A 533,770-nucleotide genomic window follows, 5' to 3' on the forward strand; every position below is an offset into this window, starting at 1 on the left:
GACAAAGCTTGGAGGTACTAGCACGAACCCCATAGATTTTGTTTAGATCTACGCAATTAAATCCTATCCTGGGTCCTGAACATTTATCCTTATAGTTTTATCCTGAGCGCAGCAACCTGCTAGCATGGGCCACGTGGGACACAACCTTGGGCTGGCTCTTGCTACCTGTAACTGAAACAGACCGGGCAAGTGGGCTGCTGGCAACATTTGAAAAGAAACGGGGCCTGCTCTTCCCCCTACACAGGTTGCTCCGCGGGCGGCCCGGCCCTGGCCGAGGCTGATTGGGTACCAGGTGCGCCCGGGCGCTTCCCTCGCTACTGCAGAAGCATCTCCGCCCCGGGGGCAGAGCGCCCCCGCTCGCCCCAGCCTCAGTGCATAATGAGGCATGTGATTGCTGCTGTTTGTTGCTACTGCTGCTGGGGGCGGTGGCGGCCGGCAGGAGGCGGGGGCCGCGGCGGCCTGGGCATTTGCATGGGCTGAAGGCAAAGCGGCTTCGACCGTCTGTTTTTATTTTTAGCTGGCAGCTCAGCTCGCGTTGCAGGGGGCGGGGAAGGGACGCGGCTGGCTCCCGGCGGGGCGGCAGGACCGGGACACCAGCAGAGAGGTTGCCGCAGGCGAGCAGCAGCCAGCGCGGCTGCGAGCTGATCGGAGGCAGGGAGCGGCGGGCAGCGGCCTCTCGCTCCTCCAGCTAGAGGATCTGCCTGGGGGGCCGCTCGGCTCTTCTGAGCGCGCCTACTGCAGCGGCAGCACCCGCAAGGTTTTGCAAATGGCCAGCCCTCGGCTAGAGCTGGAAGCGGTTCAGCCTCCGCAGCAGGACCCTGCCCGTCCTGAGCCAGCCTTTGCCGAGGCGCAGCGCTGGATCGAGGTAAGCAGCCCTCGCTGGACGCTGGGGGAACCGGCACCAGCTGCATTTCCCCTCTCCCGGGCGGGAAGCATCTAGCTCCGGGAGAGCGAGGGACCGGCCAGCTGTCCTCTGCTCAGCGGTTGTGAGGGGTTTAATTTTACCCCTCCTGGCTTCCTTACCCCATCGTGTGCGATTTGCAGCTGGACTGGCGAATTAATCCCAGCGCCGCTTCCTCGCCCCGGGTGGCAGGAGGCTTGGGGCCATGGAGCCGAGCTGGAAGAGGGTTAAAGTGCTGCAGATTCACGGGCGGGCATTGTGGAGTAGTCAGGATGTGGTTGTGGGTTTTTTTTTTTTTTTTTACTCCCGTCCCTCTTAATCTCTTAATCGCATTTATTTCCCTTGGACCCAAAGGAGACGGTCGCTCGTAAACAGGAGCTTGATGGACAAGATGACATGAAAACCTGCCCCACAATCTCCCTGGTTGGGTGCGTTAGGAAGGCGGGGTGCTGCCCATGCCGGTGTGGGGCCACGCGTGGCTTGCCATGATCGGTCCGCTGCCTGTGCTGGCGCTGACACGGGCTGGGGAACTGCGGGCTCTCTGATTTGGATCAGATTTCTCTAGTGCTACCAATTCCTCCCCGTGCCTGTGCAGGTTTCCGAGAGCAGGTCTTCGTGCTCTAATGCGCATAGCGCTCGGGCGGGTGGCAAAGCGCTGCCAGTGCAACACATCCAGAGTAATGGGATGGGGGTCGCTTGCCCAGTCTAGGCTGTGCTGATTTATATGCGGCTGCAGATGAGCACGGTGGCTCTGATGATCCGTGGGAGTACGGAGAGAAGGTCGTTCTGGATTGACTGACGGGCGGATTGTTGTGTGACTGATGACAGTGCCTGTTGTGAACGAGGTCTAGACCAATGTAAGAACTTTCCACTACAGCTTCCTTCTCTGATAACTGATTCTATCTTTAACTCTGGGTTCAATACATTTGGTCTTGCTCTACCCACGGGTGAAAACAATTTAGACACTGTTTTCTCATGATTATAATATGTAAATATATTATACCCCCAGACTGTCATGAAATTTGATAGTGCATCCAGCATGGAAAGATAAAGTCTTTCACATAGCCCTTAATCTAATCACCAGTACAGAACACCCAAGAAAACTGTCTTCATTCTATACCGCTGTTTCCTTGAGCTGCAGGTTTCTGAAGCTGTGAGTAGCTGCAGTTTCCATTTTAATAAAGCATTTTGGAAAAAATAACACTTGAAATTTGTTCTGAGTGTTTAAAAACTAGACGAATTTCTCAGGGATACCTCTGAATGTAGTTAGCTCAATGATATATGAAGAAGAATGGTTCTTGTTCTGATATTAAACAAAAGGGTAATACTGGGCCAGAGTTGAGTAAAACTGCACTGATGAGGAATTAGTGGCAGTTGTGTGTGTCTGTGCTCCTCTCTTCTCCAAAGAAATAGAGGAGATCCAGAAACAGTAAATGAAAATGGTGAGACATAGATAGGATTCTGGATTTAGGAGCCAATGAAAAGATTGGGGAGGGGGGGGGCTAGTATGTTTAAAAAAATGTAAAAGGGAACATGACAGGTCTATACTTACCTAGTCAATATTTTTAGAGTGCTCCTATTTATCCCTTTTTTTTCTACGCCGAAAATAGCACGTAAGTATTGAATTTCAGTATAAAGTTGAGAGAGAATCCTATTCTTTTCATACAGTGCATAGTTACTTTGTGTCTCTGAGTTCCACTGGTTATCACTGAAACTAAGAGATGAGTGGGATATAAAGGGATTAGATTTAAGATTGAGACATTTGTGGTTCAATTATATGATGATTGATGGAGTGTAATGCTGCTTCAGAGAGTAAAGCAAAAACTGCCTGAGATTTGGAGGAAAACTGCTCCTGGGAAAGTTTTCACAGTTCACCAGGACAGGGATTCTTCTACCCTGCTCTGTGTAATCTGTACTGGGCTAGATTTCAGAACAGTGGTCAGTCCTAGGAAAGTAATTTCTTCCTTCGTGAGTCTGTTTCTAGACTGCACCCACAAGTAGCATCTTCTATTCAGCATTGCCTGTACATTCTTCTCTTTTCTTAACCATTTGGCATGGCAGAATTGGCATTATGTGCTGTGCAATATCATTGCTGATAATAAATGTGAAGTGCATTATTATTATTATTATTATTATTACTTTTATATCTTAATGTGCATGTGAAGTCACGATTTCCAACAGAAAGTATTTCAGGAATATAGTAATTTGCCATATTTGATTAATTCAGTGGTCCAATCTCAGAGAATAGTGATAGAGATGCAGCCGTGTTAGTCTGGTCTAGCTGAAACAAAAGAGAGGACTATGGAGCATGTTAAAGATGAACAAGATGGTTTATTAGGTGATTAGCTTTCGTGGGCTAGACCCACTTCCTCAGGTCTGGCCCACGAAAGCTTATCACCTAATAAACCATCTTGTTCATCTTTAACATGCTCCATAGCCCTTTCTTTTGTTTCAGCTATCTCAGAGAGTAATTCAGTGGAAGATCTGAGAAACTACATATTCAACAGGTATGGGTTAATCTGTCCTCCGCATCAAGTCTCTTCTTAATCAGTAACAGATTGGTTTAAACTTGGAAGCATGAAGTCTAATATCTCTTCCAAAACCGTTGTCAGCTTTGACTGTCCTAACTGGACAGTTGGGTGCAAAGCAAGGCCTACACTTAACTTGATGGTGTTGATTTGTTTGTAATACATTAACATTTTAATGCCATATCCAATCAATTCTAAAATTTCAGAGAAGGTTCTAGGCATTAGCAGGAAGAATATTACTTTTTATGGTGAAAATAAGAAACCTGGAAGGAGCACTGGAGGAGACACAGGCTTATGACCTTAAGTTAGCAGATTCAGCAGTGTCCCCCAGTTGTCTAATTATCTACAGATCAAAGACCAAATTGATAGCAGCCATTAACACATTCCAGCATCATCCACTCCTCCTCTGCCCCCAAACCTCTTCCTTCCCAATAAACCCTCAGCTCTGCCCATCCTCCAGTTGACAGTTGAAAATGAGTCATATCTTGGAAAGAAAGAAAGAAAGAAAGAAAAGAAAAATAATAGGGGAGGTTACAGGGATGCTTGTGGCAGGACACTGCTGAATCTGTGTCTGTGTAGCCTTCTAAATGTTACATGCAATTATTTAGTTCAACTGCTTTTATGGGCCTCATCACTGATAGCTGTGCACCTAACAGATTTTAATGTATTCCTCTTCAAAACACCCTTGTGAAGTAAGGAAGTACTTACTTCTGTGTACCTCAGTTCCCCCACAACACCTTGATGAAGTAAAGAGTCCAAGGCTATACAGCAGGGGTGTCCAAACTTTTTTCAAAGAGGGCCAGATTTGATGAAGTGAACATGCGTGAGGGCCGACCATTTTGCCTGACATTCTTTGAACCATTAAAATTAAATGCAAATTAACTATTTTATGCAAACTTTATTGCAAACGGCATACTTTTCATTTTGTCACATGGATGACAAATCTAAACAGGTGTTAAATCACTCTGCCTTTCATATCTGAAGGCCAGATGAAAAAAAATCCAGGAAGCTGAAATATATGTCAGGAACATTGTAAAGTACATTACATATTATTGGTAATAAAGGTTGTCTGTCAACTTTTAAGTTAAAAAAATATGAACAGGAACATAACACCAAGTATATCTGTTGTGTCCAAATATATTTATAACTGATTTAGACCAACTGACATTAACTGAGATTTTACAATGTATTCATCTCGCTGGGGGCCATAAAAGATAGATATTACCAAATTACCTGTAGGGCCGTATTAAACCGGAACACGGGCCGCAATTGGCCAGCGGGTCGGACTTTGGACATGCCTGCTATACAGGATGTAGTGGAGTAAGGACTTAAACTCAGGTTTCCTGGGGTCTCCAGCTAGTGTCAGAACTCCTGAACTATCCTTCATTCTTTCAAGCCTATTTGAGTCTTGCTTTTTTTTTTTTTTGGCCTCCATGACCACTTCTAGCAATGAGTTTCCCAGTTTAATTTAGTGATGTGTGAGAGTTTTTCAAAGGTAGGTGTAGAGTTGATGTGACTAGTGTAGTACAGAAGATGGAATATTGAAATTCTATTAATTTTTTTTAGATTAGATCATAAATATGCCTAATGTTTTAGGAAACTATAATTCCACCTTGCACCATGTGTTTAGTTTCATACAAATATAAACAATACTCTTATGTAATAGTAACCTAGTATTTTAGTTTAGCATATGCTGTTCAGATATAAGCACCTCAATAACAAAACGGTCAGTATTGATAGCACTGAGAAGATTTAAAGTGATGTAACTATATGATAGAGCTTTTCCTTTGGCGCACTCTGCATTATTAAAGGGTGCAGTATCCCATTTCAATTAACACATCTCAATTTCACTAAAAGAAAAGATCAGCCTTGCACAATATAATGGGTTACTACAGCGAAACAACAAATCTCATTTAATCTAGTGGTTGGTAATTTTGAAATGCCAGTGCTCCTTGATATGCTGATTTTTCAAATTGGAGTAACTGATGGTTTGAAAGAACATCTGTAAAAACAGTTATTCATACCACAACCATTCATATGAGGATAAAACAGCAGTGAAGTTGCATTTAGTGCTGTGGTAACTCCTGGGGTGCTATCTCGTAATTGCACCTCTTAGGCTTCCCTCATTATTCTGTATATTCACTGTTGGGACTTTGTTGAACTAGGAATGGATTTCCCATAGACTTGTAGTACTTAGAAAATTTGCCAGCTGATAAGAGAGCTTCCTTTATGGCTGCTTGGTAACAATAAACAAGTCCTGTTTTCACTGTCCTCAACAATTGGAATTGGAATTTGCTGTCCCTAGAGATGTGCACACCTCTCAAGATGAAAAAAAATCTATTAATAAAGAGCCTCCTCTTTTGAAAAAAAAATTAATGTGTTCCTTCTAGAGAGAACTTTTGTTAGGGAGAAATTTCCCAGGCAAGTGGTTTGTAAAGGGTGTGGAGTGGTGGTGAATGGATTATTGGGCAAACTAGCTGGCGCTATAAGGCCAAGTCTCTCTGTACAACACCGTGACACTGCAGCTGTACCAATACAGCTGCAGCGTGCTTGGTGAAGATGCTTTATGCCAGGGCTACTTAGCCCACAGCCCATTTGTTTGTGGCCCGTGGTATGGTTTGGGTTTATGCGGGGCTTAACACTCAGCCCATGGGTAGGAAAATGGCCTCCACTGGGAACATGCTCCACAGTGGTGAGGCGTCTCCCAGGCGGAATGAGCACTGAAAGATGCAAGCGGATGGGCTGTTTAGAACAGACGGGTACAGGGTGTCGGCGTTTCTAGCTCCCAGGGAGGTGCTGGGAGCACCGGGACATTGTGGGAAGTGCTGGCTGCTTAGCCTTATGGGCAGATCCTGAGAAGTGCTGACTGGCTTTCACTGCCCAAGTTTGGGTTTGTTGCTGTGGCTTAAGGCTTAATCTTTGTATTCATGCTGGTCAGTGTGAAAGAAGCTATTTGCATACATATGTGCATGTATATGCAACCACACTTAAGTTGTTGCGGCCTCGGCATGTGCTGTATCATTGTGGCCCTTGGGGCTTTCAAAGTTGAGTGGCCCTGCTTTATGCTGACAGAGGAGAGCTCTCCCACTGTCATAAAAAACCCACCTCTGTGAATACAGAAGCTGTCAGCCAGAGAGGTATGCTCACAAATGCTTATGTTACTGTAACTGTCGCTCGAGGTGGGGGAGTATATTCATATAGCTAGCAATACAAATTTTGCTGACACGGGCTGTAGTGTAGACCAGTGGCTCTCAACCTTTCCAGACTGTTGTACCCCTTTCAGTAGTCTCACTTGTGTTACATACTCTTACTTTCACTTCAGTTAAAACTTACTTGCTTACAAAATCATACATAAACAGATTATAGTGTCACAATGCACTGTTACTGAAAATTTGCTTCGTTGGTTATTTTTACTATATAATTATGAAATAAACAAATTGGAATATGAATATCATATTTACATTCCAGTGTATTGTGTGTAGAGGAGTATAAGCATTTCATTGTATGAAATTTTTGTTTTGTATTGACTTTACTAGTGCTTTTTACGTAGCTGGTTGTAAAACGAGACAAATATCTAGATGAGTTGATGTACCCCATGAAAACCTCTGTGTACCCCTACAGGTACACATTCTCCTGATTGAGAACCACTGATGTAGACATAGCATACATTTTAAATTCATAAAGAAGTTTGAGGTTTTTGAAGGGGTGGATGCAGGGGAACAATCAAGAATGCTCCTATCAGCTGGTGATATGTTCCATCTTATTCTTGGATTAAGGTGAAAATCCATCTTTGAATCTTTAAAAGGATGTAGAATTAGAGAGCTTTCAAGAAAATCTTATGAATTTACTCCTGGGAGAATTCTGCCTCACTGTGCATGTGCAAAATTCATGTGCTGAATGATTTTTTTTTTTCCTCCTCAGCAGAAAATAACTTTTGAACATAAGAATGGCTGTACTGGGTCAGACTAAAGGTCCATCTAGCCCAGTAGCCTGTCTGTCGACAGTGGCCAGCACCAGATGCCCCAGAGGGTGGACCGAAGACAATGATCAAATGATTTGTCTCCTGCCATCCTTCTCCAGCCTCTGACAGAGGCCAGGGACACCATTTCTATCCCCTGGCTAATAGCCTTTTATGGACCTAACCTCCATGAAATTATCTAGGTTCTCTTTAAACTCTGTTATAGTCTTAGCCTTCACAGCCTCCTCTGGCAAGGAGTTCCACAGGTTGACTACACGCTGTGTGAAGAAGAACTTTCTTTTATTTGTTTTAAAGCTGCTACCCATTAATTTCATTTGGTGTCCTCTAGTTCTTCTATTTAGGGAACTAATAAATAACTTTTCTTTATCGGCCCTCTCGATACCACTCATGATTTTATATACCTCTATCATATCCCCCCTCAGTCTTCTCTTTTCTAAACTGAAAGGTCCCAGTCTCTCTTCATATGGGACTCGTTCCAAACCTCTAATCATTGTAGTTGCCCTTTTCTGAACCCTTTCCAAGGCCAAAATATCTTTTTTGAGGTGAGGAGACCACATCTGTACACAGTATTCAAGATGTGGGTATACCATAGTTTTATACGGGGGCAGTAAGATAATCTGTCTTATTTTCTATCCTTTCTTAATAATTCCTAGCATCCTATTTGCCTTTTTGACTGCCACTGCACACTGTGTGGAAGTTTTCAGAGAACTATCCACGATATATCTACGAGAACTATTTGCTGACAAGTGCTGAAGTTATGAGTGAATTTTGCCCAGCATGGGCCACTATGGAGCCAGAACAGAGAGCAGTTCCAGCTGTGGATAGGGACAAGAGGCTGCTTTCCTCAGAGTGCCCAGGCTGTAGGGGCAGAGCCCAGAGGCGTAGGACAGATAAAGTGAGACACGTGGGGGAGTTTTGATAGGGAGTACAGACTAGACTTCAGACAGGCTAGTGGAGGGTAAGGATGTTAAGTATTGGGCAATTGATTAATTGAATAGTTGATGCATTTTTGCATCGACTATTTGATTAGTCATTAGGGCGCCTCTGCCCTTGAAGTGTAGCAACAGCTCTAAGGCTGTTGCTGCACTTCAAAGGCAAAAGTGCTGAAGCCCGGGGTCAGCTGGGGACTCCCCCGCTGATTCCAGGCTCTGTATGGCACTGCTGCTTTGACGGCAGTGTTTTAAAGTGGCAGCGCCACACGGAGCCTGGAGTCAGTTGAGGAGTCCCCAGCTGATCCCAGACTCCACGCAGAACTGCTGCTTAGAAATGCTGCAAGGGGCCTGACAGCGGGCTCCCCTCAGCATTTCAAAGCAGCAGCGCCTCATGGAGCCTAGGGTAAGCGGGGGAGTCCTCATCTGGTCCTGGGTTCCATGTGGCACTGCTGCTTTGAAATGCCATGAGGAACCTGATGGTAGATTCCCTGCAGTATTCAAAGCGGCACCGCTGCACGGAGCAGCTGACCCCGGCCTCCATGTGGCGCTGCCCCCTCTTCTCCCACCCCTTCTTCATCATCAACAACCACCACCATTGCTCAACGCCCATTGGTGTCCAATGCCTCCCTCGTTATTTCCTTCCATCTTTACCTGTCCAGTGCGGAGTGGCTTAGTTTCTGTAGACTAGCTCCGCACCAATCTACTATATTATCTACCCATTCTCTGTGGGGTCTGCCTCTCCTATTCGGACCATCCATTATGCCGAATACCAGGGTCTTAACTTTTTGCTCATTGTTCATTCTGCAGATATGCCCGAATGGCTGTAACTTCCGTTGTACAACCTTCTGCAGTAGGTTCTCTTTGGGGAAGCAACTTGTCGACTATCCGATAAGCATTTGCTTATCGGATAGTCGACTAGTCCTTCACATCCCTAGTGGAGTGACAGACTGTGGAGTGACAGACTTTAATGGGCGTGGAGGTGCAGACACACATGGGACAGTGGAAGAGGGTGACTCAATGGATCAGCCAAGGTCTACATAGGAAAGGCTCCCTAACAATCCTTCTTCTCACCCCAAACTCCCTAATTCTTCTCTAGTTGTCACCTCCCAACAAACCTTTAAGTTCACACCTACGTGCCTTCCCAGCAATTACCTCTCTGTCCCTCAGTGGGGATGTAAAATCCTGTTTAATTGGTTAACTGGTTAAACATTACATTTAATTGTTTAACCAGTCAAAGGGGGAGCACATGGGGAAGCCACTCCAGCCCAGCTGGACTGCAGCAGCTTCCCTGGCCACTGTGGTCAGACCTGAGCAGCTCCACCACTGCGAATGGACTGTTCTAGCCATGCTGGAGCGCCCTCTGCCCAAAACAGGTCCCGCAAGGCTGGAGCAGCCCCTTGCCTGTGGTGGGTGGGGAGCTGCTTTAGCCCTGACCAGTTAACCAGTGGCTAACTGGTTAACAGTTCACATCCCTATCCCTCATCTCCTCTGTAGACAGCTATTTGGAGATAATTTACCAAAATAATTGAAAATGGTGTGATTATATTGTCTGGGTGTTTTCATTCCCCCCCCCCCCCCAAAAAAAAAGGTGCAGAATTTTACCATTGTGCATAGAATTTTTACTATTTTGATGCACAATTCCCCTAGGAGCATGAAATATCTTATTGAGTGTCTGGAAGCAAAACCTCTCGCTCCCAATATATGGCTGGGGCTCTGAGGCTTAATGTTTCCAGTAGGGGTGTAAATTCCTGGTTAAAAAGTTAATTGATTTTTTTTTTTAAAAAAAGGTTAAATGCTGTGTTTAATTGGTTAACCCTGGAGCAGCTGATGGCATGCCAAGGCTAGCTTGGTGTTGTGGCCAAGGCTGCTTCCGCTTTTTAACTGGTTACCAAGTAAGTATGTTGATAACCTGTTAACTGGTTAACCCTTCACATTCCTAGATTCCAGTGCAAAAACATAATTTTAAGAGAAAAGGGGAGGGAATTCATTGGTACCATCGTGATGTCTGAATTAAGTAATCTCAACTGGAAACCCTGTTTAAGTATCTGGCAATCTAAATTACAGTGAAAGGCATTCAAGTTTGTTATAAACAATTAGCTTAAACACACTCGTTATCTTCAAAACCCACTTGTGAAATGTGCTTTGAGAGAGCGCTCTAACCTGACTAGAGAGGCACTTGAGGTAGTTTATACTTATTTTTTATATAAACACTCGTTAAATGATTTGGTCCCATCAAGTTGAGCACATTGCTAGGCTGTGTCCTTATTTCCGTTACCCTTTTCTTCCTTTCACTGTTTATTTAAATTCCCATTTGACATGAAGTGGTTTATGTGAAATCCTTATAGCAAGAACTTAATCTACCTAAGTGTTAGTACAGCTTTTAGCATAGAGTACCCCAGTGCAGTGTGGGTCCTTTAGACATTATTGCAATATAATTTAACTCTTCCCCCTCTGTTTTCATTTTGCTAAGTAGGGGCTAGAACTTTCTAAGCTTTTTTGATGCACGTAGGTTTTGTGAAGCCAATATCGATATCCTTAAAAGCTTGTGAGTAAATTTATTTATATCCTAAACAATTACATTATCCAACTGTAGAATGAGGCATGGTGAACAGGTGAATTAACCTATGGCTTTGAATAGTGCAGTGGCTTGCTTAACTTATGATTATTTCTAGCCAGTGTTTGTAATTGAAGCTTTCTGTCACTGAAACCATAATAAATTAATCTGTACCTGATAATAATATCTGCTGCGGTTAGACTTACAGGACAGAACACATGTTTTTTACATGGTCCCTACACTTGAAATTGAACTACTGGTATTGCTTTTCTTCATGATGAGAATTACAGGCTTTTAGGCATGAGACCAGCTGAGAACTCTGATAGAGATTGGATAGGATATAAGAGTTACGCATTTTGGGTCCAATTCAAAGCCTATTGAAGATAATGGAGAGACTGTTGCTGATTTCAGTGGGCTCAGGATTATGCTTTTTGCCATTGTTGGGAGGATGTGTTGGTCACACAGTAGATCTATAAGGTAGATTGGAAATGACTCTCTAGAAGAGAGCGAGGTCCATGGCTCGTTTCTGTTTGTAACTGCGCATACATGCAGGAGACCACTGATTTCACAAGGGTTACTCCAGACTTGTATTGATGTAAATGAGGGCAGAATTTCACTTTGTCTGTTCCAAGGCAGAGCTGGTTACTACAGACAAGGTGGATAGAATACATCAATTTATTCATTCTGACTAAAATAACCCCTCTTTGTTTGTGCTGTCACCATTCAGAGTGTATTCCTTTTCCAGCTGCTTAGCAACCAACCTCCTCTCCTTTTATATGTGTCCAATTCCCTTATCATGAGATCACCCTACTTAAGCCATGTCACAAGTGGCCCTTAGCATGAGGCTGTGAGTGGGAATGGTCAGAACAACAATGTATTTGATACTGACATTTGCCCTTAACATTAATACAGGAGTAAACTGTTCAGTGTCTTACAGTTTACTCCTATATTAATTTGGAGGCAGGAAGGGTAATGTCCTCTCAGAACTTATTTTTAATTTCTCTGCTTAATCATAAAGAGACTTTTAATAAGAAATAGTCACCCTTAATGCTGGGCCATGAAGTATTGTTCTGCTGCTATCCAGTCAGTAGAGAGGACCAGCTTAATAACAAAATCAGTTAACTCTATTCCAATAAGTTTAGTGGTGTAATATTTTTGAGGAATAAGCAAATTATTTTGTTGGCTGTCAGCAAATAAGATGTTGACCAAATAGAGAGAATGAAAATTACAATGCTCAACCCATCAGGTTTTTCTGTCTTCTAATGCCAGATGATCCTACTGTCGAATCAAACCTAAGCATTTCCTGTTTGGAAATAACTACCAAGGTGGAAACTGGTGTTATCCAGTTACCTATATATGGGCACTTCTGGATTTGAGCTCTCTAATTATTCCAGGTGAAAAAAATTATAACAATACAATATCAAAATTAATAAATATTATCCCTCTTATGTTTAGCCAGGATCTTAGAGAGAAAAGTCCTCAGTGTGTCCTAGGGATTAACTGTGGACAGACACATTCAGTTGATTAGAAAAAGTTTTCTGTGGATTAAGATATTTTTCCCCTTGCTATAGGGCATTTCAGGACAATAGTTCCAATAATAGGTAGCTTTTTCTTTTAAAAATATTCAAAAGGTCCTTACTCTGAAGAAGTGTGATGTCTTGCAGTTCTATTGCTGTTTGACTTTTGTAATCAAGATAAAAATCCTGGCTGACAGGTCCCTGTGCAAGTCAATCCTTAAGACTCTAGCAGTCGTCTTTTATGTAGCTGCAGTTTGTAGGCCCTGGAAGGGGAGCAGGTGGAAGTCACTTGACATTGTCTTTGACATTACAGTAAGTGCCTAGAAGCTGTGGATCAGGACTGCATTGTACAGTATTCTCGCAGTTTTACTCAACTATGTCTTTTTTTTAACAGGTTTTGTTAAACTTTTTTTCCAAAAAAAGAAACTAAGGCAATATGAAACATGTTCAGTTGTTGCCAAATGAACTATTTTTACTAGATAAGTTGTGCTATTTTTGTTTTTATAAAGCTTGATGTTTTCTTTACCTTAGATATTATTGGCTGCCTTGGTTTTGAGACCTCAGTATTACTGAAGTAATTCTGTACGCTGGCCAGCCAACATGGACTTGAAATTATTCCTAATGCCATTACAGGAAAGGCACTTGGTATGAAGTGCAAGTTTAACAGATGAGAACTCAAAAATGTTGAGTCCTTCTTAAATAGTCTTGTGCTCTTGTTAATATTTGATTAGAACATTCCTCTAGCATTAGAACCCATGTCAGCTAGTCTTGGCAGAATAATGTGCATAATATTGTTAAATAGCTTTTTCAAAATAATTGCTGGTGACCCTTAATTTGATATTCTGGATGTCCACTTTGTACGATTAAGGCTGCAACTAAACTACTTGAGGTGGGAAATATCCTTTTTATTATAATCAAATCAACAAAAAGCCAAGTAGCTTGGTAGTTTAGTTTGAGTATTTCAGTTTTGAAGAGGGTCCTGTACTGTAATACCCCCTTTTAATTAAAAAAAACAAAAAGGCATGGTCAGGGAGAAGAACCTACTTTGCTAGCTTTCCCTCACTGACTTCATTTAAAATCATAATTTTAATTTGTTAAATATGAACAATAACATCGCTACGGCTTCTTGGCTCCAGAGTAGAGATGTAAAAATGCATTTTAAAATGTAACCATCTAATCACTAAAAATCACAGTGGTTACATGTGTTGTGGGCTCAGCAGTATAAAGTTTAAATAAGGGAAATGAATGAGAGGGAAGTGCCTTCCATAATGCCAATGAGCTTTATATTGCAGAGCCTGCAATGACGTTGCCTCCCCAGGAGCAGGGCAGTAAAGGGAAGGCAGTAAGAGCTACCAGCCCTGCTCCCAGGGAGCCAGTGTGTAACCTGTGGAGGGGCAGGCCTGCCATGGACAGAAGGTGCTTTGGTGGGCCGGGGTGAGCGGGGAGTTGCTAGAGCTCCTTCTGGTTAACCAGAACAGGTAAGCCTTACTCATTAATGGGTTAACCTTTTATATCCATGCTCCAGAGGGTTCTTGACTCATTGGGAACTCAATGCAAAGGCCAGATAGTATCAGAAAGAGAGCACACATTTCTTGTGTGGAGGTAAAAGAGCAAGATTGTGTGGGAGGGAAATGCTCCATAATGCTATATCTCCTGTCTCCCACTCTTCCTCCCAAACTTTCTGCTCTCTCCCCTTTTCTTCCTATAAACCTTTTGGGGTTCATAAAGGAAAACAGGCCAGCTTTTGCAGGCCTTGCTAGATCTGTGGTGGGAGGGGCTGGAGAGAGCGTGGCTTTTAAAGACTGTAGGGCCTTCCTCTCTCCACATGGCCCTTTTGAGATCTGCATGAGAGAGAAATGTTGCAGAAAGCCACTGGTGGTTTTCTGGCACCTTCCCACCAATCTTAGAAGACTCATTGGAACCACTTGCTGCCTCCTTGGGTCAGGGCTGAGGAGTCTACAATTAGTGTCTCCTTAGGATGCACTGGCTGTTGGAGTGGAACAGTTTTCTTAGGCTGTGGCTGAGGACAGATGAGTGACAGAAACTTTGTGCTCTGATGCATACATGAGATAGCAGAAGTGGCACTGGAGTTCTTCAGTCACCATATGCCCCTCCCTCCACCATGTGGGCTGGTAACAAGAGAGGAAAGGCTTTATATTTTTATTTTTGCTGACTCCCACCAGCTACATTCCTTCCTTTCCTGTTGCTGCTAAGAAGCCAACAGGAAGGTAGCTGGACTCCTGTGTACCTCCTCTGTTCTTTAGAAGGGGAGCCCTTATCCTGAAGAAGTAGAAAAACTTTCAAGAGTGGAATTCCTTTTTTATGGGCCTTATTGAGTTTGTTTTATGAAGCTCAAGTGCCCCCAAAATTGTCAGACTCCCCAGATATCATGATTGACTTTAAAATTAACTTGTTTAAATTTGTTGGTTTTTACTTGCTTTCTGGATTTTGATCCTTGTGTGCTTGAGTGATGTTTCCAGCTTCTCTTCCTAACCATGAGAGCTAGACATGTGCTTTAAAAAATAAATAGAAGCCAAGTTTTTCGACTAGTAACAAGATTCCAGGAGCTGGGACTTCAAGCTGTGTTAATAAATTTAGATTACATCTCACAATTTGGTACAAATCAGGAGTTTACAATATCAGGACTTCAGTATAAAGGATCATGGGTGGGGACTGTAGGTGGCTGGGGCTAAGGAGGTATTTGCTTCTTGTGAAATCCTAAAAGTCTGATGGATTAAGGCTTTCCTGTTGGATAACTGCTGAGGTCTGAAAAGCAGTCCTGTTACTCCAGTAAACCTTAGAATTTCAAGAATTATAGAGTTAGACCTCTTCTCTGCCCCGATTTATTTGAAGTTAAGGTCTCACTTCCACAACAAACCACAGACTCTCACCTAAATGACCACAAGCTTTATTCTCTCTCCCTGTTGAGACAACAGAAGCAAAACCTACCTGTGTAATATGATGCTAATATTTATGAATACATCAGTCATGAGCAAATGTGAGCAGAATGGGTTCAAGATCGCAGTAGAAATGGGGCTGTGACTATATTTACTTCCAAGTGCACTGAATGCAGAAATCCACAGGAGGAGGAAATTGGATCTAGATGAATTTGTGTGTGTATGTGTGTTTTAAAGTGGTTAAAGGCAAAATGTATTTCTCTTCCTCACCAACTTTTAAACTGGTTAGTTTTGAGCCACGGCATTTGTATTTGAAATGCTTTCTGACCTGGTGTATTTTAATGGCTTTCAAAAACATGCTTGATTTGGAAGTCTTAAAATGGGATTTTGCCTAATGACATTAGTGTTTGGGTTAGGGTTGTGCATGCCTTCTTCCTTAGACAGGTGACTTGGGGGAAAAAAACAGTCTTCCATTTTGGAGAGTGCTTGCCTACTGAGGTAAGAGGGTCGGACCCCCCCTCTCTATCCCCATGTAAGTTGGATCAGTGTGGGGGTCCCTCTGCGGCGGAGGGTCTTGTCTATCTATGGTGTTGTAACTCTTCCCTCTGATACCCTTATGTGAGCTAGGCTCTGGAGGAGTTGGCCTTTCCTGCGGGGGTTTCCCACCCTTGTGAGTTAGGATCCTGCCCTTCCACAGTCTGAGGGGGTTCTTGTCCATCTGTGAGGGTGTAACCCTGCATCCTTTCTTGAGCCAGGCTTGGGACTTGTCCTTTTGGTTTGTCTGAGCTCTTCTCACTATCCTTGTCATGGAGACTGAAATTGACGGTGCCTTGAGCTTATGAGCAGGCCTTCCCAGTACTTCCCACCCATAAGGCAGGATCTGGACCATCCCTGATCCCCTGGCTGGGGAGCTGGGAACAGGCATGCTTGGAAAGTATATTCCTAATGCGTGGAGACTCGGGTGAGGAACTGAGAAGTGATATGTAGACCAGTGGTCTCCAACCTTTTTAAGCATGAGATCACTTTTTTAATTGAAGTGCAATCCAGGATCTACCTCAGACCCCAATACACTTTGCCTGCCTCCTTCATGCCCCTTCTCTGAGGCCCTACCCCTGGTCACTCCCTCTTCCTTCCCTCCCCCATTCTTCCTCCCTTTCATCAGGCAGGAGCAGAGGGTTAGGACACAGGTTCTGGTCTTGGGCTAAGGAATCTGGAGTGAGAGAGGGACTCTGAGTTGAGCCAGGAGCAGGGAGTTGGGGTTCAGGAGGGGATTCAGGGTAAGGCTCTGTAAGGGAGTTTGGGCCCAACGGGCTCAGGGCTAGAGCAAGGGCTTAGAGTGCAGGAGGGTGTTCATGACTGAGGCAGGTTTTTGGGATTCTGGCTCCAGCTGGACACTACTTACCTCAGGTGGCTCGTGGGTGGTGGTGCAGTGGGGCTAAGGCAGGCTCACCCCTGCCTTGGCCCTGCATCACTCTCAAAAGCAGCCAGCAAACTCCCTCCATCCCAAGCCCTGTGCCCTACCCATCCATTCTATGGAGATAGAATCCAGGGTGGGATGGGGCACCCTGGCATCAGCACCTGCTCTTCTCCGTGCTCTGCCCTGCACAGCAAGCAGGAGGCTCATGAGGGGGCAGCTCCAAGACAAAAGGCTGGAGATGTGCAGCAGTGGGGGAAGGAAGGGGCAGCTGAAGTGCTGCGCTTGAAAGCCTCCTGGCTACATACCTCAGAGAGAGATTTTCAGGCACTATTAGTCCCTGCTGGGTATTTTGTTTCAGTTGAGAACCCTTAACACCTCTCTGAGCCTGCCATGGGGTTGACAAATGTATAGAGCTCCTTTTCTGCTTTCCATTCTTTTTTCTTGTAACTTTATATAGCAGGGTTACGCAATACGTATATGCAACCACCCTTGGCATGTGCTGAGAGTATCATTGTAGCCCCTGGGGTTTCCAAAGTTGAGTAGCCTTGTTACACTGTAGTATGGTGGAGTGCCAGCTTCGCTCTGGTCAAGGTTGGGAAGCCTTTCCTGTTCAAAGGATGATTCTTCTAAATGTTTTAAAAGTCTTGACATTTGGATTATCTTGAAAGTTGCTAGGCTGCAAGGGAGGGTAGGGTTAGTGACCGAATGTGGGGGGTCGTCTGAATAAGTGGTTCCCAGGATATTGTCCCCCTTCCAACATTTCATTTCATTCACAGATTCTAGCTGAAACCATTTTTTGGGGGAAAGGCTTTGATGTTTTTCTTCTCTCTTCTTTTTTAAATTCAGATAGTAACTGAGGTTTTTATGCCATTGATTGCAAATAAGAGCTGATGCTTGCTTCCAATCAGCCTGAAGTGCCACCTTACATTGTGTGCTTGTTTAAACTTACAAGTACCATTGTGCTTTGTTGCCTGCTGTCCCTTGTGCTCTCTGCAAATATCTGTCAAGTTATCTCATTGTACACCACCGCTTCTCAAACCATCTATTTGCTGTGAGGCCTACAAAAAAGTTTGACCATGGTTAGTCTGCTAAAATTGCTATATTGCTCCCTTGTCTGTATCTATTTGTCTTTTTATACTTAGTGTGTGTTTTTTAGGACACAAAGAGGTTTTTAATTTTTTTTTGTACAGCACCCAATCAAGGGCTCCCATGTGCTACAGTAATATAAATACAGTAAACTTCCGATAATCTGGCACCTTTGGGACCCAGAGGGTGCTGGATTATCAGATATGCTGGACTATTGGAAGGGGGGGACTATGACGGGTCTGGGGTGGGGGGGATGCCACCCCAGACTCCTCATAGCCCCCCCCCTTCCAATAGTCCGGCTCTGCCCCAGGCGTCTCTGATTCAGCTGCTGCTGAAACTGACCAGCAGCGGCTGAATCGGAGACGCCTGGGGCAGAACAGCTGGAGTGCTGCCGGGTTGGTCCAGCAGCGCTGAGGAGCGGCGCTGCGGGACCAACCCGGCAGCACTCCAGCTGCTCTGCCCCAGCTGTCCCCAAGTCAGACGCCCATGATACTGATCAGCGGCTGACTCTAGGAAGCCCGAGGCAGAGCTGCTCTGCCCCGGGCTTCCTGGAGTCAGCCGCTGGTCAGTTTCAGCAGCGGCTGAATCGGGGAAGCTGGGGGCAGAGCAGCTCCAATGGTCCGGCTGCCCAGAGCACTTCTGGGTTCCTGATGGTGCTGGACCATCAGGAATGTCGGACCGTCAGATGCCGGACCATCGGAGTTTTACTGTAACTTGTTTTCTAACCTTTAGCTTCCAGTAATTTTGTAGCTGAAAAATAAACACCCTTGAAATGTTAGCTAAAACCAGCTATTTGGTAAGAGCTGTTGAAGAAGTGATTGCATTTTTTGAGTAGGAGGGGAAAAAAGAGGAATAAGAAGAGAAGGGTAATTAGTTGACCCACTGCTGTCATAATCCCAGAAGTTCAACCCTGAAATCCTTACTTGATTTATTTTCAGTCATGTGAATTGTTTGATTCCTTTCAATGGGCTGACTTCATGGATCAAGTTGTGCAAGATGAGGGCTCTTGAAAGTTTCCTAAAGTTCAACTTTGTGTCTGTTAATGTGATAACTAAATCTTCAGCCTAGCAAAATAAATACATGTATGTAACACCAGCAATACTGTATGTTGTAATGCACTCCTGCTACCCCCTCTCCCCACCACCTTGCCTCACCAAAAGCCTGGGAGATGATCAGGTGTGGACTTGGAACCCTGTTGTTTGGAAATAAATAAAAGTTCTGATTTTGTTTGAAATATTTGCCTGTGTGTTGATTCATGAAAGACATTAATCTGCTTCTGTGGAAGAATGTAACAAGATGGAGCAAAATATCAGGATGAATCTGTTATAAAGGTGACTCATCTGATTGGGAAGGACAACATTACATTCTTATGAATACCTCCCTACAATATTTTAGATGTTGGAAAGCTTACAAGAACTTTCATAATAAATCTTAAAAGTTCAGGCAGCTTGAAGACCTTTTACAAAAAATAAAATAAAATAAAAAATCCCCAAACAAAACAACCCTTGGCTTTTATTTTAAAATAGGCAGCACGGTCTCTCCTAATCAGGACTCTGCAGAGATTCAGACTTACTGAGGATTTTTATCTCTCTCCAAATATCATCCTGTTGTGTTTTTTTTTTTTGAAGTGCTGTGCCCATTTCACTTTTCCTAGAGTTATCATTCTACACAAATGTATGTAGTTTCCTCCTGGATGTTCAATTTTTGACAGCTTGCTTAAGACACCCACCTTAAGTTTAAAATCAATTTAAAAGGACCATTAGTTTTGCAACTTTTTTTTTTCTTTTTGCTGCCCACTGGAAGTACTAGGTCTAGGAATGCCTAGTTCTCAGCCTTAGGATTATCCAGGCATGCAGGGCACTTCTAAAAGTGGAAGTAGCAACTGTTCCTCACTTATTCCTGGCATTCAGTGTGTCCCAGATTGGCACATCGCAGCTGGGTAGCTCAGAAATCCCTGGTGAGATGAATACAGTGGGAACAGCGTGTTAAAAATAAAATTGGTCAAGCTGCTTGAGTTTCTATGTTTGTGCTGCTAACTTCCCCCTTACTGCACAACAGCCCAGTGGCAGTGAGGTCTTAGAACCTGGAACCAGCATGCTGAGTGGATCTGTGTTAGAATTCTTGCCAAAGCACGAATGTCTACTCTGCATTTAAAACAGTAGTGTAATCCCACGTCTGTAGGTGCACGTTCTTAGACTTGCTGCCATGTGTGTTTTGCAGTGTAGAAATACTCCAGTCACAAGTGTCTTTGCCAAGCAACTTCTGTTCCTCTTCACTCCGCCCTTCCACTGGCCCCTTTGTTTTCATCATGAGTATTTCCCAAGCTATAGATCCCTACATTTTTCAGATGGTCGTTGATTGGCAGTGGTCTGTGGTGATATACCATTAGCAACATTAGTTGATTTTATTTGAGGAATGAGGGGCATTCAGCACTTAAGGCTTCACAGAGAATGTTGAGCAAAAGCAGCTTTACTTTTAAAAAGTAGTAAACCCAGCCCAGTGTATTTGTACTTGTACCATTTTATACCTTCACACCCATCTGTTTTTTGAGAGTCGCTGCAGGGGGAAAAATACAATAATTTATTGAAAATCTGAAGTACTGAGGTGTTTTTGGCAGAGGAGATAATTAAAAGATCTAGTAGAGAACTTGTCTTCAAGTGCTTGTAGAGCTTTATCAATTTTTCATTCTTGATAGATGTATTTCTTAAAAAAATAAAAAAAAATTATGTTTGGTTATCCACCAGTTTAAAATAGTCTTTTGCCAAAGCAGATTCCTTTTATGGTTATTGTTCTAATAAGGGCTAATTCCCTCTCTCTCTCTTTTGGGAAAAAAAGCTGACAGCCTCCAAATTAACATACTTTTTGGAAGAGAGCACAGTGGATTTTTATTTTCATAAAGGGCTTATGCATTTTTAAAAAGAAGTTTTCCATCTTCCTCCATTAAAGACCCTGAAATTGGCAGAACAAAAGCTTATGACTAGTTTCATGAAATAGGGTTTCAAACTGTATTAAAAGGTGGATGTGTGGTGTGGGTTGTTTTTTTGCTATCAGTACTGGTATCTTCCAAGTAAGAAATATCACAAACAGGCTTTGCATTGGTTAATTATTTTGTTCTTCTGAACTGCAGGTGCAGAGGAGGCCACCTGCTTAGCTCAATCTCACATTGCTCTAAAACTTAACTTTACATTTATTCCCAACCTTTCAAAAAACTGAGGTAGTGATGATGTGTGTGAATCTGGACTCACTCGCCACATCTCCCACCTGTGGAAAAAAATTCAAAATATTGTAGGTGAAACTGCAGAGTTAAGTCTACTCTTAATCCCCTCCTTTAAAAAACAAACAAAAGCCTCTTTCATTTCTCTTCCCTCCACATTTGCAGTCCTACATTTACAAGGCAATTAGTAGGTGGCAAAAGGTATGGTAGCTCATGTTCAGTACCCTACAGTAATCTGGTCCTCAGTAACACACATCCTGCCACCCTTCCTCATGGGAACAGTCTCAGCAGTTTCAGTAAGAATGCTCATGAGCAGCCCTTACTAGTGACAAAAGGTGTGGCAGGCAGAGATCTTGTGACGGAATAAACAAGGAAACTATATGATGTTTGGATCTAGTTCTACACTGTATGCTGAGCTGAGATGCTGTTGATACCAGTGGGAATCTTGGCTGAGCACAGCATGGAAGAACCATTTAGCGGATTTGACAGTGGTTTCCCCACTCAACCCTTCTCTTTACAATGGTCTGGATGCATAGCCCTTTATCATAGGTAATTATTTCTATAGCAAGCTTAGTCATTTTTGTCTTGACATTTGGTTTGTTACTCTTATTCTTACTTACAACTTACTGGCATTAATGGATTTCTGCAGACTGAGCTCTGTGCAGGAGTCTCCACCACAGTTTGTGTGCCATTTATCAAGTCCATTAAACCAATAACTCTCAACAGTACTTAAAGTACATTAGTTCACTCCATATCTCAATATCTGGAACCTTGGCATAATCATTAAGTTTACAAGTCCTGGAGGTCCCTATTCCCCCTTTTTTACTTTTATCATATTCCTTAGTCAATATTTTGAATGCCAATTTTGATGAAAAACAATTACTTGCTTTTGGCACATTCTGGACATTACCAGCTCCTTGTATTAGATTTAGGTCATATACCATAAATCACTGAAGCTTATTTGCAACTCTCACTGCTGAGCTAATGGACAAGTAATAGTTGCACCTGGAAGACTTGTATTGAACAGATTTTTGACTAATATACATTTATCCCATTTCTGATTTTAAAAATGAGAATCAGTTGTGCTCTGAATGGTGGTTTGTTCTGTCTGGAGAAGATTTGTTTCCTTATGTGTCTTTGTCACTGATAAGGAGCTAAAAAAGGAAGAACACTCAACATCTATTTCTTGGTAGATTTAGACTGCTTGTCTGGTGCAGCATGCCCTAACAATCCCTGCCAGTTCAGTTTCTGCTGGCATATATCTGACTTCTCTTTACAGTCTCAGGTACTTCTTCAGTCCTAGAAGCACTTTTCACACAGATTACACCTATAACTTACTACTAAAAGCTAGAATGAGTTGTGACTTTCTTTAATTTTTAGTGTACCGGTAAGTGATCCTTTTCATGATATGTCAGTTTGTTCCAGGTATCTGCTAACCTGAATGCACTGTATTAATCTGATAGGCTTCTGTTGAGTGACTTAAATGGAATGATTGTGGGTGTGGAAGGGGGAAAACAAAGGTCGTTTTCATTATTAAAAGAATAAACAATGCTTAGATGGGCTGAAGAACTGAAGTTCTTTCCAGCAAGCTATCCATTTTCAGTAGTCCTAGTTAGCTGACATATGCTGTGTGTGTTCATTTGTACTCATCTCAGGTCAAAAGTTAGACTGCCTGTATTAACACTTTTATGGTTTTGCCTTCAGTTTCAGTCTTGGATGAATTTTTTTAAAACTTGCAAATGCCTTTAAAACACAAGAATTGGTGTCTATCTTTAATTAATGTGTTTAAACTAATCTCAGTAAAACATCTTTGGGCCCAAACTGTATCTTTCCATAAAAATGGGTTTGTATAAAACCCCATACAACAGAAAGATGTCTGCCAAAGAAAATGCAGTGTAAATAAATCTTATTGTTTTATTTTTTTATAGTAAATATTCCCTATGGCCTTTGCAACTAAAGCATTTGAGCAAGAAGAACTTGAAAATGAAACTGACTTCACTGATTTTTTTTTTTTTTTTTTTTTTGGGTCTGGCTAAGAGAAATACCAAATACATAACAGGTCAACTCCCTATTAAGTCATCTCCCATGGGACTTACATGGGAGCTGGCAGTGTATCCTCTCACCTCCTTGGTTTTTTTCTTTGTTACTAGATCGGGAAATTGTATATTTTCAGTGTTCAGAGGGATTTGTTCCATTTGCTCCTGGCTGGCAAGAGAACAATGAAAAAGGCAGTGAGAGGACAAGTGTGGTGTGATGCATGAATTGGCAATCCTCGCACTTCAGTATTTCTGTGCTGTGTTGCTGGCATTTTAACTCTGTAGTCTGTATGGGTATGTCTACACTACCCCGCTAGTTCGAACTAGCGGGGTAATGTAGGCATACTGCACTTGCAAATGAAGCCCGGGATTTGAATTTCCCGGGCTTCATTTGCATAAACGGGGAGCCGCCATTTTTAAAACCCCACTGGTTCGAACCCCGTGCAGCGCGGCTACACGGGGCTCGAACTAGGTAGTTCGGACTAGGCTTCCTATTCCGAACTACCGGTACACCTCGTTCCACGAGGAAGCCTAGTCCGAACTACCTACTTCGAGCCCCGTGTAGCCGCGCTGCACGGGGTTCGAACCAGCGGGGTTTTAAAAATGGCGGCTCCCTGCTTATGCAAATGAAGCGGCTCCCCACTTATGCAAATGAAGCCCGGGAAATTCAAATCCCGGGCTTCATTTGCAAGTGCGGTCTGCCTACATTACCTCCTAGTTCGAACTAGGAGGGTAGTGTAGACATACCCTATTAGAGGATGTCTGTTTTTCTATGTCAGGGGAGGGGAGGATGTTCTTTGTAAGAATCTGGTCCTGATAAGAATGCTAATGATTCATATCTGTAGAGAATGGAGTCATCATATAGGAATGGCCTACTGGGTCAGATCAGTGGTCCATCTAACTCAGTATCATGTCTTCTGACAGTGGCCAGTGTCAGATTCTTCAGAGGGAATGAACAGAATACTGCAGTTGTCCAGTGATTCCTCCCCTGTCATCCAGTTCCAACTTCTGGAAATCAGAAGTTTAGGGACACCCCAGGCATGGCATTGCATCTTTGTCCATCTTGGCTTGCAGCCACTGATGGATCCATCTGTGAACTTATTGAACTCTTTTTTTTTTTTTTTGAGAACAGAATTCCAAAACAGGCCAGAACCACTGCAGGCTCTCGGTCATGGGGCTGACTCACCACGAGGGCGCCTCCAGCTGGTAGCCCTGGGAATTAGCTCATTGACTCACTGGATGCCTCCCTCGAGCTGGTGTCTCCCTGTGTTCTAGCTTCCCTCTCTAGTCCAGAGCCTTGTCATTCTTGGACCATGGCATCCTCTTCAGGACACTGCCCTCCGACAGTGCCTACTCCGGGAGTAGGTGTTTCTCCAACTTCGCACTTGAGGGTCCTCCCCTTCCAAGGGGCACCCAGTTCTTCTCCCAGGGGAACCCAGTTCCTCTGTACCCACCTTGCTTCAGTGACCCACTTCCAGTCTTCATCTAACCCTTGCCTCAGGACAAACTGCAGTCCGTAATGGCCACTCATCATTGGTAAAGGGGTGTGGACCGGCTGCCTTTGCCTATCGTGGCTGCCTCTCTGCAGCCCTAGTGGCTTCAGGCCCTACAGCCTGGGAACTAACTTGGCCAGATCTTCCCCAGCCCTGCCTTCCTTGCTCTGCTCCGCTTCCCTGGCAGCCAATCTCTCCTGCTCTCTATTCAGAGCAGCAGTCAGTTCTCCTTTCCCTTCAAGAGCCCTTCTTTATATAGCCCCCAGCTGGGCCCTCATTAGCAACAACTGCCTCAGTTGAAGCTTCACTCTCAGCCCTCACTCAGGGCTTGGTTTTTGCCCTTAAAGGGCCAGTGCAGGGCAAGCACTCTGTCACGCTTTCCCATGCTCCCTGCCCAAAAAGCATCAATTCCTGGCCTGGCGAGACTATCTCTTAAGGCTACAGAATATTTAACTTTGTATGTATCTACTCAGTTTTTAATTTTTTTGCTGAAACTGACCTAGGTTGCTATTTTGGTACTCCTTATAATGGTAGGGGAATGGCTGGAATCCATTTGGTCATATGGATTTTTGCATTGAAAACTGGGCTGAGACAACATCAGTTCACATAGGACTCTAAATGGCTACCAGTATGGAAGACACCTAAGATTATGGCTGACCTAGACAGGATTCAGTGTGTGAAGATCTGTATCTAATTACAAATCAGAACTCTCTAGGTCCTTATTGGGGAGAATTCTTTGAAACTTTTGTTTTCAGTCTCAAACGAGAAGGGTAAAATATTATGCCTCTGAGCTGTAGTATCTTTACTTTCATGTGAGTGGGAAATCTCCTTTGGCACCTCCTTCTTCTGTCAGGAGCAGCTGTGCCTCAGTTTCCCTGCAGCATGCTGATTTGAATAAATGCTCTATAACAAAATATCAAGCTCCAAAGTAATTCTCTCTCTTCCTGTGTTCTGAAACACACTGTTCTCTAGCACTTGTACAGAAGATCTTCCCGCCTGGAGCCTTGGGAGATGCAAAGCGTTATAGAAGTACTGAATATTTAGAGTAACTTGTCCAGTAACATGCTCCTTCTTCTTTCTTCCTGTAGTTTTAAGTTTAGGCATAATTAGTAAACAGGAAGAGAGGAACTAATTGAAGAGTAAGATGCAATCCTTTGCTAAGAAAGAAACACTTCTCAGTTGTACGTGAATCAAATTCTCTTTTCACCTTTGTTAGTCTATTGTTGAGCTTTCTGATGACATTTATAGACTATGGATGACTTGGTACTATATAGGTAAGCTCTCATTGGCTTGGCCAAGCTTGTGTCTTCAGCCTAACCTGATAAAGCTGTCATATGTATAATACCAGTGGGTTCGGTTCTATGCTTTCATGAACTGTAGAACTTGTATAAGGAGACACATCTGTGAGTTGGGAGAAAATCAAACTACTCTTGGGCTTGGTCTACATTACAAGATTTGCTGCAAGAACCTATGCAAATGAAGCGCGGATTAGCATTTTCCCATGCTTAATTTGCATACTCTCTTTCGTTTTTTGCACTAGGGGAAAGCGGAATGAAAGCAAGTATGCAAATGAAGTGTGGGGAAAATGCTAATCCGCGGTTCATTTGCATAGGCTCTTGCGGCAAAACTCGTAGTGTAGCCGTAGTCCCATTGAGACTAGTTCCATTTACCTCCGTGATGGATTTTCTGTCTCTGTTGAATTTAGGGTATACAACCAGGTCTCTCCATCACTGACTGAGTATCATCCTCCCACTGGAGAGCCAGCCAGCCAATTTGTTCTGCCTCCTAGCAGAACAGGAAGGTTCTGGACTTCATCTTCACTGTCCAGATCCCCTTCCTTTATATGATATATAATACACACACCATTTCTCAGTTGAGTGGCTGACTGACTTCAGCTATGTGTTTCAAAGGTTCTACCAGTGTGATCCTCCTCGTTTAGTGCTCACTGATACATTAAACTCTGTCAAAGGAAAAGGAAAGGACCAAAAGTACCTTGTGTCTGCCCCAGAGAGCAAATTAGCTTTCTATTTGATTATAGCAGCTAGCGTACTGGAGACATGGCTCAGATGGGTGCCTTTAGGCACCAGTAGAATGTATTGATGTAATTACCAATGGGTTTCACTGGTATTTGCTGACAACAGAGCTATCAAATAGTTAAAAAAATTGTGAGATTAAAAAGTAGCCACAATTAATTGCAGTTTTAGTTATTCAATAATAGAATGTCATTTATTTAAATGTGTAATGTTGAGGGTGGGAAGGAGTAGGTGGGAGGAGTCTAGAGAGTGCTGTCATTTTAAGGAGAGCACCAATAGCCTGAACATTTTTTTTCCAGCCAGCAGCTACTGCTGCTATTCGCAGTAGAGATGTTAAATATCGGTTAATTGAATAGTTGAGTAACCTCATGAATTCTTATCAGTTAGTCGACTATTCTGTAGAACCCGGGAGTGGGGCCAGCAGTATCAGAGGCAGCAGTGTGGGGTGCCAGGCGGGAGCTGGTCTGGCATGGTAGCCAGTTTAAAAACCAGCTCCTCTCACAGACTGGCTGCTTGTCACCCCATGTTGCTGCTTCAGATACAGAGGCAGTAGCGTGGGGTGGCAGCAGCCCCTGTCCGGGGCTGGTGGAGAGAGGGTGGGGTGTCTGTGCTCCAGGACCGGCATGAGCCAGAACTGAGCTAAGTTGCCTGCCAGCCAGCCTAGCTTCTAATACACTTTAAATTCAGAGCCTCAGCAGAAGTAGGTCCTGGATCCATAGCAAGCCAGGACTTAGCCAGGTTGCTGGCCAGCCTACTTAAAAATTTACTTGGGGGGCGGGAGGAGAGAAATGCGTGTAGTCTATAGCATTAACCAATAAGCTATTACATCCCTAGTTCGCACCATTTATTCCTGAGCCACCAGCAGCAAACAGGTTCCTCTGACCCCCGGCTCAACAGTAACCCAGGTACATGGGTGGAGGGAAACACCCTGAGGTCAGCCACCATCTCTCCACCATTGTGCAGGCTACCAGTGATGGACCAGTCTCATTTCACAGTCAAAGGTCTACAGAGACTAAAGGCCCATCTTGAATCAGTGAACTGAAGAAAACAAACTGTTCAGTGAAGGAAGCAACTTGACCATTGGAAAGCTTTTTCTCAAGTGTTTGGCCATGAGCTAATAGTCACAGTAGTAATATGGAGAGAAGCTGGCATCTTCTCCACCCTCAAGAGTAACTACATAGTGTTGCAGTACCTGAACCATCTATTTTCTTTGTCACTGAATTCCAACTATTTTTTCCCTTAGCGCTAGGCTGTGCAAACTAATAGATCAGAAAGCTGCTGTTAGAGTGGTGCACTCTCTGATCAGTCAATGCCAACACCCTGTCCTGTATTTATTTATTTATGTAAAAGAAAATCACATAGCATTAGAAACACAACACAAAATGTTCCCTAGCATCAGTAACATGGTGCACTTTTCAACTAAAAAAGTAATAAAATAATTAAAAATGTTTCTAATCTTATAAAACATACATCTTGAAGAAATAGCAAGATGTCATATGCTGATTGAATTAACAGTTTTGAAATGACTTTTTTTGGGGTGGAGGGTAGGAAGGAGAAGAATTGTAGTAACCTTTATCCTTTGGAATGTGATTATTTCTTGGTATCTAAGTTGTTTGAATTTTTGAATATTTTGGCTGAAATTCAGAATGTGAAAGTTAATAGTAATTGGTCTGCTATAAATTTGGACTCGAGACTGTGTAAGAGACTGACTGTTCCTTATCTTGGTAGCAGATTCAGATCTGCTTGCTATCACTATGCCACACTGAATCTGTTTTCTGTCAGTAGCTATGGTTGGAGACGGTGGACTTTTATAAACTCAGGCTTAACATTTCATTCTAATGATACATTTTAAAATCTCCACTATTTGTATGTATACCACAAAATAGCATTAATTTGGAACTGGTTAAAATCTAAAATGTCATGTAGCAGACTTGGAATAAAGGCCTGTTTTGAGGTTTGAAGATCAGGTTTAAACATAGTTTTTCTCATTTGTTGCTCTTCCACATACTGCAAAAGTTTCATAAGACACTTGTGCTTCTGTTGTATGCACCCATCAGATTTAATAATTATGGAAATAGAGAGAAAATATTGTGAAATTACATCTGTGTTGATCAGTGAAGATAGGAATTGCAATAACCTGGATCAGTTCAAGGCTACTAATGCATCAGTGCATTATTATGTAAACATGCAGATTTATCAAGGGTAAAATGCTGTAGCACGCATGCAAGTCAGTATAGTTTTTAGTTCTAGGGTATTTTTAAGAGTGAGGGGGCATTTTAAGAGGTTGCAGTCTTGAAAAGGATACTGATAGGTGGTTATAAAGGGTCCATGTCAGCGGGAGACAGAGCTGACTCTTGCTGTTGCCCATTGAAGGGCAACTGCAATGTCACACTCTATAAACAAGCAGTTTATATGGCCTAGCCCTGGGTCAGGGCAGGGTGGAAAGACAAAAGTTTACCAGGAGTGGTTCAATAGCTGGCAGAGAGCTGACAAGCGCAGGGGTTTTGCCCCCACAGGAGGAAGCCTGCCACCCGAAGGGAGGGATGCAGGGCGTGACACAGGCCCACCCGCTTCACTGCGTCCCATTTCAGGGCCCTCACAGTGGCAGCCACTGGGTTGGTAGGGATTCTAACTGCAACATACCGGCCAGGTCTGTGGGTCAGCAGGGATCCAAGCCGCAATGCTCTGCCCACCCGACCTCCATCTCCTCAGCCACCTTGGGGTTGGCTGTCCCTGGGCTGCTTCCCAGTTCCCACTGGGGGCCTACCTGCCATGGGCTGTGCTCCTTGGGCTCAGCTGCGGTCGGAGGTACTGGCAGTATGTGCATTGGTTCCTGCTCCGGAAAGGGCCCGGGTGGTCCGGTCCAGTCATCGGGCCCAGCAGGTGTCCTGGAGTCCTCGGCAGGTCTTTGGGCTGAGTCAGTGGTCACTGTGGTCTGGGCCAGGCCTCAGGCTGTCAGGGGTACTGGGTGCCCAACCCAATTCTTCCGTTGGGTGCAGCATGGCTGGGCCCTTCATTGCTGGAGCTGAGACCAAGTGTCTGGCCTGTTCAGCCGCTGGGTTCCAACTGAGCGCTGAGCTCTTATACCTTGGGTCCCGCCTCCCTGCTTCCTGTGGGTAGGGCTGGATGAGGCTGGGCCTACCCACCAAGGGTTCTTAGAGGGCCCTTCCGCTTCAGGGTCAGAGTGAGGCCATGTTGCTGGCCTAGACTCCTTATAGAGATTAGAAGAAAAAAGGTCTAAAATATATTTATTACATACACATGGAGTAGGATTTTCAAATAACATTTGGTGTTGGCCTAACTGTTCCCACTGACTGCAGGAGATCAGCAGTAGGCCAATATTGAGTGCTTTTTAAACTGCCATCTGAGGGATAGGAGGAATCTTTAAAATTAAAAAACAAAAAGAAAAGGAAAAAAAACCCCAAGTTGCTATTTAAGAAAATATCTTCAAATCCTAGAATAATTCCTGTGGAGAGGGGGGAAGGGGAGCGAGAAGGGAAGCTGATTTAATATCATAGTAATTAAAATTATGACATTCATTTTCTCTGGCCACACATTTGTTTTCTGTAGAGAGTTTCGTTAGGGTTGCCAGGTATCCGGTTTTGAATCGGACAGTCTAGTATTGGAGCTTTCTGTTCGGGAAACAAATTGAGAAAATATAAATGAGAAAATATAAATGTCCTGTATTTTCTAAATAGGTAAGTTTTACATTTTATAGCTTGAATACCAATGGGTTAAAAAATGTTTCAGTCCTTGGGCGATATTGGAAAGTCCATTAGAGTAACAGTATAATTGCAAGGGAATCTTCAGGGAGATTGTGAGACTCAAGTAGTTGAGGCATAAAAACTGTATGTGCGTATGTAGTACCCTCCAGTTCTCTTGCATCTAATTCTCAGATGACTGTGGGGACAATGCAGCTATATTATCCAACAGCTGGAGAGTGAAATTCTGGCTCACTGTGGGTAATCCTAATCTGAAGACCCCTTTGAAGCTTAAGTTTAAATCTGAGCTTTTTGTGTGGAAGTACTCTGTCACCCTTTAAATGTATTATCATGACCCTTTAAATGTATTGCCATGCTAGAATTTGGCGGTTTGTACTTTACTTTGTGCTCTAACTGTAATTTCAGCTGGTTTATCTCTAACAAGACTACAACATCTTCAGGGAGTCAGAAAACTGTATAAATTGTTAGATCAAAAATTGTTGATACTCTAATATAAACACTTTCATTTAGTAAGATAATATTGATCTGAGAAGCTAATTTATCAACCTGGCTCCTGCGGTCATATGTAAATCATACCACTTTTTTTTTCTTTTGGAAGCTTGTCATAAAATCATCTCTGGAAACAATAGTTGAACTATGGTTGAGGCAGATCATAGACTTCCAAACAGGGAAACAAACAGGCAAAACGCACATTTGGCTGAAACCCTGGGAAAGTGCTAGCAGTTAATGTCTCCCATGGAATTAAACGGAAATTTGAGAAGCTTAAGGACCATTTGCACAAGGTAGCTTTGTGTAGATTGAGGAAATAATAGGGATTGTTGCATGACATGTACTTGATATTCACCAAAAATGTACCTTTTGACTTATAATATTGTACAGCAGGGGGTGGAGAACCTGTACAGGGGCCACTGACCCACAGAAAAATCTATCGGGCAGGAGGCAGCAGGGGCTGGAGTGCCAGTGTGGACTCCCTAATGCTGGGATGGAGAGCAGGGGCGGCAGATTTGTATAATTTTTGGTGGTGCCCAGAATGGGTCTAGTCCCCCCCGCCCACTTACCCTGTAAGCTGATATATATTTTATTAAATAATGTAAAAATAGACTGGAAACTGTAAGCATTTAACAGTTTCCCTTTATTGCACAATATCACTGTTGTAAGAAAATTATTTAACTAAGAATATCAACGTTATTAATAGTCTTTTGAATATGGAAAAAACCAAGCACTCTTTGATCAATAACCCTCAAAAGCAAATACTTTCTAAAATTAAAACAAATATAGCCCCTTCTTTTGCAATGTTCTTCAGGACAGCAAACACTTTTCGTCATTGTTTGGTTCTTGAAATGAAGTCATCCAGGAGACTTGCAATGTCCAATTCAGAGGTAGAGTTCTTATGAACGTGCAGAAATGCCAAGTGATTTAAACGTTCTTGGCCCATTGTCGTTCGCAAATAATTTATCAGTCGGCGCAAGCAACTGAATGATCGCTCAGCGGTGCAGGTTGTAGTTGGAATTGTGTAGAATAATTTCAAGAGAATTGTAACTTCTGACAATATGTCACTCAAGCCTTTATTTTGTTTTAGAAATTGCTTCACTTCGCTCACTGAATTAAGCTGGCAATTTCTCGATCTGCAAATATCACTCAACATTTCTAAATGAAGAAATAGCTTTTCTGTGTTCATGTCACCATGGAAAGCTTCACTTATTGGGACAATGTCCTGTTTCAAGCCATTTGCTGCCTCAGTTATAAACTTTTCCAATTTTATTGTGAATGTAAAGCTTTCTGTTGAAAACCTCTGTTCAGTGGCAACTTTGCAAGCATCAATGATCCCAACATATATTTGATGAAAATACTCTTTGGGGTCACTGAAGGTGTGAGGAAAGTTTCCATGGTCGAGCCATCTCGGTGGCTTGCATTTTCTTGGGAGTGTAGTATCATCTAAATAAAGATTTCTTGTCTTCTCTACTGTTGTTTCCCAGAAGTGATTGTATGAGGAGTCGGTGCGCATCCCATTCAACACCTTTTGCAACAGGCCAACTTTCTTCATAATGCTTGCCAATGACATGTTTGGGCTTTAGATTCTTCTACAGGATTTTTGCATTAGCTTCTTCTACAGGACCCATGGCTTTCACAAGAAGGGTGTGTCTAGACTACATGCCTCCTTCGACGGAGGCATGTAGATTAGCCAGATCGGAAGAGGGAAATGAAGCCGCGATTAAAATAATCGCGGCTTCATTTAAATTTAAATGGCTGCCCCGATCTGCCGATCAGCTGTTTGTCGGCAGATCGGGGGAGTCTGGACGCGATGCCCCGACAAAGAAGCCTTTCTTCATCGACACAGGTAAACCTGGTTTCACGAGGCTTACCTGTGTCGATGAAGAAAGGCTTCTTTGTCGGGGCATCGCGTCCAGACTTCCCCGATCTGCCGACAAACAGCTGATCGGCAGATCGGGGCAGCCATTTAAATTTAAATGAAGCCGCGATTATTTTAATCGCGGCTTCATTTCCCTCTTCCGATCTGGCTAATCTACATGCCTCCGTCGAAGGAGGCATGTATTCTAGACACACCCGAACTGTTAGTGTAAAGTACGTTGAAAAAGATTGAAGTTGCTTCGAGAATCCACTACATTTTAAGCCAAATTCATCGGCAGAGTAACTAAGTTCATCTAGGCTGTTCATCATGGCCTTGTAGTTGTGGAGCAGTGATTTAATGCTACTGATCCTTAGTGTCCATCTTGTTGGGCACAAGGGTCGTAAAGAAGGTTCCCCTTCACTCTGAAACTCTCTGAATACTGTCATACATTTTGGTGACTCCCTGAAGACATTGGTGAGATCTTTCACCATCAAAAACATATGACATTCTTGAATATTATGCAGGGCATCCAGCGTGACAAGGTTAAGGGAATGTGCAGCACAGTGCACAAATTTTGCTCTCGGCTGTCGATCCTTCACTTTGGCTTGGACCCCAGTAAATTTGCCGGACACATTGCTGGCTCCATCGTAACACTGCCCCCGGCAATCAGAAAAGAGCAAATCACACCTGAGAAGTGTATCTTCCACAATTTCAAAAAGAGAAGCAGCATCCATTGTGTCAGTTTGGGAAAACCCAATAAACTCCTCATAAATCTCCCAGTCTTCACTAGAAAAGAACCTTAAAGAAAAACGTACTTGTTCTTTTCTTGACAAATTGGTAGTCTCATCCCTTACAATGGCATAAAACTTGGAAGACTTTATCTTTTGCACAATTTTGTATAACTTCAGTTTGAAAGCTGAGTGTCGAACTCAGGCCGTCAGTTGATGAATTACCCTTTTATTTTTTTTCTCTGGGTAATTTTATTAAGAATTTATCCATTGTTGATTGCTAGTGGTCCTACAAATCAAGAATTTGTTGCTGGGATAAAATGAAGCTACAGCGTGCCGGTGCCACAAGATTACAATTAAAAGTGAAAAATCAGAAGCAGCAGTTGCCCGTTTCAATATATTATATTGACTATATTGAATATTCAATATATATTGAAATATATATATTTCACTTTTTTAAATATATTTGCACCCCCTTTTCCTGGGTTATCCACACAAACACCATAGTAACATAAGCATGGAAGAAACCCATTGTGGATTTCATTGTGCATCAAATATATTATATTTTGTTGTACCTGTTGTGACGAAGTGGGAATGTTCTTAATGTTTTCTCTGATGGACACATGACCAGAAGTAAAGTCCTTTCTCTAAGGACTTTTCCCACCATCCTCCTACCAACAAGGATTAGTTTGGCTCCCACCAAACCCCCCTCATGCAACTATCCTGCAATTGCATTAACCCAATGTGTATGACATTAACTCGGGGCTGGAGAGGCTGGGGGAGGGGGAGAAGTGTTCCCTCTAAGAGTTTCCTCCTATGAGCAGAATGAATTTTGTGTTGTGCACCAGTACTGAGTTCATGTGGCTTGTTTGGATGTGTCATTGTGGCATCCAACTTATTAATAAACCTCTACCCTTTCCCTCTGCTGCCATGTCTCCTCTCTTTGCTCCATCAGCTCCCCTGGTGCCTGCTGCCCCCCAACTCCTCACCCTCCTCTGCTGTCCTGACTCGGACTCCTGCCCTTCTCACTGCCCTCAGCCCTCCTGAGACCTGCCCCCCTCCATCAGCCCTTTCTCCCCCCGTGCCCACTCTTGCGGTAGCCCCACTCTGATCGTGTGAGCTACCCCTCCTTATCCCCTCTCTTGAAACCTTCCTCTGCATATCTGCCCTGCCTCTCTCCTCTGGTGCTGTCCCTCCTCTGTAGGTATCTGCCCTTCTGCTTCACCCCCCAGAATCCCCTGGCACCTGCACCTTCCCTTACCCCTGCACCCTCCTGGTGCCCCGCTTCCCTCACTGCCTCTGCCCCCTTTGCCCTCTTTTTTTCCCTGATGCCCACCCCCTCACCACCCTCTGCCTCCTGTTCCTCTCCTGCCCGTGTGCCCTCACACATGATTTGCTCCATCCCCACCTTCTTCATGCCCACCCCTTCTTTCAAGCCTTATCCCAGCACCTCCTCCTCTAGCCCCCAATGCTCTTACCCTCTCCTCTCCCAGCATCACCCTGTCCCGCCTCCCACTGACACCTCCCCTCCTGCCCTTTTCCTCAGTCTCCACTTGGCTCCCTGGCATTTGTCTTTCTCCTCCACCCTGTCCCTTGGTACCTTCTCCTTTCTTCTCCTGACCTGCCCCCCTCCCCTCAGCACAAGCTCCTTCCTCTCCCACCCCTTCCCCCTGTTTTTCCCCTGCCCACCCCTTCCTCCCCTCTCCACCCCACCTTCTTCCTTCCAGTTTGCAGCGCTGGAGTCTGTGATCGGGCCCCAGCTGCTTCCAGGGCTCCAGACCACTTGCTGGGCCTGGAGCTGAGTCACGCAGTGCAACTCTAGGCCAAGTGGTTTTAAAGTCTAGGGCTGTGACGTCATGCTATGCCTGGGCATTTTCCCCTCTTAACTGATGTGAGGTGTTTCAGCACGCCACACATGTGTTCCCTTCGCCCCACAGTGCCCCCTGCCGGGGAATTTAAAGTGCGGAGCTGTGGCCTGGGGGCTGGGTTGGCAGGTGAGGGCTGGGGCCTGCTCCAGGCAGGGCCAGGGGAGAGACCCAGCTCCAAATATTGGTGGAGCAGGGCCTCTGGCTCTGAATATTCCTGGAGCATGGGCACCATGAGCCCATATAATTCACCGCCTATGGTCGAGAGGATCTAGGCAAGCCAGCAACCACACCTAGCCCCTGGGCCTTAGGTTCCCCACCTCCATTGTACAGGAAAAGGTAGTAGTTGGAGGGCTGAGAATAGGCCCTGTTTCCCAGTGTATTGAGCAGTAAGTTTAAACTGGCAACAAGAAGCTTATCCAAAAATAGCCTGAACAAGAGCTGTTGGCTTTTCTTGAAGCCAGAAAACTTCTGTTGTCTTGCTGACTCGGTCCAGGAGTTCTCCTGTAATAGTGCCAAAAAACACTCTGAACTGCGTGAAGAGGATGTCCTGTTATGTTCTTCTGGGGATAGTCCAGACACCACAACTGGGGCCTTATCCTGACTTCTCCAGAAGTACTCATTACTTGCAGATACCATCAAATTCAGGGGTGCTCAGCATCTTTGAAAATCAGGTCTCTATTTTAGAAGGATGTTGGAACTGAGGAACTGGCTATTCCCTCTCTTCCCTCCTTAGGTATTGTCTGTATCTTAGCTACTTTTAGGGAGTCATACAGTTGGTTCTTTTCATTGAAGACCTGTTTCTGCAGTGTCAAACTTTAGGCTATGTCTATACTGCATCCTTCTTGCGCAAAAGCCTGTGCAAATGAAGCGTGGATTAACATATTGTTGTGCTTCATTTGCATAATTAATTAGGGGCTGTTTTTGCGCAAGAGGCTTTTTGTGCAAAAACAGCTCCTTTTTGTGCAAAAACACCCTCTTGAGCAAGAGCTGTTCTTCCCTATTTTATCTAATGTGGAAGAAAAAATCTAAACAAGTAAACACATTTAAAACAAACAAGCTGTTGAGACTTACTTTATTTCTCTTAAAACACCATAATATATTTTCTGCAGAGGTTGCGTTTTAAAGAGCTTGGTTATTTTTCAGGGATTCAGTAAATGCAGTGCTTAAAACTGTCACCATTTATTTTCTTAACATATCTGAAGATGACAGGATTTAAGATTAAAATTTGTCTTTAAAGAAAATTAAGAAAATTCCTCCTTTCCCTCAATGCAGTATGTTGTTTTTAATGGTCAAATAACAAATGACGAGCAATAAAACTTCGCTAAATGTGTGTCTTCCTTTTTGTACTTATTTCATCTAAAAGATTGGCTTTTTGCTGCTTTCTTGTCTTCTTTAGCTTCAGCCAAATGCGGTTATTGTGGTTACAAATAGTATGTGGTGGTTTTCCTGTGAGCTGATTGTAATTCATCAAAAGTTGATGTATCTGTCTTTTGCCATATAGTGGTCTATTACTTTAACAAGCTGCACTGATGCTACAGGCCTGATTACAGTACACATTTGTTTTATTTTTCCTTTTAATCAATACTTTTGTCATTTCCTAAAGGTCTTTAAGTATTGGCACCATTTGTTTCCTGTGTGTGATCTATGCATTACATTTTTAAGCTCTTACTGAGCTTTTGGTTGATAGTCTTAGTAGGAATTGATATGATTTTTACAGTAGGAAAGTAGCCATTGGGTTTTGCTTATTCTCTTAGCAAGAGGACGACGCCTGAAATCAAAGAGAGAACAGAGAATGCATTGCTATTTCTTGTGGAAATGTGCCTCCTCGGATTGATTATCTAAACTGGTTTCAGGAGAGTGATTTTGTTTGAATTGGCATAGATAAAATAAAAGTTCTTCAGATTCCTTCTAAATGACCTTTTTTGAAATAACAGAACTTTAATCCATATCATTTGACTTTCTTCTAAGCTATCCTGGTATTCTTCAGAAGGAGTTGTAGCTGTGTTGATCCCAGGATACTAGAGAGACAAGGTGGATTTGGACCAATTTGGATTTGGACCAATTTCTGTTGGTAAGAGAGACAAGCTTTTGAACCTCACAGAGCTTCTTTCCAAATGTGAAGAGCTCTGTGTAGTTCAAAAGCTTGTGTGTCTCCAACAGAAATTGGTCCAGTAAAAGACACTACCTTAGCCACTTCGTGTTTCAAACATATTTCAGGAGGGCAGTTGAGTGAGCTCCCTCAAGTGCCAAATCGGATGCTACAGCTTTGTATTGACTTCACTTACATTTGGGAGACTGAACTTTCTCTAATCTACCCTGAAAAGTTAGTCTGGCCATGCAGACCATTGTTTCTATTTTGTGGGAAAAACATTTCTGTATTGTAGTTTAAATGAATTATTACTCAGAATTTTGTATTAATTTGCCAAATAAGAAATCAATCAAATATTTTCTGAATTTTATTTTGTTGTCTATATTGTATTGCAGACAGTAGTGTTGAAATAAATTACCAAAATAGTTGAAACTGGTGTGATTATATTATGGTATCTTGACAAAATATGCAGAATTTTAAAATATTGCGCACAGAATTTTTAACTTTTTTTTGTGTGCAGAATTCTTCCAGCAGTATCCAGACATACACATTTATGACGTGTTATGTAATTTCATATACAGAATTCCACCCTTTAAATCAGATTTTTCCAGAACCCATTATTTTTGGTTGATCAGATAATAGAAAACCCTAATATTAAAGAGCTTTCCATGGTCATGAAGTGCAAATATGGTAGGGCTGTTGCTACACTTCAAAGGTGAAAGTGCTGAAGCCCCGGGGTCAGCTGGGGACTTCCCTGCTGACCCTGGGCTCTGCGTGGTGCTGCCGCTTTGAAATGCTGGGCTCCTTGCAGCATTTCAAAGTAGTAGCACTGTTTGGAACCTGGGATCAGCTGGGGACTCCTCAGCTGACCCTGGGCTCCACCTGGCATTTCAAAGTGGCAGCACCACAGGGACCCTGGGATCAGCTGGGGAATCCCTAGCTGATCCCAGGCTCCACGTGGCACTGATGCTTCGACACTGACACTGGGCTTCCCACGGCATTCAAAGCAGAAGCGCCACAAGGAGCAGCTGACCCCAGGCTCCGTGTGACGCTCCTGCTTTGAAGTACCCCCTCCCACCCACACCCTTGTTGCCTGTATCTGATAGCGGCAGGGAGGGAGGGAGTGACTAGTTGACTAACCTGTCAATTATCAGATAAGCATGTTTATCAGAAAGTCAGCTAGTTGACTAGTCCTTCACATCCCTAGCTGGGGCAACTCTGATATAAGAAGCTGCTCCTGGGACCCCAATCACATAAGCATCTAGAAAAGAAGCTACTGCCAGCTTGGTGAGGACATTTGGAGCACAACTACCCATCTGTCATGCAAGAATTCTTGCTTGTATGTCCTAGAAAGTCCACTGGCTATTGCTGGGATAGGATTTTATCACTCCACTTAGATGCTGTCTCTTACATAAAATAGTGTGATTGAGCAAGTTGTGGCATAGAGCATCCATTGTAACTTGGGTAAATGTGTCTTTGTGTTCTTTGTGAAGGCATGGGGAACTCAGGAACAGCACTGTGGCATGTTTGCTTCTAGTCACCTTCAGTTTGGGAAGATGCAGAAATGTTTTGCAATGGCACTTCAGGTTGGCTTTTGGTATCAGCTGCAGTGCAAAACAGTGATGTAGCATTGGGAAAAACTTTGTGATCCTGCTGACAGATCTTAATCACAAGTCGTTGCTGCTGTTAGCCTGATGTTTTTCTCTATATTGATTATGGAAACAATACACGAAACTGTGGAACAGAGTTAGTGATCAAGCAGTATAGGTGATGTTATCTGAAACAAATCCTTCCTGGAGAGACTGGCAAAGACTGAAGCCATTTCTTCTTTCCTGGAAAGAAGACCTACAAAATGTAACAGTAAACAACCATCCTATGAAATTAAGTAGAGAATCTCCATCTGTGCTTAATGAATACTAAAATGGAGAATATAATTTGATGAATGTTTATAGTTGTAATTGTGAACCTTTTTTAATTCCATAGGATTTTTATTTAATGGGTAGTTTTGTCTGAGCATTTCAAGTCTATCCTAACATAGATCAGTCTTTTGTATAGCCACACTGAGACTAGACAAATTCAGAACAGAAATCAGTTCCATACATTTAACAGGGTGACTAATTAATCATTGGAACAGTTTACCAAGAATTATGATATATTTTTTATTACTGAAAATTAAATCAAGATTGGATGTTTTTCAATAAAAGAGCAGTGCTCTAGTTCCAATAGAAATTAATTCAGGGAAGCTCATTGGCTAGTCCCTTTTGGCCTTTGTGTAGAAAAATTGCAAACCCTTTTACACACACTTGCACATGCATTTATACATCTCATGACTAGGGATGTTAAAATGTGTTTATTTTAATAAATGTGTAACCTCTGATACAGAGGCAGCAGTGCGGGGGAAAAGGGTGCTGTGTGTAACTATGAAAGTTAACCGATGAGCCAGGCAAAACCAGTGAAGATACCTAATATCAAATTACAAGTTTAAAGGAGCTGCAGAAAGGCAACCAAACTATAAAGAATGGAATTTTAGTTTGTGTCTTTCTGTAGATTGCCTTCAGGTTGGAGTAGACCTGGAATTTTGCTTTATTGAAGTCCTATCTCCTCTGTTTGCTAACAGAGCCAACTAAATGGTTTAGCTCACCTAGAACATACCTTGGAGCCCTATGTGACTAGGCATTTCATTTATGGGTGGTTGTGTTATGAAATGGTTGTGTCTGATTTTATTTCTTTTGTTTAGCTCTGTGGGTTAAAATTAGAAATGTTAACTATCAATTAATTGAATAGTCGAGAACCCTCATGAATTCTGATCAGTTACTCAATTATTCTATAGTCCCCGGGGGCAGAGCCGGCTGCCAGAGTTAAAAAACAGCCCCTTTTGCAGACCAGCTGCCTGTCGCCCCACGCAGCTGCCTCTCATACAGAAGCAGCAGCGCAGAGTGGCAGCAGCCGCTGTCCAGGGGAATGAGCTTCTGGGGTGAACTGGAACTGAGTCAGGCTGCCTGCCTACCTGCTTCCTATTACACTTAAAGGCAGTGCTGCAGCAGAGGTAGGTTCTGGACCTGTTGCAAACTAGGACTGAGCTGGGCTGCTGGCCAGCCTGCTAAAAAAAATTATGGGCGGGGGGGAGAACGGGGTTTGGAAATGCGTGTAATCTGTAGTATTAACTGATAAGCTTTTGTTTATTGGTTTATCGACTACACTATTACATCCCTAGTCAAAATATATGTTGTCAGGAAAGTCCCCCAGTTTCACTGACAGAAAATAATGTTGAGCAGAAAAAGTACCATTGATTCTGGTTTGGTTTAGATTAGTTATTACTGGTCTGTCTTGATTATCAGGCATCAAATCGGTGAAGAAGGGACTTCTGATTTGATCAAATAGACTTGAGAATAAAAGTGTTGCAGGAGTCCCTTGTCTGTGGCCTCCACACAGATAATTTTGCCAGGCTTTGACTGTAATGTAACTTAACCCAAGATGTCAAAGTTGTAGAGAATTTCTAATTGATGAGCTAGTATTGCTTATTAGTTAGTTTTTTATTATGCAAAATCAGCTTTATCTACAAGTTTGTAAAACACTTAATCTTATTAAAATAAATCTGAAGATGCTTTGTCTTTCCCCTGGTTTTTAACTTTGTACTTCCTGTTGTAGTAAAAGGGTGAGAGGTATTTTCCATGTTGTTCTGAAGAATATGATTTTACATAAATCAAATGTCAAATTCTGAAATCTCCCTCCCATCCCAACACCAGTCCACCGGGGAAAAATATGCAGAGTAGGAGTCTATAATGGAAACTCCTAACATGCCTTCCCTTTTCAAAAATGGCAGGGTCTGGGTAGTTAAATGGAAATACTTAAAACAGAATTGACTAAATCTGACTCTGGTCATCATCTGGCAGATGTTTATATAAGTATTTTAATGTTAACCATGTAAGTCCACTTAACTTTAATGGAGCTCTATGAAAGCGAAAAGGATAGACAGAGGTAGGGGTGTGTGTGTGTGTGTTTGCAGGGATGGGCCTTTACTTTATTTGGGAACTGCTGCCAATTAACATTGTTTTCTGTTGCATGACATTTTGCCGTTTTTGTGGTTAATGTTATGAATTATTATTCCAGTCTGCAGCTTCAATATTTTGTCCTTTCTTTAACACTTCACACATGCTATGTTAAATTATATTGATTGGGCAATTCAAAGTTCTTGGAAGAAACTCCATAAAAATACATTAAGCCTAGGCAAAAAGAAACTCTCTGATAATTAGTTTGAATCTGTCAGTTTCAAGTTATTGGAATGTATCACTTAACACATTTAATCTGCTTTTTTGTTTGAGCTGTTTTTTTTATTCAAGACAGGAAAAGAAATAGGGGAAAAGTGCTGTCCTGCCAGGAAGATAAAATATTCAAACTATTCATTACATAAGAGAAAAATACTTACACTGCAAAAAATATAAACAAAAATTTACTTTATTTTTTAAAGAGATCCTAAAATATAATGGAACAAATCCTCACCTGACTTAAATGACTGTAGTTATACAGACTGTATTTGGAAGTCTACTGATTTACTGTGGCTGAAGAAATGGCCTTAATTTGGCCTCTTTGTGTCATTTTGAAATGATTTTTTAAGCTCTTTTAGGCTGCTAGTCTAAATAGACTTCAGACAGTTTTTGAAGTATTCCACTAAGTTACAGTAGAAATATATTCATGGTATAGACACATGACTAATGGTGTCCACTGGCCACATGCTTGCTCCAGAATTCATCTGTGTAGAGTCAAAGAATAAGCAGGCTCCATAACTCTCTCTGTGAAAGAGAAACACCAACCTGGCTACAGGTTGTATACAGTTTGCATGAAATCTAGCTCATGTAAAGTGTAGGTAAGGAAATACTCTTCCCCCTGCCACTGTCACTTACGAGAATCTTAATGAGTTGGTGATTATAGGACCTACCTTAAATACCCAGTTAGATGGAGAGTTTGTTTTTTAACTTTAACAGAACAGTTACCTTTTAAAACATTTCACTAAAGGGACTTAATTTTTACAACAATCTGGATATTTTGTTTAGTTGGTTTATTGTACATGTGTAACGGGGTGCGGTCACAGACAATCCCTTGGGACTGCTTCCTGGTGTGCTGATAAAGCCAGTGACACTTGCGTCCTTGTTCTACTGGGCCAGATCTCCTGGTTTCCCCCAGCACAGAGCTGAGATCATTGTACACACGCACCCTGAAGAGCAATGCAGATGCTGCATCTCTCCAGCTCTCGGGGAATGCAGACACAGCATCCAGGAAACTAACTCCCAAAATGGAATTAGAACCCCATATAAATCTGTGTTTTTCACCAAGTGAGAGTTTTACACATTGAAAGGTGAAGCCCCCTTTAACAATGAAAGGAGGATGTACACACTGATTGTCCCCCAGGAAACAATTTTTTACACTGGGCTTGATAGTAAATAAAAGTAATTTTATTAAGTACAAACAATAAGATTTAAGTGGTTGCAAATGAAAATGGATAAAGCAAAGTAAATTACAAACTTAAAAGAAAAGAAAACACATAGCTGGTTCTAACATATTAAAACTTACAGGAGGCCCCCGACTTATGACGTGATTGGTTCTGGGGCAAGTGTTGCAAGTCGGAGGTGTTGTAACTCGAACCTGCGTTTACGATAGGCACCATGCGCCATCGTAAACGTGGGTGAAGACATAAGTTGGGGGTTTTCGGCTCCTTCCACACTTAGAAAAATGGTTGTAAGTGCGGGGGATTGGAACTCGGACGGTCGCAAGTCAGGGGTCTCCTGTATTTTAAACTTACCCTAAAACTGTTGTTATTTCAGGCAAACCTCCAAGACAGGGAAGATCTTTTACTCTTTCTGGGATCTCCAGCTATCCTTTTGGGTGTGTCATGCTAGCCAAAGACAAAGAGATTGTAAAAATCTGCATCTTAAATAGATTTCCTTTTGGCAGGAATTCTTTGTTCTTCATCATCCCCTCCCACCCCGGAAAATGACTTGGTTAAACTAGTATGACAGTATAGGTTGGTTTGGTCACATGTCTTTCCAGGACCAATCACTGCTTAAGCTTAAGCTTAAGAGGCAAAACCAGACTGTTATCAGCTCGTTAAGTGGATACCCAGATATTGAGGTGTCTGAACATTGGAAACACTCTTGATGGCTTTCATTTTCACATTTAAAACCATTCCATATCCCATATCAATAACTTTACATACACCAAAGTAAGACATACAGATCCAGCAGATTATGACATTAAAATAGATAGGTTACATGAGGTATTTTGTCTAAACATCTTCGAGTTATGCATATTAGTATGCATAAGACATTTTCATACAGCCTGGGTCTGTCACAACATAAATCTGGTTTAAACCACTGATCCTTCTATTAGTGTGCAAGGAGACTCACTGATTTCAGTGAGGCTCAATGTGGAGGACAAGGTTTTACCAGGTGGATTGGATTTTAAGATTAGAAAATAAAGTTGCCACTAGGTCCATTTTGAATGTGGGTTGGAATATAATATGTTCCAAAATACAGTGAATGGAATATATAGGTAGCATTTTGGTTTACAATTTCAAGGAATATAGTTTTGAGGTTTTGTGCAGCTAGAGAAATAAAGTCCATGTTTGCTAATGAAGAGCCATCCTCTAAAGTCTACATCTGAAATGCTCTGAGGCCTTACTATCCCGTTAGTTGGTATTTAGCACTTAAAGATATCAAACAACTGATAGGTATTTTCTGAAATTTGAATTAACTCTCTCTCTTTGCATAATATTGGTTTTCATGTTTATAAAATGTATCATATACAAATGTTTTCTTGAACTGAGGTGAAAAGTAGTCAGTATTTATTGTGGTGACTTGCTTCTTCAGATAGTTTTGATCTCATAAGTTACTTTATAGGGAAAAAATGTCATCTTATTCAGAAACACCTCCCCAGATTATTTTTTTACAATCCTTTTACATTTCTGCTTCACCTCAGGTTGTAGCTAAATACATTTAATAAATCTCCTATGTAGGATTTCATCAATGTGATGATTGAAAGCAGATGTTCTCACACACAAGGTTAAGGAGTTTGGCTGGGCCACAGCTGAGACAATAAATCCATATGATGGACTTGGGAGTGTTACCATTTGTAGTTACAGGCATATATTATAACCACTTCTCTCTTTCCCCCTCCCTGCTAAGTATCGTATTTACTCATTCATAAGCTGAATTTGTTTGGCTAAAAAAAGAGACACGTCAAAGAGTGGGATCGATTTATCAATGGGTCTAAACTGTCATCATAGATTAGGATTGGCAAAGTTCAGTTCCCAGCCCATCAGAGGAAGCCACTGGTGCACCGGAATGTTTTGTGTACCTGGAGTGTCCATACGTACATATGTACAGAACTCCTTCGCTCCCGGTGGCTGTGATTTGCTGTTCGTGGCCAACAGGAGTGGCAGGAATTGGCGACCAGCATCTCCCTTAGCCCATGCTGCTTCCCTATTAGGAACAGCAACGAAGTTTGCCAACCTCTGGAATATTGGGTTGACATATGAAAGAGTCATAGTGTTTTGCCATTTATCTTAGAAGGTCAGCTTATAAACAAATGGGCTAATGAACAAGTATACATACAGTACTTCTTATTTTCTCAGAACTTCCTGTATCTAAACAAAAAGAGAACTATCACAACTGGCCTCTAGGAAGGTTAGCATGCACATATTTTTCTAATTTTGCCATGCTTTTAAAAAAAAGCATTTTGTGCAAGTCTGGTTCCTCTTTGAGGGAATCAGGAAGGAAACTGTTTAATTTTCTGCCCATTAACACTACCATTCTATACATCATTATGGCAGGGTATTCATTTCTGAGAACTTTAGATAGCATTGTTTTAGTGGCAAAACCAGAGTGTTTTGAGTTGAGGAATGGAGCTAGGCTGAAAACAACTTTATTAACCAGCCAAACACTCTGAACAATTCTATTTTGACGTTTGTTCATTAACGATTTTTTAAAAGTCTAAATAACTTAAAACTTCAAGATGAAAAGTTTTGTAGCCTGAACACCAGAATTTTCTGTGTTGACCATTTTGAAAGTCCTTTTGTCACTGTTTTTGAGTCTGAAACTATTCAAACTAGATCCTGTTTTGATCAATCTGGTGTTTTTTAATGGAATAGTTATTTGTCAAAATTCCTGACCAACTCCAGGGAGGAAAATAAATGCAATAGAAATTTGGAGCTGAAGTGTTGAAAAGAGGTGTCCTTTTCTGGTTCAATTCTCTCCTCTCTAACTACAATGCTTGAAAACTACATACTCTGTTTTGGCTATCTTTCTGAGGAGCATATTCTGTATATTTGTTTGCAGAGAAAAAACATTAGCAGTTATGTTGATTAATTAGTTGAAATTCAGCACTCAGAGTAACTAAATTTTACCTTCATTTTGAATCTTGTTTTCCCTTTTTGACTAGGTCTACCTTGCTTCCTGAATCTTTGTTTGGGAGTTTCCCATAATTCAGCCATGATGTTACGTTTATTGTAGAATTGGTCTCCCTTCTGTTGTTTTGAAGCACAGAAAATCCCTGAGTTTTACTGGGTTTGGCTAGAATGTGGCATCAATTGTTACTACTCATATTGTTCATATCATATACTGCCTCTTGACCATTAGTGCTGCATGGGTGAATCAGAAAAAAAAGATCACTAGACAACAAAATACTGACAACCTCTCTCCATCCCGCCTCCCCCAACTTTGATTTGTAGTCTGATTATTGGAAAACTCTGCAAATTACCTAGCTAACTATACTCCCCTGCCCAACCTCAGACAAGCTGTCAGGGAAAATTCATTTGTGCATGACAGGTCTGGTGATACTTATCGCAAAGTTGTTATCAATTGCCAGGAGAAACTGATGGAGGTGGTTGTGATGATGCTTGATATCTTTTAACTCTTTTAGATTAGATTCAGACTAGACTGTTCTGCTGTTTCTTACCTACATTTTATCTTCACTTCTAGTAGACGTGGGTGTATAGTTTATTTTACATTATACTCATGAGAGATCCTCTGCTCCCTCTTCTCCCACCCCCTCAGAACAGGCCCAGTACAGTCAAGTGCAGAGAGCTTTTATAGCCATTGAAGGAGTTTATGCTGATGCTCTGTCATGTTCCTTGGTTCTTTTTTTAAAAGCTTACTGAAATCTCATGACTAGTGAAATGGAGATGCAGAATTTAAAATGGCTCTGATACCTATAAAAGCCACTTTAAATTCTTCATCTGCGTGGCTGTGAGATTTCAGGAATCATTGTTGGAACAGAAATGCATTTTTTACTACTATGGTCCTGATGTACTGTAGTATTTTGGTGCCACCTGAAGACAAAAGTATAGCTTTTTCCACTATAATTTGAAAAAAATTCTATAGCTTCCATGAAAAAAAAATGGATATATTTTCATATCTACTTGTGGTGGATAGTTCTTTCATCAGAAGATCTAGATAAAGACTAGATGTTTGTTTTGTAAACATTTTCTGGACTGTAAAAACCATTTTAATTGATTTTGCATAAGACGAAGTGTTGCAAACCAAAACCTTGTATAAACTTTCTAATTAGAATCTTGTAAGTATCATGAAGTATCACTCATAATTTTCTGGTTTTAGGTCTTAGATAAATCTAACTGGTAACCATTGAAATGAGAGACTAAATGTCCTTTTCCAGTGTTTTCAGCCATATAATTTTAAAGCTTGTACTGAGGGACTTTCTGAAATTGAACTTTAAGACCAAGTCAAGTTTCCAAAGACTGCATTAGCTATAAAGTGATTCATTTGATAACTTCATAGACTAAAATGAATGTTTCTTCCAGAATACAATATGGTACTTATAATATTTTCCCATGTTCACTTGTCAGATCATAACTCATGTTCTATACTGCGATTATTTTCCTTTGGGGTGTTTTTGTATCACAAGAATCTAGGGCTGTTTCCTAAGTCTCATTATTTATGGGCAAGTAGGTATTCTGGGGTTTCTGGATGTCATGAGTTAAACAAAATCTTCCAGGAGTCCAGGGGCTAGTTAGATCCCTGGAAAATCTTGTATTTTCGGATTTTACTTGCGTATGCACAGCAAACCATGTGGAAAGGAGAGAGCGAGCGAGCAAATATGAGTGAGGAGAGGTCAAGGTCCTTTAGGGAAAAAGCAAGCAACATGAAGTCAGGGGCAGGGAAGGGGCAGCAAGACCTACAGGTAAGGGGCAGCAGGGACCTAGCGCTAGGGCTCCGCAGGTCAGTGCTCCTAGGTGGGGTGGAGGGGAACAGAGAAGAGTCTTCACTCTGTCTCTCCTGTAGGGAGATTTAGGATGGAGCTTGTTGTGTCCTTTCCCTGCAGGCAGTGCAGGAGCCTGCCCTGGTGTGCCCCTCCCTGCTTCTTCCTGGCAGGCAGGTGGGGTGGGGGTGAGGTGGAGAGGGCCCTGCATGGGTATCCACTCCACTGTCCTCTCCACTATCCGCAGCTGCAAATATCCGTGTATATCCAGGGATGTGCAGGGTTCTATACATGAAGTCCAGTGGTTACAAATGAGTTAATTTTTAAGAATCCTGGACTTGATTGCTAAAACTGAAAAGGTTGAGTGAATGCTACCCAAACCTGGAGCAACAAACTAGAAATGACAGCATTTGTACCAATTCAAATTCTAGCTGGTGAATGATATAAGACTTCAATGTGAATTAATTGTCAGGAAGTTGCAGTAAATATCTTTGCTCATTAAAAGTTTTATAATATTGTAGTAATTCATATAAATATTATTTAAATATCTCCTCAGTGCATATGGCCTGCTACCTCTTTGCTGGTCAGGGGGACACTGATTCTCATTCCTGCATCTGAGCGTGCACCTCTAGTTTTGGATCTAAACCCAGAAGGAGCCTCTTTGGAAGCTTAGATGTGACCAACATTTCTCAAGAACTGTGCTGACTGGAGCTGCCAAGGTCCCTTTTCAACAGGGCATTGTGGTTAGAAGCTGGGTGCCTGGCAACCCTGGTGGGGGTGGAGGTATGGAAAAGGAGGTTTAGGAGCTGGAATAGGAATAATTTGAATCTACTTCTGGATAATAAAAATAAAGTGCTTGGGATGTGTGTGGGATGTGCGCCAAAATTCTGCCAAATGCTTCCTGTTAATGGATGTGAGTCCCATGGAAATGTTTGGTACACGTTCAGCAATGATTTAAATAGTGGCAAAAGTTTCTAACTGCTGTAGTGTTCTCTGGGAGCCTCATTCCGCTGTAGCATAAGCAGGACAGCTGTGATTGCATGCGTGTTGTGTGCGTAAGTTACACTGGCCATTATTGAGCAAAAGAAGTGAGCTGCTTCCCCTTTACATTTGCACCCCATTTTGTCTTTTCTCCAACACCTCAGTTCCACTCATCAACACTGGAGTTCCCTATTCTTGCACCCATCCAAGTGACAGGTCTGTACAAGAGAGACTCTTCTACCATCTCCCATTTATGGGCAATTTGCTATCACTCTGCATGCTCATGGAATATTAAGTGTTTTTCAACTGCCTCTGCTTTGCCACATAGCACCTTCTAACCAGTTAATATTTGGACCACCATTCACATTACTGCTCAGTTTGGGACTTGCTGTTTCTTCTTTGTGCTATTGTCCCTATGAGTGATCCACCACAGGAAGTGCATGCACCCATGTCCTCTTGATTGGAGACTTTAATTAGCCGTGTCTGGAGGTCTGTACTGTTGCACTATACAACCTTATGCTCCTGTGTGAGGGCATATAGGGAGGGCTGGACCTGCAGCTGCTCCCATTTCCTGCTCAATACAGTGTTGCAGTTTCCACTGTTTCTCTAAAAGCATCTGTTCTTGTTTGGGTGTTTATTTTGATGTAAACTTTGTGTTTTAATTTTTATGCACAGCATTGATCAATCTTGTCTGCAGATCCCTATTCAGGATAAGCTAAAGACCTTGGGTTTCGTGCATGTCAGACCTTCCACAGGTCTTTCCTCTTCAGTAGTGGACATTCCAGCTGTCTTGTGTGCCTCAGGGTCATGTACATCTTTGTATCCATGGGGTTCAAAAGCTGGTCTTGAAAGCTGAGAGAGGATAGATTGGAGCTCCTCCTAATGGAGTGTTTCTTGAGGTCTGAATCCTGTCCTTTCTTACGAGTACTGCAACCTCGGACTCTCTGGCTATCCCTATTACTTCCATAACTCCTGTGGCAGACTGGGAAATAAAGCATTTGAAGAACAGAGCACCTCATTCTCTGACTCTAGAAGAAAGGATCTGAGCTGTACTCCAGCAGACCTCAGATCCTATTAAAGGTACTGCTGAGTAGGGGTGTTAAGAAAAGTGTAATTAATTAATTGTGTAATTAATCAACAAAAATTCTGTCAACCACACGATTAGTTGATAAGGGTGAGCACTGCAAGCACTCACTCCTAGGGTACCTTATTTAAACTTTCAAAAAAGAGGACACCCTGAGAGGGAGTATATCTGTATCAGTATCTACAACTCACGTTGTATTCATGTGTTATACCTCTCGGGGTGTCCACTTTTTTGAAAGTTCAAATATGGTAACCCTACTCACTCCCAGCTCACACTGGGTCCCCGGAGCTACTCCCATTGTGGATCTGCAGGAAAAGTCATTTCAGAGCCAGTGGGCAGGCGGAGCTTTCCTTGCAGAGCCACAGTGGTGGGTAGCTCCCAGGACCCGGCATGAGCTGGAACTGACCCAGGTTGCTAGCCAGAATTCTAAAAAATGTACTGGAAGAGCCACAGGATGGGAGGGTCGGGGATGGATGCATGTAGTTGGTAGCGCTAGCCAACAAGGTTTTGCTTATTGGTTAATTGCTTAACTGACTAACACTAGTACATCCCTGCTGCTGATGCTCCCAGTGGACCTTGATACTGCCTGACAAGTCTACCCATTCCAAGAGGCCTTCCACTAGAAAGCACCAAAAAGAACCATCCTTGGTATTTGTCCAGTGATTAATCTAAGGCTAAGGACATTAGAAAAGCTGTTTTGAAGACTTTGATACCACCACTTTCCATAGCCTTACAGAGTGCTCACACTACTTTCCTCTCCTTTCCCTCTCTGCTACCATTCTCCTCAAGATGCATCTCCTTAGAGTGCATGGATAAGGTCATAGTGCCCTCACTGGCACCATCTGTGGTACATCTACAGCCCTGGCTCCAGTAAATACATTGGCTTCTTCTGTTCAATCTCGTAGTCCTCTAGTATCCTCTAGTTTCCTCTCCCATGAGGCTTCTAAATCAAAAGAACCAAAATCTTTCCTCTTAAGAGCCTGAAGAGAGGTTGTTCACTGGTACCGCCACAGTCAGTCAGTAGCCAGCCCTGTTTACTCCAGAACAGGATCCAGATTTCTGGTATGGTCCACTCTCCAGCATCTCCTTGACCTTCATTAGTGTCATTTCCCAGAGACCTTGCTTTAGATACAGGAGAAGATATTTCCTGTGACTCAGATTTCTGTGGAAGACCCTACCTCCCTCCCATATCAACCCACACTTATAGAAGTGTTCCCTGAGGAAGACATAACAAAGCAAACACATGCTCTGGATGCTCCGTGGAGGAGCATCCCTGAGAACCCTTTTTTTACCCAGCACCATAGTAGACCTGTTGGAACCCTTGGTTCCCTAATAGGACCAGTTTATAGGATGCCTTGTCTAGAGCATCTGTTGGTACAACGGCAGCCACCAAAATCCCTTGTTTCTCCTGAGTCTCCTCCTGGATAGGGTGAACAAGAGCCAGCCACTGAGTACCAGACATCGTACATATCCTCATGCTCTCTCAACAAGGCAATGACACCATCACCCTCCTTCTGTACTGATTATTTCAGAGCCTTACTGGACCTTAAGAAATGACTAGCTCAGTCTCTTCTCAGGAAGTGCAAGAGAGTCAACATTCTCAGGTGGATGTGCTGCATGCTAGCCTCCCACCAAGAAAAGGTCCCTATGTCTTTACTGAGGCATTGTCACCAGCCTGTTCTGCATGACAGACACTTTATCTGCAGATGGGCAGATAAAATACAGTATTTCAGCTAGAGAACTGGAATGTGTCTTTCCTCGACTCCCCTCCCCCCCCCCCCCCAGCTTCTTGGTGGTGGACACGGTTGACAAGAGAAACTGTGTAACTTGCCCCAGATCCCTAGACAAGGAGTGAAAGCGTTTAGACCTTTTGGGTCAGAAGAGCTATTTATCCATTGTTCTTCAATTTCAGATGATGAACTAGCAGGTCTTGATGGCAAAATATGATTCCAGCTATTGTAAGTTTACTTCATTTTACTGAACACCTGCCATAAGTGCTAAGGGAGCAATTATGACTTGCCAGAATGAGGGCTTGATTGATTACTAAAGGTTTCCTCCAGGGCTCTCTTGATGCTGCTGACATGGCCTCCTGGTCAGTGACAACTGCAATAGTTATGCAATGAAGCTCTTGGCTCCAATCCCTAGCAGCCCTGGGGGAGCTGAAAATACTTTTGAAGACCTCCCTTTTGAAGGGCTGAAGCTCATCCGTGACAACACTGAATCACTTCATTCCCTCAAAGACTCCAATGCTCTTGTTGCTGGGGATTTATACACCTGGAACAAAGAAACACTTTAGTAAATTGCAGACAGGTCAATGCTTTTGACCCTTTCAGTGCCAAATGTATCATACTTTTTCAATACTTTTGGAGCCTTTTAGGACAGTGTTTCTTAAACTTAAACACCAAAAATAATAAAAAAAAATTATGAGGAACACCAAGGATTTTTTGTTGAGGAGGGAAAAAGGGTCGGGGTGAAAATTATTGGGGGGGGGGGGGGGGAGAAGGGTCCAGGGGAGGAAGTTATTGAAGGGAGGAAAAAAGGTTGCCTGCCCCTTTAAGGGCAGTCATTTTGAATTCTGTTCTCCACGGCACATCTCCGACTGCCTTGTGGCACACTGGTGTGCTGTGGAACACAGTTTAAGAAACACTGCTTTAGGAATAGATCCAGACTTGAGTGGAACCATGCATCTTCTCTAGTATCCTCCCAGCCTGCACCTTCCACTACACAGTTTCGACAGCTTGAGTCACAAATCACCCCCTTCTTTAGATCGTATGCTGCATGAAACCACTCTCAGCCCCCCTTTAAGGATATTGTCTCTTTAACTTTCTATCTGCTTGCAACCCCTTCACACAGATAGATACGGGAAATACAGGTTGTACCTACTTGGTCTGGCACTGTTGGGACCGGACTAGTCCCGAATGAGAGAATTTGCTGGACCAGGGGAAGTCTCTTGCCACTGGCTTCCAAGCCCGTCACCTGCTGCTGGCAGGCTGCTGCAGCAGGCATCCTGCCTTGCCTTCCCCTACTCCCAACCTGGCTGGGCTACTTGCCCAGCTGCTGCCAGCTTCCTGAGCAGCAGAGGCTCTGAGCCTCATGCATCTGGGGGCAGCCATGGGGCTCTGGCTCTGGTCTCAGGGGGCTGCTATGGAACTCCAGCCTCGGGATTGCTACAGGGCTCTGGCCCTGACCCCACATTCCAGCAGGCTGCTGTGGGGCTCCAGCTCTGGTCTTGAGCTGTCCCCAACTGGGCGCTCACTCTATTGTCCCAGCCCCGACTGGCCATCCTGCCCTTAGTCTCCTGGCTCTCTGGTCTAGGAGCATCTGTGGTCCTGCCAGACGATGGATGTTGCTGGACTAAAGAATGCTGGTTTTTGGAGGTATAACCTGTAGTATCCATGAGATATTCTGTCCCACTTTTGTTTCTGTTCTTCTTATTAATCTCTTTCAGGAGAGTTTGCTAAAACAGGAGTTTTGATCTTTCCTGTATCTGGGTACAGCTGAGCCAGTTCCCCCAGTATTTGTTGGAAGAGGGTTCTATTCCAAATATTTCCTGGTTCCTTGACTTAAAGAATGTGAATACCTATCTCCTACCACAGCATTTCTGGACAGTGACTGTCAACCATAATCATATCCTTGAATACAGGTGACTGGCTTGTGTCTCTGTACCTCCAAGACTCATAATTTTCACATTGTAACACACTCCTACAGATGTTTTCTTTGCTTCAGTGTTGGCACAGAACACTATTAATATTCTGTCCTCTGCTTTGGTTTCTCTGCTGCTTTAAGAAAATCCTTTTCATGCCTGCAGGCAGACTATAGTTCACCAATGTAGTGATGACAGGTTGAGGGAGTTGGCAAATGTCATTGAGGAGCCTTTGGCTATTATCTTTGAAAAGTCGTGGAGATCGGGAGAAATCCCAGATGATTGGAAATGTGTAGTGCCCATTTTCAAAAAAGGGAAGAAGGGTGATCCAGGGAACTATAGGCTGGTCAGTCTTACCTCGGTTCCTGGAAAAATCATGGAACGGATCCTTAAGGAATCCATTTTGAGGCACTTGGATGAGAGGAAAGTGATTAGGAATAGTCAGCATGGATTCACAAAGGGCAAGTCATGCCTGACCAATCTGATTAGCTTCTATGATGAGGTAACTGGCTCGGTGGGCATGGGGAAGTCAGTGGATGTGATATACCTTGACTTTAGCAAGGCTTTTGATACGGTCTCCCACAATATTCTTGCCAGCAAGTTAAGGGAATGTGGATTGGATAAATGGACGGTAAGATGGCTAGAAGGCCGGGCCCAGCGGGTAGTGATCAATGGCTCGATGTCAGGATCGTGGTCGGTTTCTAGCGGAGTGCCCCAAGGTTTGGTTCTAGGACCGGTTTCGTTCAATATCTTTATTAATGACCGGGATGAGGGGATGGATTGCACCCTCAGCAAGTTTGCGGATGATACTAAAGTGGGGGGAGAGGTAGATACGCTTAAGGGCAGAGATAGGGTCCAGAGTGACTTAGACAAATTGGAGGATTGGGCCACAAGAAATCTGATGAGGTTCAACAAGGACACGTGTAGAGTCCTGCACTTGGGACGGAAGAATCCCAAGCATAGTTACAAGCTGGGGACCAACCAGTTAAATAGTAGTTCTGCAGAAAGGGACCTGGGGGTTACAGTGGATGAGAAGCTGGATATGAGTCAACAGTGTGCCCTTGTAGCCAAGAAGGCTAATGGCATATTAGGTTGCATTAAGAGGAGCATTGCCAGCAGATCCAGAGATGTCATTATTCCCCTTTATTCGACTTTGGTGAGGCCGCATCTGGAGTATTGTGTCCAGTTCTGGGCCCCCCACTACAAAAAGGATGTGGACGCATTGGAGAAGGTCCAGCGGAGGGCAACCAAAATGATTAGGGGGCTGGAGCATATGACTTATGAGGAGAGGCTGAGCGACTTGGGTCTGTTTAGTCTGCAGAAGCGAAGAGTGAGGGGGGGATTTGATAGCAGCCTTCAACTTCCTGAAGGGAGGTTCCAAAGAAGATGGAGAGAGGCTGTTCTCAGTAGTGACAGATGGTAGAACAAGGAGCAATGGTCTCAAGTTGTGGTGGGAGAGGTCCAGGTTGGATATTAGGAAAAACTAGTTCACTAGGAGGGTGGTGAAGCACTGGAATGGGTTACCTAGGGAAGTAGTGGAGTCTCCATCCCTAGAGGTGTTTAAGTCTCGGCTTGACAAAGCCCTGGCTGAGTTGATTTAGTTGGAATTGGTCCTGCCTAGAGCAGGGGGCTGGACTTGATGACCTTCTGAGGTCTCTTCCAGTTCTATGATCCTATGAACATCAATGGGGCAGAAGTCTTCCCTATTTTGGATGATGTACTCCTCTGGAAGGTCACTTCATCCTATGGGTCCATCAACAATTAGCTGATCTGGGGCCTGATTTAAATCCCTGGGTCTTCATCTAAACCTGGAAAAGTTCACCCTAATACTAGTGCAGCATGCTGGTTTAATTGGAGCTGTTAAATTTGTGCACAAGAACTAGGGGGGAATCATTTTATATTTGTATTGTCTTTATTCTGCACATATGGTTCATTGAGTCCTTGCAAGTGTCTTTCCTGGACAAATCTTGCTGGTTTGGGTTTTAAGTGTTTTTAAAACATCTGGTATCAACTGCATTTAAAAAAAAAAGAAAAAACAAATTAAAAAAAGTCCTTAGCTACATATTGCCTCTAGCAGTAAATGATTACCAACTGTGTAAACACTGGAAAGGTTTATGAAATGTCTGAGTTTAACATATGTCCCAATGTGCAGCATATCTTCAAGTCTCTGGACTCTGAAGCCTCTGTATTGAAATTGTTGAGTTGCTTGCATGAGGTGTTTAATATCTGCTTTTAACAGAAACATTCACACTCATTGCATTGTTTCAATTAAAAAATTATCTTTGATTAATAACCTAAAAATCCATGTTATCTTAAGTGCTGAAGCACCAGATACTAATGTAGTGATGACAGGTCTTTGGCCAAATGAGAAATCTACCTTCTAATACTTGCCATGATTTTAAATATAAAATGCTGGTTTATCTAAATGGGGAAAAAAAATTGTGTTTTTAAATATTGGATTGATTAAGTCAATTTACTAAAACATCTCATTTCCCAGTCTAGATGTCCTCTAACCCAATATTTGGAAGAACTTTTTCCTGCTTTTAAATAACAGTACAAAAATGAAGCTGAAAGATGCTTTAAAGGATAGTTATGTAGCTTCATCCTCTAGTAACAGGGCATTTGCAGCACTTGCAAATCACTTTGTATCTGCAGAACAGACTTGCTGGCTTTCATGTAATTTTTACCTGCAGAGAAGTGGAAGAAAATCTAGTGGCTGGCCAATGTGCATAGCTGGAGTGAGGCTTAAGTTGCCTGTTGAGTAGGCCTAGATGCAGGGTCAGTTCATGCTGGAATAGGGCATAACTGTCCATATTTAAAATACTTTGCTGGTTCAGTTCTTCAAAGAATCCTGGGCTGTAGGAACTGTTGGACCTTATGCATGTCCTTGGGAAGGATAGGTGCCTCTCCCCAACATGGAAGAGAGAGAAGTTGAGTCCCAGTGGCACATGTCTCCTGAGCATTCTGCCTCCTCCTCTCCAGTAAAACAACTAAGAACCCTTGCTGATTCAAGAGTTGCCAGCTGACTTCATGGAGAGGAGATATTAGTTTTCCTTCTACTTTCCTGGAGAGGAGCTATAAGTAGACTTGCCAGACGGTTTCAACAAAAATACTGGACACACTTGACATTACATACCAATCTACATTACATCTTATTTAGAAAATACCGGACATTTGTATTTTTCTCATTTATATTTTCTCAATTTGTTTCCCAAACAGAAAGCTCAAATACTGGACTGTCCGGTTCAAAACTGGACACCTGGCAACCCGACCTGTAAGCCTCGGGCACGAGAGGCTGTCTCTGGAAGATGAAGCTTCTTGTATGAAGATCACAGGACTAGCCTGACCTCCCAGCCCAGAAAGTTCTTCTGTTTCTTTTCAGCTTGTCAGTTTAGTTTCTTATTGTAAACACCATCCCTTAGCGTTAAGACCTTGGTGATTCTAACTTGTATTTTTAGTCACATGGCATGTCTAAACTACATCCCTCTTTCAAAGGAGGGATGCAAATTAGATTGAAATTGCAAATAAAGCAAGGATTTGAATATCCTGAGCTTCTTTTGCATAATGGTGGCCACGCATTCTTTCGAAAATGGGTATTTCGAAAGTGAACTGCCTTCTAGACGTGGTTCTTTCGAATAAAACCCCCTTTTTCGAAAGATCTTGTACTCCTCAAAAAATGAAAAAGGTGGGGTTTTTTTTGAAAGAACCGCATCTAGATGGCGGTTTCACTTTTGAAATACCCATTTTTGAAAGAACACGTGGCCACCATTATGCAAATGAAGCGTGGGAAATTCAAATCCCAGCTTCATTTGCAATTTCGATCTGTCTAATTTACATCTCTCTTTCAAAAGAGGGATGTAGTCTAGACATAGCCTCAGAAGGGTAGCCATATTAGTCTGTGTCTGCAAAAACAAGGAGGTCTGTGGCACCTTAAAGACTAACCTATTTATTCTAGCATAAGCTGGCAAAGTGTGTCTTAACCACAAAAGCTTATGCCCAAATAAATCTGTTAGTCTTTAAGCATGTGCAACTTCTCTTGTTCCACGTGATCTTAGCACTTCTCTATTTACTAAAATGGCTTCCTACTTACATATGCGAAGATTTAGTCTATGCAACGATTTAGTGCATTTGACCTCTGGTGTTTCATTTTTATCTCTTGAATGGATGGCTTAGCTGTTAAGAGATTTTATCCTTGTTTTGGTGAATGATTTAGTTTTCTCTCTCCAGCTCTAGTCTTGATATGTGACTCATGTCAGAATCATGTAAGCCATACCTGTTACTGCATGTTTATGGGGTTTAAATCAATCTCTTGCAATATATATATATATATAATGTGTACATTTTGGTCGTGTAGCAAACTGGAGATTTGATTGTTTTGAGGCATGAATAAGCAGCTGGCTATACAGTGACATCAGAGAAGCACACGAGCCAGGAAAATGTTACACCAATGACTGAATTAAAGACGTTCCTACGATTTACTATTCTGATGGGAGAAACAGTTCCTCCATCTAGGAAATAAAACTGTAGTATTGCTGTTTCTTTTTTTTTATCTGAAGTCCTAATAGGCTTAAGTAATAGTAGAAAGGGATTTAGTTTCTGTACAGTCTCAGTAAAACTATTTTTCTGGCTATTGGTGGTGTATACTACATAACAGCATCCACAGGCAAACATCCTTCCAAAGGGAAATTGAATAAACTTGAGTTTATAACCTCGCTTTTCCCTTATTTAAATATTGAATCTTTATTTTGAGATTGACTTAAATACTTTGTTTTTCTTCTGAGAGGTAAACTTCCTGTAAAAACAGCACTACCTGCATCAAAGGGTTGGCTCCCTCGCTGTATTTGAAGACCTGACTGGTTGCTTCATTGGCCACAAGGAGTGGCTTATTTATTATTATTAGCACTGCAGAGTCAGGGCAGCCGAGATTTGATTGAGCTGGATTCTATTTCAGTTTTTAATTATTTAATAAAAATAACAACGTTTCCTTTGCAAGATTTACCCGTCTTGCCTACTGGTCGTAGCTGGGGTCAGGCATGATGTTTGAAGCAAAGCATCAGAGCCCAAGGTCAGAAACAGATTCATTGATGGCAGGAGAGAAGCTGGTTGTAGCACAGAGTCAAGCCTGGGCACTGTGCAGGTGCAAAGGGTCCACAGAGTGGTGGATAATTAAAGGGCCTGTGCACTGAGTGGCAGATGGGTTTAAAGGCAAGCTAGCTAGCAGACTTAGGCAATCAGGTGGTTATGATGTAGCCCCGCTGTGTCACTGACTACCTGACAGCATAGCAGGTGTAGCTTCAGGCCCATTTTCCTTGTACAACTATGCTTTCAAGGGGACTTGGAAATGTTTTTCCAGCTGCTGTCTGGAAGCCTAACTCTGCCAGTCAGAGATGGTTACAAAAAATACCTAAGTGGAATGAAGGCCCACCAACTGGGTCCATGAGCAGTGCCCTATCAAGAGCCAGTTGTAAGGAGAAGACTGGAGATCATCACAAGCTGGAAGAGAAAATATTTCTGTTTTTCAAAACATAGATGGGGCATCTATGGAAAATGGATAGAGTTCAGTATTTTCTTTGTATGTTCCTCGTAACTAAACAAGATCACATTGAAGTCCTGTCTCTTCAAACACTAAAGGAACCAAGAACAAAATTAGCACCTTCTTACAGCCCCCAGACCTGTTTAGTGAACACCAGCACCCAAACCTCTCTTTCCCTCCCTCCACCCAGGGTCACACTGTGCTTAAGCTACTGCTTGGCTTTCTTAGCCCTCCCCTCCCCCCGTACCCCGTACTCCTTGTCTGTCCTCAGCTTCTCTGTGTACTTTCTTCCGTACTCTCTCTCCCTACCCAAAACACCTGCTATTAAAATCTGTAAAGGTTTCATCAATTGTATTTTTCTTTCCAAACTTGAGTCAGGACAGGGCCAAATTAACTTGGATCTAAAAGAAAGTTGTTGCTGCTGTAAAGGTTTCTTCTTCAAAGCTATCAGTGAAAACTTTCACTAGCACTCTTCCAGAGTGAATACAGTTCACAAACTTACTTGTGGTTTTATTCTAATACTAACATTTCTCAGAAAATACCCAGTAGGAAAAGGTGGTGGTGCTCAGTTACCCTAACTAAACGTCTTGTGTAGTCTGGCTGAGAGCAGAGTTTCTGGAACTGGTTCTATGACCATCAGTTTCTTTATAGCATATGCGCAACATGCCTCTCATAGCATGAGACCAGATTTAGTAAGAACATCAGAATGGCCATACTGAGTCAGACCAAAGGTCCATCTAGCCCAGTGTCCTGTCTGCCAAAAGTGGCCAATGCCAGGTGCCTCAGAGGGAATTAACGGAACAGGGAATCATGGAGTGATCACCCATTCACTGTTTCTGACGAACAGAGGCTAGGGACACCATTCATACCCATCCTGACTGATAGTCCACTGGTTAAATCTAGGGCCAGATTATCCATTAGGTGCATTAGGCACAGTGCCTAGACCCTACAAACAAGATTAGGGCCTAAAAAAATTCATAATGGACTTGAAAATAAGAAAAGAAAACTGCTAAATCAAATTATACAGTTATAGCAACAACATCCCCCTTCTTCCCCTTATCAGCTGATTAACTATCAGGTACATGCTAAGTGTAATTGTAGTATACAAAAAAATGTTATTTTAGAATGAAGTACCATGAATTGCTCTGAGTGCACCACTTTCAAGAGCAAAAATTAAAGCGGGTGATATTAGACTAATTGGCAATAGGGTATTTCTCCCTTAGATATTTTTGTATAATCTAATTTAAAGTTCTATAAATAGGAGAGTGCCTGGGGTCTGCAAAGACCTTAATCTGGCCCATGTTAAATCATTATCTAGTTTTGTTATCTGCAAAATGGAGAGAATAGTAAAAAAGCAGAGCTGCTTTAAAAAATAAATATCCTGGGTATCATTTTAATTAATTGAGATCAATCCATTTTAATCACACTGTTAAACCAATAAAATACCAGTTGAAGTGTATTAAATATTTGGATGCTTTTTCTATATTTTCAAATATATTTATTTGGATTACAACACGGAATATAAGGTGTACAATGCTTACCCTATATTATTTTACTAGCACATTTATCTGGAATTGCTTGATCCCTAAGAAGGGGCTCAGGGCTGGGTGTGTGGTAGGTGCAGGAGACAGGGTAGGGGCTTGAGGATGTGGGGAACTCAGGGCAGACTGGGAGCGTGTGGGGGTGCAGGATTCAGGGTTGGGACGAGGAGGGGCTCAGGGCAGGGGGCTGGGAGATGCATGGTGTCTCAGAGCCGGCAGTGGGAGATGCAAGAGACTGACTGATCTGGGGCTAGCTGGGTCAGCGGCAGCCTTGCTGCCCAAACAGCGGCTCCCCAGGGCTGGCCAAGGTAAGGAGGGGGAGTGCGCTGCCCAGGCGGCGACTCACCAGCATGGGAACTTTACCTATTTATGTCAACGTCCAGAGCCTCGCTCCCAGCTGGTCACACTCTTACTCTTGTGCCTTCCCCTGTGGTCATTCTGCAGCCTAACTGTGCTTGCTAGCAGACCTCTCCCTTTGCGTCTTCTGAGATAGTCATATTCCACACCTATTCCATCATCCTGGCACAACCAAACCCTGACCTTGCTTGAAGTTATGCTAAGAGGAACCTGCATAACCAATTTGGTGGCCCTAGCATTTAGGAGGCATTTTTGAACAAATGGACTCATAGATGGATGAACAGACACACAAACTTTCTCAACTATATAGTAGATTACCAATATTTTCACTGTAAAAATAATAGAAAATGGTATTTTTTATTCACTTAATGCAAGTATTGTTTTGCAATCTCTTTATTGTGGAAGTTTAACACATAATTATAGATTTTTGTTGTTCCATAACTGCTCTCAGAAATAAAATAAGGTAAAACTTCAAGTCCAGCAAGTCTATTCAGTCCTACTTCTTCTGTAGCCAGTCACTAAGACGAACAAGTTTTACTGCTTCCCCCGTCTTATTTACAGTGTCCTCTAAAACAAGAATTGGCATGGCACTGTTTAACCTGCATTGCAAGGTGTTTATATGCCAGCTGTATCAAATGTTTGCATGTCCCTTCATGCTTCAGCCAGCGTTCCAGTGGACATGCTGACGATGCTCATTTAAAAAAAATGCATTAACATTTCTGACTGAACTCCTTGCTAGAGAATTGTACATTTCCTGTGCTATTTTTTACTTAATTTCTGTTATATACAGTATTTTGTGCTCAGGCAGTCCTGGATGATCTCTCAGGGAGGAGGGTGATGCATCCCGACTCTTTTGGCAAAACTGTATTTGTCCCACTTGTTCTTGTAAGCTGATCATCAGTTGGCAAGAGCAAACTGGATGAATACACAATTTTGGCCAAAAAGTGGGGAGTGACCTCTAGCAGGACATGGAGGAACATGCTTGGAGGAGGGGAGAACGAGTGGTAGCCCTGTGCAAAAGGAGAGTGACTGTAACTGGGCCAGTTCCACACAGGTGGGCAGTACGGGCTGTTGGGCTGTCCTGCATGCAGGGAGTAGAGGGGGGCCCTGGGCTATCCCCATGTGGAGGAGCAACAGGTTGGGCTCAGGCCAGTCCCACACATGGGGAGGAGAAAGGGGCTTTGGGCCAGCCGATGTAGTGTCCTATTTATCTTTGGGAAAATATAGACACAGCACACATTCAATTTAAGAATACTTTCACTGCATTAATTTGACAAAGCACAAAGTAGGCAGCAAGGTAACATTTCTAAGTATAGGTACAGCACTCGATTGCAAGGTTTAAGAATATGAAGTGCCTTCCAAAATCTGAGAGGGACGAGGTGTGGAGCATGCTTTCTGAAGCCTTAAAAAAACAACACTCCAAAGCAGAAAATATAGACTTCAAGCCAACAAAAAAGAAAATCAGCCTTCTATTGGTGGTTTGTGACTCAGATAATGAAAATGAACGTGCATCAGTCTGCACTGCTTTGGATTGTTATTGAGCAGAGCATCAATTTTGTTATTTATAGTGCAAATATTTGTTATAAAATGTGTATGGTTCTCACTTTATTTTTATTTTTATTTTGTATAGTAATAGAAATAAGTATATTTGAAAATGTAGAAAACATCCAAAATTTTTAAATAAATGGTATTCTGTTATATAATTGCATGACAGCCCTAGAAAATACCTATTTTGCCAAAAATTGAAAAAAGGAGAGATTTTTGCTTTTTCTGCACAAACTGTTTCAAAGATTGCAAATAAAAAAACACAATTAGTTGCAAGTGAAAAGCAAGTATTAAATAAACTTTTTTTTCTTCTTGAAGTGGGTGTTAAAGAATGTGTTTATGTATAAAAGTTTTGTTTGATTTATAACTCTTTTCTCTCTTTTGAAGAATCTTTCCCTCTGTTTGAAAGAGAATCCTTCATTTTGGTTTTTCTAGTGGGTAAATGTATAAGCCTACTTTTCATACTTTTCATTTTCCAACTTGCAAAAATTATAAAGACAAATTCAAAATTTTGGGGAAAAAACCTGTGGGAAGGAGGGAGGGAAAATCCAACTGGAGAATTTTTGAATGAGTATTTTTCCTGTGATTTTTGCATCTAGCTCTCCAAATCTTATTAAATCAAAGATTCTTGAATGATTGTCCCACTGAAATGCAAGCAATATGTACATTCAGCACTGTCCCTGGACTCTCCCCATATCAGATAATCATGCCAAAATTGGATAGTATATAGAACAGTATAAACAAATCATTGTATGAAATTTTAGTTTGTACTGACTCTGCTAGTGTTTTTTTTTATGGAGCCTGTTGTAACACCAGGCAGTTATCTAGATGGATTGATGTACTTCCTGGAAGACCTGTGCATGTCCCCAGAGGTGTATGTACCCCTGGTTGAGAACCATTAGTTTAATTCATGGTTCTTACCTTGTAAATAATGTAGGTAGTTTTGTTACTTATTGAATCAATGTATTTATGGGGCACACTCTCACAATGGGCAAAAAGGTCCACTCATCTACTTGGATGGAAAGGTTAGCTCAGCAAGGCAAGGGAACTGCTGTGCTGCTTTACAGGATATGAGGGAGCAGAGAAGCTCAATCAAGAGCTCTTCCTACAGGAGACATGAAATAGCAAGAAGTAGATAACTACTTCTTAGGAGCAATTGGGGAGAGGAGTGACTGCCTGTACAGCTGGAGGGCAATAGCTTTTTGTAGGGAGCAGGCTGAGAAGAGGTTCCCTGCAAAGAGGTAAAGGGGAGATAAAATGTTCATCTTGCCACATATATGTAACAAGGTAAATACCATTTTGGGGGTGAGGGGGTGGGGATGGGAGGGGAGGGAACACATCATAAAAGGATTTTTCTTTCTCCTACCAGACAGAATAAAAAGCATTTTGGTATCCTTCACCCCCTCCAAAGCCCTTCTCTGATCGCTCTTAAAAGCAAATCTCTGAAAGGAAATAGCCTCTTAGTCCTTTGTACTCTCTTCCACACGGCCTATTATCACCTTTCCCTTTAGGTATCTGCATAAAATCAGTAGAGGCCAAGATGCCAATGGTTGGCTCTCCTTAAAAGAGATTTATAGCCCCAAATAGTGAGATTAAAGGCCAAAGAAATGAGACTTTCCAGGTGGTGTGTTAGGTCATTGCTTGTAACAGAGACTTTCATCTTTGGCCGGGACTTTCATCTTTGGCCATCTGATACTCCAGGATTTTAATCTAACCAGGGCTTAATAGTTTATTTTAAAATGTACACTGCTTTATACTGCAAGTGAAACACATCCATGTCCTTATTAATATAAAGTCTATGGCATGTAATAACTCTATAGGCAGTGCAAAGTAGTGGATTGTAATATAAACTGTTATTTGCTGGTTGGGGACAAAAACCTGAATAGATGGAGATCCCCGAAGATATGGATTTACCCAGAGTGGCTTAAATTTTGAATGGTATTTTGCAGAACCTGCAAACTTTTGATAAAATCCTACTCATTTTTGGGTGAACTCATGGTTTTTTGTCAGATATTCACACTCCCCTCTCTTGTAATTACCATGTATGCATGGTATACATGTGGGCCTGTAATTACCATGGTATGCAAATTGGAAAGTGGCTTTCCAGTCTGTAAGACCCATTGTGCCAGAGGCTCCAGTTGTATTTGTTGTCTCTTCTAGTGCCTGAGTAATATTTTAAATCTCAAAATGAGTGAAAAGCTTAGGAATGTGTATGGGAATGAGAAAGCATGCTGATGAGTGAGTCTCACACCTAGTAAGACTTGACATGCCTGTAACTGTATAACTCCCTATTTGTCAGTGTCCACGGTTTGCAACCTGGTTCATTGGCACCACCCCAAAGCCAGTCTTGATGGTATCAAGAAGTCTGCTGTGTTTCATGCCTATTCTGCATCAGTGTTAATGTTCTTCTTTTACATGGTTATTGGCCTAGTGGATGGGTGGAAGTGGTAGATGTGATGTAGCTTGATATGTAGTAAGGCTTTTGTCACATGGGACTGTGTCGTTCTCCTAAGCAAACGAGGGAACGTGGTTTAGATTAAATTACTATAGAGTGAATGCACAATTGTTGGAATGACCATACTTGAATAATAATTAATGGATTCCTGTCATGTCCTCTGAATTAGTCTAGTGGTGTCCCACAGGAAAAGTTCTGACTCTGAAACTAATAAATATTATCAATGACTTCAATAACAAAGTGGAGATTAGGCCTGTAAAATTTGCAGATCATATCAAACTTGTAGGGTTGGCAAGAATTTTGGAGGTTAGCACTGGAGTTCAAAGCAACCTTGATACATTTGGGAATTGCACTTGTCACTCCTAAATTCCATCTTGTTTAATTCAGACCAAATTGCTACACTTAAGAAGGGAAAGTCAAATGCAGAACTACAGAATGGATAATAAGTGGCTAAGTGATAGTATTTCTAGAAAGGATCTGGGAGTTATATGGTGAACCACAGCTGAATGAGGAATTGTGATGCAGTTGTGTGAAAGGCTAAAATCATTCTGAGGTGTATTAAGACAAGTGTTATATGTAAGTCATGGGAGGTAATTGTCCTTTTATCCTCAGCATTGGGGAGGCCTCAGCTGGAGTTCTATGTCCAGTTCTCAGAGAGATGTAGCCAAACTGCAGAGTCCCGATTACAGCAATAAAAATAAGATTTACAGGTTGAACTTCTCAAGTCAGGCACTCTCTGGTATGGCAACATCTGTGGTCTGGCATGATTTTAGTTAGCCAGATGTTCATTTATCCTGGGTGTGGCCAAGTTTCTCACAGTTCCATAAAGTTTATTTAAAGCCACCAGTCCTGCCTCTCAGTGGTCTGTGCTGTTATTTAGCTCTAATTTACCCCTAAATGTCTTCTAAGAGCCCAGTAAGCAGTGGAAGCATTGGTAATGCTGCTAGACAATATTGACCTCCCATGGTTCAGCAAATTCTCTGGTTTTCTTGTCAGGCTTGACCAGTGCTGAGGTTCAAAGTGTAGAAAATCTGACCTATGAGCAAGGTTAAAAAACCTGGGCATATTTAGTCTTGAAAAAAGTGACTAAAGCTGGACCTGATAACACTCTTCAGGTATGTCAAGGGCTGTTATAAAGAGGACTAATAAATTGTTCTTCATGTCCGCTGGAAATAGGATGGGAATAATGGTCGTGAGATGCAGCAAGAACAATTTGTACTAGATGTTAGGAAATGCTTGAACTCTGGAAGTGAAGTTCTAGAATATGCTTTACATAGAGGTCGTGGAATGTCCATCATCAGAGGTTTTGAAGAACAGATTAGACAAACGCAGATCAGAGAGTCTATTTTCTTTGTTTTGCAGCTAGCTGGATCTGATGATGTCTTGAGGTCCCTTCCAGCCCTACATTCCTATGATTCTATGTGTGCACATAGGAGTTCCTTGTGAGCTCCCTCAGTTCTCCTGTCTCATGTTCACACTGTTTTTGTCAATCAGCCAGTCTTGCTAGATGAGTAGTGATGTCTGACTTCTCCTCTCCTGTATGTATCAGAGGGGTAGCCATGTTAGTTTGAATCTGCAAAAGCGGCGAGGAGTCTTGTGGCACCTTATAGACTAACTGAAGTGTTGGAGCATAAGCTTTCGTGGGCAAAGACCCACTTCGACGATGCACGCATCTGATGAAATGGGTCTTTGCCCACGAAAGCTTATGCTCCAACACTTCAATTAGTCTATAAGGTGCCACAGGATTCCTCGCCGCCTCTCCTGTATATGTCACAAGTGGCCCCTGCTCCCTATTTTCCTAATGCTTTGCTTATCTCCTTCCAGAAGGATAGGCACATTGCATTGACAGTATACTTCTCCAAGATCAGTCACACCATGTCCCGCTGTCATGGGTATAGGGGGTTCCATAATGCATCTAGCTAACTGTTCAGTGCTATATAGTAAGTTTAGAGGAATTGCTTTGTTCCCCTTTAGATCATCTCTTTTATGCTGTGAAATGCAAGACTTCATTGTCCTTATCATTAATTTAACATGTGCAAATACAAGCTATACAAGCTGTTCTGTTAGAAACACCCATGATTTTGTTGAGTCATAAGGGAAGATAAAAAATAGCTTAGAGCAAAAATGTGGATTCCCTGGCTTCTGTCCACCAACAGCCTTTAGAATAGATTGAAAGAGAAACAGCTGGCTGGAGCTGTCAGGACACTGTAGTTGTCAGTTATGTAGTTAGTAGAACCCAGGAAATATAAATGGGAGGCGAACACTTTCCTTTTAAAGGAAGGTTGCTTCTTTCTCTTCAATCTTCTTTCAGTATGGTGGCTACTATTCTTGGAGCACGTTCAAGAAGCATAGCACCTAGGTATGGAAAACTCTGCATTTGGAGTGAATGGTGAGGAGTTCTTCAGTGCTCTACATTTGTCTTGACAGGCATAAATTCCATAGCTCAGAGGCAGTGTTCCATGTTTAGACTGCTTTAGTCTTTTGACATTTAAATCTAATATTTGATTCCATGGCAATTGATGTGTGTTTACTAATCCATAAATCTGTTTGTGCTTGCTCGTATTTTAAAAAAAGGACATTCAATGTATTTTGTGTCTGTTTTGCACACTTTTTTCCCACTGGTTCTTTCTCCTTTCTTCTGCCCAAAGAATGGTCTTGATTTCATGCTTGCAGAGCTATGTAACTGCTTTCATGTTCATGCTTTCTGGTCTCTGGTGCACTTGCTTGCAAAGCTTCAGGATTTGCTTGAGTACCCTGTTGTATGAAATATGCACCCATGGTCTGAAGAAATAACTCAGAATAAATTTGAAGAATTTTCTTCTCCTTCACTACCTTTGACCCTCATAAATAGATATGTCAGTGAGAGAAGGGATGGCTTTCTGGGAAATTGCCTAAATAACGTGTGTAGACGACTATTGACATTTGAGCCAGATAAATTGTGTGTATATAACACTGAAAAATTTCATTGGGAATAGAACTGCTTCAACAGCTTAAAATGTCTAGCCCCATGGTGTACAACACACTAGCTGCTAGCCACATGTGGCTATTCGACTGGTTGAGTGTGGCTAGTTCACTGTAACAGTAGGGCTAGACAGTTGGTGTCCAACCAGTTCTGCAGCAGTAGCCACTAAGGATGTTAAGTAGTATGTAATTCACTAATTGAATAGTCTATGCATTTTTCCATCCACTATTTGATTAGTTGATAGGGCAGTGCTGCCCCTTTGAAATGCTGCCACAGCATTTCAAAGCAGCAGCACCGCACAAAGACTCGGGCTCCGTGCAACTCTGCTGTTTTGAAGTACCCTCCTCTTCCACCTCTTGCTGCCTCTCTCTGATAGAGGCAGCAAGGGGGTGGAGGAAGGAACTAGTTGACTATCCTGTTGACTATCCCATAAGTGTTTGCTTAACATCCCTAATAGCCAGTAGGCTAGTAAACCCAAAGCAGAAGCAAAATAGGATGAGAATCTTTACAGTACAGGCAGTCCCCGACTTACGCGGATCCGACTTATGTCGGATCCGCACTTACGAACGGGGCTTTTCTCGCCCCGGAGCTCATGGGCGGCGAGTCGCCACCCGTGTCCGCTGGGGCGAGAAAAGCTTCTCCTGGTCTGCTGGGGGGGTCCAGCAAAGCCGCTGGACCCCCCCCCAGCAGACCAGAGACACCCGAGCAAAGCCGCCCAGGCAGTGGGACCCCCGCCGCCTGGGTGGCTTTGCTCCTGTCTCCCTGGTCTGCTGGAGGGGTCCAGCAAAGCCGCTGGACCCCCCCAGCAGACCAGGGACACCCGAGCAAAGCCGCCGCCTGGGTGGCTTTGCTCATTTGCCCGGGAGCAAAGCTGCCCAGGCAGCGGGACCCCCCAAGCAGACCAGGGGGACAGGAGCAAAGCCGCCCAGGCGGCGGAGGTCCCGCTGCCTGGGTGGCTTTGCTCCCGGGCAAACGAGCAAAGCTGCCCAGGCAGCGGCTTTGCTCGGGTGTCCCTGGTCTGCTGGGGGGGGTCCAGCGGCTTTGCTGGACCCCCCCAGGAGTCCAGGGAGACAGGAGCAAAGCCACATGGGCAGCAGGGTCCCTCCACCTGTGCGGCTTTGCTCGGGTCTCCCTGGTATGCTGGGGGGGAGGGGGGGAGGCTAGTGCGCGCCCCCCCCCCCCCAGCAGACCAGGCTTTTGTTGCGGGACGCCTCGGGTAGAGCAGCTGGGGTGCTGCCGGGTTGGTCCTGTGGGAACCTACCGGGCAGCACCCCAGCTGTTCTGTCGCAGGCTCCATATTCAGCAGCAGTTGAAACTGATCAGGCTGATTCCAGGAAGCTGGGGGCAGAGCAACTCTGCCTCTGGTTTCCTGTAGTCAGTCCCTGGTCAGTTTCAGTGGCAGCAGCTGAATCTGGAGCCAGTTCTGACTTACATACAAATTCATCTTAAGAACAAAACTAGAGTCCCTATCTTGTATGTAACCTGGGGACTGCCTGTACCCCAATTCCATTTTAGGTTCATTCAGATATGGCAGTTTTTCCTCTAAAATGTTGTGTGTAGTTCCTGTGCTCTGTTAAAGAACTACTGCCTTCCTTCTTTGAGGTGGCAGTATTATATAGCTTGAGCAACTTGTGTGTAATTTTAAAAATCTGTTTATATTACATACAAAAGCTACATTAATAGAAGATTGAGATGTGAAATAAAAAACTCAAATTTGAGAAATGCCAGAAGTGAGGCTCCCCAGGTAATTTTATTTCTACCAGTTGTGCATGTGTTTGAGTTCATTTATCATATGCTGTTTTTTCCCTGCTTGCCTCATTCAATTCATGGGATATTTGGTACACAGAGAATGATACTCCCCTTCTTTATTCAAATGTGTGGTCTTATGACCAACCTAAGGCAAACCATCCATACACTGTATTGAATATGGAATTATTAATTGCCTCATGAGTTTAAATCCTTGCCTTTTTAATAATCTCAGATGCCTCTGAGAGATGGCTAATTATTATGCCTCATTCTCAGATGGGGAAACAGAATGGTTAAGTAGATGAGATTTTTGGTCTACATTTAGAAATCTGTGTTCTGTTCCTTGCTGGTGTAACCCATGATGCCTTGCTTAGTACTGTGGGTTGTGAAGACTGCTAGTATCAACTAGTAGAAATGAATGTAGCATTCCTAATTTCCTTGTTCTGATCTTACCATCAGTGCAGCAAACAAATTTAGCACTGCCGTGATTTATTTGCACATGGGGATGACCAGAGCTAGTTCTTCACCATCACAATGTTAATAGTGGCCAACATTTTAGCTAATCCTGTGTTTGCTGTATCTTTATCCAGGCTCATAACTGGTTTGTGAAGTTTATTCTAAAGTCAGATGAACCTGCAAGAAAAACTGTTGTTTTAGATGAACAGGAAACCTTCAAAAATGTAATAGCATAGATTAAGGATAGCGTTGCTGTGTCCAGGGTAATGCAGTAGAGCTACGTGACTAGCAAATTTTTCCATGCTTTGACAGTTCAGAAAAGTTGAAAAATGCTGTTAGACAAAAGGTTTTGTTTACATTTGGGGTGTTTTGAATTTATCCAGAGATGTTTCAATTTTATTTACAAATTTTTTTATCTGAAAATGTTTCAAATTTTGGATTTTTTTTTGTTCAGCTGAAACAATTTTCCAAAATTGATATACATTTGCAAAGCATTTCAGTGTCTCAGAATCTGCTTATTTTTTTAGCCAAAAAAATAGCAAAGAAGTTCACCCCTCTGTTCTGTATAGTTGCATTTCATTAAATATACATGTTAATTCCACTCTTCCCATAATGCCCAAGAATTGCCTTCATAAAGCTACAACTTCTATAGGAGTGAATTCTAGTTAAAAACCCTTTCCCCTTCAAAATACGCTATAATCAGTGTATATGTTAAGCCATTAGATCTAATGTGTTGAGCCATTAGATACATTACAATTCAGCATTTCAAATAGGGAGTTGAATGTGAAAAGCCTCTTTGCACACACAAAAATATGAAGATTACATGTCCTGAGAATCTCTAAATGGAACTCTGAAAGACATCAAGCAAAAGTATCATCAAATGTACTGGCCCTGATCTTTCAAACCCCTCCATGCAAGTGGACAACATTCAGGTCCCAGAATCAGCAAAGGAGTCTAGTAACTGAAGACTGTATTCTGTGAGGAAAGGAGTGAACCTAAGTTAGAGTTGGGGCATTTCCAAAATACCTTAGTAAGTATTTTATGCCTGCATCTATTTAATTTGTGGCTGGAGCTGAAAGAGCACATAATTTCTCTCCTTCTTAAAATAAACTATTTTTTCTAAAAAATCACTAACATATTTAAAAGCTTCACTGTTTTGGGGAAGGTGTTTACATTAAATCTGTCAACTTGCAAATGTCTCTACACCAGAGCTTTAATGTACAGTGAAAGTTAGACAAGATGGGGAGTGCAATCTTTTTTTGTCTGGATATACTGAAAGGAGGACAGGAGACACTTGATATGGCTTTTAATCAGGCCACAACTTTATTCTATAGATGCCTGGTACTACCTGGCAGATGAAGTGTACAGTGCCAGCAAAACCATTATTCAAATAATTACCTTCATCTTCCACCAGCCTCTCTTCATTTTCCATTCAAGTTCTCCTCTGCCCCAGCCAAGCCATGGATTGAATCTTACCATCTACCCTCCTCGTAAGAGGGTTAAAGTGAGCTATGAGAACAGAAGAGTGGATTGGCTCTGTGCCAAACCAATCATAGGAATCCCCAGTCCTTCTCCCCATTCTGTTCCTTTTATTCAGCACCTCCTTTTAAGCCTTTTACCAGGCCATTTTTTCTGGACTTGGGATGCCTTCCCTGTGGAGTACCTGCACTTGACATTTGGTCTATGCTTACAAAAGAATTTGTGACACATGGCCTGCCACCTTTTCTTCTTACCAGAAAAGGTCAAACCTAACATCTGCTGTTGGGCGCGTGAAAAAAACTCTCTCCGCCAAAACCAGTCTGGTGGTGCAGTAAAATTTCCTTCCCAGTCTTCCTTAAAAAGGAGTGACTAGCTTAACGCCCACAGCAGGTCCTAAACCAGTCTCCACTAGGGAAGGGGGGGAGTGCTGCCTTGTTTGCTGCATGGAACAAAGAGGCTTCCTATGCCAAGGGTTTGTACCTTTATGACCTTCAGACCTCACATTGCTGGGAGGCGATCAGCACCACAAAGCTGCTCCTGGTTCACCTTTTGCAGGAATCAGAGACTTCATTCCTCCTTTCTCCCCTGGCCATAAAGCACAGCTGCCTTTGGTCGGCAAGGCCAGCCAACCCTTGTCCTGCTTGAAGTGTAGTGCAGTCATTGGACCAATTTCTATTGGTGAAACAGGCACATTTTCAAGCTTACGTCTCTCAGCAGTCACTTGATGAGTAGGATGTCTTCCTTACATATAGCTCTTCCTCAAAAACTTGTCTTTCATAAATGGAAGTCGGTTCAATAAATAGTAGTACCTCACCCACTTTGTCTCATGTTTACTTGTCACCATTCTAAAATGAGAAATTACATTCTTTGCAGTTCTGCTAGTGTGCTGTTGTGATCTATTAGAGAAGAATATTGCATGCACGTGTGGGATAGAATTGTATTGCACTCTCCCCTCCATTCTATTAGGCCAGACTGCTATACAGGTTACCAATCCTGTTTCATGGCCTTCTTGATCAGAAAGAATAGTAAGAAGCTAAATTGAGGGGAATTATGGGGAAGACAGTACTCAAAGAGTTAATGCTCTGGAATTTCACACACGGAAACTTTGCATTATGCTGTATACATTCTTTGGAAATTTTTCTTGCTGATCTCAAAAAGACTTTTGTCTGATGTGCCAAATTTTGGTCCAGTGACTGCTTGTACTCAACTTTTAATCAGAAGTAAAAATAACTATGCTAATTGGAGAAAATCAAATGTAGCACAAAAGTTCTATTTGAAATGATGCATCTCCTGGAGAATAAGTTGTTTTATCTATGTAGTAACACTATTCAAATGTGTATGTACAATACAATTAAATTTAAACATCAAACAGATTCAGAATAGAAACTTGTGATATACTGCACTGGATACTTTGTCATACCAGTCTGCAGACAGAAATCTTAGGTTTTTGTAAGTTAATTGTGATATGATTAGGTTTATAGTGCATGCTTGGCTAGATAGAATGAATTGACTTTATACAGGAGAAAACTGATTCTCAGAGCTTGACAATACATGTGGCATTCATCTTTTCCCCTTCCCCACAGTAATGTACAGGAGAAAAGGCAAGTAATTGTCTCATTAGGAACGGACAGCTTTCGAATCTAAAATTTTCACTGGGTAGTTGAACATGTGTTTAACGATTTGTTAGGGAAATAGCCTGTATTCTACCCTGTTCTGTTTATGGATGAGCATAGTTGTCATTCAAAAGTAATTTAATAATAAAAAATGAGACCAGAAGGGTGAGGAAGTTCCTTCAGTGTTGCTTTTTGTGACGTTCCTTCACATTGAAAAAGTGACTTCTTCTCTGTGGTTCTGAATTCTCTACCAAAAGGTCTCCTAGGTAATCAGTCCAGCACTGTGGAAAAATTCACTAATCCTTTTAGCCTGGTGTGCTGTTTGCAGTGTGATAGTAAGTCTGGTTGTGTCAGTAAACTTTGCATTGTCATCTCTTTTTAAACAGTTGAGTATGTGGGGAAAGATGGGTATATTTTACTCTGCAAATCTGATGGCAGCTGTAATTATTCCTCAAAATTGATGGAATGATGGACAATCTACAAGCAATCTCTTACAAAGCCATTAGACGCAAAACATGAAATGCCAATAATGCGTGAATGTCTTGTACAATAAATGAAATGCATCTCTGCTATTACTCCATTGTCTTTCCAGGGTGAATTTGGTCCAGTGGACTTAAACAATTCTAATAAATATTGGACATTCCTCTTTTGTATTTTAAAGAATGACATTGTAATTTATTAAATAGATTATAAATTGTGGCCTGGAATGTGGTGATAACCATAATTACCATAGATTTTTGCTGGAGCTCTCTGGCATTTGAAAGTATGGGGGAGAAATAAGAATCTCAATGTGTGCAACACAAGGTAGAAAAAATAATGGTGCCTTTTATTTGTCCATCTTTGAGTAATCAAGTATGGTGAGCTGTAATGGCTTATTTTTTCCTCCCATCATGGAATTTGCAAGTAGAAATATTCTGAATTTCAGTTGAAATTGTAGACTTAAGTTTAACGATGCGCTAAAGCCTTAAAGATGTATGTTTTAATACTTACACTATTAAACTTGATTAAATGTAAAGAAGTGTTATATAGCAAAAGCAGTTGTAAAAAAATCACCTCAAACAAAGAGGAGATATACCCCACTTGAATGTCACTATTTTGCCTTTGTCTGTCTATAATGTCAGGTCCATACCACTTTCAGATCCATCAGCAACATTGTTCACTTCAGCGTGAATCCCTATTCAGGTATAACCATTTATATTATACATTTTTTGTGGTAAAAATTATTTTTAAACAAATGATTCAGAAACATCAAGTCAGGTGTAAGTAATCTTTTCTTCCTCCTCTTATGCATTGGTCCAAGATTTCACAGATGCTCCAGATATATGGAAATATGAATGCATCAGAAATTCACAGAATAGATAATTGAGTGTTTTGGAATCACTTCACATCTTGGTTCGTTGAGATTTCCTTTTTTTCTTTTTTTTAAGTATCTGTTTACTTTCCTGGAGAGACCTTCCTTAACTAACAGCAGTGCTTAATCTTCACTAACTATTAATTGCAGTTTAATCAGTAGGAATTTTCAGTTTTAATAGACTATTTTATCTGCTTTTTTGCAGCTGTTAGTTCACTTCTTATGGTACATCTGCCCCATGCTATCATGGCCTAGAGATTTTTATTTCATATTCATTAATGATAGGATTTGTCAAAGGGCTCTAAAGGAGCTAGGCAACTAAATCTAATTTAATAGGAGTTTACATCTCCCCTCTTTGCAGAGTTTCAGCTAAAAGACACACAATAGGGGTCTAAGGTAGAAATAGCTGAAGTGGAAGTAAGGAAATTGAGAGACATACTTTTGCTTTCTATTTATGTATTCTGTCCAGTATGCATTACATTGAGGTTTTTTATTGTGACCACAAAATATTGGGCAATACCAATATCTGATAATTGACATGTAAAACTAGAAAGGGGCACTCTTTTTTTTCTTATACTCTTAGATGTGCATACATCAGTATGACTGTGTATATATTTATGATCACATAATCAGACCTAGTCATAATACAGATGCTCTATATTAAAGAGACAGTGTTAAAGATAAAATTCAAACTCTGAAATTCCTGTATTCTCTGATTAAAATTTCAGCCTTAATGTTGCATTGATATAAATTTAGAATAACTGAAATAAGCATAGGATATTTTGCTTTGTAAAATAAAACTTGCTTCTTATTCTTGGCATAATTTGCATTGTGTGAGACGTAGTGGAAGACTATATTATTTATTTGCCCAAACAATGGATTATCTGTCCCTTTATTGAAGTATTTCTATAAAAAGGCAGCCAACGTAGGTTGTTTTTCAAAAGTAATAGAAATCAATTTGTCAACAGACAGACAGTCAGTAATGCTGCTGTGTACTGTAGTAATTTGGAAGCAGGAGTTACTGATTCCAATATGCAGGTGTAATCTGAGATATACTATTTCTTTGAAGCAACATATCTGTGGACCATGGACACTCCAGGAGGGTGTTTGGAGTGATTAGTGTTTGGAGAGTGCCATTTACTAACTTCCAGAGAGATGGCAGAGCTTGCAAGGTCAAAACAGGTGTGCTTATGTTGCTTGTGGCTGGTGGTAAAGTAACAAGGTGCACTACAGCCTTGGGTACCCCTAGAAAGCATCACAGAGTAACTTTCAAGGATATTATTGTATATCATTGAGTGTAGTTCATGATGCCAGTGAAGTTTAGATGCTGAACTTAATTTTTGGTCAATAGATGTTCAAATGCTTTTCTTGCTTGTATTACTTAAGAAGTTAAATACTTTTTTTCAAGATTTACTTTTTGTATACCTGTGATAATTTAATCTCAAGATTGTTAAACAATTTTCAGGTTTAAAATTGATACTCAATATTTGTATTTATTATTTCATTTAGGACCTGATTTAGCAAAATTTTGTATCAGTGGGACTTAACTACATGATTACATTTAAACACCTACTTAAGTATTTTCCTAAATCAGGACTCATATAGTTCCCTTTTAAACAATTTGTTAGCATTGTAATATAATGAATGTTTTCCCCAAGAAACACAGATGCTATGCAGATGGTAGTCTTCAACTTGGCTATCCAACTAACCTCCTTCCACTTTGCTCTTCCTGTCTTCTCTCTCACCTACCCTCAGCCTTCAAACCCAGAGTCTGTGACAAACCTTGTAATTGGCCTCCTAATCTTTACACCAGTTTTCTGGATTTGCAATCATTCTGCCTGCTGGCAGGCTTGTTGCTGATTATTCTTTCTGAAAACTCATAACAGTTGGGTAACTAGAAAACAAACTTCATTATCTCCTACATGTGTGTGTTGAGTGACTTCTATTTTGGTTGTAAAAAGTGCTGTGTGTGTGTGGTGTGTCTTTGTTTAGACACTGACCATATACAATTCAAGTCAGTAAGAACCTCACCATTATAGTCAATGTGCGTAGGATCCAGCTCTAGCAGAGGAAGTTTCCTCCAAGATTGTATAGAGTTCTCAAGAATTCAGAATTACTGATGGCCTTTACTAGACATGTAGTAAAGTTAGTTTTTAAAGGCATGTGAATTATGATCAAGACACATTTCATCTGACTTCTCAATAATGCTCTGGGGATGGCAAGATGGTGTGTGTGTGTGTGTGTGTATTATGGGGCATGTAATAAGCTAATATGATTTCAGTCTGAATTTTTGAAAATATATACATATCCAATATGGGCTGAAACTCTAAAATCTGGGATTCTCTGGTCCGGCAACATCCGTAGTCTGGCAAGACCATTGATATTACTGGACCACAGAGCCCCAGCTGGCCAGGTTCAACAGCGCAGGTTGTGCTTGGTTGGTGGTGGAGAGCCCAGCCCCAGTGGGGCGGTGTAGTGGGCAGCACAGCACTGGCCAGAGCTGATGGTCAGGAGTGCAGCCTCGGCTGGGACTGTCAAGGTGGGAAATGCAGCCATGGCCACGGCTTGTGAGGTACTGGATGCAGTGGGGCTGGCAGTATGGAGTGCAGCCCCAGGCGGGAGCAGAACCCTACACCCGGGCAGGGAGCCTTGACCTCTTCTTGTCCGGCAAATTCTGTGGTTCAGAACCACTCAGGTCCTGTGGGTGCCAGACAAGGGAGGTTTGACCTGTATCTATTTACAAATATATTCTTGCATGAATGTTGACCTAATTGGGTAACTTGTTCGGAAACACTTTGGCTTTTAAAAATGTCTGCAGGGGAAAAAAAGTAGCAGCTGGCCTTCAGTATCTCAGACTCTTTTAAACATCATGATTGGGAGGTTATATGCTGCTGCTATTCCATTATTTCCGTTCAGAATAAAAGCATCTACATAGGATAAATAGGTATAACCTGGAAAACCAATCTGTTTCAGCAAAAACAACAACGAGTACTTTTGCACCTTAAAGGCTAACACATTTGTAGTTAGTCTTTAATTTGTTCACACAAATTAAATCTCATAATTAAAAAAAATTGGAGACAATGGAATATTATTCTTTAAGAAATGTTACTTATAGAGGAAACCACCACCTTCTATTGTCAGACAAAATTCCATACAATCAAACTCTCTATAATATATTAATCTTTAAGGTGCCACAGGACTCCTCATTGTTTTAGTGTTTTCCCACCCAGTCAGTACTGTAAGAGGAGAGGAATATGGTAACATGTTTAACTTATTACAAGGCCTTTCTGTAGTAAGGGCTAAATCTTGACCTGGTTGTGTTGGGCCTATGGCTTGGTACTAGCTGGAGCCATTTCAATTCTCATACACTATCACCTCCTTATTATGGAACAGAAGTTTAGGACCTGATCTCATTAGCTACGACCTGATCTCATTAGCTCCAACCTGATCCTTATACCGCCACCTACAAAATACCGAATGACCTAAATTTCCATTGATTTTTGATGGAAAGTTAAAGTTATTTAGTGACATAAGATCAGGTCCCTACATGTCTTGGCCAAACATGAGCCAGTAACAGAACTGGAAGCAGAACACATAAGTGCTTATGTAGCCACTGACTGGTATCCTGTGGAAGGGCCTGACCTGTGGACAAAACAAGGTGCAATGTACTATTGTACCTGTGCCAGAGAGTATGATATCTTGAAAAAAGAGGTAGCAGATACCACTATGTACTAGAAGGGATGCCAGCAGTGGACAGCGATGTTGAAGACAAACAGGTAGTGTCTATAAGTCTGCTAGGTCAATGGCTACGTTGCTGGTGGATTGAAACTCAAAAGATTGCCTGCTTTCCTTCATTGTCCTCCTTTCCCTACGGTAGTGTTCTGCTAACTAATTTGTATTAGTTGTTTTTAAAACTATACACACTTAATTCTCTTTAATATTTTACTATTGCTTTAGTCATCTGTGGTGCCTTATGCAAATATGCATGCTCTTTTGTTTTGGAAAAGAAGGAAAACAAACAGGAAATCTCTTTTATTCACATGAGATTTATTCTTACACAGAATGTGGCTGATGGTGTGACTGGTACTGTTTTTCATTGGGAGATTTGCAGAAAGAGCTTTTGTCTTCGTAAATAGTGCCAGCAGGCTGCTGGCTCAGGTTTGCAAACTTCAGTTGACAGTTGCCCAAGTCCTATAATTATTTGCATCTGGAAGTAATGGCATATTGTAGACTATGCAGAGCCTTGTGATGGACATCAACATCTGGTGGCAATATATAATATGTAGGGGGGCAGTATGTTCTGCATCTGTGCATTCGATTTGCCTCTGTAACAGCCCTTTCTAGTTTTCACATATGCCAATGGACTTCCCATTCCCCTCCCCTGCAGTGTAAAATAGAAACAAGTTACACTGTCTTGTGGAAATGGCTTATAAGAGAAGGGCTGAAATGTTAAAATTTAGACGATCTTACCCTGGACCTGTGCTTAAGAGGATGATTGGTACAGTTCTTCTACAAGGTAGCTCAAAACAGTCAAATCCTGTTTGGACAAAAAGCTGAGGGAGGATGGGAAGAATATGCCCTAAGTGACTCATAACAGGATGTGGTATGGGGAGTAGTGTAAGAAGTAATTCAAAACTTAGATAATATTCAAAAGCAGGCTTAAATTTTAATTTAATTTGTTTTGGCTGCCTGTTTTAAATTGTAAACTCCTCCACATGAAACACAGTTTCAAGAAATATCTGGTTTTGGACCAGTAACCAAAGGCCACAAAGTAATTTACTATTATTATCCTTTGAGAAAATACCATTGTTTGGTGGCTTGTGGCTTGGATGTGAAACCTAAAGAGAAACCATCCCTGGCACTTAAACAGTTTTTCTTCTGAATTAAAGAAATGTCTGGAAAAAGTGAATATTTTTCTACCTTTATAATTGATTAATCAGATATGCAATATGCTAAAATGTAATAATTGAGCTTTATTTTAACCTGACAAATTAATATTGAATGATGAAACTGTCTAATTTATGGTATCCCACTCCTGAGCTGAAATACAATAGATGGCAAAAGAGGGCTGCCAGAATTCATAGTTGTCCCCTTACATAAACACTTCTCCCTCATCCTAGCAATAATGTATAAAGTCTTAATCTGTATGACATAGCTAAAATAATAGGTGAAATTTAATGACAAATTTTTGAATTCAGGTGAAATGTCTTTTGTTAATGAAGAACAATAAAAAAACGTCAGATTCAAACTTGCTTGGTAGAAAGGATGTCAGCATTTTAATGAGGTGAAAGCCTGTCTCATCCAAATTATCAATCTGATTCCTAATTGTTTTCTTTTAAGACCATGAATCTTTTCAATAGAATATGAAAAGTCTACTCTTGAAGACACCACTAGAAAGAATAATTCTATTGTGCTAAGATAAGTCTTACTGATATATTTACTACAGTTCCTGATTTAGTTATGACTTAATTGGTCTTCCTTTACGTATCTTACCATTCCTTTCCCCTCCCCCCCCTCCCCCCGGTATCTGATGAGATGTGCCAGGTTTCTAAATGTCAATTGTTCATTTTCTAACAGTATGCTCTCAATCCATCTGTGTTTGTTTTGGAGTTCATTGTAAAGTTTGGCCACATAAATATACCCATCCTCTTAGCCAGCAGGAACGTGGAATTGGTAGGAATCCTTCCTCAACCAATTTAAGTGAGAAAATATTTAATCAATTTTTCCTTAATTTTAAAGGGACATAGTATTCCAGGAGTGTAAAACAGAAGTGGTGCTCTTCCCCCACCTCCCTCCTGCCCGCTCAGTACTAGTAGCTGTGGATGTTTGGTGTAGTAAGTAGGTTACACTGGGTGAGGACAATTTTGTAAAGGTTGCATGCAGAAGAGCAATTAAAGGAGACAAATTTAAGGTTTTGGTGCCTGGTTAGCAGTGTACGGTAGTTGTGGTAATATTAAGCTGTATGATTGTTAGAGGTGAGAATAGAGTATGAACTATTAGGTGGCCTAACATTTCGATACCTTGCATTTGTGAGTTTTTGTGTCAGGTATACAGCAATCCTGACAGCTTCCAAACAGTCTGGCTACATCTACACTGGCATCCCTTCCGGAAAAGGGATGCTAATGTAGCACATCGGAATAGCAAAATCCGCGGTGGATTTAAATATCCTCTGCGGTATTTGCATTAACATGGCTGCCGCTTTTTTCCGGCTTGGGGATAAGCCGGAGAAAAGCGCCAGTCTAGACGTGATTCTCTGGAAAATAAGCCCTTTTCCGGAGGATCTCTTATTCCTACTTCAAAGAGATCCTCCGGAAAAGGGCTTATTTTCCGGAGAATCACGTCTAGACTGGCGCTTTTCTCCGGCTTATCTCCAAGTCGGAAAAAAGCGGCAGCCATGTTAATGCAAATACCGCGGGGGATATTTAAAACCCCCGTGGATTTTGCTATTCCGAAGTGTCTAATCTGCATCCCTTTTCTGGAAAAGGGGTGCAGTGTAGACACAGCCTCTGTGTATTAGATTATCTTAATGTGTTACCAACTTCTTTTGTTTTTGTTTTTGTTTTGTTATTTATACTACAAGTTTTTCATTTTGGAGGCGGGGTGTTCAAAGCTCTTGTAATGTGATTATGAAAGAATTGCAACTTTTAATTAAGCACAAAAAAATGTTTATTAAAAGCCTAGAATGAAAGTGTAAAGAACCTAATGACTTAATTTGTTTTAGAATCAGAACTTAATAATTAGGATTTTTAGGGCCTAAAATGAAATTTAATGTTGATAAATGTAAAGTAATGCACATTATTTTTTTCAATCTCAACTATACATACAATATTATGGGGACTAATTTGGCTACAACTGCTCAAGAGTCACTGTGGATAGTTCTCTGAAAACATTCACTCAGTGTGCAGCAGCAGTCAAAAAAGCAAATAGAATGTTAGGAATAAATAAAAAAGGGATAGAGAATAAAACAGAAAATATATTCTTGCCTCTATATAAAACCATGGTGTAACGTGTCCCACCTGGGAGCTCCAGTGACCCTACCTTTATCCCACCACTAGCTTTTACTATGGTTCTAGTTCATGTCCTTGTGGATTTTTAATTCTCATGTCTAAGTCCATAGTCTTCTGTGTTTAAGCAAGATAGCCTTCTCTGAGACTTCCAGCAATGGGCGAGGGAGAGGGGGGGGTCCAGGCCGCCCTCACTCATGGACCCCAGCCCAGGGCCCTAAGGACACAGACCTTTCGTTGTCTGGTCTGTGTGGCAGGCGTCCCGCCGAAAGTCGCCAGCCCGCGGGCTTCCGATTGCCCTGCCCTGGGCTGCTTCCTCTCCCCGTTCCTTTCTTTCTCTGTTCCCCAGTCCTGTACCTTCCTTCCCTACTTTCTAAAACTCCCATCTGGTCTCCAACTCTGCCCCCCTCCCCACACGCTGTGCCTGCGCCTTTTATCCCTAGTCTTCCCAGCTGATTGTCAGTTCCCGAGGTTTCTGCGCATGTGCGCTGTTCTTGTCTGCCTTCCTCCACTCCCCTGCTGTTGGCCTTCGTCCACTGCTGAGCAACTGACGCCCAACACAACGCACATGTGCGCGGCTTCATTTGCGGCATCACATACAGGGCTGGCATGGCGGCGCAGTAAGTGCGGGGCAAGGGCGCCCCGTCACACATGATATGCCCACATTTTGAATACTGCATACAAATGTTGTCGCCTCATCTCAAAAAAGATATATTGACATTGGAAAAGGTTCAGAAAAGAGCAACAAAAATGATTAGGGGTTTGGAAAGACTCCTGTATGCAGAGAGATTAAAAAGACTTGGACTTTTCATCTTAGAAAAGAGGAGATTAAGGGGGGATATGATAGAGATCTATAAAATCATGACAGGTGTGGAAAAAGTGAATAAGGAAAAGTTATTTACTTATTCCCACAATATAAGAACTAGGGGTCACCAAATGAAATTAATAGGCAGCATGTTTAAAACAAACAAAAGGAAGTTTTTTCTTGACTCAGTGCACAGTCAACCTGTGGAATTCTTTGCCAGAGGATGTGATTACTTTAATCACCGAAGACCTTACTTTCATGTGAATATGACTTTACTTTCTCTAATAACGAATGAGACAAGAGAAATATGGGAAATCATACAATTAACTACTTTTGTAAAGAATGTTGGTCAAGGTTGTCCAAGAGCTACCTACTAATCTACAGAATTTGTCTTTACTAAAATGTATTGTGAAGCTTTAACTGCAATTTGTTTACAGATGGGTTTGTCAGATAGTTTTGCAATTAAGCAGTCTAGCCACACATGAACTTTTGTGCTCTATTTGTACAGCAAGATTAAGCTTCCATCTTGGAGTATTGTGGCGATTAAAGTGTGATTTGTAAGTGTTAAGTAATATTGCTAAAAACAGGTGATAAATTTATAGTCTTAAATGTTGTCTTTCTGTCTCCTTGCCTGAGGAATATAATCTCATAATTTAAAAAAATTGGAGACACGGGAAAATATTCTTTAAAAAGTTTTACTTCTAGAAGTAAGCTGTCATCCCCTCCACCTTCCATTATCAGAGAAAATTCCATATAATTAAACTCTCTATAACTGATACATCTACAGGGTTGTGCTCTGTGAAGTTTCTTGAAAATTACTCCCCATAAGTGAATATTGGTATCTTCTTTGGTGTGTGTACACACAAATTGTTACTGAAAATTATAGGATTGCTGTCCTCTCTCTCACTCACTTTCATATCGACACTCAGATAATGAATTTGGGGCAGGTACATTTTTTCAAAAATGAAAGTTGCTTATTCAATATTAACATTATTTTGATAAAGAAATCTCAACCTTTTTATCCCTTTTTCATGCCAGCAGTTGAAACCCGTGACTCAAATTAATAAAGTCAAGTGCATTTTGTTTTTTCAGTGCAGGGAAGGAAACCTAGTAGGCATTGCAAACTTTTTAAGCACATGTTTAACTTTACTTTATTGTTTACTACTCCACTTTCTGCTCCCAGGGAAATTGTGTGCCTTTGTGCAATGCAGAATTTTGCAGAAATTAATGTTGGGTGCATAGAATTTCTTTCCTCTCCCGAGAAATGGGCTGCAGAGATGTTGGCTGCCACTATGGGCCATGGGATTGGGCGGAGGGGAGCCGGAGAGGGAGTCCAGCTTCCAAATACAAGACAACAAGGAGTGGGGGAGAGGAGTGGGAGGGAATTTGGAGGGTTCCCATCAGCTGCAGGTCCCAGCACATCCTGAAGGAAGGAGGTGGCAGCACACAGGAAACTATGTAAACCTGGAACCCAGCATCAGGCTATTTCTCTCTCTTTTCCTGGGCTCTGGGAGTGTGAGTATCTGGAAGAAGTGAGGGGCTGAGAGCCCAGCCTCCTGGTTGAGCTCTGGGGGAAAGGAGGCTGAGAAACATAACTTGTATTGCTGTAGGGAGGTTTCTTTAACTCTCTTCTTGGGGCAATACTTTGGTATGTCTGTATTGTTATAGTCTTACTTGCTGACAGGCATTTTGAAGTAAATTACCAAAATAATTGAAACTAGCATGGTTATATTGACAAATAAAACTTGCAAAATTTTAAAATATTTATGTGCAGACTTTTAACATTTTTTGACACAGACTGTCCCCTGTAGTAATGTTCATAAAGTGAAGAACGGGTTTAAGTGTGTGCAGGATTGGTGCCTTCTTGGCAAATGTCTAACAGTAGGGACTTGTGCAAAATTGTGGAAACTTAGGGTGAAAAATTGTGGAAACTTGTTGTGAAACAAACTATTACAGAAAATTATAGCATTTCTATTCTATATCACAAGAAAGTCAAATGTTTTAAACTGTTCTTGTATTGAAAAACAGAGTTCTGATCTTCAAATAACTACATCTCCCTCCACTGGTCCTAGATTAAGAACTCCTTAAAATATTATCTCATGCCTGCAGTTTTTTAAATGATGTTTTTTTAAATATACTGTATTGCAAGATTCATTTGGCAATTTTCATATATAAAGCCAATTATTATGAGTGTATTCCTTTCCATGTGGAACCAGACACTTACTATAACTGGTTTTCTGGAAGAATAAAAGAAAAGAGATCAGGGAAGAGAGATTGCTGAAGTTAATCTATTTGATAATAAATGAAAAATTGCTCATTTTGTAGCTGCTCAGTCAGGTTTGTTATGGTTTCAGAATTGCTGATCTTGATCCCATCACTGCTGGCATGTTGCATAATCAATGAGCCTGCACTGAGCAAGGAGCAGGTGTTCTAGCAAAAAAACCAGTGCTGGTTATTGTTTCAACCCACATCAGTCCTCTGTCTGTCTCTCTCTCTCTCTCTCTCTCTCTCTCTGTCTCTCCTAAATGCTCCCCAAACAAATACTCATTGTCTCTAATGCAGGAGAAAAATAGCAGCATACTCTGTACAGCCATTGCCACTTGCTGCCTCAGAAGCAGTACAATAAATAGATATTGATCAGATACTCTGGATCTTGAAGTGGTGTGTTTGTCACTGCTGGCTGCATAAAAACTGATTATGAATTCTATTTAGTGGAGAATTACATTAGTACTTACAAATAACTTTTTACATCTGAACAAATAACATTCCATTATTGTACTCTGCTGTGTCTTGCTAACTTACTGTGGCCTGTAAGGGGAAATCTAAAAGATGAGTCTTAGTGCTCTTGAAATGGGGAAAGACAGGGTAGCTTATTTCTGGGAACTAAAAAAACCCAGTGTACAGAAACAAATGGTGAAAGGCCAAATGGCAAGTAGGCTGTAATTATTAGTTTGACAGCAACTGCTGTTGAATCCCATGAATGCGGCTGTAAACATTGTAAAGTTTGACATTAGTATGGCAAATTTTGTCATAACTTTTTTTTGAGGGCAGAAGGAACAGCAGGTGAATCATGGCCAATTTTGAAAATATTGTATCTAAATAGGACAGTTTACAAGGGAGTTTTCTAATATTTTCATTGTTACCCGTCTGCAGCAGGAATTGCACTTCCACTTCATCCTGTTGGAGTATTGCACCGGCCCCTGGGTTAAAAAGACACAAAGGCAAGAGGTAGAACGTGGGAAAAAGAGAAAATCATGCAATCTCAATAAAGCTTGGCATTCTTTTCTGATTACAATAGTTGACTGGGTTTGGAAGGAATTAATAGTGTTTTCTGTTTCTCATTTTCCCGCCTGTTTTCTACATCATTAGTTTATTCTGAGAAGATGAAGCAGTTACCTCACAGAAAAAGGCACTAAGTAGTTTTCACTTGAAGAAGTGATGCAGTTTGCATTTGACTCTCTCATCTGCAATACTGAGTTCTGTTGCCAATAACATCAAAATATTTGTTCACTGATGCCAGTAGAAATTGCGTTACTTTATAATGTGATTATTAGTGAAACTCTGTAACAGAAACAGTTTAGTGTGAACAAACACTTATATACAAACAGGATGAAAAAGTGGCATTTGTATAAAATATTGTGCACATAGTTCCTTAACTATGTGGCCTTGTATAGATGGGAACAAAAACTTACTCTTTTTTTTTTTTTTTTAAAGTTAAATTAAATCTTAAGAATGTGACTTTGACCTTTTGGTTATAGGACAAGGATATTTTTTTCATTTAGTTTGCAATCTGTTTTTAAAATATTTTAATGCCGTTTTTAAATTGATAGCTGTGTAGCATTATCTGTCAGCAATAATGGACCTGTGACATGCAGTCCTGCTCTTCTTGGTGTCTGCACTGAGTAGTGCTTCAGAGTGTAGAAACTCCTGAAGAGTGGAAAAACTTCCTCCAACCAGAGTTTTCCTCTCTTTTCATCAAGATGAATTGATAGTAAACGTACTTTGTCGCATACATCTTGCTTCTGAAGTCCTTGCTATTGTGTTATAAAGGGACCCCTATGCAAAGATCTAATACTTCCATGTAACTCCATGAGGGAGCACAGCTCTGCACTAGTGTGTCTTCGAAGGATCAGGATTTGGTTTAACTATGCATATTTTTTGTATCACACAGACCATATAACAGATGGAGCATTGTACATATGGACTTGTCTCACTGTAGCTTGAAAGTTTTAAATTGACTATTTTCAAAGTAGAATGATGCTTAGTGATGCTCATCAGTTTTTTCAGATGTCCAGACAGGGACTTAATGGCATCAGTTTGCTATTAAATAGTTGATGAATAATAAACTGGACAGGTTATTTAATACCGAATTATCCCTTTGCCTCTTCTCTTCTCCTCTTTCTTGTCTCCAAAAGAAAAATAGCTTGTCTCCTGGTAGGGGTTTTTCATTTTAGAAACTTGCTGCAATAGGTTCTTTAGACTCTGTTGAAAGTGTTAATAATGACACACTGCAGCGCTTTCACTGTCTGGCCTCTGTAATCTGTTTCCTATATTTGTTGAGTCTTCATATCTCTGTCCAGCTTTCCTTTTATATTTCTGCAATTTCAAAGCTTTTGTTCCGGGGTTTATCTCTGGCACAGAATGTGATCCAGAATGATTTGCTGTCATGTTTCCACATCCAAGCAAGATAAAAAGCACAGCTGTTGAATAAGAATATTTTAAAATCTAAATTCTTAATAATAAAATGCAAAAATGTTTAGAACAGTGTAAGCACAAAAAGTGTTCTCCAGGTTATCTAAATCCTACAACAAACTTTTATCTCTTATATAACCATCAGTGTCCCTGTAGTCTGTTCCCAGAACTATAAGACCTGTGCTGCATGGACTAAATCTGGTATGCTGAGGAGTCTGCCAGTTTGCTGTGCTCTGTCTTCAGAACTGCAGTCATTTGGTCAGGTTCTCTCTGCACGGTACTAGAACCTGATTCTAGAAATCACCCTATTTTACAGGGTTGGGCAGGATTTGCAAACTTAAGTTTTAGCACCTGATTTATATAACTTAGGTAGGAATTACTCCCTTGAACTCCTATCAGAGGCTTCAAATCCAATTCCACAGAAAGACAGCAAGGCAAAGGAATCTTTGGACAAAACTATACAGAATATAGGCAATGCAAGCACATCCTTTTCCTCTATTGAAGTTATTTAATAAAAGACAAACCGGATATATCTTAGGGTTTTCTGTTGTCTCTGTCATCATAATATCTAAGCAGTATAATAGTTTTGTTGAATTGCAGATTAAATTATATATCCAGATGGATATATCCATATCCAAGTAAAAGCTTCCTTATCCAGCACTCTGTTAACTGGAAAATTCTGTTAACCGGTATTGCCCCCAGCCAGTTAACACAGTTAGAATTTAACAGTGTCAGATGGGCTGCTGGCTCCACTCCTGGGGAGAAGGCTTCCTCCTCCCAGGAACTGGGCCAACAGACTTTGCTGGCTGTGCTCCAGGGGAGGAGGAAACCTTCTCCCCAGGAGCAGGACTGGTGAAAGCCTCCTCCCTTGGAGTGGAGCTGGTAAGGGCTGCTTCATTGTCCAGCACGTTCAGTTAACCAGCAACCACTGTTCCCCGAGTGCTGGATAACAAAGCTTTCATGGTATTAAAAAATATAGTCTGTTGAGTGTTAAATGTATCTTCTGTGTAACAGATTTTACACCATTCAGTAAAACCTGTAGGATGCACAATTTAGGTAAAATGTGTTTTGATGGAAACTTATTTTCTCCATTCTCTGATTATTTTTTTTTTGTAACTTTTAATTGTGCTGCCTTTTTTGCCTATAAGATTGACAGCATGGTAGCACCTGACAGTACATATAATGTCCATTATTGTGCCCCATTGCTAAAGGAACTTCATCTACTCTATGAAGGCCTTTTGACAGTTATTAACTCACAGGTGAAGAAGGCTTATATGACAAATGTCACTGAAAAAAATGTATATAGTTTTGCCAGATTGTGAATCCGGACAAAGTGAACATAAATCAACAGAATTTCTATTTTTTTTTAAACTAGTTGCATATTGAGACAACTTGGATGGTGTATTATATTAGACATGTGAAGATCTTGTCCTGTGTCTGCAGCATTAAGTAATAAACATTGCCAGAGACTATACATCAATAGGTGTAGGGTATGGTCTGATAGTAGAAATTACTAAAGATTTCTAAGTATTTCTTTGCTTCATGGGACACAAGCAGCATAAACATTTTACCTTACTTGTTTTTGTGTTGATCCATCTATATGAAGAATTATATGTACAGGAAGTGGGGCAGCCAAACCTTTGCTATATGTTATTACATTCCAGAATGTAGAGCGGATGTAGTCTAATGAAAACCATCCAGAACAAGTCAGACACACCTGAATGAGAAGAACTGAGCTGTTTTCATTTGAGTCGATTTGCGAGCACTTCATTGTTCTCTCCTTGTACGTTTGTGTTTTATCTCTTGAGAAATTTTCTGCTGAATGTAAATAAAATTAAAGCCAATAATGTGAAGGCATTGCATGACGCTTGCTGTTTCTTCCAGTTATTTTATTTTTATTTTTTGATTTATTCCTGGTTTTCCTAGCTCAACTCTGCCTGAATAATCTGCCCATCTATTTTTATAAAGCACATGTGTAAGATTCCAAATTAAGACAAAAAGGGCAGGAAAAAAATAACTCTGGTAAATGAAGAGACCTTTTTCCTTTTTGCAAACACAGGGCACTAACTAAAACCCAGCAAAGGATAAACTGCTTTTTTAAATTTGTTTTAGGTAGGTTTTAGCCTCATTCTGACCTTTGCAGAAAAATATTAACTGCAGTGATTTTAAAATTAATGATTGGAGGAGTAAACTGTCTAGTATTCGTCTCAGTAGATAAAATTATTACATGAGTTACTTGGTAAAGTAATAGCATGGTATCTGTTGTCTGCCAAGGAAGCTACATCATAAAAGGAGCTTGAGGCAAATAAGAGATAATAATCTCAGTTTCATTATTCCTTTTAGAAAAAGGGGAGAGTGTGTGAAAATTGGGAAAGAGCAGGTAGACTCCTTGCACTCTCATCTTTTTAATTACTAGGATGTAACAGGCATCACTTAGCACCGCAGTGCCTCCTGCTCACTGTCCTGAGAATCAACTTCCTCGCTTGCCTTTACCACTGTCTTAACTCTGGAACCCATATCTCACCCACCCCCCCTTTAACCACGGGATCCTCTTCTGAGTACAGCCTTCCTGCCATGCCCTACTTGGTCCTCTCCCCCATTCTGGGGAATTCATAGTCCTCAGCCCTTCCACCTTTTCTCAATGGCAAACTGCAGCCTCAGGTATAGCCATTTCCCCCAGTGGCAAGCGGCAGTCCATACCAGCCACTCCCTTCAGTGGCAAATGGAGGGCTTGGAGGTTGGAGACCCAGGACTGCCCAACACTAAAGTGTATATATAGTATATACTATATAGTGCCCACCACTGGATCTTTTCTGCCCCGTATCAGGGTTTTAGCCCCTCAGCTAGTGAGATTAGAGTTCCCTCTTGCTCCCCTGTCCCTGCCAGCACTGCTCTATCTTAGGCACTTCTCCCAGCAGCCAGTTCTTCTTCCTTGCACTCCAGGGAGAGACTGTCTTCTGCTCTGCTGAGCAGTGCTTTATATTTGGCCCACACTGGCCCTGATTGGCTGCTCCAGCAAGCCTTTCCCCTATTGGTGGACTTAATAAGTCCTTTCCTGTTTAGTGGCTTCTGCATAGCCTTCTTGGTGCTGCTTTTAATCCCCTTCTCTCTGTTGGGCAGTTCCCCCTCCACAGGGGAAAACAGCAAGAAGGAAAGGAAGAGAAAATGGGACTCTGGTATGTTCAATTAATTTTGAAAGTAGGATGAGACTTGCACAATTGTAAAGTGAAAGATGAATTTATTTTAAATGCTTGTACATGTTTTCTTCACAGGTTTACCTTGTCAAGTCTTAATGCCTGTCTCTTTAAATTGTCAGGTTCCATATTAGTTTCATAATAGGCACAATGCCATCAAGTTGTTCCAAGGTCATACAACATTGGCTCACTTGATAACTTGAATTTTGCTTGCATAGATTTCAGTCATAGAGCTTGAAGAGACCTCAGAAGGTCATAGAATCATAGAGCTTGAAGAGACCTCAGAAGGTCATAGAATCATAGAGCTTGAAGAGACCTCAGAAGGTCGTCAAGTCCAGCCCCCCGCTCTAGGCAGGACCAATCCCATCTAAATCAACCCAGCCAGGGCTTTGTCAAGCCGAGACTTAAACACCTCTAGGGAATGGAGACTCCATTGCCTCCCTCGGTAACCCATTCCAGTGCTTCACTACCCTCCTAGTGAAATAGCTTTTCCTAATATCCAACCTGGACCTCTCCCACTGTAACTTGAGACCATTGCTCCTTGTTCTGCCATCTGTCATTACTGAGTACAGCCTTTCTCCATCCTCTGTGGAAGTTGAAGGCTGCTGTCAGATCCCCCCTCACTCTTCGCTTCTGCAGAGTAAACAGACCCAACTCCCTCAGCCTCTCCTCATAGGTCATATGCTCTAACCCTCTAATCATTTTGGTTGCCCTCTGCTGAACCCTCTCGAATGTGTCCACATCCTTTTTGTAGTGGGGGGGGCCCACAACTGGACTCAATACTCCAGATGTATCCTCACCAGAGCCGAATAAAGGGGAATAATGACATCTGTGGATCTGCTGGCAATGTTTCTCTTAATGCAATCTAATATTCCATTAGCCTTCTTGGCTACAAGGGCACACTGTTGACTCATATCCAGCTTCTCATCCACTGTAACCTCCAGGTCCTTGTCTGCAGAACTACTGCTTAGCTGGTTGGTTCCCAGCCTGTAACAATGCTTGGGATTCTTCCATCCCAAGTGCAGGACTCTGCACTTGTCCTTGTTGAACCTCATCAGATTTCTTGTGACCCAATCCTCCAATTTGTCATTCATGTTTATATTGTTCTTATAGAGCTTGAACTAGTTAGCTTAAAATCTTTCTGTACATAATTAATATTTAGAACCTTTCAAAATTAATACCTTCCAATATCTCTAGCTTAACATGTGGACTAGCAATTTTATTACTGTATATAGTTTGTATTGTAAACCCACTTAAAGCACCTGTCCCTTTATGTGACAATCCTAGTGGAAAAGATGACAAATCTAAAAAGACAATGGAGATAAAGGATGGGAGAAATGAAAAATTGTCCCTGTTGTATGGACAGAGATTAAGCAACTTGCCCTGAATCTCTCTTGAGTCTGTGACATCCAAGAATTGACCCAGGTCTCCCTGAGTCCCAGCACAGTGCAATGAGACCTTTTTTCTTCTCAACACTGATGGCATATGAAGGCTGTTTATTGGCTGATGCGCTTCCTCTGAACAGTCAGTGCACCAGAACCAGTCCCTGAGATCTCCCTAACAGTTTAGGAAGTCAGGAAGCTAGTTCCTGATAACAAAAGGTTGAGACATACTGCCCTAGAGTGGCATTTAATAGCTAATTTGTCCCTAATAAAATTTGCTTTTGTTATTTTTAGCTATTCAAAATTATTGCTTTATCTACAAATACAAAACTGATTCTAGATGTGTGGCTGTGGTACCCAGTGGAAGAGGTTCCCCAAAAACTGAAAAACACAAGTGCATGTATTGATTGTCTTAATTTGTCACATACCATTTGGAAAATGGCTAAAGGGAACTGTAGATTGGGAACTTATTGATCTAGAGGGGTGCAGTTCTGTAAGCCACTATTCACATGAAGAGTCCTTTAGGAATTTGGCAAGTACAGGCTACTTGTTTAAGTACTGAGAGACAAGATGGGTAAGGAATAGCTTTTATTGGACCAAAACGTCCTATTTAGGGGGCAATTCAGCTAGAACAACACTGCAAACATCCTAAAAACATTTAATGTTAACATTTCTGCTATTTTAGAGAAGGTTTTGTATATTAGTTTAATATCTGTAGTAGGGAGAAGAAACTGCACCTCTCAATGAAATAATTTATCTAGACACTTCTTGATGTTTATTCTGTTAAAACTTCAAAAACCTTCGTGGTGCACAATTTCCCTGTTTCATAGACACAGAGAAAATGAATGGTGTGCCAAATGCAGACCCCCTATATCTTTTTGAAAGTCATATGTTTGCTGCCAGGCTTCACAAATTGTTGCCGTTACTACATAATTAGTAATAAATAGCTCTCCCTGCTGCCTGCTTGTCTGCTTCTGTAATTGTTTTTTTCCCCCTCACTGCTTTCTGAGAGATCAGGCATGCCCATCAAAAAGTAAGCTGGATACTTTCTAAGCTTTGGCATTGATGAATCAAATATCAATCTTGCTGGCTGGGATAAACTTCACCTGGGCAGAGCAATTTGTCATGGTTCTTTTTCCTGCCCTTAAGCTGTTTTGACACCAGAGGCTTGTTAGCTCAATGCAGTGTATCACATCAAGCATCAGTAATGATTGGGAAATGTGATGAAAACAATGTGAACTGAAGCTTGTTGAAAACAGAATTGTGTAATATGGCATTATTTTAGTGGCTGGGGAATAGCAGTACTTAATGGCATTCATTTAGCACCTTATATTGCTGCAAAAGAATATTAAAAGCAATGAGTTAATCAGCAATTGCATTGTACATCTGCAAATTGTGTGTTACTGTGTAAACGCTTTGATATCATGGTCCAGACAGCTATTACAGTGTGGTTTAGGTTTCTCTTGCTGATTTAAAAATTAAGATTTTTCTTCCCCTTCAGTCTTCAGCTCCTTTGGACCTGTCTAGTGTTAATGAACTGACAAACAAATCCAGCCCTGAAATAATTACCTTGGTTGAAATTGGATATGGGCCTTTACATAGTCATCTGGATTATATTTCCCTCTCAAACAATTCCTCATGTGGCGACACATCATATTACACTTAGCTTCTGTTTTCTATTTTAATTACAATACCACACAAAAAGGAGTGTCTTCCCATTTCACTGAATTTTATAGATATCATCAATGGTTTGGCAAATGATCCATCCATCACAGAGAATACCCCATATATGCTTGCTTTAAGAAATGCAGCAGATCTCCAAGATAAAAAAAATACATAAATATTTGCTTTAGTTAAAATTACATTTCTAGAGGTGCAAATTATTTTTGGATCAACTCAAAAGGGGGCTTAGTTGGTGCTTCATTGAGGTAAGAAATGGTCTAAAATTCCATATAGTTTAACCCCTTTTTTCCACTTATGATATCTCGATACATATTCCTCTTCATTTCTGTAGCATAGGAAGGAAGCCTGGATCACACAGGAACTGTGTGTGGGTGGTTTTGTACTGGATTAATAATGAACATGATTTATCTGTGTGCGGAGGCAGAAGTTATTGAAACCTGTGTTTAGCTATTTTCCAATGTTCTGTAGCTTTGACTGGTTGGCAGCTTTTCCCTTCTGCACAGAAACCCATAAAATAGGAATAGTAAGCTGTGAGATCAGCCGTGGTGTTCTTATCTTTAGAAAATCAGAGCCTTGAAAATTGCATGTAGATTCAAGTAAGATGAAAAAGGCTTTTTCTGTATCTAAGTTATTCGTAGAACGAGCGCAGTGGAATTAATATAATGTAACAATTGTGATTGCCTTTTTTTTCTAGCGGAGTTACCATAGTGTGGTGGTTTTAATGTTTTCAAACATTAATGGCAAAAAATTGTTCATGACAAACCCTGTACTCCCAAATGTTACAGATTAGAACCTGTTTGTGTGACATTTTCTAAAACAGGGGTTTCCAAACTTTTTGACACAGGGACCAGTAAATCCATTAACGAGCCTTTGGAGGACCAGTAACATTCATTTGCATATTTGCATATTCATTAAGCAAATGAAGAATATTCAAATAAGTTGTTTCTGGTCCTCCCAAAGCCCCTAGTGCCAGCGTTAGCAAAGCTTTTGATACAGTCACCTACAATATTCTTGCCAGCAAGTTAAGGGAATGTGGATTGGATAAATAGAATGGATGGATAGAAAGCTGGCTAGATCAGGGTTTCCCAAACTTTTTACTTCAGTTGGAACTCGGTTTTTTTAGTACTGTTTTTTGCAGCCCAAAAAGTATAAACACACATAAAAAAAGAATGAAAAATGAATGAATTTTCATATTCACCCGGCTGCATCCTCCACCCAGCCTGGGCCAGAGCTTGGGGGCACCCGGCGCTGCATGGGCACTCCAGGAGGTGGGAGCAGGAGCAGACTGGAGGTAGGGTAGCTGTCTAGGAGGGAGGGTGCAAGGAAGGGTAGGGTTGCCAGGTGTCCGGTTTTGTACTGGACAATCTGGTATTTAAGGGTTTTGTGTGAGAAACAAATTGAGAAATTACCAGACATATAAAATGTCAGGTATTTTCTAATTAGGTAAGTTTTATTATAATTAGGTGTATCAGTTGTTAGCTGTGAACTGCCTGGGTAGTAGATGTGCTCGCTGCCTGAGTATGTCTACCTGCCAGGCAGTTCGCAACTACTTGAGGGAGGGTATGTGGTGGGGGAGGAAGGGGGCAAAATGGAATCCCCAGGCAGACTCACTCCTCTGCCAGGGTCTGTAGGGTCTGCACGTGCCCAGGTCAGTCCCGCTCTCCCCCCCTTCTCCTCCCGATCTCCCACTCAAGCCCTGCTTCCGGCAGCCAGTTCCCCCCGCCTCCCACCAATCTCCCCCGCTCAGCCCTGCTCCCCCAACAACCCCCCCCAACCAGGCCAGCTGCCCCCGTCCAGCCCTGCTTCCTGCAGCTGGTTCTCCCGTCCTCTTCCTCCTGTTCTCCCCTGGCCAGCTTCCCTGCCCCCCGTCCAGCCCTGGTTCCGCCGCCTGCCCGCCTGACCCCCCCATCTCCGCAGGACAGCCCCGCTACCCCCAACCTTGCTTCTGCCTCCTGCCCGTCCGCCCCCCCATCTCCGCAGGACAGTCCCACTGCCCCCAACCCTGCTTCCGCCGCCTGCTCACTCCCCCCCCATCTCTGCGGGACAGCCCCATTGCCACCAACCCTGCTTCTGCCGCCCACCCGCCTGGATCTCTGCGGGACAGCGCCGCTGCCTCCAACCCTGCTTCCACCGCCCACCCACCTGGATCTCCACAGGACAGCCCTGCTACCCCTAACCCTGCTTCCACCGGCCGCCCACCCGCCTGTCCTGATCTTCGCGAGACAGACCCGCTGCCTCCAACCCTTCTTCCCGGCGGCCGGTTCTCCCCCCCCCCGCCTTCCCCCCACTGCCACCTCCTCCCAGCCCACCCTGCTCTGCTCCCCTACCAGCAGCTGCGCTGAGGCCAGGTATTTTTTTCCCTCAGCCCAATATCGGGCCGCGGCCCATAGTTTGGGAAACGCTGTTCTAAAGCATCTGCCCTTGTGGTTTCAGAGTCCTATCACAGCACTGCATGGGGCTAGCCTGAGGATTTGAGGGAAGGTAGCTGAGTGAAATTCTTTGGGATGTATCCCAGACTCAACAGACTGACTTGACATGGAAAAAGGGGCAGGTTCATGGATGAGAGAGAATGGGTCATAAGCTTACCAGGAAGCTTCCTCTTCCAGTAATGGCCTTACGGGTCCTCCATTTCAGGTGCACATGCGCCTGCTGAGCCCTTGATTTGGAGATTTTCAGTTAGCAGCGTCTATTTACTCTAAAGCCTTGGTATCTAACATACGGAAACACAGGATAAAGGGGTATGCTGGTGTGACGTATTCAGTACAATCCAGATCGGTGGGGAATTGTCATCCTTGTCCTATAAGATGGGGTGCCTTGCAATGCCTTACTTTTGTGGCCTCCAACGTCGACTGCTCCCAACCATCAACCACATCTCGGAGCAACTTCAGCCTGTCAGTCACACTGGCTCTCATCAGCCTGGATTATGCTTCAGGGTGACCTTAGAAGGCCATCATTGTCACTCTGAAGCAAATGTTCCTCCAGAAATGTATATTTTGTGCTGGCCAGTCCTCTCCCTAGTTTTCAAATAACACCTTTTGTACAGAGCTGTATTCTATCATAGCAAACAATCTGCCTTCTTAATCACCTCAATCTGAGATGTAGCCTTGGTATGTCTGCCTTGAGCATGCTTTGGATTTTCTAATACCACTGAAGTAGGTAACATAGTTTTTATAGCTTCAGAGGGGTATCCAAGTTAGTCTGTAACTGGAAAAGCTTAAAAACCAAGTAGTCTTGCAGCACTTTAGAGACGAACAAAACATTTTTCAGATAGTTTTTTATAGTAAGATGGTAGAATAGTTATAGTTACAGAAGTAGTGAGAAGTTTGTTTTATTCCCCTTTTCTTCAGGGATATCATTTGAGTGAGAGAGAGGGGGGACTCTGGTCCCCTCCTGAATTTCATACCTGAGGTTTAATGGAGCTCTTCACTGCAGTATGGTTTCCCTGTGCTAGATGATGAATTCGGAAACTGGGGGAAGAACAATTTTTGTGGTAGGGAATTTGTTTACAAAGGGAGGCAGTACAATTAAGATAACAAATGGCTTGTAATTGGGATTGGTCCTGCTTTGGGCAGGGGGCTGGACTTGATGGCCTTCTAAGGTCTCTTCCAGCTCTGTGATTCTATGATTTCTAGAGTAAACTAAGGATATTTAGCTTATCATGAAAGCAATGCCAGGCACTCCAGTTAAAAGTTCGGAAATGTAGGGTAGAAATAAATGGTGACATTGGAGTGAGATAAATAGTAATGTCCCCCGGGGGTCAGTACTGGGATCAGTGCTGTCCAACATATTCATAAATGATCTGGAAAAAGAGGTAAACAATGAGATGGCAAAATTTGCATATGATACAAAATTACTCAAGATAGTGAAGTCAAAAGTAGGCGAATGTCTCTATCAGAGAGAAGCAGCAAGAGGTGGGGAAGAGCTGGAGTGGGCGCTGGGGGGAACCTGTAAAGTTGGTTTCCCCCAGCTCCGTCTCTACAGAGGGCAGGGGGGACAGAGGCACAGTGTGAAACAGCACGAGCAGGGACTGCTTCAGTCCCCACTGCAGCCGCTTCTGCTTTTGAAACGTTTCAAAAGCAGAAGTGAGGCAGGCAGCACAGGGAGAGCACAAACTCACAGAATCTCCACTCGCCCCATGCTCTTTGTGGCACCTGCCCCCCCTTGCTTCCTATCAGAGGAAGCAAGGGGGGGGACAGGAACTGATGTTGGGGGGGAGCCAGCTTAAAAGCCAGTTCCCCCCAAACCATTTCCGGGGTGCTGCCTGCCCCCCCTGCTGCGTCTGTCTGAGGCAGCATGGGTGGCCACGAAGGGGGGGGGGGGGGCAGGAGACACTGCTACAAAGCAGCACCTGTCCACAGGGGTCCCAACCAGGATCTGGGTCTCTTTTTTTTCCCCAGAAAAAAAGCATATTGCTTTTATATAAATTGATGGTACGCTCACATATTTTTTTCCGTCTCCACCCTGTGGACTGGGGCTGCTGCCATCAAGCAACCCCTGTTTGCGGCAGCCAGAACTGGCTACAAATAGAACTTGTAAACTGGGTGACTGGGCAACATAATAGCAGATGAAATTCAATGTTAATAAATGCAAAGTAATGCACATTGCAAAATATAACCCCAGCTATACGTACAAAATGATGAAGTCTAAATTATCTGAACCCGTCAATAAAGAGATGTTAGAATCATGGATAGTTCTCTGAAAACATCTGCTCCATGTACAGTGGCAATCAAAAAAGCTAACAGGATATTCAGACTCACCAGGAAAAGGGATATATAATAAGACAGAAAATAGCATATTGCTTTTATATAAATTGATGGTACGCTCACATATTTAATATTCTGTGCAGAGTTGGTTACCCCATCTCAAAAATATATATTTCATTTGAAAAAGGTGCAGAAAAGGGCAAAAGAAATTATTAGGAGTATTGAACACCTTCTGTAGGAGGAGAGATTAAAAAGTCTGTGACTTTTTTCAATTTTAAAAAAGATGACGGGGAATGGAGGAGGATAGGATAGAGGTCTATCAAATCCTGAATGGTGTGGAAAATGGAATAAGGAAACTTTATTTATTCCTTTCTAACAGAAGACCTAGGAGTCTCTCACATGAGTGACCTGATAGCAGGTGTGAAAAATCAGGAGGGAGGTGATGGTGGTGGGAATAGCAGCATATATAAGACAAGGCCTCAAATATCAGGGCTGTCCCTACAAAATCAGGATATCTGGTCATCCTAGACATGTGTTGTTCCTAAATCTCTGGTCCTTTCCTCATCTGCTGTTTGTTCTTTTACCTTTATTGTATCATTTTCATTGATTCAGCTGTGCATTTGAGTTGTACAAGCAAACTATCACAAAAAACAATTTTGTCTGGTGTTACAACTTTGAAATGATCCTTAGTGACAGTGACCCGGCTGGTAGTGCTTTCGAGAGTATTTCTTCGTTGAAATGCATAGTTTCTGTTTCAGTCTCTACCAAATGAACCACACATATATCCCGACCTCTCTAATGCATTATCTGGCAATGTTTGCATGGTTTGTAGGCTATTTGTGCAGATTGTTCTCAGAGGACAAGGAGTGACAAGGACCTGTAGAGGTCTTTCCTACCACGTAGCATTGTTTTAAACATCTGGAGTATTGTGCGAGAGGTTGTACATGAGGATATCTAAAAGACCAGTCTCTGGATTTAGCATTCTTCAAAAATACTAAGGATCAGATACTTCCCATCACTGGCTGACATAAAAGTCGCATTTGACTTCATGGTGTGAAGTATGACTAAAGTTATTGCAATCTGTCTCTAAATAATGTATTTTTTTTCTGATTTTGTGTTCTTCAACTTATTATAAACAACCTTGCTAATTATCCATGCACAACAAAGTTATGGCAGGGTCTTGCAACCCCAACTCATTTAAGTAGCTCTGATAACTTAGTGCCCCTGTGAAATAGCTCACGTAAGAGCTGCAGGATCAGGTCCATGAACAGCACCTAAAGTAAGTGTATTGGTTATGCAAAAAAAAAAAAAAAAAGCATATACTCTGCTTTGTGCAAACACACTAGTTGCCTTGCTTTAAAAATGCCTATACTAACAATTATTCTGAGAGTTAGTGACGTTTACATTAAATCATTCTTGAATTTTAAACTGGAGGATTAGCAGAGAGGGCTTTGTATTACATGTTAAATAGTTCAGTGAAAGAGGAGTCTTTTTAGATGAAGGAAACATCTTGGAATTGATCTGCAATGCCTAAAGAGTTGTCATGTTACTTTTGCTATAAAGTTTTTAAATAACAAAATTATGAAGCTTCCTTTTAAATGTATACCTGTTAATGGGACTCTCTTTCTCTCTCTCCTACTCTTTCCCCCTTCCTCTCCCCCCCCTCCCAGCAAGTTACAGGCAGAAGTTTTGGTGACAGAGATTTTCGGTCTGGATTAGAAAATGGTATTCTGCTTTGTGAGTAAGTAACACTTTTAGTTTGAGCTTAATATATGCGTCTTTGACTAAAGATGAATTCTGTTTACTTTAGCTGGTACAGTGCAATGGTTGGTTTCCTCTTAATTTGACTTTGGTACACTAAACAATTCATCTCACAGTTGTTCCAATGCCAGTGCTTTTGTTATGGTGAGGATTGATATAGGGTATATTAAAGCAAGTTTTAAAAAAGGCTTCCCTCTCTCCCCTGTATATAAAGTAAAAGTGACATTGGCAGTTTGGATTTCTTCTGTTTAAAGTGGGTAACTGCAGTTTGGAAGCTGTGCCAGCCTACAAACATCTCTGTTGCAATGAATGTTTTTGGATCAATTCCAGGTTACACTATTGGCAAGACTTGCTCACCTTGGTAAGCTTATTTGTTCTTACTTCATTTGAGGTCCAGGATGTACTCTGGACCTTTTATTTTTAAAGATATGCTCGAGAAACACACTTCTGAATTCTTCATAATACAACCAGTTCATAGATTTAAACAAAAGTCACCAAACATTAGACGCCCATGTTGATGCTCACACTGATGTTGAGGGGTGGGCATGGCATGGAAACAGAGGGTTGGATTTAATGTTTGATCTGGCCAGAGACTTCAACAAAACCTAATGGAGTTAAGTGCCCAGTTCACTGGCTTTCCATGTGATTTAAGTTCTTAACTCCCACAGGTGCCTTTGAAAATATCACACCTCAGCGAGGAGTTTGAGAAAAGCTACTGTAGATGTCCAGTCTGTAAAGGCCGAATTTGCTCCTTCATATGTGTAGGACTGTTTAATCCAATGGGAACTAAAAGATACAGAATTAAATTCAAATTGAATCTTTCAAATTAGGGTATGTCTACACTGCATGGCTACCCCGCATCTCCATAAGCCGCTTGTTGTTTGAAATATTTTTCGACATAATGGGTGCGCTATTTTGCACAAGGGTTAAGAGATGGCTCAAGAGAGCTTATTTTGAAATTTGGTGCATCTACACAGAGCTAAATCACAGATTCTAGATAAGATATACAATTTGCACAGCACAAATTGTGTATCTCATTTTGAGTTTAGGGTTCTAAACCCTTAGATGTCTTGAAACATTAAACTTGAGCAGTACATTTCTTGTATTTGCTACCATTCTTTCCTTTTGGAGATGCAAGGAATCTTACTTGGATTCTGTTTTTAATGCAGTATAGTTGAGTTAATGCCATTTACTTAAGCAGTATCTGGCTTTGGAAAGCTGAAACTAATATGTACAACCATTGTATATCTCACTACTGCAATTGAACTTTAACTGTGAAAAGTTAAAGTGTGCGCAGAGCAAAGATGAGCTCATTTACTTACCTTTCCCTCCCCTCAAGCCACATCTTTGGAAAAATGAATATAAATATAGCCAATACATATGATATTCAATCTGCAGAGGTCTGTAATGCACCAGAATGTATGTAAAAGGTTGGTCTTGGACAGTCTCTTCCTCCTTAGTGCAAAATACGTCAGTTGCGAGTATTGTGTATTAAATCGAATTAATATCATTCTTGCTTATCAAGGTTGACTTTTATGTAGGTAGAAGAGTAAGAGGATGTGTGCTTCAGGATTAGAACTTAATCTGATCTGCAAATAAACAAAGGTAGTTGGGTTAAAGTGATGTAAATCTTTCACATTCAAAGTTTAGGTAAGAAATGTTTTGCTTTATTGCCTTAATTTTAATGCATAAGAATTTCTCTCTTAGGAGACCATAGTGGCCAGTCATTATAATAGTAGATGATGAGATTGGAGTTGTTGAGTCTTCTACCTACTTGCTGTATGATCTTACGAAAAATAACTTTTCTTATGTATGTCCGTTTACAAGACTGTACAAGGCATATAATACTTGCCACCACATGGTGTGTTCTATATGGAGACGATCCAGAGTACCCAGCGTCATAGAAATTTCCCTCTAATTTTTTGCATCCCTGGGTGGAATACATTTTGTTTTGTGCACCAATGTGGCAGGAGTCACTCCAAGTGGTTTTGGGTGTGGGAAGGGGCTCAGATATGGGGCGGAGGGTGAGGGCTCTGGCTGAGGGTGTGGGTTTTAGGGTTGGACTGGGGTTGAGGGGCTCAGGACTGGGACAGAGGGTTGGGGTGCCAGGGTTTTGGCTGGAGTGCAGGCTTTGGGGTGAGGTTGAGGATGAAGTGTTTGGAGTGCAGGAAGGGGGCTCCAGATTTGGGAGGAGGCTCAGAGATGGAGGTTTGGGATTTGGGGTGAGGCCATGGATGAGGGGTTTGGGATGCAGGAGGTGGCTCTGGGTTGGGATGGGCTCAGGGTTGGGCAGGGGCTTGGGGCTCAGCTTTACTTGGGCATTTACCTGGGTAATGGCACTAAGACAAGCCTGATGCCTTCCTATCCTGGAGCACTGTGCTTCCATCTCATTTGTGGTAACTTCCAGTTTGTATACCCGTGTCTATCAGCCTACTGTATTCAAAAAGCCCACGTTACTTTTATTGAAAACTAAAGTGAAATACTCATGGGCTACGTCTAGACTGGCCCCTAATTCCGGAAAAGTCATGCAAAGCAGGTAAGTCAGAATAGGGAAATCCGCGGGGGATTTAAATATCCCCCGCGGGATTTAAATAAAGATGTCCGCCGCTTTTTTTCCGGCTTGGGGAAAAGCCGGAAAAAAGCGTCTAGACTGGCGCGATCCTCCGGAATAAAGCCCTTTTCCGGAGGATCTCTTATTCCTACTTGAAAGGGCTTTATTCCGGAGGATCGCGCCAGTCTAGACGCTTTTTTCCAGCTTTTCCCCAAGCCGGAAAAAAAGCAGCGGACATGTTTATTTAAATCCCGTGGGGGATATTTAAATCCCCCGTGGATTTCCCTATTCTGACTTACCTGCGTTGCATGACTTTTCCGGAATTAGGGGCCAGTCTAGACGTAGCCATGTAGTTTTTTGGGATGGTGTTATGGATTATTTTTAATCTTCTTCCTAACTACACTGCCTAGCGGCTCAATTTCATCCACCCTTATTCTCTTTTTTATATAAATAACAAACTTCTTTATTTTAATTTGCTTGACAAGAGTGAAGTCAACTTGATTTATAGCCATGCATCCTTTATTCCCACATTTTCAAACCTCCATGATGTAGCTTTCTTGGTGATAAGCCCTTTTTCCATATCCTGTAGGCTTTCTGTTTACTCCTAATAATAATACCTCTCTCTTCATACAAGTCTGACCCACTAAAGCAGGTCTGGAACACTTTCCCAATAGAAAATCTATTATAGTCCTTTTCTAAAGTAGTAGTCTTGGACAGTACAGTGTGGTGGGTTTTTTCTATTGGCACATTCTTTCCAGTAACTTTGTAACCAGACCGGCATAGCGTTATTCCTAGGTCACTCACAAATGTCAAGCATTCTAAAAGTCTACAGCCTTCCATGGGTTACCTAAAATCTTATAGGTCTCAACCTGTAAGCTTTTCATTGCAGCAGGACTTCACTTAAGTACCTAATACACAAATGCTTATCACTCTTATACTTTTATAAGACTACAATTTACATGTATTTAGCATGCTTTCATTACATATGAAATAACATAAGTGTTGACCATAAAACTAAAGAACACAGTAAGTGAATGATAAAGCTAATTGGCTATATTCTGCAAATCAGATTCTGATAAACTGTTCCATTCATAGTATTTATTAAGTACAGAAATCTAAAAATGGATGTGAAATTCAAACTAGACATCATAAAGGGTTATGTGTTTCTCTTTGTGAACCTAGCTGTCACTGGGTGGGAAAACATACCTTAAGATCTAATTCCGTAAACATTTCTCGCATATTATTAGTCCATAAATTCTCATCCCTTTCATGTTTTTTTCTGAAATAAACATTATTAAAAAGCTTGATCTGAGATGTATTGAACAACTTAAGCTCCTGTTGTTTTTGAGAACTGCAGATCCTCTTAGGATCAGGCACAGCACTTGAATAACTCTGATTTTATAAAAGGAAAAACTTAAAAAACAAAGAATAGTCTGGTAGCACTTTATAGACTAACAAAACATGTAGATGGTATCATGAGCTTTCGTGGGCACAGCCCACTTCTTCAGATGTTTTCTATACATATTTTATTACTCAGACTTCAAACCCTGGATTTATATTTAGATGGTGTAAGAATAGTTGAGGACGGGGATGATACTTAAATACCAACTTTGAACCCGAACTAAAATATCATTGTAAAATAAATCTAGTTTGCTTATGAAGTGACAGCAATGTGTCTTGTCACACCATGGTCTGCATCAGCTCGTAGATTGCATGCATTAGTTCACTTGTATGTCTGTTTACTGCTGCTAAAAAAATGTATTGAACTGAAAAACTGATTTCATATACTAAGGCCTTAATTCAATTTGGCGTGTGCTAAAATCTCACAAACTTTAGTGTTAAGCCTGTACTTAAGTGTTTTGCTAAATATCAGCATCAGTATATAGTAACAAAGGGTTGTTTATATTCTGGTGTCATAGGAGTTCTACATCTACAAAAAAAAAGAATGATTGAAAAAGAAAAGAGAACCTGTTCTCTATAAAACAACAAATAGTCTTGAAGCTCCTTAGTACCAAAATGTAGATGATATCATGAGCTTTCGTGGGCACAACCCACTTCTTCAGATGAAAGAAGTGAGTTGTGCCCACAAAAGCTCCTGATACCATATACAGTACGTTTTGTTAGTCTCTAAGCTCCCTCTGGAACTCCCGTTCTTCCTGTGCCCGTGCTCCATGATGCAGGTCAGGGCTCGCAGGGCCCCCAGCTGCTGCTCTTGGTACCCCTGCCATGTTGCAGTCGTCCTGTGGAACCCCTCGGGTACGGGAGCATGTCCCTGGCAGAGTGGTGCGCCCTGCATGTGCAGCTGGTGCGGCTGTGGAAAAAGAAGAGCAATGATCATTCTCCCTGAGGACACAGTGGGTGAAGCCCAGCCCCCCTCTGTGAGGTGAGGATGACTGTGCCCTGCACTGTTAGAGCCATTGTGCTTGTACAGAGGCCATGGTCGGAATGTCCAGCTATCCCGGGGAGTAGGAGCTGCCACCAGACCGCACCCATGCCCCTGTGCTGTGTATAGTGTGGGTGAGGTGGGAGGGGGAGATGTTAGAGGGGGCTTGTGAAGGGAGGGCGTCCTGCTGTGTCCTGCCCCGGGGTCAGGAGCATGTCAGGTCTTTTCACCTGAGTGTGTGGCTATCAGGCCACAGCCACTGTGTGGCATGCAGCTGGAGCCACCTGCCCAGGGGTGGCATGGCACATGGTCACACGTGCACAGGTTGCTGTGTGATCCGTGGTAAGCAAGGCCTGCGCGCGCGGTCCCTGGTCTCCCTCCCCACCCCCCTGGGAAGGGGACAGTGATGGCACTTACATAGTGTGGCCTTCCCGGACGACCCTGGTGACTCTGCTGCTGGGACAGCTAGGGGGTCTGGCCGGTGTGGCTCCCTCCGTGTCAGCTCCTCCTCTGTGCCCTGTTCAGGGCCCTCTGGTCCTGGCTCGCTGCCCCCCGTGGTGTCACGGACCGGACCTCCCCCCAGGATGTGGTCCAGTGAATCAAAATAGGGGCAGGTGTCTGCCTCTGTTAAGGAGCTGCCCTGAGTGGCCCTGGCATGTCCCGGCTGCAGCTCTTTAATTTTCAGGCGCACCCGCTCTTGGGTGCGCCTGTGGCTTTTCTGGGCCATAGTTGCAGCTATGTGGCCATAGACGGCCACGTTCCTCCGTCTAGTGCGGAGATCATGGACATTGGGGTCCTGTCCCCAAACCTCAATGATCTCCTCACTAGTCCAGGAGGGAGTGCGGCGTCTACGACCCCTGGGTGGCTCCTGGGTGCTGGAGGACTGGGCGGGGGACGGCTGGCTGGCACCAGCTGCCTGGCTCATGTTAGGGCCACTGAGTCAGGGGCAGAGACTGCTGGCAGGCCTGGATCTGGCATGTGCAGTCTGGGCAGTCTACCCCTTTAAGGGCTCCGGGGCTAGGGAGAGGAGAAGAGTTTTCCTGGATTGGCCCAGAGTGGCCACCAGGGGAAACTGGGAAGGGCTGGAGGCCAGCTAATTTGAATTAAGTGTCTACACAGCACTTATTTAGAATTAGGTATTTCGAATTTGGCGTTACTCCTCGTAGAATGAGATTTACCAAATTCGAGTTAAGCGCTCCACTATTTTGAATTAAATTAGAAATAGTGGTTTGCATGTATAGATGCTATTAAAGTAAATTCGAAATAATGGCTGTTATTTCGAATTAACTTTGCAGTGTAGACATACCCTAAGGTGCTGCAAGACTATTTGTTGTTTAAGTTTCTTCCATTACAGACTAACACAGCAACCCATCAGAAACTCTTCTTTGTACTTCACTTTTGGAAGGTGGCGGTAAATACATGTAGTTTTTAAAAAGGCATTATAAAGGGAGCTCTTTCCTTCATATTAAGGAATAAGTATTCCAGATTTTTCCATTACATTTTTATTGAAAGAATAAAAACAAGGTGTGTTTAAAATGTAATAAAGGAAACTTGATACAATTTATCCAGTACATTGAGGGGAAATGTTTTGAACAATCTCTTTTTCATAGATGCACTATTTTCCTCACCCAATGTGAATTAAGAATAGCATATTTACTGTAAAAGGACAGTATCAATTTTTGTTAAAAACAAAAAAACCCACATGCAACAGAAATTAATCATACTCAGAAAAAAATGGTGTGTGGGTATAAAGTTGAATAATATAAGAAAATGATTATAATCAGGAATTAAACTGTTAACTGTGTTTATGGGACTAATCCTCCTATCTAAATAAGAAATCAACTTGGCACATGTTGTTTCTGCAGTTGGTGATGAGCTGCTTATTCTCAGAAAGTGGAGTTGCTTTGGATTTGCATCATGATTAAAGCACACGTGACCAAGCATTGGACTGGCATGAGTTAGGTATTCAGAACAAGTAGGAAAGATGCCAGATGAGTGCAAGTGGAACACTGTGGCATAATAAAATTAGTCTTCTGAGTCAGTGGGAGAGTTTGGTGTGGAGCTGGGTTTGAGTTACTTTACGTATATGTACTGTGTATTTATTGCTTGGATATCACGATTTCATATCTGCAATTTAATTCCAGCTTTGTAAAATCACTGTGCTATTTATGGGGCATGATGGGGAATTACTATTCAAAGTCTGGTCTTTTCTCTCCGATTTTATTTCACTGATCTGCAAATTGTGTAGGACTGATCTAGATTTGACTGAATATTGTGTAGTATTAGTGGAGAATCTTTTATTGCCAAATACATAGGCGGTGAAGAAGTTAGCAAGTGTTCAAGTGTTCGAATTTACTACTGTAGCACCATTATTTTATGGAAGTCTGGAACTGATATTTTGACTTCATATCATCATGGGTCTGAATGTGATCCCATGCTTTAAAGTGTAAAGAGATTGGTGGCCTCCTGCGGGTTTTATGATGTAAATTCTAATGTTAAAAGCATTGTCAGCCTCATGGATTTGGCATGTTGACAACCTGGAAAGAGGCCCCCGACCCCGAGGCTCATTAAGCATTAAGATTTAAGTTCAAGTGAGGACATTTGAAACAACTTTATATCAAGCCAGATTTATCAGTCTTTTCAAGTTTTAGTCTTTTTAAGTTTCTTTATCAAGGACTACCATTATTTAATAGTACGACTTGGGTGGAGGAGTTGTGAGTAAAATAACTAACTATGAAATCTCACTTACATAATGGAGTGGGAGGGGGAATACAGCAATTGAAGAGCATGCTTTATTATAGCCAGAATGCTCTGCCCTTATAATTTGGCAGTAGTGTCGCAGACAGCAGACTGCATGGCACTTGGTTCTTTTCAATTCATTTTAGTGACAGCCACAGCTTGCTCTGTCATACTGATCCATTCATACTAATTTGTCTGTGTGCAATGAAAGATTTAACCTTTCTAAGGAGTATGTTATGGGAATAATTTTTAGCTTCATGCTTTGAATAAGTGTTGTTAGTTAACCAGTGTAAAACTAGACATGAATTGTTTTGCATAGATCTGATGTCATTTACTTTGTACATTGCTTCAGTATTTAGTGTTAGCCTTTGCACAGCTCTTCCATATGGCCGGTTTTCTCTTTTCCTTCTCCCGTAAACCTCACCTGCGTACACATGGTACAGTCTTTCTGAGCTGCTTTGTGAGGCCCTGACCTGTCTATATTTAAGTGTTTTGAGAACTTGTCTGTCTATCCTGAAATTCAAACTACTGGGATATGCATAGTAGTGTGCACCAAACTGTTGCACTTTAACTCCCTGTGCAGGTGCTGTGGGCGCAACCCAAAAAATTCCCAGTTTGCATTAGTGTAGTTCCAATTAGAGGGCTATATTAATGCAAACTAGGAACCTTTTGGTTGGCACTTTCAGCATCCAGCCGGGGGAATTAATGTAACACTTTGTGCACTGCTGTTCACACTCCTGTAGCCCTCTCTACAGGGTAAGCCTCACTTCTGCCATGATACTTTGGACATGTTTACACTGCAAGTGAAGGTGTGTGATTGTAGCAGGGTGAGGCATACTCAGGCTAGCTTTAATCTAGTTGGCAAGGGTAACCGTAGGACGGGTATGACCTCCCTGGTGTGGCACTCTTGGGACCTGAACGGTCCTGGATGAGGGATTTGGCTGGACCACGGGAGGTCATTTCTATCCCCTGCGGCCACCAACTCCATCCCCCCACTATCCCAGCCAAGACCTGGCTGCCAGCCCCCTGGCCCGCACTCTCCCTGTTGCCGGTCCCTCCATGCTCTGGGCTCCTGGCTGTGTCAGGTAGCCCCATTGTTGGGCCCCTGGTCCTGCCAGGCAGCCTGCTGCCACCTGGTCCTACTGGGGAGGTGTGCCACCAGGCGGCAGTCCTGCTGTTAGGCTCCAGCCCCACTGGGCAGCCCCTCTTTCTCTCTGCCCAGCTGGGCAGTGTTGCTGTCAGGCCCCCAGCTCCACTACTGGGCAGCCTAGCTGCCAGGCTCCTGACTCTGCCAGGCAGCCCCACAATAGTGATGTAATAGTGTAGCTAGTTAAATGAGTAACCGATAAGTAGGTGCTTATTAGTTAATGCTACTGACTACACACAACGCCCCTCCCCCACTCTGCCAGTACATTTTTTTGGGTTTTTTGCATGGGTGCTGCAACCCTAGAGTACCCACGGAGTGGGCCCTGCTGGCTACCACCCCTGGAGCCTGTGCCCGAGCCTTGCATGACACATGCATAGTGAAGTGCAGGGATCAGAGCTATTGCTCCAATTAGCCATAACACCAGGGATGGCTCTGCTTCAGACCTACCCTGAACATTTACACTACAATTAAACAGCCCTGCAGCCTGAGCCCCGCTAGCACGGGCCAGCCACAGACCCCTGATTGCATTGTCGACATAGCCTTCTTTTTCAGAGCCAGATGTTCGTTTCAGTTTCAAGATGTTCCCATTTGCTTTGCTGGTTCCTTGTTTCCTGAGCTGGACGGGTACTAGGTGCTTGAAGCCTGTCTCCTGTGGTCTGAGAGAGCGCTCCTCATGTCTGATTGCTTCACTGCTCTGTTGGGAGGTGATCCTGAAGTTGTATCTCAGTTACACTTGCAGTGTTCTGTACTTATGCATACATTCATAACCTGTATACATATCCCATAGTGACTATTAAGGTCAGTATAATACAAATACTCATAGCACACCTTAATATACTATAACAGAAAAATAACAGTCTGCAATCAGTGGAGCTAACAGAGGGGGGGTTTTAGGTGGGAGTGAGGATGGTTTAAAACTTCTATTCTCCACTTTTAACTCCCATTGGCCCATGGAGTATGGAACTAGTGATTAAATCCATTTTGTCTTGAACAGCTAAAAAGCACCTCATCCGTAGTGGGTGTTGCTGGCAAGAGTGAGTCTCAGGTCCGACATTGGGTTCTCAAAGTACAAAGGATGCTACACAAGTATCTGTCAAACACAAGCAGTTTATTTCCTGACAGCTGTCAGCTGTGGCCCTTAATTTAAAAGAACAACATGATAGGAAAAGTGGCATTTCTTGCATCTCTTCAGCTAGCCGGAAACCCCATTTCAGCTGCGGGTGAAGTGGGAGACTGTCTCAGCTTCCGAAGTGCCAGTACCCAAAGTCCATCGGTGAGGTCCAAATTGCTGTGCTCTGGTGTAGCTTTAAATACTGTGTGTCTACCTTGTTTGTGGCAGTTTGGAAATATCCAGGGATTACTCATTGCTTGTTACAGTATGGCTCAGTTGTATTGCTTGTCCTTTGACTTTGTTTACATTTAGGTAAACAAGATTATGTTCCCGCCCTTATCTACAATTCGTTCTTGCTACAATGGTGTATGTTCCTAGTGGCTTGCTTCTGGCTCATCAGTACAGTAAACTTCCGATAATCTGGCACCTTTAGGACTTCCTGGAGTCAGCCGCTGGTCAGTTTCAGCAGCGGCTGAATCAGGGACAGCTGGGGTGCTGCTGGGTTGGGTCCCGCAGCCCCAAGGGGCAGCGCTACGGGATCAACCCGGCAGCACTCCAGCTGCTCTGCCCTAGGCGTCCCCGATTCAGCCGCTGGTCAGTTTTAGCAGCGGCTGAATTGGGGAAGCTGGGGGCAGAACAGCTCCAGTGGTCCGGCTGCCCGGAGCACTTCCGGGTTCCTGATGGTGCCGGACCATCGGATGCTGGACCATCGGAGTTTTACTGTAGTAGGGAAAGAGGGGGAGAATGGGAAAAGGGGGGGGGGAATGCAAGCCTCACCACGCCTATACTTCACACGTACAGAGTTCTTCCACAATTGACTCCTACAGTGGGTGTATAATATAAACCATGTATGACAAACAATTCATCATAATACCCAAGAATTCATTAGGAATCGTTATGGAATGTTTCCCCAAATATGCTTTGAAACTTTCATAATTTTTCCAGAGCTGGTGAAGAAATCTCATTATCTTATTGTCCTTACCTAAACATGCTTCGTGGTCACATCCAAGTCTGATTGCTGACCTGCCTCTTGTAATTATGTCTTTTCACCTGTAAATTGGCGTTTGAGGTTTGCTGTCCTGGCTGACACCCAAAATACCCACAAATAAGCCAAATAGTTATTAACAACTTTGGCCACAGTGCCCAGATAACAGAGTAGATCAGGGTGCACAGACTATGGCTTGTAAGGTGCATCTGGCCATGAGCTTGTCCTGATGACTGGGGCTTGTCCTGCTCTGTGTTGCTGCCAGAAGCAGCAGCGTGTTCCTGCTCTGGCTTCTACATGTAGGGGCAGCCAGAGGGCTCCATGCAGTGCCCCCTCACAGCTCACTTTGGTTGGGAATCGTTGCACATGGGTGCTGTGGTGGTGGTGCCTGCAGATGGAGGATAGTGCACAGAGCTAACTGACTGTGCTTCCCCATAGGAGTTGGCCAGAAGGGGGACATGCTGTTGCTTCTGGGGAGCTGTTTGAGGAAGAAATCAGCTTGGAGTCTGCACCCCTAAGCATGCCTCTGCCCCAGCTATGATTGCCCCTCCTGCCTTCTGAACCCCTTGTTCCCAGCCCAGAGCACCCTCAGCCTCACCCCACCCCAAAGCCTTCCTGCCAGAATCCTCACTCCCCACACTCCTATCCCCTGCTCCATCCCAGAGCCCATTCCTGTCTTCCAAAACCCTCAATCCTATCCCAGATCCCCCCACCTCTTGATTTCTGGGCTCACTTCAGATCCGGGAGCCCTCACCCTCTTCCACACCACAACCCCAATTTTGTGAGCATTCATGGCGCTCAATGCAATTTCTATACCCTGATTTGGCCCTCAGTCCAAAAAATTTGCCTGTCACTAGAATAGATGTTTTGTAGGTAGGAATTAATTCAATAAAACAAATTGCAATAATTAAAAATAATAAAGTATTGCCTATTTTTCATGATTTATGAATAGGGATGTAAAATCCTGGTTAATTAGTTAACTGGTTAACCATTAGCTCCCAGGTCCTGCTTGGCGCCCATGCTCCCTGTAGATAAAGGGTGCTGTGGACACTGGCCCAGCCCCTGCCTGTGGCATGCCCACTGGTTATCAGTTAACCGAAAACAGTAAGCATCATCCATTTAGGGCAGGGCTACTCAACTTTGGAAGCCCCGGGGACCACAATGATACCCACAGCATATGACAAGGGTCGCAAATCAAGCGTGGTTGCAAATATATGCAGATAGCTTCTTTGATGCTGACAGGCATGAATACAAAGATTAAGGCAAGACTACACAACTCGCAGGCCCCATTTAAGTCAGATCTGCTGATATTAATAAAATGCAATATTTACCCGATTTCCATCCATATGACAGCATTTTTAATGAGTAATGATAGTTCAGCAATTTAACTACTAAAACACATATCAACAGAAGACCATTATATTGACTACTTTTTTTGTTTTGGCTTCACAATTTTAAGAAATAAAAAAAAACGTCAATACAATATTTACCGAAATATCAGTACAATCAATGTGAAGTTAAAGGCACAGAGCAGAGAAGTGGCAGGGCTAGAAAAGGAACTCGGCAATCCTGCTTCCCAGAATCTCTTCCTTGCCCATCCCACCAAGCACCAGCTCCCACAGTCCTCACAGAGCAGAGATGGGAACCCCCCAAATCTAACCAATGGACCCACTGCCCACCTACAGGAAAGAAAAGCAGCCAGAAGTTTTAATGCCCAGTTCCCTGCTCTAACCCAATGCACCCACCTCTCCCCCAGAGCCAGTTACCCCTCAGCCCCGTGCTCTAACCCAGAGCCTCTCCCCTCCTCCAGAGCCAGGCACCCTCAGCCTCCCTGCTCTAACTCAATGCTCTTTCCCTCCTGCACAGCCTGGGACATAAATCTAGTGGGGCGGAGGGTAATGCCCTGGGTCTCACCAGAGCCATGAGCTTTTCCCTCCAGGCTCTGGGGCAGTCCCCAACACGGTGCCCGCGGACGCCGTGGTGCCCGCGGGGGCATTTGTGTGTGCCCACCAAGTGCTCGGGACTGGCCTGGCCCCAGGCAAGTGGCGCATGCATGGTGCCGGAGCCGGCCCCGGGCCGCATGGTGAGCGCTGGCCCTGGGAGCACCGCAGATTGGCCGCCCGCGCTCTGGGCGTGCAGCGCTTGGATGGGGTGCCGGCCCTGGGCGCGCGTCACTTGCGGGGGAACTCTGGCCCCAGGTGCACGGTGCTTGGCGGAGGGGGGGCATGCCGGCCTCGGGCACGTGGCGCTTGGGGAGGGGGGCCTCATCCCTGGGCGTGCGGCTATGGGGGGGGCCGCCCCCGGGCACGCAAGTGTCCCCACCCTCTGGCGCCCGGCAGCCTCCAATGGTTGGGGACCACTGCTCTGGGGCATGCGTGCAGAGCGACTGTGAATGGTCCAGGCATGTGGCTCTGAATGTTCCATTGAAGGCATGTGCCACTGCCCCCTCCCTGGTCCCCTTTGCAGGGCAAAAAATCCCATTTTTTGCCTTTTAAAAAACCTGTCCAGACGGTGATTTAACATGTGAAAACAAGGACATGTCTGGGAAAAAACGGACGTAAAGTAACCCTACCCAAGTCCCATCACAGACCTTTCTCACCCCGGCCTCGCTGCCTGGCTCTGCCTCCGCCTTGCCACGTCTCTCACTGCCCAGCTCTGCCACATGCCTCTGGCAGCTCCTGCGCCCATGCAGCCTGGCTTGGGGAGGTTCTGCTCTGCCTCTTTCCCCCCAAGACCCTGCCTCTGTCACTCACTCCTCTCCCTCGCCTTGTCCTCATAAGGTTGCCAGTTCTGCAATACATCTGCTCATAAATTCTAGGGGTAATAAGCACAATTTTCACACTCATGGGATTTTTGGCAGACTTTCATTTATACGTGTCCATTTACTTTCACGCACCCAGAGTGGGAGGTTCACTTCGTTAGCACACTAGTTCTGCGGAGAAGGGGAAGGGAGCTCACCCTTTTACACATACCCAGTTCCAATGCCTCATCAAACTTTAGACTAAGAATCTTTCTGAACTTTCTCTGGTTGGGTGGTCGGGAGTGGACAGGGCAGGAAGAGCTGCAGGCTGTGATTGGCTGGGCAGGCAGACCATGGGACTGGGCTCTATCCCCATGCTCAAGAGGATGGTGAAAATGCTTCTCAGCAGGTTAAATGTAGCAAATGTTTTTCACAGATGGAAAAAAAATGAACATCAGAGCTTGTCAAATGACATGGGGACACACAAGCTGGCAATCCTAATGTAAACAGTTGTAATTTAATCTCTGCATATGTCTGAGGAATTGGCAAGTACACTTGGGACAGGTGGGTTTTGATGGCTGTAGGGTTCCCGTTAATGTTCATCCAACCTTGACTAAAAGGCATTAAATGTGGAACAAATGAGTGGATATCACTACTTTACGGTGTATAGTCAGTCTGGAATTCACTGCTGTAAAGAAGCCAAGGAGACAAATTGTACTGTGATTGAATTTTTAAAAAGAGGGGATAATTTTGTGAAAAGTAATAACACTTGTTTCTGTTCAAGATGATACAACAAAGCAAGTAAGTTTAAAACTAGCGCTTTCAGGATTACGTTGATAGCCAGTGTATGTGTTGGGAAGGGAAGGGATTTGTTGCTTCTATGTTCTACATTGTACAATTGGTTAACTTGATAACACCATTATGCAGAAGTTAAAACACTGAGCAATATACTTTTCAGCGTAAAGCACATGACACATTTCATAGAACTATTTTACAGGAAGCTGCAGGCTGCTTATATGGAACTAGAAAAAGATGAAGAATCCCTGGTTATAAAGATAATGTCTAGAATGCTTACGGTTGGAATAATCACACTTTAAAACCATAATTAGTTGTTCAGATTTGCACTTCATTCCAAGTATGGTATGGACTGACTGAAGAAGCTGCCTATATTCTGAATACGTGAAATGACAACTTAAAACAAATTTTAGACGAATATAGATTATGGTGGGGCATCTGCCCCATGCTAGCCTTAAAAGAGCTAAAACCAGTCATGGGAGACTGAGTGATAGGCAGCCACAGATGGGGCTGCAGATATTTAGGATTCAGCTGGGGCTGTAGGAATAGGGTTTCCTGGACTATGTCTAGACTGCACGCCTTTTTCGACAGAGGCTTTTTTGAAAGTATCTTTCGAAAAAACCTCTGTCAAAAAGGAGCATCTAAACTGCATTATGCGGATTGAAAAATCAATCCGCTTTTTTGAAAAAGAGCGTCCAAACTGCCGGACACTCTTTTTTGGGGAAAAAGAAAAGGCACCCAGAAGTGCTTCTGGCAGGGCATGGGGGCAGCCTTTGTTTCCCGGTGCTGCTGCATGCCCTTTGCAGAGATGCGTGCTTAAAGGGATCCCCCTGGACAGCTGTTGCTCTGCTCCTGCTTCTGGCTTGCCTACCTCCTACAGGGAAAAGCAAAGTTGCTGCAGTGCTTGCTCTGGTTGCCCTGCATCCTCGGACACCACAGCAGTTTATTTGCAGGGTTTTTTTTCGTGCTTTTCACTGTTTTTGGCCATGGAGCCTGAGCTGCCCCTGGGTAGGTGATGGCCTCATGCTGCCATACTGATGCTTCTGCTACATCTTCATGACTCTGTCATGAATCTCCTGCTACATATGGACCCAGACCGCATCCAGGAGACCCTCCTCTGGGATGCAGGAGCTCTGTCCTTGCCCCCAAACTTTTTTGGGGACAGGCAGATTTGGAGGCACGAGATGAGTTTGGACTGGTGGGACCAGCTCGTCATGCAGCTCTGGGACGACGACCATTAGCTCCGCAACTTCCGGATGTGGAAGGCCACATTCCTGGAGCTGTGTGCCTGGCTTGCCCCTATTCTGGAACACCAGTACACCCACCTGCGGCCGGCCATCCCCCTGCAGACGTGGGTCATGATTGCCCTGTGGAGGCTGGCCAGCCCTGATAGCTACCACTTCGTGGGACACCAGTTTGGCATGGGGAAGTCTACTGTCAGGGCCGTTTTGATGGCGGTAAGTCACTCTCGGGGGACAGGCCTTGCTGAGTGTGGGGATTGAGAAAGGGGGACTGCCAGGCAAGGGCAAGAGGGAGTGGGGGATAGAGTGGCACTTGGAGGCCGCTCCTCGGCCACCCCTGCACTGATGTGGGGGAGGGGAGCATTCTGATAAGGGGAGAGGTGGATTGGGATGGGGGAGGGTTTTCCTCCCAAGCACTTGGGTAACCTGTCTAACTCCCTGGTTTCTTTCTATTTTTCTCATGCTGCAGGTGGTGAGGGCAATCAATGTTGAGGTGCTGAAGAGGCTTGTCCATCTCGGGGACCTGGACAACATCCTTGCCGGGTTTGCTGCCCTTGGCTTCCCAAACTGCGGAGGAGGCCTCGATGGGGGACACATCCCAATCTGAACACCGCCCCATTGAGCAGCCCACTTTATAAACTGGAAGGGCTACTATTCTATGGTGCTGCAGGCCCTGGTCGACATTATGGACATTTGTGTTGGGTGGTCGGGACGTGCACATGATGCCCTCATATTCCGCAACTCCTTCCTGTACCGCAGGTTGCAGGCAGGAACATTTTTCTCCCAGTGGGATCTCACGCTCAGGGAAGTGCAGATGCCAGTGTGCGTAGTGACCAACGCAGCCTACCCCCTGATGCCATGGCTCATGAAGCCCTACATCGGCCACCTGGATGCGAGCAAGGAGCTTTTCAACATGCATCTTGTCCAGGCTCGCATCCAGGTGGAATGCTCCTTCAATTGGCTGAAAGGGAGGTTCCGTTGCCTCCTCATGCCTGGAGATGGGCAAACGCAACATCCCAGAGGTGGTGGCTGCATGTTGCACCCTCCATAACCTGGTGGAGAGGAGAGGGGAGGCCTTCCTCCCGGGGTAGGGGACAGGTGCTGATGGCGAGGACAGGCCATTTCAGCAGCCCCAGATGGCTGCCATCCGCCAGGCTCACCAGTCTGGTGTCCGAATCCATGAGGCCCTGAGGGAGAGTTTCTCAGAAGGAGCCCACTGACTCTCCCCAGGGCCTCCCCCATCGGTTTTTTTAGTAGAAACCGTAGCAATACAGAAAATGTGCTAACTGTGTATAAACCACCTTTCTCTTGGTATCGTTCAACTGTTTATAAACAAAGTAAATCTGTCACTCAGAAATAAAGAATTTGTTCCATAACTGAAGTGTCCTTTCACTGGGATGGTAGGGGGCTGAACACCGGGAGGGGGCAGGAGGGCTGAACACTGAGGGGGGGGCTCAAGTAGGCTGTTGCTTCCCTGATCGCAGGGTCCTGCCACCTTCCTGCGTCTTGGCACCGCCATGGCTTTGGGCTTGGGTTGAGCGAGAGCCAATCCTGGCCTGGGGCGGGGGGAGCAGCTGTTGGGCCTGTGAGGGCTCGGGAGCAGGCAGGGTTGGGGGGCTGGAGGGGTTGCAGGAGCAGGGGCCTGGCGTGCAGAAGAAGTGGTACCTGTGGCAGGGGCAGGCAAGGCTAGAACCTCCCGCGTTGTGGCACAGATGGCAGTGCACTGCTGGACCAGCTCATCCAGCAGCCTGTTGCGCCACTCGGCCTCTGCCTCCGTCCTCTGCTGGAGGGTCCTGTTGAGGTCCTGCAGGGCCACTACGTGCTCCTTCAGCAGGTCTGTGTAGACCTGCCAGTGCCTGTGGGTGCCACGGGTCCGGGATGGTGGTGGTGTGGGTGTGGTGCTCCCCTGTTGGGTAGAGAGTCCAGCTGTGGAGGAAAAGAAGAGGAGACAATCAATGTCTGTGTGCACCCCTGCTGTCCCCAAGGGCATGCTGTGGCTGGCAGGGGGCTCTCCTTTGGACAGGAGACTCAGGGGTGTTACACGTGACACTGTGTGTGAGTTGGGCAGCGCCCTGAAAGCCTCACAGGGGCCCTACCATGGCAATGGGGCTAGCTGGCTCCCCACACTGCCAATCTGCGTGTGTGTGGTGATCCCTCAAAGCACTGACCTGATGATCCCTCCCCGATGTCCACAGACACCTGGGAGACCTCTGGGGTCTGGAGGACCGGCTCCTGGGAGAGGGTCTCTGCTGCCTCCTCTTTCTCCTCGTCGTCCTCCTCCGGGTGCAGCTCTTCCGCCTCTCCTGCCTGGTCATCCTTCCTCGGGGGTCGGTCCATGATGTGGTAGGGTAACCGGGACTCCACCACACACAGTGGAGTCTGGGCTTCACCACCGCCCATGTTGTGCTCCAACTCCTGGTAGTAAGGGAAGCTCTATGGAGCTGCCCTGGAGCAGGAGTTCTGGTCCCGGGCGTTGGCATATCCCTGCCACAGCTCTTTGACCTTGGCCCTGACTTGGCCCATGGCGTGGGGGTGATGCCCTTTCTTGGCCAGTCCCTGGGCAATGTGATTATATATGTCTGCATTCCTGCGGTGCGACTGCAGGGCTTCTTCTTGGGACCAGAGCTACAGGAGGTTTTTTATTTCTGGGCCAGACCAGGCTGGTGCCCGCCTTTTAGTGCCCTGGGTGGGTTTTCCTCACTGTCCTGTGAAGGGCCGGGGGGCCTTGAGGCTGGGACATGGGTAGCACTGCTGGTGCGGGTGTGCTGGCTGGTTTCCTGACAGCAATGCTTGTCTGGGTGCCTGTGCCTTTAAGAGGCTGCAGACAGGAACCACGGAGGTGCTCAACATGTAAAGGCTGGACTGTTCACCAGGGCTTCTTCCTGGAGATCTGTCGAAAAAGGCGTTCTTTCTTGTAAAACGAGGTTTACCGCTGTCGATAAACCCCCGCGTTCTTTTGATTTATTGTGGTAGTCTAAACTCAGGTATAGTTTTTTTTGAAAAAAGGCCACTTTTTTCGAAAAAACCTTGCAGTCTAGACACAGCCCTGGAGAGGAGAGAGACAGAGACTCTTGCTCCAGTGGTGCAGCAGGAGGGATTTGACTGTCAGGGAAGCTACAGAGACTTCCTGAGACAGAGTGGTGCTAGAGAAAGGCCGGCAAAGCTAGGGACCTCTGGCCAGACAAACTCCCAGGCTTGCTCTCAGGGCCTCAGGATATTAGGGCTGCAGGGAGGAAGCCAGGGCAGGAGAAGTCAGCAGGTCCACCCCTGCCAATGATGAGTGGCCATTTCAGACTGAAGTTTGCCCCTGAGATAGGGGCTAGATAATGACTGGCAGCAGATCATTGAGACAAGGTGGGCAAAGAGGGTGGAGGGGTTCCCTGAATGGGAGGACCCCAGTGTGCAGAGGCACTGTTACAGGGCAGTACCATGGGGATGGGCTACTTGGTCTGGGAGGACTGCGGGCCCTGATACAAAGTGGTAGTGAACAGTAGGTGAGACCCTGTCCAGAAGGGGACGCTCCAGGGCTGAACTAAGCTGATTTCCCCAGTGACCAGCAGAAGGTGCTGTGCAGTGAATCAAGCCCTGTTATACACCTGTTTGTAGATTTCTGTTTAGGTCCATTCACTTCTGGGAATGGTCTGTATATTTGAAATGAGATATCAGGTGGAATTAATGACACTAAATATAAAGAGGGATGCTCCATTTGAGCCTGTGTAGAATTAACTTTAAAATAGCATGTGTGTGCATGCACACATTGTAGGAATTGGACGGAGGAGAGGCACTCCATGTAGGAGTAAGTATTCAGGAACTGTAGAGAAAAATATGAACAAACTAAGTAGATTAGATTGGAAAATCTCACGATAGTTTCCTCTGTAAATTGCAACTCTCAGCTGGGCTGGTGGCTGAATAAGTTTCAGGTACTTGGTATTTTGGCAGTCAGCCTAATGTTTTAAAGACTCTATTTAAAAACAGACAGTGTGCTTTGGAGGAAAGTTCCCTTTGGCATGCTCCTGAGTAAATGAGAGCTGGTTGTCCTGGAGACACTTGGCTTCCCTAAGGGAAACAATCTAAATAAATGAAGATGATTGCATGATGCGTCACCTTCATTTCTCCATACTTCTGCTGTTATAGGTTATAAACTGTTCAGGTCTGACCCCATTGTTTGTTTTCTACTCCTGGAACCCTTCCCTTCTTCCTCCCATCTCCCCACTAACTTAATCTCCATCTACAATCATGCCAGTGCAAACGATTTTGAAGAGCTTTTAAAAACAGTCTGACGTTTGGGGTATCCATTAAGACCTCCATGACTTGCTTTCTCTTCCTGGTGAGAACCTGCTATATAGGTTATCGTCTATAATTTATGCACCAGAAGGGGATTAAATGAATGCTGCTCTGTTGCAAGAGTCTCACTTTTCCCCTCAGGCAACATTTAATTTTCTAAACTGTAAAACTAGTAGATTAGATTGAAGGACCTATTAAATTGGAGTCTTCACAGGAAAGAGTCCTTGAGGAAAAAAGTCTTATTTTGACTATTGCAGCCACTGCAACATAAAATATTCGTTTATGGTCTTGTTGCTGTGCAGGTCTGAAAGAGAAATCCGTGACATGAATATAAATGTACATTTTGGAAAAATATGTACTATTTTTTTTTTTGCTAAATAAAATCAGAAATTCTTTTAATTGTGTAATTCTGTGTAGATGGAAGAAAAATATGAATTCTAAACTTTTTGTTTAGTAGCTGTACATGTTCTTTTTAAATCATGTCTCGTATGTATGGAAGATAATCCTATTGCAGATTTTTTTCTCTAAAATCAAACGGACGTCCGTTTGTACATGTAAACAACAGAGAGGATTAAACTGAGAGCCTGTTAAGGACATGTGTACACTACACATTTCTGATGATGTAATTTGCATCTTCATGCATACTTGGGACCTTGCTCTGGCACTGCACATACTCACTGGAATGCTTGTTTCAACGGACAGGGAAGTGCAAAAACGCTTAGCTAATTCTACACTGAAATCTCAGTACACACTTTCTCAAACTCACCTAAAACCTCTTTTCCAGCTGCCCCTCCAAACCAGGTCTGTCTTCCCCATGCTGGGGTCTTCTGCACCTTTCCTTCAGGTGCAGCCCAGCCAAAAGACCAAGGCCTCTCCTTTCCTATTGTTTTTGTTAAAGAATTGAGGCTACTTCTTACCAACCACTGCTTAGACTTAAGGACAAAAGAGATTGTTTAACAGTTGCTCATCAAGACTTTGAAGGTAACACCCTCCATGTGTCTCATTCACACATTTGAAACCCACAAAGTATTCCCCACACCATATGTCTAATTTTACACACAAAAATGATACACACATCAAAGTAAGATAAACAGAACGGGCAGATCATGACATGAAGATTGATGGGTTACACAAAATAATTTGCTCAAAGCACCTTTGAGTTATGTATATTCATGTCCACAAATCAATTTCATAAAGTATTGGGGGGGAGGGCGGCCCATCACACACACATCCCTATTATGGCCCCAGCCTGCCTTGCCAGAGTCACAAAGAGAAATGGCTATTTTGCTGTGTTTATTCAAGCACAGGTGGGTCATGGGCTGGTCAGCAAAGGTTCCTGATGCTTACATCTTTAACAACACAGGACTGTTCAGAAAACTACAAGAGACTGACAGTTCCAACCAGTGATTACCGCTAGTGATGTTGCAATGCCAATAGTGATCCTGTGGGACTCTGCTTAGCCCTCTACTTGCCTGCCTCATGAATCTCTGCACTGGCCATCTTGACAGCCTCAAGGAAAGATTCAAATACCAGAAGAATAAATGCAGAATGACAGTTTAATATATATTTGGTGGATTGAAGGGGCACTGGTGGTGTTCCCTCATAAGACTGCATCTCAGTAAGAAAAAAATATCCAACAGTTTTAGCTGTTTGCTGCATCCTGCATAATATCTGTGCAGCCAAGAGTGGGGAAAGTTGCTGCTGGGGTAGAGCGTGGAGATGAGCAATCGGACACAAGCTATCAGAAAAGCTCAGGGCAGAGCTATGTGGCTCAGGGAAGTTTTGAAAGAGCACTTCAGCAGTGAGCTACAGCAATGAATTGCTGTCTCCTATGCTCAAATTGGGGCAGCAGTTTAGGTGCCTGTGAGGAATTATGCAGTGCTTGGAACGCATCTAAGAATAGAACACTGATAATTCACCTGTTAATTTTCTGTTGTATCCTGTAGATTTATTATTATTACAGTGTTTGTTTGTTACTGACCATATGGATTGTGTCTCAGTGTGCAATAACAAGTAACTGGGGGCTTTCAGTCCTGCCCGGCAATCCACAGCATGTGTTGGGAGCTAACTTTCCAAATAACATGGCGTTACTGAATATAAAAAATATGCATTGAAAAAATTCCATATAGGTTAAGAGCAAGTACATTAAAAACCTTAATTAAGCCCTGTCAAATGGTGAATTCTTGAATGGGAAGTTGGTTAATTTAGAAGGGAGGTGGTCCCTAGACCCTGGTGGTCTGTGGGTTATGCAGTGGCATGTCTCTAGAGCCAGGGCCAGAACATACTGAAATAGTCTTTCAGTGCTTTGCTGTATGGAGGATAAAATGGCATCCTCCACAGTGTGAGCTCTTGTGCTCCATGTGTGTGAAAGGCTATGTTGCCTGGAGCATTCTGGTAGTGCCAGAAATGAAAACTGTCTTAGGATACAATGAAAGATGACAAAGCGGTTCTTGGGGGCAGGGGAAGGAAATATGTGGGAACCACTGATTTAGAGAGCTCAGACTTACTGGAAGTTAAAGTCTACTCCTCTCACCTTACAAACTAAAGGTTTGTAACTAAGGTTATCATTTAGGGTTTTAAAAATATTAACTGACAGCCCTCAACAATGAATTTTTTTCCAGCAAAGGTATGTGAAGATCTTGAAAACAAAGTACTTTTTTTTTTTTTAATCTGATATTGTCTCTGTGGAGGATTAGTTAAATTCTTGACCTCATCGTATTAGGCTTTTGTCTCTTAACATATTAGAGTTTTATTTTAAGACATTCTTATTTTGGCAATTCTTGGATGTTTAAGAACTTTGGTTATACTCTAGCAATGAGGCATATCACCAATTTTTGGTAGCAAATCTACAGTTTGACTTGAGCATTTCAGGCTTATCATCCTCTTTGGAGAGGGAAAATGGGGGTTATTTTCACTCCCTGTGGAATAAGTGAAGGATATCAACGGACATAATAGTCACAGGGAAAGTAGACTACTTGTGGGTAGGTGAACAGAGAAGAAAAGGAGAGAGAGTTCCCAGGCTGTCCTATCCCTTAACAGTTAGGCTTTCCCTGTAGCTGAATTGGGAGTTTCACCCACTGTCTTCTCTGAAGAAGTATTTGTTTTGATGAGCGCATTGGATTTGCATGTAAGAAAATGCTGTTAGTTAGTGTTACGGTTTTCATGTAGTCTGTGAGATGACATGGAAAACTTGACTACTGGCTCCAGGCCTGCTGCTTCCTACCCACCTCCTCCTAAGTCCACAGAGCTACAAATGTTAAGTCCTCTTAAAGTTTCATGGAAAAGAGCTGTGAAGTTGTTTTCAGGCATCTCATATAGTTTGGATCGTTGCAATATTATAGACATTGAACATTAGACACCAAAATCATGAAAGTCTTTGTTTTAAAAAACACTTTATTTACTTTATAATTTTTGAGCGGGAAGAGTGCCACTTCAAGTGCGTGAGAGAACTTCAGGGTCTTAATTCATCCTCAAATACACATGCAAAAATGTGGTGTGGTCTTGTAGGCTGTTTGCAGGGACACACCCCCTTGCCTTTCCTTACCCCTGCAATAGAAAAGCTGCTATTTTATCCTCTCCTTTCCACTCCTTTAGGAGCACCCTGACTTTTCCTCTCCTGGTCAGTCTTCCACGGTGCTGTGTCTGGTCCTTCAAATGTGGAGTGTGATGATCTGATATAGATCAAAGCTTATCAAGAGCTTATAGACACTGAGTTGATTTAGAGTTAAAAATTTGGGAAATTTTATGTAATACTTGGTTTAATGATTTTATCGGTTTTCCTTTATTTTCAGGAATACAATTTAATTATATAAATGCTAGGAAAAAGGGGTTTTAATTCATGTGTTTTATTCATTTTTCATATGAAATGTTTCTTTCTCATGACAGGTTACTGAATGCAATAAAGCCTGGATTGGTAAAAAAGATCAATAGACTGTCGACTCCTATTGCAGGGTTGGTGAGTATCTTAAACTGAGATAAATCTTTAAATATTCCACTTGACGTTTCAGTTTTATGAGTGATTCCTTTAATCTTGTAATATATTCTAAGGTAGTATAACTCTTTTATCATGCTAAACCCAGACATTCCAACTGAAACCTGAAGTACCAGTGGAAGAATTGCAATCCTCCTATTTACATGGTGGCAGGAGAACTCAAATCCTACTAGTATTTCTCCTGTCGGCAGGTTGGACATGTGGTGATTCTGAAGTATGTATTTTGATGTTGTGGTGCCAGTTAAAGACATGATGCAACAAGACTGCTTCAACATTCAAGAATTAAAAAAAAAAAACAGATTGTTGTGGGTGCCTCATCTAATATATAATAATGTTATAATATAATTCTGGCTAAAAACACCTATGGGATACTGGGGGAAATGAAGACAGTTGTAAAAAAAATATAACAAATGGAAGAAAGTAGAAGTTGATCAGAAGATAAGAACTGTTGAAAATTGGTAATGGAAGCCAAGGAACACAAGGGGGAATCTATAGCCAACAGAGTTAAGGACAATAAGGAGAAGATTTTAAAAATATAGTAGGAACAAAATAATCCCAGCAATGGTGTTGGTCCATTACTAAATAATAATGCAAAAATCAGAAGTGTTAAATATTTCTGTTCTGTATTGTGGGGAGAAAAAGGATGATATAGGCTCAATATATGGCAGTAACATTCTTTTCATCCCACTAGCATCTCTGGAGGATGTTAAAGAGAAGCTACAAAAGTTAAACATTTAAAAATCAGCAGGTCCCGATAAATTGTATCTTAAGAGTTGCCTGAGAAACTCACTGGACCACTAATGTTGATTTTCAGTAAGTTTTGGAGCACCATGGAAGCTCCAAAAGACTGGAAGGAAGCTAATGTTGTATCCTTTTTTAAAAAAAAGGGGTAATCTAGATAATTATAGGCCTGTCAGCCAAACATTGATCTCGGACATGATAATTGGGTAGCTTATACAGGACTTGATTAATAATTAAAGGGTTTTGTAATAACTGCCAATCAACATAGTTTGTCAAACTAACTTGATATCATTTAAAAAATCTTATTTCAAGTTTGGTTGGTGAAGATACTAGAATTGATTTAATATACCCCTGTCAGGATTTTGACTTGGTACAGTGTGACGTTTTGATTAAAAACACTATATAGTTTGAAAATGTAACTATAAACAGGGAATCATCATTGAGCAGGTTTGTTTCTAGTGGAGTCTCCCAGGAGTTGGTTATTGGATCTGTACTTTTTACATTTTTATCAATTGCCTGGGAAAAAAACCTAAAATTATGACTAATAAGATTGGTAGATAGCACAAAAGTTGGAAGTGGTAAATTACAAAATTGACAGTTCACTGATTCAAAGGGATTCGTGTTGTTCGGTAAACTGGGTTCAAGCAAACAATATACATTTTAATGTGGCTGAATGTAATTGCATACATCTAGGAATGAAGAGTGCTGCTGCTGTATGCCATATTGTGCCCAGTTCTGGAGTTCACAGATAAAGGATGTTAATAAAATGGAGAAGGTACAAAGAAGAACCAGGAGAATGATTAAAAGATTAGAAAACCTGCATTCTAGTGATAGCTCAATAGCTTCAGTAGCTACAGGAACTCAATCTATTCAGCTTAATAGCAAGAAGGTTAAAGGGTAACTTAATTATTGTCTTTCAGCACCTACACGGGGAACAAGTATTTAATAATGAGTTCTTCAGTAGGCAGAGAAAGGTGTCACATCCTTCAGTCTCTGGAAGCTGAAGCTACACAAGTCTGTGCTGGAAATTAGGTGTAAATTTTTAATGGTGAACCACTAGAACAGTTTACTAAGGGTTATGGTGGATTCTCCATCACTGACCATTTTAAAATCAAGATTGGATGTTTTTCTAAAAGACCTGCTCTAGGAATTAGCTTGGTGAAGTTCTGAGGCCTGTGTTATACAGGAGGTCAGAGTAGATCCTGATGTTAGAATCTGTGAGCCTTCCTTTCAATAGGAGAAAATGGCTTTTTAGCGGGGTGGAGTCAATAGTCTAATTTACTTTTATCTCAAAACACTAAGAACTCCAGATTAAATTCATAGCTGCATAATTTTAAACTGATGTTAAAGGTAAAGTAAAACTTATCTGTGGGTGTGAACCCTTCAGTTTTATGATAGTCCCATATGAATTATGGTGCCTGTTCTGTCACTAATTGGATTGTAGATTTAGTTGTATAAATCCCAGCAATAATGGAGATTACTTATATACAATTACACACATCACCCCTGTTGATTGTGGAGGCAATGTTCCCCTTCATAATTTTCAGGTTCAAACATTTCTAATTTAGGTAGAAACAAAAATGTGACTTAACATTTGTGTGTATGCACTGACTTATTTACCTGGTCCAAGATTAAGGAAACAAGGAGGACATTTGCTGCTTATAAATCAAGTTGACTAAGTTTGTACTATTTATGAATGCCATAACTTTTTAGTCCTTGAGAACCTGATCCTTTGGCCCCTTACTGACAGGTATAGAAGTTTAAGTACTGGCCACAGTTTTAGGATTTCACCATGGTGCCTGAAGTAAGATGGTGCTGTTTGACTCTTCTATGAGGGTCCCTAGTGTGTCACTCACTCACTCAACTCTGAAAATCATCTTTTTTTAACCCTGCCCATTTTTTTAAAAGTACATTTTAAACTTCAAAAGTACTTGTAGAGATACCATTCTTGGGTGTTTATTAAACTGTAGCCTCTTGGTATTTTTTCTTTTAATCACTGTGTTTTAAGAGGTTGGATATGGTATTATGTAGGGATGTTAAATATCGGTTAGTTGAATAGTCAATTAACCTCGTGAATTCTTATCAGTTAATCGACTTTTCTATGGTCCCCGGGGGAAGGGGCCAGCAGCCAGTGCGCTCTGGCCCTACTCACAAGGAGCCCCCTGCCACTGTGCACTGCTGCCTCTGTATCAGAGGCAGCAGCGTGCAGTGCCAGGCAGGAACTGGTCCATGAGGGGAGACAGTTTTAAAAACCAGCTCTCCTCGTGGACTGGCTGCCTGTTGCACTGCGCTGCTGCCTCTGATACAGGCTGAGGTTTGGGGCTGAGCCGGGATGCTTGCTCACCAGGTTCGGAATACACTGTAAATGCAGAACTGCAGCAGGGGCAGGTCCTGGACCCGATGCAAACAAGGACTGAGCTGGGCTGCTGGCCAGCCTGCTAAACGATTTACTGGCAGGAGGGGAAATGCATATAGTCTATAGCATTAACCTATAAGCTTTTACTTATTGGTTAATCAGTTAATCAACTATGCTACTACTATTATGATGAATTTTTTCCCATATTGGTTTGTATGATGCCCAAGGTAACTTGGTGGTAATGGGAGGAACAATGTAAATAGTGCTTTTTTGTTGTTTCACTATATATTGCTGAGTCAAACTCCTGCATCCTTAAATTTAAAAATTCCATCTGGTTTTAGGTTGTTCATGTAGTGAGTTGCTTTTCATGTGTTTGAAAGTATTTTTTCCTATTTCTGTGCATCTATTTGCCTTTTGTTTTTTTCTAAATATTTCTCCAGTTATAATAGTAGACTAGGGGGGAAATACTTCCCCAACTCAAAAGTGAATTTAACAGTGAGTACATCCGTCTAGACTGGTATGGATGAGTTGTTTAAAACAAAACCTCATAAATATCCCATTGTCTTTTGACTTGTAATCCAATTCTTCTGTCCTTTGTAAGCATTATGGTTTACCCAGGTGATGAGCAACTTATAAATGCTCTGCACAAATCCAAAATATCCATTGACTTCTATGAGAAAAGGATCAGGCCTCTAGTCTGTTGTGAGGTCTTTAAAAATTATTTTAAATGAGTAGATGTCATAAGTATCTTTATAAAATGTAAAGGATAGCTTTTCCTTTTTTTTCCTCCCCATTCTACCATGGCACATGCCTGAAGAAATCTGGAATACTAACACTGTAATCCAGAAACAGCTGTACTGTTTAGCTAGCTGACTGAGGCACCTGAGGGACATTCCTTCCTTTATCATAAGATCTTGTTTATTATATAAGCTGAAGTTGGCTTGACACAGTATATAGTCACTAGGGTGAATGAATTGGAAAGAAGCATGTATGACTCACACCAGTGCATGCACAGTTGGGTGGAAATGGCCTCTAGAAAATCAATAGCTTTTCCACTCTCAATGAAACAGTTTATTTCAAACTCTAGAGACTGGTTCTGCCTAAAACTGTAGCTGTGGTTTACAACAACTTAGTGAAAAATAGGGTTATTTTAACATGCATCCACTTACAATATTCTATACATGATCACACGTGTCCAGAATTTCAGTGCTCAAACGCTGTTCAGGTCTGATAAATATTGATTCTTTGTTCTTTTGTTGCACACATGTAAGAGCTGACATGATGAGTATTTGATACAGCTGTGGAGGAAAACAGATCCAACTGTTGATGCTTTTTCAGAGCTGGAGATAAAGCTTCAATATAACTTCCATGCTGAATATTTGGGAGTATTTATTTTTAGCTAGTTTCTATATCCAAGGCCAAATGGTCAAATTTACTTCATAAGTGTTCAGTCCATAGCTCTACAAGCAGCTTAGTTCAATTAAATCTCAAGGTACTGCTTACATATTTTTGGTGAGGGTCTGCTAAGAGTACACTGTCCAATTTGTTGATATTGGGCTTTCAGCCATCTTGGCAGGAGGTTCTGAGCACATCCTGATCGGCTCTGTGGACTCCTGGTGGCTGCAGCTGTAGCCCATATACTTCTGTTTAACATGGTAGTGGCTTCTCAGAAGATAAGAATTTGTACTGGAAAATATTATGCATGAGTAATCTATTTTATCTACTGACTGAGCTGTCTTGACGTTAGAGCCTAGTAAAAGATGGCTACATCTCAAGCTACTTTGAAATTTCATCTGTTATCATAGGCTTCCACACAAGGCTTAATAAGGAAGGATTCATGGCTCATTGATAAATACTGTACACATTAGAACATCTAAATAACTATTATTTTGTATTGTGGCAGCAGTTAAAGATTGAGGGATCAGCATCCCATTAGACACGGTACAAACAGGAAGTCCAAGACAACACAATCCCTGTGCAGTCAGAGAGATCACAGTATAGGATTTTGACCATTATCATAGGTCAAAATACAACTTTCAGGTCTGATTTTGATTTGCTTCCAAATTCACGGTGGCTGCTTCTCCTGTTAACAGCAGTATAAAATTGGTACTTTGCTAAAACCAAATGGAACTTAGACATCAAAATGTTAGATTGCTTCTAACTCTAGGATCTACAGTGTTTGAGTACATACTACATTTGATAAGCTTATGCAGGAATGAAAATGTATTTTATTTGTCAATATAAAAATACAGCTTTCCTTTTTAAAAATCAAATGTACCGTATATCCCAATAATATGTTATGTCAGTAATTGTGATGGAGTGTTTCATTTAAAAGATCTTTCTTCTGAAAACATGGATCTTCGAGCCAGGAGTTGATATTTGACTTTCAGTTGTTAACATTGTCAATCTTCCAGAAACTCCATCTTTGTGTTTTACTACAGACATCTGGAGAGGTATTTTGTCTGCTTCATTGAAGAGAAGCCCAGTTAAAGTTATGACATTTTTATACTGAAAAGAGCAGTGGTTTAGAATAGATTTAGTGATTTAATGAAACCAGCAATTTTTCTTTGAGTTCTAGTTGCTGTTAATTCCATCCATTTAGTGTAATATGAGAGAGAGAGAGAGAGAGAGAGAATGAATATATAGTGGTTACCATTTTTAAAAGTTGGCTTATACTAGGGATGTAATAGTGTGGTCGATTAACCGTTAAGCAAAAGCTTATAGATTAATACCATAGACCAGCATTTCCTAAACTGTGGTCCGCAGCCCAGTACTGGTCCTTAGGAAAAAAAATACTGGGCCTCCGAAAATGTTTTGCAAGATTTCACCTTGCTTCCCACAACCCTCAAGATGAATGCCGCACTGAACTCCCAGTGTCAACGGAGGTAGCGCAGGCTTCCTGAGGGGTTGGGGGGCAGTTCTGCAGCTGCGCACTAGGTCCCAGAAGTGCGCAGGCTGCTCCCCTCCCTGCCCCAACAGCCGGCGCGGTACCTAAAATGCCGGTCCATCACGCACTGGGGACTTTGTTCCCCTGTTGCCTTCCTGTGTGCAGGGGAGTGGGTGGGGATCTGGGACTGTGCCGGCCCCAGCTGCTCGGGCGGTGCGTGCTGCCATGGGGCGCAGAGGAGCAAGGCGCACGCTGCCCAAGCGGTTGGGGCAGGTGTGGTCCCGGACTCCCCTTCCCCCTGCACAGGAAGGCATCAAACGTGCAACGGACCAGCGTGTCAGGTACCGTGCCACTGTTTGGGGGAGCGGCCCACGCACTTCCTGGGCTTTGGCAGCTACAGGACCCCCATGTATCAGTCCCTGTTCCCTTCACCCCCCCAGACCCCCACAAGTACTTTGTCCCAGCACCCATAAAAGCACCCTGTCCCTTCCCCAGCACCTGCAAGCACCCTATTCCCTGCCCCAGCACTCATTGGCACCCTTCCCCAGAACTCCGTGCCAGCACCCACAAGCACAGTTGGGGCCACATTAGTGAGGTTTGAGGGGCTTGGAGGGGTTGTGTTTTTGTTTCTCACTTGTCTGGCCCCAACTGACATTTCTGTGGGCTAAAGTTGGCACTGGGGGCTTTGGGAGGATCCGAAACAATTTTATTTGCATATTTGTCATTTGCTTAATGAATATGCAAATATGCAAATAAATGTTACCGGTCCTCCAAAAGCTCATGAATGGATTTACTGGACCCCAGTATCAAAAAGTTTGGAAACCCCTGCCATAGACAACATGCATTTCCTTCCGCCCCCCCCCCACCCCCCACCCCCGCCCCAGCCAATAAATTTTTTAGCAGGCTGACAGCAGCCTGGCTCAGTCCTGGCTTGCGCTAGGTCCAGGACCTACCCCAGCTGCAGCTCTGCATTTAAAGTGTATTAGGAGCCGGGCAGGTAGGCAGCCTGGCTCAGTTCCAGCTCTTACCTGGTCTGGAAGCTCAGCCTCCTTCTCCCCTCCCCCACCTCAGACAGGGGCTACTGCCACCCTGCTTGCTTTGTTGCCTCTGTATCAGAGGCAGCAGTGTGGGGCAACAGGAAGCCAGTCCACGAGGGGAGCTGGTTTTTAAACTGTCTCCTCTCGTGGATCTGTTCCCACCTGGCACTCCACGCTACTGCTTCTGATATATAGGTAGTAGCGCGGAGTGGCAACGGGTTCCTTGGGAGTGGGGCCGGAGCACACTGCTGCCTGCCCCAACTTCAGAGACTACAGAATAGTCAATTAACCGGTAACAATTCATGAGGTTAATCGACTATTCAGTTAATCAGTATTTATACCAATAGTTATTTCATCCCACTAGGTAGTGATACATATTTTTCTTACTTGATTATTTTAATAAACTTAGATAATTTTAGACACCACTGAAGATAAATGCTGATTTTTCAATGGTAACACCTCTATTACTTCTCAGACAAGTTTTCGGTTGCAGATTTTCCTCTTTGTCCCTGAATAATGTCACTTTGTAAGAAGAAAGACATTTATGCCTTATCTTTAGTTTAAAAGGGCTTAGTAGAGTTTATGGCATTACTTCAGTTCCTTGCAATATCCCCGCAGGAATTTAGACGTTTACTTCAGAGTCTGTGTGAAAGAATCTAACATAATAGTAGGAAATAGCCAAGACAAAGTTGAGAGGCTGAACTTTTGCTCTTGTGTTAGCTCATTTTTCATCACTAATGAAGAAACATCTGTATACTGCAATATCTAATTTTCAACTTGTATATTGTGCACAGCTCTGTAATATTTGTGAAGTTGAGTAATAGGAAAACATCTCTTCAAATGCCACCTGAGTGCATAGTTTATACTTCGAAAAGAAGAGAATCATAACATACCATGTTAAAAAGATTAGTTCCTTTTTAAACAGGTTTTTTACCAGGTTATTTTGTTAGGAAGTTTGTCTTGGCAAAATAATCATCAGGAACTTGCTAGAAACCTTGTTAAGAGTCATAGTTGCTGGTATCTGGGATTTGCTTTAAAAATGGAACTGTTGAATAAATTACTGTACATATTTGGATTTATAAGTTTCCTTATAGATATTTCAGAACTATGATTGCTTCTAGGGCCTTGTTAATTAAGTCCAATAGATTAATTAAATATTTTATTTCCAGGTAGATGACATTCACAGGATAAATATGGTGTACATATGTCGTCTGTCTATATATTTTAGAAATGTGCATCTGTCTGTCTATCTGTCTGCAAGTCTGTTTTTTCAAGAACACCTAAATGGTAAGAGCTAGGACCACCAAATTTTGTATATAGCTTCCTCTTATCCTAACTTAAAACAAGGTTTGGTTGTGCTAGGAAAATGGAAAGTGCCAGGAATGGGACTGTTTTCCATAACATGGAAAGTGGAGAGGGCAGAGAGGGGAGGGATGTGATATTGAGAGTGGCCACCAGACTGGGTAAGTAGCCAACTTGCCCCAAACTCTTTCCCCTCTGGTCCTTGGCCACAGCACCTGGAGTGGGGGAAGACCCCTGCCAGCTGGGAGTGGGAGAAAAGACTCCTGGCCAGCCATAGGGGGAGAAAGACCTCTGTCAGCTGAAGGGTGGGGAGAGAAAAATCGTCACTGGATTGGACCCAACCTAAGCCCTCCTTACCCCCAACCCTCACTCTCACAGCCACACATCCCCAGCCCACTGCCCTGAGCCCCTCCTCAACTTCCAACTCTGATTCCAGCACCCCCGATATCCCCAACCTCCTGCCCGACCCCTCCACATTCCCAAGGCTCTGCCCTTACTCCTGCATCCCCCACACTGCCAGCTACCCTGTGTTGAGGGACCCAGGCAATGCCAGGTAAGTCTTCTAGTAAGGAACATAATAAGGAATTTAATTTCATGGAAAGTCAATGCATAAAACTTTAATGGTGTACATTGTTATGGTGAACAATTAGGGAAAGATGAAATGGTCTGAAACAATTTTATTTGTTACGTTTCTAATACTTACTGCTTTACAAAAAGTTCCTTCCCCTTATTTTTTTCCCTTCACCACTTCTTTATTCTTTTTTTTCCTGTAAAAAAGGATTCAGTGGCTTGTAGTTGCAACATATTTCTGTCTTGTAGTATCCAAACTCATAATACAGGATACATTTTCCATTTCTCTATTCTACACATGCGTTGGTGATTAATGGCATTGGTTTGTTCAGAGGCAATCTTGCAGCACAGCTGTCTCTGAATAGAAGTCTTGCTGCTTAAGCTGAGCCACTGTTTTAGATGGCTATGAATTTACTTCTACTTTACTTCCCTTTTATTCTCATGTAGAGAATTGGCATTGATAGCCACATTGGCATTGCTTGTGAATGGTAATGGATGAAACGGTCAACATACACATGGCAAAGACCTTCAGTGGTTGGCTACAGATTCTGTGATGTAAGCAGTGCCATTCTAAATAGTCAATGGTTTTTCTTATACTACCTGTGCTTGACCCCAGTATTAACATCTGAACAAATTTGACTAAAATAATACCTTTGGTGTGACCAGTGGTCAGAAATGGCATTGTGTGTTTTGCCTCATCATTGTTTCATCTGTAATGTGTGCTGGATTCCAGCTGTAATAGAGTGTTGTTTTTAATTCATTTGTTATCCGTCATTGCGTACTTGTTTTTTCCCCAAGCCCTCTGGACTCTTCTTTCAAATGAAATTTTCATTCCATTTTTCCTTTCTATCGGATTAGTGTCACCTGGGAGTGACAAAGCAACCTTATAAATTGCATACTTTCCTGTTACTGAATTTAGCCAAGTGCTATGTTCATATTAATCTCTGTTTTTTATGAAAGTGTAGAAGTGAACAAAAGGCTTTTCTTAGCTACATTTCTTCCTTAATGGAGTGTGAACTGAGTCCAATGATACCATAGCTAATGTACGATCAAAAACTAAATAAAAGTGCTTTTGGTTGCAAAAATTAATTTGGATCGTTGGCAGTAGAGAATTCAGAGCAATCCAAGAAAATAGCAGTGGGGGGTAGTGGCATAAAACTAAAACTTTTAGTTGAAATTCAACTGTTTTTCAACTGGATTGATAGGTTTATTGCTTTCAACCTTACAAGCTTTCTCCATAAACCCATCTCTCTCTTCAATCCAGAAAAGAAGAAACTGGCCAAATGCAACACTAGCAGAAATGTCTGTATTAACATCTGCATCTCTGTGGAAAATATTCATTGGAGGAGCTGTGCATACAGCACAGATGGATTTGGCTCAAACTCACACACTTTAAATATTAAAGTTAATCATCACACTGACAGTAGTATCTGTACTGGAGACCTAACCTACCACACTGGTTTACATTGTATTCTTCAGCTATCCAAGTTTAATCTTAAATTGACCTAATATTTGCAGAGTGAAGGGGTGCATATGCAACAGACTATCAGCTGGCATGCTGTACAATCAGAAAAGAGAGGTAAATAATACCACTAATTTTTCAGTAGTAGCTTTGCTGTTCATTTGTAGAGCTGAATTAAGACATAAACCATATTTTAAATATAGTAATGAGATACAAAGAAGCTATTCTGCAAATTACTTTAAAACAAAAGAACCCCCCTAGGATATTCATCAAATGACTTAATTTTGAATAAGCTTGTATAAATTTTGAATAAGCTTGTGTAATGTGTAATAAAGAGCTTAGAACTGATATTGTTGTGGCTTGTTGGTATCTCCTTTGTTTTGTGCTTTGAATAATATGCCAAGGACAGACTGCTTTGCAGTCAGTGCCTGTTATTAAAAGGAGCCTTTTAGCACTGGGACCTGCAAAATGTTCTGACACTCTATTCATGTTACAGTTAAATAGACTGACACATCTTTAGTGATTTGTGGACTTCATTTACTGTTTTGACAGATACTTATTCCCTCAAGATATGTGTTAATGAAAGATAAAAGAAATCAGTTAGATTTGTTCATTAAAAAGTTTTTCCCAAATCTTTTTTCAGTATAAATATAACATTTTTAAAAAAATTGATGAGTCTTACAATTCTCCTCAGTTCTTCTATGTGCTAAACTAGTAATAGCCTTATTTTATTCTTGAAAGTGTTAATTGCTAGAATGCATGTCTCAACATAATAGGGTGTGCCTGGCTGCTTTTCATAATGACTGGAGAAAGCAGCCCCTCCTCTTTCTTCCAAAAAGTCACTTAGAAAATATTATTGAAGCAATAGGCTTGTCATTTTAATTTTCCTGTATTCAACTTGAAGTTGAGGGGGAAGAGGATTGTTCAGAGGTTAATTTAACTTGAATTGGAAGTATTCCATATAGATGTAATCTTAAACAGTAGCTGTTGCTTAAGTGGAGTGAGTAGGGACTCGATCTGATATGTTACTTTGGTGAATGTTCTTGTTTATTTTCTTCTTTGGTCACTTGGGGTTTCATATCAGCATTCCAGATTAGAAAGATGCCATATGACCTCGCTGGATCTATAAAGGAGATCAATCTTCTCTCACATGTCTGCAATTAAAATAGTCTTCATTAGGAACTGGGGGTCTCTAGCAGAAGGCAGCATTTTTGGCTGCTTCTTGGGTAACTGCTCCGTAAAATAGTAATGTGGATGGATTTAGATACAAAGGGAGAAAACTTGTGGCCTAGGATTGGCTGCAAAGTCATGTAATTGTTTCATTAAGCAATGGGCATGGAGTGATTAGGCTAATGTAGACCCATGAGCAGATTTAAACTGAGTATAATAATTAATACTAGGCCAACTGGTTGCCCATTCAGTCTTATCTCTGGGGTGTAGGTTGTCAGTGGACAATGATCCTGTTGTTGTGCTTGAGCAGTTTAATGCAAGGTCAGTTCCCTATGATACAGGCAATTTATTATAGGACTCTTATCAGGTATCTTTGACCATTCGATCCGCTTTATGCTCATTAATTCATCTCTTCTGAACTTCTTCCAGCATTCCACATTCTGAAGCAGCATCAAATGCCTGTTTTCAAAATATCTTTTTTTTCTTTTAACTATGAAATTCTTTCCAAAATTGCACACTTAAATCAGATCGGAAATAATCATTTCTGCACCAGTGATGATTTGGCAATTCAATATTTCATGACCTATAGGGGCTAAAGTTTCATATGTCATTGAAGTGGTATACTTAGTTTCAGAAGGTCAAGAGTTGGGTTAATTGGAGCTAAGAGCACGGCCTATAAGTAAGGTTGCCTGACACTTCCCATTATAAAAATCTGTTTTCAGTTGCTTATAACTGTGCCATCCTTTAATCATTCAGACTGAAACTTGGGGTGTGTCTAGACTACCTAGTTTTGTCGACAAAAGTGGACTTTTGTCGACAAAACTATACCAGCGTCTACACTACCGCTGAGTTCTGTCGACATAACGTCGACAGAACTCAGCATTTTTGTCGACGCTGGTATACCTCATTTTACGAGGCATAACACCTTCTGTCGACAGAACTCTGTCGACAGAAGGTGGTATTGCCTGTAACATTGCGTCCAGACTATGGAGTTCTGTCGACAAAGCAGCTTGCTTTGTCCACAGAACTCAATGTGCCTGGACGCTCTTTGTCACCGGAAGTTTTGTCGACAGTATCTGTCGACAAAACTTCCGTCGACAAAACGCGGTAGTCTAGACGTACCCTTACTGTGCCATGTGTCTGCCTGAGACTGATGGTGTGTTTTTGCCTCCTCTCTCCTCAGTTTCAGCAAAAAAATATATATATATTTTTCCCACCAGAGAATGAGATTAGGAAAACGACATTGTCAATAGTGAAAAGGAACTTTTCAACTTTTTGTTGTTGAGAGGTGCTGGTGCATCAAGGTTTAGTTTGTTGAAAGGGTGACCTTTGTGTCAGATGCCCATTGGCTGTACCCATGAAAACCACCCAGATTTGATCAAGTTCTTAAATAAGGCATATCGTGTGCTCATTGGAGACTTATTAGAGTTTCACTGTTATATTTTTACAAAGATCCTGTGTGTACAATCCCTAAGGCTCCCAGAGCAGGACTTTCTCTGTAGTTGCTGATCTTGGGTTTGCTGTGGCACGAGGCACAGGAAATAATGGCAAGTGCCTTTCTTCTATGCTCTCAGTGCTAGTCCTGTTGAAGCCTGGCAACATGGAGGAGGTGGAAGGAAAGCGACTAGAATACACAGGGTTCAGGGGAGGTGGCAGAGAGAATAGATTGTGACACAGAGGACAGGCATCTTTACCTCTCTCAGAATGGAGTCCTATGATTTCTTTTTCCCCCTCCACTCTGGTCTGAGTCTTGAACTAGAGTACCTCATTCTCCACTTGTGGTTACTCAGCAGGCCTCTTGGGGTTTGTCCTCTGCAAGTCTTTTCTTTGGGAGCTTTGACCTAGTGGAGAAGAATGACTCCAAAAAAGTGTTTTTTTTTTATGAAAATAGGAACAAAACATAATAGAAGTAAAGGGGTTTAACGCAATAAAACATCCCCCAGAACATTTTCCATTGGTGTATGGGTGTCTAGAACCCAGCTGGTGCTGGTAGAGACTCTAGCTAGCATGAGCAAAAGTAGCTGAAGAAAGGACCTTTGGACATTCAAATTATTTCCTACATCTTTGACAAGATGACTTCTTCTCAGTGCTAATTGGCCTTTTGCCCCAACTCTTTTGATGCTGCTTTCCCTCTCCTACAGCCACCTCAGCTTCATGCCATTCCTGCCCTTCTTCCCCCAGCTCCTGTCCCTCATTGCTTTCTTCCACATTTAGCTTATCTTCTTTTAAGTAACCCCAAAATAACTGTGGAAGTAACATACTTAATGCTATCACAGGGTACGTCTACACTTGCTCCCTAGTTCGAACAAGGGATGCAAATGTAGCCGACCAAAATTGCTAATGAAGCAGGGATTTAAATATCCCGCACTTCATTAGCATAATCTAACCCATGAGCTATTCCACTCACCAGCTGATTCGAACCAGGAAGTGCGCTCTGGGATGCTTTCGTTCAAATCGGACCCCTTGGTTCGAACTAATGTTACTCCTCAAAAAATATTTAAATCCCTGCTTCATTAGCAATTTCGGTCGGCTACATTTGCATCCCTCATTCGAACTAGGGGGCAAGTGTAGACGTACCCACACTGTTCAGTCTCTTTGTGGATTCACCCAGCTGGCTGGAGTACGGGATGGAAGGCTGGGGCAGTGCACTGCTTCTGCTTTCCCCTGGCCAGCTACAGCACAGGGAAGAGAGGCTGGGGAGGCGCACCGTCTCTGCCTTTCCCAGATCGGCTGGAATCGGCCCCATGGCCTACCATGAAAGACCATGGGGAGGTGTGTTCCACCCTGTGGGAACCCCCCTCCCCCAGAGTATGGACCAGGACCTCCACATGCTTTATGAAACTGACTTATGAATACCAATATGTGTAACTCAAAGATGCTTCAGACAAATTGCCTCATGTAACCTATCAATTTTCATGTCTTAATCTGCTGGGTTTGTATATCTATCTTTGGTGTGTATATCATTCTTGTGTGTAAAGTCAGAGGCATGGAGTGGTTTATGGTTTTAAAAGTATAAATACAAGCCATCAAGGCTGTTGCCCTCAATGTCTGGGTGACCATCTGTAAACAGGCTCTTTTGTCCTTTGAGTCCAAGCAATGGCTGGTCTTAGGAAGTCACATGATCACCCCAACTGGTTGCTGTCCCTTTGTCTTTAGCTGGCATGGCACACTGAAGAGGATAACTAAAGACCCCAGGGAAAAGGGTACTTCTCTGGTTTGTAGTTTTAGCTGGATTAAAAACAGTTTAGAGTGAGTTTGTGATAAGTGTGAGAGTTAGCTATGTGTTTCTTGTTTTAAATTTGTAATACAGGCAGTCCCCGGGTTACGTACAAGATAGGGACTGTAGGTTTGTTCTTAAGTTGAATTTGTATGTAAGTCGGAACTGGTACATATTGTAGGGGAAACTCTAGCCAAACATTTCTCCAGAGCTCAGTTTTATTCTCCCACCCCTCACTTCCCTCAGTCCTTTATTCTCAAGCTGAGGTGTCTGCTGAGAAAAGCCGCTCTGCATCTCCCTGGTCTGCTGGGGGTGGGGGGGCGCTAGCTTCGCGTCTCCCCGGTCTGCTGGGGGGAAGCAGCTAGTGCAGGGTTGCCTCATCCCGTTTGTAAGTAGGGATCCGATGTAAGTCGGATCCATGTAACCCGGGGACTGCCTGTATACTTTGCTCTGTCTGTTTTTACTTGCAACCACTTAAATCCCACTGCTTATACTTAATGAAATCACTTCTATTTACTATCAAACCCAGTGTAAATTGTTACCCGGGCGAGTGATCAGTCTTTACATCTTCCTTTCATTCTTAAAGGGGGCTTGCCTTAACAATTTAGTTGAGGTTCTGATCCCATTTGGGGAGTGGTTTTCCTGGAAGCTGGGTCCCAAACTGCATTTTCCTCAGACCTGAAGTGTTGCAGTGTCTGTGTTGTTTCTCTGGGGGCGAAGGGGAGAACGGTGATCTCAGCTCTGTGCCTTGGCTGGGAGAGACTAGGTAAGCTGGCCCAGCAGTACAGGGTGGTGAGACTACCCAGACAGCAGAGTGTCAATAGCTTTGTCAACACTCTGGGAAGCACCTCCAAGGGGTTTTTCTGTGATTGCACCGTCTCACAGACTGCAGCAGCAGCTGAAGTCTTGGGCCCTTGGGCCCTTTTAAATTGCTGCCAGAGCTCCAGGTGGCACTGGCTGGGCATCACTGAAGGACTGGCTGGGGGATGTACTAGCCCCCAGCCCTGCTCCTTCTACCCGAGGCTCTGCTGGCTCCCAAACCAGTGAAACATTTAAGTTATTTTCACCCTTGGCAGGGACCATTCTTCAGCTCTGCTTGTACTGCACCTAACTCAGAGGCGTTCCATTCTTGGGTGGCCTTTAGCCATTACTGTAATAAACAAGAGTTTATGTAACAAATACTATCTGTCAGATAAACAGAATGCATAATAAAATTATTACAGGAATTCCCAACCTCTTTATGACACTCCAGCTGAGGCTGCAGCCTAAAAGCACATGAAATTAAAGCCATGGTTGAAGCATCTGAGCTATGTTGATGTGAGATACTTTATTAATCATAGAATACTAGGACTGGAAGGGACCTCGAAAGGTCATTGAGTCCAGTCCCTTGCCCTCATGGCAAGACCAAATACTGTCTTCACCATCCCTGATAGACATTTATCTAACCTACTCTTAAATATCTCCACAGATGGAGATTCCACAACCTCCCTGGGCAATTTATTCCAGTGTTTGACTACCCTGACAGTTAGGAACTTTTTGCTAATTCCCAACCTAAACCTCCCTTGCTGCACTTTAAGCCCATTGCTTCTTGTTCTATCCTCAGAGGCCAAGATGAGCAAGTTTTCTCCCTCCTCCTTATGACACCCTTTTAGATACCTGAAAACTGCTATCATGTCCCCCCGCTCAATCTTCTCTTTTCTAAACTAAACAAAACCAATTCTTTCAGCCTTCCTTCATAGGTCATGTTCTTTAGACCTTTAATCATTCTTGTTGTTCTTCTCTGGACCCTCTCCAATTTCTCCACATCCTTCTTGAAATGCGGTGCTCAGAACTGGACACAGTACTCCAACTGAGGCCTAACTAGTGCAGAGTAGAGCTGAAGAATGACTTCTTGTGTCTTGCTCACAACACACCTGTTAATGCATCCCAGAATCATGTTTGCTTTTTTTGCAACAGCATCACACTGCTGACTCATATTCAACTTGTGGTCCACTATAACCCCTAGATCCCTTTCTGCTGGACTCCTTCCTAGACAGTCGCTTCCCAGTCTGCATGTGTGAAACTGATTGTTCCTTCCTAAGTGGAGCACTTTACATTTGTCTCTATTAAACTTCATCCTGTTTACCTCAGACCATTTCTCCAATTTGTCCAGATCATTTTGAATTATGACCCTATTCTCCAGTTGCAACCCCTCCCAGCTTGGTATCATCTGCAAATTTAATAAGCATACTTTCTATGCCAATATCTAAATCGTTGATGAAGACATTGAACAGAGCCGGTCCCAAAACAGAACCCTGCGGAACCCCACTAGTTATACCTTTCCAGCAGGATTGTGAACCATTAATAACTACTCTCTGAGTACTGTTATCCAGCCAGTTATGCACCCACCTTATAGTAGCCCCATCTAAGTTGTATTTGCCTAGTTTATTTATAAGAATATCTTGCGAGACCGTATCAAACGCCTTACTAAAGTCTAGGTATACCACATCCACCACTTCTCCCTTATCCACAAGACTCGTTATCCTGTCAAAGAAAGCTATCAGATTGGTTTGACACGATTTGTTCTTTAGAAATCCACGCTGGCTATTCCCTATCACCTTGCCACCTTCCAGGTGTTTACAGATGATTTATATGTATTTATAAAAAGTCTTCTTGATTCCCTTTATTCCTGTAGCTAGTTTGAGATCCTTTTGTGCCTTTGCCTTTCTAATCCTGCCCCTGCATTCCTGTGTTCTTTGCCTATATTCTTCCTTTGTAATTTGTCCTAGTTTCCATTTTTTATAGGGCTCCTTTTTTATTTTTAGATCATGCAAGATCTCATGGTTAAGCCAGTGTGGTCTTTTGCCATATTTTCTATCTTTCCAACACAACAAAATAGTTTGCTTTTGGGCCCTTAACAATGTCCTTTCAAAAACTGCCAACTCTCCTCTGCTGTTTTTCCCCTCAGTCTTGATTCCCATGGAACCTTACATATCAGCTCTCTGAGCTTACCAAAATCCGCCTTCCTGAAATCCATTGTCTCTATTTTGCTGTTCTCCCTTCTACCCTTCCTTAGAATTGTGAACTCTATGATTTCATGATCACTTTCACCCTAGCTGCCTTCCACTTTCAAATTCTCAACCAGTTCCTCCCTATTTGTTTGGATCAAATCTAGAACAGCTTCCCCCTGGTAGCTTTTTCAACCTTCTGAAATAAAAAGTTGTCTCCAATGCAGTCCAAGAACTTATCGGATAGTCTGTGCCCCTCTGTGTTATTTTCCCAACATATATCTGGATAGTTGAAGTCCCCCATCACCACCAAATCTTGGGATTTGGATGATATTGTTAGTTTAAAAAAAGCCTCATCCACTTCTTCCACCTGGGTAGGTGGCCTGTAGTAGACTCTTAGCATGACATCACCCTTGTTTTTAATCCCTTTTAGCCTAACCCAGAGAATGTGTTTATAACCTAATTCCAAAGAGAAGAACATTGCCATTGCCTGGAAAATAATGATTGATAAAATTGGGAAACATATAACTTTTGTACACTCGAAGCTGCCTCACGGAGAGTTGTTTATAACATCTTTCAAAGATATTGTGGTTTTGTTCCCTTTTGTAATATGTGGGGTATAAATATGTAAAGGATTCTAGCAGCAAGTTCCAGCAATGCTTGCAAATGAAAAACAATGAGAATGAAAGTCTAGTATAAGGTAGGTAGCTACAATATGAATGTGTCCTTATAAGGCCATTGACCTTAACTGTAAACTAAGGGGTACTGCCTTTTTTGTTGAAGGGCAATTAATTTCTTATGCCAGCTCATTTTTCGCCTGCTTACAGCACAGACTGCCTGTTTGTATTAGTTTTATAGTATCCACTTATGGCTCATCTCAGAGCCTGAATTAGATCAGTTCTAATTCGTTCACATAAAATGTGTTTATTGACCATTATAGAGAACATGCCTGCTTTTTAAAAGCATGCATTTCCTGAAACAAACTCTTTATATCAGTAAGAATCAGAAAAATGATAGCTTGACAAAGCAAATACCTTTCATACTGTTGCTCAGAGTTGTTGCTGTAGGGCTGTGTTAAATGAAGCAAAAAAAAGTAATTTAGCAGTTATCATAGAAACAAAAGGCATCTTGGGTCAGATTGACTATGAGTTTTTATGGACAACGTTTTACTTCTGAAGGTTATAATTTTTCTTAATGGCCAAGCAGGGCACTGGTACGGTTGCTTTGAGCAAATACCCCAGGAATACATGTAGTTTATTAGGATTTTGAAAGGCACTAGAAAACATTTTGGGGAAGGACTGTATTTAGAAAGTCTTTGAATTTGTGCCTTGCCTCTAGTGATAACCACTGATGAGCTGTACTCTCAGTTACTCCTGTAACCAAGCTTTCTGCACACAACACAGAGGCTATGTGACTTGTATTGCAAAATACTGCATGCAAAGAGAGTTCATACAAAGAACAAATAGGACAATAACTTGATGTATACGTCCTGTGTACTACCTGAAATCTATATGGGCATGAATGAATGCTATGATCTCCAGACTGAAAGGATCATTCTTTGTGTCTCCAGCATCTTTCTCCTGCTAAGCGTATCCAGACTGGGGGGTAATCATGTACCTAAATCCAATTTTCAAAAGCACCAAAGTCATTGAGATCGGAAAGTCAATGGGATTCGGGTACTCTTGAAAATTCTTGTCATTAGAATTTAAGGACTGTGTATACTCCCACCACCTATTTATGAAAAGCTTCTCTTGCACAGGGTTGAATGCCATGAGGCGGTGCTATATACACTGTCCTCCTTTTTCAGTTTTCTTTCTCCATGGCACACATCCCTTGATGCAGAGCCTGGCCAGAAGCGGGTAGGTAATTGGCTGAAAGGGAGAGGAGACTAGCTTTGGTGCAGAGGGACAGTTCAGATTAGACAGGAAAGAAGTACGATGTGTTTATGCCTGGTTCTACAGGGATCACTTTCCAGACTCAGCTCACACCCCTTCTAGGTTCTCGAGGAACTGTTATGTTTCTTGAAACTCCTGCTGGTCTTCAACCTGACTTATGCTAGACCTGTCCAAAACTCAGAATTAAGTCTATGAAATTTGAAACAGCCTTGTCCAATTATTTTTCATTCAAGTGCCTTTTTCCTTTTAGTAGCAGCAATTTTGTGGGTTTGGTACCCAGTCTCATCTTAATATGACTGTTGGTGAAAGTCTGATTAACAGCAGTATGTTACAAAAGAATGTCTAAAAGGCAATCAATAAGCAGGTTCCAGGAAACCAGTGTGAGAGCACAACTCTTCCATAACCCCAAGCTACCTCCTGTATAATATCATAGTTGCATAATGCCATAGCTGAACTGAACGTCATGGTGTGGAGTATATGTCCTCAGACTTTCAGAAGATAATACTGGTTGTTTGTTTATTCCTCAACTTCTATCATTGTTTATCATGAAGCTGAATAATAATCAGCAATGGGTTGCATTGGAGTTTGTATTAAAAGTATATTAATGTTTCTGATCAACTATACTGAAGATCAGTACTTCACCTCGATTGAGTCTGTTTTTGGGAGAATGAAATGGATGCCTCCTTTCCTAGCATTACAGTTGTAATTTTCAATTTTGTAAGCTGGCTTTCACTCGAGCTGTATGTGCTGGTCTGCCAGCAGGTTTATCTTAGCCATCGTTTCCTTAATTTCACAGTGAAGATCAGACTTCCAGAAATTAGATATCCCAGAGCTTCTTGGTGGAGTTTTCCTGTGTGCTCTCAACTAGGACAGCAGACCGAGCTGCCAGATGCTATGAATCATAACAATTGTGCTTAGAGTTGTTGCTATTTTAGTGATAACCTTGTGGTAGCAAATATAGCTGCTCTGTTGCCATTTGGACAAGTACTTATTGTGAAGGCAGGGCCAGACTTTGCTGAATGTGATCCATCTTCCACAAAGCTTTGTAAACCTACTCAATGTCTAGGCCACATGGTAAGAAATTCCGCCTCCTGCAGAATTGGCTACATGGCTAGCAGCATGGAAGTTGGGCATATCTTACCCCATCTTACCAGATCTTTATCAACCTTTCTCCCCCCACGGCAGGAATATTTTCTAAATCAGTGGTGTGCAACCTTTTTTCAACCGCAACCCCCACGGCAGGGCCTGGCCACTGGCGGCCGCATAGCACTTAGATCCAGGCGACCAGGGGCTAGGCCCGGCTGTTGGCAGCTGTGCAGCATGGCGACCCCCCCAGGAAGACATCCGTGACCCCCCCTTGGGGGTCGCGACCCACAGGTTGCGTACCACTGCTCTAAACGATCTTCTTGAAACAAGTTTTTAGTCAAAGCCCAGTGTGTTTATTAGATGAGTTGTTTATTGGATGATAAGGCTTTCGAACTACTTCTGGAGTTGCAAAGATTAGGCCATGCCTGCACTATCACATTTACAGCTGTACAATGCAACTATACTGATGTTGCTATAAGATTGCTCATGTAGCCGCTCTATGGCTTCAGGCAATTCTGCTGACCTAGCACTGTGCACACCAGTGCATCTGTCAGTGTACTTTCTGTCACTTAGAGGGATTTTTTTTTACACCCCGGAATGACACAAGTTACAACAACAGAAATGCTGGTGTAGACAGCAGTAGTAACATAGCCTTGGCATAAATGTACAGTGGGTCTGCCATTTAAAAGGGGACATGGAATAGGTTCAGATATTTGAGGTTTCAGATAATTCACAGGAGCTTTCACTGTAACTAATGCAGATCAGGAATGTGATTCTTTGGAAAACAAGGCGTTTTGGGTAACTAAGGTGATAATGTAAATAAGTGGTGAAAACAGTTCTAGACAGCTGTCTTTGGACAATATTTTGAGTTACAAGCTGGTAAGCTTTCAGCGACAGAACTAGCAAAACAGTTTATATGATTTTGCCCTGAATGCCAAAGTGGAAAAAATCCTTTCTTTTTGTACAGTACTTGGATGTTTTCCTTCATTAAGTTTCTCCTGTTATCCTTATAAAGGTCAGATGGTAGCTGCTGCTTAAGCACAATAATCATATGAAAAGCACAGCTTGAAATGTCCTCAGTATGACACAACACATCTCTAATACAGGAAGGTTTCTCGGAGCACTGCTGAGTGTGTCAATTCAGGGTGAATTCCTTACAGACAGAGCTATTTACAACCCAAGACTAGGCTCCTGTACTTTTGAGGCGACCAAAGCAGTCACAAAGACTTCTCTGGTTAGTACACTATCTAACAAGAAGCCATACAAATAATTTCCTTAGACATTCCAGTTCTCCTCTGTAACCACCAGTACCACTCTTTATATGGATGGGAGGTTGTGAAAACCAATCTCACCAAATCAGAAGAGGAGCTTCTGATCCCAAAGGACCAGCCACATTCCCAGGTCAATTTAAAACTCAGACCTTACCCAAAAAGCGCTCAGTTAGCTAATCCTTTAGACTCTAAAATCTAGAGGTTAATTAAGAGGAAGAAAAAAAAAGAAAAGTTGAGCATCAAAATTGCTAAAGGAATCAAATATGTACTCCAGTTGCAAAGTTCCTGGTCAGGCTTGTAGCAGAGGTGGGATAATCTGCTCTATTAAATCAAGTCTCTGGAATACATCCGCTGTTAGGATGGGTCATCAGTCCTTTCGAGCTTCAGTTCATAGTAGAAATCCTCCAGAGATGATGAACCATATTGAAGACAAAATGGAAGAACTTAATTTTTAAGCCTTTTTTATATCTTTGGCCATATGGAGGGACTCCCTTTGTTCTTTGGGGAAAAATACACCTGCAAAATAGAGCTTGTCATATGATCAAGCTACTTGCCCATGCATGACTTAGTACTTTTCAGGCAGCAACCATTGCTCCCATGCTGGTCTGAATGTTTGCAGAAATGCTGGGAACTGGGTCTGGCCCACGAAAGCTCATCACCTAGTAACCCATCTTGCTAGTCTTTAAAGTGCTACATAGTCCTCTTTTTTGTTTCAGCTAGACTAGACTGACATGGCTACATCTCTATTTCCATTGTCAGTCAAGTATTTCTATCAGAATCAAATAACATCACAGCACCTGGTATTTTATGTACTCATTTAAATAAAATGTTTTACAAAAATAAAAACTGCTGATAGCATGACTCTGCTTTACATTGAAAATTATTTTTGAAATAATCCTGGCCTTGTATTGACATTAGGCAAAGAAACTAAGGCCAAAACCAGAAAGTCTATTGACTTTTGGCTAAAACCATTCATGAAAATTTGTAGGTCAATTGGTATATTCCTCAGAGATTACTAATTGTGCCTGCCAAAAAGGATTTATAAAATGTAGAAGCAGACGGATGTAAAAATTATACATTAAAATAGCATTTATATACAGACACACAATGGTAAACTTCAATAATTAGCACTTTAGAGAGTAATCTGATTTGATTTAAAACCCTTTTCCTTACCTGTTTAGAGAGACTTCTGTGAAAACAGAACCTTTTCTTCTTGGATTAATCTCTTACTTTTTATGCCTAGTATTTGCCTAAAGCTTCTGTGTATGGTGGCATAATTTAGATTCTGTGAGAAACATCATGTCACCTAGTATAATGACTTGAGATATGGTAAGACAAATCTCTTGTTCAAAGAAAAATATTCTTAGTAGAAAGAATTGAGTGAAGAAACTGATCATTTGGGAAACATCACAAAACACGTTGTTTTCTCCTCCTCCCCCCTCCCTTACCTCTCTGGCCAAATTCCCCATGAGGAATCATCAAAGGGGTGTAATAGGGGTTTAAGAGCTATTTCTTGTCTATCTGGCCTGAATTTCCAGGGTCATTAGTGAACCAGAGTGCTTCAGTTTTTGAGTATCCAACTTGATTCTTCTTTTAGAAGGGCATGATTTTTCAAAAGGACAGATGCTCAGTACTATCCGCAAATCACCAAGTCCTTTTAAGGTGTCTTAAGGTCACCATCATTCAGGATGTTGAGTTTTGGGGTAAAATTAGGTAAACCTTTATTGTTGACATGCCTCCTTTTTATCTGTCTTAGGCATGGATCCTGAAAATTGTTGACAACCTACAGCTTTCTGAAGTCAGAGCTATGAACTAACTTATACCTGTTTTATTGTTCATATAATACTGTATTTAAGTATAAATGCAGATTTTCAAACACTTTGATGATAAAATAAGCTTTGCAGCAGGATAAATTTCAGGATTACATGTGAGATTCTGATTCTCCTCTACTATCACCAGTGTAATTATTATGGCTGCTTAATACTGGAGTACACCAAACCCCTAAGGTACCAGTAACATTTGAGATTTACTGAAACTCTGAGATAAGCATTCAGCAGCTAGGCCTTGTAGGCTCTGGTGGGCCCAGTTAATACACAAACACATGGCTAAGTGCTGGGGCATGCAGAAAAGGGAAAGGTTGAAAATACTCTAGGTACAGAAGCTTAAACAATTACAGTTCAAAGTAAGCAACCGTGGTTCTCGTTTGGGACATTGGATACAGTCCAGTCAGTGCAGCAAGGCACCAGGAGTGGGATATGCAGCCAGAGTAATGCTAACCCCATTATCAGGAAAGCTAATTTGAGCCTAAGAGAGTTTGGTTGTTCTCCCAGCTGAGCCAGCCCTGATATGACACTTGTAGTCTGGTCTTCTTGGCTGCAGGGCAGGTTGTAGGGCTCTAGCTCTGTGTACAATTCCTGTGGACTTTGTCTCTCAATTCAGCATCTCTGCAGCTCCTGAGGAGCCATGTCATTGTTGCTTCTCCAAAATACCCAGTGACTTCTGGCATCATGATCCTTCTCTCTACCTGGTCAGGAAGAGGGGACTGTGCAGTTGGAGAGGCTTGATGGGGACGGGAGTTGCCTGTTTTCATCACCCCGGCCATAGTAGTAAACTGAGTTTGTTCTTCAGTGCTGCTTGCATCTCTAAATTCTCTTTAGTCTTTTACCTTTTACTGATCATAGATTAATCTCAAGATTTTTAAATACCATTAACCAATCTCTTGAGCTGTCCAGTCCCACATAATAATTGCTACATAAAATATGAGCTGTCTTGGAGAACTAAGGCTCCATGAAATCCAGATTTTGACATTTTTCTTTTTTAGAGTTGTGAATGAGTGAAGTCACACTTAACTGTGTTAAAATGCTTACACTACTTGCAAACATTTATGATAGCTTCTCAAACAGTGGTTAATTTATATGTGAATGTTTTTTTGCAAAGAAGAAGAATTTGAGGGGTAACACTAGAAATTTAGGCTCTTGGTTCCACAGACAAAACACTGAGTAGGCAAAGCTGTAATGTGAAAAATTTCAGGCAGTCTTGCCAGTATCCTCAATCACAGCTTCTATTGTTATTAATAATTGTGTGTAGTGCCATAAATGTGGCTGATGTTTTTACAGGCACATAAGTATGGACTCCGTTCTGCAGAAAGTACAATACAAATTAGATTATTAATAATAAAAACAGACTATTGGACAGTGGGAAAGGAGTCAAACAGGAGGGAAATAGCTTCTCAACAGCAGTTAATTTACATGGACGGAAATAATGCTCCTGTCAGGGAGATAACATAGTGATAAAGCTTTATAAATTGTTTTTATATGAATATTTTAACTATGTTTTCCTTTCTTTTATCCTTTAAAATATATTTAATCTACTCCTCCAGATAACCTTCTCAGAAAAAGAAATTAAAGGCTTGCTGGTTAGGGATGAATTAATGTCTCTGCTAGCTTTTGTCTTGTAGCTGTGTTAAGCAGCAGGCACTGGGTAGGCAAGATTTGCTGAATTATGAACATGGGCTGGTTACTATCCATTGTAAACTGAATGCAGACTGCTAGCTTTCTTAGTTAAGAGGGAGTCTGGATGTAAACTGAAATCTGAAGTAGGGGTTGCCAATTTTCTAATTGCATACAACTGAACGCTCTTGTCCCACCCAGTGGTAGGGAGACTCTGTCCCTGGTCCGCCCCTTCTCCCAGGCTTTGCCTTCTTATTTCACTCCCCCCCCCCCCCATCTCTTGCTTTCCCTCATCCTCACCCTCTTTCACCAGGAAGGGGGTTGAGGTGTGGGAGGAAAGTGAGGCTCTGGCTGGGGGCATGAACTCTGGGAGCGGCCAGAAATGAGAGGTTGAGCATGTGGGAGAGGTCTCCAGACTGGGGCATGTTAGAGTGCGAGAGAGGGTGGCAGTGGGAGTGCGGCTCCAGATGGGGCCAGAAATTATGGGTTTAGGGTACAGGAGAAGACTCCAGGCTGGAGCAGGGAATTGGGGTGCAAAGGGTGAGGGTTCTTGCTGGGGGGTGTGGATTCTTGGGTGGGGTTAGGTGCAGAAGTGGACTCCAAGGTGGGGTGGGGGTTGGGATGTCTGTGTGTGGGGTGTAGGGTAGGGATGTAAGGGAATAGTTGACTAACCGATAAGCCGGTTAGTCAACGACTCACATTCTCGCCCTCCCTCCCCCACTTGCTGCCTCTGATACAGGGGGAGCAGGAGCCGGTGTGGGAGAGGAATTGGTTTAAAAGCTGGTTTCCCCCCAGCACTGTCTTTGCGGTACAACCTCTGCCTATGGCACGCCCAGGCTTACCATGGGCTGCTCCAAATCCTGCAGAGCAGCCCCTGTCTGCAGGGGATCCCAGTGAGGAGCTGGAACCCCCCGCGGACAAGGGCTGCTGCCAGAGTTGAACTTTTTGGACTTGAAATACTTCTAAAATGACGATAAAAAAAACCCTTGCATTTAAGAACTCCGTAATATGTTTTATCTAATACTGGCTTGAAATTCTAAAGCTATGAATTGGAAAAAAAAAACCTGGGTATCATGTAGCAGCAGCTGAGAGACTTTTGATGTTTATCAAACCTTGAACATCAGAAATTATTAAAACATATTCTTTGGCGAGTAAAAAGTAGATGTTTAACTTAAAAGGAGTAAAGGAATTTGTTACTCTTCTCCCAAAGGTCATGAACTGAGCAGGAATGAGTCCTTGGCGACTGTAGCTATTTTGCTTTTAGCTTTTGGGAATAGATATTTGGTACAACTGTTACAGTTATTGCCAGACCCTCAGTCCCCATGGACAGTTTTCTTGCATTTTTTGAGGTCCAGCTACACAGCTGCAGTGGATAGAGTGCAGGTTTAATGGCAGTCAACTCTGTGCCATGTAGTGCAGTGGTCTTTGTGGTAGCTGTTTGTTCTCATTGCTGAGTATAGTATTAGTGTTGGCCAATCAGTGCTGTTTATTGGCTTTAAATAAAAGATAACTTTGCTTCATTTGACAAGAAAAAGAAAAGGCAGAAATAATATAATCACATTAATAGCAGCTATGTTTACAAGAAGCTGTGTGCGAATGCCAGCTGGCGACAGTCTGTTCATTTTAAATTGTTTCATGTGGTGCTGATTTTTATTTTTAAATGTCTGTTTCTTTTGCGGCCTGATAGTTGAAACTTTTAAAAAAATGCTAAACAATACTCCAGCTCTTTCTCAATCCTGGGCATATGATCTTCCATGTGCATTTCTCTTAGTACTGTGGGATGAGGCAGAGACTTTCCTTTAACTCTCAATTTTTTTAAAAAGCCTTTTTTCATTGTATACAATTTGGTTAAAATGCATTTTCTGTGTTTGAGCAGAAAGACAGCAAATTAAAAAACTGTGGAAAATAAAGACAACTCACTGCAAAACAGTTGAGTTTCTTAAAATAATAATTAGGCAGCAATAATTGTGTGAGAGTAAATTTACTCTTATATGCAGTGTTCTTGTAGCCATGTCAATCTCAGGATATGAGAGACTCTTCCTTGTCTCCATAAAATCATTCTGTGTTTTTGGAAAACTATATGAATGTCTCACTAATTCTTGTTCTCACTGTCCTTTCACAGTACTTGGAAGTAATGGAAGAGGGAGACTAACACTAATAAGGATTCCATAGTGTTCATGCATAATGGAGCTTTTTCCGAGTAGAAGTTTTGTAAAACATATACAGCACATGCCCAAACTGCTTAGATTATTTGATAGTACAGCATCTTGGCTAAATAATTACCTCATACAGTTTTTTGAAGTCTAGGGGAAGGTGGGTGGTCTTCAGGATTTCCCTTCTTACTTCCCTTCCCACCCTGAATAGCTTATCAAAGAGTAACTGGTTGCAAAGGAAAGATGAAGGCTTTTTCCCTGGAGTTTTCAGTGCTGCTCTAGCTAAAGAATAAAGTGAGACATTTCCCTCTCCCCCTTGTCCACCCACCACAGTTGGAGAATTTGGAGAGAATAGTCTGCACTAGGGTAACACAATGGTCCACAAATAGTGTGTGTAGTGTAAGGGCCCAATGGGCACTGGATTTGACCATGAATGTCTAGGTAAATAGGGAATAGACTTTATCACACAATTAGGGTTGCCAGATGGTTACAACAAAAATACTGGACATACTTGTCATTACATCACAATCTATGTTACTATCTTATTTAGAAAATACCAGACATTTATATTTTCCTCATTTATATTTTCTCAATTTGTTTCCTGAACAGAAAGCTCAAATACTGGACTGTCTGGTTCAAAACCGGACATCTGGCAACCCTATACACAACCACAATCTCACATAGAGTGAGTGTCAAACACACTACTTCTGAAATGCAAGTCTGTTATAGGAATGGGCTACACTATAGAAGAACGGGAACATAAGCATGTATATAGCTATCCTTGATCGCAATCTTTAACGCATAATACACTGTTTATTTACATTGGGTCTTAAATTTTTACTACTCTTTCACTTCAGTTATTTTAGGGGCAACACCTTTTTGATCTATGGCTTCAAAAATCATTAAATTATAGGTAAACCTGAAAGTCATTATTTTCTATGCAGATGGATATAATTTGTTAGTAATGCATCTTGTACAAACTATACCTTAACTCTGAATGCTGAGTTCATGTCTAGTGTTTCCTTGGTGGTCCTATTACTCAGTAATCTCTCTGATTAATGAGATGTTTGGCTTTTAATAAGATCTACTGTAGTCATTTACGTGAATAACTTAGATTTTAAACTTGAAATATTTTTCTTAGCTATTAAAACACTTTACCTTAAACAGTAGATTTTGGATGGCTGCCTTTGTTTGAGGTTGCTTAAGTGGGTATTCATACTCTGTTTATATTTTTCCGACTGTGTGGTCTCCTAATTGTTGTATAAAAATACAGCATAAAGTTGCAAAGTAGCTTTTTTAGACTGTAGATCTTATACACTTTTGTATTTTGCTGTGAAGGTCAGTTGAGGGGTAGCAGATATCCTCATGCTGTATTGATGCATTAAGTAGGTGCCTTTGGAAGTGAATGCCCAGTTTCCTTCAAAACAATTAAAATGCACAAAGATCTGAGACAATGGTGTTCTAAAACACTAAGTGAGTAAACACAGAGCATGTGTTCAGTTGTGCTTACAGTCCACGTTTAAAATGTTATAGTACTTTTAACACAAATAGCTGTCCCAATACTTAAAAAAATAAGAAGATATAAATAAAGGTTCGCTATGCAATATTATTACTAGTTCAATGGATATGGAGGAGATGCAAGATAAAAAGAAGTGTTGTACCCGGATCCTAGTCTAGTTTGTATTAGTAACAATATGATGTCATAGGACATTTCTTTAAATCTGTCTTTTCATAAAAGTTTGCTCATTTAGCGGTAAGATTCCATAATAACAAATGTCACAGCCTCTTACATGAGGGAAAGACCCAAATGACAGTCATTTTGCAGGTAGGATAAGGACCCAAGCTTCACCTGTCTCCATCTCTGTCCCATAGGTGGCTGGTGAAAATATTCTTGAGGGAAGGGAAGGTGTGTGTCTAGTGGGGGAAGTTGGGAAGGAGCCCACTGTCAGGGTGGGTGGGTGAATGCGTCAAGCCCAGCTCTCCTGTGTGTGTGTGTGGGAGTCACTATCTCAGACTTGGCCTGATGTGGAGGGGAGGCCCCAAGGAGAGGTTGGAGAGCAAGCCAACCTCACAGTCGGGGAGCGGGGGGTGGGAAGAGGACACAATTTTTATAGTGGGGGTGCTTAGAGCCATTGAACCAAATTGTAAATCTTGTACATAATGGAAATCACTTCAAGCCAGCCGCAATACTTGTTCCATCACTTAAGCCCACAGTCACTCTGCAGTGACAGCTCCTGTTCTGCAGGGCTGGGCTGAGGCTAAGTTTCATCTTGCATGCACTGCCACTTCCCGGTGCATAGCTTCAGCCTCCCACCTAACCTTACAGGAGTTGTGGTGTGCAGAACCCAAAGTCAGCTGTGGTGGGCATGGAGCCCAGTCCCCTGGCAGACTAAAAGTCTCCGATGGAGTCAGCCGGTTGGTGCAGTGCTCAGGAAAGCTGGGAGTGGAGTGAAGCGGACAGGCAGGGAGTATGCTGTGACGGTTTCTGACAGGCCAGAGCCTAGCTCTGCCTCTGTTTCAGGTGTGGAAGCAATGCTCTAGATCACTTTTGTATGACTGTGCCTTGGCAGCAAAGATAGATTTGGGGTGCTGAGTCCCCTCGAGCCCAAACCACTTCCCTATCCTTCCCATACTTCGTGTTTGTGATCAGGGGTGGATATAAGGCAGGGCGAGCGAGGCAGCCGCTCCGGGCCCCGCGCTTCAAGAAGCCCCGTGCATGCGCTGTGTCAAAGGGGGGCCCCGTGAAATTGTGCTGCCCTGGGCCCCGCAAAATCCTCATCTGCCCCTGTTTGTGATGGAATTGTGGAGTAAACTCTCATTGACTTCAGTAGGGCCTGGGTTTCGTCAGGGAGTCCTTGCTCAGGAATCTTTGCTCACTAAACATAGCCCTGTTCTTTTCTGTTCTCCTCCTCCTGAGGTCATTGATCAAAAATAAAGAGAGTTGAAGTAGTGGGGAGTGGATGCTGGGTAGCTGTGGAAGAGGTAGGTATAGAAGTGGAAAGGAATCTTGTTTGTGCTGTGAAGTGGCTGCTCCATACATTTGAGGTGCCAATTGTCATGATGGCACAAAGCCAGCCCTTCTCCAAGGTCAGGTGGAAGCAGGCATATGACTAGGATTACATTGGATTCAAAATCAGCGTACTGCCTGACGAAATGTAGGGCCAGCAGGTCAAAACCTGAAAGTGTTGTCTTGGCAGTAGGCAAACCAGTCTTCACTAGACGTTTCCCACTGATGGCGAGTCCGATTTAGAAATGCTCACTGTTTGAATCTTCACTTCCCAGAGATTAGGGTGATAGGCGATCAGTGTGTTGGAAAATTTGTCTTGTCCATTCAGAGTCTAAGACTGCACATACATGCAGGTACGTACATACAGCTGAATGCTCCTTATTCCTTCTCCAGCCCTGTGTCTGCTGGGGCAAACTATAGCGTCGGTATCATAGCAGCTTGTTCTTATCTGTCTGTGTTGTAAGTTCTTAGGGACTGTGTTTTATTATGTGTTTATACAGTGCATACCACATAGAGCCCAAAGCTGATTACAATTTCTGGGTACTACCAGAGTAAAAATAATAATAAAAATGTGCTATACTAAATATGAGAGTGTTGATTAGCTCGGTCAACATTTTGTTATATGCTATGTGCTTAAAAAGCAGTTCAGCTGGTATGGGTATTGCTTTGTAAAGAGGGATACAAAAGTGAGAGGCCTAATTTGTTGTTTGACTGAGGAGTATGTTGTTGGGCTCCTGTTGTTTTTCTTATGGAACTGCAAGCTTTTAATGTGAACCATGTGTGTCTGTTGATATTTGAGGAATAAATATGCTTACAGCGTGAATCACTTAGTATGCGTCTTGGGTTTTATTTAATAAATTTTGTGGGACCTTATTTGTTTTTGGGGGTGGGGAGGAAAGTGGGATTTGTTCTCGAGGGGGGAAAAAAGTGACAGTAAATCATAACATCTTTGTCTCTATTTAATGGAGAGCGGGTAGGATCATACTTTACAACAGCCAGTTATTTGGGATTGATGGTAAAACATTTTGCTGACTGCTAAAAATGCTGAGGTCAGCCCTGAAAAGACAAGAGGAACTGGCATTTGGACATTCCACATTCCCAAAAAACAGTTCATTCCACATTCCCAAAAAACAAGTTAAGCTGATATTAAGCCATTTTCCTATATCATATTGATGCAGGCACTCCTAACATCCATACTTAATGCACTAGATGTGTGCTGGATACTACTCTATCTTGGTTTGCTTGTTGTTCTGCTCATGCTGCCTTCCTTCATTCTCTACAGCAGTGTTTCTGAAAGTGCTCTGCGAAACTACTTGAGAAGAAACACATTAACTGGCCGCCCCTGTTTGTTTATTTACTGGCACCACGGTCACAGAGCCTCGTGTCTCCCATTGGCTCCGTTTTGCTCTTTGCAGCCAAGCGGAGCTGTGGGAAGCGGTGGCCCGGCCCACGCCGCTTCCCGCGGCTCCCCTTGGCTGCAGAGAGCAAAGGGAGCCACGAGGCTCCGTGGCCGCGGCTCCAGTAAATAAACAAACCGGGGTGGCCAGTTAATGTGTTTCTCAAAGTGGTTTCGTGGAGCACTTTCAGAAACACTGCTCTATACCAGTGTTTCTCAACCTTTATTTTTTTTATAAAGTACCCCTTTAAAAAAAAAAGTGCCCCCAGTACCTACAGTTTTCAGACACACACAGTTTTTTTCTACCATTGCAACATATTTGTTTAAGCTACTTAATTGTAGTAGGGCGGGCGGGCGATGAAATTTTTCAGTGTAAAAAGTACGAAAATAATAAAGAACTGTAAAACTTAAAACAAAAATTCAGTTTTCTCCAAATTTCAGTTATGTTGATGTACCCCCAAGACTTGTCTCAAGTACCCCTATGGGTATTCCTACCACTGGTTGAGAAACCTTGCTCTACACCATTTTTGTATCTTTTTGCTATCTTGGAAGGCATAAGGGAAAAGATAATGTTTATAAGATTTTCCCCCTATCGTTACCTGGCTGAATGTCTGAAGGTAGCAGGAAATATTCCTCGATTATCGACTGTCAATTAAATGCTCCAAAACCAATAGCTAATAAGCAAAAGAGATTCCAATTATGACAAGAGGATCTCATCACACTCATTTTCCTTTATTGGGGCTCACCTTTTAATTAAAAAGTGCCTTGTTTGTTGATTGGGTTTTTTTATTGAATCCTTGGGAAAGAAATCCTTTCTTTACTTTCTTCTACTCCCTCCCCAGCAGGGCACGGGTATTGAAATACCATATGTACAGGTGTTTTTGACCTACTTTAGACTTGTCCAGGCTCCTCTCCATCCTCTCCCAGTTTTCCTTCCTTTGAGTCTTATACTTTACCTTGTTTTGACTAATTGTTTTTCTAAGTTTTTTTTTCTCCTCCATCCTAATCCAGTTACTACCGCACTCATTGTCCAAGATTAATTTTTAATCTCTAAATTCTATAGGGTTCAGTTCCGAGTAACTCCTCCTCCTCCTTACATTCACACAGTGCATAATTTGTAATGAAAGAGATGCTGGGGCTAAAATAATTTTTTTTGTTCAATTTTCATAACTGACACAGCAAGCCCAGAAGTGCTGAGGCTATGAACCATCAAGGCTAGAAGTTCCCAGTCCTGGAAAGATTTGCATAAATTAATCGTTGTCTATCTCCTTACTGTTGTGAAATCTTGTTTGTTTGGGGGTAACTTTGGTGGTACTAAGCTTCTAATTTTCTTTCCAGCCTCTTCACCTCCTTTCCTTTATTGTCATTTTCTTCACTAGCCTTTGCATTAAGGCCCTGACTTCTTGCCTGCTTTCTAAGTTACTGAATGGAAGTGGGTGGAGCCTTTATATTTCAGTGTCTATAAATAACAAGTTTTATACCTTCCTTGCCATTTTGGATTACATCTACTATATATTTTGAAGAGTTTGTTTGTAGATTTGTTTGTATAAAATGAAATCAATATTTTGTGATTACTTACAGATACCAAATTATGCATAAACAATCCTGCCACCTAAATTAGCTGAATGCACTACTTTTTATATCGAAATATTCTGGGTGAAAGGTTTAAATAATTATTTTTGTTTTTCATTGGAAAAAAGGCATGACTGTTATGATTAGAATTCATAAAAATATGTGCTAACAAAATTAAAATCGAGTTGCCTATTCAACTGTCATTTTAGTGCAAAGAAAATTTTTACTGTTACAAATCACAAAATAATTCAAATTAGTTATAGAAAGAGTAGTGGAAACTTTACGAGTTTCTGATTCAAATGTTCTATATATGGTAATTTTATTCCATTTTATATGGTAATAAATGAATGGCGATGGCTATCTCTTAAAACTGGAAGGGACCTTGGTCATCTAGTCTAGTCCCCTGCTTTCACAGCAGGACCAAGTACCATCCATGACAGATTTTGCCCCAGTTCCCTAAATGGCCTCCTCAAGGAATGAACTCACAACCCTGGGTTTAGCAGGCCAATGCTCAAACCACTGAGCTATCTCTGAAGTTGAAACCCTACAAATTTAAAACTGTTCTTTTACTTCCCTTTTGCAAGAACATTAATAAAAAATTTCTATTACATGTATTTACATATTTCTTGAACTTTCTATAAGTGTAATCTATTCAAAATGACTTTGTCTGGTCAACAATGGGCCACACCTACTAGGAGGGCTATAATTCTTGCTGATCTGGAATTCTGTAATAGACTAAGAAGAGTAGTAGAAAAAAACTAGGTCAAAACTGACTTACCAGTAAGTTTGCCATCTATTTGTCTCATTATCTTACCTTCTCTTTTGCTTTCCTCTTTCCATGGTATGTGATGCTTGTTAAAATAGACAGCATATTGGTTTTGCTACAGAAAAAATAATGTGGGCATCCTGTACCCAGTGTAACAGCCTTTCACTCTGGGACTTGGGGTATTGAGTTGTAATGCAAATAAATTTTTTCTATTTTTCTATTGAAAAATGACAATGTTGTCAAAAGCAAAATATTTTGCAGAAATATTGTCTTTGACAAAACTTGATTTCCAAGTGAAAATTTAAAAAAAGCATCTCCTTTCCCACCCAACTCCCCCCAATCTTTTCCATAAGGTTGAAAGGTAGCATTTAAGCATTAACAGGGCATCTAGATATTTCTGTTTCAAAATGATTTTCCATTTACAGGTTTAAAAATTTATACTAAATATAAAATGAAAAATCTAACTAAGAACAACACATTCTTGACTTTGTCACAACAAAATGCAATTTTTTTGGCAATTTTGTCACTTATTAGTTTTGTTCCATTCTGGAAACTTGTGAAAATGAAAATCTGGTTTCCATGTAGCTCTTCTCCCAAACATGGTAGTGCCACTGAGAACTAATAACCAATTTTTCAAATTGTTTGACCTTTTCTGTCAGTGCCGCCTTTTCATTTCACAGCATCCTGTCAGTATTAGATTTCCTTTTTTTTCCTGGTCATCCTTATATCTGATCTAGGCATGCAATTCATTAGTCATGGCATCATTCCTAGTTATTAATAAGTTATTCTGAGTTGCCTTACAAAATGAGTGTGAATGCTTTATTTTGCTGTTGTGAAAGATGCAATGAGTGGAGATAGGCCAAATTCACGCTGTTTGCATCTGATCAGCAAATAATAGAGAGGGAATTTGCCTGCTGTGAATATTTGATTCACACCAGACTGCCTTATCTTATGAGTTGGCAATGCTACTGTATGAACTGATAGTGATTTTACAGGCTGTTTATTCTAAGTAGTCATCAGTTTCCATTTTCTGTGGGAAAAAGGCTCTTTTGATTTTTATGCCAGTCACACTATGTGTGGTGGGAAACTGTATCATAATACTACACAAGTAACTAAGATTTTACCTTGTCCTTTGAAAAGCTGTTTCTATTTCAGCAGTGAAAGTTGATAGTGTTTCATATAGACTATAAACTTTTCAGCATGAAACTGACAATTTTAGTGCAACATTTAGACCAGTAAATTTGAATTTGTAATCTTTATAAGCAAGATAATAGCAAGCCAAATGAGATCTTTCCAACAACAAGTATCATACTGTTCAATACTTAAAATCATTGTATGTTTATATCCCATGTTTGTCATGATGGTGACATATTTCTCTGGTGAATATCCAATTATAACTTGTAAAGTTTTACAAATATTAGACCTCTTCCAAGTTTAACATCCAGCATGCTAGTAAAAGAAAATGAAAGAGCTTAATCCCTAAAGTCATTTTGCCCTCTACATAACAGGTGACAAGTACAGAGGAAGATCTCTTATTGCTTAAAATGATTCTCTGCATTTGTCTGCTATAAACAAAGAAATAAAAGTAACAACCTTTAGACACAGTTGTTTTTCTTAAAGGAGCAAAGGAAGTGATGTGTCTTACCAAATGACAGTCCCTTCATGTAGTGCAATATCCTGCTTGCTGCCATAAGCAACAGATTGTTAATAGAAAGCAACCTTCCATCTACTTAATGCACATGCAGAAGCTGAAAGGAATTATTTTCTGAACCTCATGTGTAAAAGTTTGCAACTTTTTATGGATTGTTTCTAAAGCTTAAAAAAAGTCTTCTTCCCACTTAATATCCATCTACATGAAATCCTTAAAGTAATGCTACTTTTTAAAAAATTGATCATCTCCTATCAGTTGATTTCAAAGCAGTGAAGATATTGAATTGAGCTTTCCAGGATTTCTGGTGAGATGGGGACAACAAGATCTCCCTTTATTTTAATAGCTGAAGAAAATGGAGCCCAGAAAGTGACTTTGCCAATGAACATTGTGACAATCCAGAGAGAGAATCCTGATCACTTGACTCCCACTCCTGTGCTTTAAATAACAAAATCTTTTTTCCCCTCTCTGTGGTTTAGCAGGCTAGTTTATCAGCATGTTAAAAAAAATAAACACAGTTTTAAGTAGTGCTGAGCCAAACTAGAAAAGCTTCAGTTCTGTAGTCTGTTGGATGCATTTTAGATTTGGATTGGCAGCCTATAGGAATGTGAAGTATTTTGCAGGTTTACCCTGCTCATCTGTCATTCTCAAACATCAGTTTCTCTCCCCTAAATAAAAGTTGCTATGCTCCTAGGGTTATTAAGGTTTGAGAGTGATAAAACTGTCAACAGTTACAAAAAAATAAACAAAAGCCAAATCCACGTACAGTGATAACAATTTTTTTTAAATCCACGGTTGCCAACTCTTTATCACAATGTTTTACTATGCTTAAAATAGGAAATAACTATAAAGCAGGAAATAACTCATGATACTGTATTGTTGTTGAGACTGCTTTCAAAGGTTGACTTCATTCACAATCACTATAACAGCATATGCATAAACATCCTTAAATCATAACGTGGATTATTTTTAATGGATGTTTGGCCATTAAGTGAACTGTGACCATGTTTCTGGTAAGCCACCAACCCCCCATCGTGTGGTTACCAATTCTGATCACTGTTGACAGAAGTTGAATTGGAATTTTGGACCTAACGGTGAGAGATCCTGGTAAACCATCCCTTGAGCCATCCCACCCTTTGATCATTTTCCAATATATGGGGTCTGTTTGTCTTGGATAGCTTGTAACAAAAATTGCTTTTTAAAAATGTTTCACACTTAAGTAACTAAACTTATATTAGAGTTGAGCCTTGCTCCACCCATCATTTGGAGACAAACAATATTGTGCTCCTTGAAAGGCAAAACACAGTATTCATGTTTCAGTTGGAATTATAATACAAATAGCAACAGATGGGAATTTTACAAGAGACTTTTCATGACATGAATGAGACTTCCTCTCCTGGGTGCAGGCTCTCTGTTCTCCCAACTTCTGCTGCTTCTTCCATGGCTTACCTCCCTAGCTGTTAAATTTGAGCCAAGACTGGAAGAAGATTTGGAGAGCTCAAAATTTTTTGAGCCCAGATTTGCGATGTGGCTGCAGACAGCAAGCTTTGTTTGCACTGATGTTGGTATGCTGAATGCCAAAGCGATTACTGTTCTGATCACTGCACACTGCAAAAATAAACAGTGATGGTCTTGCAGATCTGTGCAAGTGCAGTATAAACAAAGATATGGGAACAAATTCAGTGATGGTGAGAACTTTGTTCCATAGCTGTTTCCCTTCAAATAGGAATAGATGGGAAGGACTTCAGGGAGGGGTTGAAAAGGTTCAAATATTTGCTTAGCCTCCTACTGAAATTATTTCTGAAGTTTAAAAGAAACTGCTCTAGCAGACTTTATGGCACTGCTAGAAGATTTACCTGGCGTTGATTGGGCCCTTGAAAAACAAATCTTATTTGAGTATTGATTTAAATCATTGCTCTGGGGTGGGGCTGTGGATGAGGGATTCAGTATGGAGGCTGCCCCAGGGAGAGAGGACAACCCCAGTCCTCTCACTGCAGCAGCTTGGGACTAGGTGAGAAGAGCCTGTCCGTGGCTGTTGCAGCGGGCACAACTTGGGGTGAGGTGCATGTTCCCCAGCTGGGGACAGGCACAGACAGACATAAACAGAAAATGACAAACTCTCTGAAATATATAATAGATAGCTATCCTTTTCACCACCCCTATCCTCTGATGGACTAATGGAGTTATAACTGTCTGGGTCCCTATTGCTGGCTCCTTTCTGCCCCCTATGGTCATTCTGCATATAACTGTCCCTCCCACCAGACCCTTCCTTTTCCATTTTATGAGAAACAATCGAATTCTGGGCATAACCCATTGTCCTAGCCAAACCAAACTATGACCTTGCGTAATGTTATCATAAAAGAAAGCTGCATACCTAATTTGGTGGTCCTAGAGTATCATATACTGTTTAGGAGGCGTTTTTGAACAAACCGACTCAGAGATGGACGGACAGACAGACAGATACGCATTTCTAAAATATATAGTAAGACCATTCTCCACCAACTGGACACAGGTCATCTTCTCAGGCAAGAAGAAATGAAGGGTGGGAGGAGCTTGAGTAAAGAAATGTGTGCAGTCTGCTACCTCACTGCCCACCTCCACTGGCTGTTCCTACAGCTCTGGAAGTTCTTCAGAAGCTTGACCTTGATTGTCACTTGTTCCCTGTGACCTCTAAGCTTGTCTACATGAGAAAGTTGTACTAGGTCTACAAAAGGTTTTAGTTCTTGATATAGTTAAATTTTGGTGTAAACCATATGGGGAATCATCCCCAGTGATCCACCAGTGCTTGCAAAACCACAGAGAAGTAGCCCTTTCTGTTGATGTACTCTGTGGCGAAGTGAGCTGATGCCAACATAAAGATATACATCCCAGCTATCCACTCACGGCAGTTCAGGAATCCATTGCTGAAAATCCATCTGCTATGTCTCTGCACATTTTTGAAAGTCACAGTCCTGTGTAGTATTAATGGCCCCATGCACTGGCAGGACAATGGCACTAGCTATGGATTCTCAAACTCCAAATGACTTCACACTAACCAGTAGAAATGCAGTGTTGCAAGCTTCCATAGTGCAATCAACACTCATTTCACCACTGTCAGTGCAGTGCTCATTCTGGTGTCCCTGTGCTGGAGGCTTTGGTGGCAGGTATAATCTTCCCCAAATGGAGCAAGTAATGCTGGATGTGGTGTATCTTTCTTTGAAGGCATACCAGCCCGTACTTTGGGAATGCTGCTTGTGAAGTTCCTGAGAGCCAAGGAGGCCACTGGCACCTGGACCATGGCTTGGACCCACTTTGCCCCAAGGCCCTGCTTCCACTTGGCTGCTTCCCCCGTGGTCCTATCTGCACTTTATCTTCTCCTGCCCCTGCTCCACGAGTAGTAACGGTAGTTCGGAATAGGAAGCCTAATCCGAACTACCTAGTCCGTGCTGCGTGTAGCCGCGGGCACAGAGTCCGAACTAGGGGACATTCAAAAATGGCGGCGCCCTGCAATATGCAATTGAAGCCCGGGAAATTCAAATCCCGGGCTTCATTTGCAACTTCGGTTGCCTACATTAACCACCCTAGTTCGAACTAGGGTGGTAGTGTAGACATACCCCCTCTTCTCACATGATGCTGGCTCCTCTGCATCCCTCTTCCCCCATTGCTTGTCCTGAAGGCAGGAGGTGACAGAAAGGAACAAGTAGTGGGAGGGCTCCTAGGAGAAGGGGCCTCAGGGGAGGGGACAGAGTGGGGCTGAGTGGCAGATGGGGGGCTTTGAGGGAAGAGGCAGAGCAGGAAGAGGCAGAGTGGAGACGGAGGCTCAGGGGAAGAGGGCTGAGCAGGATATCAAGGTGGAGCAGAAATGGAGAGTAAGCAGTGCAGTCAGAGGAAGCTAAGTAAGGAGTGGGGCCCTGGTCCAAAGGCTACATGGGAAAGTTGTAGCCCCCCCCCCCCCACTTCTAGGGAGATTCCCGTGCTCATACCCAGCCTCCTCTGCCTGTAGTGGTGGTCTGGGGAGAGCTCTGCATCAGGAATGTGGCCTTGTACATTCGAAAGTTCTGCAACCACTTCTTTGTCATACCGAGCCCACATTATGATGCAATCCCTCCAGTCAGCAACCGTTTCTCAGGACTAGAAGCATTGCTCCACCATTTGCAGCTGCTTCATGAATGCCAATAATAACCCTCCTTTAGATTTTGCTGTCCTCTATGCAATCAGCAAATGTCCTGCTGCTATGGTTTTGTTCTGTGACTCTGTAAATACCAGTGGATCATTCATCCTGTGCTTGCAATACTTATGACAGTAGTGCAGATCTGTGCAGACTCCATTCTTCTGTCAAAGGTGGCTGACAGTGTGATGTGCCATGTGGATTTGTGAGATTTTTTTTAAATAAGGTATTAAATTATGGGATATGGATGGTATTCTGGGATGAAGAAATTAGCATGATGGGAACCTGTTAGTAGACATGGCCTTAGAATGACCACAGAGAGGGGGTTTTTTTCTTATCACTGTAGTACATCCACCCTCTTGAGAGGTGGTAACTAGATTGATAGAAGAATTCAAGCAGTGGATTTATTGGGGCTTAGGTTAGCTTAGCAAGATCTCTGAGGGGATTGACATTTTCACACCCCTGAGCAAAGTTGCTAGGTAGAGCTCTGGTTTAGGTGTAGACCAAGCCTAAGCATGGAAATTCCTACGTGGACACTGGTTTAACTAAATCAGTGTGTCCTCCTTGTGTAGAAAAAGTCTCAATTGTTTAAAAAATGTGGTTTCATATTTTCAGCTTGAGGAAAAGAGATGACTTTCTCCCCTTCCTTCCTCCCTCCCCCCCCCCCCCACTTTTGGCTGGCTAAGGATGGAGGGCAGTGGAGTAATTGAGTATGCTAGTTAGAAGTAATTGGCAAGTTAATGTAAATGCAACATTTTTTTGTAAAACAATAACACAATCAGAATGGTGAATTAATATATTATATACCTGTGTTTTTTGACGAAGTGTCAAATGTGGCCATTGGCCACAAGGCTTGCAGTGGATTAGAACTATACAGAGAGCTGGCGTAAATTTGATTGCAAGTCAGCTGTTTTTATGTATTAAAAATGTATTAAAATCTTGCCATATGACTTCTGACAAAGAAAACTGAATGAACATGGTGTAGCTATGGATTTCAAAGGCAAAATGTTTCTTTTTTCCACTTTTGGAATCTGCAAAGTGCAATTTTAGTATATAATTGGCAATACGGTAATCCTAGATTAAGGATGAAGTAGATTAAGTGATTGGAAATGAGCCAGAAATTTAGGTTTGTGAACGGAGGGGTTGATTCATTATGATAATCTTCTATAATAAAGAGAAGTTAAATTTTATTTGCCTCATTTCAGGACAACACCATCTTATTCTTAAGAGGCTGCAAAGAGCTTGGGCTTAAAGAATCTCAACTTTTTGACCCGGGTGATCTTCAGGATTTATCAAACAGAGTAACAGTCAAGTAAGTACAATACCAGCTCATAGTTAGGGCCTTAATACTGTGGACATGTATGGTTTAATTGTAAATAATTAAGGATGAACAATAAGGACTGTAGATATTAATATTCATGTACAACAGACACAAGCTAAGCATTCGGAATCCAGGTGCATGCCTAGACTAGATGCTCTGTTCAGAAATCCCTCCCTCCCCCCGGGATCGTTCAAAGAGCACCTTCGATTGATAACATTCTCTTGTATCTAAATACATTAGAAGGAAGAGGAAGACCAAGGACAGGGAAGGCCCACTGGTCAGTGAGGCGGGAGAAACAGTAACAGGAAACTTGGAAATGGCAGAGATGCTTAATGACTTCTTTGTTTCAGTCTTCACTGAGAAGTCTGAAGGAATGCCTAACATAGGGAATGCTAGTGGGAAGAGGGTAGGTTTAGAAGATAAAATAAAAAAAGAACAAGTTAAAAATCACCTAGAAAAGTTAGATGCCTGCAAGTCACCAGGGCCTGACGAAATGCATCCGAGAATACTCAAGGAGCTCATAGAGGAGGTATCTGAGCCTCTAGCTATCATCTTCGGAAAATCATGGGAGACAGGAGATATTCCAGAAGACTGGAAAAAGGCAAATATAGTGCCCATCTATAGAAAGGGAAATAAGAACAACCCAGGAAACTACAGACCAGTTAGTTTAACTTCTGTGCCAGGGAAGATAATGGGCAAGTAATTAGGAAATCATCTGTAAACACTTGGAAGGCAGCAAGGTGATTGGGAACAGCCAGCATGGATTTGTAAAGAATAAATCATGTCAAACCAATCTGATAGCTTTCTTTAATAGGATAACAAGCCCTGTGGATAAGGGAGAAGCGGTGGATGTGGTATGCCTAGACTTTAGTAAGGCATTTGATACGGTCTCACATGATATTCTTATCAATAAACTAGGCAAATACAACTTAGATGGGGCTACTAAGGTGGGTGCATAACTGGCTGGATAACCATACTCAGAGAGTAGTTATTAATGGTTCACAATCCTGCTGGAAAGGTATAACAAGTGGGGTTCCGCAGGGGTCTGTTTTGGGACCGGCTCCGTTCAATATCTTCGTCAATGATTTAGATATTCATAGAATCATAGAACATAGAGCTGGAAGAGACCTTAGAAGGTCATCAAGTCCAGCCCCCTGCTCTAGGCAGGACCAATCCCAACTAAATCAACCCGGCCAGGGATTTTGTCAAGCTGAGACTTAAACACCTCTAGGGATGGAGACTTCACTACTTCGCTAGGTAACCCATTCCAGTGCTTCACTACCCTCCTAGTGAAATAGCTTTCCTAATATCCAACCTGGACCTCTCCCACCACAACTTGAGACCATTGCTCCTTGTTTTACCATCTGTCACTACTGAAAACAGCCTCTCTCCATCCTCTTTGGAACCTCCCTTCAGGAAGTTGAAGGCTGCTATCAAATCACCCCTCACTCTTCGCTTCTGTAGACTAAACAGACCCAACTTCCTCAGCATCTCCTCATAGATCATATGCTCCAGCCCCCTAATCATTTTGGTTGCCCTCCGCTGGACCCTGTCCAATGTGTCCACATCCTTTTTGTAGTGGGGGGCCCAGAACTGGACACAATACTCCAGATGTGGCCTCACCAAAGCCAAATAAAAGGGAATAATGACATCTCTGGATCTGCTGGCAATGCTCCTCTTAATGCAACCTAATATGCCATTAGCCTTCTTGGCTACAAGGGCACACTGTTGACTCATATCTAGCTTCTCATCCACTGTAACCCCCAGATCCTTTTTGCAGAACTACTACTTAACGGGTTGGTCCCCAGCTTGTAACTATACTTGGGATTCTTCCATCCCAAGTGCGGGACTCTGCACTTGTCCTTGTTGAACCTCATCAGATTTCTTGTGGCCCAATCCTCCAATTTGTCTAAGTCACTCTGGATCCTATCTCTGCCCTCAAGCGTATCTACCTCTCCCCCTAGCTTAGTGTCATCCGCACACTTGCTGAGGGTGCAATCCATCCCCTCATCCCAGTCATTAATAAAGATATTGAACGAAACCGGTCCTAGAACCAAACCTTGGGGCACTCCACTAGAAACCGACCGCCATCCTGACATCGAGCCATTGATCACTACCTGCCGGGCCTGGCCTTCTATCCATCTTTCCATCCATTTATCCAATCCATATTCCCTTAACTTGCTGGCAAGAATATTGTGGGAGACCGTATCAAAAGCCTTGCTAAAGTCATGGTATATCACATCCACTGACTTTCCCATGTCCACAGAGCCAGTTACCTCATCATAAAAGCTAATCAGATTGGTCAGGCATGACTTGCCCTTTGTGAATCCATGCTGACTATTCCTAATCACTTTCTTCTCTTCCAAGTGCCTTAAAATGGATTCCTTAAGGATCCTTTCCATGATTTTTCCAGGAACCGAGGTAAGACTGACTGGCCTATAGTTCGCTGGATCGTCCTTCTTCCCTTTTTTGAAGATGGGTACAGAATGTACCCATATTGGCATAGAAAGTAAGCTTATTAAATTTGCAGATGATACCAAGCTGGGAGGGGTTGCAACTAATCTGGAGGATAGGGTCATAATTCAAAATGATCTGTACAAATTGGAGAAATGGTCTGAGGTAAACAGGATGAAGTTTAATAAAGACAAATGTAAAGTGCTCCACTTAGGAAGGAACAATCAGTTTCACACATACAGAATAGGAAGAGAATGTCTAGGAAGGAGTACGGCAGAAAGGGATCTAGGGTTTATAGTGGACCACAAGCTGAATATGAGTCAACAGTGTGAGGCTGTTGCAAAAAAAGCAAACATGATTCTGGGATGCATTAACAGGTGTGTTGTGAGCAAGACATGAGAAGTCATTTTTCCGCTCTACTCTGCGCTAGTTAGGCCTCAGTTGGAGTATTGTGTGCAGTTCTGGGCACCGCATTTCAAGAAGGATGTGGAGTAATTGGAGAGGGTCCAGAGAAGAGCAACAAGAATGATTAAAGGTCTAAAGAACATGACCTATGAAGGAAGGCTGAACGAATTGGGTTTGTTTAGTTTAGAAAAGAGAAGACTGAGGGGGAACATGATAGCAGTTTTCAGGTATCTAAAAGGGTGTCATAAGGAGGAGGGTGAAAATTTGTTCGTCTTGCCTCTGAGGATAGAACAAGAAGCAATGGGCTTAAAGTGCAGCAAGGGAGGTTTAGGTTGGACATTAGGAAAAAGTTCCTAACTGTCAGGGTAGTTAAACAATGGAATTAGTACCGGAGTTCGGACTAAGGGGGATTTAAAAATGGCGGCGTCTGGGAAGATGCAAATGAAGCCTAGGATATTTAAATCCCGAGCTTCATTTGCAACTCCGGTTGCCCTCATTTGCCTACCTAGCTCAAACTACTGAGCTAGTGTAGACATACCCTCAGAGAGGTTATCCAGCCAGTTATGCACCCACCTTATAGTAGCCCCATCTAAGTTGTATTTGCTTAGTTTATTCATAAGAAGATAATACGAGACCATATCAAATGCCTTACTAAAGTCTAGGTATACCACGTCCACCACTTCTCCCTTGTCCACAAGATTTGTTATCCTATCAAAGAAAGCTATCAGATTCGTTTGACGTGATTTGTTCTTTACAAATCCATGCTGGCTATTACTTTATTATCTTCCGGGTCTTTGCAAATGAATTCCTTAATTACTTGCTCCATTATCTTCCCAGCAAGTTAAGCTGGTAGTGAGCAGCAGGCAATGACAGAGAGATTCATCTGTATGTAGCGTCGCTTAGGGACTTTGTGAAACTGGCTTTTCTCTTACTTAGCCTGATTTTGATTGGGATCCCTGGTTCTTACCAAAACCAGTAGGGTTCTGCCCACTGCTGCCTAGAATGTTCTGTGAAAGTTTTTGAATTAATGCAGTTTTGAATGAGTTAAACTAAAAGTTAATAGTAAACTGGAGAATTGGATTGGCCCTCAGTATAACGTGGTGGTAGATGGACAGGGAGGTGCTTGTTGTCAGAAAATCTTTTCTTTCCCCCACTCTTCAGAGAAACTCACCTCCAGAAATCCAGCTGAAAAACTTTCCCTTGAACTTCCCAAGTTCATGTTGAAAGTCACTGGCTGTTTTTTCAGTTTGGACCTCTTTGGTCCAGCACCCTCAGGACCTGACCAGGGGACCTGATGAGGGGATTTGCTGGACCAGGAGAGGTTCCTTCCCTTATGGTCCGAGCTGTCTGCTGCCCCTGGGCCAGGGCTCCTATCCCCTGTGGTGCTATAGCTGCTGCCAGAGCACCATGGCTGTAGTTTTATGTTTGGAGGTCCCCAGCTCGGCAGCCAGGCTGGGGGCTGGAGCTGTCTGGCTGCCTCTGGAGTTGGAGCTTCCTTGATACAGACCTGCTGACCTAAACTGGCTCCAGTGGCTGGGGAGCTCCAGCCCCTGCGGCAGCCAGGGAACTCTGGCTCCCGCCCTCCGGCTCCGGGCAGGAAGCTCCACAGCCAGAGCCAGAGCTCCCTGGCTGGAGCTGGAGCTTTGCAGCCTCTGGAGGCAGAATGAGACTGGAGCTCCAGGGCCTGGGCCGGAGCTCCCCGGCCACTGCAGCAGAACTCCCCATTGCTGCCCACCCTGCATGCCCCTGCCCACACTTTACCACATTCCTGCCCTCTGCCCGATCTCCCTGTTCCTGGGCTCTGTGGTCCAGGAACCTCTGCGGTCCTGCCAGACCACGTGTGTTGCCAGACCAGAGAGTCCTGGTTAGGGAGGTACAACCTGTACTAAATGAACACCATAGTAAGAAAGATAATTCTACTCCCTAGTTTGCAGCCATTTTGAATGCTTATTTATTGTAGCAAAGATTGTTTATTCCATGCTGCAACATAAAACAAATCAATATTAAACTACACATGATTAAAATAATGGCATATCTTTTAATTCTTTTTGTGATTTATTTTTGTGCATTTAAATGGAATGTATTAAGCATACTTTTGGTCATTCAGCTATAAAAAGTTGTGATCTAATGCTTTACAAAATAGTCTGATGTTAATCAGATTAAATACTTTTTCATACTAAGATCGCAGTGGAAAAGAAAATATGAACAATATTTTTTTAGGATGAATTTACTAGAAGAAGAATGCACTTGGAAAACGACGGATTATTTTAAGTTCCTTTATTTTTCAGGCTTTCAGTATTTTCATAAATGTAAACAAACATTCTGATTTTGGCAGTCATATAAATTTATCACCAGAGTAGACTTGCATAGTTTGAAATGAATTAGCTTTTAATTTTATTCGGAGGATAATCTAAGCTAAATATTTGCAGTAAGTTTGTTTTGTTTGTATAATACGCTGATGTGTTAGACACATTCTTTTTATGTTCAGTACTCCAAGAAATTTCTTGGCTAAAAATAAAATGAATTTGAAGTGAAGCCTTATAATTTTCCTGTTGTTTGTGTTTTCACAACTTTGAGCTTCATGTAGGCTCCTAATTTAAGACTTCTAGACATAGTGAAGGAATGCTAGCGAAGGCATTTGCCCCCAAAAGGATGTTAGTCTTCAGTGTAAATGCTAAGTATACTTTCACAGAGCAGCAAACAGATATTATACTACAGGTGCACATGAGAAGACTGTAACTCTGTGTTATTAATTATTAATATCATCTGTGTTATTTCATCTCCCTTCTGCTGTGTGCATGATGTGGATTTTCTTTGTGAGATGTTCTCTGGGGCAAGCCATGTTTGTTTAAACATTTCAAGCATGTTCAATTTCTGTTTTACCATTGGGTATTCATGACATATTGGAGAGCAAAATTTGACCCTTGAACTGCAGTCGAGTTTTAGGGTTTAGGTCTTTAGTCTTCCTTGAGTACACAATTCTGTGTTTCATTCTTGGCACTAGCCACTTCACTGTGGGACTTCTATAGCATATTTTCTTTTTGCTTTGAAAGCGTTGTAATTTAATGATTGCAAAATACTCCCACATTATGAATGAATGCACAACATCTTCCTAGCTTTCTTGTGTTTCCAACCAACAGAAGCATCCTGCAGGCTTTTGTTAGGAAAACCACGTGATCTCCTACATACACACTCTTGGAAACAGTGTCTGCTTTCTGATTTTTCTTTCTTCTCTTTTTTTGTGTGTGCATCCAGGAACATTGACAACAGTAGGAAACTGAAAAATGTAAGTATTTAATTTTCAGTGTTTTCTTCTCTGGATAATCCTGGTTTTGGACGGAGTTAAAATTTAGATTGTAAAAGCTAGTACTGTGATGTAAATCTGAAAAAATCCTTTTGTACATTGAACATGCAGAGTTCATTTGAAACTAAGAAGAGTGCTGCAGAGGCAGACTGTCTCTGCAAACAAAATAGGATAGTGATAGAAATGTAGCCCTATTAGTCTGGGGTAGCTGAAGCAAAAACAAAAACAAAATAGGACTGTGCTAGTAGTATTGTTTCAAGCTAAATAAAGAAGTAAATAATTAAATCTCTTGATTACCAGTCTAATTTTGATTAACACTACCTACCATATCAAAAGCTAAATGTTTTTTGGATTTTCTGAATTTACTAGTTATACAATGATTATCATTTGGTTTATACTTTTGTGCAAAGCATATCTAACAGAGAATATAATACAAACTTCATTCACATTATGTGGATCTAAACTGTTGAATTGTCATTTTCCATTAGATTTGCTAGCTTTCTCTTTGAGTTTCCAAACTGATGTGTATGTTTTCCCAAGTAGGATGTGTTGTCAAAAGCAGAGTAGGCTAATTTTGTTTCACTTTTTGTTGATTTAAGCCATTAGCAGTAGTAATAATTTTGTAAGAGTAAGATTTAAAAAAAAAAAAAAATCTGAACTTGGCTAGTCCCAGATTTACCGGTAGTTACACTATCAAAGGTCAAGCAAACCTGGCTTTACTGCCATCTGTAAGCTACTGTAAATTCAATTTGTATTTAACATTCATCTACAGTTTAAGGAAATGCCAAGATCTTTCGCTTATAATTTTTCAAGCTAGTGATCCTTGATTGCAGGTAAAAAGGACTGAATATTTTGTTCCAAGTCTCAGAGAGGTAGCTGTGTTGATCTGTATCTCATGTTTTATTTTGTTCAGTCTTTCTGGTCATCAGGAGAGTAATATCTCCTTTTTCTAGCACACAAAGTTGGGAATGTTCTCATTCCATGGCTTTTTGGATTACTCTTTCCCTGGAAATTGGCTAAAAAGCGTTATATGCATGTGGTGTTCTTAAAGTAAAGTTAAGAAGGATTCATAAGTGTCTATGTAATGTAGACATTCCAGATGCATTAGTCTGTACTCCAAACTGGCAGCCAGTCAGAATTGCTTGCAAAGGTGTCATTTTTGGAAATATTTTCAACTCTGGATGAGTAAGGGAGGAGAAGATTGAGTGCTTGCAAAACAAAGAAACAAAAAAACCCTGAGCATAGCATAAACCACCTCTCATCACTTAATTAGTTACGAAAATTAATTAGATAGTTTCTTAGTTCCAAACAGTACTGTGTCTTCAAGTATTTGTACGTAACTTGAAAGCACAATGCTGTTTTTGCATGTATTTGCTATTCTGTGTTGCGTTAAATTTATCTTGATGATCAGCTACTTATCCACATCTCTCTCTCATAGTTGCCATCAAATATGGGGTTATTAATAAAACTAAAAAACTCCTATTAAAAGGTTTACATTATAAGAAATAAAGGTGCCAGAAATGATTTCTTGTCTTCCTAAAAAAGTATGATAGTTTTAAGCATTCAAGAAAGATGTTGGATTTTGAGAGTTTTGGACAACTGAAATTCTCTATTACCAGAACAGATACAGTCCTGCCAGTGCCAGAACAGGTTTCTCTTCTTGGCTCCATCATTGCATATGACCTTAACCTAGAGAAACTACCTCAAGGAATGAGAGTTTATGTAAGGGTCTATAAGCTTAGGCCTTGGCTAAACTTAGGCATAGGCCATCTTATTTCTGATGGTGGTTTCTTCATTATGGCAAATGTCCAGTTGAAGGTTAGGTGAAACCATCAACTTATTCCACCTAAGGTGCAGAAAAACTGCTAGATGGTCCAAGCTTTTAATATTGATCTAAGGGTTTCTTGAGTCATAAAATTAGAGGTGAAGTTCATTGACTCTTATCAATAATATTGGGGTAGGTGAAAACTGAACTCACTTTTCTTTTCTTCAAATGTACCCTGACATATTTGTTGTGTGTTTCATTATGTATTTTAATGAAGGAATACCATTATTAATAATTTTATCCAGCCACCATTGCCTTTATTTTACCATGAGCTTTAGAAATCTTCATTATTGGAAGGTAATTCTTTTGAGTTTTCTTCACTTTGTGGGTTCTTTTGAATATTGATTGAGCTTTATTTTTGCTGCTTACTTATCAGCCAGATATGACACAGCAGTGGTTTTTATTAAAATGTCAGCAAGCTTAGTGTATCTTTTTAATAAACTGCAAATTCTGTGAGATTATTATACCTTTAATAGATGCATTGTGTATTTGTTATTAACCATTTAACCATCCTCCCTTCCTAACCCAAAGAGTGGAATTCAGATTTAGAACAAATTCTCAAATTCACTAGTGATTTGGAGTTCAAAATAAATGAAGATGTTCTTAGGAAAAGTAAATTTAGCAAATTAAGTGTGTAGATTTTCAGTTAATGATTCCTGATTTCTGTAGGTTCTAGTTACCATTTATTGGCTGGGGAAAGCAGCAAACAGATGCACTTCATACAGTGGAGCAACACTGAACCTGAAGGAGTTTGAGGGATTGCTGGCCCAGATGAGAAAGGTATCTTTTTTTGTTGGTGTTTCTGGCTGGAAATTTAGTTTTTAATTATTGAAGATTGAAGTCCCACAATAATGCTTTCTGATATCTGTTGTTATAACTTAGAAGGGGACAGTGAGCTTGGGTAGTGGGAGTGAGTTATTTTTTTGGAAAGCTCCTGACTATATTACATACTGTAAATACAGCGATAGCTATTTGCTTTTTTTTTTTTTTTTTGGTAGAGGTTTTGCAGATGCTATGGATGTAGAAATTACCAGCTGCAGGACTTGAGATAGTTATATAACATAACACTTAGAGCTGAGCGAATAAGTGATGATTTGGTTCAGGGGCCAAAATGAAAAATCTGGGGTGGGGAGAAATAGGTTCTGTTTAATTTGAAACAAACATTTTTTTGGTTTACTTCAGGTAGAATAAAATATATTGTATACACATTGAATTGCTTTCAGGTTTTCCATGCTTTTATTTGTTTGCACTTTTTTAATTTGCTAAATTTTGAAATGAAATCTATGTCAAAACAAAAAGTCTACACATTTTGTTGCTAAATGGCTAAAATGAGATATTTTGACATTTTTGATTTTTTTTTTTTTTGCCAGAACTATTCACTTGGGGTATGTCTACACACAATTTTTATTTCGGGAGAAGGATGCAAGTAGTGCTGCACATTTGCATACTTCCTCCGGTTTTTTTGCGGAAGACGCTCTTCCGGTATTTACCCGCATCTAGATGTGGCCAAATTTCTAAATAAAACCCTATTTTGAAAGACTCCTGTAAACCTCGTTGTAGGAGGAATAAGGGGTCTTTTAAAAAAGTGGTTTATTTCAAAATTCGGCCGCATGTAGACATGGGTAAATACCGGAAGAGCGTTTTCGGGGGAGGGGCGGAAGGAGGAAGTATGCAAATGTGCAGCGCTATTTGCATCCTTTTCCCAAAATAAAAATTTTGGGTAGACATACCCTGAGTTTGATCCAAATTCATTAATAGTTTTGGTGCCCTAAAAGTATGTATTTTTGAGAATTACTAATTGCTGAAAATATATTGTCCTGTACTTGTTAAAATGGTAATGTTCATAATTCGGTGTTCCTGCTCTTTGCTTATCACATACCAATTGACTGCTCTCGAGAGAGAAAACTTGCAAAGTGAGTCAGAGGGCCTAAAACCTTAGAATCTGATTAAAGAACATATTAGAACTCTCAGATTGTGGTGAACAATATTTTCCTCAGCCAGTTTTCAGTTGAACCAAAAGTTTCAATTGAAGAATATAAAATTTCAACAGTCAAAGTGGGTGGGGAAAGGAGATGTATGTGTATGTCACATGTAGCAGAACCTTGATCATTTGTGTTTAGCCAAACTCTTAATCTTGGATGAAAATGGATGTCAGAATTTACAGGCCATTGCAGATCAGATCAGCCAGGTTCTGCTGCTGAAAAGAGGCCTGAGCAGAGTGTAACACCGATCCCACAGCCCAGTCAGTAGTACTACAAGTAGGCTGCAGTGGATTTTGAAACTCCTCACACTGTTGCTCCTTGTGGCTCTACTGAGGTCACTGGGATAGTGAATAAGTACTTCATGGCTGGCAACTGATAATCAGAATTTCTGGATCTTCTCCTTTCCCCTCCCAAAGTCTACCATTGTAGAAGTAGATACTGCCTACCTACTGCATCTCACAAAGGCTCCTGCTTTGCCTTGCATACAAAACAGTCCATCCCACCATGGCTGGCTGGCACATTCTGCTTGCCTGTGCACTGCTGCCTGCTACTGACTCATTGATCTATCTGGGGCATTCAGACTTGGGAATCCCAAGGGACCTGCAGTAAACGGTTCCCAGAAATGAAGAACTCAACTAGTCGATTTCGGTTACCACATGCTAATGAATAGAGAAAGCCTTTAGATAAGCTGCCATCTTGCTTCTCTTCCTTTCTCTTAGACTGTCTTTCTTAGGGGAGTCTATTGCCTGTGTGAACCCAGCCATAGGAGCAAGAAAACATGGCAAAGTGCCTTGTTCTGTTGGGGAAATAAAAGATGCATCTCTGCAGTGAAGGGAAAAAAGGAGGGGCCTTACTGTGCCTCTTCCTTCAGCAATAGGACAATAGCAAATATTTTTATGTTTATGGGTGTATTTATAAAATTCATATATGGAGATAATACATTCAGTTATGATATCTGTAGGATGTACATTTAACATCCTAACTGGCTTTCTGGCCCATTGCCCTGTGACTTAATTCTGTCATTCTGAAGTCCTGGGAAGCTTCAAAAAACCTGTCTTTTTAGAAAAAATGTAATTCTGCATCCATCTACTGAAGATTTGTTTTTCCTTCTCTGGCCCACTCTCTCCACCACACAAAAAAATTACATTTGGGTAAGGCCCAAGGTTAGAAAAGTGAAGCCCCTACATCACTGACAGCTTTACCATACATAAAAATGTTAGGCTTCAGTGTTATTTTATAACCTTGTCAGACTAGGAACAGGAGTTCTGTGTTTCTGGAAAGGAGAGATTCCTACTACCTCCCCTTGGCCAGTGCATTGTGTTATGTTATGGGAATATCTTTTCAAGAAGTGTCCCAGAACTGATGTAAATGAAATGTAGAGTGTTTCTATTCAGTAGATAATACACACTCAAAATTAGAGCAAGTATCTGTACTAGCCTGTAACAATCTTTTGGGAGAATGAGATGCCAACAGGAAGGCTAAATAGTATGTGTTACAGGAGAATTACTATAGTATATAGCACTATCTTTTGTACACTTGCATACTTTTATCTATAGTTCCCCCCCCCCCCGCCCCCCAGTAATTAAAAAGTAAACTAAATTAAAGTTAACCAGCTAATAAAATGGAGAATTTTGGAGTCCATTCATTCGCACTTCATTCAGTGTTTTAAAGCGTGAAATAGTTGAATAATGTGTGTTTTCAGCCTGAACTTTTGAATAGTTTATCTGATTTCTATCCCTCTTGCTATTGGGTGTTTCCATGACTTTCTAACATCTTATTTTAAGAAAGTGGAAGTTTGCCAGAGGACTGAATACCAGCTGATTGATATGTAAAGATGGGGAACTTTAGAGAACCTTTTTCTGAATCTGGATCTGGACAAGATTTCAAATAGTTTCAAGGAAAAGGACAAAGAGGATTTTGAAAGGATGTAATTGTTCTTGGAGCTATATACTTAATGTAGATTTTAGGAAGACAGGTATATGTTGAACAATGTGTGTATATACCATTACTAAACCAGGGATAAGAGAGGAAAACACATAGAATTAACGCACTAACTTGTTAACATATTTTAAATTTAGAAATGGAACAAAACTTGTTCAATCCCAGTGTGTGTACTCAGTGACTATTGGTATTACTGTGATTATGCTTGGCCTTAAGGAACCTTTGGTGCTGGACATATTTTGGCTGCAAGTTATTTCGTGGCTCTAATTAAGTCTTCTTCCTGGAAAGTCTACAGAACACAAGTGTCTAATCTTGCCTTTCCCTCTTAGCCTCTCCCTTTGAATATTGAGCTTCTGATTGATATTATGATGCTCCCTTTCTCAGCTCCTCTTTCTGCAGTAATTCTTCTATGCTAAGGAGGCTGTTGACTTTATTATACCATGATGTTGATTGATCGGATCACTGGCAATACTAATAATGACAACAGTAACTGTAAAGGACAGTTGGAGATACTCTCAACTCAGTTATCTAGCTCCAACTATCTGTAGTCCATAGGTGTTTTTAATTGGAAACTTGAAAATTCATATTTAAGTGTGTCAGGAAAAAAATGTACATTCCAGTCATTTCAGATTTAAAAATGTCAGCCTGCTAATGTCACCCACGTCACTTGATTATTTTTTTTTCAGTGACAGTCTGGCAGAGAAAAAAAACTATAGAGATTTATCTTTTGAATAAGAGAGTAGGTACTTTTGTTTTTCTCAGCCTGTGCTATTGTAATTAATGTTAAGAAACTGGATGAAACAAGGGATTTATTATAATGCAAGGGTGAGGATGGCTTCTATTGACCTTTCTCTCTGCTGGAGTTTCAGCATTTTAGTATGTGCTGCTTGCGCTGGAAAGAATTTATAATCACAGGGCTGTCAAAGACAACCATTGTTCTCACTGCTCTGAACATGTGGGTCAGCTACAAGTGCTTTCATATCCCCCAGAGCCAGGAGCTGGCAAAGAGTAAAGAGCACGACTGAATTCTTCAGAGGCATCAGGAAAAGCGTTTTGCATATTTTTCATTGCTGATTGCTTTAGAAAGACATCCCTCTTTCATAGTAGGAATTTCTCTTCAAGGTAGAGGGAGGCTGGGACACACTGCTTCATTATTTTGCCGGGCTGAAGCGACAACAACAAATGCTGCCTGCTGGTGTCCCAGCCAGATACAATAGATAGACCGGAGGAATTAATCTGCAGGATAGTGAGTTTATCCCTGACTCAGCCATGAGGTCAAATTTATAATGCCTTTGCCAGGGGGCTATGGACTACGGAGGACAAGTTAAGTTTCAGGTTTATTTCAGTTTTGATACTTTTATTAACCTGCCTATTGCAACTGTATTTGAAATAACTATATTAATCCAAAGCATGTGTGTTCTTTTTAATCAGTATGAAAGGAAGTTTTATTGAAATATCATGGTTTTGATTTGAGCAAAAGAAGTGCTATGATTGGGGAAAGAGATTTTATTGCATTAGTAATATACTTTGGACTCAAATGCATAATGAATCTCATTTTTGTGTCGCCAGCTTCTTTTTGAAGAGGTAACTTCTGTATTTGCATGTAGGAAACCGAAGATATTGAAAGCCCCAGACGCAACATCCGTGACAGTGGTTATATTGATTGCTGGGACTCTGAACGCAGCGATTCTCTTTCCCCCCCTCGCCATGGCAGAGATGATTCCTTTGACAGTCTGGATTCGTTTGGTTCCCGCTCACAGCAGACACCATCTCCAGATGTAGTGCTCAGAGGAAGCAGCGATGGTAAGTGTCAATCACAAGGAGACGCATGCAAAACATTGACTGTGTCACCTAGCACTTTCAGTGCAAAGGCAGCCATTCAAAAGCTGGATGCAGTTTTTGAATAATGATGTCGCCTGTGAATTGGTAAAAGAAACTGTCTTTGAATGCAGATTTTTGTTTCTTTGGGTCAACAGATAATTTTGCCAGCAGTTTATTTGTGGTCTACTTCAGTTACTTTAGCATGGATAGTAAAATGAGTTATACCATACAGGTGTAATTTATGACATGATGTTTTTCTAGTTTTCAGGCTTGCAGATACATTTTGCAGACATATATCAGCTCATAAGCAAGGCTGAAGCAAGATCTAAGAATACAAGAGGGGGAAAATGTTAAAAAAAAATCAAATGCCCTATAAATCAACTGGTCATTTAAGAGAAAATGGAAACCTGTTGGAAACTGTTGATACCGAGGACAGTTTTGAAGTACAGTCTTGTGAAAATACAGTTATGGCAATTCTTGGCAAAAAACCAAGTGATTTGATAGTCGTCCTTACAACCCACTCAGCCAGGGCATGCAGCTCTGACCTTCAACTTGTCCAGAATATCCTCTGTGTCCTGTTGTGTCAGAGTATGAGGTGCTGTGAATATGAACAACTATCCTCTAGGAAGTAGAGTTAGAGCTTGTGTTAAGTGTGATTCCAATCCAAAGCTTCTAGGATAGAAATGCCTTCTCTTCAGCTTTCTTCACAGAGTATCCTAGGTGAGCAGCTCAGTTACTTCCGTGTTAAGCATGGAAGATGAATTGCCTACATCAGTGGTCTCCAGCCTTTTTAGCCATAATATCACTTTTTCAATTTAAGTGCAATGTAAGATCTACCTCACACCCAAATACCCTTGCCCCACTTCCTGCCTGCCTGCTCCTTCTATGAAGTCCTGCCCCTGCTCCACCCCTCCAGAAAGCAACAGGCACATGCAGCAATGGCTCCATGTGCTGCCCCTCATCTACAGTCACTGAGCCCACATCTTCTACTGGCCATGGTTCCCTGTTACTGATCAGTGGGAGCTGCAGGAGTGGTGTCTGCAGGCAAGGACAGCGTGTGGAGACCCCCTGCTCTGCCTTTCTCAGGGGCTGCAGGGATATGCCAGCCACTCCCAGGAAGCAGCAATTACCACAGGGATAATGACTCCGGCCACAACAGGTTAGGCATTTTAGAACTCACTACTCAAAGAATTACATTTAAGCTTAAGAGAGAAATGAAAATTATGAAATGCAGACTAGTCAAAAACAAAAAACTAACCCACTTTGCAAGTAGTAAAAGAAATAACAATCGCCCTCCTCATATGTGTTGCATGAGGAGAGGAGAGTGAAGGACAGTGTGTGTTTGTGAGAATGACAGACATGCACACAGAGTGTGTGAGAGTGACAGGGATTTGCATTGCTAAGCTCCCTCCACCCCCTGCTCACTATGTGGAGATGGGTTACAGGAGTGGGGGGAGAGTGGACACCCCCCCATCAGCACTTCCTCACACCCTGCACAGCAAGCAGGAGGCTCCAGGGGCGCAGCTCCAAGGCAGAGGGTAGGAGCAGCACGACAGTGGGTGGAGGGACAACTGAAGTGCCAGTGTTTGATAGTTTCTTGGCCAAACCAGTTAGGATCACCTGTTGGAGGCCCCAAGATCTATCGGTAGATGCTGATCTACTTGTTGGTTGACCACTGGCCTATATAGTATATTCTGAAAATCCATCATTTCTGTTCAAACATATCTGGCTCACCTGCTACCAGAGCCTCCCAGCCCTGGACCATCCGCCAGCCTCCTGCCCAGCTCCCCCTTGTCACCAGCCTCACTGCCCTGCTGGCCTGTCCCCCCATCTCCTTCCCTGCTATGCCAAGCAGCCCAGTTCCTTGCTCACCAGGTTTCTTGCCCCACAGGGTAGCCCTGCTGTGGCACGCTGAATTCCTTGCTCTGTCAGGCTGCCTCACTGGGTTGTGCCTGGCTGCCCGTTTTCAGTGTGTTGGGCAGCCCAGCAGCATGGGTAGCCCAGGCGCCAGCCCTCCACTGGGACCCTCTGGTCTTGGAAGACCCGTGATCCTGCCGGATGACAGATGTTGCTGGATCAGGGAGTCCTGGATTACAGAGGTTCAACTTGTAGTAACTTTAATAACCAAATGAAATGGTGGCTGTTTTACTCATGTAAAAGAAACAAACTGGAGAAAGAGGTTATTAGGTGTGTCAGTGGTAGGTACAGCTCAGGCAGATTAATCATTAAAACATGCTAACTTGAACCAGTAAGTAGTTGCCCTAATGGGGTCTATGGTTAATATTTCCATTTGGGAGCTGGCTTGATGTCCTCACCCAGGCAATGGACTCTGCAAGAAGAAACAGAGAAGACTATTCAGCAGTCTCTTAAACTATAGTGGAGCTATAGATACACTGACAAATATAAGAGTACAGCCATTAATTGTAACAGTGGTACTAGCCCAGTGGTAACCAGACAGTAGATTGGGATCTACCGGTAGATCTTGGGGCCTCCAACAGGTTATATTGACTGGTCTGGCCAGGAAGCTATCAAGCACTGGCACTTCAGTTGCCCCTCCACCCACTGTCACGCTGCTCCTGCCCTCTGCCTTGGAGCTGCCCTCCTGGGAGCCTCCTGCTTGCTGTCCAGGATGTCAAAGGGAGAAGAAGGGGGTCGCTGATGTCAGGGTGTCCCTCCTCCCCCCACTTCTGTACCTTATCTCCACACAGAGAGAAGGGGATGGAGGGAACTTGGCAATGTAAAGCTCTGTCATTCTCATGAACACACACTGTCCTTCACTCTCATCTCCCAACCCAAGTAACATGTTGTTACTTTTTTTTACTGATTGCAAAGTAGGTCATATTTGATTTCTGACTGGTCTGTGCATTTCATAATTTTCATTTCTCTCTTACGCTTACATTTAATTCTTTGGATAGTGAGTTTTAAAATGCCTAACCTGTCGTGGCTGGAGTCATTATCCCTGTGGTAACTGCTGCTTCTGGCACGTCCCTGACATGTCCTTGCAGCCCCTGAGAAAGGCAGAGCAGGGGGTCACCACATACTGTCCTTGCCTGCAGACACCACTCCTGCAGCTCCCATTGATCAATAACAGAGAACTGTGGCCAGTAGAAGCTGTGGGCTCAGCGCCTGTAGCTGAGAGGCAGCACAAAAGGGGGCCTTGCTGTACATGCCAGCTGCTTTCAGGAGTGGTGCAGGGCCAGGGCAAGAGTAAGCCTGCCTTAACCCCACTGCTCCACCACCCAGACGCTGTCTTGGTTAAATGTCTCAGAGCCTGCTTCCTGAACCTCTGTCCAAGTCTTGAACCTCCTCTTGCACCCAATCACCTGCCCCAGACGTGAGTTCCCCTGCACCCAAACTCTTTCCCTGAGCTTGGACCCTGAAACCCTTCCTGAACCCCAAACCACTACTCTGGGCTAAGCCTCGATTCCCTCCCACACTCCAAATTCCTTGGCCCAAAACCAGAGCCTGCACCCCAACTCCCTACCCCAGCCCCGGGGCAAGTGAATGAGGATGTGGAAGGAAGGGGGGTGGAGTGAGTACGGTGAGGCCTCAGAGAAGGGGTGGAGCAGGGGCAGGCCTCAGAGAAGGGGTGGGAAGGAAGTGGGGCAAGGTTTGAGGCATATCTTACATTGCACTTACATTGAAAAGCTGATTTTGTGTTTCATAAGGTTGGAGACAGCTGTTCTATCTCGTAAATAAATACTTTATTTGGCCATCTGTGGTACTAGAGGTGATATTCCCTTCGTGCATCTACAGAGGCTCCTTGAACACTGCTTTGTATGTTAGTAGGAGCAGGGAATACTGGTCAGGCTGGTGAGATCTGCTGCCTTTTGTTCCCATTTTGGGCTCCTACAAGGGCATGTGAAAGCACAAAGATAACTGCAAATGAATTTTATAAATAGCGTCAAGGCTGAGAGCTCAAAACAAGTGACAAGAAAAATCACTGAAAGTTAAAGAAGCCCTTTGTCTTCTGACATGCTGTTATCTAGACATGTCAGTGCTTGTAGACCTGGACCCACAATCCTAGAGGCGACCAAGGGAGGAAGCAGAGGATCTGCTTTCATTTCTTCTACCATCATGGGCCTTTGCTGGTGGATCAGAGTCTGTTCTTTCAGGATCCATCTGCATTCAGGACAGAACTAAACACTAGGACAAAATTAGATTATGGCATAAAAGTAGCACTAAGGCACATGCCCCACTCCTGATTCCTATCTTGTGGCCCTGCTCAGCTTAAAAATAAGGCACGCGTCGTCATGCTAAATGCTAGTGCTTCATTAATATGTTACTAGCCAGCATTCATATGCTAATTCCTCTGAACCTAAATCTGGGCAATGCAAAAATACCTGGCAAAAAGCATGTTGTGAATTCGGCTGAATAGTTGATTCCAATAGTGTGTCTAGTGGTCCTTCCTCACTCTGGTCTTTTACCCTTTTCTTATCCATCTCCAAGCAAGTACGTTTGGCATTGCAACGGAATGAACTATCCTTTACAGACACCATTCCTGACACATTTAACCCTCTTTTCTCTTTCAGTTATCCACAATCTCATCATGATTTTTTGTGAATTTATTTGTTAACCTTAATTGTTGAGCTAGATAATGCAAATACAGTTTGCGCAGTCTGATAGGTTTTCTAAATTGTGTGGCATTTTCTTCTGTTCCCTGTTTTGGAAACTTAACCTTTATAACCTGGAGTTACTCTTGGCTTTGGCAAGTTTTTGTAATAAATATACATAATTTTGCTAAGATTGTCTTGAAAGAGGTTTCCAAATCACTGGACAGTACTTCTGCTGCAAATGCTCTTATAAAGAATAGTTGTGTTTGTGATTCTTTAGCTTTCTAAGAAAATTCTTGCCACTAAAATATTATTCACTTAGTGTTGTCCGTGAATGTGAATTTAAAAAATGGATCATGAATACCAACAAAATCAATTAGTAGCTTAAATTCACAAGAAGAGTCCGACAACTTTCTTTAACGTTGTTTGCATCTTACCTCTTCCCCTCGCACTCTGACTCTGATCTTTCCACCGTTTGTTTCCATTCTTCACCAAAAAGTACCTCCCAAACTATTTGTTCTGACCCATTCACTTCTGCCTTTTCCTTCCTTATCTGCTATTTCCAAATTATCTATCGACTTACCCTTTTCTCTTTCAGACTTAAGTTTCTACTCATGTTCTCATGTGCTAAAGTAATTGATCCATGAGCTAGTGGAGGACTGATTAGATTACCGGGGGACTGGTCTACATTACACAGTTGGGTTGACATAAATCAGTGTATGTTGACTCAGTTATGTGCACGAACACACTAAAACCTTGTTCTGCCAATGTAAGTGCCCTAATAATAATGGTAACTCCACCTCCATAAAAGGTTCTGTTGGTGCACTTAGTGTCATCGTGTAGGACTGCATTGCTTGCATTGGTTGTCAGCTGTCTTGGAGCAGTCAAAGTGACAAGAAAATTGTGCATCTAGAGCCTGGCTGCTCCCCACTCCCAGCAGGGATGCTGCCCAGAGACTACGCATGCTCCAGATAAGGGAGGCAAGTAGCCTGGACAGCTGCCCTCTCCACTTCCAGCCAGGAGCAGTGAGGCATGAAACCCCCAAAGCGGAGTTATGCAGAGACTTTCAGCCCGTGTACTACCCCTCTACAGTTGGTGGAAACGCTCCTTGTGAAGACGTGCACCACTACAGAAAAGAAGGAAAAGTGGACATCAAACAACATAGTAATTACCACAGTGGTTGTAAGTTGACTTAAAGTAGGTCAGCTTAAGGCTGTAGTATAGATCTGAGTTGCTTGGTTTACAATTGCCCCAATTATGCCTATCTTGGGGGTATCAAAATTGGCTTAGCATCATTCTGAAAAGAGATGGCATTTGCCTATTCCTGGAGAAAGTAGAGCTGGGTAGGAATGTTTTGACATAATTGTTGAAAAATGCAGATTTTCAAAACATTCCAGTTTCATTGTGACTTTCACCAGGAGCTATTTCAAGTTCAGGATAGACAAAATAAAGTTAGAGACATAGACACTCTCACCACCTCACCCAGAATAACCAGTAGTGTGGCTTTTAAGGTTGGGATGTGGCAGACCCAGGATCAAACTTGGGTTCAGGTAAACTTGAGGCTAGAACAATACAGTTGATTTTATCAAGCCTTTGAAAATGTAACTTGCTGTGACCTTTTTCTTGTATTAGGCTTTGGTTTTTGGCTGCATAAGATAGGTCCCTAAAATAAATATTTATTTGCTACTGCTTATAGGGGGTGTGCCTGGTATTTTCACTAACTGATTTAAAATAGGAATATAAATCCACTGTACCTAGCTGTGTGTTGGAAGTTTCTATGACAAATGTCATTTCAACAGGGGTTGTCCTCCTTATTTAAAAAAAGAGAAATCTCTGAAGATGTTGTAGTTATTTGTAGTATTTTGGACCATTGTTATAAAATGCTGTTGTATTTTTAAGTAAGGATTTTGTTTCCATGTTGGCAAGTTTGAGTAAAAATTATCTTTTTTTTTCTCTTATCCCTCAATAGGGAGAGGTAGTGACTCTGAGTCGGATTTGCCACATCGAAAGATGCCAGATGTGAAAAAAGATGATATGTCTGCGAGGCGGACATCGTATGGTGAACCTAAATCAGTTGTGCCTTTTAACCAGTATCTCCCAAATAAGAGTAACCAGACTGCCTATATACCAGCTCCTCTTCGGAAAAAGAAAGCTGAACGAGAGGAGTATCGAAAGAGCTGGAGTACTGCTACTTCACCACTTGGAGGAGAAAAGCCTTTCAGGTAAGGCTTTGGTCAAGATCCCGTGTCCTCCTTATTCAGTGATGTTACTTTTTTAACCTTTAACAAATCATGACCTTTAAAAGTGCACAATGCTTTGTACAACTGACAAAATAGATCTTACTTAGAACTAACTCGTAGATTTTACCCTATTGTTTCAAACAACAGAAGAGCAATAAGCCCATGAGTGAAAGGTCATGTAATACAGACTTGGATAATGTCAGTGTTGTTCACTGTGCAGTGAAATGTTGGTTGTGAATTATTCAGTGCTGCAGTACATGTTAACTGTTTAAAACTGAAATATTGGTTTGTTTAAATGACATATTTAAGAAAGTATTAAAATAACTGTCAAAAGTTTGTTTGTTGCTCTTTGTGGTCTTTGATAATGCAAGTCAGTTTTCAAGAGGTGTTTCATTTTCAGTGAATACGTCTTCATGTGATATATATTAATCAACTTAGTTATCTCTCTGTTCTTCAATTTTGAAAATAATTCTATTGTGCATCAGTTACATTAATTTAGTTTTAGCATGTACTCTAAGATTTCATATATTTTATCCTTAAGGTTTTTTATTTTAATTTGTCTTCAAAATAGCATGATTAGCCAAAATATTATTTGAAATGTTAGTATCAGCAAATGCATGCGGAAAGTAATGTACAGTAAACGACCTTGTATAACTCACTAGCAAAAATACCCCTGAAACCATAGAAGAAGAACAAAATGAGGTACCAAGACAACATGAACAGGAGCATGTGGGATGCATGGCTTCCAGGACAAACCCCAGTAAAAGTCAAGTAGATTTCAATCAAAATGAAGGAGGTGCTACAGGTCAGTTTCCTTCAAGTAGTGGCAAAGAAACTGCAGTGCACAAGTGCAAAGACAAAGATGCAGAAGAGATCACAAAGTTACAAAGGCTTGAACAAGCTGGTATAAAGGTCATTCCAGCAGCACAACGCTATGGCAGGTTAGCTCAAAGTGTGTGGTTTTGTGCACGCTTCACATTTTAAAATGTTGCGATTGTATGGGTTTTTCCTCATTCAGCCATTATTTCTCATAACAACAACACATCTACTAAGCACTTGCATTTTCTGCTGTTTCAGTTGCAACTAATTAGATTTTAGAAAAGATTTAGGTGTGAAAAAGCTTGTGACATGGCAATCATGCATTGGAATGCTATATGGTGTTAAATACATTTGCGACACTATAACTTGGGTGGAAACAAAGTTCAAGAAACAAAAACTGCTGAGAACAAGAAAACTTGTAAAACTTCCATTTGATACCATCTTGGATTCGCTCAAAAAAACCCAAAACAAAACCTATGTTACTATATGATGCCTTGTTTGGGCGAGGGTTCTAGAAATTCTTTAATACTCTTCTTATTATTGGAACATTTCAGTAACAAGTTGCTGAATCACTCTCATTTTAAGTGGTTAATATTTTTAACTTTTTTACTAAAGGAAGTATTTAATTTTAAAGACAGGAACTATAAAATGCACTGCTTGTTAACACCTGCACCAAGTAAAGCATGTTGATATAGTTCAGCAGTCGTTCTTTGACTATAGCTAACCACAGAATGGCCATCTTTATTGATCGTTTGACTGATGTTGTGTGGTTTTGTATTTTTGTTTGTTTGTTTTACTTAAGATGGTTATTTCTCTTTCTTTATATCAAAAGTCTGACAATGGAATAACTTAATCTCCTTTCAGTCACGATTATGTGGGGTCCCTCTGAAAACTAGCTGTTTCTCTTGAGGTTACCTCCCTAAGCAAAACTTTTAACTGGTATAACCAGGATAGTCCTTTAAAAATTGTGAAATGGTTTGATTAAACGGTAAGTGTCCAACTTTCTGCTTGTCCAACCTCTTATCTTCTGGAACATCAATGAAAAGTGTTCAGAATTTTATTCTCAAAAAATAAAAGCTTCATTAAGCTTGAAGTTAAAATAATAAATTAGAGATTGGGGTACAGTACTGGCAATATATGTACAGAACCCAGTTCGATGGGATCCTGACTTCAGTTGGGAACTCTAAAAGTTGTTCTACAAATAATAGCTAATGGACAACATTGGGGAGAGCTATCAAATGAAGTTATATAGTTAAATTGGAAGTATGGATGCATGTATATATTCTGCTTCCTTTGGACTTGTTTTATTATTCTAAAGGTATGCTGTCTCTTTACAAACAATAACATACTTTTTGTATATCAGTAATACACATTGTAACCAATGCGTGCATTAACTAAGACACTGAAGAGCTATATAAGATAACAGACAAAATAAGTGCTACGCTAGGACATAAGCCAAAATACTAATAAAAAGAATTTGTGATCAGCCATAAATTACAGCCCCATCCTGCCTCAGCTAATCGCAGGCTGCCGGTCAGTAGTTCAGAAACCAGAAAGATAATAGTGCAAGCACATATTGAGTCCAAGACAATAGTGCTGTTTGGCAATCCAAGGTGTAACAAACAATATTTATAGCCTGTATTTATTTTTATTTTTTTTAGAGGATGCTTACAGCCTTTAGCTGTCAGTCCCCCTACTCCAATCCTGCATTTCTTTACTGATTTTTAATCTCCAAGGCTGATTGGCGTGTACACAAGTGTATGGTTCAGCAGGGATTCTGATCTCCTTCTTTTACTAAGTGCCTTTGTGCTACTTTAGCAGGAAGAAGGAGGAACAGTAATTGGTGATGCTTGTTCCCTGCTCCCAGTAGGAGCTCTCTAACTTATCAACTAAGTGCAATTCCTGCAGATGGCAGCAGGCGTGTTCAAAGGCACTAATGGCTTTCTGCACTAGCTAAACAGCTGAAGTACAAAGAACCGAGCTTGCAGGAGAAGCTCAGTTTTGCAGCCATGGGCAGTTGGTGCAGCAGGGGCTGGGGGAGGTATGCCCCAAGCCTCACCTACAGCCTCGCCCCCTCTTCTGAGGCCCCCTTTCATGGAGAGGGGAGGAGATGGGGTAGCACACAGAGCACATAGGCCTATGTTAGTTAGTGATCCACATGGCAACTGCTTTTCTTGGCAAGTCCCTCATCAGTGAGAAGTGTTGTATCTGCAGGCCCTTTTGACCCAGGACGGAGTTCTCTCAAGGTGTTACTTATGGTGTCTGCCCTCGCTCCCCAGGACCAATGTTCTGACTCTGCCCTGAGTACGTGTGACGTAGTGCAGAGCATTCCCCTGACACTGTCGACCAGCCAACACAAGGTGTCTTCAGTGGCTCCATCCAAGAGAACCAAAAAATCAGGCAAGGACAAGTTCCCCGGAAGCCCAAACAAATGGAGGAATGCAGGAAAGAACAAGTGCTGGACAAGGTTTCAGCCTAGGTGGAGCAGAGTAATCCTGTGTGCTCCTTGCCACCCTCCCCAAGCATCCAGGTCCCTTCCACCCCGGAGGCATTCCAGGTGGCCCAGGACATCATCTTCATGCTGGTGCTGCCAATGCCAGTAGTGTCAGGGCCTCACCAGAGAGGCTGGGTCTAAAGGAAGGTTTCCTCAGACGTGATTTCCTTCTTCCTTGGACAGAAGGCCTCATGTATGGACAGGGCTGGATTAAGGCGGGGGCTAGCTGGGCAGCTGCCTGGGGCACCAACCTATGGGGGGCGCCTGATGGCATCTGTAAGGGGCGCTCGATTGCACCTGTAAGGTCCGCAGCGTGCCGGGGCATAGGAATGGCTCAAGCCGACCTTGTGTATGCATCTCTGTCATTTCCAGTGTTCAACAAGGACTTGCAGAAGATCAAACAGGACACAGCACAAGTAATACTCATCGTACCAGCATGGCCATGCCAGCATTGTTACGGCACTTCCATGAGTCTTAGTGAAGCAGCTTCTGCCTTTTGCCAGTCTACACGGATCTACTATCACAGGATCACGGCTGCTTTCTTTCTGTAAGAAGGCCTTTTTAGTGGCAATTATGTCATCTGGGAGAGTATTTGAAGTCGGAACCCCCGTACATAGTTTTTTCAAGGATAAGGTACAGCTCAGGCCTCACTTGGCCTTCTTTCCCAAAGTCATTTCTGCTGTCCATACAGGTCAGGATATCTTCCTTCTAGTCTTCTACCTCAAGTCCCATAAGACTAGTGAGGAAAGGCACCTCAGTGCTCTGGACTTCAGGAGGGTCCTTGTTTTTTACCTAGAATAGATAAAGCCCTTTTGTAAGACCTCCCAGCTATTTGTGGTCTACTCTGAATCTTTCAAAGGTCCTCACAGAGGATTTCCAAGTGAATCATCTCCTGTATTGGGGCATGCTACAGCTTGACTGCCCTAGTTGGTGAGGGCAAATTCTCTTTGGGGGCCTTCCTGACACATATTCCCATTCAGAGCAATCAGCAAGACTGCAATGTGGTCTTTGGTACTTATGTTCATGGCCCATTATGCCATCATGCAGCAGGCCTGCGATGACACTGGGTTCAGCAAAGCAGTGTTGCTTTCAGCATGTCCTAAAACTTCTACCCATCTCCACTGATACTGCTTAGACTTACCGACATTGAGTGGTCATGAGCAAGCACTTGAAAAAGAAAAGACTGTTACCTGTTTCCATATCTTGTGTTCTTCGAGATGTGTTGCTCACGTCCATCCAATTTCCCACCCTCCTTTCCTCTCTGTCGGAGTTTCTGACAAGAAGGAACTGAAGGAGTCAGGCAGGCCCTGTAGAGCGTGGCATGTGTGTACCACTCCATGGGGTGCTGGAGCCAGTCCCCTACAGATATTACTGAAGGAAAATTTTCTGGCACCAGTGCTTGCGGCGAACACATATGCTTGTGTTGAGTGGACATGAACAACACATCTTGAAGAACACCAGTTATGGAAAAAGGTACAGGTCTTTTACAGCATGTGTTAGTAGGAAATGGAGAACAGGAAAGGAGGAGAGATGGGGCAGATAACAGGATAAAGTGAGGGAGGTAGGTCGACTTTTGTATTCTTTTTTGCCCATTCATGTTGCCCCGTCTTTGAATCGCTCCATTGTCTTCCCTTCTTCCCTTGGCTCCATTGGCTCCTCTACATCATATTCAAGCTGCTTGTCCTATAATTCAAGGACATACATAGCTCTGCTCCTTCATAACTTTCTTATTCTGGACGCTTGTGTTTTTCTTCCATCTCTTCTGCTCCACCCATGATTCGAGCCTGGCTGTTTCTCCCACAACTCTGTTTTCTTCCATACTATTTCTTATCTATGAACACTCTCAGCTCGTCTGCAATGCATTAGCCTTTCCATGTTCCAGTCCGCTGATGACCCAAATGTGCTGTGATGCCTACAAGGTATTAAGTGGTTAATAATGGCAAACCTGAAGGGCACTGGGGATACACTATGGCCCCAATCTAGCAAGCACTTAAGCAAGTGTTCAAATGAGTTGATCGTATACCAACTATTTGTTATTTATTTGTATTATCATGCATGTAAGAGCCCTAGTCATGGACCAGGACTTCATTGTGCATGGCAGGAATCCACAGTTGTTACCAAATGGTATGCATGTTGGAAATAATTTTCTGAAGGTACTACCTCTCAGTGAGAACTTACTGCTTTATCTGAAAATAATTCAGGGAGGCTGATGGAGAGAAGAAAATGGAGGGTATGGGGTAAGTTGGAGGAACCCTCAGCAAGACCCATTGACTGGAATTTGGGTTCTGTCTGAACATTAGAATACCACTGACAGAAGTAGTAGTAATAAATGTTGAGGGGCACTCTGCATTTCACAAGGCATAGTATACACACACATGCAGTTTTTTTATTACTAAAAGATTTACCTAGTGTTGCTCGAGTCATTAACTAATTTTTGGTTTTTAGAAAATAAAATGAAAATATACATGCTTCATTTAAATCATTGCTCTGGGGTAGGACTAGGGATGAGGGGTTCAGTAAGCAGGCTGCCCCAGGGAGAGAGGACTACCCCAGCCCTCTCACCACAGCAGCTTGGAACCATTTGAGAAGTGCCTCTTAATGGTCACTGCAGCTCCAGTTAGCACATCCAACGGAGGGGTGCATGTCCCTTGGCTGGGGAAGGTCCAGGTTCATTTGCCCCCTGCGCTCCCTAGTCAGAGTGTGGAATCAAGTAAACAGTGCACTTCCCCTCACTCCCTGACAAAATGAAACAGCCAGCAATGTCCCCATGTGAATGGGGGTGGGGAGAGAAGCTTGTGTCTCCATCCTGTTCTCCCTAAAGGGTGCCTGAGGGTGGGAAACTCAGGCCTGGGGCAGTCCTGGATGGGGAGGACTTTTTTTTAAAAGGGATGCAAATTAGACGTATCGCAATTGCTAATGAAGCGGGGATTCCCAAATCTCCCCCGCTTCATTAGCATAAAAATGGCTGCCACTTTTTTTCAGCACGAGCTTTGCCGGAAAAAAGCTCCAGTCTAGACGTGGATCTTTCGGAAAATAAAGCCTTTTCCGAAAGATCCCTTATCCCTCTTAAAATAAGGGATAAGGGATCTTTCGGAAAAGGCTTTATTTTCCGAAAGATCCGCATCTAGACTGGCGCTTTTTTCCGGCAAAGCTCCGTGCCGAAAAAAAGTGGCAGCCATTTTTATGCTAATGAAGCGGGGGAGATTTGGGAATCCCCGCTTCATTAGCAATTGCGATACGTCTAATTTGCATCCCTTTTATGAAAAAGGGATGCAATCTAGATGTAGCCTTAAAATTATAAGAGGAAGCTGTATACCTAATTTGGTGGTCCTAACTCTTGCTGTTTAGGAGTTCTTGAACAAATGGATGAATGGACAAATGCTTGGTTATATAGCAGATGTATTTGTCAGTTCAACTCCACTTCATCCATTGCTGCTTCTCTGGTATCCAAAGGAACATAACATTTAAATAAAAAGAGTTTTGCCGTACCAAGGCATCCGAAAAATAGGTTATTATTGTAATGTAATATAAATTGTATTTGTTGCTTCTTGAGGAAAACCTTTATAGCTCACCTGGCTCTGTCACGTATGAGTAATGTAATTATGCCAAGTTTGTGGCAGTAAAATGATGCATGTTGTTTTCACATCTTATGGTACTATGTAGTCAGTAGTGCTTGGATTGCTAAATGTCTCCCATGTGACTAAGAACATGTCCCTCCCATGAGGTGTACAACGTACTGTTGGCTAGGTGATGGTATTTTTTATTTCCTTTACTGACCTGAAATTGTAGAAAAAATCTGACCCATTGGTAACATTCTGAAGGCAACTCATCAAAATTTACTCTCCTGAGGAATTCCAATTATTCTGTAGAGTGGAAGGTCCAGTGACTAGGGTGATAACTAATTACCTGGTTATTTAGAAGAACTAAATGCTCAATCCATGCTACACCACAGACTGTGTGTCACCTTGGGCAAGTCAATCAGTATTTTTGCCCCTGATTTCCCTCTCTGCAAAACACCTCACCCTGGTGTATTGAGGATATACGCATTAGAGATACAACAGCAATGAAGCCATAGAAGTGCACAGAATATCTATAGATTCCACTGCCTTTGTGATCATTGTTAATCCATAAAACACAAAATAAAAAGAGCTCCATGTGGCATTTCCTTTTGCATATTCCTCCTGGAAATTTTCTTTGAATGAACTTAAACTCTGTTACTTCACAAACGCAAGAACTGCTCATCGCAGTGATGCATAAACCATTGCATAACCTTTTGACCTTTTAAACTAGTGGTTCTCAAACTTTTTTTTCACAGACCACTTGAAAATTGCTGAGGGTCTCCGTGGACCACTTCATGATCTTTCCAAATGTCTCTACCCCTCTGCAGCAGCTACTGAGCTGGAAAAGGGAAGTGGAGCCTCTCCCTCTCTCCCCCCACCACAGCAGCCACAGAACGGGGACTGGGAAGAAATGCTATTTCCCCAGCAGCCTGGAGCTGGGGCAAGTTGCTTCGTTCTCTGGCTGCTGCAGCCAAACTGATTTGTGGGAGTACTGTCCCCCTGTGCCTCTGCCAGAATTTTAATTGCTACATAGGATACCTCTTCTCGTGCTCCTCTTGTCTTTCCGGGTGGCACTCTTTTCCCCTGCAGGCATCCGTTACCCCTGGCCACAGCCTTTCAAGCCCCAAATTTTCCCCCACCTCCTTTTCTCACCCCACTGCCTCCCTCCTGTCTCCTATTTTCAAGGTCACCCTCTCATCTTACATGTGCATCTTCTCCAGGCTCAGGCACTTAATTAGTCCTCCACCTGTGCAGCTCCACTAATTAGGTGGGGTGATTACTTCATTTTCTTGTGTGCACATGCCCAGATTGTGGACTACCTGAAAGGAACTTGCAGACCACTGATGGACCACAGACAACAGTTTGAGAGCCTCTGTATTAAACTGTTCATAATCACAGGAAGGTGAAGAGCATCTAATTTTTAAACAAGTGTGTGACTCCTCTGCAACGCATAAAACTGTCATTAATTCCTTCAAACTTTTCTTGGAATTACAACATTGGATTTGGAAGAAAGCCCATTGAGTTGCCTTGAATTTGAAAGATTGGGCTACTGGATAATATTACCAATATAATCAGAAGCACAATAACTTTGTGCCAATAAATATATACAAAGTTCACAGTGACTTGGAAACCTACTAGCATCTCAGGGGAAAGAGAGGCGATTTTAAATTGTTCCCATTCATTCCTTGGCATAGGCCTGGCTAACTTTTCAACACTCTCTGTGGCCCTATGGAATCCTTCTATTGCATCTTTGTTTTAAAATCTAAAATGAGAATGTTAAAGTTTGGCTGAAAAGGCAGCTGGAGCTATATATGGTCAAGAGATAAAAATGGGTTTGAAATAATCAGAAAACTTAAATTTAAAAAATTACAGTAAACAATTTTAACAGTATTGATTGTAAAAATAGGGGAGAAAATGTGCAGACTCTTGAGCTGTTGCCATTATTTTAGTGGCTTCATTTGACCATTTTTTCTAATTTAGATGGTGTGCAGTGTGGAAAAATGAGGCATGAGATCTGAACCCTGTAATATGACTACTGTATATTAATCTATCTTGTAACACTCTAAAAATATAGATAAATAAGCTTTTAATTTTTTTCCGGTGAGTATAGATATATGTAAAATATTTTTCATTAACTTCTCATGTAAAAAGTGATTCAGATTGGATGGGCATAGTTCATAATTTAGAAGTACAGGCAGTCCCCGGGTTACGTACAAGATAGGGACTGTAAGTTTGTTCTTAAGTTGAATTTGTATGTAAGTCGGAACTGGTACATATTGTAGGGGAAACTCTAGCCAAACATTTCTCCAGAGCTCAGTTTTATTCTCCCACACCTCACGTTTTGTTGCGGATTTTCAAAAGAAAATGCAGGTGTTTTCTATAGCTCACCCACGTTTCCCAGTCATAGCAGAGACTTGGAATTAATGTGGCTTTCTCAACTAAAAGTTTTATATATGTTCAGATGTTGTGATTGTGAATACCTGGAGAGGCAGTCTGCTCAAGGCAAGGCTGACCTTGAAATTTGATATCTGTGGCTTCAGTTGAATGGCTTGTGTAAAATTTGGAAGAGCAGCTCAGAGAAAGACCTCTCTCCTCACAGCAGCTTGAAGGGAAAAGTCCTCATGGCAAACAGAAAGTCAGGCTTGCAATGTATTGTCAGCCTTAGGCTACTTATTGCTTAAAGTGCCTTCAAGAAAGTGAGGGTGATTCTCTTGTTGTGTGAGAGTTTTATTTAAAAGTTTTTCTGTGTGTTATTTTAACAGGTCAGTTAATCTCTTACATTCATAACTCTCATGTAGTTTATTGCTGTGCGATAGTATGAAAAACAGTTAGGTTAACTAGGTAAGTAACTAGGCAGTTAGGAAGCATTACAGATTGCTTACAATAAATTTGATATGCTCAAATTTTTTTTAACCTTTTATTTATTAAAGGAACAAGTTACTCATTTGCTATAACAGTGGTTTGAAATGCTTGATTGAAATATAGTGATGAAATTCATATTTATGTTGTATAGAATTTATTTCTCTTGTGCTTTATAAAACTTACATATTTTAAAAATTTGTCATTTTTTATGTAAAAGACATGAATGTAATGAGAACAGGATGTGACCAAATTAAAGAGAAAAAATCATTTAACAGAATGTAAACCATGAAAACTTTATAATTTATATTTGTCTGTAGTTAGTAAAATAAGTAATTAATTAAACAATAAATATCCTAAGAGGTGGATTATTTACCGTGGTGTAGTGAAGAGGGTGTGTGTGGGGGGGGGGAAGAGTTGCCCCCGGGTGCCACGCTAGTGGGGCGCCAATTTAGTCTCCCTCCACTCCCCCTGTCATCCCTCTGCTCGCCTGCTCCTTCTCTGCCCACAACTGCCGGTTGGAGCCGCCTCCGTCCCGCCTCTCTGCTCCCAGCCTGACCTTCCTCCACCTCAGCCAGAGGGGTTAGTGTGTGTGGGGCCCGTCCCCAAACTGGAGGGGGTGGGGTAAGACATGGTACAAGCTCTTCTCTCCTCCCCCCCTCTCCCCCGGGGTCAGGCATAACACTCTCGCTGTGTGTCTGGTTGTAATGATTAAAAAAAAGTTAACTTTTTGAATGTGTGTCTACTCTAATTAAGAAGTTATTGTCTGTCCCTCAATTATTTCCCTCAACTGAGAAGATTTAAATTAATAAAAAATGAAAAAATGCTTGCTTAAACATATTATTATCCATCAGAATTATAAAAAACAAAAATCTAGGTTAGTCAAGTCTAAATAAAGAGGGACTCATTTCTACTTTCTTTTCAAAAGAAATTTTCTGCTTCTTGCTTTACATAGGGGGAAAAGGAAAATATCAAGGGAGGGGAAAGGCACAATTCTAATGACTGTCCAGAGCACAGAAAAATGGCAGTTCCCTTTAGAAGCCAGAATGCTCAATTCTAGGTATCCCAGGATTCTACAGTGATAACTGGAAACAAGATTGGTAGTTTTATATTAAAGCTATTTTCTGTTACCTAAAGTGTCTAAGAATAATGTCACCACTTGTGAATGGCTAAATGTATAATTTGGAGCCTGTGTTCTCTACTTTTCCATTATTACTTTAGCTATGGATGGAAAGGATCCTTCTAACTGTTCATGTTTGGAACTGCAGTTGACCTTCATGATAGCTCTCCTCAAACAAATAAATGAAGGCCTCATCTAAACTAACAGCAGTCTTGAGCACATTTGACTAACAGCACTTATTTTATGGTCTGGAAATGAATGTTGACATTTTCCCCCTTACCGTATCTGGAATTCCATTTAATTTTGCTCTGTGTCAGTCAAAAGCAAATATGTGAAGATAGTAAACCGACCCCAGACATCATCCTTCACAAGCAGAAACCTTCTGTGATACATTGTCAAGGAAAGGATTCTGGATCAGAAGACGAAGCAATATGCAGAGTTCCTGATCTAGAAAAGGATGACTTTGCAGCCCGGAGAGTAAGACTGAATCAGCCCAAAATTCCAGTAACATTTAACCAGTTTTCAGTTGGACCCTATACAAAAAAAGATAAACTGGAAGGTGCTAAAAAATCACTACAGAAGGAAAACCTGGAATTTGTCAGGTGTGCATACTAGCTTTCTCTGTTTATTGCAATATTTAATTTTAAGTGAGATAATATTATTTAGTAGCTAAGACCAATCTGGCCCAACATTTCAATAGAGGATAAATAAACATTCATAAAATTCATATGAATTCTCCATTATTTTTTAAATTTTAATCGAGAATCTTTTTTAAAAAAACCTCTAGTGTTTGCAGTTAAAACATAGTAGAATTGCACTAGAATTTGAGAACTGCAAAGTGCAGTGACTCAAAACTTATAATAAAAAAGAAAAGCACACTGCATGTTTTCAGTGTCCAAAGTAAGAGAAGTCTGGCAATGAATATAAATACTGAAAAGTAAATTTAGAATGTAAGTTTTTCAGTTGCAATCATCTAATGAAAATTTGTAATAAAAATAAGGAAATGTTTGTTGTATTATATATGGCTTTTAACTTAACCCAGTTCTTTGAATCTATGTAAAGAAAGGGCCAAATTCTGTGCTTGGTTATGTAGTTATAGCACTCTGAACTACTTGAGAGATGGGGCCATGTAATTAATGGTGGAATTTATTTAACATTAAATTGGAACCAATCTATTTCCAAAATAATGACTCTCCAGATATTTCAGTCCAGTGCTATACTGGGTTTAAGAAAAGCTATCTATTCTGTAGACACTTCTGTTAAGCAACCATCTTCTGCAGTACATAAGTCTATCTGGTTTTGTTTGTTGATTGTACTATATGAAGCATTTTTAGATAGTGTATGGAGTGTGTGTGTATAAAATAAGTGTAGATCTGCAGGTCTGGTGTAAAAACCTGCAATGAAAAATGGAGAGTAGTACAAATATTTATTTTATAATCCTTTATTTTATTATTTGTGTGTATTCACACTAGATCTGTATTGAATTCTAAATTTGAAATAATACAGGTAACATTAAGCCTACCATGAGATTCTGTCACAATGTGTGTTAGGTGTTCAGCATTTTTAAAATAAGTTTAGATTAGGTTTTCAGTAATATAAAATATTCCCCCAGTCAGTAACAGTATGGCTCATTGACATTTCTAATAAGCATTCTGACATATGAGTAATGTCTTGGCAGGGCATTTGGAGAATATACCACATTAGAAGCCTAGAATTTGGCATCTTGCAAAGCTAATAGACATTGCTCTATACAAATTATTTTAAAATATTAATTCTCCTGCTCTGGTACATTCAGGAACACAACTTGAAATCATTAAATGATTTTAATAATAAGAGAATTGGGCATTGTGACTATCAGAATGAACCTCATTACGAACTAAACACTGTTGCAGTGATTCCAGATTTACTTGTCTGGGTTAAACTCAAAACTATAATCATCCAATGAAACTGTCTTGTTAGAAATCACAGGGTAGTCTAAATGAAACAGTCACATGTTTGCTCAAAGAAACCCCCAACCTTTTTATCTTATTTATCATTTTAGTTTGCTTTTATATGCTGAGCCTCCATTCTTGGCATTCCACTTATCATTGTCTAACCCCTCAAAATGGCTTTTTCTTGCTGATTTGCAATGTGCATTAAATTAGAGCAAACCAGGTACATATGTCCTCAGCGAGGCAAGTTGTGACACACAAAGAAAACCCATTCCTGCAGCCTCAGGATAAGGAGTTGGAGGAAGAGGAGCAGGTGAAAGTGCCTGATATTCAAAGAGATGACCTAGCTAAACGAAGGACTCAAAGTAACTTTACCCAGCAACGAGAATCTCAAGTGTTTGTGAAAGCTTCCATAACAGAAGCAGATTTGGAGACGTGGGACAGACTGAAAGTGTCTGAGGAGCTCAGGTATGTTGTTTTCTGGGGCTATAAGTGAAGGTGGAATGGCAGTAGGGGAGATACATGTTTGACTCTGTCAACTGGCTTTTATTTTTAACTTGAATAGAGCTGTTGAAAATGGTTCTTTAAATACAATCTAGAGCTTAACAAATATGCAGAAGTGATTTGGAACTCCTCTGGCAAAGAATAGCAGTCCTTCACCAGCTTAGTTGTGGGCATTCCCTTTTCTAGCCAAATGTCATCATCTTTCATTTGCTTAGTTATTGGATGATTTCAGTCCTAAGAAAAGCCACCACACTAACTGTCTAACTTTGTGATAGAAGTGTGAGTGTGATGATGCCAACGTCCTGCAAACTCATTTTGACCGCCTCCAAAATATCCTCCTTCTGCAATTAAGACTCAATTTAGAACCTGAACTGTTAAGGATAGGCAAAATTCTGGGTTTCGGCTTAAACCCACCCCCTCTTAAATTGGAAGGAATTTATATTCCATTTTCATCCTTAGCTTCACTGTGTACACCACAATATTCAGAGCCGAATTAAAATTATTTTCTTGGCATTGAAGAGAAGGCATAGAGAGCACCTTATGCAGGGTTTCCCCAGGGCCAGCCCAAGCCATTTGTGCGCTCCGGGAGCGCGGCGCCACCCCCGGGAGTGCGACGCATGTACACCCTGGGTGCGCGGCACATGCACGGTGCTACCTCTACCCAGCCCGGAAGCTCCGCGCGGCGCCCCTACAGTGGGGCACCCCGGGCGGTAGCCCGGTCAGCCCGTACCTTGGGCCAGCTCTGGGTTTCCCAGCCTATGGATCAGGACCCAAATATGGGTTGCCATTACATTTCAGAATGGTCACCAAGTGTCTCCCTAGGTGGCTCTGCCTTCCCTCCTCCTCCCGTTTTTTAATTGCCTTGGGTCAGCAAGTTTTCCTGAATTGTCAAAATGGGTCCCCCTCTGGAAGAGGTTGGGAACCACTGACCTAATCTTCAGTGAAAGAAGCAGCTATTGTATGGCTGTCTGCATTCCCTGAGAATAAGAGGGGTCTGCTGGCTCAGGGGGACATGTCAGTTTAGATTTGGGCATGACCATGGATCCACATCTTGTGTTTAGGGTATTGGTGTGTCATATGCTATACTCCTAAAGAGTAGAGGGCGAGAGCAACCAGAGAGCATGCTTCCCACAGTTTTTCTTGAGGACTTAGTCTATTTCTTGGCTTCCAGCCACATGGACAGTTCACCTCCTTTTATATATTTGGCTCTAAGCACTCTCATTATACACACAAGGATGTTTGCTAGGCTGCTTGTGATTTTTTTTTTTTTTTTTTTTTTTTGCCTTCTAACTTCCTTTGATTCCTTTGTTTCTGGTTCTGACTAGTGAAGAAGACATCAAATGCTCCCAGGATCTGGAACCATCTGCTGAAATTGCAGCAGAAGCAGCTGTTCGTGATGATTTTGCCAACCGCAAAGCAAGAGCATACAAAAAGGCTTCTGGCCCCAAGCAGAGGTTTGTACACTTCGGGCCAGTAACTGAGATTGACCAACTGAAATGGGAGAAGCTTAGTATTGCCAGGGCTGCATCCAACAGTGAAACCACAGAGGAAACTGGGAGGGAAAGTGCTAAGACACAGACGTGTTGTGAATCCTTTGCATCTGCCACAGCCTGCAGCCTCACTAACGCCGGACATAATAATGAAGTCTCCAGGCCACAAAATGATTCCAGGTATTTAATATTGGCTAAGAAACAGGTTACTGAATCCAAAATGAAGCCGCTTCTTGCATGATGCTGACTGGCATGCATGAGGAACGATGTCCTAGCGTAGTTAGAAGCTTCTTATGCATACAGGCTCATTCAGCATTTTGAAGCTGTAATAAATTATCTGGTGTCTTCACAGCATCTAAAAGAGAGAATGAGACCTAGGGTCACACAGAGAAGCATTGTGCAAACTTATTGAGATTTTCACTTGAATTTTTTATCCGTATCAAATCACCAGTTCCACTAGGAATCTGATTAGCTAAGCCTGCTTCTTTTTTGAATTCCAGGGGTTTTGTTTCATGTCCTACTTACGTATTTGATGTAGTGCAGCTTTCACGCCACATTCTGGCGATACTGATTTTTTTCACCCTTGAAGATTATATTTATTTTTCCTTTGAAGATCGGTGGAATCTTTTGAAGGGTATCTATTAAAAGTGAGACATACTGGTTATGTGACTGTGTTTCTGGCATTTAGCTAGGAAAGACTTAAAGTGCTAAGAAGTTACACACTTTGACCAGAATTTACATTCAATTGGCTTCAGTTTCTGTAATCATTCAGCCTATCATCATAGTAAAAAATTGCTAGTTGACACCATTAGCAAATTACTCATTCAAGTAAGTTCATTTATTCCAAAGCATGAGTAAAATTAAATATAAAACCATAAAAATGGATCTCTCTTTTTATCACTCACATGTTTCACTTCATCTGAGATCTCTTCTTTTCACCCCTGCTCTCAATAATTTTTCATCTATAGTAAGATAATATGGTCAGGTAAAGATGAATATTGACAAAGAATCCAGTTGGCTGCCTGTGTTGTGTCTCAGAAGCAAAGTCCAGACGGAGTGAATGGCATGAAAGCAGGGAGGAAGAGCTTGACGGAAGTTCATCAAACATTGAGAGAGATGATATGAAGGCTAGAAGGATGGGAACCTTTTGGAGGCAGACTAGCCCAGTTTGTATTCCACATGCTTCCATGACAGTTATCCATCATCTACTGCAGCAACAAAAAGAAGCAATTTCTGAGCGAGACTTGAAGACTCCATAGAAACCAGAACAGAGGATGGAAACCAGAAAACAGCTTTCTGCTTGCTTTGCATGTGAAGCTGAGTCAGTCTGTGATGCCCTTCTCCTTTTATCAAATAAGGGAAGCTAAGGGGCATTCTACTCATTTCATATGCAATTGTGGCATGTGTTCAGCTCTTGAAATTATTTACAAGACTGTATCCTCTGTACATAAAACTGTTTTCTTCATTACACGTAATGACTTCGATTGCTAATTGCAGTGTAGCATGGACATGGTTATTCATCCTTTGGGTGGTGTTTTTTTTTTTCAATCTATGCTGCTTCATCCAGATTTTATTAAGGCTTCTAAATGAGTAATTGCTTACCTATAAATATGGGTTGCATAAAAATCTCTTTCCTCATTTGCTTAAAAGAATAGCATATGTCATGCTGTTCATTGCAGTTGCCTCTTGTTCACAGTTCCTGTGCTGCTGCTAAAAATGTTAGTTTTCCATCTTTTTCAATGCTCTTCTGAGTAATGGTGCCTAAAATTACCTCACCAGCAGTTTGCCCTTGAATTACACAAAGGAACAACAACGTGGAACACTGTCTCCTGTCTCTGTGGGCAGCAGTGTTACAAGAGAAGAGGAAGATCATTACCTGAATAGGGGTGGGACAAAAAGCCAAGTGAGAGTTCCAGATCTGGAAAGAGATGATATGATGGCAAGAAGAACTGGAGCATTTCTAAAACAGCCCGGACCCTGTATAAAACAGTTCCTTCCTGTTCCTTTTTCAAAGCATCAGAGTAGCCAGGAGAGAACTAAGCAGCTTGTAAAGCCTGAAAAGAAAGCGAAGAGGTAAAGTTATTCTGTTCCAATAGCATCTTTCTTCCCTGTAAGTGCATCTTGGAGGCAAATTTTATGTTTCACTGAAGTATGTTAAAAGTTATCTTTAGGCCTGCAGACAAGGGGAGGCAGAAGGGCAACAGCAGGAACTTTGAGCCCTTTTAAATTGCTGCTGGAGCCCTGGGAAACATATTGCACTCTCTGGCCAGTGCAGAGGGCTGCCTAGCCCCAACACTCATCCCTTCTGCCTGAGGCCCTGCCCCCACCTGGAGCACAGAGCCCCCCCTCTCTTTCCTCCCTGCCTCTCCTCCCCCACTCCCACCGCCTTGCCCAGCCAGGCTGTCAGTCCCACTGGTTATCTTATAACCTTCTGTTTCCAAATATAGTCACACTTACACTAGATAGGATTATTTATAAGAACTCTCATGTTTCAGGGCATAACCCAACTCTCAATTTCAGAAGTTAAGAACCACCTGCCCCCACCCATAGGTAGATTGTTCTTCCATATTATCCAGTTCAGAATTCTTGCATCTTCCTATAAAGTACCTGGAACTGACTACTGTTGGACACAGGATACTGGACTAGATGAACCACTGGCCCAATTAAGTCTGGTAATTACAGTATCCTAATAATACACTAATTATATCTAGAAGTTCTAGATAAATTATAATTAGTTATTATTAAACCCATGTTTTCCAGCAAAAGAACCAGGAGAGTCCATAATGAAGATAGTGATTTGAGGAGTATTGATGATATTCAATAAATTAGGTAGCTGAGCAGGGCTGACATGGTATCAGCTACTGAGCAAAAGATGTAGCTGCTGGGACTAGATCCCTTTTAATCAGGCTTTAAGGAAATCTGTAAGTGCATTGCTCTAGGTGAATAGGGCTGTGTTGGAAGAGTGGAGATTTAGCCTAGTGAAAATCATTGTATCTGCAGGCAATCAAGCGTAGCTCCAAAATGAGCTTTGAAGGGACCTTACTATTCAGCTTTAGATGGTTAAAATGCAAAGATGGTGATTGAAAGGGAAAAGATACACAATGGCTGCATCATTGTCTAGATTCTATCCTGAGAGTCCATTTCCCTGGTCCTGTATCTAGCTAGGATGGGAAAGGCTTGTCCCCCTGAGTGGATACAGAGTAATTTGAGTTTGAGAGAACCTGGTGCTGATGTAGCTTAATTAAAATAAATGGTGGTAAGTCAGGTTTACATCTTTGAATGAAGCAAAGAAGGCTGAAGTTCCTTCTAGGTTGGTGTAGCAGACTTAGTTCTTACCTCACTCTCAAAATTCCACTCTGCATGCCAATAATACCTTTAGCTTGTAAATTCTATCTGATACTTCCTGGCTCGTTGGGATATGTGACAGTATCATATATGTGTGTATAGAATAAACCACTTCTCCTAATAATAAACTAAAATTTTAAATTGCTTCCTTAGCACAACCACTGCCACCGGCTCGTTCACATCTGAAAAGTGTCCACAAATCTGTGCTAACAGTCCCCAGAGACTGGCAGTGCAGCCTCTGAACAGAGAAGAAAAAGAACAAGATAGACAACATCTCCCTGATACAGGACAAGATGTGGCTTCCACTGTCCACATGAGTAATCATAATCTTGATCAAATTCACCCAGATCAAACTTCACAGCTTCAGGAAGTTCCTGCGAGAAATAAAATATTATCTTCGTGCAGAGATGAACTGCAAACGTGAGCTCTTTACTATGTGAATCACAGCTTCTATTGTGCAGCCCTCTGTGTCCTGTTAAGAGTGTGTGCACACTACAGAATTTAGGTTTTGCACTTGCCTGGCTTATTTTAGTGTGGACTGCAAACACTGTGTCTCAGTAATGTACTCTTTTGAAACTAATAAAATAGTTGCAAGTGCGGCATTGATTTATTTTCTATAGACAATAGAAGAAGATATTTGACTATTGAAAGTGTAAAATACCAACAACAACAAAAACCCAAAAAACCAAAACCTTGTGAAAAAGATTTGGAAGCAGTTTTGTCTGAAGTTTCCAGAAAAAGCAAGATACTGAAATTTTTAGACTTGTATATTTTGCTTTTTCTTGAATAGAAAGTGAATCTGGTAAGGATGCTGATTGGTATTCTGGATATTCTTCCATGATCAAAAGAAATACAAATGTCATATGCATGAGTCTAATAGCAAAGTATGGTGCACTTTTGTGAATAACACTGGCATATGTTGTGTCTAAATTCGAAGGATGAACTTTTTCTCTTGTGAAAAAGTGTGGAGATTTGCCTCTCTCATTGTGCATGATGCTTTTTTTGCCAGTTTTCAGTACTGATGATTTTGAACACCTGTATTATGGAATGTTTTAGCAGAGTTTGTATGTCTAGATTAATTGCATGTATCTGTAATACAATATTTAACATAATACTATAGTCTCCAGCAGGTGCTACTTTCTACAAACAATATCACATTGTATTTCACCACAGTTTTTATATTTTGGAAAAAAGTGGTTTTGTTTTTACATAGTTTCCTAAATGTGATTGGGTAAGTCCCATTTGTAATTTGTATAACCTCAGCGTGCCATATTTCTTTTTCAGCCCACTTGATTGATGAAGAGGTTTGGGGTTCAAATTAAAATTGCCCAGTGGTATGGCTTTGATTGCAATTGATACTTCATGTTTGTACCAAACGTCTAATTTTATATTTGGTCTTGTAGATTCGGCCACAGAACTGCTGTGTCTGATGACGCAGAGTAAGTTGTCTTACGCTCACAGGGTTGCTTTAAATAAGTTAAAGTGCATGCTTTTTATACTTAATACTAATTTCAAAAGCAGTTGATGCATTATTATTTTGATGCATTCTGACACATAAATGTTTCAGAAAAGCACTTAAAAGCGGAATGCAATATGTGTTTATATTGCAGGAAAGAACTAAAAATAACAGCATTACACTGCTATGCAGCTGCTGCTTTAAAAAACTTGGGGTGTTTTTTGGTTTTTTTGTGTGTGTGTGGGTTTGGAACATTTCAAATCCACTACTAGTAAAGGAAGTTAGAACTAGATCTCAGAAACGTCTTGGGAAGTTTTGATTCTGGATTGGTAAACTGACGAGTCAGCTATGTAGCTTGACTGGTTGAAAAATAAAATAAAAAGTAGTGTAAATTAAGTTGTTTGGTAACCTCCAAATATTAATTAGGAAAGTAAATCTTTAAATTGCTTATTAGTCATGCAAAAACCATCTCTTTAAATCATCCAGGTTGGGCCTATTCATAACCTATGCAACTTCACTGGATTCCCCATTCCCATACTTTGAGATTTTTCTTAATTTAAGGCTAGAACTATGATGTAGAGATGTGTTGCTTAGAAGAAAACTCACTTACCTTTTTTTGTTTGGGATTAAAATATAATTTAAAAAATAAGTTAAGTGAAAAGTGTAGTTACTTATCACCTCTCTTATGAAATTCTCTGATGTGCTGAGGGTCATATCTCACAGAATCATTAGTGTTCATATGTATGAGTAACATGGGAGTAGTCAGAGGACCAGATGATATTTGACAATCCTTGTGATGCCATGTCAGGGCAACAGATGGGTGCCTCGTCCCCCTCAAAAGAGAATCTCCATCCACCACTGTTCTTTGCTTTCTCCTAAAAGTGGTAACTGCAAACCTCCTAGCCTTGGGGTACGTAGTTTCTTCTCCTTCACCTCAAAGGATGGTTCCTCATTGCTCATTGCCAGGGCAGCATATCGGTCTTCCGTCACCATGTTGGATGGGTTGGGAGCAAGGGTGAGGCACTGCCTGTTGCCAAAAGTAACCAGCTGCCAACATCCTCCCTGTGACAGAGCCATATTCTCCTCCCCCAGTGGGTTGATAGTAGTTCTGGATAGCTTCCTCAGCATTCAATGTCTCCATGTGAATACTCTTGAGGAATGCCTTGTGGGCCCAGATGTTCCTCAGCCTATCCATCTCCTTCTGTAGTTCTCCCACCTGCTTCCTGAGAGTTTCCACCAGCAGGCATCTTTCCCACTGAATGGTCCCCCCAGCCTAGTTTTAAAACCTTCATAAAGGTGTCCTGTGAAGGTTTTATTGGCATGGGATTGAGAAGGAAATTGGAAATAGCAAAGTTATGAGTGAATTTTGCTGTTCGTTCCAATCTCGTGCAGATAAAAATCCTTTAACCTTTACTATCATCCATTCTGAACATGCCAAATTTTATTTTACCAGTATTTTAAGAGATTATTATTATTTTATTATTATTATTTTTATTTTATTGCATCCTTCCACCTGTAAGCTAAAGGTCTTGGCTGGCAGGAAACCAACAATAAGGTCGCAGAGGGAGGAATAAAACAAACTAATACATACAAAACAATTTTGGAAGTTGCATAAATGCACTTTTCTAAACATAGAAATGCCACAGGTTTTAAGCCCCATTACCTTGAGACATGCCAGGGAAGCAAGTGCTTTGTGTCCATGTGGGAAGCTGGAAACTCTCCTTCTAGTAGCATAAAAACTCCTTTTTCTAGATCTGATGGGTCATATGCTTATTGGATAGTTGAGTAACCACTCAACTAGTCACCACCCTTTGCTGCCTCTATCAAATAGAGGCAGCGGGGGGAGGGAGGGGCCGAGGAAGGAGGGAGAGCAAGATCTGGCAGCAGCCCCTGTCCGTGGCCAACCCTGGCCACTGTGAACACGGGCTACTTGGTGACACTAGCTCCTGTTCGCGGCAGACAGTCTGCTGGACTCAGCACGAGCCGGGACCGAGCATTCCCAGCTCACGCTGATCACTGCACCTCTGCATTTTAAATGTAGTAAGAGCCCAGCAGCTCTTACTACATTTAAATGCAGAGCTGCAACACTGGTGATTCCGGAATCGGCTCCTGGAGCTACCTCCACTGCGGCTCTGCACAGCAGCACTTATCAACTAATTGTATAGTTGATAGAAATTGTATCAACTATACAATTAGCCAGATAATCACATTTTAATGTGCTTAGTTTATCTTGACCTTCCTAACTGCCCCACAAAGGCTGTAGGAAGGACAATAAAGCTCAGGCGGTTGATATTCTCTCTGGCTACATCTACACTGGCACCCTTTTCCGGAAATGCTTAAAACGGAACAGTTTTCCATTATAAGTATTTCCGGTAAAAGCATATCTACATTGGCAGGATGCTTTTCCGGAAAAGCATTTTTTCCGGAAAAGTGTCCATGGCCAATGTAGACACGCTTTTCTGCAAAAAAGCCCCGATCATCATTTTCGTGATCGGGGCTTTTTTGCAGAAAAGACTACTGTGCTGTCTACACTGGCCCTTTTCCAGAACAGTTTTTCCAGAAAAGGACTTTTGCCCGAACGGGAGCAGCATAGTTTTTCCGGAGAAACACTGATAATTTTACAGTAGCTCGTCATTGCTTTTCCGGAAAAGCAAGCGGCCAGTGTAGACAGCTCGCAGCTTATTCCGGAAAAGAGGCTGCTTTTCCGGAATAAGTGGCCCAGTGTACACACAGCCTCTGAGTGTGTCAGTACTGCAGTTGAAAATCCATGGCTGGCCTGTCCCAGATGATTCAGGTTTTGTAGGGCAGAGGCTACGGGGCTATTTAATTACAGGATAGAACTTTTCTGAGCTCCGGATGTCTCCCTATTACCTTGTAGGTTCCTAGTGCCTGGGCTCCAGCACAAGCCCAGAACTGCAATGAGACTGTGAGCCTCAGTCAACTGGCATGCACCAGTCCTGGTGTTTAATTGCAGTATGGACATACCCTCTGTGAAGACCATGTGTTGTGTTTCTTGAGAAACCACCAATGCTAGTAAAGGCCCTGATAGTTCAGCTCCATTAAGAACTGCCAAGGAGTTAGGGATGCTAGAACAGCTCTGGGGCGAAGGGCTATCTTTTGATGCACCAGTCTCCTATAGTCTTGCTGGGTTTTGGGCTGGAATCACAGAGGTTAGCATCATCCCCACTGGAATGGTTTGGGGGAAATTCAGTGAGGGGATATTCCTAGAGTTTCACTCTTCTAATGGAGGAGTTGCTCTGAGCTCTTGACAAGCTCGTTCTCATTCTCTTTCACTTCTCCCTCTCTCCTCTTTCCCAGAGACTGGAATTCCCTTCCCCAGGTGCTCTAGCCTTTTTTTTTCCCTCCTCCCCAGATTTATTCTGCCTATAACTTGATCCACAGTGGAGAAGTGCAGCCTGTTTCAGGATAGGAGGAGAAAGTGTGTGCTTCTCTGCTTCTTCCACTTCCCTCCCACCCCTTGCAGGCTTTCCTGGCTCCAGCAGCTCCTAAATTGCTTGATACCAACTGAAGAAGTGGGAGAGACTCCAAGAATAGTTTGGTCCTGTATTAAATGGTGAAGAGTAGTAATATCAGTATAGTGTTCATTTTAAGTGTGCAGGCATTAGAGCCTTCAGATTTTGGCTGTAAGGAAGAAGTTGGTAAAGGTATGTCTATATTTAAATTGCTACAGCAACATTGCTGCATCACTGTAGTGCTTCAGTGTAGACACTACCTATACTGACAGAAGGGTAATCCATAGGTAATCTACCTCCATGAGGGATAGTAGCTACGTCGAAGAGAGAATTCTTCCATTGCACTAGTGCTGTGTGCACCAGTGGGTAGGTCAGTGTATCTACATCATTTCAGGGGTGTGGATTTGGTTTTAGGTTTATGCTTCACCATGAACCTGACAGGCCCATGTGAGCAGAGATGTAGTTGTTTACTTCAGTTTAACTCTCTGCTGTGTAGCTCACTTTATCTTTAAAAAAAAAAAGTGAGTTAGTCTTGACATGTCTATAAAATGTTAATGAAGCCACATGAGCGTCCTGTCTGCATGTTTCTAATAGTCATTTTCTTTCTCATAAAAAGTAGTTATTCACCATATTCATTAAATGCTATCCTATGAAGTCATTGGGTTTGTTTTACTAGGTTTACGATGATTCTGAAATAGCTATTTCAGAACTTTATTTGTGTTTGGGCTCCTTCGAAACAGATGAAAAAAATGTGGTACCATTCTCAATAACAACTCTAAATTAGGAGAAGAGCCTAACAGGCTTGAAAATCAGTGACGTCAGTGCTAGGATATAGCCCACTCGAAAATGTGTAGTCTAGGCAAGCTCTTAGCAGTGATATGTGCAGGACTCAGGGAGAACACCAGATGAAATAAAAAGGTCAGTCTGCTGTCACTGAATCCCAAACTTGCAAAAAGAACTTGGGATACTAGCTACAGAACTTCTTTAGTGATGGAGAACTTATGACTGTATGTACTTAATTGCATGATCCAGTGTTTTATCCTCTTTGCACCTTCTTTTCCCCTTATTCTCTCTCCAGCACACAGTTGCATAGCAGCCTGCAGTTAGCCTAGCTCCATCTAATAGAGGATTGAATAGAAAACATCACCTATTATGATTGGTGTTTGTTTATTTTTAGGCGGTGGTGTTATTTTTTAATTATAAAAGTGGATAAAAATGCTATGAGGATTTTTTTTATTAGGCTCTTCCCTAACGGCCTTTTCCGCTGATGAGAGAAAAATAGTTGTATCTTTGGGCAGTAGCTCATGGTTCTGGTTTTTTTTTCCTTGCTCTCCAAGTTGCTCTTCATAGGCAGAGAAGATAATTTATGGGGAATAAACAGTTTTATTTAAAGCCATTATGTGTGGTGGTGTTAGAGCAGGTCACAATACCTTGAAACGCAGCTCCATCATAATTCTCTCTAGAACATGACTAATTCTGGGAAGGAAGTTTAGCTTCTCCGCTGTGTCTCCCTATGTAACTTGTTACAGGACTTAATTCCCAAGTGCTGTATGACAGAGAAGCTGGCAGAGTTAGATACTGTTGGCAAGGGGCAATTGGAATGATATTCAGGCATTGGGGGGGGGGGATGCTTTTTACTCCTCTGAATGAGAATTATTCTGTGTCTGTGGGACTTTGGAGGCTTATAAAACTCCTTTGAACCACTTGCCACGGATTGCTAATTTCTGTTATCTAAGCCTTCACAAACTTGTTAAATGTAGTTGAGGTAACAGGATTTCCATGTTAAAATTAAAAAAAATCATCCACATTCCAAATTAATTTTATGAAATATCCCTTAGTGCATGGCATTTATTTAGTTAGTTAAATAAAAGAAGCCAATCAACCTTGTAGCCTTTTTTTATTTTAGTCTTTAATGGTGCTCCATTCCTGAGTAACACAACTCTGAAATTATAATCTGTTGAGGAATTAGTAGTAGGGTTTCTGCTTAGCTCTGTGCCTTTTCAAAATCTTTATGCTTGCTGTATGTAACTAAGGGTTATATAGTATGTTCTATGTTCTGTGTCTATGGGTAACTTCTGGTGTGCTCTCTGAATGAATCAATGGAAGACTATAAAAACATTTATGTATTTTTTCATTAGAAAAGGTTAATTTACATGTTGGTTCTTCAGATATAGATTTGAGCTAAATCTACGTCCACACAACAGCCTTCATTTCTGAATTTGTAGTCTGTTTTAAAGACTGAATACATGGATAACTCTGTGCACTGTTGCCTGCCATTTTAACCATGTTATCTTCACTGTGCTTCTGCTGCTGATTGACTCATTCTAGCTATAGATGAGTTTTTCTGACTAATGCTTTGGCATTACTTCATGGAATCCCCTGCATGGCTTACTGTTTTAATGGCACAAATGAGGTAGTATTTTGCAAGTACCAGGCACTGCAAAGAAAACCTCACAACTTAGTATCTTCATGTGAATGTGTTTAAATAAAATTGCTATACTGTATTATATGAGGTACTATATTCTGTAATTGTGACCTTTTAACTCTCCAAAGAACAAAAATATAAAGAAATAGTTGTGAATCAGATCATGACTGTTATTGTACAGTGTTATGCCTTTTCTTTGTTAGAACAGATCTATTAATAGCTCATTGCTGATAAAATTGTGGTTCTCCATGGAAAGCAAATTATAACATGACCATTCATACTTCATGCACTTTGCAAGGCAGACTCTCACCGCTTATTTACCATTGTCATTTAACTTGCAACACTGCCTATAATACTGTACCTCTCAAACCTCTCTTGTTTTGTTATAAAATAAAATCCAACCTCTGCTACACAGAGAGAAATCAGAGGTGTCTTCTCAAAAGTGATGCAGGGAGAGAGCTTCGGAAAGTTCTGCATTTTAAATCTGAGTAGACCTTCTCAAATTTTTAAATCATATTAATGGAAGACAAGTGACAACGGAAAGGAAAAGTTGCTATCTAGTATTAAAAACAAGGGATAATTGAGAAAGGTGGTGCTAATGTGCCTGCATTTGTACATAGAACTCATGTGGATACCAATAAATTCTTTTGAAATACTCTGATTTTTGGAAGCTTCCACAGAAAGATGTATTTGATTTTGTTCTAGCACCTTTATGTGGGCTGCATTTAAAATGAGTATAAACTAATGATTGGTTTATTGTTCATCCTTTATTTAGGAGTGTGAGTATGTTTGACATGCGGTGTGAAGATGAAGCTGTGATGCAGCCGCACAGCAAGGCTCGCCATGAAAAACTACAGCATATTCACAACCAACTGAAAGAGGATGAGGATAGATGGCAAGATGTGAGTAAAGAAAAATGTCACTTCTAAAACATGCAAGAACAAACATTCTCACCAGTTAGGTATAAAATTAGACTGTTTAAATGCAGATTCGCTGGGTAAGTGTCTTCAACAAAACAATCTGGAGTGAGGGTTTTCAAGATTAGGATTACCACTAAGCATAAAAGCCTGAATTTCACCCGGCATTGGATGACGTGAGGCTTTTTCTAATTGTTCTGATTGAAAAAACTGCTCTTCCTTCCTGGGAAGCTCTGGAAAATGCTGTGGCTAGGAATAGTTCTGCTTGTGCTCTTATGTTTTTCTGAAGCAAAAATTCTTGCTCAATCCATTAACAACAAAAAGTAAAACTGAACAATACAGAAGGACTCCAGGAAAGGCACAATCCTAATTAAATCTGAATTAATGAAGTGTTATACTTATATTGTCACAGAAAATATAATGGTGGATGATTAACATTTTCAAATTCAATGCTAGGCAACAAAGTTACCCCCAATTTTTATTCACTTAAAATGGAATGCTTCCCAACATAAAACACTCCCTCTGAGCACTCTCATTATTGGTGCTGAATTTCGCAATTCTCTGTAAATAGCAGCTCCTGTTTATTTGTATCCTGGACCCTTTACTCCATTCATCTGAAGAAGTGGGTTGTGCCCACAAAAGCTTATGATACCATCTACCTTTTTTTTTGTTAGTCTCTAAGGTGCTGCAGAACTATTTGTTGTTTAAGTTTTTTCAGTTACAGGCTAACACTGCTACCTCTCTGAGACTGTAAATGCAGATGTTCAAGAAAGTGTTGAAACAGGGTATAAGCAAATGAACCACAAAAAGTTTAATATATATTCACTTTAGAAGCACTAGTTGTAAATGATATTTTAATAACCCCGTTTTAAAGATTTTTTTCATTGTAAAGAAATAGTTACAGTAACGTCCAAAGAGAGAGAACTATTTTTAAACATTTGAGAGGCTGCTTTTAGTAAAAGTTTAATAAATACTAAAAAAGTTAATAAAACTAAGAATTGATTATGCTATAGTGCAATATATGCAGCATAGTAATTGCCTACTGGTGTAATGTTTGTGTAAGTCCATAACAACTGTGGTCACCCCATACATATTTTTTTCCTTTTGAGTTGTATTTTGTTATTTGAGAAGTTTTGGGACTCTTACTGCTAAAATACAAAGCACTCTCAGCTACTGCATTATGAATTTCCTGGACCATCTCTTGATACTGCAGACTATAGCTGTAATATCTGATAAGAACTACTATAAATTCCCTTATTTGGTGTTCTGGCACCCTAACAACAGCTTTATGGAAAGGACATTGTTTGTATTCATGGTGGGTTATTGTTCTTGATGAATCCACTTGCTAGTATATGTCCAGGTAGTAGTTTGCAAGTGATTAGCAGTTTCATAGGTTTCAATTGAATTCTTTCTGGTTCTGCTTATTTGAAATAAGAAAGCTTAAAACAAATTATATCCATTTTTCTCAGTTGCAAAAAGAGGAGGTGGTTTATGTTGTGAAATTTGCTAATGGAAAAACTAATGTCTAAAGAGGCAGTACTTACTTATCTACTTCCAATAAAGGTTTTCCTGCTTTAACACAAATTATTAGTAGAAGGAAAAATGAGAGGTCCCTCATTTTGAAGAAAGGGATTCTAGACTGATATATGTGTGTCACATGAAGAACTGCTTTAATGAGCCTTCCCTTTAGTATAACTTGAATTTCTTGCTGACTTTGAGCTAAATTAAAAGTAACAATGTATATTCTTGTTTTTAATAAGGTAAATTATGCTTACAGTTTACTTATGCTGATAGTTTACTGATAAATTCAGTTAAAATATTTCTGGACTGAAGTGCCATTTTGAAAACTGTGTAGTTCATGAAATAATGTTTGAATCAAGTATCTCCGTAGTAATGCTGTTATTCTTCTAAGATATAACTTGCTAAAACCATTTGAAATATGTTCTGTATACTAATTTTGTAATGGTATTAAACTACTTGTCAAAGTGACTGATATGTCCATCCTTTTGTTTATGTATGAATATCAAACAGTTTTCTTAAAGTTTGGCTGTGTAATATTTGGCTACATCATAGTTTTATAGCTTTTGGAACATTGCCTTATTGATTTTAAAGTGTTGGTGACATTCTAGTATCTAATCTAGGGACAGATATTCCCTAGTCCCCAGTGGCCACAAAAAGCTCTGAATTCATGAACTAAACAGGGTACAAGGAACATATGACACAGATTGTGTTCTGTGTGGGTTTTGCCACCTAGTGTATAGCTACTTTGGTCAGAAAAGAATGGAAGAATTAGTGGATTTTCAGAGTTGTGGATCTATTAACCAATGTGTAGGCTGCAATTAGGGGTAGAAGAACAGCTACGCTGACCTCCAGTGATGCAGGAGAAGGATTTTACCCTTTTGATCCACTGATTTCTACCCTCCAGTGCTCATTCTTTACCAGATCTATTTACTCTGTCATGCTGTAGGGGTCAGGGTTTCCCCCATAGTCATTAGGCCTAAACTAACAGTCAGTCATCTTTGGATAACTGGATTTCTCAAGCTTTCAATTTCAGTACTGCAGCAACAGAAAGTCAGAATAGGTCCATCACAAAACAAAGATAGTGATGCTGCCAGTTCATTTTTTCCCGTTGGGCAAGATTTGGAAACTACAGTGAAACCCACTGACCGAAATAGGCAACTGATTTTGTAGATTTTGTGGAAAATATAATTTCCTTTCTCACTTCTTATAGTTTACTTTTGGCTGTTTAGGTACGTGAAATCAGTCTACAGCTAAAGTCATTCAGTTATTGAGAAGTTAACTATCATTGGGGGTATTCCACTATTGGTTAAGTAACAGCTTTACAGCAGGTAATTTCTGTAACTGGTGTTATAAAGCTCTGAATATGCACCTCTCTTCCTTTTTGATATAGGATCTGGCACGGTGGAAAAGTCGCAGAAGAAGTGCTTCACAGGACCTAATTAAAAAAGAAGCAGAGAGAAAGAAGATGGAAAGATTATTGAGTTGTGGTGATGGAACAAGTGAGCGAAGGAAAAGCATCAAGACTTATAGAGAAATTGTGGAGGAAAAGTAGGTTGTTCTGCTGAAATGCAGTTGCATACTTGAGAATACTGTGTGCTTTGAGTGTTTTGTGTTGCTGTTGCTCTGCTGTAGTGGGGACATTATGCCTGGGAAAGAAATGTGGTACTCCTACTTGTCATGATTATGAGCGTTAGCCAGCAGCCTGGGGATTAAGGAGTTAACTACACCAAGCCAGGTGGAGTGACCAGTAGGAATGTAGGTGGGACTTTCAAACTGGGACAAAGGAATTTGGGTTTTTTCCTTTCTCCCTTTTGTCTCAGTTTGAAAGTCCCACCTATATTCCTACTGGTCACTCCACCTGGCTAGGTGTAGTTAACCCTTAATCCCCAGGCTGCTGGCTAACCCTCATAATCATGACATCTCCAAGACACCATTCTTCATTTTCTGTAAGTAGGTAGTTTAGGTAGTTTCGTTAGGCTTTATTGTTTTAAGGGTTGGATATGGGATCTGAGATCTGGCACTGTTTAAAAGATGTTTTGGCTTTTCTTTGTAACTAAGTTCTAGGCCCATGGAGTTTCTCCATGAGTATATTTTGTTACCTTCCATTTTGTCATTATGCTTGCAAAAGGAATATTGTTGTAATAATAAAAATTCTTTCTTTTCTTTTTATTAACCTGGCATTGGTTAATTGTGTGCCCTGATTTTTATTTTAGGGGTGAGATTTCCCAAATGATCTTTCCCCTGATTTCTTTATCAACATTTGGGTGGTGGCAGTGGAAGTTTCATTCCCAAGATCTAGGTTTTTAAGATTTTGGGGGAAGTTTTATACCGAAGCCTGGTAGATAAGGCTTTGGGGTACACTTGCTGGCCTTCACTTCTACATTTATCATGCCAGAGTGGGGAAGGAGCCATGACACTACTGTTAAACATAATCATTGTAGTATGGCTTTTAAAGGAGAATTTATCCCAATTTCTCTTAGGCTTCATGCACATGAGTAACTCTGTGTTAATCGTTGCATAAAAAACTTAAAAAAAATAACGAATAGTCTTGCAGTACTTTAGAGACTAACAAAAAATGTAGTTGGTATCATGAGCTTTTGTGGGCACAACCCACTTCTTCAGATGAATGGAGTTAAGGGGTCCAGTTTCCAAATAAATAGCGGGGGTGGGGGAAAGGAAAAATAAGGGGGAGAAAGGGGCGGAATTGTCAATTGGAGTGTCCATGCTAAATGAAGCTGATAGAGTGGGTACTAAGTGTTCTTATGTATCCTGTGCTTGTTTTTTTTTATGCCATTAGGATGTGGAATGTAGTGGGCCATCTATGCAAGGTCTTTGTTTAGACCTCTATTGCAGGTACCAAAATGTGTAAATGAAATTAAGTTCTGCAGCCTCCCTTTCAAACTAGTTTTTGAAATTCGCTTGCAATAATACGGTAACTTTGAGATCCATTAATGAGTATCCAGGCAAGTTAAAATGTTCCCCAACTGGTTTCTGTGTATTGCTATTTCAAATAACTGATTTGTGTCCATTGATTCTTTCTCATAGGGACTATCCAGTTTGGCCAGTATACATGGCAGAAGGGTTGGCACTTGATGGCATAGATCACATTGGTGGATGTGCAGTTATATGAGCCTCTGATGTGGTGGTTTTGTAGTTAGGTCCTGTGATGATGTCGCTTGTATAGATTTGTGGACAGAATTGGCACCAGAGTTGATTGCAAGGGCGGGTTCCTGGATGAATAGGATGGAGGTGTGCTGCTGTGTGGTTGCTAGAAAGAATTTGTTTGAGGTTAGGGGGTTGTCTTTAGGCGAGGATTGGCCTGTATATCTTCACATAGTAATTTTTCCTCTGTTGCCTCTCACACAGAGAGAAAAGAGAAAAGGAGCTGCATGAGGCCTACAAGAATGCTAGGTCACGTGAGGAGGCAGAGAGCATTCTCCAACAATACATTGAAAGGTTTACCATTAGTGAAGCTGTTCTTGAACGTTTGGAGATGCCAAAAATTCTGGAAAGAAGCCATTCAATGGAGCCAAATTCATCATCACCGCCGAAGGACCCAAATCCTATGCGATACTTAAGACAACAATCGCTGCCTCCTCCAAAATACACTGCCATGATTGAAGCAACCATTGTTTCCACCAATGATTCTGAAACCAGCATTTCAACAGGCCAAACATCTCCAACCAAAACTGTTGTCTCCAAGGCTGTGCCTATGCTGACACCCAAGCCTTACTCACAACCCAAAAACACACAGCAGGTCTTGAAAACATTTAAGGTAGGATGACTTATACTGTTCAAAGTCAATTAAATGTCAAAGGAACACCAACATAAATTATATGAATTCATAAATGTGAAAGGCTGTCATAAATCACGTGAATTCATAAATGAGAAAGACTGTTTAGGTTTAAGGAATATGGAGAGCAACATACCCATAATTACAAAATTCATCATTTAGTTTTCTTGTGGTAAGAGAGACAATGAATGGATGATGCTGGCAGCTGTGCCTATAATCAAGGTAGCCTCACACTTTCATCCTAAGACCCTGCTTTTCAGTTGCTTCAGTCTGAAATTTTCCATGTCTAATGAGTGCCTCAGGCTAATTTTTTTTTTTTTAATTTCAACCAAAATGGTTTCCGAGGCTAGAAAATCATACGCTATTTTGTCCGTGTTAAAAAAAACCCAAACAGAACAAAAACAACAAACAAGCTCTGGCAGACTTTTTTTGGATAGCACAAGCACTGCCAAGATTGGAGCTGGAACTTGAAATATGGCCCAGGAGATAGCCTTTGTGTCATGAATATTCCTTTTCCTGTCCCTGGGAAAATCTACCCAAATTTAACTAAGTTATAAGCCTTTTAAATATCATGGTTCACACATACTTGGAGATTGGCTGTGAGGAAAATAAGTCTAGGACTAAGAGCTGGGGTGGATAAGAGTCAAGACTGAGACAGTAACATGTTAGAGGAAATAGAGCAGCAGGGTCATGCTTGGGGGGACTGGTCAGAAGAATCTGCCTATTAGAATGCATTTCCCTCTGGAGCCTGGGATTGAATCCATTCCATTTATGAGTCTTGTCATTCCTCTGTAGTCAGCAAGTGTCTGTGAAACCCATTGGCCAAGTGTTCCATGCCCCTCTACTACTGGAGGATGGCAAACCTCTTACTGCTACCAGTTAAAACAAAAAACAGGACAATGTAGCACTTTAAAGACTAACAAGATGGTTTAATAGGTGATGAGCTTTCGTGGGCCAGACCCACTTCCTCAGATCAAATAGTGGAAGAAAATAGTCACAACCATATATACCAAAGGATACAATTAAAAAAATGAACACACATGAAAAGGACAAATCAAGTTTCAGAACAGAAGGGGGGGGGAGGTAAATGTCTGTGAGCTAATGATATTAGAGGTGATAATTGGGGAAGCTATCTTTGTAATGGGTAAGATAACTAGAGTCTTTGTTAAGACCCCGGCGTAAAGTGTCGAATTTTAGCATGAATAACAGTTCAGAGGATTCTCTTTCAAGTGTAGTCTTAAAAGGCTTTTGAAGCAGGATGCAGGTAATTAAGTCGTTGAGACAATGTCCTTTCTGGTTGAAATGCCCTTCTACTCTAATCCTAAATTAGTTCCCTATAATTAAATAAAAATATTTTTTCCTGTCCTCCTTAACTCACATGATGTGTAATATACTATACAAGCAACTCCTTACCCTAAATTAGCATATTTCTTTCTCTCCTCCTCTTTCTTGTATGATGCCATCTGCTTCGGCATTCGTCTTGTACCATTTCCGTTGTAATTTCCCTGTAACAGAGATTGCCTTTACTTCATGTATAAAGCACAATATGTTCCTATGATGCTATATTTTATATCTTGAAATATATTGTTCTGGTGTTTACTTCTCACTGGTTCAAGTTAATTTTCTGAAATATAAAACCTGTAGCTCCATTTCTCCTGGATTGACTTGAATTTTACAGCTCTTATTGAATGACACACGGATCTTTCTCTGGCTTTAGATCCTGACTATTTAAAACAAATCCACAGAAAAATATAAAGAAGTAATTGTACCTGGACAGACTAAAGAGAACACACGTAGTCTGCTCAGAGTGTAGCTGCTTGCGTTACGCGGGACAGTGTGATTTATCACAGTAAGAATTATCCCCAAAAGAATTGTTACACAGTTACTTTACCCTGTTTAAATGAAAATGCTGATATATTTATGATGCTTTGCTATGATGACAGTGTGTTGACTAGCTCCAGATCAAGAGGAAGAGAATATGTTTGCTTAACTCTGCAACCAGGGCATCTGTTCTGATCATTCAAGCATTTGCTTTCTCTCCCTGTGTAAATAGAAAAAATGTTTTAGTCTAAACAGAGACATGAAAATGGATGGGTTAACCAGCCAGTATTTTTCTGGCTCTTATTTTTAAAAGCTTTCATGGCCTGTCTGGTAGATAATGCATCAAAATCCCACAGGACTTGTGTGTTCAAGACCTGCCAACATTTGTATTCAGAATTAAACTGTGAGTAGTAATGACTTGGGCAGAGGATGGGGGTAGAAGGAGAGTAGTGGAATTTTTTTTTAATTGTGTAACGATAACATTTGACATGCACTCTAATGTGTGCTGTTGCTCTTTGTTTGCTGTTGCTTTTCCCCATTTAAGGGCAATTTTTGCAAGGGACTAAGCATCTTCAACTCTCATTGCCTTCCCTGGGAGTTGAGGGCACTAAGCATCTCACAAAAAATACCCATTCCCTGGTAGTGTTTGTCCTTTCATGAATTGCCCTAATATACAGAGCAAAGCCTGGGCTTGTTATGTAAACGAGAAGACAGCAGAAAGTGGAGTTTGTTCTTGGTCCAGAATTGGCTGTGAATGCCAAGTTGAATTGTATTCATGAGGGCTCTACCCAGACTGTCAACTAAAAAGGTAGACTGAGAGTAGCTTAATGGAGAAAGATTGAGAGATGAAGGAAGCTGTTATGCCACTTTAAATGTTTCAGTTTATTGAAAAGGCCTATTCCCTGTCCTTCATGATCTTTGGATCGATTTTTAATAGTATTCTAACACATAATGTTCCACGGAGTGGCTTAAATCTGAATTTCTGCTTACATACATTATTATTTATGTAGTGCTTATAGATTAGCCATCTCAAAACATTTCACATGGCCCATCCTATCTATCTCCTGTGTGGCATCAATGGGTGTACAGTAATATCTTCACCAGCAGTATAAGCCTTTGTTGCCCAGAAGTCTAATTTTCCCTCAAACACCTTTTCACTTTCTTCCCATAGTGCTCCTTATTCATGGATGGATCTCCTTTTAAAAAAAATCTGTAAAGCCACTACATTATCCTTCTTCAGATTTCTTCTTAAAACTCAATTTGTCTTCATGGCTGCAAAACTCTCGACTATAGCTAAGCAACTGACGTGCTGTGACTGCTGTTTATTATGCTGATCATAACATCATTTCACTATGTTCTTGTACTTTCCCTGTCTACCATCTCCATCTGTTGTGTCCCATCACACTTAACTTGTAAGCTCGGTTAGGGAGAGACTTTCTTTACTATAAGTGGTGGTGATTTATATGTGCATACAGTGACTTACACAATGGTGCCCTGATCCTGTCTGGACTCTTTAGGTACTACTCCAATTCAAAAATCCCATAATGGCATTAATAAATGTGGTCTTTGTTTTAAAAAAGTCATGAGCTAAAGGAAAGTCTGTGGCATGGTCAAACTAAAAGAATGTGTGGTTAGAATTAGCTTGATTCCTAATTCACTCCTCATTGTGGAGTTATGGATGGTGGGTAGGGGAACCAAAATAGCTTGAACTGTAACTTATTTACCTTGAGACTGGAAATAGCCAACTTTTCTGGTGTTTATTTTTAATAGATATTGTCTATTTGACATCTAATAAAGAAGGCAGAGTTATATGTCTCCTTTTTCTTTGGGGAACAGGGGCGGCTCTCTGGTCCCTGTCCCTAGCCTATTGGAGCTCCTTTTTTTCCCCAAATCCTTGTTTCATGGGGTTTTCTTGGTAGGGTGTGGGGTGGGGGGCTGACTGCAGCTTGTTCCCATATGAGCAGTAGGGCAACATAATACTAAGCTGAGTTTTGCTGCTTCTGACCTTTTAAACATAAAACTACTATGTGACAAAGTGAATAGTAAACTTCATATTAAAATGAGACTGGCTAGTTACATAGTGATTCATTGGTATAGTTTGTAGGTGCTTGAGCATTCTTGCCTCTCTCTGATGTTCTGCTTAAAGGATTATAGAATTCAATATAGGTATGCTTTAAAGTTTGGTGCTGTGGCTTAAAAATATATTAGGAAGCCATCTTTCCAAGTTATCCTGGTTTTTTAGAACTGTGTTCAAAATGTGTGGTATCCTTTAGGTTTTTTAATGCATTTCAGCACTTGTGAATTATGATCTACTTGAGTCTTGAAGGTCACACTTCATTAGTCTTTTTTTCTCTCACTTATGTCTCTGTGCTTTTTCTGAAACTTCCCCCTTCTTAATATTCCCTGCTTTTCCCTACTGATTGTGCCATCATCCTGATTTTATTCCCCTCTTAAACACTATTTATGTTAATACCCACAAAAGTATGTTTACAGCTTAATGGGGGAGAAAAAGAGAAATTCTGCTCTTCTTGAATTTCCTAGTGCTCCTGTCTGCCAAGTGTCCTATTTTGATTGTAAACTCCGCAGGGCAGGGACTATCTGTCATTTTGTTCAATGGACAGTGCTAAACCATTCTGAGTATTATACAAATTCTTTATTTTATTAAAATACAAGCCATCTTGATCTTCAGTGTTATTTCATTAGAGTATTTATTATTCTGCAGGTAGATGGAAAAGTTAGCATGAATGGAGAAACCTTCAATGGGGTTGAAGAGAAGGATAAAGAATGTACAACAGTGATATTTGCCCCTTCACTAAGAAGATCTCCAAAGTTTGAAGGGGTGGCCAGAGTGGATGGATCTCCCATGGAGCTGAAGCAGGACACCACAAGCATTGAGCTCAATTTAAAAAGGCCTGCCACTCAGAAGGTGCACAGAGACCTGACAGTAAGAACAAAACAAACACATCAACTGCGTTTTATCTGCATGTTTTCTTTTCCGTTATGAATTTTGCCAACAACTAATGGAAATTAGGGGGGTAAATTTGTTTTTATTCCAGAGTCTGTAAAGGTCAGACACATTTATACTCCTTAAAGTTTAGTGTTTCTGCTTTGGCTTTTGTATCCCAAGTCCTCCTGGTATGCAATTGATAAGCATGCTTTACATTTGCTGGCCTGTTTCATTACATCCCACTGAGAGTTTGACTGTCTCTCCCAGCTATTGTGTAAATTTATTCAGCTCTTCTGCTGCGGTTAGCTGATTAGATCAGCAACATAATTAGAGTGTGAGAGCCATTATTATTAGTTGCAGGTCTCTAGTTTCAAACAAGAGAATGATAATGTTTGGCAATTTTAGCATTCTCTGTTCCTTTCTCAAAAAAGGGGCTAAATTATTGAAATACATTGGGTCAGTTCGCTTCCCAACCACCTAAACAAAGAGATGAATTGTAACTTTTCATCTCTCTTGCTATTTTAAGGAGCAGGGTATAAAACAATTGGAGCATATCACAGCAGGTTTTTAGATGCTACACTATGTAAAAAGAAAAACAAAGAAAGGACTGTCCTATATAAAAACAAATTGGGTGTTGGGAGAATCTCGCCTTTCTCTCCATGTACCAAATATATATAAAATGAAGAACACCACAAAAATAACACAAGTTCGGAATGGTGCTATGCTGCTTGTTCTTAAACTTCATGGGGTTGGCCAACCCCACTATGCTGTGGATGGGTGAGGGTTTGCTATCCCTGGAGAGGTTTTTATTGATCCCACCTCGATGGTGCCAAAAAACCTGTTTCATTCCTGGCTAACATTCTTGGTAATGGATCTTCTTCTCCTACTGCTGGTTCTGAACCCAACTATGAGGTCAGGAACAAGCGTGGGAAGCTGCATTATGTTTGGAGCACAGACCTGGGACTGTCAGAGGAAGTTGGTTTAGATCCAAGAGGGAGTGGTAGCAGGAAGGCAAACTGGTGGCAGAGTGAAGATTGGTTGAGAATGAAAGTGAATTGGACTTACCTGGGGATGAAGATTGCCACTATCCTTAGAGATGTCAAGCTGGGAATGTTTGAAATATAGATGCAGGGGGCCTCATTTTGTAGGAGGGAGCAGCAGCTGAAAGGGAATTAAAGGTGCAGTTATAGTCAGAAGAGTAATTATGTGAATAATGGTGCCTGCTCCTATTAGCACTGCAATACAGCTACAGAAGAGTGAGCTGGATACTATTCTGCCTTGGTCGATACTATATAAATATCTAAATTGATGTAGCTTGAAATATTCTGTCTATCCAGTTTCTGTTTGCAAAATTGTATTGCCAGCAGTGATGTTGATATAGAAGGCAGAACACAGCTTGAATTTTTAAATACCAGCTTGAGGTTTGCAGCACTGACATTTACAAAATAACCTTTTGGTTTATAAACTGAGTACACATGGTATGAATCTTTGGAAAAAATAAATATGTACCCACACAGTGCCATTTTTAGTGTTTCTTCTCACTAAACGTTTTGAAATTTCAGATTCATGATTGAATCAGCAATGTAATTAAATGGTGTAAATTATTATAATTAGTCTTAGCTTTTCAGCTTCAAACAAAAGAATGTTAATATTCCGGGGTGAGTTTTTTCAAAAATTTCCTGGTCCATTGCATAGCTATAATTGTATTAGGTAATTTGGATGCATGGACAGATAGGTAATTTCTGATGTAGATCAATTACGATAAGAACACCAGGTCTGTGTGTGGCAAAGTGGTAAATTAAGGTGTAAAATCACTGTCTTAATGTTCTAAGAAACAGCTGAGGAGCATGAGGTTTGCTTTTTCCAAAATTATACAGCTTGGTTATCTTTGTCCAAGGGAGATATCTCATCAGTCAATGTTTGCATACAGATTGTTTTTGTTTTAATTTGTTTCCTTGTGTGATTAACTTTTCACAAGATGGAAATGAAGCTTTTCATTTTTGTATTGCAGATTTGTTGAAAAAGAGTAGAGGGAGAGAGTAAACCTTTAGAATTTCTTGTGGCCAGTGAATCAGGTAGATGAAAGGGAAGGGATTATAGAATACAGAATTACCAAAATGACCTCCAGCATTGAAATTCACTCCTAATTAAATAATCCATTGCCACACACAAATAAATGAAAGTAAATAATTTTGAGAGCAGAAACTACTAGCTTTATCATTCTTAAGTTTGAGGAAATTCTTCTGAGAGGAGAACCTATTTTCAGGGACTCATCAGTGATCCCTGGAGGTAGAGGATGATCTCTTTCACAGGTTTTATTTTTCATGGGTCCTTTGGTGACTGATCTTTGAGCCACAGACTCTTTGGCAGATGTTGCAAGTGGTGTTGGGCCACAGCTGCTGCATACCAGTTGTCTTTCTTTTCTGGAGTTTTTCTGCAACCAGGGCAAGGCAGTTTTATACAATAATGGTGTTCCTTCTCTGGTAAGTCTTGGCTAGTTATCTCTATCCTGGGCTGCTGTCTCCCAGTATGTGATGCCAGTGCCACAAAACTTATATATTTTGAGGGGAGGAGGGATCTTTAAAGCATTTCTTTTGGTCTTGCCTTTTCCATTTTCCTTTGATGAGCTGACCATACAGTCGTTACTTTGATAAAGAATACATCAAGCATGAGCACACAGTGCCCACTCTACTTCACCTAGTGCTAGATAATCACTGAAGATGTTGGTGGCCAGCTGCCCCACCCCTTTTGCCCTCAGCCTCAACCCTTCTGAGAGCGTGAAACCAGGAGCTCCCCCATGCTGCCAAGTGGCTCGTGAAGGCTGTCAGCTCCGCTGGTTTCTGCACTGTGGGAACACATTGTGGTCCCCTTATCTGATATCTGGCCCTGATGCACATTGGAATACAGGAGGAAAGAGAGAGGCAGAAAAGTAGTCAAGAGGAGGTAGTGGCCTATGGAGGAAGTAGGGAAGTTCTCTGAATTTTTCTTTGGAAAAATTTTCAAGTATATGAAATCTAGGATACTTTTCTAAACATTGACTCCATTCACTTAGTTCATTGCCTTTTTTTTAATTGTCAGTCAAATTATTTAGGGCTTTTGGTCTATTTCTGCCATTTCCCAAGCTTTGAATAAGGCAGCACTTTTTTTTGGCGTTAGAACTTCAGCCTGCCAGCAATAGGTGCTGTTTCTGTTGGGATGTGTATTCTTTCATCTTTTTACTCTCCCGAGGTCCTTGTTTGACAATTGAGAGAGAAGCAGTTTTGGTCACCTCCTCTGCATGTGTTTTTTGTTACATTCCATATTATCTTCAGCCTCTCTCTACTTGTTATTGCACTCCTGGTATTTGTGTTCACTTGCCAAAGAGACTAGTCATGTCTCCTCTTTGCCTGGCATGTTTTCCTTCTATTCTCTGTAGTGTTGGGCTAAAACAGATCAGGTGGCCTGAGGTATCATTTACAATAGATGAAGGAAGATGCTGTGCATTTGATATGATGCTTTCTTGCCCAAACGTGCAGAAGTTTAGTCAAGCTGTGCTATATCTTAGACCAATATTATCTGGCTTTTGTGGGTTTTTGAGACATAGGGGTCATTTTGTGTCCAGCCCCCATTCCAACAAAATAATTGAGGGACAGAATGAGAGACCTACAAGGTACTGGTAACAGCTTGCAATGGGAGAACCATTTAGGGTGTACATGTTTACTGCCTGCTGTAGGCTTTTTTGTAGATGCAGAGACATTGGAAAGGAATGGATGGTTCTTACTCAGCAGAAGTATAGCAGAGAGAAATATTTCTGAAGAGGTATGCTTGTGTCACAGATGCGTATATCTGTGAAGTTGTTACATATACATCCTTAAACCCGAATACATCGTTCTCCAATTAGTATTGAAAAATGCTTGTAATACAGTAGGGGTATGTCTACACTAAAAAGTTAATTCGAACTAACGGACGTTAGTTCGAATTAACTTTGATAGGTGCTACACTAGCGCTCCGCTAGTTCGAACTTAATTCAAACTAGCGGAGCGCTTAGTTCGAACTAGGTAAACCTCATTCTACGTGGACTAAGCCTAGTTCGAACTTACTAGTTCGAATTAAGGGGTGTGTAGCCCCTTAATTCGAACTAGTGGGAGGCTAGCCCTCCCCAGCTTTCCCTGGTGGCCACTCTGGCCAACACCAGGGAAACTCTATTGCCCCCCTCCCGGCCCCGGACTCCTTAAAGGGGCATGGGCTGGCTACGATGCCCGTGCCAGGTGCAAGCCTGCCAGCACCCAGCTAGCAGACCCTGCACCTGGCACGGCTCGAGCCAGCCACCCAATGCCCCCCAGCCCTCCCTCTCTTCCTGGGACCAGGCTGGCGGCTCCCGGGAGCTTGCCCGGGACCGCAAGAGGCGGGCGCCCGCCTGGTCCAGTGCGGACATCGTGGACCTCATCCACGATCTCCGCACTAGGCACAGGAAAGTGGCCATCTAGGGCAGGAGAGCTGCCAGCCTGGACACCCAGGAGCAGGTGTGCATGAAAATCGAGGTGGTCCACTGAGACCTCCGACACTGAGCCCTGAGTTTACAATGGCCGTACTGGGTCAGACCAAAGGTCCATCTAGCCCAGTAGCCTGTGTGCTGACAGTGGCCAACCCAAGGGACCCTGGAGGGGATGGACCGAAGACAGTGACCAAGCCATTTGTCTCGTGCCATCCCTCTCCAGCCTTCCACAAACTTTGGGCAGGGACACCACTCCTACCCCCTGGCTAATACCACTCCATGGACCCAACCTCCATGACTTTATCTCACTTCTCTTTAAACTCTGTTCTAGTTCTAGCCTTCACAGCCTCCTGCAGCAAGGAGTTCCACAGGTTGACTCTTTGCTTTGTGAAGAACATCTTTCGTTACTAGTTTGAAGCCTGCTACCCATTCCTTTCCTTTGGTGTCCTCTAGTCCTTCTTTATGGGAACTAATGAAGAACTTTTCTTGATGCACCCTCTCTACCCCACTCATGCTTTTATAGACCTCTATCCTATCCCCCCTTAGTCTCCTCTTTTTAAACTGAAAAGTCCCAGTCTCTTTAGCCTCTCTTCATATGGGACCTGTTCCAAACCTCTGATCATTTTAGTTGCCCTCCCCTCTCTCACCCTCTCTCTTCCCCTCTCCCACCTCCTTTTCCCAGTCTCCCCCAGTTTTGTTCAATAAAGAGAGAGTCTATTTTTGACCACACGTTTTCTTTATTTTGTACATCAGGAAGGGGGGCTAGGGAAGGGTAAGTGGAAGGAGGTGAGGGAGGAATGGGGTACGAGCCCCCGATGGGGAGGACTGGGCTGGCTCTGCGGGCTTCTGGGGGTGGAAGCTCTCCTGCAGCCCCCCAATTGCCCCCTCTCCCCAGATGGCAGCCTGCGGCAAGTGCAGCTGGTCTGATGGCCAAGTGCTGTGATGTGCCCAGTGTGGGCACTCAGGGCACTCCAAGACAGGTCTGCTTTGCAAGTGGGGCACCCCTGAGAACTGTCTGTCCGGGGTGGGGGTCGGGTCCCTTTAAGCACAGCCCTCGGCTAGCATGAGGCAGCAGCTCCACGCTCTAATCCTCATCTGATGCCCTGCCGGCACTGCTTCCGACCATCCTTAACCCCGGTTCAGGGTCCACTTAATGTGGACATGCTAGTTTGAATTAGCAAAACGCTAATTCGAACTAGTTTTTTAGTCTGGATGCGTTAGTTCGAATTAGCTTAGTTCGAATTAACTAATTCGAACTAAGTTAGTTCGAATTAGCGCTGTAGTGTAGACATACTCTAGACTAGTTATGCAGCAAGGTAATATCTTTACTAGCCTGTGATCCAGATGAAGATCTTAAAATGTTCTATAAACATGAATAAAATAACTATCAAAACACCCTTGTGTGGAACAGTATGTAAGGCCTAGGTATAATTTACATCTGGAGATACTGAAGCAGAGTTCCAAAGATTAACTAGCCTAAGATCATACCATGTGTCAATGGCAATGCCAGAAATAGAATTAGGATCTCTTGACTCAGACCCATGCTTTAGCACTTATTGAATCAATGTTCCTCTCCATTATTAATGGTAGTTGTGCATGGAAGTCTACACATGGTGAGAATTGTACCCTTAGTTCTTCAAATTAAAAATTTAAAGAAGGCTCAAAAATACCATACATTTTTAGTTTTAAAATGATATACATATAGGCTACGTCTACACTGGTCCCTTTTCCGGAAGGGGCATGTAAATTTCACCAGTCGTCGTAGGGAAATCCGCGGGGGATTTAAATATCCTACTTTTTAAATATCCTATCCAAAGTCCTACTTTGAAGTAGGAATAAGACCCTCCGGAAAAGGGCACTTTTTCCGGAGGATCGGGGCCAGTGTAGACGCTCTTTTCCGGCTTTTTTAAAAGCCGGAAAAAAGCGGCGGACATTTTTATTTAAATGCCGCGGGGGATATTTAAATCCCCCGCGGATTTCCCTACGACGACTGGTGAAATTTACATGCCCCTTCCGGAAAAGGGGCCAGTGTAGACGTAGCCATAGATTTTAATGACATTGGATTAATCGTTACATGACATCATTGTCTTTAAGCTGCCCTCTTATGGTCTCTAAGCTGTTTTTGAGGTTGTGAAGTAAAGCTCTACGGAAAAGAATGCAGATGTAAATAGCAAACAAAAAAAGATATCATCACTCCCATAGGAATTCTGTTAGTTTCCCCTCCCTGTTTTTATGGCATGAAGGAAACACGTTTTTTTCCCCCTCCCCCGCCATCCAAGTAATACTCATTCTCTCTTTGCAAAAATGAAATTGTTGAGCTCAGATTAAGGCTGTATGGTGGATCATTAGAATAACTGCTGGAGATCAGAGTTGAATTCTGACTTGTACAGATGTGGGGATGGGATGAGACCAGAAATCCTCTTTGTGATACATCATGAAAACCACAGGCTGAATTGCAGCATAGCTGTGCAGAACTGACAGCTGTCACTCAAATCACACACCACCTGCAGGTGATGTCGCTTATGATTATTCTGTGTGATCGAGAAAAAGAAATGCCTATGTTTGACTTTGCTTAAAAGTTTTCCATGCAGTTACAGACCCTGAGCTGTAATATATGACTTAATGACAGCACTTGGTGGCTGCAAGCAAAAGAGTCACAGAATCTAGAAAGCAGAGGTGTCATAGCAGTGTTATGACAAGGGTGCTGAACCCTTATGGCATGCTCATATAATCATTTCCTGTTCAATTTCATTAGTACTATGAAAGCTTATTTTGATTAAAATAGCACAGTGTATGTGTTTTAAGGGTGTACTTTTAAGGATGACAAAGCTGTAAAAATTCTATTTGAATCATAAATGTATGTTTAAAAATGCCATTCTAGTAGGATAAAAGCATTTGAGCTGATACTCACTTTATTACTACTGAGATCCACTGCAGCTAACTCATTCTTTTATAGAGTTCAATTTTCAGTAAAAACCCATTGTTTGGACTTCTGCATAATCCTTTCAAATATCTCTGCATTGTTGTTGGCTTGTTTGCTGCAGTTCATTAAATTTGCAATACTGTATTGGGATTTTAATTGCCATTGTATACCAGCAGAAAGTTATTATGTACTTGGAGTTAATTTACTTTAGGAACATATAAAACTGTACTGTAACACTTTTGGTTTTAGAATCTCCCAGTAGCTTAGTTAAGATTCTTTCTTAGATTTAGTTATATAAGTTCTTCTCTTTTTTTTTTCTTCTTTTTTTTACTATTACAAACAAATGTTTCTGCCATGAGAGTAGGTGATATGGTTGGTTGTTGCTAACCAGTATGGGCACAGATAAAAGTATACAAGTAGCCGTGTCTGTCACAAACAGAAAATGAATTACCCTTATAGCCTCGAACATAAGCCTGTTCATTTATAAGCCGACTCCCAAATTTACAGAGGAAAAAATGGTAAAAAGTCACTCCCCCGTTATAAGTTGATTCCAGAGTATGGTGATCTGGGACCTTATAGATAGGCCAGTGAGTTCACCATTTTTTCTCTGTAAGTTTGGGGGGAATCATGCCAGTTCACAGACTGTTGTGGCTCTGCTTTTTAAATGTAGTAAGAGCCAGCAGGCTCTTACTACATTTAAAAGGCAGAGCGGCAGCAGGGGACCAGCGTGACCTGGGACTGCTGTGTCCCATCTTGCATTGGGTCCCCTGCTGTCACTCTGCCTTTTAGAACCTGCTCATAAGCTGACCCCTGCTCTTCACAGTGGGATTTTTTTTCCAAAAAAAGTTGTCTTATGAATGAGTATATATGGTAGTTTATTTTAGTCACAAATGGACATTTATTAACACTATAAAACTAGTTGCTCAGTTCTCTCTATGAAACGTATGCTTGGTTAAGCAGGACTGAGGAGTTGGCTAACTCATACTATGACTGGCTTGTTCATGACAGCAAAATATAAAATAGCTTTCCAGCCTCACCCACAACTTTTTAATCCAAGGGTAACTAACTTTAACTATGGTACTGTCCTAACTACTGTTTAACTATATGTATACAACAGACATAGTGTAAAACACTGTTACTTGCTGAATGAAATTCACCAGCCTTTGAGAACTCTGTTAGGACAGAATCATCATTCCAACACACAGGTGAGGTACAGAGATGCAGCATGGCCCAGCTACAGGGGTTCATAAAGCCAGCACCTCCGTACCTCCCTAGAAGGGTTGGGTTTTTTTTGCCACTGGCTTGGAATAAATATTCATCCAATGGCATCTCTTCCTGTGCACTTATGGTGACTCCTTCCAGTGCTGTCCTGTCTGCTTTGAGACCATCCTACGTGGCAATTTTGCCCACCCACATTTGACTGAAGTAAAGTTTAAGAGATGCAAAGAACATTGACTGCATGGTACCCATTGCAAGATACATGAAAACCATGTTTTACTCGAGAGCTAGATCGTAGGCGTGCGCAGCACATTTCATTAGCGTGTGCACCCAAAGAATTTTTTTAAATGCACTTTGACCCCCATTAGCCACACCCCTGACCCCCGTTAGCCACGCCCCTCTCCGGGCAAGATGGGCACATGACCAAAAGTAAAAAGTGTTATGTGACCCCCGACCCAAGGACTTTTCCCACTATCCTCCTACCAATAGGGATTAGTTTGGCCCCCCCAACCCCCCCCATGCAACTGTCCTGCAATTGCATTAATCCGATGTGTGTGGCATTAATGCGGGGGTGGAGAGGCTGCAAGGGGGAAGTGTTCCCTCTAAGAGTTTCCTCCCATGAGCAGAATGAATTTCGTGTTGTGCAACAGTACTGAATTCATGTGGCTTGTTTGGATGTGCCATTGTGGCACCCAAGTTATTAATAAATATCTACCTTTCCCCTCTGCTGCCATGTCTCTTCCCCTTGCTCCATCAACTCTCCTGGTGCCTGCTGCCCCCCAACCCCTCATCCTCCTCTGCTGTCCTGACTCCTGGCCTTCTCACTGCACTCAGGCTTCCTGAGACCTGCCCCTCCTCCACCAGCCCTTTTCTCCTCCCTGTGCCCACTCCTCCAGTAGCCCCACTCTGATCATGTGAGATACCCCTCCTCATCCCTTCATCTAACACCTCCCTCGCCTCTCTCCTCTGGTGCTGGTCCCTCCCCTGCAGGTGTCTGCCTTTCTGCTTCACCCCCAGAGTCCCCTGGCACCTGCACCTTCCCTTACCCATGCACCCTCCTGGTGCCTCCCCCATCCCTCACTGCCCCTGCCCCCTTTGCTCTTTTTTCCCTGATGCCCATCCCCTCACCACTCTCATGCCCCTATTCCCCTCATGCCCCTGTGCCCTCACACATGACTTGCTCCACCCCAACATCCTCATGCCTACCCCTTCTGTCAAGCCTTCTTCCAGCACCTCCCCCTCCAATCCCCAATGCCCTTAACCTCTCCTCTTCCAATATCATCCTGTCCCCCCTCCCAGTGACACCTCCCCTCCTGCCCTTTTCCTCATTGTCTCCACTTCCCCCCTGTGGAAGAAAACATTTTCCCTTGCTGCAGCTCGTAATAAAACTGCCTCTGGCTACTTGTTGCTTAGAAACTCAGAGTGAGGACAATGTTTTCTTCCACACCCCCTAGCATTTGTGTCTCCTCTACCCTGTCCCTTTGGTGCCTTCCCCTTTCTTCCTCCTTTCCCCTCCCCCTCCGTACAAGCCCCTTCTATCCCTTTCCCTTTCTTCCTCCTCCACCCTCCCCACGCCTCTCCCACGCCTTCCTCTTATTCCCCCCCCTTACCTTCAGCTTCTGCCTTCCAGCTTGCAGGGCTGGGGTCAGCACCAGCCTAAGCTGCAGGGCCGGGGAGGGGCACTCCCAGGGCGGGGGCGCCCCCGGGGCACCACTCGATTCTGCAGGGCTGGGCGCCGTGCGGTGCTACCGGGATGGGCTGGGGTGTTCCCAGGCACCTCGGGGGTGCTCCCAGGTGCCTCAAGGGTGCCGCGCTGTGCTGCTGGGCCAGACGGGGGCACCCCCGGGCTCCTCAAGGGCACCACCTGGGCTGCTGGGCTGGGCGGGGGCATTCCCGGGTGCCTCAGGGGTGCCGCATCGTGCTGCTGGGCCGCGCGGTGCTGCTGGGGCGGGTGGGACCCAGGGCACAAAAATGGCTCGGGCTAGCTGGCCCGAGACATTAGGGTGTGCCTGGGCACACCCGGCACACCCCGTGCACATGCCTGTGAGCTAGATATACATTTTCAAATGCAGGTCAAAATACACTGTATAGAACACTTCTTTAGATGCAGTTAAAGATGTTGACATATTTTAACATTGCTTCAGCTTCATACATAGTAACAACATGGTCTAGTTGGTGGCTTGTTTCTGCCATGAGTGCAGAGGACTGGAATTGATAACCTCTCGAGGCTCCTTCTAGTTCTAGTATTCTATGATCCTATGGAATGGTTTATGTTTAAAAATTGGCATATGTATGAAATATGGCAAAATATATAGCATAAAGGAAGGGACATCAGTTGTATTAATGATTCAAGAATTTCTAATACAAGATACACGTGAGCAAAATACAGTAACATAACAATGAAATACCTTAAACAATTTAGCATCATACAGAGTACCAGAAATGCAGGGTTTCTTTCCAGTGAACTGGACTGTATTGCGCATATTCTTTTGTTCTAAAATTTGTTTTTGTTTGCACTATTATTTAGCTTGTTGCAGATATTTCGCTGTTGAGCATCTGAAGAGAATTAAGTTTCACAAGCATGAACAGATGACCTCTGCCAAACATAATTACAAAAGTTGGTTTCCCTGCACCATGTAGCTCTTTCCTCCATTTTTAAAAAGTTGCAATAGTGAGTGTCTTCATCCATATGTCAGATATCCTCTCTCTTTAATCTATTTCTTACTTGGATGCAAATATTAAAGGTGGAGCTGGCAGTGGAGCTCAAAATTATAGTTGCCTAACACTTTCCATAATAAGACCCTGTTTGCAGCTGTTTATAACTTTGTCAGAGTTTAACCATTCACATTGAAATTTTCCATGCTGAGAGCCTGCTTCAGGCTGAAATTATTTTGGAAAGCTTCAGTTAAAGCAATTCAGCAGTTTCCAAGAGTGAGGCTGGAATGGGAAATATAGTCTTTTAATGTTAGCAAAACATGTTAATAAGGGTTTCACTCAGAACTTCTTGTTTTGGAGCCCAGAGTTTGTGTTGGGGTGAGAGATTGCCTGTTTGCTTTCACCATGAAAATCCATCCAAAGTTGTCAAATTTACAAAATGATAAAAATCTCTGTTTCAACCTCCTCAGAGAGGTTTGTTAGAGGCTAGCAACAAACTTCTCCAAATGCTTTCTCTATTGAGCGTATTTTGCTCCCACAGAGTTGACTGTACCATTGGGCTGAGAATGGACTTTTCCTTCAATTGCTCTTCTTTGCTGCTATAATGTTAAGAGCCAGAATTAAGGGTACGTCTAGACTACAGGCTTCTGTCGACAGAAGTTTTGTCGACAGATACTGTCGACAAAACTTCTGTCGACAAAGAGCATCTAGACTACATTGAGTTCTGTCGACAAAGCAAGCTGCTTTGTCGACATGGTAGTGTAGACGCAAAGGACAGTTTACATGCAATAACACCTTCTGTCGACAGAAATTCTGTTGACAGAAGGTGTTATGCCTCGTAAAATTAGGTTTACCAGCGTCGACAAAACTGCTGAGTTCTGTCGACATTATGTCGACAGAACTCAGTGGTAGTATGGACGCAGGTATAGTTTTGTCGACAAAAGTTCACTTTTGTCGACAAAACTCTGTAGTCTAGACACACCCTAAGAGAAAGAGAGACTTTGCTTTCAGTGTCCACATAGCCAGGTGGACAGTTTTCTGCCTCAAATGCTGAAGGTTCAGGGATAGGCCTGGGAGACTGATAGTGAAGAGTGAATAAGGACATGCTGGAGATAGGAACATGTGGGAGCAAGGTAGATGGTGGGGAAAGTGCATACCGGAGATGCGGATGGCTCGTACATTATCAACCAACCAACCAAACAATGAAGGTGCCAATAGTTCTTGATGTCTATGTAGAATCTGGTGTTAGTACTCTTCCTTTCCTAGTGCAAACTAATGGTTCTTATCAGCCTCTTTTAACTATTTAGTCTTTGAGGTGCTAATAGACTATTTGTTGTCTAAGTTTTTTCCTGTTACAGACTGGCTTGGCTATCCCTTTGAAATTTACCTACCCAATGTCCTCTCTTCCCCCCCCCTTCCAAAAAATGGTTTTTCCTTTTCCCCTACCCCTTCCTTCTTCCCTTATTTATCCTTGGTTCTGGACTTCCAACACTCCAGTCATCTGAAGAAATGGGCTGTGCCCACAAAATCTCATGACACCATCTACATGTTTTGTTAGTCTAAAGTGCTACCAGACTATTTGTTTTTAAAGTTTTTCCTGATACAGACTAACTCGTCTATCCCTCTGAAACTTCTGTATTTATTATTACTTACTAGAAATATTGCATAGATGTATAATTGACATATAATGGTTTTCCTTGCCCCGCTTAATGGGGAAATATATGTATGTACAGGCAGTCCCCGACTTACGCGGATACGACTTATGTCGGATCCGCACTTACGAACGGGGCTTTTCTCGCCTCTGAGCTCACGGGCGGTGTGTCACCACCCGTGTCCTCCGGGGCAAGAAAAGCTTCTCCCGGTCTCCCTGGTCTGCTGGGGAGGTCCAGCAAAGCCGCTGGACCCCCCCAGCAGACCAGGGACACCCGAACAAAGCCGCTGCCTGGGCGGCTTTGCTCGTTTGTCCGGGAGCAAAGCTGCCCAGGCAGCGGGACCCCCGCTGCCTGGGCAGCTTTGCTCCTGGTCTGCTGGGGGGTCCACCAAAGCTGCTGGACACCCCCAGCAGACCAGGGACACCCGAGCAAAGCCGCGGCGGCTTTGCTCGACCCCCCCAGCAGACTAGGCGGCGGCTTTGCTCGGGTGTCCCTGGTCTGCTGGGGGGGTCCAGCGGCTTTGCTGGACCCCCCCAGCAGACCAGGGAGACAGGAGCAAAGCCGCACAGGCGGCATCCCGCCGCCTGTGCAGCTTTGCTCGGGGGCAAAGGAGCAAAGTCACATGGGCAGTGGGGTCCCTCCGCCTGTGCGGCTTTGCTCGGGTCTCCCTGGTCTGCTGGGGGGGGAGGGAACGCAGCTAGTGCGCCTCCACCCCCCCCCAGCAGACCAGGCTTTTATTGCAGGACGCCTCAGGTAGAGCAGCTGGGGTGCTGCCGGGTTGGTCCTGTGGGAACCTACTGGGCAGCGCCCCAGCTGTTCTGTCCCAGGCTCCAGATTCAGCAGCTGTTGAAACTGATCAGGCTGATTCCAGGAAGCTGGGGGCAGAGCAACTCTGCCTCTGGCTTCCTGTAGTCAGCCCCTGGTCAGTTTCAGTGGCAGCAGCTGAATCTGGAGCCAGTTCCAACCTACATACAAATTCAACTTAAGAACAAACCTATAGTCCCTATCTTGTACGTAACCTGGGGACTGCCTGTATATAAATGCTAAGTAATTTAACAGTGTATTTAACAGTAATTTAACTATCATTCTTTTGACGTTTTGGGTTTGTTCCTACAATGAAATTTTCCCTACTTTAGGAAGTTGGCTTTTGCAGTCCTCTCTTAATAATGTGCCAAGTGCTTCATGCCTTTTGATAACAATGGAAAGTTCAGTTTAGACAAAGTATTTTTTGCAGCATTGATATAAGGGAAGTACTTTGTTTTTCCAATTTTTATAGCCAGAGAATTTTGCAGGTTCATTAGTAAATTCATCAAATGAGCTATAGATTACTCCATATAACACAACTCTAGATATTTTTCATTTTTTTTTTTTTTTTTTTTAACAAACTGCTCCAAGGCCATTATCAACAGGGGGCTACAGCATTGGAAGATATATGATTAGCTGAAGAAATTAAGGCTGTGTAACTCAAAAATAGTCCATGCTGTTCATAAACTTGTTCTTGAGTGCTTCAACTAGGGATATAAAATCCTGTTTAATTAGTTAACTGGTTAACTGTTAAGTTTAAATGGCTAACTGGTTAAACAAGGGGACATATAGGGGGTCGGTCCAGCCCGACTGGGCTGAAGTGCACAAATACACCTCCCTGCCCCCGCCACAGCACTTATCCCGCCATAGACATGGGCTGCTCTGGAGGAGCTGGAGCACCCTTGCCCACAGTGGAGTGCCCCTGGCTACAGCACACTTGGGCTGGGCCTGCCACAGATGAGGGGTCTCCAGCCAGACTGGAGGCCTCCAGGGGCTGGAACAGACCCCTGCCTGCGGTGGGTGGTAACTTGCTCCAGCCCGCATCAGTTAACCGTTACTGGTATCTCACCCCTTAATGGGTGAGGCTTACTGGATAACAATTAACATCCCTAGATTCAACCCTTTTGGGCTCAATTCAACAGATGAATTTCAGCTTAAATGCATTACAGAGAAGAAGCTAGTGCAGCAAAATGGAAATGACTGAAACTGTATTTGTACTCTCGCCATTTTATTTCAATGAAATTGTTCTCTGCAGACCTCCTCCACTGAAGAAGTTAAACCAATCAACCAAAAAGATGGAGTTGATTCTGGAAGGACAGAAATGATGCATTTGGGATTTGCTTCACCAGGTTTGTTGCTGCTAAACTGTTTTAGCCTATTCTCCTAAAAATCCATTGTGTTGTGGATTTTTTTTTCTTCCTTCCTGCTGTCAAGAGGAGTGCATTCATAGTGACATCTAGAGGCCTCATGAGAAAATGCTGAGCTTATATTTGTCCAGATAAGGTATACAGGCAGTCCCCGGGTTACGTACAAGATAGGGACTGTAGGTTTGTTCTTAAGTTGAATTTGAATGTAAGTCGGAACTGGTACATATTGTAGGGGAAACTCTGGCCAAACATTTCTCCAGAGCTCAGTTCTATTCTCCCACACCTCACTTCCCTCAGTCCTTTATTCTCAAGCTGAGGTGTCTGCTGAGAAAAGCCGCTCCGCGTCTCCCTGGTCTGCTGGGGGCAGCGCTAGCTTCGCGTCTCCCTGGTCTGCTGGGGGGAAGCAGCTAGTGCGGGGCTGCCTCACCCCATTTGTAAGTAGGGATCTGATGTAAGTCGGATCCATGTAACCCGGGGACTGCCTGTAATTACACTGTTTTCAAGTTTACCTGATGCCTGTTATGTCCATTGTGTAACTTACATCTCATTATCTGAATAACTCTAAATTTAGGTGCAGTGTGTCCAGAACATACTGAAAATAGAAACTAGTGATAATGCAATAATGGTTTTGGTTCAAGACATTTTTTTCTATACACAGAGTATATAAACCAAAAGGAGCTACAATCTATTCTAGTCTGACTTTCTGTAGCTCCCAAGCAACCCAACAGCACCTGCACACCAAAGTCAACAACTAAAATGAGAATAAACTATTACACCTCACAGTAGGTTAGCCTAGACTTTGAAGAAAGGGAGGAAATATACCAAGAGGGTGTTCAAGCCAGTATTTCTAAGTGTTCATAAATATATGTGTATGGCATCAACAACATTGCATTCACCCTTGACATTTTATTTTAAGGCTTTTCATATGTCTCCTGGTCAGACAAAATGAAATACAATCATAATACTGATTTTTCTCAACTAGTTTTAAAGTTATGAAGCTACAGTACTTTTTGCTAATAGCAATGTCGATAAAAAAATTACATCCCAAAATGCCTTTGGTTTACTACTTATTCATAATAAGATCGTGCTAATTTAATTTTAAATTTCTAAAATGTGACTATCACCATTTATCCTGGTGCAGGTGCACAGAAACTATACGAAGTGGGTACAGTAAACTTCCGATAATCCGGCACCTTTAGGACCCAGGGGGTGCTGGATTATCAGATATGCTGGACTATCGGAAGGGGGGAGCTATGAGGGGTCTGGGGTGGGGTGCGGGGGAGCGGTGTTGTGGGATCAACCCGGCAGCACCCCAGCTGCTCTGCCCTGGGCTTCCCCGAGTCAGCCGCTGGTCAGTTTCAGCAGCGGCTGACTTGGGGATGCCCAGGGCAGAGCAGCTGGGGTGCAGGGTTAGTCCTGTAGCACTACTCCTCGGCGCTGCGGGACCAACCTGGCAGCACCCCAGCTGCTCTGCCCCGAGCATCCCCAAGCCAGCTGCTGCTGAAACTGACCAGTGGCTGACTCGGGGAAGCCCGGGGCAGAGCAGCTCCAATTGTCCGGCTGCCTGGAGCACTTCCGGGTTCCAGGTGGTGCCGGACTATCAGGAGTGCCAGACCACTGGATGCTGGACAACTGGAGTTTTACTGTATTTCAGTAAATGACATACTCGCCCATAAGAAGAGTATAAGAATACCCCTCCCATCCTTCAGGTAAAAGCATGACTAACCATTGGAGCTAAAGGTTAACCAATTTGAGCTCCATTATCTCAATGAAAGAAGTGCATTCTGCCCTCCATTGAGAACCCTCTGCTTCCAACTCCTAGATGTTCAAACAGGGACTTTTAGCAAGGACTCAACAGCTGATTCAGCTGCTTTAATGGTGCACAGAGAGGAGAAAAGAGCCCAGGCTTTTAGGTAAATAAATCCCATCCCAGTAAAGCTTAATATCTACACCTTGAATGCATCTGACAGCTAGTGTAGCACCTGTAGTACATTAGTGTAATGCACTCATGATTAAATGATTAGAAGACCAAATTCTGCCACAGTGCAGGTTTTCAAGTTGTGAAATAAACACAGTGAAGTTTATTTTATTAATGATGAAATGCAGAGGTAATAAAGGCTGAAGATCCACATCTGACAGAAATGGTCATACTAAGTGTAGGCAGGAGAAAAAGTATTTTGCCACTTTCAATCCCTTTGAATTTCAGGAGTAACTAGTATTCCCTAAATTGTTTCCAGTAGAACCTCAGGGTTATTAATATAAGAGTTATAAACTGACTAGTCGACCACATACCTCATTTGAAACTGGAAGTGCTCAACAGGCAGCAACAGCAAAAAACAAAAGCCAAACAACACACCAACTGTTGTTAAACTATTAAAATAAAGGAAAAGTTTGCAAAAAAAAAAAAAAAAAAAAAAAGTTTGACAAGATCAAATGAAACGAACCAGTTTCTTAAATTAATATGGCTTAAAGCATTTTTCTTTTGCATAGTAAAGTTTTAAAGCTGAATTAAGTTAATGTTTAAATGTAAACTTTTGAAAGAACGCCATAATTTTTTGTTGAGCAATACAAACTTTCAGAGTTATGAACAACCATCATTTCCTAGTGATCATAACTCAAAGGTTCTGCTGTATCTTTTGAGAGAGAAGCAGCTTCCCTTGCCTTTCTGTCTAGATCTTTTCCCCAAGCAGCTGGCATCATCTTTATTTTATGTGAACTGAGCCTCAGCCAACCATCTTTCTCTCTGCCAGGCACTGGGAAAGCAAAGGAAGTGTACTTTCTTGTTTTAATAGAAAAAACAGGTAAATCTGTGGTGTCATCTACTGATGATTAGACAGTTTGAGTTGCAATGTTCTTGTCTTTGTTTGTTTGAGAACAATCACAATATCTCTTTGAAGGAATGAGCTCTGCTTACTCCGAGGGATGTTTTAAGCACAGATAAGTTTCCAGTTCCATTCCACAGTCACTCTGATTGCAAGGAAACATTACAGTTGACTTTTTATTTTATCCTTCTATTTCCCTCCCCTTCCCCCCGCCCACCCAAAAAAAGCATTCTTAAAACTTTAAATGCTTACATAATTGTTTTTTTCTGATTTTTTTTAAGTCATGTAAAAATATTCTGATTCTTATGTTGTGTGGATTAGTTTCAGAACAGAAACAGAAGACAACTGTTACTTGTGCCCACCCTGCTATACCTAGTGTGGAGTTCCCTTCTAGCTCCCATTCTGAAGAAGTAGCATTAAAAGATAAAGATCTGAAGAAGACTGAGACAGAACAGAAGGAAGCAGAAATCCTAGTTACACAGAAGGTAGTGTGATACAGAAGAGCATTGGGATGGGAGTGGGGACATATTTAAGAACTTGCCATGGAAATGCTTTCAGTGCTAATAAGCTGAGTGTTACTTTGCCTTATATAATTACTGAATTAGGAATTTAATCAAAGCAGCCTGTTAGTGAACAACATTGAATTACTGTTTTAATACAAAAATTTCTTCTTCCTTCCCCATGGAAGAATTGAATGTTGGTATTCTTATATGCATTGAACCATAGGTCTGAGCTTGCAAATGCTGTAAACATGGGTACTTTCTGTTGCAAGTGGGCCAGTTAAACTCAGTGGGACTAATTATAGTTTAGAACACTGCACCCTATAGTAAGTATTTGCAGACTTATGCCTCAGTTCATTTGCAGCTTCCTGGTTCAGCACCACCTGCTCCAAGCAGCAATTAGAGCAGCAGAGGGAACATTTACACTGTTAGTGTTAGGGACCTTCTACCAGTGGACGAAAGGTGTAGCATAGTGTAGTTCCACTATGCTAACTTCTTCTCTTGTCATACTTCCTATGCTATATTTGTGGGGAACAACTGTCAGCCTCAGACCTGCTGCCTTTATGTCAGCGTGAATTTCCCCTCCAGAAGGAATTCTCCACTGGTCACTTTGCTCCATGTCAGTGCCACAAAGTGGTTGGAGCAGACCACACAATCAGGTTTGAATATCTTGTATTTCCATGTGTTGGGGAAGCAGAGTATCTGAAGAATGTGAAAGAAAGATGTTTGCCCTTACAGCCACCTTTAAATGTTCAGTGAGTGCATGTGGCTAAGGAAGAGATTGTCTCTGATGAGACTGAGGGAAATGGCAACAGCTTTGGACAAGTCGCAGCCGGGGCATCTAGGGAAGTAGTAATATCACATGGGGTTTAATAACAATAAAACCCCACAGATGTTAAATATTATAAAATTACACCAAAGTGATGTAAGCAAACATTTAGAATCAAAGTCCTGATTCAAAAAGATAAGTGAAAATACTTCCTATAGTGGTATTAGGACCTGAATAATTCTGTATGCTAGCATTTGTTATGCTTTTGCAAAAAAGCATCATTCTAGACTGCATTAGCAGGAGCATTATAGCAGGACATGATAAATAATTCTTCTGCTTTACTCCACACTGATTAGGCCACAGATGGAGTACTATGTCCAGTTCTGTGCGCCACGTTTCAGGAAATATGTGGATAAATTGCAAAAAGTCCAGAAGAGAGCAACAAATATTACTAAAGGCCTAGAAAGATGATCTCTGAGGGACAATTGAAAGAACTGGATTTGTTTAGTCTGGAAAGGAGAAGAAGTGTAGGGACACGAGAGCAGCTTTAAAATAAATACCTAAAAGGTTGTTATAAGGAGGAGCAAGAAAAATTCTTTTCCTTAACCTCTGATGATAGGGCAAGAAGCAATGATTTTAAATTGCAGCAAGGGTGGTTTATGTTGGACATTAGGAAAAGCTTCGTAACTGTAAGGGTGGTTAAGCATTGAAATAAGTTGTTCAGTGACAGGGTGCCATTTAAAAAGGTGTGGGGAGGACTCTAGTCCACTTCCACCTCCCTGAATTTTGTACCAGAGATCTACTCAACGTAGCCCCAGACAGATCTCTTACTTGCAACACAGCTGGGGGATATGTCTACACTTAACAAGTTTTGTCAACAACTGTTATGTTAATGCCCCAAAAGTCAACAAAACAAAAATCGATAGAGGGTGTTCACACTTGCGTCTTCTGTCAAGAGATCATCTCCACATGATGATGGGGATACCGTCATCAACAATGTGAGCCATATTGTGGGAAGGCAGAGCGGATCCCTGTGCATCCTTTGGAGTTCCCCCTCAGTTTTCCCACAGCCTTTTCAGCTGCCAGGAACAGCATCATGAGTAGCTCTGTGAGCTCTCCGTGCTGAGGAATGGCAAAGCAACACAGCAGCCTGTCCCCCTGCAGTGCGGTCTGCCTGCCTCTCTATTCTTAGTGCAGGGAAGAACAGGAGCAGTCCAATGATTTGCAATTTGTTTGTTCCCTAAACAGAGCAGCTCACTCAGCTATTAGATCCTTCCCTGGAGCTGTGAAAGGAGAGGGGTGCACGCCTGCAGGGCAGTGAGATCAAAACTCAACAGGTTAGGCATTGTGGGATACAGGAAGAAGCCAGTTCTGTCAACAAAAACAGCAGAGTTTACACAGGCTCTTTGCCGAGAACATGTTATTAGAGTTGAATGGTCTAATACTTATTTTATCTGTGTTTTATATAGGAATTAGATACAGGGCTCCTGTCAGCTAACTGCTAAATTATCTGCGAGAAAACTAGAGTTTTCAAGTGCCTAAGTAGCCCCTAGAATCATGGTTAAAGTAACACTCTCCCAACCAGAATCTGAAATGGTGTCCATGTTAGGGGGGTTGTGGAATCTCTAGCATTGGAGATTAAGAGTAGGTTAGACAAACAGCTGTCAGGGATAATCTAGATGGTGCTTGGTCTTCAATGAGTGCAGAGGAGTGGGCTTGATGATCTCTTGATATTCTTTCCAGTTCTATGATTTTATTCAGTGAAACATGGTGCTTTCTAGATGTTAATGCCTGTTCTTAAACAAATTGGGTAGGTAATGAAGTCAAATGCTCCAGAACAAGAAGGGATTATACTATTTCCATTTTTGAAGAAAATACCTGAGACCAGCCAAGTTATTCTTCAAAACTCTGATCAACAAGGTAAGCAAAAGAAAGCAGGAATATTCTGTAGATTTGTAGACTTTAACTGGATAGTATTTAAACATTTATTTGGAGGGTCAAAAGAAAAATAGCTGTCCTTTGACCTACTGTTCTTCTTCATGTAATGGTCTCTGTGTGTATTCAGTGTGTACTCACGGTGCTCATGTGCACCATGAGCCTGAGACTGGAATATTTTTCACTGGCAGCGTCCATTCATCCACACTGTGCCTTTCTCTTTCTAATGCTCCCAGCTAAAGACATAAGGGGCAGTTCAGGCCTGCCATTTCTATTGCCCTTCTATTCAGTCCATTACCGAGACTGAACATCCACAGCTTTTGCTAGCATTTTTTCCTATATAACTGTAAATAATTTTTACCTTAGATCATTGAATAGCTAGTTTTGTTTTAGTCGCGGCGGGGGGCCCCTGACACCCTCCAAGGGTGGTTAGCGTGCCCAAGACCTGTCCAGGATTCAAAATATTTGTGGTCTGCCCTAGGCCTTCCCAGTCATTGATGATCACTGCATTTGGTGTATATTGTCTCAGTGATGCTCTTATCCCATCCAAGGGCAAAGTATGTTGGTCATGCTCTTGAGTAACCCATCAGCCACATGAATTCAGACAATGATGAATTGCGGATCAGTGGGAGAGCTTCCTCAGTCTTTCAAAACATGAGAATTCAGCCCTGATGGAGACTCAAAAATCTTTTGGGCACCTTCTCACTCCCACAGGGGAGACTGTATGGCCCAAAGCCAATGGCACCCTTCTCTTGTGATCGCTTATTTGGGACTTGGGATCCATGTGTGAGACATCTGGAATGCAGATGGACAGAATGGGAGTTTGAGACAGGCATCCTTGCATGGAGAAGAACCTCAGCCCCCTCAGGAACACTCTGAGGAGGAAGATCCTGACAGAGCCACTTGTCTCTTCAGGATTATCATCATCTTCACCAGATGAGGTGGTAGCACTGTGTGATTATCAGGACTTGACAAATGGCGGCAAAAGCCGCTCGCCAGCCCCACACTGCGAAAGCACAAGAGCTGCATTGCACAGGTGCACGCCACCAGTAAACAGAGCGTACGGCTGAAATCTACTCGCCCATGGGCGAGTAGATTCTATAGTTTGTCGAGCCCTGGTGATTATAGGCCAGAGGTGGGCAAACTTTTTGACCCAATGGCCACATCAGGTTATAGAGCGCCATGCATGTTCACAAAATTGGAGTTGGGATGTAGGAGGGTGTGAGGACTCTGGCTAGGAATAAGGGCTCTGAGGTGGGGCCAGATATGAGTGTGGGAGAGAGCTCTGAGCTGGGACTGAGGGGGGCACTGGGTTGGGACAAGGGACTGGAGTGTGCAGGGATATGAGGGCTTTGAGGTGGGCTGTGGATGAGCAGTATAGGAGGGTGCTCTGGGCTGGGATTGAGAGCTCAGACGATGGGAAGGGGATCACGGCTGGGATAGGGGCTGGGATGTAGGAGAGAAGGGAGGGTCAGAGGCAGCAGTGCAGAATGACAGGGGACTCCCCAGAAATGGGGTCGAAGTGCACTGGCTGCTGGTCCTACCTCTGGGGACTAACAAATAGTCGTGTAGCCACTAAAATTTCATGCAGTTACGCAACTATTCAATTACACTATCTCACATCCCTAGTTACAACCTGGGACAAGGGGCTGAGGTGTGGAACGGAATTCAGAGTGTGGGTTCCAGCTGGGTGCGCTTAGCTTGGGCATCTCCTAGTGAGTGGTGCAGGAGGATATGGCAGGCTCCTTGGCTGCCTTGACTCCGTACTACTCCTGAAAGTGGACTCCATGTCTGGCCTCTAGGCAGAGGGGCCAGGCAGTTCTGTGTGGTGCACATTACCCGCACCCACAGACCACCGCTCCTGCAGCTCCCATTGGCCAGGATTCCTGGTCAATGGAAGCCATGGAGCCAGGGCCGGACTAAGAGGTAGGCTAGCCGGGCAGCTGCCCTGGGTGCCAACCTATGGGGGGGGGCACCTGGCTCCCGGCGGGCTGCAGGGGCCGCCCGGGGTGGGGGCTGTGTTAATCCCCACAGCACCAGCCAGCAGCACCCTTTCCCCCGCAGCCGCAGGGCCCTGCACGGCCAGGCGCAGCCCGCCCTGGGCTGTGCGCCATTGGCAGAGGCCGGGCCGACTCAGCAGCGCATGCACCGTGCGTCTGCCCAAGCGCCCCAGGGGCGGGCCCGCGCATGCGTCATGTGCCCGGAGGCGGGGCCGCTTGTCCTGGGGGAAAGGCCTGCGCATGCGCTGTGAGCCCAGAGGTGGGGCCATGCGCCCCGGGGCCGGCGCAATGCGCCTGGAGTCCGGGGCACCAAAATGGCTCGAGCCGGCCCTGCATGGAGCTGGTGCTGGGAATAAGGGCAACACACACAGCTTCCTTGATCACCCTTCTTGCTGTGGGCTGGATGAAATGAAGCAGTAGGCCAGATTCAGCCCACAGGCCATGTGTTCCCTACCCATGCTCTATATGCTCTTGAAGAAGTATAGGAATCTCCTCAAAAGTTACTGGATGTCCTTCACAGCGTGGCTCCTAATAAAGTGGCACTGTCAATCAATGAGGTCATTTTAGGACTGGCCAACATAGTCTGCAGTTCTCCAGACACTGGCATTCCTAATCCAAAAAGAATGTAGAAAAAATATTTGTGTACATCTAAGGGAGTGGTGGACTCAGAAGATACAGCTTCCCACTTGATGGCAACTTTGGTGGTGAGATGGGGTTCATGGTTTTAATCTTCCTCGAACAGGAGCCACATGGCTTGGTGGAAGAGAGTATCTTTTAACAGTGGAGATTCTCCTTCTGGGATCTCTTCACATCTCAAGAAACCAAAAAAGTCCAAGCTTCTGCTCCTGAGCAGCCAGAGCCCACAATGTCAGAAGAGATGCATTTATGTTATGGTGACTGGAACTGCTGATGTATGCAAACCCACTCCTGTGTCTCCTCTCTCAAATCTCGAGAGAGATCAAACAAGACAAAACATCGCTGATTATAGTTGTTCCTCAGCTGTCAAGATAGTTGTGATTCACTGGTGTTGTCCAGCTGATCTTGATGTTACATTGTGAATGCATTCCAGAAATCTTGGAATTCCATCTGAAGTGGGTCATCAGTCTAAAATCCCATGCTGCCAAAGAAGTTACACTCTGGATGTTGGTCCAGCCTTGGCATTCTGCCTTCAGAGGGCAAAATCCTTCAGGAATCTCATTAACTCTGTCTCTTTTTCCTGAATGTATATGAGAGGAAATACACAATTTCTAAAAAAAAATTTAGGTTGCTTTGCTATGACATGACAGTGACCCCTCATGAAGCATGAGTACAAGGAGCAGAAGCACATAGGTGCAGACCAACAAACACAGCTAACGAAAAACTGTCAGTCCCAGGTGCATGGAGCACATGTGCTCCTTGAGTGGAATGCACATGGCCACACATTCCAATATTCCAGTTACTACATACGATGTCATCTTTTTAAAAGGAAATAATTATTTTCCACCAAAACAGTTTCTTCTGATCTAGTACTGTTAATGAAGCTCTGTGGTGATAGTTGCACTGTTGTCACTACCTACTTTAAATACAACCACAGATATGTGGTACAAGTCAGTAAGATCAAAATGGCACTATCTAGCATACCTCTGACATTGTATTTAAGAGTTGTTACATTTTACTAATCCTGCTCTCCTAAGTTGATGACAATAGCTTAGTTAAGTTGGGGAGCTGACTGTAAGCAAGGCCTGGCCTATCTTTTAAGGTCTGTGAGAGCAAGGGAGAGTCATCTGGGATAAGTTGTAGGCTCTTGATGAGGGTGTATTGAAGAGGTTTTAACAGGATTGTAATTAATGGGCACTGGAGTTGTGTTGCTTTCTTTGTTGGGTCTGTCCTGTAGTGTGTGACTTCTGGGTGCCCACCTGGTTTTGTTAGTTTGTTTCTTCACTTCCCCAGGTGGGTTCTGTAGTTTTAAGAATGCTTGATAGAGATCGTATAGGTGTTTGCCTCTCTCTGAGAGATTGGAGTAAATGCAGTTGTATCTTAGGACTTGGCTGTAGGCAATAGATTGTGTAATGTGTTCTGGATGAAAGCTGGAGGAATGTAGGTAAGTATAGAGTTTAGTAAATTTCTGGTACAGGGTAGTGTTTGTGATCATCACTTACTTGCACTGTAGCATCCAGCAAGTGGATCTCTTGTGTGGAGTGATGCTAACTTTAAGGTATAAATTGTCCCAAATCTGAAGTAGTCATGGGTGAGAACAAAATCTCAAAGCTCAAACCAGAAATCTGGAGACACAGTTCAACTTGAAAGTTGCCATCCTCAAGCAAAGAATTTTCAAAAACAGGCTGTAACATGAAACTGCTAGGCTGAAATTCATATGCAAATTTGACACCATCAGAGTGGATCTGAATAGGAACTGGAAATGGCTCTCATTACAATAAATAATTTTCCACTTTAAGTATTCTCACCTTCTTATCCACATCCACTCTGAGTAAATTAGCTCTGATGTAATTAGTTCATCTCTGTATCCCAACTATCTGTTTCTTTTTCTTTCACTTCATGCATCTAACGAAGTGAGTTGCAATTCATGAAAGCTTATGTCATAATAAATTCATTAGTCTTTAAGGTGCCACTGGATTCCTTGTTGCTTTTTGCTGAAACAGTCTAATGTGGCTACATCTGAAACTTGATTTCTTTTGGTAATAAAAATGTTTGGAGCTAATTTCTATCCTCATACTCATGAGTGGTGCTTAGTAAAGTGAATAATAACAATGCATATATCCTGCATACACTTCAATATACCTTGCAAATATTTGAAGTTGCTGTAAATCACAAAAAATATCCTTTTCCCCTTCTTTACAAAGATATGACACTTCTTATTCTTTAGCATGTGCAGATGTATATGTGTATGCAATATAATACACATAGCAATCAGAAATTATAGAGTAACACCAGGGATTGTCTGACTTTCTAGTGTCCCCTGAAACTTTTGGGTCAGTGTTTATTGGCAATGCAAAGACTTCTCCCCCTTCTTCTTGTTTTCAGGAATGAAATTGCTCTAGATCAGTGGTCACCAACTAGTAAATCGGGATCTAATGGTAGAACTTGGAACCTCTGACAAGTTATCTTGACTGGTTTGGCCAGGAAGCTATCAAGCACTGGTGCTTCCGTTGCTCATGCAACCTACTGTCATGCTACTCCTGCCCTCTGCCTTGGAGCTGCTCCCCAGAGCCTCCTGCTTTTGCTGTGCAGAGTGTGGGAGCGAGAAGAGGGGGGCACTGATGTCAGGATCTCTCTCCACACAGTGAAAAGGGGACGGAGGAAGCTTAGCAATGCAAATCTCTGTCACTTTCATGTGGCTGCGTCTAGACTGGCAAGTTTTTCCGCAAAATCAGCTGCTTTTGCAGAAAAACTTACCAGCTGTCTACACTGGCTGCTTGAATTTCTGAAAGAACACTGACTTCCTACTGTCTGAAATCAGTGCTTCTTGCGGAAATACTATGCTGCTCCCGTTCGGGCAAAAGTCCTTTTGCGCAAAACAAACTCAGGTTTGTTTTGCGCAAAAAAGCCCCAATCATGAAAATGGCGATCGGGGATTTTTTGCGAAAAAGCACGTCTAGATTGGCACGGACACTTTTCCAAAAAAAGTGCTTTTGCGGAAAAGCATCTGTGCCAATCTAGACGCTCTTTTCCACAAATGCTTTTAACAGAAAACTTTTCCGCTAAAAGCATTTGCGGAAAATCATGCCAGTCTAGACGTAGCCAGAGTGTGTATCTGTCATTCTCACAAACACACACTATCCTTCACTCACATCTCCCACTCCAACACAAACGTGGGGGGTTGTTACTTCTTTTATTGCTTGCAAAGTGGATTATTTTTGGTTTTTTATTCATCTGTGCATTTCATAATTTTCATTTCTCTCTTACACTTACATTTAATTCTTTGGATAGTGAGTTCTAAAATGCCTAACCTCTCGTGACAGGAGTCATTATCCTTGTGGTATTTGCTGCTCCTGGAAATGGCTGGCATGTCTCTGCAGCCCCAGAGAAAGGCAGAGCAGGACATGCTGTCCTTGCCTGCAGACACCACTCCTGCAGCTCCCATTTATCAATAACGAGGCACCGTGGCCAGTAGAAGCTGTGGGCTCAGTGCCTGTAGAAGAGGGGCAGCATATGGCGCCATGGATCCATTGCTGTACATGCCAGCTGCTTTCAGGAGTGGTGCAGGGCCAGGGCAAGAGTAAGCCTGCCTTAACCCTACTGCTCCATCATTTGGAAGCCATCTCAGTTAAACGGTGACCAGCCAGAGCCTGTTTCCTGAACTCCTGTCCCAACCCTGAACCTCCTCCTACACCCAACCTCCTCCCTCAGATGTGAGTCCTCCTGTACCCAAACTCTTTCCCAGAGCTTGCACCCTGAAACTCCTCCTGGACCCCAATCCCCCACGCTGGGCTAAGGCTGGAGTCCCTCCCACACTCCAGACTCCTTGGCCCAAGACCAGAGCCTGCACCCCAACCCTCTAACCCAGCTTGGTGAAAGTGAAAGAGAAAGGGGGATGGAGTGAGCAGGGTGAGGCCTCAGAGAAGGGTGGAACAGGGGCAGGGCGTTAAAGAAGGGGCGGGAAGGAGGTGGGGCAAGGGTATTTGGGTTTGAGGTAGATCTTACATTGTACTTAAATTGAAAAAGTGATCTTGTGGTTAAAAAGGTTGGAGACCACTGCTCTAGATGGCATTTGTGGAAAGTAAAAACAACTCTGAGTGGAAATCGAAATTGAATTGGTTATAAGTTGAGAAATGCTTCACCAATAATGCAACTTAAGCATTAGTTTAAACTAAAGAAGAGAACAGCCATACATTGAGTAACAGAATGTAGATATTTTAATTTTTAGCAATGCTTCATGTGCTCCAGTGCCCACATAGAATAGATGGTGCTGAGAAAGTCAAACAATGCAAGACAACTTAAACAGCTATGATATAAACTCATCATGAGTTTTTACCTAAGAGATTTTAAAAATATAAGATTCTGATTAGGAGGGAAATGTCTTTAATTACCCACTAGTCTGTGAGGGGTCTTTTTAATTAAGTATTCCGCACCAAAAAAATTAAATACTAATAGCATTTCACCTAATAAAAACCCATGGAAAATTACGCTCAAACTAATTTTGGTCAACCAGCCTTTAAAGCGATTAATGAATAATTTAAAAATCCATTCTGTCTCTGAGTTTTCTTCTACCTAGTTATCAGTTTGCTTTTTCACATTGTCATATTACTTGTTTTGTTTCTGTTCTGCCATCCACTCTAGAGTCACCCAGCTGTGCCAGTGTTCCGCTTAAGGTTCGGAACTCCTGGCGACGCTCACAGTTTTTCTCACAGTCAGGTAAATGATGCACTGGGAGTAACTGCATCTTTCCCGCTGCACAGAGTAGTAGGTGTGTTTAAAATGTGTGCTGGGGCAAAAGCTGATGATCACTGGTACTTATTTCCACTGTCTGCTTTCATAGAAAGTGCCTATTCCTGTTGCACAGTTGGCAAAGAGCTGTTGGATTATGTACAGGTTTAATGCTTTGGTTTCAGACACCAAAATAATTCTCATTTGCTTTTAAATTCATTTTTACTTTGCATCTGTTTTTAAGCCGTTTAGTTCAAAGGCTCTTAATAGAAAATGGCAATGGCTCTCTTGGTAACAGTGATACTTGAATAGTGTATTCCCTTGACATGTCCTACCCTTGCTCTGCTTTTTTTTCTTTCCCCACATTGAATAGTGAAGGGAAAGTTAAATTAAATCCGATAACACTCTGTTCAGACACTGCTAATGACTCTGACCAAAAGTAGTTGTCAGTAGCTAGTGATAGCTTAGAACCTATTGTTGTTATGTTCTTCGTAGTCATATCAAAAATACTTTTGGTGGTGGAGGGTACAATCTATTGTTCTTATCTGTGGTATCACGATTTTTCATTGCTGCTGGTTGTGGGGCAATTATAAAGTTAAAAAGTTGAATTGTTAGCTTCCCCTTCATGTAGCTGTGGCTAGGGTTTTTTTTTTATTTCAAGTTAAAATAAAGCATATTTGATCATCTTAATTTTTGTTATTTTCTTGTAGCAGATTCTGATAATAGTGACCAGTCAAATGTAAGTAATTTCTTTACACTATTCTTAATAGCAAAATATTAGTGTGTATAATGTAGAGATTTGCATGATTCTTTTGCAAACTGTTTCAAACTAGACTGAACAGGATAGAGAAAACTCAACTCTTTTAACCAAAAGAAAAGAAATATGATCCAAAACACTTCATACACTTGTAAACAAATATGGGGCTGCATTCTTTTCTCAGTTACACCTGTACAATCCCATCAGCATCAGTGAAGTTGCACATGTCTACACTGAGAGTAGAATTTTCCTCTTAACCAGGAGAAATGCAGTAGTATGCTGTGTGGATTCCATTTGGCCAGATTGTACATACTTGCTTAACTTTGAGAATGAATAGTCCCATTAGCTTTAGGGCTCTGTGACTGTTTATATGTTCCTTCTGATTACATTCAAAGTCATTATTACATACGAGAAATTATCAACAGATCAAAATCCATTATCCCTCAAGGAAACCCACATATATTAGAACACAGTGCATTCTGTATTCCACGTACTGCTCATTTGAAAAGACTTTTTTTTGAGAATGCATACGACTCATAACGTAGAGTGATCTAAAATATGTAGAGGCTTCCATTTCTAAAGAAAAAATGTAACACATCACATAGTGGATCTCTGATCTGACTGAGACCCATGGATGTTATTTCAATATTAATAATATCTTAAGTCAAGACTTGAGTTTGGATATTGTGTCCAAGATCTGAAAAGTGTGAACATTGTTCTACTGTGATAATTTATTTTTATGCCTGTGGTGTAAGGGGATTATTTTCAGGGAAAACAAACACTTGTTTATTTTTCTCAACTAAATTTGTATATTTATGTCTGTAAATCAAATCTTCTTGGAATGTCTTCCCAACATCTACCTGATGTTTTCCTAGTTCTTATTTGCAAACCAAACTATTTTTCTCTAACTTGGATATATTGCAAAATAAAACCATTTCCAATTGATGATGAAGCTAGGGATAGTGTTAGGTAACCATGAGAAGTACTATAAATTGAAGCAATTATAAATCTGATTTCCACTTCTGGTTTAACATCTTCACTGTGGAAGAATAGCTTATGTGATTACATTGTGTAGCTTTTTAGCATTGTCTGATGATTTATATTGCTAGATCCTAGTAACCTCGTTCAATTTATTTAAGCGTTTCAGTTTTTGGTCCTGGGATCCAGAAGAGGAACGAAAGCGACAGGAAAGATGGCAGCATGAACAGGAACGCTTGCTTCAGGTACTTGTGCTACTAAATTTCTTCCCACAATTGTTTAGTTGTTTTTCAGTAGAATTGTCACTCTTGTCAGACTTTGAGCAGTATAGTTCACTTTTGACTGTTTAAATTTTAGTTTCAAAACTAAACATTTTATATTAATCAAATAAACCATACATTTGGTTGAAGATAATGCTGAACACACCAGAGAATTTAATTGGTTAAACTGTAAACAATATTTAGATTTATTGTTGAAAAATCTTTCTGTCTAATTTATGTCTATAAAGAATTTACAGTGATTTTTAATTGTCTCGTTTTTTGGAGGGGAATTAGAAATACTAACTAAGGAAAAAAGTGAATAATTTAATTACAGGCAGTCCCCGGGTTACATGGATCCGACTTACATCGGATCCCTACTTACAAACGGGGTGAGGCAACCCCGCACTAGCTGCTTCCCCCCAGCAGACCAGGGAGACGCGAAGCTAGTGCCCTCTCCCCCCCAGCAGACCAGGGAGACACGGAGCGGCTTTTCTCAGCAGACACCTCAGCTTGAGAATAAAGGACTGAGGGAAGTGAGGTGTGGGAGAATAAAACTGAGCTCTGGAGAAATGTTTGGCTAGAGTTTCCCCTACAATATGTACCAGTTCCGACTTACGTACAAATTCAGCTTAAGAACAAACCTACAGTCCCTATCTTGTACGTAACCCGGGGATTGCCTGTAATTTGTGGTAAGTGCTTGTAAAACATTGTTTTGTCAAGCATGTGAAAAGTAAGTTAATTTTATTAAAGGAGGAGACGTTAAATGTATCGATTAAAAATAGTGATTTTTTTTGTTTTATGAAATACCCTATCATGCCTCATACTTTTAAATAATAGACTTTTATAAAGATATACTTAAGAAAAACATAAGATACATGAAAATATATTTCAATTATTTGCTTTTCTTTAGCTTACTTCAATAACATGCTATTTTTCAGTATTGGATTTGTTTTCAGAGAGGTGCTGTTTTTAAAAATACAAAAGTAAAATACTGCAAAACAGTTTATGACTTAATGTGAGTTGAAGAATGGTTAACCACATCTATAATGGCAAAGGTCGTAACTTCTTTATGGGTTTAGTTCTCAGTGCTATGTTTTGCTTATGTCAACTAGAGTTATCTACAATATGTGAACTTGTAAATCAGTTCCATGTATAGGGACTTTTCCTAATCAGCATACAGCTTTCACCAGTTCCACCCTTTTCTAACTTCTGTTGTAAGTTATCTGTGCCCTGAACCACCATACTTGGGTAGTAAGCTGATAAAAGAAAATAGAAATATATCTTGGATGGGGATGAGAACACTGAATACCACTTCCTCTTTAGCACCAAACTTGGTTTTCCAGAAGACCAGCTCATTAAGAACAAAGTGCTAGAACTAAGTGATTGGACAATAAAATGGCAAATGAAATGTAATCTTAATAAATGTGAAGTAATGCACATTGTAAAAAATAATCCCAACTATATATACAATATGATGGAGACTAATTTGGCTACAACTGCTCAAGAGAGAGATCTTGGAGTCACTGTGGATAGTTCTCTGAAAACATCCACTCAGTGTGCAGCTGCAGTCAAAAAAGCAAATAGAATGTTAGGAATAATTTAAAAAAGGATAGAGAATAAGACCCAGAATATCTTCTTGCCTCTATATAAAACCATGGTATGCCCACATCTTGATACTGTGTACAGGTTTGGTCGCCTCATCTCAAAAAATATATTGGCATTGGAAAAGGTTCCGAAAAGGGCAACAAAAATGATTAAGGGTTCAGAACGGGTCCCCTATGAAGACAGATTAAAAAGACTTGGACTTTTCAGTTTAGAAAAGAGGAGACTAAGGAGGGGGATATGATAGAGGTCTATACAATCAGGACTGGTATGGAAAAAGTGAATAAGGAAAAGTTATTTACTTATTCCCACAATATAAGAACTAGGGGTCACAAAATGAAATTAATAGGCAGCAGGTTTAAAACAAATAAAAGGGTATTAGCTGGGATGGATAGGGATGGTATCCCTAGCCTCTGTTTCTCTGGAGGTAGGTGAAGAGGGGATCATGTGAGGAATCTTATGAGGATTATCTGTGTGATTCATCGCTCTGGGACATTTGGTATTGGCCATTGTCGGCAGACAGGATACTGGGCTAGATGGACTTTTGGTCTGACCCACTATTGCCATTCTTATGTTATCTTATGTCTCATGTAGAATCTCTCCAAAACTTTTCCAGAAATTGTGGGGGAAGACTGAGGGTTTGTTTGTTTTGATGGTGATAGAAATGGTTTGTTTTGATGGGTATTCTTGGTTTTGTTTTATTTTTGCATCAGATGAGACTTCCATTTCTGTCTTGTTTTTAACCAGAAGAGTAGTTCACAGGTTCAAGAATAGCTACCAAATACACATTGCATCTTGGGTCTATACTTAAAGCACACAAAACATAAGCTATGTGATTATTAATTGTTTTTCTTGAAGACTGTATTACTTTTTTCATCCTGAACTTCATTCATATGGGAACATTGCATACAAACAAGTACTCTGTTAGATTATGAAGATTGTTGTTTGCAGTTGGCTAATTTAAGACCAAGCTAAACTTCATTATAAAGTGGCTTCTAGAAACTTTCTCTGTACAGCTGAGTAGTATAATAAGCAATATGAGAGGGGTTGGGGTTTTTTGGGGGGGGGAGGGGAGGAAATTTCCTGTCCTAGACGAGCAAATCATAGTGGCACACTATTCTCCTTGGCTGTGTCTCGACTGGCCAGTTTTTCCAGAAAATCAGCCGCTTTTCCAGAAAAACTTGCCAGATGTCTACACTGGCCGCTTGAATTTCCGCAAAAGCACTGACTTCCTACTGTAAGACATCAGTGCTTCTTGCGGAAATACTATTCTGCTCCTGTTCAGGCAAAAGTCCTTTTGCGCAAAGCTTTTGCGCAAAAGGGCCAGTGTAGACAGCTCAGATTTGTTTTCCGCAAAAAAGCCCCAATCGCGAAAATGGCAATCAGGGCTTTTTTGCGGAAAAGCGTCCGTGCCAATCTGGACGCTCTGTTCCGAAAATGCTTTTAATGGAAAACTTTTCCGTTAAAAGCATTTCCGGAAAATCATGCCAATCTAGACGCAGTCCATCTGCAAAGAAAGAAATTGAAACTTCCTCATGTCACTCAATAATGAGCCAAGAGAACAATCTTGATAGGCTCCAGGGAGGTCTTGTTTCTCCTTTTCCCTAGCAAGGAAGAAGATTGGGATGGATGGTAATGAAAATACAGGTTTACATATTTAAAACTGATTACTTTTGACCAGCATTTCCTTCTTGAGCTTAGTATCTTTATACCTCATACATTTTTATTTCTATTTGTTGTTTACGCCATTCCAAAATTAAATGTTCATCAGATTAGGTGGAGTCGATTTCACATTTACCTGGTAACAACATTTATAATAAACAAATTTCTTCTGGGTCAGGGTTTTATGTTCTCAGTATTTTTAACCTTTGTTTTGCACAGTATTTTGGAGGAAGAAGGTTGTAACCAAAGTGCAGAGGAAATGGCTGTTCCAATAGAATGAAAAGAGTTTTGACACCACAGCATTTTAAAGAGCTCTTTATGAGATTCTCTTTTGATTCAGGACACATGCAAGGCTGGGGAGATTCAAGAAATAATCCCATCCAGGAAGAAAACCAACTACTCAGCTAATCATCATCTTATCCACTTCAGACCTTTATACAATGTCTATTTATCTTATGAACCTACATGATTTTTCATCTTTCATTAAATTGTACTAGCAGCAGCTTATCTTTATTAGATTAGTGCCAAAGCTAATATTTGCAAAGCCTGGTTAAATTCAGAAGCTATTTTAGACCCAATGATTAATGCAAAATCCATGCTTTAAATATATTGGAATGTTTTGATAGCTTTTTCTGAACTCTTAATATCTTCCTAAGCTATGATTGTTTTTAAATGCTTCAGATAAGTTTCATTTTGAACAGCATCTAGCATTTGAAAGCTCCTAACTAGCCAAACTTGATATAGCACTTTAAGTGTTTCTGGTGTTTTGCAATAAGCTAAAAGTACTAAACAATATAAAACTTCCCTGGGGACATTGTGGAGGTGAGAGCAAAGAGAAGTTTGTTCGTGTTCTTGTTTTTACATTGCATGCCTGTTTTTTGATGAGCCAGTTTCTAGTGGGTCTAATTTCCTGATACATAGCAGATATTGCAGAACATAAGTATTGCCTTGTAATCATTGCACGTAAACTGATAAAAAGAATCCCTATTAAGTTTCCTATTGACTAGATTGTGCTAAAATTCTGTACAGGAGAGGTACCAAAAGGAGCAGAACAAGCTGAAAGAAGAATGGGAAAAAGCACAGAAAGAAGTTGAAGAGGAGGAGCGTAGATACTATGAGGAGGTATAACATTCAAAAGAAGCACGTTTAAGAGGAGATCTTGTAGTTCTAGTGCAGGGGTATTTTGCTTCTATGCATTTTTTAAGTATTTTAATAGTGGGACTGTCATTTGCAGACCAACCAGTTCAAAGATCCTTTATGTGAGAAGGTTTACATCTTGGCAATGGACTGTTACTTTAACTAGTTTTTATTTTCATGCCCTTGTTTTGTCCTATGCTCAGGTCATCCCTTTGTCCTGCTTCAGTGGTGCAGTTAGCTTGGAAAATGTTTGGATCTCTTGAGTAGTTGTCATGTTCATTGTTTGTTTTTAATCATACTTTTATGTACTGTAGTTAGGCAGATTAACATGGACTAAGCAGATCTTGAGTAGTAAATGGCATATTGATGACCTCGAGGAGAGGTAAAACATCTTTCTGAACTCTCTGCACTTCTTATGCACCCACCATCACACTGGCCAGCCACATAAAATTACTTAGAAAATCTTACTTTAGGAAATCTGTCTATGCTACAGATGCAGTGACATAGGAAAGAGGTGTCAGAAGGGTTTAGGTGACATTAATCAGGCATTCCCAATATGAGTGTGCACATCAATAAATACGTACATATGCTTGCTTAGCAGCAGTCGTGACTTCACTCGGCCATGACTAGACCCACAACTTCACCTGTAAGACAGTGGCATTCATAATATAATGGGGTTTGTAGTGAAGTTGACTAGAGAAAATTTTGATGAAGTCCTACCAAATTTTATACTCTTGCTTTTGGAGACCTAGCAAAGCTACGTATGTAGGTAGTGCAATGGCATATACAATTCAGTGTTGTCAAAATTAAAGAAATGAACATTGGAAGGAGTAACTTCAGCTAATTCTATAATAATAACTCTGTTCTGTTTGAAGAATGGGATAGAGGATAATACTGAAAAATATTACAAAGCCATTAAATAAAATAGTAATACATCCTCACTGGGAATAGTGTCCCATTCTGGTTAGCCCATCACAAAAAAAGATACAGTGTGAGTACGAAGCATTCAGAAATAGGTAATGAAAATGACTTGAGTCTTGAAGCAAAAGCAAAACTGAGAAAAGGACAAATTTCTTACAGAATACATAACTGTCAATTAAAATACCCTGCCATATGATATTGAGTCCAGTTACTTTGCATTGCATGCTCAGCAACTTTGAAGATCGGGCCACTTAGCTAAGTGTCTAAATATGAATTTGTAAGCCCAACTTTATATTCTTGCTTCTGAAGATCTTATCCAGAGTTCGTTGGCAAGCCTTATGTTTAAATCTCTCCTCTTCCTCCTTTCTGTTCCCACCTCTCCTTTAGGAACGCAAGATAATTGAGGATACTCTAGTTCCATTCACTGTTTCTTCAAGCTCTGCTGAGCCCCTCTTCACTTCTTCCTCTGTCACTGAAGGAAATGGGACAGTGGTGAGTGTCTGAGTGCAAAGTAGGAGTTAATGAAAACAAGACAGTAAAGGCAAATCTATGTTCATTGTCAAGTTAGATCATGCCCTAATGATCAACAGAGTCTATGGATGGCATGAAAGGCAGTTTTTGTGAACCCCCCGTCTTACTTTTAAGAGCACTTCTCAATTCGCGTAGTTCATTTTTTAACTGATGAAAAAGCCCAGTTATGCCTCTGAGAACTATGCAGTGCTTAAATAAAATGTATTATAAATAAAGAGCCCAACCCCAAAGCAAGTTACCACCATCTCACATTAGACAAGAACAGAGTTAAAGTAAAAGTGGCCGGGAGTTGCACAACTCCCCATTAAAAGCAGATAGTGTTCCTCTTCCTCCCCTGTCTTCAGTGAGCATAGCTGCCCTCATTGCTACCACTCTGCTTCAGCTGGTGCAGGCAGATGTCACCCCTGTGTTTCACCCTACTTTGATGATCATATGAAGTCCTACATAATCTAAAATTTGCCTTTTGAATATGGGACCTCTTATGTCTAAAGCAAGATGGAAATAACATAGGAAAGTTCAGGGTCTGATCCTTCCATGGCTCCTGATGCACCCAGTGCCCCACTGGCGAATGTGTTTCACAAAAGGCTAGTCTGACACATTCAACCAGGCCATGGTCTCCATTGCCCAAAGCAGGGTGTGGTACTGTAGAATAGCTTGCTGAAAAATTCTAATAGAGACAAGGAACAACTAATTTCTACCTCATTGGAGGTTATCAAGATCGACACTTTAATGACCACACGTGGCTTTGACCTGAGCTAGCTACTTTGGGGTAAAAAGTAATGGCTTGTCTCCACTAGGATTTTACAGCTAGATAGCTAACTTAAATTTGCAATCCTGCTGAAAAAACACCAGTTTTGGCAGTGAAGACCATGCTGGAGGCCTGACCAGGTTCTGACAGCTTCCCTAGGCTGCACAGATTTTCCGCAGTACTGTCAGCTGTGGACCTACCCAGCACATCCCTTACACTGGGACTTGAAGTGGTCTTCAAAAGGCAGTCTTATGCCTACCTACCACAGTATCTGTGCTAGGGAATCCTCCCATGGCTGGTTACAGGGTTTTTATGATTCCCTTATGTGGTTCTAACCCTTTTTGCATAGCACAGGGAGGCCATACTAGGGGTGAGAAGCACATCCCTAGTACATGACAGCTATCAAGAATAGGTGTGTTTTGCCTTCTAGGAGACTAGAAAGGTTTAGCTTTTACTAGTAAACTCTCAGTCAAAGCCACAGCTTGGCGTCTTCTCTTCTCATTCTAATGGAGAAGGAGATGAACATTTGTCATCCTGAAAGCTCTCTGCTAGACAGTACCTTTAATTTATTAGTGTATTTCAGAACTGACAATCAGATTCTAATCAATAATTGTATTTCTCAGGCAATGGGCAATGTAAATATATAGTCATTTTGTTTCCCATGGGAGTTCTCAACACCTCATTGTGAGCCTGTATTAATCAGCTTTGTTTCTAAAGCTAAACTTTGAAGACTGATACATTTTGTAATTATGCTTTGAATGTTGCATTATCTGTCTGTAATCACTGTCTTCTGTAATGGCTACTATGACTCTATGTTGACCCAGAGAGGAAATGCCCTTCCTTGTTTCAAGTTCACTATAATCATGTTAATTTTTCTACACACTACACCAATCAAATCCAAGATCAGTGTCAGTAAGGTCAAATAACTTTCATTTTTTGTAACATTTTCTCCTTGAAGGCATTTCCTTTATGTGTAACGAATACAGTACACTGTACATCAGAAGCAGGAAACCTGCTAAACAACTAGAGGGACCCCTGGATGATTGAGATGCTAAAAGAGCACTCCAAGAGAATAGTCATTGTAGAGAAACTAAATGAATTCTTTGCTCTGGTCTTCATGGCTGAGGATGTTGGGGAAATTCCCAAATCTGAGTCATTCTATTTAGGTGACAGATCTGAGGAATTGTCCCAGATTGAGGTGTCATTAGAGGAGGTTTTGGAACAGATTGATAAACTTAACAGTAACAAGTCACTGGGACTAGAGAGCATTCACCCAAGAGTGCAATTGCAGAACTATTAACTGTGGTTTGTAACCTATCCTTTAAATCAGATTCTGTACCTCATGACTGGAAAATAGCTAATGTGACGCCAATATTTAAAAAGGTTCTAGAGGTGTTCCTAGAAATTATGGACCAGTAAGTCTAATGTTAGTACCGGGCAAATTAATTGAAACTATAGTAAAGAACAGAATTGTCAGACACATAGATGAACATAATTTGTTGGGGGAAAGTCAACATGGTTTCTGTAAAGAGAAATTATGCCTGGCTAATCTACTAGAGTTCTTTGAGGGGGTCAATAAACATGTGGACAGGGAGATCCAGTAAATATAGCGTACTTAGATTTCCAGAAAGCCTTTGACAAGGTCCCTCACCACAGGCTCTTAAGTAAAGTTAGCTGTTGTGATAAGAAGGAAGGTTCTTTCATGGATTGATAACTGGTTAAAAGACAGGAAACAAAGGATAGGGGTAAACAGATGGGCTACGTCTAAACTGGCATGATTTTCCGCAAATGCTTTTAACGGAAAAGTTTTTCGTTAAATCATTTGCGGAAAAGAGCATCTAGATTGGCACGGACACTTTTCTGCAAAAGCACTTTTTCCGGAAAAGCGTCCGTGCCAATCTAGATGCGGTTTTGCGCAAGAAAGCCCGATCGCCATTTTCGCAATCGGGGCTTTTTTTACGCAAAACAATACCATGTTGTCTACACTGGCCCTCATGCGCAAAAGCAGCATAGCATTTCCGCAAGAGCACTGATTTCAGACAGTAGGAAGTCAGTGTTCTTGCGGAAATTCAGGTGGCCAGTGTAGACAGCTGCTTTTTCCGCAAAAGCACTTGCTTTTGCAGAAAAACTTGCCAGCCTAGATGCAGCCTAAGGGTACATCTAGACTACAGGCTTTTGTCGACAGAAGTTTTGTCAACAGATACTGTTGACAAAGCTTCTTTTGACAAAGAGCGTCTAGACTACATCCAGGTCTGTCGACAAAGCAAGCCGCTTTGTCGACATGACAGTGTAGCCGCAAAGGACAGTGTAGATGAAATAACAACTTCTGTAAACAGAACTCTGTTGACAAAAGGTGTTATTCCTCATAGAATGAGGTTTACAGCCATCGACAGAACTACTGAGTTCTGTCGACGTTATGTTGACAGAACTACTGAGTTCTGTCGACGTTATGTTGACAGAACTCAGCGGCAGTGTAGATGCAGGTATAGTTTTGTCGACAAAAGTCCACTTTTGTCTCCAAAACCCTGTAGTCTGGATACACCCTAAGTTTTCAGAATAGAGAGAGCTAACTAGTGGTGTCCCCCAAGGGTCTGTCCTGGGGACAATCCTATTCATTTTACTTATAAATGAACTGGAGAAAGGGGTAAACAGTGAAGTGGCAAAATTTGAAGATGATACTAAATTGCTCAAGCTGGTTAAGACTTAAGTAGAGTGTGAAGAGCTTTTAAAAGATCTCACCAAACTAAGTGATTAGGTAACACAATGGCAAATGAAATGTAATGTTGATAAACGTAAAGTAATCTCGAGAGAGATCTTGGAGTCATTGTGGATAGTTCTCTGAAAGCATCCTCTTGTGCAGCGGCATTCAAAAAAGCAAACAGAATGTTAGGAATCATTTTAAAAGGGATAGAGAATAAGACAGAGAATATTTTATTGCCTCTATAAATCCATGGTACGACCATATGTTAAATATTGCATACAGATATGGTCACCTCATCTCAAAAAGATATATTGGCATTGGAAAAGGTTCAGAAAAGGGCAACAAAAATTATTAGGGGTTTGGAATGGGTCCCATATGAAGACAGATTAAAAAGACTGGGACTTTTCAGCTGAGAAAAGAGGAGACTAAGGGACGGATAGGATAGAGATCTTTAAAATCATGACTGATGTGGAAAAAGTGAATAAGGTAATACTGTTTACTTGTTCCCATAATATAACAACTAGGGGTCACCAAATGAAATTAATAGGTAGCAGGTTTAAAACAAACCAAAGGAAGTTTTTCTTTATGCAGTGCACAATCTGGGGAACTCCTTGCCAGAAGATGTTGTAAAGATCAGAACTTCAACAGTATTCAAAAAAGAACTAGATACATTCATGGAGGATAGGTTCATCAATGCCTATTAACCAAGACGGGTAGGAATGGTGCTTCTAGGCTCGTTTCGTCAGAGGCTGGAAATGGATGACTATAGAGGGATCATGTGATGATCGCCTGTTCTGTTCACTCCCTCTGGTGCATCTGGCATTTGCCACTGTTGGAAGATGGAGTACTAGACTGGGTGGACCTTTCATTGGACCCAGTATGGTCATTCTTATGTTCTTACATAAGCATACGGATAGGCTGTATTGTTCTCATACATGTTCTGAAGTTGGGTTCAGGTGAAGTTGGGTTCACTTTGTGTTTTTTGTTTTTTGTTTTGTAGAACTTGGTGGAACTGAGCAACTCTCAAGAGGAAGACAGACAAAAGGAAATGAAAAGACAGGAAAAATTACCGTGGGAGCAGGAGGGTTCATTGTTGGCAAAAAACAAGAAAAGTGAGCCATGCCCAGAAAAGAAAAGGTGCGTATCAATTCAAGATATTTTAGACAAATGAATATACTTGCAAGGTACTTGATCAGGGCACACAGCAAAATTGTTTTATGTACCGTGCTCAGACTGGGGGCATGGAAGTGCTTGCAACCTCCATTTCTACACATTACACAGCCACCCTGGCCCATAATCTGCCCTAAACTGTTTTTCACAATCTGTAATCAATCCTGAGATCCCTCACCCTTACCAGACTTCCGCTTGCCTTTTGAGGTTTCTTTTTTTCTGGAAAGATACAATGAAATGTATAAATTTTTATATTTTTAAAACAATATTTGAGTCTATCCTTGCTTTTACCTCCTCTCACTTGATTTCCTTATTCATTTCCCAGTGTCTTTTCCACCTTCCCCTTGCATCTTTCTTCTCACACCTTCCCTTCCTCTCTTTCCATCTTTTCCTTACTCTTTCATCCCTCTGTCTTTCATCCTCCTCTTTTTCTGGTTCTCTATGATCCCTTTCTAAGGCCAGAAGTAACATTGTGATCATGTGGTCTGACCTCCTGCATTGCAGAGGCCATTGAACTTCCCTGAAAAAAAATCCTAGAGCAGATCTTTCAACAAACAGTCTTCATTTAAAAATGGTCACCATGACTCTTGGTAAGTTGTTCCAATGATTAATTACTGTTAAAAATGTTCTCTTTATGTCCACTCTGAATTTGCCTACCTTCAACTTCCAGACTTTGGATTATACCTTTTCTTGCAAGGTTGACAAGCTCATTATTAAATACTTGCTCCCTGTGTAGACACTTAAATATAGTAATCAAGTCACCTCAGTCCTAGTAAAGAGGTTAAGCTAAATAGGTGTTCCTTGAGTCCATCACTGAAAGTATGTTTTCTAATCCTTCTATCATTCTAGTAGCTCTTTCCTGACCCATCTTCAATTTACCAGCATCCTTCTTGAAATATGGACAAGGTACTCCAGCAGCATGAGCAGGAGTGCCAAATACAGAGATAAAAGAACCTCTCTGTTTCTACTCAATATGCCCCCATTTGTGCATCCTATGTTCACATTAGCTCTTTTGACCACATCATCACGCTGGGAATTCATGTGCAGCTGATTATCCACTATGACTCCCAGATCTTTTCCAGAGTACTGCTTTCCAGTACTCCTGTAAGTATGGCCTATGTTCTTTGTTCCCAGATCTATACGTTTAGTGCCATCCCTCCATTTTCATCATCACCCCATTAGGAAGCAACCAAGTCATCACTCACTAAGCAAGAGCTGTGCCTCCTTCAAGGAGTTACTAGACCAATTCCCTTTACTAGCTATTCTGTATCATTCTGGAACACCACATTCACTCATCCTTGGGTATGGGCTTCTGGAAGGCTGACATTGCTATTGAGGAGGGTTAAGGTTATAATATGTGATCTGTGTTGTGAAATGGATGTTCTCTTGATTAAGAGTGTTTCTCTGGGTGGTACAATGGTATTGATATTGTACTGCTTGGGCCATTTACTACCTATGAAGCGCCCCCTTGTGGCCAAAGGTCACATAGCACCATTTTCATTTCTTTGCTTTTATGGCTGTGTCAGGTATGTTACATATAACGCAATCTTAACGCACACTACGGTGGTGTCTTTTTGTACTAATTTCCCAAGTTTCTTCTTAGGTTAAGAAAGGGTCTCCAATTTAGCAGTAGCTGCTTTTACAGAGAACCAGGATCTCTACTCCTGAATTGGCCAGATGGTTTGGCCAAGAACAGGATTTTCGATGCTGGTAGCCATTGCTTTGACAAGGACAAGGCGCTCCTGAGGAAACTGAACATTATGCAGAGAGCAAATCATTGGCACAATAGCTGTTGACTTGTCAAAAGATGCTGTTCTATGTGATGCTGTATACGGGCACTGAAGGCCTTTCTGTATGTCAGGCCAGCAAAGAGAGTCAGCATAGCCGTTTATTGCCAGTTCATGATTATTACCCACACTGGTTTATTATTGCTAACACATAGATATCAATATTAGTTGAACATAAGAGGTTCACGTACAAAAGCACAGTAATGACACTCTAGCTTTGTGTATATCATGTGATTTGCTTTTATTAGCAATGTAAATGAAGTGCCCACAGAACACCCAGAGACTATTCTTCAGTGGGGAAGTGAGCAGAATCACCAGGCATCAGTGACGGCACACAGCTCACCTGCCCTACTGAATCTGCCATTGACTCAAGGTAAGATTCCAAACAATCCAAAGATTGGTTTTGATTGTCCAGGAAATTTGACAGGTTTGTAGAGTGATTTAATTAAGATGAAATTGTGAATTTCCAAAATAATTGAATCAGTGTTATTGCTGCGGGATTTAAACTTTACCTAGGTTCAAAATGTGTTTAATATAAGCTAAGATAAATTAATTTAAGTGGTAAGTAGCTTTGGATCCTTGGCATTATATGCCATGAGAGGCTGAGCACTTAAACTCCAGCTGGGAAGCTAAATAATCAGACTCTGTGTGCACAACAGTTTAAAGTATATCCTGCAATATAATTTAATGTCAAAAAAATCATTAACACGGAGATACAGTTGCCTAATGTTGCCTCAGTCCCTTCCAGAACATTGAGGTCAGCAAAACTCAGACTTCTGAAAACCAAGAATTACAGGTAAGGTAGCTACCCCTACACCTTTAGCTCTGTCCTTGGAACAGGAAATAGCCACTGGGAATTAACTGCACGAACCCCATCTGCAGTCACTGTTGTTACTCTTAGAGGTATAGCTGTGTTAGTCTGTAACTTTAAAACAATTAGTCCTGTGGCACCTTAGAGGAGACCACCTTAGAGGAAACTAACAAATATATATATATAGTATGATGAGCTTTCAAGGGCAAAACCAACTTTCTCAGATCAGCAGAGAGGAGCAAAAAAAGGGGGACCCTCACAATTTATAACAGAAAGAGAAGGGAGAGGGGAAAAATTACTTGTCAATTCTAGTGACTATGCTAATAAGACTAATTGAGTGGGCTGGAAGTGTCCCATGCTTAGCTTTTGATGTCAATTGGATGTTGAATGTAAGGAAAGCAAGTTTTATAATTGGTCATCCAGTTTAAGTCGTTGTTCAAGATATAGTTGGCTTGTGAAATTCCTTTGTAGAAAAATAGCTATTTTAAAATCCGTTAATTAGTGTCCAGATAGGTTAAAATGTCCCCCTGCAGGTTTCTGTGTGTTACCGCTTTTAATATCTGATTTGTATCCATTAATCCTTTGTTGTTAGATGTAGCTGTCTTGAATATCAGAGGAATAAGATGGAGCCTTTTGGAAGGTCTGTGATTATGATATGAGGACATTTGGGGATTAGTTTGAGGAGCATCTTAGAGCTGTGATTGTAATGAAAGAAGTTTATTTTCAGATTTGCCTTGGGAATGGCTTTCACATGTCCAAGTTGTTAGACTGCATTAACTTAATAAAATGCTGGTTTTGTAATTTTGGGTCTATTTCTCAGGAGTCTCTTGATTAAATAGCTCCACATTTGGAAAACTCAACCTATCTTATACTTACATAAGGCACTGCAGATTTCAAGATAATTCATGTAAGCATGCAGATTTTAGAGCACTAAATATTGTCTTTTCAACAAGAAGGTCTTCCTTCCCAACCTCAGTTACAGCAGAGCTGGTGCACCATTATAATATTTTATGACATGCATCTAGAAGAAGAATAAAGGGGAGGAGCTCTACATTTCCATCATCAACATCGGCCTTACTATAGAGGCCAAAATCCCCATCCTGAACCATTTTTTTTAGTTGACAGACCTGAAGGAACTGTCTCAGATTGAGGTGTTGATAGAGGGAGTTTTGGAACAGATTGCTAAATTAAGCAGTAATAGGTCACCAGGACCAGATGCTATTCACCCAGAGCTCTGAAAGAATTCAGGTATGAAACTGCAGAACTACTAACTGTGGTATATAATCTGTCACTTAAATTAGCCTCTGTACCAGATGATTGAAGAATACCTACTTTGATGCTGATTCTTTAAAAAGTCTCCAGGGAAGATCCCAGCAATTCTAGGCTAGTAAGCTCTACTTTGATACAAGGAAAATTGGTTGAAACTATAGTAAAGAAGAGAATTAGCAGGCACAGAGATGAACACAACATATTGGGAAGAGTTAATATGGATTTTGAAAAGGGAAATCGTGCTTCCCCCATCAGAATTCTCTGAGAGGGGGAACAAACACGTGGGCAAAGATGATCCAGTGGATATTGTGTACTTAGACTTTCAGAAAGCCTTTCACGGGGTCCCTCACCAAAGGCTCTTAGGCAAAGTAAGCAGGCATGGGATAAGAAGAAATGTCTTTTCATGTTCCAGAAACTGATTGGGGAAAATGATAGGAATAAATGGTTTTCATAGTGAAGAGAGGTAAATAGCACGTCCTCCAGGGATTGGTACTGGGACTGGAGGCATAGCCATGGGGGGGTCTGAGTGGATGGTGGTCCATCCACTTAGCATCCAAGCCCACCCAAATTGGGCCCAAAGCAGGAGCTCCACAAATCCACAGGCTGGGACTCCTCATCCTGGCTTGGGGTTTGAAACTGGGGCAGGAGCAGAACATGGCTGGGCTGACAGACACTGAGCTGGGGTCAGGAGGGCTATATGAACATCTTTAAGTTGCTCAACTGCAGCGTTCCTGCATTTGTTCCTGATGGGAAAACATACTGAATATAATCTGGTGTGTCTTCTTACAACTGTTAACAAGAATATATTGGCTTTATTTCTCTTACGTCCTGTTGCCTGTTTTACTGTCATGCCTTACTCTTTTTGGTACCCACAAGTTATATTCATTAAAAATAATCTTGTCAAATGTTTTTTATCTGAAGTATTCAGTTTACCCCACTCTGTAATTTCAGATGCGTCAAGGAATCAGCAGTTCACAAAAAAGTCACCACACATTTCAGAAGAAGTGTGTGTTCAGAAAACATCTCTGGATCAGAACATAGGCCAACAAGCTAATTCCCCAGGAGAAAGGAGGAGGTGGGTCATAGAAATGTGCTTGATCACACTCTCTACCAGTCATGAGATGTCTTTTTTAATTCATTATAATAAAATATAGTGTAAATTTTGAGAAGTTCTGTTAACTTTGTTACTTAAAAACATGCTATTTCGTTCAACCAATGCTGATTAATCATAACATGTAGAAATGTAGCTAGTTACTGGCTTTCTTACACCATGCTAACTTTTATTAATTTTAGTTCCTTCAATTACTCTCTCTGTTGTAGCCCACAACCTAGCTGCTGCCACTGTTCCTATGACGCCTCCTTAGCTCTTTATCCCCTTGGAATGTAAAAAAAAGTTACTATATTATGTTTGTGTTCACTGTATACTCCAAATATATATAGACCATAGAAAGTGGCAAAGTTAACTTTGCTCTAGACACCTGGAGGGAAATTCTGACCCCGTTGAAATCAATGGCAAAATTTCCATTGACTTTTGAGAACCTAACTTTTTAAGATGTAATACTCATTGTTGCATTTCATAAGAACTGTAATCCGAGTGAAAGCAATCAAGGCCAGAGTGAAATATTAACTAACTTGCTTTTGATGCTGAAATAGATTCTGGCTGCTACTTTCCATTTCCATATTCTTTGTCTTAACAGATCTCTATATAATAGTATTCTGAAATTTAGAAGAATAGATACTAAGATTAGTATTTTTTTCTGGATCTATACTTAGACTTTGCCCTGCATTTCTAGGTAAGCATTATTAAAGAATAGCTTCTGCTTTCTCTGTAAGGGAGACATTTTGACTTAAGTTTCACAAGCAAAGTATCAATGTTGTATGTTAGAGAAATATTTTAGAGCTCACAATTAAGCATTGATTAGGATTTGTTTTCTTGTTAAAATACATTAATTCAAACCAGTATACATATGAATGCCCTGTCTCTGATCTATAACTCTTGTTTCACCTCTCTTGTTTTTCTTCATTTATCATTTTAATTATAATACTATTTAAGTCTTTAATTGGAGGGTGTCCAATCAAAACTAACCAGCTTAGTTTGATTTTCAACTCTTTAATACCCACAGCAAACTGCCTTTGAACAATTTATATATTGAAAACTAGTATTGAAGTTATTTAATAATGATTAGTACATATGAGCAAAATATGATCTGATCACACACAACTTTTGACAAGTGAGATAAAAATGGTCTGATTTTTCATTACAAATTATTTGTTTAGCTCTTCCTGCATTCCTTGTTGTACAGGTGTTTTGTTTTGTTTTTTGGTTTTTTTTTTTTTTTGGCCAGAGGAGGGGGAGCTTCAACGAAGCTACCATTCAATATGAATAACTATTGTTGCTAGACTAACACTCCAAAAAACTATTTATTCTTTGTTGAAAAAACAGGGAGTGTTTATATTAGAGTTGATTAGCAATAGGGATTGCATTTAAGCAGCAGAGCTGAATTTTAGTTGTGGCTTATTTGTGAAGTATGAGCATCAGTAGGATGCTAGGATTTTTATTTATTTACTTTTAATCTTACTATAACTTTCTTTTCTGTTCTTCAGGATAGGCTGTCATGAGAATTTCAGGTCTGGGCTGTCATCTCCATGCTCCCCTACACTTCAAAGCCAGTCACCCAACAGGTATCAAAGGTCAATAAGGAATTTTGCAGACTGACTAATTTTTGGGCAAGGGAAACTTCAAAGATAAATTGTAGCAAATCAATTCTATTAATATTATTTTAACATTATTGGTATTTTCAAATACCCCTGAAATGCATAATTTTCCATCATACTTTTTTATTCCCATTGTTGTTGGCTGCTTCAGTATTTATAGAATAAAATGCAGTTTGGTGTAAATATTAATTATGGGGACTCAATTTTGCTATAAAATTCCAAATATAATATAAGCCTTAGTTTATATTAAAAAAGCATTTAAGAATGTGTTTAACTGTAAGCACAAGAGGGCATCTATTGGTGCAGGAGTTGAAGTTTAAGAACATGCTTGAGTGCTTTGGATCATCAGGGTCAGATTTTGTGGGAGCTACCACTCCTGTTAAAAACATGCATTATTATTCATTTCTCTCTCTCTCTCTTTCTCTCTCTCTCTCTCTCACACTCACTCACACTCACACTCACACACACACACACACACACACACACACACACACACACACACACACACACTGCAGTGCAGTGTTTGATCTATATATCCAATACCTCCTACATAAAGGCAGAGTGTGGGGTCTAGATTATAAATAACTCTTTCCCCCCTCATATGCAACACTAGTCTTTGATTCAGTACTATCAAAATATCACTTCAAGTGTTTTCAGCTGTCTGTAGGTTTTCCAATTTAATCTAGTTTTTAGCTGGAGTACAGAAAGTATATCCATTTAAGCTTTGTTGTGGAAGTTCTTCATGGGACTGATATTTCAACACTTGTTCACAGAAATCCACTCCTTAATTCCCAGACTTGAAGCACATGTTGATTTCTTTGATATCTCTACACTCATGCTAATCTCTTAGAGACCTAATTCTCAGGGAGCTAAGCAGCTTTCAATGAGACGTAAGTGCCAACCCAAACTAAATGTTCAGCAGAGGGTTGGTTGAATGGAGGGCAATGTTTGATCCAAGAATTTATTTATTTATAATGCCTCACAAAGTTCTCCTTGTATGATTTGAAATAACACAGAATATTTTTCCTACATTTTGTTACAGTGCACCCTTTTGCCAGTGCAATTTGCATTGGAAACATAACCACTGGTGCCTTTATTTTCAACCTCTCCTCTTGTTTTTGCTAATGCTAATAATCTAATGGCAGATGGGATTTTTTCTTTTTTTGTTGTATGCAGACTATGGGGTTTTTTTGTATGTTTGTTTTTTCTCAACAAGTTTTCCTCAGAGTACCAGCACCTTTTTTCTTAAAAAAAGAGCACTGGGCTTAGGTATTACAGTAGCACTTATGTTACTCTAAATACTATCAACACACATACGAAGGTATAGTCACTGCCTGAGAGTTTACAAGCTAAGAAGATGGACTAAGAAAGGAGAAGAGGAGGGTATTAAAATACAATAACATATTTTAAATATTAACTCTGCCAAGTACCCCCCTACATAGCATGTATTAGTTGGCTAATTTCTTGAAGGCATCACAATACCTTTGAGAGGTTTGAAGGAAGAGGACAGTGGCTTTACTGATTCACTTGCAAGGTCATTCCATGTTTAAGAGGTGTCATGGAAGACTGTGAAGCTGCATTGGGAGAAGCATACAAATGGAGAATGGAGCAGGGTAAAACAATAAAGTAAGTAGAGAGAAAAATAGATTTGTGTGACCTTTGGCAATGATGGGAAGAAGCTCAAACTTTATGTGCTAGAGAATGGGAAGCCAGTGGGGTTTTTCAAAGAGTGACCAACAAGCTCAGAGCAACAGACAAAGATGAGCAGACCACCATTTGTGTGGATTTAAAAGAAATAATGTGGGTGTCTGGGAGGCAAGAGCAGGAGTTGACAAGATGGAAAATGAGTTTATAGATGAGGGTTTTAGCTGTTGGGCAGCTATAGGCAACCTAGACTAGAGAGTGAGCTGCATGAACCATAGAATACTAGAACTGAAAGGGACGCCGAGAAGTCATCAGGTCCAGTCCTCTGCCCTCATGGCAGGAACAAGCACCATCTAGCTAATCCCTGATCGATGCCTAGCTAACTTACTCTTAAATATCTCCAGTGTTGAAGATTCCACAACCTCCATAGGCAATTTATTCCTGTGTTTAACCACCCTGACAAGAAGTTTTTCCTAATGTCCAGCCTAACCTCCCTTTCTGCAATTTAAGCCCATTGCTTCTTGTTCTATCATCAGAGATCAGCAAGAACAATTTTTCTCCTTTCTCCTTGTAACACCCTTTTAGGTACTTGAAAATTGCTATCATGAGTGGCCTCCATCTCAGTGGGCTGCAAGACTGTCATAACCAAATGGTCTCCCAGGATAGAATTGTTTGCTAAATGTGCTTGTGTACCTAGAATTTGTAGGGTATATCAAATGAACCATAGCAGTGCTTTGTATTAGGGACAATGTATGACTCTCACAGTCAATGAGGAGTTCCAAAGAGAATGGAAGGAAGCTGATCTCAGTGGTGACAGATGACAAAACAAAGAGCAATGTTCTCAAGTTGCATTAGGGGAGGTCCAGGTTGAATATTAGGAAACACTATGTCACTAGGAGAGTGGCAAAGCATTGGAATGTGTTACCTTGGGAGGTGGTGGTATCTCCATCCCTAGATATTTTAAAGTCCGGGCTTGACAAAGCCCTGGCTGGGATGATTTAGTTAGGGTTGGCCCTGCTTTGGGCAGGGAGTTGAACTTGATGACCTCCTGAGATCTTTTCCAACCCTATGATTCTAATCCTGCATGTGGGCAACAGTAAACAACATGTCTCATGAGCCACACAAAAAGCTTTAATGGGCTTCATGTGGTCCTCAGAACACAGGTTGCTCACCACTGCTATAGGTACTGAAACAAAAAAGATAAGATCTTACAGAGAGAGAAGCTACAAGCTTTGGGTGTGGCCTGGATGTTCATGGCAAAAATAACTTCCATTCTTCCAGGTTATGAACCTGAGTCACAGAGCAGATGGTAATGTCAGCAGTGACAGAGAATAAATGGCAGGATAGGGAGGGCTTGGAATGAAAAGTTTATTTTTGGCCACACTAAGTTTTTAATTGGTGGCAAGATATCTAGGCGAACAATTTGAAGAGAGAGGATGAGATGCAGAATTGGATGTGGAGAGATTAGAAATGTAAAAATGGATATGAGTTTTGGTTAAAACCATATGAGGGGATAAGTTAATCTAGGAAAAGAGTGTGACGATAGAATAAGTGGGTTCTTCACATGGGATGCCCAGGGAGAATGGGGGGGGATGAGGTGAGGATCCTTTGAGAGACACTGAATGAAGTCAGAGAGGCAGAAGGAAAACATATAAGAAATAGATGTGAAAAAAAGGAAGAAATAACTTTGAGAGAGGACATGACTCCTCCTGGTGTTGTTGTCCATCACTTGTACTGAAGATGAAGGTTAAAAAGTGCTCTCTGGCACTGAGCAAGAAGGCCCAGGGGTCATCCAGCTTTCCAGCCTTCTCCAGAGCAGCTGAAGTGTGTCTCCATAACTGGAGCTATTAGCCCTTTTAAAGGTCTGCCACCAACTCCTGTGAACGGTATGGGACCCACAATAGACCTACACTGTTGTCATCCCAAGCCCAGGCATAGAGAAATCAGCTTGGAAGAAATTAGCTAGTTAACAATGCTGAGGTTGGGAGAACAATTGGGAATAGCTTGTACTTATATTTGCCATTTAAAAGTTATTATAAAGTACGTACAATTTTAGTGGAATATATTCCTCTCTCCTCATTCCTTCCACATGCTGATTATGTTTTTAGATTATTAGTTCTTCAGAATTGGGAGTTTGTAACTTTGTTAGTGTTTTTGCAGTGCTTAGCAAAATGGGCCCTGATCCTGAAAGGGCCCTGGTCTTTCTGGCACTAGGGGTATGTCTACACTGCCATCCTAGTTTGAACGAGGGTGGCTAATGTAGGCATTCGAACTTGCAAATGAAGCCCGGGATTTAAATACCCCAGGCTTCATTTGCATGTTCCCCGGGCGGGCGCCATTTTTAAATACCCATAGTTCGAACTACCTGCCTGCGGCTGCACGCAGCACGGACTAAGTAGTTCGAATTAAACCTTGAATTAAACCTGCAAGGAGGTTTAACAGTAGTTCAAATTAGGAGCTTTAATTTGAACTACCTAGTCCGTGCCGCGTGTAGCCACGGGCAGGTAGTTTAAACTATGGGCATTTAAAAATGGTGCCTGCCCGGGAACATGCAAATGAAGCCTGGAATATTTAAATCCCAGGCTTCATTTGCAAGTTCAAATGCCTACATTAGCCATCCTAGTTCGAACTAGGGTGGCAGTGTAGACATACCCTAGTGTATTAACAATACTAAGCACAGGTTGAATCTCTCTAGTCCGGCAACATCTGTGGTCTGGCATGACTTTAGTTAGCTGGATGTCTACTTGTCATGGGCGTAGCCAAGTTCCCACAGCACTGTAAAGTTTGTCTGCAGATGCCAGTCCTGGCTTTCAGTGTGCTGTGCTGTTGTTTAGCTCTAATTTACCCCTACATATCTGCTAAGAGCCCAGTAAGCAATGGAAATGTTACTAATGCCAATAGGTGCAAGCATGGTTTTTATGCTTTATCTATTTATTTCCTTGTGCCAATACAGTAAAGTTGTGTAACAACATTAACACTTTTATGAAGAGAGATAAGCCATGGATAGGCATAGGCTTATATAGTGTGTATCAGTATAGTCATATATTATTAAGCTATATTTCAAGCATTGTTCCATTTATTCACCTCAGCAAAATAGAACTAAAAAGAGACCCAATTGCTACAATATTCACCTCCCATAGTTTGCAAATTCTCTGGTTCGGCACCCATCAGATCCCGAGGGTGCCAGACTAGAGAACTTCAGTCTGTAGTAATAAATCAGCCATTGCGGGGAGGTAGGAGAGAAGTTTCAAATGAATGCTTTGACATATGCTTGGGCAGTGATAAGACATAACATAATAAGCTACAGAAGAGTGTGCATATGTAACCCATCGTTGTATAGCTCAGCTATAATATGAGAGAAGACAGGCAAATGTCTCTCTATCTACCGGAAAAGTGCATTAATGCACACCTTGCACTAGGCTATTGCTACTGGAATATTGCTTACATTTTTACATTAAAAAAATCTTAAAATATTGGTTTTGGTGTTTATGCAATATAGCCTTCCACTATGTCAAGAACTTCCTAATAAAAGGAAAGAGAAAAGTAATAGGAACAAGATTATAAATAAACACATTCTTCCATCACTTTTTAGCTGCCCAAAGAGAAGCAACAATCAGATGATGGCAATAGAAGGTGGGCAGAATTCTAAAACTAACAAGGAAAAGTTTTGTGCTTAGTTTCAAAAAGTTGGTCTTAACATCCCATGAACAGCCACACCTATACATACAAATATCATGGACCTCAAATCTAGAGATCTTTGAAGAGTCAAATATTGCTATATAATAGAAGGATGCTGTTTAACTGGCCCAAGATCATCTCAGAATATTCCCATGCAACCAGAGAGGAAGCAAGAAATGAAAGTCATCTCAGTACTGTAAAGTAGTCTCAATATATATTACATTCTCAAAACAGATGCCATATCTACATGGATTAAACCATTTTTTAAATAAATACCACTTTAGGTTAATGTGATTAGGAATTACCAATTGTTGCTAAGATGCTGCAATTCATAAATAACTAGGATGAACCAGCCTCTGGATTACAAGCAATGTAAAACATTTAAATCTCTGCATTAAAATGCTTCAGAGAATCAGTTCTCCTACAGTGATCAAAAATAGTAGCCATAGATAAAAGGGAAAAAAAGCAGTTAATCTTTTCTGGGGATACCTGGCAAATCCATTCCCTTTTTTAAATCTTTAGAAACCCGATTTTCAGAAGTGCTGAAAACATGCAGCTCTCACTGATTTTAAGGGGAGCTTCAGATGCATAGCCTGAAAACCAGGTCACTCTTTGCAGACTCTTTGGGCAAGAACTATATGCACTTTGTGGGAATCTCATACCCAGTCCTGGTTCCTTTCAACTGGGTAAAAGGGGGCTGGAGCAGTCTTACAGATGCTCTAAAAGCCTCTGCTCCAGCTGTAGAAGAATTCCCTCAGCAAAGAAACTGAATAATACGGTTGCAGGGATCTTCCAAAGATTCCTGTTCAAGTCCCATCACAGGAGGCATCCTTGGGGTGGAGGGGCATGTAAGGGGTGGGTGGGCATGTAGTTGCCAAGAGGTAGGCAATGTTGAAATGATTCTGGGCAGCTCTAGCTGGCCAACCATAGGCTTACTGAGCTATCCAAATTACACCAGGAATGTTCTGCCCTCTGCAATAGCCCACGATTGGGAAGGCATAAAGATGGCTTAAAGCCATCTTAACCCCACTACCACATGGGTTGCATAGACTCTCTTGCTGTGTTATCTAGCACAATGCTAAGCACACCGAGGGCAATTGCTTAAAATATATTGCAGCTAGGCTTTTTGGGGTTACATTTACAAACAGGCAGAGCACACACTTTAAAAAAAATCCAAAAACTAATCAAAATCTGGGCAAAATACTGCTTTCAATTTTCACATTCTTCTTAAAACTATTGTAAACTTCACTGAGAAAACAGAAACATGGGGTAGGCCTGGGGCATATTCTGAAATTGTAATTGCATTTTTACCATTTTAGTCTTCTAATTGTCTTCAAATTAAGTCTGTGTATTTTAGTCTTCAAATTAAGCCTGTGTATTCAAACACAATTAATTTTGAGATTTATTTAAAGGCACTTTGCAGAGTACAAGATGGCTCAGTGGGATAGAATGCCTTTCTCCTCTAGATCAAAGCTAGCCTACTACTTGTAGTAATCATAAGTAATTACCACTTCATAGATATTTTTTGTTGGCCTAATATACCCTGAAATATTTTGGAAATCTAGTTCCGAGAAGACCTGAATCTACAACTCTAAATAGAAGCTTCATCATAATCACTAGCCTTAGTTGGGAGTATTAACAGAGGCACCAGGTATTAGGGTTGAGAGATCTCTGAAGAATAGGATGTAGAGGTCAAGGTTGAGACACAGATTGCCATGTTTTGACATTCATTACCACTTCTGTTATTGCTAATAGAGTTCTTCAGTGACTTGTGTGACTCTGACATCTTCCAGGAGTCCTAGACATTCACTAAAAGTTAAATTTAAAAAGCCTACATTGTGATGTTTAATTCTCATTTGCCTGAAAATTCAGTTGGTCAAGGGATTCTTAGATTAAAAATACTTTAAAAATGGATTTCACTATAGAATCTAAAAATAAAAACAGACTGTTTTACTCTGCAAATTGGGTTGTCAGGAAAAGAATTAAAAGAAAAAAAGCAAAAGAGGAAAAATGTGTCACAGTTCTAGGTTTGAAACAAACACTTGAGAGGATTGGAATTGTATTAAAAAGGGGTTTTCTGTCAACACTGGTAAAGTGAACCATTCACTTGCGAGGGATTTTTTTCTGATTGCAGAAACAGTTGCTTGAAAAAAGGTAAAAGTAGCCTAATGACACCATGGGTAAAATTTTTAAAACTGCCTAAGCAATTTGGAAAGCTTAGTTTTCAAAAATGTCTTGGGCATTTAGGACCCTACGTCTCATTGAAAATCAGAAACTGAGGTAGAGCGGTGCAATGGCTTAACCCAGAGCACGCAGTGAGTCAGTGGCAGAGTCAAGATTATAACTCAAGATCCCCTGACTCCAAATATTTCACCTCTAGACCAGCTCTTAATAAAACTGCATTAACATTTGTTAGCACTCTGGACACATTGCTCTTAATTTAAAAAAAAAACCTATATTGTCTTTTAGGTCTGTCAGTGGAAAGAAACTATGTTCTACCTGTCGGCTTCCTCTTGGAAAAGGAGCTGCCATGATTATTGAAACACTTGGTCTATATTTTCACATTCATTGCTTCAGGGTATGACTTCATTATTATCTTGGTTGCTTTAAAAAAATGTAATGCGACCTATGCCATGGTTACTGTGGAAAGATAGCATGTTGTAATTAATGATCATGAATACTGGAAATGGAAGGAAGATATTCCACACCACTGTTATGTATTTGTATTGAAGTGGAGTTGGAATTGTGTACATTTTGTTTCTGTCCTATTCGGTAGTTACATCAATGGTTATATTAATTGCTAATAAACCACAGGTCTTGATTCAAGTAACTGTGCATATATTGTTCCACAATTCTCAGTAACAGAAGTTAGGGACACTGGTTAATGTCCAGTTTACATGTCATTTCCCAGGTATATAATAATAATAACCAAATTAACCTTGTAAAGTATTTGTGATCAACTCTCTCCACCCATACATTTTCAAGTGATCTTGGAGAGCTTTCACTGCTCAACATTTTAGAAAAATGATACAAGAATTATGCACTATCCATTTAGAAATGGTTATAGATAAATAAAGCACCTCCCACTTTAATATGTTGTTTTACACTTTATCTTGTAAGGTATATGTTGGCTGTTCCACACACCTGAGATTCAGATGCAGGACAAATTCTATGTCAATGTTTGCTGTGACCCAATCACTGAAGTTTGAAACTGTTGATAATTTTCTAGAGAGCTGAATTTGACCAGACTTCTTACTAATTAGATACCAAACCAGTTTCAGATCTCTGTTTAGATAGACTTTAAGGGTACATCTATACTACAGGGTTTTGTCGACAGAAGTTTTGTCGACAGATACTGTCGACAAAACTTCTGTCGACAAAGAGCATCTAGACTACATCCAGTTCTGTCGACAAAGCAAGCCGCTTTGTTGACATAACAGTGTGGACGCAAAGGACAGTGTAGATGCAATAATGCCTTCTATCGACAGAACTCTGTCAACAAAAGGCATTATTCCTCGTAGAATGAGGTTTACATATGTCGACATAACTGCCGAGTTTTGTCGACATTATGTCGACATAACTCAAAGGCAGTGTGGACGCAGGTATAGTTTTGTCGACAAAAGTCCACTTTTGTCGACAAAACCCTGTAGTCTAGACACACCCTAAGTGTTGGATGGAAGAAAGATGGATTAAACATTCCATCACTTGGTCCCCTTTCAAATATTTGTGCTAGTATTATGTACTTGGTAGTTTGTGATCCTTGTGTTACATGCAAATGATTTTTAAGTTTTGCTTCTTCCTAGTGCATATGGGGGAAAACGATTAAAATTGCAGTGCCTCAATGGTGACATTGACCAGGTAGCTGAAAAACTATTGCAGATTTTTTTAAACAACATCTTAAAATATCCCATAAAACCCAAATTGCTGTGCTCAACCTTTACTTTGTAAAGGAGGTAGCATATAAGTAAAGGTGGGAAAACTTGTTCCTCTCAATCAAAAACCAGAGCTAACCTTCTGCCTCAGAAAGCGATATGCATGCAGGCCTTTTCCAATGTCTTTGTGAATATGCTTTTCTGATTTTCAGTAAGACCTTTCTCAGGCAAAGGAGTTTAACAGAGACAGTTCTTTTGGTATTTCTCAGTCAGCTAAGCTAGTGATTTCTAGAAATCTCATTAGAACACCTGCTCTCAAAATATCTCTAGCCTGCTTTACACAAAACACATTCAGATAAGCATCCAATAACTGTCCTCATCTTTGCCACCTCTGAGCTGTCTGAGGTTTGCATGTTATAAAGGGCTCCATTCTATTGTAATGTCTCGGGCAAAACCCTAATTGATTTTAATGTGCATTTAGTCTATGTGAAGACTTACAGGATCAAGCCCTAAACATAGCCTGCTCTAAAAACCCTGCTTTTAGACCACATGAAATCTTGTTTATCTCACAAAGAACTCATTAAATGAAAATCTAAACATTGGAAAGAACAAGACAGGAAAAAAAGTAACCTGTCCCATCAACTTTCCCCTTCTCCATTCTTTTTCATCTAATAGTGTGGAATTTGCAAGGGACAGCTTGGAGATGCAGCAAGTGGAACAGATGTCAGGATTAGAAATGGTCTTCTCAACTGCAATGAGTGTTACATCAGATCCAGAAGTAAGTACCAGATTACATTTTAAGATAGATGTCCATATTGTTTTTCCTTCCACAGTACATTCTAGAGTTAATCTTGTCATTTTAAGTGAATACCTATTTTTTTTCCAACAACTGTGCATATGTTCAGATGTAACGTAACAATATGAAATTGTTGCTACTATCCGTTGCATTCAAAATTCTCACTCTATCCCTCCTTTATTTTAGTTTTGTAAAGTAATGTGTTAATAATGTTTGGTATTCTAAACTTTCTCAGTTTTAATTGCTATTCATATTTTTGAAAAAATGGGAAGTGTCACTGTCAGTCTTAACACACTCATCACCAGCCTTCCCCACTTTGATCTTCTGTCTGATCAAAAAGGGGATCAAATCCTGTGAATATTGCTCTTTAATTGGCAGAAGAGTCCCTGTTAAGCAGAAGTAGACATCCCATCCCACCTAATGTCTAAATACCTGGCCCTTGCAGCAGATTCAGACCTTGTATGTCCTCGAGATTCCTGTTCTTGGATCTCTCACTTGTCATTGAAGAGTGTAGATACTTCTGCTTGGGATAGTCCAGGTTGTATACCTATCTACTATACCATCTACAAGTGATTGATATCAGATCGATATAGAATTTTAACCCCTTTTCTTCCTTTCCCTCCTCCCTGCACAAAAAAGTCTAGCTGTATAAATCTAGGGACAAATATATTTCAGTCCAAAACTTGTACTCATAATGTATTAATTTTTGAGCTTAGAAATAATTCCATATTCTTATAGATAGAGGGTGCTGTTGCACAGTCTCTCGTTCATTTGTACAATTGCTTTTATTTGTTATGGAACTCTTTTAGGCATCTTATATCAAACCAAACAAAATTAGAAAATTTATAAATACTTCTTCATGTTTAGGGACTTGATCATACAAACTCTTACTAGGTGCTAAGTGGCTGGGGGAGAACCAGGGCTGCCTGCCCCCCGAGGGGAGGGGGAGTTGGTGAGTCAGGGGGCACAATCCCCTAGTATTTTCAAAATTTTGTAGGTGTTTTCTCTAAACTGAAAATTGGCCTCTTTCTGCAGTATCTCTGTTCAGGAGATTTTCTTAATTCAAAATTTTAAAAAAGTTTCCATTTGTGCTTATGTTCAGAAAGTGGACAAAAAGTCCAAGTTAGCGGTTCTAGAGAGATTGATTTTGTTGGCATTCAGTGGTTGAAATGATTTATCTATATTTTGTGTGGCTTTTATTTATATATAAAAATTTGGAAGACAGCTTGTCTATTTGGAAATGTGTCTGAAATAGAGAACAGGTTGCTGCCATGTTAGTGCTTCTGCCCTAACCAGAAGTTGTGCTGATAAGCGGCTGAACGGGGTGTGGATATACTCACAGCTGCCTACCATAAGTTTGCCTAAAGCTCCAAATTACTTTTTCATAATGAATACATCAGTTTAGAGACTTTAAATAAAAATACTTCTATCAATGTGACTTCTGTTCAATCTAGGGAGAAAACTAAACGGCCAGGCTAGTCTTTTAAATTAACAGTATCTTATGGCTAGCTTATGTTTTTAAAACAATAGATTAATACAGATGAAATATTCTTGTCCATATCATTAATGTTATAGATGTGACAAAAGTTCTAAGGCAAAGTAGGGAATCCTCCTCTTTAACTTGTGTGTTGTCTGGCTACAGAAGGAAGCTGCTTCTTATCATTGTGTGCAGTCATGTAATGCAAAATTGGCACAGTGGTATCAGCTAAAGATAACCTATCAACCTTTGCCATGTTGTTCAACCAAAGTATTTTGTTATCATAATTTTGTGTGTAAATAGACTGGAAGTGCATGCAGAATGTGCCAGCAATGCAAAGGAGATCATTTGTCTTTCAGGCATAAAGAATATATTCCCGCTAGGCCAATATTTATATCCTTTTTTCTCCCTCTGGGTTGATACCTAATTTATACCCTTAATTGGCAGTCAAACTAGCTTTACTGAGGTGTAAAAATCATGTTGGGATTAAAAGTCACATGATGGAAACCCTATCTATTCCATTGTTTCAAGATTTGTCACCTTTTGTAACTGTTACTGTGTTATTTTTTTAATATAGCTGCTGGACAGCCAACAACATTGTGACAGGAATTTCAGTCCTAAACATTTACTGCAAGAAGGAACTTCCCCGTCATGTCCCTGGAGCTACTTCCAGACAATCACTTGTAAGAGCTCATATCCGTGGACTTCATAGCTCCCATCTCATTTTGTAATACTTATATAAAAGGCTGCATCTGCTATTTTAAAGCACAGTCTGATTTTTTCCCTTAATGAATTTGCATAATGTGGATGAAAAACATTTGGTAATTCATATCCAAAGTATTATTAAAGAAGAGACTTTTCATATTTGCAGATCTATTTGATTTAAAATCTGTTATTTTACTCTTTTGAAAGTCAAAAGATTCAATAAATCTATTTTGTTTTTATATTTCAAGGTATTAAAATTAAGTTTACAGAACCTTTATGGATGTTCTAGAATATGTCAATTTGAGATGAGAAATTATTTAAAGATAGCATCTTAATTAGTGCATTTGCAAAACTAAACATCACAAGTTACTTTTCTGTTATTACTGAAACTATAACTTTTTTACACAAAGACACTAGTTTAATAATACATGCTATAATTCTGAAACATTTTGTTTTATATTACTTTCAGTGGATGATAGGCATTATACAAATAATTTATTGCACCTTTAGCATTAGGATTTTTTTTCAGTGTGTGTATACATCAAGTAATGTTCAACATTATCGCTTAATAATCTATCAAATAAAGATTTGTTCATTAAGCCGGAAAGAGTGTATTAGCAAATGCAAAAATCCACAGTCGGATCATAAAGGAAAAATCCTTCTGTGTATGTACAGAATTATACATTACTACCAAATTCTTGGGGGGCTGATGAGGATGAAGCTGAATCTGCTGGAGGTGTGTTGGTGGTACAGCTAAGGGGATCTATTGGCTTGCATTTTCTCATGGTCAGTAGAATTGTTACAAAATAATAAGATTTTATGAATCTCTTAATAAGATTCTATACAGTAGAAATATATTTACAAAGAAACAGGTTGATTTGGGACCCATAAAGGGTCAATATAATTAAAATGTGTCAAACAATAAATAGTCATGATTCAGTGCAGTACATCAGTGATCTTGAACCTATGTTCCTTTTATGTACAATTCTCATTGCACTATGTGGGATTTATGAATGTATTAGGAATGCAGGATGAGGTCCAATCTGTAACACTTTACAAAACAAAAAAAATCAAATACTAAGCACATTTGAATCAGTTGCACCCGGTGCACTATAATGAGTATATTTTCCAATGAGTGCATACCACTGGAGGTTTGGGTAGAGATCAAGAGTATACCTTAAAGTTTATAAAGTTTAGATGACACATTACCCTTGAAAAATATTACAGTACTGGTTTCTAACCGTATACTACATGGTGAATTTCAGCAGGCTGATAAAGAGAAGTTATTCAAAAGCATCACACTTTTAGCCACTTCAGATGCTCTTTAAAATGGGGGGGAAATCTATTTATTCTGCCTTAAAACCTTGGTCAACTAAATTAAGAGATTCCTTATTGTATGTGACAGAATGTGTACACATCCATTGTCTTTTGATGTGTTAGTAAAAGGAAATAAATGGATATTAGGTAAGCAATAATTTTTTCTAAGTGTTTATATAGATAGCATCTATTTATTTAAAATGCTAGACAGTTCTTCGCATGCAAGTTGCATGCTCATGCAGAAATACTTTGTCACTGAAAACATTTGTACAACATTGTAATTTCAAGACATGGTTGCTGTCTAATAGAAAGTTACATATTATTTCATTAAAACTGTGCCTTAGAAAATGCGAAGCTGTTGCACACAGTGGTGACTTATTGATGCAATAAATCCCAAGAGTAAAGCTCACAGGACTTCACATGGGGGTTATTTAAAAAAACAACTACATAACTAATAAAAAAGTAAGTTTTGGACACATACAGCAACATCCAGTGTTTTGATTAACCATTTGCATGATTTACTGTTAAATGTTTTGATAACCATGATGTTTACATGTTTACACTTTGCATGTTGTCATCATAATACTTTATTGCAAATAATGTATAATATGAAAATTCAAAATACAGATTTTTAAAAAGACTTTTACATCTGTCTAACTCCAACTGTTACACTTAGAGTTTGTGAATATATTATATTCTGAGTCTAATTTTTAAAATGTGACTTCCATTTTTGCATGCTTGTGTATGATAATTTGATATTAATCATTAGCACTTATCCACACAGGTGTTAAAATTTAGATGTATAAATGTGTGTACAAAGTATTGGTTGTCACACAGGTCTGGTCTGCTTCTAATGAAGTCAGTGGTAACTCCCAGTGCTTTTTGAAGAAGCATGATTGGAGCCAAAATGCATGTTCAAGTTGGAGTTTTTATGTGCAGAGTTGCAAATGCACAAATGCCTCTCTCACTGAAGCCTCTTGAAAATGTAGCCCCTTTTGCCCATATTTTCATGGGGCTAATTATATATGTACCGAAACTGAAGTGAAACAGTACAAACCAGCATTCTTAGTCCATGCAATATTTTTCCATGTGAACAACTAGTCACCAGTGCAGAATATTTTCTCGATTCTAATTGCCAATGGTTTGTTTATATTTGATTTTTTTTTTCATTTGGAGCCTGTCACTTGGCAGTTCAGTCAGGCTAAGGCCTAGCTTTTTCCAATTCAAACATAAGGTTGAAATCCTTTTTTTGTGGTTGCAAGAAAAATGCTTTATTACTCTGAGCTACCATGTACATGTTTTGTTTCACAAAGCGATGTATTCTTGCTGAACAAGTACAATGTAACATTTTTAGCTCTTGCAAAGACTTGTTTATCACTTTGTTACTCCAGAGAACATGGATAACTGTCATAACCATTTTATTATGTATTTCGCTACCAAACTTTCATAGTGTTTATTCTTATACCTGCTCTATAGTGTTATTGATGGAGTACATACTGTAGCTATCTAGATATGACATAATGGTTGGTGAGCTAAAAGGGATCCACCTTATATGCAAACCTAATCAAGGACAAGAAGTACTGTCCTAGTTGGGCTAATGGTCAAATATACAGTTACGCTAATCTTCACTTAAAATATTTATTCTAAAATGCCTCTGGAAAGTAGGAAAAATTGTCTAAAATGCAACAGCTTTTATAGTTAATGTATGTTTCTAAATAAAATGTTGAATAAATCTGGTGCAGTGTTGATTGGTCTTGTTATATTTAATTTCTTTCTTTGGGAAGGGCAGTAAGTATCTGCTCTGTTCTCTCCATCCCTAAGTCCCACCACGCTCGGGGAGCGCTAGCGGCCCTACGTTCTGCCCAGGGATTGAGCACCCTGCGATGGGAAACCCTGACCGGGTTGCTGCCTGGCGCCCGACTCGTGCCCGATCAGGGGCTGAACGTGCCTGCTGCACTGAGCGGAGACGCGGGGCTCTCAAAGCCCATCCAAGCTGTCCGCTGGTCTCTCTGCGCAGGGCTTTGGCTCAACCCAGCTTCGGCAGCGCCCTCTGTGTTACGCCTCCGGCCTGCGCTAAGTGGAGCTGCGCGGCCCGACAGTGCGCGCCCTCCTGCGCCCCGCGGCGCTGCGAGCTGCCTGAGACCCGCGCCGCTCCCAGCGCAGCCGCCCGCAGGCACGATGCTTGCGAGTGCAGCTGACGGCCACCGGGGGCCGCTGTAGCGCCGGCAGTGAGGCCACCCGACTACAGGCTGCCTTGAGCTGCGGCAGGACAGGGGCTGGGGGTGAATCGGGGCGGTGGAAGCTGACAAGGCAGGAATGTGGCTCCCGTCCCGGCGCCCACTCCCAGCTCTACTGAGTAACCCTGGGGCCTGCCGGTGGGTGCGCCGCCTCTGCCTCTCCCCAGGGACTGGCCTCAGCCTGGAGCTGCCCGGACCTCGGCAGCTGCCGGAGGCTGGGCGGGGCAAGCAGGAGATGTCCCCTGAGCCCAGCTGTTTTTCCAGCACTTCCACTGGGGTAGGGCTGGCTCTGAGAACCGCGCTTCGTAGGTGGGGCCCTGCTGTCAGTGGCGCCCTCTGGGCCCTACAGCGGTACAGAGACAAGTAGCGTGTCCGCCTTTCCTGGAGCACTGAGCTACTCCGTGAACTGCTCTGCGTGGCAGCCCATAGCCAGCAGTGCTCTGCTGCGCTTAGCCGCCGGCTCCAGCCTTGCTTCCCCCAGGCCCGGCGCGGCAAGAGACGTGTTGGGCTTTTACACGTTCCCCTCACTCAGCCGGCGGGAGAGCCAACAGGCAGTGCTGCTGTTCAAGACACTACTAGGAGGAGGACTCACTGGATGCTCCCTCCTCGGGACGCAGATTCCTCTTCCCTCTCTTCAGGGTAGCTGGGCAGCCCAGGTAAGTGAAGTCAAAATGTACAACGTGCTCCATTTGTCCTGCTTGCATCCAAGCAACCTTTAGAAGAAAAATTCGGTTGTTGTGCCGAATCTGAGGATCCTCACTAGAGCCGTGAAAACATATGGCCCAAATCGCTTCAGTTTCCAAATGATAAAACTTTTACATCAGACAGCAAATAGTAGATATTCTCTAGCATTGACAGGCCAAAGCTTGTTTTATCCTGTGTCTGGTTTCCAGGAATCCACTAACTAAAACATAATGAACTTTCCAAGAAATACTGTATCTTTCACTGGATTTGCGGTTGTAGAGCTGGTCACTAACTAAAAGCATTATCTAGAACACATTCCATTTTCAGTGTGACAATAACAAGACGGATTGTAGCAGTCACAGGCACCAACTTTCCAAAGTGCTGGGGAATGCTTGCCCCCTAGCTCTGACCCAGGCCCCCTCCCACTCCACCCCTTCCCCCAAGGTACCACCCCTGCCCCTCTTCTTCCACCCTCTTCCACCCCTCCCCCATACACACACCATGACCTTGTTACCCCCTCCCCAGCACGCTGTGAAACAGCTGTTTGCAGTGGGTGGGATGTGTGGGCTGACAAGGAGGGTGGGAGTTGCTGATTTTCAGGGCCTGCTGTTGAATGGGTGACTCTATGGGGAGTGGAGGAAGTTGATGGGGAGCTGCCATTGGTTGTTCAGCACCCACTAGTTTTTCCCCATAGGAGTTGGCACCTATGGTAGTAGTCTTGGACTTGATGAATCTAAATCCCTTTATAAAGAAGTTAAAACTTGAGAGTGGCTCTAATTTACAGAGCAATAGTAATACCCTTGACAGACGTTGAGAAATGTCTGGGTATATGTGCATGTCCATAAAACAGATTCCATAGCCTGGGCTCCACAAACCTCCATTTCCTCTAAAAAGTGTTTTTTCCTTCAGTCTTTGATATACTCAAAGGATGTTCACAAAAGGACACTCAGTAACAGCCAACTAGTTTTATATGGCTCACATGAACCCATTTTCTGAATGACATGCTCATCAATGCCTCCATATTCCCAGAGGTGACAAGAGTAACACAGTTACTACTACCTAGCTCCCCAGGTCTATGGATTCATAGATGCTCATAGAATATGCAATGAGTGTGAGATCGACAGACTCGTGAACTCATTGCATTGTGTCCAGCAATATTTTCCAATCTAGGAGTTGCTACAACCAAATCTCAGATCAAGATGTTCCTAACAAAAGAAAGATTCTTGCATCAACCATATATCTCAAAACCAGAAGCTTTCCTGGTTTGGTGTCCAGAGTTTCCAAATGCCAAGGTAATCATGAATCAAAATAACTCTATGGACACTTGGTTGCATCTAAGCATCAACCTCCGCAAAGCTTTATGGTGCTTAGTCTTTAAATCATTCCTCTATTCTTATTAAGAATTATAATTAGCTGTACTTGTTAAGCTGACAATGGCTGCCAAGATCTCATTTTTTGATACAGCCCTTTCCTGCCCAAGTAAAAGGATCATGACAGACTGACTGGGAAGCGCAGAGGCAACCTTCAGCAGCTCAGCTAAGGCAGCGATTCCCAACTGCAGGTCGACGGACCAGTGCCAGGCTGCAAACCACTGGTTGCCAGGCCATAGCAGCTGCTGGAGCTGAAGCTGGCTGTTCGCGATGGCTCCCCACTGCACAGCATCCGGCTTCAGCTCCAGCAGCCATGGTGGCTGAATTTGCCTGCCAGCAGTGGCAAAAGAAGGTGCCCCTTTCCCTTCCTTCCTTCCTCCCTCCCTCCCTCCCTCCCTCCCTTCCTTCCTTCCAAGTAAGATGGGTGAGGGCATAGTGGGGTCATCGGCAGAGGTTGAGAATGGGTGATGGGAGAGGGATTGCTTGAAGATCTGTTTGCTTCCTCTGGGGCATCTAGCATTGGCCACTGTTGGCAGACAGGATACTGGGCTAGATGGACCTTTGGTCTGACCCAGTATGGCTGTTCTTATGCTTTTATGTCTCAGGGGCAGCAGACCTGAGGGTGTCTGAGCAGGGTCAGGGGCCAGGCAGTTGCAGGGTCAGTGGGACAGCATTTGGCACAATAGGTAGTCATGGAGTTTGTGGAGCAAGGGGCATAGAGGGTTGTGGGGCAGGTTCAGGGAGCAATGGGAGTGGTGAAGCAGGATGTGGGGAAATGGGAGGTTGTCGGTTTAAGTCAGGGGTCGCTGGGACACAGCATGCCAAGGCTGGTAGTGACAGTAGATGCAGAACAGGCTCCAGGCAAGACAGAAGTGGTTGGCACTGGGATGACAGGCTTGGCAAGACAGACTTGTGAGGCAATGGGGTTAGATGATGGGTTTGGCAGGTTTAATAATACAGAGACACAGAGTACCAGGACTGCATATGCAAATAAAATGTTGCCGGTGCGCCAAAAGTTTGTGAATGGTTTTGCTGGCCTGCAGTATAAAAAAGGTTGGGAACCCACTGAGCTAAAACGTAAAATATAAATGTCCTAGAACTCTGGGCAACCAGCCTACTCCACTTGGTGTCACAGAAGAACACAGAAAACTCCCTTCTTCATGTCACACAACAGAGTAATGAATGACTTTATAGTCACACATAAGGAAAAAGAAAAAGCTCCTGCCTGCAGCATAGCTATGTATGTCCATCTTCATACCAAGGAAGTGACCTCCTACAAGGAGAGCTGCCTAACAGGCAGTTGAGGCAAAGCCTCAGGTCTTCCATCACCTAGCAGAGGCCAACTGCCTATCATGTTCATCCCTTTGTAAATTAAGGTGCCAGAATGAAACTGTCTCTCTGGGACTGGATCCAGGTGCCCTAGGAATGGACAGTCCTTCATCTCCACAACCAGGAGACCTTCTTTTTGCCTTCCCATAATTTCACTGAATGGCAAGACAATACAAATATGTATAATGAAGCAAGAGGGATTAGTAATGATGCTATTGATTCTAAAATTGCTCTTATTACATAGTAGGCAAGCGGAAGGCCTCAAAACCTGGATACAATCTGTTAAATACATCTTTATGATACGACATCATTTTAGAGTGAGTGTTGATTTTAAGGACACTTAGTTCCAAATAATCTGAAAGTGGGTGACCAGAGAAAAATCGATTTGGTTGTGTGAAAATTATGCCAATACAGGCAGTCCCCGGGTTACATGGATCCGACTTACATCGGATCCCTACTTACAAACGGGGTGAGGCAACCCGGCACTAGCTGCTTCCCCCCAGCAGACCAGGGAGATGCGAAGCTAGCACGCCCCCCCCCCCCCAGCAGACCAGGGAGACACGGAGTGGCTTTTCTCAGCAGACACTTCAGCTTGAGAATAAAGGACTGAGGGAAGTGAGGTGTGGGAGAATAAAACTGAGCTCTGGAAAAATGTTTGGCTAGAGTTTCCCCTACAATATGTACCAGTTCCAACTTACATACAAATTCAACTTAACTATCTTGTATGTAACCTGGGGACTGCCTGTACCTGGATATCTGCATAGGATCTCTGTGTTGCACTGTGTTTATAAGCGGCACTCAGCCTCTTGTTACCATTTGGATTGGATTCATGTAATTGTTTGACTGTTCCTTATTTACTGTTTGTTCTTTCTAGCCATGTCTATATGTCAGCTCTGAGTGGAAAATGAAGTAGAGCTCTCTGAATTGCTAGCTGTGCATGTATTTTCTAGTAAGACTCACTATGATCACTATGGCCTTTGGCATTTTTGGAATGGCTGTAGAAGGTGTTGATTAGTTACCTGATTGATTTTGTGTTAGCTTTATAGGTATTACTGTTTCTATTTTGTTTCTATCTTGAACAGACTTCTTTCCATTAATGCCTTGTGCTAGGAGATCTTGCTGTATGTGTTTTGACTGGTTCCTTAATTTTTTAGAGCATATTCAACATTGCAATTGTTCCTGGAAACAAGGTAATATGTGTTGTGTGCACATCCTTGCGACACCTAACAAATGGTATGCCTAAATGACTGCACTGAAATGTATGGCCCTCCAGAAGATGATTCTGCAAACCAGAGCCTCACTATTGCAGCCTATGACTCCTACCACTAGTACTACCTACCAAAATCAGGGCTATGTAGACATACACATAAAAATCCTCTTAGACTATTAAAATTGATAGGTCATAACTTACTGCTTTTACAAGACTAGTAAGGCCTTCCACAGTTAAGTTCCAGCAATTTAAAATGTTTGTGTTGTGTGAAAGGAGAGGAATGTTAGGAATAATATTATGAGATGTATTCAGCTTTCTTATCCTGAGACTTGCATACCAATTTTAGGTTATGTTTTCAATTTATAATATGGTAACACACATATTTTATACTATTTTGTTTCTTCAGCAAGACTATAATGATTATCGCTTTGCCTGATATTTTGTCAATGACTTTTAAATCTGTTAAAACTTCCTTCAATAAATAGTGTAAATGTAACCCTCCCACTCCCCTCCCTCCCAAAAAAACCCAAACAAGGCCAAGACTGAGGACATATATGTAATGGTGAATAGCTAATGCTGAACATGACCATTTGTCTCACGTCCTGTTAAGAGAACAAATATTTTATAGCAGTCTAGAACCGTGGTCCCCAACACGGTGCCCACAGGTGCCATGGCGCCCGCGGGGGCATTTGCATGCGCCCGCCAGGTGCTCGGGGCTGGCCTGGCCCCGGGCACATGGCGCGGCGCTTGCTGGGAGCGTCGGCCCCGGGTGCGCGGCACTTGCGGGGAGGGGGAGCGCCGGCCCCGGGCGCGCGGCGCTTGTGGGGGGGAGCGGCGGCCCCGGGCGCACGGCGCTTGCGGGGGGGGGCGGGGCCCCGGGCGCGCGGCGCTTGCGGGGGGGGAGCAGCGGCCCCGGGCGCGCGGGGGGGGGGCAGCGGCCCCGGGGGCGGGGGGGGGCCCCGGGCGCGCCGGGGGGGGGGCCCGACCCCGGGCGCGCGGCTATGGGGGGGGGCCCGGCCCCAGGCATGCAGCTATGGGGGGGGCGCCCCCGAGTGCGCAAGTGTCCCCACCCCCTGACGCCCGGCGGGCGAACGGCCACGCCCCCTGGCGCCCGACAATCTCAAAAGGTTGGGGACCACTGGTCTAGAACATGCATCTGGTGCTTCTTAATTCAATTAATTTTTGTTTTTCTATATTTGAGTCATTGTTCTGGGGTGCATCTGGGGATGAGGAATTCACTATGAGTGCTGGCAGCCGTGGGAGACTCTGAGGGGACTGTTGGGGTCCATCATGGCTCCTGCAGTAGTTGCTGTCTTGCACAGGACTTGCAAAGCTAGCCGTGTGCCAGAAGCCCTTCTGTTGCCTGAAGTTTTAAGCTCTGCAGGAGAAGGGGAGCAATGGAGATGCCAGATGTAGCCAGAGTGGTCAGAACTGCAGCCCTTAGAAGCCTTTGGAGGCCAATTATTTCAAATTAGCAGTAGCGGAACATCCACACTAATGCTACTTCAACTATTTCCAAATTAGTGTTATTCCCTGAGGGAAGCAGGAGTACAGATTTTGAAATAACCAGCCTGTTGTTTCAAAATAATGGACTTAGTAGTGTAGATGCTCTGTTTTATTAATTCAGCATAACGGGTTATTTCGAAATAACTCCCTAGTGTTGATGAGGGCTAAGATACTACAGGACCACTTGTTTTTTGTTTTTTTTTAAGTTACAGACTAACACGGCTACCTCTCTGAGATTAATATACAAAGAGTTAAACATACATTCAAGAAATGGGTCTGCTGTTTACTTCAGGCTGTGGCACATACTGTCATGATGTTTTCTGCAGTCAGCTGGCAAACAGAAGAGGGATATGAAAAGACTCATAGACTTTAAAGTCAGAAGGGACCATTATGATCATCTAGTCTGACCCCCTGCACAGTACAGGCCATAGAATCTCACCCACCCCTCCTAGAATAATCCTCTCACCTCTCAAAGGAGTAGCTGTATTAGTCTATAAGTGAAACAACTTAAAAAAACAATGAATGGTCCTGCAGCATCTTAGAGACTAACAGAAAATGCAGATGGTATCATGAGGTTTTGTGGGCACAACCCACTTTTTTAGATGAATGGAGCAAGGTGTCCAGAGGTACAAATTAATAGCAGGAAAAGAGGGGGTGGGGGAGGGAAAGAGTAGAGGAAAAAATCTTGTCAGTTAGAATGTCCATGCTTAGCTTTTGATGTCATTAGAGTGTTGAAGGTAGTGGCCTATCTAGTTCAGATCTTTGTTCAAACCTTGATTAAAGGTATCAAATTTGTAAATGAAGGGAAGTTCCACAGCTTTTCTCTCCACTTGGTTTTTTAAATTGCTTTGTAATATTATCGTCACCTTTAGATCCATTAGTAAGTACCTGGGCAAGTTAAAATGTTCCCCAACAGGTTTCTCTGTGTTACCATTTCAAATATCTGATTTGTGTCCATTAATCCTTTGTTGTACAGACTGTCCAGGTTGGCCAATATACATGGCAGAGGGGCACTGCTGGCACTTGATGGCATAGATCACATTAGTAGATGTGCAGTTGTATGAGCCTTCGATGTGGTGACTTACGTGGTTAGGTCCTGTGATGATGTCACTTATATAGATGTGTGGACAGAGTTTGCACTAGAGTTTATTGCAGGGATGGGTTCCTGGGTAAGTATGATGGGGATGTGCTGTGTGGTTCCTGGAAAGAATTTGTATATGAAAAGGTTAAACTGATTATATCATCTTGGTGACTACACCACTAGATAGATAAGAATCTGTCTAGCTTCCAAAATACCTCCAGAAATGTGCTCCTCTTTCAAACAGTTACAAGTGCTGTAGATAGTTACTGGTACCATCCAGCCACCATCCAGCTAATTGACTGCAAGGCACTTTGGAAATCAAATTTCAGGGAAGGAGATTGTTTCTCAAACCAGTGGGCAAGGAGAAATCTCAGCTTTTCAGAGTTACAGGCTGTCAAATCTTATTATCATTATATTACTGAAGATAGAAAAAGATTAAGACATTTAACAGTTGAAATTTGAAACAAAATTGTGTTTAAAGCTGAAAAATCCTTTTACAATACTTAAGGCTTACCTTTTCTCCAATATTAAATTGTGGTATGTGTTTGCAAGTATCCCTTTTAATCACACATAAAATAAACCTGCCGTAAGTGGATAGTTACATACAGTAAGACAGGCTTTTTCAGACTTGCTGTTGCAATGAGTTTCTGAACTCCATAATCATCTCTGAATTCTAAAGGTTGTTCAGTGAGTGTACATGCCAGACAACAGATAGGAAGGTTTTAAAGCATCCCTAAAAAGCCCAGCTGGAACTCTCCATCAGTAGTGGAGATATACTGTGGTGACAGCATGCATTAAATTAATGACAAAGGCCCCAGCTTTAGGATTACATATGTTCTAGTTTTTTAATGTAAGGGGTAATTTGAATTCCCAAACCAGTTATTCTTTCATATTGGCTCCCAGAGTGAAAGAACCATTAAGGGTTTTAGCAATGTTCTAAGAACTTGACTTCCAACAGAAAATTGGCTCTTTTTCCTTGGACACTGGACCAATTTTTAATTGAATTTCGATGAGATGATGGATGTTGTACTTTATTCCAAGTCTATATGCTAAATTAACAAGGCTGTCTACTTAGTTTCCTCTTTTGAAACCACATTGAGATGAGTTTCTGCTAATTCTTTTACACAAAGCATTAGACATGTGAACCAAATTCATAATCAAGGGTTGAAACAGACATTTTTGCCAAGGTTAATACTTTGGATAATCAGTTGGTATTGTACTGAAGAAAGAATAATTTCATTTCAGAAAGACTTAACAGTTGAATTCTTTCAAACTAATCAGCAAAAATAATTCATCAGAATAATTTATTTAAAATGTCAATTTTTGTGTGAAACGTTTAATTGAATCCATGTAATTCTAATTATCTCTATATTAACTATGGTTATTTTACAGATAATAAATTAAATATAAGTACACTAACTCATAGAACTTATTTAGATTTATTATGCCTTTATCTGTACAATATGGGTCTACTTGTAGTGTGATGCAGTTAATAAATTTACATTTGTGCGTTTGCGCACGTAGCCCCCCCACACACACACTCCCCCCGTGGTAGCCAAATCTATAGAATTTCCTATTCCAAGTACAGGCAGTCCCCGGGTTACGTACAAGATAGGGACTGGTCTGCAGGGAGACTGAGAGCAAAGCCGCGGAGCACGCCCGCAGCGGGACAGCCCAGGCACACCCGGGCTGTCCCGCTGCGGGCGTGCTCCGCGGCTTTGCTCCTGTCCCCCTGGTCTGCTGGGGGGTCCAGCAAAGCCGCTGGACCCCCCCCCCCAGCAGACGAGCGGGACAGGAGCAAAGCCGCCCAGGCGGTGGGGGTCCCGCCGCCTGGGCGGCTTTGCTCCCGGGCAAACGACCAAAGCCGCTCAGGCGGCGGCTTTGCTCGTGTGTCCCTGGTCTGCTGGGGGGGTCCAGCGGCTTTGCTGGACCCCCCCAGCATACCAGGGAGACCGGGAGAAGCTTTTCTCGCCCCGGAGGACACGGGCAGTGACGTGCCGCCCGTGAGCTCCGGGGCGAGAAAAGCCCCGTTCGTAAGTGCGGATCCGACATAAGTCGGATCCGCGTAAGTCGGGGACTGCCTGTATATGGAAGACAGCAAATGTTGTGTCAGTATATGCTTTTCTTAATGCTGCCCACTGTATTATTATTTGTATAGTGCCCTAAGTGCTTTATGTATAAAATAGCATGTCAAATAAGGAATAGAGCAACAGCCATAAGACAGCTAAGGATAAAATTTGAATCATAAGGCAGTGTAATATAGGGAATTTAAGGCTCCTTCTCCCAATTAAATGAATACCAAAACAATCATGGACTTTTAACAGAAGCATGAACAAGCACTGTACATCCTTTATTTAAATTCTGAGCCATTTTATAATGTCTGTACAAAAAGATGGGTTGAATATTGAAATGACGGGTGTGTATACAAAAGCAGATGGATGTATTTTCAGTGGACAATATTCTTTAAAAAGAAATGTATTTCTAGTAAGCAGTTTTACATGTTTTCTCTCTTTAAAAACAGAAGCATTTAAAATAAATGCTGTGTATAACTTTAAAGTGACCCAGGGTAGCTATAAATTATATTAACAATTTCCTTTTGGCAGTGTAGGATTCATTCACTTATTTGCCTGGCAAGAAGCTTTTCAGATAAGTTAAACAAGCCAGTCATGTGAATTGTCTCACATTTAATTTACCACAAAATGGTATTTTCCTAATAGAAAATAGTATTATGCAAATACAGCTCTTGATGCTATATAAAGGTGAGGATTAAGAACAGAGGTGGAGTTTGCGGGGTTATAGAAGGAATATGCTTTTATGTAGTTCCCCATATTTTTTTCTCAACTGTATACTGTAAAATCGTGAGTATAATGCACACTTTTTTCCCGTTTTTTTTTTTTAGCATCAAAGTTGGAGTGCAATTATCCATAGGAGTTTTTTTAAAAGTTTTCATTTGGCAGTTCCGCGGCAGTTAATTAATCACTGGACACCAGAGGTTAAGTTGTTTTTTATTAGCATCAACAAGCAATTATATACACAGTTCCAAAAAGGTAAGTTAAACAAATGAAATCAACACTGCAGTGCAAACAAGCAAATATGTTAATTGATCTTCTACTCATCTTCGAAGCCCTCAAATTTGCTTTTGTTAGAATCTTCCTCAAACAGACGAGCAATATCTTCTGAGGTATAGCCCTTGACATCTTCATTCAGGTAATACAAATCATTGTCATCTTCGCATACCGGTAATTCACCCTTGGCCAATTCATCGTCACTTGGATCCATCCACAGGTCATCATCCGCCCTGCCATCCAAGGCATTAGAGATGCTGCATTTCAGAAACCTCTTCCTTATCAAGTTCAAGCCAGATATCCGCTATCCCCTGGGTAACATCGTGCAGCGTCGATGTTCTCATATTTCCACCTGCAGTAAATGTATGTTCACCTTCCAACAACCAGGTGTTCCATTTCCTGCGTAGTACATCTTTCATTGGCTTGTTAACTGTCACGTCAAGCGGCTGCAACTTTTTGATCATTCCACCAGGAATAATTGCCAAGTCTGTTTTGTCCTGCTGAAGCCTTTTCTTGACGGATGACACCGAAAAGCATCCAAAACTATTAGAGACCGCTTTCTCATAAGTCCACCTGGCCGCTTCGCCCAAACCGTCTGTAGTCAATCAATCATTAAAGCTTCATCAATCCAGACTTTAGAGTGAACACACACGTGAACAGTGTTCGGGAATATAACATTCTTTGGCATTGTCTTGCTCTTGAACACAATATAAGTAGGCAGTTTCGTTCCGTCGGCCATGCAAGCAACCATTACAGTAAACCTAGACTTTTCGTGGCCTGTGGTTGCAATGGAGACTGTCTTAGCACCTTTGATTTCAAGCGTTCTGTCCTAGGGATTATCACAATTTAATGGTGTCTGATCTGTGTTACCAATTAATGAAAGGTCATAGCAGTGCTGCTTGTATAGTTTTATGATAAACTTTTGGAACTGTAATAACTTGGTGTCTGAGGCCATGGGTAGCTTCTGTGCGATTGTTGTTCGGTGTCGAACCGATAGGCCATGGCGATTCATGAACCGATCGCCCCAGCCATACAAAGCTTTAAACCCGGCTGTGTTAGCGCATGTTTCAGCAATCCATTCAACCAGATTGGCCTCCAACTCAGGATATGCAGCGCTTTTACCTCACTCAACCATCTTCATCCGAGGCAGCGCTTGCAGGCGCTCTTTCTGCTGTCTCCAAAACCGAATGTTAGACTCTGCTATGTCATCAAATTCATGGCTGGCAGCTCTGTTGCCATAAGCCTCAGCCTAGCTAACAACTTTACGTTTTTCAGCAGTCATGTAAGATCGCCGACAACTCATGGCATCCCAAAGAGAGCATGGAAACGCCGCGCACTATGTACTCGTGCGCTCACGCGTGATGACCCAGCAATACAAAAAGGCAAGACAAAATACGGCAAAGTTGGGGTGCACATTATAGATAAGAGTTCAGTTTATTCCAGGATTCTGACATTTAAAAGGTAGGTGCGCATTATGCATAGGTGTGCATTATACTCGTGATTTTACGGTAATTTATTCAATCAAAAAACTGGTATAAATTCAGCTAGAATCCCCATGTAGAGAAGGGCTTTCCTTTTTGATATTCTCCAAGATTTCCTACTTGACATTTAAACATAAAACACATTCTAAATGCTCTGTTGTATGATGAGGGCCTCATTTACTCTCATTTCTTTTTTCACACGAGATTCCATTTATAGAATGGTGTCTTTCTTCTCTGTTGCTGATGGTGTCTGTCATTAGAGTTGTTGACATCACTATACACATTACAGCTTCTCTGAAAACTGCACAGTTTAAAACTCATTTTCTGCAGCTTCAGAAAACTTTTTTGGGGAAAAAAAATCATGGCTGAAGTTGAATTACATCTGCTTCAGGCAGGAAATGAATGGCTGTGATGCTACCAGCTCCCACAAACCAGTAGTGACTAGGATGAATCAATCCTTCGGTATTAGTCTTTTGAGAATCAGCTACAGCAGAAGTTGTTGAAAGTTGTATAATTCATTAAGTATTATTCTTGCCTCCTATCTCTGCACTGAGTCAGTTGCTTCCAGATGATGATGAGAATACTTTGCTTTTGGAGATGCTGACTTTCTCATAAATTGCAAAACTCTGGAAATTAAGGATGACTTGGCATTTTTTGTAGGAGGAAGGGTGTTAAACCAGGTGTGCTAACCAAATTCCAACTTAGGTATCAAAATTCCACTGGCATTTAATTTTAATAGAGTATTTTTTCTTTCTTTCCTAAACTGTTATATAATGTTCTTGTGTGCTGTTAAACAGGTGTCACCTTTCACCCAAGAACTAGCTGCTTTTTGGTGGTGTCATTTTGCTATCGAAATTTCTGTACACCATTTAAGTTTGCAAAATATTTAGGGATCTTCCAGAATGAAGGGTACTGTATAAATGGAAACTATTATTATTATCCCCTTTCCCTATAATGAATTTCTGGTTTTGCAGTCATTGGGGATTAGAGGAGAGCATCTTCCCTGCCTACATACAGCATAATTTGATGGGATTTTTTAAATGAATGAACCCATTTCTTCCATTGCATCCCATATGACGACGATTGATGGAGGCCAAAGACTGATTTCAGACCTGCAGCTTGATCCATAAGTGCTGAAAATGAAAACAATTATTAATTAATGTGTGCTGCTTTCATCTTTATAACTCGCATGTCTCTCCTTGATCTCAGTGGTCTGTGAGCTCCTGACAACTCTCATACCCGATCTTGTCATGGGCTAAGACCTCCCATCTGTTCAGGTTGCAAGAGGTTGGCTTTGAGAATGTCTTTGTAACATTTTCTTGGTCTGCCCCTAAAACAAGTTCCAGGCTACAATTCTCTGTAGAAGATGCTCCATATGGACCACACGACCACACCATCTTAGCTGCACTCTAAGGCTATGTCTACACTCGCAGCTTCTTGCGCGAGTAATATGCAAATAAGGCTAAGCGTGGAATATCGCCGAGCCTCATTTGCATACCTAATGAGCCACCATTTTTTTCAGAAGAGGCTCTTGAGCAAGAAGGAGCGTCTACACTGCCCATTCTTGCGCAAGAAAAACCCTCTTGCGCAATGCCGTTACACCTATTACTTGACAGGAAGAACGGCATAGCGCAAGAGGGTTTTTCTTGCGCAAGAAGGGGCAGTTTCTCATCATGGTCTTGTTTTGTTCTTCCTCTTTTGTTAATTTTGTTAGCACTGTTTCCTTTAGGGTCATAGTATTGTATATACAAATTCCCTTAGTATATCTGTAAAGCTGGGCTGAAGATGAGGTCTATTCCAACCATAAAATCAGAGTTGTGGGTGCTCAGCATTTTACAGGATTATAATCTTAATTGGTAAAATTCTGTAGTCCTTTTCCATTCCAATAGCATTTTCTAAAAGAGCTCTCCAACCATAATCCTCATCCAACCCTATTTATTTCATTGTTAGTGTACCCCACTTCAGCAGTTCTGAACTCAAAATACTATATTAGAGAAATCATTAAAACGGATTCTTCTTTTGATGTTCCATAGTTTGGTGCTGCTTAACTTTGATTTTATATTGTTCATTTATTTTTCCCTTTCTCCCCTTTATTGCAGGTAGGCATCTATGAAAAGGGTGGGGATTTGTCGCAGGCTCTGAAAACAGAGGACAGTTGGAACAACATAAATTCAGAAACAGAGATGCAAAAGCATCTTGTTGAAACAGGGTGACCTAATTTGTGTTTAAAAGTGTCGCTATTTTATTTAGCCATGTGATTTTTTTTTAACCAAGATAATTATACCAGTAAAAGTCTTATTGTGAATACAGTTGTACAGGTATAAAATGGCTTTTATCTGTAGAGTCATTCCTCTTCTTATATACTTGTTTAAAGCATTTGCATAATCCTATAACTGTGTGTACATTAGGAGAGAGGGTTGTACCATTGGAGCTATAGTGATAGTCCTTGTATGGACAAGCCCTGAGTTAAAAGTTGAGTGACTTCAGGTTTTGGCAGGGGCATAAACTGGTTAAACTCCTAGGGCTTTTTCCCCCATTTATACATAATGGGAAATTTTATTCTCCAAATATTATTCTCTTCTTAATGATAATTTATATTATAGCAAATCCCAATTTTGCCCATTATAAATTATCAAGGATGACCAGCCATACACAATTATATGTTTTAATAAAATTGAATTGCCTGTTGTATAATTATTCTTTTTCGTTATTTAGAAAACATAATTTTGTTCAGCACTCATGTGTAACATTTTAAAAAGTTAGTTGTAACTTTTAAATTGTGAATGATTTAAAAAAATACTTTCAAACTGCACATCATTTCGGCAAATATTTAGATTATTTTTATTTTTATTTGTTTACACATTTTTTGCATGCACAGTTATAAGCAATTTGCAAGACAAATATGGCATTAAAGGGTCATGAATCTATATATAAATCCCAAAATATCCACATGAGACTGTATTTCATGATTGTATTTCATGATTGTATTTCATGATTGTATTTCATGATTGCTGAAAGGCAATAGTGAACAGTAATTCAGGCCAGCATATGCTTTTACATTTAAATGAATAAGAAAAGGGTACCATGGCAAAGAGAAGAAATAGATAAATGGGGACAGGGAGTGAAGTGGAATCTCCCTGTGAATGTGGAGGCAGAGGTATAGAAAGGGGTGTGAGTGGACTTACGAAGACTTGACAGCAGAGTGTGTATATGTGTGAGCAAGCCCATTGCAGACTGAGAAGGAGGGTCCCGGGTGTTTCTATCTACTCCAGGACCTTGCTAGTCCCTCTGGGACCTGATCCCTGCTTCTCAACCTGATGCTAGGCCCTGAAGTAGCTATTCCAGCCCCTCTGGGTCTCACTTCTGCCTTACAATATTTTACCACCTGGATGCTAGCTTCCCATGCTGATTATAAAAAATAGTGAGCAACAATAAGAACAGTGACTCAAATGCATTGCTGACACATTATTGAATTTGACTCACTGAATATGAGAGGGATTTTCTAATTTTTCTAGCAAGGAAACTGAGCTTTATAGTAAAGAAAAATAAATGAAATCCAGATTTGAAAGAAAATGTTCATTAACAGGAACATAATTACAGGAACTACCAAACTGGATCAGATTCAAGTCCCTAGTTCAGCAACCCGTCTCCATCTGTGACCAGTACCAGATGCACCAGAGGAAGGTGCACAAAACCTTGCAGTAGGCAGATATTAATTAATTTGTTTCCAGTAAAGGTCTCATCATTCTATTCCCTAACAGAAATTGGTTTAAACTTTGTTGCATGTGATTTATATGTAACTTTCATATTCTTTTGTTATAATTAACAATGATGGCTGGTCAGGTTGCCAGGTGTCCAGTTTTCAGCCAGAACACCCAGTCAAAAAGGGACCCTGATGGCTCCAGTCAGCACTGCTACCAGGCCATTAAAACTGCAGTCAATAGTAGCTGTGGAGGAGGATGCCAGTGGTGAGAATAATGCACAGAGCCCCCTGGCCATAACTAAATCTTGGAGTTGGGAGAACATGCCAGCTGCTTCTGTGAGCAACCAGAGGTAAGTGCCAATGGAGCCTGCACCCCAGCCCCAAGACCCCTTGTGCACCCCAACTCTCTCCCGGACCCCCACTTCTAGCCTTGAGGACCCTCCTGCACCCCAAACCCTTAATCTCAACCCCACCTGAGAGCCTGCACTTTAGTCAGAGCACTCACCCACCCCTCTGCATCCCAACCTCTTGCCTCAGTCTGGAGAAAATGAATGAGTGAGAGTGGGGGAGGGATTGGTATGGAATGATCAGGGACGGGGCCACAAGGAAAGGGCAGGTACAGGACAAGGGTGTTCAATTTTCTGCTGTTAGAAAGTTAGAAACCTTAATAGTAGGATATTCTGATTATCCATATAATTGCTGAATGCTTCTTTGAATCTTGCTAAATTCTCAGTTTCAACAACACCCTGTGGCAATTAGTTCCAGAGTCTGCCTTCATGTGGTATGAAATATTATTTCCTTTCTTCAGTTTCAAATTTGCCACCTATTATGGGAGATGCCACTAGGTGAGGCTTCCAATGTTATTGAAAATTTAAAAGTATAAGCTATCACTTTAAATTCTATAGAGTTTTCCTGGTCCTGCAGACTAAAAGATGTCTACACTGCAATGTAATATCAGACTCAGGCTTGAGCCAAAACCCCTTTTCCATCTACACACAAATCTCTCAGACCTGGACTCAGGCATAGGATCCTAGAACTTTGAAGGGGTGGAGTGTCCGAACCTGTGTTAAGCTTGTACCCAGGGTTTGAGTTCTGTTGCTTTGTAATATAGACACAGATCCTCTTAACTTGGGTCTTAGGTGTCTGCCAAAAGCACCCCATAGGCCAAACTTCATTTGTCTTCTTTATCCCAAGAGTTACTAATAAACACAGCTGAAAATGGAAGCCATCCTCGTTGGCATTCAGCAGCAGCTCAGTGAATCAGTGTTAATCCTTCTGTTTTCCTTCTAAATGCTGTGCTGCAAACACTTGATCAGAGAGCCTTCTGTTTGCAATGGAGACTCAACAGAAGAAGACTTTTGCAAAGCAGGTGACTTCCTGGACATGGGAGCACAGCCAAATTTTGGTGAATCTCTGGTGTAAGGACAACAAAACTGGACTTTAGTAAAAGATTCTAGGAATGACCACACATACCAGCAGAAAGCTAAAAAGTTCACTACTTTGCAAATTTACCAGTGCAAAGAACAGGTTAAGTAGCAGAAGTGTGAGTGCTGGAAAATCGGGGATCAGAATACTGGGTAACTCACCAACCCCATGCCTGTTGTATGGGGGAGTTTGACTCTGCACTACCCAGAGCCAGCCATTGTGTCTGCTGGTTTGGTCAGCCAGGATGGTTCCCTGAAGGCCCCCAAAATTCCTTCTAGTGGTGGATGAGAGCCAACAGCAGGCATCAAGTGAGGACTATGAAGTAAATCTGCATCTGAAACCAGGCCCAGAGCAGGCTTTGGAACAGGAGGATCAGCAGCAAACTCTTGGGCTGTACTCAGAGGAGAAATTTGACCCCTCCCTGCCTTGCCCATTGCAGTGGAGCCTGCAGGAGACATGGATGGGACAGAAGCTGCCCCTGAACCTGGTAAGTTTCTGGTTCCATTTTAATGGTTATTAACACAGCAATGGCTGGAATTGCCATTCTATGAACCAATGCTAATCTTACCAGAAGCCCCAGCTAGCAGCGTGTTTTCACTAATGGCAGAGTTAACTGCAGCACCTTGTCCTTCCCCCCTCCCCTCATCATGTGGAGTTCAAAAAAGTGAAAAACAGCTTTAAAAGTGCATTTTTACTGGAAAGACGCAGCTGTTTTGCTAGGGCCATTCTGATTTCTTAAAAATAACCTTATGCTGCTATGCCTTTAAGCTTACCGTTCTGTTACTACAGTTTATAGAGCTGCCTGAAAACAGTGAACTCTTTGTGCATGTGTGAGTGTGATCCATTTACAAATCTAGTCTATTTCAGTCAGAGGTAGCCCATGCACTCTACAGGTGACAAAATCATTTCTCCCATATGTGATTGGGGTGTGAATTTCTGTCCAAAAATGTGCCACGGGCTTGGAGTCAGGAGGCTTTGGACATCTGTGCGTTTGCATACAGCCAAAGCAGGCTAAGCCATGTGGAAGCTAATACAGCTTTCTTTTGATGCCCCCTTATGAATTCTGACCAAATCCCGAGTAGCAGGTACCTGATGCTGAATTGCAACCCTATCTACAAACTGTTCAGTGAGCCTTAGTCTTTCCTCCTGCCTCTCATCATGCCTTTCCTCGAGGAATAAGTCCCTCTGTTTCTGGTACTGGACCTGCTTGTTGGCCCTATCAAGTACTACAACCATTATTTCATCATGGAAATGCCTCCTCTTGGAACAGTCCGTGAAGGTACATTGAACCAGGCTTGTATATTGAAGGTGAACTGTAGAGGTGCTGTGGCCACTGGAGGTTGAGGGGCATAGGTTACTGTCTGAAATAGCTCAGTGGTGGAGCACAGAAATAATTATCATGGAATTTCAAGGAAATAAAATGTTACATTTAAAAAATGAATGTCAATATATTGTTCACAGATTCTCCCAGAACACAGCTTGGTTAATCACTGTGAAAGAAGTTCAAAGACAATGGTAAGTTAAAAATTCAATTTTTTAATTTATTTTATTAAAATTGCAGAAATCTTTGAGTTGGAGGAGGGCAGTCGGTGACTTTGTTACAAATGCTTTTTCTATCTTTTCACATTCTGGAGGACATAGAAGTTCTTTTGAGGCCTCTTAGCAAAGGGTGGGAAAATCTGCTGCTGAAGTATTCAAACATGTACGTATACACAGCACCCTGAACTCGAAATAAGATACAAGTGTTTTGGAGGACAGGATTATAATTCAGAATAATCTGGACAAACTGGAGAAATAGTCTGAGGTAAATAGGATGAAACTAAACTAGGACAAATACAAAGTACTCCACTTAGGAAGGAACAGCCAGCTTCATACAAAATGGAAAGTGACTGCCTAGGACAGAGGAGGGCAAAAGCCTCTCAGCTGGCCGGATCTGGCCCACCTAGGGCTTTGATCCGGGCCGTGAGGCAGTTTCAGGCCCCGCCCCGCAGCACGTTGCCTCAGAGTGGGAGAGGAGCGTGAGCCCTTCTAACTGCTTCTATTTAAAGGGCTCGCATCTTCCCCATGCCTTGCCTAGCAGCTGCTGGCTCCCATCTCTGGCTCCCTAGCAGTGTACTAGTGTATTGCCAGAAATGCATGATTCCTTTCAGCTGTTTCTATTTAAAGGGCTTTGGTGTTCCTCGCGGCTGCTAGGCAACGCTACCTGACAGATGCGGGGAATGCATTAGAGGCACAGGGAGCTGCGAGCCCTTTCAGCAGTTTCTATTTAAAGGGCTCTCGTGTTCCCTTCGGCTGCTAAGCAACGTGTTGCCTGACAGGCACAAGGAAGGCACCAGCCCTTTAAGTAGAAACACTTATCAGGGCTTGCAGCTCCCTGTGCCTCTAGTGTGTTTCTCGGGAGCCAGAGACGTGAGCCTTATCAACTGCTATTTAAAGGGCTCACCTGCTGGGTGGCTGCATTGCTTGTCAGCCACCCAGCAGGCGCAAGCCCTTTAAACAGAAGCAATTGAAAAGAGCTCATGGCTTTGCCCCACTGGCCCATTGCCTGGGAGCTGCCTGGAGGCACAAGCCCTTTCAACTGCTTCTATTCAAAGGCTTATGCCTGCCAGGCAGCTGCCAGTCAACAGGTTAGCAGTGGGGGCCAGAAGCTGAGAGCCCTGTTATATGAAATCTAAGCCTCCACCCCAGACAACTCTGGGAGGAAGCTAGTCCCTGGTACCCTCCCTTCTGCTCCAGGTCCCTTCCATTGGACAGAAATCAGGGGGCAGAGACCCCAGGCTAAGCAAGGCTAATGGTAAGGTAGCTCTCAACCACACCCCTTCCGCCTGAGGCCCTGCCCTTTCTTTCTGAGGCCCCACCCCTTCCACCTGAGGCCAGTGGCCACTTCCGAAATTTGCAAAATGGCTCCCCTTCCAAAAATTATTGCTCACCCCTACTCTAGGAAGGAGTACTGCAGAAAAGAATCTAGGGGTCATAGTGGACCACAAGCTATATGAGTCAACAGTGTGACACTATTGCAAAAAAAATGCAAACATCATGTGAGGATGTATTAACAGGAGTGTTGTAAGCAAAATACAAGAAGTAATTTTTTCACTCCACTTTGAGATGATTAGTCCTCAGCTGGAGTACTGTGTCCAATTCTGGGTTCCACATTTCAGGAAAGATGTGGACAAATTGGAGAAGGTTCAGAGAAGAGCAACAAAAATGATTAAACATCTACAAAACATGAAAGTATTCAATTAGGTTTAGGTTGCACGTTAGGAAAAATTTCCTGTCAGGTTAAGCACTGGAATAAATTGCCTAGGGAAGTTGTGGAATCTCCATCATAGAAGATTTTTAAGAGGAGATTAGACAAACACCTGTCAGAGATGGCCTAGATGGTGTTTGGTCTTGCCATGAGTGCAGGGGACTGGACTTGATGGTCTCTCAAGGTCCCTTCCAGTCCTAAAATTCTATGATTAACAATATCCTATTCTGCTTGATGATTGTGAGGCTTGTGACAGATTGGGGAATACGTCTATGTGAATGTATTAATTTTGTTTGATTGTATGAGCACTGTTTATGGTTATGAACTTCATGTGGATTAAAACTTCCATTATGTGGTAAAAAGCAGATTATGTCTGGGAGACGGAAATAGGGCTACCAAGGAATTGCCTTGTGGTTTTTATTGTTTTCCATGGGTCTGTTAACTGTTTTGTATTGTCTGTGGGGAACTGTGTATGTTCAAGGAGTTCCCTTGAAAAGCTTGTGTTCCTTGCTTTTACTGTTGCATAGTCCCTGAAGAGTTAAACTGTCATCCAGAGGAACAGCATGCATTAGCTGCTGGGAAAGGTTGGGAAGTTCATCACTGGTCTTGGTGTGAAGGGCAGCTAGACTATGGGGTTCCATATCCCCAGGAGGGATACCCTTTGAGAAGCCTGTGCCCCAGGAGTGTGTCCTGTGAGGCCAAACCTGGAGATAGCAACTGGAGACTATCCATTTCCAGACACTGGGGACAATAAAACAGATTGGTGACTGTCACAAGAGACACTCATGTAGGGAGGTGGCAAATCTTTCAAAGTTAGATCAACCATTAGTAAGTGAAAAACCCTATGTACATGCTAATTATTGTTTTTGACCATGATCCAGTTTAAAGCTGTTTTTCACTGGGAGAAATCCCAGGATAATTTGGTTGGGAAGGTTTTGACAGCTGATGGTTTGTTTATACCAGGGTACAACCTGCCAGAGGGGCTTAGGAAGGTGAGGGCTTTCATGTTCATTGTTCAAGGTGGAGGTGGAGCCCAGAAAGTGTGGGAGGTTGTAGCTGTGTGTTGGGGGGCAGATACTAATGGTTGTAGTCAATGATCAGTTTTCAAAGGCTTCCTAGAAATAGGTTGATTTTCTTAGGTACTGAACACTCACAACTTCCAATGGGAAACTAGGTGTTCAGCACCTCTGAAAAGGAAGAGTACTCCAGCAACTTTCATAATCAGTAAATTAACTGAAAATAATTAATTTTATTTGCCACTTGTTTTGTAATCTCTTATCAATTTTCCTCTACCAAATAACAGCAATAGCAACCGTTAGTTATAAAATTAATGCTGTGCTTCCTATCTGGCTTCAACTCCTTAGGGAAATTAATATATTGATTTGTTTTCTTTAGATGTCCTCTGTGAAATAATTTAAAAGCTAATGCCTCTACTATCCACAACAATAGTTTGATCCTGTTGATAGAGGACTTAATGCTGATGTTGTATTTGCAACTCTGAGCAAGGCATAACTCCTCTGGATTTGGCTTGCCAAGATTTCTTTTAACTCTTTACTTCTATCTGACACTATTAGTTGATAGAATTTATACAATTTAGAATGCTTAGTCCTCTGCTTGAAAAACCAGGATACGTTTTCTGCTTTCCTTTCTGAATCTCTTGCAAGAAGGAACATCAAATTATCATCATGATCAATAGTTATTTTTTCTCTTACAAGTAAGTATGAGAAAGAGTCTTTTATTTTTTATGACATTTACTGTAATGAAAGATGTAGCACTGGAAAGTGATATCTTCATTGTCATAGCAAGAAATTTGGAGATACTCTGCAAGAGAAGCAGGAGGGGTGTTAAGCAGCCCAGGGAACAAGATGGAACCTTGTGGGACCCTGTAACACAATTGCTGTGGGGTCAAGCAGCAGCCCCCTAGCTCCACCTTCTGAAAGCATCTCGACAGATAAGACTGGTATCACCGCAAAACAGTATCTAAGATACCCAGCTCCGCCTGGTGCACCAGAAGGATACCATGGTCAATTGTATCGAAAGCCACCGAGAGGTTCAAGAGAATCAACAGGGACACACTCCCCTTGTCTGTCTCCCGGCGTAGGTTGTCTACTAGGGCAGGCCAGGCAGTTTCCGTTCCAAAACCAGGCCTGATGCCAGAGTGAAATGGTTCCAGATAATCCGTGACTTCCAAGAAAGCTTGGAGTTGCAATACCACCGCCCACTCGAGTACCTTGCCGAGAAAGGGAAAATTAGCAACTTGGCGATAGTCATTCAAATCACGTGGGTCCAGAAAAGACTTCTTAAGGAACGGTTTTATCATGGTCTCTTTAAAGGCAGCGGGAACCATCCCAGTTCTAAAAGAAGCATAAATAATCCCTGTGGACCCAACTAGTCATCCCTTCCCAGCTTGATATAATAAGCCATGAAGGGCAGGAGTGGAGTGAGCACGTGGTTAGTTGCACTCCTCCAAGCACCTTGTCTTTATCCTCGGTCTGCAAAAGATAAAACTGATAAAAAAAACGACTAGGAGATGCACTCGACACATACCGTAGCCCCAGGTAAATGATAGCCAGAGTCCAAATCAGACCAGATGCAAGCAATCTTATCTGCAAAATGCTTCACAATCAAGTCACAGTGAATTGCCAAGAACTCCTCAAATGGAATTAGTATGGGCAAATAATTGAAAAACCTCTCTTCTGCATGGCCAATGACTTGATCATTTTCATAACTGAACAATTTCTTCTTTCTGCAGACTCATGTTTCAGCTAGTTCCGCAAGTTTACATTTTTTTCTATTTGTTTAACAATTAACAGTGCTATTTAAATTCATTGTCATAGTAATTTTGTATGTTTGAGTAGATTCAATTAATTTGCTGACATCATCAAGACCAACCATGGAGTCTGCAATTTTTTTGCTTACAGTATTAATTTCAAGCAGTAAATCGTGCCAACCTACAAGGGAGATGGTGAACCAAAAGGAGGAGAGTTCATTCACCAATGATCCAGTTTCTGCATATATCCCAATATCTTTTGTAATTTCTCTTAATTTCTACAGTGCTGATTGCATATTCTGTCTCTGAAACCGAAGAGCTTTGATATTTCCAATTTTGCTTTCCTACCTTGTGTCAGAGATTTTCACATAGTATTTCAGAACTGTCCACATAACCATTGAAGTTGCAAACATTGTGACATTTATTGAAGAACTCAAATTTTTTTTGATCCATGTGAGGTATTTGCTGCATCATTCATCAGTAAATTTTGGGACTAGCATCTGCAAGAAAAAAAATGCCTTGTTTTGTTCCATGAAATAAATGAGTTTGCATATCTTGAAGCTGTCCTCTCCATTATCATGTCCCGCCATTATTATATCCCTGTACTTTGCAGTTACCAAATGTCATACCATGTCTGGATAACTCCTGAAATATGTTGGGACAGGATTCCCAGGGTGCAGCCTTGGACTATGAGACCATTGTGTCCCCTGAACTCTCTCCAGCCTGGGCTGTCTCTCTCAGTGCCTTGCTAGTGACCAACACCAAAGCCCCAAGTGCTGTGATCATTCAGCACAACAGCATGTGGACCTCCCACAGCCAGCCAGATGTATGCTCCCAGAGCCACTCACAAATCACACACACAGGCACCAATCAGCTCCCACTACTCCCAGAACTGTACCTGAGGAATATACCATCTATTGTATTAATTGGTTCAGCACTTCATCAATGGAACATGGATATACACCAACCTTTGCAAGCCAGAGCAAAGCACCATTATGAAACACTTCAGGCAAATTCACTGGTAAAGATAAACAGTAAAACAAGTTTATTGACTATAAAACGTAGATTTTAAGTGGCCATAAGTAATAGGCAATAAATCAGAGTAGTTACCGAAATAAAGGAAAATATAAACACACATTTCCTCATTTGTTAAGTTTTACTACACATCCACAAAATGCTAGGTTCTATTCAACTAAGTGAAGAACAACAGCTACAATTTTTTCAAATACAGCTCACAAATGTTATTTTTGAATGTAGACCAATGACTATGAAGTCTGGTCAATTACAGATTCAGTTTTCAGTGCCCCATCCAGTTTTCTTCACTTACCATATTTTCAATGTAAACATGGCTTTTCTCTTAACTTTCAAGAGTTTTGTGGATATATTCTATTATTGAAAAACCCTTTAACACCAAATTGCAACAAAAACAAAACATTGCATCTACTTTACCAGAATATATGAGAATGTCATAATATTTTCTCCATTTTCCAGTGTTCTTACATAATTGTCATCTGTAAATCTTCTCTTATGCCTTGGAAACCTTTTACTTGCAGCATTGCATCTTTCATTGTTATTTCTTGTTTTGCCATCTATGAATTTAGGCCGTTTAAAAGGAATACTGGAATTTGTGGTATGTCTTTTGAGTTGCAGTTATTCTTTTCCATGTGCTATGATATAGCAACATAACTGTCAAGAAACATATCTTGTTCCTTATTTTCTTATGTATTTCTAAGCTTTTTTTTCTTGATCAGTTTCCTGAACTGATTCTGCATTTGAAGAATCTAAAGTGCCCAAAGTCAAAACCTCAAGAGCAATTTTATGTCTCTTAATCAGCTCCTTTCTTTTGCCTTGATTTTTGCAGCACCTGATGTATATTTTCTAAAACCCTTAGAGATATTGGGGTATGTCTACACTACCACCCTAGTTCGAACTAGGGTGGTTAATGTAGGCAACCGAAGTTGCAAATGAAGCCCGGGATTTAAATATCCCGGGCTTCATTTGCATCTTGCCGGGCGCCACCATTTTTAAAGCCCCGGTAGTTCGGACTCCGTACCCGCGGCTACACGCGGCACGGAGTAGGTAGTTCGGATTAGGGTCTCTAATCCGAACTACCGTTACTCCTCATGGAACGAGGTGTACCGGTAGTTCGGATTAGAGAGCCTAATCCGAACTACCTACTCCGTGCCGCGTGTAGCCGCGGGCACGGAGTCCGAACTACCGGGGCTTTAAAAATGGCTGCGCCCGGCAAGATGCAAATGAAGCCCGGGATATTTAAATCCCGGGCTTCATTTGCAACTTTGGTTGCCTACATTAACCACCCTAGTTTGAACTAGGGTGGTAGTGTAGACATACCCTTGGAGAACAGAGCCTGGCTATGCAAATACCTGTATTTAGAGACAGTGGACAAAAAGGGGATTGAGATGATGCACTGAGGGTCACATTCAGCCCTCTCACATCCCTTTCACGCACTTTCTCATGCATGTGTGCGCACACATGTACATACTCACCTTCTTGTTTCCTCTTTCTCCTTGTAATACAAGAGGACATTCATTTAAATTGAAGGGCAGTATATACACTGAATTCAAAGGCAACTTTTTAGACTTCCCCTATGCTAGGTTCTGTGAGGCTCTCACCCTCCCTGATATACTGTTCTGAAGCACTATAGGTTCCCATTATTAACAAAGATCCTTATTGAATAGTCTGTACAGTCAAAGAGCATTCATATGCCCTGTGCACCTAATTTTGAACAGTAACACCAGATGTAATAGGCACTTGCAACAGTAAAGCAGAGAGACAAAGCTCACCCACCAAAATGGAATATGCCATCTCTGAAGAGCAGAGATGAGGAAAAGGAGGGTCACAGCTAGGGAATGCATCATCCCTGTCAGGAACATGGTGTGAGTGTCTAAGGAGTTCAACCATGACATATCCTGTCTTATTCCGTTTCCATTACCTTCGAAGAAGCACTTTGAGTGTGCAAAGGGCTACATGAATACCAACTATCCCCTATTTTGCTATGTTTAGTCTGCTCTGCAGTCAATTAAAATACTCTTGAAATGAAGGACTGGAGCTGAGGCCTGCCTTCAGATCTGAGGCTGCTGCAGCTGCCAGGTTTGCAGGGTAGGTTGCTACTATATTACTTCTATCCAGGGGAAATGTGTACACAGCATGAGCAGCAGCAGCACAAGCTTCACCTACGCCACACTACCAGTGTGCCTCAACTTTCTTCTAAGTGAATCATCTATAAAGAAGGAGGGTAGGTCATTCACTATCATCAATCTTGGCCTATCTGTGGACTTGTTACAAATAGTACTAGCTGTGATTATGTTTTTATGATGTGGACAGATTTCCACTAGCAACTGGACTGAAGCCACCAACTTGTTTCAGAAAGGCCCTGGACTCATGACCAAATAGTACCTGGGATAAACTGGTAACAAAGGAAAATGTCTATATCCCACCCACAGCTCCTTAGGGTCTCCAGGTCTCCTCCTCCCTTTACAGATGACAGGAACTAAATATAAACTAAGGGTACATCTATACTTGCTCCCTAGTTCGAGCTAGGGATGCAAATGTAGGCAATCGAAATTGCTAATTAAGCGGGGATCGATCTCGCCAGTGCGTTACTCCGCTCAACAGCTAATTCGAACCAGGAAGTGCACGCTGGGACGCTTTAGTTCAAACCAAACCCCTTGGTTCGAACTAACGTTACTCCTCATTTTGGTTTGAACTAATGCGACCCGGCGCGCACTTCCTGTTTCGAATCAGCTGTTGAGCAGAGTAACGTGCCAGCGAGATCATGCTAATGAAGCGCGGCATATTTAAATCCCCACTTCATTAGCAATTTCGGTCGCCTACATTTGCATCCCTAGCTTGAACTTGGGAGCAAGTATAGACGTACCCTAACATTTTGATCCTCACATGTTCCTACTAAATGTGAAGTAAGAGGTCTGAACATTGGGTAGCTGGGATTGGGAGGGGGTGGAGTGCTGGCTAAAGATTTAACCTTACACTGTCATGAAATTTGTCCCCTAATCCTCCTCCCTACCCACAGAGGATTGTTCCTGATTGACTGGTAACAATAACAGACATTTGGAAAGCGTCTTTCTTTTACCCTTGGGTTTAGGAAACCTTGCAGCAGCAATCTGCCTGGCTTAAGATCTGGAATCTAGCTGTTTTAAAAGTGCTGCCTTGCTGTTTGAGTCTCTTTGCATCTTCCACTGTAATAAATGAAGATGATTTGAAAATTGAATAAAAAATAACATCCTTCTAATGTATTATAATGATGTTCATAGTATTTCCAGCTCCCACTGACCCAGGATACTTTGCCATCCTTATTAAATTTGTGCTTCATTACAACTAGAAAATATCACTTGCACATATTCATTTTTGCTGAAGAATTAACCTTGGTAAATATCCATACAAATCAGAGAGAGACTTAGATCACAACCATGGATCAAACCCTCTTCTGAACTTTGGGGGTATAAGGAAAAAAGGGTGATATCAGAACCAAATCCAGCTTCACAGCTGAATTCCACAGTCAATCCATGTTTTTCTAATGGACCAAACCAACACTGCAGCTCCAAATACCTTCAGTTTTAAGAGTGTTCAAACTCCAGCTCAGAATGATGTAACTTGGGCCCAATTCTAACCTACATAAATGTATTTGTGACAGCAAAGCAGCTGAAAGGTAAAAATCAAGATGGAAACTTAGGCAGCCAAATATAGAAGGATTTTGAACATTTAGAATAAGGATTTGTTATTTTTAAAAGTATGTTGCTAACAACATTTAATATAGAAATCAAGAAAAATTATAAGTAAAGATGTGAAAGAACATATTGTTGGGTCAGTGGTCTTTGTCTTCCTGTACATCTAGGTTTATATGTCATGTCCATCATGCTGTATCAGGGGTGTGGAACCTAAAGCCCGGGAGCTGGATAGGGCCCTCGGCTTCCCTGGATCCGGCCCCCGAGTCTCGGGGCTTCCCCTATAGCATTGGAGAGGCAGTTCTGGCGCTCCAGCCACACACCTCCCCCACTGCTATTCCTCCCATGGGACTGGAGCCTACAAAATCTACTAGGCGCTGATGTGTGAGGGGTTGTGGGGAGTGTTTTTGTCCTTTTCAGTCAGAGGCCACATCTGTGAGGGTTTGGGGGTTTTTTTGTTTGGTTGGTTTTTTGCTTCTCACTTGTGTGCATCCCCCAATCCAAAAATGGTTCCTCTCCCCTCCCTTACAGAAGCTGGCCAACCTCCAGCCTAAGATCAAAGGACAAGGGAAGGGGAGGGAGATAAAACCTGGCTGTTAAAAGGAATCAGGGCTCTCACCAACTGGAATCTGACCAGTAAGGTTAGATGGAGAGAGAGAGAGAGAGCTTGAAATATGAGGTTGACTATAGTTTCTGTGTGCTCTGGGCTAAACAGAATACACTATGCCTTCACCGTTGGTGGAATAAATCTTGCAGCTCTTATTGATCAGAAACTGGCCAATGGGAGATACCTGCAGGACAGGCAGCATGTGTAGTACCTGTTCCCCTACCCTGTCCTCACAGCGTTCAGAGCAGCACACATGGTCCCTGCATCTGGCTGCTCTGAGCATGTGGTGGGGGGTGACGGGGTAGACCCCGGTCCCGAAGCAGATTCACCTTAGCTCTGAGAACACACAATCTCTTTGGCCTGGTCCCAAAGTTCAATGTCCCTCACTCAGGGTAAATATGGCCCTCCAGTCTAGTCTATAAAGTTCAGTGCCCCTCACGCAGGGGAAATACGGCCCTCCAGTCTAGTCTCTAAAGTCAAGCCTTTTTTCCAGTCCTGGAGGCTAGATTATGGGGTGTTGGGGAGGGAGGGGGAACCCGGGCCCTCCCACTCCACCGGGTCCCAACCGTGAAAGTATCCACTGCCTGGTGGTGGGGCTGTCTGCTGGGACACGCCGACCTCCCGGACGTCCTTCCTCTGCTCTGGGCTGCTTCCTACCGCTCCCCCGACTGAGGTGACGTCCCAGGGCCGGTGGTTAGAGTTGTGGCTCCTAGGCGGCTGTGTCAGCAGGCCTAGCTCCTGAGGTGGCGGGGCTGGCAGGCCTGGCTTTGGGGATGGCTGGGACAGCCCAGGATCTCTTCCCTGCGCTCCTGCCCCTTCAGCTACCTCCCCTGCCTGCCCCTGGCTTTTATCTCCGGCCTCACTCTTGAGCGTGCCCAGCAGGGCTGTTGGGGTGGGGTCCGCTCTGCCCCCGGGGCCAGGTGAACTCCTTTAGCTTCAGTGCGGGGCATGGAAGGCAGGGAGCTTGGAGCTGCTAGCCAGAAGCCACCCAGGTAAGCACCACCTTCCTGCCAGAGCCTGCCTCTGCCATCCCAGACCTTCCTTCCCTCAACCCCCACACCTGTACTTCATGTAACCTAAACCCTCTGTACTCCTGCCCCTTCCTAGATCCTGCATCCCCCCCCCCCCCACCCCTCCTCTAGGTCATAACCCCCTCCCATGCCTTGCACCCTAATCCCTTTCCCCAATCACAACCTGTGACGTAGTGGGGGTACTTGCTGGGCTGTGGTGACCCCTGCTGTCTGGAGCAAGACCCAGCAGGGAAAACCTCGCTAGGCAGAGGTAAGGCCAAACTGGTTGAACCAGTGGCCAGACACCCCCCATGGAGAGGAACAAAGGAAGGTGAATGCGGCCCTGACTGGGGGGGCAGGGCTGCAAGGGATTTTAGTTGGTTGGTGGCTGTCTGGGAGGATGGATGAGACAGCCTAGGGAGAGGAGCTGGAGTTTTAGGGGCCCAGTCTCCCCCATCTCAAGGGGGCCTGAGGCATCCTAGCCCAGTTCCTGTAACCAGATTACATCTGTGCTGCGCTGTGCTGGAGGAGCAATAAACCACCCTCAATTCCACTGGCTGGTACAGTCTGTTTGTGCCATTTCGGGGTGCAGGAGACGGGGAACCCCCAACGCGCCGTCACACAACCCAAATCCCTTATTTTTCCCTTTCTTATGTCCCAAGCTGTACCAAATTCCATTATATCTCTCAGTTTTTTACCAGACACACACCTTAATCCACCTAGAATTCCTTTGGAATTATTTTAAGATTTTCAATAGGTAATTGTCATGGACCCACAGGAGTTGGTGCTATGGCCCCTGCTTTGCATCAGTCTGTAGGATGAATTCCGTCAGTGTGCCAGACCTCCCCTAGGAGTACCACTCTTCCTTCAGAGTAAGACATATGGCTTCACCGTCTCCTTACACTGGACTTCTGGAGGCCTTCAGCGCTTCTGTTTCCCATGGTAAGTAAGCTCTGCTCAGTGAGTTCATCCATGACAAACTGCTGATGGAGAGCTGTACACTTTTTAATTAAGATTTGGACACTCTTTAACGTTAATGCACCTCATCAAGCCCTTCCAATGAAACTCAAACAACATAGAACAGTAGGGTTTATTCATTAACTGGGAGACAGCAAAGGAAGTCCTTTGGTTAGTACAGAGGACTGAAGTTAAAGCATAGTCTATTCTCTTTAGCCCAGAGCACACCCAAACTGTAGTCAACCCCTTGGTTCAAGCTCTCTCTGTATCCTTCTATCTAACCTCTTGGTAAGAATCCAATTGGTGAGATCCCTGATTCCTTCCAACAGCCAGGTCTTATCTTCCCCTTCTCTGGTCCTTTGATTTTGAGTGGAGAGGTGAGAGGGAGTACATTGTTGCAGTGGAAGGCAACCTTTTTTGGGTCAGCAGCTGCTGACCCACAGAAAAATCAGTTGGGCTGCATTCAAGTGGAAGCAAACCTCCTCCCCCCAAAACAAACAAACAAAAAACCCAACCCTCATTGACATAGTCCCAGACTGAGAAGAAAAACACTACCTGCATTCTCCTCGCACACCAGAGCCTAAGGTGGCCCAGGCTATGAGATTTTGTGTGCTCCAGCCCCATGGGGAATAGTGGTGGGTTTGGAGCACCAATGCAGGTTCTCCAATACTGGTGGGGGGAGCACCGAGCCTCAGGGGCCAGATCAAGGCAAGCACGGGTCCTCATCTGGGATTTGCCACCCCTGCTATAAGGAGAGGAAAGGAAATCCATACCCCTCTAGGACAGGATCTCTTCCCTGCACTCTAGGACAGGGGTGGGCAATAATTTTTAATGGAGGGCTACTCCGAGATTTTGGCAAGTGGTCAAGGGCCACATTTCTACCAAAAGGGTTTGGGATCTGAGACAGAGGTTGGGTGCAGAAGGGAGCTTGGGGTAGGAGAGTGGGTACAGGAGGGAATGTGGAGTCTGAGGGTATGTCTACACGTCAAAGTTAATTCGAAATAACAGCCGTTATTTTGAATTAACTTTAATAGCGTCTATACAGACAAACCATTATTTCAAAATAAAATCAAAATAGCGGGGGGCTTAATTCAAATTAGTTAAACATCATTCTGTGAGGAATAACACCAAATTCAAAATAGCTAATTCGAAATAAGAGCTGTGTAGACGCTTATTTTGAAATAGGGGACCTCCAGTCCCTCCCAGTTTCCCCTGGTGACCACTCTGGGCCAAACCAGGAAAACTCCTCTCTTCTCCCCCAGCTCCAGCGCCCTTAAAGGGGCAGACTCTGGCCACAGTGCACGTGCCAGAGCCAGGCCTCCCAGCAGTCGCTGCCCCTGACCCAGTGGCCGCACAATGAGCCAGGTAGCCAGAGCCAGCCAGCGGTCCCCCGCCCAGTCCCCCAGCTCCCAGGAGCCAGCCAGGAGCCGGAGACGGCAGGCACCCTCCTGGACTAATGTGGAGATCATGGACCTCATTGAGGTTTGGGGGGAGGCCTCCAATATCCATGATCTCCGCACTAGACAGAAAAACACCACCGTGTATGGCCGCATAGCTGCCACCATGGCCACCAAAGGCCACATGCACACCCGAGAGCAGGTGCCCATGAAAATTAAAGAGCTGCAGCAGGCGTATACCTGGGCCACTCAAGGAAGCTCGTCAACAGGGGCAGACACTGTGACGTAGTGGGGGTACCTGGCTGGTTTCTATGCTGCTGGCTCTGGGGGATCCCCCACTGGCTGCCGTGGGTACCACGACCCAGCAAAACAGGATGAGTCACTATGCAAACCAGTGGCCAGACACCCCCCATGGAGAGGAACAAAGGAAGGTGGAATGCTGCCTTGGCTGGGGGGCAGGGCTGGAAGTGAGAGAGTTGGTTACTGTGGGAGAGCATGGAGGAGACAGCCTAGGGAGAGGAGCTGGAGTTTAGGGGCCCAGTCTCCCCCCAACTCAAGGGGGCCTGAGGCATCCTAGCCCAGTTCTGTGACCAGACTACATCTGTGCTATGCTGTATCCTGGAGAGGCAATAAACTTCCTCTATTCCACTGGCTGGTGCAGTCTGTTTGTGCCATCTCGGGGTGCAGGAGACGGGGAACCCCCAACACGCCGTCACACTGGTGTCAGAAGTGGGATGCACTGCACCCCGTGGATGGAGCTTCCAGCGGCAAGCGACAAGGCGCAGTAGAAGCAAGAGCCCTGGAGCCAGGCGTGCTGGAGACAGAGCGAAGCGGTTCCTGGGAATCGTGGGGCGCTGCAGCACTAGACTGGTGAGTCTGCACCGAGGGGCCCAGCGGGCAGATGGCCTACGCCCGACTCTTGAAGGCAGAGCTGGTGGGGCTGTGCAGAGAGAGGGGCTTGCCTGTGCAGAAAGCAACCAAGGCCCAGCTGATTGCCCAGCTGGAAGATAATGACCAGCCACAGGGCCAGGATCTTGTCCCCAGGGGAAGCAGCCAGACCCCCCCTGAGAGTGTGTCAGGCTCAGAGAGGGGGAGGAGCGCTGGAACCCAACGGAGAGATGAGACAGCGTCTCCCGGGAGGCCTGCAAGCCGTAGCCCATCTAGGGCAGGGGCCAGCCCAGCGGAGCTGCGGCGGCTGGAGATCCAGCTGCGGATCAGGGAATTGGAAGTAGAGGACCGAGAGAAGGACCGCCAGGACCGAGAGAGGGAGCGCCAAGATCGAGAGAGGCAGCGGCAGCATGAGCTGGCCATGGCAGAGCGGAGAACCGGCGGGGCACCGGCTGCGCCAAGTGCGGATTGGCCCCAGGGTCCCAGGACTGCCAGGCGCTTGGAGAAGCTCACGGTGGCCCAATTGAAGGACATGGGCGACATAGACGGGTTCCTCAGTGCCTTTGAGAGGGCCTGTGGACTGCAACGGGTTCCCCCAGCTGACTGGCTGCAGGAGCTCGTCCCCGCACTGAGCCAGGAGGCGGCCGGAGTGCTCAGTCAGCTGGAGAACCTACAGCCAGGGGATTACAACCGAGTCAAGGAGGCCCTGCTGCACAAGTTCGGGCTGACCCCCGAGATGTACAGGAAGAAGTTCCGGGGGGTACAGAAAGGGCCACGGGAGACCTATGTGGACCTGGCCTCCCGCCTGGCGCAATACTGCCGCAAGTGGGTGTCTGGAGTCGGAGCCCAGACCGCAGAGGAGCTGCTCAAGCTGGTCATGATGGAGCAGTTCTATGAAGTGTGCCCACCCAAACTGAGGCTGTGGCTCAAGGACCGGAGACCAGAGAACCCCCAGGAGGCCGGGAGACTGGCGGATGAGTTCACGGAGAGCCGGTCCGGGTGTGAACGGGAGTCCCGGAGAGAAAGGGAACCGCGCAGAGACCGGATCTCGGCTGAGCGACGGAGGGAGTCAACTACGGGGCGAGACCAAGGAACAGGTCGTCTGTGCCCCAGAGAACCAGCCAGGCCCTGGACAGAGACAGCCCAAAGCCTAACTTGCCATCGCTGTGGGCAAAAAGGCCACAAGAGGGCTCAGTGCACCAGGTCCCAGGACCGGGGACTTTCCAGGGTTAACTGGCTGGGGCGGGAGGAAGGGCAGGCTGCCCCAGAGGCAGGGGCTGGCAGGCAAACCTCAGCTCAGAGAGAGGGGAAGGATGCTCAGTGCACCTCCCCTGGGAGGTCTGATTCTCAGGAGGCGGATTTCTCCGTGTACCGGGTGGGGGCAGGACGGCCCCTGCGGAGCGAGTGCCTCATACCCCTGGAGGTGGATGGTAGGAAGGTGACGGGCTTCTGGGACACGGGGGCAGAGGTGACTCTGGCCCGATCCGACATAGTGGCCCCAGACCGGATACTACCCCACGCGCAGCTGACCCTGAAGGGCATAGACGGGTCCCCGTTTAAGGTGCCTGTAGCCAGGGTGCATCTGAAATGGGGGGCGAAGGAGGGCCTCAAGGAAGTGGGGGTGCACCCGCACTTGCCCACCGAGGTGCTGATGGGGAATGACCTAGAGGAGTGGCCCCATGAATCCCAGCGGGCTCTAGTCACTACCTGGAGCCAGAGCCAGCGGGGGGCTGACAACGTAGGTCCAGGGAAGGACTCCTGGCAGCATCCTCAGGGTCCCATCCCAGTGGACACGGGGTCCAGCCAGGCTGGGACTCCGGACCTAGGCAGAGGTGGGGGACAGGTCCCGATCCCTGCCTCAGCAGCTGAATTCCAGGCTGAGGTGCAGGCAGACCCCTCCTTGCAGAGGCTGAGGGACCAGGCTGGCCTCCGTGCAGCTCAGCCCCGGGGGAGAGGTGGCCAGGAGAGATTCCTGCGGGAGCGTGGGCTCCTGTTCCGTGAGTGGCTCCCCCCCAGGAAGGCGAGGGCATGGGGTGTCCAGCGGCAGCTGGTCGTCCCCCGAAAGTATCGCCTCAAGCTGCTGTATTTGGCCCACGATGTCCCCGTTGGGGGCCACCGGGGGATCCGGAGCACCCGGCTGAAGCTGCTCCAGCACTTCTATTGGCCGGGAATCTTTACGGCCGTGCAGCGGTACTGCCGGTCCTGTGACTCCTGCCAGAGGGGCGGGAAGGCCCAAGACAGGAGGAAAGCGGCTTGGGGGTCTCTACCCCAGATAGACCCTCTGGGCTTACTGAGAGAGTTATGGGAGGGGAAGTCCTCCCTGGATGGAGCATCGGGGGTGGAAGCCGCCCTGGCTGTCCAGAGAAGGCTCGCTGGGCTCATGGCCCCAGCCCGAGAGACCCTGGCCAGAGATCAAGGCCAGCGGAAGGGTGGGTGTGACCCCCGAGGACAGGCCTGTGCCAGTCGCCCTGGAGCGGGGCGGCGAGTGGACAGAGGGAAGCCAGCTCATGTGGGGCCTTGCCACGGCCGGCCTGAGTCAAGGGGAGCACCCATGTCCCCAGGGCGGGTTCCCACGCAGAGGACCCGAACTTCCCTAGGTCACGAGCAGAGTGACCCTGCTCAGTTCGCTCTCGGAGGGGGGAGAACTGTGACGTAGTGGGGGTACCTGGCTGGTTTCTATGCTGCTGGCTCTGGGGGATCCCCCACTGGCTGCCGTGGGTACCACGACCCAGCAAAACAGGATGAGTCACTATGCAAACCAGTGGCCAGACACCCCCCATGGAGAGGAACAAAGGAAGGTGGAATGCTGCCTTGGCTGGGGGGCAGGGCTGGAAGTGAGAGAGTTGGTTACTGTGGGAGAGCATGGAGGAGACAGCCTAGGGAGAGGAGCTGGAGTTTAGGGGCCCAGTCTCCCCCCAACTCAAGGGGGCCTGAGGCATCCTAGCCCAGTTCTGTGACCAGACTACATCTGTGCTATGCTGTATCCTGGAGAGGCAATAAACTTCCTCTATTCCACTGGCTGGTGCAGTCTGTTTGTGCCATCTCGGGGTGCAGGAGACGGGGAACCCCCAACACGCCGTCACAGACACCTGCCCCTATTTTGATGCCTTGGACCACATCATGGGGGGCGGGATGGTCTGTGCCACCCCGGGGGGCAGCGAGCTGGGAGCAGAGGGCCCTGACCAGGGAGTGGAGGAGGAGCCGCCACAGAGGGTGCCATGTTGCCAGGACCCCCGAGCTGTCCTAGCAGCAGAGTCACCAGGATCATCTGGGGAGGCCACACCAGGTTAGTGCCATCACTGTCCCCTTCCGGACAGAAAACCTGTCACAAAATACATAGATGAGCAAATATTCTGACATAGTTTCATGTGTTATATAGGTGCTTTCCAGTTCATGTCATATTGTTGTCTCTTTCATTAGCATGACTAAAATAATACCATGAAGTCTCTGTTACATATGCCTCTTCCACCGCATCCCGTTCACTTGTAGGTTGTGGTCCATGCTCCTAGTGATATGTCTTGTGAGCTCTAACACCTTTTCCAACTTCTGTCACCTTTTTCAGTAGTTCTGATATATGAATTGTTTTGGCCTGGTTAGACTTTCACCTCTTTCTGAAAAATCATGTTTCACTTCCTCTTATATCCTGTAGACATCTTGCTATATTTCATATCAATGCTTTCACCCTAATTTTGCATGTACATTGCCTCCATGACAGACTTTATAGAGCTGCATGTGGATAACTGTTATCGGGTATGGATGATGGTGATAATCAAGTATATGAAAGAAGAAAAAAAGTGGATGTATAACAATTTCAAAATGAACAGGCTGATTTACATGAGAATATTTATTGCTTGAAGATGGTAAAACATCTAATGCACCTTCCTATTGCAGCTCTTCAGATTTACTCTTTTGGAGGTGGTCTTCTATCTCTTTTAGAGTTTTGGTTCTAACATCCTCTTCTCAAATATCTTGGCATGGCTATAGGAGAGTATGCACATATGGCCTGATCCAGCCCCCATCAAAGTCAATGGAGGTCTTTATGTTGATTTTAGTGGTGTTGGGGCAAGTCTACAATAACCTTTATGTCTAATTGCCCTGAAAGTATATTTGATAGGCTATCCTATTCAGTTAAGTGAAATTCCTTATCAAGAATTTCACAAGCTTGAGGGGAGCCCAGGAAATCTTGTCCTAGTCAGTTTACTATTTCATCTGGTGACATTTCTGTTCATTCTATTTCTGGCTTTCCACCACATTGAAGATTCAGTTAACTAGTGCTTTTTTGCCACCAGCTGACAGTGCCTTTGTAGTGCAACATTTATCATTAAGGCTACAAACAAATGACTTCTTAACAAACCAAAATATGAATTATTTTATTGGGTCCATACCCAAAATTGAGGGGGTTTTACTCTTTTCCCTCCTCTCTCTTCAGGTAGATTAAAGGGGAAGTACTAACATTCAAGTTAAGTTACTCTGCAGGTATTAGCTAAAATAACTTTCAAATTGGCTTTAAACTTTAAGCACAACAGTGTTTTACAGTGACAAATAAAAGAGACCTAAACAAACCTGGCTATGTAAGAACAAAGGAGCCTGTCAGCCCCAACTCATACATAGGCTGTATTCTCAATACACTGACTGAAATTCCTTGTTCAATGATCATGTGCTATGCAGTAGATATGATTTTGGTATTCTCATCAGCAAAGAGTGCCTCATTCCTCACCCCATGAGTGCTTTAGCCTAAGGGACACTTTCAGGTAGCTGTCACCTGGATATGGAATTCTTTCAATATGAAGTTCTGTCAATTTTCCACATGTACCACCCTCTTAAAGCTGCATTTAAACAGGAATTGAGTGTCGACAGTCCTGGCATTTCAATCCAACATGATTATCCTATTCATGCTTGGACGGGATTACTGAGGCACTTCAATCCTCATTTGTATAGTTGCCCTAAAGGAAAAACCTCTCCAAGGGAAACCATGCTACACTCTGTGAGGAATGAGCCTGTCCTGGAACATGTAAGTAGGTGGACGCTGGTTTGACTCTGAATTGTTGAGTAAAGACTATCACTATAAGGAGGGGAAGGGATGCTGTATGATTAAAAGTATAAATATTTAATCCAAAACACAGCCTTTTCAAACTCCTGAGAGAGCAGTGCTGGGATGGTTCAGCACACTTTAGAGTCATATGTTTAATGCTTGTCTCTGTGGTTAGAAAAGCAGAAGCTCAGCAAGCCCTAGTTGCTGAAACTGGGTGAATAAAAGAGAATGCCCTGTTCCTTCCTGCATGTTTAATGGAAGCCAGTTTCTTGATAAATGCAAATGTAGATCTGGCCATTAGTGAGTCCAGCCCTACTGCTTCTACACACACCAGGGTCTCATTGATTTCAGGACAGCTTTACTGGTAAGTGGGACAGGATTAGACCCTTTTACTATAGGTGATGCGGAGGCATTAAGAGCCCTTTAACCAAACTGTAAATGCTCTATATAATGGAAGTCAAGCCAGCTATACTCAGCATCCATAATTCCAGCACCTATGATGTGACATTCTGGGGTGACGACTTCTAGCGTTTATAGAATTGTTGCCTACTCTCACAGGTAAGAATATTCTTTTCTGGTCTGAAAAGTCAACAAGTTAGTGACTCGATGACTTACTTCCTTGATGACCTTCCTCCTGTCTCCCCTGCCCCTATATACAGCCGATTGTGAAGATTATAGACTAACAGGCCATTTCAGAAATGCAACCGACATTTTAAAGCATGTTTTTCATGGGTTGAGGAGCCTAATGTTTGAGTGTATTGAGCATACAGAAAGTTGGTAAATTGCTTATGCCCTATCCTCTTGAAGGCAAGTACTGAATGGCAGTTTTTCCCAACCAGCTACTACATTTGAGACCTCTTACAGGTCAGGGAGGAAGTTTTCTGTAGTGCAAGGACCTGAGCCCTCTACTAGCTACAGTGTTTCAATTATTTAACAATTATAAGTTATCCAGTAGGGATGGTTTTCCCCTGTTTTATCAATGTTTAATATTAAGATAACAAATGTCACTGCTCACATCCCATGTTCTCACATATTGCAACAGTTTGATCACTCAAACTAGCCTCCTCTGTGATTCACTTCCTCATTCTCTTGTTTTATATCTTGTTAGACTCTGAGAAATAAATTAAGCTGAAAGAATTGCAGTGCTATATTTGTTTTTTGTTTTTATTATCAACAATCAGTTAATGGTACACTTTTGGAAAACTATATGCACATGTAGAAATATTTCCCCTTTTAAATAGCATTCATTTGAACCACATATAAATAAATTTGAAAACCCTGAACATAATTTATGACTATTATGCTCACCAACATATTCCAACAGGAAGGGAAAAATAAAAGACGACATGCAACTGATAATAAAAATATATACCATCATCTGACTCTGGTTTCTGGAAATGCAAAGGAACTGAACCCGTGAGAACCATCTTTCTCCATAAAGACACGCCATAGAGACTACAAGGAGGGAAAACATTATTTATACGGTCAGCTAGAGTAGACAAGTTGGTACGGATATTACCACTATACAAGTGAGTCACAGAACACAGCTGTAGAAAGACACAGGAAAGGTTAAAGCATACCTGTCAACATTCAACTAAGAGCTATACTTTTGTGCCTTTAAAAGAAATTAAAATAAAAAAATCCTAAACGGAGATGCCTAAAAACTGCGTGAACCATGGACCCATAATACTTAATAAATACAATCCGGCCCCCGGCAAGGAGGCGAGTCCTAGGGGCCACTCAGCCCGGGACCTGCTGCCTGCCCAGGCCTGGGAGCTGCGCTGGGCTCCCGGGGATTCCGGCCAAGCGGGGCGAGTGGAGGCGCCGGTCCGCGGGCCGAGCGCGGGGCAGGGAACCCGCCGGGCCGGTGCGCGGCGGGGCGCGCCCTAGCAAGCGGGCGCTCGCAGTCCCTGCACAGTGAGGCGCCGGGCCCTGGCACCGCTGCAGCTCGGCCGCGCCCGAGCCTCCCCTTGGCAGCGCTGCCGGCCGAGCCCGGGCCCGGGGAAGGGCTCACGCCAGCGGGAGGCGCGGGGCTGGCGGATCCGGCTCAGTCCTGGCGGGAGCCCCGGGCCGGGCGCTGGCTCAGAACATGCCGCTCTTTACTAGGCTGCCTTTGGCGCCGCTGGGTCTCTGCAGCGAGGAGAGGACGCTGGCGAAGGGCCCGCCCAAGGAATCCGGGATGGAGGTGATGGGCCCGGGCCCGGGGGCCCAGCCCTGCCCGGGCCCCGCCGCTGCCAGGCCGCCCGCGGCCGCTCCTTTGCCCGGCTCCCCGCCGGGGCCCGCCGCTCCCTGGCCGCCCGCGGGGCTGGGGCCTCCCCCGCCGCAGCTCGGGGCCGGGTTGGGGTTGGGCCCGGGCCCGCCGGTGCTGTCCGGGTCGGTGCTTTTCGCCTCTTTGCTCTCGTCGTCCCGCGACGCGTCGGATTTCTTGCCGGTGGAGCCGTTCTTGGCCGCGGCCGCCGCGGCAGCTGCCGCCCGCTCCTGCTTGCGGAACTTGGCCCGGCGGTTCTGGAACCAGACCTGCGGCGGGGGCAGCACAGGGTTAGCGGGGCGCTCAGCCACCCACCGCCTGCCGCCGGGCGAGGGGACCGCGCGAGCGCTGAGCCCGCCCCGCCCTCGCTGCCCGGCTCGCGGATCGATTACAGGCACAAGGCATAAGGGGCGACTGGGACATTTGAAAAGGCACCAGGCTGGCTGGCTGGAGGCAGAAGGCGCTGCGGTGGAAAGGGAAGGCGCCTTTGAGGATGGCGGTCTGTAGACGCAGTCAAAAAGGAATAGCATCAACACAAACCCCCTCCCCTGCATTAAACCGTTGGAAGGGGGTGGGGGGACCCAAACTCCCCGTCGCGTTTAGATCCCGAGAATGAATTGAACACTGCGCGGTCCGCACGCGACGTGCTGCTGTGAGTGTGTGTGTGTTTCCTCGCCCTGCGGGAAGAGATGTGTGCGTGCAAAGTTGTCGCGTTGTAAGCGTGGGATTGCTTAGAATGTAATGGAAACGTGTGTGTTGGTCCTGTAATAAATCGTGCCCTCTCTTTGAAATACCTCTCTGATGCCATTCACCCAGGCCGTAGAAATTCATGGTCTTTGTGTGTGTTCTTGGTAAGTGCCTCTGGGTGCATAACCGATGTTTAAAATACTCCAAAATCCTGCAGCTTTACATACCTGGACTCTAGCTTCGGTGAGGTCTATTTTCAGGGCTAATTCCTCCCTCGTGTATATATCAGGATAATGAGTCTCTGCAAATACTCTCTCCAGTTCTTTGAGCTGGGCGCTGGTGAAAGTGGTCCTGATCCGCCTCTGTTTCCTTTTCTCGTTTAACCCCCCGTGGTCGGTGAAGAGTTTGTAAGGAACTGAAGGAAAAAGGTGAAAGAAAGAAAATCGCCTGTAAACCAATCGCTGCTTCTCAAAGACATCGTCCAAAAAGAAGGATCGTTGTTTAAAAAATGGAGCATCCTGTTAGGTCTCCACACGTGTTCAAATAACTACAGAAATCCAGCCATTACGAAGGGAAAAGTGGGAGAAGGTTAAATGCGAAACAATAGCTTTACACTAAATATACATGTGAAAGTGTGCATGTGAGGATAGCAAATCCTAGGTGCATTATAATACCAAAATCTTAGAGTCAGGCTGCTGCTGTTCAAAGCAGAGGAGTCAGAAAACGTATTGCAAGTGCCAGGAAGCATTGCAGGGAACATCAGTTAGGCTGCTAGCTGTCACTCAGTAATGGTGTTACTGAATTGCTTCAATATTTGTTTGGATTTTTCCTAGTCTCACGGGTTGATCAGGTTCAGTGCGGTTGGTAAAAGTGCTTCAAAAATAATGACCGGGTAGGAATGGCTCTGCATTGATGTTCTTGTTGTTGAGGGTTTTCTTAAGACAGTGTCAGTAATGAGCTTTACTCTTTGGTTATTTAATTATTTTCTAAGCTTTACGTCTCATCGCAAAGTAAATAAATTATGCCTATCATTTTGGCAGCTTAAGATAATTTTGTTGGCGGTTCGGGTGTGACTAGGATAGTGTAACCCTGTAAGTGAATTACCCCTCCCTGCAATCGCTTCTAACGTGATAAATTCTTTCATTTGTGTAAGCAAATTTCGTTTGGTAAATACTAAACACATTTCCATTTTCAAATGCAATCAAGGCTTCCTATATACCAGCAGCGAGGCGGCTGCCGAGGCTAAGAAAGCTGGAGGTCCTTACCTGCTGCGTATGGACTGCTCTGGTGGTCCCTAAGAGTGCCGAGACTGCAGGATCCTGGCGTGAGGGATGGGCAGCCAGAGGTGGCCCCAAAAGTGGTCCTTATAGGGTTATATTGAAAGCCACTGGCTTGGCTGCAGGAACTGAAGTCAGCATAAGCTGAAGCCAGGCTCGAAGTGTCCATCCCAGCCATACAGGACTCGTAGGCAGAGGAATTGAGGTAAGAATATTCCATTTTATACATTGAAAAGGCTCTGGATGGCTCAGCCAAGTGGAAAAATGAAATAAAAGCTGGGTAGGGAGAAGGTGCCTGTGGTGGGGAGATGTGCACAGCTCAACGCCTGCTTCGAAACTGGCCTCCTTACTACCAGCAGAGCCTAGTTTTATGAAAAAGCCTCCTATGAGATGCCTTGCCTGAGGTCTCTAGAGCATATAGTCCTCATAATAAACTTGGCTCTTTCCACTTGGACAATAGCAAAGCGGTTGGTCTTATTGCTGGCGCTTTTTACATGACAATAACTCATCAGTCTATTGGGCTGGCACTGGGGGACCGAGCTGTCCAACCTCCCTATCACTGATTCCTGCATCTCTAATTAGAATTTAATACCACACCATTACGTACCGAGCCCCTCGATCCTCCCTTCTAACCAGCTCCCTGCCCTTTAATTCAATCATACTACTTGGAAATAATGAAAGTTGGGTGACGATTCTCCCTGATCCAATTTGCCCGAGCTTTTAAGCCTTTTTAACTGATCATATACCTTAGGCATAAATTGAGATAGTGTGGTATCCCCCGCCCCCACCCTCCGGGGTGTGTGTGTGTGTTTTAAAGCTTCGTTAGGGAGAGAAACCTTGATGTCATAGAGAAACCTGTTTTGTAAGAGCGTTACACGCTCAATTTAACAACAAGTCTACCCCCTGAAGTGCATGAAATGTTATAAAGGGCTGGGACATTGGCAGGACTCAAGGCACCCTGTAAAATAGAGTAAGTGGGCCAGTGGGGCTTTTTATGTGACGAAGGAGTGTGTTTCTCTAAAATACACCTGGTCCAAGAAAAAGAGAAACCTATAAATTGCATTTCTTCTCAAAGGCTGGGCTGTTGGTTTTTCCTAGCGGCTCTGGGCTGACACTATACTTGCTGGGATTCTTTAAAACAAAACAACGAATAAAACGCTTGCGTGCAAAACATCTGGATTCTAAATAGATGCATTCATCGGGCGCTATGTCCTGAGTTTTATTTGTCCCCGGCTGTTAGGTTTTTATGGCTTTATTATTCTTACATTATGTCTATATAGGAACGGAAATCTAGCTGAAATGTCTGTGTTCATGAAGCACTTTCAGTTCTGCACCGACCTTTTTTTCCCTCTGGGAACAATGCGAAAAGACCACCTAGCAGATTGAAAAGAAGGTTTTCTAAGTATATTTTCAAATTTCATTTGACACATGCGAAATTGCTAGAGCTTGCAAAGGAGCACTTTGGGTTTCCTTTTTTAAAGGATGTAAATATAAACACAGGCCAAAGGGCCAAAAATCGTGCATTTCTAGTGGCGTTTGCTAAGACAGCCAATGAGTCGATGTGCGTGTATGTGGAATTTTCTTGCCAATTATGTAATTTTCATTTCGTTCGTTATATTTTTATTAAATATTTCCTCTCGGTGGCAGAGGAGGGAAGGCTTAGTCGAATCGCAGTGTTGTATAAACACTGGATATTTTATATGATTTAAATGTGTAGATAATTAGTTTTATTACATTCATTACCCCCTTTATGTGCTCTGTAACAAGTCAGTAATTAAAGTAACAAACTCATAAAGTCTTTACAGGGGCATTTCCGCTTATAGAGTATTTGCTAAAGCTAAGTAGTTTAATTCAAAGCTAGTCGATGGGCAAAGCCATTCTACAGCCTTCTCTGTTACACAATGTTTTATTATGCATTAAAAATACTCGGAATCGTACTTAATTAAAACAATGACTGGGGTTTTATTTTTGTTCAAGTCACTGTAAGTTACCGAAGAGTAATAAAAAGGGGAAAACAGGTTCTTAAGCCACTGAGGATCCTGGTGATAGTTTTATGGTGAGCTCTGATAGTTTTATTGCACTTGCATGTTGTACAATGTGTATTTGATAAAGAACGGCCTTTGGTGGCCCGTGGACACTTTTTGTGCACCGGTGAAATGAAAATAAATGTGAACATGGTTTTGGTGCGAGGCTGGAAACAAATTGCAAGCTCTAAATGGTTTTTCCTTTATGGTCAGCAGACAAGAGGAGAAAAGCGATGCAAACATCTGTCTTCGGTCCCAAAAATCTAAAGGGCAGCAAAGAGTGATGTGAATCTAAGTGTTATTACAGCCGGGATTTGTCTTTATTTACCCGCTCGCTCATGAATATGAATACACATTGGGGCAGGGAGGTACCTATTCACCTCCGAAACAACACATGGCATTTTTAAGAATTTCAAAGTGTGTCTCCTCCGGGGCACTTATTGTCCGATGTGCTCTTCCCCGGACCTGGCCTGAAACGGCTCCCTGGCTGGTGTTTGCGAGTCATGTCCCCGTCTTTCACCCAGGGGCAGCATTCTGCCCCAGTGCGGAGGGGAAATAGGCGAAGATTTACGGTCTGCTCCAGAGGCCCTTGAGGACAATGGAAAACCTTCCTGTGGACTGCGACAGGCCCGCAGTGCGGAGACCCTCAGGGACTCGGCGCGCCTAGTGGAGGGAAGAGAAACCCTGCTGGCCGGGCCCATTTTATGGCGCAACAGAAACATGCAGCGTGCGGCGTCTGGCAGGCCCTTGTCTGGGCTGTGATTCCCCCCAGTCCGCCTGGGAGCAGGGGCTTCCCTGCGCGGCAGCAGTGGGCGCCTGAGCGCGCAGGGCCGGGACTGTCTGCAGGGAGCTCGCCCTTTTGCCCCGGCCGCCACTTGTCACTGCGGCGCTGCGTGCCCGGCCTGCGGGAAGGTGCTTCCCTGGCATGTGGCCCTCTGGCCAGTCCCGTCCCCCTTGATCCGGGAATGACCAAGCCGCCTCCCGGCCGCTCCGGGCTCTAAGGACCGGTCCCCTCCCGCTTCCGCCATGCGCTGGCCAGCTCTGCGCCCGGGTCTGCCAGCCCGGGCTTGTCAGCTCTGCCCAGCTCGCGCCACATGCCCTGTGCCCGGTCCCCCCATTCCCACCTCGTCCCTGATCGGGCCGGCAGCGGCTTGTCCCTCCCCCCTTCAGTCCCAGGTCTCCCAGCCAGCCCTTGTGCCCTGTAAAGCCAGGCGGCGCTGCCTGGGGGCAGGGGAGGGGGTGTCCTTGGGCCCAGTCATTACAGGGGAGGATCTTCCAGCCGATCTACGCTCCGCTGAGCAAATGCACTTGACTCAATTATCTCCTTTCTGTGGCTTTATTGCAGAGGGGTGGGGTTGTTTCCCCCCCAGTGCAAAATCTTTTGTGGATGTTTTGATTCGCCTCTGCAGATGAAAGTCACGCCGGGCTTCTCCGAGGCGCTCAGGCCTCCGGCCCCTGGGTTTTGTTTCGAGTTGTTCTTTCTACACGCGAGCTGCTCTCCCTAAAAGTTGTAGCAAATGGTTAATTTGATTATTGCAACTATAGGCCAACTGCTTCAGCAGCCTTCCCCCACGCGTCTGGTGGGGGGAGAGCGAAGCCATCTATAAGAAATAATCGAATCAAAATGAAGTGTGGAAAAACCCCTTCTGATTTCCAAGCGGCACAAATAGAATTAGAGCCCCCAGTAGCCTTTTTTTCCTCCAAAAGAGACCTTTTGTCTAGATCACAAATTCAAATCTAGCCAACCAGAGATGGGGACAGTTCCCTGCCTGGCTGTTTACTGATACAGTCTCGAGAAACAGCTGTGTGAAGCTTTCTCTCCAGATAGCTGACTCTGTACGGACAGAAGTAATGCTAGAAGCAACACCAGCTCAAAACAAAGGAAAGCCAGGAATAGTACCAAGGTGGGGGTGGGAGGGATGTTTACATGCTATCAAGTACCAGAATGAAACAAGGCTGAAAGTTTTAAAAGAAACTTTTCTTTCCTATTCTTCGCTATTCACAGAGGAGAATCTTTTCCTCCACCCTGAAAGTCAGAAAGAATGTTAGAGGACAGCGAAACAAAACAGCAAACAAAATGCCATTGTACTGAAGTAGCAATTCATGGGAAAACGCTTGTCAGGCCCATAATGTCTCACTTCTATGAATCTGTTTTACCGCAGGCAAAACACAATAACACGGGAATGAATAAAATATTAATACCAGCGAGAATTTCTTTTGATTGCTTTATTTGGAAGGAGGCCTTCAAATTATCCCGCGGTGGATGTCACGTCAGAGTCGATTTTTCACCATGCGGTCGTCGATTTGGTTAAAAGAGGAAAATAGGGCTCTTATTTTATCCAGTAGGATAATTACGGCGGGTCACTATCCTCTGACCTGTATTCTGAGACCGCATCAGATGAATTTGTTAGTTTTCAGGCTAGCTCCCCGAATATAAAGCAAGAAACAGCAAGAAAAAATAGTGGGCAATAATTTTTTTCTCAACACAAGCGAATTTTACATTGGTTTTCTTCCGGCCGCCTCATTATGTGGTGACGTTTAATTTACATTTAACTATTCTCAGATTATTTTTTGGTATACCCTACATTGAGATCTATCTATCTAATCCCCGAAATATGGAGCACTTCTGAAATAGAAGACAAACTCTTTTCTTTATTTCTCATCCTTTAAGAAAATAGCTTGATTAGTATGAAGGTGTTTTGACTATGTGTTTATTTTTATGTGGGCTAGAAGGAATGGATGAGTGTGAAGAAAGTGTGGAGGGAAAACTAATGAATCGGCTGAGGGTGTGTTTACACCCCCAATATAGCTGCAGTGGCACAGTCAGATCCATGCCAAAGTCACCGGTGTAAGAAGTCCTAAGTCGATGCAAGGAGAGGTTAAGTCCTTGACCAAGTTAGAAATGACAAAAGGGGCCGACGCTGATTGTTTTCAGCTTCTCAGAACGTTGTCTGCAGGCAGGGGAGCGAACGTTGAGTTATGTGCGCCCACGAGAGAATGAGTGTGTTTGTGTGCTCTGTGCGGGTACGATGTTGCTGCTGCAGGCCGTGTGCGAGGAAAGGCGGGCGCCGGGTGCATTTGTGTGCGTTGGGGCCGGCTGGACACTTGCTCTGGGTGTAATTGTGGGGCTCTGTTTTCACGTTGTGTGCCGAGTTTCGGAACGTTCTTATTCTGCGGCGCATCAGCGCGGTGCTGCAGGAGCTTGCGGGAGGGCGCGCTCAGGTATGTTGTGCGAGCGATGGGAGCAGGTGCCGGTGGGGCTGGACTCTACAGGGGGCCTGGGCCGGAGGGAAGAAGCGGGGAAGCGCGGGCCTCGGGCCCACTGCGGGCTCCCTCCAGCAGAGGGATCTGCGTCTCACTTTTTGCTGGCGTTCCGTTACCAGCGGTAACATGTGCTGGGCGGCGGGGACGGGGCACAGATGTAAACGTGACATCTGCCTGTGACAAAGGAGAGGCAATTCGATTAGGCAGCCCGACGGGAGGAAATACCAGCCCGCACCAGGCAGGCAGTGCAAGGGGATGTGAAAGGGAGCTGGAGAATTACTCAATGGGCAGCTGCTGGTACAGCCGGGGCAGCAGGAGTGTCCTGGGGACGAGAGAAGCAGGTGTTGCTTTCTCCCCATAAAGCAGAGGAGATGCGGCCAACCCAGCGCTGCCTGTCCCTACGGGTAACGTCCAGCCGGAAAGCTGGCTACTGCAGTGATTGGCTCGGCAAGGATAATTCCCTAACCATGAAGGCGCTCAAGGCACCCATGGGTGTTGGCCAAACAGTTAGCCATTCGGCCATTTCTTTTCTTTTTCCTTTCAAGTAAACCTAGAGAGGTTCATAGAGCAAAGGCCTCCTTAGCAGAGTGAAGGTTGCCCAGGTAAGTGCTCACAATCAAGGAACGGGAAGAAGGTGGCTGACCTGCACCTGCATTACGAGCCAATCTGTAATTGCAGGATCACACACTATTTCTCAGATAACCCTGTTCAGTGTCCTTCTGAGCTTTGTAGGCAATATGTTGTCACTTGCACCGGGAATCATTGATGTCCACAGTGGATATTGTGTCGAATCCTTTACTTAGCCCTTCCTTCATTCACTGTGCAGCTTACATTCCCATGACCTGAGGAGACAGAGCCTGGCATATCCAGAGTAGTACACAGTAGTAGAAACTATTACACATGTGCCCAACATTGGAGGCAATATGGTATGTGTAACACTGTATAGCATTGGAGAAAGAATTGCATAGCCTTCCTAAAGGCCTGGGCCAGAAGCCACTGGAGACCATAGAAACCAATTTCATCTGGTTAAGTTGATTTTGACTTCAGTGGATTTTGATCAGGCCCTTAGTGTTCCAGAAGAACAGCTATATGATGGCTATGTCTAGACTGGCATGATTTTCCACAAATGCTTTTAACGGAAAAGATTTGGCCCACAAAGCCGCCAGATCCAGCCCGCAGACACTGCGGGGAGCCCCAGGGAGACTTCCCACTAGCCTCACTCAACCCACACACTGCTCAAAATCACAGCTGTGGGGAGGTTTTTCTTTAAAAACTCTTGAACCTGGAGGGGAGGAGGAAGGCTTCAAGTGCTGCCCCTGCCTCCAGCACAATTCCATTGGCCAGTATCTAGCCAGATGTTTGAAAAACAGGCAGTCATGAAGCACTACACTCCCTCCCCTCTGGGACTCATAGTTACTCACAAAGAACATAGAATCATAGAATACTAGGACTGGAAGGGACCTCGAGAGGTCATCGAGTCCAGTCCCCTGCCCTCATGGCAAGACCAAATACTGTCTAGACCATCTCTGATAGACATTTATCTAACCTACTCTTAAATATCTCCACAGATGGGGATTCCACAACCTCGCTGGGCAATTTATTCAGTGTTTGATTACCCTGACAGTTAGGAACCTTTTCCTAATGTCCAACCTAAACCTCTCTTGCTGCAGTTTAAGCCCATTGCTTCTTGTTCTAGCCTCAGAGGCCAAGATGAACAAGTTTTCTCCCTCCTCCTTATGACACCCTTTTAGATAACTGAAAACTGCTATCATGTCCCCCCCTCTATCTTCTCTTTTCTAAACTAAACAAACCCAATTCCTTCAGCCTTCCCTCATAGGTCATGTTCTCTAGACCTTTAATCATTCTTGTCGCTCTTCTCTGGACCCTCTCCAATTTCTCCACATCTTTCTTGAAATGCGGTGCTCAGAACTGGACACAATACTCCAACTGAGGCCTAACCAGTGCAGAGTAGAGCGGAAGAATGACTTCTCGGGTCTTGCTCACAACACACCTGTTAATGCATCCCAGAATCATGTTTGCTTTTTTTGCAACAGCATCACACTGCTGACTCATATGCAGCCTGTGGTCCACTATAACCCCTAGATCCCTTTCTGCCGTACTCCTTCCTAGACAGTCACTTTCCATTCCCATGCTGCAACCTGTGTGGGGGGTGGGGCAGGCTCCCTGCCTGCCTGCCAGAGAAACGGCTGGCTGATGGCTAGTAAGTCTCCTGACCAGAGCCTGCCTCTAGCACTGCAGTCCCTCCCTTCCCCAACCCTCTGGCTTCCACTCCTGTCCCCCTCTTGCCCTTCAATCCTCTGCCCCAGATCACAATCTCCTCCTCCCTAGCTCACAACCCAAACCCCTGCACCCCAATCTCCTGTATCCCCTCCTGTACCCCAATTCCCTGCCCAACTCCTTGAACTCCACTCCAGTGCTCTAGGTCACAACTGCCTCCTTCACCCAAATTCCCTCCCAGACCCTACACTCCCTCTTGCACCCCAATCCCTTACCCCAAGCTCCCTTTTGCACCCAAACTCCATACCAGACCTTGCAACTCCTCCATTAATATAATGGAAGAGTGCGGCCCTCGACCACTTTCCAAATTCTTGGAGTGGCCCCTATCAAAAATTATTGCCCACCCCGATCTAGACAGCTGTTGAGGATATCAGAGTTAGTTACTCTTATCTAAGAAATTTATTAACAATCTGAAAGACATTTTTAGGTAAAGGAATTTTGCAAGAGAGAGAGAATATAGACCCTGTGGGAGTCTGTCCAGGGAAGATATTCAAATGGCTAGAACTAACCTTTGGATAAATTCTAAAATGGTATTGTACTAGGAAAAATCAAGCTGATCGCACATGTAAGGTAATGTAACCCAAAACATAGATTGAATGCGAGGAGATTCACAGAACTCAGTAATGTATGTGGTTTGGGGATGTATGTGCAAAAAACATCATCTCATGGAACAGAGAAGTGATAATCCTCTTTATGATACTGATCCCAAACCCACTGAAGTTAATGAGAGTCTTATGAGTCCTAGAAGCATGGCAGGAATTCTTTAATGAAGAACAGGTATCATTAATTAAACCTGAGAGACTCAAAGATTCCCATCTTTCCATTACTTCGGTGAGCCATACATCAGGCTCTAGACAAACTTGGTGAGACTGGGTGAAATAATGATTTGTGCTCCTAAAACACACAGGTTTTTTTGAAATTCCCATCCTGTCCTTCAAAAACTCCATTTGGCTCTGACCACATCAGTACCAGAAAGGTATCAAGACAGTGAGTGGAGAGTTCAGAGAAAAAGGCTGGGGAAAGAGCAGGTGTGGAACTAGGGAGAGCAACAACTCAGCCAAGTAACCGTAGATTGTGATGTATATTGTTACTAGAACCCCTCGATAAAAATATATCCTATGTTAAACAAAGAGTACAGTTTAACCATTGAATGTATTAGTATATATGTATATATGAATTTCTCTAAAAGCATTCCCATGTGTCAACAAATTACAGTCATATTACTATTGATATGATATCCAATGGTAGTGATGGAATAGGAAATGCAAATTGGCATTGATTTAAATAGAAGCTTTCTCATTTCATATTTTAAATAACATATACTACAGTATGCACATGCTATTTCATCTTATATAATATGTGTTCATAATGGAAAAACAGTATGTGTTAATGTACATAATTGGATGTGTAATAGCATACCATGACTAGTAGATTAATGGACAAATTAGATGGGAAAGCATAAGGTAACTGTGATTTGAGCAGAAACCTAATTTGGTAACAGGTCAGACTGAATTCAATGGGAGTTTGCCTTAGTGAAAACTGAGTAAAGATTTTAGGGTTTAAATGAATAAGAGTTTTTGATGTGTTGAAGCAATCAGAGCCCTGAGATGTTTGTATAGTCTTATTCCCAATTTTCATTTCCTTTGTTTTATATAATAGATGACAGTTATATGAAATTCAGATACAAAACATACCTCTTAGGGATATTTGAACCCAATAAAACATTTAATCATAGCAACAAAGAATCGTTCTGCATGCCTAAATATTTTAACGTTGCTGATTTCTTTTACGCTTGCTGTACAATCTTAAGTTTGCAACAGAGCAGATCTAAATGTAATGTCTGAAATAGAATGTACTTTAGTTCAGTTTTATACTAGGGTCTTAATGATTATAGAAATATATTGACATCAATGTAACAGTATCATATTTCAATCAGTCTGACACTGAATCAATGGAATATGGCTAATGCATTTTTGGTCCTGTTGGTGTATTGAGTTTATGAGTTAGGGATGACTATATGACCCATGCTAGACACACTGAGGTCTAGTTTTGTTTGTAGTGTTCCTACTTGAAGGAAGATAAGTGTGTTACCCTTTCCATCATCACATATCACACTTATACTATACTCTAATTGCCTGGTACAAGAAAGAAGAAAAAACAAGGAATGAGTTGTGACCCTAAAAGACCTGTTATGCCAGCTGGCAAAGGCCAAACTGTTATGCAACAATAAATCTCAGCTGGTCTAACAGACTCAGTACACCTGATACACTGTTGTCAGAAAACTTAGCCAGACAATGATTTGTAATGTTTCATGCAAAAAATGATGGCACTCTGGTTATGAATGTCATTGCATTATATATATATATATATATATATATATAGGTTGTGTATAAAGAGTTATGTATGTGTGCTGGAAGTACGTTCTTAAAATACATTGAGAAAACAGTGGATAAACTAGCCTGCCCTGGGCAAAGGAATATGGACTTACCTGTCTGCATGGATCAAAGTAATAGGTAAATGGGAAAACAGAATGGCTTGATTACAAGCAAAAGATAATAAATGTACATTTGCTCTAGAGAATGAAGGAACTTGGCATTTGCAACCTGAAGAACAAGCAACAAGGGGGAGGAATTTTGTCTGAGCTTCCTTTTCAAAGGATACATCACAAAAGTTTCCTGGACTGTAAAAAGGGAAAAAAGGAAATGCCTTGGTTACCCACTACTTAAGAACAAGAGAGACCAGTGCTCAGGAAATCTGTGAAAGGTGGATCCTTCCACCACATAGTCTGAGGATTGCAGAGAACTGACTGTAGGTGAGAAACTGTCTGAGACCAGGATTGTAATATGGTAAATTTTAGACATTAGAAAGCACATTGTATGTTGTTTTGTTTGTAACCATTGTCTGTTAGTTTTCTGTTATTGCTACTTGATGTTACTTAAATCTCTGTTCTTAATTTTAATTGTACTATACTCATCTCAATGCTGTTAGGTGAATAAGGATGTTGTGAAGACCAGGACTTTGACAGGGTTCAAAAAAGAACTAGATAAATTAATGGAGGTTAGGTCCATCAATACTTATTAGCCAGGATGGGTAGGAATGGTGTCCCTAGCATCTGTTTGTCAGGGGCTGGAAATGGATGACAGGAGAGGGATCACTCGATGATTACCTGTTTCTGTTCACTCCTTCTGGAGCATCTGGCATTGGTCACTGTTGGCAGACAGGATACTAAGCTAAATGGACCTTTGGTCTGACCCAGGGTATGTCTACACTACCCTCCTAATTCGAACTAGGAGGGTAATGTAGGCATACCGCACTTGCAAATGAAGCCCGGGATTTGAAATACTCCACGAGGAGTAACGGTAGTTCGAACTAGGAAGCCTAGTTTGAACTACCTAGTTCGTGCCCCGCGTAGCCGCGCTGCACGGGGTTCGAAGGAGCGGGGTTTTAAAAATGGCGGCGCCCCGCTTATGCAAATGAAGCCCGGGAAATTCAAATCCCGGGCTTCATTTGCAAGTGCGGTATGCCTACATTACCCCGCTAGTTCGAACTAGCAGGGTAGTGTAGACATACCCCCCGTATGGTCATTCTTATGAGTAGTGCAATCTCTGTTGAGCCAACAAGCTGGTGTACTGTGTCTTTTTGAGACAGCGGGACTTGGTAGGTATTTCTGCTGATATTGAGTGACAGGGGCTGGCCACTGCGGACAAATTCTTTTCCTGGGGATTTCAGAACTTGGTCTAACTGAGGCCATGATTAATCTTCTGGAGTTCAATTTAGGAAGTCTAGTTAAAACTTGCTAAATCAAACTCAGAAGGTACCTCCACCAGCACCCAGTGCTCCTGCTTTTGTGAGAAGTAAGGAAAAGTGGCTGACAAGAGCGTTTGGTGTGGGGATGGCACCAAACTAAGCTCAAGGAAAGCCATCTCCAGCTATGTATTCTACGTAGCTGGAGTTGCCTACCTTAACCCGAGCTCCCGGGTCTAGTGTAGACCTGGCCTGAATGTTACCTGGAAGACTGGCAGAGTCTCAAGGAGTTTGCAAGTAAGGTGGGCTGAGTGGAGCTCACACACAGTTTTAAGTTCCAGCAAAACTCTCCCTTGCTGAGGCAGAGAGGTTATAGAGTGGCTTGAATGGCTTATTATTCTGGGTGCCTCAAGAGTGTCACATGAGTGACAACTGTGTTGAAGAAAGATTAAGAGGAATAACAATAGAGAGTTTCCCCTTTACATTGATGAAAAACAGACTATTGGTAAAATAAGGACAGTTCCAAGAAAAGAGATGGCACAAGCCAGTCTGACAAGGATCTGAAGAAGAGAGCTAGTGAAGTAGTAGTCCAAGCTGTAGGAGTGGACAGTGTACTTAGAGATTCCAGAGATAGAGGGAAAGAAAGAAGGAGGATGGTAGCAGGAAATCCTGAAGGAATTGAATATTTTTCTCAGGAAAGAGAAATGCCTCGTGCTTGTAGGTAGAGGGAAAGAAGCAGGAAGACAGAGTAGTTAGAGGGGAAAGGAGCAGGAGAGAGTGAAAGGAAGGATAAGTAGCCAGAGGAGATAGGGTTAATGGAACATGTGATGGAACACCAAGGTTAAAGGAAACTAGAGACCTTACACTGAGAAACTTTGATGAGAAGAGATGAGTTGTGGGAGATGAGATTATCTTTAGGCAACTCCCTAATCAAGTCTGCATCTGCTCTCCATAGATAGAAGAAACCAGGACACTTTTTTTTGTAAAAAATGGGATGTTGTCTTGTTGTCCTTGGTGAAAATTTCCCCTCTTCACATTGGCTACTGTTGCTTGGTTGCTTCCATCCGCTACAGGGGAGGTTATGCTTCAGTAGTGCTTTGTGTGTAACCAGAATGCACTTGTGCTCTTAAAGTGCCACCCTGTGCCAGTTCAAACTCGTCCTTGTATACCCAAAGCCCTTTCTTTGCCTCTTAGGATGTGTCTACACAGCACCCAAAACAAGATACGCAATTTGCATAGCTTATTTCAAGTCTATTTCGAATTAGCTTATTTCATCATTTGGCGCGATCTAATTCTTTAATAAAGTGCTATTTCAAGCCATCCCTTACTCCTTGTAGAATGAGGTTTACAGGCATGGCAAAATAGTGCATCTGTTGTATTTCGAAATAGCAGATGTGTTCAAAAGACGCAGGGTAGCTATTTTGTGATCCCGCTGGGATCCTGAAATAACTTTGCTGTGTAGACATACCCTCTGGAAAAAACAGTCTGAACCACTATATGCCAGCCACTCCAGGCAGTGGTACCTTGCCACAGCAGCCCGGGCTCTCTGGGCAGCTCTTATCACTGCTTGGCTTCAGCTCCCAGCCTGGCCAAGGAGTGGAGCCTCAGAAGGAACTGAAGGAGCAGTGGGTGTGGCCACATAGAGGAGCAGGGCCTCATGGTTTACCTTGTATGGAGGTTTTGGTGCTCCTGGGTTTCATCAAAAGCAGAGCAGAGTGGGGCAATTACTTCCCATGTTTTAAATACTGGACTTCTGAGAACATTTTCCAGCCCACCCAACCATATATATTAGCCTTTTTAACAACTGTTTCCCATTGTTGACTCACGTTCCATTTGTGATCCTCTATAATCTCCAGACACTTTTCAGCAATAATACCATCTCCCCCATTTTGTATTTGATGTTTGCTTCCTAAGTATAGTACAAGATTTTGAATTAAAATAGGCAAGTCGTGCAAAACTGTGACATAACAGACAGCTGTAGATGATGATTTGGATGCTGTTGGTTTGGGAAATACCTTGAGTTTCTTGTTCTCCTGACTGGAAGAAATAAGCACTTCAAAAAAGTGCTGTGCCAGTGCTGAGAGAGGGGCCTGCTAGCTGCTCCTTGGTCAAGGCTGAATGTGTTGTTACCCCCTAAGGTTGGGGAGGAGGCAGTAGGGAGGCACACAGGGGAAATTGCAAGGGACCTGAAAGCATTTCTGTGAGAGAGGTACACTCTCCATGCAGGTCCATTTACCTTGTCTTCTCTCCACTGGATAGGCCATTATGGCTTGGTTTAGACTAAGCTTTAAAGATGTGATTGAGAGCCTCTTTTAAAAGGCAAGCATATACAAGGCACACAGTCCTTCACATGAGCTAAATTGGTTGAGTTAGTCATAGTTTATTGAGGTTATGGCCTCACTAGCAGCTGCGCCACTGTAAATTCTCTAATGTAGCCTCTCTAAGCCGATGAGAGAGAGCTTGCTCATCAGCTTAATTACGCCAGCCCCCAAGAATGGTGAGAGTAGCTATGTCTGCAAGAGAAGCTGCTCAAAGAAGAGGTAGTTGAAGCTTTTGCACTCATAATCTCTCCAGGGACAAGATAAGGGAAAATCTCCAAAATACTGCAGAGGGCAGTAGTCCAAGTAGATTTCACACAAAAGTATGAGAAGAGTGATGGGAATTCAGGGTGAGGAATGGATGTGGGTATTTATTTGACCTGTATCTGAAATCTAAAACTTTTGAAGATGCCTCATCACAAATTTTATTTGAATGCTGATGCATGTTCTTACGTGTAATTTTGCACAGATGGATGATGCTGATGTTTTCAGTCTATTTCTTTAGTAGTTCTAGAAGAATGACAAGAGTTCATTAATGGGGAAAAGATATTTAATTCTCAATTGTGAGTAATGTGAAGAAACAAGAAAGTAAAAATTACCTCATAATTTTATATTGGCAACGGTAGTGGATATGGATGGTTGGGATGCATCAGAGAGTATGGCCATAAAAGCTACAGAACCAAACCATGACATTTCCATGACCAAAAGTAAAACCATCTTGGGTCAGCTCATATCCTGTCTAGCGCTAATCATTTGCATCCTCAAAGGAAAATATTTTGGGGCCAATCCTACGGACCTTACTGATTTTGTTAGGAGTTTTTCATGGGTTAGGATTGTAAAATGAGACTTTTATCTCTGATGAATGATTTCACCTATCAAAGTTAAGCAAGCTATAGGGTGATATAAATGATAAAAACAAGGTTTCATCCTAGTTGAAAATTACTGAAAATCCAGTAATTGTGACACTGCTTTGTCCATGAGCTGAGTCACTGCTATTTCCATAAAAACACTAGTGTGTTCAGTTGATATTATTAAAAGTTACTATAACAACACTGAATCCTATATTATCCTGGGATATGATACTGATAGTCAGTGATGAAGAATAAGTAACATTTTGAGATATGGACAGAATGGAGTTACTAACTACAGTTTTTAAAAGAACTAAGCATAATTGATAATGAACCCTAAATTTAATTATTTCATTTTGTGGCAAACAATATCTCCTTGTTTTGGCATAATTGTTTTGACCTGCTATACTGAGGAAAATATTCTGTGTTCTGAAAGTAGAGGGAGGTGACTCTGAGGTTATTGAGGGTTTATTATTAATTTTCTAATATTTTCATACCTCTTTGAAATGTTCATCAGCTTACCAAAACATTCCCTAAATTCACCGCTCAAAGAAAATGTATAACATTTACACTAAATATTATAATAGCTCGCCCAGAAATTAAGGTTTATTGTAATTTGTAATATGTAATTAGAAAAAAATTAAGGTTTATAGTATAAAATTACAAATAATGTTCAGTTAAGTTTATAAACTTTAACCATGCTGAATTACTGAGAACAGAAAGGACAGAACTATTTCACTGAAGTTGTTTGACATAGTAGTATAAATGGTATGTTGTGAAAATTTAGTTTTTAACTACTGAAGACAATAATCAGCCATAACAAAAGGTGGAAAATAATATTCAGATACAGAAATATGTTTTTTAAATTTTGTTTGCCACAACTGACAATTGAGATTTAAGGATATCTTTGCATATTTTAATTCTAAATTAGTCAATTACAATTTTTATGTCAACAAATTTTATTTCTCTTCTATTTGATCAGACAGATGTTATTTTACATGAAAGAGATTCATCAAGCTTAACTTCTCTTTAGTTTAAACTTCTACTATTCATGTAAGGACTTCGTATTCTGTGTTTAATTTATGGACACACTACATGAATTTCAATTTTAAATCTCTCTTAATTACTCTTATTACTATCATTATAATTGTTGTACTATCCATAAGATTACAAAATGTGTCCTTTTAAAGAAACATTTACTAATGGCTTTTTCAGTTTCTGCTTAAGTAAAATGTTTCCAACTTCATCTAAATTCAACTACCCTTACAATTTACATTAGACAACACTCCATCAATAAAACCTTCAAAATGATCTACTGCATTGTAGACAAAAGTTATTGTGTCAAGTTGACACTAATCAGTTAATTCCAGTAAACCTTCAGATAAACAAAAGCTTGTTGTCTATTACTGATGTGTGTGATTAGCCCCCTGTATGTCCTATAACTATGCACAACTATAGAGATGTATCTGGCAGACACTTTGCCTGAGGGCTCTATATGTAAACCAGGACAGGATCTATAGTTAATGATGTTGACCCTGACTCCCCCAACAGAGACTGAATTCTGTCCTCATAATATCTCGACAGCTGATATGTATACTGAGCTAATAATATTATCAATTACTTAGGCTACTGTGATTCACAGTGTTCAACGCTGAAAAAAACTCTTAAGTTTCTTTCACTTCTCTTTATCTGTTTTTTAATAATATGGGTCCTTTACCTCATAAGCCTTGATAAGACACTCTGTTGTATCTTGGGTCACACTGATCCATACTTTACATTATGAATATTTGGGCAGGAGGAACAGAATATGTTTGCATTATCTCATTCACATATGATTTAATTTCAGAAGTGTAGATTGAATATTTATCAATAACTTTTAGACCTTAAAGCTAGCCAGGGCCAAGATTTTCAAAAGTGACCAGTAATTTGGGGTGTCTCCGCCTCTTGTTGCCAACCTGAGATACCTTAAAGGCCCTTATTTTCAAATGGCAGGTGCACAAACCCCTTCGGAAAATCAGGCCTTGCTAAAGGTGTTCCAGGGACACTGGAAAATTGACACATCCAAGAAGATCCCTTTTGAAAAATCTTGGCCAAAATAATTCAGGCACCAGATCAGAGTGGGCAGATCCCTGCTTCCATAGCATTGAAAGGGTGAGGATCCATCTACATGGCAGAATCAGCACCTTAGGCCTTTTCCGCACACATTTTTTGTACAGATAAAACTAAGTTTGTTAGAGTTGTGATTATTGGCCCATCTAGTTATACTGGTACAACCCTCAGTGTGGATGCATTTATATTGGAAAAAGGGTGCCTTATAATGGTATAACATATTCCACTTCTTGTACAAGAATAAGCTATACTGGTATAAACACCTTTACACACTTTTGTGCATAGAGAAGACTTTAGATTGTCCCTTTTTGGGGGCAGAAACCTGATTTAGTCTGGCTCTGATACATGACGCACATTTCAGATACTACCTAGACAGCAATGAATAATAGCATGAGAAGCCCCTCTTTGCCCAGCTGTACTTGCAGGAGCAGGAATTAGCCCTTTAGACTTCCACTCCAGACAACATGCACTGGCAGGAATAATTCAGGAGCTGAAATCAGCTGTGCTACTCCTCCAGGAGCCAGAACAGAGCAGCTGAGCCATACTTACATACAGCGAGCAGCTCTGGCTGAAATGATGACAGGGGCCACTGTTAAAAATTAAATTCTGCCTTATTTTTTGTGCAGTTCTTGTAAGTCACATTTGCGAATAGTAGTGAGAGATTTAATGATCGCATCTTTTTTATCTTATTTCACTTCGGTCGATGGCAATTTTTTTCTGTTAATGTCGACTTAGAGCTCAAAGTAATTTAGTAATTGATTCTAAGCACGGCAGCTCGCCAATGGCAGCTTTCCATTCAGGGAAATATCTTTGCTAATTTTATCCATCAGAATGAGATTACCATGCTAATCTCTCCCAGCCCCAGTACCGTGGTCATTTGGGACACACTGATGCAAATGATGTTATTAAACACAAACCCTTCACCCAGGACGGAGAAAAATGAAAGCTGGAGAGAGATGAATGAATAAAACCAAAATCCTTTACAAGAATTCCCTAGGCTGAGGTGGCATGGCTTGCAAATCTCCCCTTCATTGCATCATGAGGTTTTAGTGTGTGCCTCATGCTTTTTTTTTTTTTTTTTTGTACCAATCTTTTCTTGCTTTTTTTTTCTTAAAGGACTTTTTTCCTTAAAGACTTTAGACAGTTTGGTGAAACCTTAGACTGTGAGATTTAGAAGTGGTGGATGTTAAAACCGAACCCTGAAAGGTAAGGGTCTGTCCTTTCTCTGGAACTGTGTATTTCCATTCTATATCTATCATTCGCATCTGTCATAATTTCTGTTCCAAATCCCATTTCTCTTGCCTTAGAAAGGGATCTAGCATGTGGCTGCTCTGAGCCAAAAGTTTAGGTGAGGCCCTGTAATCCCCTTTAGTGTTATGTAAACTCATTGGTTATGGACACTTCTGAAAGGGCTCCTTAGTCCTCAGCTGTGGCTCTCAGTCTGTTCACTGGAGTTCAGAGACCTTCCTCAGGTTCTGCTGCTTTGGAGCCCCCTGTTGGGAGTATGTACTGCAGGCTTGGAAACTCCATTTTGTAAAGCAGTGTTTCTCAACCTTTTTTTTTTTTTCAATAAAGTACCCCTTTTTCCAGAAAACCAAACCAAAACAAACCAAACAAAATATAAATACCTCCAGTACCTACAATTTTCAGACACACACATTTTTTTTCTACCATTGCAACACATTTGTTTAAACAACTTAATTGTAGCTGGGAGGGCTATGAAATTTTGGGGTATAAAAAGTACAAAAATAATAAAGCGCTGTAAAACTTAAAACAAAAGTTCAGTTTTCTCCAAATTTCAGTTGTGTTGACGTACCCCCCAGACTTCTCTCAAGAACCCCTAAAGGTACTTGTAACACTGATTGAGAAACACTGTTGTAAATTGCTGAGCTCTCTGGCACTGATGCTTCAAAGTGCTGAAGCTTATGTTTAACTTTTAGAAGCTGTGCAGAGATCAATCAGTTCGTTTATAGAGCTGCAGAATGTCAGTAACAGATAATCTGAGGCTCTTCTGACTCAGCTTAGGTTTAGATACACACTCCAGAGTCTAATTCCTATCAAAATCAAGAAAATTCTTATTGAGTGCCCGCTTTGACACTTCTGTAATTTAGATCTGATTTATCAGATGCCCAATTTTTTTTTCTTAACAGAGATTTGTCATTACATATGTTTGTCATCACAAATAGTATTGAGAAACCTAACATGAGTAGCCCAGCACTTTTTTTTTTTTTGAGTTTGTCTCATTGTCTGTTGGTATTAATTGATAAATTTATTGCTGGTTTTATTCTGGAAAGAAACCAGGACATTTCCGTAAGTCATGACTGATGCTATCTGAAAAGAAAAGAGATTGCATCTATTTCTGAAGCTTATATTTTTTGTGCTTAAATCATTATAATGCTTAATTTCAGGATTTTTTTTTTTTTGCCTGAATGCATCTCATTAGACAATCCAATGTGAATGACAGAAAGTAATTCATTTAATTGTATTAACATTTTTATTATGATACCACATCAGAATTGTGTATAATTCGATCTATTAAGTTTTCTGTCATTTATTTTACTTAATGATATTTTCTTTATCATTTATGTGTATGTTCTCTGTTGCTTGTTTTGAACCAACTAAAAAATGCAATAGGTCCAAGCAAATAAAAAGAAAATAAAGGTACACTTTGAGGAGATGCTTTTAAAAAAGTATGCATAGTCATACTAGATCAAATTATACCAAGTGCTTTTTGACTTGTGCTTGAAAGAGGGAAGAAAAATAAAAGCTCAAAATGTTCATTTTAAAAGTTAAAAAAATAAATAAATCACAAAAACTCTCAGAGACATTATATTACCAATAGTGAGTAAATTAAATGTGTACAAATTCTCAATGACAACGTGCAGAATCACTTGGGAATGTTATGAATCACAGTGAACTTTTATAAAGCCCATATTTTGGTGGACATGTACATTGTGTTGACAGCTTAGAGAATTCACAACATATTTTAATTCTTGAGGAAAAGCTCAGATCTGGAAATTTACTTACAATCCCAGTTTTCAGTGTAGCTAAGGTCAATGCAGAGGTCAATGCAGATGTAGTACTGTCAGCCTTCAGGGGCAAGGTGGTTCTCACTGCACAGCACCCTTTCTTAATGGATGCGAAGACATCTCAAATATAAGCATACTGCAATGTCAGATACCTACTGTGAGAACTGCTCCCTGTTAAAGTGCTGGTAATTATACTAACTGAGGAAGAAAGGATCGTCCCATGATTAGAGCATTATTCTGCGAACTGGAGACTTCCAGAATGACCTTTGGAGAGATGCATCATTTTTGTGCTAGTTCTTTTGCCTCAGGGTATATCTGCACAACAGGGCTAAAGCTGAAAAAAGCCATGCAACTTGAGCAACGTCAATTGCTTAGCTTAAGTCGAAATAGCTTATTTCTGCTTTTGGCACTGTATACACAGTGGCTACGTCTACACTGGCCCCTTTTCCGGAAGGGGCATGTTAATTTCAGCTATCGTAATAGGGAAATCCGCGGGGGATTTAAATATCCCCCGCGGCATTTAAATAAAAATGTCCGCCGCTTTTTTCCGGCTTTTAGAAAAGCCGGAAAAGAGCATCTACACTGGCCCCGATCCTCCGGAATAAGCGCCCTTATTCGAAGTAGGAATAAGATCCTCCGGAAAAGGGCGCTTTTTCTGGAGGATCGGGGCCAGTGTAGACGCTCTTTTCCGGCTTTTCTAAAAGCCGGAAAAAAGCGGCGGACATTTTTATTTAAATGCCGCGGGGGATATTTAAATCCCCCGCGGATTTCCCTATTACGATAGCTGAAATTAACATGCCCCTTCCGGAAAAGGGGCCAGTGTAGACGTAGCCGATATCAGGAAGTCCAAGTTAGAGCACTCTTCCTCTGACTTCCCTTACTCCTCATAAAACGAAGGTTACAGGAGTCAGAGAAAGAAATCCTCCAGCTCAACATTATTTTGACATTATGTCAAAATAATGGCTTGCTGTATAGACACGGACTATGTTATTTCAGAATAATGTCAGTTATTCTAAAATAATGCTGCTGTGTAGACATAGCCTTTGTTTCTTGTCTATAAAATGGAGATAATAGTAATTTCCTACTCCACAGGGGTGCTATTAGGGCAATTATGTCAAAGATTTTGAGGCACTTAGGTAGCTATATAAGTATCTGTGGTCAATGGGCCTCAGTTTATGTACTCTGACTTTACTCTGGAACAACTAAGTGCAGAATTTAGTCTTTAGTCTTTAGAAAAACATACTAAAGTGTTAAAGAGGATACACAATTTAGTTTTATAAAGATTTCTAGCCCAGCTGAAGGTGGGGGACATTCAAGAATCTAATTCTGGCCCACCTCAAGCACTAGCTGTAATCAGCGGACCCTTTGATGCCAACTGGCAGTGAGTGGTGCATAGGGTTTTACATGGATACCCCAGATAAGATAAATATGTGCATAGTAGTTCACAAAGTGGCATGTGAGGATTTATTGAAGTCCGTAGCCCACTGGTGGTCATAATTACTGTGAAATATGCATATGGGATAATATTTGAGGAGTTATGCAGGCAGGTCACCGACAGGAGAGAGATCATGGAGAAGTTCCTTTTAGGCAGGAGGTAGCAGACACCTGTCTCCCGGTCTGGTCATATATGTATTGTATATCTTACAATGTAGGCCTATTTCCATACTGAGCCATGAGTGAAATAACAGATTGTGAAATTTACAAAAAAGGAAATCAGAATAATGGAACAAGGAGCAGGTGGTGTCCTGTTTATGATTAAAGATAAAGGATGGGATTGATATGTCTTGTGTGGCGGAGAGAAACTGATTGAGTCCTTTACTGAGGAGATACACTGCCAGCCTGACTGTCTCATGGAAAAAGGGTCACAGCCAAGGGTATGTCTACTCTACAGAGTTTTTTTGGAAAAACTTGAGTTACGTCCATACTTCAATTGCGTTCTTTTGAAAAAAAAATCGAAAGAACAGAGGGGTTTTTCTGACATTACTAATCCTCATTCTACAAGGAAGAAGCCTTTTTCCAAAAGAACTCTTTCAGAAAAAGGCATGTGTGGACGGGGAAGAGGGAGTTCTTTTGAAAGAAGAGGAAAGAAGAAAAAGCACAGGTGCCCTGGTGGCCATTCTGTCCATAGTAATCACAGCTGAAATGTGACGTAGCATCCATTCAGTGTGGTCACTATCTTTTGAAAAAGCAGATGGCTTTTTTGATGCACTTTTGCAGTGTGGACGCTTTCTTTCGGAATAAGCTTTTCTGGAAGATCCCTGCCGGAAAATCATCTTCCAAAAGAAGCTTGCAGTCTAGACATAGCCCAAATCTGGCTGTAAAGCATTGCCGGGATTATGGATGAGCAAGCATTGTTCTGTGGCCTTGTCTACACAGGTGACAGTGTGAAAGATACAAGCGTAGGGTACAAGTACTGACACTCTGAAGTGAAAGGGTAGCCTGAGTCCACATTCATGTTAGCTACATGTGACAGTGAAAGGGCCCGTCAGCGGAAACCTGGCAAGGAAAGTCTCCAGAAGCAGGATACTACATTGTTGCAAATGACAGTGTAGCCAGGGGGAGGAATTGCTTGGGTATAGAGGAAACATAGGCTAAGAGGCTGTATAGGAAACACATCCTAAGATTCTGCCATGTCTGTACTTGCCTAAACAGTGTCTCACCACCTATCTACAGTGCTATTTGTACCCATGCTATTTACACCCTGGTCACTTGACCCTAAATCTAGCCATGGCTGGGTTGGATAATAAGCAGAGAGGCTGGGATGAAGTGCTTGTTTGGATCCAGCAACTGTGAATATTGTGAGTGACCAGAGGCTGGTAGTCTAGGACAATGCTTGGAGGGATGATGTGTGCCAGTCGTTAGCCTGTAGAGAGACAGTGGGGTCTGCAAGGGCTAGAGAGGGGAGTGCTTGTGTTGCCCATGGCCAGTGGAGCTGGGGAGATGACCCTGGCAGGCATAAATAGGCTTCTTTATATTAAAGTTGGTTGGTAATGAGGTGCCTCATGACCCTGGGGGAGCAAGACATTAATTAACTGAAAAGCTAAAATATATACAAATACAAAATTGGCCTGCATTGTGAAATCAAGTACAAAATGACACAATGGCTGTATCTAGACTGGAAAGTTTTTCCGCAAAATCATCTGCTTTTGCAGAAAAACTTGCCAGCTGTTCTACACTGGTCGCTTGAATTTCTGCAAGAACACTGACGATCTCATGTAAGATTGTCAGTGTTCTTGCGGAAATACTATGCTGCTCCCATTCGGGCAAAAGTCCTTTTGCGCAAAAGGGCCAGTGTAGACAGCCGAGATTTGTTTTCTGCAAAAAAGCCCCAATCGTGAAAATGGTGATCGGGGCTTTTTTGTGGAAAAGCGTGTCTAGATTGCCCATGGACGCTTTTCCACAAAAAGTGCTTTTGCGGAAAAGCGTCTGTGCCAATCTAGACGCTCTTTTCCGAAAATGCTTTTAACGGAAAACTTTTCTGTTAAAAGCATTTCTGGAAACTCATGCCAGTCTAGATGTAGCCACAATGTATTAATAGCATTTGGATAGTCTTATAGTACAGCTAATGCAGCATTTCCCCAACCCCTCAGAATAATTAATTGTATTTTCTGTGGGGCAGGAAAGTGGGCAATGGGACATAAACTATTTGAGTGCATAGTATATCTACGACACCTGTGTTGTATGTTGCAGGATAAATTATGGCTCTTGTAAGTAAGAGGCACATAAAACTGAAGAAATCAGCTTCCGTGGGAGCTCAGAGTGCTCAAAAAAATCTCTGCAAATCATAGTACTGTTAGGGGCCTTATCCAGTGTCCACTGAAGTCAGCAGAAAACCTCTAATTGACTTTAACAAGGCCCATCACCCCAATGTGCTCAGTGTTGCAAGGCCCAAATGACTTACAGGGCTATGTCCCATTTTTAATGACTTAGGTCCTAAGTCCCACTGAAAATCAATGAGACTTAGTCTCCTGAGTAAACTAAGTCACTTTTGAAAATGAGATGTTACTATCTATGATGCTTGGGGGTAGATTTTAAAGGTATGTAGGCTCCTAACTTCCCTTGAAATGGGAATTAGGGCTTGCCTATATGGTACTTTAGTCTGTTCCAGAGGGGTGTAAATTCTAGTGTGCCTAATGTTTGTTGATGTAGCACACAGATACTACTTTAAAATGCAGTAGGGGATTTTCAGTATACACTGGCAGAGACCATACAGGCCAGTGTATGCACAACACACTAGTACACACCAGTTTGTATACCCTTCTAATGTAGATGAAAGTACTGTGTAAAAAACTCCCTTTCAATATTGAGCAGAGCAATGTCTAAATAAATACCTTTACATACCTGGGCCTATATGCCTAAGGATAGCTTCTGGTGCAATATTAGATACTTTAAACTGAAAATGTTGACCAGAGTGTGCATCTGCTAACAGCCAGAACATGAGCAAACATGACTCTACGTGACAGTAAACGAGTGTGCAGCAAATAGGATGTGACTGCGGTAGTGTGTTTGCTTTTTCATTTGTTTTTCCACAATTTCCAAAGGGTGAAGAAAGAAAAAAAGTTCTAGTCCATATTAAAGGAAGACAAGGAGGAAACGTATGGTAGTGGTGGTCAAAGAGGTATGCTGCCTGCCAGGGGCCTGTATCCGAGATGTTACAGAGACACTGTCAAGGATTATCTGGCCCTCTGGCTACTACCTGATGCTACTCATCCATGTGGGCACTAATGATACTGCAAGGTGTGACACTGAACAGATCAAGAGTGACTACAGGATTCTAGGAGTGCAGGTGGAGTTTGGAGCACAGGTGGTATTCTCTTCGGTCCTTCCAGTGAAGATGGTGTTCCTAGGAGGGCTTTGGCTTCCTTGACCACGGGATGCTATTTCTAGAAGGACTGCTAAGCAGAGATAGGGTTCACCTTTCGAGGAAGAGGAAGATTGTATTTGGATGCAGACTGGCTAACCTAGTGAGGAGGGCTTTAAACTAGGTTTGATGGGGGCAGGTGGCCAAAGCCCACAGGTAAGTGAAGAACACAGAGACCTGGGAATGGGTCGGAAATGGGAGGGAGCACGGGCTATAACAGCAGAGAAAAAGGAGGGACAAGGCAGAACTGGGAGGCAAAGTCAAATCAGTATCTTAGATGCCTATATATAAATGCAAGAAGCATGGGAAATAAGCAGGAAGAACTGGAAGTGCTGATAAATAAAACCACTCTGACATTGTTGGTATCATAGAGACTTGGGGGGATAATACACGATTGGAATGTTGGTATAGAAGGGTACAGCTTACTCAGGAAGGATAGGTGGGGACAAAAGGGAGAAGGTGTTGCCTTATATATTAAAAATGTACACACTTGGACTGAAGTGGAGATGGACATAGGAACCAGATTTGTTGAGAGTGTCTAGATTAGGTTAAAAGGGGTAAAAAACATGAGTGATGTCATGCTAGGGGTTGACTACAGACCACCTAGCCAGGTAGAAGAGGTGGAGGAGGCTTTTTTTAAACAGCTAACAAAATCATCCAAAGCGCAGGATTTGGTGGTGATGGAGGACTTCAGCTATCCAGACATCTGTTGGGAAACTAACACAGTGGGGCATGGACTATCCAATAAGTTCTTGGACTGCATTGGAGACAACTTTTCATTTCAGAAAGTTGAAAAAGCTACCGCGGGGAAGCTGTTCTAGATTTGATCTTAACCAATAGGGAGGAGCTGGTTGAGAATTTGAAAGTGGAAGGCAGCTTGGGTGAAAGTGATCATGAAATCATAGAATCATAGGACTGGAAGGGACCCCGAGAGGTCATCGAGTCCAGCCCCCCGCCCTCAAGGCAGGACCAAGCTCCATCTACACCATCCCTGACAGATGTCTATCTAGCCTGTTCTTAAATATCTCCAGAGAGGGAGATTCCACCACCTCCCTTGGCAATTTATTCCAATATTTGACCACCCTGACAGTTAGGAATTTTTTCCTAATGTCCAATCTAAATCTCCCTTGCTGCACTTTAAGCCCATTACTCCTTGTCCTGTCCTCAGAAACCAAGAGGAACAAATTTTCTCCTTCCTCCTTGTGACACCCTTTTAGATATTTGAAAACCGCTATCATGTCCCCCCTTAATCTTCTTTTTTCCAAACTAAACAAGCCCAGTTCATGAAGCCTGGCTTCATAGGTCATGTTCTCTAGACCTTTAATCATTCTTGTAGCTCTTCTCTGTACCCTTTCCAATTTCTCCACATCTTTCATGATTCTAAGGAATGGTAGAAGGGAGAACAGCAAAATCGAGACAATGGATTTCAGGAATCATTTACAAAAATGATTAGGAGTTTGGAATGGGTCCCATATGAAGAGAGATTAAAGAGACTGGGACTTTTCAGATTAGAAAAGAGGCGATTAAGTGGGGATATAATAGAGGTCTATAAAACCATGACTGATGCAGACAAAGTGAATAAGGAAAAATTATTTACTTGTTCCCATAACATCAGAACTAGGGGTCACCAAATGAAATTAATAGATAGCAGGTTTAAAACAAACAAAAGGAAGATTTCTTCATGCAGTGCAGAGTCAACTTGTGGAACTCCTTGCTGGAAGATGTTGTGAAAATCAGGAATTTAACAGGGTTCCAAAAGAACTAGATAAATTCATGAATGTTAGGTCCATCAGTGTGGGGATGGGTAAGGAATGATGTCCGTAGCCTCTGTTTGACAGAGGGTGGAAATGGATGACAGGAGAGGGATCACTTGATGATTACTTGTTCTGTTCACTCCCTCTGGGGCATTTGGGATTGGCCACTGTCAGCAGACAGGATACTGGGCTAGATGAACCTTTGGTCTGACCCAGTGTGGCTGTTCTTATGTTCTTAAGGCAGATTTTGGTAAGCTCAGAGAGCTAGTAGGGAAGGTCCCATGGGAAACAAGACTAAGGGGAAAAACAACTGAAGAGAGTTGGCAGTTTTTCAAAGAGACATTATTAAGGGCTCAAAAGCAAGCTGTTCCACTGCGTAAGAAAGATAGAAAGTGTGGCCAAAGGCCGCCTTGGCTTAACTAGGAGATCTTGCATGATCTAAAAATAAAAAAGGAGTCCTATAAAAAGTCAAAACTAGGACAAATTATAAAGGGTGAATATAATCAAACAATACAGGTACGTAGGGGCAAGATTAGAAAAGCAAAGGCACAAAACGAGCTCAAACTAGCTAAAAACATAAAGGTTAACAAGAAGACTTTCTATAAATATATTAGAAGGAAGAGGAAGACCAAGGACAGGGTAGGCCCACTGCTCAGTGAGGAGGGAGAAACAGTAACTGGAAATTTGGAAATGGCAGAGGTGCTTAATGACTTCTTTGTTTCGGTCTTCACTAAGAAGTCTGATGATGAAGTTATGCCTAACACAATGAATACTAGTGGGAATGGGGTAGGTTTAGAAGATAAAATAAAAAAAAGTTAAAAATCACTTAGAAAAGTTAGATGCCTGCAAGTCACCAGGGCCTGATGAAATGCATCCTAGAATACTCAAGAAGCTGATAGAGGAGGTATCTGACCCTTTAGTTATCATCTTTGAAAAATCATGGAAGATGGAAGAGATTCCAGAGGACTGGAAAAGGGCAAATATAGTGCCCATTAATAAAGATGGAAATAAGAATAACCCAGGAAACTACAGACCAGTTAGTTTAACTTCTGTGCCAGGAAACGTAATGGAGCAAGTAATTAAGGAATTCATCAGCAAACACCTGGAAGATAATAAGGTGATAGGTAACAGCCAGCATGGATTTGTAAAGAACAAATCATGTCAAACCAATCTGATAGCTTTCTTTGATAGGATAATGAGTCTTGTGGATAAGGGAGAAGCAGTGAACTGGTATACCTAGATTTTAGTAAGGCATTTATATGGTCTCGCATGATTTCTTAGCAATAAATTAGGCAAATACAACTTAGATGAAGCTACTATAAGGTGAGTTCATGACTGGCTGGATAACCACTCTCAGAGAGTAGTTATTAATGGTTCACAATCCTGCTGGAAAGGCATAACAAGTGGGGTTCTGCAGGGGTCTGTTTTAGGACTGGTTCTGTTCAGTATCTTCATCAACAATTTAGATATTGGCATAGAGAGTATGCTTATTAAGTTTTCAGATGATACCAAGCTGGGAGAAGTTGCAATTGCTTTGGAGGCTAGAGTCATAATTCAAAATGATCTGGAGAAATGGTTTGAGGTAAATAGGATGAACTTTAATAAGGACAAATGCAGAGTACTCCACTTAGGAAGGAACAATCCATTTCACACATACAGAATGGGAAGCGACTGTCTAGGAAGGAATACTGCAGAAAGGGATCTATGCACGAGAGTAGACCACAAGCTGAATATGAGTCAGCAGTGTGATGCTGTTGCAAAAAAAGCAAACATGATTCTGGGATGCATTAACAGGTGAGTTGTGAGCAAGACCCGAGAAGTCATTCTTCCATTCTACTCTGCACTGGTTAGGCCTCAGTTGGAATATTGTGTCCAGTTCTGGGCACCGCATTTCAAAAAAGATGTGGAGAAATTGGAGAGGATCCAGAGAAGAGCAACAAGAATTATTAAAGGTCTATAGAACATGGCCTATGAAAGAAGACTGAAAGAATTGGGCTTGTTTAGTTTGGAAAGGAGAAGACTGAGAGGGGACATGATAGCAGTTTTCAGGTGTCTAAAAAGGTGTCATAAGGAGGAGGGAGAAAAATGGTTCTCCTTGGCCTCTGAGGATAGGACAAGAAGCAACAGGCTTAAACTGCAGCAAGGGAGGTTTAGGCTGGACATTAGGAAAAACTTCCTAACTTCCAGGGTAGTTAAACACTGGAATAAACTGCCTAGGGAGGTTGTGGAATCTCCATCTGTGGAGATATTTAAGAGCAGGTTAGACAGACATCTATCAGGGATGGTCTAGACCCATGGTCACCAACTGGTCGATCACGAGGCCTCGACCAGTCGATCGCGAGGTGTTTGGTCCCCCACCCATTTTCCCCCCACCCCGAGAAGTTCCACTACCTACCTCCAGTGACAATGGAGGTAGTGCCGGCTTCCCGCGGGGTGGACGGAAGTCCTGAAGCTTCCCGCCACTTCCAGGGGTTCCGGAAGTATGCTGGCTGCTTCCCTCCAACTGGTCTGTGGCGTGCTGGGCGTGCTGCGGGAGGGGGCATCAGCCCCAGAGGAGGAGCGTGGTGGCTTCCCTGCACCACAGGAGGGGTATGTCTACACTACCCCGCTAGTTCGAACTAGCGGGGTAATGTAGGCATACCGCACTTGCAAATGAAGCCCGGGATTTGAATTTCCACAAGGAACGAGGTGTACTGGTAGTTCGGAATAGAAAGCCTAGTCCGAACTACCTAGTTCGTGCCCCGTGTAGCCGCGCTGCACGGGGTTTGAACCAGCGGGGTTTTAAAAATGGCGGCTCCCCGCTTATGCAAATGAAGCCCGGGAAATTCAAATCCCGGGCTTCATTTGCAAGTGCGGTATGCCTACATTACCCTCCTAGTTCGAACTAGGAGGGTAGTGTAGACATACCCGAGGGGTGAGTCGGCCCCGGGGGACGTATGGGAGGGGGGCTCATCCCCGGGGCAGAAGCACGGGGGTTTCCCTGTACCATGGGGAGAGGGGTCAGTCCTGGGGAAGGCGCCGCTGGTGGGGGGGTCGGCCCTGGGGCAGGCACATGTGGGGGTTTCCCCGTGCCACGAGAGGGGGGAGTCGGGCCCAGAGGAGGCGCGCGCCGGCTTCCCTCTGCGGGGGGTGGAATCCTGGGAGGAGGCGGGTGCAGGAGACTCCCCGCCCCCACTGGCACCGCGCCCCCACTGGCACCCCACCCCTCCAGACTCCTGCCCCCTGTTCCCTGCCCTCCCTGCGTCCCCTGTTCCATCTTCCCACTCCCCAGCCACAGAACTCTGTCCCCACTCCCCTGTCCCAAGCCATAGAACTCTGTCCCCAGCGGCAGAAACCTGTCCCCACTGGCACTCTGTCACCTGCTGCAGAACCCTGTCCTCTGCCCTCCAAGCACCCTGTTCCCTTTTCCCTGCCCCCAGCCACTGGCACCCTGTCCCCTGCCGAAGCACCCACTAGTACCCTTTCCCAGTACTATATCCCCTGCTCCCACCAACACAGTTGGGGCCACATTAGTGAAGCTTGGAGGGGGGGAGGTTGGAGGAGGTTTTTTTGCATCTCACTTCTGTAGTCTCAACTGACTTTTCTGTGGGTCAGTGACCCCTGACTCAAAACGGGTTTCCTGCCCTTCTCAGAAATAAAGACAATGCAGAAACTTTTTGTGTTTGACACAGTATTTTTTTTAAAAATGAAGCCTGGCCAATAAACCCTCAATTAGGGCCAAGCCCCCATCTGGCCACAGCATCATAATACTCCTTCACTCCCCTTTCCCCCGACCCTACATCTGAGCCTATCATACACTGAAACCCCCTGCCCTGAGCCCCTCACATACCCCAACCCAAATTCCTGAACCCTCACATCCAGAAGTCTGTGGCTTGCTTAGTACCCTAATCCTACATCTGACCCCAACACTGCCCGGCCTGGAGCCTCCTCCCTGAGCCAGTGTCCCCTTATCCACCTCCTGCATCCAGATTTCCTCCCAGAGCTTGCAACTCTTACCCCTTCCCACACCCAAATCTCTCATTCCCACCCCAGAGTCTACACATCCTGTCTCAACCCAGTGTAGCCAGACAGGAACCCCCCTTGTAACATTCATTTTTGCTTGCCTGGAGCATCCAGGGCACACAGAGCAGAAGGCCCAGACTGCTGTGACCATGAATGGCTGTAAACAGAGATATGCCAATTGCTGACCAAGAGGCTGCCAAGGAGTGCCCTTGACTCAAACCCATATTGATACGAACACACATCCATCCGCGGGGGGAGGAAACTCTCGCCCAGTAAAAAAATGTCTAGTATTCACAATTTAGTTATCTCTCTTGCAAGTGTAAATTAACTTGAAACTTGCTTGTAAGAACTGGCGCCACAAAATGGACCAGTACAATTCGGCATCTTAGGGTATGTTCGAACTAGGGGGGTAATGTATGCATACCGAACTTGCTAATGAAGCCTGGGATTTGAATTTCCCGGGCTTCATTAGCATAAAGCCGGCGCCGCCATTTTTAAAAGCCGGCTAGTGCGAACCCCGTGCCGCGCGGCTACACGCGGCACGGACTAGATAGTTCGGATTAGGTGTTCGTTCCACGAGGCGTACAGATAGTTCGGATTAGAAGCCTAATCCGAACTATCTAGTCCGTGCCGCGTGTAGCCGCGCGGCACGGGGTTCGCACTAGCCGGCTTTTAAAAATGGCGGCGCCGGCTTTATGCTAATGAAGCCCGGGAAATTCAAATCCCGGGCTTCATTAGCAAGTTCGGTATGCATACATTACCCCCCTAGTTCGAACTAGGGGGGTAGTGTAGACATACCCTTAGATAGGAAAGAAGATACGGGCCCCCAGGGGTATATAGATGGGTCCAGCAGCACATTTTCTCTGAGTGTCAATCTACCATCTATCTGCTGGTCGGGTTAGGTGTTTGATCTCCCGAGGTTCCAGAAGGGACGCCCACCTCGTATTCGTCTTTCCTAAGAATTGAGAGACCGGCCCTGGCCTGACACGCTAGAGTCGAGAGGCACAGAAAAGGGTAAAAATTGTACCTGGATGTGGTCCTTTGCTTAAGTATATATATATACATAGTGTTAGAGCTCTTTAAAGATTAAGCTGTCACTTGGTACCATTATTTCTATTTTCTATCTTTACCTTTTTCCTGTGATCATTTTTAAGACATATATATATATTTGCTAGCATTTAAGAAATAGAGCAATAGCCATTATAACCATATGCTTTTATGAGTCTTTTAATAAACCTGTAACTGTTTAAGCTTTAACCTGACTCCTTCAGTTACTGTAATAGAACCAAGCACAATTTAAAAGAACTTCAGCCAGTCATAAAGGGACAGACATAAAGAGAGCTTAGGCGTTTGAATCTGTGTCACTCCCAAGTGACAAGATCCGTTAAGGCACCTTTTCAGCCTTTCCTAGGCTGCCCGCTGTGAAAGAACCCCTGTGTTCTAGCAGCTAAAATCTAAAGTGTAATAAGCTCTTCCTATATAACAAGGCGTCTGTTAGCCTGCTGGCTACTCTCTGCGATGGGACCCCGGTCCTAGCAGTAAAGACACAGACGTTAAACCTTTTCTCAGAAGCATACACACACACACTGCCCTGACCGTCGGCTGACACCCAGCGAGGGTATGGCTAGACTGCAGGAGTTTTTCAGGATTCCGGAGATATCCCAGAAAAAACTCTTCTGCATCCAGGGATGTGTTTGTTCTTCCGCTTCTTTTAGTGGAAGAGCAAAAATGATCTTTCGGTCACACTCCTATATTCCTCTTTCCACGAGGAATAAGGGGGCTTCCAAAAGAAAGGGTTTTTCTGACATTTGGTCCAGTCTAGACAGGCCAAATGTTGGAAAAACCTCTTCCTACAGAAGAATTGGGAAAAAAGCAGCAGTATAAGGGTAGGGGGCAGCAAATCATGGAGAGGAGGAGAATAGAGAGGGTGGGGCTTCACGAAAGGGACGGATGGTAGATCTTGGCTTGTTCTGTCATTTAAAAAGTGATCTTGGGTGTAAAAAGGTTGGAGACCACTGGTCTAGACGGTACTGGGTCCTGTGGTGAGGGCAGAGAACTGGACTTGATGACCTCTCGAGGTCCCTACCAGTTCTAGTGTTCTATGATTCTAAGGTTTCTTCATGCTGCAGTGCAAGAGGAATGTTAATGTGCCTACTTTAGAGGAAAACAATGAGGCTGTGTCTAGACTGGCAAGTTTTTCTGGAAAATCAGCCGCTTTTCCGGAAAAACTTGCCAGCTATCTACACTGGCTGCTTGAATTTCCGGAAAATCACTGACAATCTCATGTAAGATCGTCAGTGCCTTTCCAGAAATACTATGCTGCTCCTGTTCGGGCAAAAGTCTTTTTCCGAAAGAGTTTTGCGCAAAAGGGCCAGTGTAGACAGCATAGTACTGTTTTCCGCAAAAAAGCCCCGATCGTGAAAATGGCGATCGAGGCTTTTTTGCGGAAAAGCGCGTCTAGATTGGCCATAGACGCTTTTCCGCAAAAAGTGCTTTTGCGGAAAAGCATCCTGCCAATCTAGACGCGCTTTTCCGAAAATGCTTTCAACGGAAAAGTTTTACGTTAAAAGCATTTTCGGAAAATCATGCCAGTATAGACGTAGCCTGAGTGAAATAAGTGCAGTTTTGCTACTATACTTGTCTAGGCAAAGGGCTTTTGCTGGCATACTATATCAGTTATGAATACATCTCCTCACACCTCTGACCAACACAGCTATGCAGGCAAATGTTTGTAGTGAAGAGATAGCCTCTGTCTTATCTAGGTAATCTTTTCATGGCAAGGACTGTCTTCAGATATGTGACTTTGTACATCAGGAACCTGATCTCAGTTTGCATTTCTAATAGAAATAATAATACTGGTTTTTGCCTTTTTTTTTTAAATTTGACATTGATTTATGTAAACTAAAAACTGTTAAAAAGAAAAACAACAATAAAAGAAAACCCAACATCCATCATAATTCAAGACAACATTTTATTTCTTTGTCTTACCAACTATGAAATGGTCATGGAGGACAGAATTCTTATAAAGATATTCTTTAAGTTCCTCCAGTGTGCAAAGCCATGAGCCTGGCTAAACTTGGGCCCATTTTGAAACTCTGTGTGTGTGTTCACTGATAACCCCATTACAAAATTCCAGAGACCTAATGCAATAGTGTCTAGGAAGATTTCCTTGTTAAAGAGGAAAACAACTTTGATATAAATAATCTATTATAACAGAGAAACAATCCTCCATGCTATCATCTTTTGATTGAAATTAAACGGATTATTCTCCAAGTTATTTCTAAATTGCCTGGAAATGCATATTTGTTATTCATTGTCAAAAATAAATATGTTCTGTGCAACAGAGCAGCTCACTGGATGTATCTGAATTTTAAGGAGGAACAGATAAGTTTTTTTAAAAAATGCATAAAATATATGAAGCCACTAAATTTAGAGGTGCTGCAAAATTTAGGATTCCTTTAATATGCTGATCCTGTACTACTATGGCTAATGGAAGTTTTGCCATTGACTTCAATGGGAATAGGTTTTGGGGTCTTAATCCTGTTCTGAGATGGATGCTCTCTGAATACAGGTAAAAAGTGATGTTGCAAGTTCCATCCACTTGCATCAGATCTGAATGTAGCTCTCCTAAAAGCAACATTTAGAATCTCTTAACAATATGAACAGCTTCATTTGGTTTCTTGGCCTAATAAAGGGAAGCTGTAATAATGATAGAAACATTTTTGTTTTCTATTTTATGTATATTAACTTTCTTTTCCTTTTTGGAGGTGCACTGGCAGATGAAGACACAGCTGAACAGATCAGCCAATGTGGGGCCCCAGGATTGCTGATGAGGCTAAAATTTGAACTAGCACTCTTCACCCTTTGGAAGGATGCAAGCAGGTTTGAGGGGCCCCGTTTAGCAGTAAACAATCCTTGCATCATCCTAGCAATAATTTTTGTTTTTCAAAGGACCTTTTTAGCTACTCTTCCCTGTTCCCAGGTTACTCAGATTCCCTACAGAGAGTTAAAAATAGCTACTTTTTTTGTCTCCCCTTCTACCTCACCTGTCCATTTTCAGTGGAGGCTAAGAACATTTAAAAATAGGCAGGTGAAAATGGCTTATAACTGTACACTGAGGGCCAATTTACAGAAGTAGAAAGAGATCATGCTATATCTGTTTCATGGAATCCTAGAAATGTTGGGCTGGAAGGAACCACAAGAAGTCATCTAGTCAACCCCACCATGCTGAGGCCGGACCAAATACACGGTCATACTGATAACTCTTACTCCGTGTGTGATCCACTATCATCCCCAGATCCTTGAGTGCTACCACCTCACCAATTATCCCGCACTTTTGATTTTTCTTTCGTAAGTGTAGCGTGAGTCACCTTGCAATCACCATCCTTCTCCAAATAAGACTGGATGCAACTCACTTCAGAGTTGTCAGTGTGGCTCTTTAGACTGCCAGAGAGGTCAATATGAGAAAACAAGTCATTTGCTCTTTTTCAAAGGCTGAGGTTGCTTCCACAGTACTCTGTCTTGTTTGGTTTAGGAGTCAACTGTTAATGGAACAAGGAACCAAACCTGAATTTCTCATAGGCAACACAGAACTCTGTGTTGAAAGTTGTAAGCATGAAATAATAGCTGTTTCTCTATTTATGCTCCTGTAATTAAGAACTTGGATTTGTTGAAATAGACTTTTTTGGATAAGAATGGACTTTTTTGAAATGGAAAAATTAATGGAAACTTTTTGTTTCTTCTTCTTCCTCATTTGTTCAGTGAAAGACTAACCGAATAAATAAAAAAAGGTTTCAATCAACATATTTAATTTGTTAAAGGCAAAAAGAAAACAAAAAAAGGAAGAAAAATCCTCACTTGCTTTGCTTTAAAAACAGGCATAAAAAGTTAAAAATATTGAGAACTCTCAGCATACAGTAGTGAAGTGACTGAGACAGAGCAATCTGATTGGATATTCAAATGTAGTATGTAAATGGTGTCCTACTAATCCAGTCTTTGGCTGCATCTAGATTGGCATGATTTTCCAGAATTGCTTTTAACGGAAAAGTTTTCCATTAAAAGCATTTTCAGAATAGAGTGTCTAGATTGGCATGGACGCTTTTCCGCAAAAGCACTTTTTGCGGAAAAGTGTCCATGGCCAATCTAGATGTGCTTTTCTGTAAAAAAGCCCCGATCGCCATTTTTGCGATCGGGGCTTTTTTGCGGAAAACAAATCTGAGCTGTCTACACTGGCCCTTTTGCGCAAAAGCTTTGCGTAAAAGGGACTTTTGCCTGAACGGGAGCAGAATAGTATTTCTGCAAGAAGCACTGATTTCTTACGGTAGGAAGTCAGTGCTTTTGCGGAAATTCAAGCAGCCAGTGTAGACAGCTGGCAAGTTTTTCCGGAAAACGGGCTGATTTTCTGGAAAAACTGGCCAGTCTAGACACAGCCCTTCTGTTTACCAAACTTCTGCACCAATGGGAACAATTGGAGCTCGGCTGCCTCTTTCTCCATTACGTTCAACGTTACCATTGAAATCAGTGGGACTACTGGCATAAGCGAGCACTATTCAAGTGAGTAAGGGCAATAAGGTTGGTACCTGGCTATAGACAAGATAAACAGGCCACAACTGTAGAATAAGGAGCGATGGAGCACCTTGGGGAGCTCATTTGCCTGGTCTTGCCACCTCTGATATGGCTGTCCTTGCAGCCTCTGTTCTGGAGATTCTTTCAACCTTCCATTCCATTCTGACTTCTCCCTTGTGTAGGACTGCCTGCCAGTAGCCATGGCCTGCAGAATTTATGCAGGCTCAAAGTAATATAAATGTTTTGTGCTGAATTTTGGGCTGTAAATATTTCTTTAGAATTCAATATTTTAATCCAACATATCATGTGTGTGGTTTATGTAAGTGTAGCTTTTGTGATGAATGCAATTGTATGTGAGTATATTTATGTAACATAAAAGAAAGTATAGTAGAAGAACATTAGGCTTGCAAAAATCAAGCACTCAGAAGTCAGGAAATGCCAGAATTGAGGTTGCCCCTACAACCTTAACTTACCCCCAGTGCATATATACTATGATTACACATTATTTTTTTCCATAGGATCCTAGCTTTATTCAATAAATGGATAGTTTTTCCATATTTCTATTTAACGTACAGTTGAGATTATCCATCATTTTCCATGAGAAAATCCTTGTTCAGGATGTTTCTGAGTATTTGGCTTAGGTTGAATTTTTTAGGACAGTTTCATCTAAAATAATTCAGCAACTGTCTGAGAACAATATTAGAGAAAATATATTGTTTTGCCCATGTAAGAAAAAGCAATTTCTTTTTTCTTCTGAGAAGCAACTCTGTACTTTGGAGCAAAGGCTTGGTGTTTACTAGGGCTGTGTCCAGACTGGGGTTTTTTCGAAAAAACTTCACCTGCGTCTAGACTACAGCCGCGTTCTTTCGAAATTAAATCGAAAGAACGCGGCTTTTCTTTCGACGGTGGTAAACCTCATTGCACGAGGAAGAACGCTTTTTTCGACGGAGATCCGTCGAAAATAAGTGAGTGTGGACGCGGGGAGGCCATTTTTTCGAAAACAATGGCCTCCAGGAAGAAGCCCTGGTGGACAATCTGGGGCATGCCTTGCATGTCTCTGGTTCCTGTCTGCAGCCATTTCTTAAAGGGATAGGCACCCTCACAGCCACTTGTGGCAGCAAAGCAGCCAGAGCACACGGCTGGTTAAGTGCAGCATGTCCCAGCCCCAAGACCCTCCTGGCCCTTGTAGAGACCCTTCTGGGGACCCAACCAGGAGCTCCAAACGCCGGGCACCGTTATGGTCTGGGCCAGAGCTCAAGACCCTTCATGAGCTCTGGGGAGAGGAGGAGGCCTTACAAGCCCTAAAAAGCAGGCGGCGAAATGCAGACATTTATGGCCGCATGGCAGAGGCCCTGGCCCAAAAAGGACACTACCCCCGCACCCAGGACCAGGTGCGCTCCAAAGTGAAGGAGCTGCGCCAAGGATATGTGAAGGCCAGGGAGCATAGCTTCCGTTCTGGGGCAACCCTCCACTCCTGCCCTTATTATACTGAGCTGGACCAGATCCTGGGTGGTGGTGGTGAAGCACGCACACCACGGCGTCTCGTGCAGTCAGGCTTGGCGGACCCTGTGGTGGATGCGCCAGAGCAGGACCCAGAGCAGTCTGGAGACGGGGACATGGTGCCAGAGGAGGACAGTGAGGAGACGGCGACCCTCACTCTGGAGCCAGTCACACAGACCCCAGAGGCCTCCCAGGTGTCATCTGACGCCGGAGATGAAGCAGCAGGTGAGTGCAGTGAGGTTGTGTAACACCTGGAGGAGGGGAGAGGAGGTGGGTGCACAGTGGGTGATGCACAAGGGAAACCTGTAATGCTCAGGCTGATGCCCAGGTCACACACGGTGTTACCTTCAGAATGTCTGATTCCCCTGTCTCAAGGAGAGGGCATGCCCTTTTGGACAGCTATTGCACACATGACTGATTGTGATAGAAATGTAGCCGTGTTACTCTGATCTGAGGAAGTGGGTCTTTGCCCACGAAAGCTCATCCCCTAAGAAACCATCCTGTTAGTATTTTAAGTGCTACATACTCCAGTTTTTTATGACTGATTGTGTCTTCCTCTTTTCCTCCACAGCCGGACCAGCCATGCAAGAGGGCCGCAACACCCCAGCCCCACCTCCTTCTTGGGGACATGGGAGCTGCAGACACAGGCGTGTGTATGCAGACATCCTGAGACAGCATGTGGAGGCCATGCAGGAGCTCAACAACATCCTGCAAGAGAGGGCGGAGGCAGAGGATTGGTGGCATGACCGGCTGATGGAGGAGCTAGTCCGGCAGCGCACGTCCCTGAGTGCCACTCTCAGGGAGGTCTGCGGCTTGCCTGCTCCTGTGCCTGGTCCTGCTCCTCCAGCACCCCATGACCCTGCCCCACCAAACTCCCCTTCCACAGCAGCATCCCTTTCCCCCCTTGGACCTCCCTCTCCCCCAGCCCCCTCAGTCCCTCTCTCCCCCTGGCCCTCCTCTCCCCCAGGCCTCCCAGTCCCAAGAGCACCTATCCGCTGTTATCCAGCCAACCGACAGGCGCACCACCCAATCCCGTGGCCATGGTGGACCCCGAACACGAGGCCCAAGCAGGAGACTGAGATCAGGCAAGCACCGTGCAACCTGATCCCCTTCCCCCCTCCAGGTTTCAAGTCCTCTTCCCCACTCCAGGTTTCAAGTCCCCTTCCCCCCTCCAGGTTTCAAGCACCCCCATCACCCCAGTTAAATGACAAGGAATGTGTTAAACAAAATGTTTATTGTACATAGTTTGGCATGAAAGTATATTTTCTACATAAAAAATGAACAAAAGCTTTTTTATGTTTGCAACAGTTATACTATTTTCCAGTGAGTGATATTTAAAAAAAATAAAACAGAACTTATTTTGAGACAAACCCTGGTGTTTATTATTTCTCCAAACAGAGTCAGGAGATGGGTTGTGGAGGGAAGCTTCTATTGGGCCAGGGCCCAGTCCCCAGGCAGAAGCCCCTCAGTAGAGTCAGTGGCCTCCAATTGAGAATTGCTCCTGTAGGGCCTCCCGTATGCAAACAGCAGACCGGTGAGCCTGGCGGATAGCAGCTGTCCGGGGCTGGGCAAAGTGCCTCTCCTGACCATCAGCACCTGTACCCTGGTAGGAAGGCCTCCCCTTTCCTCTCCACCAGGTTATGGAGAACGCAACACGCGGCCACCACCTCAGGGATGTTGCTCTCCCCCATGTCTAGCTGTGTGAGCAAGCACCGGAATCTCCCTTTTAAACGTCCGAACGCACATTCCACCTGGTTGCGAGCCCAGTTAAGGTGAGCATTAAACTGCTCCTTACTCGCATCCAGGTGGCTGGTGTAGGGCTTCATCAGCCACGGCATCAGGGGGTAGGCGGCATCAGCCACTATGCACACCGGCATGTGCACATCCCCAACCGCAAAGTCGTGATGCGGGAAAAATGTTCCTGCCTGAAGCCTCCGGTTGAGGTACGAGTTCCTGAAGATGCGGGCATCATGTGCCCGCCCTGACCACCCAACACAAATGTCAGAAAACTGGCCACGATGGTCGACCAGGGCCTGGAGGACCATAGAAAAGTAGCCCTTTCTGTTAATGAATTGGGCTGCTCGATGGGGCGGTGCATGGATTGGAATGTGTGTCCCATCGAGCGCTCCTCCACAACTGGGGAAGCCAAGGGCAGCAAAGCCGGCCATGACGCTGTCCAGATCTGCTAGACAGATGAGCCTGTTCAGCAGCTCCGAATTGATGGCCCTCACCACCTGCAGAAAGAGGCAGACAACAAAATGTTAGAAAGGGTGCCTTATCTCTTAGGAGGAGAACCCACCACCCACCTTCCCTCTCAAACACCCCGGGAACCCCCTCCTCAGAACTCCCCCCCCCAACAATTCAGGTTGAGTGGAGGAGCTCCCTCCCACTCACTCCACTTTGCCCTTCCTGACAGTCTCCCTTCCCCCCACCCTAAACTGTGACTGTCCCCAGACAATGACTTACCTCCATCAGGATGTATCCAACAGTAGACCTGCCCACTCCAAATTGGTGTCCCACGGAGCGGTAGCTGTCGGGGGTTGCCAGCTTCCAGAGGGCAATGGCGACCCTCTTTTCCATGGGGATAGCGGGCCGCAGGTGGGTGTCTTGCCGTTGCAGAGCAGGGGCGAGCCAGGTACACAGCTCCTGGAAAATGGTCTTTCGCATCCGGAAGTTGCGTAACCACTCTTGGTCATCCCAGAGCTGCATAACTGTAGCCAGACAGACCAACACCCCATCTCATCCATCTTATTTGCCTCTCTGAAGCATACAGGGCAGAGAAGGAGCAGTAAAATCAGCATAGTCTATGCTGGCTCATCTGATCCTGAGGAGCTGGAAACATAGATATGAGGAGAGAGCGATTAAGGCAATAAGCTGGCCTTGAGGCTGTGAGAACTGCCACCGGCTGGCACCTATGTTGATTCGAACAGTCCCTGGGAGAGGAATTTCCCACTGAGAAAAGAATCCCCAGTAATTCCAATTTAGTTATCTCTCTTACAAGTGTAAATTAAGTTCAAACTCCCTTGTAAGAACTGGTCTCACAAAAGACAGACCAGCCCCATTTGGCACGACAGACAAGAAAGAGAAATACGTGACCCCATGAGTATAAAAGATAGGTCCAGCACACACTCACTTTGAGTGTCATTCTACCCTCTACCTGCTGGTCGGGTTAGGTGTTTGACCTCCCGAGGTTCTATGGGATCGCCCACCTCGTATTTTCGTCTTTCCTAGGAATTGAGGGACCGGCCCTGGCCTGACATGCTGGAGTTGAGAGGCACAGAAGGGGGTAAAAATTGTACCTGGATGTGGTCCTCTGTCTTAAGTGTACACATAGAAAGAGTAAGCTGTTACTTGGTACCATTATTTCTATTTTTCTATCTTTATCTTCTTTGTAACCATTTTTAAGATCTATATTTTGCTAGTAGTTAAGAAATAGAACAATAGCCATTGCAACCATATGATTTATAAGCTTCCTCAAATAAACCTGTAACTGTTTAAGTTTTAACCTGACTCCTTCAGTTGCTGTAACAGGACCAGGCACAATTTAAAAGAACTTCAGCCGGTCTTAAGGGACAGATATAGGGAGCCCTGACCGTCAGCTGACAATAACGAGCCGGTCCCACCAGTCAGAGCTGGTGTCAAGCCTCCAAAAATGCCTGTCCACAAAGAAGTTTGGAGGCAAGGGCAGTGGGGCTGCATGACGGACGATCCCTTCGTAACTCTGGTCTGGGTCCAGATGGGGAAGTAGCCTCATGACTGTGTCATGCAGATGCAGCAACACTTGCAATATGATGGCGTGGGGCCATCACCTGCCCAGGGGCAGCTCTGGTTCCATGCCGAAAAAACGGGTCTAAAACAGAAAAACCTCCAAACAAAAAACCTGCTGGGGTGTCCCGGGAAGCTGAGCACTCCAAACCAGCACTGCAATGCCTTGCTTACCTCCTAGAGGGACAGCGAAGGCAGCTGCAGAAGCAGAGCAACAGGTGTTCAGGGGCGTCCCTTTAACCATGCATCTCTGCAAAGGGCAGGCAGCAGCACCCGGAAGGAAATGCTGCTCTGGCAGAAGCGGTTCCGGGTGGCTTTTAATTTCGAAAGAGTGTCCAGCAGTCAGGACGTGCTTTTTTGAAAAAGCGGATCGATTTTCCGATCCGTGTATTGTAGTCTAGACGCGATTTTTCGAAAGAGGCTTTTTCCAAAGATACTTTTGAAAAAGCCTCTTTCGAAAGAGGCTTGCAGTCTAGACATAGCCTAGGGTTTTCTGGTGATAGGGATTTACCTTTTACCCATAATCATTACATTTGCCCAAAGCTATTCAAACTAATAACCTCCAAAAGAATCCCAGTTGCAAGCTGGATTGATGTCATTGATCCACTGAAGGTTGATCTAGTGGGTCTAGTGAAGACTCACCAATTTCACTGCAGATTGCACTGAACTAGAAGAGTATGATAGGTCGACAGGAAAGTGTCTCCTGTCAAACTTAGTGCAGTGTAGCCACTGCAGTAGGTCAACCTAAGCTACATCAACTCCATCTACATTGTTCATTTAACTGGAGTTGTGTAACTTAGGTTGACTTACTGCGGTAGTATAGACATATACTGGAAACACGGCATAAGGACAACTCAAAAGAAAATACCTATTAATAAAATTTCCAGACAAATTTTATACACTCAAGAGGCTCTGACGGTTTCAATATGCATCAGAACTTCTGAGTACCGCTCAGGCCTAGACCAACCCACCCCAGTCCATATTCCCACCCCACCCTTTTCTAAAAGAGAAACAAACTTGACTTTACACACCTTTTACTCAGTTGTTTGATTAAAAACTACAGGGGCTTCTTCCTTGATTTTTCTTCTGTAAACTTGACTATGTTAACATTGAACTCAAGTTTCATAGTAAAGTGACTGTGATACATCCAACACACCTAAGACACAGACAGCATTGAACTATTCTAGTGGCTTTTTGTGATACCTTGGATATTATATCCAACATGGCCACAATTAAAGGAAGATGTGCCTATAAAAGGGGCTAGTCAATAGGTTGGAGGCAGTTCATCAGAGTTAGCCCCAGCAAGCCACCGGCGCTTTATTTACTTGCACATCTGTAGGTATAGCTGCTTGCAATGTCTGTTGGCCTCCGATCACAATTTCTGGCCAATGGAAGCTGTGGGAAGCCATGCGGACCAGAACACTGCTTCCTGGAGTGCCCAGTAGTGATCCATGGCCAACGGGAGTTGCAAGCAGCCCTACCTCAGGATATGGAGGTAAATAAAATTCTGGCAGCCCACGTGCGGCTAACCCTGGCAAACCATGTCCAGCCTGTGGCCTATAACCTCACTCATGTGATCAATGGTAGCCATATTAAAGATAACTAATAAAATCCAAAAAATCCCAATTTGCAGGTGCTCAGTAGAGACTTGTTAGAATTCAAGAGCTAAATTCTCCAAATACATTGTCAACACTGAACATGCTTTAGCCTCATACCACTTCTCCATGCCAATCACCCCGTGGGTTTGCCATCCTACAGAGGAACAGAGCATGTTCAATCCAAGGGCTTTGTAGGTCTTTCGCTGCAGTTACTCCTCTTGCATGGTAGGAGCAGCTTTGGTGCAGGCACCAGAACCGAGAGCAGGGAGACTTTCTCTTTGTGCTCTCAGTGCTCCTTGATGGCACCTAGGAACAGAAGGAGGAAGCATCTTCTTTAAATGCAGAAGCCTGAGGAATGCAGGAAGGACGGTTGAAGGGATTATGGAAGTCAGGGTATGTCTAAACTACAAAGTTAGTTCGAACTCACGGACGTTAGTTTGAACTAACTTTCATAGGCGCTACACTAACGGAGCGCTTAGTTCGAACTAGGAAAACCTCATTTTGCGAGATTAAGCCTAGATCGAACTAGCTAGTTCAAATTAAGGGGTGTGTAGCCCCTTAATTCGAACTAGTGGGAGGCTAGCCCTCCCCAGCTTTCCCTGGTGGCCACTCTGGCCAACACCAGGGAAACTCTTCTGCCCCCCTCCCGGCCCCGGACCGCTTAAAGGGGCACGGGCTGGCTACGGTGCCCGTGCCAGTTGCAACCCTGCCAGCACCCAGCCAGCAGACCCTGCACCTGGCACGGATCGAGCCACCCACCCGATGCCCCCAGCCCTCCCCCTCTTCCCGGGACCAGGCTGACGGCTCCCGGGAGCTTGCCCGGGACCGCAAGAGGCGGGCACCCGCCTGGGCTAGTGCGGACATCATGGACCTCATCCACGATCTCCACACTAGGCACAGGAAAGTGGCCGTCTAGGGCAGGAGAGCTGCCAGCCTGGCCACCCAGGAGCAGGTGTGCAAGAGAATCAAGGGGGTCCACTGAGACCCCCGACCCTGAGCCCTGAGCTTCCAATGGCCGTCCTGGGTCAGACCAAAGGTCCATCTAGCCCAGTAGCCTGTCTGCTGACAGCGACCAACCCTAGGGACCCTGGAGGGGCTGGACCGAAGACAGTGACCAAGCCATTTGTCTCGTGCCATCCCTCTCCAGCCTTCCACAAACTTTGAGCAGGGACACCACTCCTACCCCCTGGCTAATACCACTCCATGAACCCAGCCTCCATGACTTGATCTCACTTCCCTTTAAACTCTGTTCTAGTTTTAGCCTTCACAGCCTCCTGCAGCAAGGAGTTCCACAGGTTGACTCTTTGCTTTGTGAAGAACAACTTTCTGTTACTAGTTTGAAGCCTGCTACCCATTCCTTTCCTTTGGTGTCCTCTAGTCATTCTTTATGGGAACTAATGAAGAACTTTTCTGTATGCACCCTCTCCACCCCACTCATGCTTTTAGAGACCTCTATCCTGTCCCCTCTCCATCTCCTCTTTTCTAAGCTGAAAAGTCCCAGTCTCTTTAGCCTCTCTTCATATGGGACCTGTTCCCAACCCCTGATCATTTTAGTTGCCCTCCCCTCTCCCACCTCCTTTTCCCAGTCTCCCCCAGTTTTGTTCAATAAAGACAGATTCGATTTTGGAAGACACGTTATCTTTATTTTGTACATCAAGAAGAGGGGCTAGGGAAGGGTAAGTGGAAGGAGGTGAGGGAGGAATGGGGCACGAGCCCCCGATGGGAAGGACTGGGCTGGCTCTGCGGGCTTCTGGGGGTGGAAGCTCTCCTGCAGCTCCCCAATTGCCCCCTCTCCCCAGATGGCAGCCTGCGGCAAGTGCAGCCAGGCTGATGGCCGAGTGGTGTGATGTGCCCAGTGTGGGTAGTCCGGGCAATCCAAGCCAGGACTGCTTTGCAAGCGGGGCACCCCTGAGAACTGTCTGTCCGGGGTGGGGGTCGGGTCCCTTTAAGCACAGCCCTCGGCTAGCCTGAGACAGCATCTCCACCCTCTAAGTTCTCCTCTGATGCCCTGCCGGCACTGCTTCCGGCCATCCTTAAACCCAGTTTAGGGTCCACTTCATGTGGACATGCTAGTTGAATTAGCAAAATGCTAATTCGAACTAGTTTTTTAGTCTGGATCCGTTAGTTCGAATTAGCGTTGTAGTGTAGACGTACCCTCAGAGACTAGGGGAAAACAGAAGAGGAGGGGAATAAGAGCCAGGGCATGAGGATGGATATGTTCAGAGTGAGAATGGAGCTGGATCCAACAGGTAGGTAGGCAGAGGATAATCATGAGGTCAGGAGCCAGAAGTGTAGGGGGAGTAGATGGATAAGAAAGGGGGATACACTCAGAAATTGGGGTGGGACGGATAGGAGGAGAGGAAGATGGGGGTGAGCCGTATGGATGGAGTAATACAGAACAGTCTGTAACCTCTAGTGGACACTGCCCTTCAGCAACTGGAATTACACCTAAGAGAGTTATGAGCGTCTGTTTTCCTTTGGTATCAGCAAATAGCTATGACACTGCTGATAAAGAATGTTTCTCAGGCTAGTGATTGGTCCATGTAGAAGATAAATCTCCAAGTGCTACCAAATGCTTCATTAGCTCATGTGTTAAGAGGTCTAGTCTGTAGATCAATGGTTTTCAACCTGTTGTCTGTGGACCCCTGGAGGTTTCCAAAAGGGTATGCACTTCAGTTTGAAAAAAATTAGTGATCTGCAAATGAAAAAAGATGTGCAACCACTACTATAGATCTAACAATCTAAATTGTTGGACACAACGTGTGTGTTCTTTGTTTTCTGGGTACTGTGAAACATCTGAGGATAGATCTGCGGAAGTGCTGAGTGCTCACAGCTACAACTAAAGTGTATTGGAGCTGTGCTGTAAATATGTATGTTGTTATAAAAATGTAAATTGCTCTGAAAAATCAAGTCTGAGCTATCACATGTTGGGCACTCAAAATTAGTGGACACTTTAAATGATTTTGGATGTAATTGATTTGTATCTCAATACCCTTGCAGTAAAAGGAGATAATACAACTCCCACCCAATACAGGGGTTTTGTGAAGAGAAATTCATTAATGTTAGAGAAGCATTCAGATACTTTGGGGAAAGCACTATAGAAAAACCCAGTGTGGGGCTTGAATAGTATGTGGTAAATAAGGCTCGTGGCCACACACCGGAAGTGAAGGTGAAAAATATATATATTGAATAATGGTGATCTCATTCACTGAAGGAGGCAGAGATACTGTGGAAAAACAGTTGTGATCATGTAATTAAAGACTGCATCATAACATATATGCACTCAAAGAAGGCCAAATTAAGGCTGCATAAACCTTAATTCTTGTATTTCCAAACTTGTGAGTGTTTGATTTTATAACCTTAAATTCTTTTCATGGAGGGGTTTTTCTTTGTTTGTTTTTGTATGTAGTATATCTGTTACTTCCTTATAATTTATTTAAGAAAACATTTGGATTGCTTTAAATACCTTATGAAGTTAATTAAATAAAATTAAGTCTAATTAAGTGTCATAAAACATGGTATAAACTTGTTAACGTCAGAGGAGATTTTTAAAAAACATTATCATGTGTAAATTTGACACATCAATTTTTTTCTGAATTTATGTAATAAATAACTATTTTTTAAATCCAAGATTATCTATCAATATGATCTAGGTTTTCCTCAAATTTGAAGCTTGATTACAGTAAATCTATGTTTATTTTTAAGTTAAACAATATCTTCTAATCACTAAGTGCAAATTTTTCAGTTAAGCATGATTTTATATTAACATAGTTTAAAAATTTAAATGTTTGGGTTGTAAATGTAATTAAAATACATACTTGAAACTGTATTCTCCTGCAATTTTAAAAAGCTTGATTGCATTCTACATCTTCCCTGCTATTGTTATACAGTTTCACTACAAGTTGCTGTGTACCAGCCTGTTGTCTATGTCTCCACACATTGACCTTTGTTGTAAGATCTGCTATAGACATCACAAACTCTCACATCAATTTACTACAATTGGATGTGGCATCTTCCAGCTAATTTGATTTTGCAAGAAATGCACCTGGCTCTGTTTTTCCCTATAGAATGTTGAGGGAGTTCTGAGTTCTCCCAGATGCCATCTATCTGAGTAGCCCATGTGTTTTTCAAGGTCTAAGCAGTTTGTCTTCATCTCCCAAAATACAACCCATTACAAAAGGAGAGTAAGTGAATTATTTATTATAAAGAGAAATTTGATTGTAGGTGGGAAAAAACCCTAAAATGCAGCTATATTTTAATGCTTTCTTTTTTCTTTCACACTTCCATAAAAATTGTCATTAAATTGTTTGAATGCGGCAATATGGGATGACCTTTTGTAAAGTGAGGTTTTTCAGATTATATACTGTTAGGAATCAGGTAGCAAGAAAATGAACAGGATGATCTAAAAGATTTTCCCTCATTTCATTTTGTTATAGCTTCTGTTGTTAACATTATTTAAGTATATACATTTTCTAAAAGGAAGCACTATTCTCAATATTACTTAAGTTTAGAGAAATTACTCAAATGAAATCACTGAGTACAAAATGAATGTCATTTAAAAAAAAAAGTCACATTATCTACCAGTGTAAATTTATGAAGTCTGGTTGACATCAGTGGAGTTGCAATAACATTCACCAGCAGAAAATTTGGCCCATAATATTATCATTCTAATAAGCTTCTTTTTTTGGTTTATGGTTGGCTTCTTTGGTTTTTGTTTAAAGATAAATGAAGCTATAAACTATTTAAGTCAATAAACACATTGGCATAAAGTATTTAATATATATTTATCTCCTTTCATTTTGTTGTGAATGGATAACCTGGCTGTTCTTGAGAGAGAATTCTGTGAATACCCTTTATCTAATCTGTGTTTGGCTCATGTTATAACTGTTGTATTTACTTGTCAATTGGTTGATTGTACCTGGAGGACCAATCCAGTTCTACGGAATTGGAGACCCTGATCCTCCATTCTCCAAGAAAACTTCTGCTTAAGTGAATGGGGGCCCAATTCTTGTCCTGAAAGATACAAGTAATCCTTATTGAAGTCAATGGGCGTTCCCCAGGGCCTGCAAAGGAGCATGTAGGGGTGTCTATTGGGGAAAAGCAAGCCAAAAGTTTTGAGTGTGACTTCAGACCCTCTTCCCCCTACACTTTGTGGAGACATACTAGGTGGTATCACTGCAAAAATAACAATGTTCTTTTTAAAATATAAGTGTGTCAATGTCTAAAAGATTTTTACACACATAATTAATTGTTAAGATGATTGGTGGTACTTTGAAAGTCTTAAAATAACAAAACAGATTAATTTTACCAATGAATATGTTGCTCTACATAATTAGAACTATTAAATCTTTTTATATATATGTAAAAAGAAATACTGCATTAGAGTTAGAGTTGGATGAACTACAAATCTTTGATTGATTTATCTGATCCTTCTGACTGTATGCACAAACTCATGTACACAGAACATGGTTCTTAATAATTACTGAGCAATATTTTTAAACATTTCAAATTCTGTTCTAAAATGCTAGACAATGTTGAAATCATTAGGAAGGCATTTTCTACCCATTATGGAATGTAATTCAATTTTACAACCACAACAAAATGCATAAATAATGTCTGTAAATGACTTTTGTTTTCATATCACTTAAAAGCCTGAGAAATAAACATTTCTGTTTTGTGTGGGAAAACAAATACCCACAAGTTTGCAGTGAAGTCTAGATAATGCACTGTTTCAGAACTATCTACAATGGTCATCGTTTTCTTTATCAATGTCTATACTTTTTTTTCTTGTAGAATAATCTTTGTTAGCAATGGTTTCTCTTTTAAAACCATTTGTCTATAATTTCCATTTACTGTAGTGACACCTAATGGTGGGAGAAGAATTGATTTTCTGCAGCCTTCTTTGCTGCTGAACAAAGAGGTTTCTGCATTTTGAACTAGTGGGGAATGTACTGATTGTTTCCCCTTTCCTCTAAGAGTAAACACTGAGACTGCTGTGCTCTGGAAACAATCATTCAGCTGCAGGAACAAAGCACTTAAACCAGAGGTCTAAAGCTAGGGCCTTTAGAAATCCAAAGACATAGCTTGGTAATTTTTTGATATGCTTGTAAGTGCCAGGGATCTGTTAGCAGTAGACAGAAACAGTCATCTATTGTAGGTTATCAATAACTTAAGTAACATAGGAACTGTTCACAACAGATGGTCATGGACTCTACATCTGGAAGGCTCATGCTCTGGGGGTTAACATTTGTGAGGGATTTTTTTTAAAGTAACCGATGTTTCCAAAAGCTGCTAAAAGTGAGATATTCAGGTTAAGAATAAGTTGGTAAGATGTATGGCAAAGATGTTCAGAATTTGCTTCTATATAACAAGCTTATAAAATGCCTCTTTATGTTGCTAAAACCAGCTGGGTGAAAGCTAATCAAACAAATGCAATTATAGAGGGGTGTAAGTCTTATTAATGTATTAGGAATTCTCAGGGTGTCATTGGACCTTTCCAGATATGCTGCTGCATAATGAGAACAGGCTAACCTGCATCAGGAAGCCAGTCAGGACAATTTTTCCTTTTTCTCTATCCGATAATCTATATAACATCTACTTGATGTGGATTGAGAGGAGTAATAGATTGAATAGGTTCCTGTTCAAATTCAGACAACACGTAGTTGATCTTTTATTTTGTAATAGATGCAGCCCAGCCTAACCCTGAAATGACAGATTTCCAGTCAACCTTACTGGGAACCTTCAGACACACAGAAAGCAAAAAGTCAGGCCCTATATGATTTTCTGATGTAGTCAGGCAATGCTGTAATGGTGAGAAAGTGACTTGTATTCTGAACTCGCCACGTCCCAAATACAATTTTCTGTGCAGATTATTTTTACTACAGTTGTAATCTGCATGAGACAGAGGGTAAACAGCTCAGGGAATGTGTATGTTTAGGCACATTGATTCTTGGACTCTATACCCTCCCCCCCCCCCCATGCTATTTTGGATTGCAAAAAAATATACTGTGAACTCCATAGGGAAAATCCTGCTCCCTGTAAGACAATGGGAGTTCTCTCATTAATTTCAATGGATCCAGAATTTCACCATGTGAGTTTTGAGGGAGCCTGTGACAAGTTATGAGCTGTGCCCTGCTAGCCCAGCTCTTCAGATGCATGGAAGGAGACCTGAATTTGATCTACCTATTTGTGGGTGCATACAAAAATAATTTGACATGAATTTGTAAAATCTTTTATTAAAATACTCTGGTTAAAGGTGAACTTTCTTTGCTGTAAGCGTATTATTGAGTCAACGTGGACTTCCACTGTCTTAAATGATTTTCCATTACAAGGGCTCCATGTAGTCCCCTCATTAAGCTATTGCTCTGCCAGAATTCTATCATTTTAAAACAAAATAAAACAGATCTGCATGTCCTCCCTACTTGTAATGACACATTCTCCAAAGGAGGCCTGGCTTGACTAATGGGGGCTATTGTTCTGTCTGTGCATATATTCGGCTCCCATTAATCTAATTAATGAGAGCTACATGCCCAAACAGGAAAAAATTCCAGCCAGTACAGGAAAAGTGATGCAATTTCTCTGCTCTCTCCATTCCAAATGGAGCTCCAAATGCCAAATCTAATGTTTAGTGCCAACATGCAAATTTCTAGTGATTCCTAGAAAATGGGGAATACAGTACTTAAATGTCTGCTATCAGAGGGGTAGCCATGTTAGTCTGAATCTGCAAAAGCGGCGGGGAGTCCTGTGGCACCTTATAGACTAACTTCAGTTAGTCTATAAGGTGCCACAGGACTCCTCGACGCTTTAAATGTCTGGATTACACTTAACTGTATATGTAACTTTTTCATCTCTGATGGATAAGGAAGCCTTTTCAGATTTTTTAATATTCTTCATATAATAGCTAATCCAAAGCTAAAGACCCTGATACAAATTCAAAATAATCTTCATTCTACTTAACTCCTTCATAACAACATCTGTGAGTGACATCAACTGAAAGGCAATTGCTCTTGCCAGAAATTATGAGATACATGCTGACTAAGTACATTGTGTTTCATGTGCTGGTGAATCAAATTCTGCCTGTGTGAGTACACAAAAGGAGGTGAGGGTATGAGAAGCTTTTCCTCCCTCAGGCCCCATGCAGAAGCACATACTCAATATTAACTAGCACTTGCCTCTCCTTAATGGCCAGCAAAGCTGGCAGGCCAAGCATGGTGCACCTTCCTAAGGATATTGTAGTAGGTATGTATTTTCTGTGTGCATGGGAGCTCCCAGAGCTGTTGCATAACCTGACTTTATGTTTATGTGCCCTATAGTGCAACACATATAGAAACAATTATTGTAGGAGCACTTATTATACATATTTCATCTAAACTATTTGAAATCTGCAGTTTCAGAAAGACTGGTCCTGATCCTGCCATCTTTATTCTCTCAAATAATTCTTAAACCAGTAGAACTACTTGCTTGCCAAAAAAGTTGGTCATCATTGTTGTGCTGACCTATGTTATGTCCTATAAATGAAACCAACATTTTTAATCTTTGTAGTTTAACAATAATGATCTATATTTGTGTTTGAATATCTCATTATAAATTGAACTGCCTATTGTTAAGCACTTGGATTTTAAAATGTTGGTCTAGACCAATGTTTCTGAAAGTGCTCCACGGAGTCACTTAGGGTATGTCTACACTAGCCCCCTAGTTCGAACTAGGGAGGCTAATGTAGGCATTCAAAGTTGCAAATGAAGCCCAGGATATTTAACGAGGTGTACCGGTAGTTCGAATTAGAGATCCTAATTCGAACTACCTACTCCGTGCCACGTGTAGCCGCGGGCACGGAGTTCGGACTAAGGGGGATTTAAAAATGGCGGCGCCTGGGAAGATGCAAATGAAGCCCGGAATATTTAAATCCCGGGCTTCATTTGCACCTTTGAATGCCTGCATTAGCCTCCCTAGTTCGAACTAGGGGGCTAGTGTAGACATACCCACAGAAAAACACATTAACTGGCCGCCCCAGTTTGTTTATTTACCAGCGCTGCGGCCAAGGAGCCTCGCAGCTGCCATTGGCTCAGTTTCATCCTTTGCAGCCAACGGGAGCCGCAGGAAACGGCGTGGGCTGGGCCACTGCTTCCTGCTGCTCCATTTGGCTGCAAAGAGCAAAACGGAGCCACTGGGAGCTGTGAGGCTCCATGGCCACGGTGCCAGTAAATAAACAATCCGGGGCGGCCAGTTAATGTGTTTTGCTAAGTGAGTCTGCGAAACAAACTCAGAAACACTGGTCTAGATGACTGGAAGACCAATCTGGAATGGCTGCGTATCAGAGACCAGGTTGGGTTCTGGTTAGGTTTAGTGGCTGGAGCCATGGCAGTCATGCCTACTGGTGAAAGGCAGGCTTGGGCATCCAGAACAGGGGTGGAATGAGGCCAGAACAAGTGTTGGCTGAAGCAAGGTCAAGCTAAGGCTTGTGGAGTTTGTTACCAATATCAGCAAGGGGATAACCTCAAGCTATGAAGCAACACTGGGATGTGCTGAGATATGATCACCAGACCAGCTTCTAAGTTGTTGATTGGTAGGGACCTAGTACAAGAATGACTCAGCATATGTTGGCTGAATCTGTGCCACAAAATGCTTCTGTTGAGGCTGAGGTCAATGTTCCCTATACTCTTTTCATCTGTGCATGGAATAAGTTTTCCTATGTGCACTGAGGCATGTGCGAAAGTGCACCACCAGTAGAAACAAAAACCTAGCTGCTAATCAGATGGGCGGCATTTGAATCTCTCCTAAGTGTCCGCACAAGCACACAGCTTACAGGAACACTGGTTGAGACACCTATATGGACTGATGATAGGAAGGTGTAAAATACTGGTCATGAGGCATGTTGTTTCCTTTGGTAGGAAAACATCCTTCTAAGGTGGCAGGAGAATGAAAGATGCATGGGCGTACAGAAACCAGAAGCTGCCACAGAATGGAAGAGAGACTTGTACACACTGTGTGCACTTTGTAGAGAAAACACAACTTACAAAATGGTACAACAGCTGCATTATAACAAAAATTCATCTTCTGCACTCTGTGCAAGAAGGGGTTTGACAAGCTGACCTCCTGTTGGTTGCTTGTGTGTAGACTACATATGGAGGGAGATATCGCTTCCACTTATTAGCTCCTGCTTTCCGAACCTCTCCAGTCTCTCACGCATCGCCCTGGGCAACTGTTTATTACCCTACTCTGTTGGTTTTTAATATAGAACAGGGTGGACAAATGCTGGCCCATAATTGGGATCTGGTCCACCAGGGTTAGCTCATTGCAGGCTCCCACCACTATATTTACCTGCACGTCCATAGGCACCAGCAATCATAGCTCCCATTGGCTGTGGTTCACTGTTCCTGGCCAATGGGAGCTGCGGCAAGTGGTGTCCCAGTCTACTCTGCTTCCTGCTGCTCCCTTTGGCCAGGCACAATGATCTGCAGCCTATGGGAGCTGCAATCGCCAGTACTTGCAACTGTACCAGTAAATATAGAGGCAGTTGCTTGCTAGAGCTAACCCTGCCAAACCGCTGTCATGGTATTGCCTGCCCCGATCTAGAACATATCATGAACACGGGGACTGAACTCGATGACCTCTCAAGGTCCTTTCCAGTCCTAGTATTCTATGATATACATGGGTCTGATCTCAGTGGCTTGTTTATGGCTTTTGCAGGACAATTGGGCCTGGAGACAGTTTTGTTCAGCCATGTATTCTTAGGGCTTCTGTTTTGGGGGGTTATTAATTTCATTGTGGGGGTTTCATATTAACAATATGTGTGTTTAATGTGGATGTCCAAAAATTGAGGACTGGGGATTATTTCTATATACTGTAATGCAGGGATGGTGCACCTACAGCCCCCAGCTTACTTGGATCTGCCCCATAGTGAGGCCTGGGGCTTCCCCTGCAGCTACGCAAGCCAACACTCACAGTACAGCCCAGCAGTAAGTCCCCAAGCCTCGGCTAGAAGCACTGGGCTGAGGGTGAATGAGGTGAGTGTCCTCTTTTTGGGGGGTAGAGGGCGGAGGGAGAGCCAGGTCAGTAAGTTTTGTTTTGTTTTTTGGCTTCTCACTTGTGTGTAGCCCCCAACTGATTTTTCTGTGGGTCAGTGGCCCCCAACCAAAAAAAGATTCCCCACCCCTGCTTAATGAGGAACATATATTGCTCATTATAACTGTATGTACTGTACTGAGTAATCTCTTTGTAATGTTCCCTAGTGCACTTTCACATATAGGTCGGACCTTCCTGGTCTGGCATCCTCAGGACCTGAGTGGGCCCGAACCATGGAGTTTGCCAGACAAGGGGAGGTCAAGGCTCCCTACCTGGCTGGCTGTAGGCTCTCTTCCTGGCTGGGGCTGTGCTTTCTGCTGCCTGCTGCTGCCTCCAGCACCCCATCTGGCCAGCTCTGGCTGGGTTTGTGTCCCCCCCAGACTGTGTGGCCAGTTGCTGCCCCTGCTGACTCCAGCCTCATCCGTTTCTGGTTGCTGGTCCCACTTCCTCCAGCCCCGGCTGGGGCTCTGCTACCCCAACCAGTGCTGTGCTTTCCACTGCGCCAACTCCAGCCAGGGCTGTGTGCCAGGCCACCAGCCCTGCTGCCTCTAGCCCTGGCCAGGGCTGTGCTCCCTACCATGTTGGCCCTGCTGGGGCTGCGCTTCTGAACCTTGCCAGCTGGGGCTCTCTGGTCCAGAAACATCTGTGGTCTTGCCAGACCACAGATGTTGCTAGACCAGAGAGTCCTGGATTTTAGAGGTTCAGTACCATTTTGAACAGCACTACATTAAAGTACCTTAAGTGCACACTGGTAAGGTTTACACATAGCAATTAAAATGCATTTATAGAGGAGGCCTAAGATATCTAATATCCATATCTGTTGTTTTCTTGTGTTTATTAGATAAACATTGGTTGCTTTGTTATTTTAGTTGTATTTTGTACTGAGGGTGTCAAATGGGTGTTTATGAGTTAAAAGTGAAAATCTGAAGCACTTTGTATAATGCACTAGATCAAGTGAAGAGTGCTTCAGAACTCATTTAGGAATTATATGTGAAAGCTTTGTGGAAGTGTATGTCAATAAGAGGCATCTGAAGAATGAACTCCATACGAGGAAATAAAGGAACAAAATACAGTAACATTCTGGCAGAGCTTCTACTAGGCAAATCTCCCAGCCTACTGGTAGCTCACTGAGGCTTTCTTATGCATATATCCCATTAAGATCAATGGCCAATTACAGTATTCTGCTCAGGTATCTGTCATTGACTCACACTGGATCCTTCTAGTACCTAAAAGACATGACCAAAAAACAAAACAAAAAACAACAACAACAACAACAAAACAGGGAGAGGGGACTAACATGAGATGCCATGGGACTAACATGAGATGCCACATAGAATTATTTGAAATGACTGAATAAAATTAAAAGTAGTGATGAATGAACCTCAAAAGTTCAGATAGAGTTTAGAATATCCGGGGGTTGATTGGACTAAACGTAGGTCTCCAGAAATCATCTCAGTGAACCAATTAAATAACTAATTAATAAAGGAAAGGAAGTTTAAAATATTTTTATTTACTTCAAAAATACAATTTTAAATAATTTAATCAAAGAAAGGCCCATACATTTAAAAGCAATTTAGGAAACCACTGACCACTTGGTACTTTTTTGCTGCTGACAACTATGCTGTGGCCCTGCAGGTCCTAGCAAAAATACAATTGTTGCATGGCAGGAAACAATATGTTATCTTTAACATGGCTACCATTGATCACATGAGTGAGGTTATAGGCCACAGGCTGGACATGGTTTGCCAGGATTAGCCCCACGTGGGCTGCCAGCATTTTATTTACCTCCATATCCTGAGGTAAGGCTGCTTGCAACTCCCCGTTGACCACAGATCACTACTCCTGGCCAATGGGCACTCCAGGAAGCAGTGTTCTAGTCCGCATGGCTTCTCACAGCTTCCATTGGCCAGGAATGGTGATCGGAGGCCAACAGACATTGCAAGTGGCTATACCTGCAGATGTGCAAGTAAATAAAGCACCGGTGGCTTGCCAGGTGTAAACTCTGGTGAACTGCCTCCAACTTATTGTCAAACCCCTTTTATAGGCACATCTTCCTTTGATTGTGGCCATGTTGGATATAATATCCAAGGTATCACAAAAAGCCACTAGAATAGTTCAATGTTGTCTGTGTCTTAGAGGTGTGTTGGATGTATCACAGTCACTTTACTATGAAACTTGAGTTCAATGTTAACATAGTCAAGTTTACAGAAGAAAAATCAAGGAAGAAGCCCCTGTAGTTTTTAATCAAACAACTGAGTAAAAGGTGTGTAAAGTCAAGTATGTTTCTTTTAGAAAAGGGTGGGGTGGGAATTTGGACTGGGGTGGGTTGGTCTAGGCCTGAGCAGTACTCAGAAGTTCTGATTCATATTGAAACCGTCAGAGTCTCTTGAGTGTATAAAATTTGGCTGGAAATTTTATTAATAAGTATTTTCTTTTGAGTTGTTCTTACTCCAGGTTTCGAGTATATGTCTATACTACCGCAGTAAATCAACCTAAGTTACAGAACTCCAGTTAAATTAATAATATAGATGAATTTGATGTAGCTTAGGTTGACCTACTGCAGTGGCTACATTGCACTAAGTTTGACAGGAGACACTTTCTTGTCGACTTACCATACTCTATCTTCTAGTTCAGTGCAATCTGCAGTGAATTTGGTGAGTCTTCACTAGACCCACCAAATCAATCTTCAATGGATTGATGACATCAGTCCAGCTGCAGACATGTGACTGATAGCACCAGCAAGTTCAACTATGAAAAATGTTGTTATTCATATGTTTCAGAACATTCAAAGGGTTCAGTTTGGCTTTAGTTTGGAAAATGAGCAAAGATTTGGAGGATTTCAGTTTTCCTCAGTTTAAAAAGATGTTTAACTGAGTTTTTTTCTGAGCTGCAGATTTTAGTGGTGATCCTTTGATACCAGAGGGCTCCAAATAAAAAAAAAATTCAAAGTGTGGGGAAATTCTAGCTGCAAAGAAGATCAGTGCTCCTGATTGGGATGCCACCGTAGTAGTAGTAATAATAATAACTAATTAAAAATTAGGATAATATATTAGCTGAAATATTATTACATTAAGGCTCATTTTCTCTCCTGAACCAAAATTGGCTTGGCTTAGAAGGCAGGGGAAATTGAGGAATTCAGGAATGGCTCCCTAATTATCAAGCTGCTCAATGGCCAAGATGAATTAGAGCAGTTTAGGAACTGCTTTAATTTCCATCAGCTTGCTGTAGTCCCCAGGGCACCACCTGCCAGCTGAGAATTGGTGAAGCACAGGTGTTTTAGGTTAAGCTTCTTGAGGCATTCTGCCCCAGGGTGGAGAGGGCAATTGGTATAGAATTATTTTATACCATGTGACAGCACCCCCATACTGGGGGCTAACTAGTTAGAGCTAATTATTGCACCTCTTAAGCAGCATTAAGTGACTGGTTCTGAAGGAGGAAATGTATCCTAAATCTTTGCACTCCAGTAACTCAGTGTTAAGGCATTTAGTTCCAAATGCAGGAGTTGCAGTGGGAGCATTTACAATACTTTTCACAAAACCATGTTAAACAGACAATGTCTGGCAAATGACCTCTCATGACTCTCTTTATATCTTGGGGAAATTCTAAAGAGTTTTATTTTAACTGTTTGCATTTATAAGCAAAGTTATTTGCTTTCAAAGCTCTAACTCTTTCAAGTAAAACTGTTTTTGGGGTCCAAATTTAATTTTAAATTTTGTGGTGGGTCAGAAGGAGTTGGAACTTTCTTTAAATTCCAGTTTCTTCCCTGTGAGGAAATTACTTATTCACTTTACTCATGAAATCGATATTCCAAAGGTCAAAACATCCAAAATAAAAAGATCTTGTTTCAAATTCCTCTCAATAACAAAAAAGCCTCTGAGAGCATTCACTGTTAGCCCGTATATTTAACAAGAATATTTTTAGTCTCTTTTTACTTTACTTTGTGAAAGTAAATATAATGGTACAGGTTTGCTAGATACACAAAGTCACAGGAAAATGGAAAATTTGGTTAGGGAATGCATTAGTGTAATTTTACCCCAGCATTCTTCAAGACTCAAAAAGCTAGTGCCATATTTTTATTAATTTTTTTTAATAGCAATCTGAGACCAAGCAGTGGCAAGCATTTTCTTTTTTGGGGTGTAAGTTAAGAAGTTGGAGAACTTCAAAAGATTACGCAATGGGTTAGCGATTTCTTACAACAAAAAATAAATGAATGTTTGTTCTATTGTGAAAAAAGAAACCTATACTCCTCTTTTTGTTATCAAGCAAAAACCACAGAGCAAACTGGGGCCTGATCCAAAGCCCACTGAAATCAGGGGCTGCTATTGTACACAATAGGAAACATAAATACTCAAATTTCTAATGCTAACAAGTAAAAATTGTATTATATTTCATAGAACATGAATGTTAATATTCTTTTAATTAAACACACTTAAATGTGTTATGCTTTAGTGCTACATAAACTATTTAGCTAGTCAGCTTTGTGTGCTTTTAAATAATGTTGTCCCACCACTATTTCCAATTAGATATAAATTATGCTCTAAATACATTATTTGTCATCTATTTAAGGTTTTGTAGTTAATTTTACTTTAATTACATATATTGTGTGGTAGGATAACAGTATCTCAAATCTCTTCACTGACCATTATTTCCAGTAAAACATATTTATGTTTCCTTTCCCTGCAATGTAATAGATGCTTTTAGTTCATGTGGCTTATAATTAAAAATGCAAATAACAAAATGACATTCTCAAATTTGGACAAAGAGAGGCTGAACCAAAGCCCTTTAAAGTCAATAGGACTCTTGCTGTTGACTCCAATGGGCTTTGGATCAGCCCCTAAAGCTTAGTCACACATTAAATATGTAATGGAAGGATAGCAAAAAAATTAAGTTGTGTGCGTATATGCAGAGAATCATTTGATTTTAGTAGGAAAAATGAAGAAAATAGCTATGTACAACAGCATGCATTTCTGAATTTTTTAACAAAATGTAGAGAGAAAATAGTATTATAAAAAAACTCTAATAACTTATATGAAACAAATACATTTTGAAAAAATATGTTAGAGTTGTCATGTTACATAAGACCTGATTCTGCAGACTCTTAATCATGTGGCTGGTCCCAATGCTTCCAATGGCTTATTTGAGTGGAAATAGACTATTTCAGATTTGCAGGATCAGGCCCAGAGATAATGAGAACATTGCATAGATAAAACTCATATTCCTGCCCCTTTGCTGTAACTTGTACTTACAGCATTACAGACCTGATACATTTTGTATTTAACTTTGTTCTGTAGCTCACCGCCACTGTGCTTTCTTCAATTTCTCTCTATTGTGGATTTTCTTTCTGAACTACAGAGATCACAGAATTATGTATTGCAATTTTTGTCAGAAAGCTGCCTTGTGTTGGTCAATTATGTTGATGAGAGAGAAATCTTCAAATTGGTAAATAATGACCCTTCAAATTAATATGCATGTTAGCAAAAGATCTTGTATGAGCATTTTCTTGAACCTTAGCAAATCACATTAGAGTCCTCTGCTTTCAAGCACTGAACCTGTATTAAAAATAACACAATTTCATGTAATTCCTTCTGTATTTTCTTTTATCACAAGGGAAAAAACACATTCCCTAATATATTTTATGGGTACACTCTCTTTGTAATATTTCTTTTGCAAAGGTCCTGTTCATATTTGTATCTTATTACTTTTCTTATACTGGATTTATTGATAGTTTCTAACAAAAATACAATTCCAGAATATTTACCGAACAAAACTCGATATAACAGCCCTCAATTCAATTTTTTTCATCAAAATGGAGAACAATAAAGAACTTAAAGTCCTCAGTTCAGACACATAGCATCAAAAAGCCCTATATTGTTAAACGAAATAACTCAATAACAGGGAAGTGATAGATTTTACTTAAAGAACAACATTAGCTTTGTTTACTTTATCTTTGTTTCTAATAATCTAGACTATAACTTTGAGATTTACAAATATTCTGCAACTGAAACATGCATAAATACAATCATATTCTGAAAAGGAGCAAAAACAATGATCAAACACTAAAGTACTTATTGTCTGTTGTTAATTGTCATGCTATATATTCAAGATGAGATTTTAGTGGGGAAAAATCTTATTACAATTGTTTTCAACAATAATTCATTATTGTGCAAGTACTTAATCAGATAAGTACTTTTGGATTTTTTCTAAGAGTTTATGTTCTGATTCATAATGGTTTACTTTTGAAGAACCATTATGGAGGGGTTTTGTTTGTTTTTTTCCACTGACCATTAGGTAACAAATCGATTAAACAACTTTGATTAACAGTAGATTTTTAGTTTCATAGATGGATCTTTTTATTATTTACCTGTTTTTATTCTCCTGTGTATTGCCTAGTGATGATTATAGTTGTTTTAAAGATGATCCTTATTTATAGTATATTGCATCATCCAAAGATACTGTAATGATTTTAGATTTTCCACCTAAATTACAGGGTACTTTCCACTGAAAATGGTAAACAATATTACAAACTAAAAAAAAAAAGTAATCTGATTTCTGGGAAGAGGGAACCCAGTGAAAGATGTGTGCTTTTATAAGGATGGACAATGGAAAGCAAAATAATAACTCCTAACTTTGATTGTTCAAATATATTCTGCAATACAGAGAGCTGCATGCAAGCTGGAGCAGGCATGGGGCAGGAAGGTTAAGTAGAAGAGAAGGCACAATACTTCAGATTGGCAGTAGACTGCAGCAAGAATAATCTAATCAAAACTAAATTAAATTATCTAGTCCCAGGGCAGGCTCCTGGGACTGCTGCACTGAATACTAGCAGTGCTCCTCCTAGACGTTTTTCCCCAGTCAAACTCATATGATGAATGCAGATGAAATTTGAAATATGAAAATCTGAAATAATTTATGGAAGTTGTCAGAAATTTGGCCTGCTTGTGGTGTAATTTCCTCTGAGACGAGGCAGGCTGGCTCATTGCTACTAGTCTCAAAGCAGTTGCTGGTCTTCCAGTGGATGGATCAACCCTTTAAAATGCTCTTCCAGACAAATTACAGCTCATTACAGACAGCCTTGCACCATGCCATTATGTCAGAGGAAATCTTTTTTCATTTGCACAAATTTGCTTGGAATTCTCATATTTATTTGAGCATCCATTATCGAATCTGAACATTGAATTATCCACAATTATTTTCTGGTAGGCGGATGTTTGTGTATATGGAATAGATGGTGACTGTTTAGTTATAAAAATATTGTAGCATTGCTGAAAATCCTACATATTTTAAACAACTACATTTATATAAAGAATTGTTATATATAAACAGAAAGGTTATTTCCTGTAGATGATTATTTATAAGATGTATTGACTTTCTGAAAAGAATCTTACAGAAAGCAATTCACTTTTCAGTGACTGATTATCTGTCCTTTGTATTTATCACAATTAGAACTTCTGCCTGTGCATGTATAATTTGTGTACAGTCTGGCCCTGTATGAGACATCTCTGACTGTTATTTACTTTAAATTACATCTCGTAATGAACATGCTGTCTCCATTATTGCAGAACTCACATCGTGTACAGCCCCCACCTCCTCTTTGATACACTTATATTAATGTACCTATTTTTAAAGTATATGCTAACATACTGGTGGTGAGAAAGGGAATGGTTATTGGCCTGATCCGGCAGTCCTTAGCTGATTTCAATAAAGAAATATTTAAAAATTAACATGTAATTGTCTCTATCGATTATGTTTCCAGTAGTCTTGGCAAATAATACAATGACTTAACTATAGAGTAATACTGTACTGATTTGTTTGCTGTTGAAGGACCTGATTCTGAAAATACTTGCACTCATGAGTATCTTTGCTGATATTACTAATCATATCAAAGTTAACGTTGATGCTCATCTAGGGTAACTCTGCTTCTGTGGCTATTCTTAGGATTGAGGTCTTAGATTGAAAGATTAAACATAAGGTTGTAGGACTGGCCATACTAGCTCAGACTAGGGTTGTTAAATATCGGTTAATTGAATAGTCGAGTAACCTCATGAATTTTTATTGGTTAGTTGACTATTCTCTAGTTCCCGAGGGCAGGGCTGGCAGACTCTGTATCAGAGGGTGCCAGGTAGGAGCCAATCCACAGCAGCATGGGGTAGCAGCAGCCCCTGTCTGGGGGAGTCTGAGCTCCCAGACCCAGCATGAGCCGGATCTGAGCTGGGTTGCTTGCCTGCCTGGCTCCTAATACTCTTTAAATACAGTGGTGCAGCGGGGGTAAGTCCCAGACCTGGTGTGAGCCAGACTGTGCCGGGCTGCTAAAAAATTCTCTGGCCAGGAGGTTAAGGGAAATGCATGTAGTCTATTGCATTAACCTATAAGCTTTTGCTTATCGGTTAATTGGTTAATCGATTACATTATTACATCCCCAGATCAGACTAGTTCATTATCTACTCCATTTCCCTTTCTAACAGTGGCTAGTACCAGATAGTTTGAAGAAAAGTGCAACAAACCCCATAACAGACAGTTATGAAATAATTAGCCCATCACTTGCCCCTGTCACTAAGGGCCTACACTAGGAAACTATTTCAAAATAATTAAAATTGATTTAATATCTCCCAAAATAACAAAATTGAAATAGCAAGTTCACAACACAGGGAAGCCTCAAAATTAGTCCAAAGTAGACTCTGTTAATGTGGACGTTCTACCTCAACTTAGAGCCCCAGGAAACACTGGGGAGTAATTTGTATAACTATTACTATTCAAAAATTAGTGTTATTCCCCGAGGAGTACAGATTTTGAAATAAGCAGCCCATTATTTTGAAATAATGGGCTTGGTAGTGTGGACGTTCTGCTTATTAATTCAATCTAAGGCGGTTATTTCAAAATAAAGCCTTAGTGTAGACCAGGGTTTAGTGGCTGGTTTATACAGCGTCTCCCCGAATTACGAACGAGTTACAGACTAAACACTTGGTCATATCTTGATCCATTTGTAACTCAGACCCCATTGAGTTACACGCGACCATGCTGTTCGTAAGTGCGGATCGCGTTCGTAACTCGGGGACGGCCTTTACAACAGCTCCATGGGAACTTTGGTCATAAGTGCGAATGGTCATAACTCAACCGTTCGCACATTGGGGAGCGACTGTACTTGAAGTATGAAGGTACAACAGGGTATACCAGCCTCGCACTGAACTAACAGGGTTTAGCCAGGCTACCCTGGGCAGAAGGAGCCCTGTCCCCGCAGCCCTGCTGGGCATGCTCAGACTGTAGTTCAGGTATAAACGCCTGGGGAGAGGTTCAGTCTGGGCTGACTGCTGGAGGAGAAGGACCTCAGGCTAGAGCTCCTGACCAGCAGCAGCCAGCCTCCCAAAGGGAGAACAGCGGAGGCCCCAATGTTGCTTGGAATGGAGTATCCACCAGCGACTACCAGGGAGGCACAGACCCTGAGGATCCAGAGGACCCTGTGACCACATGGGAAGAAAACCCTGCGGAGCAGGTAGAAAGTGGCCCAGGGAGAGTGCAGGAGCGGCTTCTCCCCCTCAGAGATCCCCGGTGAGTTTTGGTTGGATTCCCCACCAAGGGAGTAGTGGACCATTCTGCCACTCACAGGGCACTGGGCCGGGACCCAGTGGAGTAGGGTGGGCCTGGGTCCCCCTATGGGACACAGTCTCATCCCTGAGACTTGGCTCAGAGGATCGCTCAGCCCTGCCTTAAAGGGCCCGTGGTTGACTTCAATAGTGACTCTGGCCAGTGGCCACCCAGCCCTACTTTAAAGGGCCGGTGAGCCACTTTGTTTTATTGCCTCTGGCAATCAGGACAGCCAGCCCCAAGGGAAGGGGCAAGTCTACAGATCATTTATTGGGCACCTGGGGTGGGCTGCGGGCTCAGATAGCCTGGGACATTGGTCTCTACCCCTGGGGAGCGGGAAGGAAGGACCGCCCCACAAGAGGTTTTATCCCTTCTTTAAAATAATGTTGTCTAATCCTGTCTATATAGTCTTTTCTTACCTTGATTAACCTAAATAATATGCTGTCATCTGTAAATTTTGCCAGCTCACTGTTTGTCTCCTCCTTCCGATAACTAATAAATACTTTAATACCAAGCCTACTACAGAATCTTAGTAGATTCCATTTTTGACATGAGTTAAAGGGATCATTTATTCCTACTTTTTACTTCTGTCCTTTAGCCAGTTTCTGATCTATCTTCCCATGACTATTAATTTCCTACAAGCTTTGTATGAGAGTCTCTGTCAAAGCCTATATAAAAATCCAGATAATTAACTGAGCTGGTTCTTCTTTATCCACTATTTTATAAACAAGTTCAAAGAATTCTAATAGACTAGAGAGGGAGAATTTTTCTTTGCAGATGCCACCCTGGTTTATTCCTGTCATATAATATGCACCTAGGTATTTTGTATTTCTAGCTTTACTTATTAAATTAGTTTATCTGAAACTAAACTAAGACTCATGCCTCTGCAATTCTCTGGATTATCCCTAGAGACTTTTTAACAGCTATGTACAATATTTGCTATATTCTAGACATCCTGAGCTATGATTACTCCTTAAAATAACCTATTTTCTTGAAAGAGAATAGATTTGAAATAAATGTGCAGTGAATTCAATGATGCAGAGAACAGCAATACCTGTGTGTTCTATTGTAATACCTTAAATTGAATTGTGAACCAAGGAGAAATCATTTTGCTGCAACCTGAGCTATTTATGTTAAACATACATAATGCTATTAGAACATCAAACCCTAGAGCCACCAAATAATTAAACTGTGAAAGCTCTGAGCTATTTTGTATATGTCCTTAGTTTACATTTTACTCATAATAAATATAAACTGGAATATTTTTTTAAAAGACAGTCACTAGGAAAAAGTAATTGTATGAGAATCATGAATTCATGTTCATTAGCCTCTTTACATCTTTTTGTGTTAAAGTTTAGAACTTGTAAGAAAAGTAACTTTTTTTTCTTTCGTACCATTTATTAGATTCACGATGAAAAAGCAATCACAAGAAACAGGTAGTTTATTTAAATAGTTACAATGTTTCCCTCATCCAGACAATTATTGCAGGGCTAGAATAGGTTGTAGCTTTTCTGCTTCCCTTTGCTGCTGGAAACTTTGTAATACCACTTAAATAAAGAAAGAAGCTGGGTAGGAGATTATTGCTTTCATTGTGCTATTGAATATATGTATTATATAGTCACCCTATAGATTGACACAATTAATTGAATGTGGGACAAGACAAATGTTGTATATGACAGTGGGGTAGTATTGAAAGATGACCCCATATCTAGAAGGCTAAGAATTATGGATCCATTGATAGCTGTTACTGGCATTTTAAAGCATGGCTGTTAAATTTTGCCTGCTGGCTTCTGGCTGCTGGCCTGTCTGCCTGGGCAACAGAGCATTTGAATGGAACTGCAGGCAGCTTTGGAACTTTGTTCTTTCACAATAACTGACCACTGACAGGAGGAGTCTCTGAAACAAGCCCCACAGATCACTTCACAGCTAATCTTTGTTGCTTATTTCAATGACTGCACTTTTGTTGTTAAAGCTATCTAACTGAAATCTTTCAAACTACTGCATATTGTGACACAGCTGGAGAAAAATGTCCATGTGCAAAGAAAATATTGTAAACAAAACTTGGAGTTCCACTAAAATATTCAGCACATGCTCTATGGGGCAAGGCACACAAGTTTTGACCTTAGTGCATTGTCAGCTATCTTAATCCATATTTCGACACTTAACAACAGGTATGGTTCCACATCTCTGAGTATCAGATCTCTTTTATTTAGGTAACTAAATTTGGATCTGGGTAACTAACTTCGGTATCTTAGCTAGAAGTTGTTGGCATAGGTTTTTTATTTCCTTTATTTTATGTATCTGATTTTATATATACATAAATTATACAGTTTTATTACCATGACTATGGGATGACTGCTTTACTCACATACCAACATCAAGTTATGCCAGGCATCACAAATAGGAGGTTGTTAAATCTTTATACAGCAGCACACCTTCATGCTATATATTTTGCAGGGAAATTATTTTAGCAATGTTTCTGGGAGTTTTTTTTAAATCTGTCTGAACTGTTTTTCCCATACTTCTGTCTATAATATCAGTACCATGAGTCCATCTGTGCAGGCCTCAATGGGAGAAAAAAAGTTATAACTGATAAATCTTAGAAACCTCCTAAAATACAGTACCTGAAATTGGTTATCTGTATGTAATAAAGTTGCAGTGTTAATATCTGAGATGCTGTGCCCAGGCTGGAGAAAAAAGCCTGTAAAGTGGGGGATTCCTGGCTGTCTGCAGATAGAGACCAGATTCAGAAAGATGCTTAAGAATGAACCTCACTAAACATGAGTAGTTCCATTGACTTCACAGGCTTAATAATGGTCACTGCTGAATGGGGAGTATAAAGTGTCATTTCTACTTTAGCTGGTCATGAGATTTGTTCTTTAACAGGTCCCTAGACTGGGACCGAATGTTGCCTATTGTGGGTATCAGGCCTGTGTAATTTTGTGGCAGGGAGAGGAGAGATTCCGCATTCTGGAGACACTATAAAGTATTTTTAACTATAGGGTTCTTTTTAAAGATCCCCAGTCTTGGATTATTAGCTGTAATCCTGGTCAGGGTGAATTGGTCAGCAGAGTGCAAGTTAAAGAGCCAAGTGCATGATAAATGGAGTGTTACATGGCTCTGCAGAGTATTACAGTGATATTGGGCTACACACACGTATATTGGCACAGATAAACTACCAGTATGATTTGAAAGAGTCTTAATGGGGTCCTATAAATACACCTTTTCCTTGTCAATAATTATTATAAATAATGGGTCCACTTTCCTTATTCTGGCAAAATTCATGATGAGGACAGAAAAATTGTGTATTCCACTGTGCAGTTTCCACCATATTACTTCCTCCCAAAATGTGCATTCCTTCACCCGGAGAATCCCAAGGGACTAGCAGATGCTTTGGCCACTTAATTTTGTGGATCCTCTGAGATTCATGCAGATAACATGGAGCCCCTGCACCATTGCAGTTTCCCGTGCCATTGGCCTCAGTGGCAATGCTTTCCGCATGGGATTCTGCACCCATAACCTCCTCTGCTGGTCACTGACCATAATTCTCTGTTATTCTTCACCCTTCCCTTCCACTGTTGCATGTATGAGGGAAACAAACACTAAGCACAGAGAAATAGCAAGTTAGGCAATGCAGCTCATTAAGTTACTGAGAGATTCTACACAGGGCCAGCATTATGATACAGAAGAAAGCAACCAGACTCTTAATATCACCCACCCATTTCCTACTTTTGGAGTGTCTGTGGAAGATTTTCTATGTATGCATGTGGGGGTGAGAGGGGAGGGGCAATATGCTGTGGAACTGGCATCTTCCCCCATGTACCTCCATCCTCTTTCCAGCAGGATCCACTAAATATGAGTCTTCTCTGTTTGGAGAAGATGGTGAGGGGATGATCTGGTGTAATAGTTTTAACGGTGATAGGAGGAAACGTTGTTTGGTTGTTAGAGCATTGAACTAGGTTCTGATCCCTGCTCTGACTTTTACTTGCTATGTCAGGCCCGTGTGTGTGTGTGAAAGGTGCAAGTGCACCCTCTCAGGGTCGCCCAAGAGGGGCCAGGGGAAGACAGGAATGGTTCACTGCCGGAGCCTCCCTCCCCCATGATCGGGCTGGCCAGGGGAAAGCTGGAGCTGATTTTCCCCTCTTCTGTCCTGGGAGAAATCCGTTCCAACCATCTCCCAGCCAGCTGGAGCAAGCTTGCTTGGAGGACCATGGTGGGGGGGAGGAGAAGGGTGCTCATACCGTTGATGTCCACATTTACAAAAAAAGCACACACTCAGAAATTCATGCATATGAGCCTGTATTTGTCCTTAACAAATGAGAATGTCATATTAACGGTCAGTTCAAAGATGGTTACTGATTTTAGCTTTGTGAGTACTTTTCCTAGGAAGGTGTGAGCCACATTTTTCAGATGGTTTCAGCACCTGAAACTCCATCTGAAAATTGGTCCCCAGCTGTTTCAAATTACATACTCCCAAACTGTTAGCACCCACTATGAAAATGCTAGATCCATCCATCCACGTTTGTAAAATATGGCTAATACTTACCATGCCTACCACACAGGGATGTAATAAAGCTTAATTGGCTAATGTTATGATTGTAATTTGAGATCCTCAGAAAGAAGGTGCTTTAGAAGTGCTAGATAAGATAGCACTATTACTGTTAAATTATTAATGAAGTATAAAATGCACAGGGATCCTTGGCTCTAGGATGCTATGGAAATGCAATGCAATAATGGTATCAGTGCTAAAAGAAAGAGAATGTAAAGATAAAAGCAGTTAGATAAGACAAGGAGTTCTTTGTAGGAAAAATAAAAGTTTTAAAAAGACAATAGTTTAAACATTTCCCGTTCAAATGGGACAACATCTCCTCCTTTTGGGTTCATGAAATAAATTGCAATGTACTAATAATTTCATTTAACTCACATCTTTTGCCTCCCATTTTTAAAGCATTTTATTATTACTTTGCCAGATAACAATGCTCATGAATGTTCTATTTTTGTTCTGTTCGTATTTCTTAGAGAAGCTGTTCTATTATTTCCCCCTAACTTCCTGGGGTGCAGGAAATTTTGCATAACATATAGTTAAATTATTCTTTTACAGAAAGACTTCTCTTCCCATCAGCTGCAAACTGTGGGCCCAATTCTGAAAACCTTATGATGTGGAGTAATCCCCAGGAAGCTTGCTAGGGGCTGGTCATGTGACTAAATGTTTGCAAAGTGATTCCTGTTAGACTCTGGGACAAATCCTGCTCATTTTACTCATGCATACAGTCCCATTGAAGTTGATGGGTGTTACTTAAATGAGTAAGGTGGGCCAGATTTAGCCCACTGACTTCAGAGGAAATTTTGCCTAAGGGCTGCAGGATTAGTACCAAAATGGATAATTAAAGTGATAGGGATAGACTGTACAAATGAATATCTATCCCATTCTTATAAGCTGATATATTGTTTTGTCAAATCCTAGCTCTGTACAATAAAAAATATGTACATTAATTATGCATTTAAAAACAATACTAAAGAAAATAGATTCAGGAATGGATATTTTGGAATAAATATTTCCAAGATGTTCCTTAATTGAGAAATATAAAACTGACTTTTGCACAGTGCTTTTCATCCCAAAGAATCCCAGTGCAGTCTGCAGCTCTTGGCCTTGTGTACTCAAAGCGGTATTTGATTGTAAATGGAGTGAAGCACATAAGGACTAAAAGAAAAGCTCCTATATTGGGCTATTTCCTGTCATTGATTTATACACAGTTTCACCTTGATTTGGCAATATAGAATTTCTGTTCCTATAGAAATTACTTTGTGCATTATTGAAATGCATACTTAATGCTTCATTATGCAAATACTAGTACCCAGCAACATTGTACTTCTATTGGGCTCCTCCTGGGAGAAAGCATTATGCTCAGCAGGAAGTGTTTATAGATCAGGCTTTATATACCAAGGACAGGCCTACACACAAGTTTGGTTTTTTAAAACCAATTTAAGGAAACTTGAAATTGACCATTCTTCATTTAAAATAAGTGAGCCTTCCTCAGGAGTATGCACTGATTTAACTAACTCCGCTTCCAAACTGTGTCATAAGAACATTAGGAAAAAGTTCCTGTCAGGGTAGTCAAACACTGGAATAAATTGCCCAGGGAGGTTGTGGAATCGCCATCTCTAGAGATATTTAAGATTAGGTTAGATAAATGTCTGTCAGGGATGGTCTAGACAGTATTTGGTCCTGCCATGGGGGCAGGGGACTGGACTTGATGACCTCTGGAGGTCCCTTCCAGTCCTAGGATTCTATAACATGATCTACTTGCTGCTTCTTTTAAACCACTTTAGGCTCCCTGGTTTGCATTATATCTGAAAGCTGCATTTCCAGCAGTACAGTACCCTGCCTCCCTGCTGACACAGGCGCTCAAAGGAAAGAATGCCACTAATTGATTAGCCAACATCACATCACTTCCTATAGCCTCTGGAGGTGGCTTGAGATATCCACCAGGCCTAGCCCCTTTGAAATGTGTGAGAGCAGAGGCCTTCACAGTTCCACTGCTATATAGCGCCAATCTTTCCTATACAATATGCACCCAGGTATGTCTTCGACCATTGGGTGCAGCTGAGGCTTCGCTCCTTAAATGGCCGCATATATTTAAATCTAGTCTCTGTTTTGTATTTTCAGCAACAGTGGTTCGTTCGTGTGCGTCTGCCTGGAGAGACAGAGACACACCGGAGTTGTACGGGTGTGTTTTCATTTCAGCGCCCTTGGGCCCATGCAGTGGGTGGGGATAGGCTTTGCAAAGGCATTCTTTTCTCTGCGAGAGGTCGCTCTCTTCCCCGGTGGAGCGGCGGTCGTCATTAATCACCAAAATGTTCCCCGGGTAAATGGCCAGGTTCCGAGAGGAGGGGAACCCAGCTTTGTCCCGCGCCAAAGCGGCTGCGAACGTTCCGTTTGCACTTTCACTTTCTTCTGCCTCTTTTCTCTGCCCTCCTGTCTCAGCCAGTTCCCTGGAGCGAGTGGCCTAGTCCCATGCTGTGTTCTCAGGCAGCTGGATCTCAGCCCTCCCTCCACGGGAGAGGGGGTGGGGTGGGGTGGTGTCAGATAAGTCCCCTTTCACCCTCCTCACTTCCTCTCCAGCACTCTCCTGCTTCAGGCGGCTGGTGGCTCAGTGCACAAACTGATTAGGTAACAACAGAGCACCTTCCCTCCCTGTTTTCTCTCAATGCGTTTGGGCTACGGCTTTTGAAGGAGCCCAGCCCTGCCACTATCCAGCCATTATGACGGGATGTATGGGGCTTTATCCGGAAAAAGTTCAGCCTTGCCCCTGGCTTCATCAATCATTTAGACCAGTTCAAATCCCCTTCATGGTGTTCCGCCTCATTAAACCCATGCAGGGGCGCTGAAGAGAGGCTGTATGGCTCCAGAATGCCTGTACACTCCTTCTCACCAGCTGATATTGCCGAGATGAAAAAGGCCGCAAAAATATTCAGGCAAAGAATCCAGTAAAGGGAATCGCGCTGCTATATCGACCGACTTCACATATTAGCCCGGGCCGGGAACCTGCCCCAGCTTTTCCTGGGGTTACAGCTGGGATAGAAAAGTGAGGACGGTTCCACACTCTGGCTGAGAGGGTCCTTCACGGGCTCCGGAACGCTGCCTAGAAAAGTCTAGGTTCTGCGACATAGTGAACTGGCTTCATCTTAAAGCGTGGGTTGGCAAACAAGCGCGTTTTGCTGCGATTGTCAGGGGATCTGAAAATTGGAACTACCCTTTCCTTGTCATGATTTTCTTGCCTTTGTAATACACTGCGTCGCCGCTATCAATGGACTGAAGGAGTTTTCCCTTAAATTGACAATGTAGATGAGCTCCGACTCCTAAAACTACGGTTAAAAAAGAAAACGGGTTCAAAAATCCTGAATAGCTATTTAAACAAATCAGATTTATTTATGTACGTATGATTTGCATTCTTTTAATGACATTCTTCGGGGGGCAACATTTAACTTATTTGCATCTGATTCACTACTAAAGAGAATATGAGCGCGCGCACACACGAGATCTCTCTCTCTCTCTCTTCACATTAGGTACATGGTCCATGAAAAAAAAGTAGCATTTGAGCAGTTAGCTAGAAAAACAGAAAAATAAATCCGTGCATATAAATATGATGGTTGCATCAACTCAAATATTTTCTTAACATGGAAGTGTAAGTTGCTATAATCACTTAGAATAGTGCTAAATTAACTAAACCTAAATACCACGGAATCCGCAAAATGCATTGGAAATATAGAAGTCAGAAACACAACCGTAGAAATCCTTGGAAAATACTTTTAATAAGCCTAATCAAACTCAATCAAGTCGTTCCGCTTATAACGTGGGCGGCGAGCAGAGGCACTGTCCTAAGTGAGGCAATTAATTCTGAATGTTGACATTTACATTTAAAGCAAAGAGGTGTGAGGTACATTAGCACCGATCCCCTTTGATATGAATAATAAAAATGGCATTATTACAAAAAGAGAAAGCGTGAAATGTCAGGAACCTGGGTAGGATTTTAAAAGCCAACGCGCTGAATCCAAGTCTGTTCTTTAACTTTTTTAATAACGATTTTTCAGTGCTGTAAACTTGCACCGACTCCTGGAGGAATTGCTAAATCAGATTAAGGTTATATTTTGCAACAGACTGGATGGAGCAATAAAGGAGAGAGCGCGGAAATGGGACTTCACCCATCAATTAGATCTCTATTAGCAGCCAATGCAGGCTTCACCACAGGAAATGTCACATCCCGGCATAAGCAGCTCCTTTCCCTTTCCCCTGAAATTAAACAATTCTTCATGCTCGCAGATCCAGCGCAAACAGGCCCTTTGTTTATTCGTGTGCGTGCGTGCGTGTGTGTTTTAACAGCACCTGCTTGCTCACCAAAATAATAAACGAAGAAGAGGCGCCTGAGATCACAGTGTGAACAGGTTGCTCGAGACACCTGCGTAGGACACCCGGCAGCAGAGCGCTGAAGAGGAGGGTTTGGCTTTATTAATATGAAAAGGGTTATTATAATCATAAACGGGCTTCGGCTAAAGGCGATTACCAACACAATGGACAATATTTTGAATAGCACATCGGCTCATCTGCCTCCATAGATCATATCTGCCAAAGCCCAACCGGTTTGCTGGCTCCTACGGTTTTGTGTCCCGAAACAGGGAGGGAGGGGGAGAGGAGTGTAAAGTGTTCACAGAAATGTAAAGGAGACCGTGGCTGGATTCGTATATTTCATGTATTCGGAGGTTATTTCAGAGGCATCTTTGCAGTGTGGCAGGTAGCTAAAGAAGCCGGTGCCCCTCTCTGGCCTGACACTAGTGCGAACCTGAAAGTCAGCAGCAGCGCAAGGGGGCTGGTACCTATGGAGGGAAGAAATCACAGTGCCACTGAGAATGCCTGAACGGTTGACACGGCCGCTCTAGGACTCACAAGGGGCACCTTCCCTTCGGGCTGCGTGGGCCCAGGAGCAAGGCGCGTGCTCTGGGTGCCAGGACATGCTGGCTCTGGGTTGGGGTTTGTAGAGGGGCGAACGCAAGGCCTTGGCTGGCCTGTGTGCTGCATACGCGAGGGCTCTTCTCTGGCTTCCAGGCTCCTGCGAAGAACGTCCGCTGGGAATAAGGATGGGCGCTCCACGGGCCTGTGGCTCTAACGCGCTGCCCCTCCCCGTAACAGCCCCCCCTCTCCCGCGCATTTGCCCATAAGTGAGAAAGGTGCGACAGCCCGGGAATGAGCAAGCAGGGGCCGAGCCGGGCGGATAAAGGGGGCTCTGTTGCTCTCCTCCTTGTTCTTGCGGCTGCTCCATTCAGGCTCCGAATTCAAATGGCTCTTTACAGCCCAGCCCAGCTGAACGTGGCTCAATGCCTGAAAGCGGCCGGGCTGCCTCCGCGGACATGCTCTGCGCCGCCTGATATGATAATTGTCATAAAGCGCTTTTATGTAGCGCCAGCCTCCTCCGGTGAGGAGCCCGCAGCGCGGCTGAAAGAGGCTTTGAGAGACCGGGGAGCGAGGCTGCTGAGAGCGGCGAGCCCCCCGCCGGAATGAGTGGCACCAAGTGCCCCGGCCAGGGCGCGTCTTCTGCCGCAGCCCCTTGTCTCCGCGCCCTTCCCCTGCGCCTGATTAACATGCACAGGCAGTGCGGAGCGCAGAGCCGGAGCCTGCTGCAGCCCTGCGCCGAGGGGAGCTGGCCAGGGGCCTGAGGTAACAGGCTCCGCCAGTCTCCAGCACACGCGGAGCAAGGGCTCAGCCCAAGGGCGCCTGTCCCCTGCCCTGGCTGCAGTGTCCGCGCGCAGAGCCACGCGCAGCCCGCCGCCGCCGCCGCCGCACTGTGTCTGCTGCGCGCGAGCTTGGGGCAGGGCCAGGCCCTTCGGTACTTTCACACCCCCTTGCTCCGGCCCGCCAGGCAGAGGGGAGCGCGAGCTCTTGAGAAGTGACTGCATGCTGCACGCTCCCGGGCGATGCTCAGCGGCTTGTTGTTAGGACTAGGGGGCACAGCGGATCCACAGCAGAGCAGTGCCGGCCCTGAACGCACTTTGACACAACGCGGTTACAGCTCGGATGTTCGCCTTTGAAAGCTCAGAGTATAGGCAGGGATCTGACAGCGTGTACGATCCCCTATACCCACAGGATCAGAAACGCCACATACATGTTTGCAGGGTAGTTTGTAATGATTTGAGTTAGCACTGGGCGAATTCTTTCTATTTTTTAAAAACTCGGATAGGTTGGGACCCTGTATAAACATGTACGCTAGCAGATAAAGTATCCGCATTTTAATTAGGGGCCTTTTACAAATTATTCAGCTGAGGTTTATTGGCTCAAAGACTTTTTTAAAAAGTAGTGATTGTTTTTCTTACAAGTGCAACAGCAGAAGAATACAACCACAGCAACCCAAACACCTTCGTAACGTCACTTGATTGTGTAATGTTAAATAATACTTTTCTCCCTAAAATGCTAGAAAGAGAATCTCATAATGCCCATTAATGGTGGCAAAGAATTATTTGCGCGTAGCACAGGATGAAAAATAGCTATTGCCAAAGGTATGAGTTTTAAAACACTAACCAGGTATTTTTACAACCAATGAAACCATTTTTGCTTTTAAAAATGTCCTTAAATATGTTTGTCCAACAGATGGAAAAAGCCCCGGGAAAACAAAAGAAGCAACAATCCAACCACGCAGATAAAATTCAAAGCTAAGGATGAACATTGAATCTGATACCTTGACTCTCATAGCCACCTCCAGAGCCCCACTCTACCCTTGGAGGCATGTGCTCAGCTCCCTTTGACTCCTATGGGAGCTATGCGCACAGCAGGCCTGAAACAAGTTCCTAGATCAGATGTATCGTGAGGTCTCCTCTGCCGAGCGCTTCGCCTTTCATCCAACCTGGACAGATTCTAGCCTTTGGTGTTCCCTGCTTCTTCTTGCAGATGCCAGTTCTTATGAGCTAGTGGCAAATCAGCAACACTTGAGATTAGAATCGGATTCTGCTATTGTGTCTGTTTATATCGCAGTGATGTCTACAGACGCCGGACAGGACATTGGACTAGGAGCTGAACTAGTACCTGTTTGCAGGTGTCAATCATCTAACACATATTTCAGCACCAAGTCCCTTTAATGTAGAAGCGAAACTACTCTCCATCTTTACAACCCTCCAAATCACCCGAGTAAAAGGAAAGTCCTATGAAAGCTTTTCAAAGTGCGCTTCATAGACCTGTCGTTTCGTTAATAAAGCCGACATAGTCCGACCAAAACTGGGGAAGAAGAAAATACAGATTTTAGAATAAGATTATTTCGTGCAATTGCGAAAGTATTGCCAACTTGTGTTTATGCACGGGGAGAGCGGGGGACAGCAGAAACATAGTGCAGTTTCGTGACTGTTTTGGGGGGAAAGTCTCGCCTGAAGATAATGCATTAGTGTTATAGACAGTTTGCAATAGAAACTACAACTTGTTTTCTATGGTGTCCTCTAGTTCTGATCAAAGTAAACATGTAATTACAGAGACCTCCTTTGACTCTCTACCTTGAGTCACTTTGTAGAGTTTAAATAGTTGGTGATTAATACAGAGTGTAAACGACTGGGGGACGAGATTCTGGTCTCAACCCTGCCGCAAAACTCTATTGTCTTCAGCTGTCTGAGTAAAGACTGCAGGTTCCAGGTTTTCCCATTGTGTTTTGGCTCAGCCTTGTTCACAGCTCCTATGTCAAATGTGGGTGTTGGAGAGCGGAGGAGCTGAGGAAAAGCATAAGCACAAATACCGGCACTGGGACATTTGGGTTCATTCCGATCCGTACAAATCTCTCACGCTTTCCTGCTCATACAGGCAGCAGAGCTCAGAGGATCTTTTTTTCTCGTTTCTTACACTTACTCCCCCACCTCCAACAATGATGCCTTGGATTTTACTTGAGCGTTTCAGGAAAAGAAAGCGAACAGTCAGTAGCTCCAGGAGAGGCCTGATCCTGCTCACGCTAAAGTCAATAGCAAAACTCCCACTTACTTTAACGACCTCGGTATCCTCGCTTGGCAAAGGGCGCAGGGGAATGTTCTAGCGCCTGTTCTGTGCATGGCTCACAAGAGGGTTTGCTTGAATGTTGGCCTGGTTAGAAACAAGAAACCCAGTTGCCTTTATTCCCCAATTGGCAGACACATATACATAATCCGTCACGTGGAGGGATGTACCCGCGGCACCACACAATGCTTTGTACCCAGTCTGTCCTGCAGTGCAAAGTCACCGCTGATTTTAGTGGGAGCTTTTATTTAGCCCTTTCCACAAATAGCAGACTTGTTGTGTAGAGTGGCACGTGGTTTCCAGACAGCTTTGAGGGGCAATGCGAAATATTTGATAATACAATATTTTGAACTATCCAGTTGCAAAAAGTACAGATAAAATATTTCTTAATTTGTGACTGAGGGGGATCATTTTTGTCATGCTCAAATCAGGGAATGTTACCGAACTTGACATAAAGAGTCGCCTTACAGATGAGAATAATTAGATACTTGGCCACACCAGGATTGGCTTATTATTCTGTTTAAAAGATAGTGCCCCCATATGAAGACGCGATATCCATGCAGCCCTAGCGGTGGAAAATCTGCTTAGCCTTTTGGCAAACGCCAAACACCGGTGAGTGGAAATGGAGCATTTCATTTTTAATTTCGAACATGCCTTTAAAATGTGCCAGCCCTGACAATACAAATATTGTTTTCCTAGTCCTGAAACGGGGCCCATAACATAACCACCCTCCTGTCTTGAGTGTAATGAGACAGTGAAATAGCAGAGAATTTATGAATTTTTAACAAAAGTCTGGGTGATTTGGGAAGTGGAGTTTGAAAAGAAGGGGAGAGGCCCGCTGTGGCGACCCATCATAGCATTAACACTAACATTTCGGGAGAAACCTTTTCAGGGTTAGTTTAAAAGGACCCCTGCTTCAGCTCATGTTACAAAATGTAATAAATAGTAAAAGCAGCTTTCACCAGATGCAAGAGAGGAAGCTGTACATTGCAGGTCACAGGCTGCATTATCCATTAACTGAGTGATTTAGCACTTAGTGTTGTGGCGTTCAAGACTAGCGAGAAAAAAGCTTGAGGAAAACACCCTCTTTTTTGTATATTGCATATATAGGGCATAAAGCTGATGGAAGAAACAAGTGGTTTTCAGAGCTCTCCCCTCATAATAATTAACCAATAGGTAAGAAAAGCCACGGTCCTTCATCGTTTGCAACCAATGAAAGCACATTTGAGGGTTTTTTTTTTAAACCAGTTCTTATTGGAATAAACCTCCAGTCCTTACTTCTCCAAAACGCCCATTGACTTAAGTAGGAGTTTTAGCTGCAGGAATAGGTCAATTTTATGCTATATTTATTAGATGGCACTTGGGTTATAAAATGCTATGTTCCTTACATCTTTAAATGCACGAGAACAGTTAAAAGTAAATCATAGAATTAAAGGACTTAAAGCAGAAAAAGACTCTTCGAGTCGTCTTCGCCACCCTGCTGGAGTAATATTCCCTGTTCCCTAGTTGTAGGGAGAGTGTATACATAGCTAGTATGTAACCAACTAAGGACAGAGGCTAAGTGGCTGTATGGGACTGGAAGGGACCTCCAGAGGTCATCTAGTGCAATCCCTTACATTCATGGCAGGACTAAATATAGACCATCCCCAACAGGCCTTTATCTAACCTGCTCTTAAAAATCTCATATGATAGAAATTCCACAACCTCCCTAGGCAATTTATTCCAGTGCTTAACCACCCTGACAGGAAGTTTTGAGCTAAACAGCGATTCTGGTATGTAAGCCTTTTGTTGCTTGTTCTGTCCTTGGTGGTTAAGGGAAACAATGTACCTCCCTTCTCCATATAACTATTTTTTATGTTATTGAAAACAGTTAGGGTACATCTACACTACATCGCTATTTCGGGTTGTCTAGCTTCCTCCACTATAGAACCAGGGAATGGGAATCAAGAGACGTGAATTTCATTCCCGCTTTGCCAGTGACTTACTGTCTAGCTTTGGAAGAGTTTTAACCACTCCCGTGCCTGGGTTTCCCGTCTCTAGAATGAGATTCATTATATTTAACTTCCTTCCTAGTGCACCTTAACATCCATGGCTGGCTGTACGTGAGAGTTTATGCATGTTCATATGCACCGAGTAACTATGTAACGGAACAGCTGTATACATTGACAACCGGTGTTTAGTAAGCGGCAAATTGTACTGCCTCCATCATACTACATTCAATGCAAGGTGGTTCCCTCCAGAAAAGTTCAGGCCAGAAATATGGCGAAAAACAACAAACGCGTTAAAGCCCATCAGAGTGAAGAGCAGAAAGAGACTCAGAGAGGGTAGGTAGCCCTGTTAGTCTGTAACTGAAAATACAACAAACAGTTCTCCAGCACATTAGAGACTAACAAAAAATGTAGATGGTATCGTGGACGTTCGTGGGCACAACCCTGAAAGAGAGGGTGGGTTAAACAGAGTATGAGCGATGTGGAAGGCAGCAGCTAAACTAGGATTAAAATAATTTGTTTTACTGTGAGAAAAAATAATGGAAACGAGTATTTTTCCACTCACAAATCACTTTCAGTTAAGATTTCGAACAGCTCCCTGAGGGTTTGAGGCAGGTTGGTAAGACCCACTGAGGCTTCTTTTTCCGATTTGATTTCTTTCAGGACATCTCTTCATTCGCTTTATTCGATAGGCCATTCGTCAAGTTCAAGAATACACCCTGGGCAACCCCAACAGGTTGGTGTGAAACCCAACTTGGACCACATGTATCTAAAGTAGCACATGACAAATCTCCACCAGAGCACAGTTAAGCTTGATATGGGCTACCTATCACCTGCCTCGTTTTAGGATAAGAAGAAATAATCTATTGATTTCATCTCTAAAAAGGAACAAAAATCCGTGTCTGTACTTTGAGGGGAAACAAGCAAACAAATACGTACCACGTGGTAACTGGGGGTAGGTGGGGAGGGAGGAAAGTCAATTTACAATTGACAAGTATGTAAAGACATCTTCTAAACCATGGGAAAACATGTATAAATTATTTCGACTCACTGCATTCAAACCCAAGGAAGTGAATTACAAAACTGCACTTCTTGCATTGTTGGACTGAAAGGATATCTATTTATCATCTCATAAGACAGCTCGAATGATCTTTATCTGCTTTGCCCACATTCTGACCCAAATTCAGGGTTTTTATGGAAAATTGCAGTCAGTTTGATTGATGAAATCCAAAGATGTCTAAAATGGCACCAAAGATCTCCAACTGTGCAGACTCCAACCGCGGGCTTCAATGTTAGCATTGTTCCTGCAGAAAATGTTGAGAAAACGAGCAAAAGTTAGGGAATTTCTGTTTAAAAACTTCAAATTTCAATGACGATCCCAACCTATTATCCCTATTCACAGGGCGAACTGTGTGAACATAAAAGTATTTCCCACACATTGCGACAACCACCACCACCTTAATTGTAAACCATGCAGTAAGCCTCCTTTGTAAAATGCCGAATAACTTCCCAGGACAAAATAGCAGGTCGCGTTTAGAAATAAAATATTTAAAGCAGACGAAGAAGAATTGTGCAAGTTTAAAGGATATAAAGGAACAAAAGAAAATATCTCCTACGCTTTATCTCAGAAATAAAATATTTTGGACTCTTAATCCCAGTTTAGTTTTAAAACTAAACATATGACAAAATTTAGTGATCTACGTGTTAAAGCAGACAGTTTTCTGTAGAAAACAGCGTCCTTGAAGCGTATTCTCCACAAAATCCCCCCTTCTCAGAGTAGTATTGTAAAATAATGCCTGTTGTAATGTAGTTGGCAATACGTTTAACAACTGCAAACTTCCTACACAAACGAGAGCACAGTTCCTTTTGGATTACACAACAACTAAAGGGAAGCAGCTACAGCGCAGAGAATCTCAGTGTTATTCAGTGACAGATTTGTTTGTCTGGGACTCCCCTGTCTTCTTTAGGGCTTTGCATTATTGTGGAATATTGTCACCTGCCTAATTGTTCTAAATGGCCACCTCCTATTATTAATAACAGCTGGAACGTGGCTCCTAGACATGTTACCCAAGCTGGGAAGCTGATGAATAAAACCCCTACTAGGGCAAAATCTTGGTAGCTGTCTTCTGTCCTATTACCCAAGGGGGCCGACTATAAATCTTCCTTCATTTTAACCACGTTTACTCTTATACTCCTCCAGGCTAGGGATGCTGTGTTAAGATTGCACTGATGTGCCAATGCTTTGGACCAGCTGCTCCTAAATACAGACAAGTCCTTGTCAATTAAGCCATTGAGGAGCAGGTCCTTGGAGCCCTGGGGCATTTTAGCAGCCAGCAGTGTGCAGCCCCAACAATTAGTATCCATTTTGAAGGGACCTCCGGGGCACAAATGCACAGGCAGGGAAGAATCAAAACACCAGGCAACTTCAATTCTGGAAATTGGTCACATAATGATACTGAGCAGACCGGCCACAAGAAGTGAGCCAATCTTTCTTGGGCAGGCCATTTATTCCTTTACATATTCTCTCCATCCGCCAAGCTGGATGGCCGAGGCATGCAGTAAAGTGTTGAATTAGGAGAGATAAATGAACACATTCATTTGCCTGTGTGAGCTGAAGTTTCCTTGGCGGGTCTTCTTTGTAACTCGGTGTCACCTCAAGCAGCTGGTGGCATGCAATGCTCCCATGAGCCTGGCCTTTGGCCCAGGACGAGCTGGACAAGGCAACCCGCTCCAAGGAGAAGAGCTGCGATGTCTCAGGTCAGAAAGGCCAAGCTGCCAGTAGGACAGGCAGAGCATTAGGAGTTCAGCTAAACAAAACCCGAAAGGGATTAGGAAGCCTAGGGGATCATTAGGGAAGGTGTTTGTTTAAGTAATTAGGAAGTTGGTAGCTAGGGGGGGAAAAGGCTTGTCATACAAGGCACCTCATCAGAATAGCAAGGTTGGTAATGCGGAGAATATCACAGCACAAGACTATGTGACCCTACCAAGTTCAACAACAGAGCAAACAGCACATGCCATTAGGGACAGCAGTCAACGGGGAGGTAACAAAGAGGGGAGGGCACTGGAAAAAATGTTTCAGTATTAAATATGGAAAAGTATGGAGACAGGGGCCGAGGGTCAATAAAAGTCAACAAGAGAGCAGCCTTAATGAGAGAAAGAATTTAATATCAAGAATACATAAATCTGCGTGGGAGGGCAGTCTCAGAATAGACAGAAAAGAAGGCAGGGTTGGAGTCAACATTCACTTGGTAATAGCGCCCTAATAGCTAGGGACAGGTTATTAACATTGAACACAAAAGTTAACAGGAGAATAAAGGAATAAAAGGGGGTAGCTCCTTTAATTGTAGACCCGCGGGACGATTTCCATATGCCACATTAAATGGATAACGCCAGGTCCGCCTTACAAGGGCTCTGATGGGACTTTTCAGAGGAAGCTTCTTTTCTTCATCACCTTTTTTCTTCGTCCCCCTTCCCTTCCTATAGCTAGGCTCCGAGTTGTCCAAAGGACAGAAACAAAGATCTTGTTTCAACAAACGTTGTATGGAAAGCCGTAACCCCGTTCCTATATTTTAAAAGGCAACGAAATAGAGCTAAAATAGCCAAATCACTTCATCAACAACTGTAACTAAGAAGAACTAGATCAAAGTGGAATCTTATTAAAATAAAACAGGCGCTTTTTTTCTTAATGAAAAGTGCAGTCTCTTTAGTAGATGTCACAATACAATGCAATTTCAAGGACTTTTCCCGTGTGTTTTAAGTATATATTGTTCGTTTATACCTTTAAAAATAAATCCCCACCTAGAGAAGTAGAGGGAGATGTTTGTATGTATTGCAATACGTCATCATTTTCCACTTCAGTATGAAATGCTGCAAATAGTTGGTCTGTAGTGTGGATAAACTATGTTTGCTCTTTTAAAAATTATTTCCTATTTGACTACTACGTATGTGCTAAATTACAACCAGGGCTGCATGCTCTGAGTGGAAGCTGTTGCATGCCAGGTATAGCATCCAGACGTGTTGGGCCAGGAGGAGAGAGATCGCTAAAGGACTCCAGATCCGGTCGGGTTAAAGTCTAGGCTTTTCGAAACCACAGGAACAAAGAGTCTCTGCCACACCTGCTTGTCCCAGTGTCGTGTGAAGGCGCGGCTGGCTTCTCCATGGTCGGGCCTGCACGTCTTCTCCTATAGCTATTCTGTAGCCTCAAGCTAACCAAATGCGTTTTGAGACTGTTCAGTATCTGCCTTCACATATATAAGTGTGTACGGCCGCCTCTAATAATCTCAAACCCTCCAGTGCAGGGACATCTCACGTGGAACAGATACGCCAGTGAGGTGGGGGGATACTGAAGTTAAATTGTTCCTCTGCTGTTCCAGATGTAGGGTGCTTAAGAGGGGCCAGACCCTTATTCCCTTGCGGGTGGGGCTGGGGACTTATTCACGGATGGGTTCCCAAGGAGAGACTGCAGATTGGTTATTCACTGGGACAGTAGGGACTGTAGAAATGGAGACTCACCAGGCGCTGGGCTTGATCCAGAACCCACCGAAGTGCATGAAGCAGCTGGGCTTTGGAGCAGGTGCTATAAACCCTACATGCAACTGACCCCAAGGGGGTGAGAGGGAGGAGTTATTCAGTCCCAGTTCTGGGCTAATCTCTCAGGATACCGAGGTGGCCTCCAGGAGGCTAAGGCTGGGCCGGTTTGGGGCAGTGAAGACGCCATTGTGCCGGAGCAGAATCGGTTCTACAGTCCAAGTCCGTCTGCTCACCCGGGCTGCCGGGAGCCCTCGGACTGCACTCCTGGGCAAAGGCGAAGGCGTTGGGCTGCCAGGGTCCCTCCAGTGCTTTGGCCTGGGCAGATCAGCGGCGGAGCCGGGCTACGCCAGGGGGGAGCGAAGAGAGGGGAGGGCAGATTTAGGGGAGCGGGGACCCGGACGAAGCAGCAGCTGGAGCAGGGCTGACCTAGGGACCCTGGCTGGGGCGCGGCGGTGGCACAGAAGTGGCTTGGGAAACAGCTCGCACTGTGATCGCATTGGGATAGGTTAAAATGGCCGCTGGCTCACTCCAGCAGTGTCTCCGCGCTGGTTCAGGGGGTCACGCAGGCGTAGCCGCAGCATGGGAGTTATTTATGTCGAGCGGTTATTGAAAACTAACGCCAGCAAATTGCAGAGACGCTCCTCGGGGCCGCCAGTGGCCGAGGTCAGTGGCAGTCAGGCTGTCCGTCCGCTCGGAGACAGGAATTGCCCCAGGTCTGACACCGCGTCGGGGGCTCGCGGCAGCGCCATCCATCTCCAGCCAGTGAGCGCCGGGCTCCGACGGGACGCGGGCCGAGCCGGGCTCTGCCTCCTGGAGCGTAGGCGATCGCCGGCCAGCCCCGTTACACTGTGGGGCGGCGGCAGAACTGGGCACTCGGGCCTTATGCTGGTCTTAAAAAAGCCTTTGAGGTGCCTGTGTGGCAGAGGCCCCCGACAGCACCCCCAAACCGGGGAGAGCGCAAGAAACCCTTCCCGAACAATCATTTTATCGGAGAAGCGCTAGCAAGAACATGGGCTGTTTTCCTAAATGAAATTCCTTTTCTTTCACTAAATAATAATTGACACAGGCTATTTCCCGCCTCATCAGATTTACTTTTACGAGTTTATCCCCCCCCCCCTCGGTTTTTCCTTGTTAGTCTCCGATCTGTCTCCCCTTGAACCCAACTCTATAATCCCCCATAAACCCTTATTATTAGGGAAATTCTTCCTCTCTGACAATTTAATAGTCCAAAGTAATCAGCTGCGTGACATCGCCCATCCATCTTCTCAAAAGAGAAAACAAAGGGGATGGTTTTTTCTCCGGGCCTCTCCAAATCCTTTTCTATTTTGAGAAGGGCTCCCCACAATGGGATCCTTATGAACCATAATGGTTATGTTTATGAAGCCAGCGATACCAGTGTATGAAGACAATTTTATGCCTAATTAGAAAATGATGTAACCGAGAGGGAGACAAAGAGGAGTTGTTTCCCATTGCCGGGGCCCGGGCCATCCCTCTTGGGCTAATATATCGCCTCGGATGGGCCTTACGTCCACTATTTTTCTAACATCCCAGCCATTAGCTTCTCGGACTGGTTAGGGTGTTGCGGACAGTTAGTGAAACAGCTCAATTTAGCGGGGCATGAAAGCAATTTTGTAACCCGTTCTGAAGGGAATCGCGGGGTAAGGAGAGGAAGGGCCCTCTCCGCTTCTATCCAAGGGGACCTCACCTCTGGGAAGACTCCAATAACTGCAAGCCCAGCCCTGCTCCATTAAGGGATAATTTTTAATATATATGCAATAAATGTTCACTTTGTTAGGCTGAATGACAGACAATAATATCGGCAAATCTTCGTCTCCATCCATTACCGGCAAACGAGCCGCACAAAGGACATATTTGCTTTTGATTAATTTATTTGCAGACGCTGTTTGATAAAGCAATAACTATTTGGTTAAACTTGACATTTGGTCTTCGGGGGGTTATCTGACGAATTCCCCCTCGTTCTGGGGAGATAATAAAGATGTTTAAATTGGATTAATTATTAATTGGGTGCAATTAATTTCCTCTCTTTCTCGGCGATGACAAACAATGAGTATCGCTCCTTCCCAAACAAAAGGCTGCCTAAGAGCTCCTCAGCCATTACATTTTTTTCATTTATTTTGTAGATAGATGTCTGTCTGTCTGTCTATCCCCACCTAAATAGTCTCCAGGAATCTCTGCTCTTCCCTTATAAATGGTTCAAATGTTTATAAGGCGTCGTTTATGTCCCAGGAAAACCCACTGCCCACAGTCTTTACAACGCCCAATTGGGCAAGGCTTTAAATTGGACGGGGGCCTTCATTCCTCCCTACGATGATAAGGAAGGAACCAGCTTCACGGAGCTCTGGGAAAACTTATCCCGAGTCCCATTCCCCCAAGTCCTTCCTTGCTCAGTGAGTGTGTGCGACCCATCTAAGCTCCTAGCCCCCATCTCTCTCCTGTGTCCTGCCCTGGGGGAGCGGCCTGAGCACCTGAGGACAGGAAGCCGCCCGTGGTGTGATGATAGAAACACCAGATTCGGGCCCTTTCTCCTCGCTTGTGGCTCTCTCCTTTGTGTTGCTGCTCGGAGAGCCCCGGGATGGGAATGTGAAATAAACCCAGAGGTGAGGCCGCCAGGCTCCTAGCAAAGGGCCCGGGTCGGAGAATTTAGCAAAAGACAAAACTCCCAATTCAACACTGGTGATGAATTGCTTTAGAGCAGGGAAGAGGGAGAAAGTTTTCTCTCTCTCTCTCTCTGTCTTTGCCCCCTGATGAATGGGCCCGGAGGATGGATGGTCCAGAGTGTGTTATATCTTCATCAAACTGTGAAACCCCTCCCTTTACTAATAATCTGTCACAACTTTACAGAACACACACTGAGACTAAAGGGAAGGCTCTGCCCTGGAGCCTTGTCAGGAAGGGCTTTATCCGGGCAGGAGGCTATGGAAAGGACAGGGGAGGGGGACGAGCCAAGCCAAAGGCTGCAGCGCTGTCAAACTTTCCCCCATCGGCAGGGACTTCAGCCTTCAGGGAAGAGAAGTTTGAAACAGAGAGATCCTGCGCCCACTGAAATCGCTGAGAGCAGGAGCTGGATCGGGGTTGTAGTAGCCCCCTCCACTATTCTTTGATCTGTAGTCTATTGTTTCCCTTCCAAAGCAGGAAAGTCTCTGGGTTTGCGTGACAATGTTGAATCCGTATCGTTCCATGCCAATTAGCCTTCGAACGTGGGTCACACATTGGGCGCAGAATCCTTCTCATTCTGCAGAAGGAAGGAGTCTAGTTGTGAGTTGGGAAGGGGTCTGCTGTGTATCTTTTAAAAGGCTGTACAAAGAGCCTTCTAAAAATATCCAAATTCAAGGAACAAAATCACCCGAGAAAACCGCTGCTTCGTGAGGAATGTTTTGTTCTTTGGAGGGCGGAAAGCAGGAGTAGAAGCAACATCTGCGCTCTCCTTCGTTGCAAATAGTATTTTATCAGTTTTACATTACGGCCGAATTAGACGTATCTTTGTTTCATTTTTATAACCACCCACTGGCGTGCTCACACATACGAATGGGAGTGAACAGAAATCCTAGCAGATGTAACGGGGGCATATGGGTGGTATAAATTTTTACAGTTTCAGGACTTATTTATTTTTAAAAATGAGCCAATATGAGTATATGGATACAGGTTGTATCCCAGGATTTGGGCTTTAAAATGGATCACTATGAAGCACTGTGAAACGTGATCCGTAGTATTTCCTGGAGATCCATTAAAAAACCTAGGTCCTGAAATATAACATATCTATAGCCACTGATAGAGCTACATAGATAAATCGATGGTTGGATCTACGAGAGAGGGTGTTTCTCCCATCTTACTTTGTTTTTCTATCTAATATCACCGCTCTGTCCCGGGAATAGTTTAAGGCGCGAAACCGACGCAATGAAAGACATCAGTCTAATGCGGTTTGTCCTGTGGAAGCTGTTGATATTATGTTTTCATTCATCTCCTTTAAAGTCCAAGGAAATGCATTCATAAGATTGTTTCTTTATTTTTCCTTCTTCCCTTTTCTTACTGTTTGAAAAAAAAAATCGCTTTCTTTGGCTGTTTGCTTTAGGGCTTTTCATCCGTGTGTTTCAGATAAGAAAAGAAACCAGGTTCTTTTATTTTTCGATTGGATCCGAATTCCTATTTTGGGAGCCTTTTGATGTCCCTATTTAGTGCCTTTGACTTCTCTTGTGAATGGCAGCCTTTTGTTTCCGTCCCACATGCCCTTTAAGAAATTCTCCTTTAAACGCCTGGTACCCGCTGATGGATCCGTTTTCAAATGGACCAGAAGGAAAAGGCGATGCTCGAGGGGCCCGTTTCCTTAGTAATTGCTCTCGTTTGGGTGAAAATGCAGATATTTTGTCTGATGTGGGCGGATTTGGCGCAACAACATCAGCAGGGGTTTAAAACAAAGATTGTCAGCTGCGATCGCTACACAAGTCAAGGAGCAACTTTGGCAGGGCTCGGTGCGAGCTAGCTGGGGAGCAGGAGGTGTTTAGGGCAACTTTGACTTAAAATATAACCCCCACCCGAGCATTACTTCTATTCCAGTAAGCGCAGTCTAATAGGAGACAAAGCATGTTGGCTGAGAAAACCGCTCGATCGGTTGAAACCTATCGAAGCGCCAGCGATTCCGGGCAGCGCCCAGTTCTAGAACTCATTTTCCTTTCCTGCTACAGGCCCATTGTCTGTGGTGCTAGCTTCCGAAATATTCCTTCTCGCTTCAGAAAGAAACGTGCCTTCCAAATAACCTGCCAGAGTCCCACCACAGAGCCCGCCGTCCCTTTAGCCAAAGCATCAAGAGACGTTTTAGATCCCCGCCACTTGTCAAGCACATAGATCACACGGAGCCCAAATCACTAAAACTAATATCGCTCACAATTCCCAAATATATATCGTTCAGACTCGTGCCCCACTTTGCCGGACTCGGTTCAATTATTCCAGCCCAACAAGACAGGTTTATCTACTGTCATTCGTGGGGCTTTGGTCCGGAGTTTTAGGTAAACAGATCGTAAGCCTATGGAATAGGAAAAGCACTATTTCTACTGAAGATCCTCTGAGAGAAGGCTAGTCCATATATTTTGTATATAAAACAAAGCCACATTTTTTGTTGTTGTCTATGAAAACCAATGCTGTGGCGTGGTGATATTCCTTGTCTTTCACTCACTTTTACCCACTCTTTTCTAGTGCCCCTTGTGCGACTCGGGATGCTGACGGATAATTAAATACCGAGAAAAATAGATGAGGCTGGATTGAAGATTTAAAAATATTTTTCTCCTCTACCCCGAGCAGCGCCAAGTATTTCAGGTTTTAATGGAGGAATGATATTTGGAGCTTGGAGGAAATAGAGGCCAGGTGGCCACTACCTGACCGAGCTATCTTGGCGGGGTACCCTCGAAGGGATCAAAAAGCGAAGCCCACACCTCTTGTTCCGTTTTGTTTGGCAAGACAGAGCCGTGGCCAGAGCGAGAGAACCGCTTTTCTTGGGGAGGGGGGTTTTCAGTAGAAGCACCATCTCCCCAAAAGTCCAGAACTACCGGGAGCCCTCCAAGGGATCTATTCTCCAAGGGAAAGAGGCTCCCGCTGCAGAGAAGCGAAACAATCAAGCAAGAGTTCCTCTAGAATACAAATGTGGGGAAAATACTGGAAAGAAATCTATAGCCAGCTATAACATTCCTATTCTGCACGTACAATGGCAGTAAGAGCCGAAGGAAAGGTGCCTACTTACGTTTTAGGTGACTGCTTTCCATTCCGCACTGCCCTGCCTCCTCTGCTGTAGATTATTTTATACATTTCTCCGAGATACTGTTATAAACAAGTGGAAATTTTGCATCCTCCTGCACCATTTTATACATGATGAGCCAACAGTAATAGGATTATTAAACAAAAACCGTCTGAGGCGCTGGCGTTAACCTTTTTTAAAATGGCTAATTAGGTTTTGCACAGAAAAATTAGATTTAACATTGCTTACATTGCCTAGATTTTCAGTTGATGCTACAATAATTTGGGGGTAGGATGGGTAAAACAGTTCGAACAGATAATAAAGAATTAACTATTTTAACATATATTACAGGTTCCCTTTGCTAGGATAAGGCAAAGAATATTTTCATGATCAAATATTATATACATAAAACTAATTATCTTTCGCTTCTGCCTCCATCAATTATGGAAGAGAAGAGAGAGCCGAAGATGCTCTCTTGTGGTGGAAAGGGGAAACACACTTGCTAGGTTAAACGGAAAATGTCTGTCTTTATTATTGTTCAGTGTATTTAACAGTTTGAAAAGAACGCCTTTCTCTTCATGAGTCTAGCGATAGGGTCACATTCATGGATAAGACAGGACATTGGCAAGAGGGCGTAAGGATGCTGATTACTAGAAAACATGAGCTTGGAAAGTTGTCTCCCAAAATAATCCCAAACATCGTAGTTATTCAAGAAAGACTAAGAAAAGCGGTCCATTTCTCGCTCTCAACACACGTGTGTGCAGGGCTCCGTCACAACTGTAGCCATATCAAGCCTTTAACACCAGGACCTTAGAAATGCTCTCACATCTCTTTATATGCTCGTATGCAAGCGCAAGAAGAAACGGACAGAACCTAGAGCGGTGGCTGTGGCACTAAAAAAATTGTGTTGATGTCGAAGAGCGTGCCAGGAAAAGGCAAACATCAGACTCCTCTAGCTGAGTAGCCGGACAGGGTACTCAAAAAAGGAGCTGTTTTTGGAGACCCGTCCTTCAATTCTGAACCGAATGCACCGGCGTCCTTCGAGGGTCGCAAAAACAGATGCGCAAACACCAATATTTCCTATCCGTTGCTCCCTTTGTATCACCCCATGTTCCCAGACGGAACACAACCGGGGTGATTGTGTGTGTGTGTGTGTGTGTGTGTGTGTGTGTGTGTGTGTGTGTGTGTGTGTGTGTGTGTAAGGACGATTAGGGAACATTGGACAAAATAGCGTTAGTAAGAAGAGAAAGGCGATAAGGAGAAACTGTCCAGAAGTGAAGCGGCAGGGCTCTCTATTATTTTGAATTCTGTCTCAGTGTACATCCCAAATATCCGAGAGACAGTGCCAACACAGCTACAGAAACGAGCTATGTCTTTTAAAAGATCGCACCAGACTGCGGCAGAATGGGATTTGTGTGTGGCGAAGATCAGATAAAGAAAAACGATCAAACATCAACGGCAAGACGAAGGCACATCTTCTGCTAAACCAAGATGTGTATTTAGCCAAATCTGCATATTAATCGCTCTTGAAATAAATGCAACTTTCCTGACCCAGGGGGTCAATGAACATTCATCGTTAAGTTACAATATAGATGCATTTTGAAACAGAAAGGGATATAGGTGATGGAGGCTGAGGTTATTAAAAAAAGTTTAGATCCCTCTTAAGGAATCTGCAACAAGTTGGAAGAGCTTTGGGGATTTTTGTTTATTTGTATTTAAATGAATAGCCACCTAGGGTCCTGATCCTTCCCTCTCATTAGGCAGACAGCGGCTATTGATTTCAATCGGTTTGTGTGAAGGAGGGAACAATCAGATTAATTACTTTAATATTTAAGACCCAAAGCTAAAGGCTTTCCTTGCACAGAAGAAAATTTGTATTTACTTAGAAGATAGGGAATGTAGGTACAGTGGACAAAACCCGCCCTCTGTCTGATTGTTCTACCTGTAACTCTTAAATAAATCACATTAAACGGGAAGACATTTTCAGAAGGTAAGGCTGTCAAGAGATAATCACACCCCTAGGGAGGATTTGGTTGTGTCGAGTGTAATCTCACCCTAGGGCTGTGATTATCTCTTGGTATCCATACCCACATGTCATGCTTTATTTCATAGCTAATAAATCATCCCAAATGGGGCAGTAGATGCTTGGGGCAGTACACCCAAGAAAGCCAATTGAAAGAAATCAGACACACAGAGGAACTAATAGAACCACTAGCTACTTCACTTATAGAGGCTGGAGTCTGAATTAGGTTCCACAGCAAAGACACCTTTGATTTCAGAAGTCTGGCTTTATATGTATGGCATTGGCTGTCTGTCCTCTGATTCATCAATGATGTCATAGGATCTCCTGAGTTCTCCTGTAGCTGGATAGTCTAATCTGTGATGAGCAATGTCCTGACCAAATACCACAAAGGAACATGTGGACTTGGAATGATGTTTGGCCAGTTTTTTGCATCTGTCTTTCCCAAAGTGTTTACACTCTTTATTGATAAATGCTCTCCATTCAGGTCTGTCCTTGACCATGTTTTCAAAATGATCCATATTTATGCTGCATGAGTTGAGATTCTGATTAAGACTGTTTATGAAGCTTTTACATTGATTGTCCTTGCACTTTCCAAAATTCAGGAGGAGTTTTTTTGGGAATCTATCATCAGCCAAGTTGACAACATGACCCAACCATCTAAGGAAAGTTTTTATTAGTATAGATGTATGCTTCTTCTTCATGTTCTGTCCAGGATGTTAATGTTTGATACTTTGTCTTGATCAAGTGACATTTTTCAGTTTTGTAACCTCAGAGGTGAGGTTTGGCTCAGTGGTAGCGACTGATGAGATTGGTTGGAAGAACTTAGTTTTTTCAGGCTGATGGTGACGCCAAACTGTGTAGCTGTCTCTGTGAAGCTGTTAATGATAAGCTGTAGGTCATCTTCACTTTGGCTATGTCTACACTGCATCCAAGGAACGCGTCTGCTTTTCTGAAAAAAAAAAATTGGAAAAGCAGATACGTTTTTTTCAGCATCCTGTAAACCTAATTCTATGAGGAATAAAGGATGTTCCAAAAGAGAGTTTTTCCCCAACATTTGCCCATTTAGACAGGCCAAATGTCGGAAAAGCCTCTTTCGGAAAAAAAGAAACAATTTGTGTATCTTTTTCTGACTTTTCTTTGTAGTGTAGACATAGCCAAAGACTATAAGCATGGGGCTTCATATATGAGTTGCTCCAAAGCCTTTATCTTCTCAGTAAGCCTTCAGAAACTGTGGAGTTTTCAGTAAGTTCTTTCTTAAGCAGAAGGCCTTTTGAAGGTCAGAGAGACAAGGTGGGTGAGGTAATATATTTTATTGGACCAACTTCTACTGCTGAAAGAGACAAGCTTTCAAGACATACAGAGCTCTTTTTTAGGGCTTGAAGGCTGTCAACTACATAGGTCAGAGTGGCTAGAAAGAAGTGATGAAAAAGGACCAGTGAAAGCATGAAGCCTTGTTTCATCCTTTTAGATATAGGGAATGGTTCAGAGCAGCTGTGATAGTCTGCACCCCTATGTTCACCCAAAGATGCCATTTTGAGAGTGCAAGGGGGCTACAGCCATACATACTGGGGATACTACTTGCTCTTTTCCCCCTGCCCTGCACTATCAGGGAGGGAGGAGAAAGAACACTCTTCTACTCCCTCCCCTCACAGGCTGGGTGCGAGAGGAATGCATGTAAGCTGTGTACTTTCCCCTTGCTCCCTGATAGTGAGAAGAAGAGCAAGCAGCATTATCCAGTATCCAGAAATAGTGCTGCAGTGTAGACCTAGTCTGTGTCTCTGGTAGGATCGTCTCTGAGACTGTTTTGATAAGCAAATTGAATGAAGTCTGAGCAAGGGTTTTACTGCTAAGGAGCTACCCCAGTAATAGCCACAGTTGTGTTTGTTGCCTTTATTTTTGTATAGTGTACTATGATTGTGTCTTTTGAAATCCCAAAGAATTTTCTCACATTGCTAGATAGCTTTGATAATTTTGTATTGAGAGTGGACAGTTTGGAACCTGCAAGTTACAGATTTCAGCTGGCATGCTGTCTTTGCCTGGTGATTTACTTGACTTCATTTGTCTGATAGCTTTTTGCCCCTCCTCAGCAGTAGCTAACTGTCAATTTCTTCCTGTGTGGGATGCTGGATTAATTCCTCTAGTCTGGGTTGATGGAAGAGGGATGGCTGAGTAGCTCAGTAAAGTGCTATCCCTATCTTTCAGATATGCCTCTTTTGTTCTTCGTAAATACAGCTCCTCCTAAACTCTTTAGTGGAGCTGATCCCGATTTTCATGGGCCATAAATGGAGTAATTCAAGGAATAATAAAACAACTTGGTGTTGTTTGTATCAGCATAGTGCTGTATTTCTTCTCTTTCTTTCCCCACCAGTTATCCTGTAGAAAATTAAGCCATCTTTGAGCCTCGGCTTGCAGGTATTTGAATTTATCTCTCTTTGATGCTGATTCTTTGTCATTTTGTCAAGACATAAATACATTATTCTTTTCCTTGAGGAGCTTTCTGATTTCCTCATGATTATCATAAAATATATCCTTTGTTGCCTTTGATTTTTGCCTAGAGTCTGCAGAAAGAGTGGCTGATCTACCCATTATTACCAATGTGTTTTCCCTCAATATTTCTTGATACAATGGATGTTTCAACTTTACTAAATTCAGATTTGTGTTTCAGCATTGTTTCACTGAGAGGCAACAATGTATAAGCTGAAAATGGCTCTTATCATCATGTGTCAGTTTAATTGTTTGCTCCTCACATTTCCCCTAATATCTGTTTTGCTGTATATGAGATACTGTAGTCAGTCAGGTGTCAGTGCTTTGATCTTGGATGCATTCAAAAGGTTTGTATTTGTTGGTTTGCCGGAAGATTGTGTTGGTAATAGTGAGCCCATGCTTAGCATACTTGCTGTAGTATGTTACTTTAGCAGTGCCCACCCTATTTCTGATGTCTGTATTGTGGGATGTGTGTACTTAAAAGCTTCACCTACTTTCCCCATGTTTTTTGTATTCCTTATCCCTGTTTTTAATTTTCTTTGTATGCTTCATCTGATTTGGCAATCAAGGCCTGGTGTATAAGGTAGTTATATGGCTATGTACAAAGTGACATCTGAAGAAAGTTGGCACCATCGCATTCCTTATTTGCCTCTTGTAAACAAAGTTTGTGGGTGCTAGTAACATGTTTGTTTTAATTTACAGGTTGTATCAAGTGGTGAGAGAAGTAGCTTCGCTAGAACCCTATAAAGTTCTTGAGTTCAATGCTAACTTGGATGCTGTCCTGAAACCAGGGAGGGAATAGGAAAGAACAACAGTAAGAAAGATAATAGGAAGAAGAGATCTGACAAAGGCAGAGGATAAGAAAACAAGAGTGAATGATCCTGACATGAAATGGCCATAATGAATGAGAGCAATAGCAATCGAGGGAACCTTTTTTCAGGTACAGGGGAATAGCGTTTTTTCCTACTTCGTCGGGGGGGGGAGGGGGGGGGGGGGGAGGGTTTCTCCTACTTGTTCAACTTTGACTAGGTCTTTGAAAACTTATCTGGCCAAAGCCAAAATCACAATTTTGCCTAAAATTCAACCAAATACCTATCAGAAGCCAAATTTCTTATAATGTAGGAACTGGATTTCCTTGGGCTATAGCTTCTGCTGAAGAACAAAGTACAAAGCAGCCTTCATCCTGAAACTAGTGGGGAGGGAGGACTGATGTTCTCAGCAGGGATCTCCCCTGCAATCACTGGCAGTGGCATGGCAAGTAGAGAAATGACCCCAGCTCCCTGTGCTCCTCCAGCTGACTTGTTTGGGCAAAGGGGGGACTACTATCCCACACTCAACAGTGGGAAGTGAAGCAATGCATCTGGAGGAGTGCAAGGAGCTCAGGCCATTGTGCCAGTTGCCCCACTAGTGCCGGTTAGTATAGAAAGGGGGTGAACCCTTGCTGCCGGCACCAGCCCCAGCCCTGCTAGTGTTTGGTGAGGGGGGAAGAGGCAGGGTGGGGGCAGAGCAAGGGTGTGAAGGAGCAGAGCAGTGGTGGGGAGAGGCAGGATCTGGAGCGGAGGTCTTGAAGAAGAGCTCTGTGTAGCTAAAAGCCTTGTGTCTTTCACCCACAGAAGTTGATCCAATAAAAAATATTTCCTCGCCCACCTTGTGTGTCTAATATACTGGAACCAACATGGCTACAACAACATTACAAATACAAATAATGGATAATAAATAAGCATTTGTATAGAGTCCTATTGTTGGATAGGCCAAGCCTTGAAGTGTGGAAGTCAGAACAATTGCTTTATCCCACCTTTGCTACTCTATACTCCTAGTGCTGGTCAAGAGCCAGGTTCGACTCAAGCATTAATAAGAACAGGCCAAAGGCAGCTTAACAGCCTATGTGTTCAGTAGCCCACAACCTTGGGTAGCCTGGAATAGATAGGACACAGAGGCTTCCTTATCTCACACTCTCTATGGTTCTATGCGGAGTGGAGTCACTACTTCAGTTCTACCACGTATCTGACATTATACCTACTATTCTGATTAAGTTGGCTCTACTGACCCTTTCCATTGTCAGAACAGCACGAAGAACCAGAACAGAAGCAAGATCTTTGCCCTCAGTCTCTTCAGTCTGAGACTCTTCTAGCACTTTACAAAGATTTGGTTTTTTTATCCCTATTTTCAGCTGGAAAAACTGAAGCACAGACTAGTTGTGATTTTAGCCCAGGTCACTCTGTAAGGTAGAAAACGCCCTACTGCCCTTTGTAGCAGCTTTTATTTTTTTAGATTGGCAAACATCTACAGGGAACAATTATAAGAGAAGCAAATTGATTTTTACTTGTGATCATAAAACAAGATTTCAACCAAGGTCTCCAGAGGTGAGAGGTTAGGAGATATAGACCCCTGAACTGCCAATCTTTCTTTTAATAGTGTTCAGAGGGCAGGACCAAGCACCAAAAATTCTAGACCATCTCCAACAAGTGTTTGTCTCACTTGCTTTTATCAAAGTTTTATTTATTTATTTAAAATATTTTTACCCTACTCTCTATTTAAAATATTCAAGGCAGCTTGCCAGTTAAAAAAAACACAATATAAATATATATAAAACTTTAAAATACAAGACTCTAGAAGGACATAAAGTTGTTACCAGTGAAATGTTTTGCAGTAACTAATCAGTAATTGGTGCACGAAGCTAGGTAGCTCTACTATTATTCAAGCCATGTTGCTGTTTTCATTAGTGCAAGATGTCAGGCAATATATCAACACAGATTAAGAGACAATCTTTTCCCTAGAATATTTATAATATAAGGTTCCAACTGAAGTCAATGGGACTATTCATATGCTTGAAGTTAAGCACATGCACAAGTGTTTACAGGAAACAAGGAATGCCCCACTCTCTCTCCTTCCCCCCATTAGCCTAATGGTATAGCAGTGGTATGTAGTCTTCCTTTAAAATAGATATGTTTTGATAATATCTTTTAATAACTTTACTCATAGTGATCTCACTTAACAGCATACAGAAAAAAACTTTTAGGAACCAATGGAATGGAAGAACCATTTCCATTCCTGCACAACATACACATACTTTACATCAGTTTCTACCTTTTTTTTCAAATCAGAGGGTTTTATAATATTATGATACATTTAACATATGTAATGAATTATGGGATAGGAAAAAAACTTTTTTACTCACACTGATCATTCCAGTGGCAAGAAATAAGATTGCTGATAACTAGGAAAGTGCAAGGTTCAATGAAAACCGTTTACAAATGTAAAGAACACCCAGAACAGATGAAATCCAAAAGGCAATAACTGTGTTTCTATTCACTGTGTATCAATGTGCCTCTTTTATTGGTCTTTCAGAATCCCAGGAAGTCGTGCTTACATGGCATGTGCTTTCCATTTTCAAAAGAATAGATAAAAAGCATGAAAGTCCTCTTAGCAGTTTTTTGGGAAAAAGTATTTCTGGTAAACTCTGCTGTTCTTTGAGAAATACCACAAAATTCTTTCAAACTATCATGCAATTATAGCACTGTAAATGTCAGAAAAATTTTAATGTCAATAACAGTGAAAAAACCCTGAGAAATACTGCATGTTTTTCCTAACTTCTATTTTTGTCACAAATAGTGTTCATTATTCATTTTAGTGATATTCACTTTTGTTTCTGCTAGACTTCCATGATTGCTTTGTACTTTAACATGAGAATGATGGTAATATACTTGTTACCAATGAAATGTTTTGAGGTAACTAATCAATACTTGGTGCATGAAGCTAGGTAGATCAACTATTATTCAAGCCATGTTGCTCTTTTAATTATTGCTATCATTTTTATTGTGCACATAGGTCCCAGCTGTGACTAAGGCAGATACTATGCAATGTACCAACACAGATCAAGAGACAGTCTTTTCCCTAGAACATTTATAATCAAAGGTTCCAACTGAAGTTAATTTGACTATTCACATGCTTGAAGTCAAGCACATACTCAGGAAAGAAGGAACCCCTTCCCCCCATTAGCCTAATAGTACAACCATAGTGTGTCGTTAAATATACAGAGCTTCAGGAGTACTTCTCCTGGGTCATTTGGAGACTTGGCACATCATGAGGTGACTTAGTTGTTTCGATTGGAAGGAGTCAATAGCTTCACTCTTTGAGCACACATCAGTGTCTAACTCAAAGAATGACATTAGTTCCTTCCTTGGAAAAAATATTTCCTTTTCTCTCCCTTATTGGAGGGAAAGAACAACACTACAAAAGTGGAGGTGAAAAAGAGCTTGATCAGAGAAAATCAAGGGTAAAGGTGTTGTATCTTAGAACTTTCTGTTCTTCAGAGGGTGATGTTACATGTGCTGTATGCTCCAGCCAAAAGAAAGTGTTTGAGAAGTTTATTAGGATAGGAAAGGGGTCTGACTGACTTGGACAAGGAGAAATTCTAGACGTAGAGCTCATACTGAGACAACTCAGAGGAACCTTGGGGAACAAGGTTACTTTTAAAAAAATGACTTGTGGCAGCAAGTCTCAGGCCTCAGGTTAACTGATTTGGAGATCATGCTATACGGAAAGGAATAGCAGAGTAGCTGTTCAGGCATGGGCCAGAGTCCAGAATCTTAAACCCAGCTAGTGGGAGAAGGTGTCTGAGCTCAGGTTTCAATCTAAGCCCAAACTTCTGCACTTTTATTTTTGGTCCCATAGTGCAAACCCTGTGAGCCAGAGTGGGTTGAGCTGGGCTCTTATACTTGTTGTCAGTAGTCTTTTTACATTCCCTCGGATAACAGAAATATTAATGTGTCTCTGACTCAAGAATAATTTACAAGATAAGTGGTATGCTGAGATACCTGAGTTATTAAAATTATAATAACAGATTTATAAAATGTTTCTACAATGTCTGCAATGCTCCTCTCAGAAAAAAATATGCATTTTTAAAAAAGTAAACTAAATGTAAAAGGATCTGTTTTCATCTGGCTTCAAAAGGTATGTAGGCCCAGGCCTTACTCCCCTTGGAAACATATGCCAACCTACGGCTCTGATCTATGGGTGCAGGACCTAAAGGGTAGAGGGTCTGAGCCTGTGTTAAGCTGGGACTTAATTTGAGCCCTATGGCTTTCCTTTGTGCACATGGCCTTGCCTTGTCTCAGGTCTTAGAAGTCCTCCAGCATTCTCAGCAGTAGAAGAGCAGCACTACAAGCAGCCAGCACAAGGGCAGGACATGCCATTGCTAGCTGGCTGAGCCTGCTCCCCCTTCCTGCTTCAGTCCCTCCTTTCTCCTTTCTGCTGCCCAGAGCTGGCCTTGAGCAGGAAGCAAAGTTGACAGGCAGGAGATGGCTCCTGGCTGCCAGTATGTTGGGGTCAGCAACTGTAATCCTGTTTTCTCAGGGCCAATGACAGGGTTAGCCAGTAACCAGCCAGCTTTCTGCAATATTTATCCAGAACAAAGTACTTCAGGATCTTTTCATGGGTCCTGTTTCTCTTGGCCACAGATTTATGTGTGTCAACTTCTGGTGTTTGTCTTTCCTCCCAGATCAGGGCTGTTTCTTTATAAAGTTTGCAATAGCTCTTGAATTTGGTTAATTCAATATATGCTATTTCCCACGGTATAGAAAATTCTGTGCATTTGTAACCTGCATTAGGGATTTACATTAAATATCTCCCAGTGACTTTTGTTCCTGCAGGAAACATCTTTTAACTCACTCATTGAGTCAGGAGTAGTATAATTACAGCTCATAAAGATACAGATATGATTATAACGTTGATGCAATAGACTCTGCATATTCATGTTTCCAAAGCATTACATCTATGAGGTATTGTCACTGCATCACATTGTCATGAAATGATGCATTAATGTCACCATGCCAAGTTGGCATACGCAAAGTGCTGTCATGATTATGTTCTACATTACCATTACACTGCTTTGGTGTGAGATGGTATAATGTGAGCATTGCATCATCAGCATGAGGTTACATGCCAGCCTTCTATGATTGGTTACATGAGTGCTGATGTGGGCTTAGATGATATTACTCTGTCACCAGATCAGTGCAAGATGGTACCTTGCCCCATAAGGTGATGTGATGTTACCACATTGATGAGAGATGATTGATGTGATATTAGATGGAGCTGATTGCTTTGATATCACTGGGGCAGGGCAATCCCTGTGATCTCATGGGGGAAGGAGAGGCAACTGATGTGAAGTTAATAGGGATAGGAGATGAGGTGACTGATGTGATGTCACTGAGAAAGCGGTGAGGTGATTGATATGTTAGCCGGGTGCAGGGGAGGTGATTGATGTGGTATCATTTGAGAGATGAGGCAATTATTGTGATGTCACTTGGAAAGGGAATTGTGATGTTAGCAGATAGCACTGAGGCCAACAATGTGAGCTCACTGGAGCTAGGCGAGCATTGTGATGTCATGGGTGGAGATGTGAGGTGGTTATCCATATGATGATGTCAGCGAGGCACGGTGATCGCTGGGAGCAGAGAGGAGCGTGGCCACGCGACGGGGGAGGGGGGGTCACGAGGACAGCAGACGACCCTTGGCTGACGGGGTCGGCCGAACGGATCGCGCCGCGCGGGGGCTGGGCGAGGCGACTGCGCCGGCTTCAGACAGCAACACGCGGACCCTGCCTACGTTACCCAGCATGCCCCAGGGCCGGGCCCGGAACTGACTTGTTGCTGCATCCGGGTGGGGGCCGCCTCTTCTGTCAGGTTGTCGACCCCGTCCCTGCCGGGTGCTTTCTGCGTCGGGTCAGGCTGGTAGGTGCCCCCTGTCCCGGGGCCAGGCCCCTGTCCCGGGGATCCTCCCACCGAGGAGCCGGGCCCAGCGCACGTGAGCGGGGGGGGGGAGGGGCCGTGCTCGGGGCCCCTCGCTCATGCCCTTTCCTCTCCCCCGCAGAGCGTGTGCCGAGCGGGCCGGCCATGGCGGACACAGCGCAGAACGGGCCCATGCAAGGCGGCGCCGGCGGCGGAGCGGTGGTAAGGAGAGGCCCCAGCGGCGTGTCCCACGCGGGCGGACAGCTCCCTCCGTGCCCTGCGCTGGTGTCCGCTCTCGGCCCTGGCTGCGGGCCCAGGCCCTGCCTCGCGTGAGCGGCCCCTGCCGATCTCTCTCGCCCTTTCCCGAGCCCTCCCCTCTTCTTCCACCTCTCGCAGCGCCGGGCTGAATTCTCCCCCCTCCCCGCCGCTCTGGGGTGTTACGGGTTCTAGTGCCACGGGGCCCGGGCAAAGGCACCGGCCCTGCTTTCAAGCGTGCCTCGCTGTGAGCTGCTGGGCCTGTTCCTTAACTTCATCACTTTCCTCTCTTGCACAGCCTCCCTCCACCGCCGTCCTCAGCCAGTTCTGCGTCTGTCTCTTGCGAGCGTTAGTCGTTTCCAAGTTTTCCATGGCCATCGTATTCCAAAGTGCTAGATCCCTGAGGCTTGCCAGAGCTTGCTAGGAAACCACTAGGCTGGTGCTTAAAATGTGATGGCTAATATGTTTGAAAATCCTTTGGTAGATAGGGCCAGTTATAGTTTTGAATTTGTGATAGTTGGCGAAGGTTCAAATTCTCTCGGAGTTCACCTTGATATGCTAGCACGTTCAAAACTACAACTTGTCCTGTCCCCATAAAGATTTTAAAATGTGATAGCTATCAGGCAGTAAGAATATTACTTATTTCCTACTGTGGATAAGTTGTTTAGTCTTGGCTTTGGGTGGACTTCTTTCTTACATTGTCCCTTTTCCATCTCATTGTATTAATGTATTTTTACATAGTGTGAGTTTTTAAAATTGCCATTCCAGCAATATGTGAGACAAATGCTCACATGACCCATATGTATACTACATTTGTTACTAAAACTTCATATTGGTGAAAAAAATTCTTCACTTTGTCCGCTTCAATCAGTTTTGAGAGGAAACATGAGAAAGTTCTATACTTTCTAGCTCAGGTGCACTCAGACTCTCTTTCAGTTCATGATGTTGCAAGGGAATATCTACTTCTGAATTAACTTTTCATTAAAATTTAATTGGATCTTGAAACAAAATATACTTATCACTTACCACCTTGTAAATGTTTTTTTCAAAATGTCTTAATTAAAATACAGTAGTACATATATATTGCAATTTAACTTGCAAATAAGTGACGTGATCATAAAATAAAGACACTTGTAACTTCTAAATATTCAATAATTATTTCAAAGTTAATGGTCCTAGCTCACAGCTGCGTTATCTGCAGCAGGGGTGGGGAACATTTTTTTTTTTTTTTTGGGGGGGCGAAGGGCCACTGACCCACAGAAAAATCAGTTAGGGGACCACAAAACACCTCTCTGACATGGCCCTCAGCTGAAAAGCAGAAAGACATTCTCCCATATTTCCCTTGCATACCAGAGCTTAGTAGGGTTCAGGCTAGTAGATTTTGCAGGGGAAAATCCTTCAGGCAGTGCTTTACTGCCCTATGAGGCAGAGCCTATGGTTTGGATCCAGCTTTCTTATCTGGCTTCAGCCTGTGAGGCTCAGGGTTCCTCACCCCACAATGGAGTGCCAGCACTGGTGCTCCAGCCCCATGGGGGGATTTAGAGGAGCATGGGGCTGGAGTTCCCAGTGCAGGCTCCCCAATGCTGGCGGGGAGCTGTGAGCCTCCAGGGCTGGATTCAGCCCCCAGGCCTTAGGTTCCCCACCCCAGATCTACAGAGTATCCAAAATAAAACAAGTGTGTGGAGATGGGAACTAATCTTCAAACTGCAAGCCAGATCTTTGCCCCAAGCTTTTCTAATCAGAAGGCTGCCCTAATGAGGCATTTGCAGATTCCTCTGATGTATAGGAATCCCTGAATGGCATGAAGTTGGCTTCACACTACTCATATATAGAGCTGTTGCCACGCTGAACTCATCTAGAGAGCCTGTGGATAAAGTATGAAATGGCAATGTTCCAGATGGTAATGCTCAGTCAGATGCTCCATAGAGGAGATTTTGCCTGCTGGTGTAATTTAGATCAACCCCAACTGGCCCCAGAATAGAAAGGTTGAGTACCTGGCCTTAGAGATGGAAAGTATAAACTTCAGTCATAGCCAACAAAGTGGATGCTTTTATCCAAGCAGAGAATTGGGAGAAAGGAATTCATATGATTAGATCTTATTGAAAGAGTGGCTGTATACTGAGTAACAATATAAGTAGTAAAATAAACTTTTTAGTCTACAGGCTAATTTGGTCTCCTGATAAATTATGCATTACTGAAAATAGGAGAGAATGTCAGGTTTGACTATAACTACATGTTTAGACACCAATTTGTGAGTGTCTTTTTTTTTCTTTTCAATATAGCAATTTATGATGACTAACAAGTTGGACACAGCAATGTGGCTTTCCCGTTTGTTCACAGTCTACTGTTCAGCTTTATTTGTTCTGCCCCTTTTAGGGTATGTATTGCACTATTTTCACTTATTTTTGAATGTTACAAAATAACTATCTTTTATCTTATTCTTGTGCAAGCTTTCAATTTCCCAAAGATTACATCGGTTGTAAAAAAGTGAGTTCAGATTTTTAGCTTGTTGAGGTTTTAACTTTTATTCTCGCTTCACCAGAACAGCTTGAGAATTTAAGTTTAGGTATTTTATTAAAATTATTTTTAAACTTTTCCCCCCATAAAATTTTAATTTTGTTTCCTTGGAACTGACTAGGAGGACTGCTTTTTTTTTTTCTCTGTATGTCTGTGAAATAATACTTTTAATATTCTGCTATGCTAAGTGCTGTGCAGATCGGCATGCTATGTAAATACAAAATACCTTTAAAAAATTGATACTAATCTTTGTCTTGGCCTGTGGTAGTAGAAATAAATAGCTTGAAGTATTGTTCATTTATGATGCAATCCTCAAGGGAGGATGGTTTGTATGGTAACCTTTCCTCTGATAATTTGCAGGTTGCATGAAGCAGCTAGCTTTTATCAACGTGCCTTGCTAGCAAATGCACTTACCAGTGCTCTTCGACTACACCAAAGGTTACCACATTTCCAGCTAAGCAGGGCGTTCCTGGCTCAAGCTCTGTTGGAGGATAGCTGCCATTATCTTTTGTATTCTCTCATCTTTGTTAATTCTTATCCTGTTACGAGTATCCTTTATCTAAAACCTCTGTTACCTTAAACATTACTCCACGAGTGAAGAATGTGACCTTTAATTCTCTTCTACAACAGTCTTCATTGTGATTTGAGAAACTGATTTAAAACCAAAGTGTGGTGCTATTTGTAGAAAATACAGCATAATGAAAGCTATGATTGTCACGGAAATCATGGAATCCATGACTTCCATTGACCTCTGTGACATTTTTTGCCCCAGATCTCCTGCAGCTCCCATCTTGCCTTGGTGGGGGAACCCCCTGCAGCTGCCTGATGGGGGGGACTCGCATGAGCTCCTAGCTGCTGTGGTGAGGGGTCCTTATAGCAGTCCAGTTCCCACGCCAAGCTGTGGGGGACCCTGGAGCTCCCGCTAACCAGCCGTTGGTGGGGAAGTCCCCATAGGCTCCCTGCTACCATGGGTGATGCACCCCCCTGAGCTGCTTGGCCCCCATACAGGACAACACTGGAGCTCTCACTCGCTGCAGAGATGGGAGGCCCCAGAGTCCCAGCAGCAGTGAATGATAATCCTGCCTCCCCATTTTTCAGGGATATCTTTAGTGAAAGTCAGGGACAAGTCATAGGCTTCTGTGAAATTTTGTGTATTGCCTTGATCTGTCCATGACTTTTACTAAGCATAATCAAGATAGCTAGTCTCTCCCGTGTGGCATGTGGCCATTACCTGGAGGGGCTACTTTTAGGGTGAAAGTACATTTCATTCTCTGCTTCCAGGCAATCTTTTTTTTCCCCTGCGGAGACTCTTGAGAACTAAGGCAGTAATATAACAAACTAATTTAATGTAATCCATTAAACAGCCATCAGGATGCTAATATCTCTGTCACTACCACCCTGAGCTACCTATGAATTCTATCTAGAAGTGGGGCACCAAATCAGACTATTGTTTTGAGCTTTTGAGGCTTCTTACTCAAGTTTATTTTTACTGTATTCATGAGAATTTTAGCTATTGAAATATTAGCTTTCCACTTGATGACAAGCAACAATAATTTAATAAGTGATTCTCTTATTCAGGTTTGCCTATTTTTGTTTCTCTGTGCTAAGATGTACCTTGCAGCAGAGACATCCGACTGACATTTTGAAGCTGTGCTGTGGTTGGGGACTGAAGTATAGTATGTTAATAAGTGGGATGCCATTATTTACCTAAAATAGCATTGTAGACCATTTTCTAGAGATTTCATGCTATTACCAGTTAATTCTGTAGTGACCATTAGAGTGAAGTACAGTGAAAGCTTTGTTATCTGGCACTCAGGGGGAACAGCAGTTGCTGGTTAACTCAATGTGTAGGCTAACAAAGCAGCCCTTGCTGGCTTCCTTCAGGGGGAGGAGGAAGCCCCAAGGAGTGGGGCCGGCAGCCCATCTGGCATTGTGCTAAATTCAAACTTTGTTAATTGGCTGGGGGCAATGCCAGTTGTTAGAGTTTTCCAGTTAAGAGTGCCAGAATGCAAAACTTTTACTGCATTTACTGGGGTATATTTTTTATGGAAGAAAAATTCCTGACCATAGAGTCAGGTTGTGATACTTTGACAGTACAGACTAGCTTTTGAATACAGGCAGTCCCCGAGTTACGCGGATCCGACTTATGTCGGATCCGCAGTTACGAACGGGGCTTTTCTCGCCCCGGAGGACGGGAGCGGCGGGACGCCCAGATGTACCGTGGTCCGCTGCCCCCGTCCTCTGGGGCGAGAAAAGCTGCTCCCCGTCTCCCTGGTCTGCAGGGAGACAGGGAGCAAAGCCTTGGAGCACGCCCGCAGCGGGACAGCCCGGGCGCGCCTGGGCTGTCCCGCTGTGGGCATGCTCCAAGGCTTTGCTCCCAGTCTCCCTAGTATGACCTGCAGACCAGGGAGATGGGGAGCAAAACCTCGGAGCACGCCAGCAGTGGGACAGCCGCGGCGCACCTGGACTGTCCCGCTGCCCGCGTGCTCTGCAGCTTTGCTCCGCGTCTCCCAGGTCAGCAGACCAGAGAGACGGAGCAAAGCCGTGGAGGACTTGGGCGGTCCCGCCACTCCCGTCTCCCTGGTCTGCTGGGGGGGGGGGGGGGGGGTGCAGCTACTGCCCCCCCCCCCCAGCAGACCAAGCTTTTCTTGCCTACCCCTGGGGTAGAGCAGCTGGGGGCTGCCAGGTTGGTCCTGCAGCGCCGCTCCGGACCAACCTGGCAGCACCCCAGCTGTTCTGCCCCAGGCGTCCTGATTCAGCCGCTGCTGGTCAGTTTCAGCAGCGGCTGAATCAGGACGCCTGGGGCAGAGCAGCTGGGGTGGAGCAGCTGGGGTGCTGCTGGGTTGCTCCAGTAGCGCCGAGGAGCCGCGCTACTGGAGCAACCCAGCAGCACCCCAGCTGCTCTGCCCCAGGCGTCCCCAAGTCAGCCGCTGCTGAAACTGACCAGAGGCTGACTACAGGAAGCCTGAGGCAGAGTTGCTCTGCCCCAGGCTTCCTGGATTCAGCCGCTGATCAGTTTCAGCAGCAGCTGACTTGGGGACGCCTGGGTTTCTCAAGTTGAATCTGTATGTAAGTCAGAACTGGCGTCCAGATTCAGCCACGGTTGAAACTGATCAGTTTCAGCAACAGCTGACGCCAGTTCCGACTTACATACAGATTCAACTTAAGAACAAACCTACAGTCCCTATCTTGTACATAACCTGGGGACTGCCTGTAATATCTTTAATACCTGGTTTAATCTGTGCACTCTGTCCATCTTCTGTTAATAGTTCAGACTTGTCAGCCTGATCAATCACATCCACTAAGGTAAGTACCTTTCTGTCACTTCAGCGCCAGATGCTTAGTAGTTACACAGAAGACTTTAATTTCTGGCTCTGTGACCTTGGCTTGAGAATGAAGTTTTGAATGCACACTCTGATATAACAATACCAGAAAGTGGGGCTGAGAATGTATTTTGCTCTACTTTTGCCATCGGGTTGACTTCTGAAGACTCAGATGCCAAGGAGTAATAATCAGTCTCAAGTATTAGAAATAAGTGGGCTTTGTGGAATTTAGTTTATGCCCCTTACAGCTGTTACATTTCAGTATCTGTTGTAAAGGTTTATCATAAAAAGTTTCTTCTAGTGGTGACAATGCATTAGATATCTTCCCAAATTCATTCCATTGATTCATCTCAGAAACGAGATCGTAAATTCCATTAATATACTTTGTTAACTTTTTAAATATTATTGTAGTGCCTAGAAGGTCTAGTGGAGAGCAGAACTGCATTATGCTAGACCAGTGTTTCTCAAAGTGATTCGCAAAACCACTTTGAGAAGCCTGCTAACTGGCCTTGCCAGTTGTTTGTTTACTGGCACTGCAGCTACGGAGCCTTGCAGCTCCTATTGGCTTCTTTTTGCTGTTTGCAGCCAAGGGGACCTGGCCTGTGCTGCTTCCTGTGCTCCCTTTGGCTGGCAATGGTGAAACGTAGCAAATAAGAGTCATGAGGTTCAGTGATTGTGGGGCTGGTAACTAAACAAACCAGCACAGCCTATTAACAGGTTTTTCAAAGTTGGTTTCGTGGACCAATTTGAGAAACACTGTGCTAGGCAGAGTTTACAATCTAAATGGACAAGACTGGGAGGGAGAAAGGAATGATTATGATTCCCATTTAAGGTATGAAGAGATTGAGTAATTTACCTAAACTTTCTTACAGAAAGTATCTGGTGGGGTTTGGGAATCAAACTTAGATCTCCTCAGTCCCTTTTTCCTGGCTTTTGCCACAAGATCACGTTCCATATTGGGTAAGAAAGAAGTGAAACTAGGCAACACACAAATGACACTGCATCTTTCACGTTTTTAATCTTATTATGAACAAAACCTGATATAACCAGAAGAAAGAGATGAGTTATGATGCCCAGGAAGCTTCACACATCCTGAGTAGAAAACTGTTCTGTTTTGATGGAAACAAAACACAGTAAGAAATAATACAGGTGTGTGTGATGTTTGTCTTACCATTAAAAATAGTTCAGTTTAGTCTTTTCAGAACACCACAGAAGGGGCTGTTTTGTTGATTATGCACCCCTCTTCTTTAATGCTATTTTTTCGAAAGGAAATATAGCTGCAGAGAACCGCTATATACATATCTCTGTGCTTTATACACCTGTCACTGATTTTGAAAGCTTCTTACTAAGAATAATGCTATACTTGATGCTGTAACAACTGTGTTATTTCAATATGCTGTCATGATATTAATTGTACAGAATAAATGTATTGAAACACTTTCTGGCCTATAATTTTCCTTATTGATTGCTTCAGTGAGTATTTTCCCAGTTCTGCTGTTCTCGTTGCTTCATGCTGCCACATATACAAAGAAGGTCCTCGATGTAAGTATGGTGCTATACATTGCTCAGTACTATTTGATATCAATTATCCTCTCTTTATGGCTAAATGGGAGACTTGTCTTTGAAATGCTTTTATGTTCCAATGTGAGGTCACACACAAATGATGAAATTGAAAACCACTGAGTTTAATTTTTGCATCTACTATATATTTTAGAAAGTTTGTATGTTTGTTTAAGAACTCCTCCTTAATGGTAAGAGTAGGGCCACCGAATTTGGTATACAGCTTCCTCTTATCGTAACTTAAAACAAGATTAAGAGGTTTGGTTGTGCCAGGAAAATGGGATGTGCCTGGAATGGGATTTCTGCTTAGTTTTATGAGAAGCAAAGAGACAAACACCAAATCAAGTACAGTCCTCCAAACTGACATAACTCAGCAAATGTTGAAAGAGACTGAACCAAAGGTGAAAGTAAGCTGGTGTGCCTAGATGCACCACTCCAGTAAGAAGGAACCGGCCAGTTAGGGTGCTTAGCTGAAGGAGAGAGCGCATTGCCAGCCCAGCTCTTGGGGCTCTCCAGGCAGGTGAAAGTGGCTGACTTGTTACTCTCCCTCTCCCCCGCATTTGTATGGGAACATTGCTGGTTGTTCCCCTTTGTCACTGTCAGGGAATGAGGGAAAAGTGCACAGTTTGCTGCATTCCTCTCCCTCTGGCTGGGAAGGGCAGGGGGCAGATGAGCTGTGCACTTTGCTCAAGCAGCTTCAGCCTCCCTGCTCTCCCCTTACACGTTCCTACACACACATACCAACCCCTTTCCCTGACTCCCTCCTCACCCCATTCCAGACTTCTGCACCCCCACATATCTCCTGCCCTGAGCTCCCCACATCCCTAAGCCCCTGTCCAGAGCTCCCCCCCCAACATTCCCCAACTCCTTACCTTGAGCCCTGTGCACTTCACCCCACATTTAAATTTCTTACAGGTTCTGTTGTATCATAACTCCTCCAACTTTCTGCCTGAGGGGCTCCTCCCCGTGTAGGTACTTCATTCTAGTGAACAGAATAAGGCTATTGGCCCTCCCTGAGGTAGCTGAAACTAAAGTGAGAAAAGATAAAGCTGGATTTTTACTTCCCCAAAATCACACCTACCTGTGCCTTGTGGAGAATGCTGAAAAGTAGAAGATACTTATGTCTTCCTTAGAGGATTTTAGGATTATTTGGAAAATATGTAAATGTGGGATATTTTTCTGCAATGCTCTCTAAATTCTTTATTTGAAGTATTTTTAGAGGATCCTAGGATATTACTAGTTTTCAGGTAATTAGATAGGATCTCAAAAGTTGCTGAAATTAAGTATTGCTGGTAGCCATTAAGATGTGATTTAAAACTAGAGAAAGATTGTCCAGTTTGGTGCTAATTGACTATTTTTTCCTTTCCTAAAGGCAAGAGGTTCGAATAGTCTACTCTTCCTGAGAAGTCTTCTAGAAAAATTAAATGCTAATCAACAGAATATTCTAAAATTCATTGCTTGCAATGAAATTTTCCTGATGCCAGCTACAGTTTTTATGCTTCTTAGGTAAGAATTACAGAAAATATTTTCTAATATATTGACTTCTTTACTTGAACATTTCCTATCCAAGGCCTCAATCTTGCAGTGAGTTCTACCTTAGGATGTTAAATTGCGGTTATCTGCCTAATCGTGTAGTCAATAAAATTTGTATTGACTATGCGATTAGTCAATAAGGGCCGCTCTACAGAGCCGCAGCAGGGGTAGTTCCAGGAGCTGGCTCGAGCCAGGACTGAGGAGCTCTGCATTTTAAATGTGGTAAGAACTGCTGGGCTCTTATTAAATTTAAAATGCAGAGGCACAGCGTCCCAGATCAATGCAAGATGGAACTGTTCGGTCCTGGCTCACGCTGAGCCTTGGCCTGCTGCAGACAGAGTCAGTGGGAGGGGGTGGGTGGAAACAGCACTACAGAGTGCTGGGGAGAACTGGCTTCTATTCCCTGCCTTTGCTACCTCTCAGAGAGGCAGCAAGGGTGGGGAGAATGAGTAATCAATACTCCACTCGACTACCTGATCAGCTTATGCTTATTGGGTAGTTGACTACTCGCTAACATCCCCTACCTAGGTACAGATGTGGAGCCTGTGTAGAATGCATTGCAGGATCTATCCCTTATCTTTTTTGAGACAAATTTATTTAATTTCTTCTAGATTAAAATCTGACCAAGTTAGATTTCTCAGTTTCATACATCTGCAAAATTGAATTGAATTTTTGCTGCCTTATCAGTGAGCATAGAAATAAACTTTAAATGCATGGTGTGTGTATGTATTTGTGTGTGTTTGTTTGGGTACCAGAACTGGATTTGATCCTAGACTAATTTATTAGGTAAAGTTGATGAACTTTGGTCAGTGTAATTGAACACATAAAATTGGTAAGGGAGTAGGAACGTAAGTTACTAGTCAACTATCTGATAAGCAAATGTGTATCGCATAGTCGACTTGACAAGTCACTCCCTCTCCCCGCCCCACTTGATGCCTCTCTCAGAGAGAGGTAGCAAGAGGGGGTGGAGCAGGATCTGATGCTGGGAGGAGAAGGCGCAGGGACACAGTGGGGAACTGGTGGTGCTGCCACCTTTGAAATGTATTTCAAAAGCAAAAGTTCTGCGAGGAGCCTGGAACAATCTGGAGACTCGAACAGTCCCATGCTGGCCCCGTGCTCCTGGTAGCGCTTTGCTTTTGAAATGTACAAGAGCCCTCCTGCCTTTGAAATGTAGCAAGAGCTGGCAGGGCTCTTCCTACATTTCAAAGGCGGAGGCTCCCTTATTGACTAATCACATAGTTGATACAAATTACATAGACTATTTGATTAGTTGATTGATCTAAATTTAACATCCTTGTAAGGGAGCTAGGATTTTAGCTTTTAAAACAAACAAATAAATGATGCTTTCAGTTTTAAATAGAGTGCTCAGACGTCTTAGAAAGCACCTCACAGTGTTAGAAAATGTGTGAGCAGAAGCAGTTGTGGTCCTAGCTTTAAAGAACTTATAATCAAAGGACTTGATCCTTCAGTTTTCTCAATGTGGTCCTGATTCTTCAGTGATCACCCTGCATCGCTGTAGAGTCCCATTGACTTAGAATAGTGGCTACAAGCTTTTCCATTACAGTAGACTTCAGTTGGGGCTCCTTGCAGGCATAGAGGATCTGTCTGCCCACAGGTCATTATGTCTCTTAATCTATTTTTGTCAGCAGGGACTATTCTTTATTCTTTGTTGGACAGTTTCTTAACACAGTGGGGGTATGTCTAGACTGCACCCCTCTGCCAGCAGAGGGATACAGATTAGGCTGGGCGAAATTGCTAATGAAGCGGGGATTTAAATATCCCGTGCTGCTTTAGCATAAAAATGGCCACTGCTTTTTTCCGGCACGGAGCTTTGTCGGAGAAAAGTGGCAGTCTAGAGGCTGATCTATCGTTAAGGAGAGTCTTTTCCGATAGATCCCTTATGCCTCGTAAAACAAGGTATACAGGATCTATTGGAAAAGGCTTTCTTTAGCGATAGATCAGCCTCTAGACTGCCACTTTTCTCTGACAAAGCTCTGTGCCGGGGAAAAAAAGAGGCTGCCATGTTTATGCTAATGAAGTGCGGGATATTTAAATCCCCACTTCATTAGCAATTTAGCCCAGCCTAATCTGCATCCCTCTGCCAGCAGAGGGGTGCAGTCTAGACATACCCTGGGTGTCCTATTTGAGTGTGGCTTCAAGGTACTACCATATTACTGTTGGTAATCTGTGTTTTTGCTTTGTCGTGCTTAAATCTGTGGTGTTAACTTATAGCAAGCCATTTATTTTAATAGGGATGTTATTGGTGATAAACTAGGATACACTGATGAGTGTATAGCATGTGGGTACACAGTTTTGAGCAATGGATTGGACAAGTGACTAAATGAAGAATTTACTGTACTCTTAAGTCAATAAATGAGTTATCTACATTTGTCTCAAGATACAAGGCAGATGCACTTCCATCATGTAAATCTTTTATTTTTTTTAAAACAAAACTAAAAATCAAGACCAGTGATCCCCTGTTGTGTAAACACTCCATACAGTTTCATGATCTTTACAAGTTTGATTTTGAAATATTTATAGGAGTGTATAGCTAAGCTGGTAGAAGTTAAAGGCTAGCATTTCAACATCCATTTTATGTCTCTCCTATTTTATTATCTTTGAGCAAAATAGACTCTCTTCCGAGCCAGAGTGTACATTTTTGTTTGTTTTGGAAGCATGCTTAGCTTTGTTGAATTGTGACTAAATTTCACAAAGATCTCAAATCAAGGGTCCTCTCTCAGCCTGCACATAGTAAATGCATTTTCCATTCATTGCCGTGTTCCAACAGAAAGAGTGAAGATCTTCATGGGTATATGAGGATTTCTTCCAACCCATTCTTAATGTAGCCATAACTTAGATTTTTGTTGATCCTCTGGTTACATTAACGAGCCAGTTTTAGGAATTATTTCTTTAAATATGAGATTTAATTGTTTACAAATGGCATTTTGGACTTTCTGAGATTGGCCTCTGAAGAATTGTATCAAGCAAAGCTTATCCTCAGGGTAGTATGTTAAGGACGCTTACGAAGTCAAATAAGAACTTGTGCTTACCTTTAGTGTTGCAAATTATCTTAACAGATACTTTTTCATTATATATTCGTTTATGCTTTGTGAACAAAAGATGACGTATTAAAGAACTCTATTCTATAAAATATACAGAAAATATCCTATGTTGTTTAAACGTAACTACCTCTGAAGATTGCTGCTACTCAGAATTTTATGCTGTAGACATAGAAAGTTAGACTTAAATTCAGGTGGAGAATGTAACTTTTGCTGGAGAAGATATGTCTTAGGTAGGCTCACGTTCTATACCAAGATCAGCTTCTTTAAATTATTAAGCAAAAGAGGAAGGAATATATCTAATGTAGCTTTTTTGGAGATTGGGCAGAGATGAGCACTTGCTGTCTTTACTTACAGCCATACAACATAGTTGAAACTGATGGGAAATCAGATGTTGAAATTATTTGAAAAATCAGGTGAGATCTGTTCAGAATAATATTTTAAAAATATCTCACGACCTTTTGGACCATTTAAAATCAGTATAAAACACTTCCCCTTTCCCCTTTTTTTTAAATGCAGGATTTTCCCTCTAGTGTAGTTCAATTTATTTTATCCTTCAAATTTCTATAGTATGTGGAATAAAGATGCCTCCTTTCATATGTTCTTGTCAAATTGTCATGTAGACATTTGGTCTTGGACACTTACACAGCAATTTTACAACCTGAGTCTTGTGAGTCCAAGTCTGTTGATGTGGGCCAGCTGCTGGTGTTTTATTGCACTGTAGATACATAGCATGAAGTACTATTGCAAAGAATTGAGGCGTGAACAAGTTGATGCCAAGTTTGTAAAGTGTAATAAACTTGTGTTGCCCCAGAATAACCATTGCCAAACACCACTAAGCATATGTAGTATCTTGTATATAGCATTGAGTTTTAAACCTTAAAATGCATTTTGACAGTATGTAGGGGTGTTGTGAAGAAACTCCCATAAAATGCCACGCTTAATGGCAATTGCATAATCGGCCATGTAAGTCAAGTATCTATGCATGTACTTGGCTGGTTGAATACCAGTTTGCAAGCACCTATATAGAATTACATAGTCAAATTAGAAATGCAGTTGCACCCACTTCTTTGTTTATCACATCTTGAAAATCGGGCACATAAAGCAATTACTGTGAAAACAGTAATGCTGCATGTCCTTTGTGTGTTTAAAATTTCATTTATGGCATAACGTGGTTGTTGCTCTTAAAGTTTATAACTTTAGTAGATGTGAATATGCTGATAGTTATAGAAATATTTTTGTTTTTTGTTGTCAAACCTGGATTCTCTTAACAAATGTGATCATCTGACTAGTCTCAAAATATATGGAGTTTCCTTATTCTAATTGCAAAACAGATTGAGCTTGTATTGACAAAACTAAAATCTTTTTTTCCTTTCAGTGGCCAGGGGAGTTTGCTTCAGCCTTTCATTTATTATAGATTTCTTACCTTGCGCTATTCCTCCCGTAGAAATCCATATTGCCGGTAAGCATTACATTAATAATATATTTAAATTTCTGCACAGTTGTATGCTAAAAATGTTACATGCTAGAAATATAACTTACATGGAATTGCAACCCTTAGTTCAGAATTAGAATTGTCCAAACTACACCATAAATCAGGGGTGGGCAATAATTTTTGCATGGGGGCTACTTCATAAAGTTCAGAAGTGTCTGCAGGCCAACATGGAAGGGGCAGGCCTCGGGCAGAAGAAGCGGGGCCATATGCTGTGAAAAGATGCCAATATATTTTATATACAACAAAGTAATTAAAATGTAATCATAAACAACTGCATACAACATTATCCAAAGATTATGATATAAGGCAACACTTGTAAAATTTGTAATAACTACAACACTAACACTAAACATAGGGCACTGAAAATTAATACTTAGTCCTGCCATGACTGTAGGGGGAGGCCCCTTCCAGACCTATGATACTATTTCATGGAATCAAAGTCCCTGTTTTTCTTCCCACCACATTAAGTATATTCAGTTAAATTTTGAGTTACAAAAGATTCCCCCACTTGACTATGAAAATGGCATCTAGATATTTTCATCAAAACCAGTTATAAAGAAATAGGTTGGTTATTGGGTATTCAAAGGAATCCTGTGTCTCTGGCAATGCGCTAGAGGCGTGGGGAGCTGCAAGCCCTTTCAGCTGTTTCTATTTAAAGGGCTTTTGTGTTCTCCAAGCTGCTAGGGTTGCTTGGCAGGGGCTGGGAAGGTGCTAGCCCTTTAAATAAAAGGAAAAAATATGTAACACTTTAAAACTAACAAGACGGTTTAATAGGTGATGAGCTATTAAACCATCTTGTTAGTCTTTAAAGTGCTACATAGTTTTTCCTTTTGTTTTTACAAGATCAGACTAGCAGGCTACCTCTCTACTACTAGCCCTTAAAAAGGCTTGCAGCTCCCCCAGCCTCTAATGCAGTTGCTAGGGAGTCAAGAGACTCAAGCCCTTTCCACCGTTTCTATTTAAAGGGCTTGAGCCTTCCCTGCCACTGCTAGGCAACACCTCTAGTGAGTTGCTGGGGACTGATCCCTTTTAGTGGTTTCTATTTAAAGGGCTGGCCCCTTCCTTTTGCCTGTCAGGCAACGTGTTGTCTAGCAGCTGTGGGGAACAGGAGAGCCCTTTAAACAGAAACAGCTGAGAGAGCTCACAGCTCCCTGCACCTCTAAGGAGCCAGAGAATCTAGCCTTTTCAACTGTTTGGCTGTGTCTAGACTGGCCAGTTTTTCTGGAAAATCAGCTGCTTTTCCGGAAAAACTTGCCAGCTGTCTACACTGGCCGCTTGAATTTCTGCAAAAGCACTGACTTCCTACTGTAAGAAATCAGTGCTTTTTGCGGAAATACTATGCTGCTCCGTTCGGGCAAAAGGGCCAGTATAGACAGCTAAGATTTGTTTTGCGCAAAAAAGCCCTGATCGCGAAAATGGCAATCGGGGCTTTTTTGCGCAAAAGCGCGTCTAGATTGGCCACGGACGCTTTTCCGCAAAAAGTGCTTTTGCGGAAAAGCATCTGTGCCAATCTAGACACTCTTTTCCGCAAATGCTTTTAACGGAAAACTTTTCCGTTAAAAGCATTTCCGGAAAATCATGCCAGTCTAGACATGACCTTTAAACAGAAAGGCTTTGCACCTTCCCACTCCCCAGCTACTCAAGGCTGAGGAAGACATGAACCGTTTAAATAGCAGCAGTTAGAAGGGCTCCCACCCCCTCCCGCTCCGAGGCAAGGAACTGGGGGGCGGGGCCTGAAACTGCTTCGTGGGCTGGATCAAAGCCCTAGGTGGGCCAGATCCGGCCCACTGAGAGGCTTTTGCCCAGCCTGCCATAAATGGAAGGGTTGCTTTTCTCCTCCGCTAAATTATGGCTGTACAAGTAATATTGTGAACGTTTTTCATTGTATTTTAGATAATTGTTTTGTGACATGATGTACCTCACTTCTATGAAAGTTTTTGTATCCCTAAACTTGTTTGAAAACCAAAGCCTCAAAAGTATAGTATACTATAAGAAATCAATAATTCAGTTTCACCATTGATGTCTTTCAGCAGAAATCCAGGAAAACATTTCAATGCTTGACATCTCAAAAAAAATCTGTTAAAGCTGTATGATATTATACTTGATTCATTTACTTAATTATATGTGCCCCCTAGAAAAAAAAATTGATTTTCTTTGGTGCTGAAAGGATATTTTGAATTGTTTCTATTGTAAGTTTTGCTCTGCAGTTTTTCTTCCTGTGGGAGGGTAAGGGGTTCTAAAACATTGGCTTTTGTTTCTCCTCCATTTTTGGTGTCTTTGCTCGGTTGCTTGCACCTTCTATCACCACTTTTCTTCCCTTGCAAAAACCCATCATCTTCCTTTCACATTCCTCCCTTTTCATCTTAGTTTGCCTTTTAAGTTTGAAGTAGCTTAGAAAAGTGATTAAAAACCTGAAGATTTTAAAGGACAAGAGTTCTCACATTCATGCTGAACATTAACCTCTTACATAAAATGACTAAACTGAGTTGTCCAACATGAGATTAAGTAATTCAATTGAAGAATTTAAGATTTAATAACTGCTGATCAACACAGCTGTGATGTAAATATATTTCTTAAAAAAATCTTCTTCTTCTCAGGACACTTTTCACAGAGCTGAGGATCGTTGTTGAACACCTAATAATGAAACCTTCATGCCCTCTTTTTGTAAGAAGACTGTGCCTCAGTAGCATTTCCTTTATAAGCAGACTAGCACCAACAGTTGCATAATTAACATTCAGAAATGTTTATGTATATATTGTGAACATTATGAGCAGCTGGCATTTCTGCTAATGGTTATAAATTCCAGTTTTTACACTGATCTCACTCTAGTTTGTATAAAATTGTGTATATGCTTCCCTCCGAGATATTCAGTGCATCGTCTCACATGTAAGTCCTAAGTTTTCAAGAAAATATTGCTATGCCCTATTGCTAATTGGTGAAAGTATCCATTTGTGTCTTAGCCAAAACTATTTTAAAGAAAAAATACCCAGGTGTATAGAATGTTAAATGAAAAACCAAATGGCAAACAGAATTGTACCTGTTTTTCCCATAATATAGTCCTCCTGAAAGCAGATATATATTTAAGAATTTTAGTCAATCCTAGCTGTAGCCATAGCTACTCTAAAATGTTACCACAGCTTAATTTTCAAACTGTGATTGATAGCAATTGGCATATAGACACATGCAGTACGTTTTGGACAGTATTCTTTTCCACACTTTAAATATACCCAGTACACTTAATTTGTTTAAATTTATGTAGTCAACTCATGTATGCAAACATGGCCCATTTAGAAGGTAATGAAATGGATTAAAAATCTCATAAACTGTGATGGCAGTTTTTTGGGATAGAGTCTGTTTTTAATGTAATTTAAAAGTGAATATGCCAGCAGATCACTAAATGCCCTCATACTTTCACATCCTGTATTTGGGAGAATTCTGAAAGACCCGACCATGTCAAACTCTCTAAACAGTGAGATTGTCTTTCTATATGATGAATGTAACTTTGCCACTGTCGGGAAATCATTGACAAATAGGCTTCTAGATACAATGAAGTATTTAAACTTCTACCCATCTCAATGAATTAATCATTGTGTATTGTAATAGTGCAAAATATTATCATTGCAAATACAAGTGGTCTTGTATGTAAGTGCGAGACTGCAGCAGTACAGGCATCACTGTTGTTTTTTCTTAAAAAAAAAAAAAAAGGTTAATCTGTAGCTAGTCCTATATACATTCTTTTACCAATTTCTAAGAACCACGTTGAGATGGAGAGTTTAGATAAAGGATTGCATCTGGTCAGATATCTATTGAAACAATTACTATAGAGAAAATTTGACATAAGTTAATCTGTTCCTATAATAACGCTACTAAATATCTTCGCATCAGAAATGCATGTGTAATTAAGTGATTTTTTTCATATTCACCCACCATACCTCATTATTGAAAGGGCATTCATTTTTCCAGGAATTCCATTTGTCTGAATTTAGTCTGTTTCCTTAGTTTAGGGAAGATGTTTGATTGATACTTTAGTTGCATAGAAGTTAAATTTTATTAATTGAGCTTCTCCTTTGTAATTCAGTGTTCTTTATTGTTGCATGATCAGACCTTATTCTAAATATTTGGAAAACTCTTGCTCCTTCAGTCAAAATATTTCCTTATTTATCTGGTTTGTTGTGTATGTTGCAGATGTAATTTGGACTTGTCAATCATTAGTTTCTGTCAGGAGCCGTGCATTGTACATTTTGCTCAACCTCCAGGTACTGACAAAAATGTCAATAATTTTACTTGAATGCTCTGATGTTGGCTTTTTGAGCACAAATAGCTATTGTTACTCACTGTGCAGAAGCAACTGCATGCTATACTCTGATACAGCTGCTGAGACTTGCAACCAGCCTCAATATCTGAGTATCCAGTGATGTGAATGTTTTTATAAAAAACTAATATTTCTACAGCAATAAAATGAATCTTAAAAATCAGTTTGCTAGTTAGATGGCTTTCTAGTTTATTTCTTCTGTATAAAATAAGTGGAATATTTTGAGATGAGTCCTGAAGTTGAGCAGAGTGCAATTTTTTTTGTGCGTGCATGCTTTTCTCTACTTATTTCCCTTGCCACACTTGAATCTACTTAAATGCTACAAAGATCAGAATCCTGACACCACCTTTTTATACTAAGAAAGCAAGATTTTAAAAGTTAGCACTGGGGTTCACAATCCTGGAGGGCAGCTTTCAAGAGAAATGTTAGTTTTTCTTTTAAATTTAAATTGCAGCGGTTAAGCTTTATGCATCTTTTGTACTCAAGGACTTCTAGCCAGAGGAATAGAAACATAAATCAATTTTTTAGCCTACCTGTCTTTTTACAGCAGCATGCAGTGTTTAGAACATTGGTGAATGTCGTTATTGAAAAATGTATATCATTCTTAAATGCCGCACACTGGCATTGGACATTATTTGTCTCTCACTTATACCCCTGCAACACCACTGTCTTAAGAGGAGTTACTCTTGATGCATACTTGAGTAAGTGAAAGATGAACAAAGTCCTTTGCAGTGGTATTATATCCTGGGACCAGTACAGCTACAGGAAATGTACGGGAGATGAGGTAATATCTTTCCTAGGACCATCTTCTATTGGTGGAAGGTATAAGCTTTCTAGCTACATGCTTCTTTTTTCAATCCTTGGTATTTGCAAAAGTTCATTTAAATCTACATCTCCCACTGCTTTCTGCAGTCAGATTCCGAAAAAGTTAGAGAACCATGTGCTAGTGACATTTTGTGTGCCTAAATTGCCAGTTACTTCATTTTTACATGGGTGTGACACACTTGATTTCAGTGGAGTTCTGCTGGAGTAAAAGTGAAATAAAACAGTGGTGAATTGGGCCTATTTCTTATAACACATTAACATACTCTGAACATGCGAGAGGGCAGCTGGGTGAATAAGTAAGTCTGCTGTGAACAGAGAATTTGAAGAAGGTGAAATGGCTAGAAAGAGCAGAGTTAGCAGGTCTGAGGAAGGTATGATTCTTCCCTTTCAAAGATTTAACTAGATTGGATTGATTCTAATTAAAAATAATTTTATGAGTAAAATGAGTATTAGAAATTTATTAAGCAGCTTTCCATGCTTGGGATCATGCTTTGTAGATGTCCTTATTACTCACAGTATTACCCAGATTTAGACATATAGCACAAAGATATAACTGACCAAGACTGCGGGCATATAGGTCTGCCTTTCATTTGAACAACCTAGCTAACATAACACTCACAGGACAGCCAAGTAGTGGGAATAGTTTTCGCCCTCATTTTGCTTGCAAACTACAAGCCAACGCTTTGCAGCAAGTGTTCTTAATCTGTCATTAAGTAAAGCACCTCAAGTGTCAGGGATATTATAGGTGTTCAGCAAGCAAACTATCATACATGACTGTGTGAAACCAGAATGGAGTTTTGCAACTAACATGTGGAATTCAGGTTCCTGACTTCTCAAGGTCTGGTCTGGAGAAGTAACCATTAGCAGTAGAGTGACTGTACTTTTTCCTGATTTCACTAACATGCATGTCTCTGAATAAAACTGGCCACTTTTCTTGTTACCTTAGAAGCAAACACAGATCTCTCCAGACCCTCTGATCATGGTGAGTTTTAAAGGTTGGGGGGGAAAGAAGGTTGGGAATGGGTCCTTAAGAAAGTACACTTGGCACTTGCGTAGGTGTATATAGAAACAGTTTGTAAAAAATGGTACACTTCTCCACAGGCTGCAATTACTTTGGTTCACATATCCCTCCTGAAGGTTAACAGTAAACCCGGACTCTGCTTCCAGGTGTTAGCAGGGCACACCCTGCTTCTTATGCAGCCAAACTCTGTGCCACCTTCATTCAGGCAGCACAGTATGAAGAATGGTTTGGAAGAGGGTTGGTACCACAGCAATGGGGAAGTGGGAGCCCTGTCATGGAATCTCCATGAGAAAATTAATAAGTATATCAGGCAAAGCTTCATCACCACCCAGCAAGGCAAGGGTCTATTGATATCTCTATGTATATGAATGCTTCATTTGGAAATAATGTAAGACCCAGGCAGCTCACAGAAATACAGCCTCCTATCACTCCATGCTATTCCCCCCTCCCCTTTCTGGTTGCCACACTGCTTCTCCTCTCCCCCACCCCTCTCTTCCAGCAACTTACTCTGCGTCTCTTTTCTTGCTTCATGCTCCACGTCAAGTTGCTGAGACCTTCTAAACCAGTGGTCCCCAACGCAGTGCCCGCGGGCGCCATGGCGCCCGCCGGGGAATTCGTGTGCACCCGCTGACAACCTGGGCCGGCGCACGGGAGGTGCCGGCCCCAGGTGCGCGACACGCACCGGCATTGGGTGCGCAGTGCTCGGGCGGCCCCAGCCCCGGGGCAGATGCGGGCGCTTGGGCGCGCGGTGCTCGAGCGGCGCTGGGGCTGGCCCCAGGCGCGTGGCTCGGGCGGCAGCGCCAGCCCCGGGCCCACGGAACAAGGCGCGCTGGCGGCCCCAGCCCCGGCCCAAGGGCACACGCTGGCGCTGGGTGCAAGGGCATCCCAGTCCCCTAGCATGCCCCCGGATGCGCGGCCCTGCCCTTGGGCGCCTGGCGCGTGAGTGGCCCCACCTCCTGGGCGCCCAGGAGCCTCTAAAGGTTGGGGACCACTGTCCTAAACCTTGGGACTTGAGAACAGTTACTCACTGCCTTGCGCATAGGTTGTCAATGGATTGAGCCCTATCTCCTTGTCTACTTCCACCTCTTCATCACTAACATCTTCCTGTGGACTAAGTCCTGTTTCTGATTCTGGGCTGTGAGAAGTATCCACACTTTCCTTGGGTGTAGACGTGGTGTCCCCACCCAGGATTGCATCCAGTTTTTTATAAAAATGGCATATTTTGGGTGCAGGACCAGACCAGCTCTTTGCCTTCTGGTATGGCTGCTGGAGTTCCTTTATTTTGGCTCTGCGTTGTAGGGTATCTTTGCACAAAGAATTTGAGTAATGTGACCGTACATGTCCCAGTTCATATGGGTCACTGGAAGCTGTGATTGCACTGATTCTTCACCCCACACATTGATAAGATCCAAAAGCTCTGAGGTGCTCCAAGTAGGAAAGCGTATTGAATGATAGCCACCTCTTTGCCTGAGAAGATGCCGCGAGGACCACTACACAATGAGCCAGACACCAGGAAATGGATTTTAAAGTTCCTGGGGTTTGCAGGTGGCAGGGGTGAATCTGTTTACCTGTTTACATGGCTGCAGAGGAGCAAAGTTCAAAGCACTGCCCAGAGTGGTTAATTGGGCAGTGTGGGAAACATGCCGGAGGTCAATAAACTTGATAAAGAACCTACTGTAGTGCACAATGCATATTGTCAACAGGGAAGGGGAGAGAAGAAAGTCCATCGTGAAGCTGGAAGTTTTTTATTGCCCAAACTGGCTGCTTGTTGCAACTTTGTTGCGTTGCAATGTGAACACTCTCTGGGCTTTGTTGTCAGAAAAGGTTTTTGGCAACAAAACTTGCCAGTGTAAACAAAGCTTTAGTTCTGTTTGAAAGTAGCAAAAAGGAAGCAGAAACTGCAATTTTTCAGCAGTCAGTGAGCAAGAGTATCCAGCTCCCTATGAGTACTGCTACACCCACAAAGTTGATGTAGAAAGTACATAGCCATACCATAGAGTGACTTGGAGACCATCTGCAAGCTTGTGAATGGCCTGGTAGCACCTTACAGACTAACAAAACATGTAGATGGTATCATGAGCTTTTGTGGGTACAGCCCACTTTTTTAGTCTGGCCATCTGAAGAAGTGGGCTGTGCCAACGGAAGCTCATGATACCATCAACATGTTTGTTAGTCTGTAAAGTGCTACCAGACCATTTGTTTGCTGTTTTTTTTCTGTAACAGACTAACTCGACTACCCCCCCAAAGCTCCTGTGTAAGCTTGTGGTATTTAGAGCAGCTTGTTTTACCTTCCCCTGATACTATGGCTGGCGTAGATCTGGCTAGAAAAATAACTACCTCCCTGACCTCTTTGCTATTTCCAGTAGAATCAAAGTGCATCAGAAAATCTGATTCCATAAATACTGGCATGTGAGATATCATCAGACCCTGCTGTTACCTATACTGGGTCATTTCAAACAAAGTGGTGTACAGTATTTGTAGAGTGAGTACAACCATTGTGGAAATGAACTGCAATAGCATTTAACAGCTAGATGCTTCCCCAAAACACCGGAAAAGACAGCTACTCTAATGAAAAGCATACAATCTAAACAGTTTATTTTTAAGAATTGTGCCTTGAGCAATTATTTGCTATTTAATATACACATTACCATAGTAATAAAATAAAGATTCAAAAGATTCTTTTATAGAGCATGTTAGCATTCCTTACTAATTCCTGCAAAATCCAGATCCATTTTTAATTGCAAATATTGTACAGGTAAGCGTTTCATTGCTCCCATCTATGTATCCACTCTGTACATTTCTAAAATAATTGAAAAAAATGTTTTCCTTTATTCAAGGACTGAGGCACACAAATGCTAATGTAGGGCTCCGAGGGGAAATACAGTTCTCCTGCATATTTGAGAAAATATGAAGACCTTTCAAGGAAATCTAATAAACATAATAATCACAGCCTGCTGACACTAAGAAAAAAGGACCTCATTTGCTCTTTCTTTTATGCAGCGATTTACTGGTCCCTGCTGATTTCCAAATTGGATCACTGTAGTAAATTATCCATGCCAGTACCTGTGAAAGTAAGCTCTGGGATCCATATTTGTTTTGTGTTCTGCTTAAATCAGCAAAAATAATAAATTTGATGGTATGAAATTGGAGGTATCAAGGGCTTTCTTCAACGAATGAGCAAAATGTCTCCAGTTGTAATTTATTGTGACTCTTTTTCACTGTGTGCTTTGTACATCTAATATTTATTTCAACACAAATTAAATTGCTCTCTCCTATATTGTCACATCTGTGGTGGTATTTGTTGTCAATACCAAATTGTGTAATATTTTTCCTAGATTCAAAGCAATCTTACAATGTTTAGTTGCAAAGGAACATTTGCTACTAGAACTTGGATTTTTAGTATAGTTCTAGTTAGAAACTTTAAATATAAAATGTCCTCTTGTTTACCAAACAATGCAAAATATTGAGAACCATTGTAATTTATTGTTCTATTTAATGGTGGAAATGAAGAACTAAGTTCAAAATCTCAAATGTCAGTAGAGACTTATGGATCATCAGTTTGGACCTGTGCTGATTTCTCTCTGTTAAATATTTAGGCCCCAGTCCTGCACTCGTGTATGCACATGCTTAACCTTACTACTGTCAGTTGTCCTATTGCTTTCAAGTTGTGTGTATGTATAAGGCTATGTCTACACTACATGCTTCTTGCACAAGAAGCCTTTTGCGCAAGAGTTTTTGTACAAAAACTTCTTGCACAAGAGCACTTCCACACCTCAAAGCACATTGCAAAAGCGATGTGCTTTTGCACAAGAGACCATTCACACTGCATGGATGCTCATGCGCAAGACAGCTCTGATAGTCATCAGAGCACTTGTGCTTTTTTCCATAGGGGTTTCTTGCGCAAGAAATCCCTCTGGAACGTCCACACTTGCCTTTTTGTGCAAGAACTCTTGCATCCTGTCCTGCATCCTGCTGTCACTACCAGCCTTGGCATGCTGTGTCCCAGAGACCCCTGACTTAAACTGACAACCTCCCATTTCCCCAGATCTTGCCCCACCACTCCCAGTGCTCCCTGATCCTGCCCCACAACCCCCTGATGCCCTGTGCTCCACTAACTCCATGACTGCCTGTTGTGCCAAACCCTGATCCTGCTCCACTGACCCTGCAACTGCCTGTTCCACAAGCTCTGAAGCCCCCTGACCCTGCTTAGACATCCTCAGGTCTGCTGCCCTGCTAAGATATAAGAACGGCCATACTGGGTCAGACCAAAGGTCCATCTAGCCCAGTATCCTGTCTGCCGATAGTGGCCAATGGCAGATGCCCCAGAGGAAATGAACAGAACAGGAAATCGTCAAGCAGTCCCTCTCCCGTCACCCGTTCCCAGCCTCTGACAGAGAATCTAGGGACACCATTCCTACCCACGCTAACCTCCATGAATTTATCTAGTTCTTTCTTAAACTCTGCTAAGAGAGAGAAGCATCAGCTGCACCGTATATGGCTCCATAACCACTAACTGCAACCCACCTCCTCTTGCCTTTTGACCTCTAACCCCAGCCCTTCCCCCTTAAACCCTAACCCCAACCCATCCCCTTACTCCCCTAATACACTTTGACCCCATCCTTACACCCTGTGCCTTTTGACCTCTTAACCCTACAGTCCATGCCAACACCCTCTTGTCCTGTGACCGCACCATGCCTTCACGCAACACTCCTTTGCCTCCACCCCACCCCACCCCCACACTCCCAAGAGCAAGGCTGCTTCCTTTAGGGAGTGTGGCTGTTACTGCCTCATGGGTTGGGAGAGCGTCTGTTGGCAGTGTGCACACCCCCTCCTCCTCTACTCCCCCTCCATCTCTAAGTGCATCTCGCGCCCCCATTGATAGAGGCGGCAGGGTAGCATGGAGCCCCGGCTGGGCCACCATCTTACCTGGGTGGGAGAGGGGAGGAGAGAGGGAGGCACCTCCTGCTCTACTTCCTCCTGCCACCACCTCAGCCCCAGCACTGCCACTAGGCAAAATCAGCTGCCATGGCTGCTGGAGCTGAAGCTGGCTGTTGTGTGACGGCTCTGGGGACTAGGATGAGCCCCAGCCACTACAACCAGCTGGCTTCAGCTCCAGCAGCTGCAGTGACCCGGCAGCCAGCATCAGTCCATGGACAGGTGGTTGGGAACCACAGGTGTAATAGGTCCAACTTTCACTTTTTCATATCAGAGAAGACATTTGCAGCGATCTTTTTTGTAACAGTCCATTTGCTTTCTGGCTAAGATATGACCTGAACACAAAATTCTTTGTTTCTAAAGATGTCTTCCTATCATGGGATACAAGCTTAAAATAACTAATGAAGAATTATTTATGTTCAGCATTCTGGGTAAAATCCTGTCTCTGAAATTGAATAGGAAATTTCACCCTAAAACTTGAGGGCTGTGTCTAGACTGGCAAGTTTTCCCGCAAAATCATCTGCTTTTGCGGAAAAACTTGCCAGCTGTCTACACTGGCCGCTTGAATTTCCAGAAAAGCACTGACGATCTCATGTAAAATCATCAGTGCTTTTCTGGAAAAACTATGCTGCTACTGTTCGGGCAAAAGTCTTTTTCCGAAAGACTTTTGCGCAAAAGGGCCAGTGTAGACAGCATAGTACTGTTTTCCGCAAAAAAGCCCCGATCGTGAAAAAGGCGATCGGGGCTTTTTTGTGGAAAACCACATCTAGATTGGCCACGGACGCTTTTCCGCAAAAAGTGCTTTTGCGGAAAAGCATCCTGCCAATCTAGACGCGCTTTTCCGAAAATGCTTTTAACGGAAAACTTTTCCGTTAAAAGCATTTTCGGAAATTCATGCCAGTGTAGACGTAGCCTAGCTGTGTCTATGCAGAGCATCAATCTGAGAATTCCTGTCAGCATGGAGAAGGGTGCAGCATCCATGTGGATGCTCGTGGGTGGCTAGCCAATTTGGTGTTGGTAAAGAAAGCTGTTGTCCTGGAGAGGTATGTTGCTATTGAGAGGATTCTGCTGTCTTGGGTCGTAAAGCTTGGCAACACACAGCAGGTTACTGTCAGCTTTGAGCACCTGGGGTTTCCAAATTGTAACCAGTGATGAAACACTATCATCTACCCTATTACCAGAGCCAGGCCTCAGAATTCATCAGCAGAAAGGGGTATTTTCCCATGATCATGCAAAACCTGATTAAACTCCATTCTTGCAATAGCCAACAACTTGTCTGTGCTGCTCCATCTCTGTTTTTTGTTTTTGTTTTGCTTCTTTCTTATTCCATAATTATGAGTTCAAATACAGAAGTAGCTGACAGTAGGAAAATTAGAGTGGACTGTCCAGATATAATTTTTGCATTGCAGGAAATGGCACATCAGAAAAAAATATTTTAAAAACTGCTTCCATCTCTTTTGGAATTTGAATGAGACCCTTCAGAGATTATAAACGTTTGAATAATTCCTAGCCAATCACATTCTTTCAGATATCATTAAACATAGGAGAATGCTTCCTCACAATATAGGGAATTTTTTCGGGTCAACTTTGTTTATTTTTTAAGTTTGTCAACATAGCAATATGTCAGCTGAACATTCATATACCAGTTTACACTCTAAATTATAGTGGAGAAAACCTACTCTACCTTTACTGCTTTGCAGTTTACTAACTGCTATTTTAGTGTTTAACTCAACTACAGTACATCTAGTACTTATTGACACAGCATTTGTTGCAGTACTAGTGATACATTCAGTATAGCAGTGATTAGGCTATTGAGATGGATGTTAATATTATTTTATCTAAGTATCTTAGTTCAGTCTGCCTCCACCACATTACAGCAATACTTAAATTGGTAACATTGCCCACTGGCAGACAGTGAAAAGTTATGTGCCAGTGAACATGCCATTATTCAAAATCCAATTGTGTAAGCATAGTAATTCTTTTGTATACAACTTTGCTGTGGATTATCAGATACATCAATTATTCAAACCATTGCCAAGTTTATCTTCTGATTAGTTCCACCGACATGTTTCCCACAGTGATGCAGACTAAGAGTAGTATACAAAAGAATATTTGGCAGACTTATATAAATGAATATCTAAGAATTTGGAATGTCCTCAAAGCTGTCAAAAGGCTTGCATGAAAACATAATCTGAATTCATATTGACTTCAGTGGGATTACTTAAATGTTTAAATGAAATTCATGTGTATGCAAGAATGGGGCCTACTTTAAGATAAGACTCAAAGAACCAGGTATCATCAACACAAGGGGAAAGAAAGATGGTATAATGAGGGTGAGAACAACATGATTATGCAATCAGTGGGGAGGTTAATATGTGTCTCTTGCAAGGCAATTATGTTTATATTTGTTCATTTAAGCAATAGCTGTAGCCTTAAGGCAGTAAATTTTGAGAGAAGGTGGAGCTGTGGCAGAAAATATCAATAGAGCTTCTATATACTTATTTTCAGTATTTAGCCACGGTGCAAGTGTGCTGGTATGGTAGGCTGAAGAAGCACTTTTTTTTAAGCTGGTATACCAGAAAGACTCACTCCAGGCCATCCCCAGCCCCTCTATTAGCTGCCATGGTTTTGTTATGGGGCTGGGAGCGCTATAGCAGCCAGAGGGAGTTGCCCTTCCCAACAGGAAAAATAACACAATTTTGAGCCCTGTTCGGAACAGAGAAGAGGCAGCTCTGTGGTGGGTCGAGGTCTGGGGCTGGAATTTATGTTCCTTTTCCCGCTGTCTGTCCCAGCAGGGAAAAGAGCAGAACTGCCAGCATGTCCTCTGGCTGCCCTACCGCCTCCAACCCCCTTTCATCCCAGATGTGGGATAGGGAGGAAGGGGAAGAGCATGGGGGTCCCGGGCTGGGGCAGAGTCATGTCAGGATCATGTCTCCCCTCAACTTGTGTGCTTTTCCTCCCTACTGGCAAGAAATGTTGTTCTCTTGCTCCATTTGGTATTTAAGCAGATTTCAAACATTACAAAATAGATTAGTTGATGCTATTATTGCTATTTGCAGCAGCATAGTCTGGCAGACACAGATTGATCTCAGGCTAGATGCGCATTATGGAGGAACATCGTCTTAAGGTACACAATTCCAGCTAGCTAGAGTAACTAATGTTACTCTAATGTAAAAATGTAGCTAGAGTTGATGTGCCTTAAGCCGAGCTTTGGTACCATCCTCACAGCAGGAGGTGAACAGGAGAAATGCTCCTGTCAATGCCCTTACTCCTCATGAGGAGCAGGAGTACTGGCACCAATGTGGGTACCCTCAGTGTTCAATTTAGCAGGTCTTTACTAGGAAAGGCTGTGGATGTGATATACCTGGACTTTATCAAAGCTTTTGATACGGTCTCCCATAGTATTCTTGCCAGGAAGTTAAAGAAGTATGAATTGGATAAATGGACTGTAAGGTAGTGTGATGGGGCGCCTCCGCCCCGCACTGTAAGCCCCTCCAGAACGCCGAAGCGGGAAGGCGGGGGGTTTGCGGGGCTGGGACGGACAGCCACGGAGTACCCCGTTTGGGGATGAGCGGAGGTCCAGGCGAGCGGCAGAGTGGGAGATACAGTCCGTCAGCTCCCGGGGACGCCATCCCCAAGAGCCAGGAAGGAACGCATGTGGATGACGTCATTGGGGACGTTATCCCAGGGAGCCGGGAGGGGACGCCTGGGGACGACCTCATTGGGGACATCACCACAAAGGGCCAGGAGGGGAATTTAAAAAGGGCCTCCGGAAGCCGGAAGGGGGGAGAAGACGTGGGGGAAAAACGCGGGCATCCGGAGACCAGAGAGGACGGGAACAGGAGCAGGTACTGCAGGGACACCTAGGGTGAGCTCTAACCCGGGTCTCCCGGGTCGTTGTGGTTGCGACGTTGGGGAAAGAAGTGGCCCAGGGCAGGGGCACGGAACCTGTGAGCGGGGGAGTTTAGGGGTTACAACCCCCTCCGCTGGGTAGGGACGTGGGCTCTTGGTCAGGGTTTGGAGTGAGGGCGGGCCCGAACCCCTTTCCCCTGCTGCCCGAAATTGGAAACCAGCATTGTGAGGGAGGATCTGCACTCGGAGTGAACCGTGAACTACAGAATTAAATAAAATATGTAAATAGTATTGAGCACAAAGGGGAGAAATCGGGGTGCGGACGCAAACCCCCTTGGGGAATTTCTAACAGGTGGATAGAAAGCTGACTAGATCGTCAGGTTCAATGGGTAGTGATCTATGTCTGGTTGATGTTTGGTATCAAGCGGGGTGCCCTAAGTGTCCGTTCTGGGGCTGATTTTGTTCAATATCTTTATTAATGACGTAAATGAGGGTATGGATTGAACACTCAGCAAGTTTGAGGATGCACTAAGCTGGGGGAGGAGAGGTAGATACATTGGAGGGTAGGGATAGGGTCAAGAGTGACCTAGACAAATTGGAGGATTGGGCCCAAAGAAATCTGATGAGGGTCAATAAGGACAAGTGCAGAGTCCTGGCGTTTGGGACGGAAGAATCCCAAGCACTGTTACAGGCTGGGGACCGACTGCCTAAGTAGCAGTTCAGCAGAAAAGGACCTGGGGATTACAGTGGATGAGAAGCTGGATATGAGTCAACAGTGTGCCCTTGTAGCTAAGAAGGATAACAGCATATTGGGGTGCATTAGTAGGAGCATAGTCAGCAGATCTAGGTAAGTGATTATTCCCCTTTATTCAGCACTGGTGAGACTGTGTCCAGCTCTGGCCCTCTCCATTACAAAAAGGATGTGGACACACTGGAGAGAGTCCAGTGAAGGGCAACAAAAATTATTAGGGGGCTGGAACACTCGATTTATGAGCTTCAGAGAGGAAAAACTTAAAAAACAACAAATAGTCTTGCAGCACCTTAAAGACTAACAAAACATGTAGATGGTTTCATGAGCTGTCATGGCTGCAACCCACTTCTTCAGAGGCTAAGGGATTAGGGCTTATGTAGTCTACAGAAGAGGGGGGATTTGATAGCAGCCTTTAACTACACGAAGAGGAGTTCCAATAAGGATGGAAAGAAGTTGTTCTCAGTGGTGACATGATAGAATAAGGAGCAATGGTCTCAAGTTGTAGTGGGGGAGGTCTAGGCTGGGTATTAGGTAAAACTATTTTTCTTGGAGAATGGTGAAGTACTGGAATGGGTTATCTAGGGAGGTGGTGGAATCTTGATTCTTAGAGATTTTTAAGTCCTGGTTTGACAAAGCCCTGGCTGGGATGATCCAACCTTACGATAATATGATTATAAAATCAACTGCTGCAGTGTCCGTCTTCCTGCAAGTGAAGATGTGGCATAAGAAACAGGAACTCCTGATTCTTAATCAATCTCTAGCACTGATTTGCCCTGTGGTAGGTGTATGACATAAACTTGCTGCATCAGGATCCCAGACTCCAAAATGGTAATATATATATATATATATATACTCACCAGCCATTCATAAGATTATTTAAGGTTGTGTGTATCCCTGAATACTAGGTATTACTGTGTGAATATAAAAATATCAACAAACAAATGTGTCAGCCATTGTAACTAGTGACTGTAATACACCAGAATACAGCAGAGGACAATGGAACAAAAAAGCAGTGCTATACCAATGAAAAAATGTTAGGGTATAAGGCTGGGTAACTTTATTCATGAAAAATGTGTAGTCCCCTGATTGTCTTTATACTGTTGACAAGTTGAATCTATAGTGAAAATGAGGGAAGCAGCAGCCCCTTATTAGCCATAACCGCAGGGGCTCTGATCCTGACAATACAAGTTTACGCACCTGATTAATTCCAATGACAATCAGTGATGCAGGCCCATGGCTAGCATTGCCAGGTGTCCAGTATTTTCATCTCCTGTCTGATAAAAAAAATCAGAAAATACCAGACACCTAAAATGTCTGGTATTTTCTGATTTTTTTCCTGGCCAGGGGGTGAAAATCCTGGGTGGTTACCAGGTTCCGCAGGGCAGCTATCCGACCCGGAGCAGAAAGACAAGTTGGTGGATGGCCGCTGGCAACCTGTTAGGACCAAAAAGCCTGTAAAGCATTTCTTAAACGGGCTATGTTGGTTTTTTAAAAATTTTTTAGCTTAACTCTCCAGGTCCCTTCTTTTTTTTTTTTTTTTTTGCTCAATAACTTTGGTCTCCCCTTTTTTCTCCTCAACAGAATTTTTCCCCAGTGTTTTATTTTGGGGTGTCCGGTATTTTTAGTTAAGCCATCTGGCAACCCTACCCCGGTCAAATTTTATCTGCCAGGCAGATCCCCCACAATCCTGTTCTTGCTAAGACAGGAGAGGAGCAGCTCTGGTGGGAATCGCTACGGAGCCTTTCCAAAGCGCAATGACTCAGGCCTTCTGTGTATGAAAGATCTGGGGCAGTGCGGGCCGCACGGTACCCAGCACGGTAGCACGTTTCTATCCTGTGAGCAAAAACCTGGTGATCGCCGCCAATTCAGGGCAGGCGAGGGCAGCGACTCCCGCGCAAGGCAGGCGAGTCAGTGGCCGCGCAGACCAGACCCCGGCGCTTCGAACCGCTGAGAACCTCACAAAGAGCCGCCAGCGGCATTCGAATCGCGCGCGCTCCGCCTAGCGTTTCCGCGAGAGAGCAGGCGCGTGTCCGGGATCCGCCGCGGCCCCTCCGTGCGCACCGTTTACATCCGGGTCCCGCGGCTCCTCCCTCTCTCGCTGCCGCTCTGGTCTCCGGAGGGGCCGCCCCCCAGCCGGCTGGCCGGCGCCGGGCGCTCCAATGAGAGCGGCTGCTGCTCCCTGTCCCGCGGAGCCAGGCGGCGCCGGCCGGAGCCCGGGCCCTGCGTGCGTGATTCCGGCCAGCAGAAGAGGATGATGCCGGCTCTGGCCGCCCAGCGGCGGGGATGGCGCTGCTTCTCCCGGCTGTACCTGCGGGGCCAGGCGGCGCAGCTCAGCGGGGTCTGCCACGGTGAGTGGGGGCAAGCGGGGCCCTCTCGCCCAGGCCGCTCAACCGTGCCCGGCCGGTTACACGGCTCCCCAGGGCCCTGCTGCCTCCCACTGGGGTCAGGGCTCCCCGCCCCTCTAACCGGTCCCGCCTAGACCGCCCCATAGTCTCATATTTCCGAAACTCTCTTCGAGGCTTGTCTGCCCCACTCCATGATCCTCCATCCTCTCATTTGGAACTTGGGCCCCTTAAACTGTGTCCAGTTCTGGGCGCCACATTTCAAGAAAGATGTGGAGAAATTGGAAAGGGTACAGAGAAGAGCGACAAGAATGATTAAAGGTTTAGAGAACATGACCTATGAAGCCAGGCTTCATGAACTGGGCTTGTTTAGTTTGGAAAAAAGAAGATTAAGGGGGGACATGATAGCGGTTTTCAAATATCTAAAAGGGTGTCACAAGGAGGAAGAAGAAAATTTGTTCCTCTTGGTTTCTGAGGACAGGACAAGGAGTAATGGGCTTAAAGTGCAGCAGGGGAGGTTTAGATTGGACATTAGGAAAAAATTCCTAACTGTCAGGGTGGTCAAATATTGGAATAAATTGCCAAGGGAGGTGGTGGAATCTCCCTCTCTGGAGATATTTAAGAACAGGTTAGATAGACATCTGTCAGGGATGGTGTAGATGGAGCTTGGTCCTGCCTTGAGGGCAGGGGACTGGACTCGATGACCTCTTGAGGTCCCTTCCAGTCCTATGATTCTATGAAACGCCATTCATCTGAAGAAGTGGCTTGTGCCCATGAGAGCTCCTGACACCATCTACATTTTTGTTAGTCTCTATAGTGCTATAGGACTAGTTCTTGTTTTTTAAGTTTTTCTGTTACAGACTAACATGGCTATGCCTCTAAAATATCGTCTCACCGTTTACCCAAACCCAGTGACTTTTTAATTGCTTTCCCTTATTCCCGTTTGTTCCTTAACCTCACATTTTCAGAGCACCCTCTAACCTTCCACAATTCTATCATAAATGCCATCTCACAGGCCCTGAGTTTCACTTTTTGTCTGCCTGCTGTGCTCAATGGAGCACCCTTAGTGTTTTTTTTATATTGATTTCATTTAAAAATTGCCTGTCTGCAGTGATGTGTTGCCAACAGCCTATTTCCTCTTGAAATTGACTGATGTAATCTGTTTGGGATGAGGCAAAAAGTACTGACTAAAATAATACATTGGATAATACATTTGAGGAAACAGTCCTGCACTAATGCTAAGGGGATATGTTATGTGACTTAAAAGGTCTTTAAAAAAAATCCAAACTTCTGTGAAAAGGAAGTAGTAGAGTAAATTACATGTCTTCCTGAAGATTAGATACTTAATCTTTGTGGTGTTTAAGGTCACATTGGTAACTTGCAGAAACCCAATATCTGTAATAAAAACATTTTTATATTTTCTTGTGTGTATAACTTTGCAGGGAAAGTTCAGAAATTGTTCTTTGTCCTTTTAATTCACTACCAATAAAAACCTGCACCTGGTCAGTTTTATGATCATCTGAGTAGTTTAGTAGGAGAAGAGCTTGTTTGAGTATGTGTAGGTAACATTTTAGAGTGATCCTCCCTACTTTGATCAGTAGCTCTAACTCTGAACACAGGACTTTGAAGCACTGTAGCTAGTTTCTTGTGCTTTAGAGGGTAGCTGAGTTAATCTGTTAGAGAAAAAAACAACAAATGTTCTGGTAGCACAAATGCTGTACTGCTATTTTATATAAAAAGTTGGTTTACTCTTGATTAAACTTTCTTGTGTGTAGTACAGTTTCTGAAAAGACTACAGTTTGAAGCAAGAATGTAATGGCTGAATTTTTTTAATCCATTATCAGAAGGTGTTTTCTTTGACTGAATGTGGAGTGAGAATGTAAACTAGCTGACTACCCCATAAGCATGTGCTTTTCAGGTAGTCGAGTAGTGACTTGAATAGTTGCTCCCTCGCTGCCTCTATGAGAGAGGCAGCAAGGCGGATGAGCAGAAGAGGGAGTTAGAAGCCAGTTCTCTCTTCCTCCCCTCCCCCCCGCACCATCTGGGGAGGCAGAGGCATAGCAGGGGAGCCGGTGGAAGCTGGGAATCAGCTCTATAAATCAGCTTTATAAATGTAGCAGAGGCTCTTAATACACTTAAAAAGCAGAGGCACAGCATCTGGAACTGGGCGGGAGCTGGGAATCGTGTATTAAAAGGTGCAGAGAGCCACAGCAGGGTTCGCTCCCACGGCTGTGGCTCTACAGTTTCTCCCTTATTGACTAATCGAGTAGTTGATGGAAATTCCATCGACTACTCGGTTAGCTGATTACATGCAATTTAACATCTTTCATGTGGAGGAGTCAGTGTGGGTTGGAGGCTCTGTTGCCTGCATACATACAGAGCAGTTTGCAGAATCTGCCCATGTGAAACTTATTCTGAGATGAGAGCCTTAAATTGTATGATCCATGAGAGTATGGGCACTAAAAATGCTTAGTTTTGTTTTAAAATAGTTGCAATAATCTTTCATCTATCTCTTCAAAAGTGGAAAAGCTAGATATATTTACTTAACTTCTTTAATGAATATGAATCTTAACATTTTTGAAATACATTAGTGACCTTTAAAGTACACGTAAATTTAGGCAAATAAAATCTAAACTTTGGACAATAGTTTTAAAAACTTTCTCAATAGTACAGAACTAATCTGTGTGAATATTATGAGCAACTAATTTGTAGGAGGGATGCTGTTAAATAAAAATGCCACCATAAATATAGAAACATTCAAAATAGAGAGGGGTTTAAAAGCATGCACTTGTCAAGTACGATAAAGTGGTGTTTCTTTAACTTCTTAATTTGTTAAACATGTGTGACTGGGTGCGGTCACAGGAGATCTCTTGGGACATGCCTCCTGGAAGGCTGACAAGGCCACTGACACTTGCCTTCCTACTCTCTGGAGCTTCTTACTGCTCAGTCCTGCTGAGCCAGCTCCCTGGTCTCCCAGAGCCATGGCACTGAGCTGAGATGAATGCCCCTCCCCCCCTCCGGAGAAGCAATGCAGACACTGAACCCCTTCAGGTCCAAGGATAGTGCAGGTTAGGGCGCTGTTTCCTTGGATACTGCTCTTCAAATGGGATCAGAACCCCAAAAGAATTATTTAGGTAAGCCCCCTTTAACGGTGAAAGAGGGAATGTACACATTGATGCCCCCCCCACCAGTAATAATTATTTACACTAGTCTTGATAGTAAGTAGAAGTGATTTTTATTAAGTATAAGCAGTAGGATTTAAGTGGTAGTAAGTGAGAACAGGCGGAGCAAAGTAGATTACAAATTAAAAGTAACAGAAAACACTTAGCTAATTTTAACCCTAAACCCTCAGTACCAATTTATAATCTTGCCCTAAAACTGTTCCTTTTCCAGCTAAGACTTCCAAAACCAGGGCTGTTCCTCACTCTGGGGTCTTTGGTTCCTTCATTGGGGTGTCCAGCCAGTCAAAGACAAAACACCCCTACTTTCCTATTGCTTTTGAAGATTCCCTTTTTGCTTGGGAGGTCACCTGGCCTGTCCCTACCACTGCTAAGACTTAAGGACAAAAGGCTATTTGCATATGATTGCCCAGACACTGAGGCCTCCCAGAAGCAGAACCACCCTTGATGACTTTCCATTTAGAGTACGTCCACACTGCATGCTTATTTCGGAAAAAGCTATTTTGGAAAATATCTTCTGGAATAGCTTATTTTGAAATGGAGTGTCCACACTACAAGGAAGCCTCCAAATTAGTCCAAGGCAGGCTCCCCAAATGTGGACGCGCTATCTTGATTTAGAGCCCCAGGAGGCACTGGGGAGGAGTAACTTAGAATGGCCCTCATGAGGAGCTATTTTGACATAGCAGCAGTGGAGCATCCACACACGCTCTCTTCTAAAAGAACTTTTTCGGAAGAGGTGTTATTCCAATATTGGAAAAGCCTTCCATTATTTCCATTTTCTTTTGAAATAATGCAGTTTCTGTGTGGGTGCTAGTATTGTTTTTCCGGAATAATGGCTGTTTTTCTGGAATAGCGGTGCAGTGTAGACGCACCCTTACACACTTAAAAACAATAAAGCATTTCCTCTTCCATATGTCTAATTTTACACACAAGAATGATACATATTCCAAAATAAGATAAACAGATCCAGTGGATTATGACACGAAGATTGATAGGTCCCATGAGATAACTTGTCTAAAGCATCTTTAAGTTATGTATATTTGTGTCCATAAGTTCATTTCATAAAGCATGGGGGGTCCATCACAATATGTTTAGCAGAGCATATTGAACTTTGACTTTGGGTATTTAAAGGCATTTTATGATCTGAATCAATTTAACATTAATATAACTTATATTTTTTGTATGGTGCTTTTATATTCAGATGTACATCTTGCTGTAGAGCAATACAGTACATTTCCGATAATCTGGCACCTTTAGGACCCAGGGGGTGCTGGATTATCAGATATGCCGAGTTCAGATATTACACCTGAATTGCAGGCCAATATCTATTGCATATTTCATCCATTAGAATATTTGTTTTTAACTGTGGAAAGTGGACTGAAAGGACAAAACTGTTAGAATTATTTTGCTAATAGCTGGGCTGAAGCAGCCCCATAGGCCCAGCATGGGGAGGGCACGGTGTGGTGGTGGGTTGCTTGGGGAGGAAGTGGGAGGGAAGAAGAGTAGTTGAGTTGTTAATTGGTAAGCATTGGCTGATAAGGGTGATGTTTATGGTTAACCATTGACATTCCTAATTGGCATTCTACTCTAATATCCTCTGCCAACTATTTTGCTTGTTATAAAGAGGATTTATGTAGCAGATGATTAGAGTAGTGTTTAATCTAACACCTTTTTGTTTGATTCTCTTCTAAGTTTTCTCATGAGCAGTGTTTCAAAGAGCTAGGCTATGAGAGAAACTTACACAAATACACTGTCATGTTTTTGCTATTATTAAAAATAAACACGAGAGTAAGACAGAAAAACCTTGGGAAATGGGTGAAAGGACTAGTTTTAGCTGTGTAGAACTTATGAAAATAGAGCACACAGGTAAAATAGTGAATATTTATTAAAAGCTAATTTTCACAACTAATATCAGCAACTCTTATTGACATATTTTCCCTCTTTTCTTCTCACACTGAATGTGTAAAACTTTTTTTTCTCCTCTCAGGGCAAGGCTCAATGAAATGTGGAGGTTTTTCTTACATACTGTCATGCAGTCATCTACCAGTACAATCACTGAGTCAAGTGAGAGTTTACACCTCTGATGGTCAGAAAGGGGGCCCTGTATCAGGCCCTGAAGGAACTGTGCACAAAGCTGGAACCGGTATGCATGCTTTACAATTGTATCTATATTAGTAATCCTGTAGCTTATGAATGTATGGGACAGGGTTCTTACCCATTTTATATTTAAAAGGAGCAGATATATTAGAGCATTTATTCAGCAAACAAGTCTGTTAGTTTGCTGTATATAATTAAAAACAGACGGTATTGTAGAATTGAACTCTGTGTTTCTGCGACTCTCTGTTCCAGCAACATCTGTGGTCCAGCAGGATGGACCAGAGAGCCCTAACAGCAGAGATTGCTGGCAGCGGAGCCTGCAGGGCACCAGTGTACACATGACTGGGAGCTGGAGCTGTCACAGCCAGAAGACCTGAGGGCAGCAGTGCCAGGTGGCTGAGAATAGGAGCTCAGCATGGAGGCTGGTGCCCCCTCCTTGTTCCCAGACCTCCTCTCATCTGGTAGACTCTTTTGTCTGGGACTGGTCAGGTCCCACGTCAGAGAGATCCAATTTGTATTGTGCTAAAGATGCAGAATTTGAAAATAGTCACACTTCATTCCAGTTTATCAAGAGCTCCAGTGAATGAACATAGGTTAAAAACTTAGATGCATTTTCATTTTGTAAATAAATATTAAATGTTGGAGAGGGATTGGATGGCTCAAGGGATAGATAATGGGATGCCTCTATAGTTTAGCAGTCTGCTCCTTCCAAATTGGTTGGCCCCAGTTGATTTTATAAAAGTAACTAAAGATTGAATTGGCATAAATAATGAACATTCTGATTAGTAGTATTTTCTTCTGCTCATATTTGAGACAAAATGGTGAGAACTTAAACTGCTGTTTAACTAGTTCTTGTTCTGAGTATAGAGGATTTCGCCCTCTAGAACTGTTAATCTGGCAATGTCCACAGGTATTAAATTATGTACACAATTAGTCGATAAGGGGAGATGCTCTTTTCCGGCATGCCAGGAACTATCTCCGCTGTGGCTCTGAAGTTTAAATGTAGAGTAAAATCTGTGTTACCCAGCACGCTTGGGGCTTAGAGCATTCCGGTTATCTAAAAATTTTGGTTATCTGAGGGTCCCATCAACCTAGGAAAAACCAATGGACAATAATAATAAAACTCATGTTTTTAATATTGGTAGTTTTGTAGCGTGAGGCAGTTGGTCTCACATTTCTATTTTGAGTTAAAAATGATTAGTACTTAAATAAAAAATTGTTAAGCCAATCATGGTAAACCAAGCCAGGCCTGTGCGCCTGAAGATGTGACAGTATTGTAGCTGCGGGCAATGCCCATTAAGAGAGTGCTGGATAACAAAGGTTTCACTGTAGTAGGAACCAGACACCCAGGTTGTGGTGTGAGCAGAGACTGCCGTCTCTGGGACCATTGCAGCTCTGCGTTTTAAATCTTACTAAAGGCTCTTACTAGATTTAAAATGCACAGCCACAGTGGGGGTAGCTCCTGGGGCTGCTGAGGCTCTGCCTCCGCGCCCCTTGCAGAGACGGTGCAGGGCGGAACCAGCTTTTAAGAACTAGTTGACTACTCGACTAGTTGCTTACCTCCCTAATCTTGGAGCCTGTTATCCTCCCAAACAAGCAAGAAGTTCAACCTCTATTGTTCCAGAGCATCATTAGGTCATGGGGTGATGCTCTTATGTTGTCCGAGGTGGACCATCTGAGGTATTTTTTTCCTAGTACTCCTCTGGTATGACAATGCATATAAGAGGCAGCGGTGGGGGTGGGGGTGGAAACGGGGACGGGGATGTGGACAGGAGATGGTGCTTGCGGGCAGCTGAGATGCAGCTTCTGCTGGTGGCAGGCTGGGGCTTGCTGTGGGCAAAGTCAGCTCTGGCAGCAGCCCTTGCTGCAAACGGTCTGGTACTGGGGCAGCCCCTGTTTGTGGTGAACAGGGCTGGCCACCGCAGACAGGGGCTGCTGGACTCAGTGGGAGCCGGGACCAAGCAGTCCTAGCTTGTGCTGGTCTGGGACTCTGCATTTTAAATGTAGTAAGAGCCCAGCAGCTCATACTTCGTTTAAAATGCAGAGCTGTAGCGCGGGTGGATGCTGGAGTTGGCAAGAGTTGGGACTGCTCTGTCCTGGCTCGAGCCAGCTCTTGGAGCTAACCCCACTGCAGCTCTGCGGAGTGATTCTTATTGACTAATTTTGTTGTCAATACAAATTGCAACGACTACACGATTAGTCAGAATCAATTCTGTTCTGACTAGGGATGTTCAATTGTGGTTATTACCCTAATCAGAAAGTGTTCCTGTCAATTTAGACCATCTTCTGTCCCTCAGTGCCAGAGGGTTTATTTTTGTTTTGTTTGCTGCTAGTTTGACTTTCAGCTATCAGTTCCTTTCATTCTCTACTGGAAGGTTATTCTGTAATTTGGTTCTTAAAAGGTGGTCTTAGGATCTTTGTGCCAGTGACAAAACCCCCACTACCATGGGACGTCTGGTAAGAGCTGATCATACCACTTTGATCAACTTTTGAACCAATGGCCACATGTTCCATATTACACTCTCTGTGACGGTTGCTTTTAGTTGCCTATACATTGGCTATGTGGGTGAGCTAAGTGGAACTTGTGTTAAACATGCAGGATGCTTAACTTCAGTATCCAAAAAGATAATGGAGCAACTAAGCAATTGATTTGAAAACATAAGGTGGTAAGTATGTCAGCATGGATTTGTCAAGAACAAGTCATGTCAAACGAGTCTGATAGCTTTCTTTGATAGGATAACAAGTCTTGTGGATGGAGGGAAGTAGTAGATGTGGTATATCTTGACTTTAATAAGGCTTTTGATGCTGTCTCATAAACAGACTAGGGAAATTAAACTTAGATGGAGCTATTATAAGGTGAGTAAAAAACTGTTCCTATATCAGTGGTTCCTAGTTATGATAGAAGAGCATATCGAGTCGGGTTCTGCGGGGATCAGTTCTGGATCCAGTTCTGTTTAATATCTTCATCTATGATTTAGATAATTGCAGAAAGAGAACAATGAAAGTTTGAGGATGATACTAAGTTGGCTGCAAGTGCTTTGGAGGATAGGATTTTAAATTCAAAATGATCTGCACAAACTGAAAAAAGGTCTGAAATAAACAGGATGAAATTCAGTAAGGACAAATACAAAGTACTACGCTTGGGAGAGACCAGTCAATTGCAAGGATACAAAATGTGAAGGAATTACTGCAGAAAAGAATCTAGGGCTCATAGGAGACAACTAGTTAAAACATGACTGGGGATTCAGAAGATTAATTAATGTTTAAAACAATCTCATCATCTTCCTCTAGCTTCTCAGAGATCAACAGTTCTGAATTTTAATACTCCATTCTTTTTCACTGATTCCTTGTGGTTTTTGTCATATCTTCAGAGCAGAGTAATATTTTTTGAAAGGGTACTTAATGCTGTCTGAACAGTCAAATGTAAATCTTGACATTTTATATGTAATTATTTTTTCCAATGAAAGTTTATAGCCTAATCTTTCACTAAATAATGCCACTGAGATATGATTTTGAACACAAAAAAAGTTTATTTGTACAATGGCAGATGCCTTTTGGCAAACACTGGAAGCAAATATGCCAGACAATCCTGTCTGTGCATATGAAGAATGATAGTTTGTCAGTGCCCATTGTCTTTAAGTATGAGCAGAAATTAACAGTAAAGGGTATTTTGTTTATTTTGAACTTAAAAAAAAATGCTGCTGAACAAGCTATTCAGAGAGTAGGTAATGTGTTTCAACAGGAAGTAAAGAGCTTAGTTATTTTTAGGCTTTTTCCAAACACACTTTCTGGAAGATGAGTGTTAATACATTATAAACATTTTTGTTTGTGTGTTTTGTACTGTTGCCTCTGTCTTTCTAAGAAAATACAGTCAGACCATTTTAGGGATGTTAGAGTATAACTGATTAATTGTTTAATCAATAAACTGATGGTTATCTGTTAAAGTATTGGTTACACTCAGCTGGCTCCTGAAGAGGCGCTTTGCTGTGGCAGGGCAGTGAAGCCTTCTCCCGGGGAGAGGAGTCTGGGGGGTAAGAGAGGTTTCAGTGTGGGTTCTGCAGTATAAAGCTTGCTTAAGTTTATGCTGCAGAGCCTGTAGTGCGTGTAACCTCCGAGATTTTCAGCAGTTACATGGTTACCCTATTAAACAATTTTTAACATCCTTAAACCATATTAGACCTTGGTAGTTCCTATCATATCTCAAGGCTACTTGCTTGATTAAGAGTAGTTGTGTAGACAAAGCTTTAAGAATATTTGACTTTTGAATAATTCAAATCAGATGTTAAGTCAGGAGTTTCTCATTAAGCAGCTTAGATCTACTTGAAGAATCCTTAAGGTCTTCTGAGTACTCCAAATTGCTTCAGTTTCAATAAAATTAGTTTTAATTTTGCTAATGATAGCAGATGTCTGGCATACATCCAATGCTATAGTACTAAACATAATGTTAGATCTATTTATTAGAATCATAAGGATTTTATTCTGATGAGACTGAGTTAAGATGGTGATTTTCAGAATAAATATTCAGACATGCATTTGAATAATCTGTCAACATTTCTGGTTATTTTGAACATACTTGATACTATAAGTTGATAATTTGCAGTGAGCCTAGTATCTGGAAATACAGATTTCTACCTTTTGCTAGTTGATGTTCCATTCTCTTTGTAGTAAAAGAACTTTTGATTAGCTGTGTTTTGATGAGGAGTAAGCATATCTTCATATTCCAAAAGCAAACTATTATGCGTTTATTTTCTAGTTTCTGTTCTTCAGAATCTTAACTCTTCTGTTTTAAAAGGTTTTCATGTCTTCAGATAGCTTTTAATCTGTAAACTGAAGCATTTGTGGTATTTTTGGTCAGCAGAAAATATACAGTTTTGAATATTTTATTGTAACTGCAAACCTTAATTTTTATTACTTTTATTACTTATGGTAAAATTTTGCATCAAACTTATTCATAGTTGTAGACATGCAACTGAAAAATTTTTGATTTATGATAATTTTCAAATAGGGGTTTTTACTGTATTGTATGCTAACAGCTTTGTTGAATATCAGATTGCAACTCTTCAGTTGTAACTTAATGTGTATTTATACATTATCAAATTCACATGATCTGAGTATTAACAAATATTGCACAATGAGCTAAACATAGTCAATTTTTAATTAACAAGCAAGTTTCTGTTGGCCTTGCTAACAATATGTAATCCACACACCTAGTGTGATTATTGAGAAATGCAAGTGGTACCTAAACCACAGCAAAAGTTAAGACCAAGAGACCTCTACAGCATGGGCTAGGAGCCACTGCCTTTTAGCTCAAGAGGGTAGAGGCTCCTATACTCTGCTTTTGAGGTCCCAGGTTCAAATCCACCCAGTGGCAATTACAAATATTCTTTCTTCTCATTTAATTAAAATTGTTTACATGTATCAGCAGTGAGGGTTTTTTTGTTTTGTTTTACAGCACGGGATCCTAGCAGTGCAGGTCAAAAACCACTTATATTGCAAGAGCCAATCCAAGTAAAAGGTAAATATATATTATGTTGCAATGTTATAGTTCTTAGTATGGAGTTGTCTTTTAAAGTATCTTTTCAACTTTAGAAGATACAAGACTTGAAGGAAATAATTGAACATTAGGAGGCGCATCAGTCAGTAGGAAGTGTGTATGGTAGTTCTTGTCTTGGGCTTACATAAACATTTGTGGAAAAACATTCCCATGTAACTTTTGGTGTCTGTATTTTAGAGAATGTTTGGGGAAAATGGCGCTACTCAGAAGTGGAGCAAATAATGAGAAATTGTATTGCTGCCATAAACATGGCTTTAATTACCATTTGAAGCTGATTGTTTGTCAGTTGATATATAGCTTTATGATTTGTCTCCCTCATTATCCAGTCTAGTATCTTGGCCTGTCTTACATCTCTTCATGAATGTGTGGTTAACATTTTAAACTCAACATGGGCAAAACAGGTTTTTGGTCTCTTCTTTCACTTCCAGCATCGAGCCCTCCTCTCTCGCTGCTTCCTGTTGTTATGGTATAAAACAGCAACAAGTCTATTAGGAATGGTCTGCACCTTATGCATGGGAAAATCTCCCTGATAAAATCTGAATTCTTGCTGCTTTATTTTCCTTTAAATAATTTTTAAAGACTTGCCTCTTCCTCAGTACCTACAAAATTCATTCTGCTGTTGGTCTAGACAGTTGACATTCTGTGTCTATTCCTCCTCTTTTCTTTTTTTACTTCCTTAATAAACTGTCGCTGCTTCCATTTCCCCACATACAGAACATGTACTTAACAAAGCTGTGTCAATTCTTCACTCTATGTTTTGCATGTGTATTGTGTTCATATCTCATAATCTTCATCAGTTTGGGCATGTATTATTCATAAGGAAAGGTGTACTTTGTATTACCGGAGGGCTAACTCACTCTAAAGCAAACCAAGACCTTTTTCCTAGTGAAGACACAGCATTTGTGTCTTTAAATTGTAAGCCCTTCAGGGAAAGGATTCTCTCTCTGTTTTTGTATGATGTTTAGCTCAATGGAGCTATACAGGCCTTTAAGCACAATAGTATCCTAACTATTTACTGTTACAGATCTTAATGCAGTAATGAAGCATTGAAAATTCTAAAAAGGGAACAATCTTCACCTTACAATTTGTGTGATCTTTAATGGGTTATTTTTCACAAAATTTTTAACATTTCCTTGGGAACTCAACCTGAAATTATTCTTTAGATTTGTCTTCCATGTTGATTTGAGTGGGTACTTTGTGAAAGGTTGCTGATGTATACTCTAAAATATGGATGTTCATATGCTCACTAGAGAGTTTGTTGAAAGAAAAAAAATAAAACATTCCAGAGCTATTTTCTCTATTTGACAAATGTTCTTTTCCATTCCATTGCCCAAGCAATCTTAGGCTACGTCTACACTGCACCTCTCTTGCGCAAAAGCCTATTCAAATGCAGAGCAGATTAGTATATTGCTGCGCTTCATTTGCATAATTAAAGTAGGCGCCCTTTTTGCGCAAGAGGCTCTTGCGCAAAAAGGAGCTGTGTAGCTGGCTCCTTTCTGCACAAACCCCCCCTCTTGCGCAAGAGCCGTTCTTCCTGAAAAATAATGGAGGATACAGTTTTTCAGTTCTGGTTTAGTTTTGAAAAGATCTGCAGTAATAACAAACTAATTTATAAGTCTTTGATCATCAGTGACTGATTAGAGCTTATGTTTATATATTTTTTTTGTTTCCATAATAATTTTTAATATATTAAATGTTAACCATTGAATTACATTGTTCTTATTTACATTTTGTCCAGAAAATGATAAACATTTCTGTCCGCTACAAACTGCAAAGTACCTTTGTGTACTTCTGTCACTAAACATCTTTATCCCAGAATCCTTGGCAGAAGGGAAGAACTTTCATATCTCCCTTTAAATTAATGGGCTAAATTCATGATTTCCCATGGTTTACTTATAAGGCTGATTTGTCTTTCAGGGCATATAATGTAGCAGGCTCCGTGTCTTTTTAATTGCACTTGGTGATATTTACCATTTTTCTTTCTTTCTTCTTCTTTTAAAAAAAAATTTTTTTTAATTTTTTTTTTTTTTTAGTTAAAGCCGTTCTTAAAAAGAGAGAATATGGACCAAAATACACACAAAATAATTTCATCACTGGTGTCCGAGCAATAAACGAGTTCTGTCTTAAATCCAGGTACATTTGCTTAAGTGACTTCAAGTACAATTGCCTGTATATTTTTGACTTGTTCATATGTGTTTCAGAAGTGGATAGAATGGCTTAACCCCCTGTGGCACTAATCCTGACAGAAGTGTTTAGGCAGCATTCCAATACAGGCAGTCCCCGGGTTACGTACAAGATAGAGACAGTAGGTTTGTTCTTCAGTTGAATTTGTATGTAAGTCGGAACTGGCGTCCAGATTCAGCCGCTGCTGAAACTGACCAGCGGCTGACTGGTCAGTTTCAGCAGCGGCTGACTTGGGGACGCCTTGGGCAGAGCAGCTGGGTTGGTCCCATAGCGCCGAGGAGCGATGCTGCGGGACCAACCTAGCAGTGCCCCAGCTGCTCTACCCCAGGCATCGTCCGGGAGAAAAGCCTGGTCTGCTGGGGGGGGGAGGGGGCGCACTAGCTGCGCCCTCCCTCCCCCCCCAGCAGACCAGGGAGACGCGGGTGGTGGGACCGTCGAGATGCGCCGTGGTCCCTCCCGCATCCTCCGCAGCTTTGCTCCCCGTCTCCCTGGTCTGCTGGGGGGGGGGCTCCCCCCCCCAGCAGACCAGGGAGACGCAGAGCAGCTTTTTTCACCCTGGAGGACGCGGGCGGCGGGACCGTGGCGCATCTGGGCGTCCCGCTGCTGCGTCCTCCGTGGCGAGAAAAGCCCTGTTCGTAACTGTGGATCCGACATAAGTCGGATCCGCGTAACTCGGGGACTGCCTGTATACACAAATTGTAGGCTGAGTTGGCGTTTCATTTGAAAATGGCAAAGCTTCAAGTTAATTGCAGTCATAGTGGTTGATGGATTCAAACTTTTTCCTACACATTTTCAAGGGGCATTGTAATAGTTCAATATGTGTATTATTAAAACAAAATGAATTTCATTTAAGTTTTTTCTCCAAAACTTCTACACTTCCTGTTCCCTAAAGTGTGGAATCTGCATGCCAAGAAGCTGCAAATCCTATTAGTCACTGAAGAGAAAATGCTGGCTCTGGAACAGTCAGCTTTTCACAGGGGCACAAACAACCTTGTAGCAATAGTTAGAAATCATGCAAATCTCTGAAATATGAAGGCCTCTAAGAAGCCAAAGAGAGCTCCCTGTTAAACTTTACAAACTTAGTATTATATTGGTTTACAAATGCTTACTCTATTTTTCCAGAATAAGATTTAACTCTCATCTAATTAAGTCAAGATAATAGTGAACATTCTGGACTGTTTATTGTTGCTTGTGTACTTATCTCTGGCATGTCTTCCATTTATGCAATACAATTTAAATGTGATCTTACTTATTTAATAATTATCAGACAGATTCTGTAAGTTGTCAGTGTTTGTGGTAGGGATGTAAACAACTAGTTGACCTATCAGAGAGAGGCAGGCGGAGGGGTTGGGGAGCAGGAGCTGATGCTGGGGGGAGCTGGCTTAAGAAGACAGTTCCCCCCAGCACTGTCTCTGGTGGGGGTGGGGGGGAGGAGGCAAAAGAGGTAGAGGTGTAGAGAGCAGTACAGACAGTGAGCCAGGAATCAGCTGACTTGGCTTGTGCCTGGTCCCTCCGCTGTGCCTCTGCTTTTTAAAGCAATTGGCGGCTCTTAATACATTCAAAAAGCAGAGGCACAGTGGGGAGGGATCTGGGTGTGAACTGGGATTCAGCTGATTCCCAGTTCACAACCGGTCCCCCAACTACTAGTCAGTTTTAAATATATTAAGAGCCTTTTAAATATATTAAGAGCCTAGTGGCTTTTAATACGTTTAATAGGCAGAGATGCAGCAGGGTTAGCTCCCAGCCCAGGAGCTAACCCTGCTGCAGCTCTGTGATTTCTCCCTTATTGACTAATCGAGTAGTCGATGGAAATTCCATCGACTAATCAATTATCTGATTACCCGCAATTTAATGTCCCTAGTTTGTGGTGGTATGTTGCTCTTGGGATATGAGACACAGAAGTAGGTGAGATATAATGTCTTTTATTGGACCATCTTCAGTTGGTGAAAGGGACAAGGTTTTGAGTCTGAGGTGTTCTCTTGGAGGTGCCAGCTGGATTTGGGGTACCACTCAACTCCTTGACCCACCAGCCTGGGCTCCCTGTAACACTGTACTGCTGGGACACATTGCAAAGCTCTCTCTAGCCTGCTCTTTTACCAGCATATATAGAAGTAGGCAGGGACATACCCAACTGCAGTTGCATGCAGGCAGGCACTTTGACCAGCTCCTGCATGGGAAGGCTTCAACTGGGGTACCGCCAGGCACGCACCTTTTCTGGAGTATAAACCCAAAGTTATATCGTCTTGTGTTGGCTAGAGAGCTGTTCAGCATAAGATCATAAAATTCACCCTTTCCCCCTTAGCGTGGAAAGGAATATGCAACAATTTTGATTTCCATACACTTTATTTAGATTAATACATTCGTTTTTGATTTTATCACTTAAAATCCATCTTTTGTAGTTATAAGCACAGCAAATGGACCAAAGCAGATTACCTAGCAAATAAAAAATGCAAATCTACCTTGATATACTAAATATGTTGGATGTGAACAGCATATTCTCACCATAAGAAATGATACAAGCAGGCTGCAAATCCTTAACTGGCAATCTACACTTGCTTATACCTTGGAATCCCCAGGAATTCCATTCACAGGCTAAAAATCCCTTTAGCCTGGATCTAACACTTCCCCAAGTTTAGTCTTTGTTCTTCCCCTGCCTAGCTTTTGCATATGGCGGGAACCCTTTGTTTAAATCTTGTCTCCTATGCTTGTCAGTGGAAAAATACTGACATCCCAAGATGGAATCCAGCACCTTGATTACTTATCACAGCAGTTCTCTCCACTGGCTATTTGGAGCATTCACAGGAGGCTCATCAGGTGGGAGATAAACTTCTCTTAAGACCTATTGTTTCTTCCTAATGTTTCATTAACATGCATGTGCCCTTTCCAGCCAGCTTTCTAGACCGAGAGCATTTTGCCTACTGGGCATTGCCCAAGATAGCTACATGTGAAATAGCTATGTAGTGAGTATGTTTAACTTCAGATACAAATTCAGCTATTCATAACCTTTCTGATGACATTTAACATGACTTATCTTGCATAAAATATATCATGACTGTCATAGTATCACTATGAAGAAGATGGGGTGCAGTGTTACACTGATCATCAGAGTTCTTAAGTCTGGAGAACATAACCTGAGTGTCTTGAGCCACATATAAGGGGGGACATACTGTTAAGCAGAAGGGCTTCCCACATAAGAGATCATCCTTCTACTTAACTATATGTCCACTTTTTCTTTAGCTCAGACACTTCTTCAAATCTGAGGAAGAGCTCTGTGATGCTGAAAACTTTGTCCATTCCACTAGCAAAAGTTGGTCCAATAAAAGATATTTCCTCGTCACCTTGTGTCTCTTTAGTAAATATGAACATTTGGTGACTTTTATAGCACTTACAGGCACTCGCTCCCACCTCTCTCTCCCCTACTGCATTAAAACTCCAATTGTCCGGTATCCAGTGGTCCGGCACTCCTGATAGTCCAGCACCAACTGGAACCCGGAAGTGCTCCGGCCAGCCGGACAATTGGAGCTGCCCAGAGGTGGCGGCAGAGAGGGGGCGAGAGGCAGGCAGCGTTTCCCACCCACCCTAAATAGCTGCCTGCCTCTTGCCCCCTCTCCACTGCCACCACTTGCAAGCTGGCTGCGCAGGACTTCCACCGCCTCCCCGCAATACGGCGGAGAGTTCACCCCTCCCCGCGCCATTTCCCGCCAACCCCCCCACCCCCCCACTCAGTGCAGGTCCCGGCAGACCTGTCACAGCACCCTGCCGGAGTACCTCCCGATAATCTGACACCCCCTGGGGTGCCAGATTATCGGAAGTCTACCCTACCTCTGTAGGGTGGGGCGTGTGTGCGTGTGTGCGTCCGACCGACCATGCAGGTTAACTGATGAGCCCAGGCCTCACATTGTGGCCTAATGGGTAAGGCATCAGCCCCTGGAGCCTGACATTGTGTGTTTGAGCCCTGCCCCCTGTCAGCACCTAGGGTCACATCATTGATCGTGTACATGAGGACATATTAATATTCCTACTTCTCACGATACATAGTCAACCTATGGAACTCCTTGCTAGAGGATGTTGTAAAGGCCAGGATTGCGTTTTAAATGGGAAACCTCCATTTCTTGTTAATTTTTTTAAACTTGCCATGTTAAGGAAGAATTTAGGGTAGATTTTGGAACATAGGGTTTTTTTTTTGTTTTGTTTTTCTAAGGATCGATACGTTTGATCTTCTTTGTGTAGCATGAACATGTTTTTTGTTGCTTCCATTTGTTTCTATCCTTCACTAGTGATCTAGAACAGCTGAGGAAAATCAGACGACGGAGCCCCCATGAGGACACTGAAGCTTTTACTGTGTTTTTGAGATCAGATGTGGAGACAAAGTAAGAATTGTTTAAAAAGGAAATTATTTGATAAGTTCAATTACTTAACACCTTATCTCATGTAAAAGATTTGCTTTCTATTTGAAAGGGCAGTAGTACTCTGCTTCTCTAAGTGCATATATATATGTGCCCACTATCATAGTAACTCGGTACAGTGTACAAATTTGAAGGGTCACATTGTATATCCAAAGGGAAATCTAACTCTTCCCCTAAACTATTTTATTCTGTGAGATAAATCTAGGTGGATTTCTTCCAGAGAAATACTGAAAAGCTGTTATGCTACTCTATTGTTAATGAAGGCTTGGGTTATGTAATTAAAAATTTTACATTCTTAGCAAACAATTATACAATATAGTGTGTGGGAATCAAAAGGATTTCTAAATTATTTGTATTTTGTGCAGGTCTCTAGAAGTTTGGGGAAGCCCAGAGGCTCTTGCTAGAGAGAGGAAACGGCGTAAAGAAGCAGAGATAGAATACAGAGAAAGTAAGTGTAGTGTTTTCAGATGTCTACAAAATTCCAATCTCTTGCCCCACCTGGGAGAATAAAACATGCCTTTGTTTGGATGTCTAACATACATATGCTTTTGAGGTATAGTTGTGCCAATGAGAAATGTGTGAATGCAGGACATATCTGTGGTGTGTTTAAATGAGTTAATCTTAACTGAATTTATCCTTGCTTTTGTGGATTAATTTGTAAGTATTGGTAAACAACCTTGAGCAAAGCTTTTATTTTGTTTTTGAAAATTTACAAAAATACTCAAGCTTGGACTTTTTTCTGTTTTGCACTATTTGAACTACTGATTCAGGATACCTTCATCTTATGTAACTTTAGTCCACTGTTTTTAAAAGTCTGTATTCTGATGGAGGATCCTCTATTTTCTTTACACCAAAATTGTAGATTTTATTCATAATCTCGGCAACATTTGATTACAACAACTCAGCCAATTCAGTATTTATAACGAATTCAATTTTGTCACTTGTTGGAAACATTGGCCAATTAAAATTCTAGCAGAAATAATATTCTTTGAGGTTATGCAACTTTAAAATTAGAAGTCTTTTCTTAGAAATAAGTTTGCTATTGAAAAAGCTGAAAGGAAACAGGGTCTGATCCTGCAAACACATAGCACCTTTTTAACTTAACACAGGTGTAGTCCCATTAGAAGAGGAATAAACTTACTCATGTCTGCAAGTGTTTGTTAAAGTTATTAAGGCTAGAAACTGTCAAATATTGCAAAGATGAATCAGAAAAGTTAGCTACCAGATCTTAATGTGAAAGCAAGACTGAAAATTGAATAATAAAATCTGAGTGGTAACATGCATTTACCCTGGCTCACATTTCTTGCATTAGAGCACTGTCCTTTTGAAATGGGAATTACCAGTCAGGCTGATTAATATTGTTTCCTTGTATTCCCCTGTCTGTCTGTACCAGTCTATCCTCTCTTGTATTCTACTTAGATCGTGAACTCTTTGGGACAGGGACCATCTTTTATGCTCCTTTTGTGTAACACAATGGTGTCCTGGTTCATGAATAGTGCTGTAGTATTACGAATAATAAGAATAATATTTGTGATAGCACACCAGTATAGGAAAAAGGGTTCTGAAGTTGAGGGTGCTGAAGATCTTCCCCACTGCTTTGGCCTTTTACTCTGGGTGAAAGAAACAGAACTACATAAAGGTGTGCTAGAAGGCCAGATCTGATCATGGGATAAATCGTCCAGCACAGCAGCTGTGGGAGGACAGCTGTAAGGCTACCGTCCAAAGACCCTTTTACAAACCCTGACAGATGTGTCAATAGTGGGGGAAGAATGTCAAGGGCAGGATCATAGCACATAGAACTGTGGAGATTGTGGGCAGCAATGAGACAGACTGTTGTTACCTAGACCCTCAGGGGCTCTCTGTTTTATGCCAGGACCTGCAGAACATCCCAGAATTAGAAGGCTGCAAAACTGGTTTAGAGCTACCATACCACTCTTCCCCCTGGGCTGGAGATTGTGTGGCATCTCTCAGAGATGACCTACAGAATCTCATTTCTAAACTTAAATTATTTTTCTAGATGTGATGAGTCAACTAAGACATTTGTCAGCATTTTTCAAAAAGAGGATAATTTTCAGTTTCAGTTCCAATGCAGAGTATTTACTGTGTTTTAACTGGATTCTGTTAAGAAACAGAGATCTGTCAAGAAATCTAAATTTGACCAGATCTTCTTGTTTAATATCAGTGCATTCGTATGTAGTAGAAAATGTACCTGAGTTGTGCAAATAAGAGATCTTGAAATTCTGAAATTTATTTTCAGTTGCTAAGTGCTATATGAAAAAACTTAAACAACAACAAATAGTCTAGTAGCACCTTAAAGACTAGCAAACACATGTATCATGAGCTTTTGTGGGCTCAACCCACTTCTTCAGATGACACAAGTACTATATGTAATTAGAGTTGTCTTATTGCAGATCTGTTTAAAAACCAAAAGCTATTAAAGGAGTACAAAGATTTTCTTGGGAATACTAAGGTAAGAGAACAATTTATTCCTTTGGAGAAATCATCATTCAGGTATGTGCATGTTTGCTTAGAGCACAAACACACCACTATTTCAGAGGAATCTGAAAATATCATCTCATGACCCTTTTGTAATGAGTTTGGTTTGTGGATCTTCTCTCCCAGATTTCTAATGGTTGTCTCACTGTGATTCCATCCCAGGTCTCTGGCAACTTGCTCGATGTGTACAATACACAAAGTTAAAATAATTTCCTCAGCTTCTTTTGGCTTCCTTGCTTCCCTTTCCCCAAATTCCCTAGGTGAATGAGCTCCTAAGTCCAGTCCTGCTGAGTGATTCCTGACATGGCTTTCTGCTGGATCCTGGTTCCTCTTTTCACTCTTTTTATGGTTGCAGTGGCCTCTGGTGGAAGCTGCTATGCTTACTTAACCACCTTCACAGCTATTCCTACACTTTCTGTTGAGCTGAAAAGGAGTGGTTAATTTCATGGGGATGGTCAAGAGCTCCATAGACCCCAGTTTGGGAACTTCTACACTAAAACTAGGTATCTTAATTATGCATGAAATGACATGGTAAATCTAGTGAGCTGTCCATGATAAACTATTGGATTATGCAGAGTGATACCTCAGCAGCTACAGGACTTCTAGTACTAAATGTTATTTTATGTGGTATACAGTAGACAGTCTTCATAAAACCAGGTTTTAGCTATATTACTACTTCATTGTTTCAGTTTAGGAATTTCTTTTAGCATTCTCTCATTTCTATCTAGCCCCGTTCCAGCACAGCTGCAATGATGCTCAAGGGACCAGGAAAGGTGGTGATGGTTGCTATTTGCATGTAAGTTTAAAAAGTAAATGTTTTGTAAATACAATAGTAAAAAATTGTATATCCTAGAAATGGAAATAGTCTGTATATTTGAGTTACAGATCCTAATGTTTTTTATAATTCTGCAGCTATGAAATTTGCTGAAGATCCCATCTTTGCTACGGCAATGTGACCCAGAAAACAGCCTAATTAATTTAATTACATTAAATTAAGGACAATTTTTTTTTAAATGGGTGCCTTTACTAGGCTTTAAGTCAGTATTTAGGTACTAGTTAAATAAATGGCATGAGTTTCCAAAGTGTGGAGAATCCAGCATCTCTCATTGGCAAAGGAAACTTGAAGAGCAGCAAAAAAACATTAGTTTCACTTCTCTTTCTCTGTAATATAATAAAACAAGTGATAGCAGTTAGGTCTTGTTACGCTTTAATTACTTTTAGGAGATAATCAGTATAGATTTTGTATTCTGGTATTCTGTGGAGTATTATAAATGTATAAAAACTCCACTTATCGTTTGTAAAAAGAAACATGATTTTTCACTGTACATAATCTGCAATGTAGTTTATAGTAATAATTAGCAAAATTCTCCCTAGATAGTTTATTCCAGTCTGTAGACTCGAATCTTAGTTGAAATTAATGTATTCATTTGCACGTCTTGACAAACTGAGGCTCCTTTTTAGGAGTACATTAATCTATATTTTGAGATCAGAGAGGGACTAGTTTTTCAAAGCTGGTCAGCTAAACAATTAATGGTTAAAGTAGCAACCAAAATTCTTGAAGGTGAATGGCATAGGAAAGCCCCTCCTGTGTTTGTATGATGTAGAAAGAGGGCTTCATATATTTTGAAACAAGTTTGTTGTTTTTCAAGTTAGAAATGTTGTGTCTGCTTTTGCTGGAGAGTTTTCTTAAGAACCCCATCAGAAGAAGGGGAGGAATGTTGAATTTTTCACAAAGGTGATGTCTTCCCTAAATATTTATCAGGAGTTTGAGTTGAATAAAACAAAAACCTCACCTTTAAATAAACCTGATTGAGAACTATCAATAGTTTTCTGCAGAATTTACCTACAAGAAAAGGAAGTTGAGACTGAATATTTCTAAACAAACAAAAATAATACAACTTTTTAGAGGAGCATAGTTGTGACCATATTTTCTGAACCAAAATTAGGGACACATTAGCAACACCCCCTGACCACTATTATCCATGCCTCTGACCCCCTTTAGCACTGTCCGGTGTTCTGTGCATGTGCAGATAGTTCTGCGCATGCGCAGATTGCCCGAATCCGGCTCTTCCAGGATGTAATCTGCTCGCCGTGAGCGAGTAGATTACATAGATTGTCGAGCCCTGCCCATTAGCCATGCCTCTGGAGGTAACACTGTCGGGGTCAAGATGGACACATGACCAGAAGTAAAAGGGGTCATGTGATCCCCCTCTAAGAACTTTTCCCACCATCCTCCTACCAATAGGGATGAGTTTGTCCCCCAACTCCCCTCATGCAACTATCCTGCAATTGCATTAACCCAATTTGTGTCACATTAACTCGGGAGGAGAGAAGGCTGGGGGAAGTGTTCCCTGTAAGTTTCTTCCCACGAGCGGAATGAATGTTGTGCATCAGTACTGAGTTCATTTGGCTTGTTTGGATGTGCCACTGTGGCATCCAAGTTATTAACTATCTTACAAACATCTATCTTTTCCCTCTGCTGCCTTGTCTCCTCCCCTTACACCATCAGTTCCCCTGGTGCCAGTTGCCCTCCTGCCCCCCCCCCCCTTCCTCTGCTGTCCTGACTCCTGCCCTTTTCACTGCCTTCTGCCCTCATGGGGCTTGTGAAGCATGGCTGTGTGAGCGGGTCCATGCACTGCTGTTTCCCCAGTGGAGTGGAAAGGGGCGGTGATGGTGGTGGGGGGAAGGACCATGCAAAGCGTACACTGGCAGAGCCTGAACGTACCCCGGTCTGCAGCAGTCCAGCTGGGCTCTGCACGGTCTCTGCTGGGACTCTGGCGGCAGCTACCAGGAGTGGCTCACTGGCTCTGACAAGCACCCCCCCCCCTCCGGCAGCGGTGGCGGCTGCCTGTGACAGGACGAGGCCAGGCTGGAGGCTGTGCATGGTGGAGGCAATCTCGCAGCGGAAGGGAAGGGCCATGGGAAGGTGGCATGCCAGACAGTGGCGTGTGCTGCAGTGGAGCTTGGTGCTCCAGATGCTGCACGCCACCAGCAGTGACCCTGGGTGCCCGCTCAAAGAAGCAAGGGAGCCACTTACGTGCTGGGTGGAGGTGGGGTGTTGCTGCTAGCGCTGGGTGTCTGCGAGTGTGTCCTGGAGAGGGGGGGAAATGATGGTGCTGTTTGTAGCTGGATCCCAATGGGTTTTCCAGGACATTTGCCACCTTTATGTGGACACCGGGACAGAACCCTTAAATCCGAGATTGTCTTGGAAAAAAGGGACGTATGGTCATCGTAAGTATAGTGAATCTTTTAAACACGTTCACTTCATTTTTTTTGAAAAGTGTGAATATTTTCTCAGATTTAAAGGAAGGTGTAATAAATAAGTAAAATAGCAAGAAATATTAGAAAAATAGTAATTTTTGGGATTATAAGAGAAACTGCAATTTTACAGATCCTACTCCTGTTTGTTCAGACAGAAAGATAAGGAAAGTAATTTGACTGTAAATTTCCCTTTTCTCTCATTCAAGTGATTCTGTTATTAACCACTCTATGTTGTCCATTAAATAAATGTACAATAACCCTCATGTACATGCCCTCAAAGTGGGTTTCTGAGACTCATCAATATTTTGGGGACAAGCCCTGTGTCTTAACTGAAGTGTAACTACCTTCATAGATTGCTAACAGCAGGTATCTGTGCGTAAACACAGCAAACAAAAGCTGTATTTCACGATCAATTAGAAGAACACAGCAGAAAAAAACCCCAATATTTGCCAAATAGCATAAATATCAAGGATATAAATATTTTATTATGTGGCTTACTAGAGGTTACTATACTGTCATGCTAACATTGTTATGTTTGAGGTGGCACTTTCTAAGAGAGTATTTGCAGTGGTTTAATTTTAAAAATTATAACTTTTCCAAAATCTTGGGAAGAAATGTATCCTATACGTTCTTATTCTAGAAGTTAATATTGGTCTGAGCCAGTATGGCCATTCTTATGTTCTAAGCTCAGGGTCGGGGGTCTCACTGGACCAACTTGATTTTCATGCAAACCTGCTCCTGGGTTTGCATGTGGCCTTTGGTGGCCAGGCTGGCAGCTATCCTGCCCTAGATGGCTGCTTTCCTGTGCCTAGTGTGGAACTTGTGGATATTGGAGGCTTCCCCCCTCCCCCGAACCTCGATGAGGTCCACTGTCTCCGCACTAGACCAGGCGGGCGCCCGCCTCTTGCGGCCCCTGGCAGGCTCCTGTGAGCCGTCAGCCTGGTCCTGGGAAGAGGTGGAGGGCTGGGTGGCTGGCTCATGCCATGCCAGGTGCAGGGTCTATTGGCTGGGTGCTTGCAGGCTTGCAACTGGCCCAAGCTCTGTAGCCAGACTGCCCCTTTAAGGGCTCCGGGGCCAGGTGGGGGGCAGAAGAGTTTCCCTGTTTTAGCCCAGAGTGGTCACCAGGGCAACCTGGGAAGGGCTAGCCTCCAACTAGTTCGAATTAAGTGGCTACACAGCACTTAATTCGAACTACTTAATTCGAACTAGGCATTACTCCTGGTAGAATGAGGTTTACCTAGTTTTAATTAAGCGCTCCGCTAGTTCGATTTAAATTCGAACTAGCGGTTTGTATGTGTAGCCCCTATTAAAGTTAATTCGAACTAATGGCTGTTAGTTCCAATTAACTTTGTAGTGTAGACATACCCTAATTCACTTGAGATGTTCTGAGTTCAAATATTAGAGGTAAAGATAGAAATGGTTACAAATAAAGTAAAAATACTGTTTCTACTGGCTAACACATAATGTAACAAACTGCAGCCTTTGTTTAGGGCACAGGCTGTACCTCCCTGGCATGCTTGGGACCTGAGCAGTCCTGAACCAGGGAGTTTGCTGGACTAGGAGAGGTCCAAAGCTGCTCCTGGGTGCCATCCTCAGACACTGGGCTCTACTCTCAGCCCTGGCCTGGACTGTGCTCCTGACCCTGGTGAGCCAGGGCTTCCAGCAATAACCATGGCCCTGTCAGACCGTGGATGTTGCCATGCCAGAATGTCTCAGATTTCAGACCTTTCCTCAAGTGTCTACCTTTTTTCAAAAAGGAAAGATGCTTGTTTTTCTAGTCCAGTGTTTTTCAACCAGTGGTACAAGTACCCTTAGGGGTACTTGAGAGAAGTCTGTGGGGTACTTCAACACAACTGAAATTTGGAAAAAACTGAATTTTTGTTGTAAGTTTTACAGCGCTTTATTATTTTTGTACTTTTTATAACCAAAAATTTCATCGCCAGCCCGGCTACAATTAAGTTGTTTAAACAAATGTGTTGCAATAGTAGAAAAAAATTGTGTGTGTCTGAAAATTGTAGGTATTAGGGGTACTGCTATTTTTTTTTAAAGGGGGTATTTATACTTTTGTTTTTAAAAGGGGTACTTTATAAGAAAAAGGTTGAGAAACACTGTTCTAGTCTCAGGTGAAGGATAACTTAAGGATTCTCTGCTCCTTTCTTTGAAAATTGTGTCTCTTTAAGTTCATTGTCTCTGCTTTGAAATGCAGGAAGGTTTCTTGCCTTTGCAGTCTCCATTCCCCACACTGGGATTGTTAAATTGGATACAGATACAGATTTTGTATCTGTGAAGGCCTCTCTAAATGATCACTTTTATTCCACTTGCTGTCCTGATGCCTTTGTTTGCCTGACATGCAATGTTCTTTTCTTTCTTTGATTACACCTTGCTCAATTTATATGGGAGACACATTGATGCAGTCAGGACCACATTCCTTTGATTGGAAAAAACCCATTGATCAATCCCTCTGGCATGCTTGGTTTTAAATGCATTTTAGTCATACGCATCTGTAATCTTTTGTGGATTGATCATTTTTCTTGTGTGATGTATGTTTTATCAATGAGTTATTAGTTTTCCAATGACATCTTACATGACACCTTTGAGATACTAATTATAACAATTGTGAGCTGTCAATTCAGGTGAAACTCACTGTTGGGCATCAGGGAGCTCCTTTTCCTTAGGCATAAGGATGCTCTTAGGGTTACCATGGTAGATTCTTTCTTGAATAGCTCTCTGAATCTGTCTCCCTGATCCGTGTTTACTGTCTCTAACCTAGGCTGCACAATAATATATAACGGTTACCTAGTTTTTTTCACAAGTAGCTCTCAAAGCATTTTACAGTTGAGAAAGAAGTTAGGTTGGGTTCTAACACCTCAAATTAGTATGCAGATTTTTGCATAGCCCTCAAATGTATTGTCCTCAAATCTGGAATTTGGAGGCATGCAGTAAAATGGCATCACTCCTGTTGAGTGTGTCTCCTTTGTCATCTTCAAAGGAAGGAATCCCACAGCTGTATTAGATCTTCAGATAAACAGACTAACATCCCTCCCCCCTTTTCTTGTAGCAATGTAACTTTTTTGCATTTAGTCAGGAAAGTATGGTCATGATTCCTGTAGCAACTCATTTGCATTTCTCATTAGTGCTAAAACTGGTGTATTATGGATAGGATGAACAACATTGTAATTAAACACAGGACTGGGAACCTGGACAACTGAAGTCTTTTCACTTTTGCTACAGGTTTACTCTGGTTCTAGGTTATTTATTAACCAGTATGTCTGTGTTCCCATTTGTAAAATGTAAAATCATACATCCTTCATCTTTGGTATGAGACTAAATTGAATTTTGTAAAGCATATTTAAATCCTTGAATGAAAAGCATTAGAAAAGAAAATTTACTTAGCACTTAAATAACACCTTAGGAATTCCTTAGATAAGTCCTTAAAATTATCATCATAATCAGTAATGTGCTCAATTCTGTATATGCCCAAGAGGCAGATATGTGGTTGCAGAATGATATACAATATTCGATTTCTTGGTTTTTGTTTGTCAAAAAGCACAGCTATAGCATTCCATTAACTGTTTGTTTATAAAGGATTAAAAAACACATTTGGTAGTTGCCTTTTGAGAATACCAGTTTTGAGCATTCTTCATTACCAGTAATTTTAAGAAGTTGTAACTAGAAAGGACTGTTATAACCCTCTTGTATGATAGACTGTAACACAGAGCATAGAATTTCACCTAGTGTCTCCAACACCCAATTGTTGAACTACATCATAAGTTTTAGAAAGAAGCTAATGTTTTAGAAATATACGTGCCAATGCTTATACTACTATTTATTATTAAGGGCTGTACTCTGGTCCATAGAAGATACAAATATCAACATGATGCTTTTCCTAGAGAGCTTGTAATCTAGAAAGCACTTTAGAAAGACAAAAGGACACTGGGACACTTAGAGGGGAGGAGTACATTTAACTTTTTCTTCATAATATCATGATTCTTTCTCCAACAACCACCTCTCTGTATTCTTGGAAGGAACTTCAGTTAAATGAGATTGGGAGGTTGCAGCTGACACACTCAGATTGAGGGGGACTTTATATAAAAAGGCACAAAGATCTAAATGAGAGAAAGAAGGGACTTGCTGAGGCTTGTGCTGTTGTGCTAAGGTGGCAAGGATGGTCTGATGTTTATAAATTGGGAAGAAGTTGTGCAGTGTCTTGAAGATGAGGGCAGAAGGACTGCAATTTTCAAAAGTATAGCTTATGATATACAGTTAATAAAAGTTACATTTCTCAAAAATACTAACTATATATCCCCATATACTCTGTTTAATTTGTTTTTAATCTAGTAAATATTGCTGAAGATGTGTAAACATTCATTATATGTACTATTTACTGATAAATTGACATTTAGTGAAATTTAATTTCCTTATTTGGTAACCTATGGTTATAAAAATGCCTTTGATTTTACTGTGATTTAAAATACTGAATGTTAATTTTCATATTTCTAATTCAGCTTTCTTCTCTCTACAGAAATGGGTTGAATTTTTTCTTTAAATTACTTGCTTGGGTTTACACGGGTTCTGCGAGCATGTTTTCAGAAGCTATACATTCTTTAGCAGACACTTGCAACCAGGTGAGTAGTGCTTCCTTTCCTCCCTTTAACTTAAAGGAGTTGTAGTTAGCTTCCAAGGAGGAATGCAGACCCTTTAAACAGTTTTGTTAGTAGTAGATAATTTCTGAATTGAGAGTAATCTTCTTAAGTGGCTGTCTTCTGGTGATAGTTGAGTAGGGTAAAAAACTGCAGTGCACATGACATGTAGAGGGAAAGTAGCATATAGAACATTTTTGAGAGGGGTTGGGACATCTGAGAACTGCTCTGAGAAGCTTCCCTGGGGCATGTTTTCTAAAATAACACTATTAAGATGAAGGGAGAGAGAGGCTGGAGACCAAAAGTTGAGCCTTCAAGTTCTTTCTATGGCTTTTATTTACCTTACTGAGATGAATTTTGTAACTTCCATTTTTGGAAATAGCATAGCTCCAGACTGGCTCTAACCTGTGGAATTTTGCAGTGATTTTGCCTATTTTAACACTTCAGTGGACATATTTGTATTAATATCTGTGGTTTGCATGCTTTTCATCAGAAAGTGAAATAGCAGGTAACACTTCAATAAGAATAGCTTTGGATTTCCACAAGTGCAACAGACATTTTAACAGTGTCAGGGCTGATCAAACACTTTACTTACATTGATTATCACATTTAGGAGAGCATGCCTTCAAGTTTCAGTTAACTTATTACTAAATAATTCCTGCGTTGCATTGTATTAGATAATATAATATGCTGTTATGAATAATCTGTTGAGGGCACACTTGTTTACAGTATGGACATGCAGTTTTTGTAGTATTTGAATATATTTTTGGCTGTAATATAGAAGTGAAATCATTTAAGGAAGGGGGTAAGAATTAAGTTTGTCCACTTGTATGGTGATTTAGGCATAACCTTGTCAGAGAATAATGGGGCTACATAGCAAGTGGCCCTGGATTGTTCTTAGAAGAGAACTCATGAATGAGAGTTCTGAGAACTAGAGCGCTGTCATGGAAGGTTATAAACTGTTCAGGAAGAACAGGTGGGGGAGAAAAGGAGGAGGAGTTGCACTGTATGTAAAAGAGCACTATAATTGCCCAGAACCCCAATATGTAGAGGGAGAAGAGCCTGTTGAGAGTCTATGGGTTAAGTTTAGAGGTGCAAACAATAGAAATGATGTTGTGGTTGGTGTCTGCTACAGGCCTCTAGATCAGGTGGATGAGGTAGATGAGTCATTCTCTCAGTTGTCTGAAGAAGCTTCCAGATCACAGGCCCTGGTTCTCATGGGGGACTTTAATCATCCTGACATCTGTTGGGAGACCAATACAGCAGTACTCAGACAATCCAGGAAGTTTTTGGAGAATGTTGGGTATAACTTCTTGGTATAAATGCTGAAGGATCCGACCAGGGGCCATGAACAGCTTGACCTGCTGCTCACAAACAGGGAAGAACTAATAGGGGAAGTAGAGGTGGGTGACAACCTGGGAAGCAGTGATCAGGAGTGGTAGATTTCAAGATCCTGATCAAAGGAAGAAAAGAGAGTAGTAAAATACACACCCTGGACTTCAGAAACTAAGACTTTTACTCCCTCAGAGACCTGATGGGCAGAATACCCTGAGATGCTAACATGAAGGGGAAAGGAGTCCAGGGAAGAAGGACAATCCAGGGAACTATAGTCTTACCTCAGTCCCCAGAAAAATCATGGAGGGGATCCTCAAGGAATCCATTTTTAAGCACTTGGAAGAAGGGAAAGTGATCAGGAATAGTCAGCATAGATTCACAAAGGGCAAGTCATGCCTGACCAATCTTATTAGCTTCTATGATGAGGTAACTGGCTCTGTGGATATAGGAAAGTCAGTGGATGTGATATACCTTGACTTTAGCAAAGCTTTTGATACGGTCTCCCACAATATTCTTGCCAGCAAGTTAAGGGAATATGGATTGGATAAATGGACTGTAAGATGGATAGAAAGCTGGCTAAAAGGTTGGGCCCAGCGGGTAGTGATCAATGGCTCGATGTCAGTTTCTAGCAGAGTGCTCCAAGGATTGGTTCTAGGACCAGTTTTGTTCAACATTTTTATTAATGACCTGGATGAGGGGATGAATTGCACCCTCAGCAAGTTTGCAGATGACACTAGGGGAAAAGGTAGATACATTGGAGGGTAGGGATAGGGTCCAGAGTGACCTAGACAAATTGGAGGATTGGGCCCAAAGAAATCTGATGCGGTTCAATAAGGACAAGTGTAGAATCCTGCACTAGGGACAGAAGAATCCCAAGCATGGTTATAGGCTGGAGACTGAATGGCTAAGTACCGTATATACTCGAGTATAAGTCGACCCGAATATAAGCCGAGGCACCTAATTTTACCCCAAAAAACTGGGAAAAAGTATTGACTCGAGTATAAGCCTAGGGTAGGAAATGAGGCAGCTACTGGTAAATGTAAAAAATGAAGATAGATACCGGGTCTAGCCCCGGAAGTCGGGGCGAAAGCTGCTCCGGTGCCCCTGGTCTGCTGGAGACCATCTCCAGCAGACCAGGGGCACCGGGCGGGTTCCCTGCGCTTCTGAGGCTTTGCCAGAGCAAAGCCTCAGAGGCGCGGGACCCCCCGCGGCTGCGGCTTCAGTCCGGGAGCCTGTGGTCTGCTGGGGACGGTCCCCAGCAGACCACAGGCACCCAGATTGAAGCGGCAGCAGCGGCGGTTCCCCGCGCCTCTGAGGCTTTGCTCTGGCAAAGCCTCAGAGGCGCGGGACCCCCCCCGCGGCTGCGGCTTCAGTCCGGGAGCCTGTGGTCTGCTGGGGACCGTGGTTACACGACTAGTGGTTACACGACTAGTCAATTACACACTACCTAACATCCCTAATTCTTGGCCCTGCTACTGATCTGCAGAGTGGCAAAGGCAAGTTGCTTCACCTCTCTGTGTCTGTCCTCTCTGGTGAGGCTCGTCCACCATGGCAGATTGCCCTGCTAGGACAGTGGTTCTCAACCACAGGTCCTGGGGTATGCAGAGGTCTTTCTCATCTAGATATTTTGTCTAGTTTTTACAACAGGCTACATACAAAGCATGATTGAAGTTGGTATAAACTAAAATTTCATACTGACAGTGACTTGTTTATACTGTTATATACTGAAATGCAAGTTGAATATTTATATTCCAAGTGGTGTCTTTTATAATATGGTAAAAGTAAGAAAGTAAGCCATTATTCCATAACAGTGTGCAGTGAGCTTTTTTGGGGGGAAGGAGGGAGAGTATTTTTGTATGATTTGGTAAGCAGGTAGTTTTTAACTGAGGTGTAATTTGGAGGCATGCAAGACAAATCATACTCTGGAAAGAGACAGTAGTGTGGAAAGGTTGGGAGGCATCTGTATCCTTTGTTGCTGTCATTGTCTTCCCAGGCTTTTTTTGCTGATCATTCTTCTCCCATTTTTATCACATGTTCAGCCTACTTCAGTCTTGTGCTCTTCAGCCCATATATTACTGAAAGCCTCAAGTTAATTTCTACCCTTCCCAGTTGACTAAGTAATTAAGTAAAATTACATTTAAAAAAAGGTTAAAAGAATGTTAAGGATTTTAAACAAACAAAAGTTAGGAAATACCAGAATTAGGGCTGCCCATGCAACTTTAATTTGACTGCTTTGTGTGCGTGTTATAAAAGTTTTGTCCAGAATCAAATAGAAGGAGCCAGAATAGAACCTATTTCTGAGTTTAATGCCTTAAACAAGAGAGGCATCCTTCTGCCTCACTCATTTTCCATCCAGTCCAATGAATGAGTATTGGTCCCATAGCACATATAAGATGCAATCCTGCAATTGAAGGCTGTATCACAGGTAGCAGGAGAAGGCTGTTATCTGCCATGTGGATCAGTGGCTAGAGGATTGTGTGACAGATTTGCCTTTTTTACCCATCTTGTTGTTAGATAGCAGAGGAGTGTTAAAAATAGAATACAACACACCAGATTTCTGTCTGTGGATGGAAGAAGTCCATGGGTAACCTATGAGGTGAGGCTGCCATAACTGGAGCAGCCTACAGGGTCTTTAATTTACTTATGACCACACTAGCTCTCAGACCAAATTAGTAATGCAGAAAGTATCTTAAAATCATTTTTGCCACCCTGTCTGTTCAGGTTGTGATTTGTGCTTGGCCTTTCTGTGGGAAGGTACAGCATAAAATAATTCCTCATGGCCAGTGGTCTACAACCTTTTTAAGCATGAGATTCCTTTTTGAATGTAAATGCAATCCAGGATCCACCTCAAACCCAAATACCCTTGTCCTACCTCCTTCCTGTCACTTCTCGAAGGCCCTGCCCCTGCTCACTCCATCATCCCTCCCTCCCTCCTCCATTTTCACTCCACTTTTATCAGTCTGTGGGCCGAGGGCTGGGGTGCAAGGGAAAGGGAGGGGGATGCGGACTCTGATCTTGGGCTAAAGGATTTGGAGTGTGGGAGAGGTTCGGAGCTCAGCCTGGGGCAGGAAGTTGAGGTGCAGGAGGGTGTTCAGAGTACTGGTTCTGGGAAGAAGTTTGGGTGCAGGGGGACACAGGACAAAGCTAGGAGTTTGGGGTGCAGGAGAGTTCAGGACTGGGACCGGGGTTTGGAATGCGGACTCCAGTTGGACACCGCGTACCACACAGGTGGCTTCTGGGTGGTGGTGCAGGGGACCAAACCTGTCAGGATCACCTGTCAAAGGCTCCAGGATCTGCCATACATCCCGATCTACTGGTTGGTGATCCAGTTCCAGTGGAAGTGACCTTGTGAAGCCTTTCATGTACTCCATCTACAAAATGGGAAATACTACCAGATCTGCTGCCTTTGTATTTAGACATGTATGAAAATAGCCCTAAAGACAAGCCCTTATAAATTAGGGATGTTAGCATGTATCCATGTACATGATAAACCAATAAAACTGGGCTGCTGGGAATCCTGGCTGCCAGTCCGGCTCTGCTTGCAGGCCCCCCAGCCACCAGACTGCCAGCTGCTGGGGCTTTCTAATCCAGAGGCTCTCTGGTCCAGCAATATCCATGATCCAGCAGGACTACAGATGTTGCCAGACTAGAGCGGTTCAATCTGTATTAGTAAAATAAACATGTTCTTAACTTCACTTTTTTAAATTGTTGCTTTAAAGTTCTTATAGTTAGAACTAACATTAGGTGAATTAGTTTTGGATGACATTGTCCTGTTTGGGAGTGAATTTTTTGGTGTAATTATTGTAATTTGAGCTGAAGTGTTTTGTTTCTAATGCTACATATAAAAATCAGCAAGTTGGATCTGATTTTTATTTAACCACATTTTTTCAAGTTAGAACTAGTCTCAATGTTTTTAATAATTTCTACTGACGTGTTTTTTTTTCTTTGCATTATGCAGGCTTTGTTAGCATTGGGCATCAGTCAGTCTGCAAGGACGCCAGACCCTAGTCATCCGTAAGGGCAATGTCTTCCTTGAATTTACCTTGTGGAATAAATAGTTATACTTCCATAAGTATAATCTTTTACTGCTTCTCTGCAACCCGGTTTTTATTTAAGAGATCTGTTCTAGTTTCTGAATAGGAGATGAGCCATAGCTTTTCCTTTTATTCCATTATAGTAATCCAGACAACTCAAATTTATTTTAAGTAAAATGGTAGTACTTGTACGTATACCCAAGGGTTTCATTTTTTTTCTAAATAACTTACTTTTACAGTAGAAATAAGAGAAATGTGGGTTCCTACCAAGTGTCAGAGTTTTAAACAGTCATGAGTTGGTGTATTTTGACGTTGTAAGCAACAAAAATGAAATACAAGATTTGTAGCTATTAGGAAGATATGCTTTTATGGGCCCTACCAATTTTTCCATTAGATAGCTGTACAATATGCTGTTCATACGTCTGATTTTTTTTTTTTTTTCATGTATGGATGACAGGATTTGGGCAGTGGTAAGGAGACTCTCCCCCTTTCCAAGAGACACCAGATTTCAGAAAGGAAACACTTGGTTCTAATTCAGATGGTCACAAGAAGTACTTGACATACACACACAAGTGTTAATTTTTATACCAATAAGAGATTTAAGATTGTTCATACTGCTTAGTAAAGTTTAAAGTAGTCTTAATTACATAGAATTATAGACTTTTAGGATTCGAAGAGACCTGGAGAGGTCATCTAGACCAGGCCCATGTGGTCATGGCATGACTATCTAGAGCATCCCTGAGTGGTGTTTATCTAACCTGTTCTTAAAAATCTCTGATGGAGATTCCACAACCTCCCTAGGCAATTTATTCCAGTGGTAACCACCTTGACAGTTAGGAAGTTTTTCCTAATGTCCAATCTAACTCCCTCCAACTCCCCACCCCCGGCTACCATTTAAACCCATTGCTGCTTGTCCTATCCTCAGAGGTTAAGGAGAACAATTTTTCTCCCCTTTACTTGTAACAACCTTTTCTATCCTCTTCCCTCATAGGTCATGTTTTCTAGAGGGGTTTTTTTTTTCACCCTAGACCTAATTTTTGTTGCTCTTCTCTGGACTCTTAAAAAATGTGTCCACATTTTTCCTGAAATGTGGCACCTAGAACTAGATGCAGTGTGCCATTTAGGCCTAATCAGCATGGAAGTAGAATGATTCCAGCCTAAATTTCAATTTTTTTCACCTCTGAGGGCAAGTCTGGTTAACCACCTTGATGGTAATTGAAGTGTTCTATTTTGTTTGGATCACAAAGTCAGGCATGCTTTTTTTCAACTGAGAATCTGAGGTAGGTTCAACTAAGGCTTCTGATTTATATTTAAGTTTGCCAGACTCATCTATCTCAGAATAGGATCTACTTTTATCTGGAGCTTCTTCCCTTCTCAGTCTTCCTCTTTCCTTCAGATTATGCCCTGCACCTGCATCATCTCCTCTTTTGCAGTCCTGCTAATCAGGCATAGCAGAGAACACAATGATGTAGTGTTAAGATATCACTTTAATTTTATCTGAAATATTTAAAGCTACAAATGCTGGGGATTTGCAGCTTAGCTGAATTATTAAAAAAAAATTAAAAACATAGCAAATATTACAGTATTTTATTTTAAGAAAATGAAATGTATAGACTGTACATGAAGATTTTAATTAAAAACAGGATTGCAAGGTAGTTTAAATATTCATTAAACATGAATACTTAAAAAAAATAAATTTCATTACTAGCTGTGGTACATAATAAAGTAATGCAACTAAATCACTTGTGTATGGAGAAAGGACTAGAAAAATATATATTTAAGAAACTGGATGTCCTTTTCCATTAGTATTTTCTTGGATTAGAGTTTATTTTAGCAACTGTAGTTTAACTAGCTATCAGGAGCTTCAGTTTATCATTTATCAAGTATCTAAATATATTTTAAAAGTTATAGACGTTTTTTTTTCTTAAACCATTTTCCTTTTTCATACAGATATGGCTTCACAAATATGCGTTATATTGCCTCCCTAATTAGTGGGGTTGGCATTTTCATGATGGGCTCAGGACTTTCCTGGTATCATGGAATCATAGGCTTACTTCATCCTCAGCCTATAGAATCTCTTCTTTGGGTAAGTCAATCTTTTTCTGTTCGATTTTAAAACTCTGGATGGTGGGGATAGTTTAATGTAATGAAACCTTGTTATTTGAAATTCCAAGTCATCTTGATGCTAAAAGTTTAAATCTCAGTAGGGTTAACATACCATATGTAGGGTTGCCAGGTGTCCAGTATTCACCCGGACAGTCCGGTATTTTCGCCTCCTGTCCAGTAAAAAAAATTCAGAGAATACCGGACACCTAAAATGTCCTGATATTTTCTGAATTTTTTTCCCTGGCCAGGAGGCGAAAATGCCAGGCACCTGGCAACCCTACAAACACTCAGCGCCTGAGCTCCCCCTCCCCCAGCTCGCAACATCCCCAACCCCCATGCTTACCTGGTTCCGCAAGGCTGCCAGCACAAAATGGCTGCCGACCAAGGGGAAGTGGGAGTGCTCAACTGCACTCCTGTTCCTAGCTCTGCACTCACTCTTAAAGGGGACATGCTGTTTTAATGCTGTTTTATTTTAATTTTTTATTTAATTTATTTATTTTTATTGCTTAAGTCTTGGAGTCCTTTTTTTTTTCCCCTCTCAACAACTTTGGTTCCCCACTCCCCCCCCCCCCCTTTTTTTTCCCCCTTCAACAGAATTTTTTTTCCTGGTTGAAACAAAAATACCGACGCTCTTTCCCCGCCCCCCCCCCCCAAAAAAAACAAACAAACAAACAAAAAAACCATCTGGCAACCCTAGCCATCTGATGTAGTATGTTCTGTGGAACTCAGTGTATCTATGTGAGGTTATTTAAACCAATTTTCCCTCTCCTTTGCATTGAACTGTTACTTCAGTCCATTTGTTAAGAATATGGGATTTTCTTGCTGTCTTTAGTCAAAATTTCCCCCCCCCCCCATGTTGGGTGGTAGTGTATTAATTATTATCTGGTTGGTAGTTCAATCTTTTGTCTGCCACCTTGAAGTAGCTACAGTTTTCAATTGTGGGTAAAGCATTTTTTGTGTGTAAAGTTCTTCTGCAGATTGTGGTGAAGAGTTCTATGTAAATGTGAAACAGTTTCCATTCAAAATAACAAAATAATTGTGGGATTTTATTCTTACAGGCTTATTGTATTTTAGCAGGCTCACTGGTTTCTGAAGGAGGTATGTAGTGTCCTGAAATATTTGTGGTATATTCTTAAGATGATAAAAGTTGGTCCAGCAGTCTTGAGATAGTTTATTAAGCTTTTGCTTGCAGAATTGCAAAGCGTTGAGATCTGGCATCCATAGTTGCATTGGTTGACATTGCTTTGAATTTATTTATGTTATTTAATTTTTGTTTTTGGCAAAGGCAGGAAACTAATGTGATACATATGTATGAATGTATTTTCTAGGTCTCTAGTAATCTCATAGAATATGAAACTACATGTAAGAATGTTTGGTGCATAATCTGAGATTGTAGCAAGTTTTTTGCTATTACGTGACAGTAGAATTCACCAGTGGGTTAGCTTGTTTGTAGAAAAGAGTGCATGGGTAGGCCTTCTCTTTTTGAATTGTCACTGCTTACAATAATGATGATCAGAACACTTTTTCTGGTGACAATCACGTGTAATATATTGATGTTTTTTAACAGAATTATTATTTTGCTATTATGTACTGTGTAGATACAAGATTACAATTCTTGAAATATTTATACTTTCACAAATTTAAACCATGAAAAATAATTTAAAATTCAGACTATTACAATTTTAGTCATATTTCTAGGTAGAAATTAGTGTACTCTGTATGTGTTTAAACTTACCTATTTAGTTATGGGCATTGGGTACTAAATAAATGTGTTGCTGGTATGATTTGGTAGGATCACCGTAATTAGCTTGTGTTTAATGAACAGGAGTTTTTCCTTGCTTCGTACAGTAGAAACAAAGTTTACTTTGCCTCTAACCATTTTCAGCAGCCATATTACTTTTGTTTCAGCTACCCTTCTTGTTGCTATAAATGAAATTCGGAGGAGTGCCCGGGCCAAGGGTCTGTCATTTTATCAATATGGTATGTCTCTTTTTATATCATTATAGTATGTGTTATTACTAAAAATAATATTTATTACCTATATTAGCATATAAATAGAACAGTATAATTACCTGTTTTCTTTTTTATTATTATGAATGACAGTATTAAGTATATTTTATAAATTTAGTGAAAACCTATTGCCTTGTTTAATACTTTAGACATGTAAGTGCTACAGTAGTTACAATTCTCACAATAAATTGCCCATTAGTTTTATACATCTTCTAAACTAGCTTCTGTAATTGGTGTGAAGTTACATGTAATTATGAACACTTACAGGAAGAATTTAGATGTAAAGTATATGCTTTTACATGTGTGTAAATATATCATCTTTTACATTTCTAGAATTAGTACTGTTAAACACTGAAAGCTAAGATTTCAACACTGTTTATTAAATATTCAGTTAGGCAGAGTCGTGATCCTAGTACAAATGTGGTGTTGCTGGAGGATGCTGCAGCAGTTTTGGGTGTGACATTAGCTGCTACGTGCATGGGTTTGACTTCTTTAACAGGTAAATCTCCATCTTAAATTGAGGCTGACTTGATTTGCGAGAATGTCCTTATGTTTTGTATGCAGGGGTATTCCTTTTGTCTCTTTTAAAAATTGTTTTAAATGTTTGCACCTCTTCCCATTTTCTGACTCAAAAAATTTTTTAAATGTTTTGACATCAAAAGTTTTTTTTTTTTTTCTTATCAACTGACTTTTTAAAATCTGTTTATTAATCACTTATAAATTATGCTGTTGTCTGATATGACCGGTGTATGACACTTCATAGTCTTCGGTTTGTGAAAAGTGCTGCAACCAAGATTATATAGACTTCTGCTTTTCAACCCATTCCTGCAGTTTCTCTGTGATGACATTCAGTTACATTACATATTGCCTTAAAAAAAGCTTGCATTAAAATTTGTCAGAACTGATGAATCTGTGATTTTTGTAATGGCATATTTTAATGAAAATCTCTCTGCCCAATTGCAGATCTTTTGGAGGAGGCTTTTACCGTGGTGAAAACAGTTGGGGTATGTCTACACTAGCCCCCTAGTTCGAACTAGGGTGGCTAATGTAGGCATTCGTACTTGCAAATGAAGCCCGGAATTTAAATATCCCGGGCTTCATTTGCATGTTCCCGGGCAGGCGCCATTTTTAAATCCCCTTAGTTCGAACTGACTGCCTGCGGCTACACGCGGCAGTCAGAAGTGAATCCGAACTAAGTCCTTAGTTTGGATTAACTGTTACACCTCATTGCAGGAGTAACAGTTAATCCAATGAGATGTAACAATTAATCCAAACTAAGGACTTAGTTCGGATTCACTTCTGACTGCCGCGTGTAGCCGCGGGCAATCAGTTCGAACTAAGGGAATTTAAAAATGGCGCCCGCCCGGGAACATGCAAATGAAGCCCGGGATATTTAAATCCCGGACTTCATTTGCAAGTTCGAATGCCTACATTAGCCACCCTAGTTCGAACTAGGGGACTAGTGTAGACATGCCCTTGTATATTACTCTCCAATCTGATTTCAAATAGGGATGTGAATGTTTAATTGGTAAGCCTTACCCTTAACAGGTGAGGCTTACCATTAAGATTTAACTGGTGGGGGGCTGGAGCAGTTGCCACAGTCAGGGGGCTGCTTCAGCCTCACATGGGACATGCTACAGCAGGGGCTGCTCTGACCAGGGGACTAAAGCAGCACCTGCCTATGGTTGGGGGTGAGAGGAGGAGCAAGGCAAGAGGGCTGCTCCATCTGGGTTGAAGTGACACTCCCCCCTCTCCTCCCCGAATCGGTTAATGAGTTAAACAGCATGTTAAACTGGATAGCCAATTAAATGGGATTTTATATCCCTAATTTCAAGTATAGGTTGCACCTCCTTAAACTTGGACTCTCTTGTCTGGCAACATCCGTGGTCCAGCAGGAACACGAATATTCCTGGTCGAGAGAGCACCAGGAGAAGAAGGCCAGCAGCTGTGATCCCGGTGGGGCTGATGCTAGTAGAGTCCAGGCCATGGGCCTGGGATAGCCCACTGCCTGGTGGTGAGGCTGGGGCTGGTGGTGGGGGGCTGGCTAGGACCAGAAGGAGTGGGTGGCAGGGCTGAAAAGTGACTTCTCCTGGTTCAGCAAATTCCCTAGTTTGGAACCGCTTAAGACCTGAGGGTGTCAGACTAGGGGTATCCAACCTGTATATTGAGTTGAAGATATTTGAAATTAGGAGATATTTGAACACTTTTTTTTTCTTTCCAAACTCTTATTTTTGGTGAGATTATAGCTTGAAAGAGTTCTTATAATGCTTTTGAAGGGTTATATGCAGTGATTCTTAAACTTTTTAAGATGAAGGAACACCAAAAAATAACTTTTTTTATGAGAATCGCAAAGGACTTTTTGTTGAACCAAAAAAAAAGGGGGGGGTTCGGAAAAGTTAGAGTGCAGCAGAAAAAAAAAGGGGGGGGGAGGGGTTGGGGAACAGTAGTTAATAGGGGTAGAAGGGTAGTCGCCTATCCCTTTAAGGGTGGCCATTTTGAACTCTGTTGTTCTCCGCGACACATCGGTTTGCCACAGAACACAGTTTAAGTAACACTGGTCATATGGATTAGCCTGAGTCCTGCAAACTCTTGCTCCAATAATTTCATTGAAGTCAGTGGGTTCACTTGTAGACTTTAAATTTGCACGATGGGTCATTTTCCTTTTAATTGGATCGGAGTTAAGCAAGTCATAGTTGAATCTTTTTATGAAAAAAATCTATTCTAGTCAAATTTGTAAATCACTTTATTTCTAGTCTGATTACATACATTCGTATTCTGGGCAGCAGCACATAGCCTTGTTACTGCGTCATGCACTGTTTTAGTTTGCATGAGGGGAAAATTTAGGGAGAAAATTCTATTCTTCAAGTGATTGCTCATATGCATTCAAATAGTGTGTGAATGCTGTGTGCATGATGTTCAGAAGGCTTTTCCCCCCCTCGCTGTACCCATTGGGCCAGCTGTGGAGCCCCCTAGAGTGGTGCCTGCATGGCATGGTATATAGGGTTCAGCTGGCCCTCGTACCTCCTCAGTTCCTTTTTACCGCTAGTGACAGTCATTGGAGCACTTGTTCTCTTGCTCTGCAAGACAACCTTAGCTTTCTCCTACCTGTCTTCTGTTTTATTCATTAGTGTTTGAAGCTCCCTCACCCCCATTCATTTTTTGTTTCTTGTTCAAGTTCCCCTGGGACACACAGCTGGTGTTTAAGAATTGTCACTTTTGACAAACCTATGCCTAGCAGGGATCACCGCTTATCTCAAGTGTTTAGGTGAAGGGCACTTAGCAGATAAGTGCAGTATTTTCAGGAGTTTCAAGCCTCAGACTGAGAGCAAGATCAGTGCTTGAAATTCCTGCTAGAGGAATCAGCACTTTGATCTTCAGAGCCAGAAATCCAGAGCCAGACCCAATACCATTGTCTTCAGTGTGTAGTGTGCCGGCTTCCGTGGAGTTCATTGGCTTTGGTATAGAACACATGGGCATCTCATAAAGAAGGCTAGAAAGAACAGCGGCACACTCCCTGGTATGCACAACAAACTTCTTTGCCCAGCTCCACATTCAGTTTTTGGTGCCACATAAGGAGGCCTTCAACCACTGTCTGTGGGCACTGTTTACTCCACCCCTGAAGGCAGGCCATTGAGTCTGGTGTCATTGGACTCCCCTATGAGGGAAATCCTTCCCTTAGATGCTGGACACTTTTGAGGAGGTATGCAACCTTATCTAAAAGAGGGAGCATAAAGCACTGGCTCCGATGCAGTCTGAGCTTCTGGGATTGATACAAGCTGTGGGCCGGTACACTTTGCCTCAGCCCCTGGCACTGTCCTTGTTGCAGCAGTCACCCCCCTCCGGCACTGCATCCACCGGGCCTAATGCCAGCACCAGCTTCTGTATGGCATTAAGGCAAACCAACTCTGCTTCAGTGGCACACTCCATCGCCGTGACTAGAACTGCTCCTGCTCTCAGCACTGCTAATGGGAGGCTCCCCTGGCACAACTACCTGCTTGGCCTCTGCAATGACAGGTGCCTGTACAGTGGCTATTTTGGGCATCTTAGGCCTACCATCAGGGCTTTAGCCTTTTAAAAAGCAGAGGCGAAGTGTCTGGGACTGTGCACGAGCTGGGAATCAGCTGATTCCCAGCTCACGCCTGGTCCCCACTACCCTCCTGCCTCCCCTGCCCCTATAGCAATGGTGCTGGCGGAACCAGCTTTTAAGTTGGCTCCCCCCCCAACACTGGGTCCTGCTCCACCCCCACTTGCTGCCTCTGATATAGGCAGCAAGGCGGGGGAAAGTGGCTAGTTGAGGGACTAATCAACTATCCAATTAGCTTTTGCTTATCGGATAGTTGACTAGTTGCTTACATCCCTAGTGGGCAGCCGCCACTACCGATTCACAGGTCTCCCTTTTGGTCTCTCTATGGTGCCAACGGTGTTCACAAAGTGCGTGGTGGTGGTGGTGGCTGCCTTACTACACAGAAGCCAGGTACAGGTCTTCCTGTCCCTCGATGATTCGCTGATCAAGGACAGATCCCAGAAGCAGATCCGCCGATAAGGGCCACATTTGCCACCTGGATCTCATTCTCAGTGTTCCCAATTCTCAGCTGGTCCCAACTCACTGAATAGAGTTAATTAGGGCCCTTCTGGATTCTACCCATGCAAAAATTCTTCTTCCTCAAGTCCCGCTTTCACATGCTCATGGCTGGTATTCACATCCTGCAGCAGTTCCCTACCACTATGGTTAGGAATTGCACGAGGTTCTTGGGCCACATGGTGGCCTTCACATTTGTCATACAGCATACCAGACTCCACCCTTTGGCCCCTCCGGACCTGCTTTGCCATGGTCCATAGGCCCAGCAGCAATCTTCCAGGTGCTCTGGCCACTCTACCAGAGTCAGTTCTCCACTTGCTCAATTGGTGGCTGTAGCCTTAAGGGGTGTGAGCAGGGGCTCCCGTTTGCCAGCTCCCACCCTCCCTGTTTCTGGTCATAGATATGTGAGAGGTGGGCTGGGGAGTGCACCTGGGAGAATTCGGTACTCAGAGGGCTATGGTCTCAGGTTGAATTCTCCCTGACATCAGTGTCGGGGAACTCAGGGTGGTTTGCTTCACTTGTCAGGCCTTGCTTCACCATCTACAGGGCCAGTACATCGCCATGGTGACAAATAACATGGCTGCAATGCACTATAGAAACAAAGAGGGTGGTGCTCGCTCCTCTCCCCTCTACTGCAAAGCCCTTGACCTGCAGGACTTTTGCATTATGCACTGGATACACTTGCAGGAGTCCTACCTGCTGGGGGCCCAGAACATCCGTGCTGATTATCTCAGTTGCTCTCTCAACATTCACAAATTATCTCTCTGGACAGATATCACCTTCTCCATCTTCCAGAAGTGGGATCATCCTTATATGGACCTGTCTGCCACAAAGAGCAACAGGAAGTGTTACAGGTTCTGCTCCTTCTGGAGCCACAGCCGTGGTTTCAGCATTAATACATTCACTTCTGTGGTTGGGATACCTGGTGTACATGATCCTTCCCTTTCCTTCCCCCTCCTGAGCAACGCCATTCTCAAAATTCAGCAGGTCAGAGCAGATGTGATCCTCATCACACTTGCATATTCCTGGCAGCACTGGTTCATGATGCTGCTCAGCCTCTTGGTAGAGACAACTAGAGCTCTACCGCTCTATCTAGAACCATGGTCAGTTGCAGCAATCCAGCTTCTGGTTTCTCCATCTCATGATGTAGAGACTCCATGGCTACGTCTACACTGGTGCGTTCTCATGCAAAAACTCTTTTGCAGAAGATTTCTTCTGCAAAAACTCTTCCAGAAGAGAGCATCTACACTGACATGTGCTTTTGCTCAAGAGCACATCCATGCCAGTGTAGATGCTGTCTTGCACAAGAAAGCTCTGATGGTCATTTTAACCATAGAGCTTTCTTGCTCAAGAAATTTGTGTTGCCTGTTTACACTGGCCTCTTCTGGAAGAGCTCTTGCGCAAGAGGGCTTATTCCTGAGCGGGAACGTCAGAGTTCTGGCACAAGATGCCCTGATTTTATACATTAGAACATCAGTTTACTTGCGCACGGACACGTAGCCAGTGTAGACAGGCAGCAGGTTTTTGCGCAAGAGCGGCTGCTTTTGCATGAGATTATGCCAGTGTGTAGACATCCCATGGCTGAACCCTGGAGAGTTTCAGTGTTCAGACTGTCAGGGAGGTCCTCTGGGTAGCAGGAAACCACCCACTAGGGCCATGTATTTAGCTAAGTGGAAGCACTTCTCCCTTTGGTCTCTCCAGAAGGAGGCTCCCTGTCCCCGGTCTTACCTCTTATGGAAGGTCGCCTTCCTGGTAACCAGAACTTCAGCCAGGACCTGACCTCTGACCCTCTTCACCCCCATGTACAATGTTTTATAAGGACACGGTGCAGGTCCGTCCCCACCTGATCTTCCTGCCCAAAGCAGTCTCCAATTTCCATGTGAACTAGGACACTTTTCTGCCCTCTGTTCTTTTTCAAACCATATATCACTTTTAGGAAGCCCTCCCTGGCTGTCACGAGGGCGTTAGCATTCTACACCAAACGCACCAAGCCGTTTTGTAACTCATTATTGTGATTATGGAACGGATGAAGGGGCTGCCCATCTTGTCCCAGCATGTCTCTTTCTGAATTACGTCCTGCATCAGGACTTGCTATGATTTGGCCCAGGTCCCAGCTCCAGCCCTGATGGCTCATTCCATGGGGAAGCAGGCTTCCTCATCAGTGTTCCTTGTGCAAGTTCTTATTCAGAACATCTGCAGGGCAGTGACATGGTCCTCTGTCCACATGTTTGCGATGCACTATACTATCACCCAGCAGGCTCAGGATGATGCAGAGTTCAGCAAGGCAGTCCTCCAGATGGCTATGGTGTAATTTCTGACCCATCATCCAGGTAAACTGCTTGCATGTCACTTTTTGGAGTGCACATGAGCAATCACTTGAAGAAAATACGGTTATTTACTTTTTTAAATTTTTCCAGATACGTTGCTATTGTTCATTCCAAATCCCACCTGCCTCCCCTCTGTCAGAAAGCCAACAAGAAGGAACTCAAGAGGTGGAGGGCTTCCTGAGTCCTATATACCACACCATGTAGTTGCCAATCTTGGGGATTCCACAACTGGTCTGATGAGTACCATTAGGTGAAAAAAGACTTCTGATGATTGTGCATGCGGCATGCATGCACCTACTGGGATAGACATGAACAAACACGTTCCTAAGAAAAACAGCTACAAAAGATTACTCCTGCTACCGGTTTTTCCCTTTCCCCAAGTTGTAGCTTTGGAGTTTCACCTTTAGCCCCAAAGATACATGGTATCCCAAGTATTCCCCATCTACTGAGGTAGGTGAAAATAGAATGATCTATGTAACATTTTTGTGCCCCCTGCTCCCCAGCATTGCAAAACGAAGCTGCATTAAGAGTTGTGTGCATTCTTGGCATTTTTGCTCTTCCTTTCTTCCATGCAAGAATCAGACTCCATAGCTGTGAATTGAGGGTTATTTACCCATTATAGGGTAGTGTTTTTTGGAAATGACCTAATAAGAACTAGATAAACATGGCACTTTTCTTTACAGGTCTTCACTAATTACTTGCCAAGCTTTATTTGGTTTGCTTCCTCTTTTATTCCTCTATAAAATGTTTTGTGATTATTTATATTTAGGGTGCTATGTAAAAATATTCAGTGTTGCTCAGATAGAAAAGTGAATATGAATAAGTATATAAAGTGCCCATTTATATGAGTACTGTAATGCATTCAGGATGTACAATTGCTGTTGCCCTGTTTTTTGTTATTGCTTGAATGTTTTAAGGAAAATAAGGATTCTTGTTTTTATAAAAAGATCGTGTAATGTTTTTCTCTCTCTTCTCCATCAAGCTGATGGATTTTATTGCTAAATTGGTATTTCTTCTTTCAAGATTTTGATTATGCTGGTGGTTTTGTTACTTGTATGATGCCTCATGCCTGAGTACCTAAAAAAATAGTCCACAAATGTATAAAAAAAAAGCTGGAGGGTGAGAGTACGTGGGGCTTCCAGGACTGGATACTTTTACTTGAAATCTTCTATTTTCTTAATTTTTTAAATTCAGTTTTATTTTGTCAACTAGAAATAAAGACATTGTGACCAATGAATACTCTAGAAGAATCAGTAATTCCCGTGTAGAGGAAACATACTGTTTGCTTTTCAATGTTGTTATGGTTTTATTTTGCTTTGACAATTTAGGTTTTCTGTGAAATTGACTTTTTTTTTTTTTTTTTTTTTTTAAAGGCAACCCTTACTATGACAGCCTGGGATCTCTAGGTGTGGGAACTTTGTTGGGAGTTGTCTCAGCTTTTCTCATCTACACCAACACAGAAGCGCTGCTGGGACGATCTATTCATCCTGAGCAATTACAGCGACTTACTGAGTTATTGGAGAGTGACCCTGTTGTTAGGTAAGATGAGGATCTTCATGATAAGATGAGGATCTTCATGATATAAAAGTCTCTTATCAAGCAGATCAAAAAGCAGGAAACTAGTATTTGACTGAGGAGAAAAATAGTTTAAGAGCATTTCAAGATGAATTAAGTAATTGAAAACAAAGGAGCAGTGGTACCTCTCTTGCATAGATTTTTTTTCAACCAGAATCTGGCAGAATTGGGTTTTGACAGAAACTTGGCTGGGTTTGTGCTAAAAATTTTACTTATTGAATTAACAAACAGGAGAATTCAAGCTTAGCTAAAATAAAACCTTCAAATATGTTTTATGGTGCATTATATTATTAACTACAGAAGTCTGCACAAGAATTTTCTGGAAGAGAGAGACACATAAAATTAGTCATTATCTGTAAAGGCCTATTTCCTTGCTTTTTTACTATCAATCTTTAAAATTCCAGTACTTAAATCAATTTTTTTTTAAATAAAATAGCTGACCCTTACTTTCAATCACCTTTACTCGTGGCTATTTTTTTTGTGTGTGTATCAATAGCTGGAGTATTTATGGTGTTCATATTTATTGTACTACTGTCATTTTTGGTTAACAAAAAGAGTTAGTTTCAAGTATTCCTGCATTAGCATGGTGCTGTATCATTTGTGTTGCAAACAACAAATTTGAGTAATATGCCTTGTGAAGGTTTCTGCAGGCATAGAGCAGAGGTATTTGATCTTTTTTTCATTTGTGGACCCATAAGAAATTTCAGCACCCATAAGAGGTACAGAGCTATTTGGAAATCTTAGATGTAGTCTGTGGACTCCCAGGAGCCTCTGACAGTGGTTTTCAATCTGTGGTCTGCAAAGATATTAGGGATCCTACTCACAACACCTCTTACCCTCTTAAGTTCCTGTCTGAAAATTCAAACATCAGGCACTGACTTAATGAAACATTTGTTAACCATGCATTAATATGTGTGGTGGTGGATATTTTAACAGTACGATTAAAAATTGGGTGTAGTTACAGAACTGTCAGTACATTTGACCCCTTTCTGGTCTCTTACTGCATCCTCCCCATAGTTAGCACTCTTGGCTTTATCTAATCCTCAATTTCCCCTACTCTGTGAGCCAGCTGTGATTTCTGAGCAGATTTCACTGTGCTCAGCGTCTCTTCAGACTTCTGTTTGGGTGTTGGAGCTAGTGATTAATATGATGACAAGACCACTTTCGTAAAAGAAGGTGTTGTTTAATCTGAGTGATCAGTAAGAATATAGCAAAGGATAGGAGGATAGGATTTTGATACAATTAGCAGTGTATACCTTATCTTTCTTCCACAAGACTGACTATCCCTTGGAAGCTTAGGGGAGGCTCAACTGCTTCAGACATCCTTCACAGGGTCAGTCTGTGTCCCTGTCTGCCTATTCTGCAAACAGCTTTTTGGCAACAGCCCCACACTCTGTCTCTCTCTGCTCCTTTCCCCTTCCTCCACTTGTAATTCCTCGCATTTTATGTCAGAAGGGACCATAAAATCATCTAGTCTAGATCATCTGATACACACAGGCCACAAACTTTCACCTAGTTGCTCCAGCATTGAGTCTAATATTTGTTTAACTGAAGTGTAGGAGCATAAGCTTTCGTGGGCAAAGACCCACTTTGTCAGATGCATCTGACGAAGTGGCTCTTTGCCCACGAAAGCTTATGCTCCTACACTTCAGTTAGTCTATAAGGTGCCACAGGACTCCTTATCACTTTTGCAGATTCAGACTAACACGGCTACCCCTCTGATATTTAATATTTGTTTGACTAACATACATCTCCCAGAACGACATTCAGTCTTGATTTGAAGATGTCAAGAGTTGGAGAATCCGTTATTTCTCTCGGTAGTTTATTTCGGTAGTTACCCTCACTGTTTTGGTTTTTTTTTTTTTTAAGGTGCTAATTTCTAATATGAATTTGTCTGATTTCAGCTTCCAACCATTGGTTTTTCAGCTTTAGTTGAAAGAGCCTCTTAGTACTCAATGTTTTTCTCCCTGTAAAAGTGCTTGTACACTGTAATCAAGCAGAAAACTTTCCATCTTTTTGATTGAGCTCTTTAAGTCTATCACTGTAAGAGATTTCTCCAACCTCAAATCATTTTTATGTATTCTCTACCTACTTGAGGCTTTCATCAACCATTTTTAAATATTCACTCCACAACTGTCTGCAGTGTTTCAACATCAGGCCAAGTCTATGCTGGCGTAGAAAATTGATGCAAGATATGCAACTCCAGCTACATGAATTGTGTAGCTAGAGTCGATAAACCTTGCACTGATTTTTCTGGGGTAGGCCCACAACAAAAGGTCAATGGGAGAAATGTTCCTGTTGACTTCCGTTACCGACGCTGACAGACTTGCTAAATTGAATCCTGGAGGATCGATTACCAGAGTGTCAATCCTCCAGCAAGTGGAGACGTGGTCTCAGTCTGACCAGTGGCACAGGCAGAGATAAAATCATGGCCATGCAAGTACTCGCTACTCTCTCTTCATACATTCAAGAACTGTATTGGCTCTTTTTGCTGCATCATCACACTGAGAGCGTGTGTTGAGTTGCTTATCTGCTAGGAACTCTAAGTCACTTTCAAAGTCACTGCTTCACATGGTACAGACCCCCATTTTGCTTGTTACTTGTTCCTAGATTTATAGCTTTGCAGAGGGTTGTATTAAAAGGTTTTGCTTGAATGGGGCCAGGTTACTAAGCAATCCAGATCACTTTGTATGACTGCCCCATCCTAACATTGTTTGCCATTTATTTATTTAATCAGAACGTCATATCTATTTCAGAGCAATTCATGATGTTAAAGCCACAGACTTGGGATTGAGCAAAGTGAGATTCAAGGCAGAAGTAGACTTTGATGGACGGGTTGTGACTCGTTCTTACCTGGAAAAGCAAGACATTGAACAGCTGTTACAAGTATGTTTAATAAAGCAATATTGTTATTTCTAGCATCTTTTTCTTTCCCATTATCAAGCATATTAAAAGAAAAAATTCAGAATTGATGGGATATATTGTTTTGTATTAGCTCCTCATCCTGAAGGATCCCAGATGACTTTTACATGTTGAACACACTGATACAAAGTCCATATGGAGATCATACCACCAGTCTCCACCTCTGGACTCAGATGCAGCAGTAATGTATAGCAACATTACAGAATGTTTTTAGTGCAAGAAGTAAAAAAAAAAAAGACTGCAGAGGTCAAATTGCAAGGCAAGCAGGCTATTGCGCAGCATTCACAAGTTATTCTATCTAGACTCGCCTGTATAATACCCAGCTCCTTATTCTGAAAAGCTTTTTCTAAGAACTGCCCTGATTGAGGAAGACCAGGCAGATTGGAGCTAGGCCAGCTCACTTGTGATATAAGACCACTTCTTCAACACACTAGGATTTTGTCTGAAAATGTCTCATCCAAACGCTGATTACTGGCGGTCTCAGACTAAGCAGACTCTGATCGGAGCCAAAGGTGGCATGATTTCAGATCTGGTTTATGGTCGTTCAACACATTATTCTTCTCCTTGCACTTGAATTTTAGAGATTAACCAAATGTTTTTTATTTCTTGTAGGAAATGTTTTAACTTGATATAGTCTTGCTTCATGTCTGGGGGGTACCATTTATCTTATTGTGTGATTTCTATATTTTTGATGCAGTGTTTGTGTCTTAAATCAACTGCAACTGTATCCCTATGCCTATGAAATTACACATTAAGCAGCATCTAGCCAGCTCTGTATTTGGGTGAGAGACAGCTAAGGGAAACTCTTGTTAGTGCTGGGATACAATTTGTAGTTCTCAAGCATCTGTTAGTTTGGGTTTTATTATTTGATGAAAAATGTCATTCTTTATAGAAGAGGTCTGCCTAGTACTTTGATAGAAGGCATTGCATCCTTTTTCCTTAATCTCTTTCCTTCTGTTTGAGGCATCATTTCTTTTCCTAGCCTTAGCTCATGGCTGTTTTACTTGAAGTTTTCTGAGGGCCAAGAATATGTGTTTCCTGTAGGTTGCATAGTGGATCTTTAGGTATTACTAAATTTACTTTGTTGCCTGCAATACTCCCATTATACAGCTACCACTAAAGTTACACATTTTTAAATCAGCAGGCCTGGATAATTTGCATCCAAGAATTTTAAAGTGCTGGCTGAAGAGCTGTCTGGACCATTAATGTTGATTTTTAGTAAGTTGTGGAACAGTGGAAGTTCCAGAAGACTGGAAGAAAGCTAACATGCTAGTATTTAAAAAGAGTAAATGGAACAACTTGCCTAATTATAGGCTGTCAATTGACAGCGAACCCAAGCAAACAATGGAACAGCTGATATAGGATTTAATTAATCAAGAATGAAAGGAAGCTAATATAATTAATGCCAATCAACATGGGTTTATGGAAAACAGATCCTGTCAAGCTAACTTGTTTCTTTGAGGAAGATTACAAGTTTGGTTAATAAAGGTAAAAGTGTTGATATAATTTCTTTAGACTTCTGTTAGCAGTTGACTTGTCACCCTGTAACATTTTGATTACAAAAAACAACAAACTAGAACGATAAAAAATTAACATGGCACTTTAATAAAAGTTTTAAATTCTCTGATAAGTTTCAACGTAATAGTAATTGGGGAACTATGTTCAAGAGGGAATGTTTCTAGTGGAAAGTCTCAAGGATTGGTTCTTGGCCCTGTACTATTTAACATTCGTATCAGTAACATGGAGGAAAACAATCATCACTGCTAAAGTTTGCAGATGACAGTTTGAGGGGAGTGGTAAATAATGGAGAGATGATCTGGATGGCAAGACCATCTGGGAGCAATCAAATGTGTGTTTAATACAGCCTACTGTGAACTTAGGAACAATGAATGTAGGCCATACTTACAGGATAAAGGACTTTATCCACCAAAGGCCCAAGTTTTTTTTAGTCATTGCTTTCCAGAATAATCAGTTGAACATGAGTCCCCAGTCCCCTGTAGCCAAAAGGGCTAATGTAATCCTTAGATGTATAAATGAGGAAATATAGAGTAGGATTTGGGAGCTTACATTACTTCTGTATTTGGCACTGGTGTGCCCACTTGCCATACATTCAATTAGTGTTAGTGTGCATAATTCAAGAAGGGACATTGATGATAAATTGAAGAGAGATCAGAGAAGATCTACAAGAAAGAACAAAGGATTGGAAAACATGGCTTCTCTGTTTGAGCTCCTGGAACAGTCTATCTAGTTTAGCTTAACAGAGAAAAGTCTCAGGAGTGTCTTATCACTATTTAGAAGTACAGACATGGAGAACAAGCTCTTCAGTTTAGCAGACAAGAGTATTGCAAGATCCAGTGATTGGAAATTGAAGCTAGACAAATTTGGACTGGAAATAAGGTATACATTTTTAATAGGATAGTTTGCCATTCAAACAACTTACTAAGGGTTGTGGGGTACTCTCTATCAGTGTCCATTTTAAAATCAAGAACAGATTTTTTTTTTTAATAAAAGACATGCTGTAATTCAAACAAGAAAAATTTGGGAGAAGTTCTGTGTTATCCAAGAAGTCAAGCAATATGGTCATGGTTGCCTGTTCTGGCCTTATATTTTTGAGAGGGACTGAGAGTAAAGAATATGAAGGGAGAAGCTACTTTTCCTTGTTAGGAGAAAACTGAGATTTGGGTGACTGGAATAGATGACTTTTTGGAAAGACAAAGTTCTATTTGCTAAGCCTATTTTGTAAATAAAGGAAAAAGTGTATGTACATAATGCAGGTTTATTGGTAGCCCATCAGCGCAGGTCTATTGGTAGCCCATCTTCCTCCCAATCTGTTTTAGATTAATGTCCTTCATTTTCACCTCACTGAAAAGTCATGAATAATAAACATGTCCTGTTTTTTCCAGTTCTTCTGCAAATGGTTGCCCAGTTGGACACATGAAAATGTTTTTCATATTTAGTCGCAACATGAAGAGGGTGTTGTTGTTTTTTTTTAAAACCTTCCCCTCCAACATCTCAAATTATATTTCTTTTCTTGCCAGGAAATTCAGCAGGTGAAAACTCTTGAGGAATTAGAAGCCTTCATGCTTAAACATGGAGAGAATGTTATTGACACACTGGGAGCTGAAGTAGACCGGCTTGAAAAGGAGCTAAAGGTAATATTCAGCTGGTATAAGTCAGTTTGAATGCTCCTCTTTTGCTGATATTTGGGGCTTTATTGTTGTACTCTTAAAGCAGGGGTAGACTTCAGTTGTTTGACTGAACACATCTGACCTTGAAAACAAGCATTTCTCTTGTTCCTGGTCTGTTTGACATGTGGTGTTTTGTATCCAGTGGTCTGGCACTCCTGCTAGTCCGGCACCACCTGGAACCTGGAAGTGCTCCAGGCAGCCAGACAATTGGAGCTGCTCTGCCCCGGGCTTCACCAAGTCAGCCGCTGGTCAGTTTCAGCAGCTGCTGACTTGGGGAAGTCTGAGGCGGAGCAGCTGGGGTGCTGCCCGGTTGGTCCCGCAGTACCGCCCCCCCCATCCCTCCCACCCTAAAACCTCATAGCCTCCACTTCTGATAATCCGGCACCCCTTGGGTCCTAAAGGTGCTGGATTATCGGAAGTTTACTGAATTACCTATTTGTGTTCTCTGGAAAATGACAGTGATTTCAAAGTCAAGTCACTTTTAGGCCTTGAACTCTAAATCAGCTGTAACGAGAAACCACTTAAATGGTTTTTAACCATGCACTTAATGTTGTATCAAAAGTGATGTCACTGCATATGAAGAGGTTTCCAATTACTTTTTTTGTGTTTTTTATTTTACTCTTGGTAATACAGACTGTCATTGCTATTACTGCTCTACCATATGACATCCATCCTTTTTTTTCAGCTTAGCATTTAACTATCTCTTCCAGTTGGAACAGTAAAGATGTGTCAGCCTTGTTAGATTTGGACTATTAAAATCTTACCTGAAAAACTGTGGTGCGCTTTTATTTTCATTTACTTTGTGGTCTGTCTGTTATACCAAATCATAATTTTATAAATGGATAGATTAATCACAAGGGCCTTTAAGGTAAATATTTTCCCAGCTCTTCTACACTGTGCCTTTCTGATACCAAATTCTAGAATGATGGTGTTGAGTTGCACAGAGATCTGGTCATACATTTGTGGTATAACTCTGGTTTTGTATCGATAGATCATGTGATGATGTGTGATCACGTAGTTTTAAGCAGAGACTAGGAATTCTGAAAGTATACATGAATTGTAAGAACATTTGGGAAGCAGCAGAACATTCAGTTCTGGTTTTGGAGTCCATTTTGCTTGCTTTACATTCTGATACATCCCAAAATCTGAGAGAATGCTCTTGCTTGAAAAACAGCATTATCTGTTCCTTCCAGGTTGTAATGGTGTCTGTCTCATGCCTTTTGTGGATGACCATCAGAAGAAATAACATATATACAAATAGATCATAATAGTTTGCATGAAATAAACTGTGAACATCTGTTTATATTACACATTAATGAAAAGCCTCCAAAGGAAACTTTTCAATACAAAACATAACCATTCTCTGCATTTCCTAGGGGGGTACTGTAAGGTTGTGATTTAAAAAAAAAAAAAAAAAAAAAAAAAAAAAGATTTTCCTGTCTTGGCTGATAAATGTTTTCTTGCTTTTGGTGTAGTCAAAGTGTTTCCCTTATCTGAAACTTACACATTTGGACAGATAGATATTTCCATAGAGCCATAGATAAATTCCATGTTATTTTTCTAACGGGAGTGCAGAGCCATGATCGTAAGCATAGTGTGTCAGATATGTGTTGTGCCTTTGTGACTGCCTTTTCCTTCATCAAGAGATCTGTTTAAACCTGTCTTTGCCTAGCATGGGTAGGATTTTTGAAAAACATTCTAAGTAATTTTAGTTTTATTTCCCCCGAGAGGTGCAGTTAAAAATCAAAATCAGTGTTTTGACTATAATTGGATCTGCAGGCCAGCCCTTAGTGATTTTTGAACATCAGATTCAAGAATAATAATTTCCAAAATATTAATCCTATTTTCAGTGTGTATATAGGGATTTCAGTAATTGTGTTTCTATTGAAAAGCTAAAGTCACTCGTAGAAATGACTGTGAAGCAAGTCACTTGAAGCAAACATAACCTATTATGACAACCACATAATATTTTCTCAGGGTTTGAAGATGTGTATTTCTTTAATAGAAACTTGGTCAGTATTTTAAGAATTACAAATCATTTTAATAGCATAGGCCCATTCCTTTTGTGTACTTTTGGCATTCAGAAAGTGCCTGTTTACATTCTGTATTTAACTTTTTTTTCATTTAGGTATTATCTCTAATCAGTTGCCTATTTAAAATGGGAGCTGCTTCATTCTTAGCATTAGAACAGATCTAGCTATGAATTTGTCACTATTGTAATACATGCTGATAAATGTTCCTCAGTGGACACATTTTTTAGATCTGCTGGTAGGATGGGTTAAATATATTAGTCTTCATTTTAAAACAATTGCTATGTTACCATGAGTAGAGATTTGTTATCTGGTTGCCAATATTTTGGCAGATTTTGTTGTCCACATCAGCATGGTACATTTGATTATTTGCGCTTATGAATAAAATTAGTTTATTTTTTGTTTCAGCAACGCAATCCTGATGTTCGACATGTAGATTTGGAGATATTATAGATTTGACAGAAGAAATCCTTGGATTACTCTCTTTTTGGGAACAAGTTTGCACAGAGATGGAATAGCTAATGAAACGGCAGTCACCTCAATACCATACCTCATTTACTTTACGCTGTGTGCTTCCTGAACTGTTACTGATTCAGTTTCCAAAATGGGGTTAGACTGAAGGTCAACAACTTTGTCTAGAAGTTCAGTTCAACAAAAGCTACTTTGCATAATTTTTATACGAGACTCTTTGGAGGTGCATTTATTTGGGATTTGGAACTTAAATCTTTTAGTTTCTATAAGGCAAATGTTAATGCCTGAAAATATGCAGAATATAGCGTCTCCATTTTCAGTTTTTTGTTGGCTTGCACATGAGTTTGCTGTCATTTAACTCCTTCCTTCTAGAAGCCATTGGAGATACTTGCAAGATACAAATATTTAATGCTAATAGGCTTTATTCCTTTTTTCCAACTGTAAGTTTTGAACCAGTTATATTCTAGCAGTATGGTCTGTCTTCTCTGAGACCAGTCCCTCCAAAAGGAATTGCTCTTTTCTCATGTTTCACGATCTGGAAACTTGCTTCTGTCACTTTTGCAATTATTGACATAATCTCAGAGGGTCAGATCAGTCTCTTGAATGCAGTTGGCTTTGTGCTTGGTCCAGGCCCTAGAGTACATTGGGTTACTGATCAGGATGTAGAAATCTCAATAAATGTTTTTGTGTAGATGATCTTGGCCTATGTCTTGTGGTAGACATCCTCTCTTCAGACTCCCTCTGCTCCCCTTTTTTGTTTTAACTTCCTAACATTGGAGGATATAACATGGGAAGTGATTTACTATAGTACTTAGTTGTTTTCAGTTAACTCTCATTTGGCTTTTGTTACTTTTAAGAGGCAGTGTTCTACAGATGATCTTTGCTTGTAGAGGCAAGAGGTGTATAAAAGTTTTTGTTACTTTTAAGAGGCAATGTTCTACAGATGATCTTTGCTAGTAGAGGCAAGAGGTGTATAAAAGTTTTAACACATTCTAGAAATATTTATAATTAAATAGATATGAAGATTATATATTAATTTATTTACACAGGCACTACTTGTATGAATCTGTAGATAGCTTTTTCATTTTTCAAAACAATCCCTTTGTGTGGGGGAAGTAAAATGATTGTGCGTCATGGCTCAGTAATCCCAAAACTGAGTGCATAAAATTTACATGTTTGAAATGTAGGATTCTGGTGTTACAAAATAGATTTCTAGCATAAGGCTTTCTGCAATAGGTATCTAAGTCATAGCAGATTCTGTACAAAATAGCTTTTAATAAAGGCCAAATGAGTACAAATCCTGCAAATCTGGTAATTGAAATATTAATGGAATAATTACAGATAAATCTTTCTCCAGGAAAAAAATCCTTTATGCACTTTAAAACGTTTCAATAACATGAAAATTGCTCATGGAAGAGAGGTGACAGTAAGAGCATCCTGATGATTATTTTGCTGAGTAGTCTAGTGACTGACATACCGAGGGGCAGAAAAGTTGATATGGAACACAAGTAATCAAAATCAATTTGTTGAGATTAAGTTGTATGCATTGCAACAAATAATAATGGTGGAGACCAAAATGTCAGGATTTGATTAAGTGCTTTGTAATAGTATTTTTTAAAATGTAAAATGTCATTTGGCAGTGAATTACGAGAATTTAAAATAGCATGCCTTTTGACAGTTGCAAAACACTGCATGCTGTGCATTTTAAATAAAATGACATTCCAGCGTTTGAGGCTTTATGTACTGTAATGTGTATAATGGATAACTTTGTCACATAGTTGGCAGTGAAGGGTCTGTTAGCACCCTTGCCTCTAATTGCTATTCCTTCTCTCCTACCCAGACATTTGTTTATAGCCTATTAGTTCTTAATCTAAGGGAAGGCTCCATTTTTATCTGTCTGTCTCCCACTGCACTACTAATTAATCTGTAGTATATACTCAAGACTGATAATTAGAGATGTGTTTAATCAAAAGTGGTATTTTAAAGTTAATGTCACATGTTTGTAAAATGTTACAATTTTGTGCATAGTGTCCCAAATAACGAATAAGGGACATTTTAGCACGTTTTGAGTGGTTTAGTTTTGAGTCTTCTCCACATCTCACCATGTATTCTGCTGATCACCTAATCATCCTGGAAGAACACTGGAACTCAACTGTGATTAATGCAAAGTCTGTTTATCTTGCTTTCTCTCTCTTCTGTTCCTCCCATAATGCATGCAATTTTTAAGTATAAAGTATTATACAATTTCTGAAGAAAAAGTAAAAATGTTAAAAACTTGAAAGGGAATGGCAAAAATGTGAACATTGCCTCTGGTCATGCTCTTCAGTGGTGGATGTGACAGGTATGCTAGGCCATTGTGAATGGGTGTCATTAATCTGTAAGGGAGTATCTCTGTATGCTGTGTTCCTGAAACCTCTGCAAAGGTTAGTAAATATTAGATGTGTACTGTAATACCTTATCTAATTTAAAGAGGAACTTAAGAACATAATTTTAAAGTGCATGCTGCTCTGAGAAGTGTGGGGGGGAAATGGCAGTGCCTCAATTTTAGCTGTTGCGTATATATGTGCTCGTGATATCAGTGACAAAAATAAGATTTTACTGCTTTTTACTGTCTTTGCAGTGCTATGAGAGTGAGAGCTGGATTCTGTCATCAACAAGATTGATTAAGTTCCAGTTGATTACATCTTTGTTACCCTGTTTGCATAGGCATCATTAAGATCTTAATTTTATTTACAGAGCCACTTTCGTTGGTGGGGATACGAGAGGAAAGAGCCCAGCTTGATTCTCAAAATCCATTAAAGGTTTTCATGGCTTGTGTTAAGTTAAAACAGAAATTGGCGTAATAAACCTGGTACCTCACTTTAGTTACTTTCTGAAGGGAATCTCACTTTGAAGTGGTAGCAATTTAAAATGTGTGTACACATGACTTTGATTTAAACTGTAGTATTTTTCTGATCTAAAGAATTGTTTGAACTGGGTCTAGGATATGGTTTAACCTCATTACAGTATTCTAGTGGGAAACTTTTTTGGGTGGGATAGCCAGTTTTCGTGGGAGGATATTTTGGATAAAAGTAAACTTGCACAGTACTAAGGAATTGGGGTTTTTCTTCATGAGCCATAGATGTAACACATCCCTTAATATTATCTCTCTTGAAAGAGTGGTAAAATGAATGGAGATAGGAATCATCTACAGTTAAAACATTGTTGATTTTTTTCAATACATCTTTGTTTCTTAAATATATTTTATAGATTCTGCTGCCCTTATAGTCTTTATTTCCCGCTAAATAAAGGGATATAGTTGCCCAAATCTAGTTTTTGTAAAATAAATTTTCATTATTTGCAGGGTATTTCATAAATTAATCTGGATAATATTAAGGCAATGCTGATTGACAGGAAAAATGTACTTTTGAGGAGTGAGTCTAACCACTGCATCCACTGACGGCTCAGTGTTAAGGTTTTATTAGACATTTTTGTTTTTGGACTTTTGTGCCACTTTCCTGAATAAGTTGTCCTCTGAATCTGGACATAGTATCCTTTCCTCTTCAGATGAGACCTTCACTGCGGTTATCAATAGTTATAATCTCTAGGCTAGGGACTAGTTTCAAAAGCTTTCCGTGGGGCTAACCTTGGAGGCTGTCCAGAAACTTCAACTGGTGCAGAATATGTGCGGCTACCTGACAGTTGAGTTAGGGCAAAGAGGTAGGAGTATATTGTACTTGTGCATTGAATTTTGGATTGACTCCCAATTCACAATGGAATTTAATTCAAGATGCTGGTTGCTATCTGTAAAGCCCCAAATGGTGTAAGACTCAGTTGTTTGGTATTGTTCCACCTGGGCTCAGCATAAGTGTCTCAGGTTTTTTTGTAGCAGGGATGCAGGTCACAGGACCTGGACATTTTCAGTGGTGTCCTCTTTTTTTTTTTTTTTTTTTTTGTTGCTCATACATTCTGGAAAAGTCTGAGCCAGACTATGTGCATATTTCAAATGTGACAAAGGCTTTCTGGTAAGGTCTGATTTCTCCTGATATTTTATCCTACTATCAAGTTTGGTTCTTCTTCGGGTGATGTCCCCATGGGTGCTCCACGCAAGATGTAGGGCCATCCTGGAGCCATGGAGCAGAGCTTTTCAAGCATTGTCTGAGCGCCATGCATGCACGAAGGGAGCCTTGCGCTGTGCTCAGCTTGGCACCTTGCGTGTGGCTCACCCTCTTCCCCCTTCAGTTCCTCTTCTACCAGTCACAGCTGGAGCTCTTCATTCTCCTCAGCTTCTCCTATCTGGTTTCGTTTTCCCTATCTCTTCACTGTGTGGTGATGCTTTGGTTCATCCTGTTTAAAAAAAAAAAAAAAAAAAGATTGTTTTCTGTCAGCTTCTCACGGAGACCCTGCTTTGGCGGCTGCCTGCCCCAGCTGCTCTCTTCTCCAAAAAAAAAAAAAAAAAGAAAGGGGGGGGGTGGGGTGGGTAGGGAGGGAGGAAAACTAGAAAAACAATTTTAACAACAGAGCTTTAACGGCGGTAACAGTCACAGGGGCAACCCCTTATAGAACGCTCCCTGCAACCCTGACAGATGGCGCGATGCTGGGTTAATCTGGCTTTAAAAAATGCCACTCATGCCAGGAGCCGATGCTGGTCTCTGATAAATATGCAGACTGTATCCCCTGTCTCAGGGAAACAGATGTATCCCAGAAATGCGAGCTCTGCCGTTCTCTCAGCGAGAGCAAGAAAAGACAGGGAGCTTTGGCTCCACATAATTTTATTGGACAAGGCGATGCAGCCTGAATGCTCCCAAGCCTTTTTACCAGCAGCAGTGTCTGCCAGAAGGAGATCTGCCTCACCATTACCACATGGACGGGCTAAAAAGGGACCATCTTCATCTAGATCTCCGCCCCTCGTCCCATCCTCCCGAGTGCTTGGAGGGGACAAGATGAGCACCCCCAACACAGGGGAATCAAGTGCTCAGACCAGCACTGCGACCTCCAAGTCACGCTCAGCCTTGGTGCTGAAAAGATCAGCCTCAGTACCAAAGGGCTCTTCCTGGCGCTCACGCACACCAGTGCTGGCATTACTGAGGGATGCAACATCTATGCTGCAGACAGTTAAACAGCCCGCTCATAAGGAGCGGGCTTTGGATGAGAACCTGTCACTCCCCAGCTCCATACTGCCTCCCAAGGAGGCTCCAGCTTAGTCTGAACATGATGCAGGCACAGACAGCATAGCACAGCTTTCACCTCTGCATTCCAGAGGAGCTTCCCCGATGCAGCCTTCCTTCAGGCTTTCTCCACGTTATCCCAGATCTCCAGTACAGTCAGAGGAGGATGCTTTTAATTGGGGGGGAACAATACAGTGTTTTTTCCTCACAGCACTCACCACGTACTACACCTCACCATCTTTACTACTACCATAATAAACCACCATACTCTCCTTGGTTCTCAGAGTGGCCATACCCTCCACCCCACTATCCACCCCAGTGGGCTCTGTCAGAGCACTGGGGCGTACGGAAAAGACACTATGCCTCATCTTCTACCTTAAGATTACCTCCATCCTCCCTGACCACAGTAGACTGATGAAGAGGAGGAAGGTCAACTCCAACAGACATACTGAGTTTCGCTAGGTGGATTTGCCTCCTGACAGTGCTTCCTCACATCTCCAAAGAGGCGGTAATACTGGACGACACTCACCCAATAGATGACCTAAACAATTTCAGGAGCTGTTGAAAAGGGTGGCAACAACATAAGAGGTCCACCTGCAGGAAGTAGGGAAGAAACAGCACTGACTTTTGAAAAATATCCACTCTGCTTCACAGGGGAGAATTGCACTCTCAATTGACAAGGCAGTAATGGAGGTCTCCGATGAAATCTGGTGAACTCCTGCCTCAATTCAGCCAACATGTAAGAGATCCGACAGGAAGTACTTTGTGCCACCAAAAGACCTAGATTTCCTTTTCTCCTATCCACAACCTAATTCTCTTGTCGCTGCTGCCAACCAACGTGCAAAAGCCCCCCGCACCAAACCAGCATCCAATGACAAAGAACACAAGAAGTTAGACCTGTTTGGGGGGGGGGAGGAGGTCTATTCTTTGGCCACTCTTCAATTAAGAATTGCCAACTACACAGACTTATTGGCAAACCACGACTTTGACAGCTATTCCAAGCTGGAACGCCTTCCTGAATCCAAAAGGCCCATTCTTAGGGGAATCATACATGAGGGTCATACACTTGCTCGTACAGCACTCCTTTCTGCAATAGATGCAGCTGACACAGCAGCCAGGGCAACGGCTACAGCTGTAGTGATGAGAAGAGCCTCTTGGCTTCTATCAGCTGGGGTACCCAAAGAACTCCAGTCAAGGGTAGAAGACCTCCCCTTTGATAAGCTCAAGCTTTTTGCGGCTACCACGGATGAAGTCCTACATAGTAGCAAGGACACCTGCACTACCCTCCGTACACTTGGCATGTACACCTTGCCATACTGTTGCAGGCGTGATACCCCATACAACAAAAGTAAGGACAGCTACTACACCCCGTGTCCTACAAAGACAGTAGGACTACAATTGCCCTAGACAGCGCCCTCAGAGGAGACGCCCCCCTCTAATCCGCTCCTCAGGCTCCCAGACAACAAAACAGCAGGTTTGAGGATTTGGTCAGGAGCCTGCCCGACCTCCCACCTTGACCTCTGCCAACAAGCCACTACCATCTCTTCATCAACCAACTTAATTCCTTTTACTTACCATCAGTGGGATGTCATAACATCAGATCAATGGTTCTTGGAGATTATCTGCACAGGATACACCATTCTCTTTACGTTGCTTCCCCCTGCCCATACCCTTTCCCTGCCCCTCTTCAGGGACCCCTCTCACGAAACACTCCCAAAGAAGGTGCTGGACTCACTCACATGGACAATTTCCACCAACCTTCTAACAGGCATCCACTTCCACCAGCCTGAACCATCCAGGCAGATGACCACAGATGCCTCCTTTATTGGCTAGGGCACATATCTCCTTCAATACACAGTTCAGGTCAGGTGGTCAACACACAAGTCCTCATTAAATATCAACCTTCTGAAGTTCAGGGCCATGAGGAATGTGTGCAACCATTTCCTTCACATACTTACTGACAACCTGACAACCATGTTTTGCATAGACAAGGAGGAGGTTGCTCCCCATCACTGTGCGCTGAAGCAATCTGCTTCTGGAATTGGTGCATCCATCATGGTATCACCCTGAAGGCCTCATACTTACCTGAAATAAACAATGTTCAGGTGGATGCCCTCAGCCTCAGTTTCAATTCCAACCACGAATGGGAATTATGCCCAGCCATACTCACCTCCATCTTTCACCACTGGGGGTGTGCCAAGTATGGACCTCTTCGACTCCCAACAATACTAAATATCCTCATTTTTGCTTGAGAGCCACTCTAGGCAGGGGATCTCAGGGCGATGCTTTCCTCATCCGTTGGAACGAGCCACTGCACTATGCCTGCCCACCCATCCCGCTTATACCCAGAGTTCTAAGCAAGATCCAGATCAACGAGGCTCTAATCATACTAATAGCACCATCATGGGCCAGACAGACCTGGTTCCCATTTCTGCACGCAGTGTCTGCGGCTATGCCATATCCTCTCCCATCCCATCATGACATCCTATCTCAGGATAAGGATAGATTACTCCTTCCACAACCCAGACGCTTCACCTATATGAATGGCTCCTCTCTGGTTCCAAGGTACAGAATCCCTATGTTCAGATTGTGTAAAAGCAGTCGTCCTACTGAGCAGAAGGCCATTCACCAGGGCTACCTACATGCAAAAATGGAAAAGATCCTCAGCCTGATGTCACTTGTACCATGCAGATCCTCACACCACACCACTCCACCAGATTCTTAAGTACCTACATCTCAAATCCGGGGGTCTATCAGATCCCTCCATGAGGGTAGCCCTTGCAGTGATATCAGCTCTTCATGAAAGCATAGACAGCTCATCTGTATTTGCGCACCCCACAATGGAAACCCTTTAGAAGTGTTCTCAAAATCTTTTATCGTCCTGTCAGGGCGCGTCCCCCTGTGTGGGATTTAAAGCTTGTCTTACTGTCTCATGAGACCCCCTTTTGAGCCCTTGGCCACTTGCCCAGTTCAATTTTTACTAATGAAGGTGCTAGTCCTTACAGTCATCACCTCGGTGAGGAGGGTTGGTGAAATAGGGGCTCTCATGGTAGACTCCCCTCCCCCCCCCCCGTAAACAATCTTCACTAAGGACAAAGTCATGTTACGCCCACATCCAACATTTTTACCCAAAGTCTGCACGTCCTTCCACATCAACCAACCTATAGTGCTACCAGCGTTCTTTCCAAAGCCTCACGCATGCCCCAGGAATGCCATGCTCCATACAGTTGATATACAACGAGCGTTAGCCTTCTATATTGACAGAACATGGTCATTCCGTAGATGTTCATGCTTTTCATATCCATCGCATCACACTCGAAGGGCGCGCCTATCTCAACCCAATGTATTTCCAAATGGGTCTCATCCTGCATACTACGTTGCCATGCCCTCCGCCACAAGCCCTTGCCGATTCCTCTGAAGGCTCACTTCCACGGCTTTCCTTACCAACGTACCACTTAAGATATCTACAGGGCAGCCACTTAGGTCTCAGATCATACTTTGGCTAGGCATTACGCCATTATGCCACAATTGGCTGTCGATTCAGCACTGGCTATGGCAGTGCTACCTATAGCTTCTAAGCAGTGACTCCAATTCCCACCATTCTGTAATGACTGTTCTTCGAGGTGTGTCCTCCTCCCCCCACCATGGGTGCTCCATGACTCTCCCTTCCTCCCCTCTATTCAGAGTCCCAATTACTTGAATGGAGAAAAGAAACTGACGAGGAGAGCGGGAGGGCAAGCTGCGCTTGCTCACAGACACTACTTGAAAAGCTCTGTTCCATGGCTCCGGGATGTCCCCACCCCTTTTGTGGAGTACCCACGGCGGGGACACACCTCGAACAGTCGTTACTGTACGATGTAAGGAACTCCCTTTTCTGGGTTTTGAGAGCAAATATGATAAATCTTACAATTTTAAAGTGTGGCAAAGCATACTATGATGGATGCCTCAAATCTATGTAAGATCTAAAAATCCTTTGCATATGGCAGAAAGTTTGCCATTTATTTGAAAATTCATTTAAATTACCCTGTTCGTTCATAATTTGGATTGAAACAATATTGCAACAAAAGAATCAACAGAAATTTATTGGAATGACTTAGGGTTTGACAGAAATTTTTTTTGTGATAACTTATTTTTATGGCAATTAAGGCATAGCAGAATATAATGATCAGTATTGGAGAATGTTGCTCCCTGTGGCACAGCTAAAATTGCCTATAATTTTCCCCAACTTTATATTGCTGAGGTGAGTATAAAATGAAAACATCCTTCTTTAGTGTTATGTACTATGTACTCAATACCCGGAGAGAAACTAACAGGTGAAATGGAATGCTAAAGAATTTGTGTAATTGGGCGTTTCAAAAAATTTCTCCATATGCTTCAAAGAGGGTAGAATGCCCCATCATTTTCAAAGTATTTTCCCATTGTTTAGTGAAGCAAATGGATATATAATACAGGCAGTCCCCGGGTTACGTACAAGATAGGGACTGTAGGTTCGTTCTTCAGTTGAATCTGTATGTAAGTCGGAACTGGCGTCCAGATTCAGCCGCTGCTGAAACTGATCAGCAGCTGATTCCAGGAATCCCAGGGCAGAGCAACTCTGCCTCGGGCTTCCTGTAGTCAGCCGCTGGTCAGTTTCAGCAGCGGCTGACTTGGGGACGCCTGGGGCAGAGCAGCTCGGGTGCTGCTGGGTTGGTCCAGTAGCGCGGCCGCTCCTCGGCGCTACTGGACCAACCCAGCAGCACGCCAGCTGCTCTGACCCAAGCGTCCTGATTCAGCTGCTGCTGAAACTGATCACCAGCGGCTGAATCAGGACTCCTGGGGCAGAGCAGCTGGGGTGCTGCCAGGTTGATCCAGTAGCGCCAAGGAGCAGTGCTGCGGGACCAACCGGCAGCGCCCCACCTGCTCTACCACAGGCCCCGGGCTTTGCTCCACGTCTCCCTGGTCTGCTGGGGGGGGGGGGGGCACTAGCTGCGTCCCCCCGCAGCAGACCAGGGAGACGGGGAGCAAAGCGGCGGAGGACCCGGGCCGGACCCGCGGCGCTTCCAGATCAGACGGGGAGCAGCTTTTCTCGCCCTGGAGGAGGCGGGCGGCGGGACCAGGTGTCCCGCCGCTCCAGTCCTCCGGGGCGAGAAAATCCCCGTTTGTAACTGCGGATCCGACATAAGTCGGATCCGCGTAACTCGGGGACTGCCTGTAGTTTAGGCTGTGTTTGGTACTGAAATAGAGTATCTATTTACTATGGGTTATAAGAAAGGAGCTCTGACTTGCAAAAAACAATCTTGTTTTCAAAAAACATGCCTTTGAATAGTCATATAAACTGTAGAAACTACAGTAAAATGAACTGGATTTGAAAAAAGGAATGGAAGACTTATAAGTAGTAATGTGAAAAAAGTTGAAGCCAAGAAAAAATAGGATGTGTAGAACCTGGTAAGTGGAAAAACAAACATCACATTTTCTATATGATCAGTGTGATGAAAATAAGGTAAATATTGTTTGAATGGAAAATAGACACTAAAAATTATCTGATAACAATACAAAATGCCATATGTGGGGTTAGTGTCTTCTCCACGAAAGAGACTGTTCTGAAACATTTTTATTTCTTTAAAATGATTGGTTGAAACAGATACTTTTTTCAATCTACCGTATTTTAGCAAATATAACCCGCAGATTATATTCATTTTTACAAACCCCGCACCACCCCTGCGGGGTATACTCGGGTGCGGGGTATACAAAAAACTTTTTACTCACCTAGCGGTGAGTGCTCCTGCACCCCATCCCCCGCTGCACAGCTGCCAGCCTTCGGGTGGGGGAGCGCTCATCTCCTGGTTCCTGTGCAGGAGTGCTCCCCCACCCCTTCCTGCAGCTGCGCAAGAACTGGGAGATGAGCGCTCCCCCGCTTGGAGGCTAGAGGCTAGTGGCTGTGCAGCCTCAGGAAGGGGTGGGGGAGCATGCTCATTCCCGCGCCTGGCGGTTGTGCGGCCACTCACCCCCGAGTGCTCCCCTGCCCGGAAGTTGTGCGGCTGCTCGGGAACCAGGTGGGGTGAGTGCTCCCCCATCCGGAGGGTGGCTAATTCCCCCCTCCCCCCGATCCGTAGAAGCCCCCCTCCCCTGCACAGTTTGAAAAAGTCTTGTATACCCTGCGGGTTATACTCACGCGCAGGGTATACAAGATTTTTTTTTTTACTCAAACTGCAAAAACCGTGGGGTATATTCGGGTGCAGGTTATTCTCGGGTGTGGGATGTATTCGTTAAAAGACGGTAACTGGAAAGTTTTGACAAAATGGTGAGGAGGTGTAGGAAGAGAGATGAGCATTGGCACTGCACTGAGGAAACATGGAGGATTTATTTTTCAATATAATTGATTCAGAGCACACTCCACTATATGCACAAACACTGAATGAAAACACTGGTATGTGATTTGGCCACCTAAATCATGTAACTCACTCCAACAAAAGGAATTTGGAATGAATTGAAGGTCTTTGTTGTTTAATAAAAACAAGACCTTTACAGCAACAAAACAACTGAAGCACCATTTTGTGGATGCATTAAAAGCAGTTATCTTCTATTAGCAAGAAATATATAATGTTCTGAAAATTACTGCATTGTGAACACACAGATATTTAATAGAGTGACTACAAGAAATTCTAGTCAACTTTTCAATCCCAACTTGTCCAAACATCTGTGGACAAATTCAAGTGCTCAGGTAAATAACTTTTTGCAGATTCCCTTTATTTATTGTACTGTCATGTTGAAGGATTCACTAATTATTTAAATAACATGGAGAAGAAAAACTAGTTGAGAGGGGAAAATCTTGTAGCAAGTACAGCAATAGTTTTCTAGGCTGTACTCTGTGTACTTATGAGGGCAGTTTGTTTCTCTAATACTGCCCCAACTCACCAAAAACATTCAAGTAGAGGATCTTACTGCCTTTTAAAAAGTTTTGTACTGATAAAGCATATGTTCAAAAGCTGACTTTCAAACTGAAATGTAAAGTATATTTATTAAAGATTTATTTTAGGATAGAGGCAACTGTTTCAAATCTTGGAGCAAAAGAAAACATGCTCTTAGAATATTTTAGAAGATAAATGTGGTAACTATATTTTGAAAGGAGATTACAGGCAGTCCCCGGGTTACGTACAAGATAGGGACTGTAGGTTTGTTCTTAAGTTGAATTTGTATGTAAGTCGGAACTGGTACATATTGTAGGGGAAACTCTAGCCAAACATTTCTCCAGAGCTCAGTTTTATTCTCCCACACCTCACTTCCCTCAGTTCTTTATTCTCAAGCTGAGGTGTCTGCTGAGAAAAGCCGCTCCGCGTCTCCCTGGTCTGCTGGGCGGGAGGTGCTAGCTTCGCGTCTCCCTAGTCTGCTGGGGGAAAGCAGCTAGTGCGGGGTTGCTTCACCCCGTTTGTAAGTAGGGATCTGATGTAAGTCGGATCCATGTAACCCGGGGACTGCCTGTATGTGAAAATGTGGTTTATTTAAGTGGAAATGTGCTATATTGAATATGAAAATACATTTCTGTTTAATCATTACTAACACTACAACAAATCTGAAAGCCATCATTTTAGACATCTTCATTTGTGTCTGGAAGAGATCTTTCAACTGAGAACCTCAAAATCAGTGTCTTATGTTTTTCCGAGAAATCATATCAACATATTTCCCCTTTTGTGAAGCTTTCTTGTGATGCTTTTCCACTTCGCTGTATTTCAGTTACTTTCCTACTGAGTGACAGGCATAGACATCATATTAATATTTATGTGTATTTCATTGTGTATGCTTAACATTGGTACATGTAAAAAAATCTGGAAACTAATTATTCAGTAAAAATGTTAAATAAATAGTTGATGACAAAGATTATACATTCTGGTTTAATTTGAGCAGAGCAATTTATATTTACTTTTCTGAGATAACCGTGGAATACATTAGCTTCGGGCAGATACTGAGCAGGTTTGGACAGATTTACTGGCCATTCTGAATACAGAATAGCATTTTTACATTACTATAATTTAGGAATTCTAGAATTAACTGAGATTGCTAGAAACATTGTTTGAAAAGTACTTTTAAAAAGTGGCCTGTGACCTCAATCTCACAACAAATTTGTAGCTTTTAGATGGTAGCAAGTGTATTCTTCAATTTTGACCATTCCTTAATCAAGACCTTCTGCCTCCACTAACACAATGAGGTGCATCCTGCAAAGCAGAACATTCAGATTCCCAGCATCGGCTTAATCTATGCTGGTTCCCTCCTTGGCATGAACTCATGGTATGAACCATCTTCACATCCTGATTCCAGATCTGATGGTTAGGTCAAACCCAATAGAGCAGACAGATTACATTTGGGTATACAGGTTGGACCTCCCCAGTCCAGCACCCTCGGGATCTGACGGGTCCTGGATGAGGGATTTTGCCGGACCAGCGAAGGTCATTTCTGCCAAATCCCCCACGTCTCTTGCGGCTGGCCCTCAGCGAAGGGCTCCTGGACCCACTGCAGCAGCCCCACTACCACAAGCACAGCTCCTACTGGGGTCCAGTTATGCTGCCAGGCAGCAGCCCCACTTGCATTTCAGCCTCACTGGGCAGTCCCTCTGCCCCACCGGGCAGCCCTGCTGCCGGGTTTCCAGCCCAATCACCGGGCCACCCCACTGCCTGCCAGTCTTGCTGAGCAGGTTTGCTGCTGGGCTCTAGCCCTGCCAGGCAGCTCTGCTGCCTCTTGCCACCAGGCTTCCACCTAGTTTCACTGCCACAGGGCAGCCTCACTACTGGGCTCCAGCCCTGCTGCAGGGCCACCAGCCCTCCACTGGAACTCTCTTGCCCCGGATCATCCCTGATCCGGAAGACCAGAGAGTCCTGGTTAAGAGAGGTTCAACCTGTACAAGCAAGTGAATGGGGGTTCCCAGAGGTTCGGCTCAATTTTCTCCATACAAGAATTCTTATTTGACACATGGCTGGAAACTAATTCCCCAGCACAGCTGTTCCAAGCCCCTAGGTAAAAGTTAGGTATCATTCAACTGGAAATCAGTGAGTTGAGTAAGCATTAATAAACCCTGTTCATCAAATATCTTTTCAATCCATTATGCTGGGCAGTCATGGGAGATGTATTGATTTTCCTTAAAGAGCTTAATTCTGTCTTTGAAGAATAAAGGAGAGGTCTTGTAGGAATTGAATGGCTGTGTCTCTAGGTGAGAAGAGGGGTTTTTGTCTAGTCTTTCTCTCTGATACCTTGTATGAAGAAACTAACTGGAGGGGATAGAAGCTGCTGGAAAAACGATTGAAATGCCACAGTGGGAGAGTGGGACATTTAGAAGAGCCAGAGCTAGGAAGCAGGCATAAAGTGTAGTGGGGGCATAGAGCGTGATCACCTTAACATAGCCATACTTACCATACTGGGGGAAAGATCAGCATGAGCAGGTATAATACAGAGACCTGACTTGAACAAACCCACTGAGAGCTAGTGGGAGAAAAGCCAAGACCCAAACACTCCAGCTAGACAAAGAGAAGGATCAAGATGTCTAACCCATTATCTGTTTCAAAGCTCAGGTGTGAGTGAAAAATGATTTCTGTTAATGTCCTTTGTCCTTTAAATATATATCAGTGTGTAATACTACAGTTCCTTTTATTTGGTCCCTAAGGACAATTTAATTATTCCCCCTCTCCCCCCGCCAAAAAAGGGAAAATTAGACCTGTACTTGAAAAGGTGAGCCTGGATTTTAGAAATTGACTCAGAACTTAGAGAGGAAAAGGAGTAGTCATCAGAGGTTGCACCAATGGACTGGTTAATCTTTGATTTTCAATTAGGCAACAGATTGAGAAGTGAGAGTAGCATCTAGAGAAGGCATCTGGAATTTTTTCTCTGGTGCTCCTGAGAACTTAAATTTATAGCTCTGCTAAACACAGTAAAACATGGATTGAGCAGACACACAGGTTGTAAGGATCATTTTAGCATTTTGTATCCCCCTCCCCATATTACCTGATAGCTCTTGGTTGCCAACTTCTTCCATTTCCTAAAGCATGCAAATGTGTTATGCTGAACAATCTAATCCTGGATTGCCCATTTAATTTTAAATGGTTGCCTGCAGCATGTCACCCCTTCTGCTTGACACTCTGTCCCAGTTAGTTGGTAGTGCAGTCACTCTGGTTACCATCTCAGACTTGAAGAGCAACTGAAATTCCAAAGTTTGTGCTTTCCATGAACAGAAGTTGACCCAATAAAGTATATTCCCCCACCTAATTTATCTCTTGAAAAGTTTGTCACTGAGGCTGAGTACACTGTCAATACAATGCAAAGTATAATCATGGTGATAGGGGTGAGGTTCTGGCTGTACTGTTTATGTGCTCAGATATTTTCCCAGCCTGGTGGTAAAGATGGGAAGTGGGCTAGGACAAGTTCTGAAACTTACAACTTTAAGTTTCTCCCTGTTTGATACAACAGTTACCATTTCTCTCTCTTCCTGAATAAAGTACCTGTAAAAAAGCTCCAAGTTTGTTTCAATCTAAACCTAAAGCCTGTGTTTCAACATTCAAATCTGAAGGTAGCTGTTCAAGTTTGGTCCTTCCTGAGGTGCTGCTTCCCAGACCAAAACTAACTCTCTTCCAGCCCTGCCCACAGGTAGGGTTGGACCCTGCCTTCCTCCCTTTGTCTCTCTCCCTGGGAGGCAACCTGTCGGACAGGTTGGGAGACCCTTGCCTAGTGACTCATCCGCTGTCCTGCTGGGCTGTGCTACGAATAGCCACCAGTGGAGGTCACCCACAGCCCACTGCCCAAGCCTAGCCACCAGCAAGGCACCCCTACTACCCCACAACTGTCCCCCCTCCAAGAGTGAACTGAGCAGGGTCACTTTGCTTGTGGCCTAGGAAAGTTCGGGTCCCCTGCCCAGCAAAGCTGCCACGGAGACTCTGGTGCTCCCCTTGGCTCGGGCTGGCCGCGGCAATGCCCTGCAGGGGCCAGCTCCCCCCTGTCCGGTTGCTGCACAGCTCCGGGGAGAACCGGCACAGGCCTGTCTTCTGCGGCTGTACCAGCCCTTCCACTGCCCTTGAGCTCTGGCTGGGGCCATGAGCTCAGCGAGCCTTCCCCAGAAAGCCAGGACGTCCTCCACCCCCAACTCTCCATCCATGGAGGTCTCCCTCTCCTATAACTCTCTCAGCAAGCCCAGGGGGTACTTTCCCTCTCTGCACCCCGGCTTGGTCCGGGAGAGCCTGGCAGCCCCTTGGGGTGCTTCCCTGTGTGCAGACAGCAGGTGGGGCAGGTACTCGTCCCAGTCCTGCGGGTGCTGGTGCACAAAGGCCTCCAACATCTGCTTCAGGGTCCCCTGGAACTTCCTCACCAGCCCACTGGGCTGGGCGCCATACGCTGGGGCCCAGGTGAGCCAGGCCCTGTGCTTCTCCCACAAGCACCAGAGCAGGGCTGACATGAAGCTGGACCCCTGGTCTGTGGGGACCTCCTGGGGGAACCCCACCCTGCTGAAAATGGCCAGTAGTGTGTCTGCCACCGGGTCTGCCTTGATAAGAGGGCAGAGCCACAGCCTCAGGGCAGTTGGTAGCTGTATCCACAGCTACCAGGATATAGTTGTTCCCCGTCTGGGTCACCTGGCCGACAGGCCCCACTATCTCTAATGCTTCCTTGTGGAACCGTTCCTCTATACAGGGTAGGAGCCCCCAAGCAGCTTTCCTCCCATTTTAGGCCTTCTCCACCCTCTGGCAGGAGTCGCAAGACGGGCAATACTGCTGCATGGCTGCAAATATCCCTGGCCAGTAGAAATTTTGGAGCAGCCTCAGCTACATGCACCGGATCCACTGGTATCCCCAGAACGGGATGTCATGGGCCAGGTATAGTAGCTTGCAGCGATACTTTTGGGGGGACTACCAGCTGCCGCTGGACCCCCCCATGCCCTAACGCACCATAACGCGATTATGCAAATGCAGTGAGATATATTTAAATCCCGGCTTCATTTGTAACTCCGGTATGCCTACTTTGCATTCTTCTCTCGAAAGAAGACTGCAGTGTAGATATACCCCACACTCACAACCTCCTTGCCTTGCCTCCTCCCTTGGGTCCTGGAGCTACAGGGCCCTCAGCACAGTGAGAAGCAGCTGCTGCCACCCCCTGGCCTCTTGTAGGGAAGCTTGGGGCCAGTAGGGGGCCCTGGAGCTGTGTCTACACTGGCACGATCTTGCGCAAAAGCAACCGCTTTTGTGCAAAAACTTGCTGCCTGTCTACACTGGCTGCGAGTTCTTGCGCAAGAACACTGACGTTCTAATGTATGAAATCAGTGCTTCTTGCGCAAGAACTATGATGCTCCCACTCAGGAATGAGCCCTGCGCACGTGGCCAGTGTAGACAGGCAACATGAATTTCTTGCGCAAGAAAGCCCTATGGTTAAAATGGCCATTAGAGCTTTCTTGTGCAAGAGAGCATCTACACTGGCACAGATGCCCTTGCGCAAAAGCACATGCCAGTCTAGATGCTCTCTTCTGGAAGAGTTTTTGCACAAGATCTTTCCAGTGTAGACGTAGCCAAGGTGTGCTCCCAGAGGTGGTGGTGTGGGGAGACAGAGGAGAACCCTGAGCCATGGCAGACCTCTTTCCCTTCTGGGGACTCTGTTGAGATTGGGGGGTGGGGTGATGTAGAGTGATGTTACTCTGTGACCCCGAAGGAAAAGTTTTTTTTTTTTAAATATATAGCGATATTTAGACCAAACCGTGAATACAGTTGTTTTGACACAATGACATGTTTAGAAAACTGGACAAACCATTAATCAGAGACTAACTTTTATTGTGCATTGTTATGCAACAGAACAAATGGAACTGGAGGTACGTAATAATAAAACCAATATTCAAATTAGGGATAACACCTGAAATAGTTAACTCTAGTAACAAATGTTTTTTATAATTAAAAAATATTGACTTTAAAAACCGTCTAACAGTTTTAAATTTTTAAAAGAAATGTGTGTCGCCACATAGAAAACAATTCACACATCCTATAGAAATTGTCACAAAAAACTAACTAGTCTATATTACACTATGCACTCTGTTGTACAGTATCTGGTATTAGGCTATCCCTAACTTGTATTTACTCTACACAGTACAGTCATCAATAGAAAGTATTCATAGAATTAACTACACCTTAACAATAAAAATATTAGGATTAATGGGTTTTTAATCACAGTTTCTCCACAATTATTTGTCATAGAAAATAGAGCAAAGGCAGATTGGCACTAATGGGTATGCAGTACTGCTACACACAGTTTCAGAGAAAGTAGATACATAAAGGACAGCAAGAGTAAAGAATTTGTAAGACAAGGATCTATCTTCCAGAAGGATGTTAGGACTCTTTTCTGAGTGAGGTGAAAATTACTTCCTTCTGTTTCAAATTTTCCATGAACATATAGCACCATAAATTAACACAATACTTTACAAAACACAGAGCTTTAACATGGATATCTAGTTGTGCAATGGCTTATATGTTGTCTGTTATTTCTGGTCCCTAATGTTCCCTAGAAATTATTCCTAGTTTCCTGTAGATGTGTTCTCAGTAATGCACATGGATTTATAATGCAATGAAAATATATGCCTTGGACTAGTTAGAATAAATAGCTGTGAAAGGTTATAAATGAAGTGAATTTGGTCAAGAGCCAAAGGGACCATAGTTCACATCATTAAACCCAGGACAGATTTTGTAATCTGAAACTTTAAAAAAAATACTTGGGGGCCACGCCCCCTGCTCGCTACACTCGCCAACCCCCCTCTCTCTTAGGAGTAGGAGGGGAGGAGGCAGGAGCAGGCTGGGGCTGCAGGGTCTTAGTGACAGAGAGGGCTGGGGGTGCAGGGTCTCAGCAGAGGGTATGCGTGAGAGGGTGGGGCGTGGGGTCTTGGCGGAGAGGATGTGTGTGTGTGGGGTGGGGGGTTTGGGGATGCAGAGTCTCAGCAGGGTGATGAGTGAGGGGGACCCCACACCCCAGCCTGCACTGGTGCTCCAGCCTCACCCCCTCTCCTGAGGTTGAAGCCCCAATGCTGGCTTCTTGTAGGGGGATAGAGACGGCTGCAAGGCTCCCCCGATGTTGCTGCTTCTTTCCCACCCGCTGGCTGGGCGAACAGCAGTGGGAAAAGCCTCCTTGAAGCGTGTCTCTGCACTGCTGCTCCCCCAGCCGGGGAAGGGGAAAAGGGGAAGGAAAGCAGCAGCAAGTGCAGAGCCTTGGGGCTTTCTCCTCCTCATCCCCTGCAGGAAGCCAGTGCTGGCGCTTTAACCTTCCGGGGTGTGTGTGGTGGTAGTACTATGGTGTGTGAGGGGGTTAGAGGTGCATGGTCTCATCTGGGTAGTGAGTGAGGGGGGCAGGGTGTGGGTCTTGGCTGGGGGGTGTGAGAGTAAGGGGGTTGGGAGTGGCATGACGAGGGGCTGCAGCCAGTAGGGCTGTGGGGGAACAGGCTGGTTAGTGGGAAAGGCAGGGGTGCATGTTCTGGGCTTGTTCTGACCAGCTGCAATGGTAGCATGGCATGAAGAGTCTGCAGGTTGTGGGGGAAGAGGCTGGTTAGTGTGGAAGGTGGCTGGGCCAGAGGGCGGGGGCAGAGGCTGATGACGGCAGCCTAAGATGACCCCCTCTTGTAGGAGAGCAATGTAAGGACCAGATGAACTACCTGGAGCTGAGGGGTGGGGCAATGCTGGTGACATCACTCTGTCATCCCGCAGGATATATATTTTTTTTATATAGAGAGAAAGCAAACACTTCTAAATTCTGGCCTCTGCTCATCTGTGACTCCAGTTTGCTTCAGTGCTAAGTGCACTCATGCAATTGAAGACAGAATTTTGGCATATATAGGTTTGATTCTGAAAACGCATGTACAAAGAGAAACAGTCTTTACATACACACATAGATCAGGCCACACATTTGGTTAGTTTGCACAATAGGAAAGGGCAGTATTGTGAAGTCAGACCAGCATTTTAGGGCAGAAGCCTGACTACTCTTTTGTTTACACCAAAAATAAAACTAGGCTTCCTGGTTACAAAATTCCTACAATATTATTTGAGAGAAACCTGGTAATGAAGTGATATATTTTTTCTGTTATTCAAAGTGAAATGTTTTCACTTTTAATTTTATACAATTAAGCATTTGAAATAAACCATCACAATGTTTACAAAAATACATGATACATATATTGTTTTTACAGTATGCTGACTCAGGTTGTAAATACTCACGTATAGTATAATGCTGACATGTTTTACCAAGTTCTGGCCAGGGTCATCACAATAAGACTTTCCTGCAGGACTTGCACTGCCTGACCACTATCTTCTACTATAGCAGAATGTGTGTCCAGTGGATGGACAGACACATGCTGAGCTTCTTCCAAACAGGACCATCTTGTGCCATTGATCTATGAGCAGAACCTCCTCTTGACCACAGTAAGGGATTCTGTTTGAAAACTGATGGCATGGTCTCATCCAATGTAATTAAACTACTACTTACTTTTTAGAAATTAAATTTGTTATTCTAAGTTAAATAAAGATTTAAAAATCCCCTTATAAACATTAGAAAAAAATAAAATTAAGAGGTATTGGAAGTTGAGGGGCTGCAAGCCTACATTGTATTAGACTGTGTCTACAAAGGTACGTACAGCAGACTGTTTCCTGAAAAACCATCCAGGTACAGCCTGTTAATTGACGCAAGGAAAATCCATCTTGCTCAATGGATGCACTGTGCTGATGATGTGCTTCGTCTCACTGACTTGACTGGAGTGGGGAGGGCACTACATACAGCAGAAACCATTCACAATGGCAGACAAACAGGAGACAGATGAGGAAGTTATTGCATGGGGAATTAGTATATGGGAGGGTGCCTCTGTACTTCATCCTCAATTCAGTAGGAGTTATAGGAGCACCTTGGTTCAGAGGCACCCTTCATGGCTGTTATGGAGACTGTTGTGTCTAGGTTTCCCCATCCAGTAGTCACCCATATAGCGGGCAGAAGTGAAGAGATTAGTTAGTAGATGCTCTTTAGGTCCATGCCCCCTGGTTAGGGATGGGGTAGAAAATACTTAGGAAAACAGGCAAAGATGAGGTAGAGGTAAAGGCGATCAAAGATAGAGAAGATGCACCCACACAGAAAGAGTTCAATATGTCTAAACAGGTAATATGATCTCCAGAAAAAAAAGCTGATTCAAGAATCCAGTAGTGATGGAGAAAGACTGACTCGCCTAAAGCAGGAGGACCGGAAAAAGGCTAAAAATGAGGGGGGAGGGTGTTGGTTCTTTGGTGTTAAATGTTTCTAG

The 533,770-nt window shown here is 42.5% G+C and overlaps 4 protein-coding genes across 18 annotated transcripts; 3 read left to right on the forward strand and 1 right to left on the reverse strand.

The window, feature by feature from the left end:
• Positions 1–409: 409 nt before the first annotated feature.
• LIMCH1 (LIM and calponin homology domains 1) lies at positions 410–281,793 on the forward strand. 14 transcript variants are annotated; one of them, XM_006111913.4, is made up of 33 exons: positions 410–865; positions 99,433–99,503; positions 123,385–123,454; positions 164,815–164,921; positions 171,045–171,075; positions 173,588–173,698; positions 178,449–178,644; positions 185,185–185,437; positions 186,118–186,396; positions 196,625–196,909; positions 198,452–198,706; positions 200,068–200,412; positions 202,012–202,305; positions 203,731–203,997; positions 204,981–205,016; positions 211,707–211,833; positions 214,760–214,917; positions 216,736–217,144; positions 221,706–221,927; positions 236,912–237,005; positions 240,167–240,330; positions 242,929–243,034; positions 251,124–251,152; positions 252,310–252,393; positions 256,702–256,794; positions 258,118–258,222; positions 262,711–262,847; positions 264,916–265,040; positions 267,699–267,822; positions 269,352–269,438; positions 277,254–277,362; positions 279,332–279,434; positions 281,507–281,793. In XM_006111913.4, the coding sequence occupies exons 1-33, from the start codon at positions 767–769 to the stop codon at positions 281,530–281,532; spliced, it is 5,001 nt and encodes a 1,666-aa protein (XP_006111975.3). In that variant the 5' UTR covers positions 410–766; the 3' UTR covers positions 281,533–281,793. The 14 variants fall into 14 exon arrangements, with proteins under 14 accessions (XP_006111975.3, XP_075786632.2, XP_075786631.2 ...); XM_075930517.2 differs by having other exon boundaries at positions 269,352–269,429; XM_075930516.2 differs by having other exon boundaries at positions 251,127–251,152.
• A 42,012-nt stretch (positions 281,794–323,805) lies between these two features.
• Positions 323,806–327,381, reverse strand: PHOX2B (paired like homeobox 2B). Its single transcript, XM_025187281.3, has 3 exons — positions 326,854–327,381; positions 325,816–326,003; positions 323,806–325,170 (listed from the first exon to the last, which is right to left on the reverse strand). The coding sequence occupies exons 1-3, from the start codon at positions 327,092–327,094 to the stop codon at positions 324,736–324,738; spliced, it is 864 nt and encodes a 287-aa protein (XP_025043066.2). The 5' UTR covers positions 327,095–327,381; the 3' UTR covers positions 323,806–324,735.
• Positions 327,382–425,950: 98,569 nt separating this feature from the next.
• Positions 425,951–444,411, forward strand: TMEM33 (transmembrane protein 33). The gene is made up of 8 exons (XM_006111914.5): positions 425,951–426,197; positions 426,337–426,416; positions 428,732–428,826; positions 429,327–429,514; positions 433,764–433,831; positions 435,222–435,355; positions 439,820–439,903; positions 442,534–444,411. Exons 2-8 carry the CDS (start codon positions 426,360–426,362, stop codon positions 442,661–442,663), a joined length of 756 nt encoding a protein of 251 aa, XP_006111976.1. The 5' UTR covers positions 425,951–426,197; positions 426,337–426,359; the 3' UTR covers positions 442,664–444,411.
• Positions 444,412–457,629: 13,218 nt separating this feature from the next.
• SLC30A9 (solute carrier family 30 member 9) lies at positions 457,630–520,580 on the forward strand. 2 transcript variants are annotated; one of them, XR_012904313.2, is made up of 19 exons: positions 457,630–457,980; positions 463,141–463,296; positions 468,703–468,765; positions 470,838–470,937; positions 475,266–475,358; positions 475,760–475,842; positions 477,806–477,864; positions 478,619–478,686; positions 485,674–485,776; positions 491,085–491,140; positions 493,111–493,246; positions 494,325–494,364; positions 495,175–495,246; positions 495,668–495,775; positions 503,556–503,721; positions 506,514–506,643; positions 509,718–509,831; positions 512,306–513,267; positions 513,338–520,580. XR_012904313.2 is itself a non-coding variant. In XM_075930514.2 (18 exons), exons 1-18 carry the CDS (start codon positions 457,884–457,886, stop codon positions 512,348–512,350), a joined length of 1,689 nt encoding a protein of 562 aa, XP_075786629.2. In that variant the 5' UTR covers positions 457,635–457,883; the 3' UTR covers positions 512,351–520,580. The 2 variants fall into 2 exon arrangements, 1 of the variants encoding a protein (XP_075786629.2); XM_075930514.2 differs by having other exon boundaries at positions 457,635–457,980; positions 512,306–520,580.
• The last annotated feature ends 13,190 nt before the right edge of the window (positions 520,581–533,770 follow it).

Source organism: Pelodiscus sinensis, chromosome 4, assembly GCF_052426305.1.
Source record: "Pelodiscus sinensis isolate ZL-2025 chromosome 4, ASM5242630v1, whole genome shotgun sequence".
NCBI classification, from domain to species: Eukaryota; Metazoa; Chordata; order Testudines; family Trionychidae; genus Pelodiscus; species Pelodiscus sinensis.

What these genes read in the sequence shown, in the direction of transcription:
- PHOX2B (XM_025187281.3), bottom strand. Translation starts at nt 327,094, where the DNA reads ATGTATAAAATGGAATATTCTTACCTCAATTCCTCTGCCTACGAGTCC. An exon ending in GAGCAGTCCATACGCAGCAG is followed by an intron (nt 326,004 to 326,853) that starts GTAAGGACCTCC and finishes TTTTTCCTTCAG; the next exon opens with TTCCTTACAAACTCTTCACC. An exon ending in TCACCGAAGCTAGAGTCCAG is followed by an intron (nt 325,171 to 325,815) that starts GTATGTAAAGCT and finishes CCCCCGCCGCAG; the next exon opens with GTCTGGTTCCAGAACCGCCG.
- SLC30A9 (XM_075930514.2), top strand. Translation starts at nt 457,884, where the DNA reads ATGATGCCGGCTCTGGCCGCCCAGCGGCGGGGATGGCGCTGCTTCTCC. An exon ending in TAGCAGACACTTGCAACCAG is followed by an intron (nt 485,777 to 491,084) that starts GTGAGTAGTGCT and finishes TGCATTATGCAG; the next exon opens with GCTTTGTTAGCATTGGGCAT. An exon ending in GAGAGTGACCCTGTTGTTAG is followed by an intron (nt 503,722 to 506,513) that starts GTAAGATGAGGA and finishes TATCTATTTCAG; the next exon opens with AGCAATTCATGATGTTAAAG.
- TMEM33 (XM_006111914.5), top strand. Translation starts at nt 426,360, where the DNA reads ATGGCGGACACAGCGCAGAACGGGCCCATGCAAGGCGGCGCCGGCGGC. An exon ending in TAATTCTTATCCTGTTACGA is followed by an intron (nt 429,515 to 433,763) that starts GTATCCTTTATC and finishes TGATTGCTTCAG; the next exon opens with TGAGTATTTTCCCAGTTCTG. An exon ending in ACAGTTTTTATGCTTCTTAG is followed by an intron (nt 435,356 to 439,819) that starts GTAAGAATTACA and finishes TTTTCCTTTCAG; the next exon opens with TGGCCAGGGGAGTTTGCTTC.
- LIMCH1 (XM_006111913.4), top strand. Translation starts at nt 767, where the DNA reads ATGGCCAGCCCTCGGCTAGAGCTGGAAGCGGTTCAGCCTCCGCAGCAG. An exon ending in TCAAACAGAGTAACAGTCAA is followed by an intron (nt 164,922 to 171,044) that starts GTAAGTACAATA and finishes GTGTGCATCCAG; the next exon opens with GAACATTGACAACAGTAGGA. An exon ending in AAATCCTAGTTACACAGAAG is followed by an intron (nt 240,331 to 242,928) that starts GTAGTGTGATAC and finishes CAAATTGGGTAG; the next exon opens with GTAATGAAGTCAAATGCTCC.